Source organism: Dermacentor albipictus, chromosome 1 (assembly GCF_038994185.2).
Source record: "Dermacentor albipictus isolate Rhodes 1998 colony chromosome 1, USDA_Dalb.pri_finalv2, whole genome shotgun sequence".
Lineage (NCBI taxonomy): Eukaryota > Metazoa > Arthropoda > Arachnida > Ixodida > Ixodidae > Dermacentor > Dermacentor albipictus.
Window position 1 is genome coordinate 50142866 of NC_091821.1, and position 576716 is coordinate 50719581.

At 46.3% G+C, this 576716-nt stretch overlaps 6 protein-coding genes across 13 annotated transcripts; 3 read left to right on the top strand and 3 right to left on the bottom strand.

The window, feature by feature from the left end:
- Nucleotides 1-11098: 11098 nt before the first annotated feature.
- LOC135912012 (WD repeat-containing protein 47) lies at nucleotides 11099-217247 on the bottom strand. Of its 5 annotated transcripts, XM_070520936.1 has the most exons (13): nucleotides 217075-217247; nucleotides 216250-216324; nucleotides 171319-171584; nucleotides 170357-170600; nucleotides 164569-165680; nucleotides 155356-155470; nucleotides 106925-107152; nucleotides 38655-38872; nucleotides 36502-36671; nucleotides 32614-32787; nucleotides 24424-24564; nucleotides 22387-22605; nucleotides 11099-15552 (listed from the first exon to the last, which is right to left on the bottom strand). In XM_070520936.1, exons 3-13 carry the CDS (start codon nucleotides 171558-171560, stop codon nucleotides 15407-15409), a joined length of 3009 nt encoding a protein of 1002 aa, XP_070377037.1. In that variant the 5' UTR covers nucleotides 171561-171584; nucleotides 216250-216324; nucleotides 217075-217247; the 3' UTR covers nucleotides 11099-15406. The 5 variants fall into 5 exon arrangements, with proteins under 5 accessions (XP_070377037.1, XP_070377045.1, XP_070377036.1 ...); XM_070520944.1 differs by lacking the exon at nucleotides 216250-216324 and having other exon boundaries at nucleotides 171319-171581; XM_070520935.1 differs by lacking the exon at nucleotides 216250-216324.
- On the top strand, nucleotides 158430-159407 carry LOC139047037 (uncharacterized). Its single transcript, XM_070520983.1, has one exon. It carries the CDS (start codon nucleotides 158550-158552, stop codon nucleotides 159405-159407), a length of 858 nt encoding a protein of 285 aa, XP_070377084.1. The 5' UTR covers nucleotides 158430-158549.
- A 20-nt stretch (nucleotides 217248-217267) lies between the features above and the next one.
- Nucleotides 217268-315674, top strand: LOC135912008 (nose resistant to fluoxetine protein 6-like). 3 transcript variants are annotated; one of them, XM_070520960.1, is made up of 14 exons: nucleotides 217268-217425; nucleotides 278536-278720; nucleotides 282723-282849; nucleotides 283852-283939; nucleotides 290149-290429; nucleotides 291674-291767; nucleotides 291852-291953; nucleotides 293540-293705; nucleotides 296566-296645; nucleotides 296734-296856; nucleotides 301687-301807; nucleotides 306291-306477; nucleotides 311343-311485; nucleotides 315448-315674. In XM_070520960.1, exons 1-14 carry the CDS (start codon nucleotides 217272-217274, stop codon nucleotides 315658-315660), a joined length of 2064 nt encoding a protein of 687 aa, XP_070377061.1. In that variant the 5' UTR covers nucleotides 217268-217271; the 3' UTR covers nucleotides 315661-315674. The 3 variants fall into 3 exon arrangements, with proteins under 3 accessions (XP_070377061.1, XP_070377065.1, XP_065300463.1); XM_070520964.1 differs by lacking the exon at nucleotides 217268-217425 and adding an exon at nucleotides 228027-228090; XM_065444391.1 differs by lacking the exon at nucleotides 217268-217425 and adding an exon at nucleotides 257652-258035.
- LOC135912013 (uncharacterized) lies at nucleotides 229110-243713 on the bottom strand. Of its 2 annotated transcripts, XM_065444402.1 has the most exons (5): nucleotides 243642-243713; nucleotides 232783-232858; nucleotides 229822-229875; nucleotides 229670-229739; nucleotides 229110-229587 (listed from the first exon to the last, which is right to left on the bottom strand). In XM_065444402.1, the coding sequence occupies exons 2-5, from the start codon at nucleotides 232787-232789 to the stop codon at nucleotides 229350-229352; spliced, it is 369 nt and encodes a 122-aa protein (XP_065300474.1). In that variant the 5' UTR covers nucleotides 232790-232858; nucleotides 243642-243713; the 3' UTR covers nucleotides 229110-229349. The 2 variants fall into 2 exon arrangements, with proteins under 2 accessions (XP_065300474.1, XP_065300473.1); XM_065444401.1 differs by lacking the exon at nucleotides 243642-243713 and having other exon boundaries at nucleotides 232783-234515.
- On the top strand, nucleotides 307841-309270 carry LOC135912009 (dnaJ homolog subfamily B member 6-B-like). Its single transcript, XM_065444392.1, has one exon. The coding sequence runs from the start codon at nucleotides 307939-307941 to the stop codon at nucleotides 308992-308994; it is 1056 nt and encodes a 351-aa protein (XP_065300464.1). The 5' UTR covers nucleotides 307841-307938; the 3' UTR covers nucleotides 308995-309270.
- Nucleotides 315675-317019: 1345 nt separating the features above from the next.
- LOC135912007 (nose resistant to fluoxetine protein 6-like) lies at nucleotides 317020-402602 on the bottom strand. The gene is made up of 14 exons (XM_065444390.2): nucleotides 400929-402602; nucleotides 351126-351334; nucleotides 342362-342485; nucleotides 341408-341495; nucleotides 338782-338885; nucleotides 337887-338069; nucleotides 335988-336183; nucleotides 331246-331411; nucleotides 326185-326264; nucleotides 323932-324054; nucleotides 323656-323776; nucleotides 322901-323093; nucleotides 322202-322344; nucleotides 317020-321788 (listed from the first exon to the last, which is right to left on the bottom strand). Exons 1-14 carry the CDS (start codon nucleotides 402397-402399, stop codon nucleotides 321507-321509), a joined length of 3483 nt encoding a protein of 1160 aa, XP_065300462.1. The 5' UTR covers nucleotides 402400-402602; the 3' UTR covers nucleotides 317020-321506.
- Between the last annotated feature and the right edge of the window lie 174114 nt (nucleotides 402603-576716).

The window sequence follows — 576716 nt, forward strand, 5'->3', positions numbered from 1 at the left end:
TTTTATTCCCGTGCACTCATAAACTAATTTTGGGTTGGGACTTTCTCTCGTCAGCGTCCGCTTTAATCTCTTGCCGTCAACGTGTAGTCCATATGAGCGAGACAGTTCATTGCGGCGGGAGTACCGATGAGCCACGACTGCGTTTTCTCACTGCTGCCGATTCTGTACTGCCTCCCGGCCACGAGCAAGTCATAAGTCTCTCTTCTACGGACATCACCAATGGCGACGTGTTCATCACTCCTTACGGTCGCTGTCTTGCCCGTGGGATTGTCTTCGCTTCCTGCATGGTGCGGTTCAAAGAAAGCTCTGCATTAATCATCGCTTTAAATGCGACCACTGAGACAATCCTCCTACCTCAAGGCTCCGCAGTGACCTGTTATGTGGATACCCAACCAATCTCCCTGCTTCCTCTTGCCGCCTCGCCAGCTCTTCCTCAACTGGACAAATCTGCTTCATCTGCCCTTACTTCCGTGATAAGCCCTGACCTTACTGCTGCTCAACATGAAGCGTTGCTAAAATTGCTTACGAAGCACCAGGCCTCCTTCGATATTTGTTTGTTTGTTTGTTTGTTTATTGGTTTCTTTCCAATACAAGGAAAAAGCGAAGGGAGAGCTAAAGGCTACTAGCCTGACGAGGCCCTCCCTCCGCATACAGTTTCGACAACATTACAAAAGAGATTTGAGAAAAACAGCACACAACATTTGTAGTTACACTCTACACAGTTCTATGTCATAGAGGATCTAGTTCATATCACTGCACACAAATATATAAAACAGATTTCTTGTCATAGATGTGACAGAACGGGAAAAAAACATATGAACGCAAATGCAAAATGTCAATCATCGTAGCGAACATATGAAAAAAAGAGAAAAAAGGCGACATCCAACACACAGTAAAAGAGCACTGTTTTACAGACAAACGCTACATATGGTTTTAAATGAGATGTCACTGGTAGCGAATTTCTTTCTCGATAACCATTGTTTTGAATGTTTTTTTCTTAATCGATTTATTGAGGTCGACATCATCTGGAAGTTTATTTAGAAGCACCGGAATTTGGTAATTTAAATGTTGTTTTCCATAATTCGTGCGTGTTCGAGGCTTTCTGCGCTCTTGCCTTCGAAGGGCGAGCGTGTGTGTTTCAGCGGGATTGCTAAATGCGTGTAGTTTATGTTTTTGTACATACTGCAATAACTTGAAGCAATAAATTTCATCAGCTCTTAGCAGAGAATACTTTACAAACAATGGACCTGTTGGCAAGTCTTGTGGGTGTCCTGCATATCTTTCGAGTAGGCGAAGTACACGCTTCTGAAACTTTAGTATTCGGAGGTAGTTTCTACTAGAGGTTGTACCCCAAACCAAAATACAGTAGGAAAGTCTGGAATAAAAGAGAGTATAATAAAGAGAAACTTTAAGCCACAAAGGTATAAGTGAGCTTATTCTATACAAGCAGCCGAGCGATCTACTGAGCTCCAAAGCAAGATTATCAATGTGGGTGTTCCAAGACAAATTTTCTTGGAACCATACTCCCAGAAATTTTTGCTTCACCTCTTGTTTTAACGGAGTGCCCCGAAAGGTAATATGAATATCATTCTTCATTGGCTTGTTAATCGGAGCGAATATAATATATTTGGTTTTATTAGTATTCAACTGTAACCTGTTGGCATGTAACCAGTCAGAAAGTGACTCCATATACTTATTAACAATCTCCTGAAGCTCTGTAAGGGTACGTGCAGTGAAGAAAATATTCGTGTCATCTGCGTACATTATTAGTTTAGGGGAATTATAGATGCTACAGAGATCATTAATATAGACTAAGAATAATAGCGGTCCAAGAATAGAGCCTTGAGGAACACCTTGTTTAATTACTATTTTTGTAGTCGTTCCTTGGTGGACACTTACATATTGAAGCCTATTGCTTAAGTAACTCTCTATCAGTTTAAGGACGACGCCGCGAACACCGTATCTTTTTAGTTTAATTAATAGCACATCATGACACACTGAGTCAAAAGCTTTTCGTAGATCTACAAACAGTCCTAGCGTGTAAAGCCTGTGCTCAAAGTTATGTATAATATCATGCTTGATACTGAGAAGTGCGTCCTCGGTAGATTTTCCTTTTTGAAATCCGAACTGCATGTCACTTATTACCCCATATTTCGCAAAGAATTTTTCTAGTCTTATATTTATGGCCCCTTCAAATACTTTCGATAGATATATATTGTAAGCATTTATGCGGACTTCATCTTCATCTGTACAAAGTCATCATCAATCATCGGCTCGTGTTCGTTTTTGCGTCGGCGCCATTTTTCCTTCTTGGAATAAAGCGCCGTCTCAACCGTGGTATTTCAAGTGGTGGAGGCGCTTTAAGATCCCTTCGACCTCAATCCACTTCAAGATCTCTCCTGGAGCTACGTTCGGGACGCCGCTTACGCCAAGAGGCCGCCATGTCGCAAGACCAGACCGCAGCATCCACCATCTCGGTTTAAGTGCCAGCCACCCCCAATCCCAGCCCTGCCAACAACCGGTATCGCGACCCTGAAATCTTCTCTGGCCTTCCTGGTGAGGACGTTGAAGACTGGCTCGACAACTACGATCGTGTCAGCGAATACAACAACTGGAACGAGACTTCGCGGTTAAACAACGTGCCATTTTACGTCTCTCAAGTAGCCAAGACATGGTTCCTGAATCATGAGAGAGACTTCCGTGATTGGTCGTCTTTACGGCGGATTTTCGGCACGCCCACGGTTCGTTCGGAAGTTGCGAAAAAGAGGCTGTCTGAGCGCGTCCAGCATTCTGGCGAATCGTATACCTCGTACATTGAGGACATCCTCGCGCTCTGCCGCCGTGTCGACAGTGCCATGCCAGAACCTGATCGCGTGCGACACCTTCTTAAGGGTATCGGATCTACTGCCTTCAACGCACTCGCCGCTCAAAACCCTACGACGGTGTCGGACGTCGTCTCCGTCTGTCAGCGCCTCGACGCCCTGCAGTCAATCCGCTTGCAACCGGACTTTTCCGACAACCCCCTGGCAAACAGTATTGAGCTCCGGTCTATCATTCGAGCCATAATTCGTGAGGAATTGCAAGCGCATGGCTCAACCCCTTGCAGCAGCGCTCACGTCCAACCTGCTTCTACTGACCTGCGCGGTATTATTAAGGAGGAATTGACCTCCCTGCAGAACGCCCAGCATACCAACGCTTCTCCTTGCCCACAACCGGCTTCTTACGCCCAGATTGCTGCAATGCCAGCCGCACCGTCTCCAATTACACCATCTGCGCCTGTTCACGATCACCTGGCACCCTTAGTCACCCGAGCTCCGAACCCGCCTTACTACTCTGCCTGGCGTTCGTCGAGGCCTATCTGCTACTACTGCGGCTTTCGAGGACATGTCTCCCGGTTTTGCCGACGCCTGGTGTTGGGCTGCTGAGCACGAGGTCGCGGGATCGAATCCCGGCCACGGCGGCCGCATTTCGATGGGGGCGAAATGCGAAAACACCCGTGTACTTAGATTTAGGTGCACGTTAAAGAACCCCAGGTGGTCAAAATTTCCGGAGTCCCCCACTACGGCGTGCCTCATAATCAGAAAGTGGTTTTGGCACGTAAAACCCCATATATTATTATTTATTACTTTCGATAGAACAGGCAGGACCGAGATTGGCCTATAGTTGCTTATGTCTCCTTCAGCACCACCCTTGTGAATAGGACAGATGCGGGCTATCTTGAGCGAGTCAGGGAAGATTCCAGTCTCAAACATTTTATTTATTATGTCTGCTAGGATGGGGGATAGGATTTCAGACACATGTTTAATTGGCATTGCTTTAATTTCATCAGAACCAGAAGCAACATCATTTCTAATCCCATTGATAAGTTTGTTGATTTCGTGAGGAGTTACTGGTGCGAGAACCATAGAGTTCACTATCGTAACGCTGTTATCAACCAAGTTATGCTCTTCATCATTTTCCTGCTCGTACACTGCGCTCGTGGCAAAATAGGCGTTAAGGGCGGTGGCCGCTTCAAGACCGGTTAGTGTGCCTGTAGGTGTGACTATTTTTAGTACGGTACATTGTTCTTTCTTCCCAGTTAGATTTTTTACTTCATTCCATATTTTCCTAGGATCCTTACCTATTTTGGCAAAAACCTGTTCATAATATTCTACCTTAGCATTTTTAATTTCACTGCTCAGTTTATTTCTATACTGTTTGAAAGTGATTAGGGCATCTTCTCCTCGCGTTTTTAAAAACATATGGAACAAACGGTTCTTTTTTGTTATTTTCTTTAATAAGGAGTTGTTAATCCAGGGCTTCCGTATTCTTTTACATCTTGGCCTACTCAGTTCCGTTGGAAATGCTTGATTGTAGCATGCAATAAGTTTATCAAGAAAAATATTGTACGCCTTACTAGGGTCGTCTTCTTTTAATACGCATGCCCAATCAACGGTAGCAACCAGAACGCAAAAGAGTTTCAATGACTGATCATTTATCCTGCGGATGATCTTCTTTGGTACATGACTACGTTTACCACACAAAGAGGGGATAAGACAAAAAGCTGGAAGGTGATCACTAATTCCTAGCGTCAGCAATCCAGCAGCACAATTCGGTGGGTGTATGTTCGTAATACATACATCAAGCAAAGTTGCAGTATTGGGTGTCACTCTTGTTGCTTCGACGATAGTGTTTACGCATGCGTAAGATGTGACTAATTCTGTCAGTTGTCTTGAAGGGGCATCATGCGATAGCATATCTATGTTGACGTCACCCATTATCACGAAAGACAGACCAGTACAAGTAAGGTGTCGCAGTAGATTGTCTAGGAACTCGAAGAAATTTGTTTTGTTACCTGCGGGTGGCCTATAGATAACGGCAGCTACATTATTTTCCAAATGTATGGTAAGGCACTCAACATCATTGTTAACGACCGAAAAATCACGCAAAACTTCATGAGACATAGGTCGTTTGATGTACGCGGCTACGCCACCGCCCCTTCCATGCGACCTAACAGCATCTTGATAAGCATAGTTTTGAAAGAATGGGGGTTGTTCTTCAACTCTTAACCACGTTTCTGTGAATAACATCAAATTAAATTCAACGGTCAATGAAGTGAAGAAGTCGCGTAATTCTTCTTGTTTGTTTCTTATACTGCGCACGTTCAAGTGGAACACTCGCAATTGGTTCTGAGTAGTCTCTGCCAAAGAATTGAAGGCGTTTATAGTATAGTAGTGAGAAGAGTTTAAAGCTGCCATATTCTTGCTTGTTGCTATTTCTGGCATGTGGTTAATCACTTCACTTAGTTTCGCGGGACATTTTTTCCAGGTCACTCGTAGCGTTTATCCGCAAAGTTGCAGACTGTTCGTCCCTTCGAGCAAAGATTTTGCCACCGTTTGTCCACACAAACTTCCAGCCTACTTCACGCTTTTTCTTTGTCGCCGCACCGAGAAGCTGCTTACCATGACGGGTAAGATGCTCATTCACGTAGACTGGCTTAGATTCTTCAAAACCCAGTTTTGTAGTGTTAATCCGGATTTTTCTGGCCTTCTGAAGGACAGCATTGCGTTTTGTGCGTCGGACAAAACGAACGATGATATTTGTCTCATCATGTCTTGCAGTCGGCACTCTGTGGCATGCATCAATGTCGGCATCGGTAATTTCTTCATCCACAAGCGCACCAATCTTTTTAATTATGATCACTGGCTCGCCATCAAGTGGCAATCCCTTAATTTCGAGGTTATTTCCCCTCTGGTATTGCTCCAGCTCCTCGATGCGGCGTGACAGTCGCGCGTTGTCAGCTTTAAGGTCTTTATTTTCTTGAAGCAAATTATGAATGTCATCTCTTAGTGTCCTTAGGTCCTGAATGTCTTCTTTCAGTGTCTTTACATCTTGCAAGCTATCTTTGATTGCCCTGAGCTCAGCTCTCAGCTCCCGCCGCAAGTCCTCAATCGCTTTAGCCGTTTCCCCTGGCATAATAAATCGATGCAAAAGTAAACAAAGATTTACAACAAGTAAATCAGCAGCAGACTAGGCCACATGTACATTCGGCAGGTGCGTTCGGCAGCGGTGCACTGGTATTGTTTTGGAATAGCAAAGGACAATGCTTACCTGCAAAGAGCAGATATGAATCTCAGTGACGTTGAACACAGGTGCACCGCTGCCGAACTGCCGTGAGGAAGGATTCGGCGATCCCTTTTAAGCCCAGCAGAAGATGCTTGCAGCCCTCTGTCGTCGCAAAACCAATGCTTGCGGTTAACAGCCGATGTCTGGGGGGCGTCAGTCTTGCCTTCACGTCGATCCCAGCAGTGCGGTCTGTGCTGGCCGATAGCAATCTTCTACGGCTTCTGCGATGAAAGAACTGCAAAGAGCAGATATGAATCTCAGTGACGTTGAACACAGGTGCACCGCTGCCGAACTGCCGTGAGGAAGGATTCGGCGATCCCTTTTAAGCCCAGCAGAAGATGCTTGCAGCCCTCTGTCGTCGCAAAACCAATGCTTGCGGTTAACAGCCGATGTCTGGGGGGCGTCAGTCTTGCCTTCACGTCGATCCCAGCAGTGCGGTCTGTGCTGGCCGATAGCAATCTTCTACGGCTTCTGCGATGAAAGAACTGCAAAGAGCAGATATGAATCTCAGTGACGTTGAACACAGGTGCACCGCTGCCGAAGTATATGGATACTTTGTCCCTCGGACAGACTTCCGTTGCCTTCCATCGTATCGACACCGATGGCCAGACTATTGTACGCCGTCGTCCCTACCGAGTCTCTTTGGCCGAACGCAAAATCATCGAGGAGAACGTCGCCGATATGCTGAAAAGAAACGTCATACGTCCCTCCGCCAGTGCTTGGTCATCACCCGTCGTTTTGGTGCAGAAGAAGGATGGATCGGTACGATTTTGTGTTGACTACCGTGCGCTAAACAAGATCACCCGTAAGGATGTATATCCGATGCCCCGTATCGATGACGCCCTTGATTCGTTGCAAGGCGCGCACTATTTCTCCAGCCTTGATCTTCGCTCCGGATATTGGCAAATCCCAATGCACGAAGCGGACAAAGAAAAGACCGCCTTTTCTACTCCGGATGGTCTTTATGAGTTTAATGTAATGCCTTTCGGTCTATGCAATGCTCCCGCCACATTTGAAAGAATGATCGACACGGTTCTTCGCGGCCTCAAGTGGAAAACTTGTCTATGTTACCTCGACGACATCGTCGTGTTTTCCTCGACTTTCACTGACCATCTGCAACGCTTAGATGAAGTGCTCACATGCCTTTCTAATGCCGGACTTCAACTAAACACGAGGAAGTGCCGTTTCGCTAGCACAACGATTAAAGTCCTGGGTCAATTTGTTAGCAAAGACGGCATCCAGCCCGATCCAGATAAAATTTCCGCGGTGCTCAACTTTCCACGTCCACTTCGTGCAAAAGAACTGCGCAGCTTCATAGGACTCGCCTCCTACTTTCGACGTTTTATCCGGAACTTTGCCAGCATTGCCTCGCTCCTCCACAAGCTCCTTGCTAGTTCCAGTTCCTTCGATTGGAACGATCAGTGTGAAGCCGCGTTCCAAGAACTCAGGCGCGCCCTAACATCCCCACCTGTTCTTTGTCATTTTGATGACAAGGCGCCCACATTAGTGCATACTGACGCCAGCGGTCACGGAATTGGTGCCGTACTGCTGCAGCGCGACCACGAATTTTGCGAAAAGGTTGTTGCATATGCAAGCCGCACTCTCACTTCCGCGGAAAAGAAGTACTCGATAACCAAACAAGAGTGTTTGGCTGTTGTCTGGTCCATTCAGAAATTTCGTCCATACCTCCACGGTCGACATTTCACGGTTGTGACCGACCACCATGCCCTATGTTGGTTGTCGACGATCAAAAACTTGTCCGGGCGCCTTGGCCGCTGGATACTCCGATTGCAAGCATATGATTTCAATGTCATATATAAGTCCGGACGGAAGCACCAAGATGCCGATGCTCTTTCACGATGCCCATTACCACCATCATCGGGGCACATCACATCACCTTGTCAAATTGGCCGCACGGAGGACGCTTCGTCTCTTACCCCGATTTCTTCCTTGACTTCACCAAACCGCCTTTCAGTGCTTTCCACTCACCAGCGCGCCGATTCCTATTGCCATAGTATCATCAATCGCCTTAGCGGTGTTTCATCTCCTCCCAATGCCAGGCTACGGAAACAACTCAAACTGTTCAAGTTTGAAGACGACGTGCTCTACCGGTACATTTTTCACCCAGAAGGCCATCGATGGGTTCCCGTTCTACCGCGCTCTCTTCGCGCTGCAGTTCTGCAGGCCTCACACGATGACCCGACGTCAGGCCACTTGGGTTACAACAAAACACACGAGCGCATACGCAGCCGATTCTATTGGCCAGGCCTTTCCACGAGCATAGCTAGATATGTTACCTCGTGCACGCTTTGCCAACACCGTAAGCGACCTACTACTGCTCCGGTCGGGACCCTACAACCACTTCCTTGTCCAGCACAACCCTTCTCTGTCGTCGGCATTGACCTTTTCGGGCCACTCCCACCTACTCCAGACGGCCACCGATGGATCGTCACTGCTGTGGACCATTTGACCCGGTACGCTGAAACAGCCTCAATACGCTCAGGAGCTGCCTCAGAAGTAGCGGCCTTCTTCTTGCAGGCTGTCTACTTACGTCACGGGGCGCCTCACGTTCTTTTGAGCGACCGAGGCAAGGCATTCCTTTCAAGCACTCTTAATCAAGTTCTGCAAGCGTCCAACACCGTGCACAAGACAACGTCTAGCTACCACCCTCAAACCAACGGCCTAACAGAGCGATTTCATCGCACGCTGTGTGACATGCTATCCATGTATATTCAACCTGATCATCGTAACTGGGATGTGATTCTCCCATTTGTAACATTTGCGTACAACACGTCTGTTCAACGGACCACCGGGTACTCTCCGTTTTTCTTAGTATACGGCCGCCACCCAACCTCATCACTCGACGTTTCTTTCTTCTCTGGCCCCGTCAACGCTTCACCATTCATTTGCGACCAGTTTGTGTCTCGTCTTGCCCAATGTCGTCGTCGCGCCCGTATGAACACTGCAGCCAGCCAAGACGATCGCAAACATTGGTACGATGCCTCTCATCGCGCCGTTTCCTACCGCCCTGGTGACGATGTGCTCCTATGGACCCCTGCGCGAACACCCGGTTTATGTGAGAAGCTTGAGTCTCGATATCTTGGCCCCTACAAAGTCATCGAGCAGACCTCGTCGGTGAACTATCGCGTTACACCTGTTGAGGCCCCAACCGACCGACGCTGCCGCGGAACAGAGATTGTGCACGTTTCTCGCCTGAAGCCCTTTCATACCCGTTCCACTGTCTAATGTGCGGCCAGGCTGGCCGCTTCCGTCCACGGGGGAAATTAGTGTAAGCATTTATGCGGACTTCATCTTCATCTGTACAAAGTCATCATCAATCATCGGCTTGTGTTCGTTTTTGCGTCGGCGCCATTTTTCCTTCTTGGAATAAAGCGTCGTCTCAACTGTGGTATTTCAATATATATATATATATATATATATATATATATATATAGACAGAGAGGGGTGAAGGAGTGGGAGGACTGGCAGTTGTTGGCAGAGACCCTCCCAAAATCAATTTTTGGCTACGCCACTGGGTCATCGTGAAGATACTGTCATGTGAGCAACGGGTGCCGGCCGCTCTTCAAGCTGCATCAAAGCAGTCTTTTGCCCTGCATCTCCTCTCGCTGGCTACTTTAACTGTGAGAGAAATAAACATTTCATTTCATTGCTAGCCAATCAAGTACAGATTATTATTCGAGTGTTTGGTATGAAAACATAGATACAATAGATAGTTAGGAAAATAGGGAGGGGTCAGGCCAGCAACAGCCACCAGTAGTGGCACAACACCTGCTTATATTCAGGGAGAAAGATATGTTACGGGGATGTTGGGAGTATAGAAGGACCGTATTTACAACATATATACAAGATGAGTCAGAGTAGTAAAGATGGCTGGCCACCAACATCATGCAGCAGCCAGCGTCTTGCGATCTTCTTCCTCTCTCTTCTTTCATCCTTCCGTAACAATATAAAAAAGTGCATCCCCTGATCACCACACTTGTGCTTGAATGTGTGATATGAATGGCTGTATGAAATTTTCTAAACAATTGTGTGGCAATATACTACAGTGAAGGCATAGGAGAGCACTCCTGTACACACCGCCTGCCATTTGATCTCGCTTTTGAATCTCGCATACATAATCATTGGAATGTACAATGATGGAACTTGAGCCAGAAATTTGGCGCTAATGTAAATTTAAATGCGTTGGTCTATTGGCTTCGAGTAATACATGGCCACTAGAAGCTTTTGTTATTGAACAGAAATTGGTGATCGAGAAGGCTAACGCTCATGTGGAATTGTATTTTCACACTTAACATGCCATTGTTATTGCTGTATTCGGCATCCTTGTTTCACAATACATGCAAACTGGGACTCTGTCTACTTTTGTTTTTGTACAGTGCATGAACAACGCAGGCAACATAAGTTTTTTTTTTCCCTATCAGAGTGGAATATGATCTGCTTGCTTGTTCATGTAAACTAGCAGGGAACACAACCTAGAGCTAGAAAAACATATACAAGGCTACGAGCATGAGGGTTGAACCACTTAATATGTGAAAATAGCATCCAAAAGAAAAATTCACTGAGAGAATAACATTTCTTGAATTCTGTTTTCTTTTTCACATCCCTCCGAGCTCCTGAGGACAACTGGCAACGTTATGCATAGCTCACTCCACATCTAGGTTTGTCAATATCACTTGGAATGGTTTCTTCATCTGCAAACTAACACTTTAAAAAACCTTTCATGTCATAGTTATTTCCCTGCAGAAAACTGCTAGATAATCACTCTAATGCAATATATATCTCGTGAACAATCATAAAGCGCAAAAAAGCTATGTAACAGTACAACAAGCATATTACAAATGCTGCTGCATTTAACGCAGTAACAGACACCATCTCTTGTTCATCACCTGAAAACTGACCAATAAAGAGCTGCAACAGGCACTCAAATGTACAATGTAGAAGAAAGCCCACACACATTTACATTTCACAAAGGTTCCGAGGCAGTTCAAAAAAGCAATGTTTATTATGCTGATGTTTATTACAAGCTATACAAGCCGCCATTGCATGTCATACAAATTCCACAGCTGGTAGGCAAAATATTTGTACAACTAAATTATGTTGACATGCAAAAAGCAAAAAAAAAAGAAAATTATATGTACAATAAAAGACAAATTGCTGTGCTATGTGCAGCAGATCTGTTGAAACTGGCCTGAATGTGCGAAACACTGTGTCTCCGTATATAAACGATTTCACTCCAACACCTTAACGTAAGTCGCCATGCCCCTTTGCCGAAACTGATTCCTTTGTAAAAGACAAGGAGGGAAACCATGCAGTGCTCTGGTGGCTTCAAAGGTGTACACAATATGCCTCTTCAAATAAGCTAAAACTGAATATGGACAAACCCTTCTTACCTGTGCAACAAGCTTGCATAAAAAAACTGATCCAAACAATGCAATTTCTTGCTTACATCATATATATTTAGGTTGCGTTTCAAGCCACTATGTCAAATTTTTTCAAGCTTGATGGCACAAGTAGAAGTGTTTCCTCATATTTGAGTAGATACCGCACAACAATAAGCATCAAGTAAAAACATGATCTAGGATCTAAGGCAAAACAGAAAACAAAAATAAAAAGTAAAAACGTCACTGCCTTACGTATGCTAAAAACACTGCAGGAGAGATTCCCAGGTATGCATACTCCGTTTTACCATACTCTGACATAAATAGACCTCTTGGAAACACTGAAAAGTGAAATTTCACTACACTACAGATGCATGACACACTTGGTGGCAAGCAACAAGAAATAAAGTTTTATACCAGCTCTAGAATGATAATTCATGGCACCTTCATGCAAAAAGCATTCTCTCAAGCACTGTTTGATAGGTTGCTGCAGCTTTCACGGTATGCAAGCCAATAAGCATACTGAAGCCTGTCCGATTATAATTGGGCAGCATTCCTCACACAAGGGGACCTCTGCTCAATGTAAACTCGAGTGTTCATAGATATTGTGACCCTTCCATGTTGGGTAAATGCGCAGTGCTCACTCACGGAGCCCTAATCTCTGTCACCAGGTTTGTAAGTAGAAATAAAGTACAAAACAAGATACATGGGGGGGGGGGGGAGGGGGGCGGAGGGTGTGAAACAGGTCTAGAATACATCTGTGCAATAATTAATCAATATCAAACACCATGAGTGCATGTTCACTTTCCCTTATTATTAAGTATAATTATACTGCTGCACCTACGTAAACAAGCAAAAGAAATCATCACTCAAGTAATCCTTTCCACACTGCATCTACATTAACATGGCTACAAACTCAAAGCACACAACCAAAGACAAGTGCATACACAACTTATGCACACTATTGCACAGAAGTTTATTCTTGATGCAGCTGGGAAAGTAATAAATCTAAGATGTACCGCGGTTAAAAATAGTATGGATGGCCACTCCTTAAGTAGGTTACCCAAAGTATTACTCCCGAGCGGACCTGACCTCGTTTAAAAATTTTAAATATCGTGTACTTGCAAGGTTGCGCACCACGGTGATACTTCCCTAACTAATCTAGTTCATATAACACAAGATGCTTAAGTGGAACACTGCTGGCCCCACCGATAACCTCGAATATTGCCCACCAACATTACTAAAACTGGACGTGCTGACTTCTTCCACAGTAATGGCCGATACAAAACCCACCAAAGGCTGTTCCGAGTGGCATTCACACACACCAGTGTCACAAGGCACTTGTGAAACATCTTTTGGTTTTCGCAGAAGACCAGAAACAGAAAGGATTTAGGGCGCAGCTACAGACAACATGGCTCAAATGCAAACTTTCTAACACTACTTCTAGCCTTGTAGATTGGCACCAATGAAAGCTTTATAGAAGTGACCAGTGATCAAGAAGCCTTTCCTTCAGCCCTGCAGTAGGACAGACATGCACCTTATATGCACCACTATGCATAAACATTAAGTGACAGATTGCAAGGCAAAATCATAGAATATTGTAATCACAGTGTATCAGTAGCAGTGAATTCTGTTTCTTCTCCTTGCAAATGAACATTGTCTTCCTCTACTGTTCTGCAGCCTGCACTACCAAAGCCCTCTCTTATACATGCGATGTTACTGTCAGCACTTCTGCTAGTTAGTAGCTAAGTTCAAAATTAGACTTGCAGCAGCTATGAAAACTGCAAGCATTGCCATCAAAACTGAATGCAGCAGCATAGTTGAAAAAAAAGAGAGGAAAAAGAAAGGGAAAGACACACAGATGGCCAAGTAAATATGTGCACTGAAAATTTACCATGCGAAAAACGTGTATGGTGAGCATTGCAGCTTCTACTTTCTTAAATGTATGTGGCGGGGTGGGCGTATGTGCAAAAAAAGTCAACACTTTGAGAACATACTGCTTCTACAATACCAGTTGCGACTACAATACCAGTTGAGACTCACCAAAATATTGCTGGTGGATCATGAAATGCCAACATGCCGGTGTGCGCAATGAATAGCTGTGCTTTTTGGCCAAAGGCAAGAGTGACACAAAAGTCGACATTAAGAAAATGAAGACACTACCAAGTGAAGGAAACAAAATAAGGCCTGCAGCAATGTCAGTTCCACTGCTGGTACCATTCACGACTTTCCAATAACAGTGCGAACAGCCTATGAAATTGCAATAGTAAAGTAATATATATGCCCAAGTGTTAAGAATATCTTAAGATTTATTTAATTCAATGCAGTTCCCTCTTAGCAGGATCTATATTCTCTTCAAGATGAACAGCAGTGCAGGTGAGGTTGCTTCTCGAAGCTTTAAAAAGGCTTTAAATTTTGGGTACACATTTAAGGCTTTTAGGTGCAAACGCTGTTAATCACAGTTGCACAGCTACAGGATGGACAGATTCAGGAGGTGGCGTTAAGAAAGTGGTAATTTATAAAATTAGTGCTTGGCGTGCCCACATGATAGGGGTGGTAAGGTGCCATGTCTGCATAATGCTCCGACACATTCTTTCTCACAGAACAATAAAGCACTTAAACATGCAATATTTGCTTTTTGCCAAAAGTACTATTGTAAACACCTAGCTCTCATATGCTTGACATGGCCATTTTTTTAAGAGCAGCCTAAGCTAAAAGTAATTTTTGTGGCAGCTGCGACTTCATTATAATGAGGTTCGACAGTAATCAACACATTATTGCACAATTAATGAAAACAAAGTTTTTAAGACATACCTCATCAGTTTAAAATGATTCAGTGTTTCAGTTTAGTATTCCTTTCATGGATTACTGTGAGCAGCAGGTACAGGCCCCCTAACTCCTCAATACGCTTAGACTCCCACATAATCTTGAGAACACAAAGCAGGCTGTACTCCCATACTGTTCTGATGAAACACATCACATACGGCTCCGATTATTTTCCAGTTTCTGCGCCATCTTAGAGAGCCACCTTACATATAGAGCCTCCCAGCACCTACGTCATATCTTGCAAAACCATCACTGCTGCTCAAGCTTGTATATATCATTTTCGAAAAAGGTAACATTTAAGGAAATGCAAAAGGCTTGAATACTCATTGAACACAATGATGCTTTGTCCTTGTCAAATATCTTTGTTTAATTTTCTTGAACCATAAGCTATGAAATTGGATTCGAGTTCCCCGTACCACCATGCAACTTTTTATGTTTTATGAGAAGTGTTTGAAATTCTTGTATATGGATGGACACTTTCAGCTCATTCTCTAGCTCATGCCCGCTGTTTTGCAGTATGAACATACATTAAACAATCTTCTGGGCACAAATGAAGCACATTTTTAAAAACTTTAGTAACAAACTAGATGATGCTGTCAAAGCTCTTAAAAAATAGCCTTCCATAGCACATAATAACACAGAACAAATATGACTGTTCTGACACAGGTGGACATGCTCAAGGAAAGAGCTGCGAGTTGAATGAACACGTAATCAGCAACATGTCTACACACAGAAGTGTGGCAGTCAGTGATAAAGCAATCATGATATTAGCATATCGCCACAGTTGCAAAAAACATGCATTTTGATTTGATCACTACACTAGCAGTGCGCAACCTGCAAGACAAAGTAACGACAATTCAATGACGAACTGGGCTACCAGATAAAAACATGGACAGGCCAGAAAGTGAGAGTTATGGCGGTATGGGCATCAATGCAAAGTTGGTGAAAATAAACTAAAAAGTGAGGGAGGAGGCGGGGCAGAGACAGGGTTAGCGAGGTTTATCACAGGGCCTAGAGTCCGAGCACCCACACCCGATGGAGGGTGTTTCCTTTCAATTGTGCGATGGGGGAGCCCTTCAGTTGACTGGCAGGGCCCAGAGGACGGCTGTCTTGTCAGCGCTGGTGCTGACAAAAGAGAAGTCACTGGGGTGCCAGCGGGCCTGGATGACCTTGTCTGCATGCTCTGCAACTACCACGCTGGGCAAAGGCTGCGTCAGGTCACCTGTGGCAGAGCAGGCATTGAAGTGAATTAAAGCTGTCTCGGGAAGGTGTGCAGAAACTGTAGCACAAATCAGGGAGATCTGCTTTTATACTGACAGAATTCACCAAGAGACTGATGGTTAAACAAAATTTCAAACTTCAAATGGACAAACAAAGCTGTGGGACACAGATAAAAATTACTTGGTGGCAAGGCTAGTAAACCAGCATGTATACAGTGCACACAAGGTGTTTGACAACATAATGACGATATAAGGAGTAGAAACGTTATTTCAGATAAAATTCTATATATTCATGGAAAATTTTTTACATTGTTTCTCTTACTGCTGCTTCCTAAAACTTCCATAAAGTAATCTTCAGCCTCAATAACTGAATGAATTCAGATTCGATAACAGCTGCATGCGCAGATAAGATAGTGCATATCGGTGCTGGGCACTGTTTCCACAATAGTAGCCTTCAATGAGTCTTTAGCATTGTGTGGTTGGTTGTTAGTTGTTCTCGCGATGCTCCTTCCCTCTTTCCATAAATTGCGGTGTACTGTATGCAACAGGTTTAAATATGCAACAGGTTTAAACAGCCAGCCAGCCACTTGAGGGTCACACGGGCCCTGTGGGAGGAAGTAACTCCATTAGTTGGAGTGGTGCCAATGACCGCATGCATAGAAGATATGTAGGCTCTGCCTCCTTAAGATGCCCTGCACTGGCCATCGATGGTTTTTTAGGGTGCTTAGTAACAATGTCTTCCACCTGTCGCAGAAACTCAACTACATCAATGGCATCTGATCACTGGCAGTGATTATTTCTTTGTCTTGCTTGGGTTATGCTTGGTTTATCGCTACCCGATGTGTTGTCACATAGATTTATGCATTAATGATCGATGCTCCATGTGTGCCATTTCTTTTTGCCTGCGTGCAATTGCAATATAGCACTGTGAACTGTGAGTTCACTGTCACTGTGAGCTCGCTGTTTCTCATCTGCATTATTTTGCCAACTGAAGTGTTTTGAACAATAGTTAATGCATGAATCGCACAAGAGGTGGTCACAGTCTGTCCTTATCATTCTCGTGAGACTAAGATACTGCGCACTAAGCTGAATGAGAGGGCAAAAGCAGGCTTGAAGGGGCACTGTTCGAAACAAGAACAGCGGAACCCTCTCCCTTTAATTCGGCAACACGGCACCAATCAGCGCTACTATCCAATTTGGAAGAGCATTTTGCCACATGCTTGTGCGTTGTAGCTTATACCGAGTGTGACAGTACATGTGTTGGCACAGTTGACTATGTTGGCTTTGTGCATGTGTGAGAGGACTTCGTTATTAATTATTCTTGATAAAAATTTAGACAGAAAGACCTACACAAACAACAAGTGCTGCTTGTCAGTGCATCTAGTTACCTGAACTGTCACCATCATGGCCAGATGCGCTACTCTGTACAGTAAGAAGGACAGGTTAGTAACACGGTAACAGAGACAATGTTGGTGCCATACACCAACTAGCCCCAATCGCAGCATTATTCAACTGTAACATAATACATAGTTAACCTTGGCATTCCAAGTGGGAGAAAGAATGGCATTTAGCCAGGAGCACAGTACTTTGTAGTTATATTTTAAATTCAGAAAAGCAGCGACATGGATGATTGGTATATTGTGCCTATATGCTCAAGTGAGCAGTGCAGAGCCTCATTTGGCTATAACAATATTTGAAGGCATTGTTTTGTGCAACATCTTTCACAGAAATTTTGAGCTCTAAGTGTTTAACGGGACACTAAAGGCAAATACTAAATCAACATGGACTGTTTAAATACCATTTCAGAAACCTCGCAACTCTTATTTCGTGCCAAGAAAAAGCTTAGCTTACGAGAAAATTGCATCTGAAGGGTCCGAGTACCTTTTTCGAAGTTCAAATCTCCCGCCACCCAACTGCGGGAGTGGCGACGTTGCATGCGCTATCACCACCCTTTGCTGCCATCGGTGAGGAAAACGGCGCCCGACAGACGGCGGTACCGAGCATAGACAGAGCGGTGGATTCGCCGCTGCAGCAGCTTTTTAGTCAAGTAGCACAGACTGTTCGGGCATCCCGCGACATCACATGGAAGTTGAATTCTCTGCTACTTGCAATTCGTGCGAGTTTCACGAGCCAGCAAAACCAGCTGACGTGATAACGAAACGTGATAACGAAACTACTGAAACGCGAAAACGCGGGCGGCACAGAATCGAGCGAAAACAAAACTTTTGACCGCCGGCATCGATGTCAAGGGTAAGTTCAATTAGTTCTTTTTTCTAAAGATGAAATAGAATTGGACAAGTAGCATTTTATTTCATCTTATAATACAATACAAGGATGTTTTTTGCAACGAGTGGTTAAATACTAGCAACGGAATTTAAATGAGGAGTGCTTTCTTCATCAAAAAACTACTTGAATGTGCCGGGGGAGTTTCTAATCATGTTCTGCATTTACCTCAATTCCTCTATTATTAAGGCTCTGTTTGCAATAATATTGACGTCTTGGAGATTCTCGAGCCCTAATCTATCACTTTAGCTTGACTTAATGTTTGCCTTTAATGTCCCTTTAACCATTAGCAAAAACCAGAGGGGATCCCAGCATTTGGTGGTAATTGGTGGATACTTGCTGAGACCATAGAACAAATTTGTGCCTTGAAGATTATCCACGTTGGTAAAGTAGCATTGGCCTTGCTAGTTACTCAATAAAACTTGTGCAGAACATGACATGGCAGTGGGTATGAACTGGTGACATCACTGACATTGATTATTTGAAAGCTAAAAAGTTGCTAGCAAGACACTGACACTATTCAGACAAAAATGAAAAATCAATTTTCAAATGCAAACATGTTTAACAATAGATGAAATCAAAACTATCTCCAACATGTCAAGCTGTCACGTGTGCAAAACATGCTGAGAGCCACCAACTGAACCTAGTTTGCCTTATTTAAAGCATGCACTTGCAGTCTTGAATGAAAGGTGAAACCAGATATTTAACAAGTTTTGCCATTGTTGTCTTATTGCTGATGACACCACAGCTGCCTTTCTAAGCCTTGTCTAGTGGGCATACTCTTCAATAGTTTGTCAGAAAGATGTATTGAAAACACTCATGACACTTGCAAACCGAACACATAGCCTTCAGCATTTGAAAAATCAAGACTCCTACTATTGATAATAATTAAATGGTCCAGTTGACAAAAAGTAAAGCTATATCATTTACAAGGAAAGACCAACAAGCATTAATGAAACAAAATCATCCATTTTACCTTTTCTGATTATAGAACACTTGGAAATCAAGAGTTCATTAAAAATAATGCTCATAACCTCCTAAATGGACAGACGGTATTGCAGACGGTAGTCTGCAATATCAGTATTGTAGTATCAGTATTGCAGTATCAGTATTCAGTATCAGTATCAGTATTCAGTATCAGTATATTATTATCAGTATATCAGTATTGCAGTATCAGTATTGCAGACGGTAGTCAGCCTGATTCAACGTTGCTTAGTTTTCCGCGCTGTTCTCATTCATTTTACCTGTTCCCCACAACATCTCTGGAAGTATGTAACACTATCAATTCTCTTAAAACTACCGGTCCGGGCCTCGACTTGATACGTCCCTCTAGCATTAAGCTTGTGTCTAACGAAATCTCACCTGCGTTAGCACATATAGTAAATAGACTATTTATAGATGGCATCTTTCCTAACCGCCTCAAGACAGGTAAAATAATCCCAGTATTTAAAAAAGGTGACCATAAGTGCACAAGTAATTATCGTCCTATCTGCATTTTGTCTTTCTTTAGTAAGGTCATCGAAAAACTTATACATAATCGCTTAACTAAATACTTATCCAAATTTAATCTTTTAACTCCTGATCAATTTGGTTTTCGTGACAATTTTTCAACTGAATTAGCGCTTATTACATTTACTGAGAGGGTCAAATTAGCCATCGACCAAGGCCTCTTAGTTGGTGCTCTCTTTATTGATTTCACGAAGGCGTTTGATACAATTAACCATTGTATTCTTTTAAGTAAACTTGAATCATATGGCATTTCTGGACCGCCTTTACAAATAATTCGCAACTACCTAATTAACCGACAATATATAGTCGAATTTAATGGTGTCTTGTCCTCTTCAAAAACTGTAAATACAGGTGTCCCCCAGGGATCAATACTTGGGCCACTTTTATTTCTCATATTCATTAATGACTTGCCAGACATATTAACACATGCGCACTGCCTTCTTTACGCTGATGACACCACCATTTTCGCATCTGATAAAAATTTATTTGCATTGCAGGATAAACTTAACGCTGACCTAACGAATGTTCATTCATGGTGTGTAAAAAACAAGCTAACCATTAACCCATCTAAGACAACATTTATGGTATTCCATTCTTCAAAATCTTTGCACATTGATTCTATTGTAGTGTCTCTAAATAATAATGTATTTGCAAGATCCATGTCTACTAAATTTCTTGGTGTAGTACTAGATGAAAACCTAAAGTTCCAGTGTCATATTCAATCACTTATTCAAAAAATCTCATTTGGTATTCACATCATAATAAAAACTCGCTCTTTTTTCCAGCAAACCATTCTCATGTCTTTATATTACGCGTATATACACAGTCATCTCTCATACTGCCTGTCATCTTGGGGTAATACATATACCACACATCTTCATCAGTTAGAAGTTTTGCAAAAGCAGGCATTACGATTAATTGCATTCCAATCACATACATCTCCCTCTGCTCCAATATTCCGTTCCCTAAATGTTTTACCTTTACGCATGTTATTCAATCATAAGCTGTCGCTACTTATGTTTCGTCTTATAAATACCCAGTTTAATATTCCAGGTTTTAGTCGCTCTAGCCTCATCAATTATAACAACACAAGATTTTCAGCTCAACTCAATCTTCTTCTTCCAAAAGCAAGAACTAACTATGGGAAATTTACCGTCGCTTTTTCAGGCGTTTCTGTTTGGAATTCTATACCATCTGACATGAAGACATCTACATTATTATCATTCAAACGTAGAACGAAGGAGCATTTCATGAACACTTTATCTGACGCATAGCATAATTTAACAAACCTAGAATTAATTAGTATGTTGTTCACTTTACCATTACGCAATGTACTTTTCAATTACCGAGTTACTAAATTTTGCCTTAAATGATACTTCTCCTCGTTGTTAGCTTTACGTGCCATTTATCCTCGTTTTAATTGTTGCATGTTATTTTTAAGATTTCTTGAATTATTTTTTCTTCTTAACTCTGTGAATATACCTGTGATATTGTGCTAACAGATTTTTTTTCTATCTTATCGTTTATTTCCAATGTAGAAACTGTATAATATATCACATGACTCACTGTTTGCCTCGATCCTACTATCCCCTTTTCATGTTTTGTTAGGAAGTCCCCCCGACAGTTGTTACTTCGGGACCTCCGAATGTTGTACTTATACCCATCTTGTATTTCTTTTGTCAAAAATAAATATTGATTGATTGATTGAAATCACCGTTCATTTGAAACACCGGTAAGCTCCCAGCAGGTCACTTTCATTTTTTTTCTCTCCGAGTTTTATTATAGGAGTCTGACTAGTATGAAAATAAAGCAAGAGGAAAAAAAGAGATCAAAGATCAAAATGAAGAGTCATCACGTCAATTCTATTTCATAGTTGTGACAAGAGGGATTTGCTCTTGCAATAAGTTTTTGAAAAGTTTGAAAAGTGAAATAAGTTTTGAAGCCCTTTTTGTCTTTTTACGTCTAATTCCTGCACCTCAATGAGTTTTCCTGCTCCTCACAAATAAGCCTGCATGACATTTAAGTAGGCGTGAGCGAATAATGAATCTTGAGTTCAAAGTGAATTTGAAATGAGTAGTGATTTGGAACAAATATTTTCTAATCGCACATCGAATAACTGTTGCACAGAGAAGTGGCTGCAAACTTGTATGAATAGGAACTACTGCATGTTGGAATTAATGACTTTGTTCTGTGGAAGAACGGGTCCAAAATTTAGTAGAGTAGAACTCATTAATTAAATGTCAAAGATATAAAGAGGTTAACAATGAATAGCAAGACATGATGGAACTGCCTGCGCACATGTAGTAATGAGAAGAACATTTAAGTAAAATAATCCACAAATTAAAAACATAGACAATTGCAACAACTAGAGAAAGTGTAAACAAAGATAGCATCTGTAAGGATGCTTTTATACTGATTAGACGTCTCAGTTACACTTATTAGATGTCTCGGTATTCGTACTGTGAGCAGAGACGGCGTGTTCACATGTGTATAAGGAATGCATACTAGACCATGTTACAGTGCCCTTTCCACTCCTGCTATGCTTCACTGCATGACAGATATGTGTCACCGCATAACACAACTGTATTGCGGTGAAGCTGAACATAAGAAATCAATTATTACATTTGAAAAAGTCAAATATTAAATTGTTTTTCTTCGAAGCGAAGATAGAATAGCAGCATATTCGAAACTACCATTCGAACATTCGAATATTCGTACGACAATAGTTTTACGATATGTGCGACGACCCATCCAACCTGAACCTTTTCAGCCATCACCATGGGCTCAAACGGGAACACCTCGCCATTACTGCCAAAGCTAGCCATTCAAGACAACAGGCAATAAAAACAAAACAAAGCTAAGCCAAAAGGATTGTTACACTGTCATACAGTAACAAATCATGTTTCTGAGCAAAGAGCATAAGGTCACCTAGAACCAATGCAGGGCTCAAGATTTGCGTCTTAAAGATTATCCATACTGGTAAAGTCACATTGTCCTAGCCAGCTACTCAACACAACTTGTGCAGAACATGACAGGCCACTGACCTTGCAAATCGGTGAGGACGCATTTGCGGTCATACGATGCCGTCAGCAAGTAGTAAGCTCGTGGTGAGAAGCGCACAGACCGCAGGTCAGACGAATGGGGTCGGAACGTTTGGATGGTGCGGCCACCTCGTATGTCGTACAGCATGCAAGTGGCATCCTCGTGGCCCGAGACCAGCATGCGCCCAGAAGGATCCACAGCCACAGCAGCCACTGGGCTCCCTGTGGAGTTGCAAGGTTTGAGTGTCTCAGTTACAAGATTCATGCCTCTCAGAATAGGTGAAATCACAGAACAGCGAAACACACAGCCATTGAAAATGATGGCTCTGCATCAGTTTTGAAAGGACTGAAATGGCAGTGCACAATGCTCATTCCCATTTAATTAACGCAAATCTTGTGAATTTTAGGTTATCGTCCTTGGGTGCTGTGTCTACAACTGTGCGTGCCAACATTGCACCTAAAGATCATCCAAGTTGTATAGAAGGTAAACGGCAACCACACATAGAACACATAGCATGGATATCGAAGAGGTAGGGCCTCATTTTTGTTTTGCTCCCTCGCTCTCAGTTTCAGATCTTTTCTCTTAACTCAGCCTCAGCCTCACGTAATAAAATATCAATGTCCTCTCTCATGTTCAACCTTACTGCATTATCTTATCACAGTGCTCCCTTACCCTTAAGTTGCCCTTTTTTGTTTCAGTGGGGATGCCAGTAGGGAAAAAAACAACACCAACATATATCAGTGTGGCATGCGTAGCCTTCAAACTAGTGGGTAAATGAAATTCCTAGAAAAGCGTTCCAAGGAGAATGGCACTGAACCAGTTGAGTTGGGGCCTGGTACATTTGCTCTAACCAAATTCTTAGTCAGTATATGTTTGTTCTATCTGAGGCATGCTGTCATTAACCATACATAAATTTTGTTCGTAACAGTCAGGTTAACGAACCAGAACTGAACACTGAAAAAAAATATATATATATTTTTGTGTGAACGAGAAATGAACCAGAATTACAATTTTACTCTTGAACAAAACTGAAGAGGTTCAGGTTGGCAACCTCTCTGGCTTTTTATCCATGCATTGCCTGTACTTGCAACTCAACCATGTTGCCTTATTTGTAAGTGCACACAAGCTTGCTGTCATTTTAGAAGTTGCTGCACCGTTAGTACAGATTTCAACATGTCACTTTGGCAGGCAGGCATGATAGTAATAAACTCGTGGGGGTTTGAAATTGATGACCAGCAAAATAGCTCAAATAGTTCTCCAGCAGTGGGAGACCTATATATAATCACTGTACTGAAGCACTTCCAAGCTGGGTGGCCGCCTTTGATCACACTAGTACGTAAGCAGATGTAGGTGTAATAAAAATGGCACAGTGCTTCTGACACATTGTGTCTGAGGTGTGCTTCCACAAGGTGAATTTTTTCGTAACTACTTGTGGTGTGAAGAACAGCATGAGTACCACTTTATTTTTGCTTTTCTGCGCAGCTTAAGGGCATGGTTGAGATTTTTGTGCAAAATAACTTTGTATGCTATATTCTTAGGTTATGCGAAAAAACTGGCTAGAACTTGTTTGGACCATCAAGTTTTCACTCTGGAGTTGAACTGGAACTGAACAGTTTTCGCTGAACTGGCACGAAAACTGGAACGAAAAAAGTTTTAATTTGGGACTCTGGTCATGTTGTCTTTATTGAAAATAGCAAAGCATTTAATAGATTTGGGGTTGATATTAGTGGGCACAACTGTGTCACGGAGAGCTATGAAACAGTGATCAATACAAAAAAATCAATAATTTTAGTTATAAATATAAGTTTATCCACTTTATATTCGAGTGTAATAACAGGAGTGAGATCTGCCAAGTTTTGCATTGTGGGTTTTTCACTTACCAAGCCCTTCTAAGCTCTCACTGCAAACATAGCTGAATGCATGGCAGGCAAACATATGGCGGGTATGTGACACAATGCTTACACATCACTTTTCCCAAATGAACAATGGGAGAAGTGAACAAAGTTTAGACAAAAGAGATAGGGGGCACATGAACTGACCAGGGCCACTTCCGCTTGCTGGTGGTGCAGTCACTAGGTTGACACAGCCTCTGGTGCGCAGATCCCAGAAGCGGATGGTCCTGTCTTGAGAGCCACTCACAAACATGGCTCCTCCCCATGTGTACAAGGACAGAACGTGACCTGCAAAAGAATAAGAAAATGCAGATGAACAATAAAATATCTTTGTTTTTAACTACTACACAGTACCGATACTGTAGCAGAAAGGTAAAGAGTGATGTGTGTACATAATAAGAGGCACCCACACCTATAGTTATGACCCAGATATCTTAAATATATTTAAAAAAGATTTCTGTTAATTTCTTTCTGTATACATATGGAAATTGAAGCAACAGCAAAATGCTGACCGGCCTGATGAGGGCTTTAGCTTTGTACACAGTCTGAGCCACAGGCCCAGAATACAAATGTTCAAGCAACACCCATTATTCAGAACTATAGACAATGTAATCGTTAAACAATTTTAAATACAATTATTTTGGCTTTATTAGCGGAAAGAATAACAGTTATGCAGTGTTAACGAAACGGTACAAAGGACAAAATCCATGAACACATACATACACTATGAGTAATAATAATGAAAAAATTGTTGCCTACTACTAATAGTTAGGTAAATAAAAAGCTAAAAAGCAAGCCGCAAGTAAAACATTCACGTGTGTGCACACATACACACATGAGGGGCATCCAGAAAGTAAGTTTAGAAAAATTCTTAAATGAGGCACCAACACCAGAAAAAGCAATGTTAACATTGCCAGACAGTGTGATACATCGGCTATTTCTCCACATGTTAACCACACTTTTATAGTAAAACTCTACACCCCTACCCCCCGATGCATTTGTCGTGTCCATGGGCAAAAATTCAACCAATCAAAGTGTGAGGCACATGCCGCTGGATTCTTTGCAGCACCACCAGATGGTGCTCACCTCTGCGCATCTGTTAAGCTGCGGTAAAGCTAGGGAAACGACGGAGCATGTTTTATTAGAACGTGAAGACGTCTACCCAGCGGTCGATTTAGGCACCACCTTGAAGCCCTTGGGTTTAGCGGGAGCAGTGGTAAAGTAAACATGTCCGCAATAGGCATTAGTAAGAGGCGATTGGAGGATTGGTGGAAGAAAAATAGGGAAACGACAAAAGACGGAGACGTACAAAAGCACAGTTCGCAATAGGGGATCAGAAAATTTAGGCGTGGTAGTTCATAGTGTTTTTTTTTTCCTTTTTTCATTGTTTAACCTAGGTAGGACTTTAGGCAGTATAATAGCAAGAGCTTGGTGGCGCAACCCACCGCCCCATTCCAAAGGGGACGCTCATAACATCCATCCCATCCACCCTGTGGCAGCGGCTGTGCCGGGGAAAGAAAAGAACCAGAAAGCTCACTTTTGCACATGGTGTTTGCCACAAGTGTTTCCTGGTAAAGATTATGCTTAAAAGGGCCTTGAACCACTTTTTATCCAAGTGGAGAAAGGAATTTGAAGTGAAAATAGGCTATTTTAGAAATACGTTGCCGTAAAAAGTACCTCAATGCGTTCAGCAAAAGCAGAGTTATTAGCAAATCTAACACGGCCTTCACTGTGCTCCCGTCCCTTCTTCAATGCCTTGAACTGCGAAGGCTACTGCGCAGTGGGGTGTGCCCACAACCCTCCGCCTTTTCAATGCCACTGTGACGCGCAGTTCAAATTTCATTTTGGATGTCAGTGTAGGCGCCACGACTTCCACCTTTGGTGCCTACAATGCGCTAAACATAAGCCAAATGCGGTTGTCCTCAGCGAGCCGCAGTGTGCTTAGCCAGTGGACTCGTGGCGGCATCCCACGGCGACTGCAGTATCTACGCCACGTAGCCAAAAGCAGCTTGATGTTAGCTATCGGTAACAGCAGCCATCAAGGGAATGACGAAATAGTACGTCTGATGACAAAACAGTGCATCTAGAAGAGAATGAGGACATGGCCTTCTGATGAAAAGAGCGTTTGAGAGAAAGGTGACTTTGCGATCTGCTTGCGAGCTCCACGGACCGTGTACGACAGCAAAACTTGGCTGAGATGTTCACAGCAGCGTATGCTACCCGCAGACTATGTTATTTCACCAAGCCTCAAAGGTGGTTCAGGGCCCCTTTAAGTTGCCGGGAAGCGGGAACTGTAGCATACGAAACAGGGAGTGATGTAATTACACTTTCGTGTGTGAAAAAAGAACCTGCCTAGCAAATGATTTCATTTATATTCTGATAGCGCTATAGAAAGGCCATGCATAGTTAGGCCTTCTGAAGAGCAGCATGAACACGATGAGCAGTGATGGGAACAGCAACAACGTCAATATGCACAACAGGGCGATTCCATGAGAGAGTAAACATGCACGTCCGCTTGATACTTTTGTTTCCTCTGGTTCTTTTATATGTCATGTAAGAATATTCAAACTGAATGGAACCGAAAATTTTATTCCCTAAAAGCGTTCCCAACAAGCCAAAAAAAATATTTGAAGGTGGCGGTGAGAGTGACGTCCTATTGCTTACCACAATATTTTCCAATTTCACGGCCTAATTAAATGCAAGCTAAAAACATTGTGGCGAAAAGCTTTTCTCCTCATTTTAACATGCTTCACAACAACTTTCTTTCATGTGTTTTCTTATGCTGTCCACAAACTAAAAAATGTAAAAAAATTTCAAACATGGCCACAATCATAAGAATTTTGCAACTTTGATGGGTCTTCACACATTTTCTATTTCACACAGAAACTTGACAAAAGTGTCAAACATAGAACGTCCTCTTTGCAACATTTATGCAAAATATTATCTTTCTACATGAAACACAAGAGCACAAAAATATAGTTAAATAAACAAGTTTTTTCCAAAAAGCTCATTAAAAAAAATAATAAAGCTCCGGTCCCAATTTTTGAAAAATTTTTGGATGGAAGTCCGCTTATGTCAGGCAAAATGTGGGTGCTGTAACATGTTTTCTCATTTGCTTTATTCCCAAAATATAACGGGCCAAAGTGGCCCATGTTGAGCGTGCCGGCTTGTTTGCTGGTTGTCTATCAGTTTGCACTGTATGCAAATCTATTTCTAATTTCTTTGCTGCTTCAGTACTTTGCTCTGGCAGCTTGTTTTCAACAAAAATGTATTGCCAGATTTTATTTGTGCCTAGCATGTGCGGGGGTGGGAGGCTGCCGCCCCCTAAAGTTTTCATACTGAGTTTGTCGCATACTGAGTTTGCAGCCTACAACGTCTGTGGGCATCGCACTTACACCTCCATTATTTGCTTGTCAACAGCATGCAAGACACTACGAGTGCATGATGCGGCTGACTTTGCCAAAACCCGCCTTGTGGATGTAGTAAATGACCTGTAAGCAGTGCCAAGGCACGATAATTCGTTAGTGACAAAGAACTTCCATAATCAGCAGGTGCGCCATTATGGAGGTGCTATTTCACTGCCTGCTCCCCATCTCCCAAATGCAACGGATACTGGTACCTACTTCAGCACCACCGCGCGTGACTTGCACTGTAGCTTTTTAAAAACTTATCTGAGCTATTTCTTGAGCCATTTATTTCGTTTCCCGTTATCACATGTTTTCCGCGTCGCTAACAGATAACATCTTCTTGTCTTACCTCTGCGTTACAGCTGTCCAAAAAAGTGCAGTATGGCATGACTGAGCCAAAGGCTTCCGAAATTATCTAATTTATGTTTTGTCAGCACCTTGCTAACTCACTTTCCCACGCCGAGAACAGCAGAGGTCGCTGGTGGCGCCAGACGGGCATTGTCCTTCGATAACGAGCATGGCATACAGGTTTTCACAGTTAAAATCCTTAGATGGCCGTGTTCGTAGAACATGAAACTGTGAGACATTCTGGAGGCTGAGTCCCGACAGCAGCACAAAAAAAGTGACAGAAAGAGTGCAGTGCTGTTCAGTATAAACGTTTCGACTTGGTCTAGCTGTTCATTACACGCAATGTATGTAGCTCGTAGCTTGGTCCGAGTATTCTGTGCTGATTATTTACGCGTTCACACGAAGAAGATTGCTAAGAAAAAAAATTTCTTTGCATAAACATTCTAGGTGTATTGCCAGATTTTATTTGTGTCTATCATGTGCAGGGGTGGGAGGCTGCTGCCCCCTAAAGTGAACTGACTGGAAGATACTGCCAGAGGCTGAGGATATTCACGACACCAATGAAGTCTGCCAGCACTGCTTTACATGCCTCAAGGAAATCCTGTCTTCATCTAGTGACAGCCGCGATGAAGCAGATGAGGCATTCCTTCAGGAGGAAGCAATTTACAACTTGAACAGGTACGTCCACCTTTCTTCTGATGTTTCACCATTGAAGCCACCATCTTCCATTCACAAACGCAGCAGACAATGTTATAGAAAGAGAAAACAGACCGAGATTGGAAGCATCGTGGTGACGAAGATACATTCAACTTTAAGTGCTGCATATGGAAGCGTCAGTACACCTGAACCCTCTGTGACAGAATGGCGTCCATGCGCTGGCTGGTTAAATAGCCTGAAGCACGCGTACGAGGTTTCAAGGTCCTACCGAGAGCGCCTCGGTCTCTTAACCATTGTGTCACCAGAAGTTCAAAAGAAACCCGTTCAAGAGGCAATCCCAGCTGTCACAACGTACATGCTCAGAAAGGCCTGAAATTGGCGTAAGAAGCATGGAATGTGGTTCGACTTTGATCCATACATGAAGTCAAGGTTAAGCCCATCGGATGTACAAGCTGTGCTCGACTACTTCACCAAGGATGAACTTGGGTGCTCTCACCAGAGACTGAACAAGGACATTGCAGACATCACAAATGGCCAGAGGGAGCATGTCTCAAAGTGGTTTATGATACGTTCTATCTGCGAGACATTCCAAATGTTCAAGGAGCTCACTCCGAAAGTGCTATTGCGCTGTCAAAGTTTTACAGCCTGCATCCAAAATGAGTGCTGCTCGCACCACAAGAGGTTTGCATTTGCGTTTATTGCGCTAATGCCAAACTTTGCATCTCCGCGCTTGGGAATGTAACTGGCATGGAAATCTCATTGGAAGGCATGAAAGCATTATGCCTGTTCGGCTCCCCAACCACAGAGTGTATGTTAGGTGAATGCGAGTGCTGCCCATGGAGCGAAAGCCTCACTTTGGCCGGTCTGGGAATGGTCGAAGAGGACGAGGTCACATTTGCTGTTTGGGAAAGCAGTAACTTGATCAAGAAGATGTCGTCTCCAACTTTTTTGTGAAAGAGTTTGGCAAATGGGTGACCAAATGGATTACTCGCAAATACATACGCTGCACTCAAGCTGTGGCTATTCATGAGACAAAGAAGTGCAAGCAATGCGGAAGCATTGTTCTGCATTTTGCTTTTGTGGAAAACTGGACTGTCCTTCTCTCAAATGAAACACAATTGTACCATTGACACAAGGAACAAATCTTCATTTTCATCTGTGTCGCCACGACAAGGAAAGAAACACATAGCTTTGCTTCACACAGCTTATGACAGCTTTGCTGTGATAAGCGTCGACATGCATCACGACGCAGCGCACACCTGCTACACACTAGGCAGAATGCACAAAGTGTTAGATGAAAAAGCACCCATCTACTGTCACATAAGGTATGTCTGAGATAGTGCAGCGAGCCATCTTGTATGAGTTGTGCCATTCCAAGTATACATCTGCAAGGTGGATATTTTCTGCTACCGGGCATGGGAAGGACGCCTGCGACGATGTGGGTGGACTCCTAAAGCACTAAGCTTCCCTGTACAACCTGAGGTTGGAAGCGCTGCCTCCATTCAGTCGGTACATGAAATGGTCTCCCAACTTAGCGGCAACATCAAGAATGTGGCTCTGCTGCATGTGCCTGCTGCAGCCATTGAGAAGCATCATCAGCAGAAGTAAATGGAGTGGAAGTCAGTACTGTATGCACTGGGAATTCACTCATGGCTAGCCAGCCGACGGTGAATAAACCCTCTTAAATACGAACTCAAAGGACATGCAATAAATCTGTTCAAGCACCACACAGAGTTTGTTTACTTTTGCCTCCCAAAAAACAAAGTAGAAAGCATGTTCTCTGCTCTTGACACAATAAGAAACCAGGTAAGCCTTCCTTTATTTGTGGCAAACCTTGCCTTTTATTTTTTTTTAAAGAGAGTAAATGTTAACAAACTGGAACAAGTCATCGTGCCACTAAAGCCAGCACACTCAACATGAGTCACTTTGGCCCATTATATTTTGTGAAAGCAAATGAGGAAACATATTATTGCACCCATGTTTTAACCAACATAAGCAGACATCCACCCAAAATTTTTTCGATAATTGGAACCAGAGTTCTTTCTATCTTATTTTTTGAAGATGAGTTTTTTTTTAACTTGTTCATTTACCTTGCTTTTTCTTCTCTTTTGTTTCATATGGGATATTTGCATAAATATTTGCATAGATATTTTGCATAAATGTTGCGAAGAGGACGTTTATGTTTGACACTTTTTTCAAGTTTCTGCGTGAAATAGGAATCGCGCTAAGACACATCAAAGTTAAAAAATTTGTCTGATATCAGGCATGTTTGGAGTTTTTTACATTTTTTAAATTTGTGGACAGCACAAATAAACGCATGGAACTAATTTACTGTGAAGCGTATTAAAATGAACAGAAAAGGTTTTTGATGCAATGTCTTTAGTTTGCATTTAATTTGGCTGTGAAATCGGAAAATTTTGCGGTAAGCAATAGGAGGATGCTTGTGCCGCCATTTTCAAATATTTTTTTTACTTGCTGGGAATGCTTTTCAGGAATAAAATTTCGGTTCTAAGGAGTTTGAATATTTGTACATGACATATAAAAAAAAAACAGACAAAGCAAAAACATCAAGCAGACAGGCATGTTTCATCTGTCGTGGAATCACCCAACGGTGTCGTGCTCAGGCTAGGTGGGAAGCAAGCCATATACACTCAGGACACCTGAAGAGCAGTGTGAACACGATGAACGACAAAAGTAACAGCAACGTACTCAGGCTCGGAAGGACCCAGCTCAAGGCAACATCACATCGGTCTATCGGATCAGGTGATACCACAGTTTCACTGGCCAACCACCTCCACAGCGTAGATTGGAGCACCTCCCCCCCCCCTTTTTTTTATAGTGCGAAAGCAATTATACAGATGCTCAATGCACAAAAGCACCGTGAGCACCGCCGTTGTTGGGCTGTCCCACCCTATGGCACATACGTAGCTCATATGCAGAGGGTCAGAGAGCCTCCAGAGACGCAGAGTGCATTTGCCTGCAACAACGATGAACTGAAGTTGAAACATCCTCAACGCTCCGCTCGACTGAGTCGGTGGCAGAGCCAGGGCAACGTTCTGCCTTCCGCAGCTAGCATGAACATTCTGAGCATGGCACTATAAGCACACTAGCATTCCTACTGAGCTGCTGTGTGCATGCACTACTTTGAGCAGAACGAGCAGTAATCGTCAAGCTAACATTATATAATATTTCACTGGGCGCTTAACGCCGATTTCCCATTGGTCTCATCTCATGCACCATCAAAGTATGACGCCTGCAACGCTACTGCCGACTATCATCATGCCAGCATTGCGAGACGTCTGGCAGCTGCCAGGGCACTGTTCCTTCTGCCCAACAGGAGTTGCCTAGCATGCTGCATCCCGCCAACATGTCGCACCCACATATAGTTAGAAACCGTCCGAGCAGTTCGAGTGCAATGCTAAACCTTGCTATCGCTGTCAATGCTTTACCCTTTGGGTGAAACTACTAATTTTAGGAATTTGTACTAGCACAACTAAATTCTGTATGCCAGTGTCATGCCAATCTAATCTGCCCCCACTGACTGAAAGCAGATACATTTGTTTTGAAGGCGTATATTGAACAAGCCACAATTTGGTCACACAAGAATGACACAGTCATCAAGTCAGAGCCAAATGTGAACATCAAAGCGTTGTGCCATAGTTAAATAGTAGATAAATTCCAGTGCAGCATACACTGTTGCATAAGCAGCACAAAGTAAATGCGCTGCTACATGTGCTGAAATATTCAACAGCATGATTCAGAATTTCAAATTTGCATCAGATGTCATATATCTTGTGATTACTGGTAGGCATGAGTGGGGAACTTTACTTGAATCTGTGGTTGTAAACCACTTTGTTGTAACGGATTAGCAGTTGCAGCCCAATATCAGCCCACTTTGCTGCAACCAAGGCAGAGGGCAGCTTACCCGAGTGACCAGACAATGCCTGGAAAGGCGTGGCGGTCTCGCAGTCAGTGACGTAGATCTTGCAGTCTCCTGCTCCACCACTGATGAGCAGGCTTGACCTGTTGCTTAGGTCCTCCACAAAGCAGACGTCACGGACAGTACCATCATGCATCGTCAGCTCTGCCTCTCCACCAGCTGTTCAGGAACAATGTGAAATGGCAGAATTCGATAATGACAGTAATCAAAGGGGGAAGGGGTTGGTTAGTATGTATACTGTCCTCTTTATGAAAGTGTAGATAGTACTGTGTTCCTATTTGAATCGAATTATGAGTACTAACGTCCTCAAACTGCACAGTGGATTATGAGAGATGCTGTAGTGGAGGGCTCAAGAATAATTTTGACCACCTTGGGATTCTTTAATGTGCAAACAAAGCACAGTACACCAGTGTTTTTTTGCATTTTGCCCCTATCGAAATACGGCCACTGCAGGAGGGTATCAAACCTGCAACATCATTCTCAGCAGCAGAATGCCATAGCCACTGTGCTACCGCACAGGTTGTTTATATATTTCTCATGTGTGTCCTGCCCAGTGTGCTGCTTTTTGAAAGACAGCTTGGTGATGAAAGAGAGCTAAATGTACTCTTTCATTCAAAAGTTTTGCTTGCCAGGAGTGCTGGAGTAGTTCCCCTACCTGGCCTCTCATACAGATGCCACACACGGACATATGTATGCACAAAGACAGTGGGCTTATAACTTTTCAAAAAAGCAGTCAACGTTATAATAGCGAACTGCCAGTTTATGACTTATTTAATGCCACAGGGAAAAAAATAAGAATCCTACATACAGCATGAAAAATTACTACACAGGCCCACACTTCAAGTAAGTAGCAATGTCTCAAATAATCTGGCATGGTAGCCCAGTGCCAATGGCATTGCGTTACTAAGCTCGAGGTTGTGAGTTCAATACAGGCCACGGCAGTCACATTTTAATTGGGGTGAAATGCAAAAATGCCTGTGAGGGTACTTATATTTAGGTGAACGTTAAAGAACCCCAGCCCCAGCCAGTCCCAGCCAGTCTAAAAAAATATGAAGTCCCACACTACGGTGTGCCTCATAATCATATCCAGTTTTAGGACGTATAATCTAAGAATTTAAGTTTTATTTTAAATATCTCAAAGATAAATGCCCAAATGTTCTAATGCAATTTTTCACTGCTACAAGGTGACACGCATCACAGCGGCATTTCTTATAGTAAGCATAATTCTAAGCCACACCAGTGCGTATATAATTATTCGAATAGAAAATAAGTCTCTCATACTAACAGCCACTGGGTATCTGTCACACATAATGCCTAATATGGATTATATCTGCATGTAAAATAGTTATAGAATACAGGAGCAGGAAGATAGGATAGAAGAGACTGCTTTTTTGCATTACATTGTTTCATTTGAATGAACACCGACTTCACCATGACTGTTTGCATGCGTGTCCAGTGAAGCTCAAGACATTTAAAAATATTAAAAAAGAGAGACAGAGCACTTGCTGCTGAAAGATTCAGCTGCCGTGTCATGTCATTACTCTAAATAATACAAAGCATATTAAAGAACAAAACCTACATATCTTACATCGTGGATAAGTGCTCATTGTATATGTAGCCTGCAAGAAGGGTGTGCCACTGAGTCTAATATATTTTCTGGACCATTTGTTGTTTTCCTTTTAACCTGTTTTAAGAGAACATAACTTGCCCTTTGCAGTTTCAGGAGATGTTGTGCGAAGTGCATATTCCTAAACATACAAAGTACTAGCGGCAAAAAAAAAAAAAGTGTTTATGAGCCATGAAAACACTCACAAAACTGCATTTACATGTCATATAATGTTGAACACATGATGTTGATGCCTATGCTATGTATGTGGGTCTTTTCCTTTTTTTTTCAGTCTGGTGCCTGTTTGATTGTTACTATGCATTTGGCAAGCTCCCATTTGACAGGAAATGTGAGGCGCCTGTCAATAATATGTCAAAACATGAGTCCGAACAGGAGGTCTGGAATGAGTAACGAGGTTGATTTGGATTGCAAAGGGTCAACTGCCTGATATGGCTTTGTTAGTCTGCAAATGAATTGAAAAAGCAAGGACATGTGTTGTGTTGTACCTCCCGCCTGTCCTTGCTTTTTCTTGCACTTCACTTGTAGTATGTCATACCAACAAGGCCGAATTTCTACCCTTCTTTGTCATTCATTACAGAGCTCCAATTCACATTAAAAAAAGGACAGGCAAGTTTAAAGTGTGGGCACCAGCAACATGTGTGATGTGTCAAATAGGTCAAGCTTTTGCATGCCCTGTGATCTCTGCACCTAGTAGCCTGCAGAGGGGCTAGATTCAGATATAACCAAAGAGGATAAAGGGTTAGTCGAGTTCCTGTCACAGGGGAATGTAGTAATCTTGATATACAGCAATGTGCCTATAAAAGTACACTTTCCCGTAAATATGGCAATAATTTTATAGTAATCTAACGCGAACCTCTTTTCAGAGAAAATGAGTCGGAAAACTGCCTGCCCATTACAATTGGATGCCAAACGAAAACCACGCTGGTTTAGCAAAAGCGTTGGCAATAGCCTACCGTCAGAACTGTCAGACGCAAAGTCATCACCATCACAAAATTGGAACAGAGCACGTTTTTGCCAGGGCTACTGGTGGTTTATTTTCTGTTTGACTACGATCTAGAGCAGTATTATTGGCCAATAACTTTCGTAGATACTACAGCGAGATTTTGCGCGACTCGGCACCGAATACATCGGCATAATTGGCCGCCAGCATTTCTCAGCTGTGCTAAGCTCACTATCTGCACACAGTGCCAGGAACGCTGTCGGCTGTGTATTTCGACAAGTCTAATGCTGAGTCTCGCAAAAGTGATAGCAGTATCCAAAGTAAACACTCTGGATACTCCCTATCATCCCTGCAGTAGCATAGTATCATGTATAGTAGTATAGTATAGTAGTGTGGTAGTAGTAGTATCATAGTATCATCCCTGTGTGCTTGTTATCTGTGGCCAATGAAGCGCAAATGGCGACAACAATGTGCCACTTTCATTATGAAAGCTCGTTAAAAGAACTCCTGTCTGTGAAGGTAAATTCGCACGTCTTGTTTTTTCTAACTGCGAATGTGGGGGGTGTGCTATATTTTTCTTTTATGAATTTGCAGCATGTTACATTCAGGTGCACTTTTACGTTGCTACTTTAAGGCCGTGAAAATTGTGTGTGTGTTAGATTTGGGAGCACGTTTTGATCAGGTAAATCTATGTGCTAACTTTAACAACTGTATCATCAAACTGAGATGTATGCATCATAGACGACAGTGTGAGTACTGTGTGGTTTCTTACAAACAAGTACACACCATGACCAAATGATGTTCGTGCCATGTAGTCGAAACCTGAACACTCGGAAGTGTAATCTTGACAGGTGAAATTTGACCACATTTTTCTGTGCACAAATTTTAAAGGTGCCTTAAGCTGACTTGAACTTTCTGAATTTCCTGCCTGCCCTTTCTCTCTCGTATCAGTGCCAGAACCCTGGGCTTACTGTATGCTGATATCACTATATGGTATGCCTGAAGCAAAAAAAAAGAGACGCCATGGTGCTCTGGACATGACCAGGAATGCAGAACCTCCATGTAGCAAGAACAAGAGCACCTCAAGCAAGGGCCTCTGGAAGTCATTTGGGTACAAGGGGGCAGAATAAACACTTGGTGCATTGAGAATGTTCTTCCACACCCATCTTCAGGGTTTATCCTCCTCCTTGTGCCCACATAGTGCTTGTGTAAAGCTATTGCACAGAGTTAAACGAAGGCAAATGAAATCTCAACAAAGCGGATGCCCAACAGAGCGGGGAAAAGGGGGGGAAGGGGCAATTCTCACTGTCAAGGGCACATGTCTCAGACTTGAAGCGCATCAGCTTGATTGTCTTGTCATTGGAGCCGGTCGCCAAGAGGTCCCCAGTCTGGTTCCAAGCCAGGCAATAGATAGAGCCCTTGTGATGCTTCAGTCGCTTGAACAGCACAGTGGGCTGGTGGGCCACGTCTCCTTCCCTGCAAATCAACAAAGAGTAACTTGAGTCACTGCAGTTATTGGTACAAACTGACATGTCCCACACATGTACTGACACAATGCAAGGAACCTTGAAAATCCAGGGATGCAAATACATACAAATATGTTCTTATTTGTGTCATGGTGCCACCTAAACCCACACAAGCACTCCCAAATGCAGCTGTATGAATGGTTTGACACTTTCATGTTGACCATAGCACAAGCCATCAGCGGAATAGTTAGAGTGCTCTTACAGCTCAAAATAATGACATCCCAGATCTTTAGTTAAAATTGGCTAGGTAGGTTGCTTGTTGGTTCTAATATTGATTTTTTTTCTCATCAGCACTTTGAAACTTCACCTTTTCAACTAAAGTACAATTGAACAGCTGTGGCTTCTAACCACAACTACAGGTGCCAGCTAAATTGAGCATATATCTTTGACAACATGTTTACCTGTAACAAAGATGGGTGCAGTTTTAAGTGGCACTCCGCTCTATGTAAAAGAACCTCTGAAACCAAAATTTTACAAAAACAGGGTAACAAATGTTTGATAAAAAGTTGTTTTAAGCAGAGTTCAGTCATCCAAATTAGACATGAAAATGAATGCTTGAATTTTAGCAGCATATCTGTAGCTAACACTAAGTACTAGGGAATCAACCTGCTTGTTTCACTGAGTGAGGGGTTCCTGGCATGTAATAGCACCACCAGTGTTGCTGGTGTTCGTTCTATAATTAGCTTATTGAGTCCGGCACTTCACAACACAGAACTCACTTTTTTTTTGCCATAGACAGCACAGGACTTCATATCACACAAGTAGTGACATTTACTATAAGCAAAGCTCCACTATATAGGGTGTCTCACATAATTTGAGCCAAACTTTAAAAATATGCAAATTCCATGTCGCTGGACAAAACCAAGGTAATGTTTGCCGTCGCTTGAAGATAATCAAATTATTTTTTACATGCTGCTTAATTACATAGCCTTAATTAATTAGTCAACTTCTCAAATATTATAATTAGATGGAAAGTGTCAATGAGAAAATTGTACAGCAAGATGAAAAACTACCGATTCAAAATTGCTGCATGACTGGCTGCTTGAGGCACTTTGCATGTATTCGCAGGCTGCTCTCATGCTTGGAAGAACACTTTTATTAGACACCCTCCATCTCCACCTCCCATCTCCCTTTCATCGCAGGAACCCGGCCCTCCCACAGCCTCCGTGGACCAAGAAGCACCCCAGGCACCACACAGGTGCCCTGACTGTGACATGGCCACGCGGCCATCCGCAGCACACCTGTTTTGGGAGTGCCAGCGAACCGCTCAGCAGCGGGACCACCACATGAGGGCGGTGTCGTCCTACGAGGTGTCACCACATGAATGTCGTCCTACGAGGAGTGGATTAGACCGGCAACTTGCTCGATGGATTCCGACAGGGTCATTCTGGACTCGCTCTTGGCTTTCCCCAAGGACACGCAGCTCCTAGGATGGCTCTGAATATGCCTCCCCCCTCCTCTTCCTATTCCCCATTATAGCCCTTCGAGCCATCCCTCAATACATGCATCTTGTCATCATCATCATGCAGCACGTATTGAGCAACAAAAAGATGTATCGGGGGTTTTTCATGTTGCTCTATAATTTTCCGAGTTAAACTTTTCATCTAATTATAATACTTGAGAAGTCAATTAATCCATACTAATTATGTAATTAGGCGGAATGCAAAATATGAGTATCTCCAAGCAACTGCAAACATTACCTTGGTACTGTCCACTTACATGGCATTTGCATATTTTTGAGGTTTGGCTCAAGTTGCGTGGGACACCCGGTATATGCAGCAAAAATATAATGAGGTCTAGTATACTGTACAGTGTTCTTGCATTCATACCAAACTATGATTACGCACATTCGTCGCACAAATGTAGTGATGATGTACATAGCTAGAAACTAAGAGAAATTTTAAGCCAAGCCAAGCAGTAATGGGAAACATGCCTGAGGTCAGTGATGGTTGGGTAGCCACAGATGCGAAGCGTTTTGGAGTTGGAGCCAACAGCATAGAACTGCCCACTAGGATGGAAGTCACAGGCACGCACCACCTGGGCATCCTCCAAGTTGGTGACCTGCACGAACTTTGGCTTTCGTGGCTCATCAGTCGCATGTGCCGCCTGCTGCTGCTGTTGCTGGTTTTGGTTTCCATGATTCGCAGAGTACTGCATGTAAAGAGATACAGAAACTTGCATGAGAAACTAATTATTATACTGCTAGGCTGACTTTTGCAACATTCATTTAGTTACCATATTGTGGAGCAATAACAAGGGCAGGTTAACAAAGCACAGGTGATTGATGGCACACCCAGTATTTGACTGCAATCATAAAACCTGCCTCTGCCTAATCAGTGTTGCAATTCTTGGGTCATTGTTCAGGAATTACAGCTGCCTATTTAAACCTGAATACCCTGCTGTAAGTCAAGACACATTTGTAAGGGTCAATACTTTCCACACTTTTAAACACTTGTCACTGGCACATTGTTGCATAAACACACCCTGCATTGCAGGTTTACATTTAACTTAGCTGAAAAACTCCCCCACATAGCCAAGATCGCAACAGTGTTGAAACATATAAAAACTTCCACATATAGCCAAGATCGCAACAGTGTTGAAATATATAAAAAATACAGCCTTTATAAAGTAATTTCAAAACAAAACACAAGGCCAGAAAAAGAATAACAAGATTTTGTCTTGTTCTTCATAAGAATTTCTGAAATCTTGCCATGCATGAAGACGAAAGACAGTGCAACTGAAAATGTATTTTTTTCAACAACTGATGTCAGCTGTAGTGCCATATAGCAAGCTGAATCGAGTCGACCCCCATTATAACAAACTGTAATAATCCAGTGAGAAAAGTTTGTTACATCTGCCATTCTACCCAAAACTAGGTCTGTGGCATGTTGTGAAAAGACGGGACTTTGCATATACTGCATTCTAGTGTTTGATTATTGGAACCTGAAGACTATTGGGGAAAAAAAAAAACCTATTTCCGCGATAATTGTACAAACACAGCTAGCGGCGTGGCACGCTGTCCGCCGTTTTCTGTGCACTGGCTGTCGACAAATGTCATTTTCTCTAGTTCCCCGCGCAGCGGCAAGATTTTCCTACCGGCGAAAAGAAGAGCTCACGCGATATTTATGGGCGTTCCGGCAAGCAACCCTGCATGCCGGCCGGCCCGAGTGCGTCGTCACCGCCGGTGCCGATGGTACGAACATTTGCTACGGTCTGCTTTTCATACGAAATCATGGTCGATACAAATAAACCAACGTCTTATTTTTTTAATAACCACTGTCAAATCTTTAGCACCAGTGAGAGCTATGATACGAGGAAACTACGTTCAACTATGAGCTCGCGCATGGATGTCGTGCTGCATTACATGCGAGACGGCTCGGGCACCGTGTTTCACAGCCTATGCATCGCGAATAGCCGCCGCCAATCTTCTTCAGTGTGCGCATTGATGAGGTTAAAACTATGTTGCTCTCAAGACGATGCCATATGGGATTGTTGTAAGTTGTATTTGAAGTGCCGTACACTATATGGCTCTGAAACGAAGTGGATTAGCCATAGAGGCATCCTCGGCACCTGTCGGCACCGAGCCGACAGCGGTGCGTGGTTGGTGCGTGGCCATCCCAGAAACTCCCAGTTACAACCTATTTGATCACAATGCTGACAGAAATGACTATTTTTTTTCGCCACCTATTTTGAGTTTGTACACGACTCGAAATAGGTGGCAGGAAAAAAGAAGAAAAAGATATACCTTAAAGGGACACTAAAGGAAAATAATAACTCGACGTGAACTGTTTAAATATCATTCCAGAAACCTCGCAACGCCTGTTTTATGCCAAGAAAGGACTTATTTGCGAGAAAATGGCATCTGAAGGGTGCGAATACCTTTTTCAAAATTCACATCTCCCGCCAACCAACCGGGGGAGTGGTGACGTTGCATGCGCCCTCACCACCCTTTGCTGCCATCGGTGAGTAAAACGGCGCCCGGCAGACGGCGACACCGAGCCAACGATTCGCCGCTGCAGCTGCTTTTTGGTCAAGTGACGTCGGCGGTTCGGGCATCCCGCAACATAGCATGGAAGTTGAATTCTCTGCCACTTGGAGTTTGTGCAGGTTTCGCGAGCCAGCAAAACTAGCGCAGCACTACGCGATAATGAAACTGCTGAAACGCGAAAGCGTGGGCGGCGCAGAGTCGAGCGAAAACGAAACCTTTCGACCGCCCGCGTCGTTGTCACGGTCAATTTTACCGAGTTCTTCTAAAAATAAAATAGCACTGATAAGCAGCATTTTATTTTGTCTTACAATACAATAATGTTTTTTGCAACGGGTGGTTCAGTGCAAGTGACATAATTTAACTGAGGAGTGCTTTCGTCGTCGGGCAAGTGCTTGAATGTATCGGGGGAGTCTCGAATCATGTCCTGCATTTACCTCAGTTTCTCAATAATTAAGGCCCTGTTAGCGATAATATTGGCGCCTTAGAGATTGTCAAGCACTAATCTATCACTTTAGTTTGACTTATTATCTGCCTTTAGTGTCCCTTTAAGAGGAAGCTCTCGCTCGGGGGTTTCTATCCAAATGCATGAGAAAGGAGAAATCGTTTTTCTCGGAAACCGGTGCACCAAATTTGATTAGGTTCGTTGCACTTAAAAGAAAAATGTTAAAATCTAGTGACTGTCGGTTGCGTATTTTCGATTTACATTGTCAATTTTTTTTAAAGAAGGTTCGCAAATATAGCTAATTTTCTGAAAACGAAACTATCATGTTTACAACTCTGTAACTCAGTTATGAAAAATGAAATCGCAATTCTGTGAATTGCACCTAATAGTACATCTAAAGCGGGCAAAATACGTATACATGGCTCTAAAATAAACCACTAATATGCGAGTAGAACGTTTGCAAAACACCTGTGAGCTATGTAACAACTTCGCGTAGGATATAAACTGACAAATCAAATTTGTACATTTTGGGTGCTCTAACGGATGCAGTTTACAGAACTGCGATATCTGTGCTTGGTGCAGAGTTACGAATTTGTAAACTTCATGCTATTTCTTTTCAAACTTACAATTTTTTTTTTAAATACCCTAAAAAATCTTCAGACCCTAAACCAAAATTTCACTTCCAACATTCACTAGAGTTTAACTTTCTCTCTCAAATGCAACAAATTTCATTAAAATCGGCGCAGTGGTTCTCTCAGAAAAGCGTTTATGCATTTTACATGTATCTGAATAGGCGGCATCAGAGTTGGGTCGGAGCTAAAGCTTCCTCTTAACACATCATGGGCAGTACATACAGCAATGAAATGACAGCTAGTTTGGCAAGCTGAATTTTTAAAATACCATTTTAAAAACAAATTCTAAAGTTTGATATAAGTGTGACATACAGTGAAGCCCCGCCCACGCCCTCATAACAGCCAGCCACTGTTCCTCCGCGAGGCTGCAAATAGTTCGTGCTTCAAACCACAAAAAATAAAGTTATAAGCGTGTAATTTTGTACGTTTTCACTCGTCTATTATAGCGGAACGGTGATCACCAAATTATTTATTGAACTTAAATAAAACGCTTGCTTCGCTGCAACTATTTATGTCAAGTTTCACTTCAGTTGGCAGTGAAGTTTCATGAGTAAAACAGGGTCAGCAATGAAATGAACTGTACCGCGGACTTTTGAAGAGTGAAATGCTCAGACTCCATACACTTTGTCTGTGTTTGTTGTACACCTCGTCGCTTCCGCCGATAAAAAGAATTCAAGAACAGCAGACGTTCCGGAGGTATCAAGTACGAAGCCATTTTGAAATGATCGCATGACGACGATTTTGTCTGCTTCTGTGATTGGCTGGCGGAGTAACAACCTGGCGCGGTCCGTGTGCCTTGGTTGCCAACTGCTGTTTTTTTTTTAAGTTGTAGCCTACTATGCGGGAACACACTCTGAAAGCAATGACATATAATTAGAACTGTACTCCCTGGAGCATACACGAGCATATAACCAATCGCATTAACAAAAGTTGAGCCAATAAGGGTTGTTTTACTGAAAGGAAGAAAAGCGTGAATATATAGCATTGTCTCAAATAAGTGCGGGGGCTCAGCTCCTACATAAACACCCATATCACTAACAAAATTGTTCCCTTTCGAGTTGATGACGTGGCATTTACAGTTCAACTCTTCTAAGTGAAAAACACCGACTACAGCGTCTAAGACCTCGTGCCGATACTTGCACTTCAAAGCGACCTCAGCTACAGAATTAAAGCATTTAAGAGGGAAAATAAAGAGAAGAATATACAATCAGATTCCTTTAGCACCATGTCACAAAATTTGGTCGATGATACAATATTGATTTTTTTTTTTCGCGGAATAGTGGTTACTAGAAAATAGCATTTACAGTTAGTCATTTTAGAGCATTCCGATTGCTCTGCAAAAAATGCGAAGTTTTCGCATTCAATCTTTATTGAGAGAATAACTGGGCAGTAATTCGGGCTACTTGGTCAGGCATACTTGAAACCTGAGTAGCAATAAAACGACAAGAACGGACATAAAATACGACAGATAGTTTTGTGTGTTGTCATATCTTAATTATGCGCATCCTTCTTAGAGCTACTCATATTTCCAGAATCAATTGGTTTTATTAATGATAATTAACCTTCATTATCATTGTTACGATGTGCTTGACGTGATAAAGCTTAGCTGATGTCGTACCTACCTCTGAATTGTTTAACACTATGAAATTACCGGTAGAAGATGCCCCAAGTTTAAAGAGACCGACAATTGTTCAGACGGTGACTTGAAGTTGTGGTGTTAACGGAAAGATTTTTGTCTCAGAATGATGAAAATGAGCATATTTTATGATAAACGAGAAATTATATTTATTTTTTTTAACTGGTGCCGAACGCTGCACAAAATGACATGAGCTAACATAAATGTACATAATTTTGTTCTTGCTAAGGTCAATTTCTTTCATATAAATAATAAACAAATTCCTCGATAGCATTACTTTTTCTTATCCAGCAAAATTACCTTGCTAAAAAAAAAGGAGTCGTTGAATATAGGTTGTTGCATATATTAAGACACCGGTGCGTATAACTGGCCACCGACAAATTCGGAACGTGAAAGCAACTAGCTGACAAGGTGAGCCACTGCCTCCCGGCAAAACACAGACGCAAGCATATTAACTGAATGGCCCGTCTCAATCAAACAAATATGCACGCGGTTGGAGATTCACCGAGAAAAACAAGCCACCTCGCGCTCAACATCCCAGGTATGCGAGTCTACTTCGATTCAGTCTTTCTAGAACGGCACCGCAACGCGCTGGCCGCCACGACAGAAACGGAGGCGCCAGTGAACGCGCGAAGCTAATTTCGGTTCAGCTACGCAAGTAGGAATGCGTCCCGGCTCAACGCATCGGGTGCCACGAAAGCAAAACGGGCGCCTACAGCCGACAGCAAATGCGCGCAGGATTCCTCCACTAGTGACGACACCGGAGCGCCTATAGCTACGCCACGCGCGTTAACCCACAGCAGTGGCGGCGACTGTCAAGGGCGCGCTGCCAGCCGCCATCGTGAATATTCAGCCGCGACGGATAGAGACAGACGCACAACGCGCGCGCCAGCCCCGCTCGTTTCGTGCACGGACGAACCAGCGCGACTTCCGATCCGATTCTATTCTAATCACTGCAGCCACCGCGACAAAACCCTCGAGGCTCCGGAGCGCGCGCGACACCTGCAGCCGGTGCAGGCCAGGGGCCCGGCGTCACGCTCCGCAGGCAAATATGTGGGTCGCATATCCGGCCCAGGGCGCAACCATGCGCACGTACCGTCGGCTTCGAAGTGACCGTGCACGGTAGACGAGGGACGGGAAGAAGCGGCGCGCGCGCGCGATTCTCTCCCCGCGGTGGCCTCGGACCACACATCGTTCGAGCCGCTTCCTGCGCGAATTAAGCCGCGACACCGGATCGTTCGAAACAGGTCAGGCGGTAAATGCGGGACCGCCTCTCTTGAACCCCTTTGTTCCCCACAAGAATATGAATGAAAGAACATCAGCGCGAAGGGACAGGACAACCGAAGAACACAGTACAAGCGCTTACTACCAACTGAAACAAATTTTGTTGGAAACGCACGCGTACTCGCGTATAGCATATGAACCACAATGCGTGCACAGGTCGAAAAACTAGCGCGTCATCATCTTTTGTCCTCTACCGACTACAGATACCCATCTCAGAACTGTTGTACTAGCCTGTAAGAGGCGCGGACGAGATCGCATTCGCAAATTATATCCTCCTTGTCCCTTCGTGATTTTCTAAACATAGATAGCAATGAAAACACAGTTTTCTTGCTTTAGTTTCATTTATTTAAAGGTATGAAGAGAGGCAAAGCCAAACGTTTATCAAGGCGCGGAAAACGTCATTTTTTCACCTAAACTACAAGACATTAATTATGGGCTACAACACGCGCATATTTGTTAAGGGACACAATTTAACAATGCCGTAGGTAAATAAACGGTTCAGGGCGATAACTGAATTTGTCACGCTCCTTAGCCCTCAGATGATGGAAACGTGACATTGAGCAGGAGTGGCTCTGGGCGAGAGGGGGAGCGGCCGACCCACCAAAATTTGCAGTCGTCTCAAAGAGCTAGTCGGCGTCGGCACGAGTGAAACATGCGTGCGATCGTGACCTTACGGTTAGAGCATCGGGCTGCCGTGCTCGGAGTTTGAGGTTCGATCTCACCATCGGACACTTGAATTTTATCTTGATCGAAGAAGCTAAAAGCGAGGCGATACAAGAACCTACCTACAGCAAAATGCCAGGGACGTGAGCAAATTATAGGCACGCATGAAAAAAAAAATTCGATCGGTACACGCCATTATCCTTTCCATTCTAGGCCAATAGCTTTAAATGAGACTGCCTGAGCACCTTCAGATATGCAATGCTGAGGGGGACAGGGCTGCAAGGCGCGGCTTGCCGTATACGTGACATATCAGCACCTGTAGCATAAAAAATTATCTTGAAACCCAGCGAGTATTCTATATGCTCATCGGCTCGACTGCATCGAGTTAGTTCGGACTAAGTTTGTGCTGTCGACCTTTTTCTCTACCGGGCGCATCAGCAACGTCGGACGCTGTATACCTTCGATAGCACCTGTACATTCTGAGTCACGATTTCGACATCATTTGCTCCTATACGAAACGCGGTCGACTCAGCGTGTATGCTTCACCTATACTGAGTTCCTTCAATGAATGTTTAAGTACATTGATGTCAAGGTGTACTAAGATAACTCCTGTAGATTCGCGATACTGCCCATACCGAGCAAGCGATAAAAATTGTTATTGTTAAGCTAACATGTGCCCGTCTTTTTTTTCTTTTCTATCACGTTTGTGTATACTTTGTCCGTGTTTCAATAAAACTAGTTGTGAGTAAGCGCTCGTGTCATCGTCCTTTCTTTGTGATCCTGTCTAGTTCGCGCTCCTCTTCTTCCCCCGTTAGGACACCTTACCGACTCGCCCAGTTGACGATTATTCCGATAAAAGTTATAATAGGCAACAAACTGATTAAAAATTAGATCGCGGGGTGTACCGTAACCTCCGAAGCTGCCCAGTGGGCTATGACTATGAGTGTTGCCGAATTGGATGGCACAGGCTAGCTTTGACCACAAGAGGTTTCTCCAACGCGCACCCAAAGCCCGGCACACACGAGCGCTTGTGCTTTCCACCCCCGTCGAAGTATGGCCGCCACGGCCGCGATTCGCACCCGCGCGCTCGGAAGCGCAACGTCATTGCACTGAGCCGCCGCGGTGGGTGCAAACCAAGTCATATTTATAATAACATATACAGTTGTCTCCGTGCATGCCCTTGCGTGGCTGGATATATAGCTCGCACGTGAAAGCCTCATTAGGCATTGTTATTCCTTGCAGCCTTTCGACACTTCGCTCCTGCGGGGCCTTCAGAAACGTCCATCCATTCCTGGCTTACATGATTTCGCTCGACGAAACGCGGCAATGTCTATTTACACCCTGGGGATTCCGCTTCCCACCTCGTTATATTGCATGGTGTAAAGAAGGAAGTGCGGGTACGTAAGTTCATCCACGGCTTCAAGAACGCTACCCACATCGAGGTAACTTTTCATATATTGCGCCACTGCTCAATGCGCGATGAAATGATAACTCCACTGCATACAAAGTTAGCTCACACTTTAACTAGTGGCGGAGACGGAAGAATAAAGAAATTAACATAGCAGTCTGCTCTTGAGAAAGTTCTCATACACAGAAAGAGAAAGTGCAGAACATTCTAGATCCTCACGGAATGCGATATGAAATGTCTTAAGTCGAGAAACTTGAGAACCGAAGAGCTTCAATGTCGCGCACTGCTGGGGAAGTGTGCGGAATTTATGCACGAGGAAGGGCCGAATGTGGCTACATCGACCCCTACAATAGCCTAGATACACACACAACTTTTGACAGTTCATCAACAAAACAAGTACACAAATATGTGGAGAACTATGTCGCGCTGGAGACGTTTAGTTCCACAGTGGAAACATTTCTAAACAAAAAAAACCCAAATGGCTGAGGTTGTACAAGCACCGAATTTCTCAAAAATTTCTGTTCGTGTCGGACTTGAGCGCTTTTACAGTAGATCAGCATGAAACAAAGCGACGAACTCCGACGAAACCGCCGGCGCTGCAACTAGCTCGCGTGTTTTTTTTTTTAATATATGCATATACAAAGCCGCACGTATAGTGACCACACAGAGCGCTCCGGCGCTAAGGCCGCCAGGATTTCAGTTACAATCCAGTAAGCGGTGACTGCATGAAAAGGGAGGCGAAATGCAAAATGGCAAATTTCTTTACTGCAACTCTAACAGGTGTAGAGAGGAGTGCAGTAACCCGGAAATCCGCCCAAACCACATATTTTACCACTTTCTTTTTTCCTATCTTTTTTCCCCCTCTCTAGCCTGTGTAGACGAAGGAAAACAAGTCATTACCGTCATTCCGAAAGCACTTCTGACAGTTGTGCTGCTTTCGAAAGCAAGGCCATTTCAAAGACAAGTGCAGCGCGTTTTCCAGCGTGCTCCGGAGCCGCTGCCGACACAACCCACTTCACATAAGCATGCAACATGTTTTCCGGGACGCTCCATATCCTCGCAGCTCGCAAGAAATACACGCATTGCGTTCGTTCTCGTGCCGGAGTTTAAATTGTCAATGCGGGACCAGCGCCCATGACATGCACCGCTCTGAACAGCAGCGATGATGCCATCTCTGCAGCAAGCGATAACACAGCAAAGAAAACTCTGAAAACATTCACGCCTGCTTTAATTTTTAACGTTATCGGAAAAAAGGAACAAGAAAAAATAAAATCGAGGACAACGTCGTGTACCGCATCAATAAAACTCATACGTGAGAATGCAATTTCTGCAAGTGTCGGGCGCAGTACTTCGTCCCGACGAACTCGGCGCCGAAAGTCGCGCTGAGGACTTGGTCCGTCTTCGGTAAGCACAAAGACCTCATACATAAGCAGTCGCGGACCAAGTGGCATATCTTGCCGGCAAGCTCCACAGCTAACGTGCTAAGGATGGCTTCACGCGAGACGTTGTCATATGCCCCTCAGGCATCCAGAAACGAGGAACCAGACAATCGCTTAAGGGAATTCTGATGTTGGACAAATGCCACCAAATCACTCACACTATCTACGTACAGAGGAACGGCCACGACGAAAGTCCACCATACATAGCGTACGGGTCCACTCGGTGATGCTCCACAAACCATTCCGGGCCAGATCCTCCATTACCTTCCCAACAGAACTGGCAAGTGCGATGAGAAAGTACGACGCGACGCCCAGGGGTGACTTGTCGGGCTTGAGAATGGAAATCAGCGACTTTTCTATAATTATTTAGGAACCGTATCAGTGTCGTTGTAGAGCCACAAGAGCTCCTTTCGCGCTAGCTCAGTGAGGAGACTCAGAGCGCTGTATCAGATACCCCGTCCGGTCCTGGAGACGCCGAATGCACGCAGAAAGGAAGCGCCCCGTCGAGTTCATCCATGAAGAACGGATAATCCATGTGTGGGCGTCAATTTTCCCGCAGAACACGTCTGCAATGCGTTAATTTTTCCACACTGTTGGTAGATCGTCAGTGCTCGAAATAGGTGGCATTGACCAGGACTCATTCGTAGACAATGAAACACGCGATAACGGTTTTCGGGGATCCGCCACTGACTGTTATAGAGATTGATAAACCGTTGACACGCCAGCCGATACAGCATTGTATTTTATTCTGCATTTCTCTGGCGAATCTCAAGTCATGATAGACTTTTCGTGTCTGTATCTTCATTATGCATGCCAACGAATAGCCTAAAGTCTTTTCGATTTCAGGGTCCTCGCGCCTACGCGTTTATGGTAGTGATTTCTTAGCGCGCCGTAGATCGCCTCTGATGGCACTCCGCCTAGGGCGGATGATAAACCATCCGGAGATCCACTTGCCACCATAGATTTTAACGTCGGCCAATCAACACATCTGATGGAGCTAGGCAACGTGGAATTGGTTAGTCCTTCAGCCCTCGGGTAAGTGTGTGTGTTGATGTCCACGAACCATGGCATCTCCGGAGTAGGTGAAATACATGAAACAAATGTCAAATCAAGGCAGCTGCCGTACACGGAACCACGTAGGATGGCTAGACGCCCCATCGTTTAACAATGGCCCTCATTAGTAGCAAAAAGTACTCAGGCTTTTACCTCTCGAATTAGCATATGCACTCACAGTGGTGGGCGTTGAAGTTTCCGATGATTATCCATAGACGAGACATCGCCGTCAAATGCAGACAAGCCCGCCAGAAGAATGTATATGCAAGCTCCCAGACGGAGACTCATAGTGAGGAAAACATACCAGCGGTTGTCATCAGGTGGGACTGGCCGAAGGACATTACATAAGATCACAATGTGTACATGTATACAGTGACTTTACTGTTACGCCCATTAGTGGATGAAATAAAGGCCTCATAAAACAGAGCATAATCGAGGTTGAAACTGAATGCGCAAGTACGCCCAAAGGAAAGGGGAAAAGCAACACTGTTCACAATACTTTTGCGGCAGTCCTCAAAGTAACACGTTCTTAGACACTTGAATTACCTAAGGGCCCATAAAAGTGCTATCAGGAAAGCCGAGATATGCAGTCCCATAGCAGGCAGTGAACTTAAATGTCGCGGACCTTCCGTCTCAGGACCGGAACTATATCACATCAGAAAAGTGAAATGATCTCTCCTGTACACATAAAACACCAATACACTATAGAGCAGTGAAGCGTGACGCGCGTTTCAGGTGCAATCACGGTACGATGAAAACTGCATGGTACGGCGTCCAATGCACGCAGAAAATGTAACGTCAATAATAGCTGTGGATGTCAAAGTACGTGGAATACCATGGCCCAGTTGGCGTTCTACTTGAATGAATGTAATCATTTTAATGATATTCGCTTTCTCTTCTGCGCAACGCTTGAAGAAATGCCCAACAAAGCATATTGAAGAGCTTATAATCGGCGACTGAGCTTTTCGTGTGCTCCTTCGTCCTTGTAATGCATTTCACGCAGGATTGCACGCACCCTGCAAAGCAACAACAGCACACTGAAAAACACTAGGCATAAACTACTTTGAAGATAAAGAGAGCTCCCCGAATTACACGTCTCGAGAAGAAGGCTCTAAAGAAAAAAAAAATCAATCCGTTGGTAAGCCGGGCCAAACTGCGACAACACATCTGACGGTGCGTGTGCTTGCATACGGTGCAGAAGTTAAAGCCGTTGAAGAGGCAGGTGCGGACATGCAAGCCATGTGACAAATCTATTAAAGTTAGTCCGAGATGATCACACTTCGAGTCCTGCGCAAGGGAATGCTAGCGCATCTGTTAGAACTCCCCTGCGCAAGGCGTGGTAAGGTAATATGGTGTTACAAGAATAGTATGAGGAATTGTCAGCAGTGTTGATACGCAGTGCTATACACTAAATATACACTGCAGACAGTTCATTCGAGGGACACACAGCTACGTGCAGGGAGTCGACAAGGAGTGGTGGAACAAGGGAAAACAAAAGGCGAGAGCCAAAGTCGAACGCGGCTGAGCACAACGTGTGAGAGCCTACCGTCGCCGACGCCGGCGCGGGCGACCGAGGCTTCTGCGGTCCATTGGCCTGTGAGGCTGCAGGCGGCGGTATCTCCAAGGGCCTGTTGCGGCCGATCTCACTGCGCGGGCACAAGCGAAACGGTAGCTGAGCGTAGCTCGGGTACCAGAAGCGACTCATCCGGACCGCTCCCGAGGCCCGGGCTCAGGGGGTCCACAGCACGGCGGGGGGCGACGACGGCTGCTCTAGGGTCGCTGCCGCACGGGACTGTTCATCGCGCAGTGGACTCGTGGCTCCGGCAGTGCGTGCGCGTGTGCAGACCCGCGCGCGGGGCGAACAACGCCGGAGGCCGGAAGCAGACGACAGAGATGCGCGCCGCACGACGCCGCCGATTCCGCGTCAGAGGAGGACCTCGCGGCGCGGCGGCGGCGGCCAAAGCAAAGCCGACAGCATAATAATGTGGGGCGAGGGTGAACCACCGCCAAGTCCAGACGTCTCGGTGCAGGGACGACACGCTAGACAATGCACAGAGACCGCTGTCTCGGCCGAGGACAGCGCGATGCACGCAGCCCTCGACGCCGAGAGCAAAACGAGTTCCCCGCCGCGGCCGGCCGGCGATCTGACGTCACGGGGCGGCGCTAGGTGGCTCGCGGACGGCGGCGAAGGACCTGGCGGCACCAGTGCACAGAGACTGCCTGCTGACACAAGGACGTCGTCGACGGTCGCTGCATCTATAAACTGTCTTTATCAAGCGCACGCCGTTGCGGCATTGTTCGCGCTACGCGAACCGCGCGCGCGAGCAGCGAGCGAGCGTGCGACGCGAAACTTGCGCTGCACGCGTTTCAGGGCGGAGGCGGCGCGCCGCGGCGGCGGCTGAGGGAGAGGGTAGGCAGGAAAGAACACGCGCGTACAACGAACGGCTTTCGCTATTGTTACACAGGTGCCTTTTTGATATATTTTTTTTCCTTTCCCGAACTGTGCTTTCCCTTCAGCGCGTCGGTGGTTGACTGGCGATGACGACTTCCGACGCGGCCGCCACGCAAACACAGCTCCACAAGCTCGTCGCGTTAACGCTCGCCGCTCGGACCTGCTGGTACGCAGGCAGCAGGTGCGCCGGAGGATGCCTTCTCCTCGCGACTTGTCCACATCAAGACAGAGAGAGAGAGAGAGAGAGAAGCGAGCGAGGCCCCACAGAGCCTCTTTCTTCATTTCCTCTCCTTTTTTCCCATAGGCTTCAGCGCTAGCTGGTTTTTCGTATCGCGTTGCGGCCTCGGCGTCGTGACCTGTCCGGCGACGCGCGCGTCTGCGCTTCTCCGTGGCCCTTACACGCAATAAGGAACGAAAGAAAGAAAGGAAGGAAGAAAGCCGACGAAGCGGGGAGGCTGCACCGGCCCACGCCTATGCAGACACGTGCGGACACACGCAACGCGGACCACGCCTCCTTCTACGCTTCGTTCCCAGGACTTCTCACGCCCGGCAGTTAAAGATCCGTCCCCTTCATTTTCTCGCAGCTCTAAACAACAACAACGAAGCGCACCCTTCAATCCCACCGAGAGCCGAAGGTTTTCCCGCAAGACGGTTCAACCAAAGCGAACGCACCGCCTTCTTCCAAACCCTTTCGGTTCTCCGTGCCGTCCTTACGATGCCTCTGTGCCGTGGCTACACTGATAGCAGAGGCGACAAAAATAAAACCAACGAAAGCTAGCGGCAGTTAGGTTAAGATCAAGGGAGCAAAAAAGCTCCAGGATGAAAGGAGAAAAATACTATCAAGCGAATTCGGAGGACTGACCGGACGATGGCAACCGATTCGCCACGCGCCCAGTCAAGCAAGAAAGAAAAGAGCAACAAAAAAATATATATAAAAGGACGACGGGTGTAGGCCGGTGAAGTGCGAACGCGACGGACGCTCAATACTGATCGAACGAGTCGAGTTAAAGGAAGCTACCAAACAGGATCTCAAAAACACGTTTTGGTTCGACGTCTCCTGGAGTGTGACAGCCAAAATATTAGTAAAAGCAATGAAGTTAACGACAATCCTATACATAAGGTGGTTTACACAGCCGCGGAGTAGTAAGAATAAGTATATAGAAATAACCCGTCTGGTAGTTGCGACCGGTTTATAAGAACGTCGTGTATAATTGCGCTTTGCCGTGTATAATTGTGCCGTGCCACATGCAAGTTTTTAGTTAAGCATACCAGCGTAATAATTTTTTAACTATACACAGTATCTTCTACTGCGTCCTCAATCAATCACACTTGGCTTACACGACACTCGCTTTTGCACAGAAAGTGTATTAGACTATGCTTCGTCTACAGAACATCATACTTTAGTAAGAACCTTAGAAGCGAGTTGCTTTGTCAGATATCGTACACGTTGCATCAATACTTACTCGGACTGATTTGCACACCGAAGTCAGAGGACTGGAACCGCCTTCCGTGCCCTCATTACTGACATCTACCTCCAACGCCAACAACTACAAGACTGCCGCTAACACTCCTCTGCGAGGTACTCAGGCTGTTGGGAGCGCGAAAATATTAAGCATGAGCAGTCCGCTTGCGCGAATGTCAGCGTCCACCGTAATTCCTTTCCTACCCCTGGCGCTACACTAAGTGACGCAGCTGATCCTATTCGAGTTGACTGAAAACATTACAGCTTGCCCCCTGAATATGTGGATACACAGGGTATAAATAAATAAATAAATTGCCGGGCTTAACGTCCCGAAACTCCACAGCAGATTATGAGAGACAATGTAGCGTATAGAGCTGCGTATTAATTTTGATCCCAGTAGGGTTATCTTAGCCTTAGCCACAGAGCCAAAGCGGAGGGTAGTGTAACAGAGGGTGCAGCTATACTACTTTATGATGGCGAGATGCTAAAAAAAGCCGACTGTTTCCATATATATATATATATATATATATATATATATATATATATATATATATATATAATCACTCGTTGAAGGCAGTCGTTCGTTCCTACACAGTTGACGCTTCTGCTGGGCGTACGGTCTCGATCATCCTAATCTCACGAGCGTGAGGGAGGATACGCGAAGACTCCGACAACACAACCGTCGCACGATGTCCAGTCGCGGCCGAGTATTATTTGTGACGGCCGGCGCGCGGAACCGCTTCGCCTCAGACCGCTAGCAAACCAGCGGGCATCGACGAGGAAACATACTCTGGAGAATGTAACGGAGAAGGAAGGAACACTGTCACCTAACTGCTACTCGAGTGGATTCTGGGGGGGAAATAAACGTGAAAGCTTCGCAAAGCTTCGATGGTCGTTTACGCAGAAGGATATGCAAATGGCTACCGGCGAAAATGTCTTAATAATTTTGCCTTCACAGTAAAACGGATTTCAATCCCCCCTGGTCACTGCCAGCATTGCGTGAGCACAGGACAAACACCGTGTATTGCAATACACGATGTTTGTCATGTACTTCCGCTGCGGTCCCCATGGGGACTGCAGCGGGAGTGAACGCTTTGGCCCGATCGGCCAGCGATGGTAGTGACCTTGCAGCCTCTCCTTCCTCACTGCGACGAATCGCTTCGTGAAGCGAACAATGTGTCCCCCTCAGACAGATATACGGCACCAGCAAGGCGAGACACGTTTGGCGGACCGAGTATTGTTTGGTGGTTCACTGTCACCGTCACGGACCAATGGGAACAAGAAAAGGGTGTTGCGCTTCCTCACGGACTCCGGTAATCGCCACGATCGTTTGACACACGCTCCAGCTAACTGCTGGATCATCATAGAAACCAAGACGCACCAGCTTGAGTCAAACGTGACAATCCCTGTATACGAAGCTCCCGTCCTTTCTGTGTGTTCAGTGAACAAAGGAGCGGGATTGATTGTGTGACTCCTCGCCCTCAATGCGGGTCCTTCGACGACTTTGGACGGTCCGAGTGGACGAAGGTGGGGCGGCAGATTTCCCTGGCCTAGGGATCTAGGGAGGTCAGAGGGGACTTAAAGGGCAACTCCGGCAATTTTTCGATGTCAACGGATATCGATGAAATTCGCTGGGTACGTTCCTCTGAATACTTCCATCATGTCCTCAAACAAGCAGGTTTGAGAAATGCGCAGATTTTTTTACAAACGAATTTAATGAATTGCCTCAAACACCCTACTTTGCCTCCTCATCAGTTACAGGCCACATTGTGCATGACGTCAGTAATGTTCCATGCAGAGCATGCCAGGATCATCCAGACGACAGCGACGAGAGCGTTGAGGAGTCAACGATCGTGAGCTAGTGCATGACGTGAGAAGTTGGAGTCGCGAAAAGTTGCGTTCCTTGTAGACGTGCAAGAGATCGGAGGCAAGTGGTGTTGTGTTGTTGGCTGCACGAACTTCAGCCCTCGCCATCCGCACACAAAGTTTGAGCCGATGCCGATCGCGTTCAGCCGAGGTTAAGCCTATATATCACAGTCGCGTAGTTCATGCACCGGCTGCTGGCGGAACTGAGCGAGTGACATGAAGCTAATTAAGCCATCACGATGAATAAAACTCCTCCTGTAGTTCAGTTTTGCCCATACGAATTTGAAATAGACTATTCCTCATTTCGTATAGTGCACACACAAAAAGCGAGAAGCGACGACACGGTGCAGTATCGATATCGGCACGTTGCCGTTTTCGACGGAAAGTTGCCAGCCGCACTCACCGGCACTTCACTAAATTGAATGCGACTACGAACATGGGTGTATTTTTACGTATTGTCATACCGACTCATTATTTAGCTTCCAAGGTGCACTGCTTGCATCGTATCCCAAATGGGCAGCGAGTGTAGGCCCTTTCGATACAGCAGCGTAAACAACCGACTCGTTCAGCTGCCAACGGTGTCTATACTGGGATCGGCGTTTCCGCGAGAAAACTACGCGTTCTCTAAATGAACGATCACACGCGCAAAGTCCTCATCTATTTCCACTTTACAGAACATATTGTGTGCATGAAGAGAATACGAAGAATGATAAGTAGAGGCAGCCTAATGCTCCCGTACTACAGTCTCCCGCTCGCTGTCTTCGAAGGTGCTATTCAGAGTGAAGCAACGGTGCTTACATGCATGGACAAAATCTGTGTTTTCATATGTTCTAACAATATTTGATGTCAAAGATGAGCGGCTAGTATGACATCTCAAGCGAACGACGAGTGGTCGCTGCACCTGCCGATCGAAGTAAAAAAATGCACCGTTCGGTGCTTTTGGACTGTCAGCGGCGTTTTTGCGAGATACAAATGCGGAAAGTCGTGCTCCACATCTTACAGTAAGCACATGAAGCGTTCCCCTGAGAAGGGGTAAAAGACCTAATATAGCAAGCAGCGCGTATAAAATCAGCGCGTATAAATCATAACTGTCAATGTTTGAAAGATCCGAAGAGCCGGTGTAGCTGGTATATTGTCACCCCAAGGTCCGACGCAGTCAAGATTCAGCCGAGCGTCTGCTCTTCGCTGCCAGCGCGTGAGACCGGCATGCCTTGCGCGCCTTCCCCGGTGGAGACACTCGTGACGTCACACGAAGTGGTTAGCTCGGCTGCTTGGTCAGGTTTCGGTTTCGTTTTTGCGCTCTTTTGCTTATTGAAAATTATTTTCTAATTTGCGTAACAATTCTTTTATCAGACGCGTGACAGGAGGGTCTCGGGAACCTAAATATTCAATTACCTCGACATGGTAAAAAAATCGCTGGAGTTGCATTTTAACAGACCTTTTCGGCTCCGCAGGATGCTTCAATTCAGTCATGCTAGATTGATGAGACGTAACGTTCTCCACTCTTCATGTATATATTGTAAATTAACGCAGTACTCCTCGTTCTCGGTGAGAATATGTTTCTCCCTTCACCAACGTCCTCAGCGTGGATGAGTCGGATGACGGCATGGGCCAGGTACTCCTTTTGACATGCCCGACCCCAACTCTTACATCCCACGCTTTTCTTTGCACACGAATCTCGTGCGCTTCGGCACCAGTCAAGGGAATTTTCTTGACGCAGAGATGGTTGTCTTTATCGTTAAAAAAAAAAGAAAGTAATGCAAGAGGAACGCCAACAGGTAAGCATTGCGACTGTCTCACTCGTTGGTGGACACCTTAACTGACCCGCGCGACCAAGAAACAGCAACAGTCGAGAAAAAAAATAAATAACGCAGAAACTCCACTAGCATTTGTCTATTGGTAGGCGTTGTGCCGCTTGCTCATCTCCGCACAGTCCGGTGTCATTATCAATCTTAAGAAACTTGATCCGGCCAGTACGAACGACAGCGCTCGGCGACACGAACTGGTGCGGGTGGCGGCGCAAGGTGCACTGATAACGCAAGCAAAGTACTGCAGGCGGAGGCGCCAGGTGCGCTGATGACGTTCCGATCATTATAGGCCGTTGTCGCTCCTTAGCGCCTTATCCATCCGCGCCGAACCATTATGAACCGTGACCAAGTGTACTTCGGCGGCGGCTGCGTACGGCGATCTGCGATGCGGACACAGAGTGCAGCCGCTGTGTTTTTGCGCTTTGAAGAGAGACGCGCGGGCTCGTATCTTGAAAGCGATATGTGAAAGGGGCAGGGTGCGGCGAGTGCTGAAAGCTCTGCGAGCGCTTTGTTCTCGCCGCTTCGTTCGCTGCGAAGCGACAGGCAAACCGAAGCTGGTCGTTCGCATAAAAAAAAGAAAGAAAGAAAGAGAGAGAGAGAGAGAGAGAGGTTAACGGACTTGCGACTCGGCGAAGGTTTGTTGCCCGGCCAGAAAACATCGCGCGACGCTAGGTATATCGCCCCACGGCCACGCTGAATTTTGTTTTGTTTTAGGCTTGGCTGTACGAAATTAAACTGATGACCGCTTTCAATATGTTATTAAAAATTCGCGTTTAACGTCCTGAAGAAACACACAAGCTATTGTGAGGGACGCCACAATGGAGTGCTCCAGTCTCGCACTGAAACATCTCAAGGTTCTCAACAATCGCGCTAACAGCAGATCGTATTGATTGCGTAAGCCATAATTGTACCACACAGGCACCCACTTACAATATAGTTTACATGCATATTAATAAGAAAGGACCAAGAGTACTATCTTGGTGTCGAGCAACGACTGCAGGTGAGGCGTCTGATAGATTACTGGCTCGTGGCAATCAGTGGGAAACAGCCTTTCCACAATAGCCGTAACGAAATATATAGCGTTGTAACAATTCACGATTCACAGTAGAGTGTATCAGTTAAATCTACGAAGATGCTAAGTACCAGTTTACCTTCTCCAAAATTTTTAGTGTGTTTTGCCTACGTTAACGGGCACATTCTGTCGTAAACCATTTTAAAACCACTCTTTCGAGGGTTTCTGACGATATGTATAGTACTGATAGCCATCACTCACCCACATACGTGTATATATGTGTCTCGTTTTTTTTTTTTCAGTGTATTAACGCAAAGAAGCAGCTTGCTTCTTTTTCTTTTATTTTTTGAAGCAGTGCTGTAAGATCTTGTTTGTGAATTTTAGTTATATTCACAAATTTACCGGTTAGAAGAATGAAAATTAAAGGTTCTCCAGAATAGAGTGTTTCGCATAGTGTATAAGTTATGACCTGTCGAACGGACACAAAACTATCGCCATATACACTAACCTTGAAATTATAAAATATTACCCAGTATTTATACTTACAGGTTATTGAAGTTTTTCAAAATAAAGCAAAAATACACATTTGAACTCATTAACCATGTTAGACTATTTGGGTCTGTGTGAATCACCCCATACACATAGCCATAACTCCATTGGATACTAATTTTGCAAGGACTAATTATGACAGTCAAATAGTTATCAATTACGACCTATTATCAACAGAGTAATTGCTTCCGACGTTAAATATACCGAGATTGCTTCGTCAGACTTCTGAGAAATTTCTTATGTCTTTAGATATTACTGATTGCCGCTTTGCCCACCCAACATTAGTCACTAAACTCAGTCGAAGAGTGTTCCTTTATTAATTATGTATGACACCACCCGATATAACTTTACACTGTGCGCTGTCAATTTGTTTTACACTTATGCTGCATTTGCGTTCTTGATGGTTTGATAGAAATGCGGCCTCGTTATTGAACAGTGTATTGACTTACTGTTGTTTGTCTGTTGACTGTTGTCACAGTTCACAAGGCGTATCTACTTAGAACGATTTCTCAGGATAACACCAGTTTTAAGATATTCATTCCTAAAGTGTGCGACGAAATACATTAGTGTTCCAGTTATTGCTGTGCTTCGACGAATAAACGGTGTTTTGTTAAAAACAGTAAATGGACCAACACTGCGAGTTTGATGGCTCATGTCTCGAAACCGGTACGTGCCATCTTCGAAATTCGTGAGAACTGGATACGCTTTGCAAATTCATCGACTACAATTCGTTAGTTGCAATATGCGCCGTAAAGTAAATAGTTAAAATCTTCATTAGTGAAAACCTGTTTAATAGTCGATTATGCATTTAGATTTCTCATGGACGTAATATCCACCACTTCGAGTAATGCAGCGTAAGGATTAAAATTGTGCTACCTGCTACAGGCGATTTTTAAAAAATTATTTATATTGTAAAAAAACATCGATATATATATATATATATATATATATATATATATATATATATATATATATATATATATATATATATATATATATATATATATATATATATAACATGTCCTGTGGCAGATATGGTAATTTTGTCACATTAACTGGATTACTTCGAGAGAAATTCCAAAATGAGGTTAACACCGTTAACTAATTATCCTTTATTTTATCACTTTCTAGCCCAATTGCGGAATTAATGCCGAGAAGTAATGAAGTCCCATTCATTCAGCACAGATCGTCTGCTTAGCACAAGTTTCGAGAGACAAGTCTTCGAAATCTTCCGCTAAATGTGATGTGCCAGTTAACATTTATCAGCACTGCGAAATATGGCGTACTGATAAGTTGAACTGTAACATTAATGCTTTTCGCTTTGGTGTTCCAGTTAACTGCACAATAGAGTTGATCATACAGAACCTTACTTTTCTCTTTCCTTCCTTTCTTTTTCTTTATTCGTTTTTTTTTACACAAACTATGGGGTTTACCTTTTCCTCCCCGAAACTACAAAGTCGGTTATGAGGGATGCCGTAGTGTATAGAGTCCCTCGGGATTCATTTTGAACACCTGCTGCTCTTATTGTGCACGAGCATTTCTGCAATGCGCCCCCATCGGAATGCGGCTGCCGCGGTCAGATATTGAACCTGCGGCCTCGTGCTCAGCAGCGCCAGAGCCGCTGAGCCACCGCGGCGGGCCATGACGCGCACAAGCAGTCAACGTCTATCTATCCACGCGGACAATTTCCTACCCGAAGAAGACACCTACATACGAATGAGCTCCCAAACTAGGCATTTTTGTACCCCACAGAAATCGGCGCGCGTCCGGAGCCTGTCGAAATCAAGCTCGGCGACAGGGCCAGTGCGCAGGAGTGCCAACCAGAACGACCCGAGCGGTGCAAGGCAGGCGAACAACGGAACTGCCAGCGCCTATACTCACAATCAGGTTACAAACGCTCATATCGCAGTGACTATAGGAGGATGTTGCAGCAAGGAGAAATGTATGGTTGCAGTGCATCCGTAGCCGGTACCGTACGGTCGCGACCCCCCCCCCCCTCCCCCTCCCCCCTGCGTTTCGTGCCCGCCTCCTTTGTTTCAAACGCCAGGAAATCACCGATTTCACAGACGCGTCGTGATTCGCATTGCGCAAGAAAAGGCGTTGCACGATCGACATCGGCGGCCGAGCGCGCACCAACCCCGATACATGCATATCCGGCGCCGGGCCGCGCGCCCGCGCAACGAAAGGGAAAACGAAGAGCGACGACGCGCACTGGGAACCGCGCGCGCGCGGTACACGTGCTGCCCGAGAGAGTTCGCGCGCGCGCGTCCCGATCTCTGCACACGCAGAGAGAATCGGGGCAGGAGAGCGAGGGGGGCCGCCAACTGCCTGCCGGAGGCACGCGGTCGCGGGAGGGAGAAGGGCGCGCATAAACGACGAGGAACGCGCCTGCGTGGAATAGCAAAACGAGCGCAGAAATCTTCGTTAACGCGGTTGGGCGGGCAGCGCGGACTGCGCGCGAGTGGGAAAAACATGACCAACGCTGGGGAGAGCAGTGCTGCGTCCAACAATTAAAAAAGGCTGGACACACGACAGGCAACGCTGACGTATGGTGAGAGATAAAGAAAGAAAGAAAAGCAAATCAGCATTTTAAACGTAGCGTCTCTGCGTGCACGGCTAATTAAATAAATGTTGGCGTGTCGTAAGGTAAAAAGAAAAAAAAAGAAAATGTTACGAAAGCAAGCGGCACGCATAACGAACCCACAGTTCACGTCAAGCATACGTGGTGCAAAATGTGGAGGATACGGCTAAGCAAAAGAGAAAAGGAGCGTCACGGGTCGAGTGGAAAGAGTGCCTGCAGAGTGAACGAGCGAAGGGCGACAGCCTTGATACGAAGTAGGTCGTCCTTCACTTTTCACAAACGTTCACGCCACGCACGGCAGGAACAACAACACTGCCGGCGGGTGGTGGCCCCCACCCTGCCCTCTTGCCCCCAGCATCCCGCTCACTCGCTCGGCGCCTGCCCCGCAGAGTGTGCAGTCACGACAATTAGGGAGCGCAGCGCGGAACGAAGATCTCGCCGACGCCATCTGCGTATACGATTGCTGCCTGACTGATTGAAATTGCCTCAAGGACGCAAAATCACGCTCCCAAAGAGGACAGCGCGAGACTGCTGGCTCCGATGCACGGCCCGTCCCCGCAGCTTGCGTTCGATGTCGAGGGGGGTGGGCAGGTACGCGCGCCGCAGCGCTCACGTGCTTGCGACGCGCACGAGGCTATGTTGTACTCGTAGGCGGCATACACGTAGGCGAACGCTAGCAAGAGCACGTCTCAAAAGACGTGCGTGCGCTACACGCACGTAATGTCGCCGGCCGAAACGCGGAGCCCACTTTCAAGCGACACGAACAGCGTCTCCATTGTGTTCTTAACGGGCGTCGTGCGTGGACGCTCGCACGGGGAGGAGGCCCCCGTAGGTCAAGGGCGCAGCGCGCCACGGATCGGGGCAACCGCACGGAACGGCAAACACGGTGCCGCAAGATAGCATACCTTAAAAAGGAAGCCTGGCAGCGACGGAAAACGGGTTAATTCCATGCGCGCTATCGCGCCTTATGTACGACGGTTTGTCGCGCGTTCTGTGGTGTAAACGACCAGACATCGCGGCAGCAATGTGCACGCACTGCAGGCTCCGCTGCCGCGTGGACCTTGGCCCTTTAACCTGGCAATAAGACGCATTTGAGAACGGGAGAATGGCCGTACAATCGCCCCAAAACACAGATTAATATGAAGCACTGCTCACGCATTCGTACACACAACTTTTACCCGCCAGATATCGGAGCCAAAGCGGCCAGCTCAAAGCGGCGTACGAGGCTCATTAATCCCTATTCTGACCAGGTCCGACCTCAGCACAACAGACCACTCTTCGGCTGACTCGGACACTGGCCAAGACGACATGCTGGCATCGAACGGATAAACAAGTGCCGTCTGACAACGCCTCCTCTTCCTCCAAAGAAGCGTTGTACTTCCCACATATGACTCTCGATAAAACAATACACCTGCAGTTTGATGAGCTCAATAATCGAGAAAAGTCGAGGAGCAGAAACTCCGCTTTTGGAGGCGGTCAGATAACGTCCCGAACGAGGAGAGAAAACGGGAAAGTTGGTACTACTGGTTCATGTGTGGGCTCGCTGGTACTGGCTCACTTCTGCCACTCGCCTCCGTCTCGCTTTTAGTTCTAACCACAAACGTCGCAAATGCAATCCAGAGTCCGCTGCAAGCTGGCATATGGTAGCCGAAAAAGTCAATGGCCCGTGGCAGCAGCGGTTGTCACGACGACCGAGCCCAAATCGCAGTAATCTTCAGTTAGAAACACCCAAACGATCGTTTTAGAGTGCAGCTCTTAGGCACCCGTTCCTGCGGCGAGCATCGGCGTAACCGAGCGAACGAGGTCAACGAAAGATGAACGCGGAGCGCAGCGGGGAATGAATGAAGCGAGAAGCAGGATGCAGAGGAACCATGAGGCGGAAAGCGGAGGAAGAGGGCATGGCGAAAGCGTGAGAAGGGTAGTGCGGCGATGGTGACTACGAGATGGCGCCAGAGTAGCGCGCGTCGCCTGGGGGGTCTGTCGGCGGCGGCTGCTGTGAATCGCGCCCAAGCGTCACTCACGCGCTGCCTCTCGCCATTTCCAGATTTGCGAGGCAGCCGCGCCACACTTCGCTCCATTTGCAGCGTACCGCACGAGACGGACTGTCCGTGCGGTACTAAATAAATGAATAAACGAAATTTTTATTTTGCAACGTGAAATACAAATGGATACAAAAATATTTGGAACAATAGCCTTTCCTGCTATATGCTTTTCTTTACGCGATGTTACGTTACCTGGTCCAGGATAGCTCCACCAGGGAGGTTACAGAAAGTGTCTTATGTTCCGCGATACAGCCTTGTGAAGGTAGACTCAATCTATAATGCTACCAGAAAGAACCAGAAACTCAGTGGAGCAGAAACGTTTCGCTGTTTCCAAGAGGGTGCTTGGATGCCAGCACAAAAACTATAGCGCGGTACGGTTCCAATTTTGCCAAAGAAACTAGCTCCCCCCCTCCCCCAAATCCTACCACCCAATCACTTTCACTTGAACATCTTTCACTGCCGCGACGGAACCTGTCAAAACAATATAGAAATTGCGGACATCAGCGGCATTTTTTTTGCCCGAGCGAGAACAGTCTTACATTTTGAAGTCTTAAAGGAACAGAAAATTTTCAGAGAGCCGAAGCACATGCTGAAGATAAGGTTATACACCGCATATAATAACGACCATGAGAACCCCATCAGAAAACACCGAAGCATAATTATTTGTTCTGGTTCGCATTCAGTGTTTTGGAATCATGACACTCAAACGGCAGCGATACACGTAAATTAGTCGTTTTTTCAGCCAATTATTCTTAAGTAACGCAAAAGAAACCACGGAGAAATATAGATGTCGCTTGACAAAATCTGTGCAAATAGCGTTTTTACCTGCAGAACTGCCGCGGCTCGTAAAGGTGTACTCGGAACTGTATATATACGTATTTCTGCTTGTGGAAAGCGATTCTGCGCGGCTACGACAAATGACTACGGCATTACAAAATTACACCGGGAACTCAATCTTAAAAAAGCCTGCGCCACAGAAGCCCCCGTGTGTTCAACGAAGAATATATGGGCGTAACTGGCGGAGTGAAGAACGTGCGAATAAATATTGTCCTCTGTATGCTTTCCTTGCGCCGCCCGCATGCACGCTGAGAAACGGACTTTTCGGCGTTTTCTTAAGCGCTTGAGATACACTCGTTCTGCCGCTTGCTCCTAAGCTATTCTGCAATTCTGGGAGCAATAGATAAACTGAACAAAGCAATGAGTTCATCTGCCTTCCAGGATCTTTGGTGCGGAGATGCGGATGATGTGCCCTTTCGTGAACCCTGATCGAATTGCCCACCTCGAATCATCCCCTTTCAAGAGTCCATCTTCCGGATTTCCGCTCAACTTATTTAGCTAAACTACGTCGCTTATGTATTTAGTTGTCAATCATACTTACCTCTTCTAGTCTGTTTAATTTGTACGTGCGAATGCCCTAGTTCAGGTGGTGGATCCGGGTTTGACGCCCGGACCAGGACGGCGACCTTTTTCCTGAAATGCGAAGCTTTTCTTTTTTCTTTTTTTTCCCTGCGCAAGGGTAGGTGGAACTTTCCCATATATATTCGGCAGTGCTTCTTTCAAGCGTCGCACTCCATGCACTCCGATTACCTAGTTATTCAATAAAGACGATTACGCTAGCTTGTGCATTTTCCAAGGCTGATGCACAATTAGGCACACGAAAAAACAAAGGAACCAAAGAAACATACTGGATATAGCGCTAACTTTAACTGCCTTTTGTATAGTGAACACAAACCTAAAAGATTCAAACAATGTTTCTTAGGCTGACGTGCTATTAGTTCATATCTATATATGCGTAAAATGTATCTCTGCGACGAGAGTTGCGTTTGTATAAATTGTGCATCGGTGTGATCTGTAATAGCCATTTGAACGCAGCACTTGCCAAGTCTGGTGTTCTTTTTTAACGACTAATTACGAGCCAATCTTGGTACCTAATTATACCAGCGTGGCTGGTGAGCCCGACAAACTGTCACTGTATACTTTATTGCGATCGCAATTATATGGACACTCAGGGCGAGTTTCTGCCGTCGCCGTGAGGTTCCGTATAAAGTCCAAGGACGATAAAATGGTCGCCGCGCGCCGTATGCTGTATGTGCGAGTGAAAGCGTGCCAGGGTGATCCGGCAATCGCGGCTCAATCTCGCGCACGCAAGAGAGGAAGGCAGGGAGGAAGCATGCCGTCTTCCGTCGCGCGCAAGGCTCCGGGAAGAGGGTAAGGAGGCCGGGCGGGCGGGTGCGCTCTGCCATAGAATAAAGAACCAACTGGCTAAGGCGCCCGACGCTTGTGCGCAGGTGTGAGTAAGAGCGGGTGCTAGAGAGAAAATGTAGGAGCTTCTTGAATATCTGTACTACGGAGAAGTTTCTTTGCTCGTTTTATGTGCGTTTGTCCCTAGGCCTGCTGGCGATGCCCATGCGCGAGTTTGTTCACTCTCCGACGCTGGCTGCCAGCGCGGTGAACCAGGCAAAGCAGTGGGCACTGGGCTTCTTCGATTACCAGTCCCTGACAGTCACGGGCTGCTTGAGACTGCTGCCCCGAATTCGATTTTCTCGAACAGCATCGGAAGCTCCGCCCACCAGTCCGAGAGCTGCCCGAATCACGTTCGTTTTTCATGGATAACGCGCGGATAACACAGGCTTTCGAGAGCGATGGTGACGTGGCGTCGCGGGGATGCAATAACATGGTTGCAATAGCATCCTCTCATGCAATAACCAGCTCGGCAGCAGCTGTTCCCTTTCGCCCGCTCTGCTCTTTCAAGCCACGCATGTGATGTGCCATCGCAGCCAATGGGAATTTAAAAGCAATTCCAGACGACAGATGCCAGCTTTTTCGCTCAATGGCCAATTTGGTGCTTTCGCATCAGAAAAAAAAAATTGTCTGTTTTGTTGAAAGCGACGGCAAACAAAATTACCTTGCTTTTGCCCAGCTACGAGCCAGTCACATATTTTTAAATTTTGGCACAAGTTACGTGGGACGCGCTAGAGAGAGCTAATATTTTTTAAAGACCGCGCACTGGAAATATTAAGCATTTTTTTTTTGGAAACGCATTACTAGCGATGGCACAACACAGTCAATCCACGATAATCACTGACAATTCCGATTTTCTTCCGAATACTAATCACTGTAGGGCACATCAAACTTCGGAATCAAAACCAGTCAGCGCTCCAGGCATGTCCATTTACTATGGGAGTACCGAGTCTATAGAGCACCAGTTTCGAAATTTTCCTCGCTAAACCAGCGGAGAAATGCGTTGACGTTCCAGCTAATATTCCCCCCCCCCCCCCCCCCCCCCAACGAACTGAGGCTCACTCGCTCAATATGCGATAAATCTAAGTGGAACACAAATTCATTTTGTGGCAGAGTTTGAGTACCAGCATCTCGTAACTGGAGTTACACAGGACCCCTATGCGACACGCTTTCAGAAATGATCGGCTTCAATTCCGTAACATCAATATGCGACCTCAAGTAATTATTTACAAAATGAGCTAATATTAGTTAATTAGTAAGCGGTTACGATCACATATCTCGGTGGTATAACAGTCGGGCGATTGACTGCTCACCTTATTATCCAGAGGCTCAAATTGGTCAAACTACACTCACATATCACTTTTTTCCTGCTACCTGCAGCTTATCATCCGAACGATCACAACAGCGGCCAACGTGCCCTTACAGAACACTTTAGCTAGGAAGCATAGAGGCTACAAAGGGGTTTATCTAATCCAAGATAAATAGTTCGGTAATAACCACTAGTACAACGCAGTTACACAGTCGTTCGGTCTATCGTGCGTGAGTGCGCACGTCCACGTAGACGCACTCATGCACGCATACAAACACCCACAAATGAAAGGCCAAAAATATTAACGATGGTAAAACGCAGGCTGCAGCGTTTCCGCGAGATTATGTCTCGATACGGGGCAAGGAAATGTTCGCCTCGCGCAGAGACAAGGAAAGGCAGAGGAAAAATTGGGGCAGAGCCATTCCACTGTTTACTCCAGCGTAAATATAGATAAGCCGAAGACACGTAGGGGGGGAGAGAGAGAGAGAGAGAGAGAGAGAGAGAGAGAGAAGAAAAAACCCGCATTGTCGGGATGCACGTGTTCTAGAGATGGCTGAGGCAGAGGAGAGCGCGGGGGCGCGGAATCGCGCTCCTGTACATGGCGATATATATTTATCTTTTTTTTTGTGCTACTAGATTGGGTGGACAAATTTGAAAGCAGCAAAGGCGCGCGAGCGCAGAGTCGAATGAGTAAGCAACCGCGAAGCTACGGCCTCCCCCCCCCCCCCCCCCCCCGCAGACATACACACACACACACACGGACATGTACGGAGATCAAGGAAGCGCACGGTATAAATAGAAAACGAGAGAAATTATAGGATCTCGCATCTGGGAATCAGCAATGAAGTGCTCCGTTTCAATTCAGGCTGTCCTCCACAAAGCTGCGATACTGGTAGGAGGATAGAATGTAGAATGTGACAAGGGGGAGGGAGTAACCTGGACCGCCCAGAGCACCATGCGTGACCTGAGGCCGTTCTCGACCGTGAACGCAATTTTCGCGCATATAAGACAAAGAAAACGGTGCGGATGGCTAAAGTTCAACTAGGCGACGAAGGGAGCTACCGCTCACGGTGCGTGCGTTTGACGTGTCTCAAGGACTACGCGTATAAGACGGATATTTGATGGCTCAAGAGAAAAGCGCAGTTTGTCACTGTTCGCTGACGAAGGTGGAAGGAAGAAAAGATCAACGGCGGTCGTAAAGTTAGCTGTTCAGGGCCTTCATGCTTTCAAACAGATATTCTTCCAAAGACACCAGCAAGCTTTCTCTTCAAGAAGCAAGCAGCGTGTATTGAGCAGACGGAAAGAGCTTTCCAGAATGTCTCACAGCTTGCAACAGGACTATTATACAGATGAATAAAACCACAAAATTTCCCCCAATACCACCCCAAGGCTGTGAACGTTTCTAACGATAGTCAACAGCCAGTCAAAATGAGTTTTGATAGAAACGCTATTAATGCAACGCCGGTGCGCATATTCTCGCGCAGACTGTTGAGACTATAGTGTTCCGCAGGCTCATCTGCGCGACGAAACGCGTTCGCTTTTAATTAAATTCTGGAGTTTTACGTGCTAAAACCACAATATGATTATGAGGCAGGCCGCAGTGGGGGACTCTGGATTAATTTTGACCACCTGGGGTTCTTTAACGCGCACCCAGTGCACGGTACACGGGCGTACACGGGCGATCAAATCCCCCCTAGGCCGGGATTTGATCCCGCGCCCTCGGGCTTAGCAGCGCAAAGCCACTGCGCCGCCACGGCGGGTGCCTCCCCCCCCCCCCCCCCCCCATCCTTCTTTCGAACACAACTCTTCAGTGTTGCGCTAGATTGTTCGCGATGATATCCCACCGCGAGTCCAGAAAGAGAAACCGCGATACAAGTATTTTCCAGGCAAACACGACAGCAAGACCTCGACACGGTGTGCCCTTTCCCTAAAGAATGGGCAGCCTGGATTGACGGGCGCAGAACCTGATAGGAGCATCGCCTTCGTCCAGACGAAAAAGAAACGAGACAAGGGAAGGCCTGGGCGGCAAACTCCGGGCGGTATTATACGAATACACTTCCTGAAGCAGACGAAATACAGGCACAAGTTCAAACATCTCTCACTGGTTGGTAAATGCCCACTTCTATATATACCGTGACACATGTCTCTGGCTGTGAAGCAAATACGAGCGCAGGGCAAGTGAACAGCTGGGTCTTCCATCACGCCGGTCACTATATCGTCGTACAGCTGCGTTTGACAAACCGCAGCGCGGCACGTCTTTTTTTTTTGTCCCATTCACAGTACACGCGACTCCATCCGCTTTGCTGCTTTAATCCAGAAATCAAGGCCAGACATGAGAGAGAAGAGTGCGCTAATGGAAAGTGCCACGCAGCGAAAAAATCGGCTTCTGAGAAGCGAGTGCCTTCCCCAAACGCCAAAGCCAGTTTGGAGTACACTCGTTCACGGCCGTTCACAAGTATGCAAACAAAACGGCAGGAATAGACGTAACCCCTCTATCGAAAACACTAATTTTCTTGCAGACAAGACGCGAGCTTTCGGAACGCCCTGCACTCGCGCTATTAACTCACTAATAAAATGTGAATGACCGCCAAGGAATTAGAGACACGACAGTGAAAAAACTGCGCTGCGGAAAGCTCGCACAACCATGTAAATTCGCATCGCAGTGCTAATCAAAGAATCGTTACCCACGTCAAGAGTCTGCGTACTATATACGACGCCAAGGCGACCACATATCCGATGTATTTATAGGCGTGACACGTCTGGCTTCCGCGCTTCCTCCGGCTGGTATATACCAAGATACAAAGCGGTTTTTTTTCTTTTTTTTTGCGCCAGCACGATACGCGTCCCTGAGGTTGCAACTCGGCGGAACGTAGAGGTGCGAGCACCGGATAAGGCCAAGCAGCAGGCATTGAAGTCCTGCTAAAACGCACCAACGAGAAGTTGCGCGCAAGGATTCCCACGGTCAGATTGCAGATGTCCACAAAACGTGGGCGCCAGTTTGCCCAACACTATAGAGAAGAAGATTAAAAAGCCCGCTCCGGTCAGCCCGTCGCCAGTCATGCGTTCAAAGATACCGGAGGCAGAGCGGGAGGGAACACGATACTCGGGCAGCATACGGCAGAAACATGCCTGGTACTTGCGCTGCGCGCGTGTAAAACGTAGCTGCAAATACGTTCCCCGACCCCCTGCTAGACTCGAATCAGCCACGGTGGAATGTCGTACGCAAAAATCAATGGAGCGAAACAATACGAAACTAAGCACAGAAGCCGAACCATGAAGCAATAAAGAGAATGCCCAATTACATCGGTCAGGCAAAATAAGCCCTCATTCAGCCATGACCTCCTTCCCGCTTCGTATAGTCTCTCTTTGGTCCCCTTTAGGTCACGCGTCCTTTTTTTTTTCCTTCACGCAGGCGTTTGACACGTAACAAGAAGAAAAAAAAAGAAAAAAGCATACCCAACAATGGTGTGTACGAGACCCGCACGATGGAGCCACTTGCCAGCTTAGCAGCATAGAGAAAGAAATTCAATGTTAGCAGTGCAGCGGTGCAGTCGCAGTTGCTCCACGCGGTCGTCAGGCGAAACAAGTGGCGGCAGTTTAAAAGACAACGCTTGCGTCCACCTTCGGCTTACCTCGTACATCGTAAATGCAGAGAACACTGCCCTGGCTCCAGCAGAGTCGATTGAGAGGAGCGTGACCGTCCGTCCACGTGACAGTCGTCGCTTTAGAAAGCCAATGCACTTCGCGTCTCTGGAGGAATTCTAATCCTCCACGCGCGGGAGCTTTCATTTGCATTATTCCTTACATGAGACGAAAAGCGTTGCAAGTCTCCCCAGATATTGCGCTCTCTCTCTCTGAGCTTATTTATCTGTATTTCTGCCCCATTATTGTTTCTTTATTTAGTATCAGGAAACCACGTCACCACAGAGCAGCGATGGCCTCGCTTTAGCTTGGAGGGATTTGTGACAGCAACATAGAATACATATTTAACTTGCAAGCGGAGCGGAGCCACAATTTAGCCTGCCAGTGTCTAAGAGAACACGAAAATGACGCAGTGGTCCAAATACACAAGTCTGGGAATATGAAACGACGTACGCACATATAGATGCGAGGGCAACCCAAAAGTAACGAGAAATTTTTTTTTTCTCTCATGAAGCGGAGGTGAAGTTAATACTGACGAGCGCTGTCAAGAATGGCGATTTGCGAAACAAGATTGCCACACAGTTACGACACGACGCGCACTTCTCCCTCTCCGTCGCTGCAGCTGGGAGGCGTTCGAGGAAGCGGCCTTTGCGCTGGAATCCGCCGCCTTCCTCCAGCCCCTTCGACATTGTGACGGAACTAGTTCGGTGCGTGAACAATGATTCCGGAGTTCCCCAACGCGGAGCTGATTTGACACGCATGGACAAGCTGCCGTGGGGACGGCGTATTTTGGTGCGTCTCACGCTTCGGCCTAGCACGGAACAACGAGCGACCCTCGATCGGCGCCGATAGTTCCCGGAACGGCACCCCGCCAACGCCGTCGTCGGGCATCAGAGCGCGGTTGCCTTTGTGTCTGTAAACTGACCTGCAGAGCAGCGGCGAGTTGGTGATGAGTAAACGAACAGTCGCCGCGTCGTAGGACCGGCGGATCGAGTGTATAAAAACTGTGGTTGTGCGAATGCTGAGGACACTTCTCTTGAGCAGTCATGTTAGACTGAGTCACTTCTCTCATGCAGTCATGTTGGACTGTTACTCTTTTTCTCAAGCAGTCATGTTAGACTGATTTAATTTCTGTAAATAAACCCTTTTTCCTCGTTCTCGATGAGAAGCAGTTCTTCACTTCATCAACGATCTCAGCGTAAATAAGTTGGACGACGGCATGGGCCAGCTACCTTCGAATTCATGCCGTACTCCAATCTTGGCAAAGGACCACGGACGATGGGATTGAGCCCCCAATCCTGACAACTGGCTGACAGCGGTGAGATGGACTTTGCGACATGGTGCTGTATCTGCGGTGAGTGCTTGGTTTTTGCTTTGACTCTCTAGGCTTCATTTTGTGGTTGTTCTGTTTAGAACAGTAGGGAAGCTAGATTGTTGTGTGTTAGCTAGGTTGTGTTTTCCTAGCTAGATTTAGAGAGCAGAATCAAGGCAGTAAAGCAGCAGTCATGGAATTAAGGACACTGCTGAGAGACGAGTTGTTGATTGTTGGTGAGGAACTGGGCCTGGATGTACGTAAGGAAATGCTAAAATCAGAATTATTGCATATCATTTCCGAACAGGCCAGTGAGGAAGAAGTTGAACTGGGGTTTGAACTTCTGAAAAAGAGAGAAGAACGAGAGAGAAAAGAAAGGGAGGAACGCGATAAAGAAAGGGAGGAACGCGATAAAGATCGCGAGTTAAGAAAAATGCAACTTGAACTTGAAAGCAAACGTTTGGAGTTGTCTCAAGGAAGTGAAGGCGCTCTGGGACGATCAAGTGAGGCAGAATCATACCGCATGGACAGGCTATTAAAGCCATTTGAGGTCGGGACCGACATAGGCTTGTTCCTAAGCAATTTTGAAAGGACTTGCGAAAAGATGAACTTCGGCCCGAGTACATGGCCACAGCGGTTGCTGTCTATGTTGCCGTGTGAGGCAGCGGAAGTAATCGCCAGATTGAGTGTGCAGGATGCATATGATTATGCAAAAGTTAAGGCTAGTCTCCTGAAAAAATACCGCCTTTCAGCCGAAGCTTTTCGGCAAAGGTTTAGGAGCACAGGCAAGAAAGATAGCGAGGGCTATCCGGAGTTTGCATATAGCTTAAAGGCCAACCTAGTCGAGTGGCTTAAAAGCGCGGAAGCGTACGACAACAGAGACATGATCATTGAATGCATGTGTCTAGAGCAGTTTTACAAAACCATCGCCCAAGCTGTGAAACTGTGGGTGCAAGACAGAGGTAATGTAAACACTGTGGAAAGGGCGGCTGAATTAGCCGAAGAGTACGCAACCCGTAGAAAGTTGAACGCCGAGGAGGGAAACTGGGACGGTCGAAATGGACCGCGGAAACCATTTCCGTTCAAAAAGGGTGCGCAAACTAGACGATCCGAGCCTGTAGACATGGCGGAAAAGCCCGCAGAAAAGAGCGAGGAGAAACTTAACGGAGAAACCGCACAAAAAGAACAGAAAAGAAAATTCGAATCTGTTAGACCAATTCGCTGTTACAAATGCCACAAACTGGGACATATAGCTGTAAACTGCGAGAAGTCTAGCGTAGTTTTTTCCTACGTGGAGGAAAAAGATGAGAATATGGAACTTTTAAGTCCATATCTCCACGACCTGCAGGTTAATGGAAAACCATGCCGAGTGCTAAGAGACAGTGCCGCCACGCTGGACATTGTCCATCCGTCTTACGTGATGGTAGATGACTTCACCGGAGAAGTAGCATGGATAAAACAGGTTGTAGAAGAACACAGCGTGTGTCTGCCAATGGCCAAAGTCAAAATCAGTGGACCATTCGGGGAGCTAGAGACTGCCTGCAGTTTCCAAATTTTTGTCACTGCAGTATCCCTACATCTTTTCGAATCGTTCGAATCAGTTACTGCGTGACAGAGGGCTCAAACTGGGAGAGGGCATAGTACAGGCATTGACCAGAGGCCAAGCTCGTAAGATCGCGGCGCTTTCGGCTGAAAATGCTCAAGCTCCTCCAGCTGAAGCAGAAAAGGGGATAGCTTCAATACCCGAATCCGAGCTAGGCCCGAGGGACAAAAGAACAGTTGAGGAGAGCCTGCCAGTTGACCAGCTCAATGAGAGCGTAGCACTAGAGTGTCAGAGTTCTAGCCTGCAGGAAGAGCAAGCAGACGCGCTCACAAGCGAGACAGGGTCGTTATTATCACCGGCCTCAAAGAACTTTGATCAACTCTTACGCGTGGATAGAGAGTCACTGGCAGCTGAGCAAAAGAATGATGAGAGCTTAGCTAAATTACGCGACACAGCTAAAGAAGGCATTGCTAGGCGCAACGTAACGATACATGAGAGAGGAGGATTGTTGTATCGGCATTACAGAGATCGAAAGGGTAGGATTTTAGATCAGTTAGTCATACCTACTAAGTATAGGGAGGACCTTTTGAGTCTTTGACATGGAAATGGGTGGTCCGGCCACCTAGGCATAAACAAATCAAAGGAAAGATTGCTTATGGAATACTACTGGCCTGGCTGTTTCAAAGATGTAGAAAACTTTGTAAGATCATGCGGCGCTTGCCAGCGTTCTGGCAAACCAGGAGAGACTTGGAAAGCTCCACTGAAGGTAGTGCCCTTAATAACAGAGCCTTTCAGACGACTTGTAATAGACACGGTGGGGCCTCTTCCAAAAACAAAATCAGGCTACAGGTACTTGTTTACCATGCTGTGTCCGGCTACCAAGTTTCCAGAAGCAATCCCTTTGAAAGAGCTCAGCTCCACCGAAGTAGTGGACGCGCTTTTGACAGTGTTTGCACGAGTTGGGTTTCCAGCCGAAATTCAGGCAGATCAAGGGTCAGTATTCACGAGCGCACTGACTTCCACATTCTTGCAAAAGTGCGGGGTAAAGTTAATACACAGTTCTGTCTATCACCCTCAGTCAAACAGTGTAGAGAGGTGGCATTCGGTGCTTAAGCGAGTTTTGCGTGCGCTCTGTTACGAGCACAAGGAGGACTGGGAGAACTGTCTGCCGGCAACTTTGTTTGCTTTGCGAACGGTTCCACATGAGGCGACAGGGTTCTCGCCAGCAGAACTAGTGTATGGGAGGACACTCCGGTCTCCACTGAGAATGTTAAGAGAGATGTGGGAGGAAAGAGGGGAGAGTCCAACCGTGGTTGAATACGTGCTAAATTTACTGGAACGGCTAAGCGCAACCCAAGAACTAGTCGGAAAGAACATGGCACTAGCTCAAAAGAACGCCAAATTCTATTACGACAGGAATGCGAGGCTTCGTACGTTTAACGCCGGAGACCAGGTAATGATCCTCAAACCTTCAAGAAAGAACAAGCTTGAAGTTCACTGGGACGGGCCCGTTAAAGTGTTGCACAAACTTTCAGAAACTAACTATGCTTTGAGAATGCCCGGTCGCAGGAAGGAAGTGAGGATATATCACTGTGATTTGATGAAGCCGTATGTAGAGCGGAGCGGAGTCGTTAACTATACTGTCAAAGAGCCGGAGGGCATTGGTACCAAGTTTAAGGAGTATAGGGCAACCTCCAACTCTGAAATCGGCCTAGAAGAAGTAGTAGAACACTCGGTAAGCTCGCATGCTCTAAGACCCGAGCAGCTAGATGAGCTAAAAGGGGTGTTAGGGGAATATCTCGACAGATTCAGCGATCGGCCGGGTAGAACCGAACTGATAACGCATGAAATTGAGCTGACCTCTACCGAACCAGTAAGATCAAAACCTTACAGGGTGTCTCCAAGACAGAGAGAGATTATGGAGGCAGAGATACAGCGCATGCTAGAGTTGGGAGTTATTGAGCCCGCTGAGAGTGACTACACGTCACCGCTAATACTCGTAGAAACCCCTAACAAGGACCCTCGTCCGTGTGTTGACTACAGGAAGTTAAATGCGACCACTAGGGATCAGCTGTACCCGATACCCAACATTGAGGAACGAATTGAAAGAGTTAGCGCTGCTAAATACATTTCAACTATAGATCTCGTGCGGGGGTACTGGCAAGTTCCCCTTTCAGAAAGTGCCAGCCGCTATGCCGCATTCATCTCGCCTGTAGGCACTTTTCGCCCTCTCGCACTCAGCTTCGGGCTGAAGAACGCGCCGTTTAGCTTCTCTAAGTTAATGGATGGTGTCCTAAAAGACTTGCAGGAGTTCGCCTTACCTTATCTTGATGATGTAGCCATTTTTTCGGACAGCTGGGAACAACACGTATCGCACCTCAAACAGGTGTTCTCACGGTTGAGGGAAGCCGGCTTAACGATGAAAGCGGAAAAGTGTAGGTTTGGTTGTTCGCAGGTTACTTATCTGGGCCATGTTGTTGGTCAGGGCATGAGACGGCCGGCTGAGCTGAAAATAGCGACGATTGGAGATTTTTCTCAGCCGCGCACGAAAACGGACGTTCGTTCATTTTTGGGACTTGTGGGGTACTATCAACGGTACATTCCGAATTACTCACAATTGGCAAGTCCATTAACAGACGCCCTCCGAAAGGGAGCACCGAGTAACGTACACTGGGATAAGGACAAAGAGAACGCTTTCCAAAGTTTGAAAACGCTATTGGTTTCTCGCCCTGTGCTTCGCGCGCCAGACTACACAAAGGAATTCATAGTTCAATGCGACGCAAGCGACAGAGGTATGGGCGTGGTACTTAGTCAAGTCGGCGACGATAACGAGGAGCATCCTATCCTCTACGCCAGCCGTAAACTAAATGTAAGAGAGGAAGCCTACAGCGCTTCAGAGAAGGCCTCGCCTCCCTTCGCATCAACATACCCGCTAATCAGTCAACCCTTATGGCCATTCCTCGACACATTCATACACCCCTTGTAGTGAAACCCCTTCCTCGAAACGTCCATCCCCAATATCACATCTCTCGCCGCATAGCTCGCGCAAATGCCCTCCACAAGTATTACGGACAGGTCGAGAAAGCCATCTGGGTGGACGCCGCATGTACAACGCATGAAGCTGTAGCAGTTGCTTACAACCCAACCTTACCCCGACCCCTAACTCACCATCTTCCCTCGGGCTCTACATCTGAGGAAGCAGAGGAGACCGCCATCGCCTTAGCCCTTGCCCTTTCGGATGCTGAATACATCTTTAGCGATTCAAAGACTGCTTTGTCCAACTTTGCCAGAGGCAGAATTCACAACCCTGCCTGGAACTTGTTGAACATCCCCACCCAGAATTTACCACGTAGGGTTGAGCTCCGGTGGGTGCCGGCTCACTCTGGGAACCCCGGAAACGAGGCTGCCGATAAATTGGCCCGAGGTTTAATTTGCCGGGCTCAGGACAGCCTCGATCCGGGTTTCTCGAGGGAGCGGGTACACAGCTTTGCGGAGCTCACGCAAATACCCCGTTTGGACCGTCGGTCTTACCCTCCTCCCCACTCCTCCCTGACGCACTCCCAACAGATCCTCTGGAGACGCCTCCAGACCCGCTCTCTCCCATCCCCTCAGCTGCTATCCCACTACTGTGGCACCTCCCCTACATGCTCCCTATGCGGAGACCCTCACGCCACACTCTCCCACATCCTTTTTGGCTGCCCTGCCGATCCTCCCCCGCAGGGACAGCCCGCCATCTCAAGCTGGGAGGACTGGGAGGTCCTGCTCTCGTCTACGGACCCGACATCGCAGGTTACTGCGGTGGCTCGGGCTGCCGACGTCATGAGCAAAAGGAGCATGAACGTTTCGACGTAGTGCGGGACCGTGCGGTGGTCCAGGGACCCAGAAGAGTCCAAACTCACATGCTATGAATAAAGTTTTTCTGTCTGTCTGTGTCAGAGAAGGAATGCGCTTGTTTGGTTTGGGCCGCCCAGAAGTTGTCGTGTTACTTGTACGGAGCGAAGTTCATCTTCGAGACCGACCACTGTCCTCTGACGTGGCTCAATCAAATGTCACACAAAAACGGCCGCTTGCTCCGATGGAGCCTCACTCTCCAAGAGTACAACTTCTCCGTTAGATATAAGAAGGGAAAGTTGCATAGCAACGCGGATGGTTTGAGCAGGCTAATTTGAATTCTGCGTTTGAGGGTCCCGCCTAAATTTTGGGGTTACTAGTGTTAGCTTTTCTTTAGGCGAAGAAAATCCCCTCTTATTCAGCAGAATTCCCTCCATTAATTGCTGAATTTGTCAGCAGGAATTTGCTTCAGAAATTGGCATAGTGAAATGCAGCATTTTTTTTGTTTCTGCACTTATGTTGTTGTTTTTTTGAAGCCTAGCGAGTCTAAAGTGAGAGCCAATGCACGTCATCTCGGCGCAGAGCCGTGTTGTGGGGTTCATTTTGCAGTTGCCTGTCCTTGTTGGATGTTTTGGGGCGGTGACATCAATGCACAAGTGGTCGCTGCGAGCCAAGACATCAATCCCCCCCCTGACCAGCAGCCGTTCTCTTCCTGCCTAGCGGTTGTCAGCGCTAGACAGTCGAGACTTTCCGGGCCATGGAGGCGCTGTCAAGAATGGCGATTTGCGAAACAAGATTGCCACACAGTTACCACACGACGCGCACCTCTCCCTCTCCGTCGCTGCAGCTGGGAGGCGTTCGAGGAAGCGGCCTTTGCGCTGGAATCCGCCGCCTTCCTCCAGCCCCTTCGACATTGTGACGGAACTAGTTCGGTGCGTGAACAATGATTCCGGAGTTCCCCAACGCGGAGCTGATTTGACACGCATGGACAAGCTGCCGCGGGAACTACGTATTTTTGTGCTTCTCACGCTTCGGAGTGGCGCAGAACAACGAGCGACCCTCGATCGGCTCCGATAGTTCCCGGAACGGCACCCCGCGCGGTTGCCTCTGTGTACAGAGCGCGGTTGCCTTTGTGTACGTAAACTGATCTGCAGAGCCGCGGCGAGTTGGTGATGAGTAAACGAACAGTCGCCGCGTCGTAGGACCGGCGGATCGAGTGTATAAAAACTGTGGTTGTGCGAATGCTGAGACACTTCTCTTGAGCAGTCATGTTAGACTGAGTCACTTCTCTCATGCAGTCATGTTGGACTGTTACTCTTTTTCTCAAGCAGTCATGTTAGACTGATTTAATTTCTGTAAATAAACCCTTTTTCCTCGTTCTCGATGAGAAGCAGTTCTTCACTTCATCAACGATCTCAGCGTAAATAAGTTGGACGACGGCATGGGCCAGCTACCTTCGAATTCATGCCGTACTCCAATCTTGGCAAAGGACCACGGACGATGGGATTGAGCCCCCAATCCTGACAACGCCACTACGCACGCGTACTACTTTATCGTCTCTATCACTTGGCCACGCAGCGTCCTTGTGTGAAGCCTCTGTCGCTGCCTGCGTCGGTTTTTTCGATTTCGGATGTCACGGAATAACATGTGTGTACCACGTTCTGCTCGCTCTTGGGTAATTTTCGGTATCAAACAGCTTGTTCATTTTAGATTCGTACCCGATAAAGTCAGACAGTCAACCAGCATTTTTTTATGGAAAGTACACGAGCGGTTGCGTGATGCCAGTTTGAGGAAAACACAACAATCTGTAGAGTTCAGGCGATCAGTTTGATCCCCCCGATAACGCTGCAACCCACAGCGGGTAGTGATTCTTAACAAAAAGGAAATGGATGACAATGCTACCTCATTCTCCATACACTACCCGTATCAAATACCTCTTACGATCTACAAAAGTGAGACGAGACCTTAAAGGAGTACTGACACAAAAAGTTGAAGTCGAGATAACTTGTGAGATCGATTTAGTGGGTCACACACACATCGTGTGTAAAATATCAGCGGCGAATATCGCTTAGAACATATTTAAAATCTATTTTAACGTACGTGCGCGCAGCCAACCGTAAAACAGAGCACCTCGCGACATTGACATCACCCGGGTATGTAAATAGCCAAGAAAACGCTACGTCATGTGGCTACGTCACGAATTTTCGTTGGCTGCCATGCGGCTTTACACGTGCTCTTTACACGTGCTCGCCGTCGCCGGCCGTAATATCCGAGTCGCTGCTCTCCAGTGGGTCAAATTGAAAGTGATTGGCCACGTCTAATACGGCGGCGACTCCCACATGCAGGAAATCGTCGCCGCTGGACGACGAAAACGAGGACGACGACGACGATGATGGCGAGGACATGGCAAACCACGTGCAGGCGTAGCAGACGACTAGCAACACGAAGCTCGCGTGCCGGCGCGCCGCACGCTGGCTGCGCGGTAGAGCATACGTCATGGCTTTTTGCGAACACGTGACCACTTTGTTTACACTCCCGGTGGACCGTTTCGTTGCTCTCTGAAACCGAAACTTGGACTGGTCGCTACAAAAAAGACTGCAGATAATTACCTGTCGCGCTCTGAAGTAAATGAGGTCTCGTGCCGTGATTACTGAGTCATTAACTACTTATTAAAGCAGAAAAAAACACATGGATTTTTTTTTGTGTCAGTACTCCTTTAAAGGAAAGAGTTTCCAAAATGTGGAGGAGGCAGAAGAAAATGCCGGAGGTATTGAACGGCACCAGTTCTCAGGAGTAGCTGAACGGTTTTGAACAATGGATAAGGCGGTGGGAGAAGTACATGGAGTTTTAGGGAGAGTACTATAAACGTGTTTAATGTTTGTGAATGCTCGAAGAACTACGCCATTTAAAAACAAAACAAACTAAAGCGTCAATCGACGTCACCACAGCCTATGAAAAGCTTCACAACTCGTAATGGTGCGGTGCACTACATTTCCACTAAATTTAACCCGCCTCAGTGTCATACTCTATCTCAAAAGTAATTTGCTGCACTGTGGAAGCTAGATGACTTCTTAGCCAATAGGAAGGCCAACTGCTTCTCGAGATACGTTCATCCGCGCCGCGTCGTCTGCTGATTGGCTGCTGAATTCAGCGGTACACCACGCGCATGCGCAAAGGTCCTAACATGCCACGTATCGGTGTATCTTGTACCAAGCAAAAACATAACCCTAACCCTGCCATTAATAAGACAGTTACGCCAGAAACTGTGTTTACAAGTCCTGCCACAAGCTCAGGTGTACGCTCATAGTATAGTTAATCAAAATTTCCTCACTCGCTAACTGTGTTGCAAGCGCTTGCTGCGTCTATAGACATCTTTGTTGTGTGCAGCACACACAGGTGCCGAGACTTCCTTTCGGTTGGATAGAAAGAAAGAAAAAATATTATTTCAGCGATTAACGATACGAGTCTTGAAAGGCTCGACGACAGCACAATACCACCAGGACGAGTGGCAACTATAGCGCCAGCTATATATATACACTAAGTAGATGCTTGGCGTTTCGCCCTCAGAAACGACCTGTAAGTGCGAACGTTTTGTATTGGGTCCCCACCGGCGACACGTTATCTTTTCGTCACTTTCAGTTCTCCTTTCTTCATTACTTTCTACATTTGAATTTCAATCGCAGCTAACTGCCCCCATGATTTTCTTGGTTTCATTGCCCGTTGACGTTATATGGCCCGGTTAAATACAAGTTGCAACAGCCTGCAAATATATATAAGCGTGAATCAACAGATCAACATGGCTGTGTACGAACGCAAAAGAAAAAAAAATACTTATAATCGATGTGATCAACGTGATCAACAAAGTCCATACAGCGCTGTGCTCTATAATGCCACGGTTCGCGTTCACCAATTGGTAATGGTGTCACATACGACCGGGCGGCAAGTATCAGTACGCGTGCGCGACACGTCGCTTTACGTGACTGAGCAAAGTGTCGCGGCGTATTAACACTCGGTCAAGGGCGTCGCTGTCCTTGAGGAAACCGTTCAAGCATAGCAGGTGCACCGTCTTCCGCGACGCGCTGCTTCGATGTGCTGCTTTTTTGCCGGGCCGAGAAACTTGGCAAGTGATAAATGTAGCTATATATAGCTATATAAAGCTATATAGCAGACAATGAATCTCAGCAAATCATGTGGAAAATTAACTGTGGCGTTTACTTGAAATGTGGCAATAATAGGGAAAAAGGCAAATGAAGGTGGACGAAAAGACTCTATGCCGACGCTGGGAGACGAACCGACATGTCTTCTGCATGACACGCACGATGCTCAACCAATCGAGCTACAGTGGCGGTTGTCATCTTTCCTCTTGCTTGACGCGGATACATCCCTATACAGTACTTTGAGCGTTTGGTCCGAGCGTCGCCTGTACGGAGCCTGCTCGATGCCCTCGAGGAGCGGAGGACTTATGTCATTGTCGTCACGAACACACGACCAAGATCCTCAGATCCTTAGCTATCACACGGCCACAGAGTAAGGAGGGGGATGGGTAAATAGGTCATAAAACAAGAAAAAATATATCGCAGAACGGAAGAAGTGCTGCAACGAGCGCTATCTGCCAGGTGGGTTGCTCGCTACTGTCATGAAATCACGCGTTGCATGCGCTCACGCGCCTACTAACAGAAGGCGCTGAGCGATTCCTGCTCTTTCCAGGGAGACCACGAGGCCGACGTCGGCATTTTCGCCAAACCTCAGGAAATCTCGATGGCGCCGCGAAGTCGGCGGCAAGTCCTGGGACTATAGGAACCGTCCGGAGACGGATGAGGTGAAAAAAAAATTAAAATAAATAAATCAATAAACTACTGGTGTGGCCATCCCTGCATCCGCCTGGAAGGCAGCTGAACCTAAAGTGCTGCACAGTTGCACGGGAAAGAGCAGCCGCCGCTGCTCTTCCTGATTAAATTGCAGACCTATGGAGCGCAGATAGAGCCTGCGACGGCGTTCAATTATCACCTGTAAAGCTGCGGCACAAATACATATGTCAAGCAGGGCGCCTACACGGCTTGCACATTAGACCGGGCAGGAAGCGTGAAGCGGACGCTTCCTTCGGGTCGCTGGACGCTACGGGCCACTGGCTCTTCTGGTAAGGGGGCGACGGTACAGCTTCACTTTCGGGTCGCCTTCTACTTTTCAGTTTTTGGTTTCTTCCTTTTTTCTATTTTTTTTTATTGAGCTCCTCGCTGGAGACCCACTGCAACCGTCGGCGAGGCTAACCTCCACTGCCGAGCTGTTGCTGCGGAAGGAGCACAGATGCCCTGTCGCTTGTGTAGAGTTACAGGGCAGTAAGCTATACGGCTGTGAGTTCAGCAGGCATATATGTGCTGAAGCTCCACGCCTCAGGTGCAAACCCATCTTCAGCGCCACGATCACGGACATCATCGATGATGCGGTAAATTTCTTAGTGCTTATGGATTACCAGGGTACTTTCGCAATGGACGGCCATAGCAAGGATGGTGGCGACATCTTGCGCCGCTTTGTACAATTACAACGCCTTTGACTTTCTTTTTGTTGTTGTTTCTGTACGAGGGTTATTGTTGGAGGCAAATCATAAAAGGATTGCATGTTTACGATTGTGTTGCTAACAACGCTTTACGCCAGCAGTTAGGCAGCATATGTTATGGAGGAGGAGGAGGAGGAGGAATAAACTTTATTTGTGCACAGCAGATTAGAGACCTAGGCCTCTACCTAAATGACGGCCTCGAGCCCTTGGGCCCTGGCGGCATCTTCGGCCTGCTGGATTGCCTTGCGTTGGTCTTCCAGTGCACAGCTGAGCAACGCGGTCTCCCACTGCTCTCTGGTTTTAATTATTTTATTCTGTATGGGTGTACGAGGACAAGCCCATACCATGTGTTGTAGGTCCGCCCTTTCTTCACAGAATCTACATCCATCCGTGTAAAGGTCCGGGTAGTAGCGGTGGTAGGCCACCGGGTTCGGATATGTATCTGTTTGTAAGAGGCGCCATGCCGTCGCTTGCCGTCTATTTAACGAGGAGTGTGCCGGGGGGAAATGGGCCCTTCCCAATTTATAGTGTTTGGTGATCTCCTTAAAGCTGGTCATCCGGTCTCTCTCCGTTCCCAGTATTTGTTGCGTGTCACCTGCTCGGCCTGTCAGTTCTCGAGCCAGGTTGTGCGCTATTTCGTTCCCGGGAAGGGAGGAGTGTGCGGGTGCCCATATAATGTGAATGTCGCGATCTTCGCGAAAGTTGTTTAAAATTCTGAGTGCTTCCGGCGAGATTCTTCCTTTTGCATAGTTCTTGACTGCTGTCTTGCAGTCGCTTACTACGATGTTGGCTTCCGTGGAAGCTATTGCCAGTGCTAAGGCAGCTTCCTCCGCCACCTCTGCCTTCCATGTTTTCACCGTCCCACTAACTCTGCAGTCACCCTCTAGACTCGTAGCAACTATCGACATACTCTGTCCATTTGCGTACTCCGCCGCGTCCACATAGACCACGTCCCTGGCATAACGGAATCTTTTGTGGAGAGCTCTCGCTCGTGCGTTTCTACGATCTTGGTGAAACTCCGGGTGCATGTTTCTGGGGAGTGGGGGTATTGATAGATGTTCCCTTATTACCCTTATTACTCTGCGTCGCAAATGTTGCTACCAGCGTTGTTGTCACGCTAACCGACATTTTGCGATGATGGAGATACAAAGATGCACGCAGAACCGCGCTTCACTTACTGGACGATTAACCGTGCCAACAGGAAAAAATTCCGTAACCATGCGGGCGAATTTATTCATTCCTAAGCAACGACGAGAAAAGAGTGCGCTGATGCAACTGACACGCAAGACTTCTTAAGCGCCGCTGTTTAAAATACAATTTAGGCCGCGTGTTTCATTCAGCCAGCGCTGAATGAAAGAGCCACGAAGCTCTGCGGGCAGCTAGCGTGCAACTTTAGTTACGCTTTCTGCAACCGTTAAAGAAAAAGAAAGATAGAGAGAGAAAAAAAAGGCCGTGTGCACGACACTTTCTTTTACTCTGAGTGCACGTTTATGGGGACACGCGCACGTGCGCAGCGCCTACAAGTGCAGGCAAGAGAATAGTGCGCAAGTGTACTACCGTTAGCATCCTGTAAAAGAATGTCGCATAACGAGCGAATTCCAATGCAAGCACAAGTGAACAAGTGGTGCTGTGGTGGAAGCAGATGGTTGTACCTGAGTAATAGGAACGGTCATGGAGGGGGTTACTAACATCTTTGCCGCCGAAAAAAATTATGGGGTTTTACGTGCCAAAACCACTTTCCGATTATGAGGCACGCCGTAGTGGGGGACTCCGGAAATTTCGACCACCCGGGGTTATTTAACGTGCACCTAAATCTAAACTTAAATCTAAGTACACGGGTGTTTTTTGCATTTCGCCCCCATCAAAATGCGGCCGCCGTGGCCGGGATTCGATCCCGCGACCTCGTGTTCAGCAGCCCAACACAATAGCCACTGAGCAACCACGGCGGGTATCTATGCCGCCGAGTAAGCGGATAAAATAAATAAATAAATAAATAAATAAATAAATAAATAAATAACCCAAACGACGCAAGCTCTGTGAAGACGTCACTATCGCTAACGGCAAAAACGCGTCAGAAGTGGACCACAATTCATCCACTGTTTCACCACGTTCGCACAATTTTTCATCTAATAAGACAGCAGCAGCCGAATTAATACAGCTCTTAAAGTCGAAGTAACGTGAAATAAGCTACGAAGGAGTCACACAAGAACTCAGCGCGTTTGCTGTCCTTTTCGCTGTATGCCACGAGAAAGAAGATTGGCGTATGGTTAGTGTCAATGGCAGCACCAACAAGCAATCCAGCTGGGGTACCGAAGCAAACGAAGCCATGATCCGCGGTCATCGCACTGCAGCGCTCAGCGACGCGACGGGACGGACTTCCTAGAAGCAAATGACATATAGACCACCCAGGCAGCAGGCTATTGGCCGTTTGTTTTAGTTGGGGCGGCTTGCAAGAGTCTCAGTCGCGAATTACAGGACGCGGAGGAACGATGCAATGTCGTGTAGGCAGAATAGGTAGAAGCAATATCGTACGAAGGGATAAGTAATTGAACACACTACGAGAAGTAAAAAGAAAAAAAAATGTGAAAAATAATAAAAAGAGTGCTGCCAATTACAGACAGCAGGTGAAAGTTGCAACATTTACTGGCATATATAGCTTACAGTGAAAAGAACACATTCATAGTAGTATATATAGATATGAAGAAAGGGGGTTAACCGAGGGGCCCGATTTTTATTAGTCATATCATAAGAAGCCAACAAACACTGGCACCAAGGACAACATAGGGGAAATTACTTGTGCTTAATAAATGAAATGAAGAAACGATAAACGCGAAATGCGAAAGTTGTGGGTTCGGTTCCCACCTGCGGCAAGTTGTTTTTTCATCCACTTTAATTTCCATTAATTTATCGTTTCTTCATTCCATTTATTAAGCACAAGTAATTTCCCCTATGTTGTCCTTGGTGTCAGTGTTTGTTGGCTTCTTATGATATGACTATATATAGACATGTGGTTTAATAATCAGTGTTTATTTATTTAATTACTTATTTATTCATTTGTTTATTTATTACGCACTCAAAGCTTGACAGAATTGTATCACTATTGTTGTTCACCGCGTCTGCTAACAACTCTCGACAGACGGGCCTCCGGCCGTATACAGGCAGTGAGCACGACGGTTAACACATGTCGCACGCACGGGCGCAGTTTCCATCGAAACGGACTAAATGCCTATGCCCAGCAGTATAATAACTCAGTGTGTAGGTGTCTCGGAAAACACCTGCCGTGGCCGCAAATGCAAAACTCGCCGTCTCCGCGATCGGTGGTACTTGAAACGGCAAAGTCCACATGTGCGGTCACCGCAGCTGCTAAAAACACAGTACATACAATGACGCTGCATGCGAATGACGGGCTTTGCTCGCAAACTGCCGCCACGGTCTCCATGTCGCGTGAGGCACGTCGTTCAGTATACGACGGTGGCCGTATACGCACAACGGGCGTTTGGTTGGCGTTGGCCCATGGATGCCGCCTGTGCCGTCAACGCTTAGGCTGAAACCCGGGTTGGGTTTCAGCCTAAACTAGGAGCGAGAATCGGCAAGAGCGACAAAACGAGCGAGCGAGCGAGAGAGAGAGAGAGAGAGAGAGAGAGAGAGAGAGTCTATGTTAAGGTACTCTTGAGAGAGGAAAGCGAAGACAGGATCGACACGCTGCCGCCTCTCCGTCCACAAGCATGAAATGAGTCTGCCTCGCTACATCAGAAGCGCCGCCGAAAACTCCCCCCCTGCGCGCACTCACGTATGCTCACGGTAGGTGCGCGTACACACGAGTGATTACCATTTCTCACGAGGCCTAAAATGATACGCCGGGCCACGCTAGCTCAAATTAAGGGCGGTCTTTTTTTTTTTTCTTCCCCCAGTCACGAATTCCTCGACGAACAAAAGGAACGCGCTTCACTCTTGCGAGGGCCACGCATATCGGAGCTGTTGCTCATGGGTGTCCTCCTCGATCTCCCTCCGTAAGACCCCTGAAAGTTTGTACAAAGACGCAAGGCGCGAACGCCGGAAAAGAAGACGCAGTTATCGCTTTTTTCTCGCAGCTGTTATTGTTGTTGCTCATTTACTTCCGATCGCGTCGCGCACGCGTCACGACATTCATTATCGCCGTAAAGCATCACAACATTCCAATCGAAACAGCTAAAATCAGCGAGTGCGCGTACATACACAAAATGCGCATACTAAGTCACGCTGCAAGCTCCAACGTTGCATGGCACGCATTTTATTTCGTTTGGTTCGAACGTTTGGTGCACAGAGAAAGCATATAATGAAATGAGAAGCGGGACTACAGAAGGCACATACAAGCCGATCTATTACATACACATACGAGAAACGGCTCCAGACATTCACATATTTTCCGTCTTGCTATTTAGCCACGTCTTCGTTTAAGCAGCACCCTCAAATTACAACATCACTACTGTGCATTGACGCGCAGAACCCAAGCATTTAACACCTCTAAAACACCTATACAGCTGAAAAATAATAATTGCGTCTTACGTCAGATCTCTTCAAAGAAACCCCACAACTACAAACACAGACGGAGCTGATCGTGCTGGTTGGTTTTGAATCGTATTGCGTGAAAACGCAAAACGTTTGACAGCACAAGATACTGACGAAGCTTGCAGGAGGAGCACGCTGCTGGCGAGCTGGCACATTAAACTCAGCCCAGCCCCGAAAAACCATCCTGAGATAATGGACTGTTTATCACAGAAGTATAGATACAGGGAAGGACTTAACAAACTCCAGTACGAAGCACATATTTTTTTTTCTTTTTGACAGAAATACAAAGAAGTCTGTAGGCATCCGAGCAAGGACAAACCATAAACGCACAATGGGACACGGGGCAGTTCATCGGGACGGCCCAACCGACATAAAGAAAGAAAACAAAAGCCACCACATAAACAAAGGCGAATGACATTGGCGGGTGCAGTGCATACGGAGACGCAAACGCGGGGAGAACAGGCAGAGAATAACCCGAAAGCAAACGCCGGGAGCAACGGGCTATACAAGGGATGTGGCGGTGGAGTCGCCCCTCGCTGCAGTTATAAAAGGAAGTCGGCGTCGCTTTCTCAGTGAAATTGTACGGCTGCAGCACCGTCATGAGCGAATGGGGACCTGCAGCAGTGCGACTCGGTAAGACACGAACGCCAAGATGGATACAGTAACAACTTACCAACCAGACAAGGACACGTAGTATTGACAGATTGGTTCACATTTTTATACACCACGTTTATTTGCTACGTGGTGTACTCGAAAAAAACGAGGAGAAGGCGGGGTGCGACGCAATGCGATGCGTTTATTTCCTGCGGACAGCAGCGCGATGAAATTCTCCATATAACGCCATGAAATTTGACAACGGAGCCAATTACCAAGGCACCGGAGTCGACGCAACAGGGCAGTGCTGCTGCGCGGTCACTCTGTGGCAGGCTTCGTCGATTTCAGAGCATGCCGAGACGATGCTCAAATCGTCCGCGACGGAATGTTCACCCCACGGGCTCGTTCGATCACCTCGGCAGAAAACTTCGCGACGGACGTTCGGTGCGGCACTAAACTTACAGCGCGGTCTGTTCGAGGACGGACGCGACTTTCCGAGAAGAGCGCCACGAGCACGGTGGCACTGGGTGAAGCCGTACTCTGTGGTACCGCACGTTCGTACACAAAGCGCTGCGGACAGCTGCACATTTCGAACGCGGTCCAGGCATTGCTCGACTTTTCGCGCAGTGGCACCATTTCGTGTCCGCGCGGTGAAGCGTATACAAGACTGGCTAACGGGCCGTTCCGAAGCTCTTTTATCTCGAAGTTGGCAGGTGCGCGACGAGTCGAACCACGAAGGAGACGGGGAAAGAAAAGTACAACAACAAACCGCGTACACGCCCCCGATTGTCAGCGCGCCCGCATCCACCTGCAGCCCCGCCCACGTTTGCCGAACGGGTCGCCGTTGACCATGATCCAGCGAGCGGGAACCCACAACGGGAAGAGGAGCTCGTCCTTCGAAGCGTTGCGTATACGTCATTGGCAGCTGACGAGGCCTTGGTGCAGGGCCGCGTAAGGAGGAACAGCCACGAGCTATTATTCGCGTCTTCCTTTGTTTTCAGAGTCTTCATCTCGTTCTCACCATATTTGCGTCCCGCTCTCGGTTAATCTTTTTCAGTCGCAGTCCCCCACCACAAGCTACCTGTCTGCTTGGTCATCGTCCACAATAGACCCGGATGCACTGCGGTATGACGACAACAATGACGTAAAGTATAGCGCGTCATCATTCGGGTGAAGAGGTGCGGTTCTACACCGCAGAATCGCTAGACGCGTAAAACGGGTGCTGCGCTAGAGCCGATGCACAGAAAGATGACCGCGGTGCCTTCGGAAAAGTTAAAGGCTTCCAAGCTGCATGTGAAAGACCAAGTTACGACTTGCTTCATCAGTTAAAATAGACATAGCGAATGCGTTGGTAAACCAACACAATCTTAGGCTAAGGTTTTGCAATTGCACTCAAGTGTATAACATTAGCGAAAATTCACTTCAGAATAGCCTATATGTATATAAAAAAAAGTGAAGAAAGGCCGCGTAGTCCTGTTCCAGCGTTTTGGCTATGAATGCGACAGGATGGTAGATGAGAGCAGCTTACAAATTCTTGCACCATGGTATACGGTCAAGGAAAATTGGAAAAACCATCACGCGATAACTATACTTTCGATTGAAAGATAGTCTTCTGCACAAACGCAGCGCAGAGGTGCAGTGACCTCTAACTGGACAGAATTTCACAACAAATTATTTTGTTTAAAAGTAGCTTCAGCTAAAATATGGACAAAACGTCTCTACGGGGTGGCTTCGTTTCTATTTGCGCGATCAACTTAAAGAAAACGAACCTTATGACATTCACACGAGAGCTGCTCGCAAGCAAGTGAGCGAGCAGTCAGACATCCGGCGCGGCAGCCCGCGAACTTCACAGTGGCGTGGTCTCTGATGGCATTCTGTTTTACCATTTCCCACAGTCAGGTTCCTTCACATCGCCAGTGCGAGCGTATTTTTAGCGTGGCAATTTGAAGCAAGTCGGCAGGCTGCCGAGGTCGGCACCGCCATTAGCACTGATGGGGAAGTACATAGTACTTCCCCATCAAATAACCCAATTTTGAGAGTGACCATTTTCGGTCTTCTAGTTAATATAACACCCCTGGCAAGGTAATATTAGATCCGAGAGACAGAGACACAAAATACTACAGAAGACAGGGGGGTTAGCCAGGGGTAGTTGCTGGTTCGCTACCCTGCACGGGAGAAAGAGGTAAGAACAGATCTATATAACGGTACGAACGAGCAGTAGTTTGCAGGACCTTCGCTATCGCGTGCTTTGGCATATGTGGTAATCGTATCTAAACGTGGAGTTCACGTAACGTTCCACTGCAGCCCAGTTCACCCAATGTAGCGAAGAAAGAAAAATAAATAAACTGCTTTTATTTGGTACGCATAGAAAACAAACCAAAGCCCAGCGAAATTAATCATGACAACTACAGAAGACGAACCAATGTCGCCCGGCGTAGTTATTCGTTTATTGAGCTCTCCTATTTTCATTCATTCGAGCTTCGGATGCCGAGTGCAAGATTATAAGAAGTTACCTGTCCATAAAACCACGTGATGACGGTTGATAAAAGTTACCTGATGTGCTGACGGCTTTGTGGACTGCCCAAACGAATTAATCGGAGTGCGCGCAAGACATACCGAGCACGTTTGACCTATCCGCGACTCTGATATCTTCCTTCGTAATTTAGCGCTTGTTGAAGCGCCAGTTGGCGGTTGCTAAATTTGTCCCTCTGAGCTGCGAGACTGGGCCTAGCCAGCTGTGCGATCTCATCCCGCAGTCTTCGCTACAGCGCTAAAAAAAGAAAAAGAAATGCCATGCAGTTTACTAAGGCGCACACCCGACTTATTAGAAACTGACACGGATCATGAGGCAATCATGGCTATAGCATATTAGAATTTCATAATATAGGAACTATACATTTGTGACGCAGTTAAATTGACAAAGCGAGCCGATAAAACAGCCGAAAACCAAGAAACATGTACGGCAAAGCGCGGCACCCCAGCAGCAGAGGCGCATTGACACACATTTCACACATGCAAGGTTCGCAGAGCTGGTCATGCATGGTCTCCAGCGCCAGGCATGCCACCATTATCTCTCAGCGTCGGAGCCTCAGGCGTGCTACCGTTGACAAGACAATACGCGATTGTCGTACAACGAGATCCGCCCCAGTGGCGCTGCAGGACGCCTCACGGTCCACCTTGACGCGCCACTTGGCGGGGCGCCCGGGTGCGCGTATACATGATCGGGAAGACACCGCTACTTTGTTTCTCCGGCGCTGGTCTCCCGCGCACAGACCCGTCAGACGCGTACTATACGGCAACGTGACCAGCGGTGCACTGAAGCCGTAGCGAAGCGAAAAACGCCTGAAAAGGGAACCAAAGAGGTGCGGGTGCACGGGGAGCCCCTCCGCTTTCGCGCTCACTCGCACGTCCATATATAAACTGGCCCCTCGACACAAGCCAGGGTCCACAATGCTGTGCACAAGTGTAGTGAGTGGCCGTGGGAGCCGCAAGAAGTCTATAAATGGTCACCCCACACAGAAGAAGTCAAAGGGAAAAAAAGAAAAAAAAAATACATCTGGCGGCTCTTTCGTACTATATACATTGCGACAGAACGAACAGGTGGCAGCCGACAGACTTTCATATAGTTCCATGCACGCTGCTGCAACGGTCCATTCCGGGGCCTTCGACGAAGTACTACTCGCGTCCGACTGCCTTTTACTCATCTTTCACAAGTTTTCCGCATGTCTGAGGCTCGCCTACACAATCCAGACAACATGCATATTCGTTTCCTCACTGTCGTGCATCCATTCGCTTCACCTGTCCCGTCTATGACACGCCCCCATTTGCCACGGACAGCATCCCGCTACTGGACTACGTGAGTGCGTAGCGAGGCACCACGCTATTTTGGCATAAGGAGGTATACGCTACGTTCTGACGGCACATCACTCGCTTGGGCGCCCAGTCTCAGAGTCGGGAGGCCAGGTTCGAACCCGGCCATACGTGCCTTTATGCATACATTGTAACAAATAAATGTGAACACAGCAAGGACCAGAAAATGTCTATTTTTACAACAAAACATTTCTTAGAATTTAACAAAGAAACGACATTGTTTGATTAAAAAAAAACTGTTTACGCTGAAAGATCGAATTTTTCTTCATTTTACCAGAATTGGTCCCTAAGAACCCTTATCGCGGAGCACTTTGTTCTCGGGAAACGAGATGGCGCTTTCGGCGGCGCACCGCACGTTGCCTCAGCAAAAGCGCACGCATACGAAGCCATTATCGCTTTTGGGGTTTCTAGGCGGTCAGCTGTCGGAAATACAATTCGGTTTTCGCTCACGCACTCTGCTCCATTCGTGTTTCAAAATGTGGAGCGGTGGATTAAAGACGTGCGCAGTAATTCGCTGCAAAAATAGTGACTCGCATATTAAGGAATGGAATGAATCTGTGTGGCTAAGGTCGCGGACCGCTGCTGCAACTGTCCGTACGTGTTACCGGAGATGCACGGCTTTGCCCGAGGATACAGACACATCCGCCAGCGCTGTATCGCTAACCTTCAAAGAAATGGCTTCAGCCCCGAAACGTCGGCAAGAGTGAGTACCGCTTGTTAAACAATGACAAAGGGAGTAGCGCCGCTTCCTGTCATATATTTCGCGCCCAGTATCCACACGCAACTACCCCAACTGGCACGGAAACTTACGCTCACTCTATCGCCAACGTGTCAAGAATAAGGGAATGGGCGCACACTTGAATATATACGCCTTGCATACGCACAATAAATGATGGACTACACCAATAGCGCACGAATGGTCGAAGCCCAACGTTTCGTGACGGTCCACAAGAGTAAGCGAGTTACTAGCGATAATACATCTTTGCTACAAGGTATTGCAATGTACAGAACAGCCATGCTTCAAGCCTTGTGCGCATCAAGAACAAATCTATCGGAACTGAGCACACCCGCGAGCGATTAGGCAGAAAATAATGAGATAGTGACTGCACCGAGGAACTTAACTGAGTCAGAAAGTGACTAGCCGCTGCTTCAAAATATTTCCCAAATAAAGAACGAAGAGCAAAACACACTAATCCTGATTCAATTCATGAACGGAAAGTTTGGATAGTTCGGAATACATATTTAGCCCCGCTTTTAGAACGAACACCGTAGACGCTGCTCGCGCCGTTTGGACACAGCTTAATCAGCTTCGAGAGCTCTTTTGCATGTTCTCTGAAGCTGTGACCAAAACTTCGTGTCGTCTATTCCATCACCGGTCGCCCACGATATATCCCGAAACTGAGGTTTGCTAAGCCGCACCGTAGTCATACACATTCACTGTAAACACGGAGGCAACGGAGACAGTTGAGGCAAGCAATGGACGCGTCACCACGTGAGCAAACATGGCAGCGCCCACGGGATATCGCCGCGAAAAGGGTCAATACAGTAAAGTGAAAATTTTGCCCTTATAACTTTGAGCGAAATGAGATTTGTTCCTGCCTTTATTGCACACAACTAACATTTGTGTGGAGCTTCAACAGTGATCTTGTACGCAGGATCCAATTGGCCCTAAATTCACAAAAATGATACAGCTTTTCTCCGTACGAGTCATTCATGTCAATCGAAACATGGCTATAACTGCCGGTAGTGTGGATACTTGGATGTGTCACGTAGTGCCGGGCGTTTCGTCGCTGCCTGTATTGTTACATTTAATTTGTTCTGTGGAGTGCGCTGATCTGTGCTTGTATGATCTGTTAGACGCTCATCCCAGCATTGACTCTTTCATCTTCGATAAAAGCTGCAGTAATTAGGGGAGTAAAAGTTACCCCCATAAGAAAGTAATTTGTGGAAAAAATATGTCTGTGAAATAGCGGAAAAGCAATTAACAGAAAACGCTAGCGAAATTCCAGAACTGAGAGCGAAAAAACAGAAGAAAACACAAAAAGTGACGGTAATAAAAGTTACTTATTTTTTTCTGTTTTTTCCACAATTTTTTTTTTTTTTTTACACTAACGATGCTTACAGATGCCAATTTAACATTCTCGGCTGCACACGCATAGAAATGTTTAGAATACATACTCGCTCTATTCTGTAATAGCGGGAACTAACAGAAGCGGGCTTCTTCCCACAAAGCCCTTTGTTGAGGAGAAGCCAGTTTTGACGACAACAGCGCTTTGGCTACAAAGGTGTGGACACCACCGAAACCGGACCCGCCGTGGTTGCTCAGTGGCTATGGTGTTGGGCTGCTGAGCACGAGGTCGCGGGATCGAATCCCGGCCACGGCGGCCGCATTTCGATGGGGGCGAAATGCGAAAACACCCGTGTGCTTAGATTTAGGTGCACGTTAAAGAACCCCAGGTGGTCAAAATTTCCGGAGTCCTCCACTACGGCGTGCCTCATAATCAGAAAGTGGTTTTGGCACGTAAAACCCCAAATATTATTATTATTACCACCGAAACCGCGTCGCAGTTCGCACGCACAAGTCACTGTAAAACAAGTAATTATGCGCATTGCCTCACGCCGATGAGTCTAAGTAATTACGTGCAGCCAACAGCAAAAAAAGGCAATAAAGGTCAGTTCGTTGGCAACTGACCCCTGCCATTTACTTTTGTGCGCGTTATAGGCCGTAAATCACTACTGCACAAGGTTGACAGCAGCGCGCGCTAAACAATTACAAATAGATGGGGTGTGACCCGACAGAAGACCGCCAAACAGCCGCCGAAAGCGAGTCAGATATGCGCCTTCGCTCTTTGTGTCAAGTCGCGCTGCCGTTTATTTGTCCCATTCTGGCAACTGCTCACTTAAATATGCCTGGCGCTGCGCAGGAGAGCGCCGAGGCAGCGGCACGCGCCCTGCGCCGCTGGGCCACGTGATCGCCAATCTACGAGGGAGCGGCATTCATTTGGACACACGGTTTCTTGCTCAACTCGCCTACCTTGCGGCACGAAATCGCAGCACGAACAGGGGTGAGATTGAGACCAAACATCCAGCAACAGCAGCGCGACAAAACTGATATTGTAATGCTCCGCAGAATTTCTGACGCTAATTATAGTGAGCTGCGCGCAACGCGCGAAAAAAAAACTGGCCGCAGCACACGCGTCCGAAAGCAACGAGTCGAACCAAGAAGAAATGCCGCGTATATATAATATCGAAGTCAGACGTCGGTGTCACACGGAATACAGACTGCACGGCTGCGGTTGCCGCGCGGATATACCGAAGTCAGAGAACAATGACAACGTCTCGAAGCTTCAGAATGGGGTATACGAGGTACGCCGTATATAGGGAAACCTCCTCGGGTTAATTTTTGGCCACCTAGGGTTCTTTGCATTATGCGCACTCAGATCTAAAGGAACACGATGACACAGTGACATGCCACAGCCACCTAAACGCGGCGGGCGCGGTCGGGAATGGAACCAGCGACCTTGAGCCCAGAAGCATAACGCCGTACGGCCAGTAAGTTTCCCCGGCGGGTGAGGCAGAGAAAGTACACAAACGAGGGAGGATAAAGACTTGCAACGAGCGTGAGTCGGAAGCACTGAGGCTACGCAAGAAAGTTCGCTACACAAAAGATAAAACCGTGCGCAGATGTATAGGCGTACATAATGACGGAGGCAGAAGAAGCCAGCGGAAACAAAAGCGAGCGATGCGTATACACACGCCACTGGAACCGCGTTCCCATCAACCCAACTGAAAAAGACCGCAGAATACAAGCGCAAGACGTCGTAATTAGCGGCAGCGCGGCTCTCTCTGCCCTTGGTGAAGAGATGGCGACAAGCCGCAATGAAACGCGTATCTTGACGGCCAACGAGCGTGCCTCGTAGGAGAAGCGTGGGAGACGCGGCGCGTATATTACGCGCCACCCACGTCGGCCCGGCCGCACGCTGGCTGCTGCCATGCGGCGATACAAACAGACGGTGCGCGAGCGCGTGTTTACACCTGCGAACGCGCACAGAAAATAAGGACGCCACTAAGAGCGACATAAAAGGCAACAGGGGCCGCTCGGCCATGGCGGCGTATATCCAATATCACTTGGCATAGAAAGTCAATTCAAAGTGAGTTTAGTGCTCGTTCAGCTCGGTATAGCTAGTAGATAATACAATTGTGCACGCGCAAACAGCACAACCTGAAGCGAACAAAATACAGAGAAAGCTCCATCTACTTGTCTACATGTACATTATGAAGGCTTATCTCTAACGAAACGTAAAATCGACGAAGCATAATCACGGATTATAATAGCATTACACTTACTAGGCGCGTAAGCCCTCAGGGGAGCAGGACGCATAAACATGCTGCTGAAGCAACACATCTACGAATGGTAATAATGAAACCTATAGCAATGCGCTAAGATTATAAATCGAGGGCCATGGAGGGCGCCGCAGTGGAAGGCTTCGGATCAGTTTAAGGATCAAGTTTAAGTGCCCAGAGTTCTTCGGCGTATTCATACATATATTGGCACATAAGCGATATTTTTTAAAATTTCGCCCCGACTGGAACGCGGACATGCAACTGCAGAGTTCTGAGCATGCGCCTCGGGAGTGAGAAAAATGTGGGGAGAGGGGGGGGGGGGAGGGCGTAAGTTCTGCATTTGAGAGTTGCCACAGGCCCGCAGCGAGCTGCAAGAAAAAATTTCAATCTTTATAAACATCCGACAGTTGAGCACCGTAAAGGCAGGCTGTGTGATGTTTTACCAAACGCGACTGCAGTCGTTTGTGGCTGTTTAAACTGTAGTACGTGCAGTGTCCGCGTACCCCCATGTGATATACCGCTCTCATGGATGTATGAGTGCACTTGTCTGCGCAGGTGCGCATCTATCGAAACGCTACTGACGAGAAAAGGTTCAATATAATATAGTGAGCAGAACACCTCTATCTTCAGCAGAGTGACTCACTCGCAGTAACAACAGCTGATGTCTCCAGAAGGAACAGCAGAAGCTGAACCTCTCCACAACAGGTTATGTTCTGTGCACCTCGACCCGAACAAAACTATATATACTCGGCGCGCCCACTATAGGCTTAATATATTGAAAAGAAGTTTCCGGACCCCGTTTTGAGGAGGAAGCTCGCACTTTTTTGTCGAGGCGCGAAAACCCGGCCCCTGCGCACGCCGTTGCTCCAACGAGAATTGTTAGAGCTTCCAGAGAAGCAGAAGAAGAAAAGAAGAAAGAACAAATCGCCTTCCGCCTATCCGTTGGTTCTTTAGGCGCCCAAGACAAGGGTCAGCGCGAAACGCTCACTTCGGCCTTTGCGAACAAATGTGACGGGGGGCGGATCGCGACCACAAAGGAGCGCCACTGCACGGCAGCCCAACTTGACGGCTCAATCGAGTCGCTCCACACTAAACCGTTTGCGAAGCGCGCACGTACGCACACATCCCACACACATTACACACACACACACAAACACACACGCCATAAATAGCGCCGGCGCACGAGAGGTTTTCGCGGCCGCCATCGACATGCCGACGTCACAGCAACGAGGCAGGAGCCGCCGTGCACCAATTTAGGCAGAATCAGGCGAGCTACAGCGCGCGCCGCCCTCCTGCCAATCCGTTTGTGCGCGACGAAGAGTACCGCCGTGGCTGCAGCAGCTCCAGCAGCAGGAAAGACGGTCCGAAGTCTTTAACCTTGCCGTCCGAGATTGAGTGCTCAACTATGTATGGACGGATCGAGAGAGGACGCTTAAGCCATTGCAGGATTCACCAATATCACACACACACACGCGCGCGAGCCGCGCTTCGTATTTAAACTGCGTGTGTAATCAGGGAAGCTCAGCGAAAAAATCTGATGCCAGTTACTTCGGTCTATATGCCCATTTTGAAATGTACACATACGCTACTTGACTTTCCTAGCGATTCTCTTAAACTTTCCGATATATACATGCGCCATAATCGTTGTAATTAAGACGTTATTTGATGTAATTAGTCCAATTAGTGAATATATTACTTTGGTTTTTCTAGCAAATTATGTCCGCCAGGGCAGATAATGCGTCTGTTGTGACGCGATTCGAGTAAATTTTATAGGCTTAGTTTATACATGCATAAAGTTTACAACGCCGAATGACCGAACAGACGACGCGTGTCGGCAATGAAGCTTGTTTTCGGGGCAATAAGCCTTCCGAGGCCGCAGAAGATCTGTGGATTCGCCGCGTACGTCGCAGCAAAAACTGAAAGGTCCCGAATATAAAGCTTAAAGATAGGTAAAAGAAGTAACCACTGTTGGCCCTCCTTGCACATGGAAAACCAATGAAAAGGCTTCGTAGATTGCGTCACGTGATGATACGTAACCCGTCACCGAAAGCTCTTCTGCAGGTGACGCCACGGTATATGCCTTCGGGCACATATGTGATGGTTAGTACTTAGAAATGTCGATCGCCCTGTCAGAGTCACATTATTCCAGCACAACGATCAGAACGATGCTGACCATGCAGACAATGATAAAAAGCGACGCAAATGCAGCCAGAACGCGCGTGCACCACGACGATGACGACATATACCCTGTGCCCTTTTCTCCTTGAATCTTCGACACCAATGCTGGGCGTCAACCACGGACGTCCCACATACTTCAGGCCCCATCCAGCGGTCAGCCTAACTATACCTAGCGATATTACACGCCGCAACGACCGTATCACGACATACGTGAAACGCAGACCACTAACCAGCTCACTAAAACACTACAATTCTTCTATACACGCCAGCTATCCACCGGTTGGCCAGGCGAGAGAAAATCACCACATGGGGCACGTATATACGTCTCGGCCTGTTTGATACTTTGGGAGCTAAGTGGCTGTCGGGATTCAGGCAGCCCCTAGGGTATATAGTCGGACGTATCACGGAGCCGCTCACGTGTCATTTGGCGAACTAGTTTTATCGTTCTCTCTATACAGCGAACTCCAAAATTAACTCCATCGGACTAAACTTCCTCGGCGCCAGTATTCGATGCCCAGAAGGATGTGCTTCTAGAACAACGTGCGCATTACAACGGCTATTATTAAAACGCACGAACAGACGAGAAAGCGGGCTCCACGGCCGTCGCGACATGCGGAAGAGGCGCAAGCGGCGCGAGGAAATTAAAGCCCACGGGCGCCTTTCTCTGCCGTCGTGGGCCACCAATCGGCGCGTCGAGGTGCTCGGGGCTTCTTCTCGGCGGGGTCCGATCTTTCCGCGAACAAAGCTCGCTGACAGTGACCCACCACGTGGAATGGTCAGGGCCGCGTCTAGTTCGATTTCGGTGTCCCACCCATCAACGTCTTTATTGTACAGGCCAGTCCGCTGTTAAAAGGGGCAACGCACTAATGCGCGGCTATCACTTTGCTGGCGCTATAGCTGCAAATATGGGCCGAAGCAACGTCATTGCCCTACACAGGGGCGTTGACAAACGCTAGCGCTACTAATCACACGTCGCCTGCTGCGATAGCCAGGGGATCGTACATATGCGCCAAAAAAAAAAAAAGGGACACACGTGCTCTATAGAGTAACCTGCTTTCTCAGAGTCGTCCAAAGTCTACATTCAAATACATGAGTCGGGCTTAGCATTCGCGGTGTGGTGTCACAAAACGCGTACAGGCGCGCATACCATATATGGTAGCGTATGCCAGCTCTTATTACATGCGCGGCGTACTAAACAGGAACGGGTGAGCAATGTTTCAAGCAAGCCGTCACAACGTGAAATCTCAGATTACACATACACACCCCTTAGTTTCCGCTGGGATACGCAAAAAATTGTTCGCGTGGCACACTACACAAAATGACTTTATTCATCGGATACGGCTGGCAATGCCGCTTCATGGTTAGCTCTCTAACTTCCCGTCAAAATCTGTAACGGAACTTCCCATTCTTGGTACAAATTAATATAAATGCATAAGATTAAAAAAAACATCAGGCGATATAATTATATCCCTTACAGTTCGCTCCCCATCGCGCTTCTTGCCCTGATTTTGATTTAATATCTCGTGCAGACTTAAGTTCGCTCATGTCCTTTGCCACAAGCTTATTATGGCCGCTTTTCCTACAGAATTTAATACAATAATTGCTAGAGGGAACTCTGGCGCTATATAGTATCTACGGAGGCTGCGATGGGAGCGGTTGTATGAGTATGCGAATTGTGGGAAGTACATGGATTTGCCTAGACTTCGTCCTTCCGGCTTCAAACGACTTCGTGACCTTGTAAACTCGTCATTTTCTTAACAATGTACTGCGTAACGGATTATCAGGTAAACATTATTAAATTTGTCCGACGGCAAGATTCGAACACAGGATCTCTAGCACAGAAGCCCGATACTGAGGCCATTACGCTACGGACGCATGCATCGACAAGCGATATGAAACGCCCTTATTAATTTATCGCGGACAAGCCATTGCCTTGAGACGCTTGACGCGCTTCGATTTGACCACCTCGACAAGCTCAATCGTTGCAATTATCAGCGATTGTGCGTGTTCGCAACCTCTTCTGCACTTCGAATAGTATAGACTTCTCTGAAATTTACGACAATTAACTGCTTCTCTCCACCTTGCGCGTTTCAGCAGAACTATTGCGTCAAGGGATATAAAGCGTAATAAACAAAGCCACAAGAACGTCCGAGAACACAAGTACGAAGACCAGACAAATCAATGCACTTCACATCACTCCCATGGTGGCTGAGGGATTGCAGCGCCAGAGTTCCCTCTAGTATATTGTAGGAAACTCTATGTTGTCTCCTACAAAGTACCAGCCTCATGAATTTTCGCGCAATCACTGGAACATGACCTGAATCAGCGTGAGTGTTTTCTTTTCTTTCTCCTTTTTCGTTTCGCGTGCAAAGGTAGCCACATACAACTTGACGCTGTCACAAAATTATTGATCACGCGCGCTACAGTTCTGCGTTAACGTACCTTTATCTGCGTTGAAGTACAGTCATAAACCTGTCCACGAAAGGCCGCGCGTACCGTTCCAGCTGAATGCACCAAAGCACCTGTATGTATCCGTCCTCCAGACATTGGCATCAACGGCGGCGCAGGTTGTGCGCTCGTCCCCCCCACTTTTTTTTTCCCAGTGCATTCGAATACCCTTTCTTCTTTTTTTTCTTTTTTTTCTGAGGACTGTTTTATCGAACACACCTTGTCAATCCTTGTCAATCATTCGGAGCGACCGCAATTTGATCGTTGTAGCGCGGCTGCCACACAGTAAGCGCGACGCGCAGAACCGTTTTGTTTACTGAACGCGCCCGGTCCACTTGTTCGAGCGCCAAATGCATTAAATTGCATAGATATTGCTATAAAAAACAACATTTTGTTATCAACATCAGCGCCGGCCGCGTCCTAAATTTCTTCGGTGGTCCGTGTACATACTCCCACGCAAGCCACAATGAAGACTAACACCCTAAAACGGCTTTCGTTCTCTTCAATATGCTGGCGGGAATTAAGGGGGAAAACATATCCAAGCGCGCGCTGTAGCGCAGTAAACACAAAGCACGGTCCACACAACAACGTATCATGCTGTTTCCTGCTTTTGTATTTTTCTTTTTTTAGTTTTCCCCCTTACTTTGGCTCCCTGTTCCTACAGCGGCGCGCCACAATTCACTCCGCAATCAGGATATAAGCCGCGGGCCGCGTCCAAACCCGCCAATTCTTCCCACAGCAGCTGTATATATACGTGCTCCAAGGCACACGTGCGCGAGCACGCAGGAGGGGTGAGCGCGGAAGCGTCGAAAATATACGCTCGCAACACAAGAAGCCATCGCTTCCTATTTAACGCGAAGCAGAAAGAAGGCGCCGGAGCGTGTCCGCGGTTAATACGCCGCCATCGGCCCGAATGTAGGCCACATATACAGTGGCGATCCCCGTACACGCGGTGGCTGACGACCGGCGTACGCGCATGACAAATCGTGCTCGCTCTCACGCAGCCTGCTGTGACCGCTGGCCCATTCCCTCAGCCGCGAGAGCCATGGCGTCGCCAGAGAAAGGCCACCCGGTGCTGCAAGAACAAGACGCGTCCAACTGTATATGAAGCATACCTTTTCTGCATGTAAGCGTTACAGGAGACTCACGTAGTCACTGCCAAGTCTGAAATAAAACGCGGCAGCGCAGTGCTACTTGGTTTCGGGAGGAAATTGCATACGTGAATGCAGAAACATATACGCGACGAGCGCTCTGAGGGCACCCAGATCGGGTGCACGGGGCACACTAAGAGCACGACGATACTCGAATTCCTGTTAGCGGTGACGTATAAACTCCGCTATCATGGAGGAAAGAAAGAAAATAGGAGAGGCCTTGACGTCCCGTTTTTGAAGCGGGAAATGCAGCCACGCTGGTGTACCATCTCTCTTTGCGCCTCCAATCTCAGCTCGCCGGAAAAGATAGGCGCGAGCTTTGAAGTTGCACTGCTACACGCCGCAGGGAGTGCGTGCTGCCGACGCGCGTCGGAACAAAGTCTACAAAACTTCTGGAACAGTTTCAGTGAAGCAGACACGTTCCTGCGCTTTTCCGTGGCACGTTGAAGACGACGAAGACCCGCGCCGTGATTACTTGAGTATATATATCTGTTGCCAGTACACACACACACACACACACACACACACACACACACACACACACACACACACACACACACACACACACACACACACACACACACACACACACACACACACACACACACACACACACACACACACACACACACACACACACACACACACACACACACACACACACACACACACACACACACACACACACACACACACACACACACACACACACACACACACACACACACACACACACACACACACACACACACACACACACACACACACACACACACACACACACACACACACACACACACACACACACACACACACACACACACACACACACACACACACACACACACACACACACACACACACACACACACACACACACACACACACACACACACACACACACACACACACACACACACACACACACACACACACACACACACACACACACACACACACACACACACACACACACACACACAGAGACAGAGAGAGAGAGAGACTCTGAATACAACTTTCAAGCTTACGCACCACGATCCAAAGTCAGCTTGTCTCGCGAACGGAATGTGCTGCGAGATAGAGACGGGGCGAAAAAATCTTATCTCACTTTTCAGAATCGGAGACCAGCAGCGAGAGCTTCAGGAGCGCGGTTGCTATGGCAACGTTGACATTTGGGGTACCAGTCCCAGTGCTCTTTTGCGAAAAACAGCACGTTACTTCCGCCACACTTTCTCCAAAAAGTCCGTGCTGGCCGGGGCCTCTGTATACAGTGCCTATTAGACACTGTAGCCTCTCCTACCCTTTCCTTCCTCCATGTCCGCTATACACATTCTGACAGTCGGTTGGCGGGGAGACGTAGCCATACGCTAAATGAAATACCGGGCTTGAGAGCTGACACAGAGCAAGGAAGATGGGAGTACTACATAGAAGGACATGCGAGGCATGAGAGTGGAGTATATACGGACGAGAACAACACGCAAGGCAAGAAAGCTTGGCAACCTTTTTACTCAGCTGAATCCATGGCTGCATTCTCGTAACGGCATAGGCGAATGGTATATGCAGCTAAATATAAGCCTCTGGTAGACCCTTTCACCTTAACTCTTGCTCCCTAATTCAAATATCAGAGAGCGATGATACGGGTTCCCTTGCAGATTTTGACAGAAAATTACTGGTGGGATACAGACCAGAGAGAGCGAGAGAGAGAGAGAACACTGTTGATACAAATATAGCAGCATGCTGGAGTGGCACTAAATTGTCCGGAAAATGAAAGTGCGAGTATCCGATCAGCCAAGATTTGTTTCCTTTTGTTTAAATGAAAACGAACGAAATCAGGAGAAAGTCGTCGTCGTACACAGCGGTTAAGGCTGATAAAAGGTAGCCGTATTGGGAAAATAGATAAATTGAAAAAAAAAAGAAGCCGCAGTATCGCCCGAAAGGCAAAACATCGATTGCGACAGCAAATTAGAAAACAGCTATACGAAGTAACGATATTAGTTTTATCGGCCGTATAAACTTGCAAACATTCGCTTACTAACTAAATTAACAAGCGCGGCGTCACGCGCGCACAGGTAAACATGCACACATCTCGCTTGATGACCGCGGAACCTCGCTGTCAAGACGCTGGAGTGAAGAATTAAGCGCTGCAGCAACAGCGACCTTCATGCTGACCTTCGTGCTGTCTCTACTGCCGCCACTACTTGACTCGCGCGCGACAGAAGCGCGACAGAAGATGGCGCGCTTCCGCGCCACCTTCCTCCCTCGCGCGCGCGAGATTAAGCCGCAGTGGTCGGCTGACCCTCGCAGGCTTATCACTCACACGTACAACGTACGGCGCGCTGCAACGATGTTATCGAGTGTGGATTTTATACGGAACATCGCGGCGACGGCGACAGAAATGCGCTTGGAGCATCCATATAACTGCTATCGCAATAATATTTTAAAGAAGAAACTCGAGGCAACAACCACTACATATATTACAGGATGAAGTTAAAATACCGCACAGAATGTCCAAAACTTCTTTATCTTTCTTTTTTCCTCCACTGCAGAAGACATGGCCGTCGCCTGGAGAATCCTATAAGGTTACCGTGCCCGCGAAGCACGCTATATTGCAGTCACGGTTGTTTGTCCGGGAGCGTAAAGTTCCCTTAGAAGTTAACAAGCTTCTTTGAACACACTTCAATGAACCACCTTAGATTGAACTGCTGGCACGATTAAAGTAAGAGGCTAATATTAAGCCACTACTACGGACACGCAGCTATAGGTCTGCAGGCAGCTAGCGTGTAGTAAGCGCCAACAGCCCACAAAAATTAGTTGTGCGATGTAAGTGACAGCGCACACACACATAAACGAAAATAAATAAATAAATAAATAAATAAATAAATAAAAATTTCCGTAAGCATGCAACGCTGTTTGTCGATGAGGAATATGCACTGGCGACGAAGGAACCACAGCGAAAGCTATTACATGCAACGATCTATAGTCAATCCATTTTATTGCCCGTGGCGTCGATCCATCAGTGATCGTTGATCACTGATTGACGTTATCTTAGCCCAGACACAGGTACTTATACACGTGCGCTCCGTGTACTCGTCCGCCCTTGAACGGCGTAGAATAGATAATTAAAATAAAGAAAGAAAGAAAAAGAACGAAAGAACATGCGTATACACATCATACGACCCCTACACCTGATAAGATAAATTTGTGCCGACGACTGCGCAACTTGAAACAACGGATTTACGCTGTCATTAAACCTAGACGCTCACTGTTTGAATTTTACCTACACAGTAATAGCATGACCAGTCAATTCAAGCATGTTTCAGTTTGCCGTATACAGTAGAGTCCGATTCGCGAAAGCTACAACGAACGCGCACAATACGGTTCAGTTAAACGCGCAATTAATAGACTGCGTGTCCTCGAATAAGCACTTCCCAAAATGGGAAGTCAGCAGAGTGTGAAATTGAAGTTGCACTCTCAGAATAAATGCAAGCAAAGTCAGAAAGTGTGAGTTATGAAGGAAAACGTGTAACCCGCCGAGTCATACTTTTTTTGTTGCCTAGAAAGAAGAATGGAAAGCCACTGTTGCCAAGGAAAAAAAAAAAAAGACTGAATTTCTGGGGCCATTTTATGACGCACACTGTCCGTCGCGTCCCTTTTCAAGAATGTGGCTTTGAAGTAATAGCAGTTCTCGAAAAAAAAAAAGCGTTCTGGTGCTCCGAACAGCCACCAAAGAAAAAAAAAATGGCGGTGGGGGATGTGAGGAGGCCCGAGGGATCCTATATCCATGCAAAATAAGCTGCTGGGAGTGCAGAGAAATCATCACGTCGAACCTAAGTGCTGACAGTTAACTGAGGCGCTTATGTATACATTCTGCCGAACTCTGCACTTAAACATAATACAGTCTGTAAGCATTTCTACTTCTCAGCGCTCTCGTCTATGCTGAGCAACGCTAGCACAGAGCAAAACAAGCATGATGCGATGTATACCATAATTTTCAATTTACGTATTAGACAATGCATGCTGCAAACAACGAAGAAAACACACACAGCGCTATCACGTATAGTATTAAAGAAAATGGCTCGTCGCATATAATTCAATATAAATAAATAAATAAATAAATAAATAAATAGTAATATCTTTATATGCCACATCGGTAGGGACGACCAGAAGTACCCTTGAATGAAGTTAGTTCATTACGTTGTAGTAATAAGCGACGAAGCGTAAACACTCGGAACCTACTCTTAATCTCATCACGCTCACACAATGGCCAGGAATAGCAACGACAACTAACTTGCTCAGACGAAGGGAGTTAGAACCATTACGCAGCGTGGGCGACGGCGAACAAGAAAAGCAAACGCGAAAAAAAAAAAGTAGTTGACGCGTATGTACGCAGAGAGACGGGAGAGATCACTCGCTTGCGATATCTCCACGGAGCATATACCCAGTCTTGACCACGCTACATTGGAACTCGACACACGGGCTTCCCACGAAAAGACCCGACAGCAAGGGCGTGTTTACGAATGGTCTATACGACATGATGCGTGGGCGCAGCTGAGGCCCGCTTGCGCGCACACACACACACACACACACACACACACACTACGGTCACGTGGGAGTAGAAACCCTTTCAGTTTCTACAAAAATGGAAGCGCGCTAGGCCGTGCAGGCTCCGCCAAGACCACGAAAGGCACGGACGGAGCACCTTACGGCACACGAAAAAATAGAGCGTCCGCCCGGAAAGGCAGCGTTGCCTGCAGCTCGCACAAGCATTGTTAGGTACAGCAGGCGCAGAGGAAACGCGACGCTCGGTATGCTGCCTTGCTAGAGGGAAATCGTAAGTCCGTCTAACAAGGGAAGACGTGCGTTGTTAGTCGCTGCATCAGAAGCCACACAAACTCACAGGTACGATACTCGTTAAGTATAGCTTCTAACTTCCGCCGGTACATCCTCGAAGTAGGTAACTGCAGCCGCGAAGCTCTTGCATTCAGACTGGGATACATAGCGCAAAAAAAATTACACAGGGACAAGCAGAACACAGGACGAGCGCTAATACGAGCTCTTGCAGATGGCTCGTATATATATCGACGAAAAACGAGTTCGCGCGACCTTAGGTATATACACCCACCAGCGCTGCGAGAGCTCGCTACTGTGCAGATTGTGGCTAGCGCCGTCGAACCTTCGGTACCTGAAGCGCGGCCATTCCCGAGAGTCACCGCACTCAAGAGATACGGCCTCGCACAGAGCGCCTGGTATAGCGATTAAGACACAGGGTCAGTAACCCGGGGATTCCTAAGCACGGCGGTTAGTGGCCGGGTCACACTGACCTCCCAGTAGTGCTGGTAAGTCTTGCCGGGTCCCACGGGGGATCGCGGAGGCGGGGATGGCGACGCCATCCTGCATGCCGGGCTGTGAGTCCTGATGATGGTCGAGCCCATGGGGCTCGTAGGCCTCGGGCTGGGACTGCGCAGCCGGCGTCGTTCGGCGTCGAACAGTTCCTGAAGACGCTTGCGTGTGCGCACCGTATTCATGCTGGCTGGCTGGCTGGGACTAGTCTAATGGCCGCAGAGAAAGAAAAGCAGATGCGTGGGCAACCTATAACAGCGTCCTTCTATATGGGTCCAACGAGGCTACTTAACGACCGTTCCAAAAACTGCTATACACACCACAGTAGTAGTCGGGAATACAGTTTGGGACGTCCCGCAGCGGAAGTCAACAGTCCACGAGGTTTACCAAGCAGCGCTGATCTTTGGACCAACTCGAACACCAGCGGGGAAATTTCTCCTTCGCAGAACGCAGTGTCAGACTTGGCAGTTTATACGGTGCACGTCACGAAAATCGCTCGGCGAGGGTTAAAAAAAGAAAGTTCGCAACGCGAGCAAGATCGAAGAGATCTTCAGAGTTGTACGGGACACAACTAAGTCGCACACGTTGCAAAGACCCGCAATGACCACAAGACCTGCAAAGGCGGAGGCGAGGAGAGAGGACTCGGGGCGGTTCAAGAGAGCAGCACGATCGCCGCTGTCTTTCGCGCGCGGTTCACAACACGTATGTACTTCTAGAAGGAGCCGACACTCGTACAGCGGTTCTCACGTCGGACGTCCATGGTGCGACTGTGCTTCCACGACCGCCGAAAGCACGCAGAGGCGGCGCTCCTTGTTGACCCTCTTTGAGCGCGCTGCGTCACACAAGGACCGCGCGAGTGGGCGCACAGCGTTGGCGGCCGCCAGCCCGTGCACGCATACAGTGGCAGCCGCCGCCAATGGATCCTGGAAAGGAGCGCTCAAGGACTGCGGCGACCACCGTCACTCGAACGCGTTTTGCAATCAGCTATGCTACGCGCACGCACACCTCCTCCTTGCAGCAGCGAAGTAAAGTCGTTCGAGAGGCAGCCACGCGCTCGCGGACAAAAGGATACAGCGCGGCCCCGACGCCGAGAGCTCTGCGCCACGGAGGCACGCTCGCTCCCGCATTCCGCGCCGTCACTTGGCCTTGCATAGGTCTCCGAGGCGACTGACGACGAAAGTGATGTCGCCCAGACTCGCATCTTCTCCTTCGCGGAGTCACTTGTACTCTCTTTTTATTCATTATACCCGCGGCGCCGCTCGCGTGCGGTATCAAGAAAAAAGAAACAGAGCAAAAGCTTCCGTCGACAGGAAATCAACAAGGTTCACTCTGCACGCAGTTCTGAAATCCCGGCGCGACAGGTTTCCCGTTGACTCACGTACGCTCAGATTCTAAACTAGGCGTGCCCGTAATACGCCCCCACCGCAGCCAGCCATCGATATAGGTTTCGCGTCGATGTCGGTATATGGATTGCGCGACCGCTTCAAAGACGAAAACACGCGCACTCAAAAACTTACTGACAATCACATATTCAGGAGATCAGCAACGCTAATCACCTAAGGCTAATGGGAACGAGGTCGAAGTCACAAGCGTTTCCTGTAGCCATAAACGTTTCAACATTAAAAAAAAAAAGAAAAAAACGGTTGCTCCCCATCCGCCCACCATGGTGAGCGGCGCTGGCTAACACTCCCAGAGCTAGATATAGTAAACATAAATACCCAAGTTAGTGGACGCATTTATATTCTTCGCTGTAGCACAATTAGTAGTGCAACGCGCGCGTAATGCGGAGGTTGTGGGTTCAGCTAGCACCGGCGGCAAGTTCTATATATATATATATATATATATATATATATATATATATATATATATATATATATATATATATATATATATATATATATATATATATATATATATATATATATATATATACACACACACACGTGCACTCTTGCACTTTCTCTGAATGAGGCGGTGCCTCTCAAATATTGTGGCGAGAAAACTAACTTATTATAAACCCTGTCTTTGTTAGGCCGCAAGTTTAAATGTTGCATGTACACATTTTGCTCTCCTGAAAAAATCGAACACTATTAATAAAAACAGTGAGAAAGACTAACCCCCGCATTCCAGAACATTCCTCCACTCAACACTCCACCTCTACAGAAGTGGTCACGGCGCTTCATTTCCATCCGACCGCAGTTCTCATGCTGCTCCTGGTGCCGTTCTTTCTTGTGGCACCTTCCACACCACCCGTTATTGCCCTAGCAGGATATGCGCTTACCACAAGCACTGGGGTAGAGCTACACGGAGTCTCGAAATGGGCGGTGTGTGTGTGTGTGTGTGCGTGTGCGTGTGTGTGCGTGTGTGTGTGTGTGCGTGTGTGTGTGTGTGTGTGTGTGTGTGTGTGTGTGTGTGTGTGTGTGTGTGTGTGCGCGCGCGCGCGCGTGTGCGTGTGTGAGAGAGAGAGAGAGAAAGAGAGAGAGAGAGAAAGCTATCGTGGGGAAAAGCGGCAAAGTCATAAAACAGTAGTTTTCTGTGCTATCCACCACGCTTAATAGTCAAGACGAAGTAGTCACACGAAGGTGGAGACGAAGTGACCCTCACCATGCAGGCCAACTAGGAAAACCTGAAAGTGGAGCCAAAGTTTCGACAAGGTAAACCTGTCGTCGCTCTGACGTAAACATGTCTCCCTGTTCAAAACGTTGGGTCCAGGTTCAGGGTTCCCTCGCTCGCTCTTTATCAATTCATGGAGTTAAGCACTCATAGGTGGGCTCCGACTGCCCCAGTACGAACTTGTTTAGCACCAAATGAGGAGTTTACATAAAGTTGTACGTGAAGCCTTTTTGGAAGTCGACAATAGAACGTTTTTCTTTTCTTCTCCCTTCTTTTATGCAGTTTCCAGTGAATCGATGAACGGCCACTCAGCGTACATGTATACAAGCAACGCGTTGTCAAACCCCAAGAAGGGGTATATACCTACACCGTGTTTGCAAACAGCGTTGGGCGCCGTCGATACATTTGTTCCCTATAGCGACGTCGCGTAGGCTTTGCTGCCCACGTTCGCCGTCCCCGCTCGCACGCTAGGATCGCGCTTTTTTTTAATTTTATTTTTTTAATGGGGTGGGGGTGGGTGCTGGGTGCTGACTTCATTATAAAGCACGCGGTAGTGGGGCGCCGGCATTATTTTAACTACATGAAGTTCTTTGACGTGTACGCAATGTGCGGTCTTGCATTCCCTCCCCCCCCCCCCCCCGCCCCCCCGCATCGAAATACGGCCGTACGAAACGGTAGGCTTAGCTTATAGCCCGCTGACAGCAGCAATGCATGACGGCCGACGGCGCTTGCGATGTGGTCGCAGCTCATTATAGCGCGCTTATTTGTGACAACACGATTAACGTGGACTTGAATGAATTGCTTTTCGCTGTGTCGTTGGTGTGAATAGCAAACGAAACGTAGTACTTGCAATCCAGCCGAGCCGCGTCGCTGAGATGGCCGGCGTTTGCTGCCCGTCTTCGAGACGAAATGCCAAGGGATCGTTGCTCGCGGTCCGCCAGTGGTTTAGTGCTGGGCGCTGCTTCACGAAACACGCGCAAATTCGTCTCTTTTTTTCTTTCCTATTAAGCACTATTTCACGTGAAAAACAAACTGTAGCCAATTTCTATGTCGCCGTGAGCGGCGACAGAAGCGATCGCCTCGGCTGGGGCATAGTACCGGCCCTACGGCGACGCCGGCTGTGTGTAGGGCAGCGCAATCTGAGCTGTTGACCGCGGTCGTCAAATCATTCCAGCTCTGTACCAACTCTGTACATTTTATTTCGCTCGCGCAAATTCAGGAACACGTTTAGGCGCGCTTACGACACTGGCACTGCAACTAACGCAGCTGTGACCGTGCTGCCTGCGTATGTGAACGTGTGCTGGGCTATCTATAGCACACACTGCATGTAGCTCAATTTCTAGAGATGAAAATCAATTTGAATTTGAATGAAACGTGTTTTGAAGTGAATCTGCTACTCGGCCCACACATATAACAAAGGCTCATTCTAATCTAGCTTTCCTACAGTGAGGTGAGAAATTGTAATAACACGCTATTATCGATCCTAAGCCCCCTTGTTGGTACGCCACGCGAAATAACCGAAAATCTTAACTGTTACTAAATGTTCGGCGTATAATCAATGATCTGGTATCGAAACTCAACTTTCGCTTTTTAGCGCGGCGGCCCATTGCTTCCGACGGTTTTAATCTACAGCAAACATGAGAAACTTCAGTCTCTTGAGTTTTTCGGCGCAACGCAGCTTGTCGGCATACTGCGTTTCCTTCGTTGTAAAACTACCGAATAATGACCGCACACAATAGAACCGCACCCGCGAAACCCAGCGCGGCTACTCGGGTATATAGGCACGGCGGCAGAGTGCCTACCGTGCGAAAGCCCCTTACGACGACAACGCCACCCCATTTTTGTGACGTAGCGCCGTGGTGTAGGTCTATAGTACGCTACATAATACCCGTATGTGACGACATAAAAGTGACACGACGCGACACAGAGGCCAAGTGAAGGGACATCTCACTGCGCCTGTTCTATTGACGCAGTAGAAGAGTAAAAAAGCTTGCACACACGAGCATTTCGGCTGCCCAAGCCGCACGAGGAAAGATTTGTCACTCGCGGACACTCACTTCATTGAACGGACAGGAAGTGATGCACGCTCTTATAATATACTTCTGGGTTTTCCCAAGTTAAAACGAATAACACATTGCGACAACTCGAGCAGACATTTCTGGCAATGAGAAGCAAACGAAATTTTGCTTACTAGGGATATGGAAGCAGGGAGAAAGTGACTAACAGTTTCGATGCGTAAGACCAAGTACAGGCGGGACACAGATGACAATGGAAGACGAGGCAACTTTCACCGCAATGCTCACCTCGTCTACCATCTCTTCAAGGGGATAAGGCATAGCTAAAATAATGCGATTTCTTTTGTTTTCATTTTTGCTAAAGTATATGTGTCGCAATGCGACGACGCGGTCACTCCGAAGTAGGGCGAAAAGAAAAAAAAAGAAAAGACAAAGAAGCAGTACAGCATTAACAAGTGACAACCGAACGAACAGGATGCCTGTATACAGTGACGGATAGACTGATCAGAGAAATATAGTGGACAAATAAATCGCGTCGGGGGGGGGGGGGGGCGAACAATAAGCCGACTTGACTGACACACGTCAACGAACTCATCGCGCCGTCTGCCCCCACCGGAACGGCCCGCTTAGCTCTCATCCTTCAGAAAAACAAGCGAAAGAAAGAATAATCCCAAATCGGCCCAGCACGAAGGCAGGAGGGCACCGGCGGCGACACTACTCGGGATTACAGCGACCGCCGTTCCATCGCTATGGCTGAGTAGATGGCGGGGAATGCTCGTCGCTCTTCCCTGCGTCCGCACGAGCATGCACGGAATGCCGATCACCGTGCGTTCGGCACGGCAGCTCCCCGTCAAATCATGTCTACGGCCGCACCTACGTATACATACTACGCAGTTCATCGACACCAAGACGCAATTTTCCTATCCCTGCTGGCGGCCACAGACGCATGCATGGTGACGTGATGGTGACACCATTTGAAAGCGAACAATGCATGTTATGACCGCCAGGATGCAATACAAGTGTAGGAGAAATGCGAGATTAGAGAGAGAGAGTGAGAGAGATAGAGAGAGAGAGACGTTAACGCGGCTCTCGTATGCAATAAAATACGCGCGTAACTCGTGGCATAGAAGGTTTGGAAGCAACGATTATCATAAAACCCCGTGCAATCAGCACAATGAGTGCTGACATTTTAGAAGAGGGCTTTAACCAACAAACTCGAAACCGGGCGCCTCTTCGCGATTTCCCGCCTCACACGAGACTGGTCGTCCAATGAGCGGAACAAACGAGAACGCACTTGTTAAAAAAGGCACGTTTGGACGTATTCCGGACAAAGCACAGAGATACGACTTCGCGGCACTGGGCCGCAAGACTCCGCGTGACGGAGAGCTCACGCGGAGAGCTAATAGTTGCACCACAAAAGCAGCACCCTTGCTATAGGGCCTAAAAAAGTCACAATCACTAGTTACGCAACCGCTGCTCTGTGAAAGTCTACACGCGCACGCCACCACACAGAAGGCCACCGTTACAGGGACGGAAGCACAAGATGCTCTATACGGTCTCCGACTGCTCAAGCAATGACTAAGCAGAGCGAGAATTAAAAAAAAAGGAAGAAAACAGAAAAGGAAGTCGATATCTCCACAAGCAATAACGTCCGAGGGTTCCCGCCGTAAATTCGTTAATGCCGCGCTATATAATCTACGCAAAGATAAGAAGAGTGGAAGCAAGTGGCGTTGACAGAGGCATCCTGCGTACAGACGCCGCTATTCTTCGAGCCACCTTATTTACGCAGTTTAATGTCACTACGCTGACGACGGTGCCGTACCCTTGGGTATGCAGACGACACCTCTGCACGAAATCGAATAAGGCAGCGCCCTTCCTTGCAAGCGATGCTCTACCAACCTAAACCAATACGGACGTCGACTCGAGCTGGTGGCATCCGCGGTGGTGGCTTTGCGACTATGGCGTTGCGCTGCTAAAAACGAGGGCGCGGGTTCGATTTACGGCCGGCAGCGGCCGCATTCCGATGGGGGCGAAATGCAGAAGCGGCCGCGTACCGTGGTTAACGTTAAAGAACTCCAGGTGGTCAAAATTATTCTGGAGTCCTGTCCTCTACTAGCGTGTGGTTTCGGCACTAACTCAGAATTTATTAACATATTTTTTTTTTGTTCGAGCTGATGGCAAAATGCGCAGAGCACACGGGCTCGTCCCCGACCACTCGCGCAATCTGCAATCGACCGAATGCATGTGGGCACCTCCACTGCCGGAGAGCTCGGTGGCTTCGCTGCGGGCAGCAGAAGCTAACGGGCGCGGGAGTGATCGCTCGGAAGCAGAGACTGCAAGTCGTATTCTACTGTCAAAACGAATGACATGAGCGTACGCCTCAATTTTCTTCTCTCGAACTGCAGCCTCGGTACATATATCGCAACTGCAATATTGCCCCGAGCTGTACGCGTTGTAAAACTAACATATTGAAAAATGGCGGAAATTCGCAGCACCTCAATGTCGAGCAACGTCCTGTCTAGGCCTGTTGATGAACGCCCCGTATGCCAGACAAGCGCTTCACATTCCTAGCATGAACCAGAGAGCAACCACGCGGACGACTCGTCGCCCGGTATCATTTGGACTTCAAGGTTGCATTATAGTTGCGTGGGCGGCGCTGCGACAGAAACACACACACGCACGCACGCACACACACACACACACACACACACACACACACACGCACACACACACACACACACACACACACACACACACACACACACACACACACGTAACCAACGGCCAAAGTACCCCTGTATAAGGATGATTCAGCGGATGTGCGCATAGATGCGTGTGGCCAACTATACAGCTACAAAAGGACCCGCGCTGCCCTGCCGATTTCTTCCGTATGACGCGGAAGCGCGTGGACGGAACGTGTTTCGACGGCTGAGCGCCGCGTGCACTCGCTCTGAACGCGAAGGACAAGGCCACACTAAGCATGCGCACGCGTGCATTATTTCTTGGGTGCCCATCGGAGGACCTCACGATGTACCTCACAAATGAGGGGAGGATAAAAATAGTGCAGATATAAGCTTCCACTCCGATAATCTTTTTAAAAAAGCTAGGTATACCAAGCGGCAAGAGTTGGCTCTTCCTTGCATCGTGCACGTTTTTGATGTTGAAAGTTTGAGGAAACAGGCCACACCATACAGACAAAGGCTCTGTCGTATGTTTCCAGGCCACTGCGCCATTGACAAGTTGCATCGCCGAGCCCTGACGCAGGGATCTTGCAAGACATCAAACACATGAGGGGGAGCGGCATCCTCCTTCGGAGCAACGACTGTTCTCGAGAGGCCCCAGTGCATGATAAGGCAATAGTGAGGCTTGCTACACACTGTATACACTACACGTCATCGCGCAGACATGTTTCGACTTCTACAGTACAGGATCCTTCATGCTTAAAACGCATAAGCACAGGTCAGACAAGTTTGTGGACGTGTATAGGCACACATGTCTGTGCGTAGACGTGCGTGCGCCCGTAACGCATCGAGCTCTTGAGCGTATAGCACATGACAATATAAGTTGAGACACTGCGATGCGCCCTCGCGATGCTATGTATTTTACGATATAGTCTCTGCCCGCTCCGCGAAGATGGTTGAAAATGATACGATCAATATTGGGCGTACGTACTCGCCATTTCACAACGGTCTATGACATTTACGACGCTCTGATGGGGTTCGAGACACATGCGATACAGACATACGCATTCGTATGATTGCACTTCTGACTGGCTGATGCTAGTTGTGGCGGCCATTTCAGCGCCAGATTGTTGTAAAACAAAGCATAAGAATTCGATGGAAGATTAGCCATTCGCAAAATGAATTCAAAGTGTTCCGAAACTGAGTAGCTTATTCGAGCGACAAATGCTACTGTACGGCGCGAACGTCGCACGTTTCTCTTCTCCGCAACTCCCCCAACGCAATAAAGTGCCCAGCAGCCACAATTATGACAATCGGCCGACTGATAAAGGCCGTTCTACCTCCTTAACGCAGATTACCTAATGCTTGGAACTATCAGCGCCAAGACTATACAACACTGAAGGAGATGAGGAAAGCACTATAGATTTCTGGTTCCCTAAAGTTTTCAAGTTGTATTCGAAGTGCGCAGCCTAAAATCCAATGTTTAAGGGGATCCAAAGCTCAGCCTCTGTAAATACCATTTCTCCAGGGTAAAAAACACTTAAGGTGGCAGTGTAAGCAAGATGTGCATACTGAAGCATTTAAGACCGCGCCAGCAGAACTCGACGGGTGGCGTATATAGGCTGGCGTACTCACGTCCCTACTTCGGTGTTCGGACTTGCACCAGTGCGGCGTCACGCACGTCGGCGACGTCGACCTGCGAACGGGTCGCACCATCGGGGGCGGCAGAGGCGGCGGTGGAGGAGGAGGTGGTGGGGCACGCGAGTAGAGCTCTGGCTTGCACGGCGGCGCAGCCGGGGGCACAACCCGGCAGCTGACCACGAACTGGTCCCACAGAGGCACCGTCTTGAGCTTTCGCACTCGGGGAGGCGGGCTCGGAGGCGCCCTCGGCAATGCCGTGTTGGACGACGCAGACGCCGGCGTCTTTGCTTGGGACGACCCGGGGCGCCGGCACCAGACGTAGAGACGCCGCGGCATGACCGCGCCGCCGAATACTGGCTTCCCGGCAACTGTATCCCTCCTTCACGTGAACTGAACTGGAGGCACGGACTCGTGAGCCGGCATTCACGGGACAGCGACAGTCGGCAGAGCGTCGGTGCACCCACTTCTATGCTCCGAGCAGTTCCGACCGGACGGCGAACACCGCTGTTCGCCTCGCGCGACTAGGTGCGGTACGGTCGCACCCGCAGCAGCGGTCGGGATCCGCAAGCAGACGGTGCCAGCGAAGACGCCTTCAGCTTTCCCCAGACCAGTCCGAGTCCAACTCGAGAATCAGGCAGCGAATGGCGGGACTCGAACGTCGGGAACTCTAGACGGCAAGTTGTTGACTCCGATCCCCGCGCTGGCTCCGTAGCTCAGATTTAAGAAGTGCTCTGCCAGGTGCCGGGGACTCAGCTGCCAAGAGCAAGCATAACGATACAGTGGAGTGTGTAGTGCAGTCAAGCGACTCCGTACCACGGATCTCGTGTCCGAAACCAGCGTGACGTCGTCGATACAGGACCGCAGACGAGACGGCTGCACGTGCGTATATGGCGGCGGCAGAACGCGCCGTATCGCACCGAAATGTACAGTAGCGCCTCAGAAAGCGAAACTCCTCGGCATCCGCGAGCAAGCGGCCGGCTACCGAAGCGGATCGCTGGCTTTCTGGAGCGTCTGCGCTCTGGCCGCTAGGAGAGAAAAACACACTCGTCTCGGCCAAAAGAAAGAAAGGGGCTGCTGAAAAGGACAACACCTCGGAGTTGTTGTGAGAGGGGAACAACGAAGACACGAGAGGCCGCAGGAGCAGCCACGGAGAGAAGAACAGGGAGGAACAGAGAGGGCGAGAAAAAAAAAAGTGCGAGATAGGAAACCGTAAATGGCGAGCGGAGAAAATGAGTGCAAGTCTACGAGCGGTGCAAGAGCGCACGGCACCGGCGAGAGAGAGGATGAGAGTGCGAACAAGTGAAATTGCGGATTCGCTCGGGCCAGCAGCGACAGCGGCTCCTGAACAAGATCGACGAACCGGCAGCGGACGAGGGCAACGCTGCAGCAACGCCGTAGAGCCGGGAGGAGCTCTTTCGCTCTTGGATGTCTTTTTTTTTCTTATTTCCCGCTACGCCTTTGACCCCATTTTCGTCCCTTTCACTGTTTCAGGTTGGCCCGACCAATGCACGTCTGTGCGTGCGCAGAAAAGCATACGGTCCACTGATCGGCGGGAAACACGCGCGACAGAAAGTCACCTTCGTTTGGCGCGGGTCAAATGCGAAAGTCTCGCCATTTTCTCCTCATTTCGCATCCCCGGGCGCTTTGCCATGCCTTCTCCAAAGTCAAGCGATAAGCTGGTACGCGCTCCGATCGTTTCTGCTGAACAGTGCTTCATCGCAAGGGTTCCGATATTCCGTCTCATCACCTTTAAGGATATCCCTTTCTATACTGCGCATTGGAAGGGGCAAACCGGTGGAAATGGGCGTGACGTATGGAAAGACACCTCCTAACTACCACCATCGTCATTTTCGCGCGGCACAATACTCGAGCGCATGGGTGTGCCCGACGTTGCTTCAGTGAGGCGTCGTGCTTGACGTCAAGCCACAAAAATTTATTCAATAATAATAATTAAAAAGAAATTACGGACACCTGAAGGTGATCGACCGAGAATTAGAACGTATACGGTTTAGATAAAATACCCCACCCACGCGATCCCACGTTAACACTGACTGAATGTGCCCACTGCGATACGTCATCGGGGCTTTGCGCCGATTGCAGCGCTATTACAGTGTCGTTATACTGCTGCACGAAACGGCGTAAACCGGTTCGCGCTACAAGCCTATTCAATAGTATATGCAAAAGAAGCGCGACCTCGCAGCTATTTTCCAGAATGGCACGTGACTTTAAAAGCAAGTCTCCCGTGTGTCCTTGTGTCATTTTTTAGGGGGCGGGGGCAGGGGGACTTCAATTTAGCCATTTTATTACTAGCCCCGTTCAGTAACGTAACATGACAGGAAAATATATGTCACGGTGGCGGCATGGATTAAGGAAACCGTAAATCTAAAAGGACCGTAACTAACTAACCGTAACCGTAAATCTAAAACCGTAAGTCTTCAAAAGGACAGTGACGCATTGAGGAACGCGTCAGCTGTACGACGAATTCTGCAAGGTATAGCCTCACGTTCAGCCGTCTCACTAAACTAAGGTTGTTCGCAGTGCGCCCAAAGTGAAGTTAGCCAACTATTGCCCACAGTCGCGGTAACATATACTAGAAAGTATATCGCACGTTATCGTTTTGCGTGCCAAGCCACACACACATATAGTGACCCCTTTCGGACTGTAACAGCTGCGTGCCCAAAAACATCATCAAACAAGGCGAGACGTTCTACACGAATACAGCAAAAAGCGCTCGCGGCAAGGAAGTGCTGTGACGATTTTACTTGGCACAGAATCCGGGTGCATGACAAATTTACTCTCGTGGGAAATTATTATAAGCGCCGACATGACAACGCGAATTTAAAGAAGCTCTGATTAGAAACGTTAAGAATGTGATTTTCATCAAGAAAGTGTTTTTCTTAAACGACACGCGCACGCACGTACGCATTGCGTGTATAGCAGTTCAGTAATACATACAGAATCAGAAACGGCACAACTATTGTTCCTATAAACGTGCCACTCCTTACAGAACACAATTTTAGCTAGATGAGGGAGACGCGCAGTCGTGCCAGTTTCTACAAATCATCAAATCTGGGGCATAACCATTTACGGCGCACAAATGAATCACGCGCTGAAAAAGAAAATTTAGAAAATGGACTATTTAGCACGCACGAATCAGCACGAGCAGTATAAAAGCTCCTTACAAAGCAATCCTCTTCGCGTGCATCATTTAAGAACCCGCTCTTCAAAAGCCGAAGAAAGCGCTCGCCTCACCGTAGGCGCAGCATAGAGAAAACATGACCTCGCGTCTAGGCGGCGAGTTATACATACGGGATAAAAGCAATGCGGCGCATCAAGGTTAGATAGGCGGCGTTTTGTTTCGTTTCGTTTAAGCTTTTTGGAAGTGGCCTATACCTCGATTCGTGACGATGAGACTGGCAGTAGAGTGGGGTCGTCTTCAGGCTGACGAACGGGGTCCGGCGCGAACCAAAAGAAACGCGGGTGAAACGGTGACCGCAAATGAACTACATTAACCTCCGCGCGCTTGAAAAGTTGCAGCATGTGAGAGCCCTGTAGACGAACGCTTCTTTCTTTTGCTTGCGCCAGCAAAGTTGTAAAAAAGAAATGACACAAAAAGACAATAAAGTAACTCCCACGCGAGAAGTGAGAAGGGGGAAAGAGAACGCAGAAGTGAGGGGGGATACGGGGGGGGGGGAGGCGTCGAAAAGCCGCGCAAGTGCCTGCGGTCTCCGGAGACCACGGAATTCCACGAGCGTGCATAAAATGCCGCTCACGTACACGGCGCTCGCTGCGAAGCTCCCAGAGCAGTCGCGCGCCTTGCAGGCCGGGAAACGCCGGAGGAGAAGCACTGCGAGCAGGCACGCGCCTCGACCGTCCAAAAGCAGGAAGGCGACACATATATACGGCATCGTGCATGCTCTTGGGCTTGGTGCGAATGCCGCTTTCTCCGCCACAGCATGCAGGCGCACGCTGGAAGCCATCGCGCCGGTCGCGGACACCAGCAGCTATCTACACTGTGATACGGCATTGCGCACAGTTCCTCGAAAGTGGGAGACATTCTAGGCGACGCGCGCACGCGCTCTTGTCCAAGGCGAGGTCCGTTTTGCTCCAGCATGCGCGGCGACATTATCGCGCGCGAGTGTTCAACGCGAACAGCACGTGCGCTGTGTCGACAGCATAGTTGCATCTGAATGCGACAGTAGAGCTAGGCGAACCGCTAAGCGTTGGAAACAATTAGAAAGATGCGACACAGGAAGGAAACTGTCAGGACCCAGCGCTGCCTCTATATTACAAAGCGTTTCCAACAGCTGTCCGCGTGTGTGCCGGCGTATATATACGTGCGTGTGTGTGCGGAGGCAAATGAGATGTTGGCAAATGTATACGCACACGTCAGCGCACACAAGCAAAAAAAAAAAAAAAACACACACACATACGAAAAAGAAAAGAAAGAAAGACAGGAGGAAAAAAAAACAAGAAGTAACAATACATCCATATAACTCCGAGGACAAAGGCACACTGTTAAGTTCTGCTCCGGAAGAAGCGGGAATAAATGTAACAGGCGGCTATCTAGGAATCCCAAACTTGTGGAAACGATGTCAGCAGCAAAATAATGATTTTCCTTAAAACCGCAATAGATATTTGCATGAGAAACACGGGACAACTTAAGGAATTCCGCGGCGAAGCTTCGCTTATCCACAGACAACACCCAGAAAAAGTCGCCATGCCTACAAGAACGCTCTGCTGTACCATGCATGAGCCTATCCAAACATGTCTGCTTGCTTTGCTACATTGCACACAAACACAGACATGCTCATTACAATGAAATTCCGGAGTAGGCGACTTTGTTTCTAATTATGAACCTAACTTCGGCATATAGCCATGCAGAAAGAGCCGAGCGTGATTTCCACGCTGGTTGAATTTAGCGAGGGTCCTTCATTACTTATACAAATACGGAGACATAGAATAAGGTGGCTCTGGACTGAACCTGGATACGCCAGTGAGATGTGACCGAAGTCTGAGCTTTTGTTTCATCTCTATCTATCTCTCTTATTTCAATGTCACCATTTTTTCTATAGAACATTTATTCAGGAATAAAAATAATCGAGCAGACAAGGGGACGCTGCCCGACTATACTTGTTTGGTCTCATTGCACGCGGGCGAGCCAAAGCCTTTGACCCCCCCTCCCTCCTCGCCCGTTTTGTTTTATGTGTGTGTGTGAGTGTGCCAAATTACAGCTGTAAATGCGATGTCAATATATCCATTCCCAGCGGTGGACCTTTCTTGGACCGGCGCGGCCTTATCTGCAGGTAGCTCCGCTGCACAGCGCTGCTGTCAGTTGTTCAAGATGGCGGTTGTGCTTCACACGTCCACGGCGTACGAGCAACGAAACGTGGTTCATTTTTCATTGACGCCCATCGAAATCCACAGGGAAATGCAGCCCACGTATGGGGAAAGGTGCCTCAATTTGAAAAGTGTGAGGTGGTGGTGTTGCGAGTGCGCCAAAGGCTGTGAAGACTGGCATGACAATGAGCGTTCTGGGAGGCCGCGTGCATCACTGGCTGACGACAACGTGGCACAGGGGCATCTCAAATTTAGTGCTGCGATGGGACAAATGTCTGAACCGGTGTGGTGACTATGTGGGAAAATAGTGCAAGACACGTAGAATAGCACGGCATATCTGTAATTACCTGTATGTACCCTATTTTGGGTAATAAAAAATAGGGGCAAAGACTTTTTGATTCGCCCTCACACTTGGCACACGAAACAAACATGAAAACACGTCACACCTACAGCCTTGTACATGGTCGAACTACCGCAAGAGCTTTTCGGAACATATGACGAAAAAAATGCTTTTACTACATTTCATGGCACAGTTTTCATGGCACCAATAAACTACGTTCTGTAAATGGGGGGATATCAAGCCGCTCCGCTATTTCGCTCCTTCATTTCTTCAGGAGAGTGAAATCAAGTCTGTTTACTTTTTTACTTTGTGGAGTTCGAGTGGAGCTGTGGAGATTTTGAGCTGCGGAGTTTTACAATATATAGTTAGCCATCAACGTTCCTATTCGAGCTCATTCATGCCTACAGGGAAATATGTGTAGCCACGGGGCCTTGTCTGGTGAATTGTTTTCTCCCAGAAACGCAAAATGACCTTCTACATATACGCTCCAGCAAAACCTACGTTTCGAACCTTACGCTATACGGCTGCGACTCCTGAACGCCCTGCATCTCGCTCTCGCCAAGTGACTATGCCACTGCGGCAATATTCCCAGTCGCTAAATTCATGTCGGGAGCCAAATTAACAGCAATAATTGATTCCTGATTTAACAACTTTCCTTGAACATGTTCGAAAAGGACTCCAAGGAGCTATCAAAAGGAGCTCGGTGCAACGACTGCATACAAGGTGAGTGGATTCCGTCATCAGCGTTTATAGACAAAATAAGGCCGCCTTACACTCCTGACCACAGGGTTAAACTGCGCACACGAGCTCCGCTTGGTGTCGCGTAGGTAGAGTTACTGAAATGAAGACGCAGCCATTGCGAAAGCGAAAATAACTATCAGATGACCGCGCACGCTTGCCAGTCGGTACAATTTAGCTGACTCGGGGCAGTGTCGTTAACGAAAAAGAAATCGCAGGTATAGAGCTGACCGAGCCCGCGCAAATAGCGATATCTTAGACATCGCCCGCATTGCCGGCGCGTGACCTCCAGGCTCCTTGCTTATGCAAGCCAGCGGGTTCAGAAAACCGGGCTATATTGACGACTGAAGCAAAGTGGCCTGAAATTCGATCGCCTCAGCAAACGTATTATCCCCCGTATAGAGATTGTTGAAAAATACGCGCAGCCGCGTTTTCCCTAACGTGAAGTCGCTAAAAATGCAGTGCGCGCACGCATTATAGCTCAACAGACAGACCGTTAATTCTTAAGACTCAGTTGTACCTCGTTAGCAGTTTGTACGAATATCGTCGAAGGCGCACCCTACCTCGTCGAGGTCGGCACGTTTTTTTGTCTTTGTTACCGGCAGATAACTGCGGTGGTCAACTTACTTTACCGCAGCTGATGCATGAACAATAACGTATTGCCCCTGGCAGTTCCCGTTTCTTCCTTACTTGATGATTTCGGACAATTATAGTTAAAGCTGAAAGTTTAGCTCATAATTACGGTAAATATGGGCGTAATTATCAGTAATGATCACTAATATCATTACAGTATACAATAACGAGTAATAAAATATATCTTTATCTCACTCGCACCGTTCATTCTGTACAAGCAGGAGCAGTTGCTGCTCACAACTTGGGTTGTTATATTGTTTCATATAATATTACGTGAACATTTAGCTTTCATATATTTTCCTTATACCGATGCACGGTACTGTCACTTAAACTGCTGCGCTGCCCCCTACTCTTATCTGTGCCGCTAATTAAATGTCGATCGAATGGCAGCGTTTGTGTGTCCCAAAGCAACACAGGGGCTGCAGGAGCCGCCATAGCGGATGTCACCGATTAATTTTCATCGCCCGGGGTTCCTGAACGTGCACCCAACGCTCGGTAAAGTAGACGAACGTTCCACGTCGTGCATAAGTGAATTTGCACGCCTGCCAGTTTGCGAGTCTGCCGGTGCTCGGTGAGCTACAAAACACCGTCAAATACAAATAAGGGGTGTCGACGGCACCACGAGAAGGAACTGTGCAGTTCATACGCGCAAACGCAACGCTTCGTTTCCAAATATTTGATGTGTATATTAAAACGACCAGAGCGCACAAATTACCTTTCAACAGAAAGTAGCACACGCATGCACATATTATCGTATAAACAATTAAGAGCTTCATAGTCGTGGGCCAGATAAACAAAATATCACTTTTCTCGCGACTGGCGTAGCTCTTGTTCTCAGCTATCTCTCATGCCGGCGTACGCACAATCGCTTTCGGGCTCACCTGTATTACTCTTCCCATAGCGTACAGGAGTACGTTAACGCGGACTCGACCCCAGATCGAAACATTCCCCCTTCACCTCATTTGCATATTTATTGAGACCAATGGCAGAGCGCATTCAATATATCAGGAAACGGCCCTGCGCAGTAAAATGCCCATTCTTGGTTGTTTAACATCAGTTGGCTTTGTTCAGGCCCAAATGGCTTGATTTACGGTTCCCACTCCGTAGCACGAGAACTAGTGAACCGTGCCGGAGGCGGTGCAGGTGCACCCGCAGGACGCGACCGCCTTACAAGATACAACGACCTTGCGGAGTCATTTTACTTGAAAAGAAGAACCTTTCCCACCCCTCACTGCAAGTTAGACAGGGCACAGGCAATCACCCTTCGCCTGTTACAGACCAATACATAACCCTCCCTCACACGCTATCACTTTATATACCCCGACATCTACCCAAGCCACACGTGCAAGATCTGTAGAACTCAATCAGCAACGCTCCCCTACATGCTATGGGAGTGTAAACATCAATACCCAGACCTTAATTCCGTGACCCTCGCATCGAGATGGAACGCGGCGTTCCATCTTGACGTTCCACCTGAGCAGCTCCCATCGCGACGACCAACTCTGGGCTACCCAGCAGGCCTACGAAGCGGCGAAGAGGCAAGACCTCGACGTCCCATCGTAGGAGGCCTAGGCCCAGCCGACTAAACAGCTGGTTCTCTCTCTCTCTCTCTCTCTCACTCACACACACACACACACACACACACGCACACACACACGCACGCGTACGCATGCACGCACGCACACACACACACACACACACACACAAACACACACAAACACACACAAGCGCGCGCGCGCGCGATGGAATTGGGTCTAGCTATGGTGAGTTGGTGACACTGCGAAATGATGACACACACATGTCCAACAGCAATTTTTTTGTTTTACCAACGCGCAAAGGACGAAGAAAAGAGGCACAGAACAGAGCACCACAGCTCTTCATATTGTGTCGCGCTGTTCGAAAAATCCGCTGTTTGACAAGATGTACCAACCAGCCCAAGCGAACACACACACACACGTTTACACATTTCAAAATCGGTACGGTTGCCATTTGTGCTCAGTGGCTTGCATAACGAGCGGTTTATATATGCTTCAGCCACGACGGCATGATTGGACTTTTTCTTGAAACATTTGACACCGACCACATTTTGTACCAAGATCGCCAAACATGAATCTCAACTGACAACAAGAAAGGAAGGCGTCAGCTCTAATTTTCTTATCAATTCTTGGCACATTATGTTATTTTTCATTCATGTGGTTCTCCCTCGAATGCTGCTGTTTTTAGTAATAACTGCGCGCCTTTTCTAATACCCTCCGGCTCCTGGTCAACTCCCGCGCACAGTGCGTATGCGACATCAGTATGGGAACACTAAAACAATTTAATTAAATTCTGGGGTTTACGTGCCAAAGCCACGACCTGATAATGATGCACACCATAGTGGGGCACTCCACATTAGTTTGGCGACCTGGTGTTCTTTAACGTGCACCTGCATCTAAGTACACGAGCGTTTTTCGCATCGCGCCCATCGAAATGCGGCCGCCGCGACCGGGGTCGAACCAGCGACCTCGAGCTCAGCAGCAGCGCAACGCCATAGCCACCGGGCTACCGCGGCGGGCGACAGGTCACTCGAAACTTGCGTCTCGTGCTAGTGGAAACTGATCGACGCATGCGCGCGCACAATAGAAAGGGAGAAAGGCAGTGACGCAGAGGTCACAGCGCAACTTGCGGGAGCTCACCCTGCAGCTTGGAAGGGTCGAAAATGCAGATACACAGCCGTCTTTGACAGCCTGTCACAACTCATAACCGGAACGAATTAAATTAGGCCAGCTACGGCTAACAGCCAACCATAATTCCAGAAAAGAAAAGCCTACCATTAACGAGCAAGAAATGCTGCCATTTACACGCAAAAAGTCTATACTGGTCAGGTCTGGCCGGCGCCACCCGCTCACGTTTTCATTTCTAGTGCAATCATGGAAGCCAGCGCAAGCGAGCTTGGAGCCGCGCAAAGGCGAGAGGTGCAATGAAACGTCGGGGCAGCGTATACGTACACTCTACTCTAGTTTAATGCTCGGCGTATGCCACAAGAGTATATGCGCGCTGCCAGCAGGGCTCCGCAAGTTACGCCGTTCCTCTACAGAGCAGCCGAGCACGAAATCAAAGCGCGGCGTTTTCCTCACCAGCAGTCGCGCCGAGGAATGCGCGTCGTCGTCGCCGCCGCCTTCCGCTGCCCGGGCACCCGGCGACAGCAGCGAGAAGAAAGGGGCCTTGTCGTGGAGGCTGCAGCGCGACGGTGCCTTCTTCATCGTCGCTCTCGGCGAACGGCTGCGTGTCCCGGACAGCTGGTGTGCCGCCGCCGCTCTTCTAATGTGTCTCGACCGTCTTTTTTTCGCGGACCCTCTCCCCCGCTCCTCGAGACCGCACACAAACGCGCGGAGATACGCACAAAACAGCGCTCGCTATACACAGTCGCCAGTAAATGACCGGGCGCGTGTTTGCGACCTTTACCTACATCGGCGGAAAACCGCCGCTGACGCTGTCGTCGACCGGTTCTAACGTACAGGTCCGTCACCGTGTAGACGGCTTCGACGCTCGAATCGCGCCGAATGTGCTCGCCGAACTCCGGCCGGGCGACTCACGAGCGCGGCTGCAACTTGACAGCGCACAATAACCGTGCGGTCGAAGGTATAGGCCGTGAGGTGCGAAGTGTGCCCCCAGCGCCAGAAGCAAAAAGAGGAAGACGAAGAAGAAAAAAAAAATATAGCAGCGCGTCGTCGCCTATCGGTCAAGCCACTGCAAAAGTCAAGAGTGCCACTCACGCACAGCGAGTCAATATTAACAAGACGAGCAACGAGGGGATAGGGAAAAAAAAGGGGGGGAGGAAGAAACGTCGGAACACCTGCAAAATTCAGCTCCGTCCGTATAAAACCGGTCTACCTCTTCCCACACATGACAACCGCGCTGAATTTCTTGTCTTCAATGGCGGTCTTTGGTCTTCGTCGCTCACAGTGAGAAGAAGAACTGAAGAAACGAAGATATTCGGCGTAAAACAAAAGTGAAATCGCACGGTTATATATAAAGACGGCGGCAATCCGACACGGCACGCTAAAGACGCTAGCGGAGGCGTCAACGCGTTGCAGCACAACCAGCCCGCCGCACGTGTTGCGAGAGAACCGCCCACGGGGAAGAATGCAATCTGTGTGGAGATGAGATTGTGAGGGAAAGAGGCCGGGGGGCGGGGGGGCGCATTCCTAAAGGCTGATGCAGTGCTCTTTCAACGCGCGAAGAGCTATTACGCAACATCCCTGAAAGCGATATAGACTTTTGTCCGCGAGAGGATCGCTTTCCACGCACTGTCACCGTATTGTAAACAAAGGGCTCCCTGCGTTGCCGCGTCACCACGTTTCGCGTAGCCCAGCGGATGTCGGCTAGTGTCAGTAATACTTGTTGCTGGGCTATCGTTCATACTGTATTACGGATCTAGAGGCTAGAGTTTCTAGAGAGGGTCCGACGTTGGGATCTTAAAGCGACAAAGCTGGTGGCTCATTCTTGTTAAAGGAATGTCTGTGTCGTGTTGCCTGGGTGAATGGGTCATTTTTAAACTTCTTTTTGCACTGTTCCTAGGGGGAAAAGTCGACAGTCACTTTAGCATACCTTAAAGAGGATGCCTGCACGCTCACGAGACACTCCTTAAATTACTTGACATTCTTTCGAATGCGTTGTTAATTCCCATTGTTTTCTCCCATTAAAGGTCATGGGTTCGAGTACCTTAATTAACTCTATAATTCATCTTTATCATCACCTTATTTTTTAAGCACACTGCCGGACGGAGGCCTCTCCCAACGATGTCCAATTACCCCTGTTGTGTGCCAATTGATTCCAACTTGCGCCTGTGAATTTCCTAATTTCATCACCATGGTTGCTTAGTAGTCTGCCCTCTTAGACTGCGCTTCCCTTCTCTTCGCACCCATTCTGTAACCCTAATGGTCCACCGATTATTAAAATTAAATTATGGGGTTTTACGTGCCAAAACCACTTTCTGATTATGAGGCACGCCGTAGTGGAGGACTCCGGAAATTTCGACCACCTGGGGTTCTTTAACGTGCACCTAAAGCTAAGCACATGGGTGTTTTCGCATTTCGCCCCCATCGAAATGCGGCCGCCGTGGCCGGGATTCGATCCCGCGACCTCGTGCTCAGCAGCCCAACACCATAGCCACTGAGCAACCACGGCGGGTACCACCGATTATCTAATCTGCGCATTACATGACTTTCCCAGCTCCATTTTTTTTTTCTCTCTTAATGTCAATTAGAATAACGGCTATCCCCGTTTGCTCTCTGATCCAAAGCGCTCGATTCCTGTCTCTTAACGTTATACGCCTAACATATTTCGTTCTATCGCTCTGCGCGGTCTTTAACTTGTTCTAGAGCTTCTTAGTCAACCTCCAAGTTTCTGCCCCGTATGTTAGTACCGGTAGAATGCACTGATTGAACATCTTTCTTTTTAATGGTAGCCGTATAAGCTCCCAGTGAGGATGTGGCAATGCCTGCCGTATGCGCTCCAACACATTTTTATTCTTCTGTAAATTTCTTTCTGATGTAGGGTCGCCGGTAAGTAATAGACCAAGATAAACGTACACCTTTACAGACTCTGGAGGCTGACTGGCGAGCCTGAACTCTTGTTCCCTTGCCAGGCTATTGATCATTATCTTTGTCTTCTGCATATTAATCTTCAACTCCACTCTCTCTGTTAAGGTCCTCAATCATTTGTTGTAATTCGTCCCAAGTGTTGCTGAACAGGACAATGTCACCTGCAAACCGAAGGTTACCGAGATACTCGCCGTTGAACCTCATTTCTAAGCCCTCCCATTTTAATAGCTTGAATACTTCTTCCAAGCACGCAGTCAATAGCATTGGAGAGATTGTGTCTCCTTTTCTGACCCCTTTCTTGATACGTATCTTTCTACTTTTCATGTGTAGAATTTAAAAACAAAATTATGGAGTTTTACGTGCCAAAACCACTTTCTGATTATGAGGCACGCCGTAGTGGGGGACTCCGGAAATTTCGACCACCTGCGGTTCTTTAACGTGCAATTAAATCTAAGTACACGGGTGCTTTCGCATTTCGCCCCCATCGATTGTAGAATTAAGGTAGCTGTGGAATCTCTGTATATATTTTCCAAGATATTCACGTATGTCTCCTGTACTCCTTGATTACGTATACCTCTATGACTGCTGGTACCTTTACCTAATCTTATGCATTTTCGTAATCTATGAAAGCCATGGATGGAGAAAGGCTGATTGTACTCTGCGGATTTCTCGATTACCTGATTGGTGACATGGATGTGATCCATTGTAGAGTATCTCTTCCTGAAGCCAGCCTGTTACCTTGGTTGACTAAAGTCTATTGTTGCCCTTATTCTCTTGGAAATTATATTGGTGAATATATTATACAATAGTGAAAACAAGCTAATAGGCCTATAATTTTTCAATACTTTAACGTCTCCCTTCTTGTGGATTAGTATAATGTTGGCATTCTTCCAGTTCTCTGGTACACTGTAAGTCGTGAGGCATCGCGTATAAAGGGCCGCACGCTTTTCAAGCATATGTCTTCCATCGTTGATTAGATCGACTGTTGTTTCATATTTTCAAGCAGCTGTTCCCCAGGTTCAAGTCTTGCAAGACCCTTAATTCTAACTCCATAGATCGCTAGTTATAGAAGGAGCCTCTGTATCCTGTTTATTACTACTTCGAATGAAAGTAGCGTGGCTGCTCTGGGTACTGTACAGGTCAGTATAGAATTATTCCGCTGCTTATACTATATCGTCTAAAGTGCTAATGATATTACCCTGCTTATTTTTCAGTGCATACATCTTGGCTTGTCCTATGCCAAATTTTCTTCTCACTTATCTCATGCTGGGTCCATTTTTTTACTGCTTCCCCAGTCTTTTTCACGTTATAATTTCGAATATCCTTTACTTTCTTCTTGGTGATCAGCTTTGACAGTTCCGCGAATTCTATCTGATCTCTTGAGTTGGACACTTTCATGCTTTGTCGTTTCTTTATTAGGTCCTTTGTTATTTGGGAAAGTTTACCAACTGGTTGCCGTGGTGCCTTACCTCTTACTTAAATTGCTGCTTCTGAAATCAGCATAGTTACGGTTTCATTCATTACCACTATGTCATCTTCATTTCTCTGTTCTAAACCTACGTATTTGTTTGCCCCCATCATTTATCTCTCTGTTCATCTCTGTTCTAAACCTACATTTCGCCCCCATCGAAATGCCGCCCCCGTAGCCGTTCGTCAGCACTGTTATAAGCTTCACCAGTTCCTTTAACCTCATTCACCTTAATTAACACCAAAGGTCGTGGGTTCGACCATCAATTTTGGTGCCATTGAATTTTGGTCCCACAAAAGGTCGAGGGTTTGACTCCCACTGATGGTAGTGGGTTCGAGTTATTTAATTAACTTTACTTTAATTAAAACCAATGGTCGTGGGTTTGACCATCGATGGAGGAACCACCAATTTTGGTGCCATTGAATTTGGTCCCACCAAAAGTCGTAGGTTCGAGTGCCTTAATTAACTCTGTTTTATATACCCTCGCCTTAACGCCAAAGGTCGTGGGTTCGAGTGCATTAATTACCTCTATTTTACTTAACTTCAGCTTAACACCAAATGTCGTGCGTTCGACGATCAATGGTGGCACTATCAATTTTGGTGCTATTAAACTTTGGTCCCACCAAAGGTCGAGGGTTCGACTCCCCCCAAAGGTCATGGGTTCGAGTGCCGTAATTAACTCTATTTTAATTAACTTTGCCTTAACATTGAAGGCCGTGCGTTCGACTCCAACTAAAGGTCGTGGGTTCGAGCCCCACCAATTTTGCTGCCATAACGCCAGAGAGGGTCATCATCATCATCAGCAGCAGCAGCCTGGTTGCGCCCACTGCAGGGCAAAGGCCTCTCCCATGCTTCTCCAACAACCCCGGTCATGTACTAATTGTGGCCATGCCGAGCCTGCAAACTTCCTAATCTCATCCGCCCACCTAACTTTCTGCCGCCCCCTGCTACGCTTCCCTTCCCTTGGGATCCAGTCCGTAACCCTTAATGACCATCGGTTATCTTCCCTCCTCATTACATGTCCTGCCCATGCCCATTTCTTTTTCTTGATTTCAACTAAGATGTCATTAACTCGCGTTTGTTCCCTCACCCAATCTGCTCTTTTCTTATCCCTTAACGTTACACCTATCATTCTTCTTTCCATAGCTCGTTGTGTCGTCCTCAATTTGAGTAGAACCCTTTTCGTAAGCCTCCAGGTTTCTGCCCCGTAGGTGAGTACTGGTAAGACACAGCTATTGGACACTTTTCTCTTGAGGGATAATGGCAACCTGCTGTTCATGATTTGGGAATGCCTGCCAAACGCACCCCAGCCCATTCTTATTCTTCTGATTATTTCCGTCTCATGATCCGGATCCGCCGTCACTACCTGCCCTAAGTAGATGTATTTCCTTACGACTTCCAGTGCCTCGCTGCCTATTGTAAATTGCTGTTCTCTTCCGAGACTGTTAAACATTACTTTAGTTTTCTGCAGATTAATTTTTAAGCCCACTCTTCTGCTTTGCCTCTCCAGGTCAGTGAGCATGCATTGCAATTGGTCCCCTGAGTTACTAAGCAAGGCAATATCATCAGCGAATCGCAAGTTACTAAGGTATTCTCCATTAACTTTTATCCCCAATTCTTCCCAATCCAGGTCTCTGAATACCTCCTGTAAACACGCTGTGAATAGCATTGGAGATATCGTATCTCCCTGCCTGACGCCTTTCTTTATTGGGATTTTGTTGCTTGCTTTATAGAGGACAACGGTGGCTGTGGAGCCGCTATAGATATCTTCCAGTATTTTTACATATGGCTCATCTACACCCTGATTCCGTAATGCCTCCATGACTGCTGAGGTTTCGACTGAATCAAACGCTCAGCAGTCATGGAGGCATTACGGAATCAATCAAGAGGGTCAATGTAAGGCGAAAGCCTTAAGTGGCTCGTTGTGCGGTGACCTTGAGCGAAACACGGCTGGTGCAAACAAAGACCCTTGATAATGTGACAGTACCGCCACTCTTTGAACTCAGCCGCCGCCGCGCGGCCTCCTCCTCGTCCCGCCCGCGGAAAGCGGCCTTGCGCCCGTTTTTCTGCACGACGATTGGTCTCCCTGCTGTTGCCCTTAAAAACGCGCGCATCTTTCGTTTTTCTTTTTCATCCGCGCCATTTTTCTCCTCAGCTCGGCTGGCTCGGCGCTTTAGCTCGGCGTAGCGAACGTTGTACGCCGTGTTTCCTGCTCTCTGTGCTAGCGCTATGCTGTGCTGTTGCACATATAACTGCAGCAAGAAGCCTGAAGATGGTTACGCAGTTTTTATGATACCACAAGGAAAGCGCGCCAACTTGCGCAGTAAGCAGTGGCTGCATAACATTGGCCGAAAGAATTTTCTTCCGACAAAGAACAATGTTGTTTGCGAGGAGAGGCGTCTTTCTTACTGCTCGTATCAAAGCCTCCCCTAATGCTGCATCTTTTCTTTTTTTTTTTCATCTTTCCGGCCTGCTCACCAGCGTTTTTCCTGCGGCAATTGGTACGTTACATAAAAATGGGGTTGTCTTCAGTATGCACAATGTTCTGTTGGGACTCCATCACCTCGCACATTCCCAACTGCTGTTATTCAGTAGGAAATGGAGCACTATAGGTTGCTTTCCACTGTCAAGAATTCTGAGCGATGATACCGCGTCTCGATCGCACTTTTCATTATTGTTAGGATACGTTGCCTGTTTTACTCAAAATCGAAATAGCAGCTTGTAGACTAGCTATTATTTTCAGCTTACATCGATGTGTGCGTCAGTCACACTATGAATGCAGGCCCCGAAACAATTAGCGACAAGTATACCTGTGGTATTGCAGGTGATGCGTGCTAGCTAGTCCGCATTGCGTTTTAAGACGAATGCAGATATTCTGTATTATATATACATTCTGCTCTGTATTAGGCCCCAGCCTCGTATTTCTAATATATATTAATGATCTACCATTACCCGTTTCGTGAAAAATCACTCAGTTACTAAAATAATGAGCAAATCGTTCTCCAGAAAAACTTAAACAATATTCAAAATTGGTGCTAAGGGTGAGGTCCTAAACCTCACCAAGTGTAAAGCAATGTCGTCATCTTGCCGTTGTAACGCCTTGGTATTTGAATACGAAATTCCTAACCAGCAAATTGAGCATGTAACCAATTATAAGTACTTGGGTGTTACCGTCTTAAATGATCTCGACTGGTATGTGCATGTGACTAACGTGATCTCATTAGCTAAGAAATCACTTGGGTTTTTACGACGTAACTTAAGGGATACTAAAGCGAAACAACAAATCAGTTTCGACTAATAAAGCGTTGTTTGAGAGCCCTACAGGCAGTCATTTCAAAACAATAGTCTGATTATTAGATGACAAAATGAAGGTCGAAGCATCAGTATTTGAATTTCGCGCCGAAACCCCGACGCCTTTACGTCAGTGTGACGTCAGGGATTCCAAAGTATGTTTTCGGATTTGGGCCGCGTTGGCTGAGTTCATATAGGAGGAGTTCATATAGGAGTTCATATAGGAGTTCATATAGGAGTTCATATACACAGCGTGTTTACAGGAGGTATTCAGAGACCTGGATTGGGAAGAATTGGGGATAAAAGTTAATGGAGAATACCTTAGTAGCTTGCGATTCGCTGATGATATTGCCTTGCTTAGTAACTCAGGGGACCAATTGCAATGCATGCTCACTGACCTGGAGAGGCAAAGCAGAAGAGTGGGCTTAAAAATTAATCTGCAGAAAACTAAAGTACTGTTTAATAGTCTCGGAAGAGAACAGCAATTTACAATAGGCAGCGAGGCACTGGAAGTAGTAAGGGAATACACCTACTTAGGGCAGGTAGTGACGGCAGATACGGATCATGAGACAGAAATAATCAGAAGAATAAGAATGGGCTGGGGTGCGTTTGGCAGGCATTCTCAGATCATGAACATCAGGTTGCCATTATCCCTCAAGAGGAAAGTGTATAATAGCTGCGTCTTACCAGTACTCACCTACGGGGCAGAAACCTGGAGGCTTACGAAAAGGGTTCTACTTAAATTGAGGACGACGCAACAAGCTACGGAAAGAAGAATGATAGGTGTAACGTTAAGGGATAAGAAAAGAGCAGATTGGGTGAGGGAACAAACGCGAGTTAATGACATCTTAGTTGAAATCAAGAAAAAGAAATGGGCATGGGCAGGACATGTAATGAGGAGGGAAGATAACCGATGGTCATTAAGGGTTACGGACTGGATCCCAAGGGAAGGGAAGCGTAGCAGGGGGCGGCAGAAAGTTAGGTGGGCGGATGAGATTAAGAAGTTTGCAGGGACGGCATGGCCACAATTAGTACATGACCAGGGTTGTTGGAGAAGTATGGGAGAGGCCTTTGCCCTGCAGTGGGCGTAACCAGGCTGATGATGATGATGATGGCTGAGTAAAGGTTCCCGAAACTTGCCAGGTTTAATATTTGGTTCCTTTAGAACACAATGTAGTCAATCTGTACCGCTATATAATTAAGTAGGCCCTAGAAGATGCCATAAAGATCCATGACGTCACAGAGACCAGGTGCGGGAACTTTAAGGAGGCGTCGCCACCCGTCTTTGTTGTTGCACCTACTAATTTGTATTGTAAAGAATACAAATTTGTTGCTGTTTATTAAAAAACGACATTTTGTTGTGCCATTACCACAAGCCCGGATTCCGAATCTGCCAGATGCGGAATCTATCCTGCGAGCGCCATAATTCTCTCTTCACAAGACAAGATGCTGCGCCGTCGTGCGGGAGAAGCCTCGGCGAGCAGCGTGTTTAGACGTGTCCGCGTGTGCCCGACAGCCCGGCGCCGCACCTCCCTTGCCTGGAGGTCACCGCGCGCGCGAACTTTGAACCGGGTGGCCAGCGCGGTCGCTGGTTGGACCCCTCGGACGACCGTCGTGTGCTGACTTTGTATTGGGCCGTTTGAGTGACAATGGGCCTCGGGGATTATAAAAGCAGCGACACGCCGCTCGAAAACAGGATCTGCCGACCCCACCGGGAGAGAGTGTCGCTCCCGACTGGGGTGAGATGTGTAACGCGTTTTCGCCGGACGTCGTCGTGCGAGAACAGTCGCGTTTGTTGTGAGCACTCGGCCCCAGTGCCGACCCGTTCATGTCCTGTATGATAACCTGTATATAATGTATAAAGTCCCTTTTGTTATTCTCATCGACGCCAGGCTCGGAGTCATCGCTACCAACGCTCTGTCACGAAACGGGTGACGAGCGCTACGGGACCACAAAGCCGTAATCGTGGTGCAGCGGTACAAGTTCGTAACACTGGCGGCACCGGTTGGATGTCGTAACACTGGCGGCACCGGTGGAAGTTCGTAACACTGGATGGCAGCTACGGGATTGACCGGCATCAGCTACCTCGGCGCGGTGAGTGCCTGAAGTTTACCTCAAACACCAGACTTTCTCTGACACAGGTTATAGTAGCTTCGGGAAGGATTTGGTGTTGCATTGTGATAACCTTGAGTGTTTCAAGCCTAGTAAGAGTGTTTTGGAAACCAGGGGATGCTGAGGGGGTAAACAGGGCAGTGTGTGATATACTTGCATATGTCTTACTAGTAGTGTTATAGTAGCGTACGGCAGGTATATTCAAAAAGGGTAAACAGCAGGAGGACAGTGTGAACGATGGAGAAGTACAAGGTGAAGGAACTTCTCGAAATTTGTGAGGAGTTGGGCATTGAGTTGGGCTCAACCAAAAGAAAGAATGCGATCCTTGAGGTCATGAGGACTGGGGACGTAACGGCTGAGGAAGCCGCAGAGGCCTTGGCGGGTATCAATGAACGTCGGGAAAGGGAGGAAAGGAGAGAACATGAACGTCGGGAAAGGGAGGAAAGGAGAGAACAGGAACGTCGCGAAGAGGAAAAGGAGGAAAGGAGAGAGATTCGTGAGCACGAGCTTAAAATGAAAGAGTTGGAGACCCGAAATAGCTCGCCAGCGCCTAGTCTCACTTCTAATGTTCCAAGAATACGCGATCAACTTCCACCCTTTGTCGTCGGAGAGGATATGGCCAAATACCTCGTGAAATTTGAGCACGTGTGTGAACGGAATAGCATTGAGCGATCCCTTTGGGCACAGAATCTGTTAGCCTTGCTTCCTGGGGAGGCATCAGACGTAATAACTTGCTTATCGAAAGAGGCGTTTGAGAGCTACAGTGATGTGAAGGAAGCGCTACTGCGGAAGTACAAATTGTCGCCCGAAGCTTTCCGGCAGAGGTTCCGGTATGCAAAAAAGGGTAAGGAGTCGAATGTTGACTTCGCGTTTCGTCTAAAAGCCGACCTGGTGGAATGGCTGAAGGGCGAAGAGGTTTTCGACGACCGCGACAAAATTGTCGAATGCATCGCGTTGGAGCAGTTCTACCGTTGCATTGATGAGGATGTCCGGCTCTGGCTGCAAGATAGGCTAAAGGAGGTTAAGCTAAACAAGGCAGCAGAGTTAGCGGAAGAGTATTACACCCGCCGCAGCTTGCACAGCAAGGCAGTGCGCATAGAAAAAGCAGATAGAAGAGATGGGTTTTACGGGAAGCCCGACGAACGGAAGGAAATCACGCGTCGCGAGTTTCGGGACGACGAGTCCCTTCCCAAAGAAACTGTAAGGGATGGACAGAATGCATCTCAGAATGATGACGATGGTCCGAAACAGCGAAACGAAATGACGCGTTCTTTTGAAAAACGGAGACCGTTAACCTGCTACAATTGCAAAAAGCAAGGGCACATCGCTGCAAGCTGCCCAGAGAGAATTGCTTTTGCAACGGTACAGGAAACTCACAAAAACATACGTCTATTGGAGCCCTATGTGCAGGAAATTAAGGTAAACGGCAAGAAGTGCCGAGCACTGCGGGACTCTGCAGCAACTATGGACGTTGTTCACCCGTCTTTCGTCTCCTCGAGGGATTTTACGGGAGAGTGCGTTAGGATACGGCAAGTGGCCGAGAAGGAGAGTGTCTGTTTACCGATCGCAACGGTTAGCATTGAAGGAGAATTTGGGAAACTTAACACCGAAGCCGCTGTGTCAGCCGCCCTCCCGGAGCAATTTTCCTACCTCTTCTCAAATAGCTCGGAGCAGCTGCTGAGGGATCAGGGCAAATCATTCTTTGCCGACGTGGCGTACATGGCCCCCACGCGATCCAAAGCGCGCCCGCTGTCGAGGGAACTTGACTTAGCGTCGGTGAGCGAAAGGCGGTGCGGCACACGGACCGATCACGGTAACTTGAGTGGCGAGCAGTCACGGGAGAGGCAGAGCTCGGAGGCTGGCCTAGACGAGCGGGTCCTGGAAGTGAGTGGGAGTGACGCGTGCAGTGCTAGCCGCGATATAGACTCGACGCCGCAATTAGGCGACGCGGGCTCCACACTCGCTCCGGTTTCCGCCAGCCGGCAGGAGCAGGCTGCAGTTGAAAGAGAAACTCGGATTCGCGAGCAACAGCAAGATTGTTCACTAGCCGATCTGAGGAAGAACGTCAAACGGGGAGTGAAAAAAAAGAGGGTTTCATTTGGCAAGGAATCTGGCTTAGTGTACCGCCGCTACACGGATAAGCAGGGTCGCAGATATAAGCAGCTTCGGATTCCGCGAAAATATCGCCGGGAAAAATGAATGACCTCATTTGCTTCCTCAGTGGTATGTTTTCGGTCCAAGCGATTTCAAGGGGACCATTCTATTTGTCATTATTATTGCTGATTATTAATTGTTTCATTTTGTTGTGTTGATGATTTGAAAACTGATTGTTTAAGCCTTGTGTGCTAGATCGTACACCTGCCTCTTGTTGCAGCGGGAGAAAAAAAGGGGAAAACAATTTAGTTAGGTTGATTTGAATTATGGCCTTGTCTGGTGTTTGACGGGAGACAGAGGGCACTTGTTCGTGTTGGGTGTTGCCTTTTGCCGGTCGGTTTGCAAGCTGCAGAACGACCAAGCGGGACCAGTGGCGAGAAGCAAGGTCTTAGGAACGACCCGAGCGGAGCTGATCAAGGTGCCTTGGCGACGACGTGGTGAGCAGAGCTCCTGTCCTGGCGAGTCGGACCTGGGCACGTGATGTTACCTGGCGTCCCGACACTGGACGTGAACTTGGACGAGCCTGACGAACGTGCGCGCCTGGCATCCGAGCCACGTGGAGGCAGCTCGTCTTCCCGGCGCCTTATCTGAGGGCGGGGATGCTGTTGTGCCATTACCACAAGCCCGGATTCCGAATCTGCCAGATGCGGAATCTATCCTGCGAGCGCCATAATTCTCTCTTCACAAGACAAGATGCTGCGCCGTCGTGCGGGAGAAGCCTCGGCGAGCAGCGTGTTTAGACGTGTCCGCGTGTGCCCGACAGCCCGGCGCCGCACCTCCCTTGCCTGGAGGTCACCGCGCGCGCGAACTTTGAACCGGGTGGCCAGCGCGGTCGCTGGTTGGACCCCTCGGACGACCGTCGTGTGCTGACTTTGTATTGGGCCGTTTGAGTGACAATGGGCCTCGGGGATTATAAAAGCAGCGACACGCCGCTCGAAAACAGGATCTGCCGACCCCACCGGGAGAGAGTGTCGCTCCCGACTGGGGTGAGATGTGTAACGCGTTTTCGCCGGACGTCGTCGTGCGAGAACAGTCGCGTTTGTTGTGAGCACTCGGCCCCAGTGCCGACCCGTTCATGTCCTGTATGATAACCTGTATATAATGTATAAAGTCCCTTTTGTTATTCTCATCGACGCCAGGCTCGGAGTCATCGCTACCAACGCTCTGTCACGAAACGGGTGACGAGCGCTACGGGACCACAAAGCCGTAATCGTGGTGCAGCGGTACAAGTTCGTAACACTGGCGGCACCGGTTGGATGTCGTAACACTGGCGGCACCGGTGGAAGTTCGTAACAATTTGCAAAACAAACAAGACGTACTATTCCGAAAGACGGAAAATTCAAACCTTGCTCTTATGCCCACCCATCATGTAATGTCCAGTTGGACCTTTCAGCTATAATAATAAAAAAAAACAACGAAAGGTTGAAGTAGGCGATGACACAAAGAAACAAGCACTCTCTCTCCCTCTCTCTCTCTATTATATATATATATACATATATCTATATATATATACATATTGCTATATATATATATATATATATATATATATATATATATATATATGGATGGATGGGGCGGCGCATACGCCACCACCCTGATGTTCCTAATTTGACACAGTTTGTAACCTCCCCTTCCCATAATTATATTTACTTTCTTTCATAGAGAAGCTTTTCTTGCCTCTTCCTTCCACTTTTCGAGTTCTGGCTGCCGTTTCGCGCGATCGGCCGGTATTACTATTGTTATTATTAATGTTGTTATCACTATTATTGCTATTAATCGCGCAAACACAGCGCAAACCGAGTCGTCGTTACAGCGCCACTGTCGAGCCGTCATCGCCTTGGCTCCGTCGCTACAGACTCGTCGTCTTGCCGTCATGGTCGTTCCATCGTCGTGATTCTGTCGTGGTGGTTTCAGTGTCATGCACGCCATCGTCGTTATTCCATAGTCGTCCGGCCCACTGTCGTCGTCGCCGCCACGCCAGCACCTATGTCGTAATGCTGCTCCCGTCATGCCGTCATACAGTCGTCATTAATTATGCCATCGTGGACGTTCCATCGTCATCATTCTAGCACAGTCATCCCGTTGTCGTCACGCCATCGTCGTCGATGTCGTCATTCCACTGTCGCCGTGCAGTCGTGGTCGTCACACCGTTGTCACCCTGTCGCAGTGATTCGGGTGTCGTCATGCATTCGCGGTCGTTCCATCTTCGTTATTCTGTCGCAGTGATTGCAGTGTCACCATTCCAGCGTTATCGTACAATCGTCGTCGTACAGTAATGGTCGTTCCGTCGTCACCGCGTCGTCGTCACATAGACGTGGTCGTCGCGCCGTGGTCATTCCTTCGTCGTCACGCATGGCATGCGCATAATCGAGCGTCCCAAGTTCATGCTGAGTGAGGCGCTTCCCGCTGAGCATATGTCAGACTTGGTCGTGTACTGCTGATAGCAGAGTTGTTGTTGTTGTTGTTGTTGGTGGTGGTGGTGGTCATCGTCGTCGTCGTCGTTTATATTGGCATCCCCTTTGAAACGGGGCGGCGACAAATAGTCACCTAGGCTGCTTGAGCTAATCTATTAAATTATAGGGTGGTTTTTTTAGAAAACACAAAATTTTAAAAAATCGCCTGTGGCGGAAAGCGCAATTGTAGTCTTTGTGCTGGATTACTTGAAGCGGCGGACATTGCTCGAAAAAGAAAGCGGAATGCATAATCGACAAATTAAAGTCATTTTACTAATTACCTTTGGAATTATTCACCTTCTACCACATAGGTTCAATTTACGAATTATAGCTGGTGAGTATGCAAGACATATCCACTTGGAACGACTTCTAAGGAGCGCACTGGTTTCGAGATTTGCGCCATGAAACTTGTGGTAAAAATGCACCATTGTTCTACTTACTTAAAAAAAAAAAGTTCACCCGGCATACATATATTCCAGTCTAACATCTTGCATATCTCTCCTTGATTTTTTTTCTCTCTCCATTAATTTCTATATTGTACAGTTACCTATGTATGTAATGACTCCGGCTCTACCCATCTCTTCCCTTCTTTTCCACCAATACTCTAAACGTCGAGCTTGCTAATCTCGACTCCTGACCAATTAATGCTTCCATCCGCTTTCAATCTCAGCGCCTCTGAAAGGTGGACGTCTCCTATGGGTCCTGTTGGGCGAATATCTTGGCATTCCATTACGATTTGCTGAGCGTTCTACGGACTTATGCCTCATCCGGTGATGACGATGATGTTTATTATCATCCCATTTGAAACGGGCCGGCGACAAATAGTCAGCTAGCCTGCGTGATTTAATCATGTTTTACTACATCTATCGTCATCTAGTATTTTGCCTATCTTATCTCGAGCTTTACTTTTGTATTCAAAGGGGTTCTGAACCACGCCTCGCGCTTGCTGAAAGAACATAGCCCGCGGATGGCATACGCTCCTGTGAGCATTTCAGCCAAGTTTTGCAGTCGTGCGCGGCGCGTGTGGAACGCAAGCGGAGCGCGAAGTCACCCTCCTCTCAAACGCTCTCTTTTCAACAGAAGCCTGCTCCGCACTCTTTTCCGGAAGCTTTATTTCGTAATGCAGTAGATTTCCATACACGGATGACATTGGCCAGCAGCGGACATCAATCAAGAAGGGTGTTTCAATCAGTGCACTTCTTCCTACTGTTACTGCGCATAATTATTGACGCAGTTTAATAAACATGCTGAAGTAAGCGAAAATATGCTTTCGAATTTCCATAATTACGTGCTTCCTGAAGAAGCTGACTACCGTCTGCTCACGCTCGGCTGCGGCCGCCCGCGTATAGGAATTAAACTTAGGCCCCCTTGCTTATCGGTGTGGTCCTAGCCTTAAACACTCAACTAGCCTCGAACCACGAGAAATGGTCAGACCACACGCATGATTGCCAGCGCGCGCTCACTCCTGACCGCTCCTGGTTAGACGCCATGGCAGACTTCGATTCGCACTGAGCTATTGACTGCGCTTAAAAATGCGCTACTAGGATGTAGCTATACTATCCGTTCGTCAAGGTGGTGCTGGACGAAGCCGGTCCGCACCACGTAGCTAGCACGGCCAGACTGCTGAATACGAGCGCGAGCGCGCACTCAAACCCCGTCGTGCACAAAGCAAACGCTGCGCATACGCACTACTGTTAAATGTAGCTGCGCTCTGCTACGTAGCATAGATACCACGGCCGCCGCCGAATCTGCTGGCTGAGCTCACTGCGGCTCGCCGAGGATAACCGCGTTTCGCGCGTCGTGTAGGCGCCAAAATCGGAAACAGTGGCGTTTACGTGAACATCCAAAATCAAACATGAACTACGAGTCACGGTGACGTTCAGTAGGCGGAGCGTTGTGGTCACGCGGCACCAGCCGCTCCGTCATAGCCTTCGTTCGCAGTGCAAGCCATTGCGCGGAAGCACCGCGAAGGGGGTGTTTGACAATAACTCCGCTTCTGCTCAACGCATTGAAGCACATTATGTGGTAAAATAGCTTTGAAATAGTCTATTTTAACTTCAAATGCATTTCTCTACTTCGATAAAAAAGTGGTTCAGGGCCCCTTTAAACTCTCTATCAGTTATCGCACCGTTAGTTAGTTATCGCACCGCAGCTTTCTGAGCAATAAGAAGCCCGTTTGAAAGCTAAAGTCATTTGTTGTAGTCAGCTGTCACCCCCATAGATCGCTGTGCAATAAAGGCTGGCAGCTCTGGAAGATTTTTAAAGCTATCCGACTCCTGACACCCGCTCGTGGCTTATGTTCTTGTGCTTAATATTTGTATTACGAGGGCCGTTTTTTTTTCAACCTCCGGTAGGCTATACATAAAAGACAAGTTCATCTAAAACAATAATTTTATTACCAAAAGATTAGTAAAGTAACGGTCACTTTTCGACGTAATCACCGAAGAGATTGAGGCATTTGTCATATCTGTGGACAAGCTTTGCAATACCCTCTTCAAAAAAAGTTGCCGCCAATGAATTCAAGTAGTCATTGACGTTGGTTTGAAGATCGCCATTGGTTTGAAAGCGCTTCCCACCAAGCCACTTCTTCAGTCCAGGAAAAAGATGAAAGTCACAGGGTGCTAAGTCTGGACTGTATGGCGGATCATTCGAAAATGTCCCATCCAAATTGTTCGAGAGGCCGTTGAGTTGCTCCAGCAGTGTGTGGACGGGCATTGTCATGGATCAGAACAACTCTAGCGGTCAGCTTTCCTCTTCGTTTGTTCTGAATGGCTCTACGAAAACGTCGTAAAGTTTCACAATAAACAGCTGCAGTGATTGTGGTTCACGGCTCCATAAACTCCACAAGCAACACACCTTGTTGATCCCAAAACACAGCAGCCGTGGTCTTTCTGTTGTTGAAGGTTTTTTTTAAATTTCTTTGGTTTGTTTGGTGAATTTGAATGCATCCATTGTTGTGATTGTCGTTTTGTTTCCGGTGTGTCGTATTGAACCCAGGTTTCATCCCCAGTCACGATTGATTTCAAAAGGTTGTCTCCTTCATCCTGATAACGCTCAAGGAACTCCAAAGCTGACGCCATTCGTCGAGTTTTGTGGCCGTCCGTCAACATTTTTGGGACCCAACGTGCACAAAGTTTTTTGTAGCGTAACCGTTCAGTAACAATAGAGTACAAAACAGACCTTGAAACTTCTGGAAATTCCGTAGATAAAGCAGTAATGGTGAATCTGCGGTTTTCTTTAACCATTCTGTCAACTCGTTGAACCAGGTCATCTGAAACGACAGATTTGCGTCCTTGGCCCCCTTCATCATGCACATCATTACGTCCATATTTAAAATTTCAACACCATTCACGCACAACACCATCACTCATGAAGTTCTCCCCATACACTCGACTCATTCTCCGATGGATTTCTGCAGCACCATGGCTTTCAGCCTTTAGAAAACGAATAACACTTCGCAATTTACACTTGGCGGGAGCAACAATAATGACAGCCATGTTTACGTGGCTGTAGCACAATGCCGACTGACGCCTGAATGTCAACAATGGCGGAGTGTGTAGCGCGAGAGCTGCGCAGTTACCTACAGCGCATGTCCGCTTTCTGCTGCCCGCGTAGCGCCTGCACGGAGCGATCGGAGGTTGAAAAGAAAACGGCCCTCGTATCTATGTCTACGAAAATAATTTGTATCCTTTGAATCCTGCACGTATTCCCGAAAGCTTATCACATGCTGTCAGGCTAGTTGGTGCGGGAACGAGTCCACTCGTTACAATCCCAATTTCCATCGGAAAAACTGTCATAAGGAAACTGGTCAGACCAGTCAGCTGGTTCGATCCCATGTCGAGATAGAAATTGTTTGACTATATACTGAATTCAAAAAAAAGGGGGGGGGGATATCGCTGAAATCGTTGCAACGGCGGCAACTTTAAAAGTTTATCTCAGTGGTGCGCACCTTACTCCGAACGACTGCACGTATCGAGAGAAAAGAAGGACCCATCACGGAACTGCGCGACCGCCGCGTTCTCGGCAGCCCAACACTCGCACGTATACGCTGAACTTCCACGTCCCTTCACACATGCGCGCGCGCGCGCACACACACACATACGCGCCTGTAGCTCCAGTACGGAGCCGTCGGAGTGGTGGTGACGGTCAGACTAGACGTACGGCCACTTCCACCGCCCTCACTGCCCAGTGCTCCTTGTCTTGCTACTAAAAGTGTGTGTCCACATTTCCACGCGGCGACACCGCGAGAGAAGAGCCGAACCAGTTGCCTCTCCAGCTGCCTTTCCATTTGTTTCACAAGCTGAGCCGCCGGAAGTCTCTGACTCAGCTATAGATGAGGACGAGCTAGTGTCGGCTTTGAAGTCTATGAAGCATAATCGCAGTTCAGGATCCGATGGTCTGACAGTCGAATTTTATGTGAAGTTTTGGACACTGTTAGGGAAGCGTTCACATAATTGGTGAACAGGCTACTCATTGAAGGGACTCTGTCAGCATCTCAGCGGGAGGGGCTAATCACTCTCCTTTGTAAGGATGAGTCGAGAAGCTCCGATCTAAGAGCATGGCGTCCAATCACACTTCAGAACTGTGATTACAAGCTCACAGCAAAGTATCTGTGTATGCGACTCACGCCAGTACTCAACACTGTTTGGGTCCATACCAGGCATGTTGTGTCCACGGACGCTCCACTCAGCTTCACTATTTAGCAGTGAGGGACCATCTCCTGTGGGCAAATACCAGGAAACTTCCAGGTATTCTGTGCTCCTTCGATCAGGAGAAGGCTTTCGATATCATTAGTCATAGGTACCTCTTCTGGGTTTTGGAAGAGGTTGGTTTTAGTGTGAGTTTTCGGCTGATGGTCCAAGCTTTGCATTCTCAACCGGCTTCTGCTGTTCTCATATGGGATCGCGTATCGGAGGCATTCAGTGTGGGACGTGGTGTACGGCAGAGTGTACGGTGTATGACCCTCTCTCGCCTGCCTACTACGCACTCGCTTTTGAACCGCTTCTGCAGAGGTTGTCCCGTGACAGTAGAATTGGCAGGTTCCTACTCCCACCAGGTCACCCTCCCCCTTCCCCCCTCTCCCCACTATCTGTTGCACTCTTTGCTTATGCAGATGTATTATCCATTGTCGTCCCGGACGAGGCATCAGCTTGCATCGTCTTGGATGTCATGGACAGTTACTGCGGGGCAAGCGGTGCATGGTTGAATAGGTCGAAAAGTGCAGCCATGTACTTGAACTCCACTCCGTCCAGTCCGCAGCCCGTTCATGGTCCACCCGTGAAAACGCGGTTGCGCATTCTAGGTTTCCCATTCGAAACAGACGGTCTCTCTTCTGAAAACTGGCAGCAGGCTAAGGCGAAGCTTGAAACCAGGATTCAGGAATTCAGCGCGTTATCATGCCCATTGACTGCTCGAGCGACAATTCTTCGCTCGCTTCTGTTTTTGTTCCATACGTATGTGGCGTGTGTGTCTCCTGTTCCACCCCGAACCAAGCTAATCTTGGAGAGGGTCCTCTTTCGCTTTCTATGGAAAGGGACAACTGGCTGTGTAGCTCGTCAGGTGCTCAAGTTGCCCAATGATAAGGGAGGACTCGGAATTCCCGACCTGGGCATCGTGGCTACTGCATTACACGTCAGGTGGACCCAGGTCGCCCTTAACTCGGATATCCTCCTGACTCGAAACTTTACTTCCTTTTTTCTTAGCACCCGACCCCGCTTGTTTTCACAGAGCCCACTTTCCCACTGTGTGCATCGCTCAGGTTCCCCGTCCACCATTTATGCGGCGGCTGCCAATTCTCTGGTATGCCTCCGCAAGGTTCATCCCGGCATCGACGTAGTTTCAACTCCAATCCAAGAACTAGTCGATATCCTCACCGTCCGTCTTTCGTCGTCTACCCGGAAGTCACAACAGTGGATGGCAAGCTGTGGGATTGGAAGCCAGATAACGCCTGCTACACCGCTTAACGACAGCCACGAGGGCCACCGGCGTCAGCTACTTTGGAGGGGGTGAGTGCAGTGGCGTAGCAACGAGGGGGGCCGGGGGTTCCGGGTGCAAGGGGCTAGTGGGGGGGGGGGTGTCACATACGTCTGGAGACACCCCTCTTTCCGCCAGCTACACCCGGGGGGGGGGGGGGGGTGACAGAAGACCATTGGGCCCCGGGTGCTAGACGACCTAGCTACGCCAGGTGAGTGCCCGACGTTTGCCTTTCGCATCGCCAGACCTTTGTCGCACACGTAAATGCTAAGGACAATTGCTCAAGTATTCTGAAAGAGTTGTAGTGGTTTTGTCTTAGTTCGATACAGGACCTTCTTGATGTTTGCCAGGATATGGGCATTTCGGTTGCTGCTGCAAGGCGAAAGAAAGCCATTCTGGACGTTATGAGGGCACAAGAGGTAACTGAGGAGGAAGTCGAAGAGGTTTGGGGAGGAATTCTCGAGAGGAGAAGCGAGAAAAAAATGCGCGAGGAGGCAGAGGAAAAAAAGGCGTGAAGAGCGAGGTCATGCTCTTAAAATGAGAGAACTAGAAATGGAGCAAATTCGAACCAGCTCGGCGCGTTCAAGTCCATTTTTCGGTGGAGACGATACGCCTAAACTGAGAAAACATGACCTGATGCTACCATACAGGATAGGCGGTGACATCGCACCTTTTCTCGTGAATTTCGAACGTTGCGGGGTCCTCCTGCTCTGCTCTTGGGACAAAGGAACGACAACACAGTAGTGCAAACAATCACAAGGGCATTTATTGCACCTTTCATAGATCAATGCCTGCTAGCCGAGTTGCTATCCACAAAACATGCCGATGGGCGCGCGACAAATCTAGAAGTCCGACTCACCACGACCGCATAGCGAGCGAATATGTTCGCCCCATGCTGGATCCCCACGCCTGGTCCTTCGCGTGTAGTCACACGAACGGTGGCGCATTCCAAGGCGGCCACGCGAGACGGTCTCGCAGAAGCATGGGTCGGCGCACGTGCGGCACGGCACGTCCGTCCCACTTGCTTCCCGAACCCCAAAAGTGGAAGCGCCTTGTCTCCCGGCGCCCAAGTAGCCCCGCCTGTCGGCGGCGTTAGCAGCGCAACACTCGCGCCATCTCTCGCACTGCGCCCCAACCACATCCACCGCCGCGGGCATCACGCAGGCCACGCGGCGAAGACGCACTACACGAGACGCGCTATGCGGGAAAAACATCAGGGGACCCGCGACAGTCGCGCATCCCCACAACGTACGGGTGAAAAGATAGGGCTGGACGAAAGCCTTTGGTCTGAAAAACTTCTTTAAGTTGTTCTTTAAGTTGTCCCAGGAGAGACCGCGGAAGTTCTCGCACGCTAGTCTAAAGAATATCTATGGAAAGGTAAAAGACGCGCTTCTTCGCGAATACCGCCTCTCTGCCGAGGCATCTCGACAGCGGTTTAAACAGGCAAAAAGGGGCAGCGAGTCGCACACTGAGTTCGCGTACGAGTTGAAGTCTAACTTAAAAGAGTGGCTCAAAAGTGCAGAAGTGTATGGCAACCACGACAAGGTGCTTGAATGCATAGCACTGGAGCAGTTTTACCGAGTTCTTCCAGAAGAAGTTAGACTTTCTGCAGGACAGGCTCCCAGAGGTAGACCTAGAGAAGGCAGCGCAGCTCGCAGAGGAATATTACACGCGCTGAAACTTACAAGAAAAACCGATTCAGGAAGATAGGCTAGGAAAAAAGGGCTATTCTGTAAAACGGTTTTCCCCTCGCAGCCCAATTTTGCCAAATAAGAAATAATCTACGAGAGACGAGTTCAGCAAAGGAGTATCGACTAAGGCTGTCGTGGCGAGGGAAGGGCTAGCAGAGACAGCCCAGGCGGCTGGGGCCGCTAAAGCTAAGGCAGACGTAGAGCGCGCGTTTGAGGCCCGGAGACCAATTATCTGCTTCCGTTGCAACAAGGAAGGCCATATTTTCTCAAATTGCAAGAAGAAAACCGCGTTCGCCAACATTAGCCATTCAGACGAAAATCTGAGGCTGCTCGAGCCATATATGCAGGAGGTCGTGGTAAACGGGAAAATGTGCAGGGCACTTCGCGATTCCGCCGCCGCCATGGATATTACTCATCCGCCCTGTGTTTGCGCCTGGATCAGACAAGTCCCAGATGAGCAGAGCGCCTGCTTGCCAGTTGCCAGGGTAACCCTCGAGGGCGCTTTTGGGAGGTTACAAACGGAGGCCGCCATGAGTCTAAGTTTACCCGAACATAATTGATATCTTTTTTTCGAACAAATCGGAGCAGCTTTTAAGAAAGGAGGGCCGGTCGCTCTCTCTACCAGTCTCGCTTGCATGGCATTAACGCGATCGCCGTCACGTGCCCACTCAGAGAAACGTGAAAGCTCATCTTCAAACGAGGAAACTGATAATGTAACGTCCTCACAGCGGCAGCCTAGGCCGGGATATACGGCTGGTGAAAAGCAGAGGACTCAGGCTTGTGACGGATCAATTATCGGATCAATGACAGCGGGTGAGGAGCCTTTCGAGACTCGGGAAAACGGGGCGCCTAGGGCTGAAGTGGAAGGTTCACTGCTTAGTCCCGCATCTTTTTGCTGGGAGCAGCTTGGGTTGAACGAGAGGCGCTTGTCGCGGCTCAGAAAAGTGACCCTTCGCTAACTGTGCAGCAGGATAATGTAAATGAAGGAGTAGCCCGAAAGAACATCTCGTTCTACACTAGGTCAGGTCTCAAGTACCGGAAATATCAGGATTTCAAGGGTCGGACATATACCCAACTACTCGTGCCAGATAAGTACCGATCACAGCTTTTAGAGTTAGCGCATGGGAATGCTTGGGCGGGTCACTTCGGTATCAAGAAGGCAAAGGTTAGGCTGCGCAAGATTTCTATTGGCCAGGATGCTGGAAAGAGGTTGAAACACTTGTTCGATCATGCGACGCATGTCAGCAAGTTGGTAAATCCAATGACAAGTGACCGAATTTCACTCGGAGCGAGACAGGGCAAAATATAATCTTTCATCGATAGCCTCGACTGTGTCTTGCCTGCCCGAATGACTGCTATAGGAATTGCTGTGCAATCTATTTTTTAGCTGTTTATTCTCTTTGAATCTGTCTTCTTTGAGAAGCCTATTTGTGAAGGTCTGTATTCCGGGCTCTTTATCGGGAGCGTGTTTCCTGTTTAGTACAATAACAGTAATGGTGCTGTTGAGAGCACAGAGGGGGTTAGAGCGTTTGCTTTCATGGAGTTTGGTCTGGCGTTGTGGAGAGCATTGGGAGGGTGCTCACTTTCACCGAAGTGGTTGGTTTTGATCTTTGGTCACTCCGTGAGCTTTCTCAGATCCAAGCAAAGGAAAGACCAGCGGATGAAAGGGCGGCAAAACTACTTCCTTAACCCCATCAAGGACGTCACTCAATCAGCCCATCGCATACGCCGAGCCACGTCGAACAGCTCGACTTCTGGATGTATTATCTGGTGGTGAGAGTGCTGCTGTGCCATACCACATGGCTATCATCGAGGGGACGGGAGCTGCCATACTACGTGTACCACGTGCATATCAGCCAGGCGACGGGAGCTCCCACTTCTCCGCAACGAATCAAGAATTCGATGAAGGGGACTTCAAGAAGCATCCAGCCATCTCCGAGGCGAATCAAGAATTCGACGGTTCAAGTTTTTGATTAATGTGGACTACCTGGGGCAACGTGCACCTAAATATAAGCACACGAGCGTTTCTGCATTCCGCACAGTCGAAATGCGGCTGCCGCGCCCAGGATCGAATCCGTGACCTCGAGCTCAGCAGTGCAACGCCGTAGCCACTGGGCTACGTCTGTGGCTTTGAATCCAGTCGGCACACGCTCATACAACACCAGCACGAATCTTTTCTGCAACACGTACGTAGGCTGACGTCATACGACTAACTTTCTTGGCTCACGGTTTTGTGGTGGTCAATGTGAAAGACATCAAAAACAATGCTGCCAGAAAATGCCAAGGGGTCGCAGTACTGCAGTACTGACTTCCACATTCACAGTGGAGTGCTAGATTTCCATCTGTACAGGTATCTCAGCTGGCCATCATAAGAAGAGCACAGCAAGAAATGATTAGTCATTAATGAATTCATTTATGTTGGTTTATGATGAATACCCTGGTTGTTGTGATTACGGTATGGATGAGTTGTCATCATTTTTGTTAATGCAAGTTGCAACTAGTGCACAATGCTTAAAGTTTTCTGATGCTCCATATGTGCGACTGTGGGTTCCACCTTCTAAGGGCCTAGTCAGCCTTGTTCAGGTGCAAAAATAATACTTGGTAACATTATCGCGGACTTCGATGTTTGTAAACATAATCTTCAATGAGCAAAAAGAGTGCAACTGTTTTTTCAGACAGTGTTTTAATGCAATTCACTGTGGCTTGCTATCCGAGATTATCGAGTTCCACACATGTTGTATTTCTAAATTATTGATGGCCTGAGCATGAAGCCTGACAGTGGCTATCGACAACGTTGAACCACATAATAATAATGTGCCGGAAGTCCACTGTGAGCTGTAAGGTGAGCCGGGCCATTGTACAAAAATCCAGAATAATGTCGACTTTATAGCGCCCCAATATCTGTTTTGCATTTCGCTTTTATCAAAGCGTCGCCGCTGTAGCAGTGATGTGGCACAAAGCATTGACATTTTATTGGCATGCAAATACTCTGAGCACATTTCATCGTTACATCCACGCATCATCTCAAGAAGCGGCTAATCAATTAGAAAGCGAAAAACTGAGTCGGATAATAAGGGCTTGCAAGTGTGTCGAAGTTCCACGAAAGAACGAGCTGCTCGAAAACCGAGCTGAGCCATGCCCATACTCTATTGAACTGCTAAGACAAAGCAAAATATGAAAATATAGGATGTGGTGATGTTCAGTGATACACCGTAGGCGTCTTTCTTGCATTGGGATTGTCACTACTCCAGCAGAAAGGTGCCAGCAAGTCAGCGACTTTCACATCATGAACGCATGCAGTGGCATACAACATTTCTCCTTTAAGACGAACGAAGGAGGAAGTGGTTAATTTTGATATTAGCTTGAAGTCACAAGAAAAATTTGCCCCATTTCTGTTGCTCTAAGCAAGAGCGTGCACACCATTATGTTGCTAGCAAATGCAGGTAGAGCAGTTCGTCTGCACTAGTGCTGACTCAACCTAACATGAGAGGCGCTGATTGGTGCTGCTCTTCGCATTGGGCACTCACAGGAAGACTACAAATGGAACTTTGCAGGGTGATATGGGCTGGAGAAGTTTTGAAGTGAGGAAAGCTCAAGGTAAAATTGATTTTGGAGAACAGGTGAGGAAGTAAATGGGTTGCAAGGGTGTTCAACTATTTGTGCAGGGAACGTATTGGCTCACAGTGGGGATAAAGAACTAGGAAGCTTACTGGTGTTCAACTATTTGTGCAGGAAACCTATTGGCTCACAGTGTGGATAAAGAACTAGGAAGCTTACTAGCAAGTATGTGGTATAGTAAGCAACATGGCAACAAAGAACGTCAAACACAAAGTCAGAAAGGTTGAGACAATCTCATGGGTGGCGGCAATGAAAAATAAATCTGCTATGAGTACCTAAGAGACAAAAAACGATATCAGGAACGAAGCAATTTATGTTAACCTAGAGGGAAGCTCTACTTCTTGAAGCGAGATCAAGATGCATTAAACACGTAGTTATAAAGCGAGGCACACGAAGGAAGAAGATGCAAGTACTTGCTGTGCTAAAGCTAGGGAAATTATGGAACATGTTTTATTAGAATGTGAAGATATCTACCCAGCTGTTATTTTAGGCTCCGCTGGCCTCCTTGAAGCCCTTGGGTTCGGGAATAGCAGCGAGAAAGTAAACATGCCTGCAGTAGAGATTTGTACAAGGCCATTGGGAGGTATGGTGGCAGAAAAGTAGGGAGACTACAAACAATGGAGGCATACGAAAACAAAGTTCCCAACCATGGTTCAGAAAGCTTGATGCTGGGAATTTTTGTCTGTATGAAAAATATAGGTAAGACATTAGGCAAATCAAGAACAAGTACTTGTTGATGCAACCCACTGCCCCATTTCAAACGAAATTCTTGATATAACGAAGTATTTAACTTTTCATAGCCTCCTATCCATAGAACACCATGTATTTAGAACTTCAATACAACGAAGTGTGTTTGCATGCGATTTCAGTATAAGGAAATTTCACTGTCGCTGCGAAGGAATGCCGAGACATTAAATGGAAACTTCCGCGGCGCAGATGGTCAGATGATTGAATTACAAGCGGCAGATTGCAAACGCGCCTCTCAAATCGCGTGCCGCCGCACCATGTTCCGTATAAAGTCTAAGTGCGATAAGATCCTATCGCGTCCTGCGCGAACTGTGGGCTTTAGCTGAGAGGGAAAGTGTGCGAGGGTGAGACAAGAAAAATGGTGGCTTCACGGGTGTCGCCTTCCCGCGCGAGCAAAGGGAAAGGGGGGAGGGGGTAAGCTGGCGCGCGTATCGATTTCGGGCGGGCTCCGCCGTGGCTGCGCATGGCTGTAAGCGTGGCTGAGCGCATACTGTAAGGGATTGGGGTCGGACATGAAATAGATGGTAGCTGGCCTGGCCCATGGCGTCTTCCAACTCATCCACGCTGAGGACGTTGTTGAGAGAGACTTGTTCTCATCGAGAACGAGGAACATGGGATTTATTTACAGTATTTGCATGAGAACGTTACAGTTCGTCAGTCTAGCATGACTAGGTGAGAATGCACATTCAGCAGCCACGCCACGGCTGCTTATAAACACTCTGTCCCCCCTAGATCCCTAGGTGAGGGAAAACGGCCGCTCAACCTTCGACCAATTCGGAGCGTCCAAAGTCATCGTAGCCGACCCGCCTTTGCGGGGGAGGGTTTACACACTCACTTCCGCACAGGTTTCACTGACCATATCAAAGTGAGAAGGTTTTCACAGACACGGGTCTTGCCCGGAGCAGGCGCCTCTTGATCCCCGAGTTGACCCCGCAGACAGTGGCCGCCGCGTTTGCCCACTGACTGACGACTTCTAAGGCTCGTGAGACGGCGGCGCAAAACATCTTCCAGGAGTTCCCCCGCTTCAAACAAACCGTGACGGTGACGGCGAATCCACTAATACTTGGTCCGCCGACTGCGTCTAGACATCCCGGCGCCGTTCGGCTGGGGACGCGGCGCATTGTCGTCCTTACAAAGCGAGTCGTCGCAGCGGGGTGGGAAGGCTCGGAGGTCCCTTCTCCTCTAGATCGTCAGCCCCGCAGCTGTGGCGGGCAGGTAGAATTTTGTAGGTCGGTACATCTGCAGGCCGATCGTAACAATACACAGCTGCGCACCCTGCTTTAGAGGTACTCTGCCACTTGTGCAAAGATGGGCGTGCCGAGACGGCGTGGCATCATGTAAGCTGTCTTCCCGCGCGTTTAGTATTGGAGGTTTTGTAATCTTGAGTTTTGGTGACTCGTTGGGGCAAGAAGCAGACGAAGCATTCGCTACCTGCTGCCGGCGCTTTTCATGATAGCGTTGTCCCAGTGCGCGTGACGCTATCAGCCGCGGGTGCGGAGTGCACGCGAAAGGGTGGCTGGCTTCACTTAATTCGTACCGCCGAGAAGATATCGTCGACGTACGTGGCATGAAACCATATCATTCGTCGCCGACTCCCAAATTTATCAAAATGAATTCTTTTGTCAGTGAAATTTGCTTTTCTTTGATTGCCTGATAATTCTGAGAATCTTGCGGCCCCTTCCCGTGAAACAAAAGTCGATCGGCGACTGTACTTATTTGCATAAAAGTTCGAATTTCAAAAGAACGAAATTTTGATATAACGAAGCAAATTGTTGATTTTATTGATTTCGTTATATCGAGGTTTAACTGTATTAGATCAGACTGGTTTTTTGAGAAGACAATAATTGACATGTATCACAAAACTCTGCTGCCATAAGCCAGAGAAAGAAAACAGTCATTAGGAGTTTTCGGATAAAGTGCAACGTACGGGTATACTTTGCAGCACCAGGAGAGCCGGAAGCGTGCAGAATGCCCACCTACTTACTAAGGCTGACATGGCGGCAAATGCGGCACAGAGGCAGTCCAACTGTACAAAAATGCTAGTGGCAAGCCTTCCACAACAGCATGCAGCGCGCTGGCATGAGACAACTCAGAAATATGTGAACGAATCGAAGACCATGATGCGAGCAACGGAATGCACACATTTTGACCGATGAGCGGGTGAGGTAGAGGCTTGTGCAGCTCATCAGAATGGAAAGCTTTGGTAGTACAGCTTCATTATAGCTTATTTCAACCCTGGGTCGGCAACAATAAAGCAAACTTTAATTATTTTCATGCTGACACTGGCACCACATAGCCAAAATACCAGCGTGCCTGGATCAATACTGGCTGACAATCTTCATCACAAGTACGCAGAACAATGCAAATGAGCAAGCTTTCGTACTTGGCACTCACTGGCCTACAGTTCTGAAGCACCAGCAGAAACAGTCCGTATGTCCACTAAACAATAGTAGCCGTGGTTCCCGCTGGGTGGGTCGCATGCAGATTTGTCTTCCTTGCAACAGCATATTATACATAAGGATTGCTCGGGTCCGTGAAAGCTAACCTGATGCCTTTTGTGTGTAATATGACTGATCACAAAAAGAAAAAAAAAAGGAGGCAAAAGATGCAAAGGTGTGCACCAAAATTTCACAGGCGACAGACGTTGTTCGGCAAGTGCATGCTAGATGCCACCACAAACTAGGAGGCTTCACCAATGCACGCAGTATCAGTGCCTGCTAGCTCAAGTTCATCAGCATGCACCTGAAGCGGCAAGTGATGAGTAAAAGCACATGGAACAGTGGCCCTAACTGTGAGAGGCCTGAACTTGCAATTACATCTACATTCAGTTGTAGTGTTAAGAAAGAGCCCTTGGATTTCTTTTCTGTTTTCATGTTTTTTTCTTCAAATTTATACTGAAACTGCAAAATAATTTGTGGACAAAGGCGATTTCCTGACAGATGGAACCTGCTGGATTTCTGTCAAAGAGCAGAAGAAAGCCGTCTTTGCTGCCACCAAGTTCAGATGCATGCCTCTGTGAACACTTCAGATAAGCTCAACATCTTTTGAACAAGCGTGACTCGGTGAAAGCATGCCGCTGGTACATAAGTAACTTGCAGCACAAGGTTAAGCATCTTTTCTTTTTGTGTGCATGTGTTTATGACAGATAATGTTTTACAATTAATGAAATAGCATAACCTTGTTTTGACCAACAGCCAAACTTCTGGCATTTTCCTTCATTTGTTAAAATTTTTAATTCTTTAAAGCAGCAACAGCCTTTGCAACCTGTTTAACACTCTGTGAAAAGGCATCGCAGGAAAAAGTATGACAAGCAACTGACCGTGTTGATGAGGACTCTTGCCGATCCAGCACTCGAAGGCTGCCCTGATGACCGAGATTGGGCGCTTATTGACCTCGTGTCCGAATGAACGCTTGAATCACTGTGTTCTGGATAGCTAGAAAAGACAGCAAGAAATGCATCAGCCCTTTCACTCAGCATCTCGCAAAACATCCATGGGTAGAAGGGAGACGAGCTCAACAAGTGTACACATACAGGATGTGGAGGAGAAAGAGAGGGAAAGACAGGGAGCTTAACCAGCGCACAGACTGGCTACCTACCCTGTGCTGGGGTAACGAGGCACCCTTGTGACAGTAGTGATAACATATATGACAGGTGTGCACAAATATCTGAGCCTTTAGGTAAGAATAAAAGTTTTATTTTATTCATACTCAGAAGTTCATATTCATTATAGTATTTAAATGTGCAGTTAAAGATGAGTGAGCTGGATTATTACTTCAGCCTGCATGAAGCAAGAAGCCATAGAAATGTGCACTGGCTACATCAAATATTTACAGTTAAACCAACTCAGAGAGAAATTTGGCCGTTCCTGTGACCTCTGTTTCAAAGAAAGATTATTTAGTGGTTCAAGAGACATCATCGCTGTGCACTGACTTCACATAGTCAACAAACATGTGGATAGGGCAGTTAATTTCTTGCATGAAAACTTGCAACAAGCCAACAATGCCTCCATGCTTAGGCTACTCGCACATTTATCACAACCTTTGCTCTTAGGCACAACCTGAACTGAACCTATATTTTCTTTCGGTTCAGCACTAGGGTCAGACTGTTGCTCACAGTAACTCAGTTAAGGAACTCAGAGTTACTAGAGCCTGGGCCCTTTGTTTCCATTTGGAGCAGCAATCTGAAAATTGGGTTTTACATCTCTGCATTGCACCAGTGCTTCGTAATAAGATAGCCCCTTTGTTCTCATGTGCAAGAGAGCACCACCACCTCCCCACTCCCACATACTCCACGTAGCCTTCATAACAGACGACATTGAAACATCAGCCGCACACCATAGGCCACATGTTGCTTCCCTTTCATTATTGAAGAAAAGGGAGAAATGAAGACACTGGTATGTGGACAAGAGTTTTCCATTTGAAGTAACTTGACAGGTCAGGTCACTTTTCAAATTTAAGAAATTATTCATCACACATATATATTAGCTTAGAGTATACATAGTTCTCTTGCGCTTCTGAGCAGTTAAGTATGAAGTCTCATTTCAGCACCCAATCTGTGCAGGTCAAATCAGCGATGAAATGCTTGTGAGAAGTGTGATGTCCATGAAATCTAAATGTGTTGAATCTGAAAACAACTGAGGTCTTTAAAAACATCACTGCTTATCTGCAGTGTTTACTCCTCTTATAGTAGTATAATACATAAAAAAGTATAAGCACAGACTTGATTTTTTTTTTTCGAGCTTTACGATTTCCCTCCTGCCTATCTCCATTGACATCAGTGTTGTATGCATGCCTGTAGCCTATGACAGCCAACTGAGTCCCTTCTTTCTAAGAGAGAGGCAATGCGTCTAGCTGTATGATTTCCCTCCTGGCTATCGCCATCGACATCACTGTTGCATGCAGGTCTATACCTGCTGGCTATTGCCACAGACATGGCAGTTGCATGCATGTCAATGTATATGTGTGTCGTGAAGGATGAGGTCTTTCCTTGGTCAGCACTCGTCTCGATCACTTCGTCCGCTGCCGTCCGGCTCAGTGGCCTAGGCCACACATGGTGACCGACACCGCAATATTCAGCAAATGGCAATCTTTATCTACATACTGTTAATTCAATGACAGCTGCAGAAATTAGTATGGGTGTCATTTGTCGTGCTTGTACTCTTCCCGTCACTGCTGGCACATGCATGTACGCATCTGGACCTCAGTATAAATAGAAATGTGAACAGGAAAATTTACATTACATCACACTTTCTTTTGTTGAAGAATCCTTGAAACGGTTTGTACAAATTTGGTAGACACGTAGGGCACAGCTACAGTAAAACATTGGCTCCACAATTTAAGTGAAGCATATCATGTTAAGAAAGCTACAGATGATTACAAGTTACCTGCCTCCCTAGCCATGCTTTTTTCTGCTCAACTCGTTTGCCGAGTGATGGGGGCTAAGCTCTACCTTCACTGGCTCTGCATCGTGATACAATATCATATAGTCTACTTCCGGTTGCCTTGGAGCCAACATGTGAAGCCTCTACCTCTCCGCTAGCCGCCTGGCTGTCGATCCCCCGCGAGAGCTATCCAAGTAGCGTTCGTTGCGAGCGTCCTATCATTGCACTAAGTATGTACAGTATACTGGTAGCCGCAGGTGACCTGGGCATTTTGATGGATAGGGGGAGACGTAAACTAAAGCCCCCCCATACTACCACCACTGTACTGAAGGGGCTTAGCGTAAAGGTGAGCAGCCTGGGTGGCCTGCATGGTGCAACCACCTGGTGTAGTAGAGAGTTACGCGAAACACAGAGTTGGTATTGCTGTAACCAAGTAGGCGGGCTCGGCGACTGCGCATCTGCACAGCTCGCTAAACCTTTTGCTTTTGCAATGCAGATCGTCACCTTCACTACTGTGCATTTCCTGCTGCCTACGATAACCGCTCCTGCTACATCAGCTTCGTCGAGGTGCGTGGTCGACTGCCAAGGAAACGAGCCAGCCAACATCCAGGTTTTCCGTACCAGCGATGCTTCATACCCGGACATCCAGCAGAAGAAGTGGCGGCCGGTGGTCCTCAGTCGAGGGTGGCAATCCCCATCGTCAGCAACGGCAACGCAGTCACCAGATATAAAGTGTGGGCGGCCGTCAACACAGCTTTGTGGGCTCGGCGACTGCGCATCTGCACAGCTCGCTAAACCTTTTGCTTTTGCAATGCAGATCGTCACCTTCGCTACTGTGCATTTCCTGCTGCCTACGATAACCGCTCCTGCTACATCAGCTTCGTCGAGGTGCGTGGTCGACTGCCAAGGAAACGAGCCAGCCAACATCCAGGTTTTCCGTACCAGCGATGCTTCATACCCGGACATCCAGCAGAAGAAGTGGCGGCCGGTGGTCCTCAGTCGAGGGTGGCAATCCCCATCGTCAGCAACGGCAACGCAGTCACCAGATATAAAGTGTGGGCGGCCGTCAACACAGCTTTGTGGGCTCGGCGACTGCGCATCTGCACAGCTCGCTAAACCTTTTGCTTTTGCAATGCAGGTTAGTCAACCATACGCTCTCTTTGCTAAAAAATCTAGCAATTATTTCCTGATGCAGTTGCCGAGCCCGCACTGCTGTGCCGCCATTGCTGTCGAATGTGCTCATATTATTCATGCCTTGCTGATTTTGGCGGGTGATGTGGAAACAAACCCGGGTCCTAACATTCCTGAAAACCTACTAACCGAATTGCGAAAACTAACCGCCGGTCAGAACCAGCTGATCACTGAAATCCATGGTCTTAAGTCGCAACTTACTTCTACCGATAAAGCAATTACTGATCTAAGCAAACGAATGAATGATCTTGAGAGTCACTACCAGACGCTTTTGCCCATTCGCAACGAAGTGGATGCAATGCGCACCACGACTGAACAGGCTATTTTTCGCATTTCGGAGCTCGAAGCACGTATCGACGATGCTGAAAATCGCTCACGGCGGGACAACCTAATTTTTTACGGCATTCCTGACCCTTCCATCTCGGAAACCACTGCCGACTCCGAAAGGCTGATTGTGGAACTTTGCCGCGATAGGTTGCAACTAACCATCGACCCAAAAGAAATAGAACGTGCACATCGCATCGGTCGTCACTCCGCCAATCACTCTCGCCCCCTGAGAGCAAAATTTACTTTCCATAAAACCAAAGTTAACATCCTTTCGAGTGGCCGAAAGCTTAAGGGCACAGACTACAGTATTAGCGAGGACTTTTCGCGATCAGTACGAAATTCCCGAAAACATCTCGTTGCTTTCGCAAAAAGTAAAGGCGTCCCGTTTTCACTCCGCTTTAAGACTTTGTTCATCGGTTCAAGAAGATACACCTTTGATGCCGCCTCGAGTAGTGTCAAAGAGTTGTCATAGCAGCTACATCACCCCAAACAGAAAAATAACACAACACCGACTTGCTCCAGAGATAGCGCTTCGCTTTCTATAATATACACGAACGTGCGCAGTTTCCTCCCAAAGCGTGAATTGGTGTCGAACATAGTTTCATCTACCGGTAGCAACATACTATTACTAACTGAGACATGGCTGAGCAGCGCCGTTGCTGATAGCGAAGTTCTAGCCGACCTGCCCGGTTTCTGCCTCTATCGGAACGACCGCGCAGGAACCCGTGGTGGTGGTGTGCTAGTCGCTGTTCGTGAGCAGTTGCCATGCTCGCTAATTAACGTCACATCAGATCTCGAGATGTTATGGGTCATAATGCATACCTATCCAAAAAAAGTGCTACTTGGTATCTGCTACAGACCGCCCACTGCTACTTCTGACTTCTGCCATCAACTTAACAACGTCATAAGCGAACTGGTAACCACCCACCGAAACGCGCAAATCCTGCTCTTCGGTGACTTTAACTTCCCACAAATAGACTGGCGTACCATACAATCATTCTCGGTATCCGGACACACAGAGGCCAAAAATTTTGTCGATTTCTGCCTCAACTATAATCTTTCCCAGCTAGTAACTGAACCAACCCGGATTTCGCAGCAAACTGCCAACGTCCTCGATCTCATACTAACCGACCACCCTGACAGCCTTTCATCCATTTCTTATTTACCTGAGATCAGTGATCACAAAGTCATCCATGCCACTTTTTCGTTAAATTTGTTGACACGGGATACCTTTAAGAAAACAATATGTCTATACGACAAAGGAAATTACGGAGCTATAACTGAAGCTATGAATACATTCTTTCCTATATTCGAATCAACTTTTCAAGACCATTCTGTTAACAGCAATTGGACGCGCTTCAAAAACAAACTAAGTGATCTTGCACATAAATTCATTCCTAAAGTCACCTTTCGTTCTTGTCAGCAAAAACCATGGTTCACAAAGGCCTTAAAACGCCTAGAAAACAAAAAGAAGCGTCTGTATCGCGCCGCCAAACAGAGAGGACGCCCATGCGCATGGGATAAATATTATGAAGCCGAACAGAGCTACATCGACGCACTGCGTCACGCTAAACACTCATTTTATCACAATGATCTACCAAACCTATTAATCAATAACCCGAGGCAATTTTGGAGAGTTATAAACGATAGCGAAACGCGCACTATCAAGATAACTAACGAATCGAACGAAATTATTAATGATTTCGATTGTGCCGAAGTGTTCAATTCGGCCTTTGCTTCTGTGTTCACTAACGAATCTAATGCGCCTCCCATTTCATCATCGCTTAGTATGAACTCGTCAATGCCAGCCATTGCTTTCAATGCAGACGGTATTTGTGCGATCATTGACAAAATCAAGTGTTCATCATCTTCCGGCATAGACGAGATTAACCCAAAAATTTTAAAAAACACGAAGGTTATTTCTGCAGCCTATTTGTCCTTGATATTTGCCCAGTCTCTTTCTTCAGGTTTCATTCCAGATGACTGGAAAATTGGGAAGGTCGTTCCAGTTCACAAATCAGGTAACAGAAACTCGCCTCTTAACTACCGCCCCATCTCCCTAACAAGCGTCCCCTGCAAAATCATGGAACATGTCATCTACTCTCTTATCATGAATTTTCTTGACTTGAATCACTTTTTCCATCCCGCCCAGCACGGATTCCGCAAAGGTTTCTCCTGTGAAACACAGCTGGCCATTTTCCTGCACGATGTTCACACTAACCTTGACAGTAACGTACAGACTGACGCAATTTTCCTGGATTTCTCTAAGGCCTTCGATAAAGTTCCTCATCAACGTCTAATATTGAAACTTACAAGACTTAATTTGCACCCTGATGTTTTGAATTGGATCATTGAATTTCTTAGCAACCGCTCCCAATCTGTCATTATAAATAATCACCTATCTAACCCTGTGCCAGTAACATCAGGCGTCCCTCAAGGATCGGTTCTTGGCCCCCTATTATTTTTAATATATATTAATGACTTACCTTCACATGTGTCCTGTAATATCCGAATGTTCGCCGATGATTGTGTCATTTATTGAACTGTACGTAACACCAGCAATCAAACAGCCCTGCAGAAAGACCTCACCAACATACTAACATGGTGTGACGATTGGTTAATGAAACTTAATGTACAAAAATGTAAAGTTATGTCTTTCACTCGTAGCAGTAATCCCCTGGTATTTCCCTACCAAATTAGAAGCATGCCTCTCGAACTAGCAGAGTCCTATAAATATCTAGGTGTCACTGTATGCAATGATCTATCCTGGCATAAACATATTTCTAATATCATATCATCTGCTAATAAAACACTAGGTTTTTTAAAACGTAATCTCCGCCAGGCACCTCAAAACGTAAAACTGCTTGCCTACAAGTCCCTTGTTCGGGCAAAAGTTGAATATGCATCTGCCATCTGGAGCCCGCATCAAACATATCTTATCACCTCACTTGAATCTGTTCAGAACCGCGCTACTAGGTTCATTCACTCACAATATTCATATGATGTCAGTATTTCCGCACTTAAAACACAATCCGGACTAACATTACTATCTAATCGCCGACGCATTGCTAGTCTTGAGCTCTATCACAAGTTCTTTTTCAGTACCCTTCATCATGCGCCATACATCGTTCCTGCAGCACGCATCTCTCACCGCACCAGTCATCCGCAGCAAGTCGCACGGCCACGTGCCCGAACCACTCATTTTTCCGCCTCGTTCATTCCTCGAGCAGCTAAAGACTGGAACGGCCTTCCTGCTGACATTGTTAGCATCACTTGCCTGTCTTCATTCCTACAGCGTGTGATTGATCACCTTGAATATAACTTATGAAGTGTACCAAATGTGGAACTTATGTTAAACCCACCCCTTATGTAATACCCCCTCCGGGGGTCTTTAAGGACAATAAACTGAACTGAACTGAAGTATAAAATATTTTAAACATTTCAAAAGACAATGTGTTCATGATTACACTCCTCACAAAAATTTACACCATTACCAGTAGAATACACTTGGTTACTGCTATATTAGCTCAGTGTTTGTCTGGTTCAGCACAGTGCCACCAGGTGGCTGCACTGTGCAGGCAGTTTACGTTTGCACCTTTGCTCATATGGTAAAACGTCCAGGCCCAGTCCGCTTGCACTCACGTATACCTGAATACCGGACACACTAAAACTCTCTAAAGTGGTGTTAGTATCCTCCAGCAAGAAGTGACGGCTGCAAACGCACAGATGCTGGTGCTGATTGGAAACAGGCAGCCCAATGTGCGGCACCCACACCGCTTGCATGTTGCCCTGCAGAGGGACACAATGTCGCACTTTGACATATTGCCGATCGCTAGATTTGCAGCCCACAACCTAACAAAGGCAATCCATGGTGCTCACGAAAAGAAAACTTGAGACCAGCACTGACTGTGCAGCCCGCATCAACACAGAGAATGTCGTAACACAAGCAGATGACACTTGCTGTGTGCCAGAAGTGCTTGAGTGCAGCAATAAATTGTCATTGTGTATTCTCTTTCTGTTACTTTTTTTATAGAAACAAATTAACCAACATTCCAACTAACACGAACAACATTTGTTCACCATAATGGTGGAAAAATTATTGAAGACACGACCTGGGTAGCCAATCAGATAGCTCGCCCAACTGACGTTAATTGTGATAACTACTTCAATTGTGAAGGGGCGGCTGAAAATAGAGGGGAGGGGCGTCGCTGCAATTGGTAGCGAGACACATTTTAAAAACTTTATAATAAATTACATGCTTTACGTGAACACTTAAATATGTCACTTAATGATCACAGGGTCCCTTTATTTCAACTCTGACAGAACTACTGAAATTGATCTAACTATCTGGCAGGCTGAATTAAAAAGAGGCAGAAGAACATCCAAAGATATCGCTGCTCCAGTTCGCAGTATTTGCCTGCGTTTTACATGCCCCCAAATCTTACGCACACCATTCTTTAACAAGAAAAATTCAGCATGCCTCCGATTCTGGCAACCAAAATAAGATGAAACCATGGAGCTTAACCTTTACATAATAGAAATTTACTTAGGATTAATGACCATCATTGTCGGTCTCAGACAGCCCTTTATCAGTCAATGGACAACAACATTTACTGCCCTGTACAATAGAATATGCATTTGATATTTCGCATTTACCGAATGACTAACAATTACAAATCGGATGGTGGCCCCTGCCTAGATGAACCATTTCACTTGAAACATTAAAAACACCCGATACAACTTTGTTGTCACTAGCTTAGCATGCAAAATGAATCTTTTAAATTAGCTTTTGTAGTCAAACACTGAAAGCGGCACATCGTCATCAACATTCTATGAGAGAGCTTGTTCTGCTGTCATCTTGCAAGGATAATGCTGGCTCTGATGGTAGGCTGCTGCAACGTCATGAATGCGGTTTCATATCTGATTACACTATGCAGGTAGTTTTGCACCAATCTTCTTGGAAAAAAATGTGCACTAGAAATGGGTAAATATGGCCATCATTTATGGTGAGCTGCCACTTTTTCTTGAAAATCTTCCTAGGGCAGGTAAAAAATAGTTGTTTTGGGGATAAATTAATGTATCTTTGAAGGATTCATGCTCCTCTAGTGCTACCAAGACAAATATTATGGCCAGTGGTATCATGAGTGAGGTCAGAATTTGGATCAAGCGCATTCGCATTATTCAGTCAACTTCGAATTAGTCAGTGTGGGGCAATTTCAGGACTGAAATGATGAAATCTCTGGCCCATAGAAATGCATGGATGCTGGTCGAACCTTCAGTCGAGATTGAATTAACTGAGGAATAGAGTTAGCCAAAGTCGTATTAACAAATGTCTACTATACTGTGTATTTGGTCACTAAACATACTGAAGCCCGAAAGTTCCACACCAGAGTATATCACACTGACTTACAAATGTAGAAGTGAAAAGGTGGGTTCTAGTAGCTTCTGACTTGTTTGAATTCCACCTTATGTTGTTCATACATCTTAGTGAATATGTACATGAAGTTGCCTGTTCGTACCTTGCATCAGATACTGCGATGCTTTGCAGTATGCAAATGGTATTGTAGCTAAGAAACACATCTGTAATCAAAATCAAAATTGCTTGCAAGAAACAACCCATAGCAATCACTGACCTGTCAGTGGACCGGAGATCTTCAGAGAGGTTCTTCACCACTCCATCTATCGTAACTGTTGTCACATGTGCAGGTGCTGTCCTTGGATTTCGTGGTGTGCTTGTCGTAAATTTTACACTACCTTTCTGTGTTGTTTGACCAATTGGCGTTAATGCTGGGGATACAAGTGTTACTTCAGCAGCAGATTTTGTGCGTGAAGGCGCAGAGGTAGTGGCACTTGTTGGGGCAGAAGTAGGTGTAGGTGTTCGTGTTGGTGAAGGTGGAACTGCTACCACTGAGTTTGACGTCCTTTTGTCACTCTCAACCACCGCTGGTGACATTGCCATAGCCGCATCCAGATGGTGATGAAGGTTCCTCCTGAGACGTTGGAATTCTTTCCAAAACTGAGATTTGTCTGCATCGCTGGCTTTACTTTCATTGCCATCCTTGTTCTCTTCCTCTTCCTCCTTGAGCAAATCGGGCAAGGTGCCTGTCCGAATGTCCGTGCAGCTTGTGCTGAATACATCACCCACTTCAAAGAGCCGGTCAACAGATGTATTCATCAGCTTTTTCCCTGTAAGATGGAAGGCCCCAAATGACCGTGACATGGATGAGGACAGGTCTGCCATTGAAAGGGCCATCTTGGCACAACCACTGAGGGCTGGATGACTGCCTGCAGAAAAAAGGCCGCCTTCCACGCTAGCCATTATGAGCGAACGGCTCATTGGGGTGCGTGGAACAGCAGAGTGAGGGAAGACACGTGGCTTGATTGGCGTTGCCAGAATCTGCTCTGTCCAGGATGCTTCAAGGAACGGCTTAACTAACTGCCGTATGTCAACATTAAGCACTTTCTGTTCAAATGGGTAAGAGAACACTTCTGGCGGGAGGCACTGGAGCCATGAGAACAGGCTGAGATCGGCATCGGCATTTCCTAGGAGTTCGGCAAAGTGAAACTCATCATCCCGAGCGCTGCTTGGCGGAAGGGTTGCCTTTTTCTGGCAGAGGTTAACGCAGGATTCGTACAAGATACCCTTAATGAGCAACTGGACAAGACGGTCGCCAGACGATGTACGCTGAACTGACACAGGGGACTTTACTGGAGATGGTAGCAGCTTCTCCACAAGTGGCAGTACCTAGAAGATGAAAAAAAGAAAGCCTTTTGAGATGATCCATAGATAATCAACATATTGCAGTGCCCCACACACCATCTCACAATTATGCTTGTACAACAAAACCTAACTCACTATAATAACTGACAAGTGAAGAATGCAGGAAGGCCGTTCCCATAAAAGTATGACACACATGCTAGTCGTGCCTCCATGCTCCCAGAAAATAGTTTCTTCGCAAGTCATACAGGCACGAAGAGGAAGTGACCAACTTACCCAGCAACAATCAATAAACATACCGTGGTCAAAGAAAGTATTTAGCGAACTAAGAAAATGGATTAGGAGGGGGATATATGACCTCACCTATGGTCCAGACAACCTCTTCAGGCACAGTTTAGAAAATAAATTATAAAGACGAAACTAATCCTTCTACAGCTGGGTGCATTGTTTGAGCATGTTACCTATACCATCACTAGGAGTTGACAACACAGCAACTGAGCAAGGCAGGTGTGAGAACATGAATAGCAATCAGATGGAAGGCGAGAGAGTCATACGAGGCAGTTCGATGGTCCATGCGTACAAAGTATTTCCTATGAGAAGCACTTGCCGCTGTATACTAGATCTGACACTGACTAGAACTTTTTCTGCAACAGAAACACATTTTAGCCATTCTAGTGTAGACTTAATTTTGCCAAGCTGTTTAAATAAAACTGGTCAGCTGCAAGAACACAAGTTTGACACTGTCGGTCACCTTTCTTTGATTCAACTTTTCTTTGACAAATTAGCGTAACTAAAATACAAGAAAGCTTGCAGTGCAGTGATGCAGCAACGCTACTGAGTATACCGTTTGCAAGAAGTTATTCATAAAAACTGCACACATCATATAATTCCTTCAATTACTGGATACAAAAGGCATGACATAACACATACTGCTGCAGTCAAAAGGCTTGAAAACTGAATGCAGTATTTACAATACTGCTGCACAAATTGCAATGCACTTGCCCAATCTTTGGGGACACTCAATGGCTGCTCATAGGCAGGTGTTCAATAGGCAGGGCATCACGGTGCTGTTACGGCAGTAAATGAAAATACAGTTGGGTATGCAAAATTTAAATGATAAAAGTAGACTGACTAACAGAATCCTAGAAATTATCCAACAACAATATTTATACAGTCTTTTAATTATGTATGTATAATAGGTTTTCTTTTATGCCCATTATATATGCTCTCTTAGTCCTTCTGTGATGCCTCCCTTACCCTATGCCTCATACGAGGCCTGTAAGGACATTTTAAATAAATAAATAAACTTCACATTGGCAGAACAATATGGTGTACCACTAGTGCTTCTGCAGTGCTGTTACTACCAAAGCAAGGTAGAAATTGAATGAGCTACCCTTGCTGTACAGTGGTGCATGAATGCAAAGCTACCTGGCAGTGATAATAACCGAAAAAGTAAGGTGGTAATAACACAATAAAATGCTCCAATAACAACGGTCTTCAGTAGTAGACTTTTTAAAATGTAGACGACACTTACTTTTCATTTACTGCTTCAACCACACTATGACCCTCTTTAATGTTCACACTTCACTGTCTTATGTCGCAATATATATTCTGTTCTGGCAGCACTCGTCTCTTATGAGTCACTGTCCCGCTGCCTTTGAGTAGCCAAACAGTGCTACAGCCTGCTCTAGAGGATCGTGTTAAGGCATGCCCTTGAGCTGTTTGGTTGTACTACTATAAAGTTTGCACTACCCAGAGTGCAGAATTCTCAAATAACCGTGCAGCAGTAGAGATGAATACTAGAAAAGAATATCCTCCTGAAGTAGCTAATGGAGGACATGTAATGCATCAACTGTGAAGTTACAGGCACAACTCTGGGTAGGAAGCATGAGTGAAGCTTGTAGGGCCCTTCAGGAAGACAACGTGGGGAACTGTGTCTGAGAAAAGTACTATGCTTCTGCAAGCAAAGGAATCATGCCTGTCTGTCCTATCAGTTCAGCTTACATGAATAAGTGTTAGCACTTTCAAATCTGTTCTTGCTCAATTATGCTACTTTTAAATGTAAAAAAAAAAGTGAAGTGACAAGCCACAAAGTCACTAAAGGTATACAGGGTCTGTCCGTAAATAAATGAGACTGGGTCTGGCAAAAAGAATTTAGCGACTTGATGGGAACATATTATTACAATTCTTCAAAATTGTCTCCTTGGGCATCGATATACCGCTGCCAAAGCGATTCCCATACTGTAAAGGTTCTCTGGAAGTCAGCTGCCATAACCTCTTTCAGAGACTCTGTGACAGCCCGGTGGATGGCGGGAACTTTTCGAAACGTTGACCTTTCAGGCTTCTCTCGAGCTTTGAGAACATGAAAAAAAAAAAAAAAAAAGAACCCGCCGTGGTTGCTCAGTGGCTACGGTGTTGGGTTGCTGAGCACGAGGTCGCGGGATCCAATCCCGACCACGGCGGCCACATTTCGATGGGGGCAAAATGCGAAAACACCCGTGTACTTAGATTTAAGTGCACGTTAAAGAACCCCAGGTGGACGAAATTTCTGGAGTCCACCACTACGGCGTGCCCCATAATCAGAAAGTGGTTTTGGCACGTAAAACCCCATAATTTTTTTAAGAGGAAAAAGTCTGCTAGGCTCACATCGGGGCTGTATGGTGGCGGCAGCAAGGTTGCAACCAATATCTGGGCCAGGTAGGCGGTCACAACAAAGGCGGAGTGAGCTGGAGCATTGTCATGGTGGAGCTTCCAGTGATCGGCAATCTCCAGTCATTTTTGTTTGATGGCTTTGCGAAGACACTCAAGGACTTTTTTGTAGAACACGGCGTTGATGGCTCGTCCCAGAGGTACAAATTCCTTGTGGACCAACCTATGCTTATCAAAAAAGACAATGAACATTGTCTTTATCTTAGATTTTGACATTCTCACTATATTGGTGCGTGGGGAGTTCACGGTGTGCAGTTCCGAACTTTGGCGCTTGGTTTTGGGGTTGTATTTGAACACCCATGATTTGTCGACTGTTATTATGCCGTCTAAAAAGTCCCATTCACTTCCTAACTGCACTAACATCTTAGAGGAAACGTTAACCCGTCATTGTTTTTGTTCATCACTGAACACTTTTGGCACCAATTTCGAACAACCATTCCGGATGTTCAAAATTTTGAAATAATCGTGTGAATTGTTGTTTTGCACATGTTGAGGTCTTCGGTGGTTAATCTGATACTCAAATGACAGTCGGAGTCCAGGATATATTTTACTTTGACCACATTTTTGTCCAAACCACTCGTTGAAGGGCATCCAGATTGCTCCATGCCTTCAATGGTCTCCCGTCCGTTCTTCCAGCTCACCGAACCACCAGAAAACCTGGGCCTTTGACAGCGCATCCTCTTAGTAAGCCTTCTTAACCAAGGCAAGCATCTTGGAAGCGGTTTTGCCCAGGTGAAAGCAAAATTTGACTGTGCCCCGCTGCTCCAGCTAATGCTCCATTTCTGATGTTTTCTGCTATGACAAAACTTGAAAACAGCTTTTGCACCACTTCAGATCCTCACTGTGTCAGAGCACGGCTGCAATGGTCGCCCAGTGTGATACTTAGCTTAGAAGCCTCCCCACAAATCTCACCTCTGGGGAGCGTGCTACTGGCAACTGCAGCGCTGCGTGGCAGGCAGTCTCATTACTTTACAGACAAACCCTGTATGTCTGCATTAAACCTATGCATATATATCTTTTTTCAATCAATAATAAAGAACATCAGCAAAACAAGCTTGATGCTTCAATGGGTTTCTCATCCAATGCTCAATAAGGTAGATGCACAATTGTCCATGGCCTTTTAAAAGTGCAGTTGCTTTATAAGTTAAGAAAAACCCACAATTACTGGGAGACTCTGCATGTATGCATCGAAAAATGGTTACAAGGAAGCTTTAGCTTGCACCTAGACACAATTTCTGCATTAAAAAAAAATATTCGAAACACGGAAGGACTCGCATTAAGCACCTGTTTGCTCAACCAAATGAGTAAAAGTTGTTTCACATAAAAGTCACATTTTCATAACTGATGATTGGAAACATCACTGATTTAGGCAGTTAATTGTTCTAGAAAAAATTAAAGGGCCCCTCATAAGGTTTGGACATTGCAAATAGACAAGTACAGTGCATAGATCACATGACTTGAGTAAATTACCTAATACAGAATGCGCAAAACCACCACTGGAAGTGTGCTGCACAGCGAAAATGTAAGAGAAGAGATAGAAAGAAGTCAGAAGGCGAGGCTCACGACGTAAATGAGATACAGTCCCTGGGGTTGGTGTGGAAGAAGGCAAGGAAGGACTGTAGCTTACAGACGCTAGTACAGGCAAAGGGAGAGAGTGCTTATGTTGGCAGTGAAGCTCGCCTGCAGGCAGCATGGTGGTGGGACATTTCAATTTCACCTATACACTCTAATAATGAACCAATTTGAAAAATACTTGCGGTAAAATGTTCCCTAGATGGCGCTTTACAAGTTCCAGTGCATGACCTCAATTTCTGACAAGGCCCTGGTGAGGCCTCTATAAATTTCTATATCCCCATTTTTCTCCTGCTATCTCTTCAATTCTACTCTAATAGTCAGGCGTGCCAGATCATTTATTACAGGACTACGACCTTACCAGTGCACATCAGCCTTCCCAGGTTGAAATAAAGATTATTACCCCTGTTAAAGAGAGATACCTCTCTGAAGCAGTTGATTCGGGCATTGCTGGGATTCCAGTGCTTGTAGTCAAGATGATCACAGAGTCGGGGAAAGGTAAGTAGCAGACAGAGCTGGTTGTAGTGCTCGCGTGAGGGGCTGCACTGCTCCAGGGCCCCAAGGCAGGCCACCATTTCGTCCACACCCAGCTCAGCGCTCTGCACCAGCCCAGCCTCAGATCGGATGCACAGCAGCTCGAGGAACTTGTGCTTTAGCACAGAGAATCTGGGCACCAGAAAGAGATGCATTTGAGGCACGTAAGTGGTGGCCAAGTGCCCGCACAAACCCCTGCCATGAATTATACACTTAAGAGTTTTGTAAAATTTCACATAAACAAACTTTACATTTATGCAAGCATCAAAGTCTTAGTACGTTCATATAAGCATACTAACTGTATCATAGCTTGTTTCAAGTTTGAAGGTAAAGTTCACTTTCTACATTCCTATACCTTATAGTTGAGGCATGTCTGTTGTAAGCCAACAATTGGCTGCACCTACCGGCATTACAGAAAGAAGTATGCAACACTTGCTTACACTATCCTGAAAATAAGTTAAATGCTGCATAAAATATGCAACAGGATAGGTTGTTGAGCATATTTTACACCCATATGTTTAGCCGTACCTCAAATTGTAAGGTGTGGTGAAAGTACAGGCTATGGAAAAGTGTGGAAAGCACCAAGAGTGTCACATAATTTTCTCAGCCTAGTTTTCTCGTATTCTGGCACTGAAAGTCACAATGCAGACGTTGCAGCCACAAGTGTGGACTCAATCCTCTCAATTCTAGGGCAAGAACCCAGGCTAACAAAAGTTCAACCAGCTCCAGCGTCCCTATAACTCTCAATAGCAATGACACTTTCTATCCTGATGAAGCAATCATGAAGCCTTAACACTAAAGCAAACACAAGAGCGTGCAAACCAAAAGGCAGACATAGTAAGCTACTGACTTGAAACGCTTGATGTCGAAGGCTTCCATGACTTCAAGGGGTTCCACAAAGCCAAGGGCATCATCCCACTGGCCATCCAGTATAAGTTGCCGCAAGAAAAGCAGGTCATCAGAGAGGGCATCATTAATGACACCCGATTCACGCTCCAATGCCAGCTGGCTGATGCTCAGCTCCCGATTGGCCAGAAACTCCAGCACCAATCGTACGACCTCTGCTTCCTCCAGGCACAAGTGGGCTGCCATCTCAGCACGTCACTGCTGTGGCTGCTGCATAGACATAGTATCACCGAGTTGAATAATAACTCTCCCATTCATGTGGCAAGTGATTGCATGGTTGATTAATTGGTGGGGTTTAACATTCCAAAGCAACACTGCAGCTATGAGAGATGCCATAGACAGGGCTTCAAAGTCATTATGACCACTTGAAGTTTTTTAATACAGACCTAAATCTAACTATAGGAGCATTTTTGCATTTCATCCCATCGTAATGCAGTCATCGTGGTCGGAAGTTGAACCTGCAACGCTGTGCTCAGCAGCAGAACACCTATAGCCACTGAGCAAACGTGACGGGTCCAGAAAGTAACAACCGCTGACAGGCCCATCAGTGAGCCTGTGGGCGGTGGGGGTACTTTTCCAAGCACAAGGAAGGCTCATATTCAAAGCTGACTGTTTCAACATGTATCTTCAGTACATGCTACATTGACAAGAGCAGCTGAACCAAACATTTGAAATGCGTACAAACAGCAACACTTTTTCCATATGGTATTCCAATGCTATACTTGTTAAACAATGCTAAACTATACCCTTAGTTTTAGGCTGACATGCTGTGGTAATGCGGTGAAAGATGCCATATTTCTTTAGCAATGCAGAAATGACGTTAAAGAGAAAAAGGTCGCTCAGTAATTCTCGAGGGACTCCATGCCGTAAAATCAGGTTATGAACGATAAAACTGGCAATGTCTTTTGCTGTGGCGATGATAGGGCTGAAGTTTCAGCGTACCACATCTGGTGGTCAATAGCAACAATAGCCCAGTGGCTTCCACTTGGAGTGTTGGAAAGTGGACTGTATAGGTCAATCCTGACGCGGTCAAGTACTCATGCAGGGCATGGTAAAGGTGCAATGCCCAATGAGCAAGCCAACCAGTTGGATCTTTTAGTGAAGATAAACAGCATTGGGCATGATGGTCAGTCACGATGTTAAATGGACGCCCATACATCTAAGGACAAAATTTTCCGATAGCCCAAATAACAGCCAGACATCTCTTCTCAGCAACTGAGTCGTTCGCCTGGGCTTTGGTAAGCGTGAGGCTGGCATATGCTACAACGCACTCTTTGAAGCTATCCTTACATTGTGCAAGAACAGCACCTAGCCTGACACCACTAGCGTCCATGTGGATCTCAGTTGGAGCAAAGAGATCGAAGTGTCACAGTACTGGAGGCGAGGCGAGAATGTGGCGCAGTTCTTGGAGTGCATTGTTGCATGCTGGGGACCAGGCCGATAGGTCAGAACTGCCAGTGAGAAGCTGCGATAACAGAGGCAAAATTATGGATGACACGTCAAAAATATTAGCATAGGCTGATGAAGCTGTGAAGCTCTTTTATAGTAGGCGGTTTGGGGAGCTACAATACGGCACTAAGTTTCATATGGTTTGGGAGGATACAGTCTTTTGAAACATGACCAAGAATGAAACATGACCGAGTATAGTAAGCTTGCGAGGTCTGAAGTGGCATTTCTTCAAATTTAGTTGCAGTCCTGAATTGGAGAGGCATGCAAGGACTTGCTCGAAGCGGCTGAGGTGTGACGCAAAGTCAGCGAAAAAAAACACAATGTCATGTAAATAACAAAGGCACGTGCTCCACTTCAGCCCTTGAAGAATGGTGTCCATAATTCATTCGAAAGTGGCAGGCACATTGCAGAGGCCGAGGGGCAAGATGGTGAATTCATATAACCCATCAAGTGTTCCAAAGCCTGTCTTTCAGAAATTGGCCTCTGCCATTGGCACTTACCAGTATCCGGAGAGCAGATTCAGCAAGGAAAAGAATTCCACTCCCTGCAGGCTGTCCAAGGCATCGTCGATGCACGGCAAAGGATAGACATCTTTGCACATTATTCAGTTAAGGTGGCAGTAGTCGACGCAGAACCTTATGGAGCCACCTTTTTTTTTTTTAACGAGGACAACCGGAGATGCCCAGGGACTGTTAGAGGGCTGGATAATGCCATGCTCCAGCATGTGGTCAACCTGCTGGTCAATGATCCAGCATTCAGTGGTCAACCCAAAGCTTCTCACAAATAATAGAAACGGCAGCTCTGGTGTCAATATGTGCCCATACAGTGACACCGTCTACGGACAGTTCAATTTCATTCGCAGGGGGAAAATGAGGCCTTGAAGTGTTCGATGTAAACGCAGTTCCTGCTTCTGGAACTACAACTATTAGTTTTCCTCTCGGGCTGGGCTGGGTCAGCAAACCTTTGGGGAAATGGATCGGCGACTTGAGGAAGGCGATAGTCATGAATTGATGGGGTGGTGACTCGAAGACGAGTCCGGAGGAAGATTAGACGAGTCATGATGCGGAAGTCAAACAGACATGTAGCTTAAGGCGCCCCCCCCGCCCCCTTTTAGGTAAACGGAAGCTGCGACGGTGGTAGAATCATGCTATGTGTCCCGGGAAACTGCATGAACAGCATATTAGCCGGTTATCAGGTGTTCGCTATAAGTTGACGACAGGGGCTCCAGCAACCAAGTAAGGGACGAGAATCGGACGTGAAGGTGGCAGTGGCACATGGAAGGTGCCGATGGTCTGGTAGGCATCGGGAGTTGAAGGACCGCATGGCCAGCGTAAGTGTTAGCATAAATTAGGTCCAGCTACTGGCTGCGGAGGAGGGGCAGGTGGCAGTGCCTCGGCAACTTATGTCTGAATTATGTGATGAAATGAAAGAGCCAAGGTTATCGACGGCTCGGGTGTACTAGAAGCCAGAAAAAGTTGGCATGTGACTTCCTCGTGGATGAATGGCCTTATCTGCAGCATTAAAGCTGAAATGTCGGCAGCATCACAGTTGAAAACCAAGAAAGATAGATCTGCGGTATCCTGCTGAGCAGCACAACACTGACAGAGCTGTATGACCTTGGAAGTCGTCAGGGGACTCTTGGCGACGAGTATCTGGAAGGCATGGTCATCGATGCCTTTCATGATGTGCTTAATCTTGTCAGCTTTGTCCATAGATGAGTTGATGCACTTGCAGAGCGAGAGCACGTCTTCACCCTTGTGTTGAGCTTGACCACACAAGTGCTGCTAAGCACAAAGCTGGCAAACGGCAGGACCGCTGAAGACCTCCATCAACGTTGTCATGAAAGCTGACCAGGTGGTAAGATCAGATTCATGATTGCAGAACCATAGGTTTGCCATGTCTGTCAAGTAAAAGGTCACATTAGTGAGGTTGGCGCAGTCGTCCCACTTATTATAGGTGCTTATACAGTGATATTCAGCTAGCTAGTCTTCCCCGTCGTGGTCGTCTGTTCCGCTAAATATAGAAGGAGAGTGCTGCCGGATGACGCCAGGGCAGATCATGGCCGTGGGTATGGGAGCAGCAGCCTGGGATGGCCCCGGATCACCCATTTCAATAGCTGGTGGTGTTCCAAGATGCAGGAAGGAAACCCCGCACCTCCACCAAATACAATGGGAGTATTTGCTTAGCAGCATTTGTCGTAGCTTTGCAATGGTAGGCTGAAACAAGTTTGTTTGTTTGCCTTTACGAGTAGCTCATACCTACAATGGGGGATTGGCCAAGAATAGGGTGGCCTAATAAAAAAGATTAAACAAATCTAAAACGAGGCATTATGGAAAAATTTTGAATAGCTGAAAGAACGAAGTCAGATAACAAATAAAATTTAAGAATTTAGCAAGGGAATCATCCTGATTCAATTATGTACCTCATAATGGCTGAACAAATATTTCTATGATAGGGTGCCAGAGAAGAGGTTCCAAAAGATAGAATATCAGGAAGTGTTATATTCAATCCAACACCATGAAAGTGCCTTTCTCAAGTATGTTTTCTTAATGGTGAAAGACAGCGACATCGCAGGAAGAAGTGTTCCATTGTCTCATGTTCACCACAGTAAGAGCCCGAGGAGGAGAGCGCAGACCAGATTGGTGCAGATAACAGTTTAATGTAGTTATTTGACATCCAAGCTTTGTAAAGAGGACTTCAATTTTTCTGTTACGGCAGAAGTTTCTGCTCCAAGGAACTAGGAGGTGTCAGTAATCAGTTAAATCTGTTCAAAGAGTCTTGCATGACTGCAGCTCCCCTTAACCTAGCAGTAGATAGGAAAGCTGATAGAGGAAGGATTGGAATAATTGGACCACTAAGGGCCGCTCTTGCCAAGCTGTTTGCCAATTCATAAATAACTAATCCTTTAGTAATGTGGAAAGTAGGGCTAGTTGGTGATTAATCATCATACCTTGCTGGTGAAGCAGCGCACGGACACGGACACAGTGAAGACACGCATTGTCGTCTTTTCTTGTGTCTTCACCGTGTCCGTGTCAGTGCGCTGCTTCACCAGCAAGGTATGATAACTAATCCTTTGTTACCAGGCACCCATACCAACCTAATTAGTGTTAAGTGAGAGGGTATTAGACAATGAAATGTACATGATATATGTGAGCCACTATTTGCAGTGAGAGCTGAACATAAATTAAAGAAACTGTTATACTACAACTTCCAAGATTGAGGAGTTCACTTTTCATAAAGTCAATGTAACCACCAGAAACTCAGCTAAATATACTGGTATGTAGTCAGGAAGTCTTAAAGAGAATGAGCAGTCTAAAACAGAAAAGAAAATTCCGATTTCAGAGTTTTCTTCTGATTGTGATGCATCTGTCGCTATGATTGTGTTTATTTTCATCTCCAATAAGTGATTTTGTAACAGCCCATTTTATATATTGTGAGAAAGGTGTTTCACATTGTTTGGACATATGTTGTTGAATACAATCCGGAGATTCTCCCTCTCACGTCAAAAGGAGGGACCTCACATAATCATACACCTAAGGGACCAGCAAGTGCTTGCACGAAGATGACCTGAGGAGTGTGGAACCGAGGCCAGGAAGATTGAAAAAATATTGCAGACTTAGACATAAAAATTATTTATAATTATACAGGGGACGCCTACATCTTTAAGAACAAATGGACAGTTAATAGCCGAAATCTACACATGAGACGGCAACTGTGCTTCTCGGTATGGTACATTGTCGGCAACAAACTTTGGTAAACCAAGGCGCAGGCGTAAGGCTTCCCATTCCAGAAGAACAAGGGGATGGAAGTTATATGTCGGCGCTCGTGTATATAGGACAAATACAAATTCCAAAATAGGCCATACATTGTGGGGATGCGCGACTCTCGCGCGTCCCCTGATATCTTGTTTTCCCGCATAGCCCCCGTCTCCGTGCGGCGTCGCCGCGTGGGCCGCGGCGGTCGGAGTGGTACAAGCGCGGTGCGAGAGATGGCGCGAGTGTCGCGCCACTGCGAGGTTACTTGGGCGCCGGGAGACATGGCGTTTGCTCTTTCCCGGCGGGTCGGCGCACGGCGTGGACGTCTCCCGCGCGCGCGCGGCGACCCATGCTTCTGCGAGACCGTCTCGCGTGGCCGCCTTCGAACGCGCCACCGTTCGCGTGACTACACGCGAACGACCAGGCGTTGGGATCCAGCATGGGGCGAACATATTCGCTCGCTTCCGGTCGCGGTGAGTCGGACTTCTAGATTTGTCGCGTGCCCATCGGCATGTTTTGTGGATAGCAACTCGGCTAGCAGACATTGATCTATGAAAGGTGCAATAAATGCCCTTGTGATTGTTTGCACTACTGTACTGTCGTTCCTTTGTCCCAAGAGTACGGGAGGAGTACCCCACAACATACATTTTATAAATCATCACAAGAGAGACTCTTCGCATCCCCAATCGACTGTTGCCAAGCCTTCTTAGCATTACAACTGCTTGCACTCCTTTTTTATTAATATATTGGACGTGCTTGCACCAACTAAGCTGGTTATCATATGTGCCAAGATATTTTACCGAGTCCACCTGCGGTATGTGCTGCAGGCGGTAGAGGTAAGGTTTATATTAGGGGTGTGTGAATATTGAAATTTTCGAATACGAATCGAATACGAATAAGGCAAAAAACTGTCTTCGAATATCGAATCGAATATTGAATATGTGTGTAGTATTAAAAAGTTGAAAAACGAGGTAACAATAGCTTTATTACCCTTTTAAAAATTATATTGCATTTTACAAGGCTGCTTCAGGTTAAAGAGGCGCTCATTATAGGTAATGCACTCAGGTAATGTCAGGTAATGCTCTCAGTCAGGTAATGCACTTGTTACCAGGGGCGTAGCCAGGGGGGGGGGGCTTATGGGGCTTCAGCCCCCCCCCCCCCCCCGAAATTTTTTCGTGCTGTCTATGCACCGCCGACCAAAGCAACCCCCGCCCCTGAAAATCATTCTGGATTTTGTCTAGGATGTCTTTTTCACGCTCGAAAAGACATTTCACCGCGAACACTGCGAACTCAGGCTGAATTTTGCGCCAAGGCCCCTGTACCAGAAGTCACATAATTAATGAACATCGCGGTTATCGACTCTTGTGTGCGCAATGGATTCCGAAGATTTTGAACCACCACCAGAAGGCGGAGCAGTTCGGCGGTGCCTTGACTCATCTGATCCCATAACGCAATGAGGGTGACGACTTCTTGTCTGCAATTGTGATTGGGGACGAATCATGGTGCCACTACTACGAGCCTGAAACACGATGGCAAAACTTACAGTGGAAACATTCGAATTCACCGTGCCCAAAGAAAGCAAAGGCCGTCATTTCCGTCGGGAAGGTGTTGTTGACTTTTTTTTCGATCATCAGGGACCATTACTGATAGAATTTGCTAAATCTTGAGAGGCTATCAATTGTTTCCGACATTGTGAAACGCCGGAACGGCTGCGTGTCGCAATCCAGAACAAACGACGTGGAAAATTGACGAAGGAGGTCATCTTGCCCCTCGACAATGGCCGTCCCCACGTCGCTGATAGGGTTAATACAAAACTGGCAAAGTTCAAGTGGGAAACGCTGCAGCATCCGCCATACAGCTCAGACCTGTCACCTTGCGACTTCCCCATAATGGCCCAACCTAAAAAACAGCTAAAGGGAACCAGATTCGTGTCAGACGATGACGTGAAAGAGTCGGTTGCAGACTTTTTGAAGCAGCAACCCAAGACATTTTGTGAGACGGGAATCACGCGACTCGTTAGTCAATGGAACAATTGTCTAAATGCTCATGGAGACTACGTTTAAATGAAGTACCCCGCTTGTCATATATTCGCATTGGCTCACTTTCATTTGACTCGCCCTCGTTTATTTTGCAAAACTCCTGCTTTTTATATGTGCTCTCTGTTGCGACTATAATTTCGGTGCAATTACTCATGATACTCGACCGGTGACAGCTAATCCTACGTAATACATTGGAAAAATGACGTCATTGATATTTTTCACTGGTCGTTGCATATGTACAAGAATGTAAACACGCGGTTCTTGAACTACAGTTTCATTACCATATTTGTCCTCAACTTGTTCATTTCATGGCCTTTACATATTTCATATCAGCTACATGCGCTCCTTTGCTGGTTTCTAACTGATATAGTTCTAAAGTTCGTGTGATATTATCTTTACTTATTAAATAGACAAAAAAACATGAAAGCATTGATATAAGTTGTTTTGGGCACAATTTTTGGCACATACGAGTATATTCTTTTATAAAAAAAACAAATATTTTACTTTTTTTGACATTGCGTAGCGTTCAAGAATTCGTTTGCAGCATCTTTGGCAATGGCAGCGCAGTTATTCATGTATTTGATCCCTTGACAAATTGTTTAAGAGGAAGCTTTAGCTCGGGCCAAACTCCGACGCGGCCTATTCAAATAAATGAAAAACGCAGAAATGCTTTTCTGAGATAACCCCTGGATCGCTTTTAATTAAATTTGTTGCATTTGAGAAAGCTAAATTCTAGTGTCTCTTGGAAGCGGAATTTCGATTTAGCGCCTGAATCTTGTTTAAAATATGTTGAAAAAATCGAAAGTTTGAAAAAAATAGAAGCATGATGTTTACAAACTAGCAGCTCTGCATCAAGAACAGATATCGCCGCTCTGTAAACGACATATAACAGTCAAAGCGGATAAACTTGGCGCGTAAATTTGTATCTTACATGAATTGGTTACGTTGTGTACAAGTGTTCTGCAAAAGCCGCATTTCCATATTACTTATCTTTTTTGAGATTCAAGTGTAACAAATCAATTTTGTCCACTGTAGATGTACTATTAGGTGCTATTCACAGAATTGTGATATCATTCTTCATTGTTGAGTTAGAGTTTTAAACTTGGTATTTTCGTTAGCGAGAAATGTGCGATTTTGGTCGATTTTCAATAAAGAATTGACAACCGAAATGAAGAATTCGAAACCAGCCATCACTAGAACTAAAGTTTTTCTTTTAAATGCAACAAACCTCGTCAAATTTGGTGCAGTGGTTGCCGAGAAAAAAGGAATTCCCCTTTCAGCGATATTTAAGGGAGCTAAAGCTTCCCCTTAAGAGGAAGCTTTAGCTCGAGCCCAACTCTGACGCAGCCAATTCAAATACATGAAAAACGCAAGAACGTTTTTCTGAGATAACCACTGGGCTAATTTTAATCAAATTTGTTGCATTTGAGCTAGAAAGTCAAGTTCTAGCAACTGTTGGAAGTGGAATTTTGAGTTATGTCCTGAATTTTGTTAAAAAGATTTTCAAATATACGACCGTTTGAAAAAAATAGACGCGCAAGTTTACAAATCCATAGCTCTGCGTCAAGAACAGATATTTCGGTTCTGTAAACGGCATCCACGAGATCATTCAAAGCGGACAAATTCAATATGTCATTTTGCATCTTACGTGAATTTGTTACGTTGGGTACAAGGGTTCTGCAAAAGCTGTATTGCCATATAACAAAATTTTTGATATTCATGTGTAACATATCAATTTTGTTTGCTTTAGATGTACTATCAGACGCAATTTACAGAATTGAATTACCCTTATTCGTTGTTGAGTTAGAGAGTTGTAAACTTGATAGTTTCGTTTTTTGAAAATTTCCGATTCTTGCCAATTTTAATAAAAAATTGCCGACCTAACTCGAAAATTCGAAACCAACAGACACTAGATTTTAAGTTTTTCTTTTAAATGCAACAAACCTCGTCGAATCTGGTGCTGTGGGTGTCGAGAAAAACTAATGTTCCTTTTACATGTATTTAGATAGGAGCACTCGAGCTAATGTTTCCTCATAAGGAGGAGGCCGAGCTGCAACTTCAGCCCCCCCCCCGAACGAAATTTCTGGCTATGCCACTGCTTGTTACAGATTATCGTGAAGGAAAATAATTGCTGTCAACATGCTCAGGAAGTAAGCGCTCTCTATGCACTGTGACAACATTTCCACCGGTGGAAAAGACTCACTAGGAACTGAGGTGGCAGGGATGGCCAAGTACTTCTGGGCGAGCGCACTTAAAATCGGTGCATGAAGCGGCCAATGGTCTGCCACCACTCACAAGGATCCTTGCCCCTTTCAAGAAGTGGCTTTTCCGCATAGTCTGTAACTTCCCTCTCAGGGGCAGATGCCAAATGTTTCTTCTCCTTGTTCATCACTAGATCGTCAAAAGCATTCCATACACTGGATAACACCAGTGGACACAAAGTCGACGCGGGCACGGCGGTGTCCCCGCTGGGTTCCACGTCAGCTGCCTGCAGCTCCCTTGTCACCAGGTCTTTCAGCCAGATCATCTCACCAGGTGCTTGAGGAACTGTGGCCTTAAAGCGTGGATCAAGAAACATGGCCAGGCTGGCCACTTTGTCCAATTCGCACTCCGCAAAACGAGTCTTGATACATTTTGCAAGATTGTTAGCAAACCCTGAGTTGCCTTTGCAACCTTCAAGGCAATGTAGCATTCCTAAAATAATTGGAATTTGACAGGACAAGGAGGGGTACCTTTCAGCACTTAAGATCACAGTTGCGTCAAATAAGGGCTTCAGTGCCTCCACAAACTCCACTGCATATGTTCACTCTGCAGAGTTAAAGGTATATATGCTCGTGTCCGAAGTGGTGAGCTCAAGTGTGAGGGTCTCTTTGAGTTCAAGGAGCCTTGAGAGCATGAGGTACTGACTGTTCCATCTTGTACCAACATCCTGCACGAGATGGTGCATGTCTTCGTTCAACTGCCTCTGCAAATTTCTGCGCACTAGGGCTGTGCTTGTAGTGTCCTACAATCGTTCTCGCCTTCTTGCAGAGTCTGTTGTGTTGATTTCCGGAGTACACGACACTGCATCGCTGATCGCCAGCTGCCGACTGTGCGCAAAGCATGCCCGCTAGAGCCACGGCAGTCTCCTGGCAGCCGCTTGGATATTGCGGCCGTTGTCCGTCACTATGTACTTCCCACAGTCGATTGGTATCTCCCAGTCGGTGCATAGCAGCTTCAATGATGCAGCTATGTTCAGAGTCATGTGATTTTCCGGCATATGTAGCGTTCTTAAAGTGAACTTTTTCATCTCAAACTTCACCTAAAGAAAATGACGCGTGAGACTTATACAACCCTCGTTGGACCACGACGTGCAGATGTCACTCGTAAAAGCGAGAGTGCTTGTTCCTTCTTCAAGTGCTTTTCACAGCTCGTGTGGTATCTTTGCTCTTGTTTCGTCGTTCAGGCGTAGGACGAGCACACGCGACAGTTTTGTTCGAGATGGCAGGCTGTAGTACGGTGCAGCTGCTTTCATCAGTGCTTTGAACCCCCGGTTTTCTACAAAGCTATAAGGGGGAAGATCTAAGGTGACCATTTCTGCCTCTTTCTGGTTAAGTGCATTTTCTTTCTTCTCAGACAATGGCTGCTGTCTCTGCTATAGTATATGATCCAGTGTTGATTGATTCTTCAATGGCGCGTTTGCAGCGGCATCTTTTTTGTGCTCTTCCGTCAACAAAGGGTGCTGTTTCGTGTGTTTTTGAAGAGTAGCAGTCGTTCCCGTCAGTGTTTGAAGAACACGTTTGCACTACTTGCACCGAGCTGTCGACGGCGAGAGGCTTGTGTAGTACCGCCAAAGAAGAGTTCTTCCGGCTTTCTTTTCTTGCTTGCTTGGTGGTTCGTCATCCGCATTTGATGCCATTCTTGGAGAACACGCTTGAGCGAGGGCTGTATCAGCACTGAGATAGTTGGAAAATACGCAGCGGCGAAGTAAGCGTGGTTTGCGTTTGCCTCAAAGGGCAGCAGCGCTTAAAAAAGCAAAGAGCCGGCGACCCCCTCAGAAAAGCAGGAACACAAGGCGGGAGTTGTTGGTTTCAATACAATGTTTTCCTCGGACCTATATTTTTTTTCTTTTTAATTTCCAAACATCTAAAAATTGTCCAGGTAGCATTTTAGACATGCATATTTTATTGCGGGTGCTTACACATCACGAAAGTACGTCATATATTGTTATGGAAGAGCTCTCTAATAAAGCTTGCTAAAAAAGAAACCAAAATTGATCAGGTCTCACGGGCGTGATGCAGATAGACTGAAACAGAGCATACAGATAATGAGCGGATCATGCGAAGTTGTAAGTGAATAAACATGTTCTTAGCAAAGTGCGGAGCAAGCATGTAATTCGTTAATTGCTCAGTTAGTTGCAGTCTGTCCGAATATTTGCCGTTTCTACCGTTATTCGGCCGTACTCGAATATTCGGGAATTTTCGAATATGCATTTGTCGAATCGAATACGCTTCGAATATGGAAAATATTCGATTCGTATTCGAAATTTCGAATATTCGCACACCCCTAGTTTATATGTATTGGAACCCTTATTGTAAAAACTATAATTGAGCATTTTCCGACGTTAAGAAAGGCGAATGTTCTGTAACCAGGTTTCAATGGAGCACAGGTATGTTTTTAACAGAGTACATAAAGAGTGGATGTCATTGTCTGATGCAAAGAATGCAATGTCATCTGCATATACATAAGTATATATGCCATAATGGCAAGTTATAGAGCTTATTAATATGTCAAACAATAAAAATGAAGTGACAGCTCCTTGTGGAACCCCCCATGAGTGTTGATATCCATTTGAATAAATCCTTTCACAGAGCAATAAAATTCTCTGTTAGTTAGAAATTCACTAAACCATATTATTATATATCTTGGGAAATCAAGGTTTATTAATTGATTCAATAATACTTCATGTTCTACACTATCATAGGCTTTTGATTTGCAATTTGTCTCTGGTGTCGTGCTAGTGCTATCCGGCTTTCCAGGTCCACATGACCATGCCAAATGGAACAGCCAGATCTAAAACCAATTTGACAAGGGCTGAGTGCACCTTTGTCCGCTACTAATTTTGTAAGACGAACATTCAGAATCCTTTCTATTAATCTAACCAAATAAGAGGTTACAGCAACTAGTTGAATATTGTCCAGCATGAATCCATCACTATTATATTTAAGAACCACAATAATTTTAGCAAGTTTCCAACTGGAAGGTATGCAAAAAAATTGAACAGAATAGTTTATTATGTCTAAGAGGTCATCTGGGGAGTCCTTGGATAACAATTTTAAACATTTTTGTGGTTACTGCGTCCATACCAGGAATTGAATGCGGCAGACTTTGCACTGACGTGGCCAGTTCCAGCATAGTGAGCTCTGTAAAATCATCTGACCGGATTCGTAACTTGGTACATGGAGACAATGAGGAAGTGAATCAACTTTCTGAACTCTTTCCGATTTCTTCTATCATTCGTGTCATTTCTTCTCCAGTGAAAGCTATTGGGTCAATGTTACTTGGTCGCGGAAGTACTTTTCTGCTACGAAGAAAATTGAAAAGTGCACTCTTGTTTTTAGATTTTGATAGATAATCGAAATGTTTGCTATCATAGTCGTCTTTTGCTTTAGAAACTGTATGTCTGAAAACAGTTCTGCAGAATTTATAATCACTCAAAACTTTTTGGAGACTGGTTATATAACAACTTTATCCAGGCCGTTATTTTTCTTTCATAATCGTGAGAACAGTCAGTATTCTACCAAGGGCTGTAGGAGTAACCGTTACTAGATCAAACTGCAAATCCCGATTGTTTGCTAGTTCTTTCAAGGGCAGAACAAATAATCTTCATTTTTTGTTCATCGAAAGCATCTGACAGGGACGAAAGCACAGAGTGCAAATACTTCTTGAAAGTATTGTAGCTTACAAAAGTTCGAACTTAGTTATCCATAGTTGTAAAAGAGCAGGCTATTTCAAAGAACAGTGGCAGACGATCACTATTAGAGGCACAATCAACAGTCGACCATGAAGACACAGAGTGACTACGACTACAGAATGTGAGATCGATTGCAGACTGATATTGGCAATGCACAAATGTAGTTGATCCAGAATTTTCACAAGAAAGATTATTGTCTAGTGACTGATTCCACAAGCGGTTACTGCATGAATGTGTCTTTAGACCCCATGTAACATGATGTGAATTGAAATCCCCAGTAAGTAAAAGATCATGCCCACAGCTACCTAGAACAATGCCAAGGGACCTAGTGTCCCGCACACTGGAAGGAAAATAATTATTTATGACATAGAGTGGGCAACATCCAGGAAGAATTTATACAGCCAGAATTTCGCACTCAGGATTCATCAGTTCAAATGTAATTTTAGCTTTGTGACATATTTTGGCAGAAATAAATATAATTAGACTATCCCCTCTTGCAGGGCAGTCTAGTCGAAAAGATCTGTAAAAATTTTAAAATTTCTCCGTTGTAAGCCAAATTTTCTGTACTATTATTATTATTATTATTATTATTATTATTATTATATCCAAATTAAGTTGGTTAGTAAGAGAAAACAGATCTACAGAAGCTGATAATATTGAGCGGCAGTTCCACTGAAGTATGTTCAATAACCCTACGATGAAGATGCTACAGTCGTAAGAAATGTTTTTGATACACTTTGGTTCAAAGTAAACTTAGACTGGCATTTCTTAGATTTTGAATGGGGAAATGAGGAAGAATCCTCACTGATAGTCAACATAGCTCTTTTTTGAGCCCAAGCATTATGTTCTGCGTCTTTAATTCCTGCATCTTGCATAGTCTGGTTGTCAGAAGTACTGTGAGCAGGAGGGCAACTAGTAGATGCTGAACCATCTCCAGAGATAGTTGTCTTTCTCTTTCGATTGCTGGACTGTTGTACCGAACCTATGAGCTCATTTGCAACAGAGAATAGTGCAGTAACTTGCATTAGCATATTCATCTGCAAAGAAATAGCCTGTGCGATGCTTTCACCAAGGTTCACCAACAGCTGATCCATTGCCTTAGTTGGCCTTTTAAACAGCATTTTCTATGGCTGCAGTAAGAAATAAGTCAGGTACTGTAGTCTGCCTAGCTGCAACTCCAGCATAGCCAAATGCTCTTTCTTTTACATATTTATAGCTTCTCTTCTGGAGCAACGTCTTTTATCCATAGCTTTGAGTATCTGTACTTCTTGGGCCTGCATAGAACAGTTCGAGTAATCAGCTGGGTGGTTTCCATCACAAAGGCAGCATCACTGATTTTGGAAAGTGCAATCACTTAGAACATGACTTTATCCACATGAACAGAACCATTGGCTTGATTTACACCCTTAAATACTATGACCAAAACATCCGCAATTGCGACATCGAAGTGGATGCGGCGCAAGAGGCTCTACTATGATTACAAGGGGCCCTACCTTGATCTCTGATAAACAGGAAGCCAGCAAAACTGGCTATCAACGATTTTGTTGGTACTCTGTTACTTTCCATGAGTCGATTACGGCAATATACAGCAATCAGACTAGCCGCAGCTAATTTTTCTAATGTTTCTGTCGAAGTTAGACCTGAATCAACACCTCTTACTACGCCCTTGATGCACGTGAGGTGAGTAGGGATAAATGTACTCAATGGAGTGGCTGCGAAAGATGAGCACTTGAGTAAACCCGCAACACATATCTTGTCTGGGGGCCTACAAACAATGCCTCTATGACCAAACTGTCTTACGCCCAAAATGGACTGGTACAATAGAGTAGTGGCGTGAAGAGCCTCCTAGATAACCTGAGGGCTATTCAATCTGATGCAGCCTCCATTCGAAGGAACAAATGCCATAGGTGGTTACACCGCTGTGTAGGAAGAAATCCAAAAATAACTCATGAGTGGGATGAGATGCTGTCCAAGAGGAAAAGCCCTTCCCCAGGGAGTTCTTGGACATTAGCCTAGGCTGAAAAAGAGCAATACGAAGGAGAGAACACGTAAAAGAATTAAAAAAAAGGATAAGATAACCTGATACTCAGTTAAACCACTAGCTGAGCAGACTCGACTGCCAGCGCTTTTCAGTAATGATGATGATGGTCCTCTGTACAAATGGCACATACCCACCATGGGGGGTCGACCAAGAATTGGGTGGTTTCGAGAAAATTGTATTAAAAACATAAGGGAATTCGTATTCTGCTCGGGGTCCTAATTATTATAATTGACTAGGAAGGCAGCCGATTGGAATCAAGGATGAAGTATTTCATAGCAGCGCAAACATTCTGGTGGCTGTACCCCAATGTGGAAGCTCCAAACAAAAGCAAGACGGAGACGTTCATGCAGAGGCCAAGATTGTTTAAACGCTCCTTACTGAGGAGGATCGTTGGCATGCAAGGAGAAACTGATCAATTATTTATGGTTCTCCGCACTGTATACACAAAGGAGATGCCGCCATACCGGTCCTGTGTGCATAAAAATTTAGTGTCGGAATGCGGCAGTGTAGCCTTGTGATTGTAATCTCTAATTTGCATGTTAGGCAGCAGAATTTACGGCTCCAAGGGAATAGTAGGTGGTGACAGTCAGAATGCAAAGCCACACTAAATTTATATAGCTCCATCACTGTAAATCTTCTAAACCTAGCAGCAGTGATATAGGCGGTTGGGGGAATGGCAGATCCTAAAGGGCCACACAGGGAAGCTTTTGCTAATGCATCTGCACACTCATTCAAAGCAAACCTTTATGCCCAGGTACCAAAAAGAACGAAGCAAATGCAAATGAGACGGAGCCAAAAGATTGAATGCTTGCAAAATTTTTTAGTCACTACACATTGTAAGTGATGAACATAGAGAGAGTCGGTGATAATTGCTACTGATGAATGAGAGGGGTTCAATTCGTACAGTGCCAAATCTACAGCCAAGAATTCTGCTGTGTAGATACAAATAAAATTAGGAAGCCTAATCAAATAGGACCAACCTATAACATGAGAAAAAATTCCTACACCTGCCTTTTTGTTTCTCTGCGAGGCATCTGCAGCTATTATAGCGTTGGTCTGAATATGACTCAAGTGATCTTCCAGCAAGTCATTGAGAACTTGAGTTGATAAAGATTTTGCATTGTTTGGGTAGATACAGTTATCAAAAATAATTTCTAGAGAGATGGTAGTAGACTGCTACAGTTATACAGTTTAACCTTCAAGGGCTCAAGTAGCGCCTGCACGAAAACCACCTGTGGTGTATGAAAACGGGGCCAGTGGACATTAAAATTAAGTAGGCTGACTAATAAATACTGTCTGGCGCCTTATAAAATGTGACTCATGCATTCGCAGAAAGGTATGGGCTGTTAGTAGTCGGAATCTAGCCATTAACGGAGGCCCTCATGCTTCCAGGTACAGTACAGCGTTCGATATGTGTTCAGAGAGACCAAAGCAGAGGCAAAGCACATCTCATTCTTTAAAACAAGGGGACAAACTTTGTAAGTGGCTCCTCCAGAGAAAATAACACACCCAAATTACAATATTGGCCTCACATACATGCTGTATATCATTAGTAGTGTGTCTCTTTGCATTCACAACTGATTGTTGCTCAACTGTCGTCATATTCCAAGAGTACTGCCCCCTTTTTTAGCAACATACTCAATATGCGGTAGCCAATTGAGTTTACTGTCGTAAATCACCCCAAGCTACTTGTTTTGTTCAACTTGGGAATGAATTTGTTCTGATAACAGAGATACCACTGGACTCCTTAGTGGAAACCCCAGCATAGCACTCTTGTTAATGCTGAGAAATAGCCGAGTTCCTTCCAGCCATTGTTCAAGTCTCCCAAGATAAGCTTGCAATGTTCTGTAAAGAGAGTGAATGTCGTCTGTAGAAGCAAAAAAAGCAATGTCATCTGCGTAAACATATGTATTTACGTCAGCATGACAAGGGATATATACATATTGAAGGGGAAGTATATATCAAGGGAAGTAATACATTGAAAAATAGGAGGGACAAAACTGCCTCGTGAGGTACCCCATGGGTCTGTCTAAACCTTATAGAGACGATACCATTCCTAACACAGAAGAATTCTCTCGCCCTCAAGAACTCGGCTTTCAATCTTATAAAGCATTCTGGAATCATTCTGTCCAACAATACTGAATGCTCGACACTGTCACAAGCTTTGGCGACACCTAGAGTGACCATTGCAGCACACTGCCCATGGCACCATGCAAGATGAATTCGACTCTCTTATGTCTGCGTACGCGCACCAGATGAACAAGCCTGGTCTAAAATCAATTTGGAAATGGCTCAGCCGTTTTCTGGTGTTCACGAACTTCATGATTCGGACATGTAATATTCTTTCGATTGGCTTAACAATGTTTGACTAAAATGAAATAGGCCGAATGTTCTCCAGTGTATATCCGCTACTTTGATTTTTGAGCAATAATATTACTTTAGCGAGCTTCCATAGCAGTGGTATCCAAGCCCTCCCAATAGAATGATTAACAAAAGCCAATAAGCCATCAGGATACTTTTTATACAACATTTTTATCATTGCGGTGGTAACACCATCAAGACCGGGGGCAGCAGCGAACAAACTTACAATCACTGAGGCCAATTCCTGTAATGACTCCTCCTCAAAATTGCCCACATATTTCGTCTGGCAATCTACAGACGATGTCTCCTTGTCCCAATTGGCGAACATCTGTGATATGCAAATAGTGATTAGTCACAGCTTTAAGATCCGCCTTAATTGCTTGCGGCTTGTTGATTTTGTGAGGACTGGACAACGTAGACACAGCGTTTAAGAGAATAAATTTGGTTTTAGGAGCAAAAGAACACGGCAAAATTACAGTGATGGTGCCCGCGCACCAAACGCGGCTACGAAACTGAACTCATACTTGCGCAACATGCGACACAAGGTTGCCAGAATATGTGAAGGTTCACATCCCACTCCTCTTTGTTAAAGTCTATGATGGACTTTCAATTTAACACCCCACCCCTCTTCTTAAAAGTCATAATCTTGCAGCCACTAAGGTTTCCAAACGAGATGCCGAAGCCGGTCACGATGGTGTAGTGTAACGTAGTCATTGTCACTTGGAGTGGGGTCCGACGGTTCACTTGCGGGTCCTTTATCGTTCTCGCTTACCGAGGAATTATCACTGGCTGTCTCAGCTTGCAATTCTTCACAAATGGCAGCGGTTGATTGTCTATCTGAAGTGCTAGGCCTGACTTGAAGAAGTGCAGAGTCGACATATGAATGATGAAATGGCTTCGGTTGGCTGACATGGGCAACCTTTTCGTCGGCTGTCGAAAGACTTTCCATGCCAGCATCGACATGGCGGATAACAAAAGTAATAGGAGTTTTCTGTTCTGTGATCTTGTATTGGCTTTTAAATGTTGGTGCCAGCTTTGTTTTACCATCAGTAATAGGCTCTTGGCTTTGGAGCCACACATACTGACTGACACTAAAGGCCATGTCGCCATGAGTTTTATCATATCGATATTTGCGACTATGCTAAGCCCTCGTGGTGTTTTCTGGTGCTTCAGCACGAGTCATTCCTTGTTTTGACGGACTCATCTTTTTGACAGCGAAACCTTTCTGTTGGTAGCTTTGGAATATACTCGTGGAGCAGTTCAAATGGCGAGTATTGTAAGCTTGTGTTCAGGCTTGTGTTCAGGCTTGTGTTCAGGCTTGTGTTCACGGCAAACACAGCAGCACAGATTTTCTTTTCCCAAAGAGATGGATCGGAGCTGCACATTTTCCCAATTACTGAGAGAGTGTAGCATTGTGTGATAACAGAGTGATGTGACTGAATTGGCTATCTTGTGCGCATGTCTTCCTTGTTTAAAGCCATCGCACGTGTGCCAATAAGCGATGCACCGTGCCTACATAAACCCTTGCTTTTTGTGCAATAAAGGAATCTTGCAAAAGCTGCTGCTGCGTCCACATCGGTTATTACACTGGCGTCGAGGCAAGGTTGTGCCCATGCAGGGAGAGCGTTGCGGGCAACATGGCCTTCAGCGTTCGTATCCGCGAATTTCACTTAAATGGTAACTCTTCATGGGAGGATTACGTCGAGCGTATAGAACTGCACTGCAAACAAGCTCACGGAAGACGCCGACAAGAGGGCAGTATTGCTGAGCTGCTGTGGGGAGGATACACACTCTCCGATAGCTACCCTCATAAAGCCTCTCCGACCACCGAACGCTGACTACCAGTCCATCGTAAAAGCTGTGAAGAACCACATCAACCCAAAGCCACCCGAGCTATATTCGAGATACGTGTTCTCGAAGCGAGATAAGCCCGACGCCGAATCTGTCGCAGACTACGTTACAGCTTTACGTAAGCTAGCCAAGAACTGCGGGTTCAACGATAACCAGCTTCCTCTTGACGTAATGCTGAGGGACCGGTTGGTTTTTGGAATCTCCAACAGCATTGTGCAGCAACATTTGTTGGCCGAGAAAGACCTGACTTTTAAGACGGCCTATGATCTAGCACTCATGGCAGAGGCTGCTGCAAAACATCAGCCTGCGTCAGGACATCCCAGACTTGACAGCCAAAGTGGACAGGCAACACACGAAGCAGCATAAGAATGGGCAAGATGAAAAAACTTCAAGCAAGCATTTGAAACGGCAGTGTTTCCAGTGTTTGGGCAACCACGCTGCAAACCACTGCAGGTTTAAAACCGCAATATGCTTCAACTGTTCCGTGAAAGGACACTTGGCCAAAGCGTGCCGGAAGAAACAAAGAGGTCAGGTTCACCACCAGTTGGAAAATATGCCAAGCTCGTTGCAAACTGAGTATGATGACATGCTAAATATTAGTCAAGTGAATAACGGTTGCCCCAAGTTTATGGTGACCGTAAGTATAGGCGGTGAAATAGTGCCCATGGAAGTTGACTCAGGAGCCGCTGGATCGATTATCAGTCAAAATACGTACAGCAAACTTAATGTGGCAAGGCACATTAAGCTTGAAAAAGCAGACACCAAGCTCGTAACTTGGACTAAGGAAGGATTGGACGTCATCTGAAAAGCCACACTTCCGATCAAATTCAAAGAACAAGACTTCCAGCTGCCGATACTCATTGTAAGAAACGAAGGTATCACGCTTTTGGGTCGTGATTGGTTCAAGGTCTTGAACATTAATGTCACTGGGCTTCACAGCATCAAACAAAACGCAGAAGCCCTTATCAAAAAGTTTCCGGATGTTTTTGGCAAAACATTTCCAGGCACTGCTCTGCCACCACTACACATCGAGCTGAAGCAGGACGCCCGGCCCAAGTTTCTAAAGTGCCGCAGCATTCCGTTCGCACTCAAGGATGACGTCATCACAGAACTGGAAAAACTGGAACGTCAAGGTGTTCTGTAACCGACGCAGTACTCCGAATGGGCCACCCCTGTGGTCATGGTCCGCAAAAAGGATAGGTCATTAAGAATATGCGGCGACTATCGAAGTACAGTCAACCAAGCGGTAAGGAACAACGTTCATCCTTTACCTACTAGCAAGAAATTTTAGCAAAGTTGGGGAAAGGCCATATTATTTCTAATATTGACTTCATGCAAGCGTACCAGCAACTTGTACTGGATGACGCTTCAGCAGAAGTGCTCACAATAAATACAGTAAAGGGCCTGTACAAAGTGCGACGTTTGCCCTTTGATGTGTCGGTGGCAACTGGATTATTTCAAAGAGCAATTGATACAGTGCTCGCAGGTCTATGCCAGGTAGTGGCATACTTCAACGACATTCTTGTGGCAAGCGAAACGGTAGAGGAGCACTACGAAGTCCTCATGGAGGTTCTCAACCGACTGTCAAAAGCGGGACTGCGTATATAAGGTGCCAAGTGTCAGTTCTTCAAAGAAAGCCTGGAGTACTTGGGACACCTAATAGACGCAAATGGCATCTACCCATCAAAGGCTAAAGTCGAGGCGATTCACAAAGCACCTGCACCAATGAACAAGAAGGAGCCCCAAGCTTTTATAGGTATGGTGAATTTCTACAATCGCTTCCTAAAGGGTTGGTCTGAAGTTGCAGAAGTCGCAGAAGCGACAGTATGTGGAACTAGGGTGAAGAGCAGCAACTAGCTTTCGAAAGACTAAAGATGTTGCTGACGTCCGAATCACTTTTAGTGCATTTCAACCCTGATGCACCCTTAATTCTGTCTTGTGATGCATCACTAGTGGGTGTGGGAGCTGTATTAGCTCACAGCGATGCTCAAGGATGCGAACAACCTGTTGCTTATGCGTCAAGAACACTCACTAAGGTGGAACGTAATTATGCCCAAATTGACCGCGAGGCTCTAGCTATTGTCTACGGGGTCCGTCAATTTTATCAGTACCTCTGTGGGCGAGAATTCTGCATCTTGACTGATCATAAGCCACTACTCGGTATATTTCAACGAGACAAGCAGATTCCAGTTGTTTTGTCAGTGTGGATGTTGCAGTGGTCTTTGTTATCTGCTTACCAATACAAACTGGAGCATAGAAGGACGCAAGATCACGCAAACGCTGACTGTATAAGCAGGCTACTGATACCCAGTGACAGGAGGGACATCGAGCCTTCTGACGACATCCTTTTGTTGTAAGCAGTAAAGTACCCTCCTGTGAGCGCAGCAGATGTCGCATGAGCCACTCTGCGTGATCCTTGCCTGTCACGGGTGAAGAAATGGGTCACAACTGGCTAGCCAGAACAAGGTGTGCCCCCAGAATATGCCGCCTATCAGGTGAGGCACGGAGAGCTGTCTTTTCACTGTGACTGCCTTCTGTGGGGTAATAGGGTCATACTGCCAGAAGAATTGAGAGAAAATGTCCTCCCCATTCTGCATGCAAATCACCCTGGCATAACGGCCATGAAAGCTCTGGCAAGGTCATATGTGTGGTGGCCGAAGATCGATGCCCAGATTGACGATTTCGTGCGTCATTGCAAACTCTGTCAAGAGAACAGGCAAAGCAAACCCAAAATGCCTGTGCATTTCTGGACGAAACCCAAAAGCCCATGAAGCAGAATTCACATAGATTTTGCAGGGCCGGTTAAGGGCGTTTTCTTTCTTTTTGTAGTGGACGCGCTATCAAACTGGGCCGAGATCAAGATAATGTCATCGCGTAACTCCTTAGCTGTGATCGAAAAACTGCGAAGAATGTTTGCTTCATATGGATTGCTGGAGTTGTTTCTAATAATGGCACAGCCTTCTTGAGCAATTAAATGCAATCTTTCTTGAACAAAAATGGCATGTGCTACATGTACACAGCGCCATACCATCCCGTAAGCAACGGAAGGGATGAGCGCATGGTTCGCGAGCTAAAGTGTGCGCTCCAAAAGCAGAGCCAGGGCACAGTGGCATGTAAAGTTTCTCGTTTCTTTATTCAAGCAGTACTCCCCGCCCCACTCGGAAACTGGGAAGATGCCAGCAGAACTCATGCTGGGCAGGAGCTTCCACTATGTCTTGTCGAGACTGCACCCTGACGTGAAAGGCCCTGGGTGTACCGAGCCGCCATCCTCGAGAGAGTTTCTACACGGTGATCCCGTGTATGTGCGGAACTACTCCTGTGGTCCGAAACGGCTGGCCGCACGGATAGTGCATCACTTGGGCCACGTCATGTGCAAAGTACAGAGTTCAGATGGTTCGGTACACCGACGTCATCGCAACCACGTGTGGAGAGCATGGGATGCTGTACCGATAGTCTGTCACACTAACCCCAGCTTCAAGCTTACAGTGCCTGAAACTGCAGTGCAGAGATCACCTATCCATCCAACGTGACAAGCTGCAGTGCAGAGATCGCCTATGCCAGAAGCTCCGCAAGCATGCCATAGGTCTACTCGTTTACATTGATTAGTGCTTCATTATGACCTTGACTACTAGGTTGGAAGGGATGTGATAACAGAGTGATGTGACTGTATTTGCTATCTTGTGCGCATGTCTTCCGTGTTTAAACCCATCGTATGTGTGCCGATAAGCGATGCATCGTGCCTACATAAAGCCTTGTTTGTCGTGCAATAAAGGAATCTTGCAAAAGCTGCTGCTGCGTCCAAATCGGTTATTACACATTGCCTCTCTCTACCAGCCCATTACTTACTGCATGATAGGTGATTGCAATGTGCTGATGAATGCCATGAAGTGCAAGAAAGCACTTGAATTCGTTCGATTTAAAAGCATGACCATGGTCTAACAGGCAGTGGTCTGGAACACCATAGTGATAAAACATGGAATATAAATGCTGAACTACATCCCTTGTGGAAGTTGAGAAGACTGCAGCTGGAACTATAAAGCATGTGGCAAAGTCTATAACATTACGTATGTACCTGCTGCTGTTAGTAGAGGGCATTGTCACATGGTCCAAAGCAATGGTGGAAAATGGAACCTCCAATGACGGCATGAATCCCAATTTACCAACATTCTTGGTCACTGGTCGATTGTTGGTTTGGCAAGTCTGACATCCATAATCATACTGCCTTATCAGAGAGCTCATTTTTGGTCACCAGTAGCGTTCTTGCACCTTCTTCAGTTTAATTTTTTTTTGTCCATATGGCCACCATTATCATGTGCTAGCTCAAGTATAGACTGCCGTAACTTATGTGAGACAACAATGGTGTTCAGGCTGGGAGATGTACGATGGTATATTTATTTATTTATTATGGAACCCACAGCGCCAAAGCATTACAGTGGGGGGGGGGGGGGGGGGGTTACAAGAAGAAATACATACGACACCTCTGCTCCTGTACAGTGTTAAAAGTGATAACAAAAGAGAAAAAACGAAAAAAAAAACGGAAAAAAGGCAAAGCCCTTAGCAATGCACATCTAGAATCTACAAGATCGAAAAGAAAGCATCATTTGATTCAACCATCACAACACCACTCGGCAGTCTATTCCATTCCCTAATGGTTTTAGGGAAGAAAGACATTCTAAACAATTCCGTTTTTGTCGCAAATTCACGGACCTTAAAATCATGGTCAGCACGATTGGATCTATAAAAAGGCTCTTGCACAAACTTTGCTCGATCAATCCGAACAGCTGAATAATAAATAGCATGGAAAAACTTCAGCCTCAACTTCTTACGGCGCATGTCTAGTAATTCCCATTTGAGTGCTTCCTTCGTACGCGATGCACTGTATTGAGCCCCGCGTATGCCAGATACGAAACGAGCGGCAATGTTCTGCACCCGCTCCAGCTTATCTTTATCTCTACGAGTAGGCGGGTCCCAAACCGTACACGCGTATTCCAGAATTGACCTCACATAAGTCTTGTACAAGATGTCCCGACATGACTGTGGAAAAGTGTTTGCATTTCGGCGAAGAAATCCCAGGATTTTGCATGCTCTAGCAGTGACATAATTAACTTGACGGCGCCAATTCAAAGCGGGAGGAAAATAAACACCTAAATATTTAAATTCGAACACCTGTTCCAACATTGCATTCCTAATAACATACGGCTGCATATCAAGGTTTTTCTTCCTTGTAAATTTCATATGAACAGTTTTAGACAAATTCAAATTCATATTCCATTTGACGCACCACTCTGAGATTCTGTTCAAGTCTTCCTGAAAGATCTCAGCATCACGGTCACAAGTGACTACTCTATAGACGTCTACTCGTCTATTATAATAAAATCTCGAGGCGCATCAGCATCATCTAGTAGGCGTTGGCATATGGCAGAGCACTCCTCATCTTGCCCTTGAAGCTGGCAAAGTGTGGTCATGGGCTTAAAGGCAATACAAGCAAGACAGGACAATATTTCGGCAATTATGTTCTGCTTGCCAGGCTTGTGCTGCTGAGTGAAGTTAAACTCAACCAGGTCCATTAGCATACTAGAAAAGCGCTGCGATGGTTTCATACAGACAGATTATCTGTGAGAAGACAAAACTTCTTGTTCAGAAGATAGCTGCGGAATTTGTGGCAGATGACCCAATGTATGGCCAGGCACTCTCGTACATTGCTGCGCAGCTTCTTTCCAGCACGAGTCAATACTCTGTTGGCATACTCAAGAACCACATCGTTATCATCTTGACACTGTGACAGTAGTGCTCCAAGGGCTGAGGCAGAAGCATCCGTGGTTACTGTAGTTTGGGGCTGAAGGTTGAAAATGACCAAGAATAGGTGCTGATGTAAGAGCTTCACGGATTGCATGGAGCACTGACTCGCAGTAGGGTGACCACCGAAAAACTCCCGTTCTTAAAATGTTTTGCTGAGGAGCCACAACCTTGGCAAAATTTGGGATGAAGCGCTGGTAAAAGTTCACGGTTTGAATCCACAAAAGCACTCACTGCCTTGGCAGTTGTCCACACAGGCATCTTCAAGATGGCTTCTACCTTTGCTGGGTCTGGACATTTCCCATCCTTTGAAATTACAAAGCCAAGAAATGTCAAAGATGTTATGGAAAATTGGCACTTAGAAAGTGAGACTTTGAAACCAGTGTTCTGCAAGAGTGTGAGGACTTCATCTAACAAGTCGATGAATTCCAGAAAGGTTGTGGCGAAGAGGAAGATGTCTAGATAAACTCTAACTCTACATTTTGGGTGACGAGGCTGTAAGCTCTCAATGAGAGTGTGCATGGCCTTTTGAAATGTAGCAGAGGCATTCTTTAGTCCAAATGGCATACGTGTCCATTGAAACGTGCCCGATGTGTGATGAATGATGTTTTGGGTTGATCTTGTGGACGTACTCTAATATGCCAATAAGCAAACTTCAAATTGAGACATGTGAACAGTGGGCAACCGGTGATATCGTCCACGATATCATCAGCATGCAGAAGGGGCTGTCCGACACTGCTGGCTTGCTTGTTAAGTGGTACGCATATGGTTTACACAGAATCACTTCTTTGTAGGCTGCAAAACAATGACTGGAAAGCCCAAAGGCTCGAGGATGGCACAATGATACGTTTACCAAGAAGTTCTCGACACTGGCGCTCAATGAAGTCGTGGTCCTCTTTGCTGTATCTGTAAGGTCGACGGGCATATGGTAATGCGTCAGGCACAAGGTCAATAGAGTGTTCAATCTCTTCGTAAAGGCCCAGCCCAGATCATCGTCATCAATAGCGAAGAGGTCAACATACTGGTGCAAGACGTCTTGAACTGTAGTGACTTCTTGCTGTAGCTGTGCACCTAGGTGAGCATTGCACAGCTGTGAGCATTGATGTTCAAACTTGTCATCATTCCTGAAAAGTGGTATCTCTGGTTCACATGGCACTATTTCAGGTAACTCTTCATGCTGTTCAAGGGATAACCATGTCGGCTGAATGTTGTCTGGCAACGGAGCAAATGCAGGCAGCCTGTAGATGACGCTACTTGTGTGAGAAGGAGAAATAGTGCTACTGGGCAACACAATAGCACTGGACATCCTTGGTAGCACTTTCTCCTGGCATCGCATCACTATACCAGTGCTAGGATGGTGAATTTTCATTGGATGGGATGGCCATACAAGGAGCTCAATGTGAGCTGCCTCAAACCAGTCCTCCCAAAGAACCAAAGGCAAGGGGTTTCTAGCCAGAGCTAGAACCTTGAGTACTGCAGAAACAGGACCAACAGTGATTTGAGTACATAATGTACCAGCCGGTATGACGGTACCACCACCTATAACAGATATGGGAGGCTTGGCCCATGGTAACAGGTTGGCAGATCCAATGACATTGAGCATGGTATGTTTAGAACCACTGTCTGGGAAGGAATCAACAGTGCCTATAAGTGAAATGTCTGCTTGAATTGCGGCACACTGCACAAGTGACTCCTCAAGTGGTTCTGAAGCCTGAAGGCATGTCATGGAAGCAAGGTTCGTTTGCTGGCTGGATAGCTGTCGGGCATTGGACTTGGGATGGGGGCACTTCGATGCAGATGGCCGGTTTGGCGGCATTTATAGCATAAGGCCTTGCTTAGATCTTCCCCAGGGCGATAGGCAGGTGCGCCATGTTGGGAGCTGATTGTAAGATGGCGAGTATCTTGCTGGTCTAATGGTAAGGAGGAAATTTGACGTGAATCTGATGAATCAGCTAGACTCATTTGTGAAGAAGCTGTGTTGTCCGAAACATCAGGATGCTGCACAGGCGGCAGACTTCAGAAGACAGAGCAATATTCCATAGTTCTATCAAGCTGAGTGGCAATGGCAAGAAACGCATCCACAGTCGGCGGACGTTGTGCTGCGATAGTGGTTACCAAGTGTGTGTCATGCACTCCCTGTAATGCATACTCAATATGCTGTTGATCAGTCAGTTGGACAGGACATCTTGAAATGATGCGTAGTTCGGCCAGGGAATAATCAACAAGGCTCTCTCCAGGTGACTGGACGCGTCTGGTGACTATGTGCTGCCACTGCAGGAGCGTAAGTTTGTCCCTAAACTGTTCTTCGAAGGCAGTCTTGAATTTTTCCCATGTGTTGCAGTGACTTCCTGTCACGCTTTTACAGTCTGCAGCAGGGCCACGGACTTTACGAAGTGCTACTGTGAGGAAACTGGTAATGGAAACTGGTACATAAGAAGCTGATCGATGAGTTAGCGGTAAGAGGAAAAATAGAGGAATTCCAGATCAAGCTACAGAACAGACATTCAGTTTTAACTCGGGGAGAGGACCTTAGTATTCAAGCAATAAACGACAATCTTATTGGAATCATTAAGGAGTGTGCAAAAGAAGTCAGCGGTAACTTCGTTAGACAGAATACCAGTAAGCTATCACAGGAGACGAAAGATCTGATTAAGAAACGCCAATGTATGAAAGCCTGTAACCCTACAGCTAGAAAAGAACTGGCAGAACTTTCCAAGTTAGTCAACAAGCGTAAGACAGCTGACATAAAGAAGTATAATATGGATAGAATTGAGCATGCTCTCAGGAACGGAGCAAGCCTAAAAGAAGTGAAGAAGAAACTAGGAATAGGCAAGATTCACATGTATGCGTTAAGAGACATAAGCCAGCAATATCATTACTAATATGGATGAGATAGTTCAAGTGGCTGAGGAGTTCTATAGAGATTTGTACAGTACCAGTGGCACCCACGATGATAACGGAAGAGAGAATAGTCTAGAGGAATTTGAAATGCCACTAGTAATGCCGGAAGAAGTAAAGAAAGCCTTGGGAGCTATGCAAAGGGGGAAGGCAGCTGGGGAGTATCAGGTAACCGCAAATTTCTTGAAGGTTGGCAGGCAGATTGTTCTAGAAAAACTGGCCACCCTGTATACTCAATGCCTCATGACCTCGAGCGTACAGAAATCTTGGAAGAACACCAACATAATCTTAATCCATAAGAAAGGGGACGCTAAAGACTTGAAAAATGGTAGACCGATCAGCTTACTATCCGTTGCCGACAAAGTGTTTACTAAGGTAATTGGAAATAGAATCAGGAACACCTTAGACTTCTGTCAACCAAAGGACCAGGCAGGATTCCGTAAAGGCTACTCAACAATAGACCATATTCACACTATCAATCAGGTGAAAGAGAAATGTGCGGAATATAACCAACCCTTAAGTATAGCTTTCACTGATTACGAGAAAGCGTTTGATTCAGTCAAAACCTCAGCAGTCATGGAGGCATTACGGAATCAGGGTGTAGACGAGCCGTATGTAAAAACACTGAAATATATCTATAGCGGCTCCACAGCCACCGTAGTCCTCCATAAAGAAAGCAACAAAATTTCTATAAAGAAAGGCGTCAGGCAGGGAGATTACATCTCTCCAATGCTATTCACAGCGTGTTTACAGGAGGTATTCAGAGACCTGGATTGGGAAGAATTGGGGATAAAAGTTAATGGAGAATACCTTAGTAACTTGCGATTCGCTGATGATATTGCCTTGCTTAGTAACTCAGGGGACCAATTGCAATGCATGCTCACTGCCCTGGAGAGGCAAAGCAGAAGAGTGGGTCTAAAAATTAATCTGCAGAAAACTGAAGTAATGTTTAACAGTCTCGGAAGAGAACAGCTATTTACAATAGGTAGCGAGGCACTGGAAGTGGTAAGGGAATACATCTACTTAGGGCAGGTAGTGACCACGGATCCAGATCATGAGACTGAAATAATCAGAAAGACAAGAATGGGCTGGGGTGCGTTTGGCAGGCATTCTCAGATCATGAACAGCAGGTTGCCATTATCCCTCAAGAGAAAAGTGTATAACAGCTGTGTCTTACCAGTACTCACGTACGGGCAGAAACCTGGAGGCTTACGAAAAGGGTTCTACTTAAATTGAGGATAACGCAACGAGCTATGGAAAGAAGAATGATAGGCATAGCATTAAGGGGATAAGAAGAGAGCAGAGTGGGTGAGGGAACAAATGAGAGTTAATGGCATCTTAGTTGAAATCAAGAAAAATAAATGGGCATGGGCAGGGCATGTAATGAGGAGGGAAGATAACCGATGGTCATTAAGGGTTACAGACTGGATTCCAAGAGAAGGGAAGTGTAGCAGAGTGCGGCAGAAAGTTAGGTGGGCGGATGAGATTAAGAACTTTGCAGGGACAACATAGCCACAATTAGCACACGACCGGAGTACTTGGAGAAGTATAGGAGAGGCCTTTGCCCTGCAGTGGGTGTAGCCAGGCTGATGATGATGATGATAGCCTTTTTCGGCATTTCATTATGCCACCTGCTTCTACGAATAAGACTCAATTTTCTGAAGGCAGTGCTAGGAAGATGTTTCCTTTTTTCACCAGTGCATATTTAGTGGCTGCGGACGTGAATGTCTGATAATTTGTTACTAACTAGTATGCATTATGTATTCATTTGTAAATATTTTCTTTAGAGCACGTGTTTCAATTGCAGAATCGAAGCTGTCGACATCTCCCTTTCTTTTTGGAAATCTTGAGAATCTACACCGATTTAGAGCTATCCCTCCCTCAATCAGCGGGGAAAAACATTGGCGTTTTGTGCACCACATTACCACGAGACCCACAAACAGGCGTCGAAACAACTGTCGGCAGCGGTGAGGTACGCCACCCTGGAGAACGCAACACCACACAATAGTCATCTGTCTTGTCTGCATTTCCTTTCCTTAACGCGGCGAGCCCGGTACTTCCCAGTAACAAACGGCATGCGCGTTATCAGCATGACATAGCATTCCCGACAGGAAAGTAGCGGGCGCGGCGTATTCAAGAAAGGAAGCGCAAGCAAGGCAGATGACAATTATTAGAGAGTTTTAGTTTAGGGGACGCAAGCGGCTTGAGTACTCAAGATATAGGGGCGACGGTACTGCGCATGCGTAGACCCCTATGTCTCGATCTACGCAAGCCGCTTGCGTCCCCTAAACTAAAACTCCCCATTGTTGTGTGGCAGAGATACACCCCAAAGGGTGTAACTTCAGGGTGTCTACCAAGTTGACATTTCCAAATTCCCTGAGTTTTCCAGGTTTTCCCTGAGTGCCATTGCAAATTTTCCTGAGTGATGCAGAACTTTGTTTTATATCAACACGGGCTGATACCATATCGCCTGATGCTGTCACTCTCTAGTAAGCACATGAAAAAAAAAAGCAACTTAATCCAATTTGAATACTAAGGAGCAGTGTTTATGTTATTCAATAAGAGAATAGAAGGCAGGGGTTAGTAAAATGCACAGCAAATAAAGTGTCTTCGAAAACAATTGCAAATAGGGTCGGACATTATCAAATACGAATAAAAAGGAGATGCACACAAAGGCAAATATTTTCTAATATGAACTATTTCTATCAACTGATAGCAACCTCAGTGGGATGAGGCCTGAACTCTGTCACTATTGAGATTCTCTCTCAACAGCTCGTAAGTCAACCTCAGCAGTCCTGACATACTCTCAACCCGCGCACGACGCCCGAGTGTTGTGTTGCACTGCTTCAAAGAGTGTATTTTGGTTTGGATGAGGGACACCGGCATCTCGGCATCAGCCAAAACTTTACTTTTTGAGCTCAAGCTCTTTCAAAACGGCGGCAACAAGCTTCCTTTCTCGTTTATTCCTCAATGCGTAGGTCACTTCTGTTCTTGACCGCCTTCCGCCACTCGTTCGCCCCAAGGACCATTTGAAGCATCTTGATGAGTTGCACAGTCCACGACCGATTTCTCGAGCTCCCTAGGGGCCGCGAAAACGTCCGAAAAATCGGCCAGCTGGAAAAAAATTAATGCATGCGTATCATTTACTGCCCTTAGGGGCTCAAACCGCCACAGGCACGTTCGAGAACGCTCTGAAGGCCTGTCGGTACACATATTAGGCCTACCTGTGCTCGTACTGTGACAGGAAACGCCGGGTGCCCGCGTGTATAATTAAGATATACATACTGTATTCCGTGGCAATAGCCCCTTCCCACGCTTGTTATGCTTCACTGCAATACTTTTCCGTAAGCTTTACCGAGTAACATTTCTGTACAGAGGCGAAGCTGACTTTCACGAACCGGCATTATGCAACGCACCGTGTTTTCCAAGTTTCTAAGCCAATTGCGAGGACCACAAAGGTGGAGTCCGTGCCATTGCTGACAGCAGCGAATTCTTTCAAAAAAAGGTCGGCACCCAATGGCAAGAAGCTTCATAGCGAACGTCGAAGCAGCTAGGCCTAGCGTTGCCGCAGTCCGCAGTGGTGGCAACGGGTGCCAGCGGATCTGCGTGCGAGAGTGCCGGTTCGAGGCGGCGAAGTAATCAAAACGGCAGCGGTGGTGCCTTTGATTAATGCCGTTTCGGACCTGCGGTCGCGGCAAAACGTCCGGAAAATCGGACGGCAAAGAGTTCTTGCGTCGGAAATTTCACACGTTCTGATACGTTGACACTATGGGGTACGAGGTGGCGCCGCGAAGCCGTCTATATTATCGGGAATCCGGAAAGTCGCGCGTTGACTGTACACTGGCAACTCCTCCTGCCAACGACAGGGCGTCAAAGACGATTCATTACGATTCCTGTCTGCTACTCGAGCCAGCATTACCGCGACGTTCGACCCTTTCAATAAAATTGCCGCTAATTTTCCCTGATAGAGGCCCAAATTCCCTGAGTTTTCCCTGACTTTTTCCAGACTACTGAAAATCCCTGAGAATTCCCGGTTTTCCCGGTTTTCCCGGTTGGTAGACACCCTGAACTTTGCCTAAGAGTGTATGGGTAGGGGCGGCTTAAGATTCCACCGAGCAGTGTTGCGCGATCGGCAGCAATGTACATTTTTAAAACCTTATAAATTACACACTCAACATGGAGCACTTAGATGTGTCAATTAATGATCAGAAGGACCTACTCTAACGACTCAGTATGTTTGTACAAGATCGTCAAAATCGTTTCAGGGTTCCTTTAAGCTTTGTGAGTGCATTCGCTCCTTCTCCTCCTCCTCCTCCTCGGCAAGGAACGCCAGCGGTGTCTGTGTGTGCATGTCAGTGCCTTTGCCTCATGCTGGGCCAGTGGCAGCTAAAAAACCGTTGCGCTGGCTTCCATGGGCGGAATCTTATAACAGTTTGGAAAACGAACCATTCACTTTGCCGCTTACGTCATTAAATGTGCCGCTCCCAAGCCGGAGGCGGAAGGAGAGAATGTGACCAATAGATGAGAGGGTGCTACCTCTGAAGTGTACGTCATCATATGACGAGCAAATCGAGGAACTGCAGAATGTTTCTGCTTGCTAATTAAATATAGATATAAATTAAATATTATACGGCAAGTTCTAAAGTATAAACGTGTGGTGCTGGGCGTTTAGGCAACGCAGAAGTAAATTAATAATGTCATTCTTTTCATTCGCAGCTGACAGGTGGTATCGCAAGCGAAAATGAGTAAGAGGCGATTGGAAGATCGGTGGAAGTAGGGAAACGTAACAAAACGGAGACGTACAAAAGCAACGTTCGCAATAGGGGGTCAGGAAATTTGGTTGTGGGAGTTCATGTTTTTTTTTTTACTTAACCTAATTAGGACCTTTGGCAGTATAATAGCAACAGCTTGGTGGCACAACCCACCGCTTCGTTCCAAAGGGGACGCTCATAACATCCATCCACCCATCCAGTTGGCAGATCGCAGCGCTATGTCGTCTGCTACCAGGAGCTGGCACAATGCACACAACAGGAATGCACTACCAGCACTTCCTACGTAGCGAGCGCGACGAAACCATGAACTGGTTCTTAGGGCCACCTTTACTAGCCAACTGTATCAATTTTGCTTCTTTTTTCACCCTTCGTCATCGGCTCACACGCGACTCGCTCATTGCCGCGCTGCCGCTATCCCTGCGATCTGCCCCACGGCGCGTCGCGTAAAAGAAGCAATGGAACTTGAATTCGAACATCACGATATACGGGCCATGCGTTGCCTGTGCGAAGTAAAATCGAAGAACGTGGTGCTGACGGTGCGCGCCGTGCCATGAAATTGAGGAACAAAGTGCGAACTAGAGAAAAACTAGAGAAAAAAAGAGCAGCCAAATAAGAGATCTCCACAATATATCCCAGCTGAACGAAGGAAGCCCTGGACCAGCCTAAGTTCAACCCTTCTATTTGCTGAATGGCGATCTGCGAGCTATTCAAGCTGGCGATAGCACCAGGAATTCGATCTCACCATGCAAATATCTCCTTGGCATTGGTTTTGAAGCAGAGATCACGAGAAGCTGACACAGCCCTTCTATTGGTCAACACAGTAATTGCGAGAGCAACTTCGTGGACAGTGTCGGTAGCAGAGATCTAGGCCATTCCGATGAATGCTTCGTTTCCGTCCGGGCTCTGGGAGCTTCAGGCCGGTGGCGATGAACCGCAGCGCGCAATTCCTTCCTCCGCGTGGAATGACCACTGGTACGCTTGCACCCGAGTCTCCTCCAGTTGCTAGCGTAGCCTGCAAAAGGTCTACTCAGAAAGCCGGCGCGGCGGTGCAAATAATTATCCGCCATCTCTTTGAACGCGTATCGCACTTCCAGCCGTGGTCGACACCGAAAGGGCAACGCCAAGCAGACGACAAAGACAAGTAATAGCCTCCGAAGCAATCAACGCACGCGCGCGCTACGTCCGCGTGCTTCCGCGTTCGCGCGACCGGCGCGCGCGGCCAGGGTCGCAAGCCAACAGCCAAGCCACAGCAACGGAACCCAAAGCGGACTATCCCCTTCGCCGCTTCCACTCTTAGCCAAAGACAGCTTTGCTTTGGAAGTGACTCACAGATGTGTGACGTGATCGTAATTTGCGGTGCCGCCCCGCTGTTTAACGCAAACAAAATTTTGACGAATCAGATGAGGCCAACTCAACCGTTCCCCTTCCGAACCGTTATAAGATTCGGCCCCATGTACCGGGCGGCGGCCGCAAGCGTAAAGAGCGTTCGCTTTCTCCTTCTCGAGAGCGAGGGCGTTCCAAAGATTATAGAGACATCCCCGCCCACAGATTTCAGCAGCTTCAGCCTTCAGCACAAGCTAGAGAATGTGCTGCTCTGTCAGGAAGCTTGTAGAGCCGACCGCTCCCGAACGATGTAACACTCTATCCACTTGCTCTGTCTGGCCTCGGCAAGCAAAATTCAAAACAGACCGGTGGGCTAGGAACGACAGAAAGCTGAGCTAGTTGGTAAGGATTCGTAATTCAGTAATTGACATTTCCTTGCGTAATTAAAACTGAAGAAACTGAATTACGCATTTCCATGCGTAATTCAGTTTCTTGACATTTCCTTGATCTTCGAACAAAATCATGTTTGTTGGCAGTACTCCCCAAGATCTTCGAAGCCGTTGCTAAACTTTCAATCCAAGCATTCTAAATTAGTAAAAAACGGAATTGCCATGTCGTGCCTTAAGTCTTCCCTCACAAGATCTTGCATGCACAAAATGAGCGCCAGTTTTAATGCGCAGGTCTGGCGCCTATTAGAAGCAGGTTATCCTAGTGTAGCGGTGGCCACTGTGGCTGAGCGCCTAAAGAAGTCGGTTTCGAGAGGGACGGACGTGATTACAGAAAGCAGTAATAGCAAAAAAGGAGTAGTGGCTATTCCGTATATTCATTCAGTGTCGCACAGGCTTAAAAAAGTTGCTAGTAGATATGATGTTAATGTTGCTTTCACTGCTCCCAATAAGCTAGGTAAGATATGCGCTGCCGTACAGAATAACAAGGAGCGGGTAAAAGGCAAAAAACGAACAGATATTTGTCCAGTGAAGCACAATAAGAACAACAGTTTTACTGAATGTCGTATGGGTGTGGTTTATAAAATTCCCCTTAGCTGTGGCCAGTTCTACGTAGGGCAAACGGGACGGTGTATCAATCAGAGGCTAATGGAGCATAAAAGGTCGTTGACCGGTGGATCGCCTTCTAATCTTTCGCTACATTGCCGAGATTGTAACTGCAAGCCAGAGTTAGATGAATGCGCGATATTGTACAGGCATAAGAATGAAGATACGCGTCTTATGGTAGAGGCATGGCATATCTATAATGGTGGAAGTGCGTGCGTGAGTCAGCCTTCGATTACTTTACATAAGGAAGAGATTAAGTGCCTTAACAGTTATCTCTCACGTAGACCAGCACGTGTACCCGATTGACACGTGGTGTTACCATTCCTGAGCATGCGCAGATGAGTTGTGTGTCTCATTTTTCGCCTCAGTGCTCCCTTCAGTTGATAGTCGGCGTTCGTGTTGTCCACTTCTCTACTCTTGTGTCCTGTCTGCACGCCTCACTTCTATTTTACTGGTGGGCGAGTCCTGTGTGCTGGGTCCTGTGTGCCTTCTTTTGGGTCGTGTGTTTCTTTGCACTAAAAACTGTTAACAAGCAAAATTGCCTCCTTGCGTTCTCCCATACCGGAGCTACGCCGGAGTTGGAGGATCGCATGATGTGTACGTCACGGGCGCCGCCTTTTTTTTTTTTTCCCCTAGATTTTTTGGTGCGTGTGGTGGTATTCGTTACGACGATCACCTCGCGTCTCTACCTGCGCCCCTCCCTGCTGGTCAAGCTCCAGACCGCTAGGCCCACGCTACCTCCACGGTACTGGGTACAAGTTTTCAACAGTGTGCTGCGGGAAACAGAGCGTCTCGCTGTGATATGAGGCAGTTGAAATTGGGCCTTTGTAGCAGGGTGTGAGAACGAAATGTTTTTTCGTTCCGGTTTCAGTTTCGTTCCGGTTTCAGTTTCGTTCCACTGAAAATAGTTCCGTTCCGTTCAGCTCCCAAACGAAAAAAAAAAAAAAATGATCGGTAACGGTTCATAACGGTTTTGGTTCGCACGCAAACATTTTCAAAGCAAAGTAACGATAAATGCATAGTACTTATATTTCTCAATAACTGAATTACGAATTCTGAGATCGTGCTCAGTGCCTTGAATCAAGGCACTGAGCATGATCTCAGAAGCAGCACGTCAGGAGTGTACTCGCCGAAATGCGAGACCACCGTTCCGATAAAACGAACTTAAACGTTCAATGGGAGTTCAAATGGAAGGGATAATACGAGAAGGTATATCCACCACAAAAAACAGACACATGTAAAAGCTACAGAGAGGGCCGAGTTGATGAAAAAAACTCAGGAAGAGAACAACGATAAAGGAGCTAGCAGCCCTCCGGAGGAGGGGACAAAGAAGGTTGATGCGCGAGAGTTGGAGAAGAGGCGACCGGTCCGATGTTAACCGTGCCAGGGCCTAGGTCACTTTGCCTCGGATTGCAAAAAAACAAAAAACAAAGAAGGTAGTGCTTTTCTACGTGGGCGGAAGCGACGAAAGCTTGGAGCTTCTCCGTCCATACCTCCAGGAGCTACGGATTAGCGGGAAAACCTGCAAGGTATTAAGGGACAGTGGAGCAACCATGGACCTAGTTCCCCTTCTTTAGTAAACGCCGAGGACCATACAGGGAAGGTAACTTGGATCAAGTCAGTGCTGGGGGAACAGAGCGTGTGTCTGCCAATAGCACGAGTGACAATTTCCGGTCCTTTCGGAGAACTAGAGACAGAGGCAGGCGTTTCGAAGGCGCTACCAATGGACTACCTGTATTTGTTTTCAAACCATTCTGAGCGTTTTTACGGGAGTGCGGTCAGGAGTTCGAAGAAGGAAGGATGCAGGCATTAACCTGCTCGCGAGCACGCCAAATCGCCGCTCAGCTGACCGAGAACCCCAGCGCAGCGGTGGCGGAACGCGAGGAAGCGCATTCCCCAGAAGAACCTCGGACAACGGAGGAAAAAGAAAACTGTGACAGCAGAGGTGCCAATTGAAATGATCCCCGTAGAAAACTCGCGTAGCGAAAAAATGTCGTCAGTGGAAGTAACAGAAAGGGAGAGCAGCTCTGCACTTTCACCTGCCTCTGGGGGCTTTGACAGGCTTCTCCAGGTGGTCAGGGAGTCGCTCAGCGCGGAGCAACAGAGGGACCAGGCACTGACACGTTTACAATACAACGCGAAAGAGGGCACAGCTAGGCGCAACGTTACCATCCACGAAAAGGGAGGACTGCTATATAGACACTACCGAGATCGTAGGGGCCGTGTCCTCGATCAGTTAATCGTTCCGGAGAGGTATCGGGCGGATCTCCTGACTTTGTGTCATTGTGGTTTGTGGTCGGTCCATCTAGGAATCAACGAAACGAAGGAGAGGCTCTTGTTAGAATATTACTAGCCAGGATGCTTTAGGGATGTGGAAAATTATGTAAGGTCCTGTGACGCCCGTCAGCGAGTTGGGAAGCCGGGAGATAAACGCAAGGCACCTTTAAAGTTGGTTCCCTTAATCACGGAGTCCTTTCGTCGGCTGGTGATCGACACAGTCGGGCCTTTGCCGCCGAGCCGATCAGGGTGCAAGTACCTTTTAGCCATGCTCTGTCCCGCGACAAAGTTTCCTGAAGCGATTCCTTTGAAGGAACTGAGCTCCACCGAGACAGTCGACGCTGTTGTCCGCGTTTGCGCGAATCGGTTTTCCTGCAGAGATCCAGGATGACCAGGGGACGGTATTTACAAGTGCTTTAACCACAACGTTCCTAGAAAGGTGTGGTGTGTGGCTGATAAACAGCTCCGTGTACCGTCCACAATCAAACAGCGTTGAGAAGATGCACTCGGTGCTTATTACAGTTTTACGTGTATTGTGCCATGAACACAAAGCAGACTGGGAGGACTGTTTACCCGCAACCCTGTTCGCGTTGAGAACGGTCCCACATAAGGCAACGGTGTTCAGTCCTTCCGAGGTGGTGTACGGTCGGGCGATCCGGTCGTACGATCCAAGAGATATGTGGGAAGGAACAGGTGAATGCCAGACGGTGGTGAGTTACGTTTTAATATTGCTGGATCGCTTAAGTGTCTCGCGACAACTGGTTGAAAAAATCTAAAAGAGGCCCAGGAAACCGCGAAGGTGTACTATGACAGAAATGCGCGTAGGCGAGCATTTAAGGTAGGCGACAGAGTCACGATTCTGATGCCTTCACGAAAAAACAAACTTGAGGTACGGTGGGAAGGACCCGTAAAGGTTACCCAGAAGACATCGGAGACTAGCTAACCCTAGAAGTTCCCACAAGAAGGAATAAAGGAATCATTTACCACTGCAATTTAATAAAACCTTATTGTGGAAGGGAAGAGGTTGTGAACGTGGTGGTAACCGCGTCTGAAGAAGTAGCTGTCGAACTTCCAGTTTTAGCGACAGTTACAGATGCGGAACGCTCCATAGAGGACAACCTGAATCTGTCTGTAAACCGACTGGCTCTCGAGGCCGATCATGTAAACGACCTCCGGAAACTCTTTGAGGAATTTCGCCAGTGCTTCAGTAGCCGGCCGGGCTGAACGACACTGATTACTCATGAGATTGAGTTGACATCTGACGAACCCGTCCAATCTAAACCGTACCGGGTCTCACCTCGTCAGCGAGAAATAATGGAAGTAGAGATCAAACGAATGCTTGAGTTGGGAATCATTGAGCCAGCAGACAGCGATTACTCTTCCCTGATTCTCGTGGAGGCGAGCGGGAAAGAGCCGCGTCCATGTGTGGACTACAGGAAATTGAATGCGATTACAAGGGACCAACTTTACCCTATACCTAACATAGAAGAACGAGTTGAACAGGTGGGCGGAGCCCAGTACATTTCAACAATAGACTTAGGAGGTACTGGCAGGTGCCCATGACAGAAAGTCAAAGTCGCTACGCAGCATTCACTTCCCCGCTTGGCACATTTCGACCACTAACGTTAAGTTTCGGGCTTAAGAACGCACCGTTTAGCTTTTCCAAGCTGCTGGATATAGTTTTGAAAGACCTAGAAGATTACGCGATCTCCTACTTTGATGATGTGGCCATCTTTTCTAACAGCTGGAACGATCACATGGATTAAGGAAGGTGGTGGCACGTCTACGAGACGCGGGTCTCACTGTAAAGGCCGAAAAGTGCAACTTCGGGTGTGCGGAAGTTACCTACCTAGGGCATGTCGTAGGACAAAGAACGCGGCGGCCCTCCGAACTAAGACGGATGTCAGAGACTTTCTGGGGCTCGTGGGATATTACCAGCGGTACATTCCAAATTTCTCACAGGTAGCAAGCCCCCTGACAGACACCCTTCGAAAGGTAGAGCCCGAAAAATTTCGATGGAATGAGGCCAAAGAAAGCGCATTTCAGCACCTGAAAGAGGTTCTAAACTCAGGACCAGTGCCTCGACCCCCATTATTCTAAGGAATTTATCGTGCACTGCGACGCTAGTGACAGATGGTTGGGAGTCGTCCTCAGCCATGTGGGCGAATTGAGTTCACCGGCCATTCCGAACTTCCGGGGTAAGGAGCAGCTGTTGGATACGGGCCCTTTTCCTGGCATCACTCGAGTTCCCCGACCACATTCAATCGCCGTCGCATTCCTATTATGGTGCGCAGGGACGGGTCCACCACTTTCCCGGACCTTTCAGACAGGTTGACGACCCCCACCTCATGCGCCGCATGTCGAGCTATTGTCTCCAGCCCTGCTTGACTATTCCCGAAAGTGCAACGGGCGGCTGGCCTGATTCCAGGTAGTTGATCTTGGTCCCGAGTAAAGCTGTCTTGCCGCTCTGAAAGGTCGTTCGAAGAACAACCCGTCTCCTCCAGCTGAGCGCTTTCAGGCGGGGAGGCAACACCAAGGCAACGCTGCTGGCAAGTCAGCCATCGGACAGTGGAGCCCTTGGAGCGACCTCATGGGCCGAATGTGACGGCACTTGCACGGGCGCCTACCATTGGAGGAAAATGACACCTGAGCTGGCTCGACGATTGGCCGAAAATGACGTGACCTCTAGAGAGGAAGGGGTTAAAAGCGAGAGACATGGAGAAGAGACATTCATTCATTCATTCATTCGTTCTTCTTGCCACGGGCCGCAGCGTCTGATTTGCTGCCGGCCGTCGATGACATTATGACTGTTCATTACTTTGTGTTATTACTGTAAATAGTGTAAATAAACCTTCAGTTCTCAATATCCTCCTCAACGTCGGCCAACTTCCGCACTCAACGACAAGATCTAATAAGGTCCTTAAAAATGGTTGAAAGTCCCTCTAACGCTTATTTTTAAATGGCATGCTAACTGCACAAAAACGACAGGTGAAACGGCCAGTACCAGCCCCGCCCCTCACGCACACTGCAAACTATACAGTATTTGGCAGTATCACACACTGTGTGTATTAAGTGATTGGAGAGTAACAGTGCGCGAAACCAGTGTTGTACATAAAAGCGATGCGGCTAAGACAACTTAGCATCGAGAACGAATGGACGAGCGCAAGAACACAACGATGAAGAAGCCACGCGTGCAATATCTAAAGTCTACACTCTCACACTATAAAAAAAAAGGTTTACACCCTTTGGGTTGTATATTTGCCACACAACTATAATCATCTGTCTTTCTTGCATTTCCTTTCTTGAAAACGCTGCGCTCGCTACTTTTCTGTCGAGAATGCTGTCATGCTGACAACTGGCATGCAGTTCGTGACTTGGAAGTACCGGGCTCGCAGCATTAAAGAAAGTAAATGCGGGCAAGACAGATGACGATTGTTGTCGTATGGCAAGAAACGACACAAAGGGTGTAATTTTGTTTAAGAGGGTGGCAAATATACACACCAAAGGGTGTACATTAGTCTAAGAGTGTCGGCTATACATTTACATTTCACCCGCGCCTTCGGAACAAAATACAAAGAAAGCGACCATTAAACACCATACACGATGGTTGACGTAGAAGGAAGGAAGATGAGGGGTAGGATAGATACGTAACTTTTTATTCATTTCTTCCCGATAATTCAACCAATTTCAGTGTTAACAGCAATTACCGCCACCGCAGTTGGTATGCGCCACCCCAGAGGGCAAACCAAACGAAACCAAACACTGGAACGGCGTGGTAGTGCTCGGACGCAACGGGGAACCGGAGAAAATCAGCGTCCGCCGGGAGCAGGAGCGAGCCGTCGGGCCGTGGGCCCAACCTTCCAGGCTCCTACCGACAGAACCTGGATTGCCAAACCTCCCGAGCCCAGTAGAAAGAAGGTGTCACCTCATGACTACCTGGAGTTCGCTCAAGGAGCGACCAGTACCTTCCGTTGGCGACGGCTCGGCGTTCTTCACCTGCGCGACCATGCGCCCGAACTGTTGGAGAGCCGCAACCCGCTCTCATTCCACTCTCCTTGAGTATTCTTGCTCCTTACAACTATAGGGTTTGTATTGCAGTGAGCGTTTGACTTTATTATTGGATGTCTTGCTCTACTTATTCAGAACTGTGTTTGTCATAAGGAGTGTAGTGTGTCCATTTCCCCTCTGTTTATGTGAACGTTTGCTTTCCGCTTTCAATATTCAAATATACATTCTTCCTGCACTAATGAAATAAAACGCTCTCATCATTCATTTGATTAGAAAACATGGATACAGATGACATTTCAAGTCGCTTTCCTTAATCGAACCACGGCACACACCAAGGAAGTCCAAGTATATAACCTCTTTGTCACACACACACACACACACACACACACACACATAACAGTCCAAAAACCATAAACGCCTACTAGAGGGCCTTTCCTTGGTTATCTCAAGTCGCTACACATTCAAGAACAAGCACAATTTAAAAAATGCATTTCTGGACGGGCTTACGAGCCCCTTTCCCGTGTCCTCTGTTTTCGTGCACATACTAAACAGCTTGAAATGCTCATCATACAATGTGTTGCGGCATTAATCCGCAACGTAATTCTCAAGGACAGCCGCAAAACTACAGGAATCAGTCACCATAATAGTACAACTCATCGCGTCACTTCAATTTCATCAGGGCCAAAATTTCGGGAACAGTGTTTTTTTTTTTACACACTCTCATAATCATCCCAATTGTTACTCGGGCCATCATTAAATTACAAGGCACGCAAATGCTTGTATTACAGCAAAGTATGGACTCGTGCGACCGGCAGTTTTGAGTTCAGGCTGCGGAATTACATTTCTCCGCCGTTCGAGAGCGGTCGCTTGACGCGTCAGGGCCACTTGTGGAATGTCAAGAGCGCTGCGCGGCAGGTAGAAACACAGAAGCGCACGCATGCGATACGCTTTCCGCTGGTCTGCGTAGGGTAATATTAAAGAGAGAGAGAGGGAGAAAGAGAGAGAGAGGTTCTGCAACAGGCTAACAGCTGCAAACCAGATAGCGCCGCCTCTTCGGCCTCTCTTTGCTGACAGCGTGCGTATAACATCTCTCAAATCACTGCAAACAAACAGTCGACCTGACCAAAACAATGCAAGAAAACTGCGCAGAATTAGACCATCGACGATGAATTGTCCATGCAAGCGCCGAACGCTTCAAGAAAGCTATTCTATTTATTAAAGGAATGGCGTGCTCGGCGGCGACCCGCCGTGGTTGCTCAGTGGCTATGGTGTCGGGCTGCTGAGCACGAGGTCGCGGGATCGAATCCCGGCCACGGCGGCCGCATTTCGATGGGGGGCGAAATGCGAAAACACCCGTGTGCTTAGATTTAGGCGCACGTTAAAGAATCCCAGGTGGTCGAAATTTCCGGAGTCCTCCACTACGGCGTGCCTCATAATCAGAAAGTGGTTTTGGCACGTAAAACCCCATAATTAATTAATTAATTGCTCGGCGGCGTATATTTGTAGCAATGAGGCTATTTAGGGTAGCGTCTGTCGATTTATCGCGCAGAGTGGCGAGCTGTTAACCAGCACATCTATGGGTGTACAGCGAGTGCGTCTTGGCGTTCGGCCACAAACGCGCCCCGCCAATTGACTAGCTCGCGCAGAAGTGCACGCTCCCTCGGCACAGGCGCATTTGTGCCGGGGGGCGAAAGAGCAAAAGAAAGCTATTTGCCTGAAAACGAAAGTTGAAGCTCCTGCAGCAGCATGTACGCACCAGCGGAAACAAATGTCAAACAGTACGGCACAAGCGCAGCATTTTCTTTTTTTTTTTTCTCCCTTGCTATATGGACGGGTATGAACAGAACCATATAGGGCGGAATGGCGGATAAATGAATCGAAAAACGTCAAATGCGCATGCACACACACACCGCTGGCGCGGTTTGGAAGGACATGCTTGAGCGCAGAAAGCCGCATAGTTACAGCGATTATAGTGCGACTATCTACGGCTTAAGTTCGCGCTGCCAATATGTATGGAAGCACGGCTAACGTGCAGGAAGAACTTTTTTCTTTATTGAGCCAACCGGCGAAAAAAAGACTCCATCCGAAAGAAACTGCATTAGTTCCGCCGGGAAAACATAATTGTTTCTCTATATCTCGGACGCAGTGTGAACTCAGTCTGTTCAAAAGCTAATATGAAGTCAATGGCTCATATTAAGAAAATGAACAGAGTCAATTAATCAGGCATCATATTCTCATATTTAGAAAGTTTAATTATGTATCCAGACAGAAGCTGTCTGCATAATTTGATGAGTGCGTCGCAGCCATTATGAAAATAATTGCATGCAACATAAAAGAAAACACGTGCGACCACTACTGGTTCTGGGAAGCATACGATCAATGCAGTAGGTGTTCTGGTGAACGCAACCTTCAAGAAATATCTTCACAGCAAACAGAACGACTAAATTCGTGAGACTAAATAACAGACTATAAGATGTTGCTTGCACTACAGAACACGCAGCAGTACCGATTTCGAGCGATAATTTAGCACAAAAGTGAAATTGAACTTTTTCTGCTCAATGTACAGTCAGGGATTGCTCACAGGAGGTATTTGCAGTCATAAGCTTGTCGATAATTCCAAATATTATCTGCGTGCATGATAATGTAAACAGTTCAAGCAACTTAGAGTATGAAATTTTGAAAGTTGAAAATTTTGAAAGGAATAGGCACGCCTATTCCTGTCGAATAATCTAATAAAGCATAGCGAACCTATTAAGTTATTATTATTATTATTATTATTATTATTATTATTATTATTATTATTATTATTATTATTATTATTCCAACCTAGAGGTTCGATAGAGTGATCAAGAAAGCATAGATCGAGTCTGTGGATCTCTTCAGAAATACGTGGCAGACATTTATATAACATATAATTGAAAAAAAAATTAATTTGAGTTTCCATTTAGCTGCAATTATATTTTTTTTCCTTATTTTGCCTTCTTTTTATTTGCCACATGTACGTTTGCAGACTCATTTGCTTTGCTTCGTAACATTCTTTTTCCTTTACACTTCCCATGCGACAAGAGCGAACAAAGCTGAGCAAATGTTCTACCTTTCATGAACTGCACGTTTTACCAATCGTAAATGTAACAATTTAGCAGCTGTTCCCGCTTTTTAACGCTGAAGTCATCTTTAGACAAATGAGAGAATAGCACACGAGTCGGCAAAAAATGCAACGCAAATCGCCAAGCCATCGCAGCCGTTTACAAGCAACGTAGAGAAAAGTGCTGAAAATTTTCATTGAGAAACTGTACTGACCGCAAGGTCCGAGCTCCACGCAGCCCTAGTAGCCTCGGACCATAACTTGCTTTTATGGCAGATTTGGCTACATCGCTACATAGAAACAAGAAGCGCGCTAAGCAAGCAAAGAAACACCGGTTCAACGAGCAGCCCGTCATAGCGAACAAAAAAAAAACACCGGACAGCAATGAAACATGGATAACAAGATGGTACTGGTCATCGCGCTAATGCAGGGCAAAGGGCACGCCCACGCCCGATGCCTATACATTTGATTAGCCAACAGTTCTCCGCGGAATAGCGCTTACGAACAATTTTTCTTTAAACTGGCGAGCTAAAATACCCAGTCGCCACGATCACCAAGAAACAGTACGACACCGCCCAGCACGGACGGAAGAGCAGGCTGAGCGGCTCAATTATCTCGAGACGGCCCGCTCAGTGGAGGCTAAATATAAACACTGCTGCGATGTCACAGTAAATGAACTAGCCCTTCGGCCTTTCTACGTACCACAGGGCAGTGCCGGTCACAAACGTCAATAGGAACAAGCAAACACTACGTATGGAGACAGGAAGCGGACAATTAAACTGATTCATCCATCCACTCTTGAGGCTGACAGTTCGTTACTGAAACGCGAAGCGAGATGCGACGAACCCATCGTATATCGCTCCGTAGTCGTAAGACAATATAAATCCCGATGATCCGCCATCAACACAGAATAAATGACTACAGATTACTGCTATATTAAGTCTACTGAAACGTTAGATAGGCAAAAATTCTAGAAAACGCTGGGATAATCACTAACCGATGTCGCCGGCAAGCAGCGCAGGCATGGTTCCTCTACTCACCTCTCGTGCCTTTTGGGGTGATGAAAACCAGCAGACAATAATTTAAAGCGGCATTACGCACGCTGACTTCAAACACGAAACTTTTAAATTTGTAGCAAACGTGTAGAAACAGACAGAAACATATTAAAAGGACCTCGGCGAGTCAACGAAACACCACGAAGCCATTCAACTCGAACCGTGCACGGTAGACAGAAGACATGTTTGCATTCAGACTGCTGCTGCCCCCTGGGCAGCAAAGGCGGAAGCTATGGAAGACGAAAAATTTGAACCCATCTGGCGCGGCGACGGTCCGCTGCACAGCACATTTTTGTTGTTGCTACTGGATTCTTCGTGCTGCGGCCCCTTATTGTAGTAAGTTACTCATGCGTAAAACTTTTCCCAGAAATCTAAAAAAAGTACAACTAGATAAGTATCCGGCAAATATTTCCTTGCCGTTGTTTTCGTGCGTAGGTCAACAAGCTGGCGTTTTGCTGCACGTAGCGTAGCTAATCACGTTTCCAACGGTCTTGTGCGGACATACCTCGTGTTTCTACTACGACTGTACCATATGACTGAGAATAAGGGATTAGAGAAAAAATAATAGCTTTTGCTGACCGCGCTTCGTAGCAGCGGCGAACATCAAAATTTGCGCGATGGTTACCAATGTGAATACTAATTAATAAAGTTTCACAAACTAACGCTTTATATAGGGTCCTTAGGGGGCACGTTGAACTTGCAGAATTTCAGTTAGTCAGTACGCTTCGCTACAAACTCTGTATGCCTTCCATTATTTCAAGGTAGTGAAAAGCATTGTTGTTGCATAACAGTTTTTGGTATTCAATTTTTCTAAAGTGTGGAAATAGATTATCTGGAACAGCAATGCATTTCGCAGCGGATTTTGAGTACTTAATCGTAATGCACGGCGCGCATTTTTCAGTAAATGGTTTTGGTTTGGTGGCTGCGGTGACTTCGATTCTGTAACTACAACATGCCAGATTAAGCCATTGATTATAACGCTCTCATTATTGATATGCGGCAAATAATAACAGGATTGGTGATTGTCACTGAAGTTGTGACGTCCCCCGATGAATCACTTAATAAATTGAGACAGTCTTCGCAGAAACAGGAGGTATAAATTAACGCTTCGATAAAATGCCTAGTTGCTTACTATTATTCTGATTTTTTTTTAAATTTAGGTACCCCAAATATGCAATTTGAGAAGATGCAACTGGAACCATTTACATAACAATTAAGCGGTAGTAATATTAAAATCGGTTTAAGCTTGAGGTGACGGGTTCAATCCCGCCAGCGGTAGCCGCATTCCTACGGGGGCGAAATGCCTAAAAAAAAGAACGTTTGTTTACTGGATTAAGATGCACGTAAAAGAACCCCAGGTGGTTCAAATTAATCCGAAGTCACCCACTTTGATCACGCCTCATAATAAGATAGTGGTTTTCGCAAGCAAAACCGTAGAATTTGACTTAATAAATGAAGTCAGTTTATTGACAAGCCGGTAGCTCAGTCATACACTTCCCTTGGGCGTTGGGCCATGTACGTCGTTTCGCGGATTGCTGTAAGGGTGATACGGATCAATCACGGAACGTTGTAGCGCGTCCGATACGGGTCCGAATATCCCACGTCAATGCAAACGCCGCCGCCTACTTACTTCCTATACACTCGGAAACATATACCGCCTATTTCGGTTTGTCTTCCTTTTGATTCGAACCCACTTAAAAATATCACGAGTGGCGTAGCAATTTTATCTCTCAGTTGCATTACCTAAACAGACATATTGCCACCATAACAAATCACAACGCGCAATCAGCTAACTGTATCAACTCTATACTTAAGTTACTTTTGGGCTTACATTGTAATTAATACATAGCAACCACATGCTTACTTATCGTAGGGATTAATCCCAAGGTTAGCGCGTTTGCCGACCTCCGTCCCTGAAATATGAACCGAATAACTATGGCTTTCCTTGTAGTTCCACCCCGCAAGGCCTGAGGAAGAATATTCAAAAAAGTTGCAGACCGATAAGCTATGCAACAAGGAACACCAGAGGAGCCACCATCGTTCGCTCACCCATGCGCCCCTTCGCCCCCTTTCGCATCAAAAGTTTATGAGAACTTTATACCCATAAAGTTTCAGAAATGAAATCCATGCGCTCCGCAGATTCCTCGGCCTCCGCGAGATGCCGCGACGAGCCCGCTCGCTATCAAAACGCCCTTTAAACTGTGCTCGGATGGGGCTCCTTGCTTTACGATATGTGACTCCCGGTGCATGGGCGTTGCCGCGAAATCCAGCCCGATTTCGCGATGTTCGCGTTGAAATGTCTTTTCGAGCATTTAAAAGGACATTCTACACAAAGTGCAGCATGACTTCCGGCGCCGGGGATTTTTTTTTTTTCGGCTGGCGGCACATGACAGCATGGAAAATTTTCGGGGGGGGAGGGGCTGAAGCCTTATAAGCCCCCCCCCCCCCCATTCCCCTGGCTACGCCCCTGATGGCAGCATATACAGGGTGTTCCAACTATCATGCACCAAGATTCAAATATACGCAAATTACACGTAGCTGGACAGAACCAAGCAGAACCAAGGTAACAGAGAACTTAGTCTTAATTAATTTATCAACTTCTCATGTATCATAATTACATGAAAAGTGTCAATGAGAAAATTGTAGAGCAACATCAAAAAATTCCCGATACAGGTTTCTGTTGCTCAATACGTGCTACGATACGTGTTACATAAGTGTTTTTCCGAGCGTGGAAGAAGCCCGCGAAACATGTGCACGCAAAATTGGCGCGCGACTGACCGCTCGAGGCACATTTCAGGTGCACTATAGTTGGTGCGAGAATTACGCTATATTTTGTCGGGGAGCCCAGGTACCGCAGGTAGTGTCGGCTATGAGTGCTAGTGCTTTACATGGACAAATGTAAAATAATCGTTAAATATGCTAGCTATGTGTACTACGGAAAGAGTTCGGCCACCTGAAATGATTTCTGAGACAACCATTTTTTTTTTCGCTACCTTTACGAATTAGAAGCTCATTCAGTCTTCATTTTATCGTCGTCATACAGTCGTCCTTATCTTGTCATTGGCGTTTGATCGTCGTCATTTTGTCGCAGTGATTATAGTTATCGTCATGGCGTCGTTGTCATATCACTGTCTTTAATGCGTCGCTGTCATGCAGTCGTCATCATGCATTCGTGGTCATATACTCAACCTGATGACGTCTTGTTCGTTTCGTCGTAATTACTTGGTTCATTACTTGTAACACTAGACGTGGGCTTCCTTTATACTCACATTCCGCCTAACTGCAGCTGTATTGCAGGTTTATGATGATACGGTCCCACCCCCCACCGTCGTTGCTCGGTGGCTATGGTGTCGGGCTGCTGAACACGAGGTCGCGGGATCAAATCCCGTCCACGGCGGCCGCATTTCGATAGGGGCGAAAACACCCGTGTGCTTACACTTAGATGCACGTCGAAGAACCCCAGGTGGTCGAAATTTCCGGAGTCCTCCACTCTGGCGTACCTCATAATCAGAAAGTGGTTTTGGCACGCAAAACCCCATAATTTCGTTTTAATATGGTCTCAGGTGTGGCACCGCACTAGCCGTATTGCTGGAGTTAATCGACTTCCACACAGTTTTGCGGAAAATGGAACCTCAATGGGCACGAAAATAGGATCTAACTATGGTAACATATTTATGTGCCAATTAGAAGAGAAGAGCCTTGGCACACGTCAATTAAAACCGTTGTACTTGAGACATTTTTTTTGTTGACGACGTATTCCCAGCCTGGGATCATGGTGAGGCGGAACTCCTGTCCTTTATTTCAGGCCTCAACAAGGCTCATCCATCCATCGCTTTCTTGAAATCATACCCAAGCTCAGTCAGTCAGTTTCCTTGACGTCACAGTGACCCTATGTGCTAATAAACTGACGACTTAGCTCTTTAGGAAATCCGCGGGTAGGAATCAGTACTTCCATTACGAAAGCTAGCTGTCATCCAAAATACTGCAAGACCGGCATCCCTTATGACCAAGCACTCAGTTTTAAAATTTCCACCTCAAATTGTTGACGGTGCTATTAAGCTTGCTGATGGAATGGACCTGGCCAGAAACTTCTTAGCTCAGACAGGTACCCTATGATACCATCACGTACTAAACTAGTTCGAACCCATGCATCATCATTAGCAAATATTAACAGCATCCTTCAGAAGCATCACAGTTTATTCTTGCAAAGCAATCACCTCAAATGCGTCATTCTCAAGCTGCCAAGCGCAGTGTACCATAGATCAAAGAACTTATGCGATTTACTAACGCCATCAAAGATAATGCTCACAGTTAACATTCGCTGTCATCCTTGCAATAAGCCCGTTAGCAAGCTATGCACCCACTGTTAAGAACGGCCCAGCTGAAGTGCAAGTTTTGCCAGCCAGTTGCGACAGCGGCGGCAACCTTTTCTTGGAACGCCATCGTTACGCTCTAGCGTCGTCGCCGTTGTGACTGAATGCGTTCGGCGGACCAACTATTGTTACCGAACCCACTAACGCCAACCTGTTCTGCTATGAGCGGGGGAGTTACCGTGGGAACGTCGACGAAAGCCCCTTCCCACGCGCCATCCAAGACGTAAGACAATGGGCATCTGGCGGCGCAGTGCGGGGGTCAGCTCGGGGAATAAAAGGCGCCTGTCCTGACGCAAGCCCCGAGTTCTACGAAGTCCGTCTGACGTCGGCTCTGGACCGTGAACCCGCAAGGAAGTGTGTGAGTGTGTATGTGTGTAAACCGTCCCGCAGAGAGGCGACTTGTTTACGATGACTGGACGGCCGTTTCCGTCACCTGGGTATCGGGGGAGGACCGAGTGTTTATAAACCGCTGTTGTGCGGCTGCTCAGGATGCTCTTTCTCAAGCAGTCATGTCAGACTGATGTACTTTCTCAAGCAGTCATGTTAGACTGATGTACTTTTCTCTCGCAGTCATGCTAGACTGATGAACTGTATGTAGATACTGCAAATAAACCCACATTCCTCGTTCTCGATGAGAAGCAGTCCTTCCCTTCATCAACGTCTTCAGCGTGGATAAGTTGGACGACGGCATGGGCCAGCTACCTTCTAATTCATGCAGGACTCTAATCTTGACAACGGGTTACGAGGGATGGGATTGAGCCCCCAATCCTAACACCACATGGCCACTACACTTGCAGTGTGAAATTTCAATTTCGAGATGAAAGGTGACTTTCACTGCACCACGAGTAACGTTGTGTACAGACTGTTTCACACTTAGGGGAAAACACAGAGCGCATTGCATAGCGATGCGGCGAGCGCGGGAGTCGGGCGGCTCGTGGGCGGCTGCAGCAGCTCGCGCAGGCGCTCGAGGGACGGAGTCTTGATCTGCGTCGTCTGCTACGGCGGCGCTCGCTGACCGCATTGTCGGGAAGCGTGTTAGGGCCGACTTACGCTCGAGCCGCCCATCGCCGCAAGCCGCACCGCACGCGTGCGGTCGCGCGAAAAATTGCACGTATCCTACACTTGTGCACAAATTTCGGTTTACAGTGTGTAAGGTATACACTGTGCACACAGTGTAAATGGTAATTTGTGCGCAAGTGCTGGATACGTGCAATTTTTCGCGCGACCGCAAGCGTGCGGTGCGGCTTGCGGCGATGGGCGGCTCGAGCGTAAGTCGGCCCTTACTTGGCAGCGGCAGTGCGCCGATTTCATTGTTACTGTGGGAACTGAGCCGATATTCTTTACTAATTGTTATGCGACGCCAACCTCTGAGCCTTCATTGGCGACAGTGGAGTTCCACAAACTTATTTTAACAGCGTGCTTCGTTTGTTCTCTCGAAAGGCCTCGGTACTGAGTGCGTGCACGTATATTTATTCACTGTGCATGTGTGCTATGGTAATAGGCAGCGACAAGAAAGACACACCAAAATGTGTGCGCAACGTGCTCAGTCTTTATTTGACTCGAAAGGAAAACAAAGCACTCAGCAGTGAAAACTATAAGGGTCAAACACGATTAAACAAATTGATACCAATAAAGGAATGTTTTAGGTTAAGACAATGAGCTGGAAGTGATTCTTCTCGACAATAGTTCGTTTCACCAGACAGACCCTGCCCGCCGGCGGGGAAATGCACGCGTCACGCTCCGAACTTCACTTAGTCGTCATGTCCGCAGCGGCAGCGATGACAGCGCTCACTCTGGAGGGCAGTCAGGTGTAGAGTGACTTTGTCAGCGATGTGTTCATTCGCAGCACGTCCCACTCACTGACGATGGTGGGCCAAAGCCTATCCTCGGACAACATGGAGAGGGTGGCGTGTCAGCGATACTTTCAATGAGCCCCAGACATTTTCAATGGCTTCAGGACAGTCACGCCTCGCTCTTCGAGCAGTTCTTGCACGGCACGAGCAATGTGGATCGGCGACCTATCGTGTTGAAATATATTGTCGCCTTCCGGGAACGGGTCGTCAAGAACGCACGGAATCAGTACACCGTCTATGATTGCCCCGTACCTTTCAGCGATGAACTTGCCTTCGAGGCATATCAGTGTGCATCGCACAATGCTTAGTAAAGAAGATCGGCTCAGTTCACGCAGCAACGATGAAACTCGCGCACTGCATCCGACAGTAGCACGCTTCCCGACAATGCGTCCAGCGCGCGCCGCTGTAGCAGACGACGCGGTTCAAGAGCCAGCTTCTCGAGCATCTGCGCCTGAGCGAGCTTCTGCCGCCGCCCGACTCAAGCCAACACCTCCTCAAGCACCCGCCGCATCGCCCCGATGCAATGCGCTCTAAGTTCTCCCCTAAGTGTGAAACAGCATGTAGGTACATGCTGGAATGCTCTTTGTACAAGCTTCAATACAGCGGATAAACTGAAGCCGCTTTCATACTGCGTTTTTAACGCTTCAAAGTGTTGTTTTCACTGGCTTTACTTAACGAAAAATAACAAAAACATAGACGTTTCGCCACCTATGCGGGTGGCATCGTCAGTACCTTCACGCACAGTCTCGTTGCGATGCGCTCTCGTCAAGGCAAACTTTGAGGGAGCAAGAATTAACGAATGTTGCCGCTCTTTTGCATAAACGGAGTTACCCTGAGCACTTTGTCAATGATACGCAGCGCCGCATGCAAAAACCTCGCGAGAGCAAGGCCGAAAGGCCAGCTTCCTTTGTGTGCATTCCGTATGTCCGCGGTGTATCAGAAGCAGTGCGCAGGGCTTTACGGCCTTTGGGTGTTCGAACTGTGTTCAAACCCTCGTACACGTTGGGAAACGTGTTCCCGAAGCCAAAGGACCGCGCACCTCCGGAGGAACAAAGTGGTGTCGTCTACAAGGTCAACTGCTCGGACTGTGGTGCCAGCTACATTGGCAAGACGGGGCGGCGACGTCGCACCCGTATCAAGGAACATTTAGGAGATGCTACGAAAGCCACCCATGCTACACGTGCCAAGACGGAATTGGTTGATCATTGTTTATCAAAGGGACACACGTTCGATTTTAACAATGTAACCACACTAGCACGGGAACACCGATGGGGCCCAAGAAAGTTCGTAGAATCATGGTTCATCCGTCGTAATCAATCTTCATGCAACTCTAACCGTGGCCCCCTGCCGGATGTTTACGGCAGTTTCATAGATAAATAGGATGTATTTCTCATTTGTTGCCATTGTGTACTGACGATGCCACCCGCATAGGTGGCGAAACGTCTATGTTTTTGTTATTTTTCGTTAAGTAAAGCCAGTGAAAACAACACTTTGAAGCATGAGTTCCCCTGGCTTTTGGAACATTTTCTCACGTATCCGATGCGTTTTTAACAATCGCAGGTCACGCGCCACAAGCCTTTCTAATCTACGTCTGTTCAAGCAAGTTAACATGTACGACTATTCCTTTGATAAGCTAACAGCCACTATAATAGAATCGGCTTTCATTTCGTCCCATGGAAGGGGATTTCGCGAGTCATTTCTTATTCACAAGTTGGAGGCTGTCCCGTCAGGCAAAAAATAAAAACGCAAGGCAACTTTTCTGTCAACGCGCTAATTCGGTAGTTCCACCTTCATCACAACTTAGTTACGCCTGTTTGCGCACCTGTTTACACAATATTTAGATTATTATTGCGATAGAAATTATATGGACATTTCAAGCGCGTTTCAGCCATCACCGTGACACTCCGTATAAAGTCCAAGGGCACGTCGCCGCGCGCCGTACGCGCGAGTGAAAGCGTGCGAGGATGCGCATGCGCAAGGGAGGAAAGCGGGAAGCAAGCGCGCTGTCTTCCGTCCCACGCAAGGCATCAGGGGGAGGGGGCGTTCTACTCCGGCGGCTGCTGCGTATGGCACGGCCGTGCGGGCCCTATCTTGAAAGCGATCCACAGAATAAAAACCTCCTTAGAGAAGGAAACTGTACCTTCCAATGTGGTACTGACGATAAGCAGCAGAAGCGCATAAAACTTACATAGGAATAAGACAGATGACATTGCTCAAACAGGAAGCGGAAATTCAATTTTTAAGCAAAAATCCAATATGGCCGCTTTTTACCGGTATAGCGTACGCTGGTACGCGCCGTGCTCGCCGTGCTGGCTTTTGGCCAGGCCTCGGCGCCTTGACTGCAGCGTAGCTGGTGCTGCCAAAGAGCCTCTGCAGACGCACATACAAACAAGCCACAAGTGAGTGAACATGACGTGCGGCTTTATTGGCAGAATACAAGCAGTGCATCTTCTCGTACAAGTGCAGAAATAAAATGTGCATGCCGAGATACGCTGAAACCACTAACGCGAGGCCGTAAACGGCTGATCTTCGTTGTCGCACATGGCGGTCTATTAACGAGCGACAACCAGCAGCGCAAACAGATTGGACAGAGTGCCCCACCTGTTTGCACGACAGTCCCCGTTGAAGATGAGGAACTTGCACTGTGAAGCAATCGGGTGACGCAAGCATTTGCTGCCGCAGCCGATACAGCGACATGGACTACCCAGCATTTTAGCGTTACGTCCGTTTCTTTTTCTTTCGGGGGCCGCTAGTATGTCGCTCACATATGGTGCCCTGCTTTCTCTCAATATGGACATGGTCTGTTTCGTTGGCATCACCATTTTGCTGCCACTTTTGCGGGTATTTCCACCCACGTGACTTATCAACTTCATACACTTCGGACCATGTAAGCACGCATGCTAGTCTCGGTTCACGCCAAATTACGACCGAGGAAGGGCACAAGCACAATTTGCTCCCGGCTGCAGCAGGAAAGGACGAACGGGTAGCATCAATCACGATGCGTGTAAATTGGGAGTCTATGTTGCTGTGCGGACTGCAGGAGCAGGTGCTTACCGCGAGAGACTGCTTCCCAATGCAACTGACTTTCCACATCCGAGAAACGTGACACGGCTACCATGACCAAGTGGGACAGCAGCGAAACCAGACTACAGTCAATCACTTCAGTGTACCTTGCGCAGAAACCTAGGCTATCGAGCAACAAGAGCAATACTGAACGAGACTAGGAATTAAATATGGGAATGAGAAAGCTTGCATTCGAGAAAGAAGCCGCTCCTCTCTGCGCTCTCTGAAGGCCATAAACATTGTCAAATGCTACACAGCACACACTGCATAGGTTAATGCAAGACACGTGCCGATGCCGCATCTTCTATTTCAGGAGAGGAATTGCACGTGGCAACGTACATTAAAAAAATACTGCTACATATATGTTGCCATGCTACCAGGCAACGACTGGTAATAAGGATTCGAACAAGAATGGCGAATGAACAAGCTTGCATTCCTAGAAAAAAAAATGTTGTACTTGACACAAATGGAATAATTTGACAAGGCCAGGAAGATGACTAAGGAAAGTAAACCGCAAACCATGGGTCATTGAAGCGAAAAAGGAAGTAAATATTGTTACGTAGGAACATGCCGAGTTTAGCAAGAAACCCAGACAGCGATCAACTACAGCTTCTTTCTGGCAACAGATTTAGGCGCTTAGAAGCTTAATTCGCACGCAAATGCCAAAGAAACCGAAGGTGAACCTAGAGCTGCTTGCAGTCTGAACTGCAAAATGTGGTATCGCCGGTCTCCTGAGACGCCATGGAGAATAATTCACTTGTATAACACCGCGATGGTGTGTAATAGTATCTATTGCATGTGTAAAGTTCTCCTACAACCTCACGACATACCCGTATACGCTGCCTCAGTCGGCATAGTTAACTGGCCGAGGATTTCGCCTTTTATTTCAACAGCTTTAAGCGTCATAAATAACTGCCTAGGTCTTGCGTGGTACTCGTTCCGTTCGATTCGCCCGCACCACTGTAAACCAGTTCGCATCGGTTCACGAGAAGTTCAGAAATAGTGCAGCTCGATTTCTGCAGTGCAGGCACAGCACAACACACTGCCAAGGTACAGAGGCGGTGTAGGCGCTGCTTTTTCTTACTAATGCGCACGAAGTGCGCAGGATTGAGATGATCTGAACTGCTGGTAGGATCGGCTTGTGAGGCATTAAGAGCCGATTTACGCTCGAGCCGCCCATCGCCGCACCGTACGCTTGCGGTCGCGCGAAAAATTGCACATATCCAGTACTTGTGCACAAATTACCATTTACACTGTGGGCACAGTGTTTATCTTACACTTTGTGAACCTAAATTTGTGCACAAGTGTTTGATACGGGCAATCTTTCGCGCGACCGCACGCGTGCGGTGCGGCGATGGGCGGCTCGAGCGTAAATCGGCCCTAATGCACCCACGCTTGCGTAGACACGGCAGATGCCCGTAAAGCGGCGATTTAACGGCGCTTGCGCACGTGTTGCGCAAGTGCCGAATGGCAGGGTCCAGCCCCTCGTGAACTGGTTCAGGTGAATCGAACGTACGGCTACTTTCCTTCAGGAGGTCGTGGCACGAACTGCACTTCCTTTTCTTTGGGAATGTGTTTATCAAATATCCAGACACATAGTGAACTATGGTTGACTCAAGCACATCATCACTTGCCTCTTCCCTACTTTCAGAGAGCCCTTCCGTAAAAGCAGCACTCGTGGAGCTAGGAGTCCCTGCAGTTGCTTTGCCAAGGTTAGTCAGTGAAAGTGACTTAAGTTCAGTTAAGACCCTTGTCCCCCTCGAAGTTGCTATCGCAGCTTTTATGTGTCAATGTGTCCGAGTCCGGCAGAAATCTGGTAGATAGTTTAACGTCGGCGAGCTAGTTGGTTTCAATCTATGATATAATGTGTAAGCGCAACTGAACGAGGACGTAGAAAGGAACAGACACACAGAGACAGCACTACTTTCAACTATAGATTTTATTTTCGCACGTGTCGATAAATATATAACGAACGAGCGGAAACAAACGAGACAAAAAAAAAGAACATCCAGTGGTGCATGTCGATGAGTCGTGCACGTGTCTAAGGCATGATCAAATAGTACACTGCAAAAGTTACAGCGATAAAACGAGCAATCGTATCTCTCTTTCAGATAGCGACACTTATGGCTTGCTCACGCACCTTTCTTCTAACTTTGCAATTTCATAAGCCTCCACAATCTCCCTTGTCATCTTGCTATGAGCCCTATACAAAATAGAAGTACTTTCGAAGATGGGTTTGACATCCTATCATAGACATTTTGAGGTTCATTGTAACCGTGCTGCTGCTGAATGAGCCCGAACATAATCTCAAGGGGATCGCGATTCAGGTCGCCGTGTCTACAAGAACTGAAAATTAAAGATTGCTGGAGATCTTGCCAAAGCAACAAGATTACTTTGATTCTGATCCGCCATCCAAATATAGTCCTAGGTTGGCGAAGGCAATCGAACTTCCAGGAGTTAATCCAAAGCTCGTCAATTCAATGTGCTCTGTGGATGAGTTAACGGCGTCTCACTTTCCGCTCTTTTATGCGCACTGCGAAGCTGTTCAAGGCATCCGCCAGCTTGTCCATCCTTTTTATAAAGCTGCCGGTGTGTGTGGCAGTGGGAGACAGGACGTTTAAAGCAATATGAATGACTAAAGGACCAAATACACACTGTTAATACTTGCGAGGCAAATTTTACCTTCATGTTGCCGAAAGGAGTTTGGTACAAATGCCTGTCAGTGATTTTTGGTAGAAATATTCAGTTTGACGTGATGGGTGGACTCGTATATTCTGAGTATTTGTTTTCATGAAACAACATCCTTCCCAATGTGGAGGTCATATTTCCGCAAGTTGTCTCTAGTACATTTCAACAAGTGCGGAGTATCAAAAAGTATATTTTTGCCCCATCCATTAAAAAAAAAAGGATCCTGTGAGGTTATTCCGAGTGCTGTCCCAAGTGCACCTTGCTTGATCACAAATCAATGCCTTTACATAGGGACCACAGTCCTTACAAGTTCTCGAGTAAACCTAAAATGGGTCCTGAATGAACTGCGCCGGCACATGTCGTGAAAGCTACAGGCTGACGCCACCACTTCGATATCCAATCCAAGTACTTCGGCATCCGCTTCTGTGTTCGTCGCGTTAAAGCCTTGCGAATTCGGCTCCGACCCCTTTCTGTTAGCGTAGATTGGGTCTCCTGTGATGAAGGTGTGCATGGTGCAGATCCTGTTGGGGCAGATCAGTAACACATAAGATACAGCACAGGCAAGAATGTCAGCAATTAGCCGCACACCAGCTCTGTACACACCTTGAGCGACGGCTGGCTGGGTCGTGCAGCTTGGTCAGCTGACTGGGTCGAGGCGTGCTTGGTGTGGGCTCTGTTGGGACAGAACAGTAAAACATAAGATGCAAGAACACAGGCAAGGTCGGCCCTTAGCCGCACACCGGCTCTGAACGCACCTCTAGCGACGGCTGGCTGCTGGAGAACCCCGTGAGAAGTGCGTGGTACAGGCTCTGTTGAGGCAGAACAGTAACACATGAGATACAGCACAGGCAAGAGGGTCAGTAACACAGCTAGCGTAAGTACCGGGAACTCTGGCTCAAAAAATAATAACCTTCATTGAAGCCAGGATGTTACAGCACCCGAAAGCAACAGTGAAATCACTTGAATGCAGCTGAGTAATAGTTTTTCGCTGATATTAAAGTTTTTCTTAATTAGCGACTAATCGCGTCGTATTATTCGTCACCGCATGCTCACCACAGCTCAGTCCTTTAATTTTAAAATAAGTCTAATAAGTTTTAAGTATAACTGAAAGTCTTCTTATAAACACACGGCATATACTCAATAAATAGACATCCATTACGCCACAGACCCTTTGTTTCTTCATTGCAAATTGCCATCTGTCCCCAAGCCGTGCACCCTAACTGATTGCATTCCCGCGTGCGAGTCCCCGGGCGCAGACGGTTGCTGCTGTTCAGTATGGCGAATTTCTATCACTGTTATCAACAACACTAGGGACACGACAGATCCCATACTTTACCATCCAGTAAATGGATGGGAAAAAGGCGCCGCGGTAGCTCAATTCGTAACAACATCGCACGCGTAATGCGAAGACGTGGATTCGTACCCCATCGGCGGCCACTTCATACCCTCTGTCATTTCTTTACTGCAATGAATAAGTACAAACAAGTTCCCCTTTGCTGTGCATGCCTGTTGGTTTGTTATGATTGGGGACTATATATATATATATATATATTATATATATATATATATATATATATATATACATATATAAACACTCATATATATATATATGTATATATATTTAAATTATATACTCATAATTTAAATATATATACATATATATATACATATATATATATATATATATATATATATATATATATATATATATATATATATATATATATATATATATATATATATATATATATATATATATATATATATACATATATAAACACTCATATATATATATATGTATATATATTTAAATTATGAGAAGTCAACAAACAATTGACACGAATGACAGCATAGGGGATATTAGATACAGTTCTTCATTGAAGTAAAGAAATGATAAATAAGTGAAAATGAAAGTGGATGAAAATACGAGATAATTTTCAAATTGCCCAACGAAACGCATCGGCGATCCCTTTCTTTCGGGCTTCAATGCATAAAACAGCGTTTTCTTAAACGAGTAAGTGTAACAACAGCGCAGTTTGACAGTAACTATGACGGCGCATATCTCGAAAGCGCTACCATCCACATAATTCGTTCCAAGTCGATATGTCTATCATATTCGTAGATATGAAATATGTTCCTATTATAAATTAATTAGGAAGTTAATTAGCATAACTATGTCAATAATTCAAATAAGTAAGCATGTTGATTTCTCGTATAAATAATGGCCACCTCCGCCAGTAATTTGGATTAAGGGTTAGAATTGTGTTATCTGCCACAGGCAATTTATAAAACTCTGGTGCAAAAAAAAAAAAAAAAACTATATGTTGTGCAACTAACGGTGCTCAGCTCTGGGCCACCGTCAGGTGCGACGAAATGCTAACGCACTTCTATCGCATTTAGCGCTAAACCGCCACTGATAAAAAAAAAAAAGCTTTGTACAACACAGACCGCACCCTGCATATTTCACAACTAGAAACCATACTGAAATGCATGACGTCACAATGACGCACAAAATGCAAAAGTGGGTAAGCTGACTATTTTTTTTTTTGAGGGGGGGGGGGTAACAATCAATAATTACCTCCCAATTAAATGAACTACAAGGTTAATCAGTGGCGGAACAAGCGCGAGACGTCTGCTGGAGCAGCCCTTACAGAATGGAAATTCCATAACTGTGTTACATATGCCTCTGCGATATATTGTCGCGGCGCAGTCACTGAAGCAGAAATGCTACGTTTGAGAAAATTGACATTGTGTCAATTTTCAGACACCCAGGCGGAAAAAAAAAACTATTTCCAGTATCTATAACCGTCCATGCAGTGCTTATGACGACGCCAATTTGCGAATTCACGCAGAATTTTCCTGCAGTCACAAACGAAATGACCCCTTAACTACGCGCCGAAAAATTCCCCACCTGTTCCGCACGCCAATATCGAAGCGCTTTCGCCCAGGTCCAACTCCGACACGTAGAGCGCAGAAATACGTTTGATACAGCCGCGGGACCCATTTGAAAGCAAGGTGTTACAGTTTAGAGATAAAATTAAATTCTAGTGACTTTGAAAAGCGTAATTTTTATTTAGAGCCAGAAATTTTTCACTGAAATTCCAATCGTCGTGCTGTCAGCTGCATCCGTTTGGCATCTTAAGCGGACAGAATCGATGCGTTACTCATTGCTCTCAAATACACTGCTAGTATGCGAGCAGGACTTTTGCAAAACTCTCTTAAACATTGCAAGAAATTCACGTAAGATATAAATCCATATATTAAGTTATCCGCTTTAGATGTACCATTAGGTGCAGTTTGCAGAAGTGTGGCATCACTTTATATTCATCTTGATTTTAAAAATATGCTTACGACAGTCACTAAATGTTTACTGCTTTTTTTTAAAGAAGAGCAAACCTCATAAAATTTGTGACAGTGAACGATTTCTCTATTCCCGTAAGTATTTACGTAGGAGCCCCTGAACTAAAGCTTCCTCTTTGCTCAGGCTGGAAACGTCGACGTCGTGAATATGTAATTGCAGGCGATCATTATTATGAGAGCTTACTAGGCTTTGCATGAGAACCAACCCAGAGAGGTACCGGTAATGTTTACCGGTAATGTGGCATGTTTACCCCCCCTGACACACTCATTACGCGACACTGCAAATGAAATCACTAAAAAGCAATTATAACAAATTTGCCAATTCACAAAAGGCAGAATATAACTTGCATGCATACCTGTCATTGGGGAATCTGTGGAAACCAATGCGTTCCTCGGTTTAGGAGTTCCTGCGGCACCACGGCGCGGTACCACCTGCAAAGGCGTTGGTTGCTGTCCTAGCATTTTCTCGAAAACAGAATGGCAGCCACCCGAGCCATCGGGGCCTTATATTGCCGTGGTGGTGGTGGTGGTGGTGAATTGTAGCAACAGGCGGGTTTAGCCTGGCGAACAAGGCCGGCAATTGCTCCGCCCGAGCGTCTCGCACAATACCGCTGAAGGGTTTCACCATGTGTCCTTCAAACCAGTCTCTCTTAAAAACTCGATGAGGAGACGTGAAGTTTCTTTTCGGGCTATAACTGATCCCGCGGGAAATATAAGGTGTTGCAGGCGCGCATGCGGAAGGTTCTTGCTTTGTAGATTCTTCAGGAGAGTGTCTCTTTCATCTTGGAATTGCTGGCAGGACCACAAAAAGTGCTCAATGTCTCCTGTCTCGTTGCATGCCGAACAGTTCGGAGAATTGATTCGCCCCGTTTTAAATAACCAGGCCGGTGTATTTGCAGATCCTGTCCTTATTCGATATAGAAGTGTGGCTTCCTCTCGGTGCAATCGCTTGGTTACGCAGGGCATATGCGGTGGAACCCAAAGCGACGCAAAGTGATTTCGAATGTCAGATTTTTGCACTTGATTACTCTTTGGGGCCTTGATTTTGGGAGGATGATAGAGCGCGGCGTATGCAAGCGCATCAGCTTTTTCGTTTCCTGAGATACCAATGTGGGAAGGAATCCATTGAAACTTTACTGTGAAGCCTTTGTTGTTGAGCTCTTTCACGATGGCTAGTGATTTGCGTGGGAACTTGAGGGATGGCAAACCACGGTATATTTGTTGTAATGCGGCCTTTGAGTCCGTAAGGACAACCACATTCTGCGGAGGCAAAGTCTTTAATTTGCGCAGAGCAGAAGCTATTGCTGCGCCTTCCACAACTGTCGACGAGGCTATACAGTCCAGACGGCCAGACCACGTATATCTTAGAGAGGGAATATAGAATGCAGCTGCACAGCGGTCTTCGTCTGCCTTGACAGAGCCATCTGTGTATACTTGTAGGTGACTCGGGTAAATCGTGTTCAGGTGTTCCAGGACTAATGACTTGGCTTCTGCAGATGGAATGCAGCTCTTTGATTGCAATCGTGGTACACTTAAGTTGCATATGATGTCCTCGAATGTCCAGGGTGGTTCTATCCTTTCCCTTTGTCTCGAGCAGCGCAATCCTAATACGCGAAGCGTGTTCAATGCTGCATAAAAATGTGAGCGCGGCCTGTTACCTATACGTCGTAAGAGCGCTCTACCGGGCGTAGACTCACTCAATCGTAGGAGCTGGATCATCAGAGCCTGGGAAGCCTGAAGTCGTAGAGGGCGTGACTCAGCTTCGTAGAGCACTTTCTTGTTTGACGCTGGCTGAGGGACTCCAAGGCAAAGTCGGATACCTTTTCTGTGGATGGCTTCTAAGCGCTCGTATTGGCTGTCTGAGGGTGACATCAGAGGTAGCTGATACAGGATTCGACTTGTAACCAACGCTGTATGTAGCCGTAGCATGGACGTCGGGTGGTTGCCCCAGCGTATGCCAGCGACTCGCTTGAGCACGTGTAGCCTGGGTGACGATGACGCCACAACGTGGTCAACACCGCGGCGCCAGAGTAGCCTGTGGTCTAAGGTAACGCCCAGAAATCGGACGTTGGTGACTTGTCGAATCTGGTATCCGTCCAAATTCAGCGTCAAACGTGTAGATGACGCCACAACGTGGTCAACACCGCGGCGCCAGAGTAGCCTGTGGTCTAAGGTAACGCCCAGAAATCGGACGTTGGTGACTTGTCGAATCTGGTATCCGTCCAAATTCAGCGTCAAACGTGTAGATTTTCTTTTCACTCCAGGAAATAGTACGAATGATGATTTTTCTGCTGATAGTGATAATCCAATCGTTGCCAAGTGGCCCTGAATGGCTTTTACTGCTCCCTGGGCTATTCGTGCAAGGCGGCGGTGCTGGTAGCCGGAGACCCAAATGCAGATATCATCGGCATATATAGATATCTTCACTGGTGTTCGATGGTTTAGTACTGTTGGGAGGCTACTCATGGCAATGTTAAATAATAAGGGAGATAAAACACTCCCCTGTGGCACACCACGAAATATACGTATTTCATCACTCAAAGTGTCGCCAAGACGAACTCTGATGCGACGATCATTGAGGAACGTATGTATGAAGTGCAAGAGATGACCCGTGACGCCTATAACTTGCAACTGGCTGATGATGGCTCTTTGAGACACGTAGTCGTAAGCCTTAGAAACATCCATGAAAACAGCAAGTGTCGACAGGCCATCCGCACTGTAATGCTCTATGTGGCTTAGAAGGTCCAGTACATTGTCTTGAGCGCTTAGACGCTGCCGAAACCCAGTCATGCACGATGGTAGTTTTCGACCCTCCTCGACATACCAAGTGAGTCTTGTGCACGCCATCTTCTCCATTAGCTTCGCTGCACACGAGGTCAGTGATACCGGTCTGTATGAGTCCAGAGCTGCATATTGCCGAGGCAGGGGTGAGGAGGAGAGCAGTAGCCAATCGCTGCACCTGCGCGTGGCCGAAGCGGTTCAGGGCGTGCATATGCATGGAAAGAGGGTGGCAGCGAAGAAAGGAGACCCGATAAACTGGTTTGACCTTTGAACCACGTCAATGTGCAGAATGGCCTCTCGAGCTCCGTGGGCGTCGCCACATTAGCCTCTTGACAGCTGCAATTATCTGTGGCCCCCCGAAAAAGCATTGCAGAAATTTGCAATGCGTGCAAAAACGTGCAAGTGCAGAGGGAAGAAGGTGTACGGTACGTTTCTGCTATTTCTGAAAAATGCGCACCATACAAATTTGTCAGGCCGCCAACTTACGCAGGGCGTGCAGAAGCTGAACCGCATTAAAGCGCCCCGGAGGGCCTAGGCGACACTACGGACGCGGTCGCACGAAAAATCAAAACTTCGAAGGTCGCGAATTTGATCCCGACCACGGCAGCCGCATTTCGACGGGGGCGAAATAAAAAAAATATTATGCAGATCCCACGCACCGTAGGAGTCAATGTAAGAGAAGCTTTCTGTGTTGTTTGCTTTAATTGACGATAATTAGCGCTGATGTTGACGCCGAAGGTTTCATTTCTTCAACGTTTACTCCAACACTAGAGTTAATGTTAAACGTTACCTTGCGTGCAGCACTGCTGTTTGTCTGCATCGTATTAAGGCGTTGTCGCTGCGGATTTCTGGCCCTATGACGTGGTTTTTTTTTTCAGTGTCTTACCACACACGCACACGCGCGCGCGCGCGCGCACACACACACACACACACACACACACAGGGTGTTTCAGCGAACACTTTCAAAATTTTTTAAATGTTGTCTGTGGAAGATAGCTCAATTTTAGTTTATGAGCTGGTCTACTCGAAGCGGCGGACACTACTTGCACAATAAATTTAAATTCGAATTGCCTAATTAACAAGAATTTACTAATTAACATTTAAGCTAATGATCCTATGACCCATATTGCAATTTACAAATTCTAGCAGTGGACTTCGCAAGGCGGATCCACTTGGAACGAATGTTCAAGATGACACCAGTTTCGAGATATAAATTCCCGAACTTCGCGGAGAAATGCATTAGCGTTCCGGTTACTTGTGTGCTTCAGTGCATGAAACGACGTTTTCTTAACAAATTGTCTGCCGCTTCGTCAACTAGAATTGTGATATCTCAACAGGCAACCTTTCAATATTTTTTTGAAGTGTTCGCTGAAACACCCTATATATATATATATATATATATATATATATATATATATATATATATATATATATATATATATATATATATATATATATATATATATATATATATATATATATATATATAGTTGAAGAAACGAAGGAGCACACTTACGAAAATTGCATTTTTAATGTTTTAACGTTTCGGCTGGGGTCCGGCCTTCATCAAGAGTGCGATTGCAAGCGAACACAGTTTAATTTATACATCTTTCTCCGTAAAAACAGAAAGAAACGAGAGAGAAAAAACAGAAAGGCGAATACTAACTTGCGCGTACACACAATGAGATTAAAAAAAGAAAACGTAGTCTATAACCACAAGCACGCGCATATTTAGTGGCGTCGTGCTTGAGGTCATAGATTACGGTTTTTGCGGAGTATTGTGCGTGCACGCGTTTGTAGTATATATATATATATATATATATATATATATATATATATATATATATATATATATATATATATATGTATATATATATACAGTGAAGCATAGAATCACAGGATCCGGCACTTAATACATTTTCTCAGTAAGAAGAGAAAGAAGCGAGCGACAGGAAATAACAGCGTGAATACAGACTTTAGGAACTTAGGCGTGTCAAAAAGAGATGAAAAATGTAGTGGTGTCAAGAATACAAGCATGTGCACTGCCTCATCTCAAAGTCAACGAAAACAACCGTGAACAGCCGAGGACCCAGCCGTCAACAGGTGCACATTCAGTCGTCTATATTACATTCAGCAATGTAGAGAGGGGTAACAGGTTTGACAGGGTTGGCAGCTGACGCGACCTTGAATATGGTCAATACTCCCACTTGGTTAGAAGGGGCCTGTAGTGTGACCTCCACTGACCCCTGTGTTGAACGAAGCTGCGTCCCATCGCCCTCTTTGCACAAGTGGTACCACATGTGTCTGTGGCCAAGCTGTTTTTTTTTTTTTTGCAGTGTGAAGAGTAAGGAAAATTTAAGGGAAAACTATTTGACGACGGACATAGCAGCAGGCCCACAAGAATTTCTATGAAACAATACGCAAATATACATGCCATTTTATAAGCGTGCCCTATGATATGTATCATCTATAACCATCAGGAAATTCATAAAGCAAGTACGAAAATTATTCAGTGGTGCACCAAACTGTTGTTCTGCCACACAACACGCAAAAAAAAACAGAGGAAGAAAGCAAAAAGTAGAGATGTATGACAGCTAGAAATGCGCGTACCCACATTTTGACATCGTGTCGACCAAAAGCGATAGAGATAAATGCATATCTAAAAATCATGCAGATCTCACGCACAGTGGGAATCGATGTAAGTGAAGCATTCCGTGCTGGATAATTTGATTGACGATCATTAGCGGTGATGTTAATGGCTAAAGCTTAATTTATTCAACGTTTAAGCTAACACGAGAGTGGTGAACTGATGTTAAACGTTACCTTGCGTGCTCTGCTTCTGCACGCGCGGGGAAGTTTATCCGCTTGACATATTTGCATGATGTTTATTTTTCAGAAATTGCAGCAACGTACTGTAGCGTATCTTGAACTTAAGCTTAGTCAGTTTCCCCGCGACCGCTGTCCTATAGTAGTAGGATTTGCTTGCCTTTCACGCCTCCCCCCCCCCCCCCCCCTTCCCTTGTATGGCAAGCACTTCTTGTCCCCGCTTCTTCCTACAGTTCTATGTGCGTCCCCTCTGGCCTCGCACTTTAGTAGAAGGGGAAACGCTGCCGTTTCTGAATTGCTTTTGAGGGGAGTCACGGATAATTGCAGCTGTCAAGAGGCTAATATGGCGACGGCCAGGGAGCTCCAGATGGCATTGTGCACATTCAACGCGGTGGGGTGCAAAGGAATTTCTAGCATCTCCTTTCCCCTCTGACTCGGTCCTGCCATGTACGCACATGCCATGACCCTCCCGACGCGGTGTGCCTGACAGCAGCAGCAGTGGGAAAGTCGAAGGAAGAGGCAGATCCCACGCACTATGGGAATAGATGTAAGCGAAGTTATCCGCGCTGGATGCTTTGATTGACGATAATTAGCGGTGATTAGCGAAGCTTAATGTCTTCACGTTTAGGCTAGCACGAGAGTGGTGAGTTGATGTTAAACGTTACCCTGCGTGCACCACTGCTGTTGGTGTGCGTAGTACACAGAACACACTGGGAGAGGTGTTTGCTTGAGGCATTGTTTTGCGCCATATTTTATAACTTCTGAGAGGGTTAAGCATTGTCATTTCCTTACATGGCACATCACATTGTGGCAGAAGTATTAAATTTGAATTGGATTATGGGGCTGTACGTTCCAAAATCACACTGGGATTATGAGGCAAGTCGTAGTGGCGGAGTCCGGATTAATTTTGACTCCGTGATGCTCTTTTACGTGTCTTAAAAGCTAAGTGCACGTGCGTTTTCTATTTCGCTTCGTCGAAATGCGGCCGCCGCGATTCGGAGCAAATCCGCGAAGCTACGCGGCGGGCACAGAAGTGTTTGTTGGATGGTCGACCGCTTCCGTAGTGACTCCTGGACTCTGCGGTGCGCTTTAATTAATGCGGCTCTGCTTCTGCACGCCCTTAGTAAGTTGCCCGCTTGACATATTTGTATGGCGTTTATTTTTCAGAAACAGCAGCAACGTACTGCGCCGTCCCTTGAACTTAAGCTTATCCTGTTTCCCCGCGACCGCTGTCGTGTAGTAGTAGCGTTTGCATGCCTTTCACGTCCCCCCCCCCCTTCCCTTGTATGGCAACTGCCTCTTCTCCTCCCTGTCCTTCTCCTTTCTGCAGTTCTATGTGCGTCCCCTCTGGCCTCGCACGTTAGTAGAAAGGGAAGCGCTGCAGTTTCTACAATTCTTCTGAAGGGAGTCACGGATAATTACAGCTGTCAAGCGGCTGAAGTGGCGACGGCCAGGGAGTTCCAGAGGGCATTGTGCACATTCGACGCAGTGGGGTGAAAACGAGTTCTTCCTTTCGCCTTTCACTCTCTGAACCATCCCCGGAGGCGGTGTGCGCGACAGCAGCCCACCGCAGCAGCAGCACTGGGAAAGTCGAAGGAAGAGGAAAACTTTATTAATAATAAGGGACCTTGAAACTTGTGAGGAGTCAGAAAAATTGGCAGTGGCTTAGCACGGCTCCCTGCAATGGTCAGGCGGCGCAGCGATCGGCTCGACCGTCAGTGCCACCGTGTCAGTTCTGCGAAACACCGAGGCGGCCACTGCTACGGAGGCATGCTTTTGCGGCGCTCGTTTAAAACGTGTCGTACGTTCTCAATTGCGGTTTTAAGGCAATCAAAAACATCCAGGCCCGTTTTGGACCACCGACGCTTGAGAGAGGACGCCAAATTTAAGACGAGAACCATGTATATCGTGTCAAAGAAGTAAATAGCATGGACATCACCGCCGCGAGGTGCATAACTTAAATTATGGTGTTTTAGGGGCCAAAAACCACGATCTGATTAGGAGGCATGCCGTGGTGGGGGACTCCGGATTAATTTGGACTACCTGGGGGTTCTTTAACGTGGACCTAAATCTAATTTCACGCGTGTTTGGTATTTCGACCCCATCGAAATTGGCCGCCGTGGCCGGGATTTAATCCCGCGACCTCGTGCTTAGCAGCCCAACACCATAGCCACTAAGCAACCACCACAGGTCGCGAAGTATTTGTCACAAGAAAGCAAGCATGCTTACGGCGTTGAACTCAAAGTGAGTTAACAAATCGTTATTTTATGCCACTTGAGGGAGCAAATATGGCCGCGGACGTCTTTGAACTGTCATTTGTTGCTTCATTACTTGGAGCGTGCCTTGCACCTCACAATTGTAGAGGTTTTGGCGAATTGGCAGGTAAGAGCTTTTTTCTCCGTTGAGAAAGTGCCTCGAGCATATATGTTGTTCGGGCTCGAACGTGAGAGGGCATTACCGCAGAAGCATCATAGAGAGCAATCAGCTGAGACTAAACAACGTGAAGATTGAATGTGCGCTAGCATGCGTGAGAGAAATGCTAATTTTCGAAAACTCGACGTGTGCTGCAGTGTACTCCAACCTTAAGTCTGTCCTAAGCGCGAGAAAATATCGGCGCGAATGAGCTCGGTTCCAGCATTCGCGTCTTGATCTTGGCGCAGGAAGAAACACAGCGCGTACAAAGCTCTATCACGGAGCGCTTACGAAGCTAGATTCGACACGTAACAACCACTGCGCGTTTGTTTTGAAGACGAGCTAAACATTTATCTAAACTGATTTACAAGAGCGGGAATAAGTCCACGCATTTTTATGCAGTGAACGCTTTATTGTGTGTTTTTACGGACGCCGCTGCTGGTTATTTTTTATTTTTCTTGTTTTTGTATTTAAGTCTTAGTTCTTTTAGCAGAAATTGGCAAGACCGACACGAACTGCGACGATCGACTTCAGCCGCCGGGTTGCTCCCCCCGGTTTTGAAGGGAAGCGGTACAATTTGATAACGACATCCCCTTCGCGGTTGTGACAATCCTTAACGCAGCAGTATCTGCGCTTGTTCTTTTTGTTCACACTTCTCACGTAGGAGCCGCCAAGAGGCTGCGGTGAATCCATTGGAAAAGCAGACTTTCAGCCGGGTCTGAGTGCACCACGGGCAATGCTGAAATGACGGTGAGGGCCTACCCGCGGGTGCTCATCACCGCTGCTAGGTGGCGCGACATGTACAGGCAAACTTCATTGCAGGGTGAAGTAGCTAAAGCTAAGACATAGCATGGTTAGCCTTGGTTAATCTTGATTGCAAGTCCAGGTTAGTCTGGTTGTCTAGCTATGTTGCGTCGTTTAGCCAGTCGTTCGGCGCACTGTTCGTCTGTTTCCTGGGCGATTCGTTTCCTCTTCATCCCGTTCCGATGTCGATTCCAGGCCTCCTCCTGCTTATCAGAATTGTCGCCGTCCATGCTGCCACCTCAACGGTGGTTGCGGCGTACGCGAGCTCTCCTTTTCAATACTCCGACATGTTATCAGGCATGCATGCGATGCAGCTGGCGAAGCGAGCGGAGGCGAGCGCAATGACGAGGAATGTAGTGTGACGTCATACCAAACGGCGGCGAAGGTTAGGCGCGGCGCATGCACAGTGGCGGAACACCTGTGGCACGGGGCTACCAGTGGCGCATGCGCAGTAGTGACTAGGGAGCGAGAGAGAGAGAGAAATATCCGCGGTGAGGCGCGCGTTGTGACGTCATGTGCCTCCTTGGAGCACCGCCATGGCGAAATCGCAAGTTCGCGGCCAGAAAAGCTTTCGCTTTAAAACTAAACGGGTAAGAAGGAAAGTTTGCCAGCACTTTCATTGATTCCACAAGTGACCGCATCGAATTTCTGAATTAGATACCACACTCGAAGCGCTCTTTCGGGGTGAGAACAAAACCCAGATTGAAGGATTGTTGTGGTGATGTTATCAAATGAGTGGCCCGGAATACGTACTATGGTGAGCAACGTGAGCGGGAACACAGGAGCGCGCGTCAGATAGCCTCGAACCCTGCTATATCCGATACGTGGCGGCCCCCGTCGGAAACAAAGTGGAAAGGAGGATGCTGTTCTACTAACTGTTGGCAATCCCCGCCATGTGTCTCTTTATACAAAGTGCGCAACTTCGCATCAACAGTGTACATTGATAAAGCTGTCTGATATTGCGGTTACTGATAACTTTGTGCACTGTAGCGTGGCCAATGGCCGCACTATTTTGAAGCGTAAACATTTGAGAGCTTCCCTGGGAAATCTGTGCGTCTGGCTATCTGTCCGGAATGCGTGACACGATGCGCTCCATAAGATATACATCAGGTCCTGTGGGGGTATACATCCGCAGATAAGCTAAGCACAGGAACGGGCGCCTAATAGCTGCGCTCTCTCAAAAAAGAAAAGAAAAAGAAAGTGTGAAGAAAAATAAATGACTCGCTGCAAGTTACTGTTGTTAAGAATGGCGAGCTGCGAAACAAGATTGCCACACAGTTACGACAGGGCGACACGACGCGCACCTCCCCCTCTCCGTCGCTGCAGCTGGGAGGCGTTCGAAGAAGCGGCCTTTGCGCTGGAATCCGCCGCCTTCCACCCGCCCCATCGACATTGTGACGGAACGAGTTCGGTGTTTGAACAATGTTTCCGGAGTTCCCCAACGCGGAGCTGATTTGACACGCATGGACAAGCTGCCGCGGGAACGACGTATTTTGGGACTTCTCACGGTTCTGCATGACGCAAAACAACGAGCGACCCTCGATCGGCACCGATAGTTCCCGGAACGGCACCCCGCCAACGCCGTCGTTTAGGCTTCGGAATGTGTGTGCCTTTGTGTCTGTAAACTGATCTGCAGAGCAGCGGCGAGTTGGTGATGAGTAAACGAACAGTCGCCGCCTCGTATGACCGGCGGATCGAGTGTATAAAAACTGTGGTTGTGCGAATGCTGAGGACACTTCTCTTGAGCAGTCATGTTAGACTGAGTCACTTCTCTCATGCAGTCATGTGGGACTGTTACTCTTTTTCTCAAGCAGTCATGTTAGACTGATTTAATTTCTGTAAATAAACCCTTTTTCCTCGTTCTCGATGAGAAACAGTTCTTCACTTCATCAACGATCTCAGCGTAAATAAGTTGGACGACGGCATGGGCCAGCTACCTTCGAATTCATGCCGTACTCCAATCTTGGCAAAGGACCACGGACGATGGGATTTAGCCCCCAATCCTGACACTGTGCATGTAACAGTCTTATCGGCTATCGGCGGCCAGTGAAATACTGTAAGCTGCCGTTTTCGACAAACACAGGCCCGGTGGGAGTGCAAACAGTTAGCGGAAGAGTGTCCCCCTTTCCCCTCTGCTTTCGACAGCGCCATCCGCGCATCGCTCAATCTCGGTTTCAAGGCTATTTGCCGCGCGTTCGCGTGTTCCTGCTCATATTGCTCACGATAGTACGTGTTTTGATAGCGGAAGATTAGGGAGATTATATAGCAGTATTACATTTGTGGTTGTTAAAGTGGCATCTGAATGGTGCTTCAATTTGTGCAACGTACTGTAATTTACAAACAGAACATTCGAGCAAATAGATTCAGTTGTTAGCGTCGCACGTGAAATTACCTGCTATGGCAAGGAAGCCCGACACGAAGGAGGCCGACAGGAAGACGTAGCAGTGTAGGCTTAGCCAGTCACACCGGGAACAGCGTCTAGCCCGAGCCCCACTTCAGTAGCACTGGCGATCCGGCTGCGGAGCTCGGCACGGCGCACTTCTTCCTTACAACTTCCCCCCTCGCTGAAGACGGAGCCGCATTGGAGGCCTAAGGCGTCATGAGGACGAAGGGCTCGTGATACGGCTTGAGCCCATCTACGTGCACAATTTCGCGGCCTCGGCGACGCAGGTCCGTAGGGGCCCCGTCAGAGGTTCGATTACGTAGTTCACCGGAGAAATATATATATATATATATATATATATATATATATATATATATATATATATATATATATATATATATATATATATATATATATATATATATTCTGACGAAGGCCATGCCACGGCCGAAACGTTACAACATTAAAAATGGAATTTTCGTAAGTGTGCTCCTTCGTTTATTCAATTACCTATGCACCGGACCTACAGAACATTTCCTTGAAATATATATATATATCCCACATAACTTGATCCAGCTTTAGAAATGAAAGGCACTCCGTACGCGAGTTGAACCGAATGCATAATATAGGCACTGGCATAGCGTTATTCAGGCTTCTTTTATTTTTCCCTTAACTAACGGATTAGTTATGTTTAATTAGTAATCTTCTTAAGTATTGGCTGCAGACCCCAAGTGTGATGAGCAAAGTTGTAGAGCATCTTGATAAACCTCTCAATAAATTGTTTCCAACCCGATATATCTCTCGTGGTCCTTTTTTTCCGCGTTCCAAAGAAAGCCCGCGAAATATGAAAAAGTACCACGTGACGTGAGTGAGTGAGTGAAGAAACTTTAGAGCACATCCGGCGAAGACGCGAACTCGTCGCGCCCCCGGCTAGTCCCACGTCGGGACCGGCAGGTCTAGCTCACCGGCCCGGTCGCGGGCACGCCGGACAGCCAGGATTTGCTTTTCTAGAGCGGGGCTACGCAGAAGCGAGTCCCACTCCTCCTCGATGAACTTGGGGTATGTGGACCCGCACTCCCAGAGCATGTGTGCTAGAGTGGAGGTCAGCCCGCAGGAGGGACAGGCGTCGTCGCGATACACGTCCGGGTAAGCCTCGTGGAGAACGGACAGACACGGATACGTGCTGGTCTGCAGAAGCATAAGCGAAACGGCTTGCGCCCTATTAAACTTGGGGTGAGGGGGTGGAAAGACCCTTCTAGACATGTAGAAGAATTTAATAACCTCGTTGTGAGTAGCGGCAGCGTCCCTGTGATTGTAGGGACGAGGGGAGTCGGCGTTCCTTACAAAGGAAGCGCGGTCGGTGAGGTCACGCGCAGCCTTGTGAGCAGGCTCAGTGAGGTTCGGGGGAGCACCCTCGACCGACCCTACGTGAGCGAGAAACCAGTCAATCGAATGATGCGTGATAGTATATGGACTCGAGCCTGTAAGAAGACTAGCAGCTTGCTTGGCGATGAAACCCTTCTGAAGAACCCTAACTGCCGTTTTGGAATCGCTATAGATCTCGGACCCACGACCGTCTAGCAAGGCGAGGGCGATGGCGGCTTGCTCGGTGACTCCGTGGTCTGAAGTGCAAATGGAGGCCCTATTGGAAATCTTGCCGCTAGAGTCGACCACAACGACGGCAAAGGTCTTCCCATCGCTGTACTCTGCAGCGTCGACGAAGCTTGCTCTAATGTCGTCTTGCTTGATATGTTTGAGGATTGCTGCTGCTCTGGCCTTGCGTCTGCCCTCGTTGTGGACGGGATGGACGTTTAAGGGACGGTGGCCTCTTCGAACGTGTCTCGAATGCACCTAGGGATCGGGGTACTGATATTCGGGAATCCCGCAGGGGGTGGTAAACCAGCTCTCCAAGGATGCGTTTATCTGCCGCTGTGGTGGTCAGACGAGCGAGTTGCGCGCGTTCTTGGGCTTAGGCAATCTCGTCGGTGATATTAGGTACCCCCAGCTTAAGGAGATCCTCGGTATGGGTCCTGATGTGTAGCCTGAAAGCCCTCTTGACTACTTTGCGGATGTGAGTGTTGAGCTAGTCTCGCTCCGCTCTGAGCCAATTGTGCTTAGAAATCGTGTACGTGAAGTGGCATAGTACTAAGGCATTGATCAGCCTGAGGAGATTATCTTCCTTCGTGCCTCGGTGCCGGTTTGCGATTCTGCGAACGAGGCGGAAAGCACCGTCCGTCTTTGCGATGATCTTGCGGATAGCCGTTCCGTTCCCGCCGCTGAATTAAACAAACATGCCCAGGCCCCGAATAACGTCGACGCTGGGTATCACCACCCCGTCACAAGTGCGAAGACTGATGCTGCTTTCGGAGACTGGCTTCCAGTCTTTGGGTCTGCCTCCCTTCTCTTTTTTGTAAAGCAGAAGCCCCGACTTTACGGGGGAGCATTGAAGTCCGGTGGGGTGGAGATACTCCTCGATCACGTCGATCGCTGCCTGCATAGCTTCTTCGACTCTGCCCTCGCAGCCGCCGGAGCACCATATGGTGATGTCGTTGGCGTAGATGGTGTACTTGACGTCCTCAACGCGTGCCAACCTCTCGAAAAGACCAAGCATACAGATGTTAAACAGTGTGAGGGAGGTGACGGCGCCCTGAGGAGTGCCCCACCCCCCGAGGGGCACATCTTCGGAGCGGAAGTCTCCAATGCGAATTTTGGCCTTCCTGTCCGTTAGAAAAGAGCTGACCTAGCTATGGAATCTGGAACCGAGATGCAGGTCTGAAATGGTCTTGATGATGAAGGTGTGGAGCACGTTGTCGAAAGCCTTCTCGAAGTCCAGACCGAGCAGAGCCTTGACGTCTCTGGTACGGCCATCCACAATGTGATGCTTGATTAGTTTCATGGCATCCTGCGTCGAGAGTCCGGCTCGGAAGCCGATCATGTTGTACGTGCAAACTTCGTTGTCTTCGAGGTACCCGTTGAGCCTTTTGAGGACGACGCGCTCCATGACCTTGTCGACGCAGGAGGTTAGAGAAATCGGCCTGAGGTTCTCGATGTTCGGGGCGTTGCCGGGCTTGGCCATGAGCGCCGTGGAGGCTGTCTTCCATTCTGCAGTAACAACGCAGTTCTTCCAGGACTCGTTGATCTTGTCGGTCAGAAAGACGACGTGTCGTCGAGGTTTCTCAAGATTCTGTTAAAGACTCCATCCGGAGCCGGCGCAGACTTGCGGTTGAGCGCGAAGATGGCCTGTCTGACCTCGGCAACGGAGAAGTCTTAGTCGAGCTCGGAGCGTGGAGGGCCTCGGTAGTCCGGGTGTTGGGTCGCCGGATCTCCGTCGCGACGGACGGGCAAGTACTTCTGTACGAGTTTTGAGACGAGCTCATCCACCGTGTGAGACCTGGTGGCTTCGTGAAGGGCCCGGACCAACGTCTGCCTCTGATATGACTTCGAGCCGCTTTCTTCGAGAAGGTGCTTCAGCATACCGCAGGATTTGCCGTTGCGCATCTGTCCGTCGATGGATTCGCAGAGCTCGTCCCACTGCTGCTGGCATAGCGCCTTGCAGTGGTCATCGATGACCTTGCTGAGCTCCGAGATCTTTTTTCGGAGTCTGCGATTGAACCTTTGATCCTTCCATCGGCGGATAAGGGCGTTTTTGGCCTCGATCATGTGGGAAAGTCTGCTGTCCATCCGCTCAACGTCGAGATCGGCTTCCACTTTCTTGGTAGCCACGGAAGCGTCGTTCCGGACGCCTTCGCACCATTCTTCGAGAGTGGCGGGTGCCTGTCTCTCTCGGGTTCTTCGCGAATCTTGCGAAAATGGTCCCAATCGATGAACGTGAATTCCCTGACCCTACTCCGAGACACCTTGAAGTTGGTCTCGAGAATGTAGTGGCCGCTGCCGAACTCCATGGCGGTGTTCTCCCAGCCCACGTCCTCGACGCTCTACACTCTTGACGAAGGCGAGGTCGGGTGTCGAGTCCCTGGTGACGGAGTTTCCGATGCGGGTAGGAAAATCCTTGTCAGTGACCAGAGTGAGGTCCATCTCGTTGGCGTCTTGCCACAGGTTGCGCCCCTTGGTAGTGTCGTAGACGTAACCCTTGATGCCGTACGGTGCGTTGAAGTCGCCGACGGCTGTCAGGGCCGGCCAAGTCGGTCGCTTTCTTGAGGATGGTCTTGAACTTCTGGCGCGAGTCCTTGGGCTTGCTATGGATATTGTTTAAACTGACGTGAAACAGCTTGATATTTATTTGCACAGATGGCGCCACCAGCAAAAAGCGCCTGTGAGATTTATTATTTATCGGAAATCTTTCGTTTCAAACGATGCTTAGTAAAACTAGTGAGTGCTAGTAAATACAAGACGTAGTATGGCTCTACTAATGTGCTGCGCTCGTTGTGAATTAGCGTGTACATGAAAAAGAACATCAGCTTGCACGGACTTGGCCAGCAGAAAGATAACCTAAATTCACTGCTCCCTTGTACATTCTTTAATCAACAGAAGACAATTTTTTCTTCGTAGATTCCCAGGGATGGGCTTGCTGCTTGTTTATTAAAAATTTCAGAGTTTCAGCTTGAATAGTTTCGCATAGGCTTCGGTAATACGTGAACAAGTATAGCCATAAATTGCTTATTTGAAGTAATAACTATATAATTGTTCATCAGGCCACAAAAGAACTTCACATAGATAAGTACACTCTAGCCTAGAAAAACACTAAATATTGTTGTTCTGCATTGAAAAGGAAAAAAAATACTCATTCATAAACTTCTATTGTTTTGCCCATTTTTATTAGTGCTTATATAAATTTTTTATTGCTTTACACACAATATGTTTTCACAGGAACCTTGTATAGCATTTCATGTAAAGGTACAGCGAACCTCAAATTTTTAAGCTGAACAGTTTTGCTGGAAACGCAGTACAAAAGGGGCTAGTATACAGCAAAAACGTTGTTTTTTGCTCACACTGTTTTGATTGCTGTCAGGTAACACTTTAGGCTAGGCAATAATACTAGGTGTCATTGGAAAGCGAAGAAAGTAAGCTTTCTAATGCAATGTAATTCACATCCGTCCAATGAGCGCAGAAAGCACAGTGCGTCTGCAAACAATGACTAAAATGCGGAGCGCGGGCCGCCGGAGTGGGAGCGCCATCTCTAAACGAAGCCCAAATATAAGCTCTGTCAAGAATTAGCAACAATGTCTTTGTTAAAATAATGTCGAATTATGTCTTTGTACGTGATCATGCACTGACTATTTACTTTAAAATACTCGTAAATTGTGCAACGTGGCAGGTTCGCCACCATATAACTTGCGCTGTGTCTGCCGTAATTTTTTTTCTCCAAAATATTGAATTACCATTACCGTATTCCTGGTCGAAGCCGTTACCTTAGCCCAGTGCCTACGCGCTGCTCAGGTCGCAGGTTCGATCCCGTTTGCTACGGCGGAACTTAATTCGGCGAAATGTAAAAACGCTCGTGCACTTTGGTTAAGGTGCGTGGTAAAGAAACATAGGCGGTGGGAATCAATTGTGAGTCCCCTAATACGAGCTGTTATAATCAGTTTGTGGTTTTAGTACGTAAACTCGATCATTCTTTTTCTTTCCCTGACACTAGTAGAGCAGTGAAATCATTTGCGGCATCAAAGTCATATTATTTAAGCGAAGCGTTCTCTTAAAGAGATTCCAACTCAGTGTGTAGCAATACAAAACAAAAAAAAATGTCCATGGGAAAATGCAGTAAAAGGATCATGCAATGTAAGAAAACACTATGATGGTTACAAATCGTTACAGCTGTTTTCATCATCATCATCATCATCATCATCATCATCATCATCATCATCATCATCATCATCATCATCATCATCCTGGCTACGTCCACTGCGGGGCAAAGGCCGGCTCTCCCATACTTCTCTAATTACCCCGGTCATGTGCTAATTGTGGCCATGTTGTCCCTGCAAATTTCTTAATCTCATCCGCCCACCTAACTTTCTGCCGTCCCCTGCTACGCTTCCCTTCCCTTGGAATCCAGTCCGTAACCCTTAATGACCATCGGTTATCTTCCCTCCTCATTACATGTCCTGCTCATGCCCATTTCTTTTTCTTGATTTCAACTAAGATGTCATTAACTCGCGTTTGTTCCCTCACCCAATCTGCTCTTTTCTTATCCCTTAACGTTACACCTATCATTCTTCTTTCCATAGCTCGTTGCGTCGTCCTCAATTTGAGTAGAACCCTTTTCGTAAGCCTCCAGGTTTCTGCCCCGTAGGTGAGTACTGGTAAGACACAGCTATTATACACTTTTTTTTTTAGGGATAATGGCAACCTGCTGTTCATGATCTGAGAATGCCTGCCAAACGCACCCCAGCCCATTCTTATTCTTCTGATTATTTCTGTCTCATGATCCGGATCCGCAGTAACTACCTGCCCTAAGTAGATGTATTCCCTTACGACTTCCAGTGCCTCGCTGCCTATTGTAAACTGCTGTTCTCTTCCGAGACTGTTAAACATTACTTTAGTTTTCTGCAGATTAATTTTTAGACCCACTCTTCTGCTTTGCCTCTCCAGGTCAGTGAGCATGCATTGCAGTTGGTCCCCTGAGTTACTAAACAAGGCAATATCATCAGCGAATCGCAAGTTACTAAGGTATTCTCCATTAACTTTTATCCCCATTTCTTCCCAATCCAGGTCTCTGAATACCTCCTGTAAACACGCTGTGAATAGCATTGGAGAGATCGTATCTCCCTGCCTGACGCCTTTCTTTATTGGGATTTTGTTGCTTTCTTTATGGAGGACTACGGTGGCTGTGGAGCCGCTATAGATATTTTTCAGTATTTTTACATATGGCTCGTCTACACCCTGATTCCGTAATGCCTCCATGACTGCTGAGGTTTCGACAGAATCAAATGTTTTCTCGTAATCAATGAAGGCTATATATAAGGGCTGGTGGTATTCCGCACATTTCTCTATCACCTGATTGATAGTGTGAATATGATCTATTGTTGAGTAGCCTTTACGGAATCCTGCCTGGTCCTTTGCTTGACAGAAGTCTAAGGTGTTCCTGATTCTATTTGCGATTACCTTAGTAAATAGTTTGTAGGCAAGGGACAGTAAGCTGATCGGTCTATAATTTTTCAAGTCTTTAGCGTCCCCTTTCTTATGGATTAGGATTATGTTAGCGTTTTCCCAAGATTCCGGTACGCTTGACGTTATGAGGCATTGCGTATACAGGGTGGCCAGTTTCTCTAGAACAATCTGCCCACCATCCTTCAGTAAATCTGCTGTTATCTGATCCTCCCCAGCTGCCTTCCCCCTTTGCATATCTCCCAAGGCTTTCTTTACTTCTTCCGGCGTTACCTGTGGGATTTCGAATTCCTCTAGACTATTTTCTCTTTCATTATTGTCGGGGGTGGCACTGGTACTGTATAAATCTCTATAGAACTCCTCAGCCACTTGTACTATCTCATCCATATTAGTAATGATATTGCCGGCTTTGTCTCTTAACGCATACATCTGATTCTTGCCAATTCCTAGTTTCTTCTTCACTGTTTTTAGGCTTCCTCCGTTCCTGAGAGCATGTTCAATTCTATCCATATTATACTTCCTTATGTCAGCTGTCTTACGCTTGTTGATTAACTTCGAAAGTTCTGCCAGTTCTATTCTAGCTGTAGGGTTAGAGGCTTTCATACATTGGCGTTTCTTGATGAGATCTTTCGTCTCCTGCGATAGTTTACTGGTATCCTGCCTAACGGAGTTACCACCGACTTCCATTGCACACTCCTTAATGATGTCCACAAGATTGTCGTTCATTTCTTCAACACTAACGTCCTCTTCCTGAGTTAAAGCCGAATACCTGTTCTGAAGCTTGATCTGGAATTCCTCTATTTTCCCTCTTACCGCTAACTCATTAATCGGCTTCTTATGTACCAGTTTCTTCCGTTCCCTTCTCAGGTCTAGGCTAATTCGAGTTCTTACCATCCTGTGGTCACTGCAGCGCACCTTGCCGAGCACGTCCACATCTTGTGTGATGCCAGGGTTAGCGCAGAGTATGAAGTCTATTTCATTTCTAGTCTCGCCGTTCGGGCCCCTCCACGTCCACTTTCGGCTATCCCGCTTGCGGAAGAAGGTATTCATTATCCTCATATTATTCTGTTCCGCAAACTCTACTAATAACTCCCCCCTGATATTCCTAGTGCCTATGCCATATTCACCCACTGCCTTGTCTCCAGCCTGCTTTTTGCCTACCTTGGCATTAAAGTCACCCATTAGTATAGTGTATTTAGTTTTCACTCTACCCATCGCCGATTCCACGTCTTCATAGAAGCTTTCGACTTCCTGGTCATCATGACTGGATGTAGGGGCGTAGACCTGTACAATCTTCATTTTGTACCTCTTTCACAACAAGACCTGCCACCCTCTCGTTAATGCTATAGAATTCCTGTATGTTACCAGCTATATTCTTATTAATCAGGAATCCGACGCCTAGTTCCCTTCTCTCTGCTAAGCCCCGGTAGCACAGGACGTGCCCGCTTTTTAGCACTGTATATGCTTCTTTTGGCCTCCTAACTTCACTGAGCCCTACTATATCCCATTTACTGCCCTCTAATTCCTCCAATAGCACTGCTAGACTCGCCTCACTAGATAACGTTCTAGCGTTAAACGTTGCCAGGTTCATATTCCAATGGCGGCCTGTCCGGAGCCAGTGATTCTTAGCACCCTCTGCAGCGTCGCAGGTCTGACCGCCGCCGTGGTCAGTTGCTTCGCAGCTGCTGGGGACTGAGGGCCGGGGTTTGATTGTGTTGTTCATATAGGAGGTTGTGGCCAAGTACTGCACCAGGGTGGCCAATCCTGCTCTGTTGAGGGAGTGCGTTACCGGTTCTGGTCACCGGGATCAGGCCCCACTCCAGGCCTGTTTATGCAATTTTATCAACACGCGGATTTTTGTTTTTTTTAATCCGGTGGAAAATTGTCGGCACCGGGATTCGAACCACGGACCTCTTGCACGCGAGGCGGGTGTTCTACCTCTACGCCACCGCTGCATCCGGACCTATAGCTATATACAAGGGTTGGTTATATTCCGCACATTTCTCTATCACCTGATTGACAGTATGAATGTGGTCTATTGCTGAGTAGCCTTTACAAAATCCTGCCTGGTCCTTTGGTTGACAGAAGTGTAAGGTGTTCCTGATTCTATTTGCGATGACCTTAGTAAATACTTTGTAGGATGAATTAAGATTATGTTGGCGTTATTTCAAGATTCCGGTACGCTCGAGGTCATGGGGCATTGCGTATACAGGGTGGCCAGTTCTTCTAGAACAATCTGTCCACCATCCTTCAAAAAATTTGCTGTTACTGATCCTCCCCAGCTGCCTGCCCCCTTTGCATAGCTCCCAAGACTTTCCTTACTTCTTCCGGCGTTACTTGTGGGATGTCGAATTCCTGTAGATTATTGCCGCTTCCATTATCGTTGTGGGTGCTACTGGTACTGTATAAATCTCTATAGAACTCCTCAGCCACTTGAACTGTCTCATCCATATTAGTAATGATATTGCCGGCTTTGTCTCTTAACGCATACATCTGATTCTTGCCTATTCGTAGTTTCTTCTTCACTGCTTTTAGGCTTCCTCCGTTCCTGAGAGTATGCTCAATTCTATCAATACTATACTTCCTTATGTCAGCTATCTTACGCTTGTTGGTTAACATGGAAAGTTCTGCCAGTTCTATTCTAGCTGTAGGGTTACAGGCTTTCATACATTGGCGTTTCTTAATCAGATCTTTCGTCTCCTGTGAAAGCTTACTGGTATCCTGTCTAACGAAGTTACCGCTGACTTCTTTTGCACACTCCTTAATGATTCCAATAAGATTGTCGTTTATTGCTTCAATACTAAGGTCCTCTTCCCGAGTTAAAATCGAATGTCTGTGCTGTAGCTTGATCCGGAATTCCTCTATTTTTCCTCTTACCGCTAACTCATCGATCAGCTTCTTATGTACCAGTTTCCATTACCAGTTTCCTCACAGTAGCACTTCGTAAACTCCGTGGCCCTGCTGCAGACTGGAAGTCACTGCAGTCACTGCAGAGGAAGTCACTGCGACACATGGGAAAAATTCATGACTGCCTTCGAAGAACAGTTTAGGGACAAACTTACGCTCCTGCAGTGGCGTCACATAGTCGCCAGACGCGTCCAGTCACCTGGAGAGAGCCTTGTTGATTATTCCCTGGCCGAACTACGCATCATTTCGAGATGTCCTGTCCAACTGACTGATCAACAGCATATTGAGTATGCATTACAGGGAGTGCATGACACACACTTGGCAACCACTATCGCAGCAGAACGTCCGCCGACTGTGGATGCGTTTCTTGCCATTGCCACTCAGCTTGATAGAACTATGGAATATTGCTCTGTCTTCTGAAGTCTGCCGCCTGTGCAGCATCCTGATGTTTCGAACAACACAGCTTCTTCACAAATGAGTCTAGCTGATTCATCAGATTCACGTCAGATTTCCTTCTTACCATTGGACCAGCAAGATACTCGCCATCTTACAATCAGCTCCCAACATGGCGCACCTGCCTATCGCCCTGGGGAAGATCTAAGCAAGGCCTTATGCTATCTAAGCAAGGCCTATGCTACCCCTGATTTATAGCAAATAACCGCATTTCCAAAAGTAAGTCCTGGAACCATTACACCTTTCCACATACCTCGGAGGACCTCGTACATATTGTATCCCCATAGCGCTCTGTGCTCTTATTATGGCTGCATTTCTCTTCCCCTTTACTATTATCGTTTTTTTCCTGTGTATCCATATATATGTTTCCTTCGTTTATCCATATACCAAGGTATTTATTTTCTCTTACCCGGGGTATTTCGTGGCCCTGAATTGCCACTGTCTGTTCACTGTTTTCATTGAATACCATAACCCCTGATTTTCTAACACTAAAGTTCAAACCTAAATTATTGCCTTCCTGTCCACAGATATTAGCCAGACGTTGCAAATCACTTTGCTTGTTAGCCAGCAATACAATGTCGTTCGCATAAAATAAACCTGGAAGCTGCTGCTCTACTACTGTACCCACCTCTTTGTATGAGAGATTAAACCCGATATTACTTCCTTTTAGCGCCCTTTCCATCCTCACCATGTACATCATAAACAGCAGTGGGGATAAAGGGCACCCCTGCCTCAGTCCCTTGTTGATATCAACTTTCTCCTCGCTCCTCATCCCTTCTCATTCAACGCAAACGGTATTTTCTAGGTAAATCTCTCTGAAAAGCTGTAGACAATCGTCACCTAAGCCTTCCCCTCCCAGAATATCCCACAACATGTTGCGGTCTACGGTGTCATACGCTCCTGTAATGTCTAAAAAGGCCATATATAACGGACGAAGGGGATCACCGTGCCACCTGGTGGGTGCGGAGAGGGGACGGCGGCGCAGTGCGCTGGAATGCGGCCTGCGCACAGTTCGTGTAGTTGGCGCTAGATACGTTAGCGGCTGCGTTTGTGATTACAGTGCTGTATATAGTTAGAGGAAATAATGGATGCCGCGTCATCTAGTGGTACGAGGGATCCTGCGCAATAGGGTCGAAGGAAGAATGCTGATGCCATGCGCCGAAAACTCTAGCACGTCTCATCATTCCGCGCAAAAGGGACAAAGCAGGGGAAAACTAATGCTAGTGCGTTACTGTCGCATGAATCCCATTGATCGCCCTCAAATTACAAAAGTAGCCTAACATACGCGGGAAAGAAACTAAAGGGGCAGTCATAAGAATGGAGCGCTATCAACGTATCTATGAAACAGGTAATGACTTCAGTTAATACAATATCGAAGGGACCAAGAAAATGTGTTCACCTTATGATAAGTTCATCTTATTAACGGAACTCATCAAAGAAAAAGAAATATTAGTCTTGGTTCTGCCGAGCATTGAAATCAAAAGGCACGTGTAGAAAAATGACATTTATTGCAGTGGCGTCATTGAAACTATTGTTTCATCTACTTCTCTTTGGGCCACTCAGTAATTTTTGCCCCAAATAGAAAATTGGCATTTGCTCTATTGAAACTGACATTTCACGCAACTTGCTCAAAACGTTTTCAATGCAATCGTGTTTAGACAACGTGCCAAAGTATGCGAAGTATTATCAGCTGCGTTATGTGTGAGCACCACTTGTTCTAAATTTTTGAAAAATAGCCTGTGACAGATAGCATAATTCTTGTCCTTGAGCTGGATTATTCCAAGAGGCAGACATTACTAGCATGAGAAATTGTGGCACATATTCAACTAATTAACAAAATTTCCTAATTAACTTCTTAATTAATCACATTACGGCATTATAGCCGGCGAGTTTGCAAGACGTCTCCACTTGAAATGAACTTCCAGGATGTGACCAGTTGCGAGACAGTATTTCCCAAAGTGGGGGACGTAATATATTGGCGTTCTAGTTTGTTACTTCATTGCATAAAATAGCGTTCTGTTAAAAAGTAAGTGGACCAGCAGTGCTTTTTACGGCGAGTGTGATGGCGCATATATCTCCAAACTGGTGTCATGCAGGTAATTCATTCCAAGTGGTCTTGCAAACTCACCGACTATAATTCCTAAATTGTCATATGTACCGTTAATTAATCAAAAGGTAATTAGTGACTCTGTCCTAATTAGTTGAATATGTGTTTCGATTTCTCGTGCAAGTAATGTCCGCGTCTTGGAATAATCCAGCTCAAGGACTAGAGTTGTGATATCTGCAACAGACGAGATTTAAAAATTCCGTAAAACTTGAAAATAATCCCCCTGTATAGTAAAAATCATCGCTATCGGCCTTTGCAAAGGCACATTGAGGCAGGCCTCAATGAATGCTTGTATGGCGGGAGTCCTGAATGTCTTTGCCATCATCGTCGACCTTGGTGTAGTTTTATGTGTACAGAAAGAACATTTGCTTTTGCCAGAGCGACAGGTAGCTCTGGTCATCTAGCTAAGCCGAGTATAGCATGCATCAGGGATGGCGATGGACATTTGGCTTAAACAAATAGACGGTTCTGGGTAGGCGGCCTCCCCCCATCTATCTATCTATCTATCTATCTATCTATCTATCTATCTATCTATCTATCTATCTATCTATCTATCTATCTATCTATCTATCTATCTATCTATCTATCTATCTATCTATCTATCTATCTATCTATCTATCTATCTATCTATCTATCTATCTATCTATCTATCTATCTATCTATCTATCTATCTATCTATCTATCTATCTATCTATTTTTTTTCCTTGAGGCCTATGGGACAACTAATTAAACACTTTGACGTTGTTTGGCACATCGGGAGATTCGGCTTAACCAGGTTAGTTTTAGTGAGAGTCTACTAAATATTGCATTGAAATTCGCCTAGCGCTTTTGCGACCAGTGCAGTCCGAACTGAGCTGTTTGACCGCTTCAAACAACTCCCTTTAAAGATTCTTGAAAATGGACATTTGCACAGTCAGAAATTCACCTAAAGGGAAACTTTGTTTACAGGCCCCAGGATATGCGAAAAATGACGAGACAGCTGTGGAAAGCGCTTGAAGTTCCCCCTCCTTTCTCTCTGCGCCCCTCCCCTCTTCCCCCTGGTTCCTTTTCCTTACGTTTTGCATTTTCGTGAAGTGAGAGTTACATCACCATTGTTTGCGCCGGTGTAGGAACAAGATCTGCACTTCCAAGGACTGGCTTTTTTCCTCCTATAGCAAATGCTGAACCTGTCATCTGTCGTATACTTGGCGTGACTCTCACAATATATATGCGCCTATTTGTCCCGAACTGACCCCGCATATGCATCATGAACTGTAGACTAAAAATGTGGATGCGAGCTTATAGGCGTTCGCTTCGCGCGACTGTCGAGCCCTCGAGGAAGTTTGCTGAGCATACAACGACGGGGAGCTCGAGGTGACACAACACCGACGCGTCGGCGCTGCGGACTCTGACGTTTCGGGTGGCGGGGGCCATAGGCGAATACGAGGAAACGAAAATATGCAGAAGGACATTTGGAGAAACCCTTCCTGTGGCGGACGTCCTGAGAAACCACTGGCACAAGGGACACGTTTGGCGTTGCTGGAGCAGCCTCACTACACGAGAGCGTTCCTCTGTGTCTGCATCCATGAGTCTCATTTTCCAGGCTGCCTGCTTCGTGACCGTCTGTGTCCAATGGCTGACTTCGTCGCCACTGGAATTCACCACAGGGGAGTGGAATCAATCGACGACCGTGAGTCCGACTACAACAGCGCTGCCGAAGTCAACGACGAGAAACTTGAACGCTGACTTGGAAGGCGCATTCAATGCTCTTGAACCAAGACTCAGGCCCCTTCTCAAGTACATCCACAAGCACCCGATGGTCAGGACTGACTGCAAGCTGGGTCTTCTGAAGACGACGCTCGCGCTGAGAAAAGGCGAGATGTGGGCGTTCAAACGTGAGTACATGACCGAAGTCTCTTTCGCTGTAAAACACGAGTAACGACTCGCACTCTCCTTGTTCTAACCCCCTAAAGAGAAGAAAAAAACTCATCCCATATATTTAATAATCAGATATGAGGTTATAAAGTATTACGCAAAGCCGACATGACTATCGGATTATTGGAGACGGGATATTATTATTATTTTTTTAAATAGTGCCGCGTCGAGTTCCAAAGACAGAGTCCTTGTCAAAAGTTTCGAAGCCACTGCGCACGTGACCAGGTTTGTCGTATGACCACGCACTAGGGTGCCCGTACATTTTTGGTTGCTCCGATGGCTGAAATTCATATGGAGAGTGTGCAGTCTTCACATGCGCTCTGCCATGCCAGACATGCTATACCTGAGCTTTGCAATAAAGCTTGGTGCCCCAATTCTGCGAGCATGTGGTACTCACAGATTGGGTTCCAAACTATTCCTTCTGCCTCACTTTTTTTCTTTCTCTTTTTTTGCGTGCAGTGATCCAAGTGGACAGCAAATGCTCAGACTCACTTGGATCATTATTACAAAAAATCACTCTATGTGCGTATGTACAGACGTGATGACAGCACACACTTCGATACTCCTAAATGCCTAGATAGGCCGCACAATGTTCAATGCGTCTGAAACTATACTAGATGTTTCTTTTATGCGGAACACATTAAATAAAACTGTCATATCTGGGCCCCTGCCGCTTTTGCTCATAAGCTTTGTGGCTAGGCGGCCATTAGCAGCAAGACAAAAAATCGACGATAATGCTAGTCTTAGGTTATCTGTCAAGGATACACGGTTTCACATCTACTCGGCTTCAATTTCGCGCCTAAAACGCGTGCCCAAGAGTGAATAATTAAGAAGTAATTGGCATAAGTACATTAATTTGCGAAATTATCGTTGAAAAATTTCTTGCTGTTATGCTAACCTAGCCTCATCGCCTATCTGCGAAAACATCCGGAGCCTAGATACGACAGTTTCTTTGTTTTCTTTAAAATAAAAATTTTCTCATAGAAGGAAACACTCGAGGCAGTGTCAGCACGATGGAAGTGATAAAGAAAATAGCACTTTACGCCAGCATTACGCTGGACGTCATTCGATGTATCGATCGTGCGTTCGGATAAAGCTTGAAGCAATGGCATATGCATCAGTCACAGCGCATTTGAACGTGCGATTTCCCAAGGGACATTTGTTTATTGTGTACAATGTTCGAAATATTCAGGTTTGTTATAAACGGGTTGGACTTACTGAAGGTTGTTTTTCAGTGATTCTGTTCTGCTATCTCTGAATGGGAGAAAGTAGGTTGCATTAAGAAGCTTTAGTTCGTGGCCTTCTCGGATTTCTCGATTCAAACTCATGTGAATTTAATTGTATTCTATTCTGGGTTTTTACGTGTCAAAACCATAATTTGATTATGGGGAACTCCATAGCGGAGACCTCCGGATTAATTTTGATCGCCAGGGGATCTTTAACGTGCCCTAATGCAAGGGACACAGGCGTTTTTGTATTTCGCCCCCATCAAAATACGACCTCCGCGGCCGGGATTGGATTCCGCGACCTCGTGCTTAGCAGCGCAAACTCATGGGAAACGCTGAATCATTCTGTCCATATCATGCTTAGGTTCTCGACCATTCACAAACGCCATAGATAGAGTTGTGCATGGTCATTACTTGGGAGGGAGTAATCGACCATGGGGCCACCGAATGGTTAAAAAATCCACCGATGATTACGATACTCCCTAATGCGAAATTTGAGCGCAGCAGTTTACGTGGTTTCTTTTCGCGATATATTGGCTGGCGCGGACAATCTGTCTCATGCCTGCACGGTGCAAACGAGCGAAGTGCGGCGCGACTGCCTCGCCAATCGTGAGAACGCGAGAGGCAGCGTGCAGGTCACGCGTGGGCACGATTCAGAGCAGCCACCGCAGACAGACTTCCACTCACGCAGCGCTTCCGCTCACGCAGCGCCTTATCGACGGCGTCATCGGTGAAGAGACGTCGCGTGATTTTTTCTTCGTCTGTTGGCAAGTAGGCGCTGTGTTTACATGCTTCGTCCTTCGTTCTTAACGCGAGTCATGTCTTACGAAGATGACGACGTCGTTGCCACTGATCGTAATCATGTTGCTGTGCTCTCTTCTGTTGCGGTGTCGCCACGTTCCAAAATCAAGGAGAATGAGGTACTGGGCGTCACCTCCGCGTCCTTGTATTCAGGGTCCGTCTTGTCGTACAGAATCGGATATGGTGCACTGTCTCCAAAAACCTTTGCCTCAGGGCGTCTCGGTTTCGACTCATTATTGTAACAAACAGTCTCAAACGATGACAATCTAAACAAGACCAAACCAAGCAAATCAAACAAGCGCGAGCGAGAGCTGACGCGAGTAGACGATGGTACGAAGCGAGGGGTCTGGCTGAGACCACACTCTAAGCACGGTAACATTTAAGTTAACCTAAATTAATCTGCAGAAAACTAAAGTAATGTTTAACAGTCTCGGAAGAGAACAGCAGTTTACGATAGGTAGTGAGGCACTGGTAGTGGTAAGGGAATACATCTACTTAGGGCAGGTAGTGACCACGGATCCGGATCATTAGACGGAAATAACCAGAAGAATAAGAATGGGCTGGGGTGCGTTTGGCAGGCATTCTCAAATCATGAACAGCAGGTTGCCACTATCCCTCAAGAGAAAAGTGTATAACAGCTGTGTCTTACCAGTACTCACGTATGGGGCAGAAACCTGGAGGCTTACGAAAAGGGTTCTACTTAACCCATTAGGGACCGGTTTCTTTATTTTCTTGCTATCTTGAAATAAATGTAATATCTTCACTTACAATCATACTAATATTTCACATGCAAGAAATTATTACTCTTGCCTAATTAGTTTTTGAAATATAGCCCGTGACCATATGGTCACACTGGGCCCTTACGCTACAGCAATACAGTAAAAGCTTGTTAATTGGAACCGCAAGGGGAAGCCGCTTCAGTTCGAATTAACGAAAGTTCGAACTAACGAAAGTGAAGAAGAGCAACAGTACACTGCGATTTAGAAGCAGTAGGGCATGTCAGAAATTTGGCGTGTCAGAAAGTGATGGCGTGTGCCGCGGGAACACGCCATCTTCAAGTCGAAGCTCTGGGTCCGACTGTGCCACACCACCGATGTCCACCGAAACGAACGTTAGCCGAGGCTTAACTCCATCACAATGAATCGCGACGGCCGATACCTCCTAAGCTGAAAACAGAGGTGCACAACCGACGAAGACTGCCGAGACAAAGACGCCGAACATGTGAAGGTGGCGAAGGCCCCGATTCGTTGGTTCTTGATTGTAAGCGCAGATGCGATGTACTTGACTCGCTGTGTTTTGGTGCTTGCCGTGCCATCTCCGCACAACGTTAGCAGCTGTACAAGATTTACAAAGCCTCCGAGATTCGCAACGGGCAAGAAGTCTCGGAGGTTACGTAGAACGGACAGGCGGCAGCCGCCGCTGCCTTCTGGCTGACTCCGCGCCGGTTAGATATTTTTTTTCCTATTTTGCCTTCTCTCGTTTCGGAGCCTTGTGTGTAGGCAGTAGGCGCGTTTCTCTGGCCGTGTGCCAGGCGAGCGTAGTTCGAATTATCCGTGAGGGAACCTTCTCGCGTTCGAATTAACGGACTTTTTCATACATAGACTTCTGTGGAGCTTGGCCGGACCAAATCGTACAGTTCGAATTATCCATAAATTCGAATTATTGAAGTTCGAATTAACGAGCTTTCACTGTATATGCGAAGTTAAAAACATTTATTTCAAGCCATGAAACATCACAAAAAATATATATAGCGAATAGTCGAGCACTTATTTAGTGTGATATGGTTCAAATCTTGCAATATACATGCTGACGTCATACTTTGTGCATTGTGTGTGCACCGCGCTGTTGCAATTATCTCATGCACCCCTCCACCTCTTGCCATTAGGTATTGGTGCAACAAAGTGGGCCACCTGGTCACGCCGCTTACCAGTCAGGACATCACCAGTCTTTGGTACTCTGCGTTGACCGGGTCCTCTAGGCGTATTTTTCCATCGCATTAGGTAGCTTTGTGCAATTTGCCTGCGGAATTCCACCTGCGTGACGTTAAACCCTGTGCTACGAATTAGTGCCCAAGCGTTGCTGATAGATACATCACAAAGTGAAGTGAAAATCGGCCACCACCACTTTTTGCCACGGATTGCAATCCTATAGGTGTCGCATTTGCATCCATCTGGTCCGTACCTCGTATGAATCTTGTACTTAGCAACAGTGTTTGGATAGGCCCCCTTGATTCGCTTCTCCTCAACATACGAGTACTTGCCCTATCGAGTACGGCGCTGTCAAAAAGATCGAACAACTCAACAGGTGAAAAGTCCCTGTAAGCAGCAAAGTTTGGGTCGGGAAATATGCCAAGGCTTGTCTGGAGATCACCCTTCGTCCACTTAGAAGCAGTGGATAATTTTGCCGGAATGAGCGCATCAACTACAGAAGAAGAAACCTCTGATATTCTGTCACCTCGCTCACCGGGGTCGTCATCGTCCGAGTCGCATCCACCAATGCGGCGTCCGTCAGAGAAAACAGTTTCAGCGCCGGCTAATAGCTACCACCTGCTTAGAATGTCAATGAGCTCACCTGAGTCTTCATCGGCCGAGTTTTCACCTGAATAGGCGCTAGCCTCTGGCGGCTCGATATAAATCACTGACACGTCGTCATGTTCCTCTACGACTGCTTCGCTATTTCTTCCAACATCAACCTATTCAGACAATAAAATAAGAAATGACCGCTGCGAGAACGCGCCAACAGCCGTGCAAGAGATGAGAATGCAGTTAAAAAATAAATAAAAAGTTAGGTAGCCTAAAGGCCCAGCGTGACCATATGGCAACGCGCAAGATAGCACGCTCGTTCATGGATAAATCGAACATTATTCCTTCACAAATGCTCATCGAAGGTCACATATTCAAAGAACAATACGGAGGTAAGGATATCTGACTATTGCTTACAGAAGTAGTGAAAAAAAAAACGCGCTTACCCCTTGGAGCAATGCATGGCAACGCTACTCCCAGAGCAACACTTATTCCCGCCTTTGCGCGGGGCTCCCACAAAACGACTGACAGCTGCTGCCACTTGGTATCCATAAAGGAAACTCTAATATGTCAAACGGCACGTCAAAGGCGATTTTGGTGCCGTTTTGTTAATCGTAATTTATTGAAATGCACTGTGCAGACTACCGTGACCATATGGTCACGCTGGTCTTTAATGGGTTAAATTGAGGACGACGCAACGAGCTATGGAAAGAAGAATGATGGGTGTAACGTTAAGGGATAAGAAAAGAGCAGATTGGGTGAGGGAACAAACGCGAGTTAATGACATCTTAGTTGAAATCAAGAAAAAGAAATGGGCATGGGCCGGTCATTTAATGAGGAGGGAAGATAACCGATGATCATTAACAGTTACGGAATGGATTCCAAGGGAAGGGAAGCGTAGCAGGGGGCGGCAGAAAGTTAGGTGGTCGGATGACATTAAGACGCTTGCAGGGACAACATGGCCACAATTAGTACATGACCGGGGTAGTTGGAGAAGTATGGGAGAGGCCTTTGACCTGCATTGGGCGTAACCAGGCTGATGATGATGATGATGATGATGATATTTGCAAGTAATTTATAACATAAAGGTTACTCGGTAACTAAATGCAGCTCGATCTTTGTGCTTTCGTTAATTTCCATCATGGATAGAGGTTACATGTGACGAAGTATCTATTTTGAAGGGTACTGCAACGCCAAATATTTTATAACTTTTAGATTGTAACTTATAAAAAGTTTTAACTCATGACTCAGTGGACCAATTGTATGGATTGGCAGTTTACTGATTATTGTGTCATATTTATTGCGATCCTGATTTGGTGTTTTCAGCCGGACTAACCGGTGCGATATGATTTGTGGCCGGGGGATTGAGACAGGTTGAACTAAATTAAGATTTTATTGGTACCAATTGGGATCTTTGGTTTCGCAATGTCAAAAAATGGCATGAGCGCGTAGTCAAGTCAGACAACAGCAATTCTTTGGTCTATGATCTATACTGCATACGTGCCATTATAATCTAAAAGCAAGCTACAGAAACAGTGAGCATACGTGCCATTATAATCTAAAAGCAAGCTACAGAAACAATGAACATACATCGGAGACTATTGCGGTGAACGATGTCGTGGTATAAATTATCACTGCGGCTAGATCTGGCGGCCAGGAAGCCTACCGCTACTACTGCAGATATTTGAGGCTGTGGTATAAAACATAGAATTGTATACCTGCACAAAAAGTAAAAGCTGAATGCAATATAGTAATTGAATATAGATTTCTACCCAACAATTTTTTTTTATTTCCTTGTGTGTCAATGCCCCTTTTATTCGCGTTTGTTTCGTGTTCTCCTGCAACGCGACACCCACTGACAGCGGGCGCACACTGAGGAGCGCACGCGGGCGCGCGCTGCAGTGCTGTAAAAGCTCTACGACCGACAGACTAAAAGTGTCGATCAAGTCGAATAACTATTCTGTATAAGACGAGAAAGATGCTTTGTAATAACACTTACTGTACACTGCAAAAGAATGTATTGCCGCCGTTTTTTTGTTTTTTTGCTTTTTCTGCATTTTCCCTGTGTAAGGGTGAGCGATTCCTCAATTGCCGCAAATTTTGGGTTCATTAGAGAACGCCAGACACGCACCACTTTTGCCCGCGCACTAACACGCGAGAATGACACCGCTACATTCACATGACAGCGGGCGACAGGCGCTCCAGTAAGGTCCCGTAGAGAGATGAACGTGCGCTCACGGTATGAGGCCACAATGGCGGCCGGTCAAATGAGGCCAAATGAGCAGGGAAAAAAGGCAAACGTATATATATATATATATATATATATATATATATATATATATATATATATATACATATATATATATATATATATATATGAAAGCAGCATCTTTAAATTATATATTATTAGCATGTTGATATGTGGTATGTGGTATATGTGGTATATGTGGTATGTGATATGTTTGACAGAACTGTAGATTCACTCTTATCTTTAGTTACGGTAGACGCATGGCGTAATCAAACAGTTTCAGCTTCAGCCAAACATGAGCGCAGTCCTTTGCATGAGTCCTCTGCGTTACGCAGCTCTCGAGATGCATGCCGGGAAGAGTATCGCCCGTGCGGGGTTTTTGTAACGGTCGGTGTCGCGCTATGTTTTATCGCTTTAACCACTTTGTCACCCTCTCCGATTTGGTGGCGTGCGCTTACCAAACGTGTTGTATGTCTCATTCACTCGTGACACGTGGTACAGTTACCAAAGATACTCATAAAGGGGCGCGAGCCGCTGAAATGAAGTCATGATGCCGTGCAGCAGGAACATGTTTGGCGTGCTGTGTGGCCGCTGCAAGGAGCCGCATTGCCGATGGACAATGTTAAAGGTTCTTCGCTTACCTGAGAGCATAGGTTGTGTTGTGACTACTGTAACAGATACCGAAGACAGCAATAGATGTGACCTAGGTAAGCAATGCTTCTTCTTCAATGATTTATTTGCCGGTGTGTGTCTGTGTCGTATGCTGGCAGAATTCGCGGGAATGAATAAGCTGTGAATAATAAACACCTTCTTCAGGAAGAGTAGCAACAGAAAGTGGACCCGGAAAAGCCCTAATAGTTAAAGAAGAAATGAGATTGATTTCGTACTTTCTGCCAATTCCAGCATAGTGCAGGATGTAGAAGTGTTAGGTAGGGTTAAGTGAAGTGATCGTAAATTAGTGAGGGCTTGGATTGACCTCAGTTTGAAGAGAGAAAGAATAAAATTGGTCAAGAAGAAACAGCCAACCTAGATGCAGTAAGGGTAAAAGCAGACAAATTTAGGCTCGTACTTGCAAACAAATATACACCCTTAGAACAGAGAGATGAAGATGACATAGAGGTAATGAATGAAACCGTAACTAGGCTGGCTTCAGAGGCAGCAATTGAAGTGGGAGGTAAGGCACCAAGGCAACCAGTAAGCAAGCTCTCCCAAGTAAGAAATGACCTAATAAAGAAACGACAAGGAATGAAATTGCCCAACTCAAGAGATAGGATAGAATTCGCGGAACACTAAAAACTAATCAACAAGGCGAAAACAAGTGATATTCGAAATTATGACGTGAGAAAGAGTGAAGAAGCCGTAAAAAATGGACGCAGCTTGAAATCAGTGAGAAGAAAACTTGGCATAGGACAAACCAAGATATATGCACTGAAAGATAAGCAGGGTAATATCATCATCTATCTCGAAGATATAGTAAAAGCAGCGGAAGAATTCTATACTGACCTGTACAGTACCTAGAGGAGGAAAGATACCTCAATTAGAAACAGTAATGAACATAATACAGAAACTCCTCCTATAACTAGCGATGAGGTAAGAAGGACCTTGCAAGACATGAAACGAGGAAGAGTGGCAGGAGAAGATGGAATAACAGTCAATTTAATCAAAGATGGAGGTGACCTAATGCTTGGAAAACTGGTGGCTCTTTATACGCAGTGTGTATCGACTGCAATTGGTCCCAGAAAACTGGAAGAATGCAAGCAGTATATTAATCCACAAGAAGGGAAACGGTAAAGACTTGAAAAATTATAGGCCCATTAGCTTACTCGAAGTATTATATAAAATATTTACCAAAATAATCTCCGAAAGAATAAGGGCAACAATCAAGGGAACAGGGTGACTTCAGGAAGGGATACTCTACAAAGAATCTCATCCATGTCATTAATAAGGTAATCGAGAAATCCACAGAGTACAATCAGCTTTTCTATATGGATTTCATAGATTACGAAAAAGCATTTGATTCAGTAGAGATACCAGCCGTCATAGTGGCATTATGTAATCAAGGAGTACAGGCCGCTTACGTAAATATCTTGGAAAATATCTACAGAGATTCCACAGCTACCCTAATTCTACACAAGAAAAGTAGGAAGATATCTATAAAGAAAGGGGTCAGACAAGGAGAGCCAATCTATACGATGTCATTCACTGCGTGCTTGGAAGAAGTATTCAAACTGGGAAGGCTTAGGAGTAAGAATGGACGGCGAATATCTCAACCACCTTCGGTTTGCCGATGACATTGTTCTATTCAGCAACACTGCAGACGAGTTACAGCAAGTGATTGAGGACCTTCACAGAGAAAGTGTAAGCGTGGGGTTGAAGAATAATATGCAGAAGACAGAGATAATGATCAACAGCCTGGCGAGGGAACAAGAGTTCAGGATCGCCAGTCAGCCTCCAGAGTCTTTAAAGGTCTACATTTATCTAGGTAAATTACTCACAGGCGACCCTGATCATGAGAAGAAAATTTACAGAAGAATAAAAATGGGTTGAGCGCATACGGCAGGTATTGCCAGATCCTGTCTGGAAGCTTATACGACTATCATTAAAAAAAAGTTGTACATTCAGGGCATTCTAGCGGTGCTAACATACGGGGCAGAAACTTGGAGGTTGACAAAAAAGCTCTAGAACAAGTTAAGGACCGCGCAGAGCGATGGAACGAAAGATGTTAGGCGTAACGTTAAGAGAGAGGAAGAGAGCGGTTTGGATTTGAGAGCAAATGGCGATAGCCGTTATTCTAATTGACATTAAGAGAAAAAAATGGAGCTGGGCAGGTCATGTAATGCGCAGGTTACATAACCGGTGGACTATCAGGTTTACAGAAAGGGCGCGAAGAGAAGGGAAGCGCACTCTATGATGGCAGAAGACTAGGTAAGGTAATGAAATTAGGAAATTCACAGACGCAAATTGTAATCAGTTGGCGCAGGACAGGGGTAATTGGAAATCGCAGGGAGAGACCTTCATCCTGCAGTGAATGTAAAATAGGCGGATGATGATGATGATGTCTCTGTCTTATATTTTACCGTCAGTTCATGCTCACGCTACTCAGTTTTATTGAAGCGAACTACTTGCGCGCTTCCTAAACACCTGCTTTTTGTATCTCTGTTAGTCACCGTGTTTGTTATTCTTAAAGGTGGGCTTTATCATGTCTTCTGTTCAGACGCACAGCATTAGACCTCACGCATGGAACTGGCGTTTTGTGTTGATATGGTCAGACTGATAGGAATAGTTTGCAATTGAATTGTAAACTATACTTATTTAAAGAATAATAGCAGATCACGGTGAAGCGCGCACAAACAAGGACAAAGTGAGGAGTTGACAACACAAGTGCTTACTTCCAAATGATCATGTATTTACAAAATTGCATCATATGAACACTTTCCTTCATGACGTCACAAGACCGAAATGCCGACATCAGGTGGCCATGCTCAGAAACTAGTTTCTTTGGACGACAGAAAAACAGAAGGTGCGCTCACGCCCGACACTCCCGCCTTTCTAATGCAATCTGCTTCAATCATGTCCCTAACATCCTGGTACGTTTTTGGCTACTATCTTACACATGTTGAACAAGGGTTTACACTGCTTCTTGTTCTTTATTCCACAGTCATGACAATGCACAGAAAGATTCCCATCGCGGTAATTCCCCACTTTCCTCCAGTGTTCAAGAAGTCTTTCATTCCCACACCTTCCAGTCTGATCGATATAGCTGGAACCACACGATAAGGAAACTTCATATACCATGCCACACACGTTACAAAATGATCACGATGTCGGACAGTGCACGGCTCTTTCTTTTTCTGGAAAGGATTAGTCATTTGGCAAAGTTTCCCTAGCTTCTCAGGGGCGGAAAGCACTACTCTGATATTGCTACGATTTCCTATCTTTTTTAGACGGTGCGAGGTATGGTGCATGTACGGAATTACTACAGTGCGGAATCTATTCCCTTCTTGAAAGCGTCTTTCATTTTTTTTCTTTTTTCAACTTTCCCTCAGCTATAGATACTAGAACACTGTCAGGATACCCTGCTGAGGAAAGTCGTGTCACTTGCCTTTCGAGGTAAAATTGGTTTACAAGCCCTTGGACGGTACTCCCTGCACACATGACTGTGAGTGAGTTTTAGCTTCAAATCAAGAAACCGTAAACACCATCTTCTGGAATTTCATTCATTAATTTTTAAGGATTGCAACATTCGCGAAAAAGCGCTAGGAGCTGATTGACAGTGGCTGGAAAACCATGTTCGCTTCCTTGCATTAAAAAAAAATCGTTCATACATCTATATACATTCGCATTATTAAAATCTTTGAGGCTGAGAAAAATTAGTCTGTCACGATGGGCTAAAATATGTCTCTAAGAACAGAAGCTATGCATGAGCCTATACAGATCACCTCCTTTGAATGATGATCTCGTCATTCCATTCAACACGTAAGTAGTCTTCAGATAAAAGCTTAGCAATTCAAGGAGACCTGTGGACATACCTGCTGCATTCTGAGATGCTACCGAGCCAAAGCTGACAATGCACTGTTCTACGCAAAAGAGGAGTTTGTTGTGGCAAGGAGTATTATAAATTCTTAATGTCCAACTAGCTGACCAGAAAACCTTTGTCAAAATTCTTTTCCGCAAAACCTAGCACCTTATCAGAATTTGGGATTTGGAAGGGGAAATCAATTTTTAGAAGATTTAACTTCTTCTGTAAAAAGAGTGCAGCTGATTTCTACCACGGGCCGTTCTCGGAGATAATCACCCTTAGGAGGATTAACCACCACGTGCGAGAACAGCACAAGTACAAAAGCAGCATACTGTATATTTCATCAATTATTCTTTGTTTTGCACATTTAATCCTAAAATTACCAAGTATGTGCTAGTTTATTTCAAAAGTTAAAACTTTTTTAATCCATCGTGCCTCCTATAGTAACTGCTGCAAGCTGCCTTGTGTAAGTGACCGGCGCTGTAAAATAGCAAGGTGGCAAAGGTGACATACACTGTGATCGAGACTGTCCCTGAATGATAAAAATGGAGAATTTGAGACGAAATGTTGATTTCTACTGAACAAGTTTTATAATAGCAGCAACATAATTTGCGAAATAGTCATTGGTACGAATATTACAACATTTGACTGATTAGCATATAAACAACCAATTGGAGTGCTGACTGACCAATTACTGGTCAATCAGCACTCCATAGCGGGTTCTGCCGCAGAATAGTCTCAAAAGCACATACTGCAAACATGCTATAAGAACCTTTGCTGTTAAAGTTGAGATATTTATTTACAAAATTTTGCTGCAGGGGGTGCAGAGGCAATAACTGAAACTGAAACAGCAAGGCACCTCATTGAACATACTGACTTCCAATTTCTGGAAACTGATGCCAGGCACAATTTATAGCAAATTGTTATGCTTTCAGTACTGGCTGCCTTCAATATGCAATAACATCTCCCTTAAAGAAATGAAAAAAGCTAATCAGTAAAGTGTTGTCCCGAATTATTTGCACTGACTATCGCGCAAATTGTAATGTCTGTCACTGCTATGAAGCTTTCACCGCAATAAGGTGTCATTTTGTCATAAGCCCTGTATATTAATATTAGCGAATTAGTCATGTCTAAGAATTTAGGGCGCAGCTTTTACGGCCATTTTCATAAACTCTTTTTTTTGTAATCTTTCTATGGACATACAGTCTTGCACGTATTCACCCGCGTCCATTCCGTACACTGTACAAACTGGACCGAATGTACAAACTGGACCGCGCGTCCAGTTTGTACATTCTCCTTTCGGGCATCCATTGAACTGCATTGCAGTGCCCTAGCGTAACTTAATGAGCAGCGCTTTCAGAAAATGGTATTTCAGAAGACCGGCTGAAGTTCACTAACTTTCCGTTACCTATGTCGAAATGTTACCTTTTTCTGATATCGTACGCTCTCACGGCACTTAGACGTGACTGCCCTGCTGAGTTATAGGAGCGTTTTAAGCTTGACAAAAGCGCTGCTATAACGCTGCAGAGAAGTTAGGACAAAGTGCCTTAAATGCCTATATATTCAGAAGAGTGCATTCTCTAGACCTTGGTAACAGAAAGTTGTTTAAATTTGGCCGATCCATTTAAATATAATGTTTGTAAAGAGCTGCTCAGTGAGTTACGCTAGTGCATTGCGGTGAAGTTTGACGGATGGCTGAAGAGTCAGTGTTCTATATTCATCGGCATGCGCAGAAGGACGCTAGGGTGAATACTTGTAAGACTGTATGCCTATACGAAAAGTTACAATGCAAAAGGCTACGTGTACCTATACTAAGGGGTACTATATTCTTCTTACTTGATAGGTGCATAAAATTGTAAAAATATGCCCCTTTATTCGACGTTACTTAAAGTTAGAAGCTTGTTTTTATTTATAGGTGCGGAAGTTTGTGTGAATATACCCCTTTATTGAAGGTTACTTGAGCAGAGGTTACTATGTAATTTCTATTTATAGGTGCACAAATTTGTAAGAATATTACCCTTTATTAAACGTTACCGTGCCAAGAGTGCAGATATGAGTGCGCATCGAGCGGTCGGGCGGGTGCGCATGACACCAGTTCCCCGCGTTCACGTCACTGAAATGTTGGAATAACGAATGTTGGAAGACAGTTTGATTTGATTTGATTTGATTTGATTTGAAGCAAACGGGCGTCTCATTGGTCTCCGCCGTTCGCGGCTCGCGTCTTTCATCTCCCGCTCCGCGTTCTCTCTTTCATCCTTCGCTGTTGTGCTCGTTCGCTCGGTTACACCGACGCCGAGGAAGAGTGCCAGAACTATTGCTCCGCAACTCTGCATCAGAAACGTGTGCCACAGTGTTATATATTGTGCACACATCAGTGCGTTTAAGTCAAACAAATCTGATGCGTCCTTTACAACTAACGTGAAATTGTGGTTTCATATTGGTATGGTCCATAGAAATGTGTACAATACATAAATTATGTGGGCATTAAACGTCCTAACAGATGCAATGTTCAAAAGTCCGATGCTCGTTTTACTGCGAAAAGTGATTCTTAGCTACGAGACGAGCCGATCCTGTTGTTCGCTTTCGTCCAGGTACAGGGCGATACAAGATATCCGAGTAGGTGTCGAACCAACAGTCACATGTTTCGAAGTCGAGCATTGTAATGAGGACGTCAAAACTGCTTCGATTTATTTTTTTTTTGCGACAATATAATTTTGTTTATGTAAACATGTATTGTCAAAACGACGCTAAAGAGAAACAATCAGTTTAGACTGATGAAATAGTCTTTCGAAACGGTTTTTGCAAATTTTGCGGTAATAGGTTTTTTTATTAGAAGAGAGAATAAAAGTCAAACTTGCATTTTCTTTTTAAATGCACGCAGTTACCCCAGCGCCAATACGACAATGTGCCGTCGCGGATTCCAACATATATTTTCGTATTTCGAACGTTGCAGCGCAGTTGTAAGGAAGTTCTTGAAACTACTTGCGAAGCTTTGTCCTTTGGCTCTTTATTGAAATACAATGCAGCCGATCGTTATACCTATACTCACCTTGGTAGCTTGTGGCCAACCTGTGACCACTGCGGCCTTGAAGAATCAATTGGCCATATCTTGTGTGCCTGCCCGCAGTACAGTTCCCAGAGGGCATGCCTTCGCCACGCACTTGACCAACTGGATGACCAACCGCTATCCGAAAAATTAATTCTACAACATCGAAAGGACCTATCGTCACAGAAGAAGGCCGTGCAAGCGCTATTGCGCTTTTTACGATCTACCGGCCTGTGTGAACGACTTTAACTGGAACGCCATTTGTGTGTGCACCTCCATGTGTGCGTGTCTTTTTTTTTCCTTTTTTTTAGCGTTTTCCTCTGCCATTTTTCTAACCCCTATCCCCCATCCCCAGTGCAGGGTAGCAAACCGGAGACTCATATCTGGTTAACCTCCCTGCCTTTCCTTTTCATTCTCTCTCTCTCTCTTGTGGTTATGGATTTGCGCTGCAGCGAACTCAGGTTGCGCTGCTGAGATTGAGGTCGCCGGTTTGATAGCGACCGTGGCGACCGCGTTTCGAAAGGGGCGAAATGCAAGAACCCTCGCTTGCTTCTATCTACAGGCGTGCGTTAACGAGTCCCAGGTGGTCAAATAATTCTGGGGTCCCCCAATAGGACACGCCTCGTAATCGGATCGTGGTTTTGGCACGTAAAACCGCAGGTATTTAATTAAATTAGCCTGCCGGGTAGGTTGCGCAATTGACAAGCATCTTAGGAGACGTCCACCTGTGACGTAGCTGCGTCATTCCACGCGAAACATCCCAGACCCCGAAAGTGACCTTCGGCGATTCTCTCGGAAAAAATTAGTCTAATTGGCGATTGTGTTAATGAGCTTCCTCAAAGTATTTCTAAAAAGTATTCCTAAAAAGTATTTTCTAAAAAAGTTATTGGTTACGAAAGCGCTCTTTAAGGTTTAAGCGAATAAGGAAAAGTTGATTGGATGAACTTTTCTTTTAATGAAGTATCAAACCAATTACAATGAGAAATCTTATTTTAGAATATTCTACTGGCGCTGTTCTATTATGCGATGTCATAGGTGAACATACTTATGAACGTATTCTTAGCGGTCGGCAATGCAACCCGGACGAAGGACAAAGGAAGTAGACGACATAGATGCAGTGTTTTCTTTTTTTTTAGCGCAGACGGACAACTAGTTTATTTTTTCAAATAAGTGAATAAATATGCATGAAATGGGACCAAGTGATGCGTACAAGTGGTGAAAGGGTGTCAGCCTATCTTGCAATGCAACAACTTGGAGCAGGACGACCGACCTCTATCGGAAGAAGGAATTACACGCCATCGACAGGACCTAGCGTCGCAGAAGAAGGCCGTGCAAGCGCTGCTGCGCTTCTTGCCATCTACAGGCCTTTGTGAACGTTTCTGACTGGAACGCCCTTCGTGTGTGTGTGTGTCTGTGTGTGCCTTTCTTTCCCTTTTTTTTTCGTTTTTAATCCTTTCTTCTGTGACCTCTTTCTAACCCCTATCTCCCCACCCCAGTGTAGGGTAGCGAACCGTAGACTGATATCTGGTCAACCTGCCTGTCTTCCCTCTTCATCTCTCTCTCTCTCTCTCTCTTTCTCTGGTTTCTTTATCATACAGAGAGATAGAAGTCTGGCTGACGCATGCGCCTGAGTTAACATGCATTAAGTAAGCTTTACAATCTCGCGGTTGATTTGGTTTCCACTTTTATACAGTAAATTTCAGTTTTTTGAAACCAAGGCTTGCAAGGGCAAATTCTTCAAGGCGCTGCCAGATTTGAGCCGGTTGAATTCCTGACATTTATGAACTTTCCTCGTTTAATCGGCTAGTAAAATAGCAAAAAGTAGTGAGCTTTTAGAATTTTTTTTTGCATGAAAATCTTTAGTGTTTCAGCCGCAATACTCTTTTTTTGCTATTTTTTCCCTTTGCTATAATTTATGCTGAAAATTATGTTCGAATATGAAATCAAATACTTTTCTAGAAAATTGCTACCGAATTTGGCTCAAAGTCACTTTTCGACGGTGTTGAGACCGAAATGAAGCAGTAAGACCCCCCAGATAAAAATACGTGAAATAGCTCATTATACGTACCAACGTTTCATCTTGTGATCTAAAAATTTTAATTCGAGTAAATTTTGTTTGACGCGATAAAAACATTTTGAAATCCACAACCGATCTCGCCGCTAGGCACTCCCAAACTGTGCCTTCACTGCAAAACACGTGCGGGCGACAATGGAATTTTTGAAGTCTTTATGCATAAAAACATAGGCGCATGTTTTTTTTATGCGTAGTAAATGGCAGTAAGGTATCCGCGTGCCCTGTTTTAATGTTGACGCCTCCGTATCGGCGTTTCACGATAATGTATCGTGAAACGCAGTTAGTGTGATGAAAGTAAACCATGACTGGTTGAGGTCGTCGTCAGGACTGGATAGCTATCCGACACGAGCTATTGTGCATGGGACTGATTCATTGGTTTGTTATTACTACCGGTCAGCAGATTAAGAGTTATGTAAGAAACTGAATCGACGACAGTCCGCGCCAACCATGGCGTAGGAGTCAATCTGTATGTCAATCATACAGATTCATAGTCAATCATACAATCATAGTCAATCTGTATGTAAATCTCCAGTACATACAATCTATCTATCTATCTATCTATCTATCTATCTATCTATCTATCTATCTATCTATCTATCTATCTATCTATCTATCTATCTATCTATCTATCTATCTATCTATCTATCTATCTATCTATCTATCTATCTATCTATCTATCTATCTATCTATCTATCTATCTATCTATCTATCTATCTATCTATCTATCTATCTATCTATCTATCTATCTATCTATCTATCTATCTATCTATCTATCTATCTATCTATCTATCTTACGCCGACCCAGTGGCCCAATTGTGCTCCTGGTCATGATGCCATCGTAGTTGTTAATTGTCGTAATTTTATCTCCGTGACATCTTACTCTCAGAATGTCGTCGTCGTCACGCCCCTGAGCCAGACCCATTGGGGCAAGCTATTTAACAGCTAGGGCCACAAGGTATGTGCTCGTGGTCATGATGGTGTCGGGGTCGTTGCACGACCGTCATTTCAGCTTTGTGATTCGACACTCGTCATGCCGTCGTCGTCACACCATCATCGTCATAAAGTCGTCGTGTATTCGTTGTCACACCACCATAGTAAGCCGTCGTGGTCGTTCCACGATCGTCATTCCAGCTTTGTCATCCGGCTCTCATCATACTGTCGTCATGGAGCCATAGCCATCACAGTCGTCATATTGGCGTAGTCCTCAAGTTGTGATTTTATTATTGTCATCACTTGAGTAACGTCGTCCGATTGTCACGCCGTCGTCGTCATACCACCTTCGTCGTTCCATCGACGTCAATCTTTCTTCGTCATTTCACTGTAATCATACTGTCGTCATTCAATCGTGCTTACGCCACCGTTGTCATGTCGTGATCGACAGACACTCGCTATCGTGCCTCCGTTCTCAGACCGTCGTTGTAACGCCATCGCGTTCGTGCCATCATCGTCCCTGCAGCTTCATCATCCGACTCTCGTCGTGCCATCGTCATCGCGCGATCGTCGTTATACAGATTTCATGATACAGTCATTGTCACGCATTGTCACTATGCTCTCACCGTCATCTCTTTGTCCTCATTCCATTGTCATGCTATCGTTATCATTGCATCATCGTCATGTATTCGTTGTCATACCATCGTGGGGATCTCATCCCAGTCGTTCCGTCATCGTCATCGTAAATTCGGCATCCGACTCTTATCATGCCCTCGTCGTCATACCATTGCCGCCATGCCATCGCCGTCACGCTGTCGTTTAACTGTTGTCATCAGTTCAGTATTGCCATTCCATTCTCGTCATGCCGTCTTCGTCAAGCCACCTTCTTCGATCCATCGACGTCATTACTTGTTCTTCATTCTATCGTAATAACGCTGTCGTTATTCAATCGTGATTATACGACCATTGCCATGTCAGCATCGTCATTGCGTTATCGTCACATAGACGATATTGTCACGGGTATAAAACTATTTACACGGTGTATTTACACGGTGTAGCCAGTTTGTGCTTGGTAGAACATGAGCTAAGGATATCGACGATCACATGGGAGAGGAAAGTGTGGCCGCGGTCAATATCACGCATCCTGTGTAATACCTTCGTCGTCATGCTGTCTTCGTCGTGCCTTTTCGTCATCACCGCTTCTTCATATGGTATGGGCGTACCATCGTGGTTGTACCATCTTCATCACTCTAGCTACGTTATCCTGCTCTCATCATGCGTTGTCGTCATACAAGTTTCGTGATACAGTATCGTCACACCATTGTGATCATAAACTGGTCGTCGTCCCATTGTCTTCATGTCGTTATCATGCCTTCGTCGTCATTGCATCGTCGTTACAGTCGTCGTCATGCATTTGCTGTCATACCATCGTCCGGATTCCATAGCGGTCATTCCATCGTCATATTATAACTTCGACATCCGACTCTCGTCATGCCGTCGTCATCATACCATAGTCACCATATTATTGTCGTCATGTCACTGTCGCCAAGCTGTCGTTTGACCGTCGTCATCACTTTAGTATTGTCATACCATTCTCGTCATGCCGTCGTCGTCAAACCACTTTCGTCAATTTATCGACGTCATTTCTTGCTCGTAATTCTATGGTAATCATGTTATCGTCATTCAATCGTGATACTGCTCCCCTTGTCATACCGGCGTCTTCATTGCGTCGTCATCACACAGACAACGCCATGCGTCCTTTGTCATATCGTCGTCGGCATGCCGCCTTGGTCGTACCATTGTCGTCATTCCCGCTTCTTCATCTGGTTTCGTTCTACCGTCATGGTCTTGTCATCATCGTCACTCCAGCTTCGTCACCCGATTCTCATCATGCCGTCGTCGTCATGCCTTCGCCATCATACAGGTTTCATGATACAGTCATCACGCCATTGTCCTCATGCCGTTGTCGTGCCATCGTTATCATGCATTCGTTGTCACACAGTCGTCGGGATGTCGTCGCGGTTCGTCGTCATCACTGTAACTTCGACATCCGACTCTCCTCGTAATGTCGTCATCATACCGTTTTCGCCATGCCATCGTCGTCACGCTCTCGTTGCACCATCATCATCACTTCAGTATCTTCATCCGATGGTCGTCGTGCTGTCGTCATCATACAACTTTCATCAGTCTATCAACGTCATTCCCATTTCGTCATTCTATCGAAATCATGCTGCCGTAATTCAATTGGGATTATGCCGCCGTTCTCATACCATCGTCGTCATTTTGTTGTCATCACCTATACGCTATCATGCATTCTTTGTCATACCGTCATCGTCCTTAAAAAAATTAAATTATAGGGTTTTACCTGCCAAAACCACGATCTGACTATGAGGTACGCCGTTGTGGGGGACTCCGGATTAATTTTGACTACCTGGGGTTCTTCAACATGCGCCTAAATCTAAGCAACGGGTGTTTTTGCATTTCGCCCTTATAGAAACGCGGTCGCTGTGGCCGGAATTCGATCCCGCGACCTCATGTCTATAGCAGCGCAGCACCAAAGCCACTAAGCAACCACGGCGTGTGCTACATGTACTGTTTGTGTGTTCATGAGATAACTGTATCTATCATAATTATCACCCAACACGTGGAGTAACATGCTAAGCGATCAGCAAGGCTGACCTATCCAGATTACCATTTCAATTTCTCTCTCTCTCTCTCTCTCCAATTTAATACGACCACGAGGGGTTGCGGGACGTGGGTAAAGGTTCCTAAGAAGCTGAATTTCAGTGAACACCTATTAAGGCTCTTGAAGCGACTTTTAAGGGAAACGATCTCTTCGTGTGTCTTTTATGTACATATATTATAGCATTGTGTGCATATTTTAAGCTTTAGGCCGACGAATGGACTATAGCTTTAGAATAGCGCCACTACTTTCTGTCCGTGCTTCGTCTTAAATAGAACTTCTAGGTTACGTCATCCTTGCAGGTGAACCTACCAGCCCAGCAACAGGTTGTTTAGCGTGTATGAATTTAGGTGCACTCCAGCGTAGGTATTTACACACACCGTGTACTCAGAAAGTACTAAATGCTCGCAGTGATCACAGCAACAGGATTCATGCCCAACGGCGTTTACGAAGGTGGCTTCGCCAACTTCGGCAGTCAGGACCAGTGTCTCAGCGTGGAGGCTGACTCGGGCATTCGGGGCAGGTACTGCACCCTCTTTTGGAGACCTCCGACCGAAGTTTCGCTGGCTGCATTCACTAAAGAAGAATTACGACAAGTGAGTAAATATGGCGCGCTTGACGGCCGAGACGAGTGGGCTCACGAAAGCGCACGCGCGCATGTAGGCCACCGGGAACTTTGCTTTGCCTCAGTCGCGTAGGGAAATAGAAATGAAATGGGTGGGGTTTTGCTTCGGGTTTCTGCTCGGCTTTGAAATGACGCTAATGTCGCCATCGCCGCTTTGGCCACGAATCGAACCTGCGATCGTGATACTCCCTTCTACTTAACAGCCTCTCCTGCATTGAAAGGCCTTGAAATAAAACGCTTGGATATATTTAATTCACACTCTAGGGGCTCGGAACTTAACATCCTCGGCCATAAGTGTCAGGTATCGCTGCTTTGCAAAGCAAACCACAAAAATTTACGGACTGCGGAATCTCACAAATAGATGGATACTTTCGCCACCTCAAAACGCAGCCTGGTTTTCGGATTTACAGCCCAGTATGTGCGAATACAAAAAAAAAAACAACCGTGTGTTGAGAAAATTGCACAAACAGGCCTGGAGTGCGGCCTGATCCCGGTGACCAGAACCGGTAACGCACTCTCTCACCAGAGCAGGATTGGCCACCCTGGTGCAGCACTTGGCCACAGCCTCCTATATGAATACAACAATCAAACCCCGGCCCTCAGTCCCCAGCAGCCGCGAAGCAACTGACCACGGCGGCGGTCAGATCTGTGACGCTGCAGAGGGTGCTAAGAATACCTGGCTCCGGACAGGCCGCCATTGGAATCTGAACCTGGCAACGTTTAACGTTAGAACGCTATCTATTGAGGCGAGTCTAGCAGTGGTATTGGAGGAATTCGAGGGCAGTAAATGGGATATAATAAGGCTCAGTGAGGTTAGGAGGACAAAAGAAGCATATACAGTGCTAAAAAGCGGGCATGTACTGTGTTACCGGGGCTTAGCGGAGAGACGAGAACTAGGAGTCGGATTCCTGATTAACAAGGAAATATCTGGTAACATACAGGAATTCTATAGCATTAACGAGAGGGTGGCAGGTCTTGTTGTGAAACTTAATAAGAGGTACAAATTGAAGGTGGTACAAGTCTATGCCCCTACATGCAGTCATGATGACCAGGAAGTCGAAAGCTTTTATGAAGACGTGGAATCGGCGATGGGTAAAGTCAAAACTAAATACACTATACTGATGGGCGACTTCAATGCCAGGGTAGGCAAGAAGCAGGCTGGAGACAAGTCAGTGGGGGAATATGGCATAGGCTCTAGGAATAGCAGAGGAGAATTATTAGTAGAGTTTGCAGAACAGAATAATATGCGGATAATGAATACCTTTTTCCGCAAGCGGGTTAGTCGAAAGTGGACGTGGAGGAGCCCGAATGGTGAGACTGGAAATGAAATCGACTTCATACTCCGCGCTAACCCTGGCATCATACAAGATGTAGACGTGCTCGGCAAGGTACGCTGCAGTGACCATAGGATGGTAAGAACTCGAATTAGCCTAGACTTGAGGAGGGAACGGAAGAAATTGGTACACAAGAAGCCAATCAATGAGTTAGCGGTAAGAGGGAAACTAGAGGAATTCCGGATCAAGCTACAGAGCAGGTATTCGGCTTTAACTCAGGAAGACGACCTTAGTGTTGAAGCAATGAACGACAATCTCATGGGCATCATTAAGGAGTGCGCAATAGAAGTCGGTGGTAACGCCGTTAGACAGGAAACCAGTAAGCTATCGCAGGAGACGAAAGATCTGATCAAGAAACGCCAATGTATGAAAGCCTCTAACCCTACAGCTAGAATAGAACTGGCAGAGATTTCTAAGTTAATCAACAAGCGTAAGACAGCGGTAATCAGGAACTATAATATGGATAGAATTGAACAGGCTCTCAGGAACGGAGGAAGCCTAAAAACAGTGAAGAAGAAACTAGGAATAGGCAAGAATCAGATGTGTGCGTTAAGAGACAAAGCCGGCAATATCGTTACTAATATGGATGAGATAGTTCAAGTGGCTGAGGAGTTCTATAGAGATTTATACAGTACCAGTGGCACCCACGACGATAGTGGAAGAGAGAATAGCCTAGAGGAATTCGAAATCCCGCAGGTAACGCCAGAAGAAGTAAAGAAAGCCTTAGGAGCTATGCAAATGGAGAAGGCAGCTGGGGAGGATCAGGTAACAGCAGATTTGTTGAAGGATGGTGGTCAGATTGTTCTAGAGAAACTGGCCACCCTGTATACGCAATGCCTCATAACCTCGAGCATACCGGAATCTTGGAAGAACGCTAACATAATCCTAATCCATAAGAAAGGGCACGCCAAAGACTTGAAAAATTATAGACCGATCAGCTTACTGTCCGTTGCCTACAAAGTATTTACTAAGGTAATCGCAAATAGAATCAGGAACACCTTAGACTTCTGTCAACCAAAGGACCAGGCAGGATTCCGTAAAGGCTACTCAACAACAGACCATATTCACACTATCAATCAAGTGATAGAGAAATGTGCAGAATATAACCAACCCTTATATATAGCTTTCATTGATTACGAGAAAGCATTTGATTCAGTCGAAACCTCAGCAGTCATGGAGGCATTACGGAATCAGGGTGTAGATGAGCCATATGTAAAAATACTGGAAGATATCTATAGCGGCTCCACAGCCACCGTAGTCCTCCACAAAGAAAGCAACAAAATCCCTATAAAGAAAGGCGTCAGACAGGGAGATACGATCTCTCCAATGCTATTCACAGCATGGTTACAGGAGGTATGCAGAGGCCTGGAGTGGGAAGAATTGGGGATAAAAGTTGATGGAGAATACCTTAGCAACTTGCGATTCGCTGATGATATTGCCTTGCATAGTAACTCAGGAGACCAATTGCAACGCATGCTCACTGACCTAGAGAGGCAAAGCAGAAGGGTGGGTCTGAAAATTAATCTGCAGAAAACTAAAGTATTGTTTAACAGTCTCGGAAGAGAACAGCAGTCTACGATAGGTAGTGAAGCACTGGAAGTGGTAAGGGAATACATCTACTTAGGGCAGGTAGTGACCACGGATCCGGATCATGAGACTGAAATAACCAGAAGAATAAGAATGGGCTGGGGTGCGTTTGGCAGGCATTCTCAAATCATGAACAGCAGGTTGCCACTATCCCTCAAAAGGAAAATGTATAACAGCTGTGTGTTACCAGTACTCACATATGGGGCAGAAACCTGGAGGCTTACAAAAAGGGTTCTGCTGAAATTGAGGACGACGCAATGAGCTATGGAAAGAAGAATGATGGGTGTAACGTTAAGGGATAAGAAAAGAGCAGATTGGGTGAGGCAACAAACGCGGGTAAACGACATCTTAGTTGAAATCAAGAAAAAGAAATGGGCATGGGCCGGACATGTAATGAGGAGGGAAGATAACCGATGGTCACTAAGGGTTACGGACTGGATTCCAAGGGAAGGGAAGCGTAGCACGGGCTGGCAGAAAGTTAGATGGGCGGATGACATTAAGACGTTTGCAGGGACAACATGGCCACAATTAGTACATGACCGGGGTAGTTGGAGAAGTATGGGAGAGGCCTTTGCCCTGCAGTGGGCGTAACTAGGCTGATGATGATGTGCGAAGAAAATAGCGCTGTACGGCTTCACTGTTTCGTACTGTGCACTGTTGTTACTGTATGATTTCTACAAGCTGCTCCGAAATTCAGCGTTTTTTCCGATCCCGCGGTCCGTGACACTTTTTTTCGGCCGGTTACACCAAAATTATCAGCGGAATTTTAAAGATGGTGCGCGCTGTACAGGTCTCAAGAAGCTGCGCGCAGTTTCCAGCGAGTGGCCATGGGCGCAGACACAGCGGACAGGTCGGACAAATGCGACTCTAAGTACGGCTCCCATCACCCTGTAGCGTAGTGAGCTTGAATATAATAAGCCGCTTTGAGGAGTAGCATTTAATTTGTTCAAATGCCCGTCACTGGATTATAACATCATGTGAAAAGGGGATTATTCTGCGAGGATTCATTGATATATAAACAAGCTCACTTCTATGCTTTCTCCGCGTTTCAGCACCCGAGACTGGACATCCGACTGTGGCTGAACAACACACGAGAGCGCTTTCACATTGGCAGCCGATCGGGCATCTGCATCCCTTCGGTGTGTCAGCAGAAGGAAATGAATCACATTGTTTCGGGCGGTGAGTACGCCACTTCTGATATTTCTACGAAGATCTGTTTACCTTTTTGTGGATAAACATATATTTGAGAATGCAATATGCCTTGCTTGTCAGTTCCTCATTTGTACCTGTAATTCACGTAACATCTCACGAACATGAGGCGGCGAGAATAAATAAATAAAGTCGCAGCTTCGCCCGAAAGGCGAAGCATCGATCGCGATAGCAAATTAGTGGACATCTGTACGAAGTAAGGATAGTAGTTTTATCGGCCGTATAAACTTGTAAACATAGGCATACTAACTAAATTAACAAGCATGGTGTCATGCGCGCACCATCAAACATGAACACATCTCACCCGATGACCGCGGAAACTCGCTGTCCAAACGCTGGTGTGAGGAAACGCGGCTGCAGCAGCGAGCGGAGTGACATTCGTGCTGTCTATCGCTTCAACGCGAAGTGCGCGCCGAGAACACACGGCGTGCACAAAGCTACGAGCACCGACGCAACTAGACTCTGCCTCTAACGCAAATCGCTCTCAAGCTACGGCTACGCGACCGCATGCAGCTACCACATGCGCAGTTGCAGCCGAAGCAGAACGCCGCCCCCTTTCTCTCCCCTCGTCCCGGTGGCTCACAACGTTGGGCGCCTCGCGCACGACTGAAGACGGCACGCTTCCTCCCCGCTTTTGTCTCTTTCGCGCGTGCGTGATTGAGCCGCGCTCGTCGGCTTCCCTCGAGCGCCGTCACTCGCACATGCGGCATAAAGCGTGCGGTGGCGGTGTTATCGCCCTTGGACTTTATACGCAACCTCACGGTGATGGCGGAGCCGACACCGACGGTGGAAATGCGCTATGAGTGTCCATATAATTGCTATCGCAATAAAACAAGAACTAATTCAAGTGTCGGTATATTTTTTTCAGCCTCGCAAAGTTTAGTCGCAATATGTCTCGACACAGCAACATTCCCGTGCCCTTTTCAGGCATCACCGAAAACTACTTTCCCGAAAACTACTTTCACATTGCAGTGGCTTCGGCGTATGGTGCGGAGGCATCCTTGCGGTACTGCCGAGTCAAAGAAACCGTCCGCCTGAAGACGCTAGAAGTTGGCATCATGTACGTAAGCATTAGTATATTTGCCATTCAGCATCTGTACGCCGCTAAGAAACATTGATGAATGACGCTAGAAGCTTTAAGACCGAGTAACAAGATTAAGTGAATGCTGGCAATGAAGGTGAGAATCTAACCTGCTAGCTCGCGATCGCCCCTTGTTTTCGGACGCAAGATTTTTTTCCGTGCCTTAGGCTCGACCGTTAAGCTATAAGCAATGAACGGAAGCCTAGTGTACAACTTACGAGATGCGATTTTATTTGAGAGGAAGCTTTAGTTCGAAAGTTCATATCTAAATAGATGGAAACAGAGAAATCATTTTTATCAGCAATCACTGCACCGAATTTGATGAGGTTTCTTGCACTTGAAAGTAAAACTTGAAGTATAGCGACTCTTCTAACCAGAATTTCGATTTAGGTTGTCAATCTTTTGTTAAAAATTGTTGAAAATCGCGAACTTTTTTAAAAAAAGAGATGCTATCAAGTTTACAGCTCCGTAACTCAGAAATGGAAAACAATATCACAATTCTGTAAATTGCCCCTAATAACACATCCAAAGCGGACAAAATTTGTGTATTATACGTCGCTATAATAATAACGCTAATATGTGAGTAGGACTTTTGAAAAACGGTCATAGGCATTGTACAATGCATCTGTAAACTTCGTGCTTCCATTTTTTTAAACATACCAGTTTTCGGTAATTTTTCTAAAAACTTACAGGCCCTAAATAAAAGCTCCGCTTCCTACGGTTACCATAATTTACCTTTCTCTATCAAATACAACACATTTCCATTCGAACTGGTGGGTAGGCTGTTTCATGAAAGCGCTCTTGCGTTTTACATGTCTTTGAGTCGGCGGCATCGTAGTTAAAGGGACCCTGAAACGATTTTGGCGATTTTCTACAAACGTACTGAGTCGTTAGAGTAGGTTCTTCTGATCATTAATTGATGCATCTAAGTGCTCTGCGTAAAGCGTGTAATTTATTATAAGGTTTTAAAAATACACATCGCTGCCGATCGCAGCGCACTGCTCGGCGGAATTTTAAGCCGCCCCTACCCATATGATGCAAATAACCCATATTACGTCACATGGGCGAGCTATCTGATTGGCTGACCAGGGCGCGTGGTCGATAATTTTTCCAACTTTATGGTGAACAAATGATGCTCGTAATAGTTGGAATGTTAGTTACTTTGTTTTTGTAAAAAGAAAATAACTTAAAGAGAATACACAAGAATAGTTTTTTAGTACACTTCAGCACTTCCGGCACACAGCAAGTGTCGTCCGCTTGTGTTACAACGTACTCCATTTTGACGAGAGCTCCGCGGTCAGAGTCGGTCTCAGTCTTTTCGCGAGCACTATGATTCGACTTTGTTGCCTTGTGGACTGCAAACCTAGCGACCTGCAAACCGCGAGTCCAGTATTAGGGCAAACGCAAGCGCAAGGGGACAGGGTCTGGCCGCTTGACTGTGCCGGGATGAGCCACGAGATGAGCAGAAGGGCAAATGTGAACGGTCTGCACGGTGCAGCCACCTGGTGGCACAGAGCTCAACCATACACAGTAGCAGCAACGAAGTGTATTCTTTGCTGCTGGTGTGTATTTTTCGCAGGAGTGTAATCATCAACACGTTGATTTATAAATATTTAAAATGCTTTCCACTTGGTTAGAGCAATATTAGCACTTTGTTTGACTGGTTAAGCGCTGCGCCAGCAAGTGTCTGGACCGTGCAGACCGATCAGGCTGCTCATGTACGTCTACGCTAAAGTTCCTTCATCAGCTTGAGTTTATGCCTCCAGTCATTTGCCGAAATGACCAGCTTGCCTGTTTTTAGCGGAGTACCGGACACGTTCGGCGCTACGACAGAATGCTCGCAACGCACGCTGCTTCGATAGCTCTCGGTCGACGGCCAAGCGGCTAGCGGAGATGTCTCGCGCGGGAGGGGGCGTGCTCCTAAACAACCGGAAGTGAGCGATGTGACGTCGCATCGTGACGCTGAACCAGTGAAGGCGGAGCTTAGCGCCGCTCGCTCGGCGAGCGAGTTGAGGAGGAAAAGCATAGCTAGGGAGGAGGGTAACTTCTAATCGCTTGCAGCTCCATTAATACGTAACGCTTCACTTAAATTGTGGTGCGAATGTTCTACTTAAGCTGTACCCTACGCGCCTACAAAATTTGTCCGAACCGTTTCAGGGGCCCTTTAAACCAGAGCTAAAGCACCCTGTTAGGGAGCTTCCTGACACAGCTGGGTATCTAGGTGGTGGAGCGCATTTCAAAGGCGGCAAAGAAGAGTGGGGCTCAACTTGCTCAGATAGTCGTTGCTCACTACCCTGTAAGGAGCAACTGAGTGCAAGCGATGCAGTTAATGAATGATTCAGATTACAGGCACTGGTCTTTCAAGTGTTCGCGCTGGCAGTCTCCGTATTTTCTGGTTGCTGTCTGTGGCATCAGGTCACGTTGTAATCGCAACACTCTAGGCTTTTTAATATTATTCTCCGGACATCGGTAAGTCCGTTCCAGTATTTCGTTTATGGTCCCGTTATACGTCCCCCAATTAAGTCGAGGGTTTGACAAAACTTCGCCTGCTCGTAGGCTAACTAAGCGCTAATAAGATAGATATATTCCGATGATAGTTAAAATGTGGTAACTTGCAAGAAAATTTAGAGCTTGAGCTGCGCCAGGTGAGCCTTGTTCACTATCATTTCCTGCTGACTGACTGTGGTCAGTGTCTGACTCTCTTCTTTGTTTGTGTGTTATACGTACGAATTCGGTAAGTAATTCACAGCTGTCCAACACGGCGAAACAGCGAAGGCGATAAAACGGGTGAATTAAACAAGACTATGCACTGTCGAAGTGCGAAGAGGCCAGCCTCAGCAAACTCGTGGCTTCAGTCAGAAAAGACAAAACACTGTGCCTTGACGCCTTCTTCACTGCCAAAACCCGTCAGGAAGTTTTTTTTTTTTTGAGTCAATGTCAGAGCGAAACACTTGACAACCACGTTATTCAGGGACATATACGGAAATTAAATACTATCCTATACACCGAATATCACCTTCAGCACAATAATAAGTGTATTTGCGAAATAATTCGTCAGGGTGGCTCTGACTTCAGTTTAAAGAAAAGAAATTGTGATGTATTTACTATCTGGTTCTCTTCCCTCAATAAGCCGATCAATTAAAAAATATTGTTTTTATTGTTTGTTATACTGCATGTGGTCGTTACTAATTGTTTGCTACTTTTTCTACTTTCAAGTGTCCCTTGTTGCTGGTGAATGCTGTGTATGCTTGTCTACTTCACAACATGGCATAATTTTCCGTTTCCGTAATTTATTTTTTGCTGTTTTCTTTCTTGTCGATTGTAATCCTGGCTACTTCTCGCGCGAGTGCGTTCATTGTGAGGCTGAACGTCGATGCTCTGTGTGATGTCTTTCTTTCTTTCTTTCTTTCTTTCTTTCTTTCTTTCTTTCTTTCTTTCTTTCTTTCTTTCTTTCTTTCTTTCTTTCTTTCTTTCTTTCTTTCTTTCTTTCTTTCTTTCTTTGCATTTCTTGCTATTTGAAGTATCTAACGCGACGCTGATATCTTTTTCGTTACATTTGTGTGATTATTGCTACTAGTTCAAGGAAGAGCCTTTGATTACTCACTGCTACCGAGCAGTGAAGGGACCCTAATCAGGCAGAATTAATCTGCCTTTAGGCTCTTCATTGCAAGAAACACATGTCTAAACCGAAAAAAAGAAAGAGTCCTTTCAGAGCTTACCTGCAGAAGCCCCTGTCCTTGTTGAAGGTTGAAGACCCGTTTCTTGTTTGAACTCCCACAGAAGTAACGACGCATCTAAGTCTGCATACTCAACAGGAATGATGGCTTTTTTGGTGAACTTAAAAAACATATACTGATCTCTGCCAAAACGCCGCTCTGCTGGAGAATGTTAGCGACAGCACTGACAAGTTGGTTATTTCAGAACGCTGGTGGAACGAGTGTGCATAGCTTCCGAGAACTATACTAACGTTCTACGTGCTTTCTTCCTTGGTAATCTTCCCTTGGAAGCTCACCAATGATTACTAATGCGAAAGCATTAGTAATCATTGGTAATCATGTCCCATGAGGCAGAAAAACTGGCATTTCCCGCTACGAGTGGTACCAAAATTAAATGTGACGTCATCAGCGTCTTGTATCACGTAAGTAGTAATACAGAATATAGTAAATGACTTAACAGCGTTAATTAGAAGGAATTATGGGTAATTATCGTGAATAAAGTGAAATAAAGCGAAGTAAGGTAAATTGGAGTGAAATAATGTGAATTAAAGTTAGAACAACTTAATGTAAGGGGACTTAAAGTGGAGCAAAGTGAATTAAGGTGTAGTAAAGTGGACGAAGGTGAATTAAAGGGGATAAAGGTGGATTTAGATTGGTACAAATTAGAGCAGGGTAGACTAAGGTGTAATAAAATGAATTAAGGTGGATTAAGGTAGAAGTGTGAAGGTCACGTGGCACTGCATGACGTCGTCTATCATGGATGTAACTAATTAATTAGACAAGTCATTATCCTTTCGCATTCAAATCGCGTAAGGGTACTTAGCGACTGTCAATTTTTTTATTATGCTTATCCAGAATAGAAGGCGTGTACATAGGATCTAGCCTGGTTGCTGCATCGAGACCAGCTAATCGTCCAAAAGAAGAATATATATATATATATATATATATATATATATATATATATATATATATATAAAGCAGATACCCTTCTTGTCTGGTTCTCCAGTCCCGTTGCCTGCGTTGCCTGCGCGTTATTTTGCGGCTTTTCCCTTCCGCGTCTGGGAAAACGCGACACCGTTGGACGTGGAAGCTTCCTGTATCGATTCGCCGTCTGTTCCGAGCATCCAAAATCACTGTCAAACGCTGGCAGTGCTATTGCGCGGTGCAATAGCACTGCCATATGTGCTATTGTGCGGAGCTTCTGCCACATGTGCAGAAGCTCCGCCCCCGTAGCTTTCCCTTCATAGCTACAGAAAGTTGTCCGTGAGTATAGCCTCACTCAAGGGGGGGGGGGGGGGTGATCATTGATTGAATTCTGTCGATACCTTTCATCTTAACGTGGGAATGTGATTACTTCCTTCCCTGCATCATCTGAGTTCTAATGGCCCAACGTGATGTGTCGGTGTCGAATGCGTTCTTTGGGTAAAAACGAGTTGGCAACTTCAAAACCTTTGAAAAGTTCCAAATTGGACGAGCATTTGCGAAATCGCGCCTCAGACGCAGCACAAAGACTGGCTAATGACGCCATTACGTTGACATAATGGTCGTGCAGAGAAGGTCAGGACAAGGTGTATATTTATGGATGAGAATTGAGAGCTGGGCGAGTTGTAATAGATTTATGATTTACAGCGCAAAAAAACGGAGCCAAGGAAAAAGTACGGACGATACGAGCGCTAACAGTTATTGGAAACGTGCGCCAATGAAAAATTAAATAGAACAAGGTGAGAATGTCAAAGGATGGATGATAAGATCGGTGGTCATATGGGTGAGGTGCACTTATGTGTTATGTATAAAAACAAAGTCCTGCTTACTTAGCGCGCTAACTGGCTGGCTTACACAGGTTTAAGCATTCCAGATTGAAAAGCGCGCGCACTCCATTGTGAGCCAGCCATCTATCACTCTAAGCAAGCAAGGGTTCGTCTTTCTAGATAACACATAGCTGAACCTCGCCCATGTGCGACAATTATTGAGTCACCGCACTTTTGGCATAATCATTTTGTTCTTTTTTTCTCTTTTTCTGTCTTGCGTGGCCTTGTAGATTTAATCAGCACATGTTTCTAATAAACCTTCAAATGAAAGTGCTCGTGTCGTCCGTATTTTTTCCTTGGCTCCGTATTTTTGCACGGTATTATTATAATATTCACTTAAAGACTCTACTGCCCACCGTGGTTGCTTAGTGGTTATGGTGTTGGGCTGCTAAGCACGAGGTCACGGTATCGAATCCCGGCCACTGCGGCCGCATTTCGATGGGGGCGAAATGCACCTGTGTACTTAGATTTAGGTACGTGTTAAAGAACCCCAGGAGGTACAAGTTTCCGGAGTCCCCCACTACGGCGTGCCTCACAATCAAATCGTCGTTTTGGCATGTGAAACCACATAATTAATTTTTTTAAAGGCTCTACTCACTCCAATTTATTTCATTAGGCAGCTCACTACCAATCAATCTCGTCATATCTTGCCTTTCTTTTTCAGCTCATTTTTTGGTGCTGTGCTTATCGTGATCATCTTGAGCACGTGCGCTGACCTGTTGCTCACGCAATACGAAAGAAATCATACCAAGAAACGGCTGGCGGGGCCCTGGAAGAAACTCGTGGTTGCCTACTCCGCAGTTTCAAATACGAGGAAGCTCCTCGACGTTAGCGACAAGGGTGGAGACAGTCAGAGACTCAGGTTTCTCCACGGCATGAAGTTCCTGAGTGCACTGTGGGTGATCCTCTCCCATGCTTATTACTGCGTTCATGCAGACGCCATCGGTAAGGCTGCACACGTCGATATCACTCTTTGTATTGCTATTTTTTTAAGATTTCGCGTTTTGTAAATCTTTTCATGAGTGCAGGACGTCGCTATAGTGTACCTATCAGCACCGACAAGCACTCGGACGCGTATTTAGCGCACGCCCACAAAAAGTGCGCGGGTCTTCTGCTTCCGTCTAACTTATGCGGTAACCGGTGTTGCTTTGCGCTGAAAAACGTAACCACAATCTTCTTGATGAAAGGACAAGGAAAACTTTTGACCAGAGGAAAGCGACGCAACGTGCATTCACAACCCCAAGAAGTGTTTCACTGGAACTAGCGTATATTGGCGCCCAATAGTGTTGCCAGAAGCGCGCGTATTGAAAAGGATACTGGAAGCCACCAAGTGCTGCAGGTTTTTTTTCTTTCTTTTCTTTTTGTGCGTAGATGCTGGCAGGTCAAATCTGAGAGCGGGCTGCGACAGCCAGATCCAACATTGTTCCATGCATGACTTCGCTCTGGTGGGCCAAGATACCAGCGGAACGCGTAGTGTCGACGCGGGAGAATAGCAAGACTAGAGCGTCGGGTTCTATAGTTTCCGGCAGCGAACTGCCTGCCAGATACCATCATCTTTTCATGCAACTTTCCTACCTTGTCGGGATGAGGGAAAATACGTCGGGAAGGCAGTTTTGACTTCGACCGACTATAGACACTCGCTGATGCAGACCATTCGGCATTTGCATGGTCCCGAAAGGAAAAATTGTATCCTGACGATCCCGTTGCACCAACATGTCCCATATAACAGAACCCCTGCACTTCTCTTGATTCTGGGGTATAGGAAGGCTGACATTCCCATTAAAGACCATGAAAAAAGAATGATATGGCTATAGATGTCGACTGACTGAATGTCGCTCTCATGCCGCATTTAGAATATGCGCGTGTTCTCGGCCTCTCCGTGTAAGGTCACAGTTCAAAGCGCGCAGGTATACTGTTATTTATAAGGTGTTTACGTGCCCCGCTTCTGTCGACGTTACTTAAACACCATACGTGAGACCACGCGTGCAGGAGATACCCGCATGCACAAGCTGGTGTTGATAGCTGTAGTTAGCCGGTGTCGGCGTTTTAAGAACTCCGTAGTATCTGAAGAACGTCTGGCTCAGCACAGGGTCAATCTTTTTTCTTAGGTAATGGGCTAATTAGAGACTGAATGTGTTATTCTCTCGAGTATTTGGGTATGAGACCCCTAATTCTTTATTTACTTCTAGATTCAGTGTTCAGAGCAGTGGAACTGACGGAATCGCTTCGTTTTCAAGTGGTTGCGAACGGATTCGTCTGTGTGTCTACATTCATCTTCGTCAGGTACCGTGTTCCTGCGCAGTGCAAGGTCCATAAGCAGTGCTGAGAAGACTTAACAGTCTTTTTCTTCTTCTTTTTCTGTCGCAGTGGGTTTCTCCTGGGTTATACGCTTTTACAGAGACGTGACTCACTGCGGAAGAAGAACGCCTTCGTCCAGATCATAATAATCATTGTTCGTCGCTACTTAAGGTAAAAGTCCAAGTAAATGAGTATCATTTCGCCGCCGATTACATGCTTTCGTGGAGCACTGAGTGATTGCACAAAGTAAGGAAAAAGCTGAAAAATACATGCGGAGCGTTTCACATGAGCCAAGTATTGGAGGGTGTTAGGTGCCCTAAGTCAGCATCCTTTGCCTGTGTTGTGCATTCACTGGAACACAACATTCTAATTAGATGCCAACTAATTCTGTGAGAGCAAAGGTGTACTTGGTACACGTTGAAGGTCCGCACGTTGGCAATACGGAGAGTGCTTTTTGTAGTTGCTAAAAAAGGTATTTACATACTGCCACTGCTGACACAAACGATTAAGACCGCGATGCACACGTCTGTAAAGTGCATTGGCAGAGGAGGTGGCATTATATTATCCCAAAGGAAAAATAAAATTCTAGTGATCCCTATATAGTATAGCCTCAACTTTTTGGCTACGTGTCAGCTACTTGGCGGGTTGTCAAAAATATGCGGTGTCGTAGGTGCTTGACAACAAGTACAAATTTCGTCAAAAGTTTAGCAGCCATGTACCCTGCTCGTGACCTCAAGAGATTGAAAATGACAGTGTCCTGCTCCATCTCATGAGCATGAGACGCCGTACAGCAGCCGCGAAACAAATCATGACGATACATATTGTCGCTTCTAAAGTACTTTGAAAGTTTCGTCAAGTATACTATGCATGCGTAAGCAAGAATATTTTTTTTTTGACCGTCAGAGTATGTTGTCGATTGTGTTAAAGAAACACGAGTTGCGCCAGTCTGCTCTTTCTTAACGTGTTGATAAGTATTCCTATATGTAATGGCCATTCGGGCCACAAGGTTGTTTCAGAAGGAAAGAAAGGAGAAGGATGAAACAAGGGAAGTTCAGGTAATACATTCAGTGATGTATCATCAATGACTAGGCTTGATTTTGAATGAAGGAATATACGAGGAATTTGTAATGCTTATTGCGTTACAGCGGCCGTCATTCTTGTATGACTCAATGCGAGAAAGCACGGGCACAGTGATATTCTATAAGGTTCTCTTTCTCTTGCGGCATTTTGTCTTTAAGATATGTTGTCGCTGCTTGATCGGATAATGTGGAGAGGCTTCCTTTTTTTTCTTTTTTTCGTGTGATGTTCTATACTTGTCTAACGTTCACAAGCTTTTGTTGGTGTAGTATTTCTCGTTAAGTGTAAATTTCGGTACTTACTATGTGATAAAAACTAGGGCCTTACTATTACCTGGGGTGAGCCTCGACTTATACAACAATGCCAATTGAAAATTGACATTGACACATGGGGCATAAAATAGACAATAACGAAAAAAAGAATTATCGTGCCATGTTGAAAGAACGGATGAATTAGTGACGGCACTGGCTCGCACAGCTTTACATATAGCATGTGGAATAATGTGCCATTACACGCTACAGCCCTCTGAGGCTTCAACGTTGCGAGAAATGACCTACAATATGTCGTGTCCATAATCACCAAGGCTTGCTCCACATTGTAACATGTGCCTGTTGTCGAACGCGTTGTAATGTTTTGTGACGTCATGTGATTTGGGGGCACTTCTTACCTTCCCTTTTCAGGACGACGGTACCTGCTATGGTGGTTGTTTTAGCGTTCTTTCTGTTACCAAAGTTAGCCCGCGGGCCACTGGCTGAAGAGCATTTCTCGAAATACTACAACGGCTGCTCAAAAAACTGGTGGACAGTGCTTCTTCACATCAACAACTTCAACAAGTACGAAGATATAGTAAGTTTACTTGTTTGCTTGCGAACCTTGAGATACTGTTTGCGCTCTCAATAGTGCAACTTACGGATTCGGCAAAGACTCGCTTTTTTTTTTATACCTGGTGTTTTCGCAGAGAAAGCGCTCGTTTAGGAAGACGCAAGTTAAGATAGAAAGCCGCGATAACAGTCTACTTTATAATCATTTTGGTTGCCAGGTGCGCCCGGAGAATATAAATTTCATTTTTCCCATTGATTATTAGCCTGAGGATGCTTGAGTGGTGCCCTCTCGCGGTTGACATCGTGGACTCAAATCCCTAGAAATTGCCCAGGAGTGCTAAAAGACACAGAGTGCACCTGTCCGTGTTTTTTTATTTTGCTGTCCGTGTCCTATTTCTTGCGCATATAAGCATTTCTGAAATTGCCCAGGAATTTTACCTCCTTAGGCAATTTACCAAGCTGCCCAAGAACCACGAGATTTATTGCTACATAACTGAAAGTTTCAGTAGATGTCCTCAAATGGTTATTTTTATATATTAATCGTACTATTTGGTAACTAATTTGCTTGCACGTGCCAAGTGTTGCCGACTTTAAACATCCTAGCAGGTGTCTAGGCTGATCATGTTCTTACTCGGTATAGGAGGGTGGCTTCAATGTGGCTAAGTACTTTTACCATACAGGGTTGATGCGGCGGTTACTAAATCGAGCGAATGTGGCGACGAATTGCCTTTTTAGGATGTTGGTGCTTCACCGGAACTCTAACTGCCGGCTGCTTTGAAAGCGCTTCATTGGCGAGGGCATCTGCTCTTTCGTTGCCAGTGACACCAACCTGCGAAGTTACCCACTGAAGCGCCCAAGACACTGTAAATGATCTGATAAGACACACTGAACATCACAGAGAAAACGGCCTTTCGACCCTTGCTGCTTTTCAGGACAATTATAAGACCTTTGAATGTGTACTTCAGAACTTTGTAATCACCCAACTACGATCTATGGCCATCACGGGCAACATCTTATGCTTCATACACGCTTTTCTCAGCAACCATTTTCTTCGTGTCCGTCTTGGAAACCCTGTTAGCGAAAAGAGAGGCAGTTCTCACGGTGTCCCGCACAAGCGTCCTCTCTCCCCTGCTGTTTAACATTGCTTTGGTACCTCTCCCAAATGCAGTTGGGTGCAGCCGCATGCCACTCACGATGCCAATATATGCGGACTTTTGTATTTGGGTCTCGGTATACCGTCACAATCGTCTGGCACGTGCTACCAGAATCACTGGCAACGAGAGAGCAGGTACCCTTCTCAATAAGGCGCTTCCATTGAGAGCTCCGGTGGATCAGTTGAAGAGCCAACAATGAGAGCTCCGGTGAATCGCTAACTTCCTATATAAAGAGACAATTAGCTGCCCTTTCGTTCGCTTTGGAAACTACCACATAGGCCTTGTGTTGTAAAGGGACTTAGCTGCACGGAAATCACCCTCCTATATCGAGTAAGAACAGGATCGGCCTACGCTCCTCCGTGGATGTTAAAAGTCAGCGTTGCTGCTTCTCCATCTTGCACTGAAATCAACGAAGTGGGCGACATAGAACAGTTCTTCTTGTCCTGCAAGCTCTTCTTTCCTGAAGGGAGACATCTGGACCGTATGGGAAGAGGATTTCTTCAGAACGTGTCGGACATTTAGTCTTTCCAGAAGTACTGTGGATAGTAAGGCAAGGAAGTCTCACACATTCTTCTTGAGTTTCTGCGAGTGATGGGACTGATGGACACATGGTTACACATTTGGCGCAGAAAGAGCCGCTCAGGTAAGAGAATCGGCCGGCCAGGTCTGCCAAGCTTACCCCACCTGTAGCAACATCACCACCAGCACCACTACCACGTTATCATAACCATTTTTTGCGACTTCTCTAGATGAAGCCAGTCACTGATGACAGAACTTGTTTTGGAGGCACGGCACGAGATAATTGCCGATTTTGATTCCGAAAGCATGACGTCGTTCTCTGTGGCTTCATTTTTCAGTTTGCGAAGAGCAGCACAATGGCGGCATTCTCGGTAATGCCATTGAAGGCCATACCTAAATTAAAACAAATTTAGTTCTGTATTTTACGTGCTAAAACTACGATATGATTGAGGCACGCCGTAGTGTGGTACTCCGCCTTAATTTTGACCACCTGGGGTTCTTTACCATGCACCTAAATCGAAGTACATGGGCGTTATTTGCATTTCGCCGCCATCGAATTGCGGCCGCCCCGGCAGGGAATCGAACCTGCAACCTGGTGCTTAGCAGCGCAACGCCACAACAGCTAAGCCACCTCCGCTAAGTTAAGCCACCTCCATGAGTCGCACCTAAACAGACAGCATGGTTCTGAACCAACCTCGCATGCTCTCCGCCGCGTCAGTTTTAGTGAAGATTCTGGGCTGTGAACCCGACAGAAGAGTCTCGATGCGCCGAGTCGAACGAGGCGCTCGAATGCTAGGACTGAGTGAAAGGACTTGACTAATTACTTGCGAATTAAAGTTGCGGAGTCGAAGAACAAGAGGAAGACCCGACCCTGCGAAGCCACCATGCAGGCGACCAGACGACAAGTTCATACTAATAAATAAATGAATGAATGAATGAATGAATAAATAAATAAATAAATAAATAAATAAATAAATAAATAAATAAATAAATAAATAAATAAATAAAACATCTGGGTGCGCCAGCGGAGCAGCAGGTGTGCCCTTTTGCCCGCTATGTTTCGTTGAGACGTGAACGTGAAGTGGCGTCACAGCCAATTGGAATTTAGGTGCCGTTTCGCTGCTACAGACGCCGGATTTTTCGCTCAAGCGGTCATTTGATGCTTTAGCATCAAGCCAAACAAGCCCACTTAGTAAAATCGCCATTTCGCAGTGCTTGGACCACTACTGGTACATCAGCGTGGACATGCAGATCTTCGTGGTGGCGTCTGCCGTGTGCGTGTTGATGACAAGGTAATTCTTGCTGCCGACGCTGGCACGTAAAAAAAGAAAATGTGCGAAAATGCTTCTGCTTTTGATATAATCTTCTGTTGCTTTGCAGGCATATCAAAGTTGGGGGAATCATACTTGTGTTGCTGAGCATAGCAGGATCGGGAATCGTGATGGTGCAGACGTTCTACTACAACTATCAACCAATAATACTCTTTTGGAATCCCGACACGGAGTAAGTAAATACTCTATTAGAAGTTCGGCGAACGAGACTCGCCCGTATAGGAATCCTGTTACAAAGAACCAAACCTTCGAAGCTTGCGGGCTTTTAGTTTAGACAAGACAAATAGAATTTATTCAATAGGGAACAAATTTCTCGCGTCCCACATTTCGCTATTCTTGTGTGCGTGTGTGTGCGTGTGTGTGCGTGTGTGTGTGTGTGTGTGTGTGTGTGCGCGCGTGCGTGTGTGTGCGTGCGTGTGTGTGCGTGTGTGCGTGTGTGTCCGTGTGTGTCCGTGTGTGTGTCCGTGTGTGTGTGTGTGTGCGTGCGTGCGTGCACTGTGCTTCGGTAGCTTCTGACATGTATTCTGTTTTCAATTAGGTCGTAGTGCCTTCTAGCCGTTTGTGTGTGCGCATGTCCGACAAGGTGGTTGTCGTTAGTTGCGGCTGCTTAAACTTAACCGTGTTCACGACTGAAAACGAGTAAAAAGCCCGCCGACCATTTTCCACGACAAGAACAAGGCGAGGATAAAAGTGGCTGCAATAAACGCAGGGAGAAGATTATAGTTGGTGTATTTTTAGGCTGCACGTAATTAAAACTAATTGCACCAGATTTAAAAAAATACTGTCTAGTAAAAGAAACATTCGGCGTTTACTCCTGACGGCCGGTAAGTGGCTTTATATTTTACAGTTACAACGTTTGCCAGTGAACGGAAAGAATTGTTGCTTGGTTATATGAGTCGATTAGTGTTACGTCCTTAAACGGCATTTATTAGTATTTATTTAATGAAAATAAATTTTGTGCGCATTCAAAGCAGGGTTCTTCCATTTCCGTTGGCACATTTTGTACATAATAAATGCACATTTTGTCCACGAAAAATTCGGTAAAAGAAATAAGCTCGCATAATCGCAACGACATGCTGCGTGTAGGGGCAATCTGTTACGCACCTGGTCAGGTCTATATAAAGTAGTAGGCTCAGATTCTTACCAAATAGGTTAAGGTGAGTAAATACGTCAAAACAGCGGGATATATCTAAATAAAAACATTTTTGCAAGGAAGCCAGGTCACTGCAAGATGGAGACTTCCAAGTGTTCGACAGGGGTTGAACAAGGGCCTTCTCAGCCCGGGGCCATCGTTTCGACAAGGAAACTTAATTGTCTCCGTTAGGGCGAAAAGAAGTTCCCTTGTCGAAACAAATTCTTTCCGGGCCGAGGCTTCCGCTGTTTGCCCTCACTGTTGATGATCGCTTCGAAGAGATCTACATGGGAAAACATGGTAATGCTGATTACGTTAATTGTTGTGCATCTGTCACGTAAGGAACCGTATGCATAAAATATATTCTTTGCGTAAAAAGTTATGTCTCATCTTACTTTTCTTGCAACTTGAAGCACGGCGACATGTTTGATGCTAGTGCAGTTCTCTGAGATATCTGCTTTGTGGAGAATTTGCTTAAAAATTATATTGTGGGGCTTAACATTTCAAAATATTACACGTGCTATGAGAGACGCAGTAGTGGATGGTTGCTGATTAATTTCGATGATCCGGAGTTATTTAACGCTCGACCTAAATAGGATGCATAAGTGTTTATTTTCCTTTATTTCATTTTGTTTGTTTATTTTGCACCGCGCTCGGGAATCGAACCCATGACCTGGCGATCGGCAATCGCGACGGCTTCGTACTGAATTACATTATTTTTTCACTAACTTGTGCTTACGGAGATGTTGGTGGCAGGTATAGCCGTCAACTCCTCTTTTGTGACGTGTAAACTATGCGTAAACTCGCACAAGAACGTCAGTGAGCAGATGTAAGCGAAGTCGTTTATTACGTAATAAGTGGCGTACCAAAACCACATCAAACACCACATCATTTCAGGGCAAGGCCCACATCACAGGCAGATGGCTCTCGTACGCGGAAACAGGTTACGCGTCTAGATAGTCTCTGTGGACGCATTTCCGCACGAACCAACACTTCATATTTCACGTGAAACAAATATCTCAATATATATATGTCGATATAGACACGTTCGAGCAAGGACTGTACAGTCAAATCCATACAAGTAGAACTTTCTCAAAGGCGCATCCACTATAAATAGTTTGATAACCGCGTAATTTGATTGACAAAGTTCGTGAAATCTTACCTCTAAAAGCACTGGTCTAATTATTTTACCAAGAAAGACACTGATTGAGCTGTCAGATGCAGGCTCTGACTTTATGTAATAGTTCGTTCATTGACCGGCACATCCTGACCTGCGCGAACCACGCCGATTAATGAATATGCAGTAGTTTTTTTTTTAATTTTCATTTATTTAATTTTTTTTACAGCGAAGTTGTATATAAAGTTACTCTCTGCCGGTGGTCGCTGCCCGTCCGTCTACACTTCGCGTCGACACGAAAAAAATTTCGTATCCAGCTTCTCGCGAAAGTTCTGTAGCTCTCAATATAATGTAGATGTCCTGAAAAAACTGCACTGAAATTGACCGACACAGCCGACACAGCACAGTTGCGTCACGTCGTGAAAGGTTTGCTGGTAATTTAAGTTTCAGTGATGGGTCGAGCCTGTATAAACGACACCGACAGTTCTGTGGTGTTTGCCAGTGACTTGACGTTATGGTACGAGCGAGACTGCGAAGCTCTCTTGCAGCGTCGACTCTGGATAAAGGTATAAGGAGTGTCAGTGAGCCAGCCTGGGCACGTCGGGCAGCGTCATCGGCGAGGTGATTACCAACGATGCCACAATGTCTCGGCAGCCACTGAAAGATGATATCATGTCCTCATTCTGAAGCGCAATGGCAAGTTTCACTAATTTTAGACACCAGCATATCCACTGAGCAACCACGGCGGGTAACTCAAATGTTTTATCGAAACTATCAAGAAACAAATTATATGACGATTAGCCGCTAAGACGACTGTAACATTATGCCGAGTTTCATCTACTTTTCGCAATTACGTAGTTCACAGTGAAGTTGTAAATACTATGGAATTCCCGTCTGCTATGTGGTGGTACTAGCACACGTCACGACATTGTAAACGGAAATAACCCCTAGAAGAGTATAATGCTTGTCCTATATAATGCGACCACCCTGGTTGGAAGTTTATTATACTCCGTATGATCGGAGTAGAATTTTTCCTTCATATGAGCGGAATTTTAGCGTGGAGCCATGGGAATTTTTTTGTCTTATTTATTTATTTTTTTACTTTGCACTGAACGGAGTTTTTTCGAGGTGCAGTACGAGTATAAAAATAAGTATCGCGTGAGTTTGCGTGGAGACTTTTATGTGCAGAGGCTATAGGGTGAAATTTCGAAATATACACACAAGACTGCCTCAAATTCAAAGAAACAATTCCATGGAAGCACATAAATCATAACATTCGTAAACATTTGAGAAACGCCGAATTCAGAACTTTGAAAGACATCCAACGTACAGGCGACACGCAAGAAGCAACGCTGCTATTATTTATAGCCACGATACTGTGTGCCTCTAAACCACCTTGTCAACAGCTATGCTGTTTTCAGGATTACGACTAACATGATCGCTAATACGACATCCGCTTCTCAGAAATTAACAGAACACCTCAATCAACACAAAACTGTTCATACAGAATAGTGAGAAAAAAGGTTAATGGCGTAATTTTTTTTTTTCAATTTAGCATGCCATTCTGTGAGTGCGGAAGCGACTTCGCACACTGCCGGAGTTCGCGGCCAAAAAAGTAGCGCTTTAGTTACAGCAAGCAAGAAAAATGCAAGTTCGTGTGCTTCACGGCAAAATTAATTTTGCGCGAAATAGTGGTAGCGTAGCAAGAATTTATCACGTGCGAGCATGACCCGCAGCAGCCGACGTAACATGTAAAAGTGCGCAGTCTTACATATTTTAGACCGCACTACTTGCTCAGCGTCCGAGCAATCTGTCTCGGTTATGAAAAGGAGCTACATCGCTGATCTGTCGAACGAATCATCGCACTCGGAGCCAGCAAGCATGCTTCTAAATCAGCGTCTGAGATAGAGCGTGATGTTAAGAAAATATCGGAATCAATGGCGGTATAAAAACAGAAGTGTGCGATAACGATTCGATTCACATTGCTCAGTAAGGAGCTTTATTTACAGCACGCATACTCATGGCCTACCGTTCTTCCTGGGCGAGGATATCCGTATACTCAGATAAATAAAAACAGTTGCTTGCACTCCGGTCTTTCTACCTCATAAAACAATAAGAATAACTCACTATACAGTCAAAAGATGTATTGGGTGTCTGTGTCCTTCAATAATAATAATAATAATAATAATAATAATAATAATAATAATAATAATAATAATAATAATAATAATAATAATAATAATAATAACTATGTATACAGAGATCCGTCGACTGAGGTAAAACACCACAGCTTCGCTGCTTGTCCTTCACAGAGTGGAAGGGCTGAATAATTTTTTGAGGGGCTGTTGTCATGTAACGTGATAGGGCGCTGCCATGGCTTGGAAATCCGCGCATGGTACGCACTATATTAAAAAAAGAAGTACTTTTTTATGACGGGTTTGAGAGGACTTTGTTCGCAGGGAAAGCCAACTAACCGAGCCGTCTGACGTTGCGCGGAGTTCAATGTATCGGTTGCCAATGCGATTTTCGATCAATGTAATGGTACATTTTGCCTACGTGTTCTCGCCGCAGTTTTACGGTGCTCGGAAAATTTTCTGTACGAGGTAATTTGGTTTAACCTGGTTCTATATAATCGAGTTGGACATTATGTTGTTTGCCGTAAAACTAAGATTCCGACACGCAACATTCTGCTATTAACGAGTTTTATCGACCCTGTTTTCTTTCAATTCTTTACTTTTTTGGCAACTTTTCAGTAAATCGACGGAAACGGGCGAAATGGTGTATTCGTTGCCCTTCGTTCACTTCGGATCTTTTGTCATCGGGATCTTCTGTGGTTTATGCACGTTGCGCAGTGATCGGTGGCGTCCAAGTAAGGTAAGTGCTGCTTTACAATCTTTGGTTCGCTGCGGCTGAGTCAGTCGATGCGATAAAATAGCACAGCACAAAAAAATAGAGAACCACAATCCTTTTGTTTCTTTTTGTTCTGCATCTTCTCTGCCTTTTATTTCCCTTCTGTTGTCGTGTTCGTTTTTTCTCGCTGCTTGCCCGAAAAAATGGAATACCAACTTAGCCAGCAGATCATCTTTCTGAGGTTTACCAGTCGGTTCAGGTCTGCTGCGGCATAAATGTGCTTTTCTTTCATTATCTTGCTGCATATTTGTGGCATTAGCTGTGTTTTACGGTATTTCTGAGCAAAAGCCAGCAGGCCTTTCGTTTTTAATACTTTTTTTCTGTGTAACAGAAATGGAGTAGCCAATATTTTCTATCTCTCTCTCTCCCCACTGCAAGACATTTAAAGAAAACGAACTGAAAGAAGGCACTAAACATTGATGACAGAGCTGATGTAGCTTCTTGAGAGCCTACGGTGAATTCGTGATCTTATAAACGAGCAAATTAGCAAACAAAAAACTCGTGAAATTTTGGAGGCTAAGGGCGTTCCCCTTCTTTCATCCCAAGGGAAATTGTTGTCTAAGGCGCCTATAATACCTAATTATGTGCATACTCTGACGTAAAGGATGCGTCGAAGGGCCTTCTTGAACTACGTGTGAGCGAGTGAAGGAATTTAGGACGGCTAGATGTTTGTCAGCCGCTGCTTTGAAGCCACTTAAGACCTCGTACGCAGTGCGTAGAAACCTTCGCCCACGGCGCTCGCTCTAATTTTAGCAAGCACACGCTTTGCGACAGCTATGGGCCGCACTCTTTTGCAGAGCAATAATTTCCTACAAAAATTGGGACTCTGTCACGAGTGGCTACGAGAGCAGCAAGCACGGCGGTTCAGCTAGCAGTTGCATGATGCTTAGTACATGGATTTTCCTAAACTTCCAAGCACTCGGTTTAGAAAACTGAGCGCTTGGAAAGTTAGAACGCTAAAGCGTAGCAAATAATGTCGCAAGAATGTGTGACGCCACGAGCACGAAGATCAGACTAATCCATTGTACTAACCATCATTCCCATGGCGGCCGAACGATCGCATCGCCAGCGTTCCCTCTGGTAATGCTGCAGAACGCCCCTTTAGACGCTTCCCATGCATTAACAAAGCAGAAGGCGTCTCCGATAGACAGTGACCGTATAGCAGACGACATCAGCGCACAGATCTTTCTGTGTTGCGTTCCAAAGGCCGACAGCCTCGCTCTCAGGTCGCGCTTTCTTGACGGATGCGGCCGGAACGAGAGGCACAGACACGAAGGAGCGACACAAAGAAAGCGGGGGACGACGTGCGGGAGACGTGGCGACAACACGCGCGTCGTGTCGCTGCCTTCCTCAGCTCGAATGACATTAAGCAGCCAGCCGACGAGCGAGCGGAAGGAGGGTGGTTCTCGTCAAGACAGGAACACCCACTGGCTGCTTCGCGTCGCGTTGCTTGCGTTTTTGTTCGATTGACAGGGACGAGTCACATCAACGTTGGTTGAACCGGAAGATGCATCCCGCGTTTTACTACAGCCGTTGTCTGTTCTGCGGGGACTCGCCACTTTTGCAGGCTAGATCACGTTTACTGCGTCATTTCTCCAATAGAGCCGACTGATGACGCTGTACAGGCAGAGAAATTAGCGCAGTGTACGGTTACCGCTCATGGCTTGATCGCACGGGACGCAGTGCCACATGGTTAACGACCTTATATACAGGGTGTCCCATCTATCATGCACCAAGATTTAAAAATGTGCAAATGCCACGTGGTTAGAAAGAGCCAAGCTAATGTTGTATGCCGTCGCTTGGAGATACTCAGATTGCTTATTTTTTTGCACTCCGCCTAATTACATAATTAGTCGTAATTAATTAAGCAACTTCTCGAATATTATAATTAGGCGAAAAGTATCAATTCGAAAATTGTAGAACAACATGAAAAGCTCCCGATAGAGCTTTCTGTTGCTCAATACGCGCTAGATAGCAGTATTTTTCCGAGCGTGAAAGCAGCCCGCAATATACACGCAAAGTGCCTCGAGCGGCCAGTCGCGCGGCAATCTTGCGTGTATTCGCGGGCTTCTTTCACGCTCGGAACAACGCTTTTATGCGGTGCGTATCGAGTAACCAAAAGCTGTATCGGGAGTTTTTCATGTTGCTCTACAATTTTCTCATTGATACTTTTCATCTAATTATAATATTCGAGAACTTGCCTAATTAATTACGACCAATTATGTAATTAGGCGGTGTCTGAGTATCTCCAAGTATCAAGTATAATCTGAGTATATCCAAGCGACGGCAAACAACATTAGCTTGGTTCTGTCCAGTCACGTGGCATTTGCATATTTTTGAATCTTGGTGCATGATAGTCGGGACACCCTGTATATAATGGTCATCGCCGACGCGACGAGTACTCCATTTTAGGCGCGATGATTGCTACGCGATGGACTTATTTTGGATTCACATTTTGTTCATAACCGGAATTAACTTCCTTTTAACATTCCTTCTTTAACTTGTACCGCCTTGTGTGCGTATACAATGCTATAGAGGAGAAATAAAGTAAATACAAAATTGCTTATAGACACCCATTTCTATCGTCGTGTACTCAGGTCAAAGGAACTCTATCGTTCTAATGAGAGGGACTTGGTTCCGTTAGTAAGAACAAGAACCTCTGCTACCTGAACATGCAACCACATGCATGAGATGCCGCAATGTGCGTGAGGGCTTTAGACATTGTTCAGGACAGCTCAAGTTCACTGTGATTGCGTGAGGAAGTTATGAAAAAATTCTTTCATGAATACAATTCGTTTCTTGTTGTTGCCTTTTTGCGCAGCATACGTCACCTTAAGTTTGGATAAGTCCCCTGCCACTAGAACAAAAAGAAAAGTGGAGGGGAAAAGAGGCATGCTGGCATGAGTGCCATTGTACTTCGATGGACAAATGGACCTAGACAATGTCTTAATTTACTTTCCAGTCGGCTAACAAGAGCGACGGGAACTGCTTTGGTAATCTCACGTCTCTCACGGCTGCCTCGGCGGTGGCGACGATATCGATGTGAACCCTCGAGAGAGCTCTTTTCTAGCAGTTCCAATTACTCTTGCTTGCCCGCTGAAAAGCGACTTTACGTTAGCTTCACTGCTGCGACGAATCTTTGTTGTCACTATAGACCGGGAATACTAAGACATTGCACACAAAAAGCAAACACGCTCAGACACAAAACATTCACCAGCAGTGGCGGCATCGCCGTGAAAATTCGAGTCCCCTTCTGCTGCAACATATTTGGTGGGTGCGAGAGAGGATGTAAATGCTTTTAGTGTTATCATAGGTTACAATCTGGCAATCGGGAGTGCATCAACGTCGTCACCTACGATGTCCTTGTCCTTTCCGACGAGCGACTGGACTGGCCGGTGGCAGTGCTTAAGCATGCGAACTGCTTCATCAATTATGGGCCCCTGGGCCTAGATTCACCGAGGAACCTTTCGCAAAGCTTAAAGTTCGCCATTAGGCTCCTTAATGCTTTCGTATCATTTCATTCGCAAGCCGTGCAGGCACCAGTCGTACAAAAGCGTTGGCGTAAACTTTAAGCTACACTGAAGAGGAACGTTAAAGCGTTTTAGTAAACCACACATTTACAAATGTAAAGCGGTCGCTCTAACCGTGATAGGAGGCTCGATAAGCCAGAAAATATGCAAAAACGTAAGGTGGTTGCCGACGCTTTTGTGATGTTCCCGTACCAGCTCGCTGTGACGTCGCGCATCTTGATGGCGTCTTCTCGGGTCGAGTAAATTGTTAATCGCTAATGAACTATCGTATTTTAACAGAAATTAAAAAAATATATATACCTAGCAATTTTTGAAAGTGTGATTCCTTTAATTGCTCGAAAATGGTCCAAACAAGACAATATACTTCGAAATTTGTTACGTCACGCTGACGTCGCGGTGCTAGGTTCAAGAAAGGGAAACTGTTCTATCTTGTCCAAAATTCGCCACCCTTTTCCTCCTGATCAATGAAACTCGAATACTTTGCCGGTGTGAATTGATTCAGTGTTGCTGTTTAGTTCCCATTTAATCCCACAAAGCGAAACGTATCAGTTTTGCTACGCCGACTTTGATACCTAGAGACTCTCATATATTCGCGTTAAACTTAACGCAAGGCCCATAGTAGCGTGTTTCTTACGCAGGAGCAAGTTCTTTAGTTGTGGATAGCTCAGCAGAGCAATTACTACATCATTGATTACAACGCGAAGTTTAAACTCAAACAACATTGTATTAATTTTTTTTGTGCAAGCTACTTTTCCATTGCCGAAATCACACTGAATATGTTCTCGTTTTCTTTTATGTGGAATGGTGTTTGGGCTTTGCGAGGTTATGAAAGAGAGCTCGATGAGCTTGAACTTTCTGCGTTCGGTGCGGGCGGGTTCTTGCGAGGGCCTCCCGCCAAGTTGTGCGCCATCCTGCAGTGTTCTCGGTGCCTGCTGTGGGCGCTGTCACTGTGCTGCACTACCGTGGTGGTGTTCGCCTCGTGGCCCTGGAACAACCTGAATCTGCCGTCGAGGGGCGTGGCGGCGCTCTACGCGGCCCTGCACAAGAACGCCTGGGCGCTGTCCCTCGGGTGGATCACCTACGCGTGTGCCACGGGACAAGCAGGCAAGGCGATACTATATGCGTACTCATGAAGCGATGCGTGCGCGTATAGTCAGATAGAATTTGCTCGCGAAGTCGACTATGGTGGCCCTTTTGCAAGCGTTAGTGCAAATCGCTTTTAGATCGAATTATGCTCGAATTAGTCGACGCGACGGCAATTACAAGGCTCGTAGAACTGCTTTCGCGTATGGACAGTTTTCCGCTGGACCCTGGCGCCCATTGCTGTTGATTGTTTTGCTCCAACGCTTCGGGCCATGCCTGTAATGAGGGTGACTCACTAAAGAACATTTATTCTTAACGTGTCACTGATTTTTGGTCCACAGAAAAAGAATTTTGGAAGAGCCCTTTCCAAACCTTAGCCTAAAATGTACTCTTCCGGTGGTCTTCTTCTTTGGTTTTTCCTCTCCGTGTTTCAGCCACAGTAACCTTGGAGAGGCCATACTCTACTTCCTGTGTGAGATGCAAAGAACTCCACTCTAAATTTCTCCCTATTCTTTGTTTTAGTTTGCAGTATTATTTATGCAGTTATTGTTGTTCCCCACTCTTTTCTACCCGCCGTGGTTGCTTATAGTGGCTTGGGTGTTGCGCTGCTAAGCATGAGGTCGCGGGATGAAATTCTGGCCACGGCGGCCGCATTTCGACGGGGCCGAAAAGCAAGAACACCCGTGTACATAGATTTAGGTGCAGGTTAAAGAACCCAGGCGGTTAAAATTAATCTGGAATGCCCCACTACGGCATACCTCATGATAAGATCGTGGTTTTGGCACGTAAAACCCATAATTAATGAATAATGTAATAATTAATCACACTTTTCTCCCCATAGCAATATTATGCTTTCGTATGTGATTCGGTTATTCGGCGAGATTTGTTCTTTTAGATTTACTGTGTGAATTTATGTTGTTTGCTATAATAGTCCTTGATGCAGAAGAGCATACAATTAAAGCAAAATTAACGAAAGCGGGCTTATGATCTCGGTGCTACAGAGCAGTGCTACTCATTAATTCATGTCAGCAATTTAAATGGCTGTCACGTGACATCTTGCATGACCGAGTAAAAATGGCGATGACAATAATCATAATGATCAATGTGTAAAGCCATACTAAAAAAAGTGATGATGAAAATGATTGTGGTCGCATTGAAGCTAGATGTTAGAAACGAAATGCTGTATCATTTTGCATTGTGTTTGTTTTCTTTACGTTTCTCCCCCCACAAAATAAAAAAATGCTGGAATTCCAATGTTTTCAGCCAGAATAGCACTACCTGCGATTTTTACGCGTTTGTCACTCCCTGATGTCGTGTAAATCCAAAATCGTGCAATCATCAGGGGATCCTAGTAGACCAAGTGGCTTATACAGAAGAACGCGAAGTGGAGAAAGAAGACGGGGAAGATGCCTCGAAATTCTCCGGAAAGTCGACTAAATTTGCTCCCTGTGGACAGCGAGCCCCCAGCAACGGCTGCGAGTCATGGGCGAAGACTATTACCGCGTTCTCGAGGTTGGTCGCGACGCCTCGCAAGAAGAAATACGACGCGCCTACCGGCGGCTGGCACTCAAACTGCACCCGGACAAGAACCCCCAAGGAAAGGAGGCGGCCGAGGCGCGCTTCAAGGCGGTCTCCGAGGCGTACGAAGTGCTCTCAGACCGAACGAAGCGGCGCCAGTACAACCAGTTCGGCAGCAGCGCCTTCAACGCTCAGCCGCAGACCGACTCGCCCGGCAGCAACTTGAGCGGCGGCGCGTACGCGTTCACTTTCCGCGAACCGGAGGAGGTGTTCAGGGAGTTCTTTGGCGCGGCCAGCGGTCCGTTCCAGGACCTGTTCGGCCGGCCCGGCCAACCGGGTAGGGCCAACAAGGCGCGCGGCACCACCGTCCTGACCGGCGGCCTGCCTTTCTGGCCGGAGAGCTTCGGCCCCGCCGAGCACTCGGGATTTCTGTACCACGAGGACGACGTGCTCTTCGCCACGCACGTGCCGGGCGGCATGAGCGTGGCGCCGGGCTTCACGGGCATGCCGACGCAGGAAATGTCCTCCGCCTGGTACGAGGGCGGCAAGCGCATCGAGACGCGTACCACCATCGATGAAAGCGTGAAGACGGTGCTGCGCTTCGAGGACGGCGTGCCGGTGTCGCGCGCGGTCAACGGTCTCGTGCAGGCAGTCATCGAGAACAACGAGGTCGTTCAAGGTGGTGCGATCACTACGCGAAAGCCTAGCGACATCGCAGCCGCGCCGCTGGGCCCCGGAGGTGCTCCGGTGCTCGGCAAGCGCGCCTCGCAGGCCAAGGTCGCACGGACGGCGCCGCCCGCCAGAGCCGGTAGTCCGCGCCCGAGCGATGCCAAACCGGGGTTCAAGCCCGCTCCTGTTCGCATCCTGAACAAAATAGGGAAAAGCCGCGCTCACTCTAAGTCCGCAGGTGGGCCCAAGGACGCCTCCAGGAGCTCCAAGCCCGCCAAGAAGGAATCCGCCGATGGTGCGGCTGGCCCGTCGGCACCCGCCGCGCCGCCGAAAGGAAAGCCGCCCAAGTAGCCGTCACATTGACCCCGTGAGATTGTAAGGCGTACCCACGAATAACGCCGTTGGTGTTCTCACGGACGTGTGAGATCGAAGGTTCCCATCATGCGCCTTCAGTTCAGTTGCGACGTGTATAGTGTAGCGCGGCAGTGAAGCTTTGGATACATTTACTCCCATTTGAAAACGTGCTCATCGAATAGCTATATGCTAATTAGGTATTGTTTCAGAGTATATAATGTTAGTACGCGACCGATAATAGAATAAAACCTCAAATAAACGGAATCAACCTCAGGTTGGTCTTGAACGTGAATATACTTTCTCATAATACGAAACGCTTTTCTTTGTGTCACTGCGTCCTAGTCCCGTATTTCCTGCGCCTATTACTCGCCCTTCGAACTGGTAAAAACTGCAAGCTCACTTAAAAGGATTGTGCATGTCGTAATGTTTATTCTATCTTGTGGTGTGTGGCTGTCGCGTAGAAAATGCATTATTGTTTATCGCGCGCGTGGCGACAGCGCATGCTGAAATCGCAGTCCTATTAAAGGGTTATTCGTTTTGTGTTTGCATATTGTGCCTACTCGATGTCATTCATGGCCTACGGGTTCATGCTCGATGAACTATGTACCCAAAACGTCGCGTACAGTTCTCCATACCGACGTTGCCTGGCTCCTTGTCCTGATGGTTTGGCACTTGGCAACGCTTTCTGGATCGGGACACTCCCGTCGTTGAGGGCTGGCAAAACCTTTGCACCCATAAACGCAGCAGCTGTCGTATTTTAGGCATACGACGGATCAACGCGTGTTTTCGGTGTGCGGTCGTCTTGCGCACATGATTCGCGGTTGCAGCAGGGTCGCTTAAGCTGGATCCACATGACAGACTGACCGGAGGTCCCACTGATCACGTGCCGGCAGTATCGCTTGTCTGCGGGCGCACATTCACACGACGGGCCGAAATAACGACTGGATCGACAGCCTGGATCTAAGCCCTGAATATGCCTTGAAATGTAAATATCAAGAATAATGCAGGGCGTGTACTACGTAACTTATGCCAAAATTTAAAAATATGTGATTACCACGCACGTAGCTGGACAGAACTAAGGCAATGCTGGTCACCGTCGCTTGGAGCAAGTTAGACTATATTTCTTAGTTCGCCTCATTACTTAATTATTGTTAATTACCTTATCAAGTATCAATTAACTTGTCAAGTCAGCTTCACTGTCAATGATGAAATTGTAGACTATATTGAAAAATTGCCCATCCAGCTTTATGTCGCTCAATACGTGCTACATAGGCTTTTTTCAAGCATGAAAGAAGCCCGAAAAACAACAAAAAGGTGCAGCGTGACTAGTCGCGCGGCACCTTTCGCGGGATTACGTGGGATTCTTTCATGCTTAGAAAAAAAAAAAAAACTTTTACGTAGCATGTGTTCAGCATTAGAAGTCTGGATCGGGAATTTTTCAGGATGGTCTTCAATTTTATCATTGAAACTTTTTCTGCAAATATAATACTTTAGAAGTTAGTTAATTAATAACTACTTGTGTAATTAGACGAAGTACAGAAAACTAGCCTGACTTGAAACAAGCGACTGCAAACATTACCTACGTGGCACTTGCATATTTTTTAAATTTTGGTACAAGTTACGTGGGACAACTTGCATAATAACGGTTACCTTGCGTATACATATCACTGGAATATACCTCTTCACGCGTTTGTCTTAGCCAGCGATCCATATGTTTTTGTTTCTCATGTCGCGTTTGACCAGTTTCATGCAAATTAGAAAACGGTTAGGAGGGACCCAAATAGACGGACATTTTACGTGTATCGCGTCTGGGCTTTTTTTGGCAGACAAATTTCAGTTCGGGGGTCATATACCAAACACCTCGGCATTCGTGTTCTCGCACGGCCAGCCCCCCGTGAGCGTGTCATCGGCGTTGGTCTTTGGCGTCCACCGGCCTGCCGGGGTTCGTGCCTGCTGCTTAGGCTATCGCATTCCAGCATCGCCAGCACTCCCGTAGGACCTGCGAGGATGGCGTCGAGGCATCTGCCCTGCACCTGCAGGACAAACTAGTGGTTTGGTCCGTCACGTGGATCCAGCGTTAAGGATGAGATTAGCGTAACCTCGCGCGGCGTGCAAGAAACGCCTCAGACCACGGATATATCAAGAGCCACTGGAAAGGTTTATATAGCAGTAAGTTCGGAATTATCACACGCAAAAGAGAACGATGCTATGGGATGGCCATGCTGACGAATGATGCCCTGGCGAAAAAAGTGCTAGCTTGTCTGCAACGTAGGGAAACGATTAATCGGAGCTCGCAGACGATGCTCGCTAACGGAAGCAGCCCCCAACAGCCTCCTATTGCGCAGGCCCGGTGAACACGTTCTTGTCGTGGCGAGGATTCGTGGTGCCCAGCCGACTGACTTACTCCGTCTACCTCATCCACTACCTCGTCTACTTGGCGCGCGTGGGCGTGATCACTGTGCCCATGCAGCTCCACGAATTCCTACAGGTACGTTGACAAACCTACATGGCCATGGCTGCTAAACGACCACATAATTTATTTTGTTTTGCTGTTATTATCGTTCCATCATGGCTGTCTATAGACTACCGGAGCAGTGCACTTTTGTGAGCGCTGACGCCTTCTATCGCAGAAAAAGAGAGAAAGAACACCTTTATTGACTGCGAAACCGGCTTTCCGTGCCCGCGGAGAGAAGGGAGGTCTGGTCGTCAGCCAACCCTAGAACTTTAAGGTCTTCGAGCAACGCCCTCGTGATGTCTGCGGGTCGCCAGTCATTCCCCCAGGGTCGCAGGTTTACGTGCATAGATATTTGACTGCGATCCTGTGCGTGGCTGCGTAGCCACCCGGGCCATCGCGCAGAACGTGGGGTTTGTCCTGTAAGTCAGCGCACGCCATGCAAGGGAGAAACCGGTCGCTCATTGTGTGTAACGTTTAATTTAGGGGGTCGGCAGAGAGGGTATTCGTGCGTGCCTCAATAGGAGCACCTCGCATCTCGTTACGAAGTGGAGTGAACTAGGATAAACTGTGGTTGGTATACGCATCGCGTCTAACCTGGTGAGCCGTTCGGAACGCACCAGAGCAAGTAGTTCGGTCCGAAGGTGTTGTTGGTTCGAGAGGGACTTTCTTTTCTCAGCACATGTTGCCAAATGGGCTAGCTACTTGCTCTCAACGATAACTGCAGGAGCGGTGATCAAAAGATTGGTCGTACAATAACAAAATTCATTTCGCTGCCTGGCGATAGAGAAGGCCTTCTTGCGTATAGAGCGGGGCACTGAAAGTCTCGAGATGCCGAAATCAATGAAAAACGACACGTTGCAGCAACTGTAGTCGGCGCTTGGTAGCGCACGCTCAGAATCAGAAGACGCTACTCTGTCTGGACTCATTGTGTCATCCGCTAGTGGCACAAACGCATACCGCAGCGTGAGGTCCATAGATAGAGCAAGTCGCTTCACAGGGCTTCCTCGCTCTCATAATAGAGGTTCCTACAAAAATTGCTAGATGCGACTCTGGGGCTAGTGTCTATGGGAGCCGCAAGTATAGCGGTTAAGCCAGCAGCATGTCACTGATGGGTAGTATACGGATTTGGCTTTCGTCCTTGTGGATTCAAACGGCTTTGCGACTTCGCTAATTGATCATTATATGCAAAAGGTCGCGTCATATAGGTTCAACAATTCGCAATGATTACAGGAGCGATGTTCCGAAACTAAGTTTCGTCATTTATTTTCACATGGTAATTTTACTGAATATAAAAATACACCATGGTGTCATGAACTATATACCTTGCACTATTTTTCCCCATAGTCGCCAATGACATTGAGATATTTGTCATAGCGTGCAATTGGTTTGAAGAAACCACTCTGGTAAAACTCGGTGCCCATGCGATGCAAGGAATTGTCGCACACCCTGCTCCACCTCAGCATTGTTTTAGAAGTGACAACCCGCGAGAGCGGCTTTCAATGCAGGGAACAAGTGCCCATTCATACCGGATAACAGCATGCACTTCCATTGGCGACCATGTTGTCAGAACACGTCTGTCTGCCATCGTGATTTGTACTCGAATAACCTCGGGCACACCGGCCTGCTGTACACTTTCTTTTCTTCGGCGCTCTGCGCATGCGTTATTCCTCCTCCGCTGATGCTTCCTCCGTCGTTGAACCAGCAACGGGCATGGATTGTTAAGGCGATTGTTTCTTTCACCTGGCGTACCATGTTCTCTTTAAGAAAAAATGACGAAACTTACTTTCTGAACGTCCCTCGTATGCGTGTGCGCAGTTACTTATCGTCTTCATCTGTTTGAAAAATTAAAAGAGCTTGAAATGTTTGAAATATAAAGCGGGCAAAAAATAAAAGTACGACAACGCCTGAAGCCTCGAAAACAAAGATTATACAAAAATATGCACTACGCACCGTTTCCATAATAATTAAGCGATCGTAGGGCCAGCACCGTCGAATAATTTTTGTAGTAAACTCTATACAGACATGAAGAGGGCTGTAAGCACTTCCTGTGATTGCCGTGACTATCGCGACAGCATGTCCTATAGGCCGGTGTACGTATTAGCGTTTCATTTCATATAATAAAAAAAAGTGACTGATGTTCAAAAGACAGTTTTACTGCGGATGTGTTCCGTGGTTTCTCAAAAACATTATATAATACGTGGGGACATATAATATGGGGTATCCCAGCTTAACACACAGCGGCCACCCGCCGTGGTTGCTTAGTGGTTATGGTGTTGGGTTGCTAAGCACGAGGTCGCGGGATCGAATCCCGGCCACGGCGGCCGCATTTCGATGGGGGCGAAATGCGAAAACACCCGTGGAACTTAGGTTTATGTGCACGTTAAAGAACCCCAGGTGGTCCAAATTTCCGCAGTCCCCTTCTACGGCGTGCCTCATAATCGGGAAGTGGTTTTGGCACGTAAAACCCCATAATTTAATTTCTTAACACACAGGGGCCCAGCCATTTAAAAACATGGATATCCAACGCAATGTTGCAATCTAAATGACGCGAAGCTTGAGTTAGCCAGGTGGCAGTAGTAGCGGATGACAGGAGCCTAGCCTCGTCGCCCGTATGGCTGTTGGATGTCTGTGTCGCGCGAAGGCTAAGGCTTCGCGCAACCTAGACGGAGGTCGAGTGCTTGTCGAGGAAGGAACATTGATGAGAGTATACATGCACAGAGAAGTACGACACGTATCTGAATACACTTTAAGGCTTCATATCTCTTGTGTCACAGTGGCACATTGATTCTGGGCGATTTGTCAAGAACTGGCACATACTCAGTGGCACATGCCAAGCTGCGCATACCCAGTGCTGAAGTTATCTGTTCATACTCATTTGCGTATACCATGTGACTGAAGCTGTCCACTATAAGCCAGACAACACCCAGCAGCAAGTTGTCTGTTGGGTGTGGTTGCGCACAATTGACGTCTATTATCTAGCCATAAAGGTGCGCTTGAGTGTCGTTATTTCTTCATACACTGGAAATTACGTGACCAAACGAATAAGAAGCCTTTAATAACAGAAACAAACTTTGCAATATGTTACATCGACGCTAAATAGAAAAATGAATGCGCCACCCTTGATTCCAGCGCCAGATTTTCTTTACGTAATCTTGTGAAAATGTTTGAGAGGAACAGCGGATAGACTGTAAGCGCTGGAAACGCTGGAGGTATTGCAGAGCTCTCTTGAACGACAAGCGTGAAAAAAAAAAAGAAAACTAGAAGCGTGAAAAAATTGCCGATAGGGAAATACAAACGGAAAGGATACTATCGAGCATCTATACGTCTCGATAGCATCGGCGCGATTGCGAAATATGTCTAATTGCCTTGTTCACAGCCGCACTCGGTGCTGCGTCGTCCCCGGGCACGCTTTTCTCCACTCAAGCAAGAAAACAGCCAGAAAAGCTTCCAAGGTCCTTCCTCGCAAGCTCAGTCAGGATTAAAGAATAAAATGTCGCGATAAGGACCGACAGCTAGCGAGGATTAAAAGTAAAGAACACCACCCTTCCGCTGCGCAGCTCTGTAATGTGGCGATGACTATCGCGGGACTGTGGAGGGCGTTTAACGCGGGCGCTATATCCGTGCCGCCCCTGCTTTATATACCCACGCTTAGTGAGCGAACGCTAAGACGAAAACAACAGAGCCAGGAAAAGTGGGACACGTAATCCACTTTGCCGAAGTGCCACTGCTTTCGTTATAAGAAATCTACCGAACGAGAGAGACGCATGAAAGGGAAGTTACGATATATTCCTAATCCGTGGCCTCCAGGACGCGAGAGCAGGAATGAAATAAACTGGGCGAAATAGCATACGCCGAAAGAAAGTGGGTCCGACGCACTGCGGCAAAGCGCAACGTATTCCATCTCCTCGCCCCCTTTGCTGCCTTGCACACTTAGCGCCGGTGTACGCGGGAAGTGTATACTGTGACACGTATCGACGAGGCCGTATCGCTTTCAGTTCAAGGACTTCCTGGGCGTGTCTGCGATCAGCTACCTCTGGGCCTACGTGCTCTACTTGGCAGCCGAAGCGCCCGTGGCGAACCTCGAGAAGATGCTGCTCGGCCGGCGGGCAGCCTCGGACGACGACCGCACCGCCGCGAGTGATGCACAGAAGAAAGCAGGCGTCACCTCGAGCTGTGCCGCCACGTGCGAGCAACAGAGCAAGCTCTAATACAACTCTTTTTGAAACGCAACTGTGACTGTTTCACTGTCTTACTCGCTCGTGTCACACGAGCGCTGTCAGTGTGTGTTCACGGAGTCGAGGTGCATAGAAATCGACGGTCATCGAGCGCTTCTCCCCAGACAAAGGTCGTGCTGCATTGATGCATTGACTTTCGGCCAGTCGTGCTACATATTCCCGAAATGCATCGCATGCGATCATCTCTACAGTCATGGTTTTGTGAAATATGTGAGTTGTAGAGAGCTCTAACGTGAATGTGCGGTGCGCGTGGCGCCGTCGTGAAAGGAAATGGTTTTAGTTTCAGCTACTGCAGAAAACTTTCCGCACGTGGAGCCACTGCGGCCAAGTAGCGTGCATGATAAATGTTGGCGGTACATTGTACTCGACAAACTTGCGGCCATTTACACGCAATGCATCGTGGCTTAAACTGTAGCGGAGAGTTGGAAGGATGTCGGGATCCTTCCAACTTACCGCTAAAGTTGAAAGGGATATGCAAAACTGGGGGGGGGGGGGGGCTCACATCTATATTGATAAGTCAGGTAATTGAGAAATCTGCGGAATGCTACATACTTTTCTCTACATGGTCTTCGTGAACTACATTAAGACGTTAGCCAAGATATCAAGTCATAGATATATCGTCAAGGACATAATTAATGCACGGCCGAAAACGCAAAGAAATGTACGGTAATTAAGGAATTAACCCCATTCGAGCTTCCTACGTTCGTAGTTGCCTCCTTTGAGCTTCTCCCAACTTGCATGGTGTTTTTGAAGCATGTTTCTTTTGAAGTATTAGCGTAAAATGATGAAGCTCACATAATGCCAGAGGAGAGAATTTAATGTTGGTTTTACTTTATATTTGGCTATTGATCATGTGTATGCACTAGTAGAGAATGTGTTTAATGATGGCAAGAAAGGGATTGATTGATTGATTGAGACTTTAATATTGGCATGTAAATGTTGGCAACTTTCGTTGCCGGCACAACTTAGCATACTCGTTTACTGCTCTCACATTATAGGAATACCTCGAGCTCACCACCACAACGTCATCGTCCCAATACGTGCGCATGCGGCGACATAGAATGACGTTGCGCTTTTTTATTTAGGTATATGCATCGGGCCTGAAGACCTACAAATTTAAGTAGCTCGTGTGAAAGGTTTCGGTGTACGTAATTGCAATGGTAGGAAGGGCTTGCGCACATTCGTAAACACGCACAATGTTGTCAACGTTTGCGTATATGTTCCAATAAGATCATCGTGACAATCGAAGCATTTAAACTGGTCATCTTCGAGTTACAGACAAGAGGGAAAAAAATATGAGACCTCAAATTTTAGCAAGGCGAAACAGCCTAGTTTAAAGGTGAAACGATTTATTTTTCCATGGTCTAAAAAATAACAAACGTACAAGAATTCACATGAAAGGTTTTCTAAACAGTTTCGCGGTTTGTGGGACAATATAAAACAGCACAGGAAACCGCGTAAGCATCAAATATATTAACAAAGACAAGGAAAGAAGTGAAGGCCATAAATAAAGAGAGTGCAATAGAGCCTGAGCAAAAGACTCTTGTACCGTAGTCGCGAAGAATAACAACAGCAAAGAAAAGCACGATAAGAGGAAAAAAAGAAGCAGCAAAGATAATGTTGCTTTCCCCACCTGTCAGTGTGAACAATTATTTGCTTGCCTAGTCTAGGTGAAAGTGCTCATGGCGTCGAGTGATGGGCTCTTGTATAGGTGCATTGATAAGTATAGTCAAACCACTGTCGCATGCCGTATGTAAACGATTATACGCTCTTTGTTACGAAGATGTATTCAACATCGTAAAAATATCCGTGAAATGATGATGCTTTAATTAAAACTCTTGTTCCTTTTAGACACATTTCGAATTGAATAATGACTGATTAACACGCAGGTTATCGTGGGTGTATACGCTTGACAACATGTGGCTCGCGAGCTTACAAACGGGCTTGAAGGCAGTGCCTTCATGCGTGAATAACGGTGTGTGTACAGGGTGTAAATGTGTAGATGTTTGAGAAGAAACAGTTTGACCTTGGCGGTCATTCACCTTGCCCACAGCCTGGACGCCTGAACAGGATGGTGTTTCTTTTTCACTTGTGTCGCTAGGGCAGAACATCTGTTTACAACACGTCTTTCTTGAATGCTATTACTTGGGGGCAAATCGCGATGCCCAACATCACGCAGAAGTTCAATTACGTCCCCAAGTGGGATAATTTGTTACAATAAAAATTATCGCTAATCGGCTGAATTATTACTAGGGCTAGCCTTAGTATTGAACAGTAAGAAGTGCGAAATAATACTCTTATATGAAGCTGTTCTACTATTTCGATTTTCTTAGTTTGCATGATTCACATCGCACCCCCTTGTACTTCAAAAACAGAAAACTTCACTCTGAAAGCATTTGGGGGCAACAAGCGACAGACAAGAGCAGTTTTCAGATTTGCATTGCACAACGGCATAAGTGTTGACAAGACAGGTCATCACAAGCAAGGAATCGTTGACAAGAGACCATAGCCAGCCCTCCGCGACACAATGCTGTGTCTGCTCCGAGGAAATCGTTTCAGGCTCACTTCAACAATAGCAAATGGCATCGTCTCCCGTCAACGACCATCAAGAAACGTCAACGTGTGCAAAGGTGGTCGCTCTGCACTTTCATGTATTACACGTAAGGCACCGTGCCGTATAATTTTGAGAACCATCCACACGGTGGCGCTACAAATATGGGGACAGCTAGAGAGAACTGCTTTACTATGCGACGGCGACACGGTGCTATAGTGCTTCGTGTCACCGTTGCTGTCATAGTGAGCGGGGCAGCTTCTTACAAAACTCTGGTGGCACGAAAGACACGAAAAAGCTGTTGTACTTTTTTCTTCCTTTTGGTAATCCAAGCATGCAGTCTCTGCGTGCTCAGATTACCTGCTCGCGCAGTCGTGTATTGAACGCGCACACTGCATCTCAAGATCCACAGCTGAGCTCCCAGATCAGGAAGAAACTCAGGCGCACGGGCCCTTCTGTGATCCAAGGTCCTCTGTAAGCACATGCATACTGTCTCAGTCGAAAGTCTTCAAGTCACTCCGCAAGTAAAATATGTGTAGCCGGGTCCTGTTGCAGAGCTCTTGTAGCATACCTGGCACACCGAAGCGGAGGAAATCAATAAGCACAGTCCCCGTCAAGCTCTGTGGCTTTCAGCATCGAAGTTCGTGGTCCTCCCGATTACAAGGATCTACAAGTACCCTCACGGCGCAGTGGCCTGAAAAATTTCGATTAATATTTTACCTATGACTTAGTTGCCTTCCTGAAAAATAATGCGAAGTGAATAGAAGTAGCGATAGCCGCTATAATGGTAACGAGTACCCTTAAACTTATTTTAATTTTACTATAAGCAAGGAGGGGTTTTGCAGAAAATGCATCGCATCACACAGGCACCATTCACCATCATAAATCTTGTCTATGACAGGTCACTGTCGTGCTTTTGTGATGCATCGTTTTTCTGCAACAGCTATGCGAATGAAACCCTATATGAATGAGCGGCTATTGTCGAATTTTGTAGTTTCCAAGAACGTCAAATTGCTGGTGTTCTCTCTGGAGTGAACCACGACAAAGAGTCTGCCACGCGCATGCAGTATGGTTCCATGTGACCATGCACGCACGGTCACACCACCACTGGCCGAGTGCATACCTTCCCGACACCAGCAGTGTTTCTTATTGCACGAAGAGAGAGTGTAGTACAAGCTCCTTTGCGAGTTCAACATGCTGGGTATACCCGCCGTTCAAGTACCATGACGCGGACAGCTTAGCGTGGATGAAGGTCTGCCAGAAACGTGTACCTTGGCTGGGAAAATAAAGTGTTCTCGGAATGAGTTTCCTCGGAAGAAATCTAGTTCTGGCGCAGTAAAACTAAGCGGAAAGAAGGCACAGAAAGGGCGCCATTTTTTCCCTTCTTCTGTCCGCTTAGTTTTGCTGCGCCAGAACCGCATTTCAAGCGTGAAGCAACAAGCCCAACATCACATTCTGCTTCCCCGGAAAGTATTGATTCCACTGTAATAAATCTTACATTAGGGCTTGCAGCTACATGTAAAATAATAATTAAAAAGAAAATGAGACGTTCGATTGGAAGTGACAATAAGTAAGCGTTGGCTGTTGTCCTCTTTCTTCCAAATTTAGCCACCCCGCCGGCGTTAACGCCAACCTTTAATGTAAATGTACACCCTAGCCCAAGTAACTGCGCGTTACACTCAATATAATTGACAATTCGTTAACAAAATAGCTCTTACACGTTTTTTAGTGCGCACTGAGCCTTTGTGAACACGGAATATTGGTTGTCGGGTGCACCTTTAAGGTCTCCTATATCTCCGTAAAAGAAAGATGTTAGTCCTCCCAGCATTCTGTTGGTGGCTACAGCACTACGGCGCCACTTTTCTTGCGCAAGAAACACTGTGCGGGGACTCTCCATAATGATGTGACCAGGACAGGCTTGTTTTACTGATGGCTGCATACACAGCAATGAAACAAAACACTCGTGGGTTGGAGCGGTGAGGTGAAAAAAAGCAAAGGACAGGAATCCTCCTTTGCGTTTTCTCTTGCCGCGGACACGAAAAAAAAAAAAAAAGAAACACCACGCGGTTGTGCCCAGAAATTTTACCGTAGTCCTGTAAATTCATTGTTCTTTTCTCATAAAGTATTTTCGAACTATTTTTAAGATAATTTTTATGGAGTGGCCTTGGGACAGGGAAAACTGTATCTTGTAGTGGTGCTTGGTACGTGGCCATTCCAACTATTTGACCGGAGTCCAACATACCTACTTCGTTCATTTTCAGGCAGAAAAAGCGCAGAAAACAGAAATAGCGTAAGCATTGGGCACGTTTGAGCAACAATAACTTGCAGCGAACAATTCTTTAATACATTCGTCCCTCAAGACATCCTGCACATGTCATCGGGAACTGTTGACCTCGAACCCGTTCAAAACAAGTCCAGCTGAACCTCATAATCGTTTGTTGACTCTCGAAAACAAGGCACTAACGCGCCTGAAAGACACATCACACACACACACACAAAGAAAGAGAGACAGAGGGAAAGAGGCAATCTGGGAATGAACTATGACTTTCACGACTTCCGTCGCGGGCCGTACGAGTGTTCGTGCTTAGCATCCGGCATGGGAGAAAGCACAGTGGTCGAGGAGCTCTACGTTCTTTCGCGTCGACGCAAACTTTTTGGCGCTCCAAGTGGCATTACCGTTTGGCACAGCCTTCCCGAGGCCCCACACTACGCTCGAGGCCGTACGTCGAGATGATTCGTAGAACTGATCGTGGCAGGCAGCTCCACATTATTTCCTCCCTTTTGGCGCAAAGAAATAAACGCAGTATGCGAGAGCACTTCAGACGAAAGCTATGCGTGCTCACTCCCACGGCATCACGTGGGGTCGCGGTACCATCCAGGGTCTTGTTCCCAATAACGGCTGATGATGCCACGATGGGGTTCAGATCAGCAAAGTATAACACTGCCGCTAAGGCAAACCATGTTCTCTCTGCTTCACGTGTTCGCTGAGTATTCCGTTAACGTAACGCCAAAGTGGAGTTGGAGCCTCAGTTCTTTCTCTCTAGAGGCGGTAGACGTCAGTTTGAAAACAAACAACAACAACAAAAAACAAAGTTGGTTTCCCTTCGAGGCAGTGTCGCTTCTTTTGTTGATCTCGCACCTAAATGCCTCGCTTAAAGGGCTCATCAATTTATATTACGCCCTGCAGTTTCTCCTCCTCCTTTCTCCACGCCGATGCTTGTAACACAGCCGTACGTCCCTGGATTGGCCACGCGTTCGGAGCTCAGGACTAAGGCTCTTCGGGAATGTTGGCCGGGGTGTGGCTCGAGTCGTTGTTGGCCATGGGCGCAGCCGCCGATCCGTTCGAGGTCGGCTCGGATGTGGTGGCGGCTGGAGGCGGAGACTCGGGTTGCGGCTGCTGCGGCCGCTTCTTGGAGCCTCCTCCCGGCTTGCGGATATTGTGGAACTGGAAGATCATCCGTGTGACGCCGGCCACGGGCGCCTCGTACACCACGTGCAGGAGGTAGGCGAAGAAGTAGCTGATCACGGCCACGCCCAAGGAGTCTTTGACCTGCGCACACGGGGATCACGTCACTCGGTCGAACGCCAAAAAGCAATTTTGGCAAGTCAGTCCCGGCAAGTGTCTAAAACAAAAGTCTATTTTGTTACTGAAGCTTGCAGTAACACACTAAATAGCTGGTCGAAGGACCGCAAAGCAGCCTTTTTTGCTTGGCGCAGGATGATTACGCAACAGCTGTAGCTTCGAATATGGACAGCTTCTGAACATAATCTCCCTTCCTTCTTTTTGCCTCTGAGGAATACGAGTCAAAAAGGTTGTCTGAACCTAGTAGAAAAAGAAAACTGAGTGAGAGAAATACCGACCACGCTGTTAGCAGAACAAAGCGTGGTTATAAAGCACTGTTCCTTGAGACAGCATTCAGGCTCAGCTGAAGATATCTAGTTGGATTGTTAGATACAACTTACCTGTAGAAATTCGTTGACTTGCAAGGTGTTTGTGCTGACTCCTTGCCTGGCGATGAAGACGACGTATTGTATTAAATACACGCCGAACGTCAGCCTTCCCAGGACCACGAAGGGATTCCAGGATAGGAATCTGGAGAGGATCCCTGCGAGTCGTCAATCATTTAGTGTGTTCCTATGATTTATGTGCCATGCTTGTACGTTTCCTTAACACAATCGTAATGAACTACTTTGGTGCGCAACCGCACACGTTGATACTAGCGCTGCTTCACTACAGCACAGCGTGAAGCTTGCTTGCAATTATTCGAGAATTTATGAACAGCCGATAAATGCTGTTTGCCTGCTGTTCATAAAGTGAAAAAAAAAAACAGGAGGAGAAACACATGAGGAGGAGGAGATAGAACGAAATCTAGGCACGGTGGAGACAAAAAGTTTGGTCCGAGAGCGCGGAGACACCCCCCCCCCCCCATTTCCCTTCTCTCTTTTCTTTTCTTCTTTTTCCAAACTTAGCTTCTTCACAGTAGGAAGTAAGAAACAGGGTGATCGGCTGGCGCAACCGACAGCAGTTTGCTAGTGCTTGGCCCTTGAAAATTATCGTTACAAGGGGGCCTCAAATGAGCCCGGCATCGCTTTCAGCGGCTTCCGCTTCTGTCAATTGCGTCCCGCATGCACAAAGGATTCAGCGCCGGTTGCCTGCGTTACCTCCTCTTCCGGTGGCGCATGCGTAGGCGATCCAGCACCAGGAGAGGCCCCACAGGTAGCGGTAGCTGCCGCCGTAGAAGGCCGCGTACAGCTGCTTCAGGTCGTCCGTCTCGCACCGGTTCCACGCGTACGGCACAAACACCAGGAACACATTCAGGCACAGCGCTAAGATCCACAGGAAGGCCTGCAGCACCTGAGGATACCAGTCGGAGGCGGCGGCTCGTTCAGAGGCACGTCGTTACATGTATACGAAATGCGAGGCGGTCGCCGCAGACGCCCAGAAGCAGAGCTTCGGATTTTTGCGACATCGCTGTTACCGTGCATTAAGCACGCTTTATATGAAACGTGAAAGGGGTCCGTGGGAAGCTGCACGGACGCCGAATTAGTGGCACCGCGTATGGGGTGATGGTCGAGTTACATATTCGACTAACACTAACACAGATTAATTAGCCGGCATTGACGAGTTTATGTCACACAAGACGAAATATATTTGAAGGAAACGGCTATTGGTTTAGCGGCAAACCGGTATCACTTTAGTTTATTTGAAGTCTCGTATGCAGCGCGTTTATTTTGCGACGCATGCAAATATCTACGAGTATATTTTGCTTCAACGAGCATGAGCTAACACTCACCCGATAATAATCCGCCCCTTACTATTTATCAGTTCGGAAATTCTGAGATATGGAATCAATTAAACTTAAGTTTTTCCGAACGAGTTTATTTAGGTTAACTAGAAAAGCCCACACAAAATTTACCTTGTTTATGCACGCTTTACTCCAAGTGGCAGCGCAGTAACCGGAGAGTATTCCCATAAAGTAGGTGGCCAAGTTCGAGTAAGGAAGCTCATGGACAAATTCGGCAGTCTCCAGATTGCGGCTGTGGCACGAGGGTGAGGATCAGGGGCAGGAGAAAGCAAAAGAAAAGTGCGTGGTGAATGCAAGCTAACGTTCCTAGGCGCAGTGGACATCGGAACAAGGAAACGAACATGCACAAACGAGTTCTAAAAACGGCTAGAAGCAACCCGGCTTTACCTGAAGTCATCGATTGTGAACGCGATAGATGGTTTCAGGTCTTTCATATACGTTACGAGACCAGCCGCCACAGATGCCAGAACGCTGAGCAGCAACGCCAAGGAGAAGCCGCATGCCGGGCTCCTGCAATCATTGCACAGACGTTATTGCAGTCACAACGCTTCCGTAGCATGCATAAAAGAGAGGTGAGTCATCAAAGCGCCCTTCACCAGGCCCCCATAAGAAATTTTGGTTATACGTTGAAAGTTGTAAAGCGCCTCTATGGGCGCGTTCTACTGCAAGAATTTTGAAATCTTTTTTATTATTAGAGGAGATAGGAGAAACTATAATTCCGCGCAGCCATGGTGCCGCGAGGCTAGTTTCACTGCCCACATAGACGCTCTCCCTTTGCCTAGGCTTTGGCTTGCTAGTGACATTCCTTTCCTCTTTTCTCCCATACCGGACCCGGGGAACCGTATCACGTTCTCCTTACCAACCCCTCGCCTTCTTTTTCTTCTTTTTTTGCTTTCTCGCTTCCTCTTTATAGTTGAGCGGCGCATTCCTAGTGGTGGCGTTGCGGGTTCTGTCTTTGAAGATTTGCCGAAGTCACGTTCCATAATGGGTGACGTTGCAGGTGACGTAGCATGTGCACTGTTTGCATTGACGCTGTCGAGCACCTCAAATGCGCACTGTAGATGAGCATGTGCACGACACATCCATCTGGCGGCTCACCCCCTGCTATAAATTGCGTACAGTTCTGTGGTCGTTAGTGCACTAGAACGACGAAGCTTAAATACGTGTTGTATTTGAGAGAGAAATGATATGGGAAAGGCAGGGAGGTTTACCGGAAGGAAAAATTCTGGGGGAAAGTATAAAAAAAAGGAAGGGTGGGGGTGGGGAGATAGAGTGAATTATTAGCAGTGAAAGAACGCAAATGCACAAAATAGAAATAGAGGGTATAGGAAACGCCTGGGAGTGTCAGAGCCTTTCATAGGCCACTCGAAAGTAAAAATCTCAACACTGGCTTCTGGGAACGTATTCTAGGACGGTGACTTTCGGAGATATCAGTTTCAGTACGTGCTGATTGGCTGGTGGAACAAAACCTCTCCAATCATCCAGGCGCCATGTACTACATTACCCGACAGTGATAGTATCGCCGAAAGTGATCATCCGAGAATGCCACCCCTGGTCTGATGACCGTGTAGGCCGGCAATCCAAGATTGTCTGCACCAAAAGCGGCCGGTCGTCGAGACGGGCCAACACGGTCGCGAGCGGCTGCCTCTGTGCGCTACAGCAAGGCCAATGGTAAAGAACGTGTTCGATAGCTTCTCCTCGCTACCGCAGTAGCCACAAGCAGCACTATCCTCCCGTCCAATGCGGCAAGCAAACAATTTTGTGAAAGCGACGTCAAGCCACAGTTGGCAAAGTACTGTTGTCTATGGTCGGGATACTCGAGAGGGGGGACGAAGACGAAAGAAGTGCTCCAAGTGATGCCGACGTCTGTGCTGAAAACTTGGTGTGCTCCATACGGACTGTGTGACACCATTCGCAAGCACGCGAAGCTCTTGACAGCCGGATGGGTTACTGCGCGCCCTCTTCATGAGAAGGTCGAGCAGCTTCATCGGCATGCTCGTCTCCCATCATGCCGCAGTGCCTTCGGAGCAACTGAAACGGGACGTGTTGTCGTTGTCATTACAGGGGATGATGATCTATCGAGTTTCTAGAACTATTCGCTCCTAGGGTCTCCGTCGTAAGGTGGAATGCAAGCAATGTATTGAAGTCAATACATTGTGACTTCAATGTATTTCAGTGACTTCAATGCAAGCATTGAAGTCACTGAAAATGCTTCATAGTCGACGCCGGAATACTAAAAGCGAAAAAGCGAACGCTGAGTTGTCTTGGGTGCACGAGTCACTCGCCTACACTTGTTTCTTGTCCGTGTCAGTCTTACCCTAGTCTTACCTTTTTGTACGTATCTTTATCATCATTTTTGTCTACTGTTGGGCAGCCTATAGCTGTTATGTGAGCAAGCACGCACATGATAATATGATAAGCACGATTAATATCAATAACCAACAGTACCTGCAACTAGACATGCTAGGAAAGAAGGAAATTTCCGAACAGTTGTTCCTTTGGGGTATATTGGTTTGCAACTTAATTACATGACATGCATCGTTTGTGCATTATTTGCACAGACAGGGCAAAGGGCGCTCTGGTTTTGACGGTGGAATTGCAGAGGCTAGCATTGTTTTGATATCATTGAAATGCACGTACCTCACAAATATGATGGACATTGGTACAGCGACGAGGAATATCTGCATGTCGCTGCTGATGTACCAGTACTGCTGCATACACTGCGCAAGGAGAGACACGGAAAACTAGTGAACCTCTGTAACTAGACATGTGCAAGAACCAAAGACGGTAAAAAGTTTGTACAGCTCACGGATTTCTGCACGTTGTTATCCTAGTGGTCGTCTCAAAACAACAGGAAAAGAAAACGTGTATATATATATATATATATATATATATATATATATATATATATATATATATATATATATATATATATATATATATATATATGTACGTATGTATATATGTAAATATCTCATTGGTGGAACCGTGTACGTATACCGTAGAAACACCAGACCTTTAGGAAACGCTTTTAATTAAGAACTTCAGTTTAATTTTTAAACGCAGAGGTTCTCTAACGCGCACGAAGTTAAATTGTTACATCGATTCACGCATACATGTTGATCGCAAGCGACCGCACGTCGAGCAGCCATTACTGGAGAGCTTTTTTTTTTTGAGTCGATAATGGCAGTTGACATTGAGCACCCTTATCGCAAGTGACGAAAGAGAGAAAGGGAAAATGAATGAATTAATTCTGGTGACTTACCGGCCAAAACTATGATTTGATAATGAGGGCCGCAATAGGGGGGGGGGGGGGTGGACTCCAGATTTATTTTGGCCACCAGGGAATACTTAACGTGCCCCCAATGCACGGGACACGTACGTTTTTGCATTTCGCTCTAATCAGAAAGAGAAAATAAAGCAATGAAAGTAGGCTAACCGCAGTATCGTCCCGTTTTTACTTTACACTGAGAGATGTGTTTGCATTACAGTGGAACTTATTTAATCACGCTAGCGGATTTCGAAGGCTTCGAGAACCACAGCCGCATTCGCGATGCAGTTCATACGCAAGGGCACTTCGAAAGAACAAGCGTCGGCCATTCGTTGACAGCAAACATGAGTAGGGAAGGGGACTGGCCAATGACGAGCAATTATTATGAAAGAAAAGCAGTGTGAATTAAGTCCCTGAAGTTCAAGATGCCGTCATACTCGGCTCTTCGGAACTACATATATATAAAAAAGTCAATGCGAGAAAGTTTAAGCTGTTCACTGAAAAACCCACGCCAATATTGAGCATCAGTCAACAAACTACAGAACATTCGGTTGGAGGGAACAAAAAAAAAGTATGGTCAACAATTGTACGTGAAAGTTGAGAGGAAGAAAAATGAGAGGCAAATAGGGGCTACAGGGCGCCCCAGCTAAGTTTAGTCAGAACTTAAAATGTGCAGATGCCACGTAGCTGGACCGAACAAAGGTAATGGTGTTTGCCGTCGCTTGGAGATGCTCAAACTATGTTTTTTCATTCTGCATAATTAGATGATTAGTCTTAATGAATTAATCAACTTCTCAAATATTATAGTTAGATGAAAAGCGCCAAGGAGAAAATTGTAAAGCGACATGAAAGACTCCCGCTACAGCTTTCTGAGGCTCGATACGCGCTACATTAAGTGTCTTTCCGAGCGTTGAGATGCCTGCAAATACAGGCAATATTGCCGCGCGACGGGCCACTCGAGGTACTTTGCGTGTATTTGAAGGCTTCTTTCACGCTCGGAAAAACACTTTTATGTAGCATGTATTGAGGAACAGAAGGCTGTATCGGGAGTTTGTCATGTCGCTCTGCAATTTGCTACTTGACACTTTTCAGCTAGCTGTAATATTTGAGAAGTTGATTAATTAATTAAAACTAATTATCTAATTAGACGGAATGAAAAAAAAATATTTAGTATCGCTAAGCGACGGCAAACAACATTACCTTGGTTCTGTCCAGCCATATACGTGGCATGTGCATATATTTAAGCTCTGACTAAAGTTAGCTGGGACACCCTGTATAATCTGCTACCACACAGGTGCATAGAAGACATTTGCAGCAGGGAAAGAATAAAGGTGTTGCGGTGTCCTTGCAGCTGGTGGGCATCGGTCAATCTTGACTGAAAGGTGTGATACAAGAATTATATGGGCCGTATTGTTTTGTCGCGGCGTTTGATCTCTTTCTTTCCTGAAAACGTGATCGCTTTACCCTTGCCAAGATACTCTATAAGAGGGAATATTGGAGGTTTATATGGCGTTGCTTCGAGAGAGGAGATAAAGCGGCACAGTGACTCGATAGCCAATGAAATATGAGGATTGCGCGACACCGTCCTTCACATCAAATCGCCCCTATAATCCGCGACAGTGAGCTTCGAGTCAGATCGCCATCACTTCCTCTGATAATTCGCTTTCATGTCAGGGTCGTCCTGTGGCAGCAGCCGCTTTGACTCAGTTGAAACCTTGGCGGAAACCTTTTTTTTTTCATCATACGTTTTTTTTATAGACAGTCTGCAAAAATAATGCAAAGAATGGAGGCAGCAAAACCACTTTTGTCAGTATTGCTGCCAAAGGTTTCTCAGCTGGTCACTGAATATATCGTCAGTAAAGGAAACTCGTCAGGGCGTCCACTGCAGTGGTGACGTCGGTGTACCGGCCGCGGAAGCCTTTTACATCGAAGCTGTTTATGCGGACCTTGTGCCGTCGTTGTCAGACTTCGCTAAAAAGGGCCCACGTGACCTATAGCGGGAGGGGAAAAGAATAGCTCGACAAAGGGAAAGGGGTTGGGGTGACCCCTTTCTCCCTGTGAGAATGCTATCTTGTACGTGAATCTTATACGGTTGTCACACGGCGCATTTTCGGCGGTCAAGCCAGATCGGCATCGAATTCATTGACGATTGATTCCACTCTGTCGCGAAAGAAACAAATGTTATGCTGGCGGTTTGCCGCCAACGAACAGTGCCCAGCGATTGAAACGCGATACTATAGGAGCGCGTGGCTGCCGGCACTTACTGCGCCAGAAAGAACTTCCGGCAGGCACATCAGTCGTCAAACCAATCCAACTAATCGTCAAAGCGATTGCAGAGGCCGCATCTCCAGTGGTGGGCCTTGCGCAGAATATACAGAGCTTTGTATTAGTGGTTCCGCACACTCCATCCGAGCTACAACTATGGGAAGACCACGAGTAGTGCGTACTCCTGAGGAAGAAACTGCCTACCGCGAGCGTCAGCGCAAAAAAGGGGCGGAGAAACTTGCACGCGATTAACAGCACGGCAAAACACAGACAGAAATATCCCGCACAAACACACACACACACAGACACACTGAGAGAACCGTAAGAAAAAAAGGCCCTCCTATAGCACGGTCACCACGCGGAGCGCGCAAAAGCGAAAATAGGGCGAAATAATAGTGAAACAAAAGATTTACAATATAGACTGCTTGCGAATTAAGTTTGACTTGCGTGGTGTAAAACTCGGTCTAACCATCACAGCTTCGTGGTTCAACCATTTTCACGGACGCTCGGTAGAGAGGTTGCACAGCCTGTTTGATGCAGAAAGTTGAGCGGGATGGTAGCGACAAGCAGGGGTAATAAGCAGGGCTATTTGGCTTAGCTTAAAAGGACGCGTTTTTCCACCGATATCATTTATGCAGACAGGCACTGAAAGGACAGAACATCCACAGGCTATCAACTAGTGGTTCACTGGCAGATAATGCAGCGTATATATATATACATGCAAACTACCAATAAGTACAGCGCAGACACGTCCCACATGCGCCCTGGTCAGAAGGCTCTGCAAATTCTATTTCTGTTTGTGACGAGGACACAGATGGCATGCTCAAGCAGTTGTCTCGTTCTCGTACAAAGCAGTACACCTCATGAATCTTTGAGTCTCTTGCGGATACCTCTCAAGAACGCTTGTTGCTGCAAAATATGATGTTGCCCCGCATCTTGGACAATGATCAGCTAGATGAACCTCTGCCATCTGCGTTTTTACAGCTGCACAATCCTCCCTACGCCTGTTGTTAAAGAACTGTCCAGTTTGCTCATTATATAGACTCATTGACTGTACTACCGCGATGAAAAATAAAACACAGATACGAGAATTGGCTAGGACGCCGTTTCTGGGCTGTGTAGTAGGTCTCACGCACCATTTCCGGCACTCTAGCAGCATACGAACAAAATATTACTTACTTTCTGTACACAGCTCATAAACGGGTGCAGTCATTCGCGGAGTCGCGTTAGAACCTTTGGCATAGACTGCCTGAAACGTATGTAGCATGTTTTGAATAATTCAGGAACAACTTTCCCGTGAGTGCGAAAAATATAAAACAAATTAATAATAAAAACATAAAAACTTCGCACTCCTGGTCTCAGCAAAGTCGGGGAAGTTAATAGAAGGTCCTTCTTCTTGCTATAAAGTTAACTTGGTCCGACAGGATGACGTGTCACTACAATTGTGCAGGGAGCACCATGCGCTGGCAAAAAAGGAGCATTCGTAGGATCAGGGTGCCTTGAATACTATTGTAAATGGTGCCACTGTGCACGAGTGTTACGGTGCACGCCTTTTAGTTGGCTTTAGTTAAATCATAGAAATTCTTGTTGATAACTGAAGCTTACTGCTCTTTAAAAAGCGGAATGCGGGTGGGAGGAGGGGGGTGCAGTGAGGGGGAGGTGAACTTTAAGAAACTTAATATCGCACTCATAAAAAGAACTCCAGTATATCTCACGATGAGGCTGCGTCGCGAGCATACGCAATTAATGGGGCTTTACCCCAACTCAGACTGATATGCCCGACTATATGATGCTGCAGATCATCTGGGGTACTGGGGCGGGGGGGAGTAGGGAGTATTCTGTAAGTGTCCACCTAGCGGACACTTACAGTGGCTGGGCTGGGGTCCGTGTCTGAAGGATACAGGCGCTCTCAGCCAATCAACACTTTAGCACCAGACGAAGAGGACATGTCCACTTGGTAGAGACTTGCAGCATCCCCCCCCCCCCCCGCTTCCCAAGTCTATATGGACATCATGCCTTATGAAACACGTGTTACCAGAAGAAGAAGGAACAGAGTCGCGGAAATGCGAGAAGTTCTCGCTTCTTATGAAGGAGATTCCCTGTTAGACAAGACAATTGCTAGCAGCGGACCATAAAAAATTCCCACGATGCTGGTGCAGACATACCCTTTTTTCACTGGGTACAAAGTTGACTATCTGGGCCATGATAGTCCACCAGTTTTCTTTGCAGCCCTCTTGCTCCTGGCCCATCAGGTCCTGGTCTTGAGGTCCCGATATGAACAGCGGGAACAGGAAGAAGCATAGCACCACCACCATCGCTGGAATCGTCAGCCTGAGAAAGGCCAAAGGTCAACAAGTTTTGCATGCGTACTACCAGCATAAATTAAAATGTGAACAGTTTCAAATGGCTCCGTACGCCTTTTACGGTTAATTAGTTGAGAGTGCAATATGGCCTCGCGGTGTATGCAATTAATATGCACTTGCTAAAAACTCAGCTTGTTAATCTGAACCATGTCAAATATGGATACATTGACAAGCGGTAAAACGCAAGTGCCTGTCATATACGTTATTTGGGGTACTGGGTAACGGGAAACAAGATATGACGAAGTATGGCTCACGGCATATCGAAGCCGCACATGGGAAGCTCCATAGCGAGTTAAGTGTCTCTTTAGCATTAGGCAATGACCGGATCCAGTCCTTGAATATCGTCACCGTTTTCGGTCAGTGCTTTTCACTAACTTTCCTTAGTCCAGTACACATCACTTTTATTGCGGTAACGACTGCGGTCGATCCAGGTTGTTGCATTGCGTTGCCATCGCCGTTACCATTTTCATAACGCAACCGTGATGGTATATCCCGCTACGACGTTATAGTTGCAAGAACATGCCTTCTTAGAACAGCCCTTTGGATAATCGGAATCAAGAGTCGCGATCAGGAGGCGTTGTCGGTGGCGTCACCTCGAGCCATTAGAATGATTTATAAATATTGTCACCGAGCGGCTTAGTGTGCCCAATACCCCGAATTCCTTTGTATACGGCTCTTGCGTTCTTTTGGACCCTTTTTTGCTTTTTTTTGTATACCTAGTCGACAGCGTCCCCTCACTTTGGATCACCTATCTACAAAACTCCCCATTTTTTCAATATATAGGTTGTCTTGTCTTAGACCAGACAGATTCGTTATTAAAGAGAAGGAGAAGTTGTGAGCGCAGCGAACGTGACATTTTTACAGACGAATTCTTAGCGCTAATAACGTGAGTTTCAGAAGCCTAATTAATAAAATTCAACAATGAGCTTTCTCATCAGTGCCTCAGGTGCAGTTGCTTAAATGACTGATGTGAAGGCAGTCACATTTTAATGCACCCTCATTTACTTTAAATCATGAAAGTTGAACCTAATTCGAGATATTCAGAATCAAATTTCAACGTAATATCCAGGCATTATCAGAATCGAGCACGCCGGGAGAGCACAAAATGCCGCCCAGTTATCATATCAGATGGAAACGCCCAGTGGTGACAGGCGCGAGGTCGCTTGAAACTGAACGCACGCTGAACGACTCGGCCAGCAACGGCACCTACTGGTACGGCGCGTTTTGCCTGGCAAGCATGTGTGGCTAGGACCTGCCCCGACAGGCTAGCACTCAAACTTCGTCCCGCACTTCCTTACGGGGTGTTGCTGCTTGACGCGCAGCGGGACACACCGGGTTTCCATGTTGCCTCGATTGAGCTACGGAATTGAACGGCGAATTATGTGCGATTTTCGAGGTATATAAAAAAGAAATGGATGTGCATTGACATGTGACTGCCTCCAAAGTTGACACGAAGACAACTGCCCCACAGGCATCAATAAAAGAATGTTATTAACTAATGTGTTTAATTAGTTTTCTGGAGCTCACGTTATTAGCGGCGAAGTATATGTCCACATCGCCTAGGTACGTACTAGTCGACAAAAATGCCACGTTGCTACGCTCATAACATTTTCGTAAAAATCTGGAGGGTAAAAAAAAAAACACATCCTCTAATATTCTGAACTGATCGTATCAATCATGCGTTATTTCAATGTGCTCGCGTTTCAGCTGAGCCGACATTACGTGCATAAGTGGCCAGAAGAAGTGCGCAACATCAACAACAACAAAAAAGCCCATTCGTCGGGGATTTGATGGCTCAGATGCCCGCAATAAGGCACACGGCGCAAACATCTTGCCACAGTTGTCCGAGACAAATAGCAGGCAAAAACAAGCGGTGATGTACGCAGGACACGCTCTATCCAAAAATTGAGAACCTACGGTTGCGCTGGGACTTCGCGTTTCGTTGTCTGCACGTGCACTAACTGCTCAGCCGTTACAGCCACACAGATGCAAAGCTCCTATGCGCGTGAAAATAAATATCTCTACTTTCTCCAACTAGCTCTAGAAATATCCTTCATCTCAAATCTCAAATTTTTCTGTCTCATCACCCACGCGGTAGCACAGTGGCTATGGCGCTGCGCTGCTCAGCACGAGGTCGCGGGCTCGATCACTGCCGCGGCGGCCGCATTCCGATGGGGGCGGAATGGAAAAACGCTCGTCTGCGTTGCATTGCGTGCACGCTGACAACCACAGGCGTTTCTGTTTCTTTATAATATTTCTAGCTGAAAAAGAAAGACTGGTTAAAATGCTTCCGCGTTAAGCGCGTGGAAGTCTGTGCGGCAGTCGAGAAAGCGCAAACCGCAGGCGCTATCAGCGATCTTGTGCAACAGACAAACTGCCAAACGCTAGCACCGACTGCTTATGGAAGACGCGAACCAAAACCAGGACATCCACGGCGCCGTCTGCGCAGAAATCAAGCCTCTATAATGTTCGAGAAAAAGAAAACAAGAAGACGTTGTCTAAGCACGGTTGTTTCAAGCGTGCGGGCAACTGCGCACGCCTGTTTTCATTTTAAACGGCCCGTAGCCCAGTTTAATGCATCGTGCACACCAGGACACGCGGCTATCGTGAGCGCCTCCGCGACCCGGCGTCCCCTCTGTGCTATAGTATGGCAGGGCGCAAACGACGTGCCTGCCAGCGATCAAGCTGCTCACACGGTTCTTATGTGAGCGAACAATTCGTTCGCCGCAGCGATGTGATAATTCATCACAGCAGAAGCGTTCCTACCATTTGAGTGATTGGGCAGGACTGATACTCTTGTTTTTTCTTTCATACAGCGCCGAGTGCAAATCAATTGAGCATGAAAGGAGTGATTGGCGTTTGGTCGTGCATGAACCGGCTTGCTCTCCATGAGGGCGGTGCTTGTCGGCGCAACTAAACGGTAATACAGTGCAGCACGTCAGTCACGCGCTGCACTGCTTCCGCTTTTCAGTCAACGAACAAAGCGCACCAGTGCACCGACAGCAACCGGTCCTGCCGTGCGCCGCTCTTCGCTTTTGATGTGAGCGGAGTAGTAAAACGTCGGTCTCGACGAGAACACATGGTCTATCGCCGTAAAAAGCGTGATGGAAGGTATAGTACACGCACACGGAGGACGTTTATTACTGCCCATGCATGGCTGCCCCCCTAAAGTATGTATAGCGGCTGGCACTCTGCATCGGTACAGTGTACGGGTGACGGTAAGACAGTATAAGGCTACGCTGCAAAGGGAAGCGCTGTCTGTCTCGCCATCTTCAACACCGCAGAGAGCATGCAAAACATTGCAGACTAAAATCAGTGAAACCTGAAAGCAAACGCCTCAACTTTCAAAGCATATTTTTTTTTATTGCTATAGAGCAGATAGGACAAACATAAGTGGTTGAAACAGCGTGGTACTCTGTACCGGCTATCTTCTGGCGTCTAATTGCACAGCTACTGCTTATTGTAACAGTCAAAGCTGGAATAGTGACATTGAAGGCTCCCTGGACGCCTTCAATATGAAATAATAGATCTTTTGTGTAGTACAACTGCAGCGAATGTACAGGTAGTTCCACTGTTAAAGGAAACATCTAAGCGTCTGGCTCTCATCTTTCAGGCGCTGCAGTTGGTGGTGCACGCGGAAGTGATGTCGATGCACTATGCAAATAGCTTCCTGCTATAGATATTTGAGCAGAGAAGGCAACTACATTACCACCAGGGTGGTAGGAGAAAGCATTTACTTCATCATCCTTAACAGCCCGCACCTGCATAACCCATTTCGAAACGCCGCTTCTGACCGCGGAGAACGAAAACTCCATGGGGCGGAATTATTTGTTAATACGCGTGAACATAATAAAGTAACTTTGAAAGAAGCAATTTTGGCTCCAGTAAGGAATAGGCACCTAATGCTATCAATTTTTCAGTATGACTTCACCTGCGACAAGGTCTGATGAAGCTTCTTCTTTTTTTTTTCAGTTGCAAAGTAGCACAATGTGTCTCAAGTACCTTTGTTACTGGTATGTACGTGACAACATATCAACTACGCAGATACCCTGAAAAAAGAATATTGAGTGGTTTTGTTACGCAGCTTGTCAAAGCTACAACAGGGTTGAGTTGAATTTGGAGCTACAGTTACCTCTCGCCCGACAAAAAAAGCAGCAACAGAACATTAAAAAAAAGAAAAAAGGGAAAGAGCACGTTACATGTACGCCGAACAAGCCCGCAAACAAGTTCATTTGTGCTTCACATTCAAACCTATTCTTACTCCTTGGAATATGTGTCTTCAGTGCGCGAGGCTAAATAGAGGACTTATTTCTTGAATAGGTGGCATTTGCAATTCAATGCGCTTGAACTCTCCGTGGTTGTCTGGAAGTTATTTGCGTTGGCTCAAAATTATACGGGACTGACTTAAATCAGAACGCCTCGTGCAAACGACAAGCAGACGAGAGAAGCTGCTGCGTATACCAAGTTCTACTGCTTTGTTTAGAATACACGAAAAAAAAAGAAAGGTAAGAGAGATAGGTATAAGGTAGAAGAGGTGTGCTCACTTTAGATACCGTCGCACTACGGCGAACACGTAGAGCGCGAGGAAGGGCCGCATGATGGTCTCGTCCTTGCTCTGCCGCATGAAGTAGGCCAACACGAAGCCGCTCATAAAGAAGAAGGTGGAAACGGCGTAGAAGGCACTGCCCAGCAGCTGCGCGTGCACCATGCTGTACAGGTCCATGATCCGGTAGCCGGAGTCTGGTTGCAGTAGAGAAAACGAGAGAGACCACTTCGTAGCTAAAGAGTGGTCACTGCAGCTCTGTCTCATGAACCGCCCAACTACTGTTCATCTTTCGGGACGAGCTACTCAGTGACCAAATAATTTCGTTAGTCCTTAAGTGAACGCCTTCTCCACTTTGCTCTGCTGAAATACTGGGAGGAGCCATGGCATTACAAAGATGGCATTGCAACGAAGGCTTAACAGCGAACGGAAATACAGAGGGCAACATTCACATGATTCCTCTCGTACGTGAGTGTCATTGGTGATTAGCCATCGCCGCGGTAATCGTGTCATTACAACGTCGATCGATATCATGAATGGATGGCGCCCGTGCGCAGACTAATGGGACGATGCTGTTACGCAAGAGACGTTTTTTTTTCTTCGTGCGGGCCAGAAACTGCAGAGTGATGCGCGTAGCACGCATTACCACACTGAATAGCACGCAAGTAACTTATTAATTAGCTGCGCTTCTATAATAGGTGGGTAAGGAAAAAAAATGTGTCAGCCTTTCCTTCGCTGATCACGTCACGTAATTGTAGTAAATAAAATAAAGACGTTTCACTGAGAAACACTGCAGTGCTATGTCGCGTGTTTGAATCTTGTTGTTGAAAAAGTTCTTAAAAGCAAGAAGTGCTCATTTACTGATCGAGGAGTGCTAGTAGTGCATCATGCATGCGCACCTATCGTATGCTCCCAGAAATCACGGTGCTGTAGGGCCACCAAAGGTAATTACACATGTTACTTTTACGCAAATCAGTGTAATAATTGCAGAACATTACTTTCATCAGTTTACTCGTTGATGCGCGTGGTAATTGATGCCAAGCGACATGAGAACACTGCCGGCACAACGCGATTACAAGTCGTAACGACGAAATGGCGTTACTTAGGTTACCATTCCTTTATTCTATAATTTTTGTTTTACCGACTGAATCGACACTGCCGGGGGTGAAATGCGAAAACACCCGTGTACTTAGATTTAGGTGCACGTTAAACATCCCCAGGTGGTCGAAATTTCCGCAGCCCTCCACTATGGCGTGCCTCATAATCAGAAAGGGGTTTTGGCACGTAAAACCTCATAATTTGAAATCGACACTGCCATATACATGCTCAATAGCACGCGCCTGTAAGAACTTCATCTCAACACGACTGGAGGAATTTGTCCCTTATGGAAAGAGCGATACATCACAGGTGTTGCGCCGGAAATAACAACAGATCTTACAACCCTCAATATGTAAAAAAAAGAAGAAGTAAATTAATTTTTTGCTCAGGCCGGGCTCGAGCGTCCGCCACCATGACATCCCTTCCGTACGGGGGGGAAAGCGCGTTCGCTACTGGTGTTTCCGGTGTTCTTTTTTTTTCTCTCTTCTTTGGCAGATGCTAGTGGGAGATCACAACAAAAATTGAATGCTGGGGTTTACGTGCCAAAACCACGATCTGATTATGAGACGCACAGTAGTGGGGGGCTCAGAATTAATTTTGACCCCCTGGGGTTCTTTAACGTGCACCCAATGCACGGTACTGCACGGGACTTGATCCTGCAATATCGTGTTTGGCAGGGCAACGCCATAGGCAGTACTCGGCCGGCCGCCACGGCGCTTGCTGCTCACAACAGTCCAAGGTGCATTTATAACGACAGCCGAGGAGCACTGATCGGAAAGGTGTGTGCATAGCGTGTGCTCACGGAGTGTCTGGAAGTTGGAGGTGTAGTAGCTGTGCCCGAGAATGATCCAGAGCATCATGAAGACCTTGACGCCGTAGACGAAGCGCACCGGCTTGCGGGGGCAGTTGGTGTCGAAGTGGGTGCTGATGAGGCGCCTCGTGTTGTGCACCAGGGAGAAGCACTTGACCACCTTCACCGGAACCACTGGACATCATTTGAAAGAGGCGTGAGAAAAGTCAGAGGGGAAACGCGGGTATCAATAAGGCACGTGCGTTCTGTAAGTTACTCGTTTCATACTGAGGACCTGAGCGTTAGACAGCCAGGCACTCGCGGCTCAGGACGCTTAGTGCGCAGCTGCTATTTGTAATGTCTGCCACGGGAATCACAAAGGCAGTGATGCAAAGAAAAGATCACAGCGCGGAATAGCACGCATCGGTGAACTACGGAGTGACGGAGCAGAGGTCACTCCGCTGGTCTTCTCTGGTGTGTCCTTCTGTGGTTGTCAGTAGCACTCAGCGCATCACAAGATAAAGGAACACTTTCTGCACATTTTACGACGCTATAAAGGTTGAAAGTCTTATAGCAAGGGGAGAAAAATCCCACTGAAATGATCCGTGCGTGTGCAAACACACTCGGTCACTTTCAATAAAATATCATCAAAGCCGATAAAAACTTACTAAGAAAGGGGTAGTGACCATTTCCCATGTACGCGTTTTAAGTTATGTCGTTTGCTCGCGTCATATGCTCAGGAGCACACCTTAATAACCATCGACCGTGGCACGCGTGGTTTAATGGCGAACTTGACCACGCAGTTTTGCTTTGAGCTAGCACTGCGCACTAGAATGGTGCGTACCAAATCAATACACAGTGACGTGAAAAGTAATTCACACGCCGAGATGCAATCCGTGATGCTTACCGTCATATTTCGGGTCCGATACTTTGTGGTTTGAGCAGCAAAAGAGACAGATTTCCACCAGGGTTGCGAGAAGCACGAGCCCCACGGAGCCACCCAGAGCACACCTACGGGGGACGATTGTACTTTAGAAAGCCTCCTCGTTCGAATGCACTACACGGCAAAACAAAGCATCCTGCATAAATTTTAAAGTATTTCCTTTTCCTATTTCTTGTTAGTAGGGCTCAGGATTATCAGAAGGATCTTGTAGCGTTTCTGTCTTGGATTTAAACTAAATTACTACACACAGCTTTCGCTAGGTACGTTTCCTAGTTAGCGCCAACGTCGCTAGATGAATCTAGAAAAACAATATCGTTATACGATCCTCACAGTACCTAACTTGTGTAGCCTACTAATTCATGGCAATTATCTGGAATTCCTTCTGTTGTCAGTTGCCGTATGCGTCGGCGCATACTTGAGTGAAGAAAAAAAATTCCCGGTTCTCCTTATTTTTTTAGAGCCTTTTTCGCAGTAGAATTCAGGCTTCGGAGGAAGATTAGCGAAAAACATAAATTGTAAACCTAAATTGTTGCATGACAATTGTACACGTGCATTCTAAGATCGTGGAAGTGCTAATTTTATTAAAGTTCGAGTTGTAATGCATTCACGCTCAACTATAATTTTAAAGATAGCATTGCATGAAAAGTATGTGAGCTTAAAAAATTTCCAATGGACAACAGCATTGGTTTGAAGGCTGACGCCTATGAATCGTCCGCTTAGTAGTTTTTGTTTGTTTGTTTAGTACAGCTATGTCGAATCCGTTTTACTTTAATTAGCAGAAACACTCAAACAAAACAAAATAACTTTTTTAGAGGTTCGTTATTTTGCAACGAAGGTTCTTTTTCATGCCAAGAAAACATACAGAAACACACACAAGATCACAGTCGACATGCACGATAGAAAAGGTGCGAGCGCTGTGGCGTACATAGTCAGAACAGAGCAAACACACTGTAAGCTGTGGTTAGAGCTACACATTCCCTACGTCAGTCAACACGCGGAATAGTTCGGCTCTTGGTTTCTTTGACATAGTTTTTTTACTTCTTACTGCCATCAGCAGAGAAGTGAGATCTTTATATCTGCGGAAGCCGACATCGAAGGACGCTTCAAGGCTAGGGGACGTCAATGTCGTAACAACCGCTACAGTATGAGAAGGCTGTGAAGCAGTAAATGAGGAAGTGTTGCTTCAGTAAGAGGTCACGTTTGGACATATAATTACATGGTGCCACAATTCGAGAGATAACCCGTCGCGTCAGTGCCAGGAGCGAACAGTAGTAACAAGAACAACGTCAAGTAAAAAGAGCTGTCGGCGTTTATTAATACGCGCGCTGGTGTTCTCTCCTAGTTCGTCCTAATTAGTACGGAAATACTCTAGCACTTATTGCCAAAAATGTCAGTATAATACGTTCTACGGAAAATGTTTTCCTGCTCTCGGTCTTCAGGGCTACATATTCCCCTCGCTGAAAAAAAAAGAAAAGAAAGACGTGTCACCACTTCGTCTGTTCTCGATTACGTCACAAAAGTCTTGCTACGTAATGAGCGTAAGCAAATGCAATGTGAGTGATCGGATCGAGGCATACAACAATTTCTGCTGTTACTTACGGCGTGCGCGCATACACACAAAAAGAAAGGGGGCGTGGAGGCGTACCCAGAAAACTTGTACGTAAGAGTGGTTCCTCAATGACCACCGTTCCATTAGTACGGCAACGAGACCATGGACGCAGCGATAGTCAATCACGGGCATCTAATGCGTAAGGTGAGTTGTGTAAGCACAGGCCCTGATGTTACAGTGCCATTGTAGAATTTCGCTGTTAAAATAACGCTGACATAAAGTCAAAAAGAACGCGATTTCTTTCCGCTCGTGTCTGTTTCTGTCTTTCACACTCTGTCCCTTCTGTCGCGTTGCTGAAGGCTAAAGGGTGCCACTGTCCGGCTTCCTTGCACGGGAGAACCATAACGTCCAAAAGCCTATCAGCCAAAAAAAACACAATAAAGAAGCGTGGCTTAGTTGAGCATGCCTACGTAATAATTACGAACGTTGCTCTCGCTGAAGTGAGTTGTCCTTGCAAAGTCCCAGGGCAGTTCTTTGTAAGAACTCTCGTCGTATTGCGTTCTTTTCACCCTCCGTCCTTAGCTGGCTCGAAGCCAAACCTACGCTATTACTAGCACCGGCCACTCGTGTGAAGAGATGATAAGGAATAAATAGGACGGGAGCAAAATAATCTTTTATAAAATAAGGTACGAAGTATGCATAGAATGTGCTCGTAGGGCTCGACGCCAGAAATAGTATAATAGAAAAAACCGTTGCGGGGACGCCAATATAATATAAGGATTCCTTTCGGTCTGCTCTATTCTTTTCTTATCATGCATTGTTTACGACCAACTTATCCTGTTGATAACGCTGGCGGAGCGTCGCCCGGTCCACTGACTGCGTGGGAAAAGAAGTAGCATTGGAATAGAACCGTTACTTTATCCCGGCCACGAATGTTCACTTTTAATGAATGAAAGTTTCGTGTAGCATTTCGTCAGATTATCTTTCTCTCGTGTCGATATGCCACTGCATATGAAACAGGCGTTTGAACCGACAACTTACAGAATTCCGATCTGGAGGTCTGACATTGTAAATGGTTCCTCGACTCTGCAGTTCTTCACGACAGCCCGGGCACCGTATTCTTGGACGACTGGAACGCGAAAAAAAAAAAGGTAATGGTGGAATACATTACAAATTCAGCAGCCCTTGTTGCAGGGCCACTTGTTGTAAAATTGGCAAAGAAACAACAACACCAAAAACAGGAGGTACAAGCGCAGGACTGACAACCACTGCTCGTCCAGACTTCTTGCCTTTTGACTGGTTGCTTCTCTGTTCGCATTTCAATAAGTTGCTTTCGAAATTAAAGCATAAATTTTATTTGATATCACGTAGGATATTACAGGACTTCTTTTACTGTCAAAAATAGAAACATCGCGTACGGCGCAGTCCTAAAACACGCTAACTCGAAGCCGAGAGTAAATTAGAATGTTCTGTGAAGTTATAGAGTTACCGTATTACGCTCTCGCCGACAAACGGGTTCTATTACATTACAAAAAAAAAAGAAGGAAAAACAGCGTATTCTCGCTTTCCCCGCTTATTATTTTTTTCTTTTTCTCAATGTCTTCTCAGCTTTATTTGATTGAAGCTGTGAGGACGAAAGGCAACTTGCTGTACTCGAACAAACCTTATGCGTCCTTTCGCATCTAACCGCTCCCTTACATATTTCGTGCAGCGTGCACGAAATATGTAAAGAGCGAATAAATATAATTGTGCACGTAATTATCACTCCGAGGAAAATAAGTTTCGCCAGTATTTCCTGGCGTACTTTTACTATCGGCTCAGGCAAGAAGGACTGATGGATTATGGAAGAAAAACAGAGTAAAATAAGAGCGATCGCAGGGCTGTTTTTTTTTCTTCTTTTCTCTTTTTTGCCTCACTTACTGGCTTGCTTGCTCACGCTACAGCTGCACAGAGTTGCTGTTTAAGAAAATAGTTGGTAAACGAAATAATGCTCACTTAGGTTCGCCATATGCGTGACGTCATGGGCGGTGCAGCCGGATGGAATACAGAGGCCGACTCGCACGTCAGAGCTGACGTAGCCACGTTCGCCTTTCTCCCATTTCAACACGCTTCGCCGTCCCTGCAATTCAAGTAATAATGAGAAAATGGACACTTTAAAAGCAGCTGAAAAACAAAAGTCCACAGCAAGAGCGATAAGGTAGGGCTTCGATTGTCGTTGATATGGAGTTCTCTTTTTCAGCGGTTTAAAATGGCTGTTTACAAAATTCAGCTCATTATCAGCAAGAAAAAAAGGATAAATCCACATTGGGTGCTTTACGTAGATCAAGATAACGCATACAGTTCTACATTAATTACCACATATGTTTCTGGTGCATACAGTGCAGGTCACAGGCACAGCGCGCACTAAGCGAAAAGCAGGCTTCCGACATAACTAAAATCAAGAGCAGTGTTGCACAGGGAGTTCACTAAGGTAACGACAGTTGTGCTCATTGCACAATATGAGCATGGGGTTTTCGCTTATCTGAAGCTTAACCTAGATTTCCTGACTCGCTGGCAGACTGCAACGTCGCGCTGTAAGTGGCTTTTTTGACAAGCTGGTCTAGAAATACAGTACTTACAAATACTTTAGTACAGATATTTTTTTTATCATCTGAGAATTAGCTGCTGTATTGTGTATGTCTGATGACTGGTCAACCGATTCATGGATCGATTAATCGACGAAAGAGGCCCAAACATGCAGGTAAGCGCGAGGGGAGCTGTTGTATGCGGCTCCAAATTATTGTTCAGAAATTAGGATTTACCCATGTGAACGTTAATCTCAGTGCATATCAGTTGTCCCATTCTGTCCACATCGTAATTCGGATAAAGCGGTGGGGAATCAATAACGCGAGCTTGTGGTCCAGAGTGCGAAACCATAGCTGCTGAGGCGAGCCTCGCCGATATTGCGTAATAATTCATCAAGCAGCATTAGCAGCTTTGGAGCAGCCCGTTCCATGCAGTGTAAATCTCTACATTAATTCTAGTTATTTATTTCGCTGCCCTATGCACAATTGGCTACGCGCTGAGCGCAATAAACTCAACGCCCTCATTCTAAAGGCAGTGAAGCGGGTCCTCGGCCTTTCGATCACCACTTCCGTGCAGAAACTCATCGAGCTCAGTGTTCACAACACGCTAGAGGAGATCGCCGAGGCTCAGGAGAGAATGCAGGTGACCCGAGTCACGACCGCCAAGGCGGGCCGCCACATTCTGCGCGAGCTCGTCTTTTTCTCCTCGACGACCAGGGATCCACCGAAGTTGACGCCGGTTCCCCGCGAGATCCGGAACTTCAGCACGATCCGAGAAACGTACATCCTGACCACAACAGAGGCAGTCGCCTTGCCCGGGCGACCGCCCTTCTCCAGCGCATAGACATCAAAGCGGACGACGTCACATTCGCGGACGTCGCCGCCTACCGCAAAAACCGAGCCTTCGCCGTGGTCGCGGTCTCATCCACGCAGCGGACCCTCAACTCCACTACGGTCCTCACCCGAGACCCCGAGGTGGCGCAGCAAGTCGGCATAGCCCTGTCCGTGCTCGACGGCAAACGGGAAGTGATCCACAGCGACTCCAGACCGGCCATCAAAGCCTTCGAACGTGGCGTCTCCGACCGCATCCTCCGTAACGCGGATCCGACCACCCTCAAGCCCCACACTATCATCTGGTTTCCCGCCCATCTCGGTCAGGTGCTGGGTGCCCCGCCCAACCTCAACGAGATCGCCCACGACGCATCGTGCGCGGCTACCGAGCGCGCCATCCCCGGGCAACGCCATCTCGTCGAGCTGGAGGAAAATCGAGTCGTGCTCATTACGTACATCGAAATTACGAAACACTTCTACCTGGAGCGCCGCATCTTTCTGCCATCACACCCCAACCTTATCAGGCTACAGGCGCTAATACTACGCTTACAGACGCACACGTATCCAAACCCTGCCAAATTACACGTTTTCTATCCCGACGCGTACACCAGTGACACGTGCCCCTGATGCGAAGATACGGCGACATTCGCACACATGCTCTGGGAATGTAGAAACGCTCTTCCTGGCTCTACCTCGGGCAAGTGGGACAAGTCCCTCAGAAGCTCACTACTCGCCGACCAGCAATGGGCCGTCCAGCAGGCCCGCGAAGCGGCCGCCAGGTACTCCCTACGTGGGAGACGCCCGCTACGCGCTAAGCACTGCCTGCAGGACCAGAATAAACTTTTCCAGTCCAGTCGCTCTGTTGATATCCTACACGAAGAATTCCTTCGTTTATAGGACGGAGTCAATCATTTTTTTTTCTCATTATGACTAAAGGCTGCTCATGCCAGACAAGGGTTAATTAACACGCATGAAAAGGGATGTTTACACCTCTTAAAGGTGCCGGCTACCCATATGCTGTTATGTATATGGGTTTGTTTTCTTTAATGAAATGGGGGAATAAAAAAAAGGAGATCTATTCACCTTATAGTGGTGACGGCAACTACTTTTCGCGCAGCCGTAATGGAGTAAAATATATGACGAAAAAAAATGGTTACATGTTCAGAAAAATCTAGCGCGAAGAGAGGCCCCGATATGGCCGGATATATATACAGGAGAGCATAGAATAAATACAAAATGTAATAAATAAGCTGCGCGGTGCACTATATACCAAGTCAGAAAGCGCTGAAATGTGATATGATGCATATGAGGTGCGTTTGTTCTTTATATTTATTTATTTATTTAGGACATATTGCAGTCCGAAGGCCAAGCAGGAGGGGCGATACAATTAACATAGTGAACGAAACCGAACAAGTTGTACGACAGAATATAGGAAGCATTACTACTCAACGACATGCATAGACTATCAAAGACGATTAAAATTACGTTAAAGACAAAAAAAATGACCAACTCCATAAAATAACTTTTATGGGCACAAATAAAACGTAGCGATTAAAAAGAAACGCAGTATCGGCCCTGCGCCTGCACCGCCCGAGGCTTTATAAGAAGAAAACGGGAGAAGAGAAGCTTATATAATTTATCGTCCCACATTTGCAACCTCTGATCTCAGTTCCGGGGGTCACCGCTACAGGCGCGCGGCCCAGTGCAGCGAGGTTCCCTTATCATCTCTATCGCTGCGAAGCAACGCAATAGCTTTTGTCTCGGGTTTAACGTCCTCATCAAACCGCTGAAGGCCTAGTTAATAAGAGCCACGCAGTTGATTAGTTTGCGCGACGAGCTCGGAGCGTCGTTTCGGGGCAACGTCGTCGCAGTGCAATCCGCGGAGACCTTCGTCGACCGTCGCTACGCCCTTGCTTTCTTCCTGCGCACGATTTCCCGGGGGCAATCGCTGGCACTAAAGAACTGGGCCAAGTTAGAAAACGAAAGGCACGCATTGCTTCTGCGTCTATCATTAAAGACACGTTTACTACGCGAACAGGCATTATGGCCCCCAGGTGAAAAATGGAAGTGTAATTTGCTCGTTATGTACCGATACGAGTGAAGAAAGCTCGGAGAGCAAACGCGATGGGGCACGCTCGTGAAGGCGGGAAAATTCGAAGCACTACAAGAACGGAAGGAAACAGCGAAGACAATTTTTAAGATAAGATTTAGTTTTTTAGAGAACACTCCACCATTCCACCACCACGCTCTTCTGACCACAGCCGACGGGATTGGCTACACCACTGGCAGCTGTGCACTGTGGCATAGGCATCATTATGGGTACTTTCTCGTGAGAAGAAAAAAAAAAGAAATTCTATTTTGTGAGTGAGGAGGACAGAAGGAACATTGATAATTTTGTTCTACCTTCCTTATGCCCTGTTGACTTGCTCCCCTTCCTTAAAAGCGCTGAACATAATAATAATATGAATTTGTAGTTTTCTACGAGCGCAGTGCCACGGCGTTGAACAAGTACAAAACGCTGTCTATTTACGTTCAGATCAGATAGGTTTTCCAAAACAGAGCATTTTTACTTTCAGTGGAATGTCTTTTCGAAGCTGGAGCACTTGAACTCTGAATACTTCCTTATTTTTTATTAGCCATTAAGAATTGGCGGTATCGTCTAAGCTCAAAAACTTGCTTATCGGTCCTTTAATTCATTACTCAAAATATCGACAATTGTGCGCAAACAACAACAAGAACAAAAAGGAAGAATAGCTCGTATACGACATCGCTGATTTCCAATTTAAGTGAGAGCCAAGTAAAACGTATCAGTAGATGTACAACGTATCAGTAGATGTACAACGTATCAGTAGGTGTGCAAAGTATCACGATATATGCAGGGACGAAGAAGGCGCTCAATGAAACGTCCAAAACGCAGAAAGTTCGCATTCATAAAAAAATTAAGTTGTATTATTAAAGTTACTCAACAAAAGTGTTTCACAAAAGGCTGTGCTTTTGAGCCTTATAACCAATGTAACGTAACATATGACGCATTGTTCCTTTTGCTCTGTTGTTCTCTTATATACTCCTAACTAACAACGTCGATTCTCGTACTGCCATCGCATATTATACACCTTATAGGGCAATTATTTTGTTAGGCTCGGAACTCTTGCCGCACAGTAACAACAAGCGCTGTTTCTGATCTCGGCCATCGTCCTATGGAGGCAGATGCAGAAGCCTTGGAAGTGAAGCCATAATACTCCCTGCACATCTTCCAATGAACGACTATACGCACTTTTGTCTAGAAAGATCCTGACATTTTCCGGACTGTAGAATTCTTGTAACCCACCTTGGCTATAGTCCAATCCAACATAAGCTGTCCAATCATGCCAGTGTTGCAGCTAACTCTTAATCATACACAAAGGCCCGCGTCCATATGTCTATAAAACTTTTCTTACGCAAGTGCCGTCCATGTGAAGTAAACAGACAATTAAGCGGGAAAGGAATAGGGGAATTTCACCACTTTTTTAATTGAAATCTAGGAATAATATGAAAGAAAAAATCAAAGTGGACGAAAAGATTAATTACCGCAGGTAGGAGCCGAACTTATGTCTTCCGCCTTATGCTATGTTCAGACTACGTTCGTAAGGCGCCGATTTTTCGTAACATACGTAAGCGGAAGCGCAACAAGCGTATGCGTCTAGTTCAGACTGCGAACGTAAAGGTACCAACGTGCGCAATTCTCGCAAAAATCGTGGGTGAGAGTGTTAAAGGGTCGGCAACATTTACGACTGTTATGTTACGACCGTTGCGACACAGCCAATGACCGATAAGCTTTCGGCTTTCAACAACCGGTGACGACACTTCCGTCCTCCCGTCTGCAGACAGCTCCGGGCGGGGGAAGTGCCATTCCGCCATTCCGTGGGCACGATTGGCTGTGTTCGTGAAAATTTTTGCAGTGCGCCTTGCGAGACTGTTTTCAGTTCATCTGGTTTATCCGCCGAGGAAATTGATGGCCGCAGATGCGTGCTCCGAACTTCGATGAGTGGTCTCATTAGGTTTTCAAGGAAGCGGAGCTGCTGGGGCGACATGCGCATGAAGTTATGAAACATCGCAGCGTCACCAACTCGGAGCTTGGCGAAAAGGTTGTGAAAATCGCCGTCCGCGGCCCTGTCGAGAAATGCTTGCCGTTCCCCAAACTCTTCTGCGTCGCCTTCGTCGTCTTTGGGCGATTGAATACATGACTATAAGTTTGTTTTGAGCGTGAATTTCTTCGATCTCGGCCAGCGCTCGCATGTTAGCAGGAACCATATTGGACCGCTGGTGACGTCGATTCTGCAGCTCCAAATTTGATTGGCCTGTTGTAAAAGCCGTAATTTAGGCAGCAGTAAATGTGAACAAAGGTGCCGGCTTAACTGTCGTAACGTGTTTTACAGCCGTTACGTTCGATACGCCAAAAGAGCTGTTACGCGCGTTACGACCGTAGTGTGAACATAGCATTACGCAAAAGAACGTTCGAAAAAACCGCGCGCGCGGACCGTGGCAAAGTGAGCGGCCCGCGGCTCTAGGCATCGGCTTCACAGCGCCTCAGCATCTTTGGCGGTGGCACCATCTGATGGCACACGGAAAGGAAGCACCGTCGTCCCTGATAAGCGACAGGCTCGACCTACGGTTGAGCGCGCTGCAATAAAATAGCGCACGAGCGCAGTCACGTGGTTTTATTTCATATTTCGTGGGCTTTCTTTAAACGCCGGAAAAAATCACCACGCAGCATGTACGTTGGCACAAAAAATTGGATCGGTCATTTTGAAGTTCCCTCTACAACGTAACGAAACGCACATGGCCCTAAAGGGGACATCAAAAATTTTGCATAATTGATCTTAGTTAATTACCTTATTAAGCGCAATATAAAAACCACATGACGGCAAATCATCTCATTGGTTTCATTCAGTTGCGGTTAACTACTTTTATTTAAATTCTTGGTTCAAGTTACGTGAAGCATCTTGTATATACAAGGTGTCCCAACTATCATGCACTAAGATTTAGCAATATGGAAAAGCCATGTAGCTGGGAAAAACCTAGGTAATGTTGTTTTCCGTTGCTTGGAGGTACTCAGATTATTTTTACCATTCCGCCTAATTCCGCCTTTGGAATTGTGCAGCAACGACACTCGCTTTTTCTTTTTGTTGTTGTTGTTGCTGCTGAACCTCTTCAAAAATCTAGTAGGTATGACTGGTCGAAGGTGCGTCGAAATGAAGATGCTTGGTTTTTTATCTTTCATTTCTTCTCTTGGTAGCGCTCACACCACTCAAAAACTCGCGTACACCTGAGTGCTTCCTCCATAAACATCGTTTGAAGCATTGCAAACCTTTCTGTGGCCGTTTTTCCAAAGAGGAATAAAAATCTAAACGAAATTCACTGTCCGTTACATTCACAAACGTCCTGATTTCGCAAGAGTGCCGCAGCAGCAGATGGAGCAACTGCAACAACAAACTCGTAAGACATTGCACGGTAGCGTCGGCTTCGATACTGACTTGTGAAATGTCCACTTACGCCCACCCAGCAGGAGAACATAGCAACACGATTACGAATAGCTCCACGAATTTTTTTCCTTTGTTTTGCCGGGTGATCTTGTACGCTAACATGGCACCAATGCTACCAAAGCGGAGGCTTTCACTATGCAATGAGCGAGAAGTACCGCCTGCCAATCACATCGCCGCGACGATCGTCTCGCTATCGCACCGATCGCTGCCATTAGTGGCGAGTGCCCGAGTGCGGGCCGCTGAGGAAGCGCTCTGAAAAGAAATTTCCCAAATAGGGGTCCAGATTAGTGGCAGCTGAACCAATGCAGATGACAATAGAACCACCACGCCCCTCCCCTTGATGTGTTTTTTTTTTTTCACGAGGAACGTTTGGCCGGAATAGATAGATCCTGCATGGTGCAACGTTTACCGTTGGAACAAGGAAATGCGAAATGCCGCCGACAAACGCGTAGACGAGAATCTAGCCCTTCACGGTGTGGCCCTGGGATTGTTGCTAGCAGCCATGCGTATATGTGTCGTGCAAGACGTAACGGAGCTTCCAGAAGGCGATGAAACGACCCGAAACAGTCTTGGTTTGCGCACCCGACTTTCTCATGATAACCTCTACTCACTCATACACAAGCAGCTATGCAACGTGTCTGAGGTGCGCAGCTCACACGGATTCCGTTTCTAATATGCTCGATGTGGCCACACAGGGCTGTTTGTTTACTTAAACCTACTCATTTGGTTATTCCCCAGTGCAAATGTGGAATGTCGAACAATGACTAATATATCTTAGCACAACGCACGGAATGCAGTACACATATAAAAATTAAAAATGGCTAGACGCGCTCGGTGGCGACTCCTTCCCATATTAAACAAACGTAACTTTTTTTACACCTAACACACCTAACTGCTTTGCGCCGGGACAGTAAAATACATTCCAATTTTAGAGAGCAGAGTACCACGCCAAGAATGTCGCGCTTACTATGCCAAATTTCCCCTCTGGAGTTGTCGTGTTCTCCTTGGCAACTGCGAAGATTCCCGATATCTCTGCCGCCAGCACTAAGTGGTACGGTGTTTCCGCTATTTGAGTGCTAAAGGCTATTCCCCTCTGACTAACTGCCGGACAACTCCAACATACGTGACAAGGCCTCACCCGGGAGTCTCAAATGACTCTATAGCATTGAATACGCGTTAAAAGAACAATGCATCTGCGTCTGTTAACATGCAGATGCTCGCACTCACACGACACTCCGATCCTCCTAGCGGCAACCATGCTGTACGTAAAACACACAGTGGTTGAAAACTATAGTAAGTACTGATCTTCTAGCACCTGAATAACGAATTATATTCCTATTGCTGCGATTTCGTTTTACATCAGGTATGTTTACCAAGTTCTTGTTTTCGTTTTTTCTTGAATGCGAACAATCGGCACGTCTGACTTTCCGCTTTGAGTTTTTATTGTTTGTGCAACAGCGATACGTTGTGCAGCCTTAAGAAACGCTTGGTTTGGTCATTTCTGTCTCTTTGTTTTTGTTATTTCTCAAGAAAACCGAATGTCTACGCTGCCTTACGTTTTTTTCCACGGTCGGTGTTATTGCCTTGAAAGCTTGAATTAACCTGTGGCTCCTTTAATTTTCTTCTCGTTTCTCCAACGTGCTTTTATAACAACTAACAGCCTTCTTTACGGCAGTGTGCGGGATACTGCTATCTGAGTCTCGTGAGCCTTCCCATAGCGAGGGCGTTCCCGTTCTCTGTACGGGAATGCTGCATGTATCCACGGTCATGCTGCATCCACGGTCATCTGTATCCACGGTCATGCTGCATGTATCCATGCTGCACGTATCCACGGTCGCATACCTGCATTTCCCCGATGGCCTTGAACTGCTCGGAGGTGCGGTTGTAGTAGAGTGGCGGCGGCCGGAAGAAGAGCGAGCAGTATCGTCCCTGAATCTCCAGTTCGCCATCGCTGCCCACCGACTTGGTGCGCAGACACTGCTCGTAGCTGCCCAGGTTACTCAGGGAGCCCTCGAAGAGGTTCGCTGGGATCAGTCCCGATGAGGTGATCACTGCGACGACAAAAAGAAACGACATTGCTCAATCTCCAGGGCCTACAGTAGCACAGACCGCGGCCACAAGAAATAATTTTACACGTGAAACGGTGCTATATAGAGCAGCCCGCCACGCGGAGGTTCTGCACAATGCCCCGGTTTCAAACCTCGGCCTCAGTGGCCGCCATTTGGCCTGCCGCTGGCAGGGTGAGCGGTATAGACGGGAGCACAACGAGTGAAGGGAAAAAAAAGAAAAGAAAAAAAAAAACATGGTATCCACTGAACGTCGAAAACGTCGACGAAAGTACAAAGTTAAACTGATACTGTACGCTTTGCATCACAAGATTGTGACCCTAAAATGAAAACTATACAGCTCAGGGCATCCAATCAGAAATGTCCCTGTCCCTCCGCTACGCTTCTGGAACTCCTCGTCTAAGCATCGCCTGTTCAGCCTCGAGCACAGTCTCCAGATCCAGAGCAGGCCTTGTAGGTTCCACTCCAGTGCCTTATTACTGCGAAACGGAGTGTAGAATCACGTTGCGCCTTTGGAAAAGGAATGTCCTTGCGAGCTAAAATACTGATTTGTCTATCATGTCAGCAGTGACGCTGATGGATTACAGTGTAACAAACAAACAAACAAACAAACAAACAAACAAACAAACAAACAAACAAACAAATATAGTCGCGAATAGTAATGTCAAATGAAAAAAAAACCGTCGATGGAAAGAAGATAGCAAAACATTCGTTTGTTTACTTGTTTATGGTCATGAATTCGTTGCGATACCGACGCATCCATGCATTAGTGCTTCTGCAGGATCGTCTTATCTTCGTGTGGACATATTATGTGAGAAGAATATGATGCGCCAAGTGTTCATGTGTTCATTACTTTTCTGTCATGAAACGCACAAGAGCTTTGTGCCGGAAATGTGCGCACTTGATAAACTAGCGATTGGGTGCTTGGCCTTCTGAAAACTGAAATCACGTGAATTACTGCTGTTTGCGAAGTCGACAGACCTCAGTGAATGACTGCAGTTTTCATGTGGACCCCCGGACGAAGCAACACCTTTAGTGCTCTTTCTTTTTATCCCCTAACACCATATTTTCCTGTGTAGGGTAACAAACCAGAGGTGCGTCTGGTTGAATTACCTGCCTTTCTCTCACTTATGTTTCTCAAACTTACACGACAATGTCAAAGGGGGAACGCCACTGTCAAAGCCAATAAACGCCAATGTCAAGACGCTCGTCCCGTCCATATCGTCTTTGTGGTCCCATGTTTTGCATTTCACTTTTTAGCAGTTTTTTCGCAAATAGCAGTTTACCTCTTGGCTATTGCGAGACGCAGCTATTTAGAGACCCACCGCAGCAGCTTAGTGGCTAGGGAGTTGCGCTGTTGAGCTCGAGGTATATAGCTGGTGCGATGCCAGCCGCGGCGGCAGCATTTCGATGAGGGCGATATGCATAAACGCTCGTGCGCTTAGAGTTGTATGCGTGTTAAAGAACTCCAGGTGGTCAAAGTTAATGCAAAGTTCCACACTATGGCTGGCCTGATAATCATGCACATTCGGGTTTTGGCACGCGATATGCCAGAACTGCAACGTATTTGAAGCCATACATGCTCTTGCAATCCACATTGGCTAAACAGAATACTTAATTACTTGCTTAATTTATGCGCAAACACCGGGCCGCAGCGTGTTACCACGGTGGAACCTTGGATTATTTGGTCAGATATCAGGGCGGATGAAACAGTGCGAAAAACAATGACAGTGAGAAAGAGGTATGGGCATATACAGGTATACACAGGCACATGGTGCTTCTGCGCGTTTTTCTGTTACGTCTTCCATCATCTGTCCTGGTGCACCGAACAGATTAGCCCCTTTTAATAATAATAATAATATTTGGGGTTTTACGTGCCAAAACCACTTTCTGATTATGAGGCACGCCGTAGTGGAGGACTCCGGAAATTTTGACCACCTGGGGTTCTTTAACGTGCGCCTAAATCTAAGCACACGGGTGTTTTCGCATTTCGCCCCCATCGAAATGCGGCCGCCGTGGCCGGGGCCCCTTTTTTTTACTGAGAAGAGCAGTTATGTAATCTATACGGAATGGGCTTTACGCGTCCGTCCATTCGCAGGAATTGCGAACGGTCTTCATACAACATAAAAAAGTGGACGGTGGTCCTTATGCTTCCTTATCCTTCAAGGTCCTTCAAGTCCTTATCTTCCTCAAGCCGAGCGCGCTATAACTACTATAACGCTACGCCCGCTTTCTGTGCCACGATCAACAGTTATAAGTTTCGAATGGACTGAACGTATCCGTCCCCGGCTAAGTAGATTTCTCGGACTGCCCATAACGATGCGGAACAGGAAGAAAAGAACTTGGTCACTGCGGGGTACTGGGCGTGAGGCCAAGGACGGGTATATATATATATATATATATACATTGATTTATTTGTTTTATTTTACGCCTACTAATGTGTGTGAATAGAGCGTGCACCGAGTACTTTCGTTTTGTTTCAGTGCCCTGCTCCCTGCAGATCTCATATTTATATTCCTGTCTCTTTTTTTGGTTCCTATTTTCATTGTTTTTTGTTGGCTGTTGTCAATAGGATAATTGATGGTTTTTTAAGTGTCATACAAATGCCTGATGTATGTTTTCTTGCTCTGTATTAAGAATGGTGGGTTATGTTACTTTTCATTGCATGATACGTGGTTTCTTTTCATTTTTTGCCTCCTCATTGCTGTTTGTGTTTCTCTTGTGTGTCAGTGCCTGTTAACAATGGTTCTTCATATCTTGCGTTATCCGCGATATTACATCGTGTTAAACGCTGTCTGTCGGCTCTGCCCTTCAAGCCCAATGCGGCTTTGGCAGGCCTATTATGTATTAGTGTTGGCGGAATTCCTGTGTCAATAAAGTATTATATATATGTATATATATAATGAACAAGAAGAAAGGAGGCTAACCGAAGGGAACGCTTTTTATTGCTCCTATCATATGAAGCCAACAAACAATCGCCCTAAGGACAACTAAGGGAAACGTAGACGTACTTACTAATTGCATTACAGAAATGATAGATTAATGGCAATGAAAGTGGATGAAAGCACAACTTGCCGCATGTGGGGAACGATACCACTTCGCATTACGCTTGCGATCGTTCCCCGCCTGCGGCAAGTTGCGCTTTCATCCACTTTCCTTGCCATTAATCTATCATTTCTTTAATTCAATTAGTAATTACAACTACTTTTCCCTTAGTTGTCCTTAGTGTCATAGTTTGCTGACTTCCTATATATATATATATATATATATATATATATATATATATATATATATATACACTTCCTGCTGACTTGCGCTATCATCAGTGCGGCGAGGCGCACTGTGGAAAAAGAAGACGCCTGCCCTCGGACTGGAAGATGGGGAACCGCAGCTGGAGCCTTCCCTTTTATTGGCCGAGCCTTAAACTGCAGAAGCCCGAAAAGTAGTGCGGGAGTGCATGTATGCACTTCGAAAACGCCAGTGGTAAGATTGTAGGTTAAAAGCGCTGATATCGCCAAGACAAAAGGGACAGCTATTCAGTGCGCTCAGTTATGGTCACGCAGCGACTGGCTTTCGTTGTGCATAGTATTGTGATATTCCAACGCATCATGAGCTTTGTCTTCATATGATTCGTTACTCGTGTCAGATGGAGAACCTACAGAACGTATTTTTTAAAACAAAATGATTCATGTATACTATACCAATGAAAAAAAAAAACATTATGCAGATCCCAGGCACTGTGGTAACCTGTGTTAGGTGAAGCATATTGTAACTGGCTATGTAGCATCGTTTGACCTTCTGCAAACCATTTCCAGATGTTTGCGTAAAGCTAGCGATTGTGTGTGACGCGAGTGTCTGACGACAACAGCTAGGCGACCACGATAGTATGGCGGTGATGGTGACGTCATGACCACTGATTTATTGTACTCTGGCGAAGAAACGTTGCAACCTGTTTCTGACGACATGGGCCGATCTCAAAGACAGTACAATATGGGGAAAACCGGCGCGCCCTCCCATTTAGAAGCAACTTGTTGCTATGCGACCTGACGTACGCGAAGGACAATGGTAAGGTAGTACGTACTCTCACTTTCTTAAGGAAATTGTTGCCGTGCGACATGCCACACGCGTCGCTCGCCTCCAAGTGCTAGTCGGCGTTAGCACGCGCGGAACAAGCATTCGTCTGGGGCCTAATGGGTATAACATCAGGTTTTGTGATGGGGCACCCTGGTTCTAGTCGTCGGACATATAGTTCCTTCCTTTTTAATTGATTGAAGAGGACCGAAAGGAAGAGAGGCAGGAACCTACGTGCTTACCTATACCCATCGCAGAGTGAACGCCTCGTACGAGGCAACGCATCAAAAGTGGTGAGAATAGGTTTTCAGAGTTGTCGACAAGTTCACATATGTACTATATTCACACCGAAGTTCAAATCAGGGTCCACAGTATCGAGGGCAGACGTTGTCGCCCTGTCAGGTGACAATTTCAGTAACGATCTTAACGGATATATCTTCCGCAGGATGCTTCGTACATAGTGGCCAAAGGCAGAATAATGCGCTGGTCACCACGTTCACGAGCAATTTTGTTCTTTTACTGGCTTAATTTCTAAACAAAGCGCACAGCCTTGGAGGCCATTGAAATAACACTTCGTGACCGCAATAACATTTCGTGGCAGTAACTTTGTGTAGCGTATTGAGCGCTTCCTGCCCCGGCTTCATCAGACTTTTTGTGACGGCATCTATATACCGAAGGTGGTAGTTACAAATTGCGAAGTCGACGACGTCAGTTCACTTACGAATTAGCGCCGTCTCTATCTGTAGATTATAATTGCTAGCCTCAGGCTCTTCGCTACGTTCACTGGAATAAAGCCAGTTCTAAGCAGAAAGCGAGACGCGTCCCTTTTCATTCAATAAAAAAAATAAAAAAAAGAACTCTACGACCGACGGTGCGGAAACATTTTGGTCTCTTTCCGTGATAAAACGTGTCAAGTAGTTTCGTGGGGGAATTTTCCTCTTCGCGTAACAGACATCGCAGATAAAGTGATCCTGATCGCGAATAAACGACATATTTGTGGCAGCGCGCAACCGAAGCCGTCATTTCCGGTTCCTTCGTCCCGTTGTTCTAATCAGCCACTTTTCTGAGTGTCTCCGGACCGAGGCACGGAATAAGCTTCTTCGTTCCCGCGGCGGCTGGGCTTCCTGCGTGCGGTGAATGATATTCGATCGGCTTCTTTCCTTGATGATTTCCGCTCCGCGCAGGATAAACGGGTCTTGCCTTCGGCCAGGACACGCTTTAGTTTTGAAACAAGATCGTTCGCAAGCCATCGGCAATTAATCTGGTAAATAAAAACAAACGTTGGAATACGGTGAACTAATGTTGCGTCTGTGCGCACTTGTAGGAATGGCTGCAGTGGAGCGAAATTCGAAAGACGGCACTTATAAAGGGCAATATATTGCTAAAATTTTCCCAGCTGCATTTTTGTCCGATTTATCTCGCACGTTTGCAAACTTTTTATCATTACTTGCATAGTAAAGTTATATTCCTTAAACCAGGTTATATACGGCGACATCTTAGTGTACTGCGGTGATCTAGAAGTGCTGCAGGCTGGGAGAGGTACTCCTTTTTGTAATCAGGTTTTGTGTGCATGAGGGGATTTTCGCAGCGTCAATACTTTTTTCTGCCCCGTCGAGCAACTGTGTCCAAAATGTCTAAATGCATGCAGATCACAGAAAGCTCCTATTACTGATTTAACTTCTAGTGCGTGAGTGCACTTAAGTTTAACGAAATAAGTGCCGTCCAAGGCATTGCGCAAAATAATAAAAACTAAATAAAATGTAAGCAGTCCCCCAAGCATTACAAGAGTGTTGTTATGTTCCGTTCTTTCAAGAAAGTGCTGGATTTTGCTAGCATGACTTCGCACGCAATGCATACGACAGCTACACATAGCCTCAGTACAGCCGCAATGACGTAAGCAAACTTAATCATGTTAATTAGTTCTCACCGACGGCACGGCTGTTTGCTCACGAGGTTGAACAGGCGAATTTCCTTCCACTTCACATAGGCGGCAGTATTTCAACGTAAAACCATGTATAAATGTTTATCGTTCTTTTTTAATGCGAAATTGCCACTGGGCCCACTGATGCGAAAATGTCGGCGTATGCTATCTGCAGGAAGGAAACGGCGCCTAGTTTCCCATTGGCCATGACGTCATGGCACGATCGCGCCTCGACGGAGCTGAGCGGGCGAAAGGGTACGCCTGCGCCGATAGCGCGCCAGTTGTTGCGTAAGGGGAAAGGGCATCGCCGCGACGCCACGTCACCCTCACTCTCGCTCTCGAAAGCATGTGTTATCCACGCGTTCCTTGCATGCGCACGCTTTCGCCTGTGTTCTAGCTAACTGCGCCTCGGTAAGGCCAAACCAAAACGCACCAAGCGTCTCAACACGCTCGCTTGCCCGAGGGCAGTTCATAACTCGAAGGACCGCTCACCGGCGTTCAATTGGACATTAATGTTTTCGGGTTAACAACTCATAAGAAGTGCTTAGGTGTCCTCGGATTTAGTTACGGAATGCTGAACCTATTCGCGGTGTAAGAAGACGGCAAATTGGCCATACCTCAGTTGTACATTCGTGACAGCCTAGTTTAAAAGAACACGCACATTGGTTATTACAGTCGTGTGCTCTTTACATTGCGGCGTTGTGTATACTTTGTCTATAAATGTCAGGTAACTAAATATATATTCAAAAAAGTTAATTGAACTGAATACAATTAGGCTGCGTATAGTACTCAGACTCTCAGAGTAACGTACATATGCACGTTGTACACATTGTTGCAGGGCACGTGTGTTCGCTTCTGCACACGTTGTTGTGCAGATTGAGCCGCACAGTAACGCACGGGTGCATCCCGGGCACGGCGGCCGCATTTCGATGGAGGCGAAATACGAAAACACCCATTTACTTAGGTTAGGTGCATGTTAAGGCCTGTCCGTGTCTGTCATTCTGTTGTCCACGTCTTACTTTTTGCGCCTGAAACCATTTCTAAAAGTCATGTACCAACAAGCCCGACAGCAGACGTTAGTAAACTACCGCGGCCGTCACGGGGGGCTGCGACGAGCCATTTCGCTCCGCGACACTCAACTTATGGTCAGGGCTTTACCCTCTTGGCTTCTCCGCTGTGTAGCTTCCAGCACGTTAGTGCAGACGAAAAGAGAGAGAAAGCCGGGTATCGGTGCTAAAACTCCATTTATAGCTGAAGCATTCGAAAAAAATTATGCGGCGTGATATTCGAAGGACGACGTACTTTAACAGTGAGTGGATTCTATTATTAACTAGAAAAGCGTTTCAGGGCCCCTTTAACTATTTTACTGCGACAGCAGGCGATTCACAGCGGAAACTGCCATTTTCGAATATGTTTATCTTCGTAGGCCGTTCATAGCCCTTTGAAAAGTCGGCCCTTCCCCAACCACATGGGCTCTTCCTGTGGAGGACTTTACCAATTGGTTGGTAAATTTGATAACGACGCCATCACAAGCCTAGATGAATTAAGAAATCTTTTCATAACATTGGGTCTGTGGTTGCAGATGACGTTTTCCCCCGTCTTGACATCATGAAGGCAGAGGAAATTGATTGCGAAACCAAAAGTAGTTCCCCATTTTACAAATGCATGAGCGCGCTGACGATAGAAATAGAGGTTGGCAGTGCATCTGCTCGGGCGTCTTCACGTGTAGGCCACCGCGTTCCAGCTTTGGTGGAGATGTCGAACGATTGTACGATCCAGACCGAATAGCGCATTGAGTCTGACGATTATATTGTTACGGGGATGTTGGGAGTATAGAAAGACTGTATTAACAATATATATACAAGATGAGTCACAGTAGTTAAGATGGCCGACCACCTACAACACGCAGCAGCCACCGTCTCGCGATCTTCTTCCTCTCTCTTCTTTCATCTTTCCGCAACAATATCAACCAACGCAAATCAGCAGAAAATGAGCGACTGTTTATGTCCCCCCATCTTCTTGCAAAATTATTTCGGTAAGCTAAAAATAATGAATGCAAGAATTAAGAAACTGAGCAGTCAAAATCGGTCATGAGCCCAGACACCTGCGTGTATCGAACACTAAAGGTGCGTCTGCACTAGCAGGAAATACGCGCGCGACATTCCGCAAGCGATAGAACGCGTGCCGCACGAACAGGCGACAGGCAAGATTTTGTTGTCGCGAAACGAATGAGTTTCAGAGCTATTTGTTGCGGCCTGACGCTCGCCGCCGATCGGGAAGAGCAATGAGTAGCGGCAGAGTCATTCACGTGGGCAAAAAGACGTGGGCTGACCCCGTAAAATACTACGTGACTTCTCCACACTTTTTCTCCTAGCACGCGGACTGGGAGGGACTCTCAGTTTTTAACGTGCAAGTGTAAGCGCCCCGTATGTGCCCGTATGTTAAATCGGAGTCGGACTACGCCGAGCTAGGAGTGGCAAGCGACAGCCGGAGGAGGAGAATACTTGGAGTTGAAACGCTTATAGAGGTCCCAAGCGCTAACACAGAAAAAAGTTTCGAATTTCCGGAACGCCACCAATAACTTCACCCACATCTAATTATGCCCCCTCCCCCTCCAAATCGTGTCCTCAGCATTCCAATATCCTGTCCAAATTTACTTGCGCTAGCTTTAGAGGTGCTTTCAGTTATTTTCCGTGGATGTTAGGATGTCCGTGGATGTTATTACAACCAGGCTTGAAATGCGATGAAATGTTAGCGCACACATTGGAGAAGGAAAACAGGAAATAGGGAAACAGGGTAAAAATAGACAGCTACATTTTCGATTCGTTGTAGGGTTTGAACCAAGAACCAATACAAACCAAAGCAACCAATGCAATGTAGCGATTCCTTTCGATCGATTGACGTTCCTCTCTTATCATCCACTGCTCGAGACCGGCCGATCATGGTGAGAACGTAGGCTTACCGCCGTTCGATCCACTAACAAATTCCTTGCATTATCCAGGCCCTAACTTCCGGCCACTATGGCCACCGCCCTGATGTGCTTTGAGCAGCGTTAGGTTAGTCTGTCACTGTCGCATAGCACAACTGGCGACAATACCTCATTCATTTCGCCGAGTGCAATCTTATAAGCTGCCTGCTACTTGTATAACCTCGCGGTGAGTCTATTATAAACGTCAAAAGGTCGTTATTAATAATCTCACCATGATATTTCTTATGCTAACCTGGTGCTGAGGTTATATATTATATACGTTAATAAAGAAGGGCAGACGAACGCAACGGCGAAAAAATATTTGAAAAAGGAGAGCACAAACCTGGCTTTCCTTGATTCATATTTCCCGTTAAACCACGAATGCTTCCAAGCGCGGATACCGTAGCTAAGCGTTTTGGTAATTCCCTGCAGCAGAGCATTTCGCCACATTATGATAAAACGACTGCTGTGCAGAGCACAGTCTGGTCCCCGCGAGCATGCCTTCGTTTGCCCTACAAGGTGCACTCGTCCGTCGGTACACTTCCGAGAAGTGCACGAATCGCAGCGCGCGCGCGTCGTCACGCCGTTCGCGCTTATCCGCATTGCCGACGCTTTACTCGGATCATTATTGTCGGCGTATTCTTACAAGCTAACATACCTTATTGCGCATGCATAAATAGCTGATTACCGGGAATGAACATTGCCACCAGCACCTTTTGAGTGTAGGCTTTACTGTTTCACTCTCTGGATTTTCGATGTAACGAGGTCTGACCGCATTCGTGCTTCGCACGTTGATTCGTTACATGTAACACCTTATACGGCGTGTGTGGGTGTGTGTGTGTGTTTAGGGGGAATTAAGCTGCTGGGGCCGCTCGACCACAGCCTTCGTCGTTTCGGTGGCCGTCCATGACAAAAGCAGGGCTGCACTCGAACACTCGCGCATATATGGACTGCGGCAATTAGTCCCCGCCTAACCCTTCGAACGCAACGCGTTGAGACACGCACACACACACACGCACGCGTTCGCGCCCAAGCCCCATTTCCCTGCTACTTGATCATTCCGGAGGCGTCGCACAATCCAGCCCGATTCGGCGGACGACGGCGCGTGTGGGGCTCCTCGCAACTTGCGAGAAACAGAAACGAGCGGCTCGCTGCAGTAAGCCGGCTGCACGCAGTCTCGCGACTGCCTCGCCGATCCGGGGCACAATGGCGCGTCAAGACGCACGCGAAAAATGCTCGCAGGGTGGGGACGCCCGTCGGCCTCCGTCCTGTAATAGTTTTGCCGATAATTGAAGTGTGCCCGGAAACGAAAGGTGGAGAGAGGAAAGGTGCTCGAGGAATGCGATCGCAGTTGTTAGCTCACTTTACAGAGCGAGAAAAAAAAAAAAAAGATTGAGCTGCTTTGTGTCGGGTGGTACGAACCAGACAGGGAGAGGGAAATGCAATGATGAAAAACAAACAAAAACAATCTCCTAAGTCGGTTGCCAACTGTCACTCTACTCTAGTCAGTGCTTCTATTATTTTCATGTTTTTTTGTCCCGTACACGAAGCGAGTGATGCGGACACTCTCTCCATCAGCGAAGAATTGAAACGCCCGCAGAATCACGCAGTGTAAATTTAAATGAAGCGCATGCGGAACACTTGAGTGTTTTGATTTTGCCAGCGTTATAATTAATGTCAAAACTGGCCTGATACGATGCTTAGAGAGAGAGAGGGGGGAGGAAGGAAAGGCAGGGATGTTAACTAGACTTTGTCCAGTTTGCCACCCTACAGGTGGGGAGGAGGCGAGTGAAAAAAACAAACAGAGAGAAGACACGAATCTATCTGCAGCAAGAAAAATAGGAGGATAACGCGAACAGGCCATGTTGTTTTTTCTCATGATCTTTCTGTGGAATGTATGCTTACACCGCATTCCTTCTTCCGAATGCGAAAACACCCGTGTACTTAGATTTAGGTGCATGTTAAAGAACCCCACGTGGACCAAATTTCCGGAGTCTCCCGCTACGGCGAGCCTCATAATCAGAAAGTGGTTTTGGCACGTAAAACCCAATAAAAAGAAAAGAGAAGCATTACTCCGCCGACCTTGACTTCATACTATAGACAAGCATATTTGGTTTTGTATACTAAGTCGACGTAAGTGCTGCACACGTCGCAGCATGCACAAATAAAAATCGAAAGTTGTTGCGGAATTGCGTCACCGCCGTAGCTTATGGCAGCTGTAGTGTTTGCAGATTTCCAAAACAAACCCGGCTAAGTGTTGAATAGTGCTCGCTCGAAGAAGCCCTTCAACTTATTTGAATGTAAAGGTGGACGAAATCAAAAATAAGTTGCCGCATATGTTGTCAGATTTCTATAACTTCAGACGTTTCGTTCGAGCGTACTGCAAGCCATAATTTATCTTACCCTCATTTCAAAAAGCCTTGTGATGCCGCAGCAGTTATAAAGTTTACTGCCGGAACAAGCGGGCACAAAATGTAGTAATAAAAGCCAATTACAGCTGTTTCACCCCCTTGTTCTCGTAACACAACTTTACATCTGTCTTGTGCCGCCTTACTATCAATACTAAAGCATTCAGAAAATACTAGTCAAATATACCATTAGTAATTTGGTGCCGTTCTCGGGACAAGAGAATTCTGCCTTCCGATAGCGAATGGCCCGAAGTTCCTTTTTTGCATCCCTTGATGTACGCAAATATATGACGACGCAACTGGCTCTTGCGAGCAATGCCGGTCACTAAATTTTAATCGCGATCTTTGCAGACCAATTCGCAGGTACAGTTGCAAAGGTTTTCCTTGCTGTCATTCTGTTACATCTAAGGGGCTGGAAATGTCGCTGTGTCTTCGATAGAAATTCAGCGCACAACGCAGAATGTAGTCGAAGGCAAAGTGTCACGTGAGGGTCACTGCGATAACAAAGTCGACCTTCCGTGTAAGGCAACGCCGAGAGGGGCGTGTCTGCCAGACGGTGCAAGGCCAGACATATCTCACCGTCAGGTGACTGAGGGAGGAAGAAAAAGTCTCTCTCTCTCTCTGAGAGAGAGAGAGAGAGTTCAGTAATGCGGAAAGTTGGGCGAGTTGATGACTAATCATCACTCCACGTGGATGAAGCAGCGCACTGACCAGGAAAAATCGGAGAGACAGATGAATACACGAACAGCGAGTATAGTGTATTCTTGCGCCTCGCAGCTTTGTGCGGGTCAGTGAGCTGCTTCACCGACAAGGAATGATGAGAGAAAGAGACGCTACGCTTTTCGAGTGCTGTACCATCGCCGCGTATGTTATTTGCTCTCAATGGCTACCAGCTTTGGAACAGTGGTTCGTAAGGCATGTCATTCAAATATTTCTCCACCCTTCTCCACCGTATCACATTACATCAACAACAAAGGATAAAAAATATATATGCAGTCCAGTAATATGCGTGGTTGGGCTAGTTGCTACATTATCTACAAAGGCTGCATGGGGACGTGTTTGAAGGCGGTTGGTTATTGAGGCAAAATTTGTAGGTGCAGCGGCCCCCCCCCCCCCTTTCGCAATTGCTGAAACTAGTAACTTACCCAACTTAAACGAACAAAATAATCTCAATACTATCAAGTCCGCGATGAAAAAAAGAGGTCAATGCACAAAACTTTTTGTTCGTAAGTGCTTTTTGCCCCGACCACCTTTGTTAGTTATAGGTCGAACATAACGATCGGCTGTCATCTGCTCTTACGAGCAGTTGCAGCGTAAGAAAACATTTGTGGATTTGTGACGTTTTATCTGGAAGTGTTATGTAGGCTGCATCAACAATTTAAACAGATTAAGCATACTGAATATAAGCGAGCACTCTGTGTGCCTTCTTGCGTTCGCTTCGTTCCCTACACTGCTGTCTTGCCTTTTTGAGTCAAACGCATGTTTTTTTTTTCATTTATTTATTTTTAATGTACAAATCAAGTACAACAACTGCCGTGGCAATATATTTAAGGTTATACTCGACAGGAGCAAGCAAATGTGGGAACCACTTATGTATAGCACTGAGTATATGTGTCCCATGGGCACGAGTCAGTATACCGCGGAATTAAGTTTCAACAACCACAGTAAAAAAAAAAAATCATGTACGCGTTCGTAGTGCCCTTTACGTTAGCGGTGACTGTACCACGGCGATAACGAAATCATTAGTTGTTTTTATGTGAGAATGACGTGGCTAGATCAAAGGCCCAAGGAATGACGTGGCTAAATCAAAGGTTCTGAAAATGTTTAGGCTTGTCTCAAGGCTCGCCCAGTACCTTGGCGCGGCCAGTAATCTAAACCGCACTCTCATTCAGCGGAGAGCTAAATCCTTTCGCTTCGCTACTGATAACACGCCTTCGGGTTATACTCGCTCCTGTGTCCGCAACAACAAAGACACACATTCCCAAGGAGCCGCTAGTTCTACCGTGGTAGACGTCGTCTATTACACAGGTCTTCCAGATATGATCTGGCCTACTCATTGAGTCTGTCTCATTCCTCAGGGGGCAAAAAAATATATATACATATATAAAGAAAGAAAGCAAAGGCACTCCTAGTAAAAGTGAGGTGCCAAATTCCACCGTAATTTTCGCTCTTTGCCGAAGCGTAGAGAGAGAGAGAGAGAGAGAGAGGAAAGGGGAAAGGCAGGGAGGTTAACCAGAGAAAAAGATCCGGTTGGCTACCCTAAGCTGGGGAGAGAGGGGAGGGGGACGTAAAGTGGTAACAAAGTAGAGAAGCGTAAAAATGCGATCGTTTTATGGGAAGTGAGCGAGGGCGGGCGACACGGGCGAGACGGAGAGGCTGCGCGAGCGGGGTACGACACAGTTTACCTGGCCTAGCGTTAGCGAGCCCGCCCTGATGAACGCGCGACATGGACACTTGTGGATTGCCACTTTTATGAGGCTTCGGGAGTTGATTGATGCGTAAGGTTTATTGGCGCAAGGGCTAAATTCATTAAATGAATATAATGAAACAAGAATTTGGTCACCTTTGACACAAAAACTGCACAAAATTTCGGACTAGCATGCAAGTCGTTTCTTCTGTCTTTCCAAGACCTGTGAACTTGTATGTTGGGAGATGTAGTTCGAGTTTACGTTCAGTTTATTTTAAAATATATATGTATGTATGTATTATAAGTGCATGTATACAGAAAGCCTTTCTAGGCCCATGGTGAAGTTTGTGTCAGCAGACCTGATTGCCGGAGTGTCTGCCGAAGCGTCATCACGCCATGTGAAGAAAGATTGAAGTCATATTAAACAATGAAAAATGACTGATAGTGACAGCTAGTGAACAATAACGATAATAATGACTACTATTGACTTCTAATGACTACTAATGACTCCTAAATGACCAATATGTCTAACGACGGCTTGTATTGACTACAGTTGATTAGAAATGACTACGAATGTCTAGTAATGAGTAGTAATGACTAAAATGACTACTAATGACTCCGAAATGACCAATATGTCTAACGACGGCTTGTAATGACCACAATTATACAAAAATGACTAGAAATGTCTGGCAATGAGTAGTAATGACTAAAATGACTACTAATGACTTGTAATGACAAGGAATGACTACGATATGACCAACATGTCTAACGACGGCTTGTGTTGACCACAATTTATTACAAATGACTAAACATGCTTAGTAATGACCAGTAGTGACTAATAATGACTGAAATGACTTGTAATGACTACTAATGACTACGAAATGACCAATATGTGTTAAACGAATTGTAACAGCTACAACTGATTAGAAATGACTAAACATGCTTAGTAATGACTAGTACTGACTAATACTGACTGAAATGACTTGTTTTGACTAGTAATGACTACGATATGACGAACATGTCTAACAACGGCTTGTGATGACCACAATTGATCACAAATGATTAAAAATGCTTAGTAGTGGGCAGTAATGACTAATAAAGACTGAAATAAGCTGTAATGAGTAGTAATGACTACGAAAAACCAATATGTCGAACGACAACTTGTAACGACTACAATTCATTAGAAATGACGAAAAAGGCTTAGTAATTACCAGTAATGACTAATAATGACTGAAATGACTCGTAATGACTACTAATGACTATGATATGACCAATATGTCTAACGACCGCTTGTAATGACCACAATTGATTACAAATGACTAAAAAAGCTTAGTAGTGAGCAGTAACGACTAAAAGAAAGCCGAGAAGGAGGAGGCAAAAGGAAAGAGGCGAATGATAAGAGGAGGAAGAGTAGGCTTTCGCCGTTCACCTCTTAAGAAAGATCTTAAGAGACCCTGTAATTTTTGTTTGTGTTTTTCCCCTCTTAGCTGACCTGCGCATATTTTATTGTATATTGCATTGAGCCAGCCACAAGCCACATTAGGCTATTGGTCGAAATATTTTTGTATCATTTGTTGCTTTCTTGAAACTAAAGATTGATTGATTGATTGATTGATTGATTGATTGATTGATTGATTGATTGATTGATTGATTGATTGATTGATTGATTGACTGACTGACTGACTGACTGACTGACTGACTGACTGACTGACTGACTGACTGACTGACTGACTGACTGACTGACTGACTGACTGACTAACCGACTGACTGATATGGCAAAGAGCGCCATGCACGAGGTCTTCGTCTTCGTGAATTATGTCTCTTAAAAGGACTCTGCCTTTTTTCTTCTTATTCCTGTCGCCATTACTTTGTTTTGTGAGTCAATTGTTTCATGCACCCCGAACTTTGTGCACATATGATTAAGCGAAATAAAAAAAAAGGCTATGCAGTCATGCATGTTTTTTTTATTCATTCATATTATGTAAAAAATAATAGCCAATGGCAGGCACCGCTAAACAGGCGCCAACGTCCCTTGACAATCGTGAGTGTTTAAAGAAAAGGAGAGCTGCTATTGGGCCCAAATCTGGAACACCAGCGACACAACGATCACATCTGCGTAGGTTTACAGTGACTGTTAATAGCAATGAACACAAAATAGCTCACAAGGCCTTAAAGAACTTCGGTCTTAAGGTATAAGTTCCCACCTTAAGTGGAGCAGCTTTACATTACGCGATGTGATGAAATCGGGAGAACTGTAGGCTTAAGTACGATGGAGTCAGCTGACACAGGACAGGCGTAATCGGTGACCGCTGGGAGAGGCGTTCGTCTTGCAGTAGGCATAAATGATGATGGTGATGACGATGATGGTTTTTACATGCCGACACCGTTTGCCCCCTCTAGTATTACGGAGCGGGGTTCTGCGGAATGCGCTTGTGCCGCACTGGTTGACTGCCGGTTTGAGAAAAGCATGCCTCTCAGCATGCGCTTTCGCGTGGGCAGAAGGCAGTGATGGCGCCTGTCAGCGTGCGTCGCCATATCGGCGTGCGCTGCGAAGGAGTCCCCGGCTGCAGTTATTACTGTGCTATCCTTTTCTCTATATAACTGTTTCTGTATTCATTTACTTATTAGTAAAATTGGATTGGATTTGCCGTTCTCGTTTATGGACTCATCAACGATACGTCATCTTCGTTGTGGACAAAAAGTAGCGTGTCTGGTGAATGAGTGGTTTAAGTGGTTCAAATACACTTTCACCCCCCCTCTCTCTCTCTCTCTCTCTCTCTCAACTGAACATCGAGAACGCCTTGATAGAATCCAGGGGCCGTATTAGGTGAGAATTATTTTCCTTCAATTCTATTAATTTCTTATCACACGCCACAGCGAGTGGCCTACACTGGCGACAGTGAAGGCTTCCATGACGTCATTCCTATGAAGAAGGTCATAAAGGATGGAAAATAATAAGCATCCTGATTTATACTGCAGTACTGGGCTTCAGAAAGAAATCGTGTGTTATCACCACGCATGCCGCATCGCGTACCGCATCAGCCATTTTCGTCGCACAGCTAGAGGTGCCATAGTACGAGCAACGACCTATTCTCCAGTGGGCCTTGAATAGACTGGATGACAGGCCATTTACGAAAGCGAAGATCTTGGGAGCCTGGCCTCAGAGTTCGTTAGCCCAGAAAGCAGTTCAAGCGCTTTTTCACTACCTGAAGGAAACAGACTAGAGTGCCCGACTATAGACATCCTACACCTAAGTTCTCTTTCTCTCTTTCACTCCCCATTCCCCTCCCTACGTGTAGGGTAGCAAACTGGACTCAGTCTGGTTAACCTCCCTGCCTTTCCTTCTTCCCTTCTCTCTCTCTCTCTATTCGGAAGCGGGCGCTCAAGTAAAAGCTGTCTAAAGAGGTTTCCGGTGGTATATAACTGTCAAATTCCGCCATGTTGTCAAAATCGCCGTCTTGTCAGTAATGATTGACTCACAGGGCTGATACGGCCTCTCTGATTGGCTCAAAACGGTCAACATGGGGGAATTCAACAATTTGGCGGAATTTAGGCCGCCTTGCTGACTTGGTTGTCAGGCAAATTGAATATAATGACAACCATGATTGGACGAGGGTGATTACTAGGCGATGCGTTAACTGCTCAGTCTGCCCTGGGGTACTTTTCAGGTTTAACTTAAATAACGAAAGAGAGAATTTCATTTTCTTTGCAATACCACCTTTAATGCAGCCTGTAAAATTTATTTTGTGAAATAGAAGTGTAAGTTTATAACCCAGTGACCTGCTTGCGCTATAAAAGCAGGCGACGAGGCGCTATATGTTTATTATTCGCGTACGTTTTTCATTTACTCTTTCATTTGAATTAGTACATACTCGACAATCTCTGTCTAGGTTTATTTAAACCTACCTATTTTCAACATTTGTTTTAATTTGCTTAAATTTCTTACTGATAATATTAGTTTGAGCTACCCGACCTTTGGCCAGTTTCTCAAGGTGGGCATGTCCCATTACCACACACGGATCCACATCTATTCCACATCCACGCTCTGCAAATTTGGTTGAACTTCAGATGTATATTAAAGCATAAGATAAGAGATATATTCTCTAATGGTACGCTTATCGTTGCCCCTTGGAAACATTCCTTAACTAGGATGGTAACCTTGTTAGGTTAGAAGGGAACTTATTCTTACTGGCAACGCAATGCGGTTGTCTGTCTTCCGGGAAGCTGCTCAAGTGCGTTGCGTGGTTACCCCCTTCGATCCTGTTCCTAAGTGGCTTCCGCTTCTGGACTTTAGAGTTTGTTCGCCCGAGCTTTGATTTTTTTTCTTTCGGCTCTTCAATATAGTGTGCGTTTTTGTGTCTGTATGTTGCAAATATAATGCAAACGACGTATTCGCTACGTTGGTGGCAGTATTTTCATGCCATAAGGAAACGAAGAAAATTAAGTGTGATTATGGTATAGGCGATGTCACTGTGTCGCAGCCAGAGGGTTCTTAGCTGAAACTCAAAAAAAAATTGTTGTTGTTTTGTTTCAGTGTTATGTTACATAGATAACCAAATGTCTAGCTCATAGCTGCTTAGCGTAGTAGAACTGTCGGTTTTTATTATAACTGAAAAGCATTTCTTTTTCTATTTTTTTTTAGAACAACGAGGCACACTGCCAGGGCAGTCACTTGAAGTAGCTCGCATATTTAGGTACCTCTAATCTGTGGCGGTACGCTTCTTGGACCATCTAAGTGCAGGCTGGCTGGCTTTCTAGTACGCACCCTTTTTTGATAATGTTAGCGTGGACAAATTACAATGCACCGGCGACACCTCAAGGCCTTGAACGGGAATTTTCGGACACCGTGGAAATCAGAATGAAAACAATAATAAGAATGAAAAACTTACCTAATTCATTGCATTTTCTTTCTAAGAAAATGCGACATCCTAAAGATGTCAAAACCCTCATTAGGAATTGCAGCTTGCGGCTCCTTATTTCCCGTTGTTGTGTCAACGGAAGGTGTATTGACACTAGCACTGTTTTCCTACAAGCTAACACAACACAATTCGAAGCATGGCGTGCCACTTGGTCGTATAATGGAGCATCGCTTAACTAGAGAAATGACAGCCTATATCTTGGAGACCTCAGCGATGACCAAGGACGTACGCTCCCTGCGTGCCACCTTGGCCCGAGTGCATGATAGTGAGCTCACAGAAGCTAAAGTATCATGGCTCTCGACTCGATCGTCATCCGCCAAAGTGAGTCCCTAGAACAACTGTAGCGCTTGTAAAAGAGGCGATTGGCATGTACGAGCGTCTTTGAATGCGCAGCGAGTGCTGTTCTATACCCATCAGCTCTATTCTCCCCCTTCTTCTCCCCATCTCCTCCCTTTTTCTCTTCCCACTTCCTCATTATGTCAGTGTAATGTGGCAAACCAGGTGCAACCTGGTTATCATCCCTGCCTTTTCTTCACCAACCTTAGGCCAGGGAGAGGCAGCACTGGACAGCTCAAGCCTGCGAGACCAGCTAGAGCTGGTATGGTGGGTACGTCGGACAGTCGCGGCCACAAGGGACTCCGGACTAGGGAGCTCTACCACCGCCGGGCGACGAAGCTTCACCGCTCACGCATTGCATCTTAATTTCAACAAAAGTTTTCAAAAGCTAAAACAATAACAACGCCCTCTCTATATCACCCCCTAACCCTTTCATTTTCGATTATTTTCGTCCCTCCTCATTGGCTTGGACACCGCCGCGCCGCCGTCATTATTGGTACAGCAAAGCCCTAAGCGCGACAGATGATAAGAATAGGTAAGTGCTACCGCCACCCTGAAGTGCCCGATATTTATTCACAAACGGAAGACGAGAAAAAAAAAAAGGGAGAGAAAGAGGCTGATCTTCAATTAGTGGGATCGAGATAAGTTGCAGAAGTACGATAGAAAAAAGAATCAACATTTCATTAGATGTACGAAGTCCATAAAAAAAACTTATTCCCTTAATCGACAAGTAAAAAAAAATCATATCATTGGTGCTGTCATTGCTTACAAGAAAATAAATGAGAAAGTTGCTTGCAGCCATTGTGGGCGGATTCGCAGCCCTGCCGACGTATTTTATAACGATTCATTTTATCTTGAATTCTTTTCGCCCTTAGTCATTGGTTCAGACGCCGCAGCGCCACCGTTAACCTTGCGATGGGCAACTCGGCGCGACGTAAAGAGGAAAGGAAAACTGAAATGGAATTACGTTACAAAATACGGACCTTGCTTTTGTTACGTGCGAGGGGTTAGTGATTGGCTGCTACCTTGGCTGGATTGCTGTCAGGTGGCATTGAGAATGAGATCGCTAATTTATAAAGACAGCGGCGGTAATCGGCAGCCGCTGGCGCCCCCGTTAATGTTCACGGTCGGTATGCAAGCGTTATGTAATCGCGTACAAAAGCCTGTCCTTTCAATTTCTCTTCCGATCGAGTAGCCCAACGTTTACCGTAACTGTTGAAACAGCAGTTTTATACGGAACATCTAGCCGAACATCAGAAAAGAAAAACGAGGAAAAAAAAAAGAGAGAGAAAATTCAAGGAGAGGTCTTGTGTTCACCAAACTTCTCTTACATAATTACGCGCCGCGATCGGTTCTCGTCGCTTCGATGTCGATCTGAGCCTCCAGTGGTCGGTGCACAAAGGCCGTTTAATCAGGAAACGCTCTTACGTAAGACAAGTTTTGCGAATACGGGTCCAAATGTATTGCGAAAGAACGGCAAGACAAATGAAGAGCGCTGCACTGCTAAGACATAACGAGCTTGCTGGTGCACTCCAGGTACAACCGCACCTGCAATCTGCGTCGTCGGCTTGGGACTACTACAGTGTCACCCAGAGCGCGTATGCGTGTATGTACCGGAGGCGGCTACGCTAGCGAGCGGCTTGGTTGAGTGATACGCGATAACCGAAATGTCTTCCACTCGATCAGGCAGACACATACATTAAAAACAACCCAATCGACACCGGTTATCACATAATTAATCCTGGTGGTCTCATTTTGGTTCACGCTCCTTCCCGCGTTCTGTACACATTCATTCTTTAGATTGCTCCATCGGTGCTCTCCCGTGGTTCGCCTTCGCCTAATTTACCGCGAACGTACTCGGGAACCCGTGTAGCCCCGATCGTGTATACATTGTGCTACGCGAAAATGATTCTCGGTCTCGATATGGCAGCTGAAAACGTACTCAAAGGGCAGCCATTAGTATACGCACTGGCCAACCGCTATCAGTCACACGCAGTAACTGTAGCGTCACGAGCACACACACCAATTTCCCGCGAGCGAGCTCCGTCCGACGACCGTGACGCCGCCATGTAGTCGTACTCCAGAATACGCGCCGATACTTTTCGCCGACGCCGATCACGACCGCCACGAACTGCGCTGCGAGCTCTTTTTTTCACGATCGTGTTATGCAGGCGCACAGTGCGAGACAGGGTTCATTCAGGGCGAGAAACGAGAAAACACCGCGCAACGTCACTCACGAGCGCCGGCTCGTTAGCGGCCGCCCGCGTGCGAGCGCTTCTTCTTATCTCGGCCAGTGATCTCGAACCGGCGTCTCGCTTTTCCCCCCGAGCCCGGCCACGCGGCTCGCGCTCCTTATTGGGCGTGGCGCGTGGGATCGCCGGCGGCAGCCGAGCTGCTCGTGCCTGTCCATGCGCGGGCGACTGTAAATCCTGCGCACGAAGGTTACCCGCCTGTGTCAGCGCGTGCTCCGAGGAACGGTCACTTGCCGACGTGCATCGTAATGTACGCGTCAAAAACAATGGGCCAGCGCGCCCGTAAACGAGGCGCGAGAGCGACACCTTGTCGGCGGTCGACAAAGAGGGCGTGTGGCCGCAGAGTCGCCTCGTTGTCACCTGGAGGGGAGGGAGTCGCCAGCGCGAGAAACTGATGGACGCCGCAGCGAACGGACGGCGTTACTTGAATATGCAAGGCCAGCGAGCAGAGATAAATGTAAGAATTTTTTTTATGTTTTCAATGACAGAATAACAGACCTCTCTATAGGTCTGCTCGCGCTCCCTAGAGGAGCTAACTTAATTCTCTAGCGATTATTTCGGCAGGTCTGCTCCAACGCAACTTGCTCGTTGAATAATGTGTATATACCTATGTTTACGAAGCAGACTAGTATGTGGAACTGATTAACAGAGCCGCTTACTTATGACTTCCTCTCCCACCCCCCATTTCGCGTTTTTCAGTTATCGTCCAATGTTATCGTTATTGTTCTGAGGTGAGTGCTATACAGCTGGAGTTGCAGTGCCGGCAGGAATGAAAATAAAAAAATAAAAATAAAGATGCGCTATTTTGTGAAGTACCTACCTGTTCCTTTCACTGCTGCCATGTCAGCAAGTATAGGTTCTTGGGGGTAATGCGTGTGAAACCGCGCCAAGCCTTCCACGTTAAGCCTGGCGTGTTAATGGCACACTCGCCGAACTTCCTAATAAGATGATATCTGAAAGCGTGCAGGAAGCGCACGGACATTAATTCTGTTTTCGGCCTTTATTACACATGCACGGGAAATTATGAAGAGTAGCAATATTAAGTCGGTACGGTAATGCGAAAAAAGGAAAACGAAAAGAGAGATAAAGCTTCTTCCTTAGTCCCGGTACTAGGCCAGTGCGCCTGAGCGTATTAGTCCGCCTTTGTTCGTCAACGCAGTGAGGTCGTGGTTCGCATATCCAATCAGCCGGCCGCGTTTGCAGAGAAGAAGCGTGGAGGGGCCTGTGGTCTACCCAGACAAAACTAGAGATGTGCACGGCCGACGAACGGTGCATTGAATCCAGGCGCGCTGATAAGGCTGCACCCCGGCCGTTCGCACCATCACCGAAGCGCTCTGCGATCCAGCGAGACGTCGCCGCCTCCTCTCAGTCGTCGTTGCCAACTTGGCACAATTGCGTGGCAGCCCTGTATGCGGGACGCGGAAATGGTGGCAGTCGGGGAATAATGCACGGCGCAAGTCGGGATTGCCACAGGAGCATCGGCGGTTTGTGAAAGCGAGAGGCATGGCGAAACCGAGACACACTAAAAGTCACTAAACCGCGAGCTTCGGTTTTTTTCACACGCGCATCACGTCTTCTCGTTTTCTTTCTCTCAGTCATTTTTTTTGTTGTTCCATTTCTCTCGTTCACAAAAAAGACGAAAACGCGGTGATACAACTCCATTCTCTTCCGCGTCGCCACGTATTGCGCTGAGGTGGGTGCTTCACAGCCGGAGTTTTTATAGCGCAGGCAACGCCGCTTTCGTGACACGGAGCTGCTAAGGCGGCGATGAAGGCGCAATGTGCGCGCAATGAAGCAACCTTCCACCGAAGAAGTACAGTCTTTGTCAAAAGTTTGAAAGCCACTCCACAAGTGACTGATAATCGTCACCCGGCTTCGCAGATTTGAAAGTCGAAGTGTGATGCTGCTTTGGAAGAAAAATCCAATTCGATAAAATTAGTTCCGAACACGAACTCACGCTGAAAGAACATTGTTTCTTATCGGATCTAAGGGCACTGGATTGGAGGCTCTCAAGGCCCTACAAGATTTTGGATCCATTACCAGCAGGGCGCATCACGCAGGCGAATGCTAGTGGCCCTCAGAGATTTCTGAAAGTGAGCAATATTTTTGGTAAATATTGGCTAAAGGTGGCGTGATCTGTTGTAAGCTTGCATTATGCGCTTTCTTCGACCTGATTTGATGATCCTTCGTGTGCCTCCCTTCACGTGTCTTTTGTTACTTGACTTCACGACTTCGCGACTTAATTCACGTTTTCCTTTCTTTGTGACCTGTCTCAAGTGCATACAGGGTCATAATTTTTTCTTTATATTTACGCAATTTTTAAAAATCGCCTGTGGCAGATAGCATAATTTTTGTCATTGAGCTGGATTGCTTGAAGAGGCGGACATTACTAGCACGAGAAATTGAAACCGACATCAAACTAATAACAAAAACTGACAAATTAACTTTGTTAATTATTTCCTTTACAGCACACATTGCCATTTACGAAGCGTAGCCGGTTAGTTTGGAAGGCGCATCCACTTGAAATATCCAGGACGACGCTAATTTCGAGATATTATTTCCCACAGTGTAGAACAAATGCATGGGCGCACCAGTTATTTTTCCGCTTGAATGCATAAAAGCGCCTTTTGTTAAAAAAGTAAGTGGACCACCAATGCATTTTTACGGCGAATTTGATGGCGCATATCTCCAAAGTGGTGTCATTCTGGAAATTCATTCAAAGTGGATGCGCCTGACAAACTCACCGGCTACAATTCGTAAATTGCAATGTGTGGCGTAATGTGATTAAGTAGGAAGTTAATTAGTGAAGTTTTGTCAATTAGATATATGTTTCGATTTTTCAGAAAAGTAATCTCCGCCTCTCTAAACAATCTAGCTCAAGGACTAGAATCATGCTATTTGCAACAGGACATTTCTCAAATTTCCATAAAACTTAAAAGTAATCACCCCATATATGTGACCTTACTTTACGTTCGAGCGTATTTTCTGTAACTATATTTTTTATTCATGTGATCTTCTGTTCAGTGGCGCCTTGTTCTCACATTTTTTATAAGTTTTAATTCTACGTGAAATGGAGCAGCCGGCGCCACTTAAAGGCGTCATCATCGCCTAAATGTGACGTATTAAGAAAACATGAACGAAGTAACCAAAACTAACGCTCCTGTGGGATTACAAAGCTTGCTGTTGTCTTATTGGGCTAGGCGCAGTATGAATAATCCCATCATTTTTTGGCTATAAGCTTTACATGTGTAGACAATAAAATGAACTTAAGGGGAAAATCAGTTAAATCGGGCGCCGTGGATTGAATCAGGTCGATGATACATTCGTATAGACTAAATCTCTTGGTTATCCGGCTAAAATAATTCATTATATATATATATACGGCTATCACAACTTTCATCTCGAGTAGCAGCCTTCCGCTCTAACACACAATAGCGTGGTGCATTTTACAGTGTTTTCTGAAGCAAGTCTGTCCAGACAGGTTCCAAACGTTGAAGTTGACAACTGGAGAAGTCCTTACGCAATTCCTAAGTTTTAATAAAATCTGCTACGAAAAAAACAACAATAGAAAAATGAAATGGCTGGACCCGTAATGCATAGGGGACAACACCAGACACGCGGAAGTTCCTTCAATGAATGCACAGACAGATTCCAAATGTAAGGCATGGTGACAGAGAAGTTAGAGGCACTGGAAAAATCAGTAAGCTTCAGAAGCTTCAGCCAGTCATCACTGGAAAATGCGTGAGCCATCAGGTTCATTAGCGGGAAAAATAAAGAAGAACAGAGGGGACAACAGAACAAAGCCAGCGATTCATAATGCGTCACGATAACCAGAAAAAAAAAAGTGACGCTTTGAAAGAGAAAAGGGGGGGGGGGGGGGGTTGATGCGGGTAAGCAGCGCGCGGGTGCAGCGCGGAAGTTTAATACGTTTATTTTTCTCAGTGAAAAGAAGAGGCCGCAGCCATGAAAAGAAGTACAGAATAAGGCGCAGAAGAAAGGCGTAGAGAGCGAGCAAAGAAACAACAGTAACGGCCCACGCAATGTATAAGCGATGCACGACTCGCCAAAGAGCCCGCGCGGAAGTGACACGCGCGGGGCCAAACATCTGACGCCGTTACGTCAAGCGCCTGCGTTTTCAGACGTGCTCTCCGCGCGAGGCACAGGGGCTCTCGCAAGCGAGCGTACGAGACGCGCGCCCACTCTGGGTGAGGGCGCCCGCTCTGCCGAAAATCAGACGACGATGATTTCGCCTCGGCCAAGTGCGGCCGCGGGCAAGAGCCGGCCTCGTTGCGAGTGAACGTGAATACACGAGGAGAGTGGAGACGGGAAACAAGGAGAAAAGAGTAGCGGCCGGCTGAAAAAGATTCGTGCAGCCGTAATTTGTTCTGGCCATGCGCGGCTCGCACCATCGAAGGGAAAAAAGAAAGAAAGAAAAAAAACAATCAAACAAAGGCGGCGCGAGAAAGCAACACCGGTGCGCGGGTCGACGATGGGGGATGAATGACGCCAGGCTTACGTAGCCCACCCCTCCATAGGCGGTGCGGGCTCACGCGACGCTGCGCAACCACTGCGCGGCTTGCTTTCCGGCCGGTCGGCAAAGAGATTCCACGGGCGCAAGCCGCGTGAAATGTCGTCGCGAGTGCTTGAGGAGGACGGCGAAACGAGGTTTGAAAGAGAGGAGCGGAAGAATGGAAAACAAGGTGGACGCTCCATCTCTTTAGTGCCGCCGTCTCCGATAAACGGAGCGCTTTTTTTTTTCGGGGAACGCGATTTATAACTCTTTCTCGCGCACACTCGCCAGATAAAGAGAGAATTAGGAGAAAAGATCTTCGAGATGCGTCCCGTGCCTTCCGCCTCGTGTATATCGAGGGTTTGGGTGGGAGGGAGGAGCGGCTGGCAGACAACGCGTCGAAGATGCTCGGAGAGATTTTATACGAGTGGGCGAAGATGGTGGTGGTGGGGCAGCAGAAAACGAGAGCAGATGGCATGGGCCGCGCAAGGCCCGGAAGCCACGGCTTAAATATACGCATACTATGGTGTATAAATAGTGTGACGACTCGGCGACAACGGCGACAGCGAGGAGGTCGTCGAAATGGAACGGGCAGAAATCGGAAGGGAATCATGCCTAGACCACATTCAGAGGCAGCTGTGCAGTAACCGTGCCGCGGCGCCGCGCGCAGTCTAAGTCGTGCCCTCCGAAACGGGCCTTTGACAAATGGGCTCCTTTTGACAACGCGGGCACTTGCGTACGCGTCTGCGTAATAATCAAAGCCTCTGTATCAAAGCCAGCGAGCGCCGGCGCGCGGGTGCTGTGACCGACTTTGATACATGGTGCGGCTTCGAAGCCACTGCGTGAGTTCAGACTCGATATACTTCCGTCGCGGCTTGCAGTTTCGTAGCAACGGTCCATAAAACAGCCGGAACCCAAGGAGAAGAAATTGTTTTGCAGACTTTGTTGGCTCGGCCTGTTCCAGCTGCCTCTTGCTAAGCCGAAACTTTGATAATGACTGTAGTTCAGTTCCAGAGGAACTTGTTGTTTGACTAGACGCGATGCGTTGAACTAAGGACAAAAACAAATTGGGCACATGAAGCGTGTGGAGACGCATTAGGCCCCTGTCCCGTGTTTCTCTTGGTCTCTGTTTTTTTTTTGTAGTTGACGCTGGATTCTTTTCATCAGTTTATGTCTTCAGAAAGAGGGCTAAATTTAATTTGGAGCTGAAAAAATGGTCTCCAATCCACGCCGTGGTGGTGGTTGGACAGCAAAGCTGTAAACGACAAATATAACGAGTGCCCTTTGCGACGTAGGTTGAAATTATTCACGCGGAGGCATTCGGATGTACTTTACCTAATTATTAGACAAAGACATCTGGACGGCCTGCGACTTGGCTTGCACGGCTACTACGTGCACCTACAAAGAGTGCACCAGGGAGAAGAGAAATTCGCCGCGCCTTGTATGCGCGCTGGTCTTCACGAGTCCTGACTATACGTGGCCTTCCCGTAGCACTGTCATAACACAAATCAGTTTCCAGGTGGGTTCTTCTTTTGCGTACGAAAGTGTCGTTACGTCACTCCCTGCTTCGTATGCTACACTCGAGCTGCCATTACTGCGGCATCTTGCGCAACAGTAATCTTTACCGGAAAACGTATTCGGGAAGCGCTACGTGCTTCGCATTGCGTGTAGGCGCAGGAGCGCCTTATCATCAATTATGTGGTTCAAATGCTTGTTTTGAGCGTGTTTTTTATTGAAACGTATGCTGTTCTGTATGGTTCATGCGTGATTCCAAACAATGTATGGAAGGTTGGCTTCACTTTGCTGAGTGCTTGTATAGCTTCTGCCTTACGGGGGTATGAGCCATGGAATTTGGGGGTATAAGCGATAGATGACGATAGTTTTCTATCGACGTTACGCCACGATGAAATCCCGGGACCCTAGCCATAGACAGCTTCACTGTTGTAACTTACGAACCATTAGCTTGTTTCTTAACCTGAATGTAAAATGGGGGCACTATAATTGAGTCCAGTAGCATTTTACTCAGTGCGTTGCACTGGAGTCAAGCTAAATGGTAAACACGGAGTACCCAAGCGTGACCATAGCCTTGATGCGTCGTGAGTAGTTGTCTCATTCATGCATTTAAAGCATGTGTACAAAAGGCATCCGCAGGCTTCGTTGCAAACATGAGCTTCCCGAAAGAATGTGTTCGACATTTTTAGTTAGTCACACTGTTAGTGCGTTAGACGTTTCTTTTCTTTTCTGGCTTTTTTTGTTTAAGCGTTACCTAATGCAAGCATTTATATTTACTTTGTTGTTACACTATATTATCAGTCAAGCGAAAAGAGGCAGTCATCGCCAACAAACGGTGACAACCACTCCTCTGTTTCTTTTTATAAGAAAAAAAAGCAACAACAACAAAAAATAAGCAACAGAAAGACATGCGGTCGCAAGTGGTTACAGCACGCCTCCAAAGTTCCGCAAGGCATTAATGTATTATATCTCAAATATGTGTTATATACACATTGATTGATCAAAAGTGGGTGAACAAGGGAAGCCTCATTTCCCAGCCAACCTTTCTACAATAGGACTTGTATTTGCTTGTGTTCGTCATGCAGAAGAGAATCCTTCTGGTGTAAACGTTGGCTCCGGGTTATACCTTCCATTGTTCGCCGTTTGTTGATCGATGTAAGATCTACATCTTACGGTGACCCATTGGTATCGTTCACATGTTTACCTTAGGTTGCGTTAGCACTTCTTATATTTTAGAAAATCAAAAGCCTATCAATTACAGATATCCATGAGAGAGAAACTGGTAGCCGTCGTCGTATTTAAATGCAGCGTGTTGCGCAAGTGGTCGCACGCATATCTCACTGAACTTGATCTCTAAAGTATCGCTGAACCTGGGGCCGTATATGCCCACCAAACACTTAGTAGACTAGAAGTGACCAACAATAGCCGAACACCTTAAACATCAGCCTTTGAGCCAATAACGTCTCGACAAAGGGACTTGTCTTTGTCAGGACAAAGACAAGTGTACCCTCATCGGAACGCTGACTCCAGCGTGAGACAACCCTTCTTCGACCACTGCTGTTCCCTTTAATAATTCATCGTGCTATGAACTTCTGCCGTGTTTATAACGCTAGAGTACTTGCGATAAGAAGAGGCTTGGTGGACCAATCGTAATAGCGAAGTTATCGTTAACGAAGACGGCCGGCTATCGCCAAACAATTAAAAAAGAAAGAAAGAAGAGCTGCTCACAATTTTCTGGCCACTGACAAAACAGGTGTTACTTACGCAGTGTACTCGCTTCTGGCAATTTCTTTCGCGAAAGCAGAGTGATTTTTTTTTTCTATTAAGAAGAGAACAATCATCTCCATACTAGGCAATAGGGATGACGTCAGGAACTTGTGCGGTGACACCGCAGATAGCGGTAAGTTATAGGAAAGTACGCAAGCTTGGAAGCGTTTAGTTAATCGACGTGTAAAGAGGGTATAAATAGTTCGCTCTTAGATGGCGATTAACCTCTCGAGAAAGGAGCGCTTGACGACCACCGCGCTCTGTTCGTCAGCGAATCAGACTCGACTACCCGATCACTGGACGGTTCACGTTTCGCTGCATTGAGCCTACGTCACCCGCTTCCGGGAGACAGGGACACGACGTGGTTCCGCCTCTGGGGGCGTCGCACACGTGGGAGCCGCGGACGAGCACCAGCGACAAGCGGGAGTCAGTCGCCGGCCGTGCTTTCTGTGGGCGCCATGTGGGCAGGCAGTGTGTGTCACCGGCGTTTCTTGACCGGAGATCCAGGTGCGCGACGGCTGTGTCCCGTGCGGCTCGCTCTGGTGACATGACCTGTGGCAGGAATGTCGCGAGCCGCTGCTGCATAACGGCACGCCTGAGAGACGTGAGCGTTTTCGACGTCGGACGCGAGGGAATGATATCGTAAGAGCCCGCAAATGTAGAAGGGCGATGATGGCTGCATATATATATATATATATATATATATATATATATATATATATATATATATATATATGTGTGTGTGTGTGTGTGTGTGTGTGTGTGTGTGTGTGTGTGTGTGTGTGTGTGTGTGTGTGTGTGTGTGTGTGTGTGTGTGTGTGTGTGTGTGTGTGTGTGTGTGTGTGTGTGTGTGTGTGTGTGTGTGTGTGTGTGTGTGTGTGTGTGTGTGTGTGTGTGTGTGTGTGTGTGTGTGTGTGTGTGTGTGTGTGTGTGTGTGTGTGTGTGTGTGTGTGTGTGTGTGTGTGTGTGTGTGTGTGTGTGTGTGTGTGTGTGTGTGTGTGTGTGTGTGTGTGTGTGTGTGTGTGTGTGTGTGTGTGTGTGTGTGTGTGTGTGTGTGTGTGTGTGTGTGTGTGTGTGTGTGTGTGTGTGTGTGTGTGTGTGTGTGTGTGTGTGTGTGTGTGTGTGTGTGTGTGTGTGTGTGTGTGTGTGTGTGTGTGTGTGTGTGTGTGTGTGTGTGTGTGTGTGTGTGTGTGTGTGTGTGTGTGTGTGTGTGTGTGTGTGTGTGTGTGTGTGTGTGTGTGTGTGTGTGTGTGTGTGTGTGTGTGTGTGTGTGTGTGTGTGTGTGTGTGTGTGTGTGTGTGTGTGTGTGTGTGTGTGTGTGTGTGTGTGTGTGTGTGTGTGTGTGTGTGTGTGTGTGTGTGTGTGTGTGTGTGTGTGTGTGTGTGTTGGCTTGATTAAAGGAATTATGTGCCTGAAGACGTATACTTGCTGCAGTGCATCTTCAGACGCCACAAAGCTGTCACGTGACAGCTCGCGCGCCTCGAAGATCTGTAGTAGTTGGCCGTTCGGGACAACGTGCCTGGCTCGGCGGCAACGTGAAAGTAGCGAGGCAATGGTGTCCGCGTTGTTCACCGCGAAAATGCGAGCTGCCATTTTCCCGCGTGAAGCGCGAAGCCAGTGCAGTGTGCAGCGGCATTGAGGGCGAGGAGGAGAAAGTATTTGAGCATGAAGCGTTATTTGAGCAGAGCTCATTCTTTTGCGAGTGACGCCTGGGACCGCTGGGGTCGGGGCGCGCGGACTGCGGCTGAGTCATGCGACTATTTCATATTTCGCGCGTTTTCTTTATAACGCGGAGAATAAAAGATCACGCGAGACATCGCACCCTGAAAACAACTGACTTGGGTGTTTCAAAACACATTTATTAATGTTCTATCGAAATTCGCGCCCTCGATTCAGTAGTAATTAAAAAAGTTAGTTAATCAACCTGATCTAATTATCCATAGTTCAATTGTGAAATAAAAAAGACCACGCCTGTAAAGCGTGCGGAGCCAGAGCGACGCTGCAGCACATGCTGTGGGCATGCGCGGGTAGCCAGCAGCAGGAGTCTCCGACGAACGGGATAGAAATGGCAGTCTCGGACCGAGGGGCGCGTTGGGAGGCGGCCCTGCTCAGCCACGACCTCGCCGATCAACTGTGGGCCGTCCGGCACGCCGAGGAAGCCGCCCGGGTCCAAGGACTCGAGGCCGTCACCTAGGCTGGGGTGCTTATGGCCCCACCCCACCCAAATCGCCGGGCATTTTCAATAAAGTTTTTCATCATCATCATCCTGACACGGTACGGCACTGCTGACAAAATGCGATTGCTTGCGTCTCCGTATATTCTATACTTTATTTTTAAGAGCTTGGCTAACGTTAGCTGGGACAGCTTGTATGCCGAAATATCTGCCTTTGACAAAGATAGGCCCACCCATCGAAACGTAGGCCAGCGTTTCTCGGGCACCTTATCCCTGTTTGTAACTTTTATGCCAAAATGAGAACATAACATTTTTTTATATGGAACCCCCATATGTTCATATGGGATTATTGGACATTACACTCGTTCTTTTTTTTTCGGTAAGCGTACGTGCGTGACCGTTAAAAAAATTATGGGGTTTTAAATGCCAAAACCACGATCTGATTATGAGGCACGCCGTAGTGGGGGACTCCGGAAATTTATATACCTGGGGTCCTTTAACGCGCACCTTAATCTATTTACACGGGTGTCTTCGCATATCGCCCCCGTCGAAATGGCGTGACATTGTATTGTGCGAGTATATGATGCATTTTGTGTGTTTTAACTTCATAACCCATGGAATTCACCTGCAGTAACGTGACAGGTGAGCTCTCGATATTTAAATGAATAGGTTCTCTCTCTCTTTATTGCTATTGGCTACGTTGTTATAGGTTGGGAGCTTTGTGTGTTTCGTTCGGTCTGCGTTATAGCATGTCTTATTTTATTATTCGTTCTAGTTTGAATGCTTATACTTTTCTGAATGCTGTCTTTGACTTCCGGAAACGTGAATATGCGAGTTCAGAGACAAAAAAAAAATCGCACAGGATATTATTTCCGTCTGTCGCCTTTTTTTTTTTGCCCTTTCTTATCTGCTGCGTAAGTTATGCACACCCACGCGTGACGTCACGTGATTAAATTTCAGTGCACCATGCGTGAGCTTGGACTTTCACCGCGCATACAAAAACGTGCCGTGTTTAGGAATACGCGGAAGTGCAAGGCGGGAAGCTGAGTGTCTACGCCATCTATTATTAAGCAAGCAGGAATTGCAATATCGCTGAGAAGATTCGGATTCGTGCGTTGCATCGCGCACGAGTCCGCCCGGAATAGAACCACAGACGTGGTGGCCTTTAGCCTCCGTGGCGACAAACGGCTGCGTGCTACGGCACCGACAGCTAAGGAAACGAGAGGAACTCTAGAGCGCTAGCTAAGCGCGCAGCTAAATAAACGGAGCAACGAGCACGCGTTTGGCGAGGAATTCGATCATCAGGACCGTGGCACCGCTCTTTGGGGATGCGCGAAAATCCCACCCCAATTGACTCAGATGTAAAAGTTGATGCGTAGACGAAAACAAAATAAAGAAATGTTGCTCATGTACTTCGATTCCGGTGCGCATTAAAGATCCCCAGGAGTTCAACGTTGATCAAGAGCCCTTCAGTACGGCGTCTGACATAGTCCCAGTGTTGCTTTGGCAATTAGGCCCCGCGAATCGCGTGCTCGATCAGGGGCCCAAATTTAAAATAGTGTACACGCCAAGTCGCTTTTTGTCGTATCACAGTGAACGACAAATTTGACCTGCTTCTAACAAAACTGCAGACCTAAAAAAAATATATTTCCTTAACTCTGATTAGGCGGGCCGAACGTTCCACCGCGGCACGCGGCATGCATACGTGAGGTCGGCTCGGACGCATGCGGTTCACCCCATACACGGCCGAGGGGCAGACAGCATCTCCGGCACGCTGGGCTTCCTCGAAATGTCGTGCCGCGCGCTGTCGGGAAGCTCCCGCTTTTGGCCGTGCGGTGCAAAACGCGTCCGGACACTCGGAGGCGCAGATAGTTCGGGAGGGCTTGTGTGTCCCACACGGGTGGCGTCGCGCCCGCCAGCGCCGCCGGTTACGTAACGAGCGAGCGCGAGCTTCCCGAGCCGCCGAGAGCGAAATGTTTGACGCTCGAACGAGCTTTTCGTGCGCGCGTTATACGCGCACTGCGGCATTGCTGGTGGGTGTTGAAACGCTTGTTTTATTATTATTATTGTTATCGTTCTTTTTTCGCCACCCCTTCGAGCGCCGGTCGAGTCGGACACGCGCGACCGCTGCTGCGCTTTTTGGGCCACCTCGTAGTTGCTAACGGCCCTATCTGTCCCAGATCCTGGATGGGAGGAAAGGGTGGTGTTGAAGCCTCTCCCCTCTTGGCGCTGCCAGGCGTCGAAAGCGAGCGTGTCGCTTGAGATCGTAGAAATCGGCCGTTTATCAAGAGCACGGACAGAGACAAGAACGAGACCATCTTTATGTCCGACGAAAATGAAGACCACTAAATTATGTATGGCTAAAGACTTAGAGAGAGAGAAAAGAAATGAGCGCAGCCAGTCTCTACAACCGCGAGGTGTCTGTTCCGATCTCGGAAGTGAGTCGAAAACTCATGGTAAGCGTCAGGCGCATACAAAACTGGACTACAGTCGGTTGGTTGCGTGTGTGAAGTGCTTAGTAGGTGGCCAGGTTAGACGCCGTATATAGCACATACAGGGTGTCCCAGGTAACTTAAACCAGATTTTAAAGATATGCGAATGCCCCGTAGCTGGACTGGTCCAAGGTAATGTTGCTTGCCTTCGCTTGGACATACTGAAATAACTTGTTTTATTCCGCCTAATTGCATAATTAGTCCTAACTAATTAATCAACTTCTCAAATATTGTAATTAGATAAAAATCGTCAATGATAAAATTGTAGAGCTACATGAAAAATTCCTGACACAGCTTTCTTTTGCTCAATACGTGCTGCATAAGGGTTTTTCCGAGCGTGAAAGAAGCCCGCAAATGCACGCAAAATTGCCGCGCGACTGGCCGCTCGAGGCACTTTGCCTGTATTCGCGGGCTTCTTTCACGCTCAGAAAAACACTTTTATGTAGCACGTATTGAGCAACAGATAGTTGTAGCGGGAGTTTTTGATGTCGCTCTACAATTTTCTCATTAACACTTTAGTCTAATTACAATATGAGAAGTTGAATAATTAGTTAGGTTAATTATGCAATAAGGTAGAAAAAAGTAATCTGAGTATCAACAAGCGACGGCAGACAAGATTACCTTGGTTCTCTCCAGCTACGTGACATTCGCGTATTTTTAAACTCTGGCTAAAGTTAGCTGGGGCACCCTGTATACTGTATGCACCAAGACGTACGCGGCCGACAAGCCACCTGCCTTCAGCGCAGCCTGCTAAGAAAGCGGACTGCAGTAACTTTGGATCCCTCGCTGGCAGCGACAACGCTGTACGCCTCACAGCCTTGCTCGTTGCGTTACGCCGCGCTCGTATACTTTTGTGCAACAGCACAGAAGCAGAATGAAGACAGCGGAGCCACCGCGGTGCCTTTAACGCGTCCACACATGGCGGTGCATGAAGAATAAATGACTCCGGGCGCCCGACTATTCGCGTGACTCACGGCACGGCGTTGAGGGGGCCATTGGTGGTTATTCGGGCAGTATTCGCAGACAGGTCCTCCCTGTGCGTGAGACCACTTGCGTGAGACCGCACAGCGTGTTCCTATGATACAACCGCGAGCTGGTTGTGCGCACAATCGCCAGCAGTCGACCTAACCTAGCCGTTCTTGGGCATCATGTTTGGGCTTTTCTTTGTATTATTCGGTGAACAGTGGTGCTCTAAGTAAATCAAAATGCAAAAATGACCACGTTTCGCAATTTTAAGGCCGCCTCAGAATCGCGAAAGGAAAACGGAGCATCACTTGGACCGCTGAGGAAACGCGAGACGGGGTAAAAAAAATAAAGAATAGGAATATGATCATTGCGTCATACCTGCCTAAGACATGGGTCTGAAATGGGGCCGGTGGGGCTGAAAGTGAGCTTCCGCTACTCATTTTGCGTGTAACGTTGCAACTATGGGGTTGATCGCAATTTTCTTGTACTTATACTCACGTGACCCTTTTATCGTGACTTCAACTGCCATGCGGACTCTCGCGCTGCGAAGCTGCTTTACTGTGCAGATTGTATTTGTAACATGGGCATCGCCACCTGCAGTGCTTATTAATTCCTTATCGGATTGAGCGACAACGTTGGCTGCAACACTTGAGGTTCCAGCGAAGCAATGGAGAACGTTCTCTCTGACTGCCCTTTCCTCGGCGGTCAAAAACTCTTTCCTCGCTCGAAACTAAACCAATTAGAACAGGTTGTTCGCGGAGAGAAATGCAGTGCAGGGTGCCCCTAAATAGAACCACGTTTTAGTGAAGTCCTCGGGACCGGAAAAAAATATTCACAACATCAGTATCTTTTCTATGACTGCACAGCCGTAGTTCAGTTTTGCATTTCTGTAACTATGAGAAATTTTTTTTAAGGACGTTTGCTTGATTCTATAGTTCAAAAGAGCGCAAACTTGTTTCATAATGAAACATAGATTACGCATCTCTGGCTTTGTCCATGCGTTTAGTCGCCTGAGCATGGACTTCGTAAAGCAGTTGCTGCTTCCTTGACAAGACACAGAACTTTCCACTTTCACTTTAACATGATGGACAGTCGGCTGGCACAATCAATTAATCGATCAATCAATGAGTTTATTGACCTGGCACTGACTGGATAGTCAGCTGGGCTAAAAGCCATCATCCGACGTTGATGCTATAGTATGTGTGACCAACTGGCGGTAGCACAGTAGCTGTGCCATTGCGCTCCCGGGTTCTGCAGGTCGCGGCGGCCGCATTAAAAAAAATTAAATTATGGGGTTTTACGTGCCAAAACCACTTTCTGATTATGAGGCACGCCGTAGTGGAGGACTCCGGAAATTTCGACCACCTGGGGTTCTTTAACGTGCACCTAAATCTAAGTACACGGGTGTTTTCGCATTTCGCCCCCATCGAAATGCGGCCGCCGTGGCCGGGATTCGATCCCGCGACCTCGTGCTCAGCAGCCTAACACCATAGCCACTGAGCAACCGCGGCGGGTTGCGGCCGCATTTCGATAAGGTGAAATGCAAAATAAAAGAAAAAAAAAACAAGAACAAAAATACGCTAGTGTACTTAAATTTATGTGCACGTTCAAGAACCATGGGGGTAAAGATTAATCCAGAGTCCTCCACTACGGCGTGCCTCATAATCAGACAGTGGTTTCGGCACGTAAAACCCCGGGATTTAATTAATTAATTAATTAATTAATTAATTAATTAATTTTATAGTACGTAAGCAGTGTGCAGCCTGAAAGAAACGGTTTGTGTTGTCCAAGGCTGCACGACACTTTTTACCGCGCAAGGGCCAAGGGAAGTGAGTGGCTACTATCTCTGCACTTGTAGACGGTGCCCTTGCTTGACAAGTGCACCTTGATAGGAAAGCTGTCGTATTCAAGAAGTCATAGCTATTGTTCGTGCATTATTTTCCTTTTTTTCTTCTTGTTAATTTCGTTTCCTTCGATGGCGCGACTATTCATGTCTTTCCGGATAAACTAAAGAAATGCTTTTTTATATTTTATACATCCGTTTTTTCCCTGTAGCAGTCTTCGCTGGATTCGTGAAAAACATACATGGACGCCCATGGAAGTGTAATCGAGGCCGGCGTTTCTCATCACTATAACCGTTAGTTCAACATACGGGGTGATCATTTTTAAGTTGTACGAAATTTTCAAAAATTGCCCAAGGCAGACATAATTCTTCCCCTTGAGCTGGACTATTCGAACAGGCGGACATTACTCGCATGAAAAATCAAAACACACATATAACTAACTAATATAAGTTCACTAACGAACTTCTTAATTAAGTAACTTGCGGCATATCATGCAGTTTACGAATTGTAGCCGATGATCTTGCGAGAAGCATCCATTTGAATTTCCACTACGACACCAGATTCGATAAATTATTTCCGAAAGTGCGGGACGAAATGCATAGGCGCTTCAGATTTGTACTTCGATCCATAAAAGAGCGTTTTGTTAAAAAAAACATAGGTGGAAGAAGAGTGCATTTCTTCGACGAGTTTAAGGGTGCATATCTCAAAACTGGTGTCATTTTGCAAATTCATTCCAAATGAATACGCCTTGCGAACTCACTGGCTTCAATTCGTAAATTGCAATATGTGTTCTAATGTAATTAATTAAGCAGCTAATCAGTAATTTCCTTGTTTATTAGTTGAAAATGTATTTCGATTTCTTTCGCAAGTAATGTCCGCTTTTCTGAATAATCTGGCTCAAGGACTAGAAATACGTTATCTACAACACTCAATTTTTGAAAATGTTGTAAAACTTCAAAATGATCCCACCGTATACAGTTCACTGTAAATAGGTTCTATATTATTATTATTATTATTATTATTATTATTATTATTATTATTATTATTATTATTATTATTATTATTATTATTATTATTATTATTATTATTATTATTTGAGGCACTGTACCCGATCAGGAAAGAGGTCCAGTTCCGGTTCGGATACAGGGCATCGAAATAGTCGGAGCAGAACATTTTCGAATATCATCAGGTATATCAGGTCTATATTAATCATGTGCCCTCCACTACACTGTCTCCCATAGCGCCAGTGTCGCTTTGGGACGTTGAACCACATGAGTCGGTCAATCTAGATCTAAGCTACAGAGTGAACAAAGATTTTATTTCATTCTGTTCAGTGAGGCCGGTGGCTCAATCGTTACGGGGGATCCACTGATGAACACAAAGTAGCTCAATTGGGGTGGAATGTGAGAGTTCTCGTGTGTTGTAATTTTTGTGAGCATTAAATGGGCCTAAAACAAGCGTGAAGGAGGAATTTTATTTACAGAAAGCGCTCAGAGCGCGTGGTCGCATAGAGAGAGAGAGAGAAAATAATGTAGAGAAAGGCAGGGAGGTTAACCAGAGGTAGTTCCGGTTGGCTACCCTGCGCAGGGGGAAGGGTTAAGAGGGATAAAAAGAGAAACAGAGTAGAAGGGGGAGATAGAAAGAAAGGGAGACAAGCACGAACAAAGCGCGTACACTACAGAGCGGTAGGGGGCGGCATTCTTAGAGTCTGTCGTGAAGCCCCGTGGACCGCAAGAACCTTACTAGCGCGAGTAAGGCCTTCAACGCGGATGTTCTTTCGGAGCATTGGCCTAAAGGTTTTAGTTCTGAAAGTGGACGATTGTCCAACTGGTCCAGCACTCTGCACATCACTTGTCTCTCAGCACTGTATCGCGGGCAGACACAGATAATGTGTGCGAGCGTCTCGTCGATGTTACATGTGTCGCACGTGGGGCTGTTGGCCATTCCTATGAGGAAAGCATAGGCGCTTGTAAAGGCAACGCCTAGCCACAGACGTATGCGTGGTCGCATACATTTGTATGTAACGAATACTGCCGCGGGGCATGTAATCGGAAGCTTGAAGTAAAAAAAAGAAAATAAGAATAACCGTGCGGTGGACTGGCTGTGGGCTGACACGAGTTGGATTTCAACACATTTAAGCCAAGCGTCAGCTTCGCTGTCTGCGTCTGTGGCAAACGTTTATGGAGTCGACTTTCGTCTTCTGGCGAAGGAAGCAATATAACTAACAGACACTCGCGTCTTTGTTTGCTTTGACCACGGAAGCATTTCTGCATGTTGCGCGGTTGCGTTTTTAACATTTCCCCGTGGGCTGGCATCTCTGCCATCCTGCGTTGTTGGCAGCTGTTTTAAGTAGGCGACCCTATAGAAGAATGCGGCAGCAAACACCCTGTTCCCCTCAGGAACTTGAAAAAGGGTGAAACACCCCTTGGTTAGATAATTTTTTCTCTGTATTTCTTAAGGGGGTGGGAGGCATCCTGAATAAAGCGTGCGCCGCACTTCGAGTTGAAATCAAGTGTTTCCCGTTCAGAGTCCCTTTAGGACTATTCTGACACCCAGAAGGGATTAGTGGATGTATAGGAAAATTCACCGGATAGGTAGGTGGACGGACGGACGGACGAATCAATCAATCAATCAATCAATCAATCAATCAATCAATCAATCAATCAATCAATCAATCAATCAATCAATCAATCAATCAATCACTCAATCAATCAATCAATCAATCAATCAATCAATCGATCAATCAATCAATCAATCAATCTGGATGAATGATTTTAAATTATACGGATGGCTCTTCGGGCTTACGTGGTCGTAAGAGAAGGCGAAAGGTTTCATTTCATGACATACATGTATAAACGACGGAGAAAGCACATACTCATATTCGGGAAAATTTCCTTGCGACCTTGGCGTCGGAGCGGGATCTAAACATGCAAAAGCGAGGCCTTAATTACGGCAGGTCAACGTGCGTTTCTGCGCGGGGCTAACCGTCCGCATGCGCAGCTTTACACACTGTCCCCCTCAGTTCACCGATAAGCGAAAGCGCAAATTACGAGCCCCGCTACCGGAGCCTCTACAGTTCATTGTCCAACAACTTGCGCGTCGTTGGTGCCCTATAGCGCGCACCGGTGTCGTTAGCTTCGCTAATAGTTCGAACCGCTCTTCCAGCAGCGCACATCTAGCTGTAGCACACGAAGTTGCAGGTTAGTAAGAGTTACCGATAGAAAAACTCGCGTCGATTAGCATCTCTGTCCTTGGGCGCGCGTAAGACATAAAACGTTATTTCCTTCTCGAGCCCGATGGCGCGCATGTGTGTACCGGGAAATGCGAACAATATGGCTATATGGCAATATGGCAATAGGCTATAGCTTAAAACTTGACGCGTTCATTATTCACCTCCACTTGAAACGTGAGCGAAAAAGAGAAAGACGCGCGTCTCGCTTAAAATTCTCGCCACTCATTTTTGTTGCGACGTATAGGACACGACTCTCGCGGGCGGCCGGCGTGGAGCCGAAGGCGCACGAAATGCCACGCGGCCCTCGAGCGACGGCGCTGCCTGCTGATTCATGCGATCTACCGCAGCTCGCGGCCGAGCCATTTCTCTCGCTCTCTTCGTTGTTTGTCCGTCTTGTATGTTTCCTTTTCTTTTTTCCCGATCTCGTCCGTACACCTCCGACTCCGCGTGTATACGTAAACTTTAACGCGGAGCGGCCGAGCTGCGCGCCGTGCCTTTGGCCCATTCAATCGCCCAGACGGTAATCTGCCCTAGATCCAGCGGCTGATTTCGTTTATCCCGTGAGGCCTACCGTTGTTTAGTTTTCTGCTCCATCTCTCTCCCTTTTATATCTCCGCGCACTGTCCTCGCCACGCACTTTCTAATGACTGCCGAAGTCCCGCGGGCGCAGTTAGACCAGCGGAGGCCGTTTAATTGGTCATTGCGAAACAAACGACAGTTCCAGCACGACCGCGCGAGCCTTGAACCGCACTCAGTTCCTTTGCTTCTTTTTCTGCTTGACTTTCTTTTTTTTTCCCGGCGCGCGTTCACGTACATTCCGGCCCTGCCCCAACGGACTAAGGCACGCTTTTATCATAACGAAAAACCTACGCTCACTCGCCGCCACTGTGCGAAAGCACATTCGCTATAAGCTTGAGATTCAGAATGGCGGCTACCGACTGCAAGGGCGTAATACCTGATGCCTAGGGACCACGTGCGTACATGGATTATTATGGACCACATACAACATAATCAGAATGTTTGCTAGTGTGTTTGTGTGCCGTTGTTTTTATGTCACTGTCTTTCTTTCATTCCTCATCATCTCACCCGGAGTAGCATGCCAGGCCTGCCGCTTGGCTAACGTCTCCAGATATCATTACACTCTTCCTCTCAGAATATCTATCTCGTCAATGTAATAATAATAATAATAATAATAATAATAATAATAATAATAATAATAATAATAATAATAATAATAATAATAATAATAATAATAATAATACCATGAGTGTTATCTTCAATGGAAGAGACGGACACTAGATTACCGACAACAGACATTTGTTCAACACCACGTCATGAGATATATCTTTAACTATTGCAGTTATAACTGAAGCATAACTCAGCCGAAATCTGACGCCAACGTCATTACCCTGTCATCTCGCTGTAAAGTAGTTAGACTTTGCCTTTTCCACAAGTTTCACTATTCCCATCTAGACTATTCTGTCATTTCACCGGCTGGTCGTACGTCAGCCCGCATCAGCCATCAATGTGCTGTCTATCCTCTTTCCACCCGAACATCTGCACACTTGGCGTCATTCTTTGCCAAGACATCAAGGGACGGGAATGAATTGCCCCCTGCAACAGTGGCCCTCCTTCACTCACCTTGTTTCAAGTATTTGTTATCATCATGATATGGCCTGAAGCCCACCGGTAATGTAACACCCCTTTATAGGGACCCTTGAGGCATTGGAAATAAATAAATAAATAAATAAATAAATAAATAAATAAATAAATAAATAAATAAATAAATGTGCTCTCCGATACACAAATGGTATCCCTATCTCTTTTGATAAAACGGAAGATCTTAATCACAGTTTAGGTGCCATGGCTCGAAGTTTCACGAAAAAAAAAAAAAAGACAGATCGACCGGCATGTCGGCACGTTCAGGAGGTTAAGGATCGTTTCGTCTACAGAAGGATTAACATGTGCATTATTATTGTTGTTTTTCGTGTTTTACAGCGACATTGCTCAAGCGCTGTATGCAGAGGAGCATGCCGATTGGAGCAATGTGAAAAAGACCGTTAAGGACGCGGCAACGGAATAAAATGGCAAATATACTAAGTAGGGCTGTAGAAGAGAAGAAAGCTAATGCTCGAGCGAAGTATGCTGGACACGAGAAATACTGGGCGCGCCGGATAATATTCCTTACCGGAACAAACGAAATGTTTCAGTGGCATGGTCAAACTCATCTCTGGCGATGTTCTATAGTTCAAACTTGCATAAAACACGTTGCCTCTGTCAAATCCGCTTGTACAGTTTAATACTATATAAAGTTGGAAATTGATAAGATGTCTCAAAAAAAAAAGAAGGCTCCAGAATGGGCTTTTGGTGCGACTTTGACGTTGCAATCAGTGCGGGCTACAGAGCGTTTTTCCATAATGTAAAGGGCGAACTGGTAAGAAATGAACAGGGACACACACCAGGTACTAAACGTACTCTTATATTTTAACGGTGATACTTACAGCAAAAAATGCTCACGCTGGCTTAGGTCTTCTTGTTCCGGATAACTTACACGGCCTTCCTGCCGACTCTCATATCGCCCGCACGCACTATCATTCGATCCAGGATACGAAACAGCTGAAAAACATGCTTCGTACCCCGCATTATCATGACCGATGATACACTTTAGAGACACAACCTGCTAATTACGCGCCCTTCAAGGTGGTTTCTGTCCGATGGCTTCAGGCCTGCATCAGGGTGGTGACCCGGTAAATCTTCTTAATGCTCAATTACAGCGAAAATTCCTGGGGGTCGTTGAGGCACACCTCGAACAGCGAACAGTTGGGTGGTACTTATCTCTTTTTTTCTTCTTTTTTGGGTACTATACTCCGATACGCTACCCAGCGTCCATTATATATTAGAAAAAATAACAAGAAACTAGAAGGCAGCCACAGACCTGCACACGACGCAGAACATTACCTTCAACGCCTTCCTTACTTCGAGTCATTAGAACACCGCTGCCTGGCGACATGTAGTTCACTTAAATTTGGATTGAACAGTTAGTTAAGCTTGGTCCGATAATTATACTTCTACAAGACCAAGTTAATATTCGAGTTCGTAAATATACATATATATATATATATTGTTAAGCGAGGGCTTGGTAACAAAGAAAGGACGTCGAAAGAAAACATGGGTGCTCTTCTCAGAGCTACATTTTAGGGCTGCTTCAATATGCGTGCAACGATTCCCGAAAGCATGTTTTGAAAGTTCCACTGCAACGACAGAGACGACAGGGCGGAACAAGAAAACAGGGCGACGACATTCCCCGTGTCATCGATGCCGTCTATGCCTTTGCCACGTGACGAGTTCTGAAGAAGAAAAAAATAATTTCAGCTCCCCTTTAGCAATTTATCGGGCTGCGAACTAAGTTTTTGCGACAACAGCAAGCTCCTACATCGGCCACTGCCATCCTCTGAAGTATGGCAGACACTTACGTGGCAGGTGCCCACTCCGGCGAATTTGCCAGCAATTGGGTAGTGCAAACGTAATTAGTGCACATTACTGCAGCTGAAAGCGCTCGAAACTTCGTTTGTGGGGCCGTCCATCACGCCACCCCCTCATCCTTACCCTCACCGTATGGCAGATGGCAGAGAAACGCAAAACGCGCTCACCACGTCCACTTTGGAGCTCGAACTCATGCCCTCGAGGCAACGCGAGATCAGGAGCTGCACCCGTTTGCCACGGCGCTATATATATATATATATATATATATATATATATATATATATATATATATATATATGTAGTAGGCAAAGAGGGTTTCTTCAGGCTACCTTTCAAACGTAAAGAACTTGAGTGGTGCTACAAGGTAAACAGAACAAGTATTTAATTTCGACAGTTTCGATCGGTGGACCGATCTTCGTCAGGGTTTACAAAAAAATGGCAGTTCGGCCGTGGTAGGGAAGACACCAGACCGGGTACCCGGTCGTTCCTACATACATCAAACATACATACATTCCTGCATACATACGTGATGTATGTAGGAACGACCGGGTACCCGGTCTGGTGTCTTCCCTACCACGGCCGAACTGCCATTTTTTTGTAAACCCTGACGAAGATCGGTCCACCGATCGAAACTGTCGAAATTAAATACTTGTTCTGTATACCTTGTAGCACCACTCAAGTTCTTTTTATATATATATATATATATATATATATATATATATATATATATATATATATATATATATATATATATATATATATATATATATATATATATATATAGATAGATATATGTACCAGAAAAAAAGCAGTTCTGGGTCCGGGTAAATATTCACAGTGAAGTAGACGCGCGTATGAAGCGGTTTATTGACGTTTCGGCCCCCCCAACCCGATTCTGATGAAGGCCGGACCCCGGCCGAAACGTCAATAAACCGCTTCATACGCGCGTCTACTTCACTGTGTGTATATATATATATATATATATATATATATATATATATATATATATATATATATATATATATATATATATATATATGTATGTTCATGCATCGTATTTATTGCAGCGAGTTAACATCGCATGCATTCATTACACAGGCAAAAGAGATTACACGCGTCGCGCATCGTTGGCGCTATGTAATTTGCGCGGGGTGTTGCGCAACGCGCAGGCTCCGAGAGTGGTCGAGACTCTGAAAGCATTTAGGAATTCATAGCAGGCAATACTACAGCGGACGAAGACGACGACGCTATTTGAATGACAAATGAGTTGCTTTTGCCACAAAACTTTGCTCCAGGCTAGTCGGTGCATTTCTAAAGTATAGGCCGAGCAGCGCTCAACATGCACGTGCGCAAATAAGGGACGCGTAAAACTGGACAGCCGCAGGACTGCGCCCGTCATGTTTTACGCGCCTTTGTTTTGTACGTGTTCTTTTTTTTTTTTTTTTTTGCTTTCATTCGCTTCAGTTCACTACCTGATGTGGCCTCCGAAATACACGCCCAGAGCCTGTGTGGCGAAAGAAACGCAGTGCAAATTTCCAAGCGCGAATGTTGCGCCACGGATGAGCGGTTACAGTGCCCACGGTTAGCGCACGTCCGACTCCCATCTGTACACTGCCTCAGTAGCACGCGTTTGACACTGGTGGCAATGGTGGGCAGAGGCTCGCTTCATTTCGGCTACGCAGCAGGCACTTTTCACCAGGAACTCCCTGTTTTATAGAGAGCAGTCATTGGCACGAAGACATCGTAAGACGTCGTAACGTAAAGCGAGAAAAGTTGGCGCCTCAAGGCTCCTGCTTCGGAACTCCGCCATTCATGCAGCGTCTCCCCTACCCGTCGTGGTTGCTCAGTGGCTATGGTGTCGGGCTGCTGAGGACGAGGTCGCGGGATCGAATACCGGCCACGGCAGCCGCAGTTCGATGTGGGCGAAAACACCCGTGTACTTATATTTAGGTGCACGTTAAAGAACCCCAGGTTATTACATTACATAACGACCCGTCGGATTTTGCTAGCCGCAGTGCCCTTCAAACGTGCTGCAATAGAACCAATCCAACTTCGGTCTTGAGAAGGTTGCCACATCGAAACGGCAGGATGTCGATTGTGTTGGTTGGTAGCCACATTCTATAGGACGCATTCTTGTCAGTCACTATACCCTATCGTGACGCTGCAATTCGGGATCGCACGCACCGGTTCGTGATACCGATAAGCATCCCACGAGGGAGAGTTGCTATCACGAACTGCCGCGTGTGGCGATTTGTTGATCGGTACCGCCGCTGGCTAACGTAATCGAAATTTTGTCTGTTGCTTCGGCGTGTAGCTGTACGAGAGAATCCCGCTCGCTGTATTTGCTCGAGAGCTTTAGCTGCTGTCCAGGCACGCACACCGCACTTTACGGGGAGTTAAAGCGTGAATGATTGTCTCTTATAGATGCAAAATGAAACTAAATGATAGGTACAACAGCACTCAACTCATTTTGTAAATATGGATGCGAATATAGACTTCTTTGGGTAACTGTTATTTCCGCATCGAGCTGTACTTGTGCCTGTAAACGGCGTGCAGACCTTGGTGAAACATATTGTGGCTTTTCGCCTGTATGCCTATCAACATGAGTATCGTGTTTGCGTGATCTTGGAAATAAAAGTGACCGACTTTATGATGTCTTGTTATTGCTTTTAGAGTGAGAAAATAAACAGCACGTTGATAGCATCCTAAGACCAAATGTCAATTAAAAAGCGAGTTAAGCAGTCCTGATTGTTTAACCATGTATCTATATACTGCAAGATGTGACCTGAGAGGCGGAAGCTGATTGCAAACAACGTTGAGTTAGTTTATGCCGCGCAGACTGCACGACCGTTGCTTTTAAAGGCCTGTGTCATCTGAAATATGTGTCAAAATTTTGCTATGTTTATTTTTGGGGCATGCATGCAATATGAATAAACCAGGTGAATCGAGGTGAATGTCAACGCGTTTGCGGTGATGTTTCCTAAGTGCGTGTGCATCATTCACACAGATACTTCCTTAATCCTCGAGACTCATGTTCCAGTGACATCGCTCTTCGGAAATTCTGCCCTGCGCGCGTTCGCCAAACGCTGTACAGCGCCCCTATTTTAGATTAACCCTGGGTATCTGCTGATGAATTTGAAGGGGAAGGTAAATTGCGACATTACTGTCAATGTCACTTTAGAGAACATTTACCCAGCAAGAGGGAGAGAGACAGCGAGAGTTGAAATTCAAGAGAAAGTGTAAACACTGGGCATGGTGTGACCACGCTGCGTTAGTAAAGAGACTCGTCGCGCAGAGGAGGGTTTTCCGCTAGCGTTTATGCAGCAACGGTAACGCTGCCGGAAATACCCAGAATAGCTCGCAAGGAATCACGGAGATTTGTGCTCGCGTTTCCAGGTAGCTCTGTACGCACGCTGATGGATGCGTGGTGACACGATTTCGTGCGCCAGAACGAGACTAAGCAAGTGTTGGCCCAAAGCTGAACGACGAATTATGAACCGCACCACCGCGGAGTGCCATTCGAGCACGACGTTACCGCTATTACTGAGATTTCGCAGTTGACACACGTGTCCTTATCAAGTGACGTCCATCACCTTTGCTCGAACAGCAGCCTCAGCATTGTTAGCCGCATTTTATTTAATTATTCGATTTGCCAGAATACTAAGCGTTCGGCGACGTTCGCAGCTTGTTAGTGACGCAATGAGTTTACTGGTTGTCCTTCTAAAAAAAAACAAGGAAAAAGAAAACTAAGGAAATCGCGCATCCGGGCGTTGACAAATGATGGTCACGCAAGTTGCGCGCTAAGTTACACTAGACTACGTTGTCCTCGTCGTGAAGGCAGGATAGCGGGAAAAAAAAAAAAAAAAACGGCGCGCAGTTCTTGTACGTGCGTCGGTCGTGATTCACCGATCCTCCGAAACGCCGAGCGACCTCCGGAGGTCGGACGCAGTTTCGACACGACGGCGCATTGCGTGCCAATGGGCGCAGTGCACTGCCGAGCAGGTCCGCACAGGCGTTATTGGAAGCGATCGGTGAGCCCCTGTGCCGACGCACGGCTTGCCCTTCCGCTGGCACAGCTGCACAAGGACGCCATCTCTCCTGGCTGATGGCCAGTTACCGGCGACGCATGAATAAAACACGCGCCTCACTGGCGGAATTCTTGCTCATTTCCTTCTCTCTGTTGTTGACTCTTTTTTTTTTCTCCGCCTTGAGTGGCATTGTACGGAAAGGGTTATCGGTGCACGCTTTTGTTGTCTACATCTCGCGAGCCAACACAGACAAGACCTTTGCGAACAAAGAAGTTTCACACAGATGCCATACAACCGCATAGCTGCGCGGCATGTTGCAATGTCAAATTTAGTGATATAGCCGATGGAACACGCGGACGAACAAAAGATACGGCTACTAAACAAAGCGTACGATTGGTGCGATTTGTCAGCGAACCGATAGACTACGAGAGCTAGCCTGTGCTGTATAGAGCCACCCTTCAGTCACAAATTGCTCCCGTGAAAAGGTCTTGCAGTAAGGGGGACGAGCGAATAATAGCCAAAACATCGCTCAAGGCACTGTGAGCTAGTTCCACAGTAGAAGACTGCTAAAATGATTATATCCCGAGTTTCTTGCCTCCCAATCAGCGGTGTGAGGCAATTCGGCCTTATGTTTGTTGCGGTTGGCAGCCACACAGCCTGATCGTGTGCATGCCATGCGATAATCGCATGCGGCGCTGCATACATCTGCATAACGAGCTTGCACGATAACGGGCCGTGGTCTCAGACGTAGGTTCTGCTGTTACGCTATAGGGCGTGCATAAGAGTTCGTTCGTCCGGACAAATCGGCCACCGCTAGAGCGAAGCGTGAAATTATGACCAGAAGGGTTATTAAAGCGGAATAAGGGGACAGAGCTGAAGCTTGCGCTGGATTGAACAGTCGTTCAAGACAGGCGTGTCGTTGGCCTGTTGCATTGTGTCATTGGCCTTATGGCGTTCTGCTGTTCAGCACGAGTTCGCGGGATCGCATAGTTGTAGCGGCAAGGTCGCATTGCAGAAAGAATTTAAAAAAAACGAAAATGGGGAAGTGGAGGGAGAAAAAAAAAGGGGTGGGGGGGGGGGTTAGAAGACAACGTTAGTGTACGTTTGTATAGATGAATGCTAAGGAATCACATTTGGTCAACCTTAATCGGGCGTCACTTATAGCCCACAAGTCGGTTGGGTGACGTTCAACGGCATGAATAATCTCCAAGCGCCATGCTAGTATTACCCACCATGAGTGTTAAAGCCGCTATTTGGAAGTAACTTGACTAACACTGTAGGTTTGACTACTTAGTTCCTGAGTAGATTAATTAATCTGCTAAAGGCAGAAAGGCAAGTGTTTACATCTGTAGAGACCATACTCAATTTCCAAGTGATGCTTACCGAAATAAATCATTCGGTTGAAATCAACGGTGTTGTCTTCGTCAGGAGCACTATGCATTGGCTGGCTGCCTTCCCTTATACGTCGCTCGCTTTCATGACTGGCCAGCACCGACAGCATCCGTTGTGCACTATAGTATAGTGTACGAACTGCTATGTGAGTACGAATCAATGATCTTGATAGCTGCGGGATTTGGATGCGTGAACACGAAAGGCTGCCATCGCATGGCAGTCTTGCGTGACGGAAAAGCGCTGCAGCATATCACTGCAGTGTTATTACGCACTCGCTTTGAGCAGATCCAAATTGGCTCAGGGTTGCGAAAACCGAATGTCGTGCGCTAGCCGTGCCCGTGAGAGTGTACACAAGCGTGCAATGAAACACAAAGAAGCGAAGGGCTGACGAGGTCAGTAATTTTAACATTCAGCCTTTCACCTCTTGGATCAATGCTGTAGCGACGGAATTTCTCGGTCACAATGAGAAACGTAAACGGAACGGCCTGTATACGCGTACTTGTGAGAATGTTCAACCGATAGAACAGAGGTACGCCGCTCAGCTGGGTCAGTTCAGCAAGGGCACTGCCTCCAGTTCTTTCCGGCCAGTGTTCATCACACAGGGCTGCAAAAGCACCTCTTCAGGAAAGACTAGTACCAAGCACTCCGTTCGTTGGTTTCAGCAAACCAACCAGAGAACTAATGCTTTTCATACTTACGCAGTGGTCATAGAATCTTATATACCGACCATACCACATTTCCAAACTCCTAAAACATGCGCACCAACTGGCGTAGGACCAGCCATATTTGTAGCGAATCCGTCTACCGTAACCGTGCTCAAAGTCGTTGAAAACGCACAACTGGGGTTATTAGTCACACCTCGCTTCAAGCAGCAAAAGAAAAAAAGGGCGGTACTTACACCTGAGCGCCCAAGCGTCTTGCCGACGAAATCCCTGGTACACTTTCCACAAGTGGTTGACGCAGTCAGCGGAAACGTTGGTGTCGGAAAGAAACCGCGTTGTTAAGGGCAGGATCTGTGTCATGAACTGGTTAATAACGGCGTTCAAATCAGGCTCGTAATCCCTGACTGTGGTGATCTCTGGTGTCATCTGAGTCGTCGTATCGCCAGCCGCATCCAAGTCTTCCATTTCTCTCATACCGCTTGCTGCCGAACCTTCGGCTCCGCTTAACGTTGTCGTAATTTCGCTTGAAGTCGTGGAATCAGACTCCACGGTACTTTCGGAATTAGTCGAGACCTCGTCAGAAGTGGTCGAAGACTCAATCGTCGATGTTTCTCTAGTTGTTGTTTCTGTTGTATCTTCCGCGGTCGTGGACTGCGTTGTCGTCGATTGCGTAGTCAATTCTGTAGTCGTAGATTCGGTAGTGGTGGACTCCGTGGTTGTCGACTCCGTCGTAGTTGATTCCGTTGTAGTGGATTCTGTAGTTGAAGACTCCGTTGTGGTGGTTGAGGAAGTAGTCGATTCGACAGCCGTCACGGATAGCGAAGATGCCGCTCCCTGGTAAGCTGCGATTTGGTTGTCTCCGCTGAATTCGGGTTCCATTTCTGACTTCACTGTGACATCGGAACCGTCTTTGACCGCCGTCGTAATGTCAGGATTTTCAGTAGTGCTTCTCACGGAGGTAGTAGAGTCCACGAGTGATGTACTCTCGACGTCGGTAGTCGCATCAGCTGTCAGCGTTGTGCCGCCTTCTGTAGAAGTGAATGACACAGTGGACGTCATGGAAGGTACTGTTGTTGTGGTGACTCTAGTGGTGGTACTTGTAGCAGCGGCAGTAGTTGTCAACGTAGGCGGCACAGAAGGCGCGTGCGTGGTAGACGCCTGAGTAGTTGGCACCACGCTAACGTTTGTCAAATTAGCAGTAGCTTGCGGCATTGGCTCACCACTGCCTTTGGTCACAGCGTTTTCTTTAGCCGCAGCGGTGGCACTCGCTGCCTTGGCGGTGGTCGGCGTGGAAACTGTCGTCGGCTCGCTCAGTTCCGTTGGGCCTCCTTCAGCGTCTTCGAAGTCATCCGTGGAATCATAGTCGTCGTCTTCGTCATCGTCATTGCTTCCCTCCGCCGGTGTCGTAGAGCCGCCGGTCGGTGCTTTCAAGTCGGTGCTGGGCTGTTCGTCGGCGGCGTCGTCGTAATCCTCGAGCTCGACGCCACTGGTGACCGGCATGTCCTGGACGTCGTTCTTTCCGTCATCGTCCGTCGGGGCTGCCCGCAGCTTTGCGGCGGTCGAAGCCGGCAGTGCCGTGGTGGTGCGCGTGCTCTCGAACTTGGCGGGCAGCTTGGTGGCAGCAGCCTCGGCCGCCAGCGGGCCCCGAGCGGCGACACAGAGGAGAGCAACGACGAGCAGCAGCATCGCGGCCGACGGCCATCCCATGACGGAAGAGCGTGCACTACGCGGCGGAGCCTGCTCAGCGTTTGCAATTGACGCCGGTCTGCATCGGTTTTCGTGGCGCGCCGCTGGTAGGCAGCCTAGGCAAGGCTGGCCGCCGTTATCCCCGCGGGGAGAGTCGGCCTAAATTCCGTAAGGCCGCTTTCTCCCTCCCTCCTCCTTTCGCCCCTTGCTGCTCGATTTCGCACCGGATGACTGAGATGCCCGGGCGCGATTAAGAAAAAAGAGGGAACGACTTTCTCTCGTCGCCGCAGAGACACCTCTCTTCTTCTCTAAGTGGAAAGGAGCGAGGAGGGGACTCCGCTGTGTGTGTCGTTGAACGAGTCAAAGCGCTGCTGCTGTTCGTCTTGCAAGGGCATGACGGGGCGATTTGAGACGCGGGTCAACGCGCTGTCTCACGAGCCGCCACGCTTCCGAGAATGCCTGGAGTGACACGCCGTGGTTTTTTGCTGCGCACCTCAGGGAGCTTCGCGTCGCCCGGTGTTCTAGCGGGAAAGCGCCCGTTTCGCGGTCGCGAGGCGCACGCGCTTGCGGTGGGCTCTCGTGACAGAGCGTCGACAGCGAGTGCAGCCCGTGTTAATTCGTGACCCGAGCTTCTGCTGCTTTCAGTGAGCCGCCGGCATGAAGTCATGTTTCCCTTGCTCAGAAAGAAATTCGGGCCCGCTCTTGTTTTTCTCGGAGTGCCCCCCGTTATGCATTTTTCTTTCATTCCCGCTTGCTCTCTCTGGCCTCAGCATCACGGCGGCCCTTTCCTCTTGTTGCGAGATGTAGGCGGCACAGTTTCGAAAATGTCGAGCATTTCGTCGGCGCGTGGGCAAGACTTGTGTCAACAGCCGGTATGCTGACGCCTCGGGAGAGTGCGGTCTGTTGGGATCAAGAGAACAAAAGGCGACAGCCTTCAGATCGCGACGCGGGTGTCTCGATCTGCGCCGCCCCGGGAGACGAAACGTGCAGCTGCCGTGCTCGCCTCGGATGAAGGTCTGATTACCAGATCTGCTAGAACGGTCCGGGTTTTCCGTGCTATTATAACGGCTCCCGCGTACGGTGCGTAGCGACGTAAGACGCCTTCTGTACCTCTGTTTACAGATAATTCGTACTTCTTAATTCCGCAGCGCACCTTTTGGAGGACAGATAACAAAGATATTATCCAAGACCTTGTCACTCGATTTTACCTTGTGCTGACTGGACACTTTCGAAAGCGCGAGAATCGAATGAGTAGTCATGCAAACATAAGTACAGCGAATTACGTTTCACGCCTCAGGCGAACAACCGGTGTACGTGAGGCGCCATACGAGAACGGCAGAGGGAGAAAAGGTTTGTTTGCGAATTTCACTTGTGGTACATGGGACTGTAGGTCCCGTCATTCCATTTAAGGTGACACACCGGTCAAAACGGAAGCAGCTCCGGATTGTGCTGAGTGTCCCGCGGACTTATGATGAAGGCCGCACCATGTACAGTACACCGCCAAGCGCTTGCGCAGATCCACTTAATAATCTAGAAAGAACGGTCGCGTCGCGTTCACTATTAAAGCTCCAACAACGGCAAAATTGGTGTCGGGGTGCACCGTCCATGCTCCTTCAGTCGAGTGGTCGCCAATAGCTGTCAGAACTGGCGTGTCCCTGCGATTCGTGAGCAGACTTAGTTACGGTAATGTCCGAAGAGCATGGCCCCAGTTTTAGACGTAGACTGTGCAGCAGCTATCATCATCACCTTCGTCATACCTTCCTACCCGGCCTCGGTCATTCGCCCAAACCCCTTCCCGATCATGGGGTAGCAGGAATCGCTCAGGCCTCCACCTTTCTCTCATTAAAGTTCATCGCTCTCTATCTCTTTCATCGGAATGCTGGAAGGAGAGAGTAAGCGTATTCACAGTTATACAGTCATGCTTTTTTTTTGTACTTTTATTCACGCTTATGGCGCACATACCAAGTTGTTCGGCAGGGAAGCCGACACGGTAGATACAGTTACACACACAATACATATGACTAGATGGGGGCCAATCTCCCCACTTCTTTCTTTGAACCAAAGATAACAGACCCTGTCAGAGGCAAAGTGTGAAAAAAAATGAGAGTATTCTACGACCCGTTGTGAGATGTACACGCCGTAGTGAGCAACACGCAAGAAAGGAAGGTAGCAAAATTAGCCGGAAAAGCGTCCGTTTGCCAAAATAAAATTTTGGGAACTGCATAGTTTGCAAACTCCCAAAAGCTCCTGAAAAAAAAGAAATCCCAGTTAGCACTATAGAATGCAGTAGAAAAAGACTACTTTGGGCGAGTAGCATAGTTTCGGTTTCTGTCTCGCGCTTTCACGCGATGCTACGTTCCGAGTTGTGGCGCTGTTTCCTGCATATTAATTCTGTGATATCATGTGGTCACACGGGCGTCAAAGTCACTACTAGTGCTGAGAAGAAGGCACGTAAATTTGATATTTACGGAGTCAGGATTTACATAGTCGGTTAGGTAGATGCCGCTATAGCTGCCGCAGACCAGTGAATAATGACACGTCGTTACTGCGGATTTGTTGTATGCTTCGCCATTACGGACTCTGTGTGGGCCGCTGTGATCCCGTTTGGGTAGAAGTTAAGCTCCGGTTCTTGAGTAGTGCACATTACCATCGGCTAGGGACGAAGGAGCAAGCCATGCCCTCCGTAGTGCCTAGGCGCAGTCCCCAGATTTCAGATTTCTCTCTCTCAAATCCCACAAGCACGCAAGTGTCGGGCAAAGGCGGCGCAGCTCTCAAGAGACAGCGCCTTTGAAAAAACGTAAATAGGCACGCGGATCCTCAGGTAAGTGTTCTCGCGGTAGCCTACATACAGAGCAAGCAAAGGGAAGTTACCTTAGCGAGGCTAGCGCTGTTCGCTAACTTTTGAAATCTCTGAACTAAGTAACAGGATCTTATATATATATATATATATATATATATATATATATATATATATATATATATATATATATATATATATATATATATATATATATATATATGTATATATATATATATGGAATCGTTCCTCACCTGCGGCAACTTGTTTTTTCATCCACTTTGATTTCCATTAATTTATCATTTCTTTAGTTCAATTAATAACTACAAGTAATTTCGCTTATGTTTTCCTTGGTGTCATTGCTTGCTGGCTCCTTAAGATCAATAAAAATCGGGCCCCTCAATTAACCCCCTTTATTTTCGTTTATTGCATAACGAGGGTCTCGAATCTGGCGACATTGATGCCCTCAAATAGCATATGTGGGTCTATTGACCAGTTGCCTTCACCTAAAAAGATCACGTACTCGTGACGCCTGCGGCATAAACGATATTACACATCCGCCGCCGAGGTTTGTGAACGGTGGTGCTGGCTAACAATCCGGGGGTTAGTTGTAGTAGTAATATATATATATATATATATATATATATATATACCCAAGAAAGTAGAATGGAAAGCGGAGCCGAGGTTTTTCAATTGGTAGAGCATCGCACGTGTAATGTGATGGCATGGGATCATTCCCCACCTGCGGCAAGTTATTTTTTCACCCACTTTCATTTCCATTACTTTATCATTTCTTTATTTCCATTAAATACAAATAATCTCCCCTATGCTGTCCTTGGTGTCATTGTTGACTTCTTACGATTTGACTATAGGATGATTTGGTATAGGAATATTGCTGGACAATAATGCCCAGCAATAATCCTATACCTGGTGTTTCTACGTAGATGTTAAGGAATATTTGCAAATGGCTGTTTTGAAATAAAACGCTGGTTCCTTCGGAGACATGCCGTCAGTGGTGGTGATCACGGGGGTGACGGGCGATACGTGGTCATTAGTCGCTAATTAAAAAAAGCCTAATAATTAACTTTCAAACGATAAGTTTCAGCGAACTCATCGTAATTGGGAAATTAAAGCGAGCTCTCCGTACAAGCCATATAAACTTTTCGATCTGGAAAAATGCGATTACTCGCGGAACTAAGGCACGGAGAATCAGAGCGCGCGAAACGCAAACTAGGAGGCTTCCGCCGCGCACATCAAGGCGACATTCTGCTTACGTCACCCAGCAGTTTGCAGCCACCGCGCTGCGACAGCGGGCTCCTTGATGTCGCAGCTTAACTGAACAATCGATGTAATTACACTAATGGACTTTTAATTAATCACTTTACAGTCCATATATTTCAATCTACGAGTTGTAGCTGTGAGTTCACAAGGCGTATCCACTCGGAACGAATGCTCAGGACTGCAGCAGTTTCGAGATATTCATTTTCAAATAGCCCAACAAAATGTATTGGCGTTCTACTTACTTTCGTGCTTCAAAGAAGTAAGCGGAACAACAGTGCATTTTTGCCGCAAGCTTCACGGCGCTCTAAAATGGTGATATCTTCAAAATTCATTTCAAGTCAATATGTCTTGCAGATTCACATATTCCTTGGACTTGGTCACGCATACTATTCTATTCCTTGATATGCCAGTCATTATTTTTGCCAGATGACTACTCCACACGCTTTTCCTTTACCGTTCCACATTTAGCAGCATGAATGGAGCACAGTGAGTTAGCGGTCACTCAGTTGTGTTTCCCCGTCAGCTGATCCCACAGTAACAGGGCGGAAGCGATAATGGTTTGGCATTCGTGCGCTTTCGCTTGAGGCAACGTGCGGCGCTCTGTCGAAAGCGCCATCTCGTTCCCCTAGAGCAAACTACTCCACGAAAAGCGTGTGTATATTTGCAACCGTATGGTCCACGCTCCTTAATTAGGTATCGTTATTTAGAGGAAGAAAAGCTGACAGTCATTTTAGCATGCGCCAAGGAGGATGAAGGCGAAAGCCTGCCCGCTCACGAGACATTAATTACATTACTTGACATTTTCATTCCATTGCATTGCTACTTCCTATTACTGGTTTTCTCCCACCAAATATCATGGGTTCGAGTGCCTTAATTAATTATACCTTGACTAATGGTACCTCAAATAACTTCACCCTAATTAACACCAAAGGTCGTCGGTTCGAGTGCCTTAATCAACTATATCAGACACACGGAACCTTAATTAACTTCTCCTTAAATAACACCAAAGGTCGAGGGTTCGACTTTCGTCCTGCACAATGTCAATTGGTATCCAACTTGCAAATATGGCCGGTTCGCCCATATTTGCAAGTGGGTTCGACTGTCACCAAATGCCGTGGGTTCGAGTGCCTTAATTAAGTGTGCTTCAATTCAGTTCGCCTTAATTAACAGCAACGGTAGTAGATGCGACGCTCGACCTTCACGATGTCAATTGGAATCCAACTTGGAGGTACCGCCAATTCGCCCATATCTCCAAGTGGGTTTGACTCCCACCAAAGGTCGTGGGTTCGAGTAACTTAATCAACTGTGCCTTAGTTCACTTCGCCTTAACACCAAAGGTAGTAAGTTCAACTCCAGACCTTCACGATGCCAATTTGAATCCAACTTGGAGATACGGCCGGTTCGCCCATATCTCCCAAGTCGGTTTTGATTTCCACCACAAGTCGAGGGTTCGACTCCCATCAAAGGTCGAGGGTTTGACTCCCACCGAAGGTAGTGGGTCTTAAATTCTCCTTAATTAACACCACAGGTAGTGGGTTCGTCTCCCTATGAATTTTGGTGCCATAAGTTTTGGTGTCATAACGTCGGACGGCGTAACGCCAGACATCAGATTTTTCGTCCCGTGAGCCGTCTAAGGCTTTCGCCCTAATGAGCCATTACTCGGTCGTACATGTGTCGCGGGCACAGATGCCACCATTTTCGCGCCGCGCGTGACGCAATCGGAGCTAAATTTAGCCTCTCGCTGGGCGTTCAGAAACGCACGCATTGCTCTGTAGTACTGTACGTTTGTCCAGTGGTGGCATTTGAGAGAGCACTCAGCCATAGTAGGTACAATCGATCAAATTTAAGAATATGTTCATCAAGCGTTAACGCTTTGACGAATGTACAGTCTAAATAAATGAAGGAATATGCCTTAAATTGCATTCTTGAAGTTAGCCGCGGAGTTGAAGTGGCGCACATCTTCCCTGGGCAGGGTGTTCGAACGAAAGATCGAAAGTGCGATCTTCGAAGATCACGCGAAGAATGCGCAGTTTGTTCGTGATTTGTGGGAGAAGAAACGCTGTCAACAACTGACGTGCCGTAAAACTTGTGATACAGACAGGGCCTTGAAATGTGACACCTTAATTCTAAATTTGGCAAGTTAACTTTGTATTTCAGTAGAATCACGGCTGCTGTGCCAATAATATTTATATATGGGGCTTCCAGGTAACTTCAGCCGAGAGAGAGACAGAAGTTTGATGGTGCGAAATACTGCAAGGTCGGCGTGACGTACATTCCTCTAGCCAGCTACTTTGCGCGGGGGGGGGGGGGGGGGAAGAGAAAATGAAAGAGGAACATGATGGAGGTGCCGATAGAGACAGAATGAAGATGCAAAACATATAACAAGCTAGTCTACTCAACGCCTAGAGTCTAGACGTGTACTTTTTAAAAAAGTTACGTAAGGCCTGCAAACAAGATTTGCGGTCACGCCAAAGGTCCAATATAACGTCCTCTGACAACGACTGACAACGACACGGCGCAAGATCATCAATCGATTTCTGTCGCTCTTCAACGTACTGAGGGCAGTCACGCAGCGTGTGTACCATAGTCCATGCACATGGCACATCTCACAGTCTGGAGACTCGGTGTCTCGAATTAAGTGTATGCACTAAGTTACTAAGTATGGACAGCTGGGCTAGTTGGTTATGATTAGCATTGTGAAACATAGTTCCAGCGCACAATTGAACAAGGACGAGGAGAGAAAGTCTTTCTCTCCTCGTCCTTGTTCAATTGTGCGCTGGAACTATTTTTCACAATGCTAATCATAACCAACTAGCCCAGCTGTCCATACTTAGTAACAAGGACGAGGAGAGAAAGTCTTTCTCTCCTCGTCCTTGTTCAATTGTGCGCTGGAACTATGTTTCATAGCGCTAAGTTATATAGTGTATGCTGTAAGAGTTGTCGAACGATCTCGCCGCTGACACCAGTTGTAAGGGTTGTAGAGGTCGATCTCACCACTGGTACCAGTTGTAGGGGTTGTAGGTCGTAGGGAGGAACTTGGGAGGGCAGGACTAGGTGAGCAGGATTTATTTACATATTTTTACATTAGAACAAGATACATTCGACAGCCTAGCGTGGCTCCCAAATGGAGCAGGCAAGACGAAGCATACAGCATACGAGCACACAGCTCACGAGCACACTCACAGAGCACGATGACGAGCACACCCTAGCAGCGACAAACTGCTGCTTATAAACACTCCGTGCTCCCTAGATCCCTAGGTGAGGGAAGCGTTCGACCAGTCCTTGTAGCCGAGCCGCCTTTGAGCGGGAGGGCTTACACACACACGTACGTACTGGTTTCACTGCCCCCACCAAGGCCAGACGGGCTTCGCAGAACTCGGGGCTTACGTCCTGACCAAAGGAGGGGCCTCTTATTCCCCAAGCTGACCCCCGCAGCGTGGCCGCCGGTTCTCCATTGTCATGCGTCCTAAAATGCGCGTGGGACGTTTCCGCCAGGTACATTCCCACGGGAACTCCCCCGCTCACAGCAGACCAGGTAGGCTGTGGCGGGTTCAGTAACATGCGTGGTTCGTCGAACACATCTCGGCCTTCCCGCGAGGGACCATCGCTGACGCGGCGTATTGTGCTCCGCACACAGTAGACTTAGTGGCGACGTTCGACTGGAGAATGACGGTGGCTTCCCAGAAAATGCCAACCCTGCTGCTGCAGCTGGCTGAGAAACTTTGCATGTTGGAATCTCGGCAGGCCATTCCTAACAGCTCCTCCATGGCCCGGAAAATCTCGACTGACCAGTGCTGACAACTGCTGGGCAGGAAGAGTATGGCTGGCGAGCAAGAATATGGCTTTGCTCTCTGCAACCCCTGCGCACTTGGAATGCCTGCAACCATTTCACAACAACCGGCACAGAAGAGTCAATCCCAGCAACACAATACCACTCAGTGTGAAAACGCCCGGAATCAGCTGTTAACCCACCAGGCTTCCTATCAAAATTTCAATGCAAGCCACTCAACTGGGAATCCCAAATTTTGCCCCTAAACTTCGTGCCGCCAAAGCGAGCGTTCATGTTCCCCTTGAGTTCGACCAAACCAGACCATAGCGTTGCACAAGAGTGAAGGTTTACGCAGAACTACACCGAAGGCTCTCGACCACCAATACCCAAACATAACTTCAGCACCCTAACTTCACGAACAGCCTGCTCTTACCCTATCGCAGTGGCGTACTTATCGCATGTACTTGTGCCACTGAACCGTTTGGTCAACTCCACAGGTACGTAATCACAATCGCGCTAGCTTTGTGGTCTCTATTCTGAACGCGTACTTGCGTCGAACGTAAGCATTTCATCACGCTTACTCACATTTGTTCCTTTACTTCATACAGGACACGTACCTTAAACGAACAACTAAAGTTGCGTAACTTACGCACACCGCAGGACCCTTAAAAAAAATGCGTCTTCTAACAACTACTTCCACGCATGCTCACTAGAGAAGTCAGAACACGGCCGCCCTAAACACACACGAGCAACCCCGTCATAAACCTTCTGCTTCCTTCCGTCCGCACAGGACACGCGCTAATGGAACTACGAACGCTTCTCAGTGCAAATTACGCACTTACTGAAAACCTACGCGCTTAACCTTAGAAAATTCAAAACCACTTATATAAAAAACGGTTAACTAATTCACACACGCATTACCATAGGCCTCTCACGGACAACCTTGACCTTCAGGTTACTCACACACACACACAAAAAAAGCCTGTCTACTCCTTAACTAACACTCGCGAAACTAAAGTTTTACCTAAACTGCATCTTTCAAATCTCGGAGCTTCTCGAACGACAACAAAAAACTCATACCTTACATATTGAATGAAACTTTAGTCTCAAATCGCAAAAATTATCCAACGCTCAAAAAAGAAAACAAAACAAAACGTTTCACTTCTCCGGAAGCTATTTCGGCCTCCCGTTCCAAACGTACTCGAGGTGGTCGCGATTCAAAAGCTATTCTGGCTACCCAGGAACACCAAAAGGGCCGACACACTATCAGCTCCTTCAACACGTTACAGTTTCTGGCCAATTTGCGTCCTGGCGCCACGCTTTCATCACTAACTCGACTGACCACGTGTGACTCCCTACCACCTCGTCTCGCCTTGCCACCTTGCGCTCCTTCGCACTACATGTTGCACTCCGAAAAGAATGACGGAACGACGAGGAACGTAACTGCCCCGCCGGTGCCCTTTGTCCGCGTCCGTGCAGAACATGCTTCTCGGTCTCTTTTTGACCGGTGGCTCGAACGTCTTTAATGCGCCAACATCGTCAACGACGACCGCACCTTTCTTTTCTTCGCGCCCTGCCTTTTTGCGCCTGTCGCCGACTTTTGTTGCGGTACGTTATTTACCGTCTTTCGGTCTTTACCGCGCTTCTTTCTACGGCGCTTTTCCCTCTCACTCACTTTCATGCGGCTCTCTCGCGCCTCGTGCTGGCCGGTACACATCTCGTCGGCCCGGATCGCTCTCCTACCCGCACAGTCTGAGTGATTTTCCTTTTAATCAACTCTCACTTTGCCACGACTGGCGGACAGCCCAACCAACTCTAGAACAATGCAACAGTCTTTACTCGAGCTATGCAACTCGCACTCTTGCGAATTGCCCTCTACTGCATCGCCCAGCTCACGCTGTGCATCGGCACACAGCCCGTCGGTCTCGATCGCTGTCTCACGCGCACAGTCCGAATGATTTCTAACTAAATCATCGCTCTCTTGGCAACCTAGACGGGCGGAGAGCTGCACCGATCCCTGAACAATGCAGTTGTTTTCCCTTGAGCTACGCAGCTCGCAATCCTGTGACCTGCCCTCAACTGCATCGTCCAGATGGCACTTCTCTTCGGCACGCAGATCTGACTTGACATGGGTGCTCGCGTCTGTCGAGTCAACAGTACTCTGTACCTCGCTAACGACTTCGTCAACATTAGATGCGACGCACAAGCGCGGTGACTGAGCCAATTCATTCACAGCTGGCCTAGCTGTCTCTACAGTGCTCTGTTGGCACATCACCTCGTCGCTCTTGCTACGGCCTTTAACGGCCTCTGTTGCCACTAAGGCCTCGTTAGCTGCTGGCACTTTGAGTTCACCTTTGAACGCGCTGCTAATCTCAAAGGTACTACTACTTCTCTCGGCTTTCGACCGAAATCTGCCATCGACTTCCTGCCCTTTTCGCTGCGTCTAGCCTACAGATTTCTCAAGCCGCTGTTGACTTCATGCGTTTAGCTGCTGCAAATCTTGTATCTATTTGTTCACTGCTGTCATTTCCTTTTCAAGTTCTTGCCGCTTTGCTCACGCTCTTGGCGTTCTTGCCTAATTGATTCCCGTTCTTTTCTTTTGGTTAGAATTCGTTTGCTAATTTGTTTTATGAATTTCAAATCATTGCCACTTTGCAGAATGGTCTTACTTATCTCTGTTTCCGTCAGGTACTCCTCTACATCTACCTCGACCTCTTCACACAACCACAACAGGTCAGCTTTCGTCAAACACAATAGGACCATGGTCGCTACTTTAAGCTTTGGCTCTGCTGTCACACAATACTTGCGGCGATACCTACGCAAATCAAAATACAAGTAAAAGATCCCCAGCGAATCGAATCCACAAACACAGAGAAATTGAAGCCTGGTGAATCTTACCACCAAAACCAAACGCTTACCTACTGAAGCAGCACCATATAACCAGTCCTTCTCCGCCGTATCCAGTCAGTTCCAACTTGACTATCCAGTCAAGTCACCTCCAACTTGACCGGGATACCGGTCGGTCACCATGTGCCAAAGTCCGTGAGCTGCCGTTACTTTCTGCGAGTCGTAGGCCGATCTCACCGCCGCCATTCAGTTGGCGGAGTTGTAGGACGATCTCGCCGCTGCCACCAGTTGTAGGGGTTATAGTCGAGTCGTAGGGAGAAACTTGGGAGGAACAAGGCGTACAGGGTTTATTTACCTATAATTACATTAGAACAAGGGATACATTCGACAGTCTAGCGTGGCTCCCAATTGGAGCACGCAAGACGAAGCGTACAGCATGCGAGCACGAAGCTCCAAACGCACTGCTTCTCGAACACGAGCACACAGCTCATGAGCCCATTCACGGAGCACTATGACGAGCACATTGACGAGCACACAGCTCACGAGCACGATAACGAGCACGATAACGAGCACGATGACGAGCACACCCAAGCAGCGACAAACAGCTGCTTATAAACACTCCGTGCTCCCTAGATCCCTAAGTGAGGGAAACGTTCGACCAGTCATTGTAGCCGAGCCGCCTTTGAGCGGGAGGGCTTACACAAACACGTACGCACTGGTTTCACTGCCCCCACCGACGCCAGACGGGCTTTGCAGAACTTGGGGCTTACGTCCTGACCAAAGGAGGCGCCTCTTATTCCCCAAGCTGACCGCCGCAGCGTGGCCGCCGGTTCTCCATTGTCATGCGTCCTGAAAGGCGCGTGGGACGTTTCCGCCAGGTACATTCCCACGGGGACTCCCCCGCTCATGGCAGACCAGATCGGCGGTGGCGGGTTCAGTAACATGCGTGGTTCTTCGAACTCATCTCGGCCTTCTCGCGACGGAGAGTCGCTGACGTGGCGTATTGTCCTCCGTACACAGTAGACTTAGTGGCGCCGTTAGAATGGAGAATGATGGTGGCTTCCCAGAAAATGACAACTCTGCTGCTGCAGCTGGCTGAGAAACTTTGCATGTTGGCATCTTGGCAGGCCATGCCGATGGCCTGCCTGGCCGATGATTTCGCTTCATCATCGGCCAGTTTATTGCCATGTACGCCACACTGAGTGGTAATTCAATGAAATGTAATGTAGGGGCCGTTCTATTCCGCTAGGGTGCACAGCTCGACAGTGTGAAGAGGCAACACTCTCTAGGAGCTTTCTTTCATTACAACTCTAAGTCGCTGCCGAGCTGATGTCGTGTCGCTGAATAGTGTCCATACTTGAGGTGCCCGTCGCAAAATATAGATGGCACTATAGTTCCATGGATGTTGATGTTGTGTTGTTACGCAGACGAAGCTGCAGAATGGCCCCATGTGCAGGCTCGATGAAAGTCACAGCTGACGCTGACGACGATACCATTCCGTCTGTATACAAATTATTCAACAAGCCATATTCTTTCACCATATATTCAAGTGTGAGTTGTCTAAGGTCCACGGTAGGTATCGAGAATTATTTAGAAATACCGGGAATTGAGAGTCGTACTCGTATTTTGGATATCACCCATGGGGGAAAATTTGGACGATCAGCGGGGGCAAAGTAGTACGGTATTGCGGATTCTTGGCTCTCCAAAAAGGGGAGTCCGGCCTCTTGTTGCGAAGTTTCGATAAGGGGTGGCGTCGTTGACGCCTCAGCACCCGCAGGAACATTCGAAGGAGCTTCGCATCATCACGGAGGTAACGCGAGCTTTCTCTATTGCACCATAAGTTGAAATACCACGCAGAAACCCGGGCATATTCTCAGCAGCTGTCCCTGGGCACTTTCCAACGTACGCATGAATGACGGGCGCGTACTTCAAATAACTGACAGTCTGTACGGAATGTATCCGACGAAAAGAGCCTGCTACTGCCGGAATAGCGAATGCTCAGACGAGCCCCGCCTCATACGGGCCAGAAAGCGAAAAAGTTTAGTAAGTCCAGCCAAGTTTTTCTTTAACGTTGCGACATGCTTCGACCATGATATTCCGCGGTCAATGACACCGCCGAGGTAAATGTGGTGGGTAACATATGGAATGACATTGCCATTGATGGTAATTCGATAGCAACACACGAGCTCCCATGGGAACGCCATCGCAGTGCACTTATCTGCTCCCAGTTGCAGTCCTTGGCAACCCAGGTATTGCGACACAGCTCGCTGCAGTCTTGCACGTGTTTGTGGTAGCGTGACTATGGAAGCCTTGTTACGTCTCAACACCACCAAGGGTGTTAAGTGAACGTTTGCCACATGCCAAATCATTGCAACTCCTAACCAGTCGTCAGCGCGGCGTGGACAACGACTAAAAGCGCTCACCCCACCATTACCTGGAAACCAGAGAAAAGGATAAATGGGAGGGAACCACGATAACGAATGGATAGGCGCAGTTAATTAGATGAGTCAAATCACCACCCATCCCACGGCACTTATCCAGCCATCAAGACAGAGTGTAAACTAGCTGTTACAGGGCTCCATGAAAAAGACCTCAGCCGTCCTTTCCCTGGCCGACTGAGCAAAGAAGAAAGACAGCGTGTAAAAAAGCTGTTGCAGGATTCCACGAAAGACCCTCAGCCGCCCTTCACCTTGCACACTGAGCGAATAACGGGGTGGGCCCCAACGAACGAACCAGGTGTCGCCAGATGATTTCTTTCTTCCACAAATTCCAAACCAGTTTTTTCGAGGCGGAGTTACTGCGGGTTATGGATAGCATGGGGGGGGGGGGGGGGAGGCGTTGTATCGCAACGGCGTCGACGATGGGGATTTGCTGCTGGACAGTCTTCAGATGCCCTAGTCGACTCGCCCAGGGAAGACGACGGGATTAAAAGCAGATACTTTTCGAGAGTGAGGACAGAGGGTCCTGATGTGAACTGAGACGTTAACTTGCTCCTGCATGGAGTGGTCTTCCGCACTGTAGCCGCGTAACCAAGCTGATTAAAACCCTTTTTCCTTAATTTTCTACAACTTGACGTCGTAATCGATGGACTTGGTGGATTCCATGCCCTGAACGCCATCCTAGCCGCAACAGCCTCTATGCAGATGTCGTCGGTAAAGATACAGAGCATTTAATATATTCGAGCCTACCATAAAAGGACGCGACTAAAAGCATGTTAGTGGCCATATTATAATGGAACTCAACCAATCTATAGCATTCTTCTTAATTGTATAATAAGTCAATATTATTTAAGTAATTTTGCGATTCTTAAAATAAGCGAAAACCTTGTCGAAGGTTCAAAGAAATGTCCTGTTCTTCAGCATTTAACGGCCTATCTGTCGAGCAGTCATTTTTTTTTCTGTGTCATACAGAAAGGCGCAAAGTATTGGAAAAAATTTCATGTAAAGTAGAAACTATGTGCGAGGCTGTCAAAGCGGCTACACGTGAAAAAACGGCGCTTTTAACCTAGCGCATAGCACGCTGCCGCTGGGAAAGGGAAAGGGCAGAGACCAAGGCGAGCTTGGAAATTCACGCCAAGAAATGGTCTTGTGTGCACTGTTGAAAGCAAGAGGCGTCTTCGTTTGTGGTAGCGATCACCAGAATTTAGGAACTCTAAATCTTTACCATCCTCTCACTCTCTCAGGGGCAGTCATACTTGTACGTATGTGTGTACAAGAAATTACATGTAATAAACAAAATTCTAGGGTTTACTTGCCAAAACCACGATATGATTATGAGGCACATCGTAGTGGGGTACTCCGGATTAATTTCGACCACCTGTGATTTTTTAACGTTCTCCCAATGCACGGTACACGGATGTTTTTACACAGTCGCGGCCGATGATTTGATTCCGTGCTTTCGGGTTTATAGCGCAACGTCAAGGTCACTACGCCACCACGGCGGGTGATTACTCGTATATTACCGCTCCACCAAATCTTGGCCAATGAATTGAACCGGTGCTGCTTGAGCTCGATATTGATGACCACTTGGCACGATGCTGCCATGGAGTCAAGTACGTACGATACCTTACATTGGCGCTACCGGCAGCGCCTTCTCCAAGCTCCAACATCGGTGAAATGCACCGCCTCATAGAGAACTGAAATGATAACATCGCGGCATTGGGTACGCACGCTCTTGTGAGTGAGGTGTTTGTACGTTACGCCTACCTGCTCTCCAGCGCGCTCATCAAGATATTTTTTAAAGTGTCGCTGCCGATGTCTTCGCAGGAAAACGAGATTACTGGCGAAAATTTTGGAAAGCAATTGCTTTGAAAAGGTATTGGTAATGAAGATAAGCAACCTGTGAGTGGCTGCAGAGGGCGCCCTGAAAAAGCCTCGGAAGCTCGTTCTATTTGCTCTTTGTGCATTGTTAGTAAAGGTTAGGTTTAGTAGTTACGCAGTTATGGTCGTGGATCAGTAATTGGTCCCTGTAATTAATTACATTTACGAATGAAGTAATTGTAGATGTACTTGGCTGCATTTTTTCTGTGATGAGTACAAGTTTGGTGCAGCAAACAAGCGTTTAAAACACTGTTCGTCTATGCGCGGCTCGGTTGAGAGAACTGCGATCGTGGTATGCAAGCGGGCAGTCGGCGTGAATTCGTTTCATAGTTCGTACGCTTTCTCTATGGTGCGGATGAAATTGTTGCATAATACTTAGGATTTTAAATACCACTTAATCGGACGTTTCCTAGAACGCTCTAATGCATGTTCTCTAAATTTAAGACTATTAATAATTACTATTAATTTAATATATAAACAATTTTAATATATTAATTAATATTGAACAATTATGGAACAAAACATAATTTAGCCGAACAGTATTTAACAGAATTTAGCGACGTTATGTCTGTTTAGGCACAAATTTATCAATTTAGGGGCCGGCGACTTTTTTCTTAGTGACGTGACAGAACCATTGGCGGCATTTAGGCGACTTCTAAGTTACGAAAGTTTCTTCAAAAGTAGCCTTCTAGAACAACACACTTCAGTATTCAAAAGCTACATCTGAGCCGCCATAATTGGCTGTATGACGCGTAGGCTCTGTGACTAGGACGAAGCCATGGTTGCCTTAATTCACAGGATTCAGAGTGTGCTAAAGAAAACGTTTATTTTCTTGATTTTGTTTATCATTTGCGAAACCGATTTGAATGAGTATTAATGATGCCGGTTCTGCAGTGTCACTAAATACGTTCGATTTGTGGACATTCACAAGTTTTATTGTGAGATTTAGAATGCAGCAGGTAAATCTTCACCTAGATCGGCATGTAGCAAGGCGTATACATGTGAATGGCTGGGCTCGCTCACAAGAGCCTGATCACACTGCATGCTTTTTTATCGCATGAGTTTTAGACAAATCAGTGCTGCGAAAATCCTTCAGGTACACCAAGTGGCGAAAGTGTAGCATTTACCTTGCAAAAAAGGTCCCGTTAATGTCATTGCCGTGTAACATGCAGCCAAGTGCATGTCGCAGAATTTTCCTTTCCTTTCATTTTCATTTACTTTCCATTGTGTTGCATTTGGAACCTCATAGTTTCAGGGTAAATGCCTAATTTCAGCTGTAATCGATCGTTTATGGTTACGCAAGTATAACATTCAACTAAACGGCCAATACTCGTTTCTCGTAACTTTACTGTTTATTCCTCGCTCACCTAGACCCTGCACATACGTAAGACGTTTCGGTAAATGATTTAAAGAATGCTGGCCTATATTACCGTGTTACAAGATGCCTACGTTACCCAAAATTTGCTCAAACTATTTAGGGAATATGGAGCAAAATTTAGCGGACATTTAGCGACTTTTTCGTCTCACTTTAGCGACACGCTTCAAATAGTTATCACAGCAGTGGGTAGCAGGGCGGATGTTGGTTTTTTCGGTTAACCTCCACGCCTTTCGCATCACATTTCGCCCTTTCTTAGTCCAATGTTTTCCATGTTTCATGCAGGCACCTCGTAATTGACGTTACCACACGCTTTCGCAATATCGGTGGCCACCATTGTCTACACTACTAGACAGCTGTGACATGTGACACACAGGATTGCAGCCGCCATGTTGTGCAGCCTCCATCACACTCGTGAGCGCAGAAACAGTAGGTGGCATACTGGCGTTTCGGTCATCTAGGGGTATTCGGCGAAAAGAAACAAAACAAAACAAAAAATAAAACGTTGCATATTATTTGTGGAGAAAACGAATGCCAAACTCTTCTTTTAAATCTCGCGCCCATGTTTCGCCCCTGATGACATCACTTGCATGAACCCTCTCGTACAATTTCCGTGGTTTTTTGGCCTCTAATGCAGGCAAACTGCACAAAAGATGCCATATTAAATTTAGTAATAAATTTTTATTGACTACAGACGAAGTAAGTTTTTTTTTATTTAGTGGTAAATACTTCGGTAGTCATATGGTCACAAGAAACCACTGCCGTCAGAGAGACCTGGTGCGTAAAAAAATGAAGTTATCACGTGCCTTCTATTTTTACGTTCTTATTGCCATGTCATGCCTACGTTTACAATATTATTAATAAACTTGCAATTTCCGAAGCGTTACGTGCTTTATATGCTAATCCGTGCTACCTAATCTACGAGCCCTGCTTCATACTGTTTGCTCATATCTCTTTGAGCGACGCGTGTACCATGTCCAACGAGGGCTGCTTTGCGCCTTTGCAGAGATTAGAAACGGCTGTAAACGGTTCGATTTACGCATTAGTTGACAGATAGGTGGATGCCAAAACTTGAACTGTGTATCTGTACTGTGACAATTCGCGCTCACTATACCTCCTGCATACGGCCCGTGAGCGACGGAATGTACCTGGTAGACGGTGTCTGTTCTTACTACAAACGCCGATACTTGTCATCAGCATTTGGTCGCTCGTGATAGTATAGTGCGTCTACTATTACACGACATTAATTAATTGTGAGCAATTAATTGTGAAATACGATACAAGTACCTCTGGACTTGGCTCGTATCGGTTGCCATACAGACATAACCAACAAAAACTGCTTTTCCCGACGTTGGCACCTTTTTTGGACAGAAAACCTCTACTTTTTCGTTCAGCGTTGCCTCTGTCTCCTCTAGCATTGACTCGGATTTTATTTCTCTAACGCATGGAGCTCTCCGCTTTTGGCTAGCAATTTCACATGAGCAACAAACTAAAGGAAAATTAAAGATGGCACCGTTCACCGCAAACTGCTTTAAATACAGCGAGCTTCTTTCACTTTTCGTGTCCGTCATTGGCAGCAAGCGACGACAGCTGTCAGAGGACGGGCTCTGGGCTGGCAATGGTATACTTAAAGAGTTATCCGGCATTGCTGTCAGCCGGTCGCCGAACGTGTGCCGTCTCAGCCTAGTCGCAACCTGTTTTGACGGCGCTACCCACTTTTCCTCGCGAATACCGCCGGGCGCACTTGACGGCTGCTGTCCACATCAACTCCGTGATCGATCACTGCCGTTAGCGGTCCTCCAAGCTGGCAAATGACACGCCCTTCGACTGAGCGTTTGATCATATCGTTGTGTGAGTTTCTGCAACGCCGTGCGAATGCGTGCCTTAATGCACGCATTCGGAGTGCTCCATTTCTATAAATTTCAAGGTGCCAATAGACCATGGTGTCGCAAAAGCGCTGTAACACTGCCACTTTTCTTTAGAGCGCAGCTCTTAGGCGCCAGTTCCTGCGTTCAGCGTCGGCGTCCATCGGCGTCCTCAGCGTAACCGAGCCAACGAGCACAGCGAAGGAAGAAAGAGCGAACTCGGAGAGCAGTGGGGAATGAAAGAAGGCGGTAGCGAAGAGAACGCGAGGAGGAAAGTGGAGGAGCAGGGTGCAACGGAACCATAGGCGTAAAACGGAGGAGGTGGGTATGGCAAAAGCGGGAGAAGAAAAGTGTAGTGAAACGCAAGACGGGCTCTGCGGCGACGACTGCTACGAGAGGGCGCCAGAGTAGCGCACCGTCTTCTGTTCGCCGATGACGCCATCTTTAAGGCATGCGGCGAGTGCATCCACCGATACCATATATGGAAACAAAGCGCTGTATGAACGGAGGTGTGTCTGCAGCGGCTGCTGTGAATCACGCCAAGCGTCACCCACGCGCTGCCTCTCAAGATCTCCCGATTAGCGAGGCAGTCACGCCACGCTTCTCTCCGTTCGCAACCTGCCGCACGAGACAGACTGTTCGCGCCAGCCACGCTACTCACAGCGTTCTCTTCACAATATAAACTTTGTAGTTACAATAACAATACAAAATATTGACGCATACTTCTTTTGCGTATACAGTTGTGCTCAAATTTCGCATTAGATAGTATCGTAGTCGTCGGTGAATTTTGTTTACTTTTTTTGCCTATGGTTCCTGGTTGCTTGAGAACGGTTTTCTTCAGAGCAAGTATCCTATTGCTTTCTGCGCTCCGCTCTTGGGTTAGTCGTCTTCAATCTGGTTTTTGTCTTTAAAGGTCATGTTTTCGGAGATGAAACAAAGAGAGCATGGAGACATGCAAAAAAGAAGGGGGGGGGGGGGGGAAGACGCCCCAGATTTCGCTGTCTCTTTCATTCAACTTGGAGCAATTGGGCCAGAAAAGAAAAAGAAAGAAAATGGGAACACGAGAGCAGGGATAGACAGGACTTCGCGCGAATATACTGTGGCCGCCTAGTGCGGTTTCTTCTTCTCATTTTAACCCGCCTACTCTCAAAGGTGGATGTATATTCACTCACCCACCTCTACTCCTTGATTCCATTCACTTAGTCACTGCCAACAGCAAGTTATGAGCGCCATTCTCAGATATGTTTACAGAATACCACGTGATCTTGAAAACACTTCTGTACGACTGATTAACTTCGAGAGAACTACTGTGCCATCTGAAAAACTCAGTGACACTATAAGACAGCTCTACGAGGCTCGCCCGCAAGCTGTGTAGAACTTTTTGAACCATTCTTCTCGCTTCTGGCAGGTAATACATGAACCTAACTTTTTCATACTATTGCAGGTTTCTGTACATTTTTCGATGTGAGAGGAGAATTTGTCGATGCAAGCATTTTGACGATTTAGCGTAGCATTGCAGTTTTATGGTAGCGCCATGGCATTTCTCCGATTGCGCGTGGGCGGTAAATCTGGCGCATGCACGCAGTCAGCGACACGTTGTATAGGTAACGGTACTTTACATGGGTGCGTGAATAGCAGTTTTTAAGACTGAATGGAATATGAATCAAATAGTGACAGAAGCGAATCAAATATGAATCCAGTTGGGACATAAGCGAATCGAATCGAAGCGAATACCGATTTTTTTTTCGAAAAGTTTGCGAATTATGGACAGCTTCTCACCACTAATAACAAATAATTTTAACATCCTTGTATTCACAACAATAGAAAACTTATACCTTAGACCATAGACCACACCTTATAAAGCATGCTTTATATTGTGTGGTCTACAACTGGAGCCTTAATAACAACTAAGCAGATTGTTCGCAGACTCAGGGCTCTTAGGGGAACACACGGTCATGCATTGTAATATAAAGTTAATAATGGTAACCTTGTGGACAAATTGGTATCTGTATATACCGTCCCAACCAGACATGCGTGTCGTCGGCTGCGACGGTAGAGTGAAAGAAAAGGAAAAGCTGCTTTTTTTTCTAGCGTGAATTCTAGCGGAAGATGGCGCCATTATAGTATAATATAAACTGCAATGGAGCATATTCTGCTACAATCCAATGACAAGACATAGGTAGGTGCTGCATCTATAAATAGTAGTAAACAACACGCACTACCGAATGACATGCCTAAACAAGATTTTTTTTTTTTTGCGTGTGGTTGCGTTTAGCCGGTAAAGTCTGGCTGACTAAGCGACGACGCAGCGTGCTCTGGTACGTTTGCCATTAGGCATGGGGCAAAAGATATCGCATTTCTGCTTGAATTACATGTTTGATCGTGTACAGTCGACGATGTAAAGTATTCGAGAAGGATTAAAGAAGTATTCATAGGTTTCAATAGTGACCATTCGATTCGTTATTCGAAGATATTGAATACTCGCACAGCCCTAGTATTTTACATTAAAATACTCTAATAGCTGCTTGCGTGCACGAAGTTGCCATTACATACTGGGTTCAGAGCGTTCCGCTTGAAACCGCAAGGTCTCACCTACACTTGTTCCGATGTCTTTTTGTGATATCTTTCCAGGGCTATCTTTTTTATCTCACGTTCCGTCGTGCAGCGTGCCTGAACCAAAATGCGAAGAACAAACGAACACGATCGGCCCATTTCTTAGCTCGTAACTGCTGTTCACAAAAAGAAAAAAAAATAATAAGTAAAAAGAAAACACACGCACGTACGCGCACACACACACAGGCACAGGATGGTGCGCTGCTTCAAACTCGTACCGAAGAATCAGGAACCTTAGAGCGGAGGTTGGCCGCTCAGCCACCACGCGGCGCACCGTGACCTTTGTTAGTGGAAATTCGCGCGATGATGCAAGAAATGATGCAGATATCCACGTGTCAATCAGTGAAGCGAACCGAGTCATGGTGAAAAAACAATACGCGTGCTCCGAAATCGAAGCATTGAACTCACGTTCACCTTATCAGCGTCTGTGATCTCCGGCCGTCGAAGTAACTCAGCCTCGGCCCGAACAAACGCTGCGGATATTTTATTTACTTAAAGCAACGTTCGGCTTAATGCACGCACGCAATATACCCGTCACTTGTTGTCGTCATTGGTACATTACATCCTAATAAAGAATTAAAACCTGTTCTCCCCAAATTATGCTTGTCGTCTATCCTAACGTGCATTACCTTTCTTTCGCGCAGCGCATCCGGTGTACCTTCAGATCACGAGCGGCGCGCTCGTATCTGCTTGACACGGCCTTCATGGCCGGATATGAGTGAGCGCTGAGCTTTAAAGAGAGGAAACGCAAGCGAGGCAGATTACTATTATTGCTCGGGGACAAAATAAGCCTCAAATGGCACAAACTTCCAAGTGAACATTGAAAAAATAGATGAAAATAACTTGCATGTTACGTGCCAAAACCGCGATCTGGATTTTGAGGCACGCTGTAGTGAGAGGACTCCGGATTAATTTTGACCACCAGGGTTTTTTTAACGTACACACAACAATGCACCGTAAACGGGAGTTTTTGCATTGCACCCCACCCAAATGCGGCCGCCGTGGCCAGGATTTGATCCCACGACCTCGGGCTTGGCAGCGCGACGCCAGAGCCGCTATGCAACCGCGTAGAATACTCTATTACATAATTTTTGGTGGTTTACGTCTACTGCATCTGGCCATTGGGATTGAAATTATCGTACCTTTGGCTTAATTTTATGTTTAATTGCGAGCAATTGGTGATTTGAGGTATCCGAAATCTATTAAAATATATTTACATTTATAAATAGTGACTTGAAAACCGAATCTAACAGGAAAACCTTCGATTGGTTATTCGAAAGTTTCAAATGTTCGCATACCCCTACACTACAGTTTATCTTACTTAGAAATTGAGCGTTGGGTACATTTACACCTCACGTTATGATAGGTTACATTCTTACCCGACGAATTGATCTGGTTCAGTTTATGCTCACGGGCTGTTTCGCTACGACATCGGCCTGTATTCGCCAATGTACATTCGCTTGCAGTATGAGCTTCAGCGCGGTGCCCGACATTTAAGGGGCCCCAAGGCCGCACGCCAGCACCGACATACGAAAAAGTGGGGAACTAAACATCATTACCATTACTAGTACTTATGAATTAAGCCAATTTTCCGTATTTCAGCGCTGGCATGCAGTCCTTATAGGCCCGTTCAACCTCGGGCACCGTGTTTCCGCTCATACTGCAAGCGACTTTGCACCTTTCCTCCACTGTCAGGAAGTTCGCATAGCTACGCCTCTCTTGCATTCGATGTAATCTTTAACGTGGTTATTTGATCAGTCAATTTTTTTTCGCGTTGAACTATCATGCGGCCTATGTTTGATGAACGGCATAATGCCGGAGCAGAAAAAAAAAGGTACATTCCCACTATATCTCTGGGTAAGCTTCTTAAGGCTGTGTGATATATTGTGCCTATAATAAATGGTCACGCACATTATTTGGAGGCTTTTCTTTGTTTTGAGCTTTCTTCGATGACAATCTTATACCTTTGACAATACTGTCAAAGACATCTAATTGTTGTCAAAAAAAAAAATGCAGCGAAAGCAGAATTCCGCACCCTCTGAATCTGGCCAGCGACGCTTTCATCGCGAAAATGTGGGCAGGACCATTACAGCGAATAGCTTCCTTTGGCTCCTTTGGTCATTTTCGTGGTTGGTCGGTGGTCGGTGCATGGACGGATTTGGCAAGGAAAACGTTCGTTTTTTCTCGCACTCTCTACCTCGTTCGATTCTTCGATCCTTCGTTCGTTCATGCTATTCGCTTACATTGACAATAATCATCGATGTTTTCTGTAACATTTTTTTATATGCATAGCTGCCTCAATGTAATATTTTACCGTGGTCCGCTTAATTATCGCCCAGATTCTGTTGCATTTAAGGAATCTGCTAAATATCTATTGTTGTCGGCTCTGGCGCGTGTGGGATTTTCGCGTCGAGTTGGACGCATACTGATACGTACGAAAGGCACAGGAGAAACCCCCAAAGTCGTGTTGATCTCTCAACGTAATGTGTACCTTCGTTTTTTAAGTATTTATTCTTTGGGCAGAACCTGTCGTCCTCTTCCCCTTTCGTATTGCCTCTCGCGGCCTCCGAGATGCATGCACAGACGCCACCGCCCTCGGAGTCCGTGTTGTGCGCCAATCCCCGCACAAATGACCCAATGCCGAAGATGTACAATAGCCGCCGGCGGAGCGGGTTCAGAACCCAACTGTACATTGCTGTAGTGACTTGAGTTCGATTCCCTGTGGCGGCTTTGTTTTTTTTTTTTTTGCCTGACGTCGAGGATGAGGCTGTGCGAATTGTGCAAATAGCCTATTCACAACACGATCGCAACGACGTTTACTCGTTGGCGTAACAGAAAGTACGGACGCAGCAAACCCATTTTATAGCTCTCAGTTGCTGTCGCAGTAAGATTACTCATCTTGTGTTTGCGAAAGCATCCACTTAAATGCACGGGAAGCGAAATACATTGATGAAACTGCCATTGCTTTTTCTTTCTTTCTTTTTTTTTTTGCTTTGAGAATTTGGATGAAGTAGGAAATGTTGGCAACTGTATTGCCACCGGCTTCTCCACAAGCAACAAAGTATCGAATGAGTAAAGTATGCTGACATTAGGTGATATGAGAGTATACTTCGGTAACGACGCAATTTTCGCAAGCATGGGGGAACAGTCGATTGAATATCGAGAAAAGCAAAACACGTGAGCCAAACAGCGTGTTCTGCAGTTTCTGAGACGGTACAAAAGTCAATCAGGTCAATATAGCACGAACAGCAGAACTTCATGAGGGTGTAAAAAAAAACAAAAAAAACAACAACAACAGAGCTCTTAGAACCAAGGAAATCAACCGCATCAAACGCACACGCAAAGAAATCGTAACATCAGCCAAAGACACCGAAAGCATCGCCGTGCGAAGTTGAGTCGGTCCTTGACATGAACGCAATTTGAAAAATTAACATTAAATCCATCTAAAACTTCAAACAAAATAAGAACACAAAATAACAGAATAAACAAGGGCATGTTAAGAAATAATACACATAAACAATATCGCTTTCATTTAAAGAAGGCTAAAGGTTCCGGAGCAGATATTTGCAATGGAGGCAAGCAGCTTCTCTATAGTGAAATAATGTTCCGCTATGCGATTCACTGAACGGTGCCTTTGCTCTTTGTGAAAAGTGTTAAAAGTTCGCCTTCAGAAAATTTCCCTCCTTACGCAACTTGCACGGGCTTGCGTGCGTGCATGCCGCAGTGCCAAGTTTGGGAGATGCGTGCGCGTAGAGAGAGAGAGAGAGAGAGAGAGAGATGCCCACAGTTGAGAGAAAGGGACCTGTATTTTTTTAGCTACTAACTGTTTGCCTTGTATACGTGTCCTTAAAATCATCCGCTTAATTCGTGTAACGCAGAAAATATGCTCGTCACGACCCGGCGCGCTCTTGCTATACAGGGGGCGCTTCACAGAAATAGTTCCACCGGAAGGAGTAGTTGCGGCTGCCCCGAGACACATTTATTCAGTTCCTCGTTTCAGCGGCAAAAAAAGTTGCGTCGTCCCGTGTCCATTTCCTCGGTTTGCGCGAGTGTTACTTTTCGAGGCTCTCTTTCCTTTACCGTTCATGAGGTGGAAGGGAAGCTTTACTCACCTGGAAACTAGGAAAAGCGTCGAGTGTACGGGCTGTCCCAGCTAACATTGGCCAAGCTGTTAAAAATAAAATATTGAATACACGAGGGCGCAGCGAATGGTATTCTGTCAGCAGTGACGAACCGCACCTGGAGGATTTTTTTTTCATAACTGAACCCTCCCTAAGTCGATTAAATTAATTAACGAACTATTCAATTAATTTTTAATTGAAGATGCGAATTTTGACATAAGAGTAATAATTGCGTTTTAAAACATCCGATTCAGTCGTTTTCAGTGCGCTATGTCTCGCGTAATTATTTTGTCCGCATTGTAATGGAAACGCGCGAAATATATATATATGTATATATATATAAAAAATAGCCACATGACCGCGTCCGCGCGCCGCGACACTAGCGGTGCCAGGCGTTACTGGAAAGAATAAACTCTGCTCAATGCGTTTCTCCTCCTCCTCAATGCCGCTGCGCACTGCATTGGCTTCGCGCTGACACGCAAAACAACTTTCCGTGGCTATGACGGGTAAGCTACGGAGGCAAAGCGCGCACGAGCGAGAGCGCTCCTGGAAAGAGTCCCGCGTTTTAATCCACGACAGTTTCGGATGGGGAAGAGAAAACTTAAACACCCGATTAGTGACAGTTATCTAAGTCAGGACACACCACCGAGCGTAAAGGTTTACTTATTATGGTGGCTTTTCCCTTCCGCGTCTGGGGAAGCGCGAAACCGTCGCACTTGGGAGCTCCGTCGACTCAGCGTCCGTTCCAAGCAACCAAAAGCACTTTCAAACGCTGCCGTACTACTTGAAGCCGTAACACATGTGCAGCAGCCACGCGCTCGTAGCTTTCCTTTGATAGTCACAGAACGTTGTCCGCGAGTACAGTCAGTATGCCATTCGCGCTGACCAACGCAAATACCGATGCCTCGCCCCTTTCACGCGGCCGCCGAGCCATGCATTGTGCGCGTGTGCGTGCATGCGTGTGTGTGTGCGTGCGTGCATAAAACCTGTTTGGTGTGTACACACAAGGATAGCGCTCCTATTAATAATTCTGCATAGCCTCTACTAGTCAAGCTGCGTTCTAAAGGGGTCCCGATAACGTGAGGCTTATTGCCCGTAGCCACGTCGTTACTATTGCGCCGCGAAACCACACCATGCGCTAGGGGATACCCCTCATTTCTTGCTGAAAAGAATGCGTTTGTGGTCGAGCTCATCAGAAATCCAGACCTAATAAGGAGACCGAAAACCCTGATAAGATATTTTCAAAAATATTATTCAATCTGTCTGTCTTCCGCTTATGCGACCAAGACTCCTGTCCGCCATACTATAGCGCGACGCTCGCGGCTAACCTCCGTAACGCGCCCTTCTGCGATTTTTCATATTGTTTGCTACACTGATATGCACATGAAGCCATTATACCTGAATTGCGGCACAACGAATGGCAGATTTAGCCTGCCAGTGCGGCCAGCTTCGTTACTGGAAGAGTTGCTCACACTAGGCGATGCCCACTCCACCGGTGGACGGCCTTGACAGGGCAAATAAAGCTGGGTGATCGACGACTCGGCGCTTCATTTGGATGCAGCGTTGTTTTGGACAGTAAACGGTGTCTGCGTGAGTGTTTCGGCTAGCCGCACCACCGTTTGCTCAATCTGCGTGCGCAAGGGGAAGAACAGGGTTCTTATTCCGCGCAGCACCGACGTAAAGAAATAAAGAACGATGAAGGAAGAAAAACCTGAATTCTCTGAAGCAAGGCCACGCGGTGGAGTCAAAGTTCAACCGTTCCTTTACCCACTGGCGCAATTTGTTTTCGCGTGTCGGTCGCCTTGGATAGCCTCTTGGTGCTACTTAGAACGAGAGGAAGCAGGGAAAAGAAACAAGAAGAGTTGAGGCATTTCCGCTTCCAGATGAAGCGATCGTCAGCCGCTAAAAAGCCGTGCGGTTGAGGCAAGACGACGGTGGGTTCGCAGACCAATGGTCGGCGCACCCCTGAGGAGGTGGCGCCACGAGCGTCAGCCCAGAGAAGTGCCAGGCTGCCTCTGGGAGGGCTCTTCGTAACGCAGGTGCACCGGTAGCGACAGGAAGAGGCCGATCGCGGCCACTCCCAGGGTGTCCTTCACCTGGAAGCGAGAGACGCGAGCGCGGCGCGCGTGGGTCCCGTATCAAGGCGAACGCCCGCTCCCTTCTCGGCTCGCCCATGGCGCGCGCGGCTTCGTCGCTTTTGAGCACTTGCGGCCGCCAGGCTGGATAAAAAACTTGTCCCGGCGGGCGGGCGCACATTTGGCGGCGCCGCCGCCGTTCCTGTATATGTAACGGTAAACAAGAGTCCAGAGGGAGGACACGCTCGCTGCGCGAGAATTCAATGCTACGTGTCTGTAGCTGTTCATACGACACTAATGAACCATTAAGTGCGCTGCCTCGTGGAGCGTGGTTCGTTGTGATACACCGATTCGGAAGGGCCGAGCCCACAGCACCAGGGAGGGGAGAAGGCCGCGGCTGCTGCAGATTAGGGGCTGGTGCTTTTGTTCCTGCACAAGCTAAGGGCGCTGCCGGGGCCTGGGTGCATGCTCAAAACAAAAACGTTATCGAGCGTTTCCAGAGGTTGCTGCACTCTTTTTTTTCCCCTTGCGAAGCGCGCGTTATTTAACGCGGCGAATGAAAGAGCTGCGTCGCAGTGGGTTACTGCTATGTCCGCTTATACGGACGGACACGTTTCACAACTAAAACCCCATGCGAGCAAATACTGGTGCCCTGGATTCGAGGCACTGCACAACCCGCTCAGCCTTGCTGTTGACTAGAAGGTACACTTCACCCTGCCAGGACCCTCCCTCCATCCCCTCGCTGCCCCAATATTTCACCCTCAAACACTGTGGCAGTAGACATTCCGTCCGATTTTCTCCTGCAGGAATGGCGTGCTCGTGTCACACCCGCCATGTGTCTGTTTCCCCCGTCCCGTCACCTATACTATAACGTGAAAGAAGCCATATGAAGCTGATCGAGGGACGGCGGAGCTCTTACACCAGCTGCCACTTGTAGCATCAGCATACATGTAGCATTTAGCATACATGTAGCATCGGCATACAACGCGAAGAGAAAATAAAATGCTCATCACAACCCCTTTTACCAGTGTTTGCATGGGTGCGTTACGTGTAATCGCATTGTAGCCGATTTATAAGCCGGGTGTAGTCCTAAGTATATACTTTGGATCCTCAATCAAGCCGGTGTTACAAGTGAAGGGATCCTTGGAAATAAAGCAACTTATATTGATCGTTTTAGATTCGTTTGCGTTTGATTTTATTCTGATAGTACCTGGAACTGACCGCACGTTCCACTGGATGTAATATACTCCTACTGTACCTGTTTAGATGCTCCCGACTCAATGTACACTTAGCCAGCGTATACAATGAGAACACGCAAGTCTTCGTCTTTAAACCGGCATTCACTACAGGGCCACATCAAGATATGACCACTATTTATATAATAACAGATAGCACAAAAAGGTCCTTGGATGCATACACAACACAAGCTTTACGTAGAACAATTTTTCCTTGGGTACTTGGTTGATACTTCATGAAGCCATTTTAGCGCAAGTAATGATTAACACAAAAAATACAAGGACGGACACCCATGGCGTCCGGTCTTATGTTTGTTTTTAGTTGTGCAGCAATGGCTTCAAGAAGACTTACAAGATATATTATGCTATGCGGCAATACTTAAATAAATAAAAAGTGAGACCTGGCGCTGTATGTGAGAAACGATTTTATTACGCATATTTTTAAATGTCTCGCGAAAACATATTCCACAATACGAGGTAAATTTGCGAGTTGCAGACTGCGCCTGTATTAGCGAATTCGTGAATATATAATATGCTCCATGGACACCGATCCGATAGGTCTTTCGTACACGAAAAGGTAGCAGAAGCTTGATGTGGGCGAGCTGCTTTACCTATTCTTGAAGAAAAGAAACGAGCGCTACAAAGACGCGGACTAAGAGAAGAACATGTGCGACGGACAGGCGCCGGTCCGTCGTATACACGTTCATCTCTCAGTCCGCGTCTTTGTAGCGCTTGTTTCTTTTCTTCAAGTACGAAGCGGTAGTTCGCAAGGATCCACGTCGGTGTTATCGTGGTACAAAAAGTAGAACGCAGTGAATGTAGCAGTTATGCGCGAGAATAGTTCCATAAATCTTATCACAGTTATGTGCGTATACATATGTCAGATTTCTTACGCGTAAGTAAGAGAAACATTGTGCATCGAGGGTGGTTCGCCTGTTGTTTACGGACAGGCACATTTATTCTCCGCGAGTGCTTCATCTCGGGCATTGTGCATGTAATGCGCATAAAGAAAAGGCTTCTCGACGCGCTGTTTCGACCAGGCTGCCGCGAAGGCGCGGGCAACGACCGACGTGTGCGCTCCGAGAGTGGTTGAAGTATGGGAACGGCGTGTGCTCGGTATGGTACGCCTCTACGAGGCGCCTGTACGGAAGAGGCGGTACGCAGAAACTGCTCAAGGTCCCTGCATAATGCTTATTGATAGGAACCTCGATTTTACATAGCGCGAGAGAAGGCGCACGCGTGCGTGCATATCGCGCTCGTCATCGGGTTCGATCGGTCTGGCTGCTGCCGACGTGACGGGCTGAATATCGCCCCGCTTCTCGCAGTAAAAGACTTAACCCTGCAATGCCCAGTACGTCCTATATGCCACGCTGAGTCTCATGCTGCAAAATGCTAATCGAAAAGCGGGAAAGCTAATGCAAAAGCCCATAGTGGCGTTACTGATATGCTAGAGTAAAATTTCAGTTGCCTATAGTTAAGGTAATTTGTTGCTAATTAATTAATTTGTACAGTGATTCAGTTTTCACCGAAAACATTTCTTAAGCTTTTTTTCTGCAAATGTACGCTCCGCTGCCAAAAATAAATGTCAACGATTTGTTCAAATTCTTGTTGATGTGGAACTGTGTTTGGGCATTATACAGGGTTAAATAATTAGTGCGACATTTTGTTTTCTTGGCGTAAGGCAGCCACAGAAAATCAAAATGATGAATGTGATGTTTGAGTGCTTTTTATAGTATATAGGGTGTCCCAGATAATTTTAGCCAGACTTTAAACATCTGCGAATGCCACGTAGCTGCACAGAAGGAAGGTAATGTTGTTTGCCGTCGCTTCGGTCGGTCCTTCTACTGCATCGGGCAGTAGCGAACCGAACCGACTACAAGAAGACGGAGACTGGTCGAAAAAAAAAACACGCAAAACAGAATCAAACAAAGGGATAGGGTCAAGTCAGCGGAGACCAGCGAGTGGCGCATCAGACCGCAGGAACCATTCCCTTCACTAAGAAGAAACCGATCTACAAGAAGCTGCCTAAAAAGCTGCATTAAAATGATTGTCAGGCCACACAAAGGACTTGCCATAGGTGATTTCGCCAGCTCCCAACTAGCCGAAGCCGTTACCGAACCGCATGGACGCCAGGTAAGTGGGGAAAAAATTCTATTATGCCAAAAGCCCGGATCTAATATCTTTATTGTATCTACATTAGAACAAGGAGGGGTGGAAAAGGTAAAGAAACTAACCGCGATCCGCTTCAACGGCAACGTGCAAGAGATAACAGCTTACGTAGCAACATGAGAAAGAACGCTTAAAGGAGTTATACACGTGTTGGAACCGAAGACGGTCTCGGTGGGGCTGAAGAACAACTGAAAAATAAAACTCAAAGGGAAGAAATAATCTACGCAAGAATGCTGGGGGAATCGAAGACAGCCGTTATAAGCTTTTACGGCAAAATCCTTCCCAGGCAAGCGTATTATAAGTGGGGTGAGATAACCTGCGTCCCATATAAGTATACGATCCAAACGCGTAAAAGTTGTTGCTAAATAGGGCATAGGAACGACGTCTGTCCGAACCCCAGCCTTCCTGTATGTCACAAATGCGGGATACAAGAACCCGACCCCAACCATGAATGCGCCTCAAAATGCACATCAAGCGCATGAGAAAAAAATGCTCTAAACGACTGAAACCAACGAAACAAGTCGCAAACAAGGAAAAACTATCGAAGTAGAAAACCTGGTTGTCCAAAATGGTGCCGATACTCAGATGGTTCGTAATGCGCGAATCCGAATCGGAGGATGAAATGTTCCCAAGAATACCAACGAAAGCATCAAGAACGAGATCCCCATGACCAGAGGGACAACAAGCCAAATCGACTTCTAGATTGAGATCAGGAAAAAGACCTGACAAAGGCTGCAAGAATCAACCAAGATCCAGAAACTCAAAATTAAGACCAAGCATCAGTGCACCCTAACAAACTTTTTTCTCTTACCCAAACCACATGCCATGGATCCAGAAGGCCAGTGCTCCAGGGACACACACACCCGGGCAGGGAGAGGAGGACAAGGGAACCAGGGTAAGTTGGGTGGGGGTTGAGGACCCCAACAATTTGAAAGGACATCGCGTTGCAAAAGGACATCGCAACTGGTAGACATGAGCCCTTTGAAGGCTTAACTCATCACTAAATTATTGAAAATTATTGAAAGAGTGGGAAACCTAAATTGTTCATTGTTAATGTACACAGCCCTCCTCACCCCCCCCCCCCAAAAAAAACAAAGAAAAGGGCATATATTTTGAACACGTCATTGAATTAACAATTTGCAACATCACTCACAAGAATAAGTTAATCGTTGTCGGTGACTTAACGCACTGAAATCACACCGGGGGATACGTAATCCCACTGCAAAGGGCACCAGGCTGGTGCAGGTCGCGGGAAAATTCGAACTACGACTAGAAACACTGCCACTAGTGCCTAACGGACTGCTGAACAGTGGGAGTTTAGACACGTACGCCGATATGACGTTTACTAAAAACGTAGAGGCAGCCTCCTGCAAAAACGTAGATGATACACTAGACAGTGGCCATTATATTGTCAGTCTATAGACCTCTTCACCCAAAATCCACAGATAACTTGGGACAGACTGCATAATGGATTGGGAAAAATTTAGCAAGCATCCCTTTGCAGATGGGCAGATGGAAGTTATCAACCAGTGGTCGGAAGATGTGCGAACAGCACACTCGACCATATGCAAGAGCATCATTCTGACGGGGAAACACCCCGTGGTAGACCCACATTTATTACACTTTTGGGACTACCGCAGACCCCTCACTAAACGCTGGAAGAGTCAAAGACTCAATAGAAAACTCAGAGCAAGAATAGAGGTAATTGCACCACAACGAAATGATTACTCGCAGAAACTAGCAAAGGAAAATTGGATGCAGCTCAGTGATTCCTTAAGGGTAGCCCTCGCAACGAAGAAAACGTGGAACATACTTAGAAGTAGGTTAGACCCAGGAGCAACAAAATCCTAATCATCACGCATCCTTGAGACCATACTGGGAATATTCAAGGGCAGAAACGGCGAACTCATAGCAAAACTCGAAGAAAGATACATAAGGGAACCAATTAATCAGTCATACTCGAAAGCATGCGATGGGTCTTCGAACGAAATTATGGACGCCTCTATAACAACAGAAGCACAACTTTTCGCAGTGACCCAGGTACCTAAGAAAAATACAGCGCCTGGGAAGGACCGCTTACTAAATGCAATGCTGATGAATTGAAATTATGAACAAATTAAGTAACTAACCGAATACTTAAACAGATAGGTATGACAAACCGGGAAAATTCTCGGATAATGGAAAGAGGCTGAAATCATTTTACCACAAAAACCTGGCAAGGCTCATAACGTAAAACCTCCTGCCGATCTCACGTTTTGCCTGGGAAATCTTTTCGAACGAGTCATCCACACAAGACCTACGAACTATATAGAAGGCTAAAATCTCCTGTCAAACTATATGTATGTCTTGAGGCCACATTTGTCGACTCAAGATGTCTTCCTAAGACAGAAGGAACGAGAAGAAAGGGGGTTAACCGAGGGGCCCAATTTTTATTAGTCATATCACCATATTAGTGATATTTATTGTGATTAGTGATTTTTGTTAGTCATATCATATCATATTAGTCATTCCCCACCTGCGACAAGTTGTTTTTTCATCCACTTTCATTTCCATTAATTTATCGTTTCTGTACGAGTATCTCGTTTATTAAACACAAGTTATTTCCCCTATGTTGCCCTTGGTGTGATTGTTTGTTGGCTTCTTATGATATGACTAAGACAAAAGGAAGATGTACTGAGTCATATTCTAATAGGAAGTGAACATCAACTAGCGGCCCTAGACATCAAAAGCACACTTCATACCATCACGCACAAACTGATATTGCAAGAACTTGAGGAAAGCAGATGTGGTAAAAAGACCTACAATTATATCAAGTCCATATTCAGCCATAGAACGGCCACTATCGGCATAGGAGAAAGCCGATCCGACCACTTCGCTATGCCAAATAGGGGCGCACCATAAGGTACCGTACTTTCGTTTTTGCTATTCAAATTGGGGAGGAATAAATTAGCCCATAGTCTCGGAAATCGTCCAAATTTGCATTTTGCATGTTATGCTGATGACATTACTCTTTGGGCGACAAAGGGCTCAATCGGGGAAAAAGAACGAATACTTCAAGAAGCAATAAACGTTGGGCACGATTTCATCACTGAAAACGGAATGAAATGCGCACCTGAAAAATCAGAATGGATTACGATGCGTGGAAAATATTACAACTCTCAAAAAGCTGAACTGAAGCTTGGAGATGCGACACTTAAAGATTCCAAAAAGTGAGGATTTTAGGATTGTGGATACAACACAATTCAAGAGCAGACTCCACCCTAAACACTCTAAAAGACTTGGGTTAAACAAATCAAGAGAATGATAGGAAGAGTTACGCGGAACGGAAGAGGATTGAGCGAATCAGACGCAATTAGAGAAGTTCAAGCTTTTGCAATAAGCAGAATTACCTACTGTCTCCCATATGAAGAACTTAACCGTAAAAAGACAGAGCAGGCACACGTCTTAATACGCACGGGCTATAAGACCGCTATGGGTCTACCGCTGGGGGCATCCATTGTGAGGCTCGGTGTTCATTGAACACAAAGCAATGGTAATGGTTCCACAAAGATAACGCCTAAATGTGTCACAGGCGGCCAGGAGGGTCCTAGAGGAGCTGGGATACCCGATCCATCCACAATACGGCAGCAACGAACTGGCAGACGAACTGGCAATTCTATCCAGAATATGGATAAAATTGAACATGCTCTCAGGAACGGAGGAAGCCTAAAAACAGTGAAGAAGAAACTAGGAATTGGCAAGAATCAGATGTATGCGTTAAGAGACAAAGCCGGCAATATCATTACTAATATGGATGAGATAGTTCAAGTGGCTGAGGAATTCTATAGAGATTTATACAGTACCGGTGGCACCCACGACGATAATGGAAGAGAAAATAGTCTAGAGGAATTCGAAATCCCGAAGGTAACGCCGGATGAAGTAAAGAAAGCCTTAGAAGATATGCAAAGGGGGAAGGCAGCTGGGGAGGATCAGGTAACAGCAGATTTGTTGAAGGATGGTGGACAGATTATTCTAGAGAAACTGGCCACCCTGTATACGCAATGCCTCATGACCTCGAGCGTACCGGAATCATGGAAGAACGCTAACATAATCCTAATCCATAAGAAAGGGGACGCCAAAGACTTGAAAAATTATAGACCGATCAGCTTACTGTCCGTTGCCTACAAAGTATTTACTAAGGTAATTGCAAATAGAATCAGGAACACCTTAGACTTCTGTCAACCAAAGGACCAGGCAGGATTCCGTAAAGGCTACTCAACAATAGACCATATTCACACTATCAATCAAGTGATAGAGAAATGTGCAGAATATAACCAACCCTTATATATAGCTTTCATTGATTACGAGAAAGCGTTTGATTCAGTCGAAACCTCAGCAGTCATGGAGGCATTACGGAATCAGGGTGTAGATGAGCCATATGTAAAAACACTGGAAGATATCTATAGCGGCTCCACAGCCACCGTAGTCCTCCATAAAGCAAGCAACAAAATCCCAATAAAGAAAGGCGTCAGGCAGGGAGATACGATCTCTCCAATGCTATTCACAGCGTGCTTACAGGAGGTATTCAGAGACCTGGATTGGGAAGAATCGGGGATAAAAGTTAATGGAGAATACCTTAGTAACTTGCGATTCGCTGATGATATTGCCTTGCTTAGTAACTCAGGGGACCAATTGCAATGCATGCTCACTGACCTGGAGAGTCAAAGCCGAAGAGTGGGTCTAAAAATTAATCTGCAGAAAACTAAAGTAATGCTTAACAGTCTCGGGAGAGAACAGCAATTTACAATAGGCAGTGAGGCACTGGAAGTCGTAAGGGAATACATCTACTTAGGGCAGGTAGTGACGGCGGATCCGGATCATGAGACGGAAATAATCAGAAGGATAAGAATGAACTGGGGTGCGTTTGGCAGGCATTCCCAAATCATGAACAGCAGGTTGCCATTATCCCTCAAGAGAAAAGTATATAATAGCTGTGTCTTACCAGTACTCACCTACGGGGCAGAAACCTGGAGGCTTACGAAAAGGGTTCTGCTCAAATTGAGGAGGACACAACGAGCTATGGAAAGAAGAATGATAGGTGTAACGTTAAGGGATAAGAAAAGAGCAGATTGGGTGAGGGAACAAACGCGAGTTAATGACATCTTAGTTGAAATCAAGAAAAATAAATGGGCATGGGCAGGACATGTAATGAGGAGGGAAGATAACCGATGGTCATTAATGGTTACGGACTGGATTCCAAGGGAAGGGAAGCGTAGCAGAGGGCGGCAGAAAGTTAGGTGCGTGGATGAGATTAAGAAGTTTGCAGGCACGGCATGGCCACAATTAGTACATGACCGGGGTTGTTGGAGAAGCATGTGAGAGGCCTTTGCCCTGCAGTGGGCGCAACCAGGCTGATGATGATGATGATGATGAACTGGCAGACACACCGAGGGATATGCGAAAAAAACTCAATATCTTCCCCATCCACCCAGAAATGAACCCCCGTAATTTCATGAAGGCAGGCGTATAGCTCGAGCCCAATTAAAAAAAACGATTTAACAATAACCCCGACACAATATACACATACGCATCACCGGACATTAGAGGACACTTTATCGAGGCTGCTTCGAGACACTCCGGAAGCCCAAGAACCGTGTGTGACAACAGCTTTGGTCCGCACAGCCTGCACCAGCACAGTGCTTCAGCTCCAGCGATAAAGACACGGGAGCGAGAAGACAGGCCTGCCCAGGTCCTAACGGACTGCTAGGCAGCCTGCCGACTCTTCCTTCAGGGAAGAATCCCCATGATCGCCTTTAAGACCTTGTGTGATAGACTAAGACAAGAACATCACATTGTATGGTCTTCGGGGAACGTTGGTGTCACTAACAACACAGGGGCAGAAGCTCTTGCTCGCGAGACTTCAGTTCGAGCAAGGAAGGACACCCCAGTCGAAAACAACAAGCAAATACTAGCGTGCAATGTCTTAGAACATCAAGGTTTTCTCACGCCAAGAAGTCGCTGTGCAAACCTGCAGTTAACAGTAGAGGAGATTCGGCTATACAGAAAAATCCAGACCAACACCTACCAGACATTTGGGGTCGTGGTATGCCATCTGGACAGCACGATATACCAATAAATACCCCTGGTGTGGGGAAAGGCCATCTTTGTCCCACATGACATGGGAGTGCAAATCATGGCCCCTAAATTCAAACTCGAACCAATTTAGCACAAAATTCATTTAGGGAGCCTTGGGCGACCATCCTCTCCCGGACTGACCTGGAGATTCACTGGAGCCTCCCCGACTGGGCTCGCTACGAGGCGGTGGCCACTGGAGCGCTGGACTTGGACCTACCCTCCGGCCCCCATAACCCTGTTTTTCCTCAATATATTTCCCTTTCTCTCTCTCAATGCCATGGCAGCGTTTTGGTGATGTCCATTTTAACCACAGGAGTCATGTGGTACGTGAATTTGGGAGCAGACAACTGGCCAATAAACTCGCATTGCACCAAGGTTGCCAAATTCGAGGCCCTCGCTATGCAATACGCGAGCAGAATAAGAGGATCCGAAGGGCTGTGAGGAGCACTGGCTAGCTCTCCCAAGCTTGGTATTTTGCACATACAAGAAAGTAAAGGTAAGGGTCCATTTCCGCCACGGTAGCTTAATTGGTAAAACACCGAATGCGTAATGCCGAATTGTGGATTTGGCTCCCACCTGCGGCAAGTTATCTTTCCGTCTAGTTTCATTTCTTTTTTCCTCATTATTTAGTCGTTTTAATAAACTTAACAAATCATTTCCCCCTTTTGCTCTGTTGTCATTATTTGTTTCTTTCTACTTCCTACCCCCACTATGTATATGGTTGTTACAAATAATTGCACCCACTCAGATCCCTTTATCCTCTTATTCAGAAGCTTCACATGTACGCCACCATATTGTGTGAACTTTCCGAGCCCATCGGTTTTAACGCGACAGCGTTAAGGGCCACGTGTCGCAGAAAATCCGATGTCGGCGTCAGCGTTGGTGGTGTTGTCAGTTCGAGAAAAAACATCCTGAACCACGCATCTAGAACCATGCAGGCCTTCTGTGTGGCGCATAGGTCTTACTGAACTAATTAATTTCTAATTAAAATGCGTCCGAAAATTCGTAAAGTGCGCCTTACACACAACCTACAGACATAATAGCGTCGAGTTGTAATTTCAATATACGAGAAAACCTAATTATGTTACGCGGAAACTCAAGCACAAGCCTCTTTTCCAGCTGCCGTTTGAATTCTGTCTTAGTGGACGCGGACGCTAAATGTGGATACTAGGGGAACCTAGTGAGTGGGTTGTTGTCTTTAGATTTATAACTTGTGTTAGAGACATGTGCTGATCAACGCTATCGCGTTGCCCTCTTAAAGACGAAGCTTTAGCGTCCCCGAAGGTTTTTCCGCGGTTTTCGCAAACGTAAGCCATGCAATGTGTCTGCGCATTGTTCTCCACTATTATGTGGCTTGAAGAGATACAAATGTTGCATATCAAATGTTGCATACCAAGCCGCTGACGTAGCCTACGTGCACACAGTGGAATACCCCAACGAAAACGCCATGGCGTTCGTCGCAGTCGCGGGTTCGCACTACCGCCTCGCCGCGGCCGCATCAATACTCACCACGTAACCCGAAGAAGGAAAAGAAACGGCGATCGCTTTGGCCTACGCGGCTACCAATGCACACTGCATCATCGGCGATTCAAAAACGGCCATTCGCAACTACACAAGAGGACTGATAGCACCCGGCCGAAGCGTAGATGATACTCTCTGGCACTCCTTTCTCAAAGCAACGCCCCGTCCAGATCATCTGGGCCCCTGGTCATTCGGGTCTGGCTGGAAACGAAGCCGTCCATGATGCCGCCCGAGCTCTCGCACACCGGGCGCATCATCCTACTCCCGAGTCTTCCGATCCTGACCAGCCCTCTGCTCTGCATCGTGGTCACGCGCGATACTGAATGGTCACGTTTAAAGAAATGCTCCTCCACTACCGCAGAGAGTGGTTTCGCTACCCCCCAGCACACAAAACACTGAATAAATCTCAATCCACCACTTGGCGACTACTTCAGACGCGAACTTTCCCAAACCCCGTGCTATACAGCCGCATTTACCCTGATGCGTGCTCACCACTCTGCAAAGCATGCGAGCCCCGCGCTGACCTCGATCACATTATCTGGCAATGCCCCAAAGCCTCACCCACCAACACCTACCGCACTAACACCACACGCATCATAACTGCAGCCGAGCAGGAGGAGACTTTTCTGCTCAGCTTGGACCCAGAGGAGCAGCTCTGGGCCGTCCGGATGGCCGAAGACGCCGCCAGAAAGCAAGGACTGGCCGCTGTCTGAGGAAGGGGGGGGGGGATCGGGAATTAGTCTCGCGACCCCCGCCACTCCTGGACCCCATCAAGGACATAATAAAGTTTTATCTCTCTCTCACTTGGGTAAATAACGAGCTTTATAATAATGTCTATATACAGCACGGCTAAAACATTCTACTTTCCTGCATCTGTGTTTCCGCAAGGAAATTGAGCAAGCTGTTCTATCTTTCGTGTGCTTGGAGCATATTATTTGTTAAGAACAATAAATTACCCAGCTATCTTTTTTTTCACTACTTTCACAATAGAGTTAGTGTTTCCTGTAAGTTTTGTGCCAGTTTTCATCGGCATGTAATGTCTGATGGTTGAATCTTTCCGGTGAAAGCACAAATCTTTTGGTGTATTCTACGTATCGTGCTTTTGTAAACGGGTAGGCATCCATGAGCAATACTGCCGACCACTGGGAGCCCGCGAAAAAAAAAAAGAACTGAATTTCAGCGCAAACAAAGCGTTTAGCACACTGTAGTCTAAGCACGGCTGCTGTTCTCATGCCGGGGCTGCATGCCTAGGTTGCAAAGCAACGCAACTTAATCGCGCATCTGTCGTCCTTATATTTTTGCCGATTGATGCACGTTTCTACGCTGCTCTCTTGAACAATGAAAGCTACATCTGAGTTCTATAGGGCTACAAAGGTCGAGTGTGCAATACGTAACGAGGCACGAACGATTCGTTGTTTCCGCTAATAAGCCTTGCTTTTATTACGCTTTATTTCGCGTCGCTTTTTCTTCTCTTATCGAGCAAATGTATTCATTCATGCACGCGGGCACATATTATGCGGCCTATTCCTCTTGGCGCTTGGCTATGTGTTACGCGCGCCTTACGTGCTTATTCTGCTGAAGCACCACGATATGGTCAGGGGGTCACCGGTCGTGTGTGGGCCCACTCTTTCATAACCTGTTGGACGCGCTCATCGCGTCAAGGAGCTACAAAATTGCGCGCTTGCTTCACCTCGGCCTTAAAGGCGAAACACCGGACACGACGCTCTGCGCCCAGTGCCAGCAGGTCTTAGGTTCGACTTCCGGCAATGGTTGCTAGTGACTGCATTTTGGCATCTATCACAAAATGCAGCTTTGGTATGTTCCCTCCATGCGTGAACACTTCAGAATAACACGTTGAAATTAACCCCGATGCCCTTGGTCGAGCTGGCTGCTGCTTTTTTTGTTGTTGTTGTTTACTGCAGGTTCTCGTCATTCATGACCTGACGATTTGCGTTGGGAAGCAACGCACGACTTAGCGCCCGTGTCTCTGTCATACTCCTTTCCAGTAAAGCAGCATTATTGAAACTCTCCTCCCCTGTAGCTGTAGTCAGCAAGGGCATGCAAATGAAACAAAGATTGTCTTGAAGCAAACATTTCGTTGTGTGCGCGAGTTTGAGGAAGGTCCTTTTTTGTCTGTCTGTCTCCGTCCGTCCGTCCGTCCGTCCGTCCGTCCGTCCGTCCGTCCGTCCGTCCGTCCGTCCGTCCGTCCGTCCGTCCGTCCGTCCGTCCGTCCGTCCGTCCGTCTGTCTGTCTGTCTGTCTGTCTGTCTGTCTGTCTGTCTGTCTGTCTGTCTGTCTGTCTGTCTGTCTGTCTGTCTGTCTGTCTGTCTGTCTGTCTGTCTGTCTGTCTGTCTGTCTGTCTGTCTGTCTGTCTGTCTGTCTGTCTGTCTGTCTGTCTGTCTGTCTGTCTGTCTGTCTGTCTGTCTGTCTGTCTGTCTGTCTGTCTGTCTGTCTGTCTGTCTGTCTGTCTGTCTGTCTGTCTGTCTGTCTGTCTGTCTGTCTGTCTGTCTGTCTGTCTGTCTGTCTGTCTGTCTGTCTGTCTGTCTGTCTGTCTGTCTGTCTGTCTGTCTGTCTGTCTGTCTGTCTGTCTGTCTGTCTGTCTGTCTGTCTGTCTGTCTGTCTGTCTGTCTGTCTGTCTGTCTGTCTGTCTGTCTGTCTGTCTGTCTGTCTGTCTGTCTGTCTGTCTGTCTGTCTGTCTGTCTGTCTGTCTGTCTGTCTGTCTGTCTGTCTGTCTGTCTGTCTGTCTGTCTGTCTGTCTGTCTGTCTGTCTGTCTGTCTGTCTGTCTGTCTGTCTGTCTGTCTGTCTGTCTGTCTGTCTGTCTGTCTGTCTGTCTGTCTGTCTGTCTGTCTGTCTGTCTGTCTGTCTGTCTGTCTGTCTGTCTGTCTGTCTGTCTGTCTGTCTGTCTGTCTGTCTGTCTGTCTGTCTGTCTGTCTGTCTGTCTGTCTGTCTGTCTGTCTGTCTGTGTACGTTCTCTGACGTCGCGGCGTGCTCCTACGTCTTCGTTATGCCATCACTTTACCTTTACCACATCCTTAGCCTTCTTCTCACCATATTAGGAAGGAAAGGGAAGCTTTACCGACCATCTCCACTTTGGTGATTGCGTTCGTGTCACGTCGGCTATGTGCATTCCGTTATGAGAGGCGCTAACAACTGAGCTATCGGGCAGCGCAATATAGGGGTGGATACTAATTGTCAAATCATTTTCTAACGCTGCCACGTATAAGAATGCTGGTCTTTCTAGCTTGCCTGCCCAATCTCTTTTACAGTGAAGCTGCGAAGGGCTACTTCCCCCAGGACCGTGTCCTTGTGTAGACACAGAACAGAACACAGAACAAAACTCCCCATACGTGGGCCGATCCCGAAGATAGCGAAATGCCAGGCCGACCCGCAGCGGAGGTGCAGTTCGCCATTAAGGGGGCGGCATACACAGCTTCGCTTGGCATCCTTTTTCACAGAATGGAAGGTCACTGATTTTCTTGAGCTGAAGCGTGCTATATTTATTACACTTATTACATGATAATAAGGCAGCACAACCGCCGTGTTTGCTCAGTGGATATGGTGTTGGGCTGCTGAGCACGAGGTCGCGGCATCAAATCCCGGCCACGGCGGTCGCATTTCGATGGGGGCGAAAACACCCGTGTACTTAGATTTAGGTGCACGTTAAAGAAACCCCAAGTGATCGAAATTTCCGGAGTCCTCCACTACGGCGTGCTTCGTAATCAGAAAGTGGTTTTGGCATGTAAAATCCCATAGTTTGAATAAGGCAGCACATATACCACAGTTTCTTTTTTTTTACTTTCTAAATTTTCTTGCTTGTATGCGAGATTGTCCGCTGTGAGGTAGAAGATTGAGAGCAAAGAAAGAAAAAAAAAGATAAGCTTTTAAAACAACCTTACCGGGCCAATTTCTGTTTCGTCAGCATTCTATATCTCGAGATTTAAAAAACAATATTTGTCACCATCTAAGTAATATTCTAGCATGTCTTTAGAAGTAGACTCAACCCTGATAATGAAACGTGACACGCCATTTCAGTTTGATTTATTTCCCCTGTTCTTGAAGGTGAAATGTAGAGTGCCCACCATGCGAATTAGCTCTCACGCAGAAAAAAAGTAACGGCAGCTTCTGTGAAAGTGGCCGAGCAATATTCTGTCGCGCATTTATCGTGAATATTCGTCATACACGGCAGGCGCTTTGAGAGAGAGAGAGAGAGAAAATAATGTAGAGAAAGGCAGGGAGGTTAACCAGAGGTAGTTCCGGTTGGCTACCCTGCGCAGGGGGAAGGGTTAAGAGGGATAAAAAGAGAAACAGAGTAGAAGGGGGAGATAGAAAGAAAGGGAGACAAGCACGAACAAAGCGCGTACACTACAGAGCGGTAGGGGGCGGCATTCTTAGAGTCTGTCGTGAAGCCCCGTGGACCGCAAGAACCTTACTAGCGCGAGTAGGGCCTTCAACGCGGATGTTCTTTCGGAGCATTGGCCTAAAGTTTTTAGTTCTGAAATTGGACGATTGTCCAACTGGTCCAGCACTCTGCACATCACTTGTCTCTCAGCACTGTATCGCGGGCAGACACAGATAATGTGTGCGAGCGTCTCGTCGATGTTACATGTGTCGCACGTGGGGCTGTTGGCCATTCCTATGAGGAAAGCATAGGCGTTTGTAAAGGCAACGCCTAGCCACAGACGGTAGAGCATAGTCTGGTCACGTCGGGGTAATCCAGGCGGGAGGTGCATCCGTATGTCCGGAGACAACGAACGCAACCGACACATTGTGAAAACATTCGAGTCCCACAGGGGCAAAGTGCACTCACGGGTCATCAATCGCAGCAGAGCCGCAGCGTCTGTTCGCGAAAGCGGAATGAAGACTCGTTGACCACTTTCATGTGCAGAACGGGCGGCTTCGTCGGCGTGGTCATTCCCGCTGATGTTACAATGTCCTGGAAGCCACTGAAAGATTATGTTGTGTCCCTTGTCATAGCTTTGGTGATATATGTGCCGAATTTCTGAGGCCAGTTGTTCATTGGGTCCGTGGCGCATTGGGCTTCGTATGCACTGAAGGGCTGCCTTGGAGTCACTAAAGACTGTCCATTGTTGCGGTGGCTTCTGCTTAATGAAATCAAGTGCAGCACGGAGCGCCGCGAGTTCTGCACCCGTCGATGTGGTCACACATGAAGTTCTTAATTTGATTTCCTCAGATTGTGCTGGGAATATGACTGCAGCAGCAGAGCTGTTGAGTTTTACTGAACCGTCCGTGTATACATGTTGGCGGAATCTGTGCACGTTGTGAATGTGCTCCAAAGTTGCTTGTTTCAAAGCTTGCAATGGCGCTCCAGCTTTCTTTCTGATTCCTGGAATTGTCAGTTCAACTTGCGGCCGGTGCAGACACCACAGTGGATCTGACAATCGTGCAGCGGGCGTAAATCCTGATGGCAAGTACGATTGATGTCTTTGAATAGTTTTAGCAAAGGTTGAAAGTGGCCTCTTTGCTGGCAAGCAAGCAAGATGGTGTGAGGGGATCCGAGTCAGGTGTCGGATGTGCGCTCTCAGGACATCTGTATCAATGTATACTGTCAAAGGAGCGTCTCTGGCTATGGCCACTGTCGCAATCGATGACGTAGTTTTGGGAAGACCGAGACAAGTCCTGAGTGCTTGGGCTTGCACGCTCTGTAGTTTGCGAATATTCGTGGTGCAAGTATTTCCTATTACAGGTAAGCTGTACCGCAGGAAGCCCAAAAACAGTGCTTTATATAGTTGCAACATTGATGGTACTGTTGCGCCCCAGGACTTGCCGCCGAGAAACGCAAGAAGGTCCACAATGGCGGCCAAACGCTTTGCCATGTACGAGATGTGAGGGCTCCAAGACAAGTCTCTATCAATGATGACGCCAAGAAAGCGGTGCGTTCGTCTATATTGTATAATTTGGTCATTAATCCGCAAAGCATACGGGGCCATCGATTTGCGAGTAAAAGCAACCAGTGCACATTTCTCAGCGAAAAGCTCCAGGCCTTGTCTTCTTAGGTATCTTGACACAACTGTTGAGGCTTTCTGAAGTCGTGCGCGAACTTGTACACGTGTCACGCCTGAAGCCCATATGCAAATGTCGTCTGCATATACGGAGAGTTGTACGGTTCGCGGTAACGAATCAGCGAGACCAACGAGCACCAGGTTGAAAAGGGTAGGGCTGAGTACTCCGCCTTGCGGTACACCACGACTGGTATAGCTAGATGGCGTTGGTCCATCTTCAGTCAAAATAAAGAAAGATCTTCCATTCAAATAGTTGCATATCCAGCAAAAGGTGCGTCCACCAATCCCTACAGCTTCTAAGGCGTCCAGAATTGCATGATGATCTACATTGTCGTACGCACCTTTAACATCAAGGAATAAGGCCGCAGTGATGCGTTTCAGGTGTTTCTGGTGTTGTACGTATGTTACCAGGTCGATAACGCTATCTATTGACGAGCGGCCACGTCGAAAACCAGCCATTACCTCTGGATAGACGTTGTAAAATTCCAGGTACCATTCTAACCGTGTAAGGATCATTCTCTCCATTACCTTGCCGACACAGCTGGCCAGTGCTATTGGACGGTAAGATGACAATTCCAACGGGGATTTGCCAGCCTTGAGGAGAGGAACAAGCCGACTGGATTTCCACGTTGTAGGGACCATGCCGTCACGCCATGATGAGTTGTATAGGCCAAGAAGGGCATCTCTGGCCTCCTGACCAAGGTTTGCAAGTGCAGAGTATGTGATGCCGTCGTGTCCTGGTGACGAAGATCGCCGGCACCCAGCAAGTGCGGCCTCCAGTTCTTCGATGGAGAAAGCAGCGTCCATACGAGGATCTCGGGAGCAAGGGGGCACTATGGGAATAGGTGCGCAAGGTGAGTGCGTGAGCGCCGGACCCGCGATCCTTGCGCAGTAATCTTCGGCTACCTCGACTTCTCGGCGTCCTTGATGTAGGGCTAAAGACTTAAATGGACGACGCTGTTGAGGAGCACTGCGAAGTCCACGGATTGTTCTCCAGACAACCGACTGAGGTTTACGCGGGTCGAGAGACTCACAAAACGATTTCCAGCGTTGATTTTGCAGTGAAGCAAGGCGACGCCGAATTTTCTTTTGAATGCGTCTGGCCTCTCTAAGGTCGTATAATGATTTAGTCCGCCTGTACCGTCGCTCCGCTCGCCGGCGGATTGCACGGAGGCTCTGTATTTCCGAATCAAAATCTGTGTATTTCTCTAATGGCCGATATGAGCGCATGGCATCCTGCATAGCCTTGGCGATCTCAAATTCTAGTGTGGATGAAATACCTTCGTGGCATGCGTCTTCCATAAGTGATTTAAACACGGGCCAATCTATTGTTCGTATAAAATTTGATGGAACGGATTTGGTGAGGCCTTTTATCTTCAGGTAGGTAGGAATGTGGTCGCTGCCGTGCGTTTCTATATCTGCGAACCAATGGACGCAGCGAGTGAGGCACCGCGAAACAAACGCTAAGTCTAAACAACTACTGTATGTCTGTCCGCGCAGAAACGTGGGACTGCCATCATTTAGACAACAAAGTTCATGGTCGCAAGCAAAGGACACGAGGTTTCTTCCTTTGGAATTGATCTTGTTGCTTCCCCAAAGTGAATGATGCGCGTTGAAGTCCCCAACAACAATCCATGGACCAGGTGTCGTATCTATAATGTCACTCAGTCTCTGCCTATCGAAACGACTTGATGGAGAAAGGTAAGCGCCCACTAAAGTAAACGCGTTTTTGTTTTTTCACGGTCAAACACACATACTGATTAGTGTCATGTGGCCGCACTGGATGAACAACATAAGTCAGGTCACATCGTATGTAGATGGTCACTTTGCTAATGTCAGTACAAGTCGATGACACATGAGGTTCGTAGCCTGAGATCCGGACGGGTTTCTGTAGCTTCGGTTCACAGATGACAACGATGGGGAATCGATTGGTGAAAACGTAATGGCGAAAATCACTCCGAGATTTCAGGCCGCGGGCATTCCATTGCATAATAGATGCTTCCTTGACTTGTCTGAAGAACGGCTGACGCGGTAGAGCCATTGTGCTTGCTACTCGAGGCTCGCAAGAACCGGATCCAGGCCGTCCAGCACTTGTAGTGCACCTCGAGCAGATGGCGTCTGCATGTCGTTTATCAACACGCGAATGACTTTCATTAGAGATTTTATTAAGGCGATAACTTGTTTGTCTTGACTGCGCACGTGATCGGAGCCCTCATTGGTTCGTCGGTAGTCCACCGTCGACCTTTGCTGGGCTGGAGGACTTAATGTCGGAAGTGCAGGCCAGTGGTTTGCAGTAGAGGTATTCACTGCGTCATCAGACACCGTGTTGGTAGTGTGGGTGAGCGCCTTGGGAGCACCAGCCTCAGGAAGTATCGTCTGTCTTGCGACGGTATCAGTATTTCTAGACGAAGATCGTCTACGGCGACGGTGGACACTACGCCGTCGTACTTTGGCGGCGGCCTCTCTGTGAGTTGAGTTGTCTCTCACCATTTGTTTTAGGACTTTCCGCTCTGTCTTGTGTCTCGGGCAGTCTTTCGACGACGCTTCATGGGGACCAGACCAGACCAGACCAGGCGCTTTGAGATGTGGGACGTTTCGGTTACGGTGTGGTGCACTGCATCTGCGCCACGGGCTAAAAGGGCGCTTCTGACGCTCTGGTGTGTACGGCGCTAACTTCGGGGAATTCGCCTTAATTCCCCCGATCTTACGCGTTAGTATCTTGTGCACGTATGTGAGTGCACACGATGTCGCGTTTCTTTTTCTCACTTATCCGTCATCGCTTACACCTGCAACAGCGACGTCTTTCACTCAGATAAGATTTCCATTTATTGCTAAACGTTGGACATGTCTCGCTTACTGGAAATGAAGTGTAAATCTGTAACAAATTTGCGAACGTCCGGTTCCTACGTATCTGCTATGACCGAAGACAGACAATGTTCAAGCTACGCATCCCACGTCACTACTTCTACGGCAGCAGAACCCCACGCCATAATGTCCGCCTTGAACCTCATATAAGCCCCACGAGACCCGCTGAAATGGGCCATCGTGACCTACTCTCAGGCGTCAATATTGGATTGCAGCCCCGCAAGCGTGAGCAAAAGTAATACTATTTCTGCATATGAAGTACACAGGAAGACAAAGGCGATATATCGTAAACACGAAATTTTATTTCAGTGGGTTTCTAGCCACTGTGGAATTAGCGGCAACACTGTCGTTGACAACCTGGAATGCGCGGCATGCACCGAACATGATACATGCCTGGTACCGCTTTCACAGAGCAATGCACGCAACTGTTTCCGTCAAACGCCCGTCCGAATATCGAGAGACGCTTCGTTTGTAACGCTGGTCGAAACTCTGTTCTATTTGGTACAGATTCAAAAATTCCATTCAATATTCCCTTAAAGGTCAGCCGTCCTATCGAAATAGTAATGGACAGACTGGGTCTACGCACGCAAAGTGTTTTCTACATAAAATAGACCGAGCCAAAAGTGCGGTGCGCTCTTATTTGGAATCAGAAGAATGTATTGAGTACCTTTTGTTGCAGAGCACTAGTCATTCTCCCCACAGAAAAATAAGCGATAAACTGCATGCTGTAGACAGAAGACCGCTCTTGTTGAAAATAAATAAATAAATAAATAAATAAATAAATAAATAAATAAATAAATAAATAAATAAATAAATAAAGTAATGTTGGGACCATGTCCCACAAGTAAACTGTAATATCTGTTAGCTGTAACTGTTACTGTATCTGTATCTGTTACTGTATCTGTATCTTAACTGTATCTGTTAGCTGTTAACTGTAAACTGTAAATGCTGTTAGCGCCTTAAAGGCGCCTTAACGGCTATGGGCCTCATAAAGTGGGAAGAACTACTACAGCGATGTAATATGTTCTGAATTAGTTCTACTTGACGAGAATATTCGTTTGCTGCAGGTATTTCCTTTCCTGCGCATATTATTTGAATGTTATATCCTATTTCTTCCTTAACTTGCTTGCGTATTTGTTTGTATAAACATATCAGGGCCTAACCTTGATATGTATCGCTTGGCTAAGTGATACAGAGTAGCCGTTGTCAACCGTGCTGCGAGCTCCTCCTGCACACCCATTTAATAAAATAAGAAAATGAAAATCGTGCAGATCCTACGCTTTTTGGGAATCTACGTTATGCGAATCACTTTGCAGGTACGCGGCTATCTAGCACTGCATGCTTGCTGTTCCGCAAAGCGATACCAGGAGGGATGTGTTTGTACAGATTGAGTATAGTGTCTGTGGGTCACGAGCGTGTACACCTGTCTGTGACGACGTAGGCACGACTACTACCACGTTGAAGGTCATAGAGTTTCATGCTATAATTGCTAGAGGGAACGCTTGCGATGCGATCGTTCAGCCATCATGGGGATGATGGGTGAACCCCATCATTCATATAGTGGCAGAAATCCCCCCCCCCCCTCCTAGACACACACAAAACACTTTTGAAAGGGGACACTTTCGGCTGCATGCTGGAAAGTCCAACAAAACTACAGCTTAAGCTAAATTTTGTTCCTAAATGATGTGACCACATAAGTAGTGCTTTTGTTTACTACGTATCCCCTGCTTGGACGGCGAGGATTGTCTTTTGTGCCTTCTCGGGACGCCCTGTTGCGGACGACGCGTGGGATCGGCCATACATACCCGCGTTGCGGAGGACGCCTGACGCTGGGCAGTTCCCACCCTAACAATTACCTGTTGGTTTGCGCAACTTGCATCATGCCCAGTTTTTTGGGACCGCTGTTTCCGTATTCAAAAACGCAATCAGCTTGGTACATATATTCTGCGGGTGAGGAGCAGGCCCGGATAAAGTATTTTTATCAGCCGCGCCCAACGACTTGCGTGCCTTACGGCACGAAATCGTTGGATTATCAAATGCTGCAACTATTTAATCTCTATCTAGAGATATATACGCAGCGTTGCAGTCTCAGTATTTTATCACCATCAACAACCTAATAAAACCTCTTACAGGTATAACTGTCGAATTTCATCCTGTAAGAATGACTTATCGTAGATACGCTCGTGAAAATGACCATGGTGGAACGTGTAGAGCCATTTAAATACCAATAGAACACTAACTTGAATTTTTTCTGAAGGCGTGTGTCATTTCTGACTTTGACGATTTCATTTTCAGGCTGTTCCTAAATAAGATCTGCCGTATTACTTGTTTCCCGGCAAGAGAAAAGAACAGCAGATATTTCATATTTTGAAAAAAATGAGGGGCACTTTTGGTGACGTGTACCAAACATTCGCACTGTGTAGGTTCCATATGTGGTCTAAAAACAGCTACTCAGTGGTCACTTTTTCCCAATTGCTATGCGTTATACACGGAATTGAGTCGCTTTTCCCGGTATCCTCAGGAATATATGCGGGGCACAGTGTTTATATTTATTCGAAGTACGAAGCAGTGTTCTGAGTGACGAGTGATATATTTTTATTTTGTGTAAGTGTCTTACAGCCTTTGTAGAAAGTCACTCACTGAAGCGTCCGAGAGTGTCATGCTGCCACAAATCTAAATGCTTCCCAGACTCTTAAAACAACATCACAAGGGACGGTTGACATTCCATGAAAATGGAGATAATTTTAAACGCAATGCGTTGGGGAACTTTCACTTTCCTGCTTTAAATGGAAGTGTTGCAGATAATTACTAAATTCCCGTTTTTCCATGTGTTTAGTGCATTATACGAAATCCGTAGTTTGTTTCTCCGGTGTCCTCGGTGAGGTGAATAAGGCATCTTGTTCATATCTGGGGAGAATTAGGAGCATGGTATGGCCAATGTGTAGACAACGTTCCCAATGGGTAGCTTAAATGCGCATTTTCCAGTAGCATGCATATGCAAGCGGTCCATTGCGTTATTATTCTGTTTTACGAGTGGTCTAAAACTTAGGCAGTCGCGCTGGCATAATTACCACTACAATTGAGGCCAAATATTGTGGAAGAATACGGCAAGTTTATGTTCGATGGTAAATGCGTGTTGATCAAATTCAGCGTTAAAAAAATGGCAAACAAGTATTTGAAAGTATCACGCTGTTGCTATCAGCTATAGGTTTCCCAGTGTCCCAAGAGAACTCCGCGTTTCAGATATTTTTTACTTTGAAAAAACAGGCAGCATTTTAATTGCGATGTGTCACATAGTGTTAACGTTTCGGCATAACTTAGAAGCATTAAGAATAATTATTGAACTATCATATTTTTCTTTCTACTTTTTCATGCGTCATATACTGGTTTCGCCTGGTGCCCTCATTGAAATAAAGGAGGCAGATTCCTTATGTTTGGCGACTGTAAGGACAAGTTAATGGGTGAAGTGTAAGTGAAGTTCAACATCTAATGGTATTTGGAACTTTCGCAATAAATTACATATGCAAGCACTCTGGATTGTTATGAGCGTGCCTAACGAGCAGAGAAGAATTGAGCTCGCTGCCCTGGCAGAAATATAAAAGCCACCAAGGCCAAAGTTGGCGATAGTTGGTGGCACGCTATGGAAACACTTTTTGCGAAGTATGGTTGGATCAAACGTAGCTTTTGTAAAAGAAATTATTGCTCAAGTGTTAGAGCATGTGATATGGCCGTTATCAGCTATGCTTCCCACTGTCCCGACATCGCTGTTGGTTACAGCAGGTTTATATCTTGTGGAAAGCGGATGAGGGACATGGTAACCGCAATGTGCGACAAAATTTTTACGTTTCTGGTTCACTTAGAAGCGTTGCAAGTAATTACTGAACCGTCGTTGTTCTTTCGCTATTTTCAGGCTTCATAACACGTTCGGACTGGGTTGCAGCGATGCCTTCGGTGAACTAAACTAGACATATTGTTTATAATTCGCGAAAATAAAGGGGCGTTATGGACAATAGTTAGGTAAACTTCAAATACAGGGAACTAATTGTGACATTTGCAGTAAGTTATGCATACAAGTGATCCGGAGCTCTGTGAATATGTCTTGAGAACAGAGAATGTATCCGATTTCCCTGGTAGAACTGTGAACTAAATCGATATCAAATCTAGTGGAAATTGAGTTGGAGGTGGGGGGAGCAGGGGGCGAGCGAGAACACCATGGTAAATGTTAGGGCGAAGCAACGTGTGTGTTGATGAATTACGGGATTTTTAAAAATTTAAGCAAATGCTTCAAAGTATTACATGTGGGCAAGGTTTCAAACTGAATAGTCGTATATATATATATATATATATATATATACGCGCAACTTCTTAAAGTATGTGATATAGAAGCAACTGACACATTTATGGCAACTGTTTGAAAGAATCAGCTTCGCAGGAAATCGGGTTGTAATGCTCCCAAAGTCGCACACATACGCTGTCTTTCCTTTGTGTGTGAATATTGCAAGTAATTTATGTTGACTGTACTTCGTTGCGTATAACCTTGACAATAATAATACCTAAACTAGTGATACAATTATGCTGAAGACTTACGCATCAAGTACAATTATTCGTTTAATTATTAAAATTGTTTGCAGCAAATTCGTATCTTTTTGTTCGCTGGACTCCAGCTACTGGGCGGGATCCGGAACCTCTGTGGGGCACTAGTGGCCTTTCGTGCCGGCATCATCTTGAGATTTCACGTAGTTGCAAGAAATGAATGCAAATCCAAATTATTTTTTCGCCCTCCCCCCTCATGGTTCACTATGTGTGATTGATAAATAGGTCTCTGTCTGGTAAATATAACTGACAGACGCATTTCCAGTCACTTTCACTTATTGTAGTAGTAATTCGATATATATATATATATATATATATATATATATATATATATATATATATATATATATATATATATATATATATATATATATATATATATATATATATATATATATATATATATATAGAGAGAGAGAGAGAGAGAGAGAGAGAGGTCATGCAGATTGTTTGCAGTGTGACCCCCCCCCCCCTCGAGAAATATAGTTCACAGTAGTTGGTGTTGGGAATAACGGCATGATATCTACGCGGGCCGTTCGATGGGAGCTTACGACATGGTAATGGTTGGTTTCTGCATAAGTAGTGGACGAGCGTAGAAGAGAGAAACGCGGATTGGGACGTCATGAGCGACTACGTGTTACGCAATCGTACTTCCCTACGGCTTTGTCATGTGGTGTATGTAAAACGACGATGACATTTGTACTACGGCGTAGAAATGCTAAAACATGATTAACTTGGGCGACCACGAAGTCGGTACAACGTCGCACAGTTTCCACGTAGCGTGGTGCGAGGAAAGTATTGAGGAAAGGGAGCCGGCTCCGAAGATTGTAGAGTCCAAAATGGCTGAAGGAAAAAACGAGTCACAAAACACAAAGGACAAGAGGAGAGGTTCACACCACAACGACTGTGAACCTCTCCTCTTGTCCTTTGTGTTTTGTGACTGGTTTTTTCCCTCAGCTATGTACCAACTGGCCCGGATTTCAACCCTTCTCCAAAATGCTGTCACAAGGAACGAAGATGAGGAAGTGGCACCATGTGCAAGCGCCCAGTGCTTCAAAAAACTGGCTGGCCTTGCAACGAGCGAAGTATGCATGCGAGCACGGCATGCAATTGTTATCAGTCACGTAAACGCGGCTTGTAGCCGCGCTTACATGAATGCGACAGCGCCGCATTTCTAGCGCATCGCATTCATGTAAACAGTGGTAATGCGCCGGGAAGACGCATCGCCTTAATGCGCCAGGCGAGGGTAGACTTCCGGGCTCGAGTTGACTCACGCGTGTGGCGCTACATTCTCGCGCGCGTTAATGCGCTAAACGGCGTCGCATCGCCTTTCTCAAATGCGATTGGAAATGCGATGCGCTAATGTCGCATTCATCCTGGACCTGCACAGTTTGTGGAATACCCGTATGCAAGCGCATATTGCTGTTATTAATGCGTGTTCGACACGAGACAGTTTCATTGAGAGTGCGGTTCGTGTTAGAGATGTGTTCAGCAATCAACATGATCCGCCAGAGTGGATCACCCTATACAATTTCCTGAGCACTACCAAATGAAGCGTTAAAACGTGTCAGACCCAAAAACGCTGACGCCTTTTAACATTGTGTACCGTAAGAAAAGATAATAAGAAAGAAGATTCTGCAGTAATGATTAGATTCAACATATTAAACTAGGAAGGTTTAGGAGTGAGCGTCAACAGGGAATATTTCAGCAACCTTCGGTTCGCAGACGATATTGTCCTGTTCAACAACACTGGAGATGACTTGCAACAAATGAATGAGGACCTTAACTGAGAAAGTGCAAGACGGGGGTTGAGAATTAATGTGATTGCCAGTCAGCCTCCAGCGTCTGAACAGAATCACGTTTGTGTAGGTCAATTTCTCACAGGGGACCCTGATCAGTAGAAGAAAATTTACGGAAGAATAAAAATGGGTCGCAGTGCACAGAGCAGTCACTACCAAATACTAACCGACAGCTTACCACTGTCCTTTAAAAGGAAAGTGTACAGTCATTGCATTCTACCCGCTGTCACGCATGGGGCAGAACCTTGTTAGGGGTAACGTTAAAGGGCAACCCCGACGATTTTTCTGTATCGACGGATGTCGATGAAATTCGCTGGATCTATTCCTCTGAACACTTCTGTCATCTCCTGAAAAAAGTAGGTTTCAGACTTGCACAGATTGTTTACAAATGAATTTACTTCTTTGCCTCGAACACGCTACCTTGCTCCCTCAGTTACGGGCCACATTTTGTATGACGTCAGTAATGTTCCACGTAGAGCATGCCGGGATCATGCAGACGACAGCGAGGAGAGCGTCGAGGAGCCGACGACCGTGAGTTAGTGCACGGCGTGAGAAGTTGCTGTCGCGAGAAGTTGCGTTCCATGTAGGCTAGCAATAAATGGGAGGCAAGTGGTGTTGCGTTGTTGGCCGCACGAACTTCTGCCCTCGCCATCCGCACACACAGTTTGAGCTGATGCCGACCGTGTTCAGCCGAGGTTAAGCCTGTATGTCACAGTCGTGTAGTTCATGTGTCTACTGCTGGCCGATCTTAGCGACTGACCTCAAGCTAATTAAGCCATCAGGATGAAGAAAATGCCTTCTGTAGTTCAGTGTCGCCCATACGGATTTGAAAGAAACCATTCCTAATTTCGTATAGTGCACACAAAAAAAGCGAGAAGCGACGACACGGAGCAGTATCGACATCGGTACGTTGCCGTTTTCGACGGAAAGCTGCCAGCCGCTCTCACCGGCACTTTCCTAAATTAAATGCCACTAGGAACATAGGTATATTTTTACGTATTGCCGTGCAGACTCATTATTTAGCTTCCGAGGTGCACTGCTTGCCTCGTATCCCAAATGGGCAGCGAGTGTAGGGCCCTTCGATACAGCAGCGTAAACAACCGACTCGTTCAGCTGCCAACGGTTTCTATGCTGGCATCGGTGTTTCCGCGAGAAACCTAAGCCTTGTATAAATGAACGATCATACGCACAAAGTCCTCATATGTGTCTGCTTTACGGAACATATTGTGTACTTGAATATAACACAAAGAATGATAAGGAGGCATCCATAACGATGCTCCCGTACTACGGTCTCCCGCTCGCTGTTTTCGAAGTTGTGTGGTAGCTCTTATCAGCGCGAATTAGAGTGAGGCAACGGTGCTTACATGCACAAAATCTGCCTGTTTTGATATGTTCTGACATTATTTGATGTCAATGATGACCGGCTAGCGTTATATCTCAAGCGAACGACGAGTGAAGAAGACGCCGTACCTGCCGATGTAAACAAATGCACCGTTCGGGGCTTCGGACTGTCAGCGGCGTTTCTGCGAGATACCAATATGAAAAGTCGTGCTCCACATCTTACAGTGAGCTTGCGAAGCGCTTCCCTGAGAAGGCGTAAAACACCTCAAATAGCAATCAGCACTCATAAGATCAGGGGTTAGGGGTACCTTTGGTCTTCATGTCGCAGCACCATATGTAGCGCATGGGTGCTGGCTCTCGTGGTGGCGGGTGGAATGCGAACGACGATTCGTGGCTATTGAATTCGTCAGAATCATGACTGCCAATGTTTGTCAGATCCGAAGAGCTGGTGCAGCTCACGTTGTCACCCGAAGGTCCGGCGCGGTCACGAATCAGCTGAGCGTCTGCTCTTCGCTGGTGTCGTTCGACTAGCGGGCGAGACCGGCATGCCTTGCGTGCCTTCCCCGCTGCGGACCCTCGTGACGTCACAGGAAGAGGTTCACTCGGCTGCTTGGTTAGGTTTCAGTTTCAGTTTATTTCATTCATAAGTGGAATACTTGCTTACATAAGCATACAGAAGGAGGTCCCAGAGCATGTGGCTAAAAGGGGACCTCCTGTAAAAAAATTTATACGTTAGTGCAAATATAGAGTATACAACAGCAATGTAGCAGTCTCTAAGTGGAAGATTATGCAAAGTAAATATCGTACAAACTGCAAAATAATATAAAGTCAATAACTATAGTCGCAGAAGTGAAACAGTAGTTAACTCGTTCGCAACAGAGCAAACCAAAAATGTTTATAAAGTCTATAAATGAAAAAAAAAAACTTGAAAAAAGACAACAAATAAATGAGCAGCTTCGTTTTTGCGCCTTTTTGCTATTTAAAATTATTTTCGAATTTGCGGAACAATTATACTATTAGACGCGTGACAGGGGGATCTTGGGAAGCTAAATATTCCATTACCTTGACATGATAAAAAAGATCGCCGGAGTTGCTCTTTAAGATACAGGAAGACAGCGGTGTGGATCAGAGAGCAAACGGGGAGAGCCGACATTCTAGTTGACATTAAGAGAAAAAAAAATGAAGCTGTGTAGGCCATGTAATGCCTAGGTTCTATAGATAACCGGTAGACCGTTAGAGATACAGAATGCTTGCCAAGGGAAGGGAAGCGCAGTCGCGGACGGCAGAAAATTAAGTGGGGTGATGAAATTGGGAAATTTGCAGACGCAAGTTGGAATCACCTAGCGCAAGACAGAGGTATTTGGAGACCTTTGAGTTTGGGAGAGGTCGTCGTCCTGCAGTGAATATAAAATTATTATTATTATTATTATTATTATTATTATTATTATTATTATTATTATTATTATTATTATTATTATTATTATATTATTATTATTATTATTATTATTATTATTATTATTATTATTATTATTATTATTATTATATTATTATTATTATTATTATTATTATTATTACAGCACCGGACTGCTGTGCTCGACGGCAAAGGGTAGATCACACCGTCGGTCACACATTATTTTCTTTTTATGAAAGCGATGCTAGACAGGAAGCTATACCTCTCTGCCCCAAAGTGCCCACAATGAGGCAAACAATGCTTCGCATTCATTCTCTGGCAGCTCAATGAACGTTTTTTGGTGAGATCATGAATACGCGTTATAACGAGCCGCAGCTGCAGGGTGAGAGGCACTGAGGCTCGAGGGCAAATCTGGCCCACATTTATCGCGAAACTAGATTTCAAATTGGTCGCGTTGTGCCTTGCGCCACAACCCCTTACAGCCACTCGTTACACCTCAGCCAGTCACACTGATTGGTTGGCTGGATGTCTGACTGATTGATTTAGCTCAAAGTCCAAGTAAAGGACTGCATTTCGAGTGGGCATGCGGACGGTTGTTGTGTATTAGGGGTTCGAAGGACGTTTGATGGCGGACTTTAATTGTGTGATCTTTCTTATCAGGTCTATTTGGGAGGACCACTCATTCGAGTCCTTGAACTAGAAAAAAGCAACTTTAGATTGTTCGAAAGACAACATCACACTACGCCACTATTGACTATCTTTTTACCCTTTACCGAGGCATTACCACCTATACATACCTGGAATGTGGCGGTAAGCTTCCAGGAGCCGAACTACGCAAACTCAGTATATATATATATATATATATATATATATATATATATATATATATATATATATATATATATATATATATATATATATATATATATAGGAAGCCAACAATCAATGACACCAAGGACAGCGTAAGGGGGTAATCATCTGTTGTTCTTCATTTAATTAATGAAAGGATAAATAAATGGACATGAAAGTGGGTGAAGAAGCAATTGGCCGCAAGTGGGATACGCACCCGCGTCTTCGCATTACGCGTGGGATGCTCTTATTAAATGAATTACCGCGTCACCGCTTTGTCATCCTCTTTCTGGGGTATTTATGTTTATCTGCTAGAACTAACCCTGGGTGTGTTAGCCAGCGCCATCACACACGGCCTTGGCGGCGGATATGGAACAGCCTTTCTGCGCAAGCGTCACGTCTACGTGAGCTTTTTGGGTGAAGGCAACTGGTCAATAAACGTTCTGCCTGAAGGCATCAAAGCTGCCGTATTTGAGACCCTCGCCAATAAATGAACAAATGGAAAGGAAACCGAGGATCCCGATTTTTTCTTGGTGTCAATGTTTGTTGGCTTCTTATAATATGACTGACACATATATACCGATGCATACTTATTGTATCATGACTGCTCGAAATACTGTCTCTCATTGTCTTGCTTATTTTTTTCTTAGAAATATTGTTTTTTGTTCCATAGCATATATTTGACTTGTACTTCGCATATTGTAGGCATATTTCTGTTTCTAATTATGTGCTACATTAACCTCCTGTTCCATGATATATGTCCTTCCTGTTTTCCCTAATGTGTCAATACCTACATTTTTATTTACTGATACGAAGTATCTGTTTCATTTGCTTGTGTATGACTTGAACTACAATTACTGTAAGCACCTTTCTTGTATTTGATTACCTGCGTCATTAACTTAGTGTAATCTGATCTCTATCACTCGATCCTACGTTGCCATAATGTAATAATTACTATATTGTTAAATTACTAATAGGAGGTCCCCTTGAAGTTGTTGTAACTCCGGCACCTCCTCCTGTACTAATGACGAATGATAAAAAAACGAATTATATGATTTCAGAGTAAGTAAACCGGCATTTGTTCTGCAATCCTGGTTTTTGTCTTCAGAAATCATGCAGCGCACAATGCTTGCTCTCGTACCTAGCATCACTTCAGGGCTGCCGAAACTTGTCAGCGAAGAAAAATATTAAAAAAAGAAACTCGGGCAAAAAGGGGCGGATACACGTTCCACAATTGCTAAATGAAAATCAGCGAACAATTAGGAAAAACGAGGACAGATCGATACGTGCATCAGTAAAGCATAAGCGAAAAAACAAAGAACACCATTACCTCTCCAGCGCCATGCGTTGTCACTTTTCGCGCGCTTTGGGAAAGATATGCAAGATACGGAGTGAACAGCGCTACCGCGCAACCCCGAGAAACACGTGAAATTGGGACAAGTATGGCGTAAACGTGCCCAAAGCTGTATTGAAGATCGAACGCCGCGCGATGAAAGACAGATTGGAAGACTGAGCAGTGAAGAGCGAGCACAGTAGAGAGTGAGAAATAAATAAAAGCAAGGATAACGCTACGATACGCGGGGGGAGCGTTGTTTGCGAGTGGCGTACTTGGAAAAACTCGTCGATCGAACACACGGCGTAGTCGTGACCACTCCGCAGCGCAGATAGCGGACGAGGCACAGCACAGCACACCGAACGTGAGACGCGCCGGAATCGCGCAGCCCATGGAGAGCGCCCGCAGGCTGATCAGTCCTGTGTTCAGTTGTCAAGGATCGCTCGGTCACGCCTCGCGATCAAACCCGCGCTCACGAGGATCGGGGAGCGGACGCCGCGAAGTGGAACCGTTTCAGTGCGTATTTTATGTCGTCCGGAATGAGCGTGTTCTTTAAGAGCCGATTAGAATAAACGATACGTAGCGGACATATGGAAGGGGGCTGGGTCGGGTGGGGAGAAAAAATGAGAGCGCGTTCTGCCGTTGTTTGTTGAGGAAGCAAGAAGCACGACATCCCATGGGGATGCTGCGAGAAATGCTGAGCCTGGTGTGTTTATATGAGGCATTTAGGAGCAACTGCAGCTGTCACTTGAATAAGAAAGAAAGTGCACAAATACGGCCGGCCAATCTGTGATTGATGCAACTCGCTGGTGAAGTAAGGTGGCACAGCATGGTTGACGAGAACCAAAATCTCACTCTCTCTGTGTTACTTTCATGAGCTCTGTGTCAAGTCTTCACGCTGTTTTCTCCCAATAAGCCGGTAAATGTCACCTTATAGAAATGGTTTCTTTCCATTAAAAAGTCAAGGTCAAGAATTATTATATAACTATTTCTTTTTAAATATTAAAGTGTCCTATGGTAAAGGCTACAGAGTGCCAACACATGTTCTTAACGCGCGTAATGTGGTGTTCATAGTATTCATGTTCTCTGGCCTTAAGCATGTCGTAGTGGCGCATGACACGTGTTTAAGATGTTCAAAATTTAGATCAACGCACCTGCAAGGACCCATGTGTATGACCCATGTTACACAGTGTTCCAAACACGGCTGCTGAGGGATATGCAAAATTCTGCTAGTGAACTATCCCGCACATCTAGTTTCAACTTCGCATGATGGAGGTCGCCACCTCAGAAGCGAAAATAAGGCAGGAATGCACAAGTTGGTGTCTATCCATGTCACCATCTCTTCTTTACTGCATACAGGTGTTTTGCAAGCCCGTGCCCTCGGCTCAATGGTGCCGTAGGCGGTCGGTCGACCATCTTGTGTAGGGCAACCTAATAGTGTGGAGAAACTTACTTTCCCTCTTTCGCGTGTCTCTTATTTCGGTCAATATAACACTACGCGTTGAGCAGCACGGAGGAAAAGTTAGAAACGACTTTTGTTTGCGACCAGTGGCATGGCAGGGAAGCACAACCCTATGTCAGAGCTCTATTTTTATGAACCCTCCTCAGTTTACCTGCCTTGGTCTCATTTCACGAAATAATCTGAAGCGAATAGCCCGATTTCATACATAGTGTCGGGAATGCCGCAGGCAATAAATCGAGAAGCGCCTAGGCGTTGCCGTGGAACCTTCCACTCGCTCGCACTTTCCAAAAGCGTTCGCGAGGAGTGACCCGCCTATACTTGCCCTTCCGGTGGCGCATCCGTAAAACAAAAAAAAGAAAAGAAGAAGAAGATTCAGGACCAGGTCGCGGCCCAGATCAGCAGCGGCTTAAGACGACTATAGCCAGCAACAGCAACAGCGCCGGATGCATATCGGCGCGCGCACTATCCCACGCCCGACGGGCAGGTAGACGAGTGGCAAGCTGGTCACCATAACTGCTGCCCAGCGCACGGCCTGCGTGACCTGCTTGGGTGGTGCCGATTGAAGATCGCAGCCACCACTCCTTGATCAGTTCCAAATCGGTTGCGCACGCGCGATAGGAAAGCGGAAGAACCGCGCCTTCGCATCTCCACGGATGTCAGCATGCACTTTTGCTTTTTCATATTATGCAATCTTCGACAAAAATAACCGGTGATCTATACAGCGCTTTTCTGTTCTCTGTTGCTCTCTCAGTTCTTTTTTAAATATTATTGCTAAGCACATGCTTACGATATTACGATACGCGAGAGGTTGTGTAAGTTCGTTAGAATGTTTTATGTATAACTTAGCCGCGTCATGGTTGTCATGCTGCCGGTTATCAACTACGAGTTCCTCAACTGCTATGCCACTATACGCACAAACAGATAGTGCCAACAAGGGCAGTAGCATCCTCAATTCACGGACTTAGCGCACCGATCAGCAGGGTAAAATGCTCGATGTACTGAAAAGGGAAGTATAGGGGGGGCCACTGCTTGGTGCAAGGCTAACGAAACGTTGACTATTAAAAATAGGTGGCTTGCAGGAGCGGCTTTCGCGGCTTTCATGTTCGGAATATGCCAAGAAGTACACTAAGCAGGAACTGCATAACTCACTTCTAGACCCTTGCCGCTGGTAAAATCGATAGCGTTATTTGCAAGCTACATGTGAGGACAGGTGCTCTGATGATGGAACACGCGTGATCACGTTATAGATCACGCGTAGGTCGTATACCAGGCATCCGTGTGGGCTCTGTGGATGTAATTGCCGTTTGTGTGTCAATTCTGATTACTGCGTATATCATATCTTTCACCCAACGCATGAAGCGCAATACCGGTCCGTCAGCCTGGAAGACATCACTAGCTTTTCATTAAAGGCCGCAACTCTGTCTCTCACTTCCTGTTAATTTACTTATGATGAGAACTTCATTTGTTTTCCCTATTTATGCGTATGTGTGCCCAAGGAAACATTATTCGTCCAGAAAGGCTGTTTTGCTTCTTGAAACGACTCGTGAAGAGTGTAGATATTCATACAAACGCCGCTTCCAATTCAACTCATTATGTCTAATAACACGTATACAGCAGCTCTTCTCATGCGTGTTTAAATAAAGTCAAATACGTATCAGGATGACATACTGGGCTAGTTGGTAACGATTGGTCGCAAGCAGCCCAACTTAAGGACAAAAAGAGGAGAACCACAAAGCAGATACTGTAATTGGTGTCAGCGCGGGTCCTGTTGTCCTCTACCTGTCCTTGTCTTACGTGGTGCTTCCCACGATGGACAAAACGCCTGTTTAGATGAGTAAAATGGGGGGAAGGGCGGCAATTTTCTACGCAATAAAGTGATCAATTGGCAAACACAAAACGATGATAGACTACTAGACACATAGTCTAACAATTCAGCTTGACTAAATATTTTTCTGTGTGCCCATTTAAGGATAAGGGTGTTAACCATAGAGCTGAACAGCATCTTTAAGAATGTAAAGAAATCTTACCGTGTATGACAGTGCAAAAGTGGCACTCACCTGATTTCACTCCCCATCGTTTGCATTCACTGGCCCCTTCTATACAACTGCGCCTGTTATCTAGTCTTCCCCGATGTTAAGAAACATTGCTTCGTCGCTTGCTTTATCTTGGGCCTTGCATTCACCAACGCTTAATCATTCTTAATAAAGTGACCAGCAGCGCTGAATGCAATGTCTGTAGCGGTGAACAATATGTACAGTACCTTCTGTCTTCCTTTTAAAATGAAACGGTTGCCCTCCGCATGCTCTAAACCAGTTAGACGGAGGACCTTTCTCGTTGGACACGATCATGGGACAGTGGTCTCGCATATCACAGCTGCAAAAGGCTACAAGAGTGCGGCTGTGGTTCTTGAAGCCAACGGAACTGAGTGACAGTCTGTGAGACAGCACTGAGAGCTTTTATTATGTCGGTGACTCTCGTTCACATCAACTATTGCCTTTCTCGCCTTTTCCTACTGTTCTCCTCTTCTTTTTCTTTCCCCCGATTGCGTGGTGTACAATCGGGCTCCGTCATCCTGGTTAATCGTTCTGCCCTTTATTTGTTATTTTCTCTCTCTCTCTCCATCTGTGTGTGTATATATGTGTGTGTGTGTGTGTGTGTTAATGTACTCATTGATATTCATTGGTATGGTACGAACCAACTAAACCAGTTACTCAACACCATTTTGTTTCACTAATACTTGAAGCGGTAAGGCAGATATGAAAAAAAAGAAAACATAGGGAATGGGACGAGAGTGAACTTTGCGCATTTGTTTATGTTATACATATTTTTAGCATAGAACAATGTAACTTAAGACGAAGGAGATGAGAAGCACACAGCATTGATTTCGAACAAAGATTTATTTTGAACGAGCAAAGTGCAGACATACGGTATGTTTTTCTTTTTTACTTCAACAGTTGTTTTATACCAACAAAGGTTACTGGAACTGCCTCTGCGCATTAATTATCTGTTCAGGTGAAAATTATTTGCAAGAAAAACCAAATCATCTAATTCACCAATTAAACTAATTACATTAATAAACTTTGTAGTTGCGAACTTTGCGGAGCTTGTTTAAATTGTAAAGTCAAAGGGAATGGCCGTCATAGTTTAGTTCCATGCTTGTGGTTTTCAAAATGGCTGCGTAAACCGAAATAACTGGCCGTCAAATTTAGTTTTTCCATAAATCTGAATAATGATCTACCTTAATCTGATGTCGCCAAAACTACGCCTACACGATTGAACCCGCGTCGTTGTGTGCATATGCCGGTGCGCGTGTTCCTATTTCCAGGCTTCTTCACGTCATCTTGTGCATTCATTAGACAATCAAATGTGTAAAAGCCACGGACGAAAGCTGCCACTATTTCCAACATCATCAAACAATTTAAATCACTCGCTGATCGCATACTTCCTCAAAGACAAATAATGCAAACTTGGGAGGTTGAATGGAGTATCGTGAGCTTGTTGTAGCAATATGCGTAATTTGCAAAACATTGCTGATTTTCTGGACCAATAGAAATCAGGCAGTGTGTGGTTCTTTAATTTTGTTCGGCTGCACAGTTCAATGTCTGAAAGCGGACAAAAAACAATATATACGTAACCACGTAATGTAGAATTTATAAATGACGGCGGAGCAAATATGTAGTGAATTATTAATTTTGCCCCGTTTCACGGGGAGGGAAGTGAAAATAAATGAAGGTGATCTAGTGTAAATATACTGTCTGCATGCGCTGGCGTAAGGGGGTAAATGGAAGGAACGATGATATACTAAAAAGATAGAAGCGAAATGTACACATAAATGACGATGAAGCGCGACAACTTCTTAAATTCTGACGCTCATCCGGCACGTTTACAAGAAGCGGAGTGGAGCTCAATTAGTTATTACTCATAGCGTGTAAGGGAAATTATTTTTATATCGTACTATGGCAGGTGTTCGGAGGCACCTATACGGACCTTGAGGCCAACTCTAAAATGTCAGTGGCCACTCTTGCGCCGTCAATCATTGATGAAAATATTATAAATGCGAAGGGAATTTACAAAGTGGACAAGTATGAGTAACAACTTGGGGATAAATGACAAATTAATTTTTTTAGAACTAGTTTAAGTACTGCAATCCGAGATTCGGTGAACACGTACGTGTTCACGACATATAGCAGCAGACGCTTCTGTGATTAAAGAAATTAAATTTGGGAGTCTTACGTGCCAAAATAGCGATATGATTACGAGGCACGCTGTAGCGGGGGCTTCAGATTAATTTTGACCACCTGGGGATTCTTTAGCGCGCACCTTTTCCCCCATCAAAATGCGGCCGTCGCATCAAAAAATTGCGACCTTGTGCTTAGCAGCGCAACGCCATGGCCACTAAGCCATCGCGGCGGGTCACTTCATAGCTATATACTGGTCATCCGAAAATGTCTACACGAGGGAAACAGGGAGCGCACTTCTCTATGGATCGCTTTCGGGGACATCACTTTCGGTGCGCCATGATTGGCTAAGCCCCGCACAGCCAAGAGCGTAGCCATAATGTTTTTTTTTTTTCAGAGGAGGCGGGCGCGAGATATTAACGAGGATGGGGAGGAGGGCTGGGCACGCTCCATGTAAGCATAAAAATGGGGGGGGGGGGGGGGGGGTCCTGCCCGGTGTGCCACGCCCTGGCTACGCCACTGCACAGCATGGCCTTTGCTTTATAGTGAGACGTCGCGCCGGCCATGATGCCGCACAAATGTGAAAGTATCACCGAAGGATGACTGATAGAGAATACGCACTCCGTCGCCTTATGCACCACGTAATGTCCACGACCACGACCATCCACACTATCCATACTATTGTGCTGCTGCGCCAACCATGGACAACGGGCGCGTGAGCGTCATTTGAGAAAAACTTTGGCTTAACGATACAAAGTCGCGAAATATACGCGATATTTATTTTCGCTGCACGGGTAAGCAAGCCGGGGGTTTCCGGTGTCTAAAAGAAGTTTGCCATTGCTTTGCGATTTCTCGTTAGCACTTGTACGAAGAGTAGCCGAACGCAGCGCTATATACTTTATTAAACCCTCCCACCTCTCGCGCGCAAGGCCATTTATTTCGGCAATCTATAATTTCCAGGTTCTTTATGTGCACCCACACATCACGAAATGACATCAATCTGCAACTCAAGTTGGCCTTCATCCATCCTTGAAGGCCCTCGCTTCGCAGAACAGTGGCACTTTGAGCGAAGGTAAACAGGAGAGCAGAGGAGAGGGGGAGAGAGCGAGGGAACAGGTAAGTAGATTCGACCCCACCTCAGCTGCCTGTTTCGATGTGGTTCCGATAGTTTTTTAGGTGCGGTGCAGAACAGCAACAACAACAACAACGCGACGCAAACGTGTCGTTGATTAACGATCCCAGCATGGAGATGTGGAACAGGCGTGCGCCCCCCTACTCCGTGGTTTTGTGGAGAGGCAACGAGCTGCGCTGACTGATGTGCATTCGAGGCAATCTCGTCACGCCCTTGTTTAAACGCCACCGCGATTGCGACTCTGGGGTTAAGAGGGTGGACTGCGAGCGAGGGAGAGCGAAAGATATATACACACGCGTATTCGCCGTTCCTAGGTATGTAGATGATAGGAGGCGGCTTCGGCAAAAGCTATTCTCAATGATCTTATTTGGACAATCAACTCGTGCGGTGTTCTTTTTTTTTTCACGGCTGTTGGCGCCGAGATGGAACTGAACGGCGCCAGATAGTGCAGGGAGCGCGAAGGAGCGGGCATGTATACGTATCCACCGGAATTGCACGCGCCCAAGCGCGAGTGGCGCCAATTACCGCGCTGATCAGAGCTGCGCCATGCATTGCGAAGAATATGTGGTTGCGAAACGCCTTGGGGCTGTCTTAAAGTGATAAGGGAGTTTTTCTCACGCTCGTAGAGTTTGCCAGACACGCGTCAGCGGAATCTAGCTCTGTCGCCTGCGCCTATAATGCGTTCCGAGTTCCTGGGGCACTGCGACGCCACCAAGTTGCAGAGACGATGTGTAGGTTGGTAGCACTGCTTACTGATATCTGGCGCAGCCGGTGCGTACCAACTGAAGCAATACCTCAGGAAGCCTCCGCTGTCTAAATGATACGTACTCTTCTCACATGCTTATCCCGTTCCTAAGATAGAAAGGCAGGAGAAATCAAGGCTGAGAACGCTTGATACAAAAAGAAGAAATAAAACAACAAAATAAACAGTGTAAGAGGCGGATATCTGAGGGAGGCTCCACGGGAGGTACTACAACGCTAAACGAGATACTCGTGATTTTGTGAGTAGGCTGAAGTACGTTATGGAGTCGCCACAACGATTTTATTCAAGGTCATGAAGCTCGTCGGTACGAGAAGGAATAGAGAATACCAGGGCCAAGTCAAGCGAGGCGCTGACAAGTCAACGACATTTGACATTTATAGGTCGCTTTCTAACATTTTATTTCTTGTCTTGGCACAGTTTGAAATTAGGGGTTTATTTGGCATTTCTTTCTTTCGGAGGTTGTGAGTTCGACTCCCGCCGAATGCATACGCTTAAAATTGAATACATTATAATTGAAGTTTCAATACGTATTCTTTGTCATAGTTTGCTTGCTTCCTGTAGTCACACCTCCGTTACAAACCACTTGTCATTGTAACTGACCATTGCTTCTGAGCCACTTTCCGCCCGAAGCTTCACAACCTGTGTGAACCAACTTGGTGTTTGTGTTTATATTACTCCCACCCACTTTCACTAGCTTGCTATAGAGCCACAATATATGTTTTGAAACTAAGTAAAACGGATATTGCGTTCGTTTATGAGCGTTTAACTGAGTTTCAAGTTGATTGTCCACTGTAAAGCACGCTGTTATGGCTTCACGTTATTCCCGTTTAGTCTACGAAAACACCTGACTAATGTTTGCTTGATTTTCGGTTCGACCATTCGTTCATAGAAGAATTCGGGATTACAACAAAAGCCTTATGACTGAGGACGCGGCACAAAGCGCACTCTATCGGTGAAGTACGATACATTTTACACTAAACACACCCCCCTACCCCTTATCCGCGAATCCCATGGTGCTTCTAGACGACACTGATGCCAAACGTTACGCAACCATGCGGTTTCGCGCGCTAATGCTCGATGCGGCGAGAACGCGTCTGCTTTGTCGCAACGCGCGGACAATTTCTAATGTAACACACGAGCGCCGTCTGCGAAGGCGGATCAGCGGGCTGTCGCGAAGCTGGGACACTATTCCGATAAGGATCGGGCGACGTGTGCAGCATCGGTGGTGAGGCCACCATCTAAGACGGAAGGGGAGCGCCGATGCGGGAGGCGCGGAAGTCGAGCGACGGCGCCCCCAGTACGGTACGCGCGCGCCTACTATCGTCCGTTGCTACCGTGACCCCCCCTGCGGGAAAGAGGAACCGCTGCAACGTCCACGCTCTCTTCTGATGTAACCGACGGCATAATCCAACCCCCAACCTGGCGCCGCCGTCGTTCCCAGAGAGAATCGCTATCATGCCGTCCAAGATCCTCCATTCGATGGGAGAGAAGGCAGGCAGAGTTGAACAAAACCAAGAAGCGTTTAGCCCGCAATGCGCACGCGTAGCGTGGCAAGGGGTTTTGCGACGACCTGCTGCACGCGGTAAACGTAAGAGAATGTGTCGGAGAATGTGTCGAGTTAATTGCAGAGCCAGGCGGACTGCGCCGAAGCCTGTGATGTGAAGCAAACCGTTACTCTGCAGTCGCTGCCCTCTTACTGCGACATTTCAGGCGATGTAGACGTACACGCAGGCTGCAGGCTGCGCTGCTGGTTCAGCACCCAACTCTGCAGAGGAATTCCCAATATTAGCGCCTGTGTTTTTTTTTCTTGCCTGGCGCTCACAGAGTGCTTTCCGGACCGACGTGGAGCAGCGGCATGGGCCTATTCGCACTTACAACCAAATGTGCGAGTTTCGCATGACATGTGGCCTTGATCGTCGCGATCTGGCACACCGTATTCGGCTAAATTTCACCAATACAAACTACTTCTGATTTTGAAATAAGCGGGTAACACCGACGTTGTCCTCATAGTTGTGTACAACTTACGGGAAGGTATAGCTTATGCTCTTGCAGCATGTTCACATTAGAAATACAGGTAATAGTCCTAATGCCCGCACTGAATTTGCATCAAGCAGTGTTATACCTTGAACTATGACACGAACTATGACACTACTAGTGATGCCTGTGGATACCGCGCAATGAAGGCACCTTTCACCTTCCTGAGAAACAGTGGCTTCAATAAGATCATTTATTTAGTTTGAACGCTCTGACCCTGCCGAGTGCAGTGTGCATATCATTTAATTTCTCATCATTCCCATTTGGAGCAGCATGCTTGGCGTGGCGCCAGGGAAATCTCTCCAGAATGTTTTTTTTAAATAGGCCCTTTTCTGTCTCTTTTGGGTGGACTGCATACGTTTCTTCGACGGAAGTGAAATACTACTCCTTGATCAAACACCACTTATACACGAACTCTTCAGACGAAGCAACAATTATAGCAACCTCGCATGCTTCTGGGTTTCCATTGCGGGTGCACTACTCAAACACCATTCACCAGCGATCATCGGTCCATAGGGCCGTGAAGACACTTTGGTGTTTTTTCAAAACGGCTCGCTTGTGCGAGCGCATTTGACTTCGTGGGGGTGTTTGAGTGCGCGCGCACGTTTGGCGCTTGCATGTCTCTCTTCGTTCTGGTTCCCTTTTGCATTCCCCCAGCGCAGACTAGCCGACGAGATGCTTTTCTGGTGAACATCCGTGCTCTCTCTCTCTCTATCACTTGAATGAACTTCTGGCTTATATTAACAGTTACTTGAAAGCATCTCAAGCTTATTCTTATACAGTTTCATTCTATTCCGTTTTGACCTACGTGAAATTGAGATATATCACTAAAGGTGTGCGATTGCATATGGTTCCGTTTTGCTAAATCCAGTCACTATGGTGTTACGCTGCTGAACCCAAGGTCGCGGGTACGATTTCCGGCCGCGGCAACGGCCTTCTGATGGGGGCGAAATGTAAACACGCTCGTGTATACCGAACACTGGGTGCACGTTAAAGAACCACAGGGGTTCTAAGCAAGATTAATCCGGAGTCTCTCACTACGACGCGCCTCGTAATCATATCGTGGTTTTGGCACGTAAAAACCCAGAGCTTAATTAATTTTAATTTTCGTTTAGTTATGTATACCGCATGCACGTGATCGTACGAACACCTAAGTAAGATACCTGATGTACTATAGCGCCGTAGGCGCTCTAGTATATCAGTCCGCTACACCAAGTGCTTTAAAGTTGTTGGATCCTGTCCATCATTTAGGTATCCGCCTCGTGACCGGAGCCTTTAGCACAGGTGCCGTACAGAGCCTTTATGCAGAAGCAAATGTATGGTCACTCCATCTTCAGAGATCATATAGCAGTTTTACATATCTTCTTAAAATAAATTCTAACCACGAACAACCCTTTTATTCGTGCATAAACGATATGACCGCTGTCATACTCTTCAATGACCGACCTGCCGCGAGAAGGCCGTTATCTTTGCGTGCAAGGAACCTTAGTGAGGAAATGGGTGTTCCGGTGCTTTAACATTGTCTTATGGCTCCAGCGAAACTGTTACCACCATGGCAGTGGCAGCTGATAGAGTGTGACACATCCTTTGTAGAGATCCCTAAACATGCGCCAGAGGCACATATTAAAATGCATTTCTTAAAACTCCAGTACAAGTACTCGTGCACAGAGTTTCACACAGACGCTTCTAAGTCGCATGCCGGGGTGTCTTACGCAGCCATTGGTCCATTCTTTTCAGAACCTGGTGTACTGCACCCTGAAACAAGTATATTTATGGCTGAAGCCCACGCATTATTCTAGGCTGGAAAACTTATAAGAAAATCAAATCTTAAAAAAGACAATTATATTTACAGACTCCTTAAGCGTTGTAAAAGCCTTGAAGTCACTCTGTAAACACAAAGACCCGGTACTTACTGAGCTCTATTCCATTCTCTGTAGAGCGTATATATCTAACCAGCATGTCGTTATATACTAGGTACCTGGCCATAAAGGCATCGAGGGTGATGTACTAGCTGACCAAATGGCTACATCACTCACCTCGCAAGCTATTATTCCTACGGCTGCTGTCCCTGTCACAGATCTGAAGCTTTTCTTACGAAAGAAACTGCAAAGCTCTGGCAACGCTTGTGGGACATGGAAACTGGAGCTTCACTTGATTAAGCCAAAGTTAGGTTTCTGGCCCCCGGAAATGAAAACACGACGAAATGATGTCCTATTCTGTCGACTCAGGATAGAACACACCTATGGCACCCACAATTTTTTACTGACTGGAAATGAGCCTTCAACCTGTGGTAGATGTGGTGAGAGGCTGACCATTCTCCTCGTCCTCCTGCAGTGTCGGGAAACTGAAGCTGAAAGAAAGAGACACTTTCCTCTTGTATATCGCCAGCACACCCCTCTCCATCTTGCAATGTTTCTTGGTGCAGAACCGTTCTTTGACACCAATGCAGTTCTTGGTTTCTTGAACGATGTCAACTTGCAAGTTTTTAGCCCCCTAAATTCATAGCACATGCTCTTTCTAGAGGATGCCACTCTGATGGTAGTCTTGTATAGCACGTGCCTCCAGGCCCTTGCATCTCAAGGGCTCTGTTAAGGCAGTAGTGCTTATTGAAAAATTTTATCTATGAGATATTTCACTATATCATCATCATCTCACAATGGATCTTTCGTGTCCATTGTACAGCCCATTAACCATTGGCATAATTTTATATTGTATAGGTTTTATGCACTTTAGAGCGACTGTTTTTAGGCCCCTTTACAGCCACGTAACATCTACCCTTCGTTATTCATAGCTCCACTGCGAACTCATTAGCACCGGCCTGGCGCTCTTTGGCCACACTTGGCCCTTGCGCCACAAAACACCACATTCATCATTAAGGAAGAAGGCGTCACGTGAAATAATATGCGCTATTGGTAAGTTATCAGAACGCAGGTAGCAGTCGAGCCGTGCTTGAGGTAATGTTTCAGCAAGAGCGGGCGAAGAAAAAAAAAACTTAGTTTGCTTTTCTGCTTTCTTTCTCTTTTTTTTTTCTCGGCAATGAAGTACTTTGTGCGCTACGCCGCACAATATCTGGGCCGCAGAGCAATGTTCGAGGGTTAGCGAAAATTTCGATTGTCTCTGCTTTTTCCTGATCCATAATTCTTTCTTGTATGACGTCACTGCTATGACTGAAACATGATTAAACGGTGAAAAAAAGTTACAACATTCGAAATTATGTCGTCGTATCTCAGTCTCGAATTGCTGAGAACCAAAATGACATATACAGGATTCTAAATAAAAGAATCACTCATCTTCTAACTCTGTTCTCATTTCGAGATGCTTCCCAGTGCGTGTTCTGAATCTTTGTATCTAGAGCCTAGAAGACCTCGTTATTACTGCCGTATCTAGGGCTACCACAGTATGATCATGCTTTATTCCTGTGTGACTTTGAGCATGTACTTACCCTCCTGACGAAAATGGATATGAAAGTGACCATAGTTGCTGGCATGAATATTGATACCCTGCATAATAATTGTAGTGAATATACAAACCTCTTGAGTTCTTACGGATTCCGGAGCTTCATCACTTGCAGCACTCGGACTGCCGAAACTTCCCATACGTGCCTTCAGGTGCTGCATAACATCGAACCAGCGTGACGAATACGTTGCGATCACTGACCAGTCGAGTTGAAAAGCACAAAGACTTTTTTGGCGCTCGCACGCCCTCGTTGATACGAGCTCCAATATGTCTCTGTGATTTTTCACCTTGACTTGGTGAATGACCCCACCTTCTCCGTTGTTATGTTACCTGAACAGGCTAATTTTCGGCGAACCCTTGACTACATATCGTAAAAACCAGCGTGCAGTTTCTCGGGGGCTTCTGACATTGCTTTCGCGGATCACCTCCCAATTGCCTTTACACACCAAATAAAACCGTGATCTCTCACGGCAATAATACCCTCGGCCACCCTAGACGAACTTATTTTGGTAAACTACGAAGTCTGCTTTCTGGTCACAATTTTTGGGACCTTGATGGTGTGGATGCGACTTAGCACTGTCACTTGCTGGCTGAGTGACTAAGAAATGCAAGTGATGACCATAGCACAACTTCTAGGAAAACGTTTTTTTTTTTACGCACAATCGATTTGTTCATTTCTGACCTCTACTGTTCTACGTAAGTGAAAAAACAAAAAACAAAGAAACTACGTGACTACTGTTACACTAAAATGAAACAATAAATACGGTTCCTGTTATAATTTTCAGTTCAAATTTTACAGGAATAAGGAAGTCGCAGCTATACGTGAGCAAAAAAGGTGTATTATAGCAGGTAACTAAGTGTGAAACACGCAATAGTAGAAAGAAAGAGAGATAAAAGCAAAAAAAAAGACAGGGAGGCTAACCAGAGAATATCTCCTGCTTGCTACCCTCTAATAGGAAAGGGGGAATGGGGTATGAAAGAAAGAAATAAAGCAAAAAAAAAGGAAAGAAGGAACAATAACTGTCTGTGTGGGCGCTGTTACACAGTCGAAGGCGCCAAATAGGCATGAAGAATGTCAGTGTGCCACTGCGATATGAAATGCCGCTCAGTGTACAGTGTTGGGACTCAGGGTAGCGTATCCCATCGCGGTCATACAGTTGTTGCGACTCTGTGTCAGAGCGGCCATTACGGTGTCGTGGCTGATGATGTGCCAGGTGCTGGGTGATCGACAGGTCCGGGGCAACGTCCAAGAGATGAAAAAAAGGGTTTATTTACTAATTTACATGATGAATGTTCACATGTACTATCACGAGTACGAGTACTAGTACGAGCATGAGTAGGAGCACACGTACGAGTCGTAGTACCCGTATGACTAGGAAGGAGCACTAGTACGAGTCGGAGCACACTCCCACAGCACTCAAGATCCACTTTTTATGCACTTCTTTTTTCCCTTTCTCTCGTCGGGAAAATTCACTGTTCTTCTTCTCGGCCAACGACAATCGTTGAACCATTCGCAAAATCCCGCCCATCACGTCGCATCGTCCCGCCGGGCTCCGCCTCACGTTCACCACCGCATAGGTGGCAACGACGTAGAAAGCTGGGAACTAATATCGAAGCCATTCCCACGGGATTTTTCGACGTTGGCCCCTTTTATCAATTAGTGGACCATTCGTGATGGTCCGTTTGTCAAGGTCAGGCTCTGGTAGAGGGGTATTCATGGTAGTTGTTGCTTCCGCGAAGAACGGCGGCTGTGGTCGCCTCGACTTGAGCGCCTTTGTTTGCGTGTCACCGTCAATGTCGGGTCCAGTCTCGTCTAGGTGGCCGCCCGCCTCGCCCGTCAGCTTTATTTACGTTGATTTAGTAGCCAGCTCTCTGGTCCTGAGAAAAGGACGGTACAGCGTGAAGGGCCTTTCATAGCTGCGCGCTTGCCGGTGAAGCAATAATCGTCGACAAGGGATGCCGGATAAAAATGCTAAATGCCAATGGCAACAACAGTCACCAATTTGTTGCATAATACACTCTCTTAGGAAACGAAGCAGCGCCTTTATAACGGCTCGCGCTGATGTCCGTGTAAACAAGTGTCCAACAATTTTATTTGCGCTGTGCGGGTGCTTGTCCAACTGGTCTAGTCTGGCTGAGAGCGCTGCTCTTTGCTGGTTGAAGCGAGGGCACCCCGTAAAGAAGATGCGCGATTGTTTCACTGCAGCTGCAAAATTCGCAAATTGGAGTATTGGCGATTCCAATAAGAAAGGCGCACGCATTTTAAAAAAGCTGCTCCAAGCCATACACGGGCTAGAAGGGTGGAGTCACGTCGTGAGAGGTCGGACAGAATACGAAGTTCCAAACTGTGGTCCAAGGTATGCAGGCGTGTGCTTGTAAATTCGGATGAATTACTACCGATCCAATGTTAAGTGAAGCGCGAGCGCGCGAAGTGTTTTCGCTGCGTAGGATCACGAAAGAGGGATGAGAACACAGCTGACGCCGTCGTGGGAAGATCGGGCAGATTCTTTATTTAAAAAGTTGGAAGATACTTTGATGCCAACACACTACGAAGTATATATTTCTGCGTTTTTTCAGTCACATATAGCTTGCTGCATTGAGGTGTGGTCCTGCCAAGCCTGCATTGAACCCACCATCCACGGCTTCACGAGAGAGCAATAAGGATTCTGAACAGTGTTCCCCCTGGTATACATTCACAACTCTTATTCAATAACACAAATTAAATAACGGCATTCCTTCGTCCGTGCGGTTACCGAGTTAGTTGCACTTTTAGTGCAACTCGGTAACTATACCCCATACTTTTTTTTTCGCACTTAACTTTTCCATAAATCCTCACAGTAATACTCCGTCGGTTTCTTTCGCCAAATTCCTGTTTCCCTTTACCCGTATTGCTTATGGGAAACATCGTTTCATATATTTTGGGGTAGAGGTCTGGAATGCTCTACCCGAATGTGTTTATAGAGGATCCATATATAAGCTGTGCGCTCAAAGCTTCCTACCTCGTACACTGAGGCGGAAGACTGGAAATAAGGTTTCATGGTTGGTGCAGCGTCTTCTTATTTGTGACATTGCCTTGCTATAAAGTGTATACAAGTGTAGGAATGTTTTTATTTTATTTGTTTCTTTCACTTAGTGTATTCGATACATGTATGACAACCCACTGGCTAAGGATTAAAATACTACTGTCTGTACAATGTTTATGTGTACAATCAAGAATTTCTTTCTTTCTGCCTTTCTTCCTTATGGAAGAGGGGTTGCCGCAAGTATAATCAGTTTTGAGATTTCAAAAAACAAAGCACTTAACGTTCTATTTCTTTTTCTTTCAGTATTTTGCGCGTGCGCGCGACGGTTTCCAATGATGATGGTTGCTCGCCGAGGAAGCAGCCGCGCAGCCGCTTTTTTGCGCCGCGGGAGGGATGGCGCCTGGACCGATTTTGCACGACGTGCCGCTCGGCGCGGACGGAGGTACCCAATAAGAGTTGCTCCTTCAATGACGTGCGCGCGCAACACTGGTGTCATGCAGACCCACCTGACTGCTCGATTCCCACTCGCGTCTGGTGTCAACCGAACGACTCGTTTCGAACTAACGACTGCTCGCGTCAGCTCTCGTTTGCGCTTGTTTTAATTGTCATCGTTGGTTCTTACAAGGATGAGTCTAAACCGAGACGACCCGATCGAAAAGTTTCAGAGACAGTCCGGCATATCCGATTCTCTACAATAGGACAGACCCTGAATACAACGACGCGGACGCGACACCCAGTACCTCCTGCTCCTTGTCATTTTAACGCTGCGACGCCGCAGCAGAAGGGAGCACACTTACATGATTATGAAGACAATGACAACGACATCGTCGTCAGTATTTGGCATGAGTCGCGTTAAGAACGAAGGCTGAAAACGTAAACGCAACGGCGATCTGTGAGCTTATGAAAGAAAAAAAGCGCGCGACATCTCGCACCCACACGCAGAGTAAAAGCGTGGAGGCTATGGTGTTAAGCTGCTGAGCACGAGGTCGCGGGATCGAATCCCGGCCACGGCGGCCGCATTTCGATGGGGGCGAAATGCGAAAACACCCGTGTACTTAGATTTAGGTGCACGTTAAAGAACCCCAGGTGGTCGAAATTTCCGGAGTCCTCCACTACGGCGTGCCTCATAATCAGAACGTGGTTTTGGCACGTAAAACCCCATAATTTTTTTAAAAGCGTGGAGGCGAGATTTTCATGATGTCAGGTGACTGCCGCGGCGGCGCACCGCTAGTCGGTGTGGCCAGCGCAGCAGCGTTGACCGCGGCGGGCCGCATGCGTTTTTCCTGTAGTGTGGCGGGTGCTTTAGTCCGACATCCAGCGTGCGTCGTTTGAATGCTACCATGCACTTTCTGTCGCGCGAGTGCTGCCATGATCACGCGTATTCTTAAGTAGTCATCATGATTCCTTATTATATCTGCGGTCACTGAGAAGGCCACCATTACCATTTCACATTGGCTTTATAATGCCATCACAAGTTCCAAACAAGAATAATTAATGCCGCTCGTGCGCTGTTAACGTGGGTCGTTGCGGATAGATAACGCACCGCGTGTGTTCGGTTGCCCATTCGCACGTGTCAGTTAAAGCACGTGAGATCTGCCGAGTTAGCAAGCCAATCACAACGGCTACCTTCTGCAGCGCAGCTGCGACAATAACCTGGATAGTGTATAAGCAGCATCACTCGGCACACGTAAACGCTTATGCACAGCACGATTAATGCCAGGCGCAGCTGATTCTGAGAAGCATTCTCAGTCGAATCTGCGTGGCCAGAACCGCGGCTCTTGCACGAGAATTACTGAAACCGGGAAAGGGTAAAGTGAATGAGCGGCAGCGTACAGAGAACGCAGCGTGCCAACGCTGTAAGTTTGTTAGAAGAAACACAGGCCGAGGAATGCAAATAATAGATGCGCAACAATGAGGAGAGGGCGGATAGATCACCGAGCTTCCCCTCCTCTATCCACGCGTTGACGCCTGTAGTTTAGATCCTACCCGAGGGTACGCCATATTTTTTATCGCTAAGGTGCCTCTCACAAGCCCAACCGCGTCGGTGTTCCTCACTTTATGAAGGTGAAGCAAAGTGCGGCGCACAGGGAGAGGCGTCGCAATAAAGGGCTCTAGAGTAGAGACCACGTCAAATTGGTAATGCGCCGGGTCGCGAGCAGCTCGCCAGATTGCTTAAGCACCAAGAAGGTCGCGCACGCCGCGCGTACGTACGAGCCCAAATCTCAGCGCACCGCGGCGCTTCCGCATTTCCTCCCGTCGGCCGTTGCTTGGGCAACGCTGCCTCGGGGTCGCTGGGAGCGCTCGTTCATCAGTGGTCTGCACATGCTTCGGAGATTGACCGGGTCATAAGTTTCCGCGGCTTCATGCCAAAGGTTTGCAACGGCGCTGTGACAGGAACTATACTTCTGGCTTTCACCTCTGTGATAAAGTTTAAGGTCGTGTCCTTCCACTTCCATGGAAACTTACTGTGAGTACTTGCTCTTAAATGCTAACCTACAGCGTCCTTCCACTTGCACTGAATATCCCGCCTACGGGCACGTAAAATGTACGCTGTGCGCTGGTCGAACGCGATGACACTGAGTTTAGGTGCCAGGCTTGCAAGGAATTGAATAAGGCCAATGTGGCACAAGCTATACCTTGTCGAGCGGAAGAGGGGGGGGGGGGGTAAGACGTGCGGGGTGAGACGTGGGTAATCGGAGAGCCTAGGCGATGCTTTTGTCCTGCAGTGGACATAAAAATAGACTGATGATGATGACGATGACGCATTGTTCTGCACGGAGCAGCATACGGGATGTAACGTCTCCTCATCTTGTTCTTTGAGTATATTTGACTTGTTATCTCGCTGTAGGGCACCACCGCAAAAAATATGTGAACTATGGTCAGATTTGACACATTATGCATGGTTTTAGACTATGCCGGTACTTTGTGAATGCACACGTTTGCAATACACTCGTAAAAAAAAAACGGGAGTTCGCGTAAAATCTACACACGCGCTTTTATTTTCCCCGCATTAAACTGTTTCTGAGTAGCATACGAGTTACATAACTATGACTATATCGCAGTTCTGTACTGTGCTTGAAAAAAAAAACCATAAATCCTAACGATATCTGTATTTATTGTGGAGTCTTAAATTTGGAAACTTGCTGTTTCATTTCTGCTCATAACTTTTCTATTCTCTTTAAATTTAAACGAAAATCACTGGCTAAAATTAAATTTTATAACCATATTTCACAGTTTAAACTTTTCTTTAAACTCTTAACAAATTTTGTTCAAATAGTTTCACAGAGGCTTCCTAATGAGCAGTGCAGCCTTTCACATCTATTTGAATAGCAGGAGGGTGCACATTAAAGCTTCCTTATAAAAGGATGTCCATGTCCTTCCCACGGAACACCATTCGAATAATTGACTGGTACATTTTTACTTCTTCCATGGAAGATGCTTTCCGAGAGGGCTTATCCTCTGGACTAGAGGAAACAATCAAGTCTGCAATGCGAGGCGCCACGCGGATGGTCATGGTTTCGTTGAAGCTCACGGATTTGGATATAGAGTTGCAGTGGCTTCGTGCACTCCGTCGTCGTGCGGAGCGGTGATACCAGCGTACAAAATCCATCGATGACCTTACGACCGCCAGAAAACTACAAAATAAAATTCAACATCGCGTGGATAGATTGGCATCTCGACATTGGACAAGGTTTTGCCAGTCACTAGACCCCCGAAAGCCACTTTGCCACATCTGGATAACTATACGTGGCCTGCGTTCCCTCCCTGAACAACGCTACCCATTCAAAGCGCTGGCGCTGTTCCAGAGGCGCCTGGATGCTGATGTTGCAGAAGGCTTTTGTGCAAGGATTGATGGCCAAGCAACCGGTCCAGGCTCTCCAGCCCTCAGTGTCATCCCTGTTTCGCGTCTTCCTTTCTTTCACAATAATCTTCCTTTCACAATGGAGGAACGTGAAGCAGGTCTTGTTCTATGCAAGCGCTCTTCATCGCCGGGACCAGATGGAATACCCTACCGCGCTTTGAACAACCTGGGTGAAGGCGCACGGAGAGAACTGTTAGATCTCTACAAGGTATACTGTGAAGATGGCATGGTTCCCGAAGAATGTAAGACAAGCCGCTTGGTCCCTCTCCTGAAGCAAGGCGAGACCTCACTTGAACTCACCTCATACTACCCAATAGCGCTGGCCAGCTGTGTGGGAAAAGAATGCAAAAGATGATCCTTGCCCGCTTGTAGTGATACCTGGAACACTACAACATGTTCCCGAAGCGCGTGGCTCATTTTCGTCGAGATTGCACATCAGTAGACAGTGTTGTTGATCACACTACGTATGTCCAGCATCAAAATTCATGCAAAATAATATCTTCAGCTTTGTTCTTGGATGTCAAGGGGGCATACGATGACTTATCTCACAAGGCTATCCTCGATGCTCTTGAGAGGGCTGGCCTAGGTGGTCGATTTTTGCAATGGATTTCTCATTAGCATTTTATAAGATCGTTCTTTGTGTGTGGCGGCGATGGTCAAACTGCACGACACTACACCTACCGAGGTGTTCCTCAAGAAAGTGTCCTAAGCCCCACCCTATTCAACCTCACACTCATTGGTCTCGTTGAACATCTGCCAGCAGCGATCAAGATATCAATGTACGCAGACGCATATGTATATGGACTTCAGGCGTGATACATCCTCAGATACGTGCAAGACTTCAAAAAGCTGCAACTCTGACAGCTATATACCTCCGCAACCAATGTCTTGAAATCTCGTCAGACAAATGTGCACTGATGGCATTCGTTCGCAAACCAATCACACCCTACGCCATCTCAATAAATGGCCACATAATTTATTATGAGAAGACTCACAGATTTCTTGGCATAATCATTGATAGAGATCTCTCATGGAACCCGCACGTGACCTACTTGAAACAGCGTCTGACAGCAATCTCCCAGCTTTTCAAGTTTCTGGGCGAGAAGACTTGGGGTATGTCAGTTCATGCAATATTGGAATTGTACAGGGCTCTTTTTCTGGGCTTCTTGAGAAATAGCTTGCCAGTGCTGACCAACACTTGCCAGACAAATCTTCGTGTTCTTACAGGTTATTCAAGCTCGGGCGCTCAGGGTTTGTGTTGGTTTGCCAAAATGCACATCGACAGTGGCAACTATTGCAATCGCCCGGGACCAACCCATACAAACACACATTGCGGCGGAAGTGTTGAGAGTGAACATTAGGCACTTTTAGAAATTCCCCAGGCATCATTTTGTGCTACGATTTCGGATTATTACACCCACCTTCCATCAGGCTTCACCCCCTCAACTAAGCCATCGATTCCTCCATGGTGTTTGGCTCGACCTGCAGTGCACCTCACCATACCAGGAATCAGAAGCAAAAAAATGAGCTATCATTGCCTGCTCTTAAACAACTAACTCTGCTCCTTTTGCACTAGAAGTAGACCGACCACGTACATAATTATACTTATGGATCGGCAACTCCCCAGTGTTCCTCCGGAGCCGTGGTTTTCCCAGCGAAAGCCACCACCATCAGTTTCAAGACGTGTCATCCAACGACACCGACGGCTGCGGAACTTGCAGCTCTTCGCACTGCACTTCGTCTCGTCAGCCAAGAACAACCTCGACGATAGTCAATATTCAGTGACTCGAAGGCAGCACTGCAGTCTTTGCTATCAGCCCTGCGGCGTGGACCACAAGAACAACTGGTATTGAACATTAGAGAACTAATCCATACCTTGACTGAGAAAGGACACCGTGGGACATTTCAGTGGTTTCCAATTCACTGCGGTGTCATAAGGAACGAACTCGCCGATAACGCTGCTCAGTTGGCTCTTCAAGGCGACGAAGAGGAGCCGATACCGTTATCAAGTACAGATGCGGCTAGAAAACTTCGAATGCTCACCCGTGATATCACGTTCTCCTTGTTGAAGGCAGGACGTTTTCAAAACAACCGGCTGCACAACCTAGACTCCTCTCTACGTCTTTGCATTCCAGCTGAACTCTGCCGTCGCGAAGCTACCGTGCTTTGTCGAATATGGCTAGGGGTGGCCTTCGCTAAGTCCCCTGCATTCCGTATCGGATGGACCGACGACGCCTCGTGTGATGGCTGTGGTAGTGAGGAGACTCTTCAACACCGTCTCTGTGACTGTTCTCGCTACAATTTACAGAGACGATCGCTCGAAATCGCGATAGAGCGATTGGACCAAAGAGCTTTAACAGAGGAACTTATTTTAGAATGCCGGCATCACAAGCCATCGCAGCGGAGGGCGACGAGGGCACAGTTGCAGTTTTAAGGGCAACAGAATTGTACAAGCGGCTGTAGCCTGAACACAGGTTTACAGCGCTGCAAGTGCTACTGTGCTGTGTGGTGACGGTATGCGCTGACAGTATTTGACTGTGATTGTATGTCTATAGGCTCCTTTCTTTCTTTATCTATACTTTGCTATCACTTTACCTCCCCCTCCCCTCTCTTCCCAGCGTAAGGTGGCAAACCGAATCTACCCAACTGGTTAACGTCCCTGCCTCATAAAAGGGCATATTTACAAATCTCCCGCTGATTAAAGGGTATATTTATTGCCATAATTCGCTGTTGTTACGTTTTAGAGCTTTATCTTACCAGGGGATTTCGGAAGCAGTTCCATACCGCATATTCGCTAGCACTACACCGTGTATTCTGTTTACAGGGAGTCGAAAATTAATCCGATTTCGTAGTGTTCAACAATATAAATATAATTCGTAAAAAAATTAAAAAAAACATGACCACTGACGCAGAGAACGCTCGACAACAAGCGAAGCTTTCCTGTCTCTGTCCCAACGGTGGCCTATTTGTTCGCAACACGATATACAGGTGCCATGATAGCCCTCGGCTGTTTCGGCAGCCGTTGCGGCGCTAAGCCCTTCAACCCGTGGCGATTGTACCGCGACAGCAGCAGTGTGCTGGTAAGCCTCCTTTTCTCGACGTTCACCTCGGTGCTCTGCAGTAGACATCGTCGCGCCCAAGGACGATGATGTGTCGTCTTTCGGGATTCGTGCTCTGCAGGTCTCAATTGCGTCATTGATAAAAAGTGTATTGGAGAAAAGTGGATCGTCGTGCCATTTCTTTGCAATCGCCCGTCTTTGTCTCTCTCTCTTTCTCTTTATTTCTTCTTTTTCTCCGGACCGCTGACATCGGAGTCCGTCCTTCGAAACGGATGAAAAAGCCAGCTGTCCTTTCTTCTTTCTTCGTCTTTCTTTCCTCTTTTTTGTTTGTTTTCTTGGGGTAAGGGTGAGAGGGAAGGCGTCATTCTCACCTGGCTTCTGGGTGCCATTTCTTTTGTAACCCTTTTCGCTATCCGCCAGAGGACGGAGGATTCTCGGTTGCTTCCTGCCGGCCTCCGCTGCCGTTGCCATTCCGCAGGAGTGAAGCAAAGCGCGCGATCTAAATCTGAGGGAGCCGCGCCTGCGTGCGGTAGTATTAGACAGTTTTAGCAGAGCGTTTGCTTGCGCTCCGCTCCGCACACGTTTCACGCTCGCCGGTGGCTGCATAGAATGCATTGATTTCGCTTATCTAACAAGCGCGTCTCCCAGAGACGCCACTGACGTGCTCTCAGCTTGGCGGTAAAACGATTACGAAAGCATCTACACGCCCCCTGACGCACCGCTAAATCAGGTTCCTAGCGGAACGTGGTCAGCGTCCCACGTTCCGCTGCCACTATGTGTGCTGTGCGCACGCGCGTCAGTGTTCCCGGTAGCGTTTTGCTGAGCGCCTGCGTGCCAATTGTTGCGATAGGCCGGTCTGAGCGGAGCGGACCGTAAACGCTCTGCTAAAACTCTCTATTATACGCGTAGCACGCGCACGTCAGCCCTTCCTACGGTATACGAGCAGTGCCTGATCTGCCTTGGGCCACTGTTGCCAGTTTCCCGAGCAGCCGAAGCAGCCGTCGCCGCTGAGACAACAGCCGCTATCTTGGCTCAATATCTGCTCTACTTCACCGCCGCTTTGCTGCTGCGCGCGTGTGCGACGGCATGCCGCGAAAAAGGCGGTTAACGGACAATCAAGAACCGCGCGTGCGTCGTCCGTGCACGAGCCCCGTGCATCGATCGCGGCGAAGGCGCGCACGAATGCGCCATTGCTGTGGGCGCAGCGACTGGCCGGCTATTTCGTGTGTCGCTATTGTAGTAAATGTCAACCCGTTGGAGGCACACGCACGTGAAGCATATTGAGACTAATTCGGAAGGCTAACGCGGGCGTCTGGTGGATGCTTCGCGCCATGGACAAATGGCCTCCGCGGCTGATGCGATCGTGACCGCGCAATCATGGCGGCAACGCTCTGCGCTATTACAGGCCGCGACGTGCACTATAGCTGCGTGTACCGTCACACTGCTCAGGTTCACGTGGCCTTTGCTGAAACGTGACGAGGCGAAGTAAAAAAATATATGAACACTCGTTCGCGTTAGAGTTCGCGTCAATTGCGTCAGAGAATTCGTAAAGTGCGACTTACAAACAAGCTGCAGACAGGATAACTTCAGATTGCAATTCGCATATACGAGAATAACGGCATCCTCGCCTGACGATATCGCATGACGACGTAATCTGATGACGTCATCACGTCAAACGTGCGCCACGTGAGGACGTCATGTGATGCGTCTTGAAGAAGGAGCACACTGCGCCTTTCTTGTTTCTCTGCACTGTCATAGGGATCGGCCCACGTGTTTGTGTTTGTGTGAGCACCGCGCAAACAGACACGAAAAATCCCGACCAACTAGAGGCTAACAACATAATGCTGTGCTGCCTCTAAACGAAACTACCATGGAAACTTTGTCGGCTGTATAATGGGCTTGGCACGTATATATATATATATATATATATATATATATATATATATATATATATATATATATATATATATATATATATATATATATATATATATTGTCACGAAAAGACAATTAAAGATGTACCCGGCGTCGACGAGACAGACAAGATGGCGTACAAAAACTCAAGCCGGCGTCCTCAGCGTCTTCTTCCTCAGCGCCCACCTCTAGCCGAGCGCGCGTTACAGTCACTTCTTTTTCAGCGCTGGCTCGTACCTAGTGGCATTATTCCCCCGCCAAAAGAAAAGCATCGACCCGATGCTTGCTAAAAGAGTGCAAGTGTGGAAGTCATATGAGATCGGGTTGTCGCCGCCTTAACGCGCGAAATACGGTTTCAGGCGAATAACATGCACTATCTCTGAGTGGTGCTGTCGACGCCGCGGCGACGCGGCACCGTCAGGAATGACCTCATAGTTCACTTCACTAACGCGGCGTGTCACTCTGTAGGGTCCAAAGTATCTACTCAGCAGCTTCTCAGACAAGCCCTGGCGACGGATTGGAGTCCACACCCAGACTTGGTCACCTGGCTGGTACTCGACTTGTCGATGTCGAAGGTTGTAGCGTCGTGCGTCTGTACTCTGCTGCTTTGTGATGTGTATGCGCGCGAGTTGACGAGCTTCCTCGGCGGGTTGAGTAAGTTGCTCGGCGTCGGAAGTAAGTGATGCGTCGGTGTCATGTGGAAGCATTGCGTCTAGCGTGGTCTGGACCTCGCGCCCGTAGACAAGACGGAACGGTGTGAATCGTGTTGTTTCCTGAATGGCGGTGTTGTACGCGAACGTAACGTACGGCAGGACTTCATCCCATGTTTTATGCTGGACGTCTACATACATAGACAGCATGTCAGCAATGGTTTTGTTCAGCCGTTCCGTCAGTCCGTTGGTCTGCGGATGATAGGCAGTGGCCTTGCGATGCTGCGTGCAGCTCAACTCGAATATGTCCTCTATCAGTTGGGCCGTAAAGGCAGTTCCTCTGTCAGTGATGACATGCGATGGGGCACCATGTCTTAGGACTATCTGATCGATAAAGAAGTGGGCAACTTCGTAGGCCGTGGCACGTTGTACAGCTTTCGTCTCGGCGTAGCGTGTTAGATAGTCTGTGGCGACTATAATCCACTTGTTTCCGCTGGCTGACAAGGGAAAGGGTCCCAGAAGATCCATGCCGATTTGATCAAACGGCGCGCTAGGTGGTGCGATTGGTTGGAGTAACCCCCCGGGCTTCAAAGACGGTGATTTCCTACGTTGACACTGACGGCAGCTTTGCACGTAACGCTTCACCGTGGTAGAAAGTCCGGGCCAGTAGTACGTCTGGCGTACTCTTGCAAGCGTACGTGAAAATCCCAAGTGTCCAGACGTGGGCTCATCATAGCAGGCTAGAAGAATCTCATCACGGAGGGTGGCAGGTACGACCAACAGATACTCTTTTTCGCTGGCACTCGAGTTTTTCTTGTAGAGGACGCCCTGTCGGAGGCAGAAGGTCGAAAGACTGCGAGAAATGTGTCGTGGGATTGTAGCGTTCTTGCCTTCTAGGTGATCGATGAGAGGGCGTATTTCGGCGTCTTCGCGCTGCCGTCTGGTCAGGTCAGATGCGGTGAGGGCCCCAAGGAATGCGCCGTCTTCGTCCATGTCCTTATCGCAAGTCTTGATGGGAGCGCGCGACAACGTGTCCGCATCTTCGTGTTTGCGGCCCGATTTGTAGACGATGGTAACATCGAACTCCTGCAGACGGAGGCTCCATCGAGCAAGTCGCCCGGATGGGTCTCGTAAGTTGGCTAACCAACACAAGGAATGGTGGTCTGTCACCACCTTGAAAGGGCGACCGTAGAGATAAGGCCGAAATTTCATGATGGCCCACACAACCGCTAGACACTCTTTCTCGGAGGTGGAGTAGTTGATCTCGACGCGTGAAAGGGTGCGACTGGCGTAAGCGATCACTCTCTCGACGCCTTCCTGGTGTTGGACGAGTACAGCGCCAAGACCGATGTTGCTTGCGTCGGTATGCACCTCGGTGTCAGCGTCCTCGTCAAAGTGGGCGAGGACGGGTGATTCCTGCAGGCGCTGCCGCAATTCCGTGAAAGCTGCTTCCTGCTCGTCCGTCCAAACGAAGGGTATGTCATCTCGCGTGAGGCGTATGAGTGGTTCGGCGATCCGGAAGAAATTAGCGATGAAGCGACGATAGTACGCACACAGACCGAGAAAGCGGCGTACTGCTTTCTTGTCACGAGGAGTCGGAAAAGCAGCAACAGCAGATGTTTTGTTTGGGTCAGGCTGGACGCCGTCAGCGTTCACGACATGACCGAGAAACTTCAACTCTTCGTAACCGAAGTGACACTTTTCGGGCTTTAGTGTGAGATTAGCCGAGCGGAGCGCCTCAAGTACCGTCTCTAAACGCTTCAGGTGTTCTTCGAAGGTCGCCGCAAACACGACGACGTCATCTAAGTATACTAAACAAATGTGCCACTTCAGACCCATCAGAACAGTGTCCATCATTCTCTGGAATGTGGCCGGTGCAGAACACAGGCCGAATGGAAGTACTTTAAATTCGTACAGTCCATCCGGGGTAACAAAGGCAGTTTTTTCGCGATCTCGTTCGTCAACTTCGATTTGCCAATATCCGCTCTTCAGATCTATGGATGAAAAATACCTGGTTCGCCGGAGTCGATCTAACGAATCATCGATCCGCGGAAGCGGATAAACGTCTTTTTTTGTGACGTTATTCAACTTTCTATAGTCAACGCAGAACCTCAGCGTTCCGTCTTTCTTTTTGACGAGGACCACCGGCGATGACCAAGGGCTTTGGGAAGGTTGTATGACGTCATCGTCAAGCATTTCTTTCACTTGTGCGTTAATCACGTTGCGCTCTTTCGCCGATACGCGATAAGGCAGTTGTCGTATGGGACGAGAGTCGTCATACGTGATTATTCGGTGTCTCGTTATGGGCGTCTGGCGTACCTTAGAAGAAGATGCGAAGCACTCCTTGAACCGAAGGAGCAACTCGCGCAGCGCTTTCTGCTTTTCCTCTGAAAGGTCTGAATTGATGTCGATATTGCTGAGTGTCTGAACTGCGTTCTCCTTCGTCGCAGACGCAAAACATTCAGCAACGTCTGCAATGGGCTCAGCGAAAGCGATAGCAGTACGACGAAATAGGTGCCGATGTTCCTGGCTGAAATTCGTCACGAGGAGCGCCGAAAGTCCACCTCGAAGCATAATAAGACTGCGGGCTGCGCATACACCGTGAGTCAGCATAAGAGAGGAATTGCCCTCTGCAACGGCTTCGCCGTCACGCAGATCGTCGCATACGACCATTACCAAGACACTTGCGCGTGGTGGTACAGTTACACTGTCGGCGTAAACTCGAAGCGCGTTACGTCGGTAATTGTCGCGGTTGTTCGCTGCTCTTTCTGTCGAAAAAGTCACTGTGCGCTCCCGGAGGTCTATAATGGCGCCATACTCACGCAGAAAGTCGACGCCTAAGATGAGGTCCCGAGAACAATCGCGGAGTATAAGGCAGCTGGCTGGAAACGTGGACCCACGAATTTGTACTCTGACCGTGCACATGCCCAACGGTGTTACGAGATGCCCGCCAGCAGTACGAATTTGCGTTCCAGACCAAGGCGTGATAACTTTTCTAAGTTCCGTCGCTAGTTTTCCGCACAAGATTGGGTAGTCGGCCCCCGTGTCCAATAAAGCACTAACGTGGCGGCCGTCGAGCACAACAGGTATATCAAGCGAGAGTCTGTCGCTGAGTTCGGCTGCTGTCGTCGTTGAATCGTGCTGAATGGACCGTGCTCGCGTCGATGGGAGGTCTTCGGAAGGCCGATTATCAGCGGCCTCGCCCCCGAAGGTCGCTGTTCTTAGTTTTCCCGGCGAGGGCTTGGCGATCGTCCCTGCGCTGCCATTGGAGGGCTTCTAGGTGCGGGAGAAGAACGCCTGGGGGACGGCGAGCGCGACTGCCGCCGCGGGAACAGTGGCATACTCTGCTGGGTCAAGTATTCTTCTATCGCCCTAGGCCTTTCGCCATATCTGGGCCTAGGTGAATCCGCGGCAAAACCTTGCAGTCCGAGGCGGCGGTATGGGCACTCGCGGTATACGTGACCGGCTTCTCCACAATGATAGCACAGAGGCCGTCTGTCCGGGGTACGCCAGACGTCAGATTTCCTTTCCAGCGGGCGACGATCCTCCATGCGTTGGATCCGTTGCACAGATGGGAGCGGGGGGACGTATGACGCGGCGTAAGACGTGGCGGGGTCGAAATGGACCGGAGCGGGGGCAGGGACTCGCCTCAAAACTTCCGCATACGACGGCCGCTGCAACTGTGCTGTCACAGGCAGCGCATTGTTGCTTGGAACGGGACCTTGAATCGCTTGCTGCACTTCCTTCCGCACAAGGGCAGAAATGGAACCTAGCGTGGGCTGAGGCGGACAGGTGAGCCGTTGAAGCTCATCACGCACCACAGAGCGGATAAGATCTCGGAGAACGTCCACGTTTCCAAAGGCAATCGCGTCCGTCAGTGAAGCAGCGTTCGCGTGCCTGTCATACGGAGATGAGCGCTGGTCCAAAGGTGAAGTTGGGTTCAATTGTCTTTCATAGAAAGCTGAACGCTGGTGTAACATCTTCTCCATCGTGGTGGCATCGGTTAAAAATTCAGCCACGGTCTTCGGCGGGCTTCGAACAAGGCCAGCAAATAGCTGTTCCTTAACTCCCCGCATCAGATGGCGCAGCTTCTTTTCCTCGGACATGGTTGGGTCCACCCGACGGAAGAGGCGCGTCATATCCTCGACGTACGACGTCACGCTCTCGTTCGGCAGATGAACGCGGGATTGGAGCGCCCGTTCGGCTCGTTCGCGGCGATCAGCATTGGTGTAGGTCTCTAGCAAGGCACGACGGAACTCGAGCCACGATTTGATGAGCCCTTCTCGGTTCTCGTACCAAGTGCGGGCACCGTCCTCCAAGCTGAAGTAGACGTTCCTCAACTTCGCCGCGTCGCTCCATTCATTTATCTCGGCAACGCGCTCAAACTGGACTAACCAGTCTTCTACATCCTCGAAGATATCTGCGTGGAACACTTTCGGCACTCGGAGATTCTGCAGCAGGTACTGAGTTGCCGTTGTGGCCGCACCTTGCATAACTGTCGATAGAGAGGTCGATGTTCCTTCCATATTGGTCCGTGGGGGCGTCGATGTTGCTGTGGAGAGATGGTCAAGCTCTGGAGGCAATCCTCGGACTCTCCTGCTGGCCCGGTGAACAGGGGTGTCCACTAGTATCGGGCTGGTACTCCTGCTACCAGGAGGGGTTCGTGGCATCGGATGAAGCGTACCCCGCACCTCCACCAGTTTTGTCACGAAAAGACAATTAAAGATGTACCCGGCGTCGACGAGACAGACAAGATGGCGTACAAAAACTCAAGCCGGCGTCCTCAGCGTCTTCTTCCTCAGCGCCCACCTCTAGCCGAGCGTTACAGTCACTTCTTTTTCAGCGCTGGCTCGTACCTAGTGGCAATATATATATATATATATATATATATATATATGATTATGTATTTAATAAGCAGTAATGGGATTAATGTTCCAATAGTCTTGGACCATTTGGCAGAACTAACCACATCAACGGGTGGTAGAAAATGTGCATCATACAAGTCTAAGATAGTCTGGCAGCGCCGAAGTACTGAGATCCTTCGCCAATCATTGAAGCGCGCACACACGCTTTATGCAAAAACATCGTGAAGTATTGAATAAAACTCATCAGGCTGTTGTTTCATTACATCAGCCAGCCATCAAAACAGAACTTCGCCATATTGTAGTACTGATATAGTTAGCACGGGTGAGATACCTTCCTTGAACGAATATTTGGTTAGAGAGAACAATATTTTATATGCGATTCACGTTTGGTTTAAGTGGTGTTACCACCATCTTTTTTCTCACTTTCGGTTATGAGGCACCTTCTCTTCGGCATCGAGCGCAAAACTTGTGCGGCGCATCTTGTTTTCTCTACCTTTTATTGTTGTTGCTTTTCTAACCTTGTTTTCATCTCTTCTCTTACTTTTTACACCCAAGCGCTGCCAGTGATGTGAAAGCGGTCCGCATATGCTGTCAGGAGCAAAAGAGAGAGAGAGAGAGAGAGAGAAAGCAGGGAGCGCTAAGGCAGGGAGGTCAACCAGCCGAGCGTTCGGTTTGCTGCCCTTCACAAGCGGTAAGAAAAAGGAGGCATAGAGGGGGGACGCACAGGATGGCTATAAGCTGTCGCTCAGGCCGGTGTACATCGAGAACTGCACGAGTGCACGAATAGTTTTTGTGCCAGCGTCGGATGTGACCATGGTTCGTGAACCTTTGACTTAGAAAGTAGACTCAATTAATTAGTTAAATTCTTTGTTTTTACGAGCCTAAAGCACAATCTAATTGAGAGGCACGCCGTAGTGGGGGACACTGGAACAAGTTTGATCACCTGGGGTTCTTTATAGTGCACCTAATGCACGGCAGAGCGTTCTTGTATTTCGGTCCCAGCGAAACGCGGCCACCGAGGCTGGGTGTCGAATACGGGACCTCACGCTCGGCAGCAGGTTTAGAGCTGTCTGGAGAGACATGCGATGGACCTCGTAACGAGTCTATAGATCGCAAGAAGCCCTGGAGGAATGAAGTTTGCTCTCCGCTTTAGAATCAAAAGTGGAATTCATGTCGTTGTTTTGGCACGTAAAAACTCAGAATTTAAGTTTAATTTTAATTTTAATAAAAAGCCATACACTGTGCCATTCAATTTCACTCTGTACGTCTAGGCTGAAAAAAAAAAACGTTTATTTTACGTATTGCGTGGCCCCTATAGTATGCAGACTTTCGTTCTGGTCGACTGTTGAAGATAGGCTAATGGGCAGGAAGATGTACGAGGTCATCCCAAGTGGGGCACGGTGCTGTAGCTTGCCATACAGGTAAACCTAAGAGCGGGGGTGTCGGAAGTGCTTCGACGCTATAGGTTGTAAAAGGGTTCGGTGAGTGCTCACTTTGGCGCCGCTTATCTGCCTGGCCAGCAAAGGCAGGGGAAATTATTGCGAATTCGGCCGCCATACCACTTCCGACGCCACGGCTTAAGAGGAAGCTTTAGCTCAGGCGCTCCTATCTGAATACATGTAAAAGGAAAATTCGTTTTTCTCGGCAACCGCTGCACCAAATTTGACGAAGTTTGTTGCCTTTAAAAGAAAAGCTTAAAATCTAGTGACTGTTGGTTTGACTCTTAGGACTGTTGGTAGTGACGCCGAGCTGTCCGCCGACCGTCGGCAGATTGCGGGCATCAGTACAGTAGAGGCGCCCACACGAAGGAAAAAACGCTGTCGCCTACAGTCGGCGGAGCGAAATCGGTGTCGTGTTAGCCTAGTATGAATGAGTCTTAAGAGGAACCTTTAGCACGTGCCCAACTGCGACGCGGCCTATTCAAATACATGTAAAAACGCAAAAACGTTTTTCTGAGGTAACCCCTGGGCCGATTTTAATGAAATTTGTTGCATTTGAAAGAGAAAATTAAATTGTAGTGACTGTTGGAAGCGGAATTTCGATTTAGGTCCTGGGTATTGTTAAAAAAATTTTCGAAAATTCTGAAGTTCGAAAAACATAGAAAAACGAAGTTTAGAAATTCATAACTCTGCATCAAAAATAGATATCGCAGTTATGTAAACGGCATCCATTAGGGCATTGAAAGCGGACAAATTTGATGCGTCATTTTACATCTTACGTGAATTTGTTACGTCGTTTTCGAGGGTTCTGCAAAAGTTGTAATTACATATTAATACATTTTTGAAGGTTCATGTGTAACACATCAATTTTGTCCGCTTTAGATGTGCTATCAGATAAAATTCACAGAATTGTGATATTATTTTTCATTGTTGAGTGACTGAGTTCTAAACTTGATAGTTTCGTTTTCTCAAAATTTGCGATTTTTGCCAATTTTTTATAAATAGTTGACGACCTAAATCGAAAATTCGAAACCAACAGTCACTAGATTCTAAGTTGTTATATTAAATGCTGCAAACCCCGTCGAATTTAGTGCAATGGTTGCCGAAAAAAAACGAATTCTCCTTTTACATGTATTTAGATAGGAGCACCCGAGCTAAAGCTTCCTCTTAAGAAGTACTCGTATACCATCAACGTAAGATGGAACGCAGAAATGACATATCTGTTGAAAGCGCCTGTTACGCGTAAATACGTGAGATTGTCACGTATGCAATAGCTCTGTAGCCGGTTTCTAAGCATGGTGCAGACTAAGTCTACGTCTTAGTTTCTTAATTAGGACTCTTACAAGTTCACGTGATCCTATAGAAATGCAACAATGCCTTCCAGTCATTCCCAACTTGTTCGGGCCTGAATTGATGCATGGCTGATCAGTAATTATGCATCGATACATCAGTGACAATATCTCGCCGTAGCCAGCCGGTCTATAGACAAGCACCATGTTTAAAAACAAGGCACCAATGACACCGATAGCTCGCAGGCGTATGGGTAGCATAATAACGAAAAGCGTTCTGGGATTTCCCATCCAGCCACATCAACTCATGGTCGCAGTAATCTGCGGCTTAGGCTGTTCTCCTGTACGGCGATAAAAGGCTCAGGGCCAATATAATCACGCGATCCTGCCAGATCCAGCAGGTTCCCAGTAGGCAACTGTAGGTAACTATCTCTAGGACGTCACGGCTTGGAGCAAGTCTAGGCAGAAGCTAACGTCCTGGACTTTCCCCTCTTCTTTCCTTCCTCCTTGCTTGCTCAAGCACAGTGAGCAGACGTTCGCTTCTCAGCAGACATAGGACAACTTGTTCTATTTTATGAGTATTTAATCGGAGTATATCACACAGTGTTAACAAGCATTGTAGGTTAGATTTTTATTGACCGTTAAATAGTTACATTGCCACTCGATCGAAACAAGTAAGTTGTGCGCTTTTATGAAGCAACGGTGCTCGTTGTGTCATAATCTGGTGTTCTTACACGGCATCCCGCGATTATACAGATTTGGCATAGAGCAACCGCTTATACATTTAGCACTACCGCCGTGTCCTCGAGCTAGCATTCACGCGTGTCTATAGCAAAGTAGCAATAGCACTCTCCTAAAACTGCCCATTCATTTGAGGTATGTCACCAGGGAAACGTCGCCGAGCTTTGTGCAACGAGGCATGTAGATTTACGCGAGATTTCAACCGCAATATTTTTACAACATTCGGTAATTTCTTTTCCCTTTAACATATTCTTTGTTTCCCTTTTCTTTGGTGGTTCTTTATATATCAATATTAATGAATGATTTATTTCCGTTCTTTGTACAGAGCATGTACAACGACTGGGGTTGACGAGAAAAAAAGCAATATTCACGACCGCTTTTCAGGCCTCGCCAACCTTGCAACTCGGCAGTGGTGGCAATAAAACATTGTAATCACTAACTACAACAAGAACATAAGCAAGTAGCACAATATATTAATATTTTTGGCATAACAGACATAATCCAATCTCAAAACAACAAAAAAGCTATAGAAACAGGGAACGGGATCTAACCTCCATAAAACTGTTTAATAGTGTGAAACGGTACAGAGCGTATGCGCTGATAAAACTCCTTGTTCAAGCAGTCTGGAAGTATGCATTTTACCATTTGGAATCCGTAGTTTGTCCTACATCGAGGTACGATAGAAGTGCTTTGTGTGCGCATTTCGTACGATGTATAATGCGACAAAAGTTCATCAATACGATGCAAAAAAATGTCAGTGCCCTTCCACTCTGTGAAGAAGGATGACCGGCGAAGCTGTGTATGTGGGTCCCTTAATGGCAAACTGCACCCCCACCGCGGGTCGGCCCGGCATTGCACTATCTTCGGGATCGGCCCATGTGCGGGGAGTGCTTCACGCCTACTTCACCTCCGCCGCGGGTCGGGCCCACATTGCACTATCTTCGGGATCGGCCCACATATGGAGAGTGCTTAACGCCTGCTTCACCTCCGCCGCGGGTCGGGCCGGCATTGAACTGTCTTCGGGTTCGGCCCATGTATGGGGAGTGCTTAACGCCTGCTTCACCTGCGCCGCGGGTCGGGCCGGTATTGCACTATGTTCGGAATCGGCCCACGTGCGGGGAGTCCTTAACGCCTGCTTCACCTCCGCCGCGAGTCGGGCCGGCATGGCCCTATCTTGGGGATCGGCCCATGTATGGGGAGTGCTTAACGCCTACTTCATCTCCGACGCTGGTCGGCCAGACATTGCACCATCTCCGGGATCAGCCCACGTCTGGGGACTTTTTTTTTTTTGCTTACAACGACAAAAATTTCTTTGGACGGTAGAATATACAGCTTCGCTGTAAAATGAGTGATTTCGATCAGTAGTTGGTTTTTAATAGAGACATGCAAACGTATTTGCGAAGATATCATGTACAGGCACAATACTATAGGCGGAGGGGACAGGTTGGGGGGTATTGTGTGGAACGTTTGCGATAGCTCGAAGTATTTTCTTTTGAAGAATTGAAATCTTTTGAAGGTTACTACTTATTGTGGTTGCCCAAACTAAGCTTTAATAGTTCAGACGCGACTGAAAAAAAAAGCGTAATACACATTCTATTTCGCGTAAACAGGCAGAATGCCTTTATTGAGGCATTCCAAACAAATTTGTCAAATATCCAAACGACAGAAACACTCTGAATATCGATCTGAAGAGAGCAAGAAGAGAATATTTCCAAAACATTTTTGGAAAAAGTACTTCACAATTGTAAAAAGGCCTGGGAGGTAGTTAACACCCTGACTGGCAAAAACGCAATGAATTCACTATAGCTGCTTCTGATGGTTCAATTCTAAGCGGTCAGGCTTTGGCGGACGCTATGAATGACTTCTTTGTTAGCTCGGGCGCATATCAAGTTGGCAATGAAGATAAGTGTATCAATTCTGCAGTGCATATTGTTCTGATAATATCTTCTGTTTTCTTACAACCATCTGGCCCCGCCGAAATCGCATGAACGATTTACAACTTAACAATGTGGCAGCTAGTATCGATTACATAGGTCCAGTAGAGATTAAGTATATATCACCTTTAATATGCAATGTTCTTGTCCCCATTATTAGGCTTACTCTGAGCTCGGGTATCTTACCACAAGTTTAAAGCTAGCAAGAGTGACACCCATCTATAAAAGCGGTAGAAGGAATACGCTTACACATTATCGACCGGTGCCAGTCCTACCCACTATGGAATCGATGGTTCGACGATAATTCATCTGGTTGGGAGGAGGCATAACCAAAAGGTAAAACAGAGAGACACCGACCAAAAATGAAAAGGCCTAAAAAAACTTCAAGACATTTCGGCTTCCGCACGGAAGCCGAAACGTCTTGAAGTTTTTTTAGGCCTTTTCATTTTTGGTCGCCGTCTCTCTTTTTTACCTTCTCATTATCTTACCCACTATAGCTAAAGTATTTTAAAACATCTTACATAGTAGACTGATATCTTTCCCAAATAGGCAGAACATATCAACAAAGAGTCAGTATGGCTTCCAGAGGAGTAAATCAACGAAGCAAGCTTTGACGTTCATTAAACATAAAATAATAACAAATATTGAAAACAGAGAACGGGCGTGCCTCATAATCAAAAAGTGGTTTTTGCACGTAAAACCCCATGACTTAATTTTGAGAACAGAAAATATGTGCTTGTTTTGTTATTACATTTTATAAAGGCTTTTGACTGGATTCATCATGAAATATTGCTCAATAAATTGTCAAGCTATAGTATAAGGGAGACGGTGTTCAAGCTATAGTGACGAATTACTTAAAAATTGTTTTCAAGTAGTTAAGGTAAATAGTACAACTTCTTTCAAACTAATGTTAATACATGGTGTTCCGCAAGAATCGATACTAGGGCCACCTATGTTCTTGATCGAGTTATGTAAATAATTTAGTTAATATTCCTGATTGCCCTGAATCATGTAATTATCATGATTCATGATAATTACATGTATCATGTATGCAGACGACACAAATGTGTTCTTCGTATCGAAAGACCTACAACCACTCGACACAAATGTAAACCATTATTTGTCAGCTCTTTGATCCTGGCTAAGGGTCAATCGGATGCAATTTAATAGAAAAAAGAGCATATACATCATATTTACACCATATACACCATATACACCATATACATCATATACATCATATACATCATATACACCAGACTTACCTTCTTAACTCGCTCGAAGCAGTGCAGAATCGCGCATCTCGTTTTATCGCTTCAAACTATGACTAACATACAAACATAAGCGGCATTAAATCCTCCCTCCGCATCCCTAGTCTAACACTTCGTAGGAAGATTTCACAACTTTCCCTTTTACACAAACTCTATTATAATTTCTCACCATCTCAGCAACACTCTTCTACTTCCACCCAACCGCTCTTCTAAGCGTCTCTCTAACAACCTGAGTCTAGAACTTCTTCATGGTTCCTCCAATGCCTTCAACAACTCTTTCTTACCTAGTGCTATTGTATTGTGGAACGCGCTACCCAACAGTATAGTAAATGAAAGTGGTCCCGATAAATTTACGCACCTATTGTCATGTTTTTTAAACCCTTAACCTATCACTATTACGCTGTTACTCTAACGTCTAACTTCTGTACTGCTCTGTTATACTGCCGGTTGTGTTGCCATTTCTACTGCCGGTTCGTGTAATACTTTGTTTTGTTTTTAATTTTTATTCTTCATCGTCTACTAGCATGTATACTAAGTTTTGTTTACCTCTGTACAAATAAGTTAACCATTGTGTAATAATGGCCATAGTGTTTATTGATGCTCCTGCCCCCTCCCCCTTATTTAATACCCTGAAAGCGGTCCTTAAGGGACAATAAATGATGATGATGATGATTTCGCGCAGTTCATAAAATCTATTACTGGAGTGAGTACACAAAAAGTTCGTCATATAATATTTGAAGAGCACCTATCTTGGAAGGCTCGCATCAGTAATTTAGCAGTAGAATTTACAAAGTGTGTGGGGTGTTTATACAAAGTGGCGGCTTTCATTCCTGTGTGGCTAACGAAATCTATGTATTACGCGCTGTTTTACGCTAAATGACGTTATGGAAATTTAGTACGGGGAACGACAACACAGGCTAACTAGAATAAATTATCGCTATTCCAAAAGTGAGTACTTCGCTACTATGGTATAAAGCTATAATGCTATATAATGCTATAAAGGGAACCCGCGGAATCTCAGAACACCGTCTTTATTTTTTTAACATGATATGTTTAGAGCTGACGTAATATTTTATTATAAGTAACTTCAATTAGTGCATCATGAAAAATTATACATAAATAGCAGCATTGAATAATGTTCTTACTACTTTAGAGAACAAAAACCACACATTCCAATAACACGGACTAATTATTGAAAACAATCCATGATATATCAAATAACATCGCTCTAAAGAAATTCGGACTTCGAAATTAGTCCAAACCTCTTTAAGAAACAGCTAAAGAACGTATTAGTAACCAACGTCTCCACGTTCGCTTTATCAAATTAAAATAAATTTTCTCTCCTTGTATTTTATGTATATTTTCTGTTTTGTAGTGTTGTCTACCAACACATACTGTTAAATTGGCCGTTCACACTGTGTATACGTAGCTCTATACTAGTTGTATTGTTAGGTAGTGTATGAATTCCGTTGAGCGAATTGTGAGTATGCCACTTTTGTTGTTGCGCAAAAGAGACTTGCCACATGCTGCAAACTTGTTACTATGTATGTAAATATTGTATTTTTGTATAACTGGTACAAGGAATCTGTCAGATATTTCTATAACTTAGGCTTCTGTACCCTTCTTGGAAAATTCAAGAAAAAGAAATAATCTGATTCTGATTGCGTGACCATTTGCCGACAAACCTAAACAGTTTCAAAGTTTACCTATGTGGGCGTCCAAGAACATTGTAGGCGTGAATATTACGCCGAGAGATGTAAATTCATCTACGTACGCAATGGCATTTTTACTTTAAAAAAAGTGGTGGTGGGTCTAGCACATTTTTTCCTCGGGGACGGAAAATCACGGCCTTCGTTTCTGCAACATTATTTTTTAACGAAGTTACTGGTGGCCATTCTGCTAAGGACTTCAAGACGCAGTTAGCCTTTGCAATTATTTGCTAGATATCATATGTGGCAGAAACTAAGTAGCGTCATCTGCGTATATAATATATTTAGATTGCTTGTTTATGCTTACTATATCATTAATCTAAAAGTTAAACAAAAGTGATACTAAAGGACTCCCTTGCAGCACACACTTCGAAGTTTGCAACACGTTAGAGGAAAAATTGTTGATTTCTAATACTGAGAGCGAGAACGGAGGTATGACCTTAATAAATTGAGGGCATGGCCACGAACGCCGTAATCCTCAAGTTTGGCACAAGTGATGTTATGGTTAAGGGTGCCAGAGGCTTGGCTAAAGTCAACAAAGACACCAAGAGTTAGGAGCTACCACTCAAATTCTTATTCTAATTGATCGAGTAAAGCGTATTCGCTTGACCTATTTTTAGTAAAGCAATATTGACAATCATAAATTACAAAGCGTTCTTGAAAAAAAATTCAGGAGATGGACGCGAATTAACTGCTAGCCCTTTGGACAACAACGGTAAAACAGATATTGGTCTAAAATTGACAAACCAATTTTGTTTCGCCTGTCTTGTAGACAGCGGCGACTCTGGCTAGCTGCATACCAGGAGGAAACTGCGCTGTACTTATTGCAGTATTATAAATATGCGTCGGGCATGATACAATAAAGAATAGCACGTGCTTTACGGGTCGACATTTTATATTGTATAAGTCGAGGTTTGAGGTATCCTGTAAATTTTTACAAACTGAATAGACCTCACACTCATCTGTTGGTTAAAAAAAGAAGCGATTTAGGTAAGTGTTTCACGAGGAATATTCCTGGGTTATACCGGCTTTCAACCACATGAGAAAGGAACTCATTAAAGGCAGTTGCCGGGATTTAGCCTGGGAGTTTGTTACCATCTATATTTAGACTTGTTACGGCTTGGGGAATGAGTCTTACGGTTTAACAGTGTACGTTCAGATATCTTCATTTATATGTTGTTTTGCGTGGAACAGCTCTGCCAAACAAAATGTAGTAGGAAGTCCTAGCAGACTTTATTTCTCTGTTAATCTGGTTGCATAAGGATTTGAACCGCGCGAATAACTCTGGTCGTTTGCTATTATTAATTTTGCGAATAGGTAATTTTTCTTTTGTAGTAGCCTGATACGCGAGCGGTCATCCGAGGCGCACATGCTTTCTTAGATAGTTTAATATCAATTGTTGAAAAACTGTCATCATAAATAGGAAGAAAAAGCCGAAGAAATTCGCGGTATGCCCCCTCAGATGAAATCTGATCGTGTACCGGACTACAGTCTATCGATGCAGTACGACCTCTAAACGTATGAAGTGTTTCGCGTGAAACAAATTGGCGGCGTCATTTAACTTTATTTTTGGGTTGAAGACGTGTTTCAACAAGAAAAAAAAAACAGGCAAGTGATCAGTTATGTGTGCGGCAATGCGACCAGATAATGAAGGACCATCGTTATTAGTCGTAATACGATCTAAAACTGTCGATCTCAAAAGAGGCTGTGATGCACGTGGGGCTGTTAATTACGATATGAAATCGAGCGGCTTGAATTGCGACTAGCATTTGTTGCTGTACGGCGCTGTTTGCACCCATGTCAATATTAAAGTATCCCCCTGTATAAGATAAAGAATTTTCTGGAAGGATGGTGATTTTCTGTTCAGACTGTTCAAAGAAAGTTGAAAATTTTCCTTGAGGTGGACGGTAGACAACAGAAAAAAGAAAGACGACCAGACTGTACAGTGCGCATTTTGATGCTATCATCGACGCAAGCAAAACTTTCCTTCACCAAAAGTGTGATATCACCTCTGTGATACCACGAAACACGAACGGGGAGGCAAGAACACTCAGCAGCAGAAAAAGGAATCGTAAGCAGGCACTCATATCATATAGCGTCATACACTTTATATTACGATAACTGCATTATGATAATGGTAATAATTATATGACTATAGGTTGGTGGTTAGGCGACCTGAGGTGTTATTTTAATATGTAGTTCTTATTCCACTACGCGGAATTCATTTTGCCTCGCAATTTTATTGTTGGCTTTTGTACTTTGATGCGCTGCTACAAAATTAAAGCTAATGATCATGCGTGAAACGGCAGTCTCAGGACGCAGGATCTCATAACACCGAGGTGAAAAGCACCTATTATAATTTCCTTTCGCTCTTCACTGTGGCGTTGTTATTTTGAAGCAACACTCTAATGATTCTAGCCACTCAAATAACTACAACTTTGTCGCATAGCAGTCGTGCGCGTAACCACGCAAGAGTGAAAAAAAAATAATACGTTTTGAAGCACCCTGATCATCCTACTATTGTACTGTCGCTCACAGTGGCCTAGTTTCCATAACTGAACTCGTTGACTGTTTTCACTTAGCAGTGAATAAGAAAAAGAAAAAAAAAAGCCCCAGAGGTGTATGCATGCAATTGGTGATGCTTAGAGGGCCCATTAACTTGCTACTTTACCTTAATTGTATAAAAATGCAGACTTTGTTAAACCACTGCAAGATTCAGAGGGAAAGATATATTATTTACTTGCGCAACAATTTTAACGCAGCAGGCGGAACTCAAGGGAAGCATACTCAGAAAGCCCAAAGGAAGTGTCGAAACAGAGGCTGTGTGGCTGAGTGCCCGCGCCTCGTTGATTGAGAATTTGCGCTTCTTTCAAATAAATGGAACCGGTCTGCGCATTTCCTGCATAAAATGTGGCATTGGAGGGCAATGCAAGATCAGTTCATTTCTATCAGCGCGTTTCGCTACCGCAGAAACGGGCCAAATCGCTCGTAGCGGTATGCTACCGTGTAGATTTCAATGCGCACCGCCGACCCCCTGCCCACACTATAACGCGTCGACGGTGGAGTCGCCTGCAGTTCGATCTCGTGGCGAACATGCGCAAAGCGTCTAACGACAGGTTGTGCTTTCGGTACTGTTACGTTTGGCCTACGACGCGCGGTAAAGCCGGCGCGGATGCAACGTACGCCGGAGCTTCGTTCAAAGCGGCGGACATTTTGGCCCGTTCGGAGCGGCCGCGACGCATCCCCGCCGAGCGCGTCCCGGCATGTTCAGTGCCAGGTGTCTTTGTGTGTGCGTGTGTGTGTGTGTGCCCACGCTTGTCAAAGCGCGGCAGCCGGGGAGAGGAGCTCCCCAAGTGTGAAGCGAGGAGGTCTGACCGGCGCCGGCCCGGCTGATGCGTCACTACACTCGTCTCTACATGTCTCAGTCCGTCCGTGCCTCGCTGTCACGTGGTGTCATCCCGTGACCTTCCTTCTTGCCCGCGACGCCAAGAGTATAAAAGCAGCTGCCCCCGGACGCCAAGAGGGAAGCTCCGAATTCTTCCGTCGAGAAGCGTGCTCTCCCGTCTCTCCACTTCGGTCGACCTGACCGGCCGCTCTTTTGCGATGCTAGAATAAACAAGTTGTTCTGTTAGCAGTCGACTCATGCTTTGCCGGGACCTTCGGATGCTTCCAGTGTGCCCCAGGCCGCCAGGCCAACGCTACCCTTGGGGCTTGCGACCCATTTGCAACAACGGGCGCCAGCGGTCCGATTGCAATAACGGGTGTCAGCACTGAGGTTCCAACAGCCGGTGCCATCGGTGAGGTTCCAACAGTACTGACCACCTTCAATCTCGCGGTTGCAGCATGCCCCCTGAAATCAATATGTTAGAAAACTAATTAGTGAAATTGTGATTGGTAAATAACAATTATAATATTTTTTTCTCACACCCCCTAATCTTTATCGAAATGAGAGCGTCGTCTAAGAAACACGTTGTATACCATTTTTATCCGGAATAAGACTGTCATTATTAGGCCAGTAACGCCACGTGCAAAATTATAGCTTTGCAGCGTACAGCAAACTATAGAGTCGCTGATGTAGAAGGCACAGAACAAAACGAACATTCCAGCGTTTCAAGAGAGCGAAATCTCAAATATGCGTAACTCAATTGCGTGGCTGCCAAACTTGTATACTCCTATACAGGTGGTGTTTCATTTTATCTTTAACAGGATTTTTAAAAATCACCATTGACATGTAGCACAATTCCACAGCTTGAGATAGACTGAAAAAAAAAAAAGAAAATACATGACTAATTCAACTTTATTTGCTAATTAGCTTTACACGAATTACTTTACGCCACATGTTGCAATGTACGAATCGTAGCCGGTCACTTTTCAAGTCATATCCACTTCTAACGAATTCTGAAAATGAGACTAGTTTCAAGATATGCGTTCTCAAACTTTGCGATGAAATGCATTGGTGTTCCCGTAACCTTTTAGCTCCAATGCATAAAAAGGCATTTTCTTAAACAAGTGGTGTAAAAGTGCCTTCTTACGTTAGAGTAGACTGCGCTTATCTAAAAAAACCAGTGCGAATTTAAAAATTCGTTCCAGGTGGATGTGCCTTATGAAATCACTAGCTTCCACTCCTGTATGACGACTGAGGTAATTAGTCTAAAGGTTAATTAGAGAAATTTTGTGAAATAGTCTATTATGAGCATAGATATTTATCGGAACTAATGTATACCACCGCGAGTGTTCTAGCTAAATAAATCAATTTTTTGCTAAGTGCCACAGGCGGTTCTTTAAACCTTCCGTTAATGTTAAAATAAAACGCGCAGTATTAACGTGTATGCATTTGTATACCCTATGGATACTCAGAATGAAATCATAAATGCTGTGACGCAACGCCCCTCTGTCGACAGGACAGTCACGATGCATAAATAGGTCGTCATACATGCTGCAAATGAATGAAAATGGATGGACGGAACAAAGTATAAAATGTGAACAATGCTTCAAGCTTCGTAATGCTGTCATTGTGCAGATATGCGATCGAATAACTTGAAAAACGAAAAAAATAAAATAAAAACCAACCATGGTGGTTAAGGGCGATAAGGACGGCTACTCTAGGCGTAAATGGTCTATTTATCACGCACGAAAGTGCGACCCCCTCTACCTTACTATATGCGCATAACGTTATAACGTGGCGTATTAATATGACCGAGTTTCCACCCGTTTACTAGCACCGAGGAGTTATTACGGTGACCGTTTCTGCTCATTGAAATGCAACCACAGAATTGAGCCTTTGAATCACTGGCCTCGAGATTTGCAGTAGAACATTGCAGCCACCGCTTTAATGCAGCGGGTTGCAAATTACACCGGGAAATAAGCATAAAATTGGCGTCCAGACCTCGAAGAAGAAAGAAAAGGCCGTGCGCTAAGCACATGCACTCATGCGGCTTTCTAAGGATTCCGACCAACGACCCGAAACGAAGTCCTCTGAGAATGTCCTGGCGTCGATGTTTGCCAGAGAAGAGGCTAAAGTCCGCCGCTCCTGTCTGTGTATTTGGCGCTCGCAAAATGTATGCGTTGGCCTCTCTGATGCATGGCAGCGGTCGCAATCAGGGCTTCTCTCACGACCGATGGTGTGTACGTAGCGCTAGGTGAATGCCAAACCAAATCGCGGCCTGAGTACTATCACCGCATTCTGAGTGTCAACCGTAACCTGTGTCACAGCGTTCGAGTTGCGGTGACATGAGAAAGTTCATTTCGGTGTTCTGTCTTAGTATTCCTTCTACGTGAATACTGCTTGAACCCTAACCGGATTAGACTCCGTAGTTGCGGCATACACCCTGAAGTATCTAATTAAATATTAATTAGTGAAACTATAGAGAGATATGAGTTATCGCATGTTTATTGATTTTCGCTGTAACTAATAATTTTTCGCAAAAGAAGGCGTTATCTCCAAAGAACCAATGCCTTAAAAAAGATTGGCTATTTCCCCTTGAAGCATTTGGTGTACAAAAGCACATGTTCAGTTACTGCTCGCGGCGGCTGTTGCACGTTGACGTCAGGAGTGCTTTGTCGTTGCACAAGAATGTGATACAGTTGCCGCGCAATTTAAAGTCGGCGAACACCTTGTGAGCGCGATGCATTTCTCGAAGACGCTGCGATTTACACGTGGTGCAAATGAGCGCCGCAATTGTTCGAACACCGCAGAGTAGACGCTGGATGTTTCGGTGTCCGCATGTTTCGGTGCAGGCACCGAATGTTTCGGTGTTGACCGCACAGTTGCGGTCAACATTGAACAACATCGAAGGGCGAACGAAGCCACTGCAAGAAGTGTCTCTATAACCTCCACAGCGTTGACTGCTGTGTATTAAACGTAGTATAGGGGTGAATACTTTTTGTCAAAACATTTCCTAATGCTGCCACGAATAAGAATGCTGCTGCTTTCTAGCTTGCCTGCACAATCTGTTTTACAGCGAAGCTGTTAAGGACCGATTTACGCTCGAGCCGCCCATCGCCGCAAGCCGCGCCGCATGCTTGCGGTCGCGCGAAAAATTGCTCGTATCCAGCACTTGTGCACAAATTACCATTTACACTCTGTGCACAGTGTATACCTTACACATTGTAAACCGAAATTCGTGCACAAGTGTTTCATACGTGCAATCTTTCGCGCCACCGCATGCGTGCGGTGCGGCTTGCGGCGATGGGCGGCTCGAGCGTAAATCGGCCCTAAGGGCTAGTTCCCCCAGAATCGTGGCCGTATGTAGACACAAAACTCCCCGTACATGGGCCTATCCCGAAAATAGTGCAAAGCCGAGGCCGACCCGCGGCGGAGATGCAGTTCGGTATTAAGGGGCCCACATACACATGTTTTCTGGTCATATTTCTTCACAGAGTGGAAGGTAACGAAGCCACCGAAGATGATCAATAAGCAATTTACAGTTTTACGGTTCTCTATGGTTATTACAGGTACGAACTTACATAATAAGCTGCTTAGAAAGTTTTTAAGTAAGAATCCAGCTTTCTTCGACCGTACGGCTCAAAATGTTCAACAAGGAAACGATCAGCGAAAATAGAGAGTTGGACGTTAAACATTGTAAGGATGACGTTCTTGTGGCATCGTACTTGTTTAGGAATACCAAGCTCGTTTTTATTCCGAGCCACCAGAGGTCGTTGCTATTCCGGTTGAGGCACCTATCCAGGATGTGTCAGTAGTGCTAAATAAACAAAGCAGAACAGTTAAGTCTGGTCCTGACATTTCACCTTTGAAGAGATGATGCGACGGCTAGCTAATCACAGAAGATGTTTGCTCTTAAAAAAAAAAAGAACAGCGATGTTGGCGAGTTGGTGGTTCATTCTTTCGGCGTCGCGAGTGTGACAAGCGTCACGAAGGAGAGAAGCCGGACAGCGCAACAGAGCAGGGCACAGGACGCGCGACGCGGGAAGTGTGCCTCCGCGGGCAACTCGCGTGCGCCTCTTCGTGGGCTGCAAGAAGGTGGACGGGGAAGGGGGGAGGGAGGGGGGCCATTGGAAAGAGGGCGCGCACGTTTCGTGCTGACAGGAAACATTCGTGAGCGCCCTTGTTGCTTGATATCTCGCGCTCTCTCGTTCCCTGTTCTCATCGACAGCCGAGCGAAAGTGAAGTGGATTGAAAAGAAGAAATGAAGGCTACTTGGACAAAGTGAAGGCTGCCGTGCTCGCCGGATAAGGGTCATTTCCTTGTCTGCTGAGCGTTTATTTTTCTCCGTCTTCTTTGCCATCTTTTCATATAGCTTAGCGCCTTTGTCAAAGTTCACCGGTCGCTAAAGTGGCTGGGCAGCGCCAGCTGATCCCGTTATGAGCTCTTTTGATCCCCGGGCATGTCGCGTGCTGTGTGACCAATGGGGCTTCCTGCGCCACTTCGCTATACTGAAGAATGTTTGTCATAAAAAAAAAGAAGAAAAAGAGAGATGGTGGTGTGTGGCTGTTGAATCTACAACCGGGGAAGCTTCTAGTCGAATAATGTTTCTTGAAACACGCGATCAGGGCAAAATTATCATCAAGAAATTTTACACGATGAACGAAAAGTGTACCGGAAGCGTATGAGATGCTGCGTGTTCGATTGACGTTCGGATTCCGAATAAACAGAGGTGTACAGTGAGGCGGCCAAGGCCACATTTATGAGAGAAGAGGTGGAGCCGCTCCGAACCACCTCCTGTCCTGGCTGCCGGCTGCACAATGCTCAGTCGACGCTGCATTATTCGTAACCTTCGCCGTGTGGCGCGTTGTGGACTGCAGCCAGTGATGTACACAACTTTATTTATTCCACCGCGTTACTGTTCCAAAAATAAACATTTATGCCTGCTCCTCCACCGCGCTGCATAGCATTTAGAGAGCACGCCTGGAGCACGGCGACTCTTCTCGTTTGCAAGGTACCATCAGGACAGCTTCTTGTGAGGCTGCTCAGTTGCTGCGTAGCCGGAGCGCAGGTGAAGCTGCCGCTTAACTATTTGCGCCCACGTGCGACACCAGTGCTTTTAGGCATAGTACTTTTTTTGCTTTATTATAAATGACATGACCAGTCCTGACAGCCGTCGCTCTTCATCTCGTGATCTTCACTCGTGAGTTGTTTTCTGTTTAGCGGCCTTTCTCCTATAGACTCATGTTAACATACGCGTGAAGCCGTTGAAAGGTGGGCTCAAAAAACAATCCTATATCTAGCTTAAGTAAATGTCCATCATAGGTTATTCGCGATTGAGTTTTCTTCCAGGCAGTATACCGCACTGAAGTGCACTATTCTCTGAAAGCTAGGTCGAGCTCAATGTTATATACTAAAGCACACGGCCCGAGAACGGGACTAATATTAGAGGAACACAGGACAACGGCAATCTTAGTCGCGTTCTCACGCCCTGCTAACCACCATTTTGAGGTTAGATATGGATTGAAGCCGATTAATTCTTCGATTTCGCTTTGCTTTTCTTTTCGCCTTACCGCAGCCACCGGCAGTGTATTCATGGTGATTGTATCGATCCATCAAACGCAGGTACAATGGGCTTGCCGGTTTGCAGTTTGCTTGTCACTCCTATGTAAATGCTAGGTGGTCGCGCTGAGCGTGCTGTCTGGCCGGGCTGCGTCGACACGACCGCGTAGCTGGACCCGTTTGGCAAGGTGGTGCTACCAGCACGTTGCACTGGTGCGCGCGTAGTCGAATAGGATCCGTAGTACACAGTTAGCGCGATATTACTGGATGCTACACAGAGTATATTCCTTTACTTTGGACCCTTAGAAAAAAAAGTCTACAACGTTTAGTCGAATCCCGTCGCTGCACTACAGAAGAATTATCAGCCCAAACATACACAGTTTGCAAGGAAAAACAAAAGCATTTCATTCACTCATTAAACTAACTACATCAAACACCTTAATTATACACTTTCCGGCACATGTTTATACTGGTATCTTGAACGGAATCCTTACGAAAGTCTAGCTCCGTGTTTCCACGTTATAACATGGTCATGTGGATTAAAATAACTGGCGTCAAATTATTCGTTCAGTTTATCTGATTACGCACGCGGCTCCGCGAGCCGCGGTTTTCCGTCCCTACCCTCTGTGACGTAACAGTGTGGCGTAAAATTAAGCTGGCGTCGCACTTTCCTCTACCCACGACCTTATTCCGATAGTCGTTTTGCGCAGCTGCCAAATGGACGGACAGACACTTCAGCAGCAGGCGCAAGACACGCCGATTTATCACGCGATATTGCGAAATTTTATTCTACACCGCATAATACTACGTCAGTGCGGGGCTGCACCGCGAGTTACACTTCGCGGTGCCGCGTGCATCAACTAGATTAAAAATTTAATTCTGGGTTTTTACGTGCCAAAACCACAGTATGACCATGAGGTACGCCGTAGTGAGGGACTCCGGAATAACATTGACCCACCTGGGGTTCTTTAACATGCACCGAATGCACAGTACACGGGCGCTTTCGCATTTCGCCCCCTTAGAAATGCAGCTGATGGGGCCGGGATTTGATCGCACACCTTCGGCCTTAGCAGCGCCACTCCAAAGCCACTACACCACGGTGGGTCACCAGCTAAATTGAATGAATAATTTTATGCCACTTATGTTGGTCTACCTGGTCATCTTGAAATGTTGAAGTACGGAACTATACTTTTGTGACGATTCTCATGAACTTTCAAGCATAAAGATGTGCTGTAAAGTTTTTGCTTATGAAGTTAATTGATGTAGTTAGCTTAGTTAGTGAATAGATTGATTGGTTTTTCTTGCAAAAGGTGTCCACGTGGGCACATAATTCATCTGTAGTGACGGGACTTTAGTAAAGGTTGCAGGTATTTTTTTTTTGGTGTTCGAAGTAAAAAGACGGCAGTAGGGATTTAGCGGTAAATGTGACAGAACTGCGTTAGCGTTACGTCGTACCTCTTTGAGGTCCTGGATCTATGATTTCAACCGCGAAATTGCAAAGTGTTTTGCAGGAGCCCACTCGACACACGTCTAGCGAAGTGCAACTGGCGGTTGCCCGGAGCAGACCGTTATACAGGCAGTAGCAATATATATATATGCACAACGTAATGCTAGCGCATTTCTTTGGCATACCGCTAAATCACTACTGAATGTTTTTTTTTCCACTGCTATGTGTACTATTTATTGCTTCTGCCACTGTGAAAAGCTATAGACTTACAACGTGCCCATATAAGCCACGTTACTTGGACTTGAATTGTGTGCAGCACAAGGAATGCGGTGGCCGAGATGGGCGAAGCTTTCTTTTTCTTCGCCCCATGGCAAAGGTGAAGCTGAGGAAAACGAGGTGGTGGCCTGACGACGATACGATATAACGACGACGACGACTTCATGATGTCGACCACGGCCAATGAAAAAGGCGAATGAAGGAACGAACGAACGGACGGACGGACACAACCAGCCCAGTTTTGAACTTTTACCTGCTGTCATAGAAAAGTGCCACAATCATTACAACGGTGATGCTAACTTACTTCTTTAGCGCGACGTTGCTAATGTCTCCTACAAGCGATGCTATACGTGTGAAGGATGACGTGTCTTAATTTGAATAATATTCCACTACCGATGACTATTACTCTACGAAGTTTGGCATAAATTGAGAATTCTTGAATGTACAGACTTCGCAACTCATTGTAACAACAGACGAGCGCGGACCTCACGTGTTCTTTGCGACGCGAAAGCACGTGAGAATGACAAGCCACGCTTTAACTTCACTGCAGAGGGCGCATGCGCATAATTTGTCGTTAACGGTGTAAGTATATCCCGACACCATGCTATAGTTAGCGTAATTCACGAGACTCGAGATTGCTATGACTGTTGTATATGTAATATTGAGAATTGTATGTAAGGGAACACGCTTGCGTCTCCTCGCTCCATACTCATTTTCTGGGTTTTTTAAGCTACATCTTGCCGGGGGTGGAGTGAGCACATACAAAACAAATACTTGCACCGTCGAGAGTTTGGAATACAAGGCATTGCGCACGTCTCTAGGGCTCATGCAAGAATCACGATCGCTAGAGACTATCCGATCCCTATTTGCGCCACATGTTCACGCCCCCAGAGCACACGCTCAACATCACCGTCGCGTCCCCTATCACTATATTTCTGCTATAGAGCTCAAGTAACGTTTTCAGAACTTGTAGCTCGTCAAGGCAGCCTTCTGTTGGCTTTTCCGATGGTAATACCTCTGTCGACCTGTGGTACCTAGGATCGCCAGATATACGCCTCCAGCTTCCTGGATAGGTGAGGAAGACCGGTCACTCCACAGTGTCCTTACGACAGATGACACTGATATTATTGAATGACGCCTATTGAGATAGGGCCCACATTTACACTATTGATTCGTTCTCTGTCAACACATCCACAGGTGCTGTTGTTATCCCGGCCTTTCTGTACTCACTTCAATTTCAACGTATCCAAGAAGAATACGTCTAAGGCAACGCAACTTGCCGCTCAAAGTGCTGTCATTAGTTGCATCCTGCAAGCACAGCTTGGAAAGTGCATAATTTTTTGTGACTCCAAGGCAGTGCAACTGCGCCGCGTTCTTGCCGAAGAGGGCGATCCTGCAGCAGTTCGTTCGTTCACGAGAGTGTAAACAGCACGTTATTTTATTACAGTAAACTCTCAGGGAGGCAGTTTCGCTGCAACGTTACAGATCTCATTCCATCTTTGGCGCGGGCAGGAGGGGCATTTGCTTCCTCGTGTCCAAGCGATGTTCTTTCGTTGTACACTCCATGCGCATGGACCACAGCAAGGTCGAGCATACGCTATAGAAATCATTCCCAACTCCTGGCTAAAATCCAACATCTTTGTTCTCAACATATACAGTTCTCCCAGAGACCAAAGACACTGATTCGTGTCCCTTGTGGGGGAGGCCGCGGGGCTGGCGGCAGGCTCTCCACTGGCGGTCGCGGGTGACTTCAACGCCCCGCACCGCGAGTGGGGTTACCCGTCTTCGACCGGTAAGGGAGCGACCTCTCGCAAACGGCCGCCGATCACGCGCTCGTACTCTTGACAGACCCGTCCTTCCCCACCAGAATGGGCACTTCGATCCCCAGGGACTCCACGCCGGATCTCACCTTCGTCAGAGGGGCGGGGCCGACCTCGTGGAGTAACCTGCACGAGAACTTAGGTAGCGATCACTTCATCCTGGCCAGCTCCCCTGCCTAAATAACCTCTGACCAATCTCGCTCACTTCGTGCTTGGGATAGGTCGCGGAACATGTCATTCGTAACAGTATATCTAGGTACATCGAGGAACGCGAACTCTTCCCCTACAACATTGTGGGATTTTGCCCGTCCTTGTCAACTCAGGACGTCATGAAACTCATTAAACACCACGTCATCGATAGGGACACCCGAGACTTCAGGGGTATCCTAGCGCTGGATCTCGAAAAGGCCTTCGATAACATTTCGCGTAGGCACGTACTCGATTCAGTTTCGGATAGGGGCCTTGCGTTTAAGTTCCACGGGTTCGTCAGTTCATTCTTTCGGGGCAGGCGCGCCATTCTCAAGGTGGGTTAGGTAAAGTCTGATCCCTTCGAGCTGGGGGCAGGGGCACCCCTCAGGGGTCGGTCATCTTGCCGGTTCTCTTCAACGTTGCCATGCGCGGCCTCTCCGCGCGTCTCTCCGAGTTGGACGGCGTTAATCACGCTCTTTACGCCGACGACATCACGGTGTGGTGCGACGGTGGCAGTGAAGGTAGAGTCAAAGAATCACTACAGGCGGCCCTGAGCTGCACGGAGGAATTGTTGGCGGGCATGGGGCTCCGGCTCTCCCCGCTCAAGCCCGAACTTCTTTTGTATCGACCGACAAGGAGAGGGCGCATCCCCAAAGACCAGGTCCCTCTCGGGAAAGTCAACATCTCTATTCGGGCCGGGACGAGCAGGCACAGCCTGCCCGTCCCGACATGGGAGCAGCCCGCGGTGGCTTCTCCCTCGTATGAGGGTTTCGGAGTCGCTCCTTAGGACCTAAGTAAACTTCATTGCCTGCCTGCCTGTCCAAGGGAGTTCTACATAATTTGCAGTCAGTCATATGACGCAGGAGCCATAATCAATTGGTATCGGAGATCATAGAACTTCTCCATCAAGACCTCTCTAATGGACATGACATCATCTTCTAATAGCTGCAGGTTCCCTGCAGCATCGTCAATAACGACCTTGCTGACCATGCTGCCCTTACAACCCATAAAAGAACCCAACCTGTTTCACTATCCTTGCTCAGAACACCCACTGCAATAGGTCTTCGTCTGGTTGCCCACACCAAGACGCAAACATTTTGGAACAGCATGAGAGTCTCAAACTGTCGTCGCTGCAGAATTGACCCTTCGCTGAAGCTGTGAATGTCATCGCGCATTTCCCGCTGGCATGCAACTTTATTGTGTCGACTCTGGCTAGGAGTGACTTTTAAGTAAGTCTATTCATTCCTATTTGGAATCTCGGACACACTCATCTCTAACTCCAGCAATTGTGAAGAGTCAATCAAACACGAACACGTACTGAGTATTTGTCATCTTCATGGCGTCGAACGCGACGTTTTCGGAATGTGTTAAACCAGCTATATAGCATACCGTCTTGCGAGACTGCGTCTTGTACCATGGCCCTATGTGTCGCAGGCTCACTAAGTATGGTGGGCATTACGATAGTTCGTGAAGTCGATAGTCTCAATAGTAACCGGTTGTGGGCTTAATGAACAGGCCCCGGTTTTTACATTGATAGTGCCTTTCTCACACGTGCCCTTTTCTTCTTTTTAATCTTTATATTCCCATTTGCCCCCCCCCCCCCCCCCATTGTAGGGTAGCAATCCGGGTGCTCGGCTGGTTGTCCTTCCTGGCTTTCCTGTCCTTGCTCTCTCTCTCTCTCTCTTAAAGCTATTCCTCCTGTGTAGAATGGCTAACCGGATGCCCGTCTGATTAACTTTACCTTTCGCTTTTCTTTTCTCTTGCTGCTCCTCTTTCTCTTCAATATTTTTCATCCCGACGTTCGCGACATGATGTGATATAGAACAGAATGTCATGTGATACGCTAGCGCACGGCGCATACTGCAGTGATATGGCATCAGTGCGCCGACTTCGTTCGAAGGAATTTTATAGTATAGCAGAAACTGGTCACGACTGCTAAAACGCGTTGATGCGAATGAGTTGCCAGCAGACGACACAACTTCACCACTCTCTTCTTTTGTTTGCAATTTGCGTCACCGCACATAGCGGTCGGTACCATGTGTTGCTGTGATTGATGGATTTTAACGTCCCAACGCAGCACGTGTGCTGCAAGAAACGCCGCAATGGAGAACTTGTGAATAACTTCGAATGCCATGGGGGCATCCCACTGAGGCCACGGCGGCCAGCATTCAAAACCGATACGTATACTGCTCAGCAGCATAACGCCACAACACATACATGTCGCGGTGCGTATGCTTTGGGGCTCTAATATCCACAAAGCAAGTTTTCAGGTAGCGCACCAATGATGCACGTATAAGTACGGATGCAGTGACCACCAAAGCTAATGTGGGTGCTGCAGTATGTCCGGGCGTGCTTACGAGCTTGCATCGAATGGAGCTTCGCTCCCGTGTACGCATCGTCGCGGAAGTGATGCCTCTGGACTGTAGTATAGGCGGTATGCGAACTGCCTCTCTGATCAAACAGTGCAGTGATAGGCTACCCACGAAGTCCACTGTCCCTGTGCTCCACATTAAATTAAGTCATTGAAGAACTAGCAGGGAACATCCTCGTGTTAACTGAGAAAGCGCAATTTTTTAGTGTGCGTGATTAATTGATCAGTGGAAAAATGCATGACTCATTGGAGTTAAGCTGGAGTTACACTATTTTAATTGTGATGCTCTGTAGGCTGTAAACAGTAATTTGTGCAAAATTACACGGAACCACTTGATGAGCAGCTCTCCTTCACTTGCATCGCAGCGTCGCCCTAGAATAAAGAACCAGCAAATGCTCGGGGACAGAAAAGGTAAAGGAATGCCGCGTAGCGGGAAGCGGGCAAACGCACAGCCGGCGTTGTTTCGTGGTTTTATCTCCACGAGACAGGTGCCGCTAGCAGCCTGCGACGCCAGTGCACGATGCTGCTTGGCAGGAAACTTGAAGGTTACGTAACTGTCTTTACAGAGAAGCTCCGGTCAGGGGGCCGGGGTACTCCGTGTGCTGGGGTTACTCATTAGGAAGCGTAAGCAGGGGCAAAGTGTTCGCAGGCCTGAGAGGAGCTCCAGCTGGTTCCTTATTTTAGGGTCTCTGCTGCCAGTACACATCGGCAGTGTACGGTAGGTGGGTGCATCAGATGACAGCGGTGACATGGCTATACAGGGCGTTTCACGTAACTTGTGCCAAGGATTAAAAAAAGTGATTAGCCGCAGCTGAATGAAACCAACGGCATACGGTTTGCCGTCATGTGGCGCTCCTTAGAGTATTTTTTTATATTCCGCTTACTTAGTTAATTACCTAAGATCAATTATGAAAAATTTTTAGTATTCACTCTTGGGCCAAGTGTGTTTCGTTGCGTTGTAGAGGGGCTTCGGAAACGACCGATCCAATTTTTGTGTCAACGTACATGTAGCGTGCCGATTTTTTTCGGCGTTTAATGAAAGCCCGCTAAATATGAAATAAAACCACGTGACTGAACCAAAGAACCGCGCGCGCAGAAATGGCGAAGTGAACTTCACAGCGCGTCCGCATTTTTGGCGGTGGCACATGGAAAAAGAAGCGCCGTCGTCCCTGATAGGCGATAGACCCGACGCACGGTTGAGAGCGCTGCAACACGACAGCGCACGATCGCAGTCACGTGGTTTTATTTAATAATGAGCGGGATCTCTTTAAACGCCGAAAAAAATCACCACGCAGCACTCACATTGCCCCCTCTACAACAGAACGAGCCGCGCTTGGCTCTAAAGTAAATAATAAAATTTTTGCATAATTCATCTTAGTTAATTAAGTAATTAAGCGGAATATAAATACTGTGAGGAGCGCCACATGACGGCAAACCATATACCGTTGGTTTCATTGAGCTTCGGCTAACCACTTTTTTTTTTTTAAATCCTTGGAACAAGTTACGGGAAACACCCTGTATACGTATCATCTACACACCGCTTGCACTATACATTACATACACTGAGGTTTTTTAGCGCACGAAAAGGGACGAAAGACAGTGGCAAGACGCGGACACAGCGCTACGTCTGTGTCCGTCTGTACACAGCGCGTCTTGCCACTGTCTTTCGTCCCTTTTCGTGTGCTAAAAAACCTCAGTTATGGAATATCAACACGCCCTAGCCTACGCTCTTTCAAGTTACATACACGCCGCGGTGGCTAAGTGGCACTGGCGTTCCGCTGTTGAGCATGACGTCGCGATTTCAACTCCTGGCCATGGCGTCTGCATTGCAATGGTGGGTGGCATGGAAAATAACTCGCGCACGGAACTTTCAGTGCACGTCGAAAGACCGGTGGTAGTCAAAATTGACCCACAGTTACTAACTACGGCATCTCGTATAATCAGTGTGTTGCTTTAGGACGACGACTCAGTTGGCGGGTACACGACATAACTGATCAGAACGCCTGTTAGGCTTAATTACCAAGAAATGCCACATGCAATCGCTCTGTAACCGGTCTCTAAGTACGGAGCAATCCCAATACTAAGTGTACGTTTTGGAGTATGAACTAAGTCATTGTCACAAATGCAGGTGAACGTTGAACAATACATTGAAGTATTTTCCAAATAGTTCACGTTTTAATTTATGCTGTTAATGCATTCACAATAAGCGGGATGTTATTAGCGTTGCGGCAGCCAAATAGGTACATACAAGCTCGAAAATATCAAACCATAAAAACACATATGGCCAAGAATGAGCAAAACTAGAACAGAAGGCAGCAAAGCGTGCGGAAAATCTATTTAATATGAAGCTGCTTTTTTAACGTAGTTACGCCCCACCTAAATTCAAAGTTAAGCGTAAGGTTTTGTCCAACCTCATTTAAAACACTATGCGAGCTATGCAAATGTTTTGGCTCATCCGCGGACACTGTGCGCAAGAAATTACAGTCACGAGTGACTAATTACCTCAAATTCCTTTATATTTTATTTATGTTTGCTTATGCGGTGCGTATTATCAGACACTTGGCAGTTGCATCTAAAGAGGAAGCTTGAACTTGGGGTCAACTCCGATACAGCCAATTCAAATACATGTAAAACGCAGAATTGCTTTTACGAGACGTACAACCCCTCGACCGATTTGATTTGAATGAAACTATTTGCACTTGAGAGAAAACGGTAATTGGTAGTGACTGTTTGAAAGCGAAATTTTGAAATTGGAAGGGATAACTTTTATAAGTTCTGCCAGTAATCGCTTATTTTAAAACAAATAGAAGCATTATTTGCAGATCTGCAAATTTGTACCATAAACAGATATCTCCGTTCTGTAAACTGCTTTCGTTAGAGCATTTAAAGAACAGAAATTTCATGTAATAATTGTCAGCTTAAAGAATTTGTTACAATGTTTACAAGTATTTTGCAAAAGTCATGCTCACATATTAATGGTATATTTCAGAGTGATGTTTATTACACAACTTTTGTCCAGTTTATATGGGCTATTGGGATGAGTTTATATAATTGTGATAATTCTTTTTCATTGTTGCGTTATTAAGCTGTAAAACTATAGTTTCGTTTTCTGAAAATTTGCGGTTAACAATTTTATGCCAAAATTGACGGCCTTAATGAAAGATCCATTTAGTACGCTCACTATAATTAAATTTTTCATTTAACTTCAAGAAAGCTTATCTAATTCGGTGCAGTAGTTGACCCAGAAAAATGACTTTTCCTTTTCCATGTATTCAGATAGGACCCCTCGATAGGAGCACCGGAGCTCCGATTTAAATACATAAAGTTAAAATCTAGTCATTGTCGTAATCAGATTTTCAATTTATGCATGCAGGATGTCCTAGATAACGTTAGCCAAGCTCTTAGGAATGAAATATAAAATATAAGAGGACGCAACTAATAACATTCTGTCAGCAGTGACGTAGCGCGTCAGGAGGACTTTTTCATAATTGAACTATAGATAATTAAGCGAGGTTAATTAATAAGGTTTTCAATTGCTGAATTGTGGGCACGAATTTTGAAAGAAACGTTGCATTCAGTGTGCTAGGCTTCGCGTAATTATTTCTTTCCGCGTCACAAAGGAAACCCGCGAAATATGAAAACAGCCGCATGATTACGCGTCCCCAGCGGTCTCAGGCGTTACTCGCAAGAATTAACTCTGCTCAACGCCTATCTCCTCCTCCGTTGACTTCGCGCTTCGCGCATCAAAGACAGCTCCCAGTTCGTGGTGACCAACGCCAATAGAGATGCCTCGTCACTTTCACGTGACCGCCGAGCCAGTGATGTTATTGTCAGTGTGTTTTTGCCCTCAGGCAGGTAGCTCAGTTGGCCTCAAATAGCAAGGCACTCCTCTTTGCGTTATCATACAGACTTGCCTTCGTGATTTCTTCCTTGCCGTTTTTGTAAATTTCCATTACCTTCTTTTTTGCTTCGATCCTTTGCATCCACTTTATCGTCTGTTTCTCTCGCTTGCTTGTTTATGACTCCTGGTTGCCTATACACACTTTCAGTTACCGTATACTTGCATGCCAACTTTCAAATCTACGGCGCAGCGAGCAGCGCCACCAATGGTGAGAATTTCTGCCATGGTGGGCGAATTGTAAGGCACTCCAAAGCGATGTTGGACGGACGATGGTGATAACGTCATCTACCACTGTTTTAACAACTTCAAATAAATGTGGGCTTTATCATTCCGAAACTGCACAGTGGCCTATACGGGACGTCGCAGGGAAGTTATATATATATATATATATATATATATATATATATATATATATATATATATATATATATATATATATATATATATATATATATATATATATATATATATATATATATATATATATATATATATATATATATTGCCTAGGGTACTTGAAAGTGCACTCAAAGCCTTCTTGCATGCCGCCCCTATTGGAATGCTGCCACCGCGGTCATGAATCGCAGACACTTTCAACAGACACTCGGCTCTCCACACAATGCATGGTCTATATAAGTGTCATTTTCTCCATCTTGGTTTCTTGAAAAACGCGTTCTCTGGTTTCTGTTCCGAGCTTCCGCACTTTCTCTTGAGCTTATGTTTAGCTGCATTCCTCGGTTGTTTTCGAGTAGTTTCTCTCTCCTTCCGTATATGCGTATAATGCAGAATGTATGTAATTTTGTGTTATTCCTTGGTTGTTGCTCCTTATGCACCTTTTTATTCAAATATCATTTGTTTTATATTATGTTTCTAATTTTTTAACATTTAGTCTGATTTTACGTTTCTATTTTTTTTTCTGTACGCGACTATTTAGGCGTCCAGTTGTTCCTTGGCACACAAAATAAGTTCTTCTTCTCCTTCTTCTTCTCATTATTATTATTATTATTATTATTATTATTATTATTATTATTATTATTATTATTATTATTATTATTATTATTTCGGAGGACTTACATAAGTTCCTTGTGTGGGTCGCATATGCGGGCTTCTATTATCTATTCATCGGAGCGTAGCGCTACGCGAGTACACACACACACATAAGCATAGACGCACGCTCGCACACGTGCACCCATGCACGCACGAACACAAGCACGCACGCACGCCTGCACGCGCATACGTTATTCTCCATCGCTGCAATTTATGACGACGCACAGGCAACAATTACTTATTCCGAACATGCACTTCGCCGCCTTGAAAATAGTGTTTAACGAGATTGATCTGGACTAGAGTAATAATCTTCGGGAACAAATAGTCCTACGCACTTATTGCAGCAGTAGTGGCGCTTTTCCTGGTAACATACGGCATGATTACATCTTTCACCGTGGTGTCTAGTACCGCCTAGTTCTCCGTGGCCATTAACATTTCTGGAATTTTTTAGAGCGTGTAACTGCTCGCTCTTGCAGTCCTTTTGTTGGCCAAGTTATTAGTTTCAATACTGCTACCTGTGAAGAAGAAATAGACTGAGAAAAATAGATAGGCAACGAGGTTAAAAGGTGTCACTTGGCTTGCTGCCTTACTACTGGGTAAGGGTGAAGCAGGAAGAAAATGACGAGGTATGCGGGCGCACACGATATAGCGTTCACCGCGCGAACAAATGTGTTCGTAGCGGCCAATCGTCTTTAAAAATTGCAGCAATAGTCTGGTGGCATACTGTGCGGATGGCGATGGGGTCCATGATCTTGCTATTTTTCCCATTGAAAGCGACCTTATGTCCATATTACTAGTCGACTTATACGTGGAATGTCGCCTGCAGTGTGGTATTGGCTAGGTCCCAATTGTTATTCCTATTCTTCGACTGCGTGGGTCCCCAAAAAAACTGGAAGAATGCAAACAGTATACTAATCCACTAAAAAGGGAGACGTTAAAGAATTGAAAAATTATAGGCCCATTAGCTTAGTCCCACTATTATATAAATAGTCACCAGGTTAATTTCCAATAGAATAGGGGCAACACTGGACTTTAGCCAACCAAGGGAACAGGCTGGCTTCAGGAAGGGATACTCTACAATGGATCACATCCATGTTATTAATCAGATAGACGAGAAATCCGCAGAATAAAATCAGCCTGTCTATATAGCTTTCATAGATTACGAAAAGGCATTTGATTCAGTAGAGATACCAGCAGTCATAGAGGCATTACGTAATCAAGGAGTACAGACGGCTTACGTAAATATCTTGGAAAATATCTACAGAGATTGCACAGTGATCTAAGTTCTGAAAAAAATGTTCCAATAGCCAGGGGAACTCATACTTCTTACTTTGTTGTTATATATTATTGTTGAGTAAAGCCAGTGAAAACAACATGTTGAAATATCTTAATTCTACACAAGAAAAGTAGGAAGATACCTATAAAGATAGGGGTCAGACAAGGAGGCACAATCTCTTCAATGATATTCACTGCGTGCTTGGAAGAAGTATTCAAGCTATTAAACTGGGTAGGCTTAGGAGTAAGGATCGACGGCGAATATCTCAGCAACCCTCGGTTTGCCGATGACATTGTTCTATTCGGAAACACTGGGGACGAGTTACAACAAATGATTGAGGACCTTAACAGAGAGAGTGTAAGAGTGGAGTTGAAGGTTAATATGCAGAAGACAAAGATAATGATGAATAGCCGGGCAAGGGAACAAGAGTTCAGGATCGCCAGCCAGCCTCTAAAGTGTGTGAAGGAGTGCGTTTACCTAGGTCAATTAATCACAGGGAACCCTGATCATGAGAAGGAAATTCATAGAAGAATAAAAATGGGCTGGATCGCATGCGGCCGGCATTCTCAGCTCCTGACTGGAAGCTTACCATTATCATTGAAAAGGAAGGTGTACAATCAGTGCATTTTACCAGTGCTGTCATATGGGGCAGATGCTCGGAGATTGACGAAGAAGCTTGAGAACAATCTAAGGACTGCGCAAAGAGCGATGGAACGAAGAATGCTAGGTGTAACGTTAAGAGACAGATATAGAGCGGTTTGGATCAGAGAGCAAACGGGAATAGCCGATATTCTAATTGACATTAAGAGAAACAAATGTGGCTGGGCAGGTCATGTAATGCGCAGGTTAGATAACCGCTGGACCATTAGGCTTACAGAATGGGTGCGAATAGAAGGAAAGCGCAGTCTAAGATTTCAGATGACTAGATGGGGCGATGAAATTAGGAAATTCGCGGGCGCTATAGTTGGACTATAGGTTGGCGCAGGACAGAGGTAATGAGATCGCAGGGAGAGACCTTCGTCCTGCAGTGGACATAAAATAGGCTGATGATGATGATGATTCTTTCTTTGCAAATACAATAGTCTAACTTTTCATCATTACTGTCACCCGCTATGGTGGCGTAGTGGCCTTGGCGTTGCTGCGCTGCAAAGCCCGTGTGCGCGGGATCCAATCTTGGCCGCGCCAGCCGCATTTCGATGAGGGCAAAATGCAAAAACGCCCAAGTACTGCGCATAGCCATACATTCACTGACATGCCTATTTCCTCCTTTCAAGGACTATCGCAAAATGAGATGTTTCATCTTCGAAAATTCTGCGGTGCACTTCGATTGCATTGTATAAGTTAGGAAAAGCGCTACATTGTAGTTCTGCGGTGCTTCACGAATGCGCATGGCATCTTAGTTATGTGACGTTTTAACCCGTTCGAAAGTTTCTCGGTAAAAGTTTTTCGATGAACTTTTGAACAGTATCTTTAGTGACTCGTTTCGGTGTTACATATTCATTATTAAGGGGCTCACAGACCGCTTATGCACTTGTACATTGATATTCTTTTATATACTTAAATAATAATGATGTATACATTCAAAATAATAAAATTTAATTGCCTTATTGGAGAAAAGTGGCGCTGGCGAGGCCTTCAAACGAAGTTTTCTTGTTACCAACTGCAAAAGTGTTAAAACGCACCTCTGGAGCATTTTCAAGGCTGTGAACGCAGAAAGAATACATGCGTGTTTTCTTCGCAAACTCCTTGACAAGCTTGGCTTAAAAAAACACAATAAAAAGAACAAGAGTTCGTGAGGAGCAACACTAGCTTAACAGCCATAGCGTCAACTCCGCTGCAGAAATATCGTGTAATTGTTAGTTATTATTCGTCGATGAAGGAGTCTTCGATCTACAAACGGGAAGGACGAACTGCGCACAGCGGCAGCCTTAACATTATTCTTATTATATTTCTGGTAATCTTTAGAGTCATTTTCTATACAGCAGAGAGAAGTGGAGTAGCCGAGAGATTTTCTAGCTCATTCTGTCTGTAGTAACTGATTTATAACCTAAAAAAATAGTGAACAAGCCCAGGAGGAAATACTTGCACCGCGGTTAATCCAAAAATCTTAGGGGAGTTTTGGAAAATTGCTTTATTACGCTGCTCATTCTGAATTATGATTATGGCGTATAGGCTACACTTTCATTTGTTTCTGCATTCACTGCTACTGTGCCAGAAAGGACTTCTTTGCTCGACGGACAGGAACATAATAGTATACAATATACATTGCGATCAAAGAATTCAGCAGGTAAATTGTCATCGTTTGTGTACCGGCAATATATATATATATATATATATATATATATATATATATATATATATATATATATATATATATATATATATATATACAAATTCCTAACATGTCGTAAGACAAAGAACGTCCCCCAGGTCGCAGCGGAGCGCCTGTGCGCGTAAGATGCCTCTCTTATGCATATAGTCCGACACTTCCTTCCTCCACCACGGGACAACGTGCTACGCCCTCGCAGAACGACACGGAAATGAAGCGAGCGCAGGAGGTCTCTGGCTTCGTGTTGACTTTCGGAGTTTTCCTGTTGTCCTGGCGGGGAATTCATGACCGACCTTGGACGCAAACGCCGTCGTCGATGTCTGCGAAATGCATACAAGACGGTCGTCGCTTTCCTCGAGTGCGTCGCACGCTTTCCTTGTTCGAAGTGGGCGAGCTGACATTCGCGGTGGGGAAATAATACACAATAGCGGCCGGCCCGTCCGCCTTCGTAACCTCGCTTTTCCTCCACAAACGTCGATGCCGCGTCTTGTCGCTTACGTTGAGTTCAATCCATCTTTCTCTCTCTCTCTCTCTTGTTGCGACTAGGAGATAAATGGTGCTAAAATAAGATTTATTTTACTAATTTACATAATGCCATTATAAGCTTCAAGTGTAATGGCATTATTTCAGGGTGCCCGAAACAATTAGCGTTGTATGTGCACGCCGTGGCGCGGCTGTGCTGTGATGTAAGACCAGAATGTCATACTGCAGTGTAAGATTATAGCGACTATGGTGTTGGGCTGCTGAGCACGGAGTTCGCGGGATCGAATCCCGGCCACGGCGGCTGCACTTCGGGGGAGGGGGGGGGGGGGCGTAATGCGAAAACACTCGTGTACTTAGATAGGTGCACATTAAAGAACCCCTGGTGGTCAAAATTTCCGGAGTCCTCCACTACGGCGTGCCTCATAATCAGAAGGTGGTATCTGCACGTAAAACTCCATAATTTATGATTATAGCTAAGTGCGCTTTCCCTCGAAAAGTACACATACGAGACAGGCATACAAAATATCACTAAACGCTCAACGCGTTAATCGCCCAGGACAGAGTGCGTCACCGGTGCTTGTACTCACTGTGCGGCTTATCGCGGTCGCGCATAGGCACTCCTGTATAAAAGTGCGAGTATCAATCTGCAAGTGTGGTAAACCTATGGCGCGCCCACCTAGGTGGTTCAGAATGACTCAGTGGCAATGGCATTGCGCCGCTGAGTTCGTGGTCGCGGGGTCGGTTCCCTGCTACGGTCTCGCTGCAGTACGCGCGTGTTACATGACGGGTATCGGAGGAGGACATACGCGTGCGCGCACTCACATGCACACGCACATGCACGCACACAACGTGCAAACTGAAATGCCAGCTTTTTCCAGAGTTTCCTATCACAACTAAAGATTTCGAATGCCTATGCTTATTATCGAACAGTCACGTTTACTGCGTGATGTATCGCCTAACTTATGGTCCCATGTCTCACTTTATTGACTATGTTGATAAACTGTTGAACTTTATAAATTATTACAAATACAAGATGATCATCGGAGGCGATATTAACAAAGATGTATTAAAACTCCCTGCTGATCAGGCAATGTTTTTGTGCGCTGTAGAATCAAATTGTCATACCATTGAAGAAATTCTGCTACGCGTGTTACTGCTCGGACAGAATCGCTTATTGATGTCTTTATTACCCATCTAAATACAGATGGTGCTTCATCGGGAGTTGTGTATTCCGGTATCAGTGACCATTTTTCTATTTATTTAATTGTTCAAGTGACCGACCCACCAACCCGCCCAGAACCAGATTCAATAGTAACAATCCAAAATATCACATCGCAGAAATCGGGTGCCTTTTTTTTACGATTTAAAAATGAAAGATGGGACGAAATGACGCGAGGTGAAACAGCCGATAACTCTTATCAGGCATTTATTTCCACGTTCAACCGTCTTTACCATGAGTGCTTCACCGAAATTCCCTGGATAAGAAAATGTGGCAAAGGCCGTAAGCCATGGATAATCCGTGAGTATCGGAAAAGAATGAAGTGAAAAACAAAATTATTCAGAAGATTTCTTAAGACAAAATCAACCACGTACCTAGAAAATTTTAGCCAGTACCGCAATGAGCTAACGTCTTTTCTGAGGAGTGGAAAAAAAAGGTATATACACGCCCTATTTCAACGGGAATGCTATGAGAAAGCAGGAAATGTTTGGAAACAGCTAAATCAATTACTAAACCGTGCGAAAGCGCCGGCTGCTGCTGATGATATCATATTTACGGCCATCGCATACAAGGTTTAGAGCTTACAGAAAAGGTAAATAAATTGTTTAAGGAAGCCATTAGCACTGGCCAAAGCACACCATTAACATAAACAGCCGCAGTATATATTTAAGGTCTACAGATGACATTGAAATGCAGGGCATTTTTACTTAACTGAAAAATGACAGGGTACGTGACGTTGACAATCTAATTGAACCAGTAAGGTATGTGCTTAATATAATAGCTCCTCTGCTTACACATATATCTATATAACCTTGTGTTATCAACAGGATGTTTTCCCAAGGTTATGTAGATTTCTAAAGTCATTGTTTTACATAGAAAGCGCAATAAGAACGAACTGTCAAATAGACCAATTTCAGTTTTTCCTACCTTACTGAAAGGTCCGCAAAAAATTATGCACTAAGATTAATTAGCTTCTGTACGTCATTTAACTTGATCAGCCCATCAAAACACGGGTTTATTCAAGGCAGGTCTAGTGAAGCCGCTCTTCTGATGCAGAGAGAGAGAGAGAGAGAGAGAGAGAGAGAAAATGATGCATAGAAAGGCGGGGAGGTTAATCAGAGGTAGTTCCGGTTGGCTACCCTGCACGGGGAAAGGATTAGGTTGAATAAAAAGAGAAAAAGAGTGGAAGGGGAAATAGAAAGAAAGAGAGACGAGCACGAACAAACCGCGTACACTATAGCACGGTAGGGGGGGACGCTCATGAAATCTATCGTGAAGCCCCGTAGACCGCAGGAACCTTAATAACGAGAGTAAGGCTTTCAACGTGGATGTTCTTTGGGAGCCCTGACCTAAAGCTTTGAGTTTTGATAGGGGACGATTGTCCAACTGGTACAGTACTCTGCACATCACTTGTCTCTGGGCGCTATATTGCGGGCAGACAAAGATAATTTGTGCGAGCATCTCATCGCTGTTGCATGTGTCGCACGTGGGTCTGTTGGTCATTGCAATAAGCCCTTCAGCTAAGAAAAGTGTGCTTTGGCATATACATTGACCTTTCAAAGGCTTTTGATCGGTTATATAACAAAACACTTCTAGAAAAACTTGAACTCTCTGCATCTCTTTAGGTCCTACTTAAAACACCATTTCCAGTGTCTAACAATAGGAAAAGCGGTGTCTTCCCTTGTGAAAATATCCACAGGTTTTCCACACGGCAGTATTCTTGGGTCACTTCTATTCATATTATATGTCAATGACATTACCTCAATCAGTCACGTGCCCACTTCAGAGTCTGCAGTCAGCCTTACGACGCAAGATCCATGAACAGCTCGTGTTTGAGACCAGAGAGGTTCTCTACCAAGCCCTAATAAACGGACACGACATCATCTTCGAATGGCTTCCGGGGCACTGCGGCATCGTCGGAAATGACCTTGCTGATGATGCCGCCCTGTCAGCCCATAAAGAAACCATGACAATTCCTATACCTTATCAAGGACAGAAGCTGCGAGGAGTCGTCGTTTACTTGCTCAAACCAAGACTGAAACTTTGTGAAACACTCCGATTGTCTCCAACTTCCGTCTCCTCCAGCTGTGTCCTACATGACGCTGCAGATTTCATCGACCTTTTCCCGCTGTCATGCAACGTTACTGTGCAGCCTCTGGCTAGGAGTGGCTTTTAAGAATGCCTACTCATTCTTTATTGGAATGACAGACACATAGATGTGCGACTCGTGTCAATGTGAAGAGGCGATCGAATACATTTTGTGTTTTTGTAATCTCTATGAGATCGAACGCGACGCTCTCCGGAGGAAGTTAAGCCGATTAGATAGCAGACCATTTTCAGAGGCTAATATTCTCGGATCAGGGATGGCCCTATGCGTCGCAGGAGAACAAAGCGACGTGGGCACAGCTACGTTTCATGAAATCGACTGGCTTCAGTGACCGATTATAGGCGTGAAGTTATGGAAAACCGCACGTATTCACTCTGATGGTATCCTTTCCCCTCCTTCTGCTTTCTTTTATTCCATTAAACCCCTTCCCCTGTGTAGGGTAGCAAACAGGACGTGCGTCTGGTTGACTTCCCTATTTTTTCCTCCTCCTCCTCCTACTCAGCACTAACCAGCAGAGTCTGATGCATGAAGTTAATAAAACATTGCACAAATTGCACACATGGAGCGTGTCAAATTCATTAACGATAAATTCAGCGAAAACAAGAGCTGTTCTCTTTCATTCCCGTGACAATCAAGTCGCAATAAATTTCAACCTGCACCTTGGTTGTTCCGCTGTCGTGTTTGTAGACACAATAAAAACTATCGGTATTATTTTTTCATAAAAACATGATATGGGACTCAGTTTGATTATGCTCAGTCACAAGTAACCAACTGTGTCGGCGCACTTGCAACACTTCGTTACGCTCTACCTGAACCAATCAAGTTGATTATTTGTAACACATTCTTTTTGTCTTCTATATAAATTATTGCTTTTTTGGTTTGGGGCAACTCTACAGATAGGAACATTCGCAAGATAGATCTGTTACAGAAAAAAGCAATTCGTCATATTGCAAATTTATATTATCGTGCTCATACAGAAAAACTGTTCACACGATTTAAAATCATACCAGCATTTAATATCTACTATTGGGACTTAGTTGTCAAATACAAAAAGCCCCTGAATCAGAAACGGCACACCTTAATAGATCATGCTAACCTAAGGGCTAACATCAGCAGTTATATATTCAGAAACCAGGAATTTTGGTGCATATACCATTTCGTAGAAAAGAAAAAAAAATATGGGGTTTTACGTGCCAACACCACGATCTGTTTATAAGGCACGCCGTAGTCGGGGACGGGGATAATTTGGATCACCTCGGTTTCTTTCACGTGCGCCTGAATCTGAGTACCCACGAGTGTTTCCGCATTTCGCCCCCATCGCAATGCGGCCGCCGTGGCCGGGATTCGATCCCACGACCTGATTTAGGCAAATGATCGGTCATACTTTGCCACGACTTCTGAACACACTAAGAGCCGACAGTGTTGTTGTATAAAATAGCAGTACAGGAGGTATTGAACGCCATTTTCTATTTTGGTGATTTTCAAATTTCAGACTACAATTACATGTGTATGTCTATATAATATATATACAGGGTGTCCCAGCTGGCTTCAGCCAGAGTTTCAATATGTGCAAATGCCACGTAGCTGGACAGAACCAAGGTAATGTTGCTTGCCGTCACTTGGAGATACTCAACTTATTTTTTTATTCCGCCTAATTCGATAACTAGTCTTAATTAATTAATATATACTCATCAGAAATAATATAGTTAGACGAAAAGGGTCAATGAGAAAATTGTAAAGCGACATGAAAAACTCCAGATACAGATTGCTGTTGCTCCCTACGTGGTACATAAAAGTGGTTTTCTTTCCGAGCGTGAAAGAAGCCCCGCTAAAATGCACGCAAAATTACCGCAAGACTGGCTGCTCCAGGCGCTTCATATATATATATATATATATACACACACACATGTGGGCAAGGCGGTGGCCGGGCAATGCAGGCACGGCTAGATTTGTTCATCCTTTGCGTACATGGCGCCCTGCTTGCGAATTTCGTAGTGAATGTTTGTGCCTCGTCGTACTCCTTTGCCCAGGCATGTTGTTTGAGAGCACTGCGGAATATTTTGACTCGTTTTGCTTTCTCGTTCTACTTCTAAGTGGCGATGTAGAAATGAATCCCGGCCCGTCAGTAAGCATAATCAACTAGCAGCAATTTCGCAAAATCAGATGGACTCATCATGTGAGCTCAAAGCAATAAGTAATAAGTTAGACGCGCACATAACCGAAACAAACAAAAGACTAGCTACAATTGAAAAGAAAATGAAAGGGTTTGCGCTGCTAGCTGGAAAGACCGAGGACTGTGAGCGTACCGTGCGCCATCTTCAAGGTGAAATTGCAACGCTACAGCGGAAAGCGGACGACCTTGAGAATTATAGTCGGCGCAACAATCTGATTATCTTTGGTGTAGATGAGCCTGAATCTGAAACCGACAGTTCGCTTAAGCAGACAGTTGTGGACGAGATCTTCGAACAAACTTTGGGAGTAAAAGTGATTAGTATTGAGGGGATTCATCGTTCAGAAAAAAAAGCAGTCGACAAAACACGAGCGGTAATCTTGAGATTGTTTGATTTTAACGAAAAAGTATAGAGCTTCTCAAAAAGGCCAAGAAATTGAAAGGTACAAAACTTTCCCTCTCTGAGGATTACTCCGTTCGAATTCAGAGGATAAGAAAGTTGCTCTGGGCTACGGTCCAGGACAAAAAGCCGGAAGATAAGGTGTACCTTCGCCTGGATAAATTGATATTCAACAAGGAAGTGTACGTGTGGGACGAGGTCAAAAATCAGAGGTGTAAGGTGGCTAGTTTTGTTAAAGCAACAGATATTGATGCCACTTCGAGTGTCCTGATTTATTCAGCCGTCCAGAAGGAAAGTCGAGTAGCCCCCAGTCGTAAATGCGCAAACGCACCTAAGTGACAAGCCCGAACAGTTGTTCCATTACGGCTTGTATCCTTTAAAGCCCAAAGTTTTGTCGACAAGGTGACCGATTTTGAAACCCTCCTTTTGACCTCGACCCTCACATAGCATTCCTTACCGAGACTTCGTTACAAGCTGACATAAAGGACAGCAAAATTGTGCCCCCTTCGTACAAAATTTTTAGATGTGATCGACAGACTCGTGGCGGTGGTATGGCTATAGTGGTTAAAGGAAGAGATTAAAGATAGTGGTTACTGCCAGGCATACCAGGCCATGAAAGTATGTTCTGCAAGGCCGAATTTCTTGGTAATAGGGTTATTTCTTGGTAATAGGGTTGTTATTTGTGTGGTGTATTTGGTCTTCGAATGCTGATCTTGCTTTCCTTGAGGAACATTGCGGCTACGTACTGCGCTTCAGCGGTGATCAAGTCAAATTTATTTTTGGTGGGGACTTCAACCTGCCTAACACTGACTGGGCCAATATGATAGCTACTCGCGGTCATAACAAACACTCAGAATTATTAATTTATACTGCCTTTTTATGTGATGTGAACCAGATAGTTAATACGCCTACTAGAGTTACTGCCTCATCAAGCCACAATCTCGACTTATTATTTTTATACTCTAAAGTAAAGTGTTCCGAGGTTACTGTTATGGACGGAATCTCTGACCATAAATTCGTGTTTGCGACTATTCGATTAAAAAAAATAGCGGAAGCATAGAAGGACCGTATTTTTGTGAAAGACTTCAACCGAGCAGATGATACGAGTATCTCGGACTATTTAGAAATTAATTTCGACAATTTCGGTGCTGATGATAATGTAAATGTATTGTGGCCCAGGTTCAAGTTTATATGTTTGCACTGTTTAGATCGTTTTGTGCCGCACAAGGCGTTTGATACAGTATCCCACAATAAACTTTCTCAAAATTTTAATAACATTGGAATCAAAAGCAAACTTGTTAATTTTATTAAGGCTTATCTTGACAACCGTTTTCAGTGTGTACAAGTTGATAACAGCATTTCAGAACTTCTCCCAGTAACATCAGGCGTTCCCCAGGGCTCCGTCCTGGGTCCTATCCTATTCCTTGTTTATGTTAATGATGTTGCACACGTTGTTGACCAGCATAGAAAAATCAAACTCTTCGTAGACGTATTTTCTGTCTTGTACACATTGGTTCAATCACCCGCACACCAAACTTGACTTAATGACAATTTAACTAGTGTTGCTAACTGGTGTAAGCGCTGGGGGATGGTCCTAAACATTAATAAACGTGGTGTACTTCGTATCTGTAACAAGACTACTTCCATGACGCACTCTTACTATATACAAAACACACCAATAATGCAAGTACCAGCAATCTAGTACTTCGGAGTAACAATCACGCGAACGCTGAGTTGGAACAACCACTTAGATAACATATAGAGTATCGCACTTCGAACCCTACGAGCCATCCGACACAAGCTTTGCAACGTGCCGCTCCAAGTTAAGCAGACGGTTTATAAAATCCATGTTATAAATCCAGGCCCAGTTTAGAGTATGCATCAACCTTGTGGGGCCCGCATACGAACAGAATATTACCGAGCTAGAAAAAGTACAAAGGATGGTTGCAAGGTTTATTTGTATTAGGTACAGGAGAACTGACAGTGTTACAGAAATTATTAGTTTTGTTGGCCTCGAGTCGCTGCAGTCTAGGCGGGCCGAATCAAAGTTGAAGCTCTTGCATCTCATGTATCATGATTTTTTACCGATTGATTTGTTTCCCTACATAACCCCTGTGCCTCACGCCAACACTCGTTGCAATAATGGCAAACAGCTCGAACAGTATCGTATACAGATATTGATACGTTCAAGTCTTCATTTTGCCCCAGCACCATAGCAACCTGGAATCTGTTACGGAGGGACGTTGCTGACAGCCCCAATGATGAAGTGTTCACCGCGAAATTGACAGCTACGTCTGAATGTTGCATATTTTTATTGCTCTTGCCATATCTTTGTAGTGACTGTCTATTCAATGTTGTTTTTTTTGCATTGTATGTGCTCACCCCTGCGTGCACTCAAGAGAGTCTGCAGTAATACATATATATATATATATATATATTACTACGGAGTATTACTACTACGGAGTATTATATTACTACAGAGTATTACTCCATACTGCCATTACTAGCAGTACGGAGTATGGTTCCTAATCCATAAGGACATAGCGGGCAACATTGACGAATTCTACAGCATTAATGAGAGGGCAGCAGTAGTAATAAAACTTAATAAGAGGTATAGATTAAAAGTAGTACAAGTCTACCCTGCAACATCCAGTCATGATGATGATGAAGTAGACCAGTTTCATGAAGATGTGGAATTAGCGATGAGAAAAGAGCAAACTCAGTATACTGCAGCAATGGGCAACTTCAATGCAAAAATGGGGAAAAGCAGGCTGGTGAACAAGCAAAAGTATGGCGTCGATTATAGGAACGCTAGAGACGAGATGCTGGTAGAATTCTCAGAAAGGAATAAGCTTCGAATAATTAACACCTTTTTCAGGAAGCGTAGCAACGGAAAGTGTACCTGGAAAAGCTAGAGAAAAAAGAGAAATAAAATTGATTTGTTACTTTTTGCCGATCCCAGCATAGTGCAGGATGTGGAAGTGTTAGGTAGAATACTAGTGCAGTGATCATAGGTTAGTGAGGTCTAGGATTCACCTCAATTTGGAGAGAGAAAGAGTAAAATTGGTCAAGAAGAAACAGGCCAACATAGATGCAGAAAGCGTAAAATCAGACCAATTCAGTTTGGCACTTGCAAACAAACATGCAGCCTTAGAACAGCGAGCTGTATCAAGATGTATCACAGGTGGCTCAAGTACGCTTATTGACCATATTTTATCTGACTACATATCATGTGATGAGTTGGCGTAATAACACTCGACATTAAAGACCACTATCCCATCTTTTGTCGCTTGTCTCATCCCTCACCACGCGCTGAGCGTTATTTCCAAAAGTCCTTGTTTAACAAAGTTCAATTCATAGATTCCATCTCTTCTTTTGACTGGTCGACAATAAAAGCTGAATCAAACGCTGAGCTAGCTTTTGTACGCTTTTCATCTGTAATACAGCAATGTGTCCATGATGCAACCACTTTTGTTCGATGTAAGAAGAAGTATCCGGCACCCCACAACCCGTGGCTCACAGATGCTTTGCTAATGTGCATGCGCAAGAAAGAGAATATGTACAAGAAAATTAAACGTTGCCCATTTAACTTCAAATTGCAGAAGCGATATGCTTGCTACAAAAATGTCCTAAAGAAATTGTTGAATGATGCCAAAAAGAAGTACTATGAAATTAAAATTAATGAAGCTGAAGGTATCGCTAAACATTGCTCATAAACTAAGCTCATAAACTCTTTTTTGAACAGAAACTTAAAAGACTCATCAATAAGTGAGATTTCAAGCTCTAGTGGTACGTATCGAAGTCCATCAGACATCGCAAATGAATTTAATAATTTCTTTTCCGATAATAATACGCCCCTTCCTACCAGTCCTATAACAACACCCCAGAGACAACCACAATCTTTTTTTTAATATCCTACCATTCCGGACGAAATATACAATGTCATACAACAACTAAAGCTAACAAGTGCAGGTCTTGATGAAATACAACCAGTGCACCTAAAATATGCTGCTGATATCGTTGCTGACCAATTTTCTTATGTAATTAACCTTTTATTTAAATGCGGTGTATTTCCATCCAAACTTAAGAATGCCAAAATAGTCCCTGTATTTAAAAAAGGTGATAGAGGGTTGATTTCTAACTATCGCCCTATTGCTATATTATCCGTGTTCAGCAAAATTATAGAGCAATGTTTTGAAAAGCGTCTAACTAAGTATATAACAAAATTTTACATTCTTTGCACCACGCAGTTTGGCTTTCGTGCAGGTTACTCTACTAATCTTGCACTTCTTTCATTCATTGATCGAATTAGGCACCACATTGACGAAGGTAAATATACACTAGCAGTGTTTATTGACCTCACCAAAGCGTTTGATTCAATTCGTCATAATATTTTAATTACTAAATTAAACGCAATCGGCGTTGTAGGACCGGCGTGGCTTTTGTTCGCGATTATTTAATAGACAATAGGCTGTTAGCATTTCTAATCACCTTTCTAACTTCAAATTAATTGATAGGGGAGTTCCTCAGAGGTCTATACTAGGCCCATGACTCTTCACTATCTACATTAATGACTTAACTGCCCATCTTTCGCATTGTGAACCTTACCTCTATGCGGACGACACTACGATTCTAACTGCTGACACCTATATTAATAGCCTAACTTCTAAGCTCAATACCGATTTGGAAAACATTATTCGCTGGTGTCGTCGCAACTCTTTAGAAATTAACCCTAGTAAAATAGTCTTCATGCCATTTCACCCCACTCAAAAGAAAATAATAAATATTCCGACCATAGCTATCGATAGTTATCCCATCAAACCTTCTAGTCATTGTCGTTCTTTGGGGGTTGTCCTCGATTCCAACTTAAAGTGCACTATAGTGAATACCCATATTTTACATCTAAAGCAAAAAATTGGATATGGTATCCGGATTCTTATAAAAGCACGTCCATACTTTAGACTACCAACCTTGCTTTCTCTTCATCATGCATTTATTCACAGTCACTTCACTTACTGCATTGCGACTTGGGGCAACACATATAGCTCTCATCTTGTTCCTTTACAATACTTCCAGAACCAGGCCATCCACATTATTACTTTCCAGTCACCCCGATGTAGTGCATCTGCTCTTTTGCAAGAGCATCGCATTCTCACAATTAATAAACTATTTCAATTAAACATGGCATTCCTTGTCTATAATTCCCTTCACTCAAACATTCCCCAAATAATCTTTAACACTGAACAACTCCGGACAGGCCGCCATTGGAATCTGAACCTGGCAACGTTTAACGTTAGAACGTTATCTAGTGAGGCGAGTCTAGCAGTGTTATTGGGGGAATTAGAGGGTAGTAAATGGGATATAATAGGGCTCAGTGAGGTTAGGAGGACAAAAGAAGCATATACAGTGCTAAAAAGCGGGCACGTACTGTGCTACCGGGGCTTAGCTGAGAGACGAGAACTAGGAGTCGGAATCCTGATTAATAAGGAAATAGCTGGTAACATACAGGAATTCTATAGCATTAACGAGAGGGTGGCAGGTCTTGTGAAACTTGATAAGAGGTACAAACTGAAGGTGGTACAAGTCTATGCCCCTACATGCAGTCATGATGACCAGGAAGTCGAAAGCTTTTATGAAGACGTGGAATTGGCGATGGGTAAAGTCAAAACAAAATACACTATACTGATGGGCGACTTCAATGCCAGGGTAGGCAAGAAGCAGGCTGGAGACAAGTCAGTGGGGGAATATGGCATAGGCTCTAGGAATAGCAGAGGAGAGTTATTAGTAGAGTTTGCAGAACGGAATAAGATGCGGATAATGAATACCTTTTTCCGCAAGCGGGTTAGTCGAAAGTGGACGTGGAGGAGCCCGAATGGTGAGACTAGAAATGAAATCGACTTCATACTCTGCGCGAACCCTGGCATCATACAAGATGTAGACGTGCTCGGCAAGGTACGCTGCAGTGACCATAGGATGGTAAGAACTCGAATTAGCCTAGACTTGAGGAGGGAATGGAAGAAACTGGTACACAAGAAGCCAATCAATGAGTTAGCGGTAAGAGGGAAACTAGAGGAATTCCGCATCAAGCTACAGAACAGGCATTCGGCTTTAACTCAGGAAGAGGACCTTAGTGTTGAAGCAATGAACGACAATCTCATGGGCATCATTAAGGAGTGTGCAATAGAAGTCGGTGGTAACGCCGTTAGACAGGAAACCAGTAAGCTATCGCAGGAGACAAAAGATCTGATCAAGAAACGCCAATGTATCAAAGCCTCTAACCCTACGGCTAGAATAGAACTGGCAGAACTTTCTAAGTTAATCAACAAGCATAAGACAGCGGACATCAGGAACTATAATATGGATAGAATTGAACAGGCTCTCAGGAACGGAGGAAGCCTAAAAACAGTGAAGAAAAAACTAGGAATAGGCAAGAATCAGATGTGTGCGTTGAGAGACAAAGCCGGCAATATCGTTACTAATATGGATGAGATAGTTCAAGTGGCTGAGGAGTTCTACAGAGATTTATATAGTACCAGTGGCACCCACGACGATCGTGGAAGAGAAAATAGCCTAGAGGAATTCGAAATCCCGCAGGTAACGCCAGAAGAAGTAAAGAAAGCCTTAGGAGCTATGCAAAGGGGGAAGGCAGCTGGGGCGGATCAGGTAACAGCAGATTTGTTGAAGGATGGTGGTCAGATTGTTCTAGAGAAACTGGCCACCCTGTATACTCAATGCCTCATAACCTCGAGCGTACCGGAATCTTGGAAGAACGCTAACATAATCCTAATCCATAAGAAAGGGGACGCCAAAGACTTGAAAAATTATAGACCGATCAGCTTACTGTCCGTTGCCTACAAAGTATTTACTAAGGTAGTCGCAAATAGAATCAGGAACACCTTAGACTTCTGTCAACCAAAGGACCAGGCAGGATTCCGTAAAGGCTACTCAACAATAGACCATATTCACACTATCAATCAGGTGATAGAAAAATGTGCAGAATATAACCAACCCTTATATATAGCTTTCATTGATTACGTGAAAGCGTTTGATTCAGTCGAAACCTCAGCAGTCATGGAGGCATTACGGAATCAGGGTGTAGATGAGCCATATGTAAAAATACTGGAAGATATCTATAGCGGCTCGACAGCCACCGTAGTCCTCCACAAAGAAAGCAATAAAATCCCCATAAAGAAAGGCGTCAGACAGGGAGATACGATCTCTCCAATTCTATTCACCGCATGTTTACAGGAGGTATTCAGAGAGCTGGAGTGGGAAGAATGGGGGATAAAAGTTGATGGAGAATACCTTAGCAACTTGCGATTCGCTGATGATATTGCCTTGCTTAGTAACTCGGGAGACCAATTGCAATGCATGCTCACTGACCTGGAGAGGGAAAGCAGAAGGGTGGGTCTGAAAATTAATCTGCGGAAAACTAAAGTAATGTTTAACAGTCTCGGAAGAGAACAGCAGTTTACGATAGGTAGCGAGGCACTGGAAGTGGTAAGGGAATACATCTACTTAGGGCAGGTAGTGACCACGGATCCGGATCATGAGACTGAAATAACCAGTAGAATAAGAATGGGCTGGGGTGCGTTTGGCAGGCATTCTCAAATCATGAACAGCAGGTTGCCACTATCCCTCAAAAGGAAAGTGTATAACAGCTGTGTGTTACCAGTACTCACATATGGGGCAGAAACCTGGAGGCTTACGAAAAGGGTTCTGCTGAAATTGAGGACGGCGCAACGAGCTATTGAAAGGAGAATGATCGGTGTAACGTTAAGGGATAAGAAAAGAGCAGATTTGGTGAGGCAACAAACGCGGGTAAATGACATCTTAGTTGAAATAAAGAAAAAGAAATGGACATGGGCCGGACATGTAATGAGGAGGGGAGATAACCGATGGTCATTAAGGGTTACGGACTGGATTCCAAGGGAAGGGAAGCGTAGCAGGGGGCGGCAGAAAATTAGGTGGGCGGATAACATTAAGATGTTTGCAGGGACAACATGGCCACAATTAGTACATGACCGGGGTAGTTGGAGAAGTATGGGAGAGGCCTTTGCCCTGCAGTGGGCGTAACTAGGCTGATGATGATGATGATGAACTTGCTAATCATAATAATACTCGATTTGCATTAGCTAACAACTTCTTATTACCTAAAATCAGAATTTTGGCAAATTCACTTATTCGTTCACATCGATGTCTTACTGGAACTCTATTCCAACGGACATAAAGCTGTCTCCTAGTATAGGCAGCTTTAAAAAGCATTTGTTCTCATATTTACTTAACTTGTGAATGCTGTAATGTAATTTAACATGTTCTGTTTGCTCCATTATTGGTAAACCATTATATCTCTTTAACATTTCACATTTCACCATTTCACCAACATTTCATCATATCTGTCCACTTGTTTCCTTGTGTCAGTTATTGTTAGAACACTGCCTCATAGGCTACATTTCACTTCCCATGTTTTGTTTTGTTTTTAATTCAGTACATGCTGTAATTCTGTACAGTGGTATGCCATGTTTTCAGTTGACTTGTTTTCTTGCATTAATACATGTTAACAATTCTACCTATTTGCTGTATTTCATTAACCTGAATTGTATTGTTACTTTTATTTGTTCATAACGCCATTCTTTGTACTATCATATAATGTTTCGGTTCCTTTGCGGTCATGTGTAATTATTTGTAGACAACTTTAAAACTTTTCTGCGTTTGCTGTAACCTAACTTTTTTTGATCTTTCTAATTAGAACAGGAGGCCCCCTACAGCCTCGCGCTTTGGGACCTCCTTCTGCATATCTTGTTACTGTGATTTTATTTTCTTGAGTGAAAAAATAAAATTCTTTAAAAAAAGAGATCAGATAGAATTCGCGGAATTGTGAAAACTGATCAGTAAGGAGAAAGTAAGGGATATTCGAAATTATAAAGCAAGAAAGACTTAGAATGCAGTAAAAAAATTTGGCCAGCATGAAATCAATGAGAAGAAAACTTGGCATAGGACAAGCCAAGATGTATGCACTGAAAGATAAGCAGGGTTATATTTTCAGCAATTTCCAAAATATAGCAAAAGCTGAGGAAGAATTCTATATTGACCTGCACAATATCCACAGCAGCCACGATACCTCCATTCGATGTATTAAGGAACAGGATATAGAGGCTCCTTCCATAGTTAGCGATGAAGTTAGAAGGGGCTTTCAAGACATGAAACGAGGAAAAGCGGCAAAAGACGGAATAACAGTCGATTTAATTAAAGATGGACGAGACATCACGCTTGAAATGCTTGCGGCCATTTGTACGAAATGTCCCACGACTTCAAGGGCCCCAGATAAATGGAAGAACGCCAACATTATACATATCGACAAAAAAATAGACGTTAAAGAATTGAAAAATTACAGGCCTATTAACTTACTTCCAGTATCATATAAAATATCCACCAAGACAATTGCCAATGAAGTAAGGGCAACACTTGACTTCAGTCAGCCAAGAGAACAGGCTGGCTTCAGGAAGGGATACTGTGCAATGAATCACATCCATATTATCAATGAGATAATCGAGAATATTCCAGAGTACAATCAGCCTCTCTATATATGGCTTTCATAGATTACGAAAAGGCATTCGATTCAGTTGAGATACCAGCAGTCATAGAGGCATTACATAATCAAGGAGTAGAGAACGCTCACGTAAATATCTTCGTAAATATCTACAGAGATTCTTTAGCTACCTCAATTCTCCACAAGAAAAGTAGAAAGATACCTATAAAAATTATGGGGTTTTACGTGCCAAAACCACTTTCTGATTATGAGGCACGCCGTAGTGGAGGACTCTGAAAATTTTGACCACCTGGAGTTCTTTAACGTGCACCTAAATCTAAGTACACAGGTGTTTTCGCATTTCACCCCCATCGAAATGCTGCCGCCGTGGCCGGGATTCAATCCCGCGACTTCGTGCTCAGCAGCCGAACACGATACCTATAAAGAAAGGGGTCAGACAAGGAGACACAATCTCTCCCATGCTGTTCACTGCATGCTTGGAAGTAGTATTCAAGCTATTCAACTGCTAAGGCTTAGGAGTAAGGATGAACGGCGAATATCTCAGCAACCTTCGGCTTGCAGATGACATTGTCTAGTTCAGCAACACTGGGGACGAGTTACAACAAAAGATTGAGGACCTTAACAGAGAGAGTGTCACAGTGGGGTTGAAGATTAATATACAGAAAACAAAGATGATGGTGAATAGCCAGGCAAGGGTACAAGAGTTCAGGATCACCGCTTAGCCTCTAGAGTCTGAAGGAGTGCATTTACCTAGGTCAATTACTTACAAGGGACCCTGATCATGAGAAGAAAATTTACAGAAGCATAAAAATGGGTTGGAGCGCATACGACAGATATTCTCAGATCCTGACTGGAAGCCTGCCATTATCATTAAAAAGAAGGGTGTAGAATCAATGCATTCTACCGGTGCTAACATATGGAGCAGAAACTTGGAGACTGACGAAAAAGCTCGATAGCAAGTTAAGGACCTCGCAAAGAATGATGAAACGAAGAATGTTTGGCGTAACGTTAAGAGACAGGAAGAGAGCAGGGTGGATCAGAGAGCAAACGGGGATAGCCGTTATTCTAATTGACACTAAGAGGAAAAAATGGAGCTGGGCACGCCATGTAATGCGTAGGTTAGATAACCAGTGGATAATTAGGGTTACAGAACGGGTGCGAAGTGTAGGGAAGCGCAGTCTAACATGGCAGAAGTCTATGTGGGGTGATGATATAAGGAAATTCACGGGCACTTGTTGGAATAGGATAGCGCAGGACAGGGGTAATTGGAGATCGCAGGGAGAGGCCTTCGTCCTGCAGTAGGCAAAAAATAGGCTGCTGCAGCTGATGACGATGATGATTACTGTGTATATTTGTATTGGTATATGCATTGCACTGTTGATGAAGTCTGTAGCATCAGTATTGTAAGAATCTATTCTTTCTTTGTACAGCTTTTTTTGTGTGCTAAGTTCCGTACTCATTTTTGTCATATAGCCATATTTGATGATTTCAGTTCGCTGTATGCCATGTACAAGGGGTGCTCAGGTTTCCTTCAAGCGAATTTGTCACTTTTTGCTTGCGCTATCCCGCATCCCTCCTGATGTAAAGAAATAAATACCAACAGGAATAACAACATACCGTCGTCTGCATTCATTCGTCGTCATTTCGTCTCCTTTCCTTTCTATCGTTATTATCTCTGCATTGTCTTGCCATCACCATCGTTTCCCCGTCTTCACTCATGGTACTCATTGCCTCGTCGTCATCTCGTCGCCGTGATGCCATCGTCATCATAGTGTTGATGTCATTCTGTCGTTATCATTCCGTCGTCATTAGGCCATCAGTAGTCATCGCTCGTCGCTCCATTGTCATCATCCAGTCACCGTCATTCTGTCGTCCTCAGATCATCGTCGATATTGCGTCTTACATTGGTCGTCACGCCCTCATGATCGTTCCATCGTCGTCATTCTTTCATCGTCATTGCAGCCGTCGTCGTCCCACTGTCGTCGTCGTCGTGCAGACGTCATCGCGCCGTCGTGGCCGTTCCATCTTCGTAATTTCTTCGTAGTCATGCCTGGGATCCGCATGCTCGAGCACCACAAATGTTTGTTGAACGAAGCGTTTGCCAGTGAAAATGGGCCCAAAGTGGTTGTGGGCTCTATGATTGCAAGTGATCCCTAAACAATGACAGCCTTCCTCTCAAACACCAATGCAAGGTTCACCTAAATTGATTCCCAGAGCGGGTAATTCGCATACTTGTTGGCATTTTTTTTCGGTTTAAACCGCCAACGTTTAACCCTATATATAGTACATTAGGAGTAGACAATGAGCGCATCTGTTCAGAAAGTTCCTGGTTATTGATCACCACTCAATGTCACTGCAATGCACTGACCACTGCAGTCGAAGGGCGGTGCTGCCATTCTCTTTCTTGATGGATTGGTAAAGTGCACAAGTATATGTACCTGAAAAGCGTGGACACAGAATAAAGAGGTCAAGAAAGTCGGCAACCAAATCCAGGGTAATTGAAAGTGTAAGTCGACAACCAAGAGTCATCAGAAAGAAAGCGAAAGAACCAGACACAATGAATCGGATGCAAAGAATGGAAACAAAAAAGTTCATGGAGTTTCACAAGAATCGGAAGGAAGAAATTAGAAGGGAAATTCTGGACGATAGCACCAAGGGCAGTGCTTCGCTATTTGAGGCTCGAGCTGGTTGCCTAAGGAGAACAACATACCGGAGCAAGCATTCGCAACAAGATAAGGCATATGTATGCTGCAGCAAAAACCCGGAGCATACTCAGCACATTCTAATGTAATGCGAAGGGATTCACCCAGAGAGACCCGCAGGTAACGTACATCTTCCAGAAGCGCCTGTATTTAAAGTGGACGAAATCATCGCCCGGTCAGCTGTCGAGATAAGCAAGAAACATTTAGAGTAGATGTGGAAAAAAAATCAGGGACGAGATTGATAGGACCGGACCAGTTAAGGCATAGGTAGAGGTACAATGTAGATAGAGAAGTTTTGAGGAAGAAAAAAGAAGTTAAGGAGATGTATACAGGAATGCTAGAATGCCAAAAAAAAAACATGCATAGCATACCTTATTGCTCTTATTGCTCTTATTGACGCTGATTAAATGAACCTGCCCAAATGAACCTGATATCTGATTAAATCAAGCAGGCTAGGTGACTGTTTGTCACCTAGGGAATAGGGAATATGCGTGTGTGTGTGTCTGTGCGCGTAAACTGGAACAGACTGCTGGCGCAAGTGTGAAGCCAGACGCGGCCACTCGATACTGCTATCACGAAGCGATGCGCACGTGCGGGGTGCGAGATCAAAAAAGAACGTCTGGTAGAGAGTGTGAGAAGGAGAGCAGACGGGGCCAGCGCGAAAAGAGACATCGTCTGAAGAAGACATGCGTAATCTTCCTTAAATATGGCCAAGGTTTTTTTACCATTACTTAGTTTTGTCCCTGTGTGATTTATCCGCTGTTATTCGAACCCTAAGGTTTAAAGTTGTAGCATCATAGCTCAATTCAAAACCACTACAAGGTCATTTGTGTACAAAGGCGAAATTGTAGAAGCCGTCATCGCCTTCCGTCGTTCCCACGCCCGCTTCGCCCTTTCCTTCTTTCAAGCATAATCAAAATGCTGATTTCGCCTTTTCTTTTTCGTGGCCTTAGACGCTTTATCGCTTCGGCAACGCTCGGCCAGCAGCATGCATTTGCACCGTCATGTGATGAAGCCGCGTGCCCCTACACCAGACATAACGCCCTGTCGCGAGCCAGTCTCGCTGCAGCCGACCTTGTTCGTACATCGCACGATTGAGAGCAGCCCAATAACAGTGCGCAAGTGCCCCGTCACGTAGTATTTTTTTCATGTTTCGCGGGCTTTCTTTGGAACGCGGAGAAAAGGACCACGTGAGATATATCGGGTTGGAAACGATTTGTTGAGGGGTTTCTCAAGATGCTCTACAACATTGCGTATCACACTTCGGGTCTGCAGCCAATACTTAAAAAGTTGATTAATGAAAGATAACTAATGCGTTAGTTTAGGGGAAATAAAAAAAATTGCCTGAGTAACTCAAGGCCAGCGCCACGATTGTGCATTCGATTCAACTCGCGTCCGGAGTGCCTTTCATTTTTCGAACTTTGGCTCAAGTTATGCGGGACAACCTGTATGTATGTATACAGGGTGTTTCAGTGAACTTTCAAAAATCTTCAAAAGTTGCCTGTGGCGGATATCACAATTATAGTTGAAGAGCTGGTCTACTAGAAGCGGCGGACAATACTTGCGCCAAAAATTGAGATGCAGAATGGGCTAATTACTAAAGGTTCTCTAATTAAATCTTTAACTAATTACGTTATGGTCCATATTGCAATTTACAAAGTCTAGCTGAGGAGTTCGCAAGGCGGATCCACTTGTAACGAATTTTCAGGATGAGACCAGTTGCGATATATAAATTCCCGAACTTTGCGGAGAAATGCATTGGCGTTCCAGTTACCTGTGTGCTTCAGTGCACGAAACAACGTTTCGTTAACAAATTAACGAAATATATATATATGTATATATATATATATATATATATATATAATATTAACGAGAAGAAAGGGGCTTAACCGAGGGGGCCCGAATTTATTAGTCATATCATAAGAAGCCAACAAACACTGACACCAAGGACAACATAGGGGAATTTACTTGTGTTTAATAAATGGAATAATGAAACGATACATTAATGGAAATATAAAGTGGATGAAAAAACAACTTGCCGCAGGTGGGAACCGAACCCACAACCTTCGCATTTCGCGTGCGATGCTCTACCAATTGAGCTACTGCGGCACTGTTTCCCCATCCACTTTCCTGGGATTTTTTTGTGTCCTAGTAGAACCCTGGAAGTGTTAGCCAGCGCCGCCACTCACAGACCCTGGCGGCGGACGTGGAACGTCGTTTCTGCCGCAGGCGTCACGAGAACGTGATCTTTTTGGGTGAAGGTAACTAACTGGTCAATAAACCCACATATGCTACCTGAAGGCATCAATGTAGCCGGACTCGAGACCCTCGTTATGTAATAAACGAGGGTCTCGAGTGTCAGTGGGGACGACGCTGGGTCAGTGGGGACGACGCTGCAGTAGCGCGGGTTTTTAGGTGAAGCGGGGAAACGAAGAAGACGTTGTTGTTTTCCCTTGGACGACTGACAAAGTGCATTTCTTGGCGGTGCTGCTCCGCATGCTTGTCGATCCCACGTCGTTACACTGGTGGAGGTGCGCGGTATTCTTCATGCTTGGCACCCCTTCGCGGAGCCGACAACCGAGCCCGGAATCACCATCGCGCATCGAAACACCGGTCCACCGGTTCAGTCATCGCCTGCTAGGCTTAGCGCCCTAGTTCAATCCCCCTGCAATAAACTTCGAGAAATCGTTTGCCTCCGACAAATAACATGGCCACCGCAGCTCCATCGCAAGTAACACTACAGAATCCTACGGTCCCGGAGAGCTTTCATGGTGATGCCTTTGAAGACGTCCAAGATTGGCTCGGTGGACCAGCTCGGTGGACAAACTCTCGAGTGTCTATTTCTATTTGAAGGACAATGCTCGTACGTGGTACGTAAACCGGGAGAGGAGCTTTGCCACGTGGGATGACTTCCGCACACAGCTGCTGCATACCTTTTCAAGCATCTACAGGAGGGAAAACGCGCAGCGTCTCCTTGAAATCCGCGTTCAAAAACCCAATGAGAGTGTTACTATGTTCTCGGAAGACATGGCCCGTCTTTTCCGTGGGGCAGAACCAGACATGCCAGAGAAAAGAAAGCTGCGATATCACTTGCGAGGAGTGAAGGAGCAACTGTTTGCCGGCCTTGTGAGAAATCCACCGACAACAGTGGCACAGTTCGCAAAAGAGGCTACAGCCATTGAACGGGCCAACGATACCGCCAGCATGACATGAGCAACTCGGCGGCGAACACTTCCGTACTGGCTGCGAGTAACGACATGTCTCTGCGTGAAGTTGTCCGAGAGGTGGTGCGAGAAGAGTTTCGGCAGCTCGGCTTTTTTGTTGCGCCTACGGAACCAACGCCAGCATTATCTTTTGTTGCTGATGTGGTCCGGGAGGAAGTCCGGCATGCTTTTTCAGCGCCAGACTGGGAGAACGTTCCGCGGCGCCTCACTTATGCGGAGGCTGTTCGCCGTCCACTCAACGCAGCTTCAACGCCATTGACACCCGTAACTACAACACCCCCTACGCCACAAACAGCGCCCACATCGTCACCCTCGTCGACTCCACCGACCCCGCCGATCATGCCAACACAAACAATGTCGTATTTTCGACATTCGCAAGCCACTCCTTGGCTCCATGGAGAGTTACCGCCGAACTATGAGCGTCGGAAAACCAATTTCTGGCGCACCGTCGACCGTCGACCAGTGTGCTACCATTGTGGTGAAGCTGGACACGTCTATAGAGTTTGCCACAAATCGAACAACTATCGCGCCGCTCAACGTCCAAGCTTTCCTGCCAACTATGCTTAATCTCCGTACGACGGTCGACGCGCTTACAACGACGCTCCTGTGAACAGTCAGCCACAAAATACGACGACGCCCCAACCACGTTCTCCTTCTCCATCTCCGGCGCGCTACAATTCGCCGATTCGTCGCAGTTTTGCCGACGTCACTATAGGGCAGATCCCCTAGTCCTCGATGGGGAAACTAGCCTCAGCGACCTCCGGGGCTGAGATTGCCAATACTCTAACTTCTCCACATCCCCCGTTATCGATGAACGACGACGTGAAGACTACGTTGACGAAAAAGACGCCCAGTACAACGACAAATACGACGAATACGACGAATACGACGGATACAAGTACGAAAGATGTAACTGACATCGGCAGCTCCGAGCTCATCGTTTGCATTGACGGCCACGAAGTAGCCACTCTGGATGACACTGGCTCCTATTTTTCAATCATAAGCTTACAGGTCGCCGACAAACTAAGGAAGGTGAAGACACCATGGCACGGGCCCAATATAAGAACCGCCGGAGGTTAGTTGATGACACCTGTCGGGAAGTGCATGGCCCGACTCTTAATCGCCGGTTCAACCTTCGTCGCCACCCTCATCATCCATACTGAGTGTTGTAAAGAACTAATATTAGGCATGGATTTCCTACGTGAGTACGGCGCCGTGATTACCATCCGTGACAGAAGCGTCACATTTGCCACGAGTTCGGATAATGTCACCCATGAGTATTGTCACCCTTGTTTCTCCCCACCACACGATGGGCAGCCTTGTCTTCTGTTAAGGCAGAAGGACCGATGGTGGATTTGTGGGCATGCTTCCGACCGGTAGTAACTGCAGGCCCCTCATCTGCCGTAGACGCGCGAGACGTCTTTTGATGAAAGAGAAGGGGTAACCCAACGTCATGTCACCTTCCAAGGCAGGCTGAGTGCAGGACCGCTCTTTATCAGCGTATGACACTCTGACATCCGCCGGCAGCCCATGTGCTCATTAGGGAGCCATTCCGTTCATCCTACCGATCAAAAGCCCACGCATCCTGGGACCTTCCTGGCCCGATCACGCTTGGTGCCACTGACACTCAGCAGAGGCTTTCTTGGGGAACTCCTTATTTTGAATTTGCCGAGCGCTATTGTTCTCAAAGTACTCACTACTCCTTGCCCGTTTGCCTCTCAGGGGCACCGAACCCGAAAGGGACGGTGGCAGGGAAAAGTACATGCCAGATTAGGACTTCTTCCCCTGCTGCTGCCGCCCTCCGACTCCTCGGCATCTCTCTTAGCCGTGCGAGCATCCGAGGCCACTCGCACGTTGCCCGTGACGCACCCCTAGGAGGTGGGCAGAGCTCTTGTCCAGAGGCCGCGACTCCACCCAGGCTAGATTACACGGACACGTTACCATCCGCATCATTCAGGCACCTCTGGACCATGAATGGTTGTCAGACTCGCTCAGGGCCGACTTACCAGAACCGACTTCCGCGCTGTGGCCTCCAGTAGGCTGCATTACAAGGCTGCGCCACCGAACCTCGGCCCTGACAGCGTGGTCATCGAACTCTCTCACAAAGACGCGGTCCCATACCAAGGCCTCCAAGTCGTTGGATTACCGGAGCACACCAAGTGCCCCCAGCCATTTCGATATGGTCCTGTATGTTCACCCTATAGGTCCTTTTACCCGCGTGAACATTCGTGGCCACGTTCCGTGTGTGTTAGCCGGTCGTTGAATCCATGCGACTTCATTAGTGTATGCGTTGATCAACACCTTGCCCCCAATCAATGGGTAACAGAAACCCGCCACAGGCTTCCGGCATGGACCAGCCATGGCATAAAACAACGCTACACTACGCAACAGCAACAACAACAACCTCGCTTACGTATCGCCGCGGACGACGTCATACTTTTGCCGCGGAGTTGCTCTCTCGTACAGGTGCGCTGTGACAGTCTGCAGAATGGGACTGGAGTAGCTGAACACATCAGTGCGCTAGCACTGAATTGCGGTGTCTCCATTGCCAGAGCACCTATCAATGTAATCGACGGAAGTGCCGAACTCTTGCGGACGAATTTTAGTAAGGAGCGCCGACACATCGTTAGAGGCACTGCTGTCGCCTATTTCGACGAAGTGACACAAGTACAAGACTTCCACTTAGCGCAGGAGTCGGCCTCTACAATCCACACAGCTGCGCCTATTGTAGACGTTAATCCGACGTTAACGGCCGTTGAGCGGAACCGTCTTCTCGAGCTCATCACTTAGTACCAGGGCTGTTTCTCCTCTGCGTCAAGAGTTGGTCAAACGCCACTTACCAAACACCGCATCATTATTGATGTCTACGCCAGACCCATCCGACAAAGCCCTTATCGTGTGGCCCCAAAGGAACGCGAAGCAATAGAAAAACAAGTGAAGACGATGCTGGAAGATGGCGTTATTCGACCATCTAATAGTCCTTGGGCATCACCTGTAGTTTTAGTGAAGAAGAAGGACGGTAGCCTGCGCTTCTGCGTCGTCTATCGGAAGCTCAATCAGGTCACAAAGAAGGACGTTTATCCATTGCCACGTATTGATGATTCATTCGATAGGTTCCTCAATGGACTTGAAAAACGGTTATTGGCAGATAGAAGTGGATGAGAGAGACCGTAAGAAAACAGCCTTTGTGACGTCTGACAGACGTAATGAATTTCAGGTACTTCCCTTCGGTTTGTTTTCGGCGCCAGCAATATTTCAGTGTCTAATGGACACTGTGCTCTCTGGACTCACATGGCAAACATCTCTGGTGTACTTGGATGACGTGATTGTCTTTTCCGCAACGTTCGACGAACACTTACGAAGGCTGAAAACTGTTTCTGAAGCGATACGCTCTGCCGGTCTCACTTTGAAGCCTGAGAAGTGCCATTTTGGTTTTCGCGAGCTCCAGTTCCTCGGTCACGTCGTCAGTAGCCAAGGAGTCCGACCTGATCCGGTTAACATTGCCGCCGTCGCCAATTTCCCGATTCCATCAGACAAAAAAGCCGTGCGACGTTTTCTGGGAGTCTGTGCATATTATCGACGATTTATTGCGAATTTCTCGCGCATCGCATGGCCGTTAACACAGCTCACCCGAGAAGATATACCTTTTACTTGGGGCGAAGACCAGCAGCGGGCATTCCACGAGCTCCGGCAACGCATGAAATCACCTCCCGTATTAGAACACTTCGATGAGGAAGCCCCGACGATATTGCATACAGACGCTAGTAATGCCGGTCTAGGGGCGGTGCTAGTACAATGGCAGGGCGACAGCGAGAAAGTGAATGCTTACGCCAGTAGGACACTATCCCGAGCCGAAGCTAACTACTCCACCACTGAACAAGATGCCTCGCAATGGTATGAGCAGTTCTGAAATTTCGTCCGTATTTGCATGGTCGGTCTTTCATCGTCGTTAGCGATCACCATTCCCTCTGCTGGCTCATTAATTTGAAAGATCCTTCCGGCCGGCTCGCACGCTGGAGTCTTCGACTCCAAGAGTTCGACTTTGTTGTTACATACAAGTCGGAAAAACGGCACGCAGACGCCGACTGCCTTTCTCGGTCTCCTGTTGAGCCGGCAGCGCAAGACGATGGCGACACGGTCTTTTTGGGACTCGTGGATACTGCCGATCTTTCACGCCAGCAACGGGACGGCCCTGAATTGCTGCCGCTTATTGATTACCTCGAAGGATTAACCAATAGCGGGCCGAGGCTCTTTGCAAGAGGGCTGGCATCGTACTGCTTGCGTCGCAACGTCCTCTACAAGAAGAACTTCCCAAGGAAAAACGTCTTCGTTTCCCCGCTTCACCTCCTAAACACCCGCGCTACTTCAGCGTCGTCCCCACTGGCGCATACCCGCTGCAATATATATATATATATATATATATATATATATATATATATATATATATATATATATATATATATATATATATATATATATATATATATATATTAGAAACAGAAAACACAGGCTACATACGGGTGATGAAATTCGTGGTATGCCAAGTGTTTGTGTAACAACGGTCCCGGATAATTCAAGACTGATTGTTGGTAACCAAGTATTGTCTTATTCAGTTTCGAATTTAATGACTTTAGTGGACATGTTGTAATTGCAGAATATAAGTCAGTTAGTACTCAAAGCAAAGCCTTTTTGTAGAAGCTATATGGATTGCCTCAATTTGGAGAAATAAGTACTCAGGATCTCTGAGAAAATGGCATGGCTGCACCAGCCAATATATATCAACACTCTGGAAAAATGCAGAGTGGGAAAGTGGTAAAATATAGAGCAACAATGCCTTCAATTTGTTATGTGAGCACGTTTGTTAAAATATACTGCGCTTTAGTTGGGTCATCCCGTGTACATAGAAACTCAGGCACACGGCCGGCAGAGGTCTTCGTGGAGTTAAGTTTTCGAACACCCGCAAATATTTTTCTTTCGCGCTTTTCTAAACAGCAGAGACGACAGGGCAAAGGCGAGCGATGGATGACGCGGGCGTTCAACAGTGCCTGCGTCGTCCACCTCACGTTGTCCGGTCTTTTGCGCTGTTTGTAGTTAAATATGGCGAATTCGATTAACCCGAAATTCACACACACTTGACCCCTTATCTATGCATACCCGAACTGCCGTCGTTCACAACAGCACTCGGAAAGCAAGGAGGAAAAAGAGCTTAAGTCATTTTTAATTTGTGGTCATTGAAGACTGTCGATGTTTACAGACGAGACTTCTCGTGTTTGTTCTCGACGATCTCCGGCAAGGGCGGCTTCTTCGAAGCCTCCGTGTTGTTGAGCTCTTTGATAATTCGCTTGTCGACAGAGCGAAAAAGCATTCTGTCCAGTGTGTCGATGGGGGACTCGCAGGTGATGTTCAGGAGCACCGCGAGCGTCATGCTCAGCACGGTGATGCCAATAAATTCCAGCGTCTGCGAGAAGACAGAGAGAGAGAAAGACAAGAGCACCTTACCACGTATCCCTTTTGGTAATCAGTGCCAATACGAAAGTTTAATTATTAGTAAAACCATAGTCCTTTAATATGTGTTACTACAAAGTCCAGAACTTCATTTTTGTGTTCACTCCGAAAGTTGCCAAGAGTAAGTACACGGACAGCAGTAAGCTTTGTCGAACCTAGCCTACTACTGCACTGTAGACACTAAAGCAACAGCTTGCTTGCACAGGGTAGCCGATACGACCGCTTTCAGCACTGCGCGGCTGACATGCCCATGGGTGATCGCCTACTTCTAGTAGGATGCTCGTGCTTTCTTAAATATGTTTTGAGCCCCACATAATAGTGCCGGTTATTCATTTCTGCTTCTCACTGGTGCAAGTGGTGCTCCGCTGATACGCTATCACTAGGATACTATGATGGTGAGCCGTAGGGGGAAAAAAACAAATAGGATGCAGTGAAAGGCATCCTTCCACCATGCCGGCCAAGCTTCCGACTGGTGGTGTAGTTTCCCCTGTTCCTAAGGTATAGTTTAGTTTACCCTGCGCCTAATAATAGCTTCAGCCGAGTAATATTCGCAAAAATATTGAACCACAATTTTAGCGCGCTTCGGCAACCTTTATTGCTTAGTTGTCATTCTTCAAGCCGAGTCGCCAAATCGCCAACACAACACTCCAAATAGGCATCAAGTTTGCCATCCAATTACACAAAATTATTAATGGATGTGTTAATGCTCGCACAATGTCTTTGTTTATTATTATTTTTTTGCAATGGTAAGGATGCGGGTTTGTAGCAATTGTGCTGCAGCTGGCTTATAAAAAATTAACCAAATTGAAATTTCGTTGCAGTTGGCCTTAAGGGGCAGACAGAATATCCGACGGGGACAAAAAGAGGTTTCTTTTTCTTTCCTTTGTTTTTTTTTGGCGACCGTTTTTATTAAGTAAACGTTATAGTAGCTGCGACAGACGACCCGAAAACTCTATGAAATCAACTTTAATGGCTATCGTTGTCTAACTTTCGTATCAGTCATTTCGATGCGCACCAAGTGGTAAGAATTAATGCATAAAACTACGGCTCGCTGTTGTATTCAGTAACATCTTAAACAGCCTTAAGGATTAGGTTGCTAGCCATGGGAAAACCCAGCACCGTTAATAATGCAAACATTTCTTACTTTGCACAAGGGCATCCAATTGCCTCTACTGGCATTTGAGTAGCAGTGGTTTTATTTGGGTTCTGGTGTGAATTGTACGAGCTAATAGAGTGCAAGAAGCTGAGCTGTCACCATGGCGTTTCTTTTTCCGCACCAACGATGCAATAAAGGACAACCTGCGAGTTATATGGCGTTCCAGAGTTTGCAGCTACGTTTATCTTGTAGCAGAATGTCTGGTTATGAAGCTTCGTACCGTATGTTCTGATTGCACCCGTCACAATCGCTAATATAGACAACACTTGGCACCTGGCGTTAGTGGAGGCACAAACTCATAATAAAATAGGAACCCGAGAGAGTGAAATATCACACGAAACATATTGTTTGCATGTCAATAAAATACAAAAGAAACTATACTCGCTATCAGCCTTAGCCGGATGCATATTTGAGCGCAGCTATGGTCCAACCCACGACACAGCACCGGATAAAACTTGCCTGGAAAAATTCCTCGGCTTGAAGGGGTGTCTTGATGATTCCGATGCGGACTAACAGCAAAGGAAAATGAATTAAATACGTGCCATACACGAGTCGTCCAAGCACTTGGAAGATTCTTGAGGACAGGAGGGCATTTAATGACCCTAGAGAAACAGAATGTAGTAGAATCAGTGGCGAAGCGTACGTAAATAGTGGGGAGCCCATATTAACCAAAGCAGTTCGTGCGCTTAATAATAATAATAATAATAATAATAATAATAATAATAATAATAATAATAATAATAATAATAATAATAATAATAATAATAATAATAATAATAATAATAATAATAATAATAATAATTTATATCCACTGCTGGAAGATGGCCTTCCCCAGAGTTTCCAATTATCCACGTCTTGCGCTAACTGACACCATCCTTGACTGCGCTTTCCTTCTCTTGGCATCCATTCTGTAACTCTAATAGACCATCGGTTGTCTTCTATACGCATTACGTGGCTGTTCTACTCCATTCCCGCCTTTTAATCTCAACTAGAATATCGGCTACCCCCGTTTGCTCTCTAATGCTAAATGCGCTAAATGTCCGCTCGTAAGAACAGTCCCTCGCTAATCGCCGTACAAAACGTATTAGTGAGAGCCAACGCTGAACGACGAGGTTTAGAAATAGCTGACGCACATCTGGGGAACACAAGAGTTAGGGAACGCTGTCGATTGGGCGTGTAAAACAATGCAATACGAGTACAAAATAACTTAAGCAAAGTTTTAATTTTTGGTTACGTATGTCACTTGTTTGCGCTATTTCTAAATGTCCTATACCATCGTTCATTATGAATGGTAGAAACAAACAGCGCAACTTTTACGTATAGCCGGCGAAGAAGGCACAAACAACTACTTCATCTCAGCTCTTGTTTGTGTCTTCTTTGCCTGCAGTCTGCGTAAAAGTTGCACTGTTTAATAAGGCGAAAACCTTGTGTTATCCTTCAGTCGACCTTCAAAGTCCGTGAGCGAAAAGGCGCTGGCGGCACGAGAGGTACAATCATCATCATCATCATCATCATCATCATCAGCAGCAGCAGCAGCAGCAGCAGCAGCAGCAATGGCTCATACCACCCGTAAGTAAGCAAGATAGATGATAAAGATGGATGATAAAGCGAATTAAGAAGGATGATAAAGCGAATTAAGTGGATGGCTATGAGAATTAGGATGGATGACTAGTCGAATTACGTGAGTGACTCTGGTGATTTAAAGGCAATATAAGATTGATGACTAGGTGATTTAAAAAGATGACTAAGTGAATTAGGCTAATCCAATTAAGATAATGACTGACTGAATTAGACTAACGGAATTAAGATGATGACTAAGCGAATTAAGAGCATGACTCAGCGAATTAAGATGACGACTCCGGTGAGTTAAAGGCGATATAAATAAGATTGAGGACTAGGCAATTTAAGAGGGCGACTAGGTGAATTAGAATAATCGAATAAGAGGATGAGTAAGGTAATTAAGCGAATGACTCAGCAGCAAAAGAGGAATGACTAAGCGAAGTAGACAACTACCCCTGTCACACGGGAAAACTTGAGTGCACTTTGAGTGAGCGCACTTCGACGCTAGTGTCATACGCAGGCTGCCACACGGGAACTCTCAACTGATGAGTGCACTCGTCAACGAGTGTGTCCGGCGAATACACTTCGCAGCGGTGAAGTATGTAGCCTTTTTAGCAATGAGTAAAAAAAAAAAATATGTAAAGTAATATTGAAAGAAGAGTCACGACTAATATTAATATAGTCTTTTTTTTAATTGGTCATGTTACAAGGTAATAAAATGTGCCACAATGCAAGAAACAAAAAAAAACAGTAAGAAGACTACTCCCGCTCGCGGGTTGTTTATGGCCTCACCGGGTAATGGCCGCGCAGTTTGGCGGAACTCGTCATGTCGACTGGTACTGGTCAAGTCGCTGTCGCTGCTGTCGCTTGTTTGTAAATACTGGTTCTAATAATAACAAACTGTTTTTCAGCAGGCATTCTTTTAAGTTAACAAATATGTGATTTGCCTTCTGACTCCCGGTTGCCATCGCCACCAGTTTGAAAGAACACTTTTCTTTCTCGTGTAGCAGTGCGCCGCCAAAATGACACTCAGCACGCTGAAGTGCACTTGCTCAAAGTGCACTTTAGTTTGCGTGGGTTACAAGGGTACAAGCGAACTTAGAATATGAGTAAGTGAATTAAGAGGGATGACTAAGCGAAGTAGACTAAGCGAACCAAGGAGGATAAGTACGTCAAGTGTCCGTCTTCAATACATCGGCACTCGGGCTTTCGCCTCCTCAAGTCGTCTTAGGGGTAACATAAGAGGCCGAGTGAATTTTTGTTTTTATCGTGTATATGTACCAACTCGCCCAAATATCCGCTCTCATGTCACTAATCATGAAAGCTACCGTCGGTGCGTTTGCTGCAATGGGCTCAGCGGAGGGCAGCGTCATAATGCACGATTTTTTGTTATTGCGAACTGTTACGTTGCGAGCCTCGTTACTAACGAAAAGCTTGGCCAGTTACGAAGCTACCCTCCACTGAGCCCATTGCAGCAAACGCACCGACGGTGGCTTTCGTAATTGGCGACCTCATAGAGCTCATCTTGACGGCACAGGAAAGACGGGACATCATGAAGGGCTGAGAGGCACGAAAATTTAAAGGTAGGTGCGGTAGGGCTGCTTTGGGGTGCAGTCGTCACTGCCGTCATTTAGAGAAAAGTTAAAGAGACGGCGCAATACGCTAATGTCTCATCTTTGCAAATCTGGTCATTGGCAGCTGTCACCGGTGTCGGTTATAGTCGAAGAATTACGTTCTTTCGACTGTACTGCGTTATTTTTATTTACCGCTAACGACCGGACGATCCGGATGATAACAGGTGCAGCGCGGTGGACCAGTGACGAAGCAAGAAAAACCAGGCAAAGAATTGGAATGGAATCGTTACATTATCGCGTCCCTGTAATCGTGAAAATGCGAGGGAAAAAATGGATATCTTTGTTTACGGCAATAACGAGAGGGGGACAAGAGAAGTAGTTGCTGAATGGTGACGTGAAGCACGCCCCCCCCCCCTTCAAAGAAAAAACGCCCCGACTGTTAAAACAACTGGTAGCGTGCTTTCTTGTGATTTGATTTCTCTTTGTTTCTTTCTTTCTCTCTGCACCTTCAAGTTCTACCTCCGCACATAACAATTACTTTCTGACAACCTCTACTGTGTGAATTCCTTTGTTCATCCACTTTTAAGACGCAAAATAAGTCTCCTTTGGTCGCTGCTAAGCATTCCGTTGCAAAATGCAGGAATTTAGTCATTATTCATTTCGAATTATTTCATTTTAGAATCGTGAAATGTACACTGAAGGAATAATGGGCCGAAGAGGACCGTTCGTGTACGATAATTGCTTGCAAGAATGAACGTCGGCCAGTCGCGTAATATACCGTGTGCCCCGCTAACGTTAGCCGAGGTATTCAAAGAAAAAAATATTATAAAATGCCGCTGCAAAATAAGATTATAACACGTGCAGTGTTCTGTCACCAGAGGTCTGTCAACCGAGCACCGTTGGTTTGAATATAGTGTCTTTCCACAACGTTCTCCTAAATCCTTTTTTTTTTCTTTGAACACCTTGGATAACGTTAGCTAAGACACCCTATATACGACGTATACCACATGTCCCAGTTAGCGCGACCCGAGCGGTTTAAAAAAAGTGGCTACGAGACACGCCGATGAGATCAATGGTGTCTTGTTTGCAGTTGCCTTGCGCACACTGTTGAATTTTTCTGTTATCATCATTTAGCTAATTAGTTAGAATTATTCGCGTGGATTCATAATTACTTTCGTCATTGCGTAAGCTCGAATGTCAAAGTGTGCACCGCATTCAAAAACATCATATTAAACAGTCTCCAGCTCGCCACATTTCCCACAGTTACTGTTTCCTCGCCTCAAATTTGTGGCGCGAAATGCCAAAAAGAATACCAAGTAAAGGCGGGCCCGCGCGTTTCTCGCACATGACAACAGCATTCGCAAAAGGGGTTTGAAATAATCAACACTACTAAATGGCTGTCTTGGTGACCACGAAAAAGTGACAAGGTGACGGCGTACCTGTTAAATGCTGCTACGAGCAAGCAACCTTGTCACGCTGTTTGATGGAGCATTGCACATCAGTTTAGGGCAGCGATAAGAAATACGATTGAAGCGAAGAAAAAACCTAAATAAAAAAAGGCTCCGTTCTTATAGTATATTCCCTATTTTCAGGAAATGTTTTATAAGTGTTGATCCGCTCTCCTCGCGATGCCTAGACTCAAGCGCCCGAAGTGTTTCATGAATATGATCCCAGTTGCTTGAGAAATGCGGGTGTACACACCAACCTAAAAAAAAAATACAATAAGGGAAACGCCACTACAAGAGATACGCCCTCCACTGCCTGGAATGCCGTTGCAGTTGATACGAGTGTGGCTCACCGCCCCGTCCGGTGACGCAGGCGTAGTGTAACCACCAGAAAGGTAGAGACCAGACGACACGGTTGAGGCCGGCGTACAATGCAGTGACCATTCTCGTGGGCATGTGGCCTCGATGCCACGGCATGGGCACGTAGATGACGACCGCACTCAGCACGACCGACGCAAACCAGGCACAGCCCTGCATGAGCTGCAAACCGAGCGTACGGAGCATTCTGACTAGGGCCCAAAGCGAAGCACCTGGCGTAGGCCAAGATTTTCACTTCTCCAGACTACCGCACGCACGTACACCGAAAAATAAAGGAGAAGAAGTAGCGGGCAAAGCAACTACTTCCTGCATACGGACGGCTGAACTATTGGTTGCTCAAGCGACGACTGTCGTCAAGTATTAAGAACAGACAATTATAGAAAAAATAATGAGTTTTGCTGGCCAAGATTCATATCAGTTAACAAGGAAAATGAGAATCACGAATAAAATAGTTATTTAGCCAATTTTCCGTACTTTTTAATAATTACTTTAGTGCGCTTACTGTAAATTTGAGCCAAGTTGAAACCGCGCTTACCAGTATTCATTTATCGAAGCCTGTCGTAGCTCAAGCCTATTCGCCAAGCAGGAAGTTTGTAGTGCAACCAGCGCGAGGACTCAGACACACGCTGCACCAGAACTCGTGTTGCGTTTGTCTCCGTCCTCGTTTTTCGCGCTGCTTCCACTACCAGGTGCAATACCAACTAGCTTTTGAAGGAGGAATCCGCAGACTAGCACCACTTTCGAGGGTAGCGATCCCCAAACTTGCGACGAAATGCCATTAGCGTTCCACTCAACCGTTCTTGCGTGAACTCTTTCTTGGGCAATGTGGCACAAAGCTACATAAAACCCCAACTATTCGCTGCTTTTAGGGACGAATAATTTGGAGACAACAGCTGGCCAACGTGTTGGTCAACGACTCACGCTGCACAACAGCTTTCGCGACGGCAACAGTTTTTCCACAGCGTCGGTAACAAAAGCGAACGACAGCGTTGATACGTTCTTTTACATAGTATATCTTTCCGTCACGCTCCTTGCGGTGCGGGCTGCAACGTCTCTGTTTTTTACGCGCCTTTTTATTTTTCTTACTTTTTTACTTTCTTTCTTACTTATTTTTGGCATAGGGGTGAAAGCGCAGGCCCCCTTTTTGGGGCGAGCCTTCAAGAAACAACTGCGGCATTTCGAATCTTAGGTAGATTGCTGACAAGTGTCGATCGAAGTCAGGGAGCAATCGACACCGCTGCCTATAAATAAGGCGGCGAGCTGTGGCCACGATCAATTTGTGGTGAATGCTCGAAGAACTGTCTCACGGATGCCTACTTCTTCATCGAAAAGAGAGGCGCATGTGATAGCCATAATGGACGAGTGCTGCTTCATGTGGGGCACAGACGCGCCCCGCATCATAGTTGTCCAACATGTTACTTGGGGCCGTATAACGTAAAACTATTAAAATATGTTTCTATTCCAATCTCCTGACGTCAAATTTGCGTAACCACCGACGCAAGCACCGGGCGGTCACCCGCAGCGTTGTCTGAACAGACCAATCAAACGCTCTCCTCGTTCATAGGAAGTCACTTTTGTTTGCTTGAAAAACGAATAACATTGCCTACACTGAGCGGCTTGTCGTATCTAATTGGCTGACAAGAAGGGAGGAGAACGCTCAAGTGGAGAGGGATTCACTGGGGCAGAGCCAGTGTACTGAAAATCGATAACCGGATGAAGAGGGTGATGTCGGCGTCTGCGATTGGTCGGCTTTTCCTTACTTAGCTTGTGGTGGCTGGTCGAAAATCACGGCGGTATGCAACGGAAGCTTAAGTATGACGCTAAAACTGACCCTCAGCAAAGAAGAGTTGGCAGAATGAGGTGGTAAACGCGCCGAAAAGGCTCGAAAACGGTACACGGCCACGCAACAAGCTTTATTACACGCAAATAAACCCATGCTCTTCGACAGGTGCGAGTAGCCAGCGTCTCAGCGATCGGCGGCAGCGATCTTTTATTCCTCTCGGAACGGGGCAGCCTGCGGCTATTCCGAAGAAAATTCAGTTTCGTTCGGCATATTAATGCATCTTTATCGCGTACATGTCACTTTGACGCGGTGAGTTTGTGCGGTTTTGTGACGTCGTGAGACAGGCAGGGGAAGTGGGTGCAGCCCGAAAACTTTTTACCAATAGCCGAGGGCTAACGGCGAAAAGGGGTCGAATCAGAAATAACTGTTTTTCTTTTTTCTGTCATATCATGCATAATCAGTGAGTACACATCATATCAAATGAGGAGGTATCGCGGTTTTCGTGACGTCGCGTGACAGACACGTGAAGTGGGCGTGGTCGAAAAAAGTTTTTGACCAATCGTGGAGGGCTGATAGCAGAAATGGAATAGAAAAGTTTGGAATAGTTTTACGTATAGCGCCCTTGGTCTGACAGGGCGTCGCTTACCTGTTGGCAAACAAGCGCAGTCGACGCTTCTTCAAATCACGTTCCCCAACATTTTTGGGGTTGCCCAGTGTGACAGGGCCACCGTCTGTATCGTTCTCCTGCTGATGCAGACGCTGTTCGTCAACATGTTGCTTAGTGCGAATAGGCACTAAATGGGCATGCATTTAGCACTCTCGATCTCCGATTCTGCAATTGCAGCATATACCACTTAAAGTTGCGAATTTTGTGCTGAAGTTCATCTCTCAAATTTTGTTAAAGACCGTATTAGCTCGCAGTAGTTATGAATACCTCTAATACCCCTTACTTATGTGGAACACCTCGAAATAGTTTTAGCTTAATCAGCTCGTATACGTGTGACATGCACATGGTACAGATATATATATATATATATATATATATATATATATATATATATATATATATATATTGTTTCTTGCAAAATCTCGTTTCATTTGCAGCGCTTGGTATTTAAGACGACTGAACTCATGAAAATATAACAGGGCACATAAGGGAAATCTACCCACCTTCGAAATTTTCGCATTCCTGTAACGTACTGTAATGTAGCCGCAGAACATTCCGCTCATGTAACTAGGTACATGGGCAAAGGGCTTAAAGTGGATGTATTCGGCTGTGTCCAGAACCTTGCTGGATAAAGAGACAGAAGAATGCAAGAAACTGTAAAAGTAATATCGCTTTCGGAAAGAAGTTTCCATATTCTAAAGTTGGAAACAATTATAGGAGGAAATGACCACACGAGCTCGTTGTTTGTTATCTAATAACAGCGCTTTGATGGAAAGGTAGGCTACATTACAGCAGGCCATCCCACGCGCACACACGTTAAGAACGCACTAACATACACATTCTCCAAAAAATAATTGTAAGCAAGAGAATAGCTGACTAAACCAGGAAAAGTGACCCATATGCATCCACGTGGGATTCTGTCCGTTAAAAAAACCATAAGGGGTAATACTATCTTAGAGCCTGTGCAGTTTGGAGAATGCAATGAGTCTGTGTAGATACTTGCGTACTACACCAAAAATAAACTAAAAAAGTGTGACCGATGATCCCATTCATTTGTTGCATAAATATGTAAGAAAACGGATAAAAATCTTATCCTGTCATTTGTACATTCATTATATGTTGTCTCAGCATTACAGTGCACATGCTAGCTCTCTCTTTCGCTCTTTTTCTAATTGAAAACGTGGCTTTGGGGCACTGATGGTTTACACCAGGAAAACGAGGAAAAAAAGCAGAGATGTAACAAAAATAATGCTGCAAGCAAGAATCGACTGGTCTCTTGAGATTACAAGGTTTCCAGAGAGCTGCAGGAACTGAAGTTTTATCTGGGCGATTTTTTTCTGCACCATATTCAACTCTTGTTCCGCTGTGACAGCGACGAACCTAAACGTCCACACGTGCGCTGTCCACTTCCCAACGCCGCCTACCTCAGTGAAGTAGACAGTATATGCCTACAAATCAGGGGGCCTCCCCTACTAGCAATAAAATTTTCCGAAGCACTGCTTCATACATTACTATTATCACATGTAACATGTAATTCTTGCAGCAAGGATATTCTATAATCTTTTTTCTGCGTGTGTAGTCGTTATATAGGGGTAGCACGCTGGTCTGATTGACCTTCGTACCCTTCCCCTCCTTGATTTATATCTCTCTAAGCTGCGGCAGTTCTAAAGCAACATTGCGTAAGCTCTTTAGGTACGGTAAGTTAATGTGGGACGCCAGGGATTACAACACGAGTTAGCCCGCCATTAGGGAAATAACTTTCCACATTCAAACAGGGACTTGGGTGTAATGCGTGAATGTGGCTGTGGCACATTCATCTTTTTGGTGACCTAAAGCTTGACGGATTGTGAATATCAATTTCGGTAATTGAAAGGGTATTACAAGAGTCCAGCCATATTGGTCGATTGAAACCTTTCGACATGTTCTAGTGACGTGTAGATGTTTGCGAAGGCGACGTCCTTATCGCAACTATTCCCGGCAGTAAGGACGGACGCCCGCTGGACGCCCGCATGTAGAGAGTATGCGCGCTCTTCTAGTCTCAACAGCTGAGGTAGACAATACCGCGTTATGTTTTCGCCAGCAGGTAGGAGCTGAGGCCGTCTCAGGTAAGGTTTTTTTTTTCCCCGTCTTATTCTGTTAATTTCTTATCTGAGCGGCTGATCTCAGCTATACCGCCGGCGCGGCTGAGGGCGAATCAATGCCGAAAGACAAGAAAGAATCGAAAATGAAAGGAATCGTTGCGTAATACGGACCCTGGATCAGTTCTGCGGTAAAGTGGAATGAAAACGCGTCATGTTAAGCCGAAGGCACTTACCCTATGTCTGAAGTTCCAGGAGTGAGAGAAAATACCAGATCCCATATGTACGTCAGATAGCCCGTCAGGATACACGTTACGATGCTCAGGATGACTCCGAGGACGAAAGTTACGCGTGGTCGGCTGTGCAGGAGAAAATTAGACATTTCAACTTTCAAAGAACGAGTACTGCATAATCACAATGTCCCCCGCCTATGCACAGGGCTATGGTCTTCTCCTCAAGCTTGATTCCGGCTCAGAGCACGTATGAAAGCTATCAATGCAAATATGGAGCAATTATAAAGTGGCTCTAGGTCGTCGTACAGACATGATTAGGCTGCGCGATCTTGCTGAACACTAATACGGCGTAACCATGAGTGTTGAAAGACTCATCATGCGCTAAACATCTGATGCAGCTGGTCACGAATAAATTATCTTCCCAAGTTTTTGACACAATGCGCCTGCATTCTACGCACTTTCTCTCTGTATGGTCAAACGTTGGCATCTGGCCTCCGTTGCCAAGGGGGAAAAGTTGCACTTTAGCCCGAAAGGCGAAGCATTGATCGTGATAGCCAAATATTAGACAACTACACTAAGTAAGGTTCGTAGTTTGATCGCTCGTATAAATTACAGTAAACATAAGCTTACTAGTTTACTTAACAAGCATAGTCTTACCCGCGCACAGGCAAACATGAGATCTCACTCGATGACCGCAAACACTTGCTGTCTGTCACAATGTTGGTGCGATAAAGAGCGTGAGCAGAGTGGAGCGAGCCCTTTTGCTGCCTCTCGCTTCTGCGTGTCACCAAAACATTATATTGCGTGACCTCCAGCACTAGGCGGCCCGCCCGCGGGAAGACAGCACACATGCAACCACCAGCCATCTCTGCTCGCCCGACTTTTGCACCCACCGGAGATTACCTAAAGCATAAGTATCTGGAAGTGTATGCGCTTAGCCGCGTGGACAGCTTGTGTAGCTACGGCTCCTCTAGGAGAGGAGACGCGCACTTAACTGCACCAACTCCGCCACCTAGCGCGAGCTTTATCCCGTGACCTTCAACATTGGGCGCATATCAAACTACCATGGTACGCGGGGTGGTACGCTCACCCTGGCACGCTTTTCCCCGCACCCACAGCACGCAGCAGTTGGGTAGCGATAGGATCTTATCGCACTTGGAACTTGGAACCTCACGGTGACGCCGACGGCGGCGACCACGGGAAAAATTCACCTGGAGTGTTCATGTGAGTGCTATCGCTAGAAGTCGCAGTTTCACCCGAAATAAGAAGCACTGTTTGCGATAGCCAAAGATTAGACAAATACAAAAAGTAAGGTTCGTAGATTTTATCGGCCGTACAAATTGCCGTGAACATTCGCTTACTAATTCAATTAACCAGTCATGGTGTGACGCGCGCACAGGCAAACATGAATAGCTCTTATTCGATGACCGCGAACACTCGCTGTAACAATGCTGGCATGATGAAAAGCGCTGCCTCTGGGAACGAATGCTTCGTGCTACCTTTCGCTTCAACGTGTGCCCCACACTTGAGATTACGCCACCTCCAACACTAGGCGCGCGGGAGGAGCGCACGTAAAGCCACCAACAATCTCGGCTCACCCAGTCTTTGTACCAGTTGCAGATTACCTCCAAGATACGGCACGTGGCCATTGCAGGGTAGAGGAGGAGATGTGCGCTCACCTGTCCTCCCCCACCCCCCTCCCCGGCGCGAGCGCAAGTTTGGTCAGGTGAGCTCCAACACTGGGCACGCGGCAAAGCGACACACATTAAGCCACCATCCTTCTCGACTCATCCTCCCATGCTTTCCCTGGCACCTATAGCAAATCTTATCCCACTTGTTCTTTATGCAGAAAATATCGCCTGGACTGTCCTTACAATTGGTATCGCAATAAAGAAAAGCATATTACTGAAAACGTTACGCTCACGTAAACCTAACAAGTGTGCAGTGTGCAGTAAACTAACAAGGTAGTGCGGTGGTGGCGTATAGGTAGAACACCCGCGTCGCGTGCAAGAGGTCCGTGGTTCGAATCCCCGTGCCGGCAATTTTCCACCGGATTAAAAAAAGAAACCCGCGTGTTGATAAAATTGCACAAAAAGGCCTGGAGTGTGGCCTGATCCCGGTGACCAGAACCAGTAACGCACTACCTCACCAGAGCAGGATTGGCCACCCTGGTGCAGTACTTGGCCACAACCTCCTATATGAACACAACAATCAAACCCCGGCCCTCAGTCCCCAGCAGCTGCGCAGCAACTGACCACGGCGGCGGTCAGACCTGCGACGCAGCCGAGGGTGCTAAGAATCACTGCCTCCGGACAGGCCGCCATTGGAATATGAACCTGGCAACGTTTAACGCTAGAACGTTATCTAGTGAGGCGAGTCTAGCAGTGCTATTGGAGGAATTAGAGGGCAGTAAATGGGATATAATAGGGCTCATTGAAGTTAGGAGGCCAAAAGAAGCATATACAGTGCTAAAAAGCGGGCACGTCCTGTGCTACCGGGGCTTAGCGGAGAAAAGAGAACTAGGAGTCGGATTCCTGATTAATAAGAATATAGCTGGTAACATACAGGAACTCTATAGCATTAACGAGAGGGTGGCAGGTCTTGCTGTGAAACTTAATAAGAGGTACAAAATGAAGATTGTACAGGTCTATGCCCCTACATCCAGTCATGATGACCAGGAAGTCGAAAGCTTCTATGAAGACGTGGAATCGGCGATGGGTAGAGTGAAAACAGAATACACCATACTAATGCCCGACTTTAATGCCAAGGTAGGCAAGAAGCAGGCTGGAGACAAGGCAGTGGGGGAATATGGCATAGGCACTAGAAATAGCAGGGGAGAGTTATTAGTAGAGTTTGCAGAACAGAATAATATGAGAATAATGAATACCTTCTTCCGCAAGCGGGATAGCCGAAAGTGGACGTGGAGGAGCCCGAAGGGCGAGACTAGAAATGAAATAGACTTCATACTCTGCGCTAACCCTGGCATCATACAAGATGTGGACGTGCTCGGCAAGGTGCGCTGCAGAGACCACAGGATGGTAAGAACTCGAATTAGCCTAGACCTGAGGAGGGAACGGAAGAAACTGGTACATAAGAAGCCGATCAATGAGTTAGCGGTAAGAGGGAAAAGAGAGGAATTCCAGATCAAGCTACAGAACAGGTATTCGGCTTTAACTCAGGAAGAGGACCTTACACTCTAAAACAGTTTACACCCTTTGGCTTGCCCCTTCTTCCACACAAAAATAATCGTCATCTGCCTTGATGCGTTTCCTTTCTTTATCGCTGCAAGCCCGGAACTTTCCAGTGACGAACGGCACGCGCGTTATCAGAAGAGGCACTCCAAAGGGTGTAAACCGTTCTATGCTGATAACGCGCGTGCCGTTCGTTACTGGAAAGTTCCGGGCTCACAGCGATAAAGAAAGGAAACGCATCAAGGCAGATGACGATTATTTTTGTGTGGCAGAAGGGGCAAGCCAAAGGGTGTAAACTGTTCTTAGAGTGTAGTGTTGAAGCAATGAACGACAATCTTGTGGGCATCATTAAGGAGTGTGCAATGGAAGTCGGTGGTAACTCCGTTAGGCAGGATACCAGTAAAATATCGCAGGAGACGAAAGATCTCATCAAGAAACGCGAATGTATGAAAGCCTCTAACCCTACAGCTAGAATAGAACTGGCAGAACTTTCGAAGTTAATCAACAAGCGTAAGACAGTTGACATAAGGAAGTATAACATGGATAGAATTGAACATGCTCTCAGGAACGGAGGAAGCCTAAAAACATTGAAGAAGAAACTAGGAACTGGTAAGAATCAGATGTATGCGTTAAGAGACAAAGCCGGCAATATCATTACTAATATGGATGAGATAGTTCAAGTGGCTGAGGAGTTCTATAGAGATTTATACAGTACCAGTGGCACCTACGTCGATAATGGAAGAGAAAATAGTCTAGAGGAATTCGAAATCCCAAAGGTAACGCCGGAAGAAGTAAAGAAAGCCTTGGGAGATATGCAAAGGGGGAAGGCAGCTGGGGAGGATCAGGTAACAGCAGATTTGTTGAAAGATGGTGGGCAGATTGTTCTAGAGAAACTGGCCACCCTGTATACGCAATGCCTCATGACCTCGAACGTACCAGAATCTTGGAAGAACGCTAACATAATCCTAATCCATAAGAAAGGGGACGCCAAAGGCTTGAAAAATTATAGACCGATCAGCGTACTGTCCGTTGCCTACAAACTATTTACTAAGGTAATCGCAAATAGAATCAGGAACACCTTAGACTTCTGTCAAGCAAAGGACCAGGCAGGATTCCGTAAAGGCTACTCAACAATAGATCGTATTCACGCTGTCAATCAGGTGATAGAGAAATGTGCGGAATATAACCGACCCTTATATATAGCTTTCACTGATTACGAGAAAGCGTTTGATTGTGTTGAAACCTCAGCAGTCATGGAGGCATTACGGAATCAGGGTGTAGACGAGCCGTATGTAAAAATACTGAATGATATCTATAGCGGCTCCACAGCCACCGTAGTCCTCCATAAAGAAAGCAACAAAATCCCAATAAAGAAAGGCGTCAGACAGCGAGATACGATCTCTCCAATGCTATTCACAGCGTGTTTACAGGAGGTATTCAGAGACCTGGATTGGGAAGAATTGGGGATAAAAGTTGATGGAGAATACGTTAGCAATTTGCGATTCGCTGATGATATTGCCTTGCTTAGTAACTCAGGAGACCAACTGCAATGCATGCTCACTGACCTGGAGAGGCAAAGCAGAAGGGTGGGTCTGAAAATTAATCTGCAGAAAACTAAAGTAATGTTTAACAGTCTCGGAAGAGAACAGCAGTTTACGATAGGTAGCGAGGCACTGGAAGTGGTAAGGGAATACATCTACTTAGGGCATGTAGTGACGGCGGATCCGGAGCATGAGACGGAAATAATCAGAAGAATAAGAATGGGCTGGGGTGCGTTTGGCAGGCATTCTCAGATCATGAACAGCAGGTTGCCATTATCCCTCAAGAGAAAAGTGTATAATAGCTGTGTCTTACCAGTACTCACGTACGGGGCAGAAACCTGGAGGCTTACGAAAAGGGTTCTACTCAAATTGAGGACGACGCAAGGAGCTATGGAAAGAAGAATGATAGGTGTAACGTTAAGGGATAAGAAAAGAGCAGATTGTGTGAGGGAACAAACGCGAGTTAATGACAACTTAGTTGAAATCAACAAAAAGAAATGGGCATGGGCAGGACATGTAATGAGGAGGGAGGATAACCGATGGTCATTAAGGGTTACGGACTGGATCCCAAGGGAAGGGAAGCGTAGCAGGGGGCGGCAGAAAGTTATGTGGGCGGATGAGATCAGGAAGTTTGCAGGGACGGCATGGCCACAATTAGTACATGACCGGGGTTGTTGGAGAAGTATGGGAGAGGCCTTTGCCCTGCAGTGGGCGTAAACAGGCTGATGATGATGATGATGATGATGATGATGATGATGAAACCTAACAAATAGAGTCGGCTTGTGAGGTCCTAATCAAGTTGTCGGGCTCATCTAAGCGATAGTGGATCAGGTGGAACTGGGCGCATCTTGGCTGGTTGGCCCAGTCCACCTGCATGGAGTGGGTTGATTGTTTTGATTGGCTTGACAAAGTGCATGTAGACGAGGTTCATTTTGGGCGGGTCAGAGCGAGTCGACCGGATCGCGTCGAGCCAATGACTGACAATCAACCCTCGTTTGCAGCTGCCGCGACTGCACTTTCTGCCAGAAAATGCGATTTTTTTTGTTGCATAGTATATGTGCGTAATCAAGTGCACGAAAATTTAACCTTGAGTGGCGAGTCAACTCATGCAAAGCATCCAGTACGAGAGCAGAGGCTTTAAAAAAAAGCATCAGCAATTGTCGTCCGCTATTGCGTTTGTTACACCGTCCTATTTCCTGACATCCATTTTACGTGTGCGTTAAAAATGGCATGCGCTCGATAATGTAACATTCCAACTTCTTGAGCTATTCAAATCATAATTTCACTGTACTACCCTCCATTATGAAGCGGCGCACACTAGTCACGTTGGCTTTAGTCAACGCATATCGTGTACAACTAGACCGTGGATCAGCTATTGCAGATTGGTGCCGCATTTTGATTGCTGTGAGTCACCCCATGAATGTCGCGCAATATGGACGGGCTCCTGCAATGTGGCCATTAGGAGAAAGCGCCTTACATCCCGACGAAACTTGACGGGGGATATGGAAGAAAAATGATCTCTTGATGCAATCAATTCTAACACTCCACCATGACTTCTCGTCATGTAGGAGACGCATTTTCATAGAATAATTGTAAAAATACGCCCTGGTATTTCTGGTACTTGTCCTTCGATACCTTGCAAGATAAACTTGTGTGTTATGTAAAAAAAAAATTCAGAGAGAGAGAAAGAGAAAAGAGGTTTGCGTAATGTTAGAGACAGAGAGAAGTCATAAGGGAAAGACAGGGGCGTTAACAATGCTCAGCTCGGTTGGCTACCCTGCACTGGGGAAGGGGTAAAGGGGACTGAGCAGCTTAAGACATACTAACCAGAGAGCCTGCCTACAACGGTTTCTTATTATAATGTTGACGTACGCAGCAATGCCGGAAGAGTTATGAGGAAACCACAGCACTTATGGTGACCTCTTGTGATGCTGCAATGAGCCATCATGCGTTAAACGTTCTCTTTTTTTCTGCCCCTTCGCTTCAAAGAGCAAAATACGCTCAGAATAACCACGTCGCTGTCAATTTCTCCAACATAAATCAGTTTCTCCAACATAAATGTGGTATAGAGTTAGTAATACCAATAAGACTTGCGTGCTCTTTCAATAATCCCATAATGGCAAGACGTCGCATTCAACGCTGCTGTTCACGTTAATGTTTTCCGTTTTCTATCCGGTATACGCCCCCTGCCACACGAATACCTGTGTTAGAAAGCGAAAGTATCTGCCTGAGCGCGAGTTCCCCTTAAACACCTAGCAGGGAAAGAGCAAGCGAGGTTAAGGACTTAGGAATAATGAGGAGACCATGACAGGGAAGAATGAGAAGGTGCAGACGAGACCAACGCTCTATAGCGTCGCGGATTGCCCTCCGCTCCAATTTCTGTACAAGTTCACGCTGCATTCATTTCTTTTGCGGGCCTAAAAGAAATCTTGAACCATGTTCCCATATATGTAATGTTTCACACTTGTTAATCTACACTCTCTATTTTTAGAAATGTCCTAACGCAAAAGAGTTTCACAGTTCAGTTTCACGCAATTGACTTTCAGAGAAAATATGGAAAGCTTGGGTCTAATGTTCCTCAACGTTTAGAAAAGGAAAAGCAAATAAAGCTTGCATTGGCTAGTATTTCAGTACTTCGCCTAAATACAGGGGATGTCATCATAGGCGGTGGGAATACTCGGTGGGAATACTAAAGCTCCATTTAAGGCTAATAAATAATAAGGCGGTTCGAATGACAGTCGCATAGACTTAGCATGCGAAATGTCTCACAACAATGTAAAGCGTAAGTGGCCTGCTTCTTTCGCGACGAAAAGAAAGCGCGCACAGTCAGTGGACGATCACTTTTAAATATCACCTGCAGTGCAATATATTTAAATTGGACTTGACATTTCACATGACGGGGGCGCGAAACGCGAAAAAGCCCGTGTACTTGGTTTTAGGTGCACGTTAAAGAATCCCAGGTGGTCCACATTTCCAGAGTCCCCCGCTACGGCGTACCTCATAATCAGATCGGGGTTTTGGTATGTAAAACCCCATAATTAAGTTGTTTTTTACCGTTCACATAAGCAGCCATAAACGTATTTTCGTTCTTAATTGGTAAAAAAACGAAGAAAACGGCACAGGGCATGGCACCATAATATTTCTTTGCGCTCTCAATTTTTTCTCCACAGAGCTGTCATGAACTCACTGCGGACCTTTCTAGGTTTAATAAAAGAGCGCCTCTCTATCTTTCCCTCTGAAATATTGAAAGTTAGCAGTCGCCTTACCGGAAAATAAACAGAAACGGTGCTACTTACTAAATCATGATAATGGTCAAAGGTAAGGCCACGACTGCGATGACCTGCATGTCTACTGATATGTACCATAGATGAATCAGACACTGAAAATAACAAAGAAATACGTATTGTTGCAATGGTGTAGTGTAGTAAAAAACTTGTTTTAAACGATGTACACAGTGCACGCAAATAGTAACAGTCAGGTGCAGGTGACTGCAGCTTGTCTTTGTGTGGCCTCCCAAATCCGCCATTGAACCGTGGTCATGGATGGGGCTAACTGTGTAAAAGAAGCTCGAAAGCTGTTATTTCAAGGACATAATTTGTTTAGTGGTAGGAGCTTTCTCCGTGCGTTAGAGGAGAGCGTGTGGATTAAACATGGGTTTCTTTCAAAATTAATGGACATCTTGCAATTACTGCATGTCGCTTGCTCCTTAGGAGCATTCTGTTTACTCATTGTTTACGTCAGTTTACCGAGGTTTTTGAAGGCCTCTGAACTGGCGCGGCCTGAGTTTGTCGTGATGGCTGCTGTTGACCTGTTTTGTCAGCAGAGCATTTGAGGGCTTGTGCATTTTTTTAGTTATGATCGTGAAGTTTGCTTTTAGCTCGCAAAAAAGTACGAAAGTAGATAAAATACATAGACAAGTTATTCAGGAACCGAACAGCTGGAGAAAGTACCTCTAAATTAAATGGCTTAGTGGATGCGGATGTTTTACTGAACTCTTTGTAGGCATGGGATGGTTTGTGTTGTAATTTAAACGTTAAAGACGCCAGGTGGCGGCACTAAGGCTGCAATTACGGTAACAGTTGACGCAAAGGAGTAAACACATTATTTTTACAGTAGGGTAATTTGGTGAGGCTAAAAAGTTCAGTCAACTACGTAAGTTGATGTCCTGGCTGAGGCGCATCTTGAAAGGTCTCTCAATGTAAGTCCAGGTAAACTTACTGTCTCTTCTATTCTCTTGAAGTTGTTGACTAGTAGTGGAAGAGCCCACCAGCTTTTATCGCAGACTTTTATTTGGTCCATAAGCATTCCGTCATCTGCTGGTCCTTCCAGCATCAGAGGAATTAGTGCGGATGCCAACAAAACAGCCAAGGCGGGAAATATGAGCCTGTGAGGAATGAAATATCAGTGCCTAACGCCCAGCTAATTACAGCTCAGAGTCAATGTTTTTCCGCGCACTCATTTCTGGCTGCATGAATGGCCTTTAGCTCCAGGGATGAAAAACACGAGTTCATGGTCTTAAGTAGACATATTTGCTTTCGATTGAGGCCAGCTTTGTGGTGCCCAGGTATTTGTTATATGCGCACAACATTAACCTAGCTGGTAATCCACGTCAACTAGGCACCCTTGTAGGTTATTTTTCTTTATCTTAATATGCCTGTGGTATTTATTTCCTTCAGTATATAGCCATGTGCTTCCATTTTCTTCGTTGAAGTTTCGGGCAATGGAGTAGCTTGTGCCCATTATAGATCGGCTCGTAACAATCATGTATAACGACACAGATGTCATCTAAGCCCTGCCAATTGTTTTTAAAATCTTGCGCACCTAGCGCGAATGATATTTCAGGGCGCTGCTTATAGTCCCTGATACAATTACACTGGCGAAGCGATCTGCAAACCCTCTTTCGCCTTGATCACACTTCTTTCACTCTTTCCTTACTTGTGCTCTGGATCTGGCACAGCACATCAGCGCTCACGACACTCGGCCAGGTCTTACCCAGCCATGTACAGCATAATTAAATTTCTGGCTCACCGGTGACATTAATCAGCGTGCTTTACTCTTCAGCTCACAGGAAACTGTGCGTGTTGGCTTTGATGCTCAGTGTGATGCTTATGCGCATCAATGACGCTAAAGAAGGGATTAAGGTTAGGAAATAACTTAGTGCAGTAGAGGGTGAACAGGGGTGTTGCAGCACTCCTTTTAGCTATTCGACAAACTCTGATGAGGATTCTGTTTGGTACATCCTACGGGAGGCACATGACAGAGCGGACGCAAGGACAGAGACGTAAGTTCACCTACCTCACGTATCTGCGGAAGGTTGCCATCGCATAGACCATCAAGGGATTTTGCCGGGTTGCTATTGACCGTTTGTCTTGCATCACAAACGTGAGCAGAAACCCGCTGTTCAGCGTTGTGAGGGTAGGAGAAAGTGTTCAGGTAACAGCAGGGCTTCACTGCAGACATCGGTCGAACGACTACTACTTCTTACTTACCTCATGAAAAAGAAGGTGGACACACTCAAAGTAGTGCCGAGCACAATCTGAAAATGCAGTTGGTCCATTATCTCCAAGTAGCGCCTGAGAGAATCTGAAACAAAGTTTTAAGATTTGTTCTTATAGCTATAAGCCATATGAAGCAATGTTTTATAGCTATAAGCCATATCAAGCAATTTCTTGAGTTCATCTTATTATTTACTATTAATTTACCCATGCGTGGTCGTCTGGAGTGCAACGTGCACATCATCAACAGCAACAACAACAACGATGGCGATGACGAAGAGCATGACGACAACCCCGGCAGGACTGTTATTAGAAGATGCGTATTCCAAGGTTTAGAATTGTTGGGTTGCGGCATTCTTACCTTATATTTATTTATTTATTTATTTATTACTTTTTGTAATATTAATATATTGTCTATCTTTTATTTCCTTTTTTAGGGAATAAAAAATCACTAGGCAAGATGCTCTCTGTGTCAATATTTACGCAGTAGACAATGTACTATTACAGAGCAGAGGTTGCGGCAGTTATCATGCTGAGACCTTCGTGCTTCCTTGCTATAGTAAAACATGTACCTGCAGTCGAGTCGCGTAACACGTCTGCAACAATAAAACTGAACTTCGCATCGCTGTTGCGTTTGTTCATCGGGCGAGCACTACTTGCGCGATTGTTTTTCACCTGGTGCGTCTCGTGCTGCGTGCTCAATGTGGAAGCTCAAGTGAGAACGTGTACTTACGGTAATATTCTGTCTGCATGATGATGTACGTGTGTCCGAGGATAACCCAGAGGCACATCAGAGTCTTCATCCCACTGATGAATTGTAGTGGCTTGTTTGCCGCTCTGCATTGGGCTGACATGAGGCGCTTGGCATTTTTTCTCGCAGAAAACGCGAGCAACATTTCCACGGGCAGGCCTTGAGTGAAAAATGAAGGGAAACAATAAAAATTGTAGTGGAAAAAGCTAGATCCTGTTTTTAGGCTTTGTCTGTTTCGACATTACCAAGTTGGCTATATATATCAGAACGAGATAAGGCGAGATTCACCGCTGAAAGAAACAGGGGTTGACGCCTTGTCTAATACATACTTGACACATAGCCTAGCCTCGAATGCTGAAACTTTCATTTTCTTTACAACATTTCCTAACTTTACCTGAGGAGCCCTCCACGTCGCTTTACCACAAAGTGTCAATGGTAAACGCAAGACTGTAGGAAGACGACGCCATGGTGGCCGACGAGGCGTGCCGGTCGTCCCTGCATTTGTTTGGGACATTCAGTCAGCTGCGGCGACCAGCCTTGTCCAGAACGAGAGCGCGTTCTCTTGCTCGCGCCTGCTTCGCCGTTGTTGTTCGAGGCGCAACAAGTTGCACGCAGTGCCGTTACAAGAGAATTCTCAAAGCTCACTTTACCTGTCTTCAGGAAATCAGCCCTTTTGTAAGGCAAGGAACGGTTTCCGCATGTCTGGGTTCGAGGGAACCCATCACAAGCTTTATGAGAACGCTTTAACCAAGAGAAGTTGCTCAAGGCACGAGTCACGCTGCCTACGAGCTAGTAGCGACAGTACGCAGGCGAGCATCACGCGGGCAAACAGTGAGTTCAAGCTGGGAGATTGCTGGCAGTGGCCTTCGTCCAGCAGTGGACATAAAGATAGTTGATGATGGCGCCTAGCTATCTGTTATCCATCTTTGTCCCTTTGGTTCATTAAACCACAGAGATGGATAACATTTTTTTTATTGACGAGGTCCTAAAGCTCCACTCTACTTTGTACATTTCATGGTGCTCACTACTGCCCCTTTCCGATTTTTTGTGCGAGTCGATGCGTGTGCATTTTTAAAAAATTTTCTCCCGCCCATTTGTCTTTCGTTATATATTAAACCTGCAGTAGTATTCTAAAGCCTTTCGCTCGGCTAACCTCTCCGCCTATTATTAACATTTCCATCACCAGCGCGCACGTATTTTGGCATTCCGGTTTATATACGTTGTGACCATCTTTAAGTTCCCCTGAATTTTTGAAAATCTCCTGTGGCAGATAGTATAATTCTTATCCTTGAGCTTGATTATTCGAAGAACCGGATAGTACTAGCATGAATGATCGAGATACATATTCAACAAATTACTGAAATTTCACTAATTAATTAATTAATTACGTTGCGCTACATATTGTAACTTGCTAATTGTAGCCGCTGAGCTTGCAAGACGCATATACTTGAAATGAATTTCCATGATGACCCCAGTTTCCATATATTATTTTCCAAAGTGTGAGACGAAATACAGGTACGTTTCAGTGAGTTTGTACTTTAGTGCATAAAAGAGTGTTTTGTTAAGAAAGTAAGCGGAACGACGATGCATTTTTACGGCGAGTTTGGTGGCTCATATCTCCAAACCGGTGTCATTCTATAAACTGATTCCAAGAGGATACGCCTTGCAGTCTCACCGGCTACAATTAGTAAACTATAATATGTGGAATAAAGGAATTAATTAAGAAATTAATTAGCGAATATATTAAGTTAATTGACCATTTGCATCCATTTCTCTTGCAAGTAATGTCCGCCTCTCTGAACAATCCAGCTTAAGGACTAGGAATATCTTATCTGATGTTATCTGCAACAGGCGATGTTTGCAAATTCCGGAAAACTTAACCGTAATGCCGCCGTATGCGGTTTTCTAATTACACATTTTTGGAATACGCAAGTACTGTGCATGGTGGGGGTGGGGGGGGGGGGGGGGCTATATATATACGGCTCTTTGCGGCTTCAGTACGGAGCGTCACTGCATTGCTCCAGTACTAATCGCGTCAGCATCAAGATTCGTCGTTTGGTTCTATTGGAATATTTCTTTACGCTACAGCCTGCCAGTGCTGTCCAGTGCGTACAAGTTAAAAAAAATCACCGGCCCTTCCAGTCAGTGAAGATGGTCGAACAGCGAAGCTGTGTTTGTTACACCGAGTGTTACACCATGCAAGACAAACTTCGCAAACAGGCTATATAGTGAATCTTTTGTTTCACCATTTTTTCACCTCATTTCGTTTTTGCATGCTTCGTGTGGTGAGCACACTTTAGGAGTGTCCTTTTTTTGCGCGTGAGGTTTCTGCCTGTGTTTTGCCATGCTTTTTTTTCGCATGCAAGTTGCTCCGACCCTTCTAGCGCTGACACTCACGGTAGGCAGCTTCATCCTGAGGATTACGCACTTCTCGTGGTCTTCCCATAGTTGTAGCTCGGATGGAGTGTGCAGAACCACTAATCTAAAGCTCCGTCATTGGGCGCAAATCCCACCACTAAAGAGGCAGGCACTGCGATAGTTTTGACGATTGGTTGGATTGGTATGACGATTCAGGCGGCTGCCGGCACTTCTTGCGCGAGCAAGAAGTGCCGGCAACGCGCTCCTAGCATCGGAAACATCCTAGCAACGAAAACGCTCTTCTACCATCGCGTTTCAATCGCTGGGCACTGTTCATTGGCCGCATACCGCCAGCATACCATTTGTTTTGTTCGCGGCAGGGTGGAATCATTCGTCGACAAATTCGATGCTGATCTGGCTCGATTGCCAAAAATTCACCGTGTGACAGCCGTATAATATTTGCGTAGAATATAGCATTCTCACAGGGAGGAAGGGGTCGCTCCAACCACTTTTCCCCGGTTGAGCTATTCTTTCCCTCTGCCGTTAGGTCACGTGACCCATTTTTAGCGAAGTCCGACAACGACGACACAGGGTTTGCATGAACAGCTTTGCTGTAAAATATTCGCTCATTGGAGAACTTACAGGGCCAGAGGCACTGTGCACTTGTTTGGGACTTCCTCGAAATGCTTCAACTTATTGGTCATTGCTTGAGTATTTGCGCCGAAATGTCTGTTCAACTCCTTGCCATGTGAAGCTTTTACTTTCTATATTCCGTTCCATACATAGCAGTCAACGCTGTGGAAGCTACGCAAGAAATTCGGTCAAGAAAAGTTATCACTTCGCGCGTTCCGTCTATGCTTCGCTGGGGATCAGAACCCGAGTGGTTCCAGTCTCTCGAACTGCCGTCTGCATAATCTGGATCATTCTTTAAAGCTCCAACTTCCATTACGAATTTCATGCTCTGATTCCAAATTGTACTGCTGCCTTTGGATCAAGGTGGCATTTACAAAAGCCAACTGTTTCCGCATTGGAGTGAACGACGCAGCTAATTGTGACTTCTGCGAGACTGAAGAGATTATTGAACACCTTCTGTAACTTTTGCTCCCGTTACGACCTCCAGCGCCGCCCTCTCTGGACAATATTATACCGGCTAGGCCCAAGGCTTTTTGAAAGCAAAAATTTAAGCAGTATGGCTGTGCAAGTCGCTGGAGCAGAAAGCAACAAGGGCGTTGCTAAAGTCCCTCAGGTCGACAGATGTGTTTTTTATGTCCTTCTCCCAGTGCAGGATAGCACACCGGACGAGCACTTGGTTAACTTCTTTGCCTTTTCTTGCTTCCCTCCAATGCCACTTATGTGTTGCTTCACAAAACTTGAATCGTCAAGACACAAGTTGGACTGTCTCATCAGAGGAGCGGGGCTCCTGTCTGTCTAACTCTGTGGTCTACATGCAGCACCAGCATACCCAGTAGTTAGAGCTTTGTCACTGTACCACCACGCGGCGTCACTCCATTTCCGTGACGGCGTGAGCGGTGACGGTGGCTGGCTGATAAGTGAACTGAACCAAATTTAAAAAAAAACGGTAAGCGTGCGCACAATACGAACTAGCTAACTTATTGTCGCTTTATCATCTCATTTGTAGCCACTCGTCGTAAGCGCTCGGCCTCGGCCCTAATAATTGCACCACCTCACCAGAAGGCATTTACTCATACTGCAAGCTTGCGCTTGATTTAGTTGCTCACTTTGAAGATGGCAATTTTGGAACTTTGCGGTCGTTCTAGACACACCGTTGAAGCAATCTGAAAGCGGAGTGCAAACTTTGTAAAACAGCATAGAACATTCAACTGACGTGACAGCTTGATTCGCCAATTGCTTTTCTCTTCGTAAGAAAGGTCCCAAGTCAAGACAAAATTTCCATATAGTTTCATACCTCAGACATCGAAAGTAATTTTGAACGGGTTTCGAGCACTTTTTCCAAGGGCACTGAATAATTTTGCCTTTAAATTTAGTGAAAGTTCTCACCATACTTGTTCGCTTCGTCGGAACCCCGTGTTCTGTGGACGAGAAAGTCAGCGGATGTT

Coding starts and splice junctions, on each gene's coding strand:
- LOC139047037 (XM_070520983.1), top strand. CDS start 158,550: ATGCAGGTTAGTCAACCATACGCTCTCTTTGCTAAAAAATCTAGCAAT.
- LOC135912012 (XM_070520944.1), bottom strand. CDS start 171,560: ATGGCAGCCCACTTGTGCCTGGAGGAAGCAGAGGTCGTACGATTGGTG. Junction 155,471..164,568: donor GATCTCCGGTCCACTGACAG/GTCAGTGATTGC, acceptor TGTCTTTTCTAG/CTATCCAGAACACAGTGATT. Junction 22,606..24,423: donor AGCAAGCGGAAGTGGCCCTG/GTCAGTTCATGT, acceptor GCAACTCCACAG/GGAGCCCAGTGGCTGCTGTG.
- LOC135912013 (XM_065444401.1), bottom strand. CDS start 232,888: ATGCTAGGACAGCAACCAACGCCTTTGCAGGTGGTACCGCGCCGTGGT. Junction 229,876..232,782: donor CACAGATTCCCCAATGACAG/GTATGCATGCAA, acceptor CTGCCTCAACAG/AGCCTGTACCACGCACTTCT. Junction 229,588..229,669: donor CCAGCCAGCCGTCGCTCAAG/GTGTGTACAGAG, acceptor CTGCCCCAACAG/GATCTGCACCATGCACACCT.
- LOC135912008 (XM_065444391.1), top strand. CDS start 257,726: ATGAGTCTCATTTTCCAGGCTGCCTGCTTCGTGACCGTCTGTGTCCAA. Junction 258,036..278,535: donor CGAGATGTGGGCGTTCAAAC/GTGAGTACATGA, acceptor AAATGCTCGCAG/TGATCACAGCAACAGGATTC. Junction 290,430..291,673: donor CGTTCATGCAGACGCCATCG/GTAAGGCTGCAC, acceptor ATTTACTTCTAG/ATTCAGTGTTCAGAGCAGTG.
- LOC135912009 (XM_065444392.1), top strand. CDS start 307,939: ATGGGCGAAGACTATTACCGCGTTCTCGAGGTTGGTCGCGACGCCTCG.
- LOC135912007 (XM_065444390.2), bottom strand. CDS start 402,399: ATGGGATGGCCGTCGGCCGCGATGCTGCTGCTCGTCGTTGCTCTCCTC. Junction 342,486..351,125: donor AGGCCATCGGGGAAATGCAG/GTATGCGACCGT, acceptor CTTGAATTGCAG/GGACGGCGAAGCGTGTTGAA. Junction 323,094..323,655: donor GTAAAGCGTGCATAAACAAG/GTAAATTTTGTG, acceptor TGGTATCCTCAG/GTGCTGCAGGCCTTCCTGTG.